The sequence below is a fragment of the Perissodus microlepis genome, chromosome 22, assembly GCF_051167445.1.
Source record: "Perissodus microlepis isolate ML-2025 ecotype Zambia chromosome 22, ASM5116744v1, whole genome shotgun sequence".
Taxonomy (NCBI): domain Eukaryota; kingdom Metazoa; phylum Chordata; class Actinopteri; order Cichliformes; family Cichlidae; genus Perissodus; species Perissodus microlepis.
The window spans coordinates 19,877,281-20,453,996 of NC_140481.1; the positions used below are offsets into that span (position 1 = coordinate 19,877,281).

Consider the following 576,716-nt stretch of genomic DNA (forward strand, 5'->3'; position numbering starts at 1 on the left):
AACTCCAGTGTGTGTAGTAAAAATGTATTCTGGTATTTTTCATATCATTTCTGGCATTTATTTCAGTTGAGTTTTAACCAAAACTCAATGTTTCTTTTTTTGAAATTATGTTTAATGCACTTCAATGTTTTAATATCTACATTGTAATCTATATTTATTATTATTTTTGTATGCATTTCTGTCTTTATATGGTTTATAAATTTGCATGACTATACTCTCTGCATTAACCATAGAAACTATTTGTGTAACAACAACCAGTTTTTAAATGCATTGTTCTACAGCGCCTCTAGTGGTGAAATCTCCACAAGGAAGCTTTAAGTCTCCATTAGAAAAGTAATTAAACTGGCCCTATTAACGCAGAATTTTACAGAATTTTAACGAAATACAAAAATACAATATTAAAATATCCCATGATAATTATAATAATTATCATGGGATATAATGTAATAATCCAATAATCACTGCAGTTATTACAGATGGCCAAAGCAGGTGTGACCAGTTTTAAAGAGAGTGTTCTACAGCGCCTCTAGTGGTTAAATCTCCACAAGTTAGCGTGAAGTCTTCATTGCAAAAGTAATTCGATTGAGGCTATTAAGACTGATGAAGATTTGCATTCTTTAATTAAGCATAAAAGAAAGAATGCAATATTTAAATACTCAATTTGGCTTAAAATTTGCATGTAATAATCCAATTTCTTTTAAAAAGCCTTTTCTAGACAGCTTGTTTGCAATCTTTACAGATGATTTTGTAACATCATGTACTTGATATGTCTAATTTCTAAGTTTAAGGAGAGTTTGTTAAATGAGACAACTGCAGGTGAGTTATTAAGTATTTTATTACTCAGCTGAATGACAGCTTTAGCTGACTAGATACTACATTTTTTCCTTACATCTAAACACAACAGCCAAAAGAAAATCTATTCACACTAAGATCTTGCATAGTTTTATTTATTTATATAATCAACAAAAATGTAACAAACTCCCAAAATAAGTCAGGTACAAATATTCTGCTTCTACCACATTCACTAGTATTGAAAATTTAAATATATCATTCACAGTCTCAAAATACATGAAAAACTTGAGCATTCATGAGCAGTCCAAAGTCATATTTTAAATTAAAAAAACCTTGGGCAATTTAACATTTGAGGGAAATTGTATTTCATCATAACCAAATTTGATGTGGTTTCCTTCTACACTATAAGATCCGAAGTGTAATAGCTGTTATCTGGTACCACTACCTATTCAACCAGGGGGCAAATGAAACACGAGCCAGTATGATCAAAATCTTCATCAGTAAATGCACAGATAAGATGATAATTAAGCTTGTCAAGGGAACAGTGCATCTACTGAGGACCACTGCATATCCGGTTTAGGCAATGTAACAGATTTTAAATCTCATCCTTCGTTGTCTACTCTTTAATAAAAAAAGAGAGCACTGGCATTTTATTATGCAAGCAGCTTTTCTCTGTCATGAGTGCATGCACATGTTTAGTGTGGGTGGTGACATGGATACTAGGAAACATAAAGACAAGATGAATGTTTGTTTCTGTGGGATTTAATATCAGATTTTCAGTAATGCTTTAGATTTGTTATTGTGGCAAATAATCAAAGAATTGTTTATGAGGATGTTATGGGAGTGACATATATAATGAATTTGCCCTCGTGTGAAGTCCCTCACCATTCTTTTCAGTCCTTCTCCCGCCATCTCATAAATAAGCAGAAGAGTCTGTGAACTTTTTAGTTTCTTTTTCAAACGCTGTCCTTAAAAAGACAAAGGTAAGGATTTTTTACTAAGAAAAGCAATACTGTAGCCTCCAGGCAAACACATTTCTATATCCACCTCCTCCAGAGCAGCGTGGGCTTTTTCATAGACCACAGAGAAAAAGTCTGGAGAAATAATACATCTGCTACCTGCCATAAGTCTACTACATAAACCTCCCATTGCTTTCTTTTTGAAATTTCATTTTTTCCCCCTACCTTCCTCTGCTGTTTTTCTGTTTTCAACTTGTTTTCTAAGAGAGTGTATATTTTTTATCCTCTAGTCTAAGATCTGCCACAGACATCATCTTTTGTACTGTGTTAGAAAAACCCAATAATTTGTGTTATCACTGTTTGAATTCTTTTTCTCACAAACTTCATGGTGGTGGCTGACGTGTATTTTAGTCACAAGTCTGACTGATTATCACTTGTGTTAATTAAACAAATGTTACTTAAATACTTGCGTCCATTTGCACAAATGCTGATTTTTCAAGTGAATTACAATTCAGAAGTGTATTGTTTGGCGTTCATAGTAGTAATTTAGTCATTGCCTCTCCTTCGTCTCTACTGTTAGAGGAGAACTGTTCTAATCATCAGCATCAAGTGGCAGGGGTATATTTATTTTAGTGCAACAGTCCAAATTTAGAACAGTGGCTTTTTTTCATCTGTTATATTCATCAACATGACAGTTTATTGATTTGAAAATTAAAAAAGACTTAGCATTGGTATCAGATCACTTCCAGATATCACCACACACCCCAAACTGTGGTGTCGAATCAGTCAAAAATGTATACATACATAATTATATAGGTGTAATTGTTCACTAATTAACCACTTTGCTCAGGTTTAATGTTCCCAAACACTAAAAAATTAGTTTAATTAAATAACGAAGTTTTTTTGTTTTTTTTTAATATATATATGAGATTTTTTAAGGGCTCAAGTACATTTCAATACTTTATTTATTGAAGACTGAAGCCAAAGGCTGATACTTGATCACAAAAAAATACAGTATGAGGATGAAGTATGATAAAGTTATTAGTCAGTCTTAGATCAGTGCTGCTTTTATCCTTGCTGCCAAGTTTTGGCTCTAGGCGACCTTAATCAGAGAGGACAATGAAGTGTGTATATACATAACAACTAACCATATCCCAGTAATCAGCAATAGCCATAATCCCTGTGAGAACGAGAGCCCCTGAGTCAGCGTATTTCAAAAATGGCATTTGTTTAGTCCATAATCTTTAAATACTTTATCAAATTTCCAAATAAACCTTAAATATATCCAAAGCAAGCAATAGCTAACGCTTTTGTTCTAAAACACAGGAAATTGTGAATAAAAATATATGAAAAATAAAGAAACTTCAGTGGAATTTGATTTGTATTTGCTTTAGCAAAGGGTAGCAGATATCACGTTTATACTCTCTGTGTGCCCAATTTTGTGTATGCCATTATTTAATGTCTGTTTGGGACTTTTTTGTGTGTCATCATTAGTAAATGCTGTGTTATAATGTCTTCACTTATAACTTTAATCTTATAAGAATAAACCTTATCATCTGGAAAACCTGATTAAACCACAATGACATACAAGACAAAAGTTTCTTTTCAGTGTCACCAGCCTTTCATATTTAGTCCTTAGTGCTGCTTTTATATCGTCTATGCAAGGACACTGAAAGGCATACCCACACGGATAGACCATCAAACAGACAGAAGTGTCAGCAAAAGCTAGTTCCCAGGTGTTTAAGGATCTCTTTTTGTATACACACACACACACACACACACACACACACACACACACATACACACACACACACACACACACACATACACACACATATATATATATATATATATATATAGTAGAGCGTACCTTGTTGTTCTTAGTCTCTTACATTGCTTGACTTTTTTTTGTTCTCGCTCTTTCCACAGTTTGTCTGGAGGCAGCTTGCTGATTTTTTCCAGTTGGTCAGTGTGGCTCACTGGGAGACTTGTGGACATGCACTTACTTAAACAAAATGCTGCTTTCAGCCACTTTTCTTATGCAACACCCTGGTGATTTAGAGTGCTTTTCAAAACGTCTTTATCCATTTTCACTTATTTATTTATTGTAATTTAAATGTTAATAGGCACACTTTGCTTTCTGGATGTTTGATAGTCTGGGAATACCAAAGTTACTGCATTGGTCTCCAAAATGGTTGAAACTGTAAACTACTGAGTCACCAGGACTCCCCATCCTATTTATTTAATATTTTCCACATTAGACTTTGTTTGTTGTAGGACTTTCTCAGATCGCTGTTTGCCAAAATAAATTTGTTTTAAAAACTTATTCATAACTCTAACATATTCATATCCATGACCCTCATATTCCCACTGTTAAAAGGATAATTAATTCTGACAATAATAGTAGTGTAATCTCTAACCTTGGCAACAGAAACAGCAAGCAGAATAATGAGCTGTGAAAACATTTAAGTAAAAGCTGAAGACTACCATGTGTGACATAATGTGCAATCCTTTTGCAACTCTGAAATACTGGAATGATGATTTGAGTATAATTCAATTAACAGTCAAGCGACACTGTTGTTTCAAGATAGAAAAACTTCATTATATTAGTCATAAAGTCATTCTTGCAGTGCAAAACAGAGGGGCTGCAGAGTCGAGCTATCAGCCACAACAACTGTCAGCCAGACTGCAAGTTTTACCATGGTTTCTGAGAGCAAGATACGCTTTCATGTTCAGTTCTTGCCAAGTGCTTTATCTGCAAGCTGGGTTGCGCCCACAGAGGCTAAAAAAATAGATGACTATTCCCCGTGGTGGTCCAGCTAAGCGACTGTAGACAGGATCATAACCACAACCATCATTATCAGTGGAAGGAATGAGCCAAAATCCGTGGTTACCATTTCAATGTAATTGTTCCTTATCACCACAGAAAAGAAGGGCATTATGTGTTTAAAGTCTTTCTTTCTGTGTTTTCTTCATTCCTGCTCAGATGAAACAAGCCAGTATGAGAGAAAAGGCAAGGAAAGGAAAGTCTGAAATGTTTTATGTCAAAGCTGAATCTGCCTGTAAGTCAACAAGATAACAACTAAGGACTCTCTCAAAAATCTACGTTTTTATCTCTGAAGTGTTTGACCTTCTATCTAAGATGCAAGGGGAGCTCTATCTTGTTGTCAACTGACCTTGAGTAAAGGATGCTCTTTGTGAACAGGATTACATCAACAGTGAGCACAAAGCCTGAGCCACACTCAAGCCAGCCTTCATTAAATGTGATGGGTAGCTATTTCTGCAGAACTTCCAGAAAGGTGTTTTCTTCCTTCATCATGAAGTCACTGAATAGTTTCCAGCTTTGCTGATTAAGTTCCACTTTAAAAAAAAGGAACATGAGTGGACTCTCACCCCGTTGCGTAAGAAGCCACTAATGCAACGACTGTACCACTGCAACTTGACAAGACTGTTACTGGGGCAGTAATCCAAGGAATTATGTTTACACTGGGTGATTATGCAGCGCACTGTTTACATACAAATGCTCACATTCAGTGACAGTGCAAGAAGTAGCGTACTCTTTATGTAGTTTAAAACAAAAAGTCAGTATGAGTCAGTGAAGAAAAAACAATCCCAGGCCAGGGGTATGAATAAGCATATCCACCGACACGTAATTCCCACTCTGATTAAACAGAACCATTCCTTATGTAAAATAGAGTTTTGTAATAGTCACTTATTGTCCTGTTGGGGGCTTGCAAAGTTGTCCATTCTTCTACTGTGTCTTGATAGTATGTTAGATGCTCAATGAGATGGTATGGATCACCTGTCCTGTGCAAGAAACTACAGCAGAATCTGTTTTTAAGTCTTCCCCGTGTTCTTGTGTTGTGATTTGGAGTTCAGTTTCACAGAGGAATACTTACTATGAGCAAGTTAGAAAAATTGCGATCAAATTGCAAATATGTTTCTCGCCATATTTGTTGGTGAAGATTCATAAGCTGTTCAGGTGTACTACTTTACTTCGCTGAGTGTATTTGTTCTATCAGACTCGGTTAAGACGGATGACTAAAAAACGTAGCCGAAACACTTTCTCTGTGTGCATAGCTCGAGTGTAGTGCTTCACTGGAGATGCAGCCCTGTAATGAGTAACTTTCATTCTGCTAGCCACTGAAAAACTTTGGTGTTGTCCCTGTAAAGAGCAGCTCCTTTAATGTTGAACACCATCATCTTGGCTGGATGTCTGCGCAAATACATACCAATTTTAGTGCAGTTAAAGAGACTTGCTTTTCCTGCCATATGCTTTGAAGGCAGATTTGGAACTGCAGAAGTCTATCACCACTCGCTAAAACTCTCTCACAGCATCAGAGATGAGCCCTACTCCTGTGGAGATGAGAGCAGTGGGAAAACATTTGGATTATATTCCTTGGGTCAGTATTGCACTGGAAATGGAAGTGGCCAAGAGGGCTGATGTATCTATGCTGCAGGTGGTCCAACTACTACAAAATGATGACATGTGATAGTGAGACCAGTCACCTGATGGAACTGAACATCCTCCCTGAGGTTAACATAATGAGCCTGCCCAAACTCAGTGTGGCTTCTACCAACGACTGTGTGGTGTGACAGGATGTTAAAGAGGATCTAGCAGCAAAGGTAGGTGAAAGGTTTTAGGGACATCCTCATATGGCCTCCCTTCTCATCATCAGTGGCAAAAAAACCTGTTTATTTATTCGTTTATTTTTTTTTAACATTTAAATAAATAAACACGATTCCTTTCATATCTGAATATTTGAAATGTAATCACATATTTTGATACATTTTCTATGAGCTGATTATTCCAGTGACTTCTTTAAATGCCACCATGTAATGAAAGACACTTATAACTAAAGCACAGCAATAGATGCAAATGCACAATGTTACTCACATTATTATGTGTTTCAACAGATCAGATGTATTGTGAAGTGTAGTCATACATTTGTTGAACTCTCCCGTGAAAGGCTTTTATGAGCTTCTTCTTCACTGGACTGTGGTAGTTTGAATATTTTTAGATAGCCCTGTTGACTTACTGTTGTGACCACTTTGATTTCACATCTTTAAATTCCCCATGGACCTCAGACTTGCACAGAAAGCAAACATCAACTCAGGCCAACTGCAACCAACCTTTACAATGAGGACCATCACTGGTAATGAGCGTCGGGCCTTTGTCCAATAGAAATTTGCCACCCAGTGTGAGTCAGTTAACTCAAAGCTCTGCTGTAACACCCTGAATGTTTGGCACAAACCACCCAAACTGTGGTTATGCCATCACACCATTGTGCCATCATTTGCTAGCACATAATACACTGAAAACAACACTATTTACCTGATCGATAGTTCTGAAAAAGTTGAGATACTTTATAGATTCTCCTTTTGTACCCAATCATCTTAATCACCAGTCACCAACTAACCCAATTGTTTCTTTATTATTACCTTTATTTCTTTCACAGTCTCTTTTACAAGAGACACCTGGCCAAAGTAGCAACCATACAACCCAAATATCTCAAATACAACATAAAATATAAATCCACAACAGAATACACAATATAAAAATACCTTTAACATAAAACATTAAAACATTAAGTGGCTTCTCAAAAAAACAACAACCATCAAGTCTCCTTCACTGTATTCCTCATTATCTTTTCAGTAGCACTTACTTTTGCAGCCTTCTGTTGACCCTGTCACAACTTTTTGGAAGGTGTGTTGCTGCCATTAAATTCTTCAGAATGAGCTAATATTTTTCCTAAAATGTTACCTCCTCCCTGTGACCTTATGTTCTGCCCCAAATAGAAATCTGAGTTGCAGAGTTTCCCTTTTAGCACACTGGAGGAGTTCCATTGCACTTTGCAGAGGTACGTGTGTAACAGGTCAGAATTGGACTTGGCAGTGCTGCCCTAGTAGTCTACCTTGAAGGGGAGAAGAGCCAATTTAAATTTGATGTTTGACTTTTCTGAGCAAAGCTGAAGAACCGTACAGTCACATGTTGTACCTAATTCAAAGGTGAATCAAAAACTTTGAGGAATTGGCTTCCTTTTTTTGATAACCTCACAAAGTCATCTAAAATGTATCTGTTCATTATCAAGAAATCAGGACACTGTACTCGGGTGGCAGCAAGGTCGTCATTTACTCCCTTGTAAACATTAGCTGCTTGAATTCACAGCGGTTACATTAAATATAGTCTATGGTACAGTTCAAAACAAAATAATAATAACAGGTAAGGCATTTCACTTTCTATTGTGCAATAAACTTCTGCCTGTGCGGAAGCTTTGTGGCTTTGCAATAAGCAAATGCATTGAGGGGAAAAGTATTTGCACCACAGGGTGCGTCTTGTAAAAAGGCCTTGATCATTATGACCATGCAGAGCACTCATATAGTGTAATGACGCTCATGAGGTGGTCTCTGTGCTGTGACAAATCTACCATTATGCCAAACAATGTTGCAGATACTTGTTTCACAGCATCTCTCCTCCCACCAGAATCTAAATCCAACTACAAAAGGGTGAAAGAGCAAAAAAAGGTTACTTTTTTTTTTTTCTTCCCCCACTGCTCAAAAGTCCAGGTGGTCTCTTTATGTGATGCAAATGTGCGCGCTTGTTCCTTAATGCAATTTGTCTACAGCTTTGCTAAGCCCAAGTTCTGTTTATACAGTATGTGTCAGTCAGTGAGCTTCATAATGCTTTTACCCTGTGCTTTTTGTTACGTGATGACACGGGTGTGTTTTCAGTCGTGATTGATCGTGGTTACACGATCATTCTATAGGGTAGTCGTGTAGAAATACAATCCAGTAGCTTAGGGTTGAACTTATTTTAGAGACTAATTTGCACAGAACTGTTTGCTGACAATGCATTTTATTTGTTTTCTGCGCAAATATGGAATCTTTTAATGCAATATCAGCTCGTAAAGACCACAGTACTTGTTGTTTATACATGCCGGCGGGATTTGGTTCAGGAGAGATTGTGGTTTTGAATGCAAAAAGAAAAAAAAAGTCAACACACATTAAAATGGTTAACAGTTAACAGAATCCATGAGCTCTATCGAGCCTTAAACAGAAAGCTTTTTGGTGTCTTAATCCTTGACTTTGAAAATGTCACCTCCGGACACAACCCAGGCTGCAAATCATTTAGCAAATTGTACATTTAGTAAGTTGTCTTGAATGCTCTGGTATTTTGTTGTCAACCGATTTGTGATATTTGTCCTGAAAGGTGCTATAGAAGTTAAATTTTACTTACTTAATTAGAAAAAGAGACCCAGATATATGGTATGGTAACATTTGTAATGTATATGAACACAGAAACTGGTCTGCTTAATTACCTAGTTGGAGCTCTCATACAAATTAAATTAAGGGGATTTATGTACCTAGAATATATGTCAGCTTATATTTTGAAGCTTTTTGCTGCTCTCTGGCCTCACAAAGAGAGCAGCTCGGGTTCAAATGACAGCAGCTGGGATGACTGTTTGATTTGTAACAAACTGGATGTAACTTAGAAAAGAGAACTGGAAGAAATTTAATCTCCCAAGCATAAACATGTTTCAGTTCAGTTTGGTGATACCAAATAAAGATGTCTTCTCTTGTATTTTGAATTAATTTGAGAGAAGAGGAAAGAACAAACTTCCCCCTTTATGTTTTAATAATCAAAGACTTATCATGTATAGGCTAGCTATATTAATATTCTAAATCTAAGGATTTTTTTTTATTAATACACTTAGTGTCTGTGGGTATTCTGTATCTTCTGAAAATAAATTAGCGTAATACAATAAATATTTATTCACACATTATATCGTTAACGATACTTTTTCTAAAGGCACTTAGTCGTGAGAGGTTTCAGTTTCACACTCATCCATCATAAAAGGCCCAATCAAATAACACCCATCCCACAGAGTGCGATAATATCAGAATATTTGTTCATCTGCAGTAAAATAAAGAGTTTTTCAATAATATCACCGAAACTGAGAACAGAACAATTTCCATAAAACAAATTCATACACTGGAGTTAATAAAGGTTTTAGTAGATTTCAGATAAAAAGGGGAGGTGGACAGGGGAATAACGTGAGATACTATTTAATGGCGAGCATAACTTCTGGTTTCAGTTTACATGCTGCCTGGCTGCTGGTCCTCCCATATGTCACTGTAACATTTATAGATTTTACATACACACTTCTGGTCACAAATCATCAGCCTGCCTGTCTTTTTCTCCCTCCTCTGTCTGTATTTCCTTCTCTTCAGTGCCGTTCTCCTCTTCAATTTGCTCATTGTGTCCTCTAGCTTTTACACACAGGGGGGCACACAAACACGCGCACGCACACACATACAGACTCTAAGTCTGAATTAGGATGAGATTATAAAGAGTTGCTTTAAAAATTTGAAGCTATTAGTAAAAGTATTGATCTAAATCTATCTCGGTCCCACTGTGACACCGAGAGTTAACAAGACAGAGACATAGAAGCTCCTGTCTGAAAATGTATTAAATGTTGTCTTTGTGTTATTAAAAGCTTATTTATTTGAACAGAGAGTGAAAAAAAATGACAGACAGAGTTGATACTTACAGTTTTTAACCCAGTTGCTCGAGTTACCCAGTTTGGTGCTGTTGCTGGTCACATGCACGACTCCTCTGCATGTAATGCGGCAACCCTCCACCTGCATGCGCCAGTCACAGAATGTACACAAAGAATTATCTGTTTAAACTTGGATTCTTATGTTACCTGCCTTTGGACATACATCGGCAACACAAGTCTCTCAGAATAAGCCAGTTAAGACCATTATAAGATTATTAGAAAGCAAGTGGGCATGCCTGACTGTCACTTTTAATCAGTTTAATAAATAGACATTTCTTTTTTGCTGTTAGTTCAAATGTAAACATTATCCACTTTCATTACAAATACATTTGCTTCCTTTGTGTAAGTTTGTTGGCACAGTCCAGGTTGGTGGGGTTGAGACTGGCAGACTTTCTTTTTTTCCTGTTGTTGCTGTTATTCGATTACTACATTGATGTGGCAAAAGAATAGGCCTGCAAGTTGTGACTCCATACACATCTATCTATCTATCTATCTATCTATCTATCTATCTATCTATCTATCTATCTATCTATCTATCTATCTATCTATCTATCTATCTATCTATCTATCTATCTATCTATCTATCTATCTATCTATATCTATATATGTAAGTAAAACCCCTCCTCTGACTTTTACTTCCCACCACTGGGATCATCACTGTTTTCCACTGTATTAGGAGTTGCCTCCTGCTCAGTCAGAGAGGGGAGCTGGCAGACCCATCTTCTTTAGAGACATTTGTTCTGGCAGCCTGGCTCTCGGAGAGCAGGACACCACAGCTGGACTGGAATATTCAGTTTACAGGTTTATTCATGGTGACAGGCAAGCGCAATGGCGTGGTATTAAAGGTGCACAAAAACAGCGAATGCCAAGTGAAGAGAGTTTTTCCACACAGTTTCAGTCCAGAAAGGGTAATCATCACACAGGAGGCATGATTACACTGTATATTAGCACATAAACTATCCAAGTTTTATTTCATTAGAAGAAGAAAAACTGCTTTTGAATATGGTGTTTATATTTCTGTCAGGCGGGCTTAAACTGTGAGCGAAAAAGAATCACACCTGCAGGATTAAAGATCATATCTCATAGTCTGTCAGCATGTTAAATTCAGTGTATTTGAAACATCACCATCATCATCATCACTATCATCAACGCTGTTACGATTTCCCAGGGGTCATTATGTTTTCTGTCTCATATTAATGCCTTCTCTGTTCAGTCTAGCTCCATGGTTATTTACACAGGCACACATGCACTAGAATTTACTAGTGCTTCATGATGATCATGACAACAACACAGCTGCATGTTGGTGTGTGTGCATGTGCGTACGTGCGCGTGTGTGTGTGTGTGTCTCCTGTGCTCAGTCTCTGGTAGACTCAGACAAAAGGACAGTTATACTGGTGAAACCACCAACTCAGCCCCGGCCTGCTCCTCACATTTTCCATCTCGGTATATTCATTTGGTTTGCTCCTTCTTCCCCTCCTCTTCGCTTTCTGCTCAAGGGAGTGAGAGAGCATTCATTTATACAGAACTGAGCTGCGAATCTAGTTCTTTCTTTCTTTCTTTCTTTCTTTCTTTCTTTCTTTCTTTCTTTCTTTCTTTCTTTCTTTCTTTCATAAAACCCACTATTTCTGACAATATCAAAAAACAGATTGGCAAGATATTTTCTTTATGCCAGTAACATGCTGTTCTCATTTTTCTAAAATATAGTTGGTTGTTGTAAAAAAGAAAAAACCAAAAACAATAAAATAAACATTAAAAATCTGGAGGCTGCCCAAGCGTCCTGGGTTTATAAAACTTAATACACTTATTGTAATTGGTCTTCAGAAATGATTTTTTATTGTGTGGCATTTCAGATTTGTTTATTATTTTGTCCAAATACTGGATGTGCTCAAGTTAGAGACTATTGTGTAACTAATCACTCATGGCTCCTTTGATTGTGTTTTATCTGCCCTGCAGCCTCATTTATAAAAGCATCGCATAAACAAATTTAATGAAACCAATATACACAGAGTATCAAAGTATTTCTCTTTTTTCCTCTGAAGTCGACGCAGTAGGAGTCGGTGCACACACACGGATCCAAGACGTTTGTGACTGAAAGAAGTTCAGCGTATGGAGGCAAAACCTAAAATGACTCTACTGTACTGGTAGCTTTTTTTAATTGAGAATAACTGGAAATAATCCCTCTAACTGAAAGCTGCTCTCTAACAGTATGAATCTGTCAATAACGTACAACAAGGTTTTATTAAAGTTAAATCTTTATTAGAGTCTGTAGAAAAAGAAGAAATGAACAGCAGTGCTAAATCCGTTTCCAGACCTTGATAGACACATCCAAACATTTGTTCAGAAAAGATCCACCCTTTTTGTAATTAGGTAAACAAGAATTGTGTAAGTAGTTTTTATACATATATATATTTCTGGCTGGCCGCTTTATTATTATTATTGATTTAACTGATTGCCATGTTTAAAAAAAAAAAAGCTGCACTGAGACCTTTTTATCTCAAAGTGTCTTCGATAGCCAAACTCAGTCCTACACTACAGAAATGAACTATGAAACAATTTGGAAACTCCTGCGATTAAAAAGTTTTATTCTGAATTTGCTTTTGTTTAGAAAACACCTTATGGTCTCAGACACATAAAGACTGGTTGGCAACCCCAGGCAGCCTCTGGTCACTAGAGAAAAATGGATAGTCCCCAAGTAGTTGTTAGAGTTTGCTGCTAGCTACTGGGTGAAAAAAGAGGGTGGAGCACCAAAACCTTCTTGGGATTGCTTTGGTTGCTAGTACATTGCTGCAGCTGCCTGTAGTTTGCATGGAATAATGCGGTCTTGCCTGTTAACACTTGCTAACTACTAGCTTAGCAGTAGCAGAATCTGAAAAAGTGTGACGCAAACTGGAAGTGTCCCCCTGTATACACATTGCACATGTTGTATCCAGCACATTTCAAAAGGCACAACTTTTACTTTAAAAGTAAACATTCTCAGTTTCCAGGTTGCGTTGCACTTTTCAGTTTCACTGCCTCTGGCGAAATCGTTGACGAGTGTCTGCATCTTCTATGCAAATAACCTGCTGGCGACAAAAGCACCCTCTTCCAGTTCCCTCAACCAATTTCGCATGCATTTCCCGAATGCACATTTTTCCCTAGCACATTATGGACTGACCGATCTGTATGTCTGCATGACTGAAGCTTTAGTAATCAGCCTCCAGCAACCACTTTCCTGCTCATTGAGGAATAGCTATTTCTCCCTCGTGACTGGGGGTTCCCAGATGGTCACCAACTGGTCTCTAGGCCTGTGTCACTAGGGCCTTAATTCCTTATAATAGAATTGTCCATATCTTAAACAAAATCATATTTTCATCGTGTTCCACAATTTGCAACTATTCAGATGTGGTATAAATGAGACACATGCCTCTCTGGAAATTCTCCAGTGGGTCAATAAAACACAAAAGCCACACTTCCTTGGATACACCCAGCCCTGTAAGATTACTGCTTGCTTCCTGCCCTCTCACTAAAGACTATGATACCATACTGGGTCTACTTGAGAAAAGTGTTATTTATTGGACTTGGAATCAATAAATAATTATCCAACATATCAGTCTGACTTTTCTGAATAAACAGAACTCACTGAGTAAATGTGAAAAAACACATCTTTACAACATGCGTCTTAAACATTGTTTGATCAGTTCGCATCACTTAAAGAAAATGTTGAAATTCTGTGTCGATATCGCCTGTGTTAGGTGCCAACTGAACCCTGCCACATATTTTGAGACTGAAGATAGATTTTTTTTTAATTTGTTTGTTTTGGGGTTGTATTTTTGAAACCTTTAGACATAGTATATGAGTACTGAACCAAACCCAATTACTGCTGTTTCTGCAGTTCCAAGTTAAAGCACGACATCATGAAACCCTCAGCTAACTTTATGGTATTTGCTTCATTTGAGCCCCAGGGACCTGCTGGAAGTCTGACAAATTGCTTCAAAGTGGTCTCCTTCGTTCCATTAGAAAGAAAATCAGATGAAACAGATGCAAGCTCTGTCAGAAAATTGAAAAAAGCTTGATGCAGTTTATTGATTTCACTCAACTTTTCTGTAAATAGTCTAATAGATTACACCCTCCAAATTAAGTACCATTTTTATCTTTTATTCTTTTTATTTGTTCTTTGTGTCGAGCTAGTGAGTGGTTCCAACTGTAGCAAATCATTTATTTCATGCAAGTTTATAATTTTATTTATTAATTATCTAATTTTTTACTATCATATAGAATTAGATGAAAAGCAAGAAGGAATAGATTGAATTGGAATTTTTATAGAATCACTCAGGCAGTTATTTGTAGTTACAGTTTTATTATGGTAATATCTGGGCTTGGAAGTATAATATTTTTAGAAGTGCATTTAAACTGATAGTAACATATTTTTTTGTAGTGTGTCAGTAGGCTAAAGAATCAATATGTGTGCTGTCTTTTACTCCTCTTCATGATTGAAGTGGATCTGGGAGGTGAAATCAATACAAGAGCCAGAGCTTTAACCTCCGTCCTCCACCAGGTCAGTGCAGCTATGTGAAAAAAGCAGCAGGTCTTTTATATGTTGTCCACTCAGTTAATGACGCCAAGCAACAGTTTGGTTACTATTTCCTCAACAAACATTTTGCAATTCCAGGAATCCAACCAACTAAATCACAAGAAGATTAATAAATCCAGACCTCCTCAAAAATAACTTTATACACGAAGCACAGCAAGGTTGGTCGAGTGTGCAATAAACAAAGTTGATGAGGGGAACAATGGCATAATTCATAATTGCACACACACACACACACACACGTACTGGCAAGATCATATACCCACTTTAACATGTAATGCTGCAGTCCTCCGTAGTGAACGCACGCACACACACATGCACATACACACTCATTCATATTCCAACTTATCTAAACACAGCCCAATGTAGTCCTGTGCACTATGGAAATGTATATGCGTAACAAATTTGATTCATAAATGGGCAGGTTTCAATTTGAATCCTCAGCCACTCTCATATGGCTGGCTGCTAAAATAGAGCTCAGCCTGTGGAACTGGAGAGAGTGAAGGAGGGAAGGAGAGACAGACAGACAGACGGAGAGGGAGAGAATCCCCATTCAAGGTGATTTGAACGATAGTTTCTGTGTGGCACTACAAGGCTGGTTGAGTGAATATGAGCAGCCAGCCAGCGAAGCCAATTTTATACATGGCTAGGTTTTCTCTTATACTATGTACCTGAGTGCCCACACACTCACATACACAAACACACAGACACACACACACAATTTACATGTGTACAAACAGACACACACAGATTTTTTATTTTTTAGTTTGCATGACCCAAGCCTTGCTCTTTTTTTATCCTCGTGATGACCACCGTGGCAAAAATTTAAATACACACACACACACACACACACACACACACACACACACACATACATGCACCAAAACTTGTCATTTTTTAATGGTTTGTACTGGCAGGTGTCCTCGTCCAATGATTACACGCAGTAAAGGGAAAAGAACAAATGGGCATATAGAATTTATTAGGTACACCTGTTCAATTGCTCGTTATGAAATGATTGAATCAGCCATCACATGGCAGCAGCTCGATGTATTTAGGCATGTAGGCATGGTCAAGATGACCTGCTGAAGTTCAAACTGAGCAACTGCTGATCTCTTGGGATTGTGCCCAAACAACCATCTCTAAGATTTACAGAGGATGATCTGAAAACAATAAATATCCAGTGAGTGGGAGTTCTCTGTGTGAAAATGCCTCATTGGTGTCAGAGGTCAAAAGAGAGTGGCTACAGTTCTCACAGGGTCACTGAAATTGGACAATGGAAGACTTGAAAAATATTGTCTGGTCTGATGAGTCTCAATTTCAGCTGCAATGTGGTGTAAACATGAAAGCATGGATCCATCCTGCCTTGTATCAGTGGTTCAACGGCTACTAGTGGTGGTGTAATGTGCTTAGTAGGGAGCATCACTAAAACACCACAACCACCCCTTTATGACCATAGTGTCCTCTCATGGCTGCTTTCAGCAGGATCATGTCACAAAGGTTAAATCACCTTGAAATGTTGAGTTCACTGTACTCAAATGGTCTCCACGGTCACCGTATCCCAATCTAACACAGCACCTTTGGGATGTGCTGGAGTGGGAGATTCATATCATGGATGTGCAGCTGACAAATCTGCACCAACTGTGTGATACCATCATGTCAATGTGGACCAAAACCTCTGATGAATGTTTCCAGCACCTTGCTGAATCTGTGCCATGAAGAATTAAGACACTTCTGAAGGAAAAAGTGGGTCCAAACTGGTCCTAGCAAGGTGTAACAAAGTGGCTGCTGAGTGTAAATGTAATTGGGTTTTCCAACTACATGTGGAGACAGTCAGATCCCCTTATATGTGACTGCTGGCTGTGTAAACATCTACAAACATGCATACTCTACATACTGTGTTTAATTTTTATCCTTATTTAACCTAAATGAGGCAGAAGCCACTATAAATTAGTTTTGGACAAAGGAAACCACACCAGCATCAAAAATGAAATACAGTATTTATTGCAAAAGAAAAGGTGCATGAGAAGTAATAATAACAGAGAAAACTATTTCTGAACTTGACAGCTGAACAAAAAGCAGGCGCTTATGTGAGTGTGGAACGCACTGCTTGCTGGTACTCTAGGTTCAGCTTGTTCAACTATGACTGTGACTGTTTTTCTTTTACCACCAATCTAATGTGGAAGTAAAACAGAAATGGGGGGAAAAAAATCCATATTTAGGGTGCAGATAAATGGTATTTGCCAAGGAGTGCCCTGTACTCTCTCCTTGTTTCAGTAAGGGTGTGGTTCGACAGACAGGAAACAGTCCCCTCTGCTTTTAGCTGGGGCCCTACACAGGGTGTGCGTGTACGTCTGTGTGTTTGTTTGTGTGGGTCCCTGCGTGTGCGTGTCTGGGAATAGTGTGCCCACTCGAACACGTCAATAAGTAAAGAAATACTCTTTCGTCAGCGTGAAGCGAAGCCTTCAGTGTGTTTGTGTTTTCCGAGCTTCAGCCCTATCTAAGCGTTTCCTAAAACTGAGATTTATCTCGATATATTTCGTGTTTACTGTGAAGAAAGCACACAGCTGGCTAGAATGCAAGCATGAATAGAAACAGCCTTAAAAAACGGTGTTTTGTGCTCACCGAACCAACTGTTTCAAAAAACTTCTTTAATCATTGTGAAATTATGAAATATAAAACACAGGGATGAAATTAATATTTTACTCCGCTCCACAAGCTCTGTTCGGCTCTATTCTACTATTTGTGTGTGTTTGTGTGCATGTGTGTGTCCAGACGGACGTCAAAGTGGTCAGTTCATCTTGGCTATGTTGCCAAGGGCTGGACCACTGTGGTTTTGTTTGAGCTCGGTGCCAATACGCTGTGCATGTGTGTCTGTGTGTGTGTGTGTAGAGTTGACTTGTCCTCGGGCTAAAATGAGCACCAACCACAACAGACAAACAGATCGACTGATAGACAAAAAGAAGGAAAGAAATTGAGGGACTGACCACAGAAAAGAGAAAGGGCCTCCCTGTAAAATCTAGTTTCCAAACACAACAACTCCCTCACACACAGAGCTTTTTAAACATAAAGGCCGGGGATCTGCTCTGCTGCGCCAGCTCTGCCAGGAGATTCTGAGGTGTACGGATTTCTTTTGTTATTTTGTTAGGTGAATGTTAATGGGGTTACAGCAGCAGTATGCTTGGCTTAGCCACTCTTCAATATGTCTGTTAAATCTGAATTTAATGTGAACAAGAGGTCCCAGAGCAGAACACGTGACCTTATTTGACTTGCAACAGATAAAGCGTAAGAGCTGAGATCCCTGTCGAGGGCACTTTTAAGGTGGCATGTGAAGGACGATTTCTGTCTTTTTTCTATAGCTGAGGTGGTTTTGAATCACCATGGTAACAGAAGAAAGCAAATGAGAGGAAAGAGGGAAAGTTCAGATTTACAGCTGTGCAAAAGTATTAAGTCATTTCTTTATATTTATCTAGGAACATGGGAAATAAGTGCAGTGACTTATTGAAGCATACATGGAAATACAGTATTTAAGGCAAAAACAGAATATATTATTTTAACAAGCATGAAAGTTAATATTTCCTATGAGCTTTAATCAATCAGCACAGCCTGAACTCTCTTAATCAAGCTTTCTTGATTAATAATTCATGTCATTTTTTTCAGTACTCTTCAGGAACAGTTCTCCAGGTTTCCTGAAGGACATTCAGAGCTCTTATTTGGATGTTGGCTGCTTTTTGTTCTGTTCTCTGTCAAGATGATCCCACACTGCTGCTGTAATGTTGATGTTTGGAATATGGGGAGGCCAATCCATGTCTGGTAGTTTTCCATTGTCCGTTTGATTTTACTGCATTGGCAATATGTTTGGGATCACTGTCATGCTGAAAAAGGAAGCTGTTGCCAGACAAAAATTTAAAATCTGGATTCATCACTCCAAAAGGCCTGTTGTCGCTCATTTTCTGTCCAATTCCTGTGCAAATTGGCATACCTAAGCCCTATACTTTTTCCTAATCCAGATACTTCTATTAGTGGTCTTACACACTGAGCAACATCCACAGTGTGAATTTTGACAGTGTAGTGGGTCCCAAACACACTACTTTGCATTTCAGCAGGCCATCAATGATGTTTTGGGGACTTTTTCACCTTCAAAGTTTACTTGGACTATAACATTCAACTGTGTCTGAAGGAGAAAACTTTAATTTCAGACAAGTATCTACATATTTTACTTTACTTTAATTTTTTTATTTTTAATTATGAAAATTTCACTTGTAATTGGGGCCATGCACTGGAGATGACTTAGACAAAAGTGTCGTATATAATTGAGATGATTTGCATTTTCATGCCTCAGAACCGGCTCGCCACTATCATAGCTTTTGGCTTCAGAGCTTCCCGACCGCAGGACCAAAGTCCAACCAGTCCTCTGCCCTGCTAAAGACATTATCGCTTAGAATAACCCTTTTCTGAGTGTGTCGGGATCGGCATGCACTCATGGATGTGTGTGTGAGTGCATATGCATGTGTAGTTGTTTTGACCAGCAGTTAAAGTTCTGAACATGCAATCGGCTCTCTGTGGTAAAGTTCCCTCTTTTTCTTTTTAACTTTTTTTTTGTTGTTGTTTTCATGCCGGCCTCCGCCCCTTCCTCCCTCCCTCTGTCTGATTCTTTTTTGCTTCATGTCTTCATAAAACTGTTTTTAAACTTCGTATATCCTTTTTTTCCCACTTTTTTTTTGATGAGGTTTTATCCTCCCCTCTGTCTCCGTGCCCTTCTGTTGTCTGTTTTTACTCTTATTCTCATCTGACTCTCTCTTTGTCTGTGCTTTTCGACAATGAACCTTTGTGACCTCGTAGACTGGTCTTATTTTATAGGAATACCACTCAGCTTAAAACCTGGAATAGCTTTTGCATCCTGCAGAAGATTTGTTTTCATCAGTGGACCACAATGGCTTAACTGCTCTTCCAAGGTCAAGCAACACCATTAGAACACAGTAACAGCTTTCAGTTCTTCTTAACACCCTACTGTAACAAATTACAACAAAGACATTTCTGTCACACTGCCACTCACTTAATATTCCTGCAAAATAAAGGGAAAAAGCCTTAGAATTTAGCATGCCTTGCTTGTCAATCTAAAGCACTGCTCAACAATAGACTTTACCCCCCATGTGCCTTTTGTGCCACACATTCACACGGGATAAACTAAGTCTATGTTTCACTCAGACTTACAAAGCAAATCCCAAGGATTATCTCTGGATACAATTGAAATACTGTGAGATGAGCCTTTTTAATTTGCACCCAAAATACTCAATTTTTAACCCCCCATAAAGCAATGAGAAGCCTGAAACCAAGACCGCAAATGCAAAAAAACTCAAGTTACAGAGGTTCCTTCAAGTTGTATGACATTATTAGATGGACAAAACTGTAGTAATACTACATTTGCATGGGATTAACAATGCAAACAACTTCTATAACCATCCCAAATCAAATCAATAGCAGTAAATTGCTACACATAGGCCTGGAGAAAAGCTTTCCTGTCTAGGGATATCAGTTAACACCAAATACCAGCTAATCGCTAGTCTTGGTCCATGTTCTTATGTTGCAGTTCTGTCAGCTAGACCCACTCTCACTGCTGTAAAGCTCTCATTATGCTGATAATAGGGGTACTAATGGGACATAGAGACGCTGTAAAAGTTAAGTGCAGCAACTCAGTGTCTGAATGTACACACAGACAGCCATGGCAGTTAGCTACATTTCATCAATATAGCTAATGTAGCTGGTGCGTTAGCCAAACTTTGCGGTGGAATACACAGTCAGGTTAAGCTTCTTTTTAAATATATATATCGTGTTATATATTTAAAATGCATATTGTAACTGAATTAGTCAGAAATACAAATGCCAGTTTTGTAAACACAAATAAATGCTCAAATAATGCCCGAACAGTAACAGAGTTAGTTTTTTTCACGATACAGTAAAAGAAAAATAGGTATGAACTGAAGTTGTAATATATAAAGCTTTTATCAAAACCATTTTTCTAACTCTCCTCTGCACCTTGGAATCGTTCTATAATCGATCAACAGAAACATTTGAAGTAACAGTGAGTTCAAACGGCAAATGTCTTGAGCCTAACGATTTGACGGAATTGATAAATGATGGTTATTTTGTGGATTTGTTTGAAAAGTCCAGTTTATTGAAGAGTTAAAAACACAACACAATACACACGATACAATAACACACTAAAAACACAACCAGTTTGAGGTAATTCTAGTCGTATTGGCACAAAAAAAGGACCATGCCGTTAGGTTTTTGGTGAAATGTATTGCTGGAATATCTAACTGTACACTCACTTAAGACTTTATTAGATACAGCTTGCTAGTGTTGGGTTTCACTCCTCTTTTGCCCTCAGAACTGTCTTGATATTTCGTGGCATAGATTCAATAAGGTGCTTGAAAGATTCCTAAGAGATTTTGGCTCATATTGACATGATATCATCACACAGTTGCTGCAGATTCTCAATCCAATAAAGAACATCCATGATGTGGATCCATGCTGTGGTTTATTAGATTGAGACTGTGGAGGCCATCTGAGTACAGTGAAGTCAAGAAACCAGTTCGAGATGATTTGAGCTTTGTGACAGCAGCCATCAGAAGATGTTAATCCATATTGTGACTCTACCATCTAAATATCACAGCAGAAATCAAGACTCATCAGACAACTTCATTTTTCTGATCTTTTATTATCCAAGTTTGGTCTGTATATGTGAATTATAGCCTCAGTTTCCTTTTCTTAGCTGACAGGAGAGTCGTGCTGTAGTCCGTGTGCTTCAAGGTTCAGCAAATTGTGATGCTCTTCTGCATACCTTGATTTTAACACGTGATTATTTTAGTTACTGTTGCCGCCCAAAAGCAGTCTAACGGCCCTGTTCTGATCACTGTGCTGCTCATTGGATATTTTATCTTTTTTATCCCATTCTCTGTCAACTCTAGAGGTGCTTGTATGGGAAAAACCTTGTAAATCAGCAGTTTCTGAAATCCTCAGATCAACTTGCACCAACAACGATGCCACATTCAAAGTCACTTAAATCAGCTTTTTTCCTCATTCTGATCCTCAGTTTGAACCTCAGCAGTTAACCATGTCTACATGCCTAAGTATTAAGTTGCTGTCATGTGATTGGTTGATTAATTGCTATAAAAAGCAACAGTATGTAATCAAGTGTATGGTGAGTATATATCACATATAGAGATGAGAGAGAAAATAAGAGCTGAGAAGAGCTGAGAAGTCACCTTTGTGTTATTGCCACCCACGGATTGGGTGTTGTTACTCGAATTCAAGTGAGATGTTGGCAGCCAGGTCTTAATCCAATGGTCCATAAGACATCCACTGTAAAGGGCTTATGGACAGTTGAGTAAGCCTGTGTACCACTTGCAAACACAAGGAATGTTGCATTCAGTGAAAAGGAGATGAAGTCATCAAGTGGCTTAATGAAAACGGAGATCAAGATCATACTCCCAGATGTGGACAAGATGAGGTGGAGTGAATAGCTGATTACAGATGACAGCGGTGGCCTTTTAGAGCGAGGAACATAAAAAGAGAGGAAGAAAAGATGGAAATGGAAGCATAACACTGGTGGTGGGATGAGAAAAGAAAAGTTGGAGGAAGCAAGTAAATATGCAGAAGGTAATAAATAAAAGCAGAAAGAAGGGCCGTTTGTCTTTCTAATTGGAAATCAAAGAACAAAGACAATTTTCTTGCACACGAAAAGATTGAAGAACGCCGGGCGAGTGAAAACACACGCACGCACACAGACACACAAAGAAACACAACAGCTGGGAAATGACCCAGAGGGAAATCAGAGCTCTGATTGACATGCCGACCAATCAATTAAAACTTTTGCATCATTGTGTGTGTATGTGTGTACACAGGTGTGCATCCACGTATGAGAGTGTTTGTAGGCACCAGGAAGGCAAGATAACAGAGAAAGGAAAAGAAATTAAGGAAAACGTTCTGAACTTTAGAATTCACGGTTTGACCAGGAGAGATTCTGATTGCCTCCTGGTTAAGTAGGAGAACAGAGTTTACTATTATTTTTGCTCTTTTCTCTTTCTGTTTTTACCACAAGACAGGGGTAGGCATAATAATGAGAGCGTTGCTCGCTATCCCAAAAGAGATTCAAATTCAAGCTTTTCTTCCATTTCATATGCATTAGCAGAGACTGAATGAAACAGAGACAGAGAGAGAAAACAAAGGGGAGACAAGCGTATCAGTGAAACCGTGCTAGAGTTTGTAATTATGATCCACACATTTACTGTATGCATGCATGTAAATTAGAGGGATCATTGAGTAGAAAACTGTAATATCCACATTTAAGAAACTTGATATTGTTTAAGATTTGCTGTATTTTCCATAATTTACCATATTCACGGTGACTTTTCCATAATTGTATGTGTGTGATTCATGCCAGATGATCAAACTCAAGAGTGACAGTGCAAACAAGCATGATTCAGAGATCATGCTACACAAAAGCACTGTTAATATGATTGACAGGTTTCAGGCAACAGTGCACGGACTGAACACAGAAGGAGAAAACTCTGAATTTTTCTCTCAGCAGCCTCAGACGAAGCCCGGAGTAACAATTCTTTTTGGTGTTGAACCTATTATTACAGCCTTGAGGACAAGTCAAAGTCATGTTTTTGTGGAACGTGTTGACAGATTTATCTGTTCTATCGGCAGACAATGTGGAAACTGAATTAGTCAGCAAAAGCCTGAATTTGGTTTTGTTTTGTTTTCTTCTTTTGTTTGTGTTTCTATTGTCAATCACCACGGCAGATCATCTTCCTTCATCTCAACTTATCTCTAACATCCTCTGCTGTCACATGTGAGGTTACTGTAGTTCTGGACGTAGAGCAGATCATCTACTAATTGAAAGGTTGGTGCTGCTCCAGTCTTAAAGTTTAAGTATGCATGGGCAATTTTCCCCCCTGGAGTATGAATGTGCGCAAATGTTAGCTAGAATGCACTTAGGTGTAGAAATAAGTGCTTGCATGACTGGGTGTGAGTGGGTGAGTGCTCAAGCTGAGTAGAAAAGTGGTATATAGGAACCAATCTATTTAGCATTTAGCATTTATGAACCCTCTGCATGTGGTCCGTCAACATCATTTGTCCAAAATATCCACCCCCCCCTTCTCTGCACATGGCCTTTCTAACTTTGTCTTCAAAATACTCGACCTGAGCTGTCCTTCTGATGTACTCATTTCTAATCTTGTCCATTCATTCAGGTCATTCCCAATGACAATCTTTAAGTCTTCCATCTCCCGGCATCCTGTTTGTTGTTTTGTTGTTTTTCAATCCATCCATCACAGCAGGTCTCACTATCATCTTGCAGACCTTCCCTTTCACTACTAATGCTATTCTTAAGGCTAAAGTAACAGAACCCCCCTATATTCCCCGTCCTAACAGGGAACACTGCTCTCTGCACTGACATTAAACATTCGCAAATAATTAAAAATTATCCTCAAAGAATATGAATATAAGGGTAGTAACCATACAGGGGGAGAATTCCACTCGAAATCTATAGTTATGAATAGTTAGTTATGAAAACTGACCTTCTTTAATCTTTTTTCTTGCATTATGTGTTTATTGTTCAAGATACCAGCTTATGTTGCAGCTCAAACCTTCACGGTACTTGTTATGTGTTCAGGAAAGATCTTCACTTTACTGACTTGAAAATAAGGGAAATGGGACTCTGTGGTTTTTGATCTGCTGAGGAAAGCGATTTCATTTCTCAGTAATGAAATATTGCAACCTTACTAAACATCTAACATCTGAGCATATTCCTGTCTTGAGGCTTTCACATCCTTGCCTTCACTACTTTGTAGGCAAAGCGAGCGATTAAAAGGCACGTTATGAGTAAAAGATTTGGTGCTATTGAGTTGAAAAGGGAAGAAATGGGTGAGTGCCATACCGACTGCTCTTATTAGATAGTTTTGCTCAGTGCCACTCACACCCGAACATGTAATACATTTTACTCATCTTAACCGTTCATGATGAAGGCATGTGAGGCTGTATGTTACAGGCTGTTGGACTCAGCAGTGAAGATGTGCTTCCTGAAAAGCGTGTGAGTGTTTTCTGAGAGGGCAGACAAAGACAAAAAGAGCACATATTTCTGCAGATATCTTTTTGATTTGGAGACGTCCTCCATTTTCTAATAATCTGCCGAAATGCCATTACTTTCACATTCACAGATACAAGCTCACTAAACAGACTGCATGATTAGAAAGTTTCAGAGTTCCTCTGTTACCTCGGTGGCTGCTGAGCTGCTGGCATTGATCATTGACTTTCGCAGGTCTCCCCACTCATAAATTATGTCCATTTGGTGCAAAGAGCCATTGAAATATTACTGATTGCACCTTTAACATCAGCTTCCAGCAATCATTAGCATGCCCGTGGCATAAATCCCATTAGGACAGTATGGCATCATTTAGCATTTTTGCATCAGCTAACCTGAGACACTGTGTAGCACATTAGAATGAGCTAGGCTGGAGGAAGGATGAGAAAATAATGACAGAGATGAAAGATTAGTACGTGTTTGTGTGGGGGAATGCGTGTGTTGTCTGTTTATATTTGAGTTACATTGCAGTTTATTTAAGTTGAGTTTGCTGGGCAGGTGTTTATGTGAGTACATAAAATCTGTGTGTGTGTGTTTGTGCGATCTGCCCAAAGACAGCAAGTGTCTTCTAGCAGAGCTTTTTTATTTTCCAGAGATTCTGTTGTCAGAATTACAACGAGCCACTGCAGGACAAATATCTGATTAATAATTTGTTTGTGTGTGTGTGTCTCTGTGTGTGTGTATGTTTGCATGTGTGCCACTATAAATCATATCTGATTATTGTGATCAGGCAGGCAGAGAAGTGAGCTATGAGAAGGAGTGGGAAAAGAAGACTTAAACAGGGGAGGAGAGAGAGACACACACACACATTTAAATGAGAAGAAAACTAGATGGAGGGAGGATGGAGGGAAAACAGAGAGTGGTAGATGGATGGCGTTACAGAGGTCATAATTCATAACAACAAACTTCTGCACTCCACTGAAAAATGATGACGCTTCGATAGCATTAAGTTACTAATCACTCATCCACACAGATGTGCATGTGTGTGTGTTTACATGCATTTGCTTTTAAAGACTATGCATACATTAGACTTCCAATAATGTGTGTATGTGTCTGTGTGTGTGTGTCCATATATGTTTGTCTGTGCTTGCTTGCCCAAACTGTAGGCCAAAGAAAGGGAGTGAGGGGCTGCTGTTTTGCTGACTTTGGAACGTTTTCACATGAGGGCTCATTTATCTATGTTAATTTAGGATGGTAGTTCTGACTTCATACAGTATACAGCATCGGTGTGTGTAACTGCAAAGCTCAGATACATAAGCAGGAAGAAATGCATAAGCATAAACAGAAAATGGCATATGAAATTTTTAAGTCAGTAAGTAAGTTATGGTATTGAAAAATGCTCTTGATACATTATTACAAAATATTAACATATTTTTACAATTGCCAAAAGGAAGGTCATATAAAATGTATCAGATTACAGTCAATAATGTTTACACTTTCAGAAACGCATGTACACAAACCATTGACATATACTTGTCACACCTGGCCCTTAGGTGACATGTCGTCATTATACTCCCATTATATTCATTATATATGTCACACTTTAGTTTTGCTATCATTCCCATATTAAACTATGTTTTTACATTTTTGTTTTGTCCATTTTTTTCTGCAGGGCACTTCTTGTTTTCATACACGTGGTGATGATACCTTTATTTATTTATTTATTTTTACCACGACCAGGACTCACACACGTAATCCTTCATTTCCTGATGGTCTTGCAGAATGCCATATATCATATCTGGCTGTTTCGTATTCAGTATCAATTACTACACTGAATATGATGGGACCCACTAAACGCCTGGATTGTCCTTATTTTGACCTACATTTTTGAGATGGACATTCCCTGTGATACCACTATTTCCTTTAAAAATAAACTATTAGGTTTTCACGGCTTCGTTGTTTACAGAAGTCACGTGCACATAAAAGTGCCTCCAGAAGCAAGAAAGCTTCTTTTGGCTACTCGTTTATTCGTAAGGTTTCACCACAGAAGTTGGACTGGAATCTGATTTGGTACAGATTTCCAGCTCTGATCTCTTTCCTGAACCAGCCCTCAGAGATTTGTGTCTCTTCCCAGTCTGGAACCTGATATCTTGTGTGCGTCGGGTGAATGTGTTAACCATCAAGTTAATGTTTTTGTTAAAATGGCTACAATAATATAACATGACCTGCATGCTATTATTACAAGAGAACACATTAAAAGACAGAAAACAAAAACCTTCCTCTTACCCAAGTCCAGGTTGATACATTTTAAGTTGTTCTTAAAATAACGAATCTCTTTACAGTTAAGGTGAGCTTAAAAAGTGAAATGTCCTAAAAGTGTCAAGTTTTTTATGCTTTTACATAATGTTGCTTTATGGAAAACGCCTTTGTTAGCTTCATTATTTAGCCCCGCACTTTGTAGCTTGACATACCTACTACTCTATGATAATGTGAAGGAATCTTCCCATGTTAATGAACACTATTACAGTAAAACAAATGTAAAACACCAAATGTTGTTAAATTATTCAAAAATCTGTGGTAGAATCTCCCAGATGGATGCACTTCCATATTTTCTAATATCCTCCAGCTGAGGCATTTTATTACCGCTATTATTTTTGTTGATTTTCTTTTTATCAATCAAGACATAACAATGACATTTTTAATTGCCCAAAGATGAAGCCTTTGAATATGCCTCAGCTAAATACACAATAAGTTGTGTTTTTCACTCTTATATAACACAGAGTCAAAGAACCAACAGAAGCTGAGCTCTGCCAGCTTGAGTCTCTCATGCAGCTGTCTCCAAACCCTGGAAGCTAATGGCGTTACTGTGGCTAATGTAATTTCAAAAGGCTCTCCTCTGGCAAACATTACTTGCCAGATTTACAAAAATATTCATAGCATCTCACATTAAATGTAATGGTTGAGAAAATATTCCCTAACACAAAGTCAGCAGTCTTTAGCTCAGCCCTTAAGATATTTTCTAGAGTTTCCTCGAGAATCAGAATCAAGAATCAAGAATTTAGCCTTTTCCCTTCTTTCTCGATGGAGAGTAAAAAGGTTAAGATCTAAAAAACTGACACCCAGAAGCTTTGCCAAGGACAGCCTGTCTTACCTGCTCAGGTAAAATGAGAATCACTTTGTGTCACTGTCCTGAAAAGAGTCCTGTAAGAAATCTTTGCTGATAAAATCATTTAATGTTTCACATAAATAACGTAAAGCTTATGTTGTAAGCTGATATTTTTTGAATTACGATGAAGTTCTGCATTCATATCTTCATCTGTGGAAAATCAGAAAGTGGGACACTATGTCAGATATTATTCTGTGAATATTATTTATATACTAAAAAAACAAACAAAAAAAAAAAAGTGCCTTCAGTTCTGTGTTGCTTGTTTTTCTGACCAAAAAGCTGTGCCCTTGAGCAAAATACTCATGGTCTACAGCTCCAGGGGAGCAGTTTTTTAGCCGACCCTGCGGTTTGACCTTCCTGTTGAGGAGGCAAGCGCAGAGATGAATTAGCCCTTTGGGGATCAATAGAGAAAATAAGAAAGAAGGAAAGCAAGGTTGTCTGTGTCCAAAAGACAAAACCCAAAGTAGCTGTAAAACATAGTGGGAGGTGTTGCCATTAACACATGTTGAATCCTTCAAACCGGGCCTGAGTCTGCAGCATTTCATTTTTTCAAAAATCTTCTCGTGGCTTTGCGTGCACGTGGGCGTGCGTGTCAGCCTGCATCTGTGCTTGATGACCATAGCCATCTGCACAAAGGCAGATGACTACAGACATACTCACCTGCTTACAGCTGTGGCGCGCATTCTACATGTATGCGCTGTGTGTTGTCGATGACAGCTGCTGATCACTAACCTGTGTGTTGATTGCAAACTAATAGTCTGCGAGAGAGATGTCGAGAGAGCGTATGTGTGTTGATTGCAAGGTGTGTGTGTGTATGCGTGTGCCCGTCTGTGTCTGCTGATTGCAGAGTAATGCAGATCAGATGAAGCAAGAAATCGGCTTTTTGGCTCCATCAATCATCTCTCGCTTTCTTTCCTCTCTCCCTTCCCTTCTTCTCTGGTTCACCCATTTTCTGTCTGTCTGTCTTTTCTCTTTCTCTTACGCTCTCTTCATCGCCCGTTTTTCTTTCTCACACACGCTTTATTTCCTCCTTTGAATTTGCCACTGAACCGTTGAATTTCACACACAACACAGTTATGCCTCACAGTTCCAGGTGACATTTTGTACTTTTTCCTTTTTTCCCTCTCTCTCTCTTTTGAGAGTCAAACACAAATTCAGAGGTAAATGAAAGACATTTTGAATTCATTAAGATCACTTTTGATTGATTTTTGTTGCTATGTTAGCCATTAGTACACTAAAGCCATGTTTGGATTAAAGTATAACATAAATAGTTACACTTCAGTCTTTGTTCGCTGAGTGCAACACTGTTCCATCATGCATTGGAGAATTGGGCAAATGACAAAAAAAGAACACATAAGTGGGTTAAACTGTACAGACTAGCTAGATTGTATATATTAAATCATGAAAAACACATCAAACAGCTTTTGCCTTTTGATCCCACATTGGTTACTCAGACTTTAACCCAGAGGGGTAATGCCAGGAGACAAAAAGCGACACATTAGACACGTTGGAAGTAAGTTTGCTCTGCTCTGCAGTACCCAGATCTGTCAGCAGGAATCATTAGGTATTAACTGCAAATCAAAGCTGGGATTGCCTTTTAGCATTTGGTGTACGCGTATGGAGATTCGTGTGGAAGTTCACAGGATGCTTGCCGGACTGTCTTTTCAATATTCTGGATGAGTTGCGAAAGGGGTTCCTTTGTATTCATCCAGAGTTATTTAAATGGAATTAGTCATTTGCTGCGGTCTAAATCGATAAAGAGACAGCCATAGAGGGTCAAAGAGAGAGGGGGTGAGGAAATATGCATTCCACACACCTGAAGATAATGATGCACACAGACAAGAGAAGCATTCCTGCTTCTAAAAGAGAGGCAAGAATGCCTCTCCTTCAGATCAGCAAATTTTATAATCCTGTTATCTTGCTCTGATGGGTTTATATGATCCAATTTAATTTTTTTTTGCTGATCCTGAATACATCCTGTTTCTTGTGTTAGTGTAACTGATTGTTGATTCTACGATTTGCCTTTTTGAAAAAGAAAAATATACTAATGTGGCATCTGCTCTGGTGAAGGTTTTGTGTTAAATGCTTTAGCGGATTTGTCCATTAATGCATTGTTAATGCAGGGGTTTTTTTTACCTGAAGGTTTTTTTTGGGGGTTGGTGCTGATCAAATTAGCTTAAAATACCAAAGGGTATGTAGGAAGGTCCTAAATGTCAGAACATCACTGGAAGATGAGAAGTTAATGAACTGGAAGTAAGCAAAATAAGATCAGCATCAAACGGCATTCAAATGGGGAAGAAAAGTGACTTTCAATGTGACATAATTGTTGGTGCAAAATGGGCTGGTCTGAGTATTTTAGAAACTGACGATCTACTGGGAGTTTCCCACACAATCATCTCGACGCTTTATAGCAAATGGTATAAAAAGAAAACATCCAGTGAGCAACAGTTCTCTGGGTGAAAAAGGACTGGTTAATGGCAGCAGTAAGATGAAAATGACCAGATTTCTAAGAAACATGGTACGCAGAAGAGCGTTTCTGAACATGTCGAACCATGAAGCAGATGGGCTACGGCAGCAGACATCTGTCAGAAAAGGAAGTGGAAGTTAATAAATTGCATGGCTTCCAAAATCTGACAACAAGTGTTGCTTTGTCTGATGAGCCTCGATTTCTTCTGCTATATTCAAATTGTAGGGTCAAAGTGGCATAAAAACTATGAAAGCAGGGATCAAACCAGATTTATATCAACAATTCAGGCTGATAGCAGTGTAATGGGTGATATTTTCTCGGCACACTTTGTTCCCCTTAGTACTAAATGAACGTGTTTAACTGCCTCAGCGCCACCTGAGTATTGCTTCTGACCGTATCCATCCCTTTATAGCCACAGTGTACCCGTCTTCTGATGGCCTCTTCCAGCAGGAAAGCACACCATGTCATAAAGAAAGCATGAAACATAAACAGAGAAAGAGATACAAATGAATGATTTAGAGCACTGTACAAAAGTTTGGTTTTAATGACACCAAAAAGAGTTTCTAAAGTGCAATTTTGTTGTGATCAGGTACACATGCGCACCGTTTTCGAGGTACATGGCAGGTGGGTTGTTTCCAGTACCTTGGAGTTTATTGTGGATTTAGTCTGTCTCTTCGTGTGATCACAGACTGTCTCCGATAGGCTGAGATCATACCATCTGTTGCAGGACTCCTTGTTCTTCTTGTCACAAAGTATCATGCTGCATAATGAATTTTGGAGCCCAGTCAGATGCCTCCCTAACGATACTATGCGCTGGATAAGAATCAATGAATCAACAGTGCCTAAAATTTTTACACAGTACTGCATCTAGTGGGCTCGCACGTACACGCAATACAAAGACACGCGACTCTCTGTCTCTGTACAAGCAGCAGAGATAAGGACAGTGTAATGGAAGATAAACAAGGGCAGGAGGAATAATTAGAAACATAAATGTTTGGTATTTGTGATGGTGATATGATGATATACGAGTTCTGCTGCCTGCTGGCCCTTCCGAGGAGTTCACAGAGGTCATTTCGGAACGTTCTAGAACATTCCACCGCATTCTGATGGGAATCCCAGATCTGCCAGTGTAGCTGTCAATTATATCCAGATTTTCAACTTTACTGGGGCCTCAATGCCACATCAATACTGCAATACCATCCCTTCATCTATCTCTGTCCCTCCTCCCTTCTTTCCACACTGGCACAATAGCAAGAACAATGCCAGGGTGCCACCACATCAAACACCGACGGGAGAGCGAGAGAGAGCTAGAGGGACAGACAGGGAGAGACAGAGAATTACAGTGTGGGTCGAAATCTGATTGTGCATCAAAGCAAAACTGAGGGGAAAAACTTCCTCTTAAACTGATTATATATCCATGAGAAGAAAAACCACAATGTCTCTCTCTTCTCTCTCTCTCAAAGTGTTGCTCTTTCTCTGTGTCTTTGTCTGTCTCATGGTGCCGATTGTCTACACGCTACCAGTGTCTACTTTTACACATTGCTATCAAAGCCATTTCTGTGGGATCGAATCCAGCATTCCATACGGTTTTTCACTCGCCTTGCTTTTTCTTCATTAGTACTTTTGATGCTGCATTTTCTAGCATGCTCTGAGCCAGTGAAAATGTTTAGATTCCACATTCAGAAAGCGACGCAGTTAGCAGTTTTAAAGGGTTAATACACTCTAAAGGAAACTTGACATGCTTTCCTTAATCTCTGAGAGCTTATTTCATATTTGAGGACATCAGCCGTGTCAGTTTTGGGGGATAAGGACATATTTTCCTCATTAGAACAGTTGGCACAGCCGTGAATTACATCTCAGATTCATGGAAAAGCACAAACAGGCTTTTTTTTCCATCCAAAAAGTTGATCATCATCGACGATTCGCGAGAGAACTGGTGATTCTCAGATAAAGCTCAGCCTGTGTGCATTAAATTTTAAGAGACATGCAAGAGAAGCAAAAAATATGTGTTGGACAGTGTTTTGTGCATTAAATGTGTTTGTTTGGTACAATAAAAGCATGAGAAGTGACAAGATACAATACAACAGAACAACAAAAGCAAATAAGAAATAACATTACCTTCTTATTGATTAATAATATCATACTAATGACATTTTTACAGTTTAATAAGGTTTCAAATTGCCTCAAGGACAGATTAAAAAAAGGCTTTAGACAGTGCATTTATATCAGCAGGTTAGTGATCAAAATCACTATTATGAAGGAGTCAGAAGTTTAGAAGAAGAAGTTTGTCAATTTAATATAAGATTTATTTGTTGTAAGAACTACTATTTCATTTCTGAAAGTATTTTTTTTATTGTGAGGCTGTGGAGGAGCATTGTGAAGACAGTGAGTCATCCTTTGATAGGGATAGTTCTGACCAGTAGTTAGCACAGTCACCCACAGCAGGAAGTTTCCTGGTTCAAATCCCGACTGAGCTGTTATGTGTGCCTGCGTGGGCTTCCCAGAGTCCAAAGACCTGCATGTGTGATAGATAAAGTGGTTAACTTATTCACTATATAGTAAAACACTGTTTGAATGTACAGGGGGGGCTTGCAATCTTCTGGTGGTGTCTAGTCATACGGAGTGGTCAGTCTGACTAGTAAAGCACTAATGGCAGTCTGTAATTAGTGCTAATGTAATGAACCAGAATTTTACTCACTAAAATGGAAGCACAGCGTGTTGTACTGCACAGGCAGGACACATTATTTAGTTTGATAATTGCTATAATTGCTTCAAATGGCACCAACACCACAAATATAGATGTGAGTTTGAGTTTCTCATAGTAGTGGACACGAGGCCAGCAGACAGTGATCAGCTCAAGCTGCCTGTATTGGTACGTCTATGATTCAAAAACCCTTCACTTTAACCCTCAACCAAATCAAAAGGAATGACTGGTTATATTAGTCACTGGCTCTTACCCTCTGGAAAGGCCCATGCAGATTTCCTAAAATTGCCAACGCAAGACTCCCTGAAACAAAGTGTTTAAACATTAAGGCACTGAAAAAGGAGGCAAATAGTGTAGTCGCTTTAAGTGTTTAAGGGTGCCACAGCTTCTTGATTGGAAAGTATGCTTTGCTTTAAAGAATACAGGTTAGAAAGCTCATTTTTCTAGCTTACTTCTGTGCCAGTTTCCAACCCGTCTAATGGTGAGTGCAGCAGTTCACATTTTGAATGCACCTATTCAATCTCCAGAGGTCACATAACTTAAAATGTAATTATAGGTCGTAATAAGAAATTTCATAAACAACCTATGTTGTCATTTTCCGGGGTAGGACTATCTCACATAACTGTAAAAAACACACAGCCACTCAAACGCTCTTACAGACCAACAACACCCTCTCTAGCAGCTCCAGCCTGAAGCAGTGTCCTTGACTGTGAGGGCTGTTGTAAATCCTCCAAAGCGGTTGTATATTCCTTGCAAATCACATTCAAGTTTTGGCTACAACTAGCTACCAATCATCTATCGCTGTGCACAACAGGTTGAGAAGAAATTTGTCCGCACAAGACCAGGTCCCCTGACTTCTACCTCACCACTGTAACTGTTTTAATCTGGATTCACAGGTGAGAATCAGTGATATTTACAGAAAGCTCCCCCATTCCCCCCTTTGGCAATAAGCTCACGATATGACTTTTCACCATTACTATTTTTTGTTTTAGCTCTTGAAGTTTTTTTTTTGCAATATTGCCATTCATTGTTCTGATCTGATTTACATATCTAAGGACGTGACATCACAGTAACAGATTTATTCAAGGAAAACAGAAACACAGACACAACACAAACATGGGGGATATTGATCATCTGACACATTTGACAAATCACTTCCTTCTCCAGCCTGCTTTATTCCCCAATGATGCCAATCACATCAAAAAACAGGAAATAAAGATTTATGCTCAATGTTTAATTAATGCATAATGGTATGAGTTATCTTTATAACTCTATATCGCCTAAAGTATTGCCTCACCTGCCTACAGACACACACACACACACACATACACGCACGCACACAGTCCTCAGTGACATACCATTCTTAATCCACAGGGTTTAAAATGATGACTGTGCAGGCCAGTCAAGTTCTTCCACATCAAACTTGCTCCTTTGTGTCTTTATGGATCTTGCTTTGTGCACTGGTGCACAGTCATGTTGGAACAGGAAGGGAGCATCCCCAAACATGAAATTGTCCAAAACGTCTTTCTATGCTGGAGCATTAAGAGCTGCTTTCACTGGAACTAATAATAACCCTTCTACCAAACTTTGCACTTGCCACAATGCAGTCAGACAAATACTGTTCTCCTGGCAACCACCAAACCTAGACTCGTCTGTTGGCTTGCCAGACGTACAAGTATGATTCGTCACTCCAGAGAACATCTCCAGTACTTGACCCAGTGGCAGCATGCTTTATATCACTGCCACTAATGCTTTGCATTGCGCTTGTTGACGTACGACTTAGATACTCGCCTCTGTCAGTGCGCCCCAGGGCAGCTGTGGCTACAGTGTAGCTTGCCATCACCAGTGTGTGAATGTGTGTGTGATTGGGTGGATGACTGAATGTAGTGTAAAGCGCTTTGGGGTCCTTAGGGACTAAGTAAAGCGCTATACAAATACAGGCCGTTTACAGGTCATTTACCATTTGTCTCAGAAATAAATTGGGTTAATTCTGGTTGGATACAAATATATAACAAATATATAACACATATATAACATAATATAAATAAATATATCTTATTTAAACTAACAAGACCACACTTACTGTGATAATCTTTGTGTTTTTGCAATGTATGAAATAATTTTGACCACTGTTAATTTGGTTAGTTTTGTTGCAAGTATTTTTTTGCAATGTTTGTTTTCCTCTAGTTTCATTCTAGTGGAATTTTCTCCCTCATCCTCTTTACCTTCACTTGTTTTTGTTTGCTTTCACCTGGATCTTTGCTCCCAAATGTTTATTTGGGGGGAAGATTTTATTTTTTTTGTTCATTTTTTAAACTTAAAATTCACATTTTACACTGTCAGCTGTGTTCGTCGTCTGTATTTTGGTCACCTCTGAACTTTTCATAACATCTATAACAATAGCAGGGTTTATGTGTGTAACCATTAAAAAAACAAAGCAGACTTCAAATCCATAAAAACAAAAATCGTACATATTTGCACGCTCACAAGCCAGAAACACACAAATTGTTCTGCTTTAGTCGGTTTCACACAGACATAAGCAAACACACATACAAAGACATATTTTTGCCTATAAACCACGCTCATCCATCATCTTAGCTAATGTCACATGGGTAAACTGTCTATGACGACACATGATGTTAATTTATCATTCCTCCCTCAGTGTGTGTGTGTAGTGTACTCTATTCTTCTCTCATCTTCTCTCTTTGTATCTCTGTGAGCTCTGTCTTTCCATTTATATGACATTAAATCACACGTATACATAAACAAGAAAGATTTGGTGTGGTCTGGGTTCATCTCATTGATGTGGTCTGACTAGATGGGTGTGTTCACATGTATATGTATTTAATAACTGAAAATAAAATTCCAGTTTTCATTCAGGAAGCACGTAACAAGACAGCTTTTAAAGACGCAGTTCTAAAATTGTTTTATAAAATGTCTCTTATATTCAGAAGCAAACAAAAAAAGCCAACTTGAACGCAACAATAATTCAAAACAAGCCAACAACAGCTTCTTCTTCTTTTTTTACCTTCGCAGATATTTACAGGAAGAAAAGATCAATCTTAGTGAAACTGAACTGTTCTTTTCCTCCTCAACAAAAATCACTGAAAACATTTTGTGTGAACTATCGTAATTCTGTCCATTTCGTGCACTTTATCTTTTCTTTCTGCTTGAAAGGAAACTCTCGTCCTTTGACTTTATGTCATAAATAAATGTCGTCGAAAGGGAAAGTTGAATAGCGCGAGACAGATCTACTTCAATTAATTCAAGGTTAATCAAATGTAATATCGTCTGCTCCTTTGCATCCATAAAATGCTCCATGAATCCCTTCATTTGCCTTTTGTTGTGGGAAAATGATTAAGACCTTGGCTGACAACATTTTGACACATTAACAGGATCCTTCATTGTAATAATAATAATGAGAATTTCCTCACAGTGGAAATGACAAATTTCGTTTTTGGCACGAGGATGTTATTTCTCCAATCTGCGTCATTTCTTTTTTCTAAAGTAAATTTTTATAATTTAGCAAGCCTGCTATTCAAGTCTTTGTCATTATCGATGCTTTTTTCTTCTCTTTGTTTGTACTATGTGTTAAAGCAGTTTATTTTTACACATGTGGTGAAACTTGGTCAAAGTACTTGAAGATACAGTGTTACACTAATGTGCAAAAGTCCTGAGCCATCCCTTGTGTCTTTATAGTTTGTTTCCAAGGAGACAGACTTGCAGTTTTTTCATGTGGTCTTGAGCAACAGTTCTCCAGGCTTTCTGAATGTCTTGCAGAGTTTTTCTTTGGACAATGAGTTCTTTTTCCACTCATTTTTAGTCCAGACCTTGTGCCTGACTGTTTTAGATGCATGTTATGTATTTATTTTTTGTTAAGCCACTGAACCAGAGAATAAACCAGCGTTATGCCTACACATTACAGACAACTTAGCAAAGAACCAATTTTAAATGGTATCTTTATGTACTTTGTTAATAGTATACTGTTGCAAACCTGTGGGGTGTTCAGTGTGTCCTTAAAAAATAAGAAAAAATGGATAAATGGAGAACAAGTCAAAGTCAGCTTTATTGTCAAAAACCATATTTACAGGTCATACACAGGAATTTGAAATTGCAGTGCTCCCACGGCCCTCAGTGTACACTAAAACAGCGGTCCCCAACCCTCGGGCCACGTTTGGTACCGCGCTGCGAGAGTTGAGGCTCGGGTGTGAAATTCATGGTTTTTAGGGTTTTTAGTGTTATTTTTTTTAAATCGTTTTTATCGTTTACTTGGTTTCCCTGAGTCTTTTCCCGTGTGTTATGAATAAATAGATCTGTGGTGCAAAAAAAGTTGGGGACCGCTGCGCTAAAACAATATAAAGATAAAAAGATAAAAATAAAACAAAATAAAAGTCTTATGTACAACACAATACAACACAAAATCTTACATAGACAACAACAGTGTCCAACAACATCCGAGTGCTTGTGGGCAAGAGTTTGTGTGGAAGTGGGGTGGGGGAGTCAGTGACAATATCAGTATCTCAAAGTTATGTGCCTTCAAAATAGGAAAAAGATCCAGCGAAGACCTAAAATAGGACCTGATAAATGCATCTGGACCTTGAGTTGATCTGTCTATCAGAAATGGTCTCAGTGGCTGTTAAGATGCCATTCTTAACCTCCTGAGACCCGAACTCTTTCATGGCATGCATTTTTAATTTTTCTTTGCTATTTGGGCTGACTGGGACCTGATGAATGTAAAAAAGAATTACCAGATTTTTATTTTTACCTAATTTTTGTTTCTGAGAAAAATGAGATCAACATATGTTTCAAATTTTGATAGAACAGCGGCAGTATAATGTCCTCGTAACTGGATATCAGGCCCTTGTAGAGTAAAATTAGGTATTTTGATCTAGACAACCCAAAATGTGATGTTCACATATGTGGACGCCAGGTCCTAGGAGGTTAAGAAAGGGAACCAGGGAGAAAAAGTGAACAACTGCACAAGAACTGGATTGAAAATCATTGGCAACAGGCCTTACGGAGGCATGAATCAATGCAAACATCCTTACCTGCAGAAGAGCTCAGGAGAGATGTACAACAGTGAGACACGGTGGAGGCTCTGTCATGGTTTGGGCCTGTATTTCAGCCATCAGATTTTGAGCCACTATGCAATATCAAGCATACACACAGTCATAGATTGGCCTCAGCAGAGTCTGGAACTCAACATTATTGAAGCAGTGTGGGATCATGTTGACTGATAACACAACAAAAGGCAGAAACATCCAAAGAAGAGCTTTGAATGTTCTCCAAAAATCCTGGAGAACTATTCCTGAAGATTACCTAAATACATTACAAGAAAGCTTGCCTAAGAGAGTTCAAGCCGTGTTGATGAATAAAGACTGTCATATCAAATATTGACTTTCAAGATCATTAGAACTACACACTTTTGCCTCATATACTGTATTTTTATGCACGTTTACACGTTTCAATAAATTCCTGCACCTATTTCCCATTTTCCACCCAAAATCTAAAGAAATGACGTGTGGTTCAAGGCTTGTCACAGCACTGTATGTGTATATAAAGTGGTGAGTGGATCACTCTCCCTTTCCTCTCCATCACTGTCTCTTTTCTTTTTCCCCTTCTTTCTACTTCAACCCACCCAAATGTTATCATCCTCTCTATTGGTCAGAAGCAGTGACACCGATACGCAGACTGGGCTTTTGCATGTCAATAGAAATGTATATTTGTGTGTGTGTGTGTGTGTGTGTGTGAGAGAGAGAAAAGGGTGATGATGATGATGAATAAGGCTCAGGAGAGGAGAGAGAGAATTACCTCTGAGCATGAGGGAGTGAAATATAGATGGAAAATAGGCAGGGGGAAAAAAGACACTGAACTGGAGAGAGAAGAAGTGATAACACGAAGTGAGTTGAGTGAGAAGGAAAATGAATTAAAAGGGAATGGAAGGGAGGCAAAAAAAGAGGGCGGGGTATGGCGAGAGAAACAGGAGACAAGACAGAGAGAAAGAGAAGTACTTCAGTCTGAGGTGTGAGCACGTTTCATGATTCCCAAGTTGTTTTGGATAGCGAGACAGAAGAATGGAAAGAGAGATGGATAGGCTATAATCGCATTTTCTGTGGTGTCTGCACGTTTCATGAATCCCATGTTGCTTTTTGGCTCTGGGCAACAAATTGAGGGTAAAACTAGCAGCAGAGATGAGGAATGAAAAATTTAAGATAATATTCAGAGCTGTTCCCCACGGAAACCTATTCTGATTCGCAGCATATGCAGACACAGGGAAGGAGGGTGAGAGAGTGAAACACTAGAGAGGAGGAGTGAGGCATGGCTAGATGGAGAGAGGCTCGTATGGAGAAAGACAAAGACGGGGAAGAAGAAAGATGAGGACGATGGGACGCGAGGGACCTGGAAAGATTTGAAGGGAGTGAATGAGAAGGTAAGACAGAATGGGGCATGAAGCAAAGAGAATAATAAAAGAAGGAAGCAAATGGAGTGAAGCATACAAAAAGTTTCACCTTTAGCAAATTCTCTACAGCTTCTTCCAAAACCATCACCTGAGTGCAGCAACATATCTGATTACCTGGTGAGTCTGCACAGATACGCCAGCTTTCACACACTTGTCTCAATCACAAGCCCTACGAAAGACCTCATACACGAAATTCTATCCCACGCTCGAATAAAATGGGTGAAATGCTTGCCAGGAGGCACACAAAATGGCTGCCTTAAAAATGGCTCCAGATGGAGTTGTGACATCAAATCCAATATGGTGAGGGACAAGTTTCTCAACTTGAGGGGCTTGTGGGGATGCTGGCCAGGTCTCCATTAGACTGTAATGAGTCCCAACGGCTTCTGCTCTTCTCATAAATTATTCATGTGCAGGAAGGCGGTCAGGTTGTGATGTATTCTGTGCTAATGTCAAGTCAGCCTTTGCACCAAAACTTTGAGAACTTTTACACACCTGTAAAACAGGCCTGCTATACTGGTCCACTCAAGCATTGAGTAATGTTTGAGTATCCAGTGCATACAGAGCGTGTAAATAAATGGAATCCTCTCTAAAGCCACCTTATTATAACTATGCAAAGATGCTCTAATCTGTGGGCTAGTTTGGCTGCCTTCTCTAGCACCACCAGGGCAAGAAGCAAGGACTGAGAAATACTTCTCTGCACTCATTGCATGCTGTTGGGTTGTGCTTGACTGGCATCAAAGACTCAGTGAATTTGTTTTCACCTGTCATGAGTTTTTCTTTCTCTCTTCCTGCTTCTGAACTCTTCAGGCCTTTAGTCTCCTTCACTGGAAAGTGCTGTTTTCTTTCTGGAAAACAGCCAGAGAGCCAACTCACCTCACTAGTGATGATCAGCGAAATAAAGGTTGGGTCAGTTTGACCCAGTATTTGATGTTTGCTCTCTATGTAAGGCAGTGGTGTGCAGTGACTTTTACAGTAAAGCCAGCAGAGTCGATGACCCCCAACCCCCGGCCCATCTTTTCCGTGCTGAGAGTCTCTTCCCAGCATCTCTCTGCTCTCTGCTTTTACCTTTCTGCACTTCCTGACTCAAGAAGTGTCAGAATTTGTTTTTACACAATGTCCAGTAGCGGAAGGTTCGCCACAATGGAAAGTGTTATTATAGTATTGTTACCATATTTTACAAGGTAAAAGTATTTACTCAGGTAGAAGTATCTATTCTGCAGGTTTTAGTATCCACTGTCAGCGGTGTATTCATATGTAAAAGCCTTGAGTAAAGCGTGGCGGGGTCTGAATAATCACATTACTGTAGAGTCATTAAATTACAAAGTTACCATAACACTAAATCACACCCATTGCCACCTCGAGGTGGTTTATATTGTACGGTAAAGACCCTTCAATAATACCACCCCACAACTGTTTACCACACAGTGCCGCTCTGTTATTTAATAATGCATAGGATGAGAACTTGGGCAGTGAAAAATCAATTTCATATTCAACACATAGTTTTACTCAACCAGAAACAGAGATATGAAGTGATGTGGCACTACATCTACAATTATTTTGAGACTCTTCCTCCTCTGCTTCCTGAAAATTAAATTCAACAGTGCAGAATAAATAAACTCTTCAGTCTTTTTCCTCTCAGATTTCTGGGATCATCTGTCTCCATGAACCACAAATAAAACTCCTAACTCCTTCTGACTCACACGGTGACTGTGACCGACCACGGTCATCTTTTGTCACGTTGCATGGTTGTCACGGTTCTGGGTCAGTTGTTATGTTAGGTGTGTTTTTTGCATTATGGATTGTTTTCTTATTCTCTTGTAGTGCTTGTGTTGGTGATGGTGATGATGATTATTATTAGAGTTTCATGTTTCTGTTTATCCGTGTTTAAGGATTTGTTATCTCATGTATTGTTTGAGTTCCATGTGTTATATTCTGTCTGCCTCTCAGTGTCGAGTCTGCGTCTTTGTGTGATGGTTTCCTGTTTTATTGTGAAGGTCTGCGTCTCATGTGAGTGGGTTCAGTTTTACCTCTCTTGTCTCGTCTCGTTTATTACTCCCAGCTGTGTCCCCCACCTGTGTGTAATCTCCCTGTGTTTCTCTGAGTGTATTTAAGTCGTGTCTTCTGTTGTAGTAGTCGCTGGTCCGTCTGTGTTTCTACCATGTGCCATTCGCGTGTTCTCCCTGCTGGCAACATCATATACCATCGTCTATCTTCCTTCATGTTCTGGTTCGTGTCAGTAGTTAGTTGTTCCCAGTATAGTTTAGTTCATTCTCCGTTTGCCATTTGTCTATTTTTATTTTGTGTTTAATAAACCACCTTCACACCTTTACAAGTGCCTGCGTTTGGATCCTCCTTTATTACTCCCACACGGCTCATCTCACTCGCCGTGACAATGGTTTCCTTCAACATTTCATCAGTCTCAGCAGAGAGGGACCCAGAGTGCAACCCTGGAAAAACTTCTGTTACTTACTTTTAAAAGTAACTTCACCAAAATCTGTGATTTAGCTCTGTTTTCACCTTAAGTTTTGTGTGCCCATCCATGGGTGACACCAAATGTGTTACAGAACTGCTGGCTCATGAGAGGATCCAAGAACTGCTGAGTCATCGCATGATATGGCTCATTTACCGCTAACAATATTCTTTATAGCCCAATTATGACTTTGCATTTTCGATTCTCCTTTCCACCCCTCTCGGTTTCTTTCTCTTTTCTCTGGAGCATAGTGATTACTGCTCTGTTCCTTCAGAATTATAAGACAAATCTATGGTGATGATAATAAAGATTTATGTGGAGCATAGATGGTGACGTGATATTTTACTTGATGTACTGGCATAAATGGCTTCTCACTGACCTACAGGCAAGTGTCACAATCCTTGTTGTAAGGATAGCACAAGAGTAAGAAGGTGAGCATTTCATTCTCTTTTCTTTATATGATTTTTATACAATTATGCAGGACATTCTGAGGTTTTTAATAAAAATGCAGAGAAAAACTTTTTTTTGCCAACAAAGTTTCCATTCTATATAAACCTACAAATGGCCCGTTCGAAGACTTTTAGCAGATTTTTAGTAGATGCAATGTTTTTAATCGTATTATTAGTCTATGTGATAATGTTGGTGCTGTACCTTCACCAAGTATGTGTGATGATTTTTTTGGCAGTTACAGCGTTATGTCCTGTGTTCCTCCTGTGTGCTCAGCTGCTATGGAGCAGTTTGAGCCTGTTTCCTTGAGTGAATTATGGTAGTTCATCGTCTCAGATCATCACACTGCCCATCAGATTGTCTTATCCCAGTCTGCTAAATAATATTTTTGATACTACTGTTCCTTTTATCCAGACGTTAATTAACACTTCCCTTGTTACAGGATGCGTCCCATCATGTTTTAAACAGGTTATAGTTCAAGATCCCCTTAAAAAACACAGTCTGGGCCCAACTTACAGGCCAATTTTGAAGCTTTCTTTCAAAAGATTTTGAGAAAACGGTTTACTCACAGTTGAAGGCCCATCTTGATCTTTGTAAAGTTTCAATCTGCTTTTAAATCACTACATAGCATGGACACAGTACTTTTAAGGGTTTTCAGTGATATTCATTTAACTCTGGACTCTTGTTAAGCCCTGCTGCCCTCTTGTTGTTTGATATCCTCCTATCATGGCTGGAATCATGTGTAGGCCTAAAAAGATCTTCAGTGGTTTTGATCCTGCTTATCTGGAAGGACCTTTATTTGTGATCCTGGGCCACTACAGCTCAAAAATAGCTCGTCTTAGTTATGTTGTGCCTCAAGGCGCAATTTTGGTTCCAGCCTTCCTTGCACTGTTGTTGCCAGTGGGGTCGGTATAACTTTTTCTTTCGCTGTTTTGCAGATAAATTGAAAATTCATTTGCCTTTAAAAGCCGGGACAGTCTCATTTCAGCTGTTTTTGCTTTAGATGTTAAACAGTGGATATCCTTTTATTTTTTAAAACTAAATGAAAACAAAACAGACATTTTCATTTCTGGCAACTCTGTTAGTAAACAGTGCTCTGGGCCCTTTATCCGCTCATTGTAAGACAAATGTTAAAACCACGATGTGTATGTTGATGGTTCCCTTAAACTGTGTAGGCAGGTTAGTGCAGTAGTCCAATCTAGCTTTTTCCATCTGAGACAGATAGTCAAGGTAAAGCCATGGATTCCAGGTAATGTCTTTGAACATGTTATTCATCTGTTCATTACTTGCAGATTCTCTGTACTTTGGTTTGGACTAGTCCTTTATTTATCATCTCCAGTTGGTCCAAAATACAGCTACTTGTTTGCTTACTGGTACGAAATGGAAGGAGCATAAAACCCCAGTGTTGGCCTCTTTACACAGTCTTCCTATTACCTACAGAATCCGATTTAAAATGTTACTTTTTGTTTTTAAATCACTAAATGGCCAAGCCCTTTCTTACCTATCTGAGCTCCTGTTGAATCATGCTCCAGAAAGAACCATGAGGTCTAGTTTAAAAAACTAATGTTATCCATTCTAACATCTAAACTTAAATCTTGTGGCGACAGAGCTTTCTTTGTGGCAGGTCCCAGACTCTGGAATAGTCTGCCGCTAAATATTAGATCTGCACAAACACTGGAACATTTTAAATCTCTACTGAAGACACATTTTTCTGGACTGGATTTTTGCACATGTTGACTCAAACTTTTTTTTTTTGTTTTACCCCTCAGTCATTGTTGTTCTTAGTTTTTTTATTGTCTTATCTTATAGTTCTATTTTCTTTACATTTTTATTCCACCACTGTTGTGCATTTTCCTTGTTTAACTGCATTTTACGTTGTTTGGCATTTTGTACAGCATGAGCTGTTGAAAACGTGCTATATAAAAAAAAACTGACATTGACCTTTGGACCTATGGTATCAATTTGAAAGTCCTGGGTGATGTCCTTCTCAAGTTATCACATTCACAAACACAAACCCCATCAGCCTTTTTGGAGGGGGGACAAACAGGACCAAATTGGATATGTTATGCCATAATGCACAGCGCTACATTTGGAGAAAACCCAACAGAATATAAGCATAAGGTGAAGGGGTGATGGTTTGGGCGTGTTTACAGCCACAAGACCTGCAACATTGCAGTCCTTGAGTTGATCAAGAACTCCACCATAGTCCAGAATCAAGCGTGAGACCATCTGTCTGAGAGCTAATGCTCGGCTGAAATTCCATTATGCAACAGGACAATGATCCCAAAGCAGCACAGCAGCAAATCTGCAACAGAATGGCTGAAAAAGAAAAAAGTCCAGACCTCAACCCATCAGAAATGCTGTGACTGGACCTTAACCCTTTAAAGCCGGTCGGAGCGGGCACGCTCCGTTTTACGTAACTATTTTTAAATCCTGTAGTAAGCTAGCACAATAATTTTTTTTGCATATGAAACTGGAGGAGTTGTACTTACATCTTATGCCATCAGCTTAGGTCACGGTTTCCTTCCACATATAGCTTTGCAAAAATTGCATAAAAAGCGCTTGCAGGAAGAAAAACATAATATTCCAGAAACACACTTTGCTGATCCGATCAGCTGTTCGTAACACTTCCTACATTGAAATAGACGTCAGCGCTAACGATCGCATGTCCGCCATTACCTGCCCGAAACCGGAAGTGACGTCATTTTTCGCGGAATTTTTTTACTTGTAGGCCTTAAAAGCCTACACTGGTGTTTTTAAAAGTCACGTTTGACTTTATGCTTTTCTGAATAGTTTCTGTGATGCTTAGAACTCAAATTGCACTGCTTTAAATCGTTTATTTTGATGCACATGCTGTTTTCTTTGCAAATTTGCATTATAGGATTGTTTTTTGTTTTTTCTGCAGTATATAAAAATTGGTGTATCTCAAAAATAAAACTATGAAGACACTCCAAAATAAATTTCCTGTGGTTGTAAACTATTTTTTGCAGCTTTTTTGTATTAACGTTTTGAGGGATAAACCTCTTAAATTTCTCTAATTAGAAATATATGTAAAAAAAAAAAAAAAAAACGATTTTCAATTTTTCTGTAGTTTATTGCAGTTTTTTGCAATTTATGTGGTTACTATGGATTTAATGCATAAATATTATTAGAATTTGGGCTATAACAGTTGTATTGATGTATATCAACTTGAAATGCTCCCAAAAATGGCTCCACAGCATGTAAAAATATAAAGTAAGCTCTGGCGGACTTGGTTCTATGGTAGGTCTTAAAGGGTTAATGAACTGAAACAACATTGCAAAGAAGAGATGAACAAAATTCTTCCAGAGCAATGTGAGAAACACATAATAATGTAGTCCTGTCAAAACTCTATTTTTCAGATGACTGTATGTGGAATGTCAGGCATTGGTCATGATAACTAGAAATAACTCCTTTAATATACTGATATGGGTTAGCTAATATTTAAAGAGACACGATGACTGCTTACTAAGACAATCTAGAAGATCTGTACACGCAGTCCTCCAAACCAGTGTCTCTTACACAAGGTCTGTTCTGTCTAGCATCAGAACATCTATGACAAAGTGCTGTATAGCAGAAAAACATCGCAGTTCATTCCTTAAGGTTGCAAAAGGGCATTTCTCATAAACATAATCCCAATATGTTATATTGTCATGGTGAAAGACTGAACACAAAGCTAGGACGGATATGCAGACGTTTGTAAATCACACAGAAAAGCCTTGTCTGTCTGTGTGATTTACACTGGCTCTCTTGAGTCCTCTGATGTCTAAAAGTTATATTGAATTTTCTCTATTAAATGAGTGTCTGTCTGTGTGTGTTTGTGTGTCAGTGTAAAGCACTGATATTGGATCTGTCCTCTTTATCAGCAGACACAGAGGAGGTCTGAGTAAAAATGACTTTACTCATTCTGCAACATTATCTTGTTATTGCCATAATATAGTTACAGGGAGAAAGAGTGGATATAAAAGCTTTGTGGGTTGCTGGTCTAAAGATCAGACTATGTGGTTGTGACACTCTAGGGGTTGAATTTGTATCAGGACTTTTGTCACATGCCCTCTTGTCTCATATCTTTCCGGCTCTCCTCTGTAAACAACAATTATTAACTTCTTGAAGGAACATTTTAATTCCATTACAACTGCATCTGGACAAATGTGCTTCCTCTGCTGACTCGGTTTTGATTTCCTGTAACCACACAAGTATTTAGACTATCATGTCTAGACAAAAAAGGCCTTTTTCCCTCCCTGCATGGAGAGTTGGTAAATATGGCCACATCCCTCAGACCAAAAGTGTTTCTGGGATGAGACAGCTTCAGTAAATGAGCTGAAATGTTTCTTCAGAAATCATGAGTCAATGTTGTAACCTAGAAACTTTTAGAGTTGAATTACAAGGTGGCTAAAAAGCTCTGCTTTACAAGCTAATGTTGTTCCTATGGGGTCCTCTGGACTTCAGGACTTGGACCATTTTTACAGATTGGCTTTTATATATTTTAGAGACAACAAAGGATGAACTAGGTGATGAATTATTAGAAGAAATGGATCAATGTTCATGGTGAGATCCTTCAGTTAGATTTGCTGTTGGGAGCTGAGCAAGTGATTCATCAATAGAACCAAACTTAACTGTTTAACTTATAGGCACACAGTTCTCACTCCTTATATCCATAATTCTAACTTGTTTCTGAAATAGCATAAACCATGAAGTCCTCAAGTCAGCTCAAGCTCCCCATTCTCATTTGGGGTCAGCAGTTTTTACCCCTGATTAAAAAAATAATGGAGACATGGAAAGAAAAAAAAAAAGAAATTCAAGTCTTCTGTGAGGCACCAGTAAAAATGAAGGAAGAAAAGCCAATTTCTGATGGCCCTTTTTAAAAGTGTCCCATTAGCAGCAGAAACCCAATATTCCAGCCTTTCCCCCTTTCTCTGCGAGGTTAAGAGGTTCACAGAAAAGCATGATTGGAGAATAGAGAAATGAGGATTGAAACGAGACAGAGAATGAGAGAAAGAAAATTTGTGCAAGGCATGGAGGTAAAAGAGCTTTATATTACCACATCTTTCTTATTATTTAAGACCTCTCACGCGACAATATCTTGACAACCTATCACCACTCAAACCGCAGCTGTATGATGGACTAGCATCGCCCCTTTGCTTTTTACCGATTTGCCACTGAGAATCATGAATTACAGTTAAATATATATGAACAAACTTGCAAGCAACAAGCAACTTGTCTTGTGAATAATGTGTTTATGCTGATTCTGCATGCAAGCCTCTTCCCACGTTTTTGAATTTGGGGATTTCATCATCCAGTGTACGTGATATCTTTTAAAAGAAATTCAGAGAATCCAGAGAGAAATCACTGTGCCTAAGGGACAAAGTCAAAAACCAGCATTTGCATTAAAAACAGACACAGTTCTGTAATCACTGCTAGGATTGTCATAATACTAGAATTTCAAAACTGATACCTAAGAGAAATGTTTAAAAAGTACTGCATTTTTTAAATTTTGGTGGAGAGAAGTAGCATAAGTATTGGTTCTGGTGCCATCGCTAATCACTGTATATGCTCTGAAAGCAATGGGTAACTTACACATCTGCCACCATTAGAACTGAGCATCATATTCAGGTTTTTACTGCCAGCATATCCGCCATCCAACAGATGTCTTCTTAGGGAAATGACATGTTTTTTCAAGGCTTAACATTGGTCTTGATTATGTTTTCTGTGTCTTGTCGTCCACTTGGGGTTGAGTGGCTTCAATTTTGGCATAAAAAATTGAATACCTGCCAGCATTTGTATTAGTATAGTACAGACTTTATTTCACTGGTGCACCATCTACACATGCGCCCCAGGTGTCTGACTTTCAAAGGAATATAACAGCAATGACCAGTCAGTCTTGGTGTCTCCAGCTGTGTCCATGTCCACAGAAGAGCGCTTGTAAAATGAGCAGTGGGCCCATTTTACAAGCGCTCTTTAGTGACCTTAATTCTGTTACTGTTTGTTCAAGAGATGAAATTCAAATGGTTCAGGAAAGAAGACATTATGGGGATATTTGGTATTTACGGGAGCACAAAGCATTCATAAAGTACTGGTGTCTGAACAAAGACAGAAAAATTCATTTATTTTACCATGTGCGCCTAAAATTACAATAACTCCTCAACCATTTTAGGCTAGAGAGAATATTCAAATGGTCCCCGAAAGATGAGAATTATTTTGTAATTTTACTAACAAAATTGCAAAACAAGTAAAATACTTTTTACAATACAAGGTTGGGTGCTAAACTGTTCTCCCTGCAGTTCAGACGTGTCATTTTTTTTAAAAGGAAAAGGCTTTATTTATTTCATTCATAATGATTTTATAACTCTACATAGGAGCTGTCTTGGAGCCAAAATCTTAGCAAGAATGCGAAAACACTGGTCTCCTCACGTGTTGTAGAAAAAGGATAATAAAAATCTAATAAAAATATCAATATTTCAACAAATGACATGTTGTCTTTGTCTGTTCAGCCATTTTTGTAGTCACTTATACATCTTAGGGCAACAGCAATTTTTAAGTCATATTGTTTTGATGTATGGAGTTTAAACAAAAGCAAGGCTTTAATGCTTAATTAAATCCATAAATAAAAATAAAAATCCGAGGGTGTCTACAAAAATCCAAAGAAGCACAGGCGATGAGGGAAAAGCCTCTCCGCTGCATGTGAGGATCAAACACAGGAAACATAACAGACACTTTAGCCAAAGATGGAAAACAGCCTTATTTATACACAGAGGGGTGATTAGGTAACAATCAAGAAATACTCAGCCTGGAGACAAGAGGCAAAGAGACACTGGAAGACAAATAGAAACAAAGAATTCACAACTACTTCTATAGCAGCTAATCATCAACAGTCATCCACAACTCTATGAACATTATTCAGGAACCACAACTCCACTAATACAATAAGGCTACAACTCAGCATACTAACTGTTAAATCATGAATGAAAGCGCGCAATAACCAAACAGAAACGTCTTCGTTTGAGAACCCTGCTGTAAAGACAGAAATCAAAGACTCAATAAAATCACAAGGAATCAGACTCACTATTATTAAAAGTCAAAAGAACAGAAATCTAAAACTCAGAAAACTTCAGACAGCTGAAATAATAATATAATTTCAACAGAAGCCCAAAATCAATTCAATTCATAAATAATTGAAAAACAACAGAAAAACTTGTTCTGTTCATTCTGTTTTTGTTTACATTTCATGCATAAGCACCTTTAAAAAGGGGGGGGGGGGGGGATGCAGTGATGTAACTAGTCAGTATATCAAATGTTTATCGCATGCAGAAGTACTGCTTAAAACTCGTAACAGGCTTTGATGTGTAGAAATTCATTCGGCATTTAAGCAGCTATTTACATGCAACAAAAGAAAACACGCTGCAACTTTACAACATTAATAAACTTTAATAAATAAGTGCCTAGATTAATAAAACAGATAAAGACATAAAAGCTTTGATCCCTGCATCTACTCCCGCTTGGCTTTAGGAACACAGTTACAACGTCTTTCATATGTATGTGTCATGTATATCTACTTAGATGTAAAACAAAACTTTTGCATTTAAAAAAAAACAAGTTGCGTTAATTCCGCCACTGAAATTTTTTGCTCTGCAAAAACAACTTTTTTTTGTGTGTGTGTGAACACGGCATCTGAGAACATCAGTGAATTTATATTCATAATTAGTCTGAGTGCTTTTAGACCACTAATGGATTCTCAATGGAAGTTTCTCTAAGTGCAGCAAAGAGCAGAATCCTAATGTTTGTGTTTGTGTGTATATGACGTGTCTGGCTACACAGACAACATTATCTGAAGCAGAAAGTATTGAACAAGGCAGAGTGGAGAAACAGCAGCAAGGGAAAGAGAGATGCTGTAATTGCAGAATGCAGTTGTTCATCCTAAACAACTGGAACATCCTAATCACTTATCACTAATTACGCTTCTCCCTGTCTGTCTTACTGGGTGGCTGTTTTTGGCCAGTAGGCTGAGTAGATAATTTATTATTTGGCTTGCTGGCAACTGTTTGGCTGGATGTTTTGCTGGATAACTGATTGACTGGTTGGCACATGGAGCAAATACATAAATGGATGACTAGCTGGCTTTCAGCCTAGCTGTCTGACTTGCTGACTGACTTATTGACTTGCTAGATAACAGACACTTTCATTAAAATGATATTTATAGAGTGCAAAGGGGAATTTGAATTGCACTCACCTCACTATGTATTTAGTAATACCTTGCTCGCTGTTGAGAGGGAGCGAATCACACTCTTGTTCTGACAACTGAATGGATGGATGTGAAGGGTGTAATGGGTGTAGCTGTGCAATAATAAGTAGAAATGCAATGGGGAAATGGAAATGGAAGATTTGATTACCTGCAGTAGTGGTGCAAGTGAGAATAGCATAATGTGCATTATCAATAACGTCAGAGAGCCTAACAGCAATAGCAATGAGGTAATGTAGGTTAGGAAGTAGGTTAAAAGGTGTAATTAGTGTAAATGGAAAGAACACTAATATATATTAATCGCTGCAGACTGTTGATGTGGGTAACAGCAGGAGACAATGACCACATGACCATCAGTGGACAATCAAATCTGATGTAGATTTAAAATACATTACCGAAGATTTGCTGTAAAATGAGATTACACTGTAAACAGTTACTTTAGTTGGCGTCTGTATTTTTGCTAATGTCAGCGAATCACAGAAAAAGTTCACAGAAAAGAAAAAAAAGACAATTCATTTGTCCTGCCAACTTGAACTGGGTATGTGTCCACAGTCTAATTCAGCTTATTACTCCCTACTATAGAGTTAAAAAAGATATTAAGGGCACATTATTGCACTACACTGTGGCACCAGTGTGACTGATATACTATATGGAAAAAAGAGCTGAACCATGTACATAGAAGCTGCTTAGCCATGAAAATTCATGGCTGAGTTTCTGAGGTTCCTAAATGGCTCCAGCATTTTGCAATGACAATGACTTCAAGCAAAATATGTGAAATAACTGCTGGCAAGCCAAAGTGGGCGGGTCCCAAATGAAACTTTTCTCAATTTTGAGGCAAGAAATTGATGCCCATACCAATCAGAGCACAGGATACCACTGATAGTAAGTAAGAGTGTTGGTGAGCAGCAATAACTAAAGAATTGATGCATGATTAGTGGATGGGTTGCAGTCCATAACTGTACCAAACAACTAAGAGTATAGGTCATTCAATGAATGGTGTTATCATACTGTAATGATGTAACTCTTTGAAGTAACTGTGCAAAGCAAATAGGTTCGTAACTGATAGACTTATGTACATATGTATGTATTTTAATTCTTTAAGCTAAGGTTTATTAACAACAGCTCTGCACAAAAAGCGCTGAAAGTGACAAACAAGGAACAAGAACAGCAACTGCAGGCTCCAGAACCTATACATAATCACTAGATCCAGACAATCAAAGAAGCAATCATAAGACAAAAAAAAAGCACAATGATCTTAAAATACAGTGGGTGTGTTACACATATACACGTGCAAACAGGCACAAACACACACATGCACAGAGACTGATGTTCAGGAACTTAGATTGATGCAGTGTTTGAAGGAGTCCAGATGGTGTGTGTGTTAAACAGTACTCCCCGCAGAGAGACATCCTCTCAAATATGCACACGCTAACACACACAGTAAACAAACATTATCATATATCGTTGTTCAGTTGACTGCAAATTAGCTCCTTAAGGACTTCATTGAGATGGTTTGCAAAATGATATTTTTCTACACATCCTACAAGAGTCCGCTATATTTATGTGGTTAGCGTCAGCACATTGTAATTAAAGCAAAAGCTTCAAAATCCAATGCAAATTAATCTCTTTAAAAGTGTGTTTTACAAATGTTGAGTTATAACAGGTTGTGAATACACACATTTGTGTAAAAATCACCAGAGGATCTAAAGTTTTTACAGCAATACACAGGCCGCAAGTCCCAAATCATCAGTTTAATGAATAATTAGCAACACATTTTAGAAAGTTAATTAAAGTTCTCCAAGTCATCATTCACTGAATAAACAAATCAGTTATTTTTTCTGAAATTAATCATTTTTTTCTGAACTAAGGATACTTGGAAGAGTTTGACAACAGCAACAAAAGCACATGGGTGTATTTGAAATATGTAAAAAGGTCAGAGATAGCACTAGGTGGTATCTAAAGTAGTCAGGCTGTCTTTCATGAGCCACTGCAGTTTTAAGAAAATTTACACCTGGTTTATGCTCACCGTTGCTGCCCTCGTGAACTCTGGTATAAATCGAAAGTGGTGCAGACCAAAAGTGACATCACAGCTGCTGGTGCACACTATACTTTGGTGTCACCTCTGCCTGTTGTGAACATGATGATTTGCCATATTGAACAAACTACTGTATGATACGTTGGAAAGGTCATGAAAAACAGTTGCATGGAAAGTTCTGGTGAAAGTTAAAATAAGAAAAAAAATTAATGGTTGCACTTTCTTGGTAATAAAAGGGCAATAATAGGGTAATAAGGGGGAAACAAGAAGGTAATAATGTGGTAAAAGTTATTACTATGCAATTACCAAAGTAATAACCATGTAATATCCAGGTGATATCATGGTAGCAATAGGGGTAACAGCTGCGTAATATTACCCTGAAATTTATGTAACTGGATAATAAAAGCCCTCCTAATGCGGGTAATAATATTAAAATACAGCTCTGAAATAAAGTGGTAATAGCAGCGTAACAAGGATGATACTAGAACATAATAAAGTGGTAATTTCTAAGTTATTACCACTTAATTAGCCATGGTAGTTTATGTGTAAAAAACAGAAAACAGAGCTTCAAAATGTAGACATGCCTGTTTCTCTTTATTAAAATAGGAATTTTATATATATTATTACCGAGCTGTAATAGAAAGTGCTTTTTTAATGATTTGGACCTTTTCTTTTATAGAAATTGATGCAGAGGGTTTGTTTTTTCTGAGTGAGGAGTCCTATCATTCAGGAAGAAGGCTGCAGCATGTTTGAAACTGTGGTGACATCACACAACGGATGTGGTCACCATAAACCAGGTATTAGTGACACCATGTTACAGGTTTCCTTATGAGATTTAAAAAGAAAATAACCATTTCACCCAGTGAACAGTTTTTATTTATTCTGGGAGTTTTGTTTCTGTGGCCTATGCATAGTCATTGTATTATCTACAATAGGCTGCTGTATTTATGACATTTAGAATAGCTCTTTTTGCTAGGAAACAGGAACTATTAAAGCATTACAGTGGATTCTTCAATGCTTCATTTTTTATCTCACAGATAATGGAAGTTCCATATTTCATATTTATTCCTCAATTAGTTTGCTGTTGCTTTTGTGTGACTTTAGGTGTTTTGTACTATCAGCCAAATGCTGATAGTACACATTTACAATATGTACAGTGCTTTGAGTTGCAGTGAAAGCCAGCATGGTGCCATGACCTTCTTTGACCCTCTGTTTATTTCTAATGTATGCAAAGTCGAGCACCACTAATTCTTATGCTTGACTGTTGCTCTGCTGTTTGATTAAAATTAGATGCTTGAAGTACGTATGAGACATTTCTGATCAGTGATACTAAAGATTTTACAGTCAAGTAATACACGCTAGGTTTTGCTAACAGCTTGCTCAAGGCCTCTATAAAAATAAAGGCTCTATATAACTCTATGATAACTTATATAAATAAATACGTCCGGTCAACTGAATTTGCATCCGTCAGCTCAGATGCCTTTTTTTCTTCCAGCAACTCTTTACTGTTCAAACTGGACTTTAATCTTAGATAGGTTTTTATATTAGGATGCGTGCCCATTTTAAAGTACAAAAATTGGACTTCAAAGATTTCACCCTCCAGCTGTGTGAATTTCTAAATATGCAGACTGTGTGTTGGACTCCTGCTGAGAAACTCTGCCTATGTGTGTCAGTACAAATTACACTCGAGTTAAGCACAGATGATTTTGACTTATTTTGTCACAGATTTATTATGCTTTTTATTTATAGTTTATTTTCAAACTTAAAATTGAAAGAACAAAAGAAAACAGAGCAGGGTTATGACATGTATCCTGGCTATGAACTGAACTGGGAAATCACTGCTTATGTGGTCACCGGAAGCTGGAAACTCGACAGCTAAGAAGTCATTCCTATTATACATAGTTGGTGCATTGTAATATAAATTCTCCATGTACAAGTCCACGTGGTCACTAAGAGCAGTCTGTAGATGTCCCCATTGACCCTCATACTCACCGTCTTTGCGTGGAAGACCCCAACTTGCATGCAAACACTTGCCAGGTGCTCACCAATTAAGTAGAGCAATTGTGAAAGGTGCAAAGAAAACCAATAATTAAGAGTGTTCAAGTAAAACTTGTTCCTTTTAAATTGGGGTGGATGCAGCCGTAAAACACAACCTTTACTTAAAGGATAACCATATCAGTTTCCAGTTTGCATCACACTTCAGGTTTGACTACAGCTGTCTTATGCAAACTACAGGTGACTGTGCTTGAGACCAAAACAGTCACCTGTAGTTTGTTGGCACAGATTGAATTTCACCAGGAGTCAACCATTCGTCAATCGGTCGTCGACCGATCTCTAGGCCTGTGTGACTGAGGCCTTAATGAGCAGGTCAACACATAATCAGGGTTTTACTGATCCATGAGTGTGTGAGAAAGTCAATAATAACCCCTGCCTTTTCTCACAAAAGAAAGGAGGACAGAAAAAAACTGTGCAAGAACATATTTCACGTATATATATCAAATATATATATATATACTGAAACACAGGAACAATTATAGCCATAAAAGATTCATGAAAAGGGTAAAATTGCAGAGAAACAAAAAACAAGCAAAGCAGGAAATCTTATTTTAAGAAGAGGAAAAGCAAGATGCAATCAAAATTGCCCTTTAGAATCAAAGCTGCCTCTTAGACATGCATCAGTGCTGACTGCGTGTGCTTGCAATTTAGCAATGCGCATGCAAATTACTTCAAGGTGTATTACTACAGCGCTGATATCTTTGATTCTCCAGTTAGAGTTAAAGTAATGGGACCCGCATTGTTTTACTGGAATCATATCGAGCCCAAGTAGGAATTTATTTGATTTAATATCAAAAAAGGCTGTCCGGTTACGAATGGTTTTCATGTGAGGGTGAAAACATTCGAATAGTTATTTAAGAAAGACATTGGCTCTGGTAAAACTTAAAAGTATTTCCCCATATTATCCATTTGAAACAACTGCTTATAGTGCATAGGACATATCACTGATTTAAACATAGTAACAAGCCCTGTGCTGTCTACACACATGCACACAAACACACCTGTTGCTTAAGGAAATAATTTTGTACAGTCGTTCATTACTGCGTGTGTGTTTAGAAACACAATAACTTCAACAGATATAATATGAGAGTTTAATCACAAAGCATTAGAAAAATAAGCATATTTCAGTGAGATACTGCTTTTACACAACTAGCCATTTATGTATACTGAGCTAAACTATATTTTCAAATCCAGCTATCAGAATTTATGATTAGTATATGTGCTCACTGCACTAATGATAGAAAGCAAATGCTCTTCCTCGCTTAAGGATGAACAGGTAACAAATCATTCATGATTAGCAGTTCATATCAATACATTAACAGGTCTAATGTTAATGTCTACAGTGTATGTAAATTTACATTAGTGTCTGATTTTCGGATTTTATGCCCGTGTGGGTACATTTAGCATATGACGCCGGATGACTGTTTTCCATTATCAGCTCCGTGCTACACTCCATCCCAGCGGTCCCCTACAAAAAAGGTTTTACTCTCAAGCCACTAATTTGTTACAAACAAACACACACACACACACGCACACATAAAGTCAGTTTGCCATCACATGTGATTTGAGCGCAGTAAAAACTCACTGGCCTTGTAAATCGAAAACGACTACTTAACACAGAGGGAGAGCGAGGGCGCGAGAGAGATTACGGAATAACTTAAACTGCCAATCAAATCGCAGGAAAAAAAAAAAAAGCTCATAAAAATTCAATGTAACAGCATGCATGTGTGCACGCTGGTCTGAACGAGACCATCAGATGTCATGGCTACTGGCTGGCAAAGCGTCTCAGAAGAATGAAAATGAGTGAACTTGTTACACTGCGGCTGTTTAATCCTTTTCCTTTCTTCTGATGCCTAAATGGCTTTTGAAGAGGGCCTGGGAGATGTTTAAATATCAAGGAGCTTTGAAACCAGGACATAAGTTTCTTTTTAAGTACAAGCGGGGAGGTGGGGACACGCTGCTGCTAAAGCCACTGCTAAAGTCTCAGTCCTCTTTGTGCGGCATGTGTTATATTTTCTTTAACACTTCTCCCTTCAGACTTGCTTTATGCTCACGGTGATAGTGGGTACTCAACCTTGAGCCTGTTAGCAAGAGACTTGACCCGCCGAGCTGCAAAGTCACCAGAAGCCACCCTTTGTTGCTGATGTCACCCACATAAAAATTGCACTTACCGTCCTGCAAGGTGTGCCGGATAAAACCTCCCACCTCTTTGCCGGTCAGTTCGGCAGATTGGGACACGGACCAGGTAATTTGGCCGCTGACTAATGGTGGTTAATGGTGTCACTCCAGTGTGAAATCAGGGAACAAGAGACACGATCTTTAAAAATGGAAATTCCAGACACATTCTTCCATTCCCCTTTGGATATTGTAAAGCTTTAAGACATGACGTTTTTTTATGACCCCTGTAATAGCTTTTAATGAGTATTTGTTGCTTTTAGTTGTCTGACTCTATATGGGTTGTTTTCCGTATGTGGTTGTGTGACTGTGACTGCTTTTGTTCTCAGGTCTTGCTTGTCCAAAAAAAAAACTTTATCTCAGTGGGAGTATCTGATTAAATAAAGCTGCTAATGAAAAGTTTTATTTATTTATTTGCCTGGATAAACCTAAAAACAGCCTTCCATTTAGAGTGTTTTTTTAAAACCTCAAGTGCATTCATTCGATTGAAACACCAAAGATCCTTAAACAAATCTTTAAAATGCCTTCATGTGTAAATTTAATTTTTTTTAACGTTTTTTTCTTTTTTTCCTCCCCCCCGTAGTTGATTGCATACAATTATATGTGCTAGAAATAGAGCCAGTAAAGCTACAATATACACGCCTACATGCTAAGACTGTAATACAGTCTGAATCAAAGATCAGTTATTTAAAAATGTCACCAGTTTAGTATCTGATCATATGTGAGGCATAGTCATAGTTACGGTGTTGACGAATGGCCAGAAACGTGTTTTTGCATAACATTTTAATGTCACGGTGACCTTTAACTTTGACCAACCACCAACATCTAAACAGTTCCTCCTTTAGTGCACGGACAGACGGATGACAACATTATACGCCTGCAGGCATGTTGCAGAACAAAAACCCAGCGGTCCACCTAACGGCATACAAATGTGTGCCGCTTTGGGAAAAACCTTCAGATGTCATGGGTACTAGTTGGCAAACTGTCTCAAAAGGAAAACGAGTGAAATTTTATTTTAGGCATTAATTAGAGACATGATGAATCTTTGATTTTCTTTTCAAAACTAATTTAAAAAATGGGAAAATATGTCTCAAGAAAACGTACATATGAATCCATGTCAACGTTAAAGGCATTCAGTGCAAATTTAAAAAAATTATGAAGCGCAGCAGCCAGTCTGGATAAATGCTTTCTGTCATTCAACTGAGTGATTGTTAGACTTTTCAGCTTTCATAGTAAATCAGCTACAATGAAGAAATGAAAATGACATTATTTTATGAGATTTTTCAGGAGTCTTTTGGTGGTAATTTAACTATCGCTTCATCTTCTATCCACTCATCTCTCCTCCATCTTTCCATCCCTCAATCAGAAGACTGAGAGAGAGAACTTTCCTCCATTTCACAGTAAAAGCCCTCTGAACAAAAACTTGACTGTACAGGTCATTAAGTTAAACCACGCACATACACAAATGCAAAATTTGGGCCAGACCAGTTACCGCTCGTTAGTTGAGGTAATGTTTATATAGCATTATGCCCCCCCACCCGTTCTACACACTCGCACACACTTACTCACATAAGCAGACACACAAATGGTTATACACGACTCCAACATGAGTGCTCAACAGTAAGAAAGGCAGGGTAAGAAGGAAAAGAGGGGAGATCGAGTAAGATGCAGACACACAGAGAGAGAGAGAGCGAGAGACCAAGATGTAAAGTTATATTTGAGTCAGATGTAATAGCTGTAATTATATTGCCGATATGGAAGGCCTGAGTCTGGGTCTGCAGCGTGTGTGTGTGTGTGTGTGCGTCTGTATTCGAACAAAGGGCCGCTTGTGTCAGGGGCCTGCTCACTGCAGCTCTTACCGTAATGATATTCCAACGCTTGCTGGGTGTGTGTGTGTGTGTGTGTGTATCTGCATGATGTTGAGTCTAGAAGGGAAATGACTACGATGCCGTGCCAGAACACACCACCCCCTACCACACACACGCACACAGCCACACCCCATGCTCCAGTCTTACACACACACACACACACACACACGCACACACACACATAGAGGATTAGCTGTACCTGCATAAAATAGTTTGATATTTATGTATGAGAGGGGGAAATGGGATCAGGGTGGTCATATACAGACTGATTAGGTGTGTGCGTGCGTGCAACGTCGGACTCACAAGCCTTTCGTGCCATCTTTGGCTTCAGTCATCTGTCTTTCTTTACATCTATCTGATTCCCTTCTTTTCCTCTTTTATCTTTTTCTTCTTGTCATTTTCTCATCTTCCTTCTTTTTTACCCGATTTCCCTCCGCTCTGGTTCAGCGAGTTTAGTCTGTGCAACTTTTACTTCCAACTTGGAAACAAAACTAAAACGCTTCTGCATGGTGTGTGTGTGTGTGTGTGTGACATCATTAGGTGTGTGTGTGTTAGCCAGATGGATTTTCCACAGTGCTCTGCTTGACGGGTGGGTCATAGAGGTGGACGAGGTAGCATGCCAGCTTGCTTGCTTTCACACGTGCACACACACACACACACACACACACACACACACACACAGACTACTGTTTTTTTTTTCTTTTTTCCCCCTTAATTCCTGGACATATGATTCCCTTCATGGTGTTTTGAGTCAAGGAGAAATATTTATCCTCCATCTGTAACCATCATCTATCTGTTTCTTTGCTACTTAATAAGTGTCTGCTCCTTTTGTGCGACCTTTGTAGATTAAAAACAACTTTTAAAAACATATTCTTACAGTTTTATGTATTAAAATGATCTGAATTTTATTCAGTACCATAACTGCTCACCAACATCTATATTTAGCTGAGGTTTTACGTTACTCCAATATTTGTACTTTGAAATTTGAAATTACCATTTATTATTTTAGTCATTATGCGCAGTTAATATTTCAGGCTGTCTAAATGTTTTTTTTCCACACACTGAGTGTTTGCTAATACACTTTAATGCAGAATATCACACTTTTTTCTTTTTTTGCTGATGTAACCAGAAAAGTTAGCAGAGAAATCCTCTCATTACCTGCAGAAAATTCATACCTATTACCATAAATAATGTAAATAAAGAGAGGACAGACGCAACCAAATTTAGAAGACAACCTGACAAGGACACAAAACCTTCACAAATACAGAGATTTAAAGGTTGGGAGAAATTAGGGAAAAAACAAATTTACAGAACGCTGAGAGGGAAAAGAAGAAAATAGAGCCCAGTGTGGTCGATCCTTTTAATGCTCTCCTTTCCCGTAAAAAGATGTTTTCCTCTGTGTGGTTTACATGTTGTCAATATTCTGTCTCCAATTTAAATGGTTTCAATTCTCTCTCACTACACAAGATGTAACTCAGAGCTTCAGTAGCCTTCCAGCAAAGTACAAACACACAGATGGATCCAGCACGGAGATAAAATCTCTTTCTTAGATCTTATCCGGTCAAAATATAAACAGCACTTTATTTGGCATAGATTCCACAGTTTTCTAATATTTTTAGGTCAAAGTGTTGACATTTTAACAAATTGTCCTTTCTAACTCTGCTTACTTTTACGCATGCAAATGGTAATGGTTATTATTCGCTGTAAAAATGTTTTTTTTAAAAAATAGTACGGGGCCGTTATTACACTCCGTGATACGTAAACATTGCTGTGCATACAGTGAGGATAATCTCGAGGATTTTTTTTAATTAATTTTTTTTTAAAGAAGAAATAAAAAGGACTTGGATTAATTCTCTTGCCAGCTCAATGCAGAACAGAACTTTTAGCATGAACTGCAGAGCTTCCAATCCTAATGGATACAAAAAATAAATAAATAAAAATACAATGAACAATTTAATGAATTAAATATTAACCTTACATACCGGTCTGCTAGATCTACAGCAGTGTTTGGCTTCTATCAAAACAGGTGGTTAACTTCATTTACCTGCTGTGATGCATTTGACTCATTTCTGGATTCACTGACTCAAATGAAAACCAGCAGGATACCCAATTCCTGAGGAGCAGCATCAAAAACTACTGAACTAATTCAAGGTCACTGTCCAGTGCTTAGTATGTTTAAAAATATGCAAAGTGAAGCGTAACCTCTATATTTTAAAATTAATGTATATTACGATATACATAATGTGGTATTAGCAAGACAAGCAAGATGAAAAACTGAAGGTATTTCTTGAAAAGTATTAAAAGCAGTATATATTTGAAAAAAAAAAAAAAAAAAACATAAACAAAAGGAAAAAGACAATAGGTGCCATAAGTTTTGATTGCAAAAATGATGACACTTTTCCAAACTGCAGCCCCTAAATTTAAGAGATATTGAATGATGGTCATAACTTTTTGTCTCTCCCAAAATACCTGAAATGTAGTTTCCAGTCACAGAGGAGAAGGCCTCAGACTGCAAATCATGCAAACAGTCAACTTGAAGCAGATAATGCTGTTTTTCCTGACACTGGGCGTGAATGGTACTTACCTGAAAAGATTGCTACCGGATGTTACCATGGTAATCAATCATCACTCCACCTACCTCTGTGCTGTGGTTGGTTTGTTGACAGACAACCACCCTGAAATCAATCCCAGGTTCCGTTGCTGCAGCATCCATCAGATCAGAGAACATCTTACTTTCTTAGTTTACATTCATGTGTTTGTTTCGTTCTTGTTCAGTTTTCCTCTTCAACTTTTACTTTTCCCTTTTCTGTTTTTTTCTCTCTTGCTCCCAGTTTTACACTTCTTTCAAATGAATAACTTCACTGGATGTCAAAAATAGTTTGCATAAAGCAGACGCACAGTTTGAAATTATAAAAACCAACAAAGAACTGTTCATATATTGATACTGACACAGTTAAGCGTGTGGATCAAATCTCAGATATTTTCTCTGTAAGTCTTGAGAATAAGTTTTAAAATAGATGCTTCCCATGAACCATCCATGCCTTTTTTATGACTACAATAGAAGAATCACAGTGGAGGATACCAACGTTTTCTTGTTGCATTCAAGGATACTGAGCACTTAATCCCATCTGGACTGACACATCTTGAATATTGCATAACACGCAGTACAGTAGTAAATTTAAGGCACTAAAAGTACAGTGAAGATGCATTAAAAAATAATGTCATGAATGAATGCATACTAGTTATTTCACTGCCTCGGTTGCTTCTGCATCTTTATGAATCACGACTCCTGGTGCTTCTTGTTGCTGAAGACAGTTTTTTATCACTCTTGCATTACATTTGAATGACTTTGGGATCAGTCAGACACCTCCCTGATGGTACTGTGTCACAAATAAAAACATGAATGCATAAATTATGATGGGCTGCATTGAATGATCTTTCAAGCAGTTGTTGAATAAAATTTAAAAAAAAAAATGCCTTTGACAATTTCCAAGAGCCTAAATTTATGTCTGAAAAACAGTCTAAAATCCACATATGTTAGGTTTGCAAAGGAAAAAGAAATCCTCATACTTGTCAAGCCAGAATCGTTATTTATCCTTAAAGAAATTGCGATTGTTAAAAAAAAGTCATTTAATTTTCTGTTGGCCAGATACTTAATAAACTAATTCAAGTCTAATTTGTTTCCCTTCAAACAAAATTGTGCCAAAGACTCCAACAGTCTGAAGCTGCTGGAGATCATAAACGTTACAAAACAGGCTTTTGTCAACTCATTGCTCCAGCTAGCTCCATCAAAAGGTGCAAATACATAAAAATAATGAACAATGAACAGTGCCTGTCCCCACTGGCTGCTCTGCATGAATGCTGGCGTTAATGTCATGTCAACAACTTAATTTTAACACGTTTTCGTAGCATTTATTGGAAAGTACAGTGATTCTAATTACATCTGAATAGGAACATGAAAGCAGCGTCGCCCATTGTTAGCAATTATATCTCAGACATGGTTCAGGAAACTAAGCCCAACCAAAGAGGGCTTTTTGTCTCTTTCACATTCTGTCTCTGTCTCCCTTTCACCCCACTTCAAGAACACCAAATGAAGACCATATTAACAGTGATGTATGCGCTGATGCATGATGTCATCATTCATGCAGTGATGTTAAGGGAACAATACAGCTCATAATGATCATGATTGATAGCGAGTGGGTGAGGTTTGTGTGTGTGTGTGCGTGAGTGATCGTACGTGTGACGAAGTAGGATTAAAAGTCAAAGAGAGGCGAGTCGGAGACAAGGCGGTGGAAAAGGCAGAGGTATGGTGCGAGTAGAGAGCGGGACTACGGAGATTTAGGGTGAGAGTACACAAGGAAGTAAGATTAAGAGACAGAGAGGGGGCAAACAAGGGAATAAAAGAGAAAAACAGTGAGGGAATGAGAGAATGAGACAGAGTTGTCCGGCACTCTATCACACCAAACAAGAGTAATGTTAAGGCCTTAAGGATCTTTCACACACTTGATGGATGATTTTGTGTGTGTCAGTGAGAGTGCGCATGTGTCTCTGTGAGGCAGAGAGAGAGAGAGAGGGAGAAAGGGAGGAGGCGTGTCTGTGTGTGAGCCACTGCTGCCTCCAGTGGCAGAAGATGAAGAGAACGATGACTGTCTGCTGCATATCCTTCAGTTCATTACACACACACACACGCAGTCGTGTATGCCTGACCTCAAAAAACATCTACATTATTTTTTGTAAACCTTAGTTTAACCTTAAAACATGTCTTCACCTTAAGAATTCATGATTTACTTCATGATTGCTTCCTCTGTGTGTTCATAAGGAAGACACATCTCTTTATAATGAAACTGTGTAACACACAATCACGCCCAAGTCAGAAGCAAATGCACCATGAAATCATGAAATGCACACGCTATCCTGTCTGCACAGTCCTTTCGTAGTATGTGTATCATTGCACCTTTATTTTTTTTTTCTTTAACATGGCATGACTCAATAAATAATTACGTTTTATTTCCTTTCACAAACTCTTAAAAGCTTTCCATTGTACTGAGAGGCAAAGCACAAGGTCTTTAATAATCACCCAAAAAACACATTAGAAAATAAAGTTGTTTTTTTTTTAAATGAAACATTATCATACAAATAAATGTGAAATTCACCATCATCTTTTTTAACTTGAAAAAATTTGAAGGAAATAGCAAAAAGAATCGTGACAGTTGTACTTCCATCAAAAAAAGGGTTGTTTGGGGTTTTTTTTAGAATTTCAGTATATGTAGATACTGATACCCAATAAAATACCCAATATTCAGAAGCACTTTCAGTACCCTGAGGGGAAAAAGACTAAATCAAGCGGTAAAATTTGTTTGAAATAAAAATTAAAAGTATACTGGACTGTGCAAATGTATTCTGGTCTAAAGTCCTGTATTTCCTGTGCTTCTGGTGACTTGCCACCATATTTTTATTGCTGATCAAAGGGGGTAATGTGGATTGCTACAATTTCTGTCTGGGTGCTGGTACTCTTTCCTCAGCTTCAGTCATTTACTTTAACACTTTTTTAGATACCTGAACAGATGTAGATTAACCCTATTAAGTTTACAGGCAGAGCTGATAAGGTTTGCTGTTCAGTGCTGATGTTAATGTTATCATTTTACTAGCTGTTACTGCTAGCCTGCTACCTGCTAAACCTGCTAATGACAACTTAACACAAAGCTAATATGGACAATTGCAAATAGTTAGAAAAAACTAGCATAAACACATGTGCCAGTGAGGTTGCAGCTATGCTGTGTGAAGTTGTGTCACCTGGAGGAGGCCGAGACAGCACTGAAGGTATTCTATAGTACTCAAATATCTTTTTTGTACCTACTCAGTACATATGATATGCTACTGGTACCATATATACAGCACATGAATTTAAAACGGATGCCCGTTTGAGAGAAGCTATTTAGGCATGTTTAGTTTGTTTGAAAAAATCACCAAATATATGCCTGACCTCTCCTGTAAACTTAGTGTACTTCAAATTCAAATTCAAATTGGATGCAGTGTAGTAATACTACCGTACAGCATATCTTTAGGTTTTAAAGTAGCTAATGTCACCATTTCTATGTAATCTATATTTTGCACACTTACTTATTCCTTTCCAGAGAATATGTTACAGTGCTAGTCAACACACTTTTCTACTCTGCTTGTTAAGTAATGATGTATAGATCTGCTGATAACAGTATTTCTGGGTCTGTGACTTTCCTGCTTTCCCCAAGGCTCCTGTTTTTTCACCTGAATCAGTGTTGTGCCATTTGGGTTTTGAATAGGCATGTCAAAACTCTCTGTGTGTACTAATGGCATCTAGAGTCACAGTATTCCGGACACCAAGACTTCAAGGCTTGAGAAGTTAATGTAATGTAATGCTAATGTAATGTTATATATCGGATAATTTCACACTACATTAGACACTCAATGACTGACCCTCAATTATAGGTCCCAACTTTTAAAACACACTGTCTTTATTTACTGCCAAAGCTATAGCAGTGCTGGACATTTGTTAAGTAAAACTTATAAAATATCACAGCATAGCAGCTTTAAACTTAACTAGCTAGTTAGCCTTCTGCTAACCTTCAACTTCATTTAACCTTTAAAATGTACTTTTTCGTGGTTAGCTCGGCTCCAAGCTTTAATGCCTGAATGAGCACACACTCTGGTCACTACAGAGAACATAAAATGAGTTCAGCTGTCATTATTAGGTCAGTTTTTATGAATTAAAACTAATAAGACTCCAGCCAAGCTAACTGGTAACAGATAGCAAGCTAAAATGTATTATCAATTAGCTTATTTGCATGAAGGATATTTAAAGAAAGAGACATGACAGTCATCGGGTGAATTCTAAAACACCAAAGATCCTAGTAGGAAACACTTTTAAAAAAACTTATTTCAAAAAAGGTCAGAAAACTTTTAAGTGACTCACTCTGTTTACTTTATACTCCACTACATTTATTCTCTTCTCTTTCATACATTTTTATGCATTTACATTCATCCATTTTAGTGCCATCAAAACTTTCCAAAGCAGAAAAAAACAAAAGTAATGTCAATGATGTCAATGCACATGGAGAGCAATGAATAACCTATTATTTATGTGAAATATATTGCAAATTTATCATGTGACCGATTTTACTGATAATAAAAAATTATGGTAATTCCTAAATGTCCATAAATTTAGCGAGCAGTAAAGGATTCTAGTCAGCTGAATTCAAGGTCTCTCTTTCTCTTGTGCAAGTGTGAAGTTGTTTAGAAGTCTATAATTTTCTGACTTAGTTGTACTGCCACTGGCCCAAAACTCTGCTCATTCATCAAAATGTCTCTTTTAAACAACCCTCTCTGTCTTTCCCTCTCCGTCTCTCTTTCTCTCTCTTTGTGTTTTGTTCTCTCATCTTGTTTCTCTCCTGTCTGCTGCTCTTATTTTATTTTTTATTTTTTGGCTTAGTCTGTATTAATAAGAGTTTCTTAATTTTCGCATCAAAGATGGTTTCTGATACCATTGTAAGAAAAACTTTAATTTCCTAAGCTGTTTTGATTGCAGTGTAGTTTTGTATTCAAATATGAAGAACTGAAAGACGAAACTGAATATGTCATTCATTAAAAAGAAATTTTTTGTCTGTTTTCAGCTTTTGGTAAAACCTTTTTTGTAATTGGACTAAATTGAACCGCGATGGCTTGATATCTTGCAGCACAGCTATCTAATATTAGTCACATAACAAGAATTTAATGTTTTTCTCATTCTCGCTGCAATTTTATTTATATATTTATTCATTTTGTCACACGAGTTAAATCTCGAACTATCTGTATTCTCTTTGCCTGTTTCCCTCTCTTCAGCTGTGGCAGGAATTTGTAATTATTTTTCCTTCGAAACTCATAAAACATGTTCGGCTTCAGCCCTTGTGACATAAACACATACACACACATATAAGTCTTGTCCTGTTTGTAATTATCAATCCATTGGGGGATTTGAGGATTTTCTCTGTAAAACTTAAAGGCTTGTTTTTCTGTTGAACAAAACCACATCAGAAAGCATGCGCACATAAGAAGGCACACACGCACGATGACACACACACAAAAACTTCATTGTCTTGCATGGAAATCATATGCAGAAGCTCACGCACTTAACCCACACACATTAACGCACACAGGCGCCACAAGAATCTCCAGGGAGTGGAAGCCACAGCGTTTGAAGATAAGGATTTTTCCTCTTCTTCTTCTTCTTCTTCTTCTTCTTCTTCTTCGTGTATGCCTGTTTGTATCTGCATGTGGCTCTTGGGCATATGAAATATGACATTTGAGGAATTCAACTTCACAAAACATGTTTGTCGCAAATTGGCGCACTGCAGCAACTTATTCTTGCTTATCATTTTACTGTTGCACATGATGAATACACTCTCGTGTACAACAGCTCATACACACATTTTTAAGTGGAAAAAAGTAAAGTGCATTTTTCAGGTAAATAAAAGTTCAGTGATTAAAAACACATTGCAGAAAGGGCCTAGCATAGCTGATTATGATTCTTTAAAGATTGGGTTCAACACTAATTTTAGCGTTTCGCTGAATTACCTAGAGAGAAATATATATAAAAACAAATGCGTAAAATTAATGGGCTGTTTTTTATATGTTTTAAAGCTTGACGTGACATTGACAAAAGGCTGCAGTGATAGGCGATCAACTAAGCCTGGTACAAGGTACCATCCAGAAATCTCTTATCAGTAAGAGTTAACACAAAGGGTGACCATGGTGAACAAAAGTTCAATGACTAAAATTAGCAGACATAACCTTTAGCTTAACACTATTTAATTAGGCATGTTGCATAAAGCTTTTTACTCTATATGATTCTTATAGCAAACATGATTAGTAGCTTTCTGAAAGAACAGGAATCTTCTGAAAACAGAAGTGGTAACAATTAAATGTTTATGTAAAATTTTAAAATATTGGGGTGTCCCCAGAAGAATAGTTTGTCTGCATCACCTGACATTATAGTGACAGGAAGATAATGCTCCCTTTTATAATTTTAATTTTGGTAAACTTAATGTCCTGCATTTATCTGAAGGTAACTGAAAACAGCATTGCAGCATACTGTAGCTGTGAACACACTCAAACACTCACAGCGTTGGCCTCTAGACACATAAAAACAATGTCCAATTGGGGTGCACATGTGTCAGTGTGAGTTTCCAAAACCATTTGTCAACCGTTTTCCCCCCAAAAATGACATCCGAAGCACCCCAGGGTTTTCGTCCATATAGTGGCATGAATACACAGTACACTCAACATGCACAAAAAGAAACAAAAAGGTTTCCAAATGTAAATGAACACATATAAGTGTGTGTGTGTGTGTGTGTGTGTGTGTGTGTGTGTGTGTGTGTGTGTGTGTGTGTGTGTGCGTGTGTGTATAAGTTCTGCTCCAACTTATATAGCAGAAGCTGTAATTTCCAGCAAATAGGTGGCAAATTTCTTGTGGTAGGCCCCACCATAGCCTCTGATGTCAGTGGTTACGAATTTGGGAGCAGTAATTTTGCAGAGACTTGTCAGTGCCAGCTTTTTGTCACTTTTTTTCAGTGGAAATTTATAGATTAGGTTTCTAAACCAGGTGCTGGGATCCATGTCCATGTAGCTTGCCTTTAATAAATAACTTCTAGGCATTTAGATTCTCTTATCCACAATAATTTCTGATAGAATAATATTATTAACAGGAAACACATCCAGTAAATAAAAAGGTAAAGTAAACAGTCTGCTACCTTAATCTGAAACTCTTCTCCTTCTTAGACAGAAATATTATTCCTTTTGCATAGTCAGTGGCTCTACATGGGTCACAGGGTGATACTGCAAAGTCTCTACATGACACAAGTGCCATTACAATTTAATGAGACTGAGTCCCACGGTGAGAGACCACATTTGCTCATCTAAGCTCTAATGCTGAGAACTGAAACTCTTTCTCAAATGATTTCTTCACTGGCTGAGTCAGCACACTATTGATAGAACAGAAAGCTCCTGTTTGTATATATACAGTATATATTCAAAAGGAAGAAACCAAAGACAGATCTGTCAGTATTATTTTTGATAAAAACTTCACAGTGTCAAGTTCTAGTTCATCTCCAATCACAAAAGCCTCATTTCCTGACTAAAGACTGATGAATTCATATCATATTATAACATTTAGGCCAGATAAGCCATATATTCCCAGGTCACTGAAGAGAAACTCATTTATCACTGTAATTGCTGAAAGCAATTTTAATAATATGAGACCAGTGGCAACCGTTATTTGACACTACGGGGCACCATTTCACAGAGTTCATCGAGTTTCACTACGTAAACCATCAACCAGTGGTAATTATGTAATTTTAGCCCTTTAGTGTCATTGTACTTGTACAACAAAATTGTTTAGTTTCCTCTGAAATACAAATTAAAATGTAGTTGTACAGGTATTTTTGAAAGAGTGGGTCGCTTTAAGGCAGAGGAACAGCGTATTAAACAAATATGAGCTAGCCTACTTTAGCCTTCTCTAACATTTAGAGTATTGAAGTCCATTTTTGGTAACAGCTGTTAAATCAGTGTTTTCATTTCACCCTGAGCCAGGGGGACATTATGGCACTGAATCTAAAAGATGCATGCATGTGGCACTTAAATCACTGACTAAATGGGGGAGCCAGGAAAAAAAAAACACCATCTACCAGTATACACTCACCAGACTTCATTAGGTACATGTTGCTAGTACTGGGTTGGACTCCCTTTTTATCTTCAAAAAGGCCTTAATTCTTCATGGCATAGATTCAGCGGGGTCCAGGAAACATTCCTCAGAGATTTCAGTGCATATTGATGTGATAGTGTCACTTAGTTGCTGCAGTTTTGTCAGCTGCACATTCATTATGTAAATCTCCCGTTCCACCATATCCCAAAGGTGCTGTATTGGACTGAGATCTGGTGACTGTGGAGGATATCTGAATACAGTCATTGGCATTTTCAAGTAACCGGTTTGAGAAAATTTGAGCTTTGTGACACAGTGCTTTATCCTGTTTGAAGCAGCCAGCAGAAGATGGATACACTGTGGTCATAAAGGGATGGAAATGTTCAGCAACAATTCTGTTAGGCTGTACTCTTTCAATAATATTCACTTAGTAGAAAGTAGGCAAGAACATATCATCCACACAGTTACATCATCACCACCTGTCTCTATCCGTCACAGTAAGGCCTGTGACCTCTAAACATACTATCAGCACTTAGATGTGTTGTGTTGTGCACATTGCTGACATATTCGTCAAGACATCCTAAAAAAAAAGTCTCCTGGTTCTCTCTTCCAAACTTTATTTGGCTTACATCTAGTTTAGACCTAGAAACTGATAATGTAATGTGTATGAGAAAAGGGTGGAGAACAGGGGCACAACTGAACATAATCAATACAGCCTACAGACAGAAGTAAATAACCCAGAAGACACCTACTAAGTACAAACAAAAAGAAACTAGCACTACACATGATGCAGATGAATAGTGGGAAGGCAGGAATAATAAACTCAAGACAAACTAGAGACACAAATCTTTAGCGCTTCACTAGTACATGACTCAAATATACACAAAAACCAAAGCTTCTGAAATCTTACAAGGATTAAGCTCACAATACAAAAGATGGAAATCAAAACAGGAATCCCCAAACTAGTGTCTGGAACTCAAATACAAGAACTGAAACAAGATTACTAGAATGAAGTAAAATCAAAAGAGGAACCCAAAAATCCAACTGAACTGAAATTTCAGACAATCTGTATAATAATAATAAAACCCAAACTGAGATATACTTGAAGAATTCAAAACTACAAAGACAAAGAAAACCCAAGGACCTTGGTAAATATATACACATATATTTATTATAATATAGTATTTGTTTACTTTGCCACTCAGTGCACTCTCTGTCCTGTTTATTTCTAAGACAATCTATCCTATTAGAGTTTTATATATTACTTGATATTTACATTGCTTTCTGTTTATTACAACACAACATTAATATTGCTCAGTAAGACACTACAAATAGATTGATCAGTTTTCTAATCTGCATTCTATTAATTACAATTTATTTTAATTTTAAAACCAAAAGTGAATAAAACCTGTTACCGACAAAGGGCCTCTGCAGGGCGAGTTCCACATACCCTATGATTACATGAAAGGGGTGGCACTATAAGCATCTGACCAATTACAAATATGGATCCAAAGGAAGATAAACCTTACAATATTAGAAAAAAATATATATTAAACATGTTACAGACTAAAAGCAACACAGCTCTGTGAGTGTGCATTAGAGCTGAAAAGCACTGTATGAATGTGTAAGGGCTGTAAATGTTTTGTTCAGTAAGACTGAAGAAGAGTTACTATATTAATAAAGTTAAGCTTATGTGAAGCCAGAAGGGAAAGCTGTCAAAAGTGCCAACTCTGAAAGTTAACAGACTTGTTAGTTTGACAGCTCTATCATTAAGACTGATGGATTATAATCGAGAATTTGATTAATGTTTAAATACAAATACTTTAAATCCAATGCTAATCAAAGACTAAAATTAATTCTTAAATGTGAGGAAGACAGTATTAGATTTTATTCTTTCAGTTTCTTTCCGTTTCTGTGGTGTTTAACTGTCTGAGGACATGCAAAGAATAAATACAGTCAAGGCTCAGACTGGGCTACATGCGAGTACAAACAGGTGCTCTTTTTATGGTCTTGTATTCAAACTTATAAAACAATAAAATTGTTGAAATATTGTTTACAGTCAGCAGGGGGGGAAAGCTGTGTACAATTGAATTTAGTTTTATTTATATAGCCCCAATTCAGAACAACAACTGCCTTGTGGTGCTGTGCACTGAAAGGTAAAGACCCTACAATATTAGAAAGAAACTTGGTGACATTAGGAAGGGGAAAAAAACAGTTTTAACAGTAAGAATCCTGCAGAAACCAAGGTTGGGTAGGGGCAGCTATCTGCCATGACCAGTTGAGGTGAGACCAAAGGGAAGAGAGAAAAGAGAGAAAGACAGGACAAAATGCAAACTATAGGAGAGACAGACAATATTAGTATTTAAAGAGAGATGAGTCAAGAAGAAACTCTCAGAGCAGCAATACTGAAGCATTAATGGTGAAATTTGTCTATTGGTTAACATTCATTAGTCATTACTAGTTAAAGGTAAAGAATTAGTTGGCTCAATGAGAAACTTGGGGTTGTTCCTGTTTTCCTCAATCAGTGACCAATCATGTGATTGACAGAAGACTTTTTTATAGAGTAACAAAATCTATTAAAATGGCCAAATGAAGATGGAAATGAATATGGAAGTATATCATATAAGAATCTGTATTCATAATAAAACACAAAGACTTTAGATACTATTTTTAAAAATCCAACAATTTACACTCGGAACTGTCGATGCACAGATGTGAAAGGGATCTTCCAGGAATGGGAGCATTATTTTCTGGAGAACTGATTGGTCAGTAGGTGGTGATCTTCATACCTGTTGATCCATAATTTGCTCCCTAGCAGGTTTGGCCTACAACACAAGTTGCCATAAAGATGTACCTCGGTAACAAGTGTACCCTGAATAAGATGAAATCCTGCTTCGCAGTACAGGCCTCAGGTTATGTTTTCAGCTTTACTGTGATGATCTAGCTTGACGTACCTCACTAACACATTAGTCTTGCTTCACAGTGCACCCTTCAGCTTTTACCAATTACAAAAACACATTTAAAAAAAAATCCCGTGACCCATTTTTACTTTATATAGACATTTCTTTTTCATTCATATTTATATTTCATAATCATCTGCTGGAACTTGCCTTTGGCAGTGAGCATTAACTTGGGTGCAAATGAGTACCTTGGACAGCTCCTTTGATGCTGAGAGCAATAATATAAAGGTCTTGGTTAGCACCATGATTAAAAAAAAAGACAAATAGTTGTATTGAAAATACGCCGAATTGCTCTCATAACACTGGCATCTGACTGGCAGAATTTTTCATCTGAGGTACGAATAAGACTTCTGCTACAGGACTCTATAACAGACTTGTTAAAATGGAGATTTGTTGCACAGTGTCTGCACTGCAAAGTGAAAAAGGGATTTGTGACATCCAAAATGAAAGGTGCCACAGCCAGACAAACACCTCAGCAGATGTGAAGCTTGTCACACTTTAAAGGCAGATTAGCAGTGCGCTGGTTCCCCTGGATTTTAAAAATATCAAATACACGAGTGAACTACCAATTAAATATGGGAACATAGCAATCCCATTTTCCTCCATCTCTCTTTTGCACCTACATTTCTCTCTCGCCATTTCTCTCGCCATTTCTCTGCCCTTTAGTGTCAGTTCTCTGTTCTGGCATTTACGAGACAAATGCTAGTGTGTCACACCTTGTCACTCATACCGCACACACTCGCACACTCACACACACGCATGCAGGGCTAAATGCTAGCGTGTCAGCAGGCCTGTCAAATCGAGTGTCATTGTGCACGGACCTCGCGACTTGGCAGGACACACATACACAGGCGTCGACGCAAATCGCATAGAAACATGCAGGGAAGCACAGCCGGACACAGTGAGAGGGGGAAATTAACAATATGCAAACAAGTAGCCCACCATGAGTTGTTGACACCTAAACAATGGAAACACAATTATTCTTGCACACACATGCACACACATACGCAAACACAGATACTAAACAACAGCAGGCTTCAAAGGCTGGGCAGAAGTGAGACAAAGATTAAATTCCCCTGGCATTTGGGACCAGAAGCAGATGGTGACAGAACCTGGCAGCAGAAGCACTTTGGTACAAGAGTGATATATGGACACTCTCTGCTATTACTTTATTCTAGACAGTTTTAACCATTACGCTTTGAGTAATCGTTGCCCTACTTTTTTCAGCATTTTATTTGTGGTTGCTTTTCAGTTTTTCTTCTTGAGTTTTTGAAAAGGACCGCAAATGTGCTGTTTAGCTCTTTTGCCACACTTCACATCGCTGCAGACTGTTTTGCAAACTATAATTGTAGCTGTACTTTAAATGAATGCTTCAAAGGCTGTGCAGAAAATGAGACAAAGGTTTAATTCCTCTGGCATGTGAGGCCAGAAGCAGATGACAGACAGTGATTAAATTAGGCACATTTCAATTTAGAGTGTGGCAAATGGAAATTCAGAAATCAGGTATTCCACACCATGTGCACCTTTAAAAAGATCTACAGAACATGTAGTTAAAAAGTTCAAGTTCAGAAACAAAAACAAGAAGCTGAAGCCCCTCCCACCATCTAGAAGGCAGCTCTGGCCTATTCTTGCTGACAGCTGGCTTACACGGGAGGGTCGTCTGCTAATGCAGTTCACCTGTGCATCAGGCTATAAAAAGCTGGCCCAGATAAGTGGCTCATGGGTTCTCTCTTCCATTGGCTTAACAGCAACCCTCTTTGGTGTTTGTGTTTTGTTAGTTTATTCTTCCGTTGTATAGTAAAGCCCATGTATGAGCTTTCTTTTTGTCGCATGTAAAAAGGGAGCCTGAGCTGGTTTGTGACAGTCTTCAAAGATATTAGACTAAAGCTTCTAAGAAGAAAAACATCTGCAGATATACATGCTATATTATGGCTAGATGAAAGCCAAGGATCAAAATTCATTGGTCTTGGGAGAGAAAAAAGACGAAAAGTTGTTGCTGTTGTATTGACTTCTTTTGACTTTCTCACCTTTGAAGTAGGTAAAGCTTGTCCAGAAAACCCTACACAGCTTCTGCACGATTTGAAAACTGGCAGCAGTAAGTCTGTTTACACTGTCTTTTTGTTCGAAAACAGGTCTGGCTTGATTGCATTTGAAGCACTACTGCATCAGCAAAGAATAGAGACTGAATAGTGAATACTAACCAGGAGCATTTCACTCAAGCTGCAGTCCTTCTCTTGCACTGTCAGCTGTCTGCTGAATACCGTCTTTGTCAATGATTAAAAACTGGTCACCATGTTTTATTTAACATGCAGTATTGCAAATGCCCCTTCTTTTGGCACTCTAATTAAATCACCCTGATATTAGTCTGCAATATTTTTACACCAGGCAGAACAAGATGTCGACACGGATATGTGTTAACGTTTTGATTTTACAAACAGCTTCAGGAGCCAAACTTTTAATTTTACAAACACGTCCACTGCTTTTTTTTTTTTTTTGGGCCTCAGCCCTCTCCCTCATTCTCTCCCTTTCTCTCTATCTCTCTCGGGAAGCTGAAGTTGACAAATGGAAGACAAATCGGGCCATCACCACTCTAAACGGAGAACCCACTTTAAGTTGGCATGGAGGTTATAGCACCCACACACCAAAGACACACACATGGAGGCACACGCACACAGATCAGAGTGTCATCAGTTGGCATATGCAATCTGACAGCCTTCAGGGAAGGAGAGAGAGAGAGACATGCAGGGGGACATGGAGAGAGACAAATGCAGCACTGTACAGTATGTGTGAGTTTGTGCCGAGAGTCACAGCCAGTCATCTAATAAACTAACTCTAACAACACACAAAAAGAAACTTTTACACTTCTTCTCTTTCACTGTCTCCAGTTCTCTCTAGACTTTAGGGCAGCTCTTATATAATAATGTATTATTCATATGAAGAACTCTGGGTGTGATGGTGTGTATGTGTGTGTAGATATGATAATGTGAGAGGAAGACAGGATATGTAAGCTGGTGCACATGTTGGCAAAAGCAAGCACAGTGTATGTTGGCGTTTCTGTGTGTGCATGTGTACATGTGTGTACTTATAGGGTGACGCTACATTTAGAGGCAAGCGGCAGGTAAATTGAGGTCAGATGAAGTCATAAGAAAAAAACAGAAAAGTCAGGCACCTAACAAACACACACACACACACCCATGGTCACACACGCAGAGAGCTGTAAATCTATAATTATAAACAGCGGTTGGCTTAGTTCATTGGCTCAGCATATTTTGGAGTACAGAGTCAGAAGAGCACTCTCCATCACCTTTGAAAGTTTGTGTATATATTTTATTCTTTTTACTGTGTGCATGTATTCGGCGTGTTGGAGTGAAAAACATCATGTGAGGTCAAAGAAGAGAAAAGAATTTGCAACAGTAAATGTCAATTTTTGAATTGCAAAAAGACAAAAGCTGAAAAAAGACAATAACACTAAATTTTAGCATATTCTTTAATAATTCTTGTTATGAAGTGCACTTTAGAAGCCATTTTGGAGCAGTCAAATGCCAGAAAAAGATCAATTTTCGTAAGTGTTTTGTCATTTGAGCACAAAATGCAGTTTAATCAGAACCACTTTGTTTTGGTGGCATGGCTCTGTTAGGGGACATGAACTCCATGTGAAAGGAGGCGCTGGGCTGGAAGTAGAGTTACCAATTAAGCTTTGCAGCTTAATTGGTAACTCTAAATTGCCCATAGGTGTGAGTGTGAGTGCAAATGGTTGTCTGTGTCTATTTGTTAGCTATGCGACAGACTGGCAACCTGTCCAGGCTGCACCCTGCCTCTGGCCCTAAGACAGCTGGGAAAGGTTCTTGGTATTTTGCTTGACACACTAATGCCTATTTGTGACACTGGGCACACTAACAATCAACTTATCTTATAGTAATTTATTAACTTGTGTTGTTTATGTTTTTGTTAGCTCATTACCTTATAGTATAGACAATTTTATTTAAATTTTAAATGTCAAAATATAACAGCATTACACAGGGGTGTGTGTAGAGGGGGGGTACGAGATGGCACCAGCCCCTACCCCGAATCTCATTTGAGTAGCGGGCTCTTAATCTTAAAATGGTCAACACTGTTGTATGAGAGGATGAGAGGAGTAGTCAGAGTATGTGCTGCCTTCTGCTTTTATACCACTATATGTTGGATGCCAGTATTTTATTTTGTAACCCATACCAATTAATTTAAAGCTTTAGTTTCTTCTTATTGTTCTGATTATTTGCATTATTATAGCTCAAGCTACCCAGCAATATATAAATAATTAAAATCGTCAACAGCTGGTGCATCAAAGTATTTGTACATCAATGAACCGACAATTTTCATACAATAATATTCATGTAGTACTGTATATTTCACTCAAATGTGTTATTCTACATAATTCTGCTTACTTTTGATCCTTCAAATATATTTTCATTATAAGTATATAACTATACTATATAACTATTATACAACTGGTGCACTATGAATTACCTATTATTTAATAATTCATTAATTAATTTGTGACCATTAAGTCACTTAAGTATTATTATATCTTAAATGCCTAAATACTTTTTTTTTTACACAAAAACAGTTATTCAACACAAAATTATATTTAAATTCTTCTGCTGCTCCACTTCAGTAAGAGAATCAGTAATAGAGCTGCAGTATGAATATTAAGTCCAATGCTTTTATACCAATTTTTTAATTTATTTTAATTCTAATGAAATGTTCTGGTTCCAGAATATAACAAAGCACCCCTGCTTTGTTATTAGAATTACATGCCAGCCCATTTTAAAAGATCCTGGTCTGTCAGTCACTGTAGTACTTGGCTTTGATGTGCCCCGACAGAACGACTGAGGATGGCCCATGCACCAAAAGGAACGCCATCTCCTCTGTAGCTTTTTGACCACGGTCTGCACAAATAAGCACACGCTTGTACTGTCATTCATGCACAAGTGCATAAGTGGTCCTTTCAGAGCAGACAAAATCATAAATAGTCACATTTTATATCTTGTTAAAACGCTGGTGGTCATTTCCTGCTTCCATCATTTATCATGTATGTTTTGTTTTTTTCCTCTATTTATTTCATATTTTCCTCTTTTTTTTCCAAATATCTGAATATATTAACAAAAAAAAAAAAACAGAGGCAGTGATTGCCTTAAAGTACCGTGTAAGCATTAAGTGCAGTTTTAGGGCATAATGTCATTATTGCTTCCATTTACTAATATCGTATGTTTTCCATGGGTCACATGTGAAAAGTTTATCACTTTTTTTTCTATCAGCTTTTTTTCACTTACTATCACGGTTGGTGCTGGGTGAATAACTGCAATAATCTTGAGTCCTGTAACGCAGAGATTCAAAGATTGAATGGGAGGGATGAAAAGTCCTAACAGCCATGATAAACACTGAGAGGAAAAGATTGGATGGAGATATAAGGGCATCGACCGACACTTAAGCTTCAACGGGACAAATAAACACTCCTCAGTGGCAATCGTGAAGCTGGGCAGTAGAGGTGGGAGCGGGGGAGTTTACAAGATAAAACACCACCAACGATGGTGAGAGCAGAGGAGAGCCTGCTTGATGATTCCATGAAAGCGAGATGGATCAGTGTTTTAAAAGCAGTAGCAGAGACACACAGCCGTGGCAAAATATGCGGGTGTGATTGTGTTGCCGACCATAAACCTGTGAGACAACTGTTGTTATTGAGCTGTCACTGCAGAGGTAAACTCAGTACCGCAAAGTGTGTACATGTGCAGGAAAAATCAAAATAAACCTCAGTATTTGGAACATTCAAACCCATACTGCTGACTTTCCACACCACTAAAAAGAAGAACAGGGTAAGAGTGGCATACATCAGCTGATGTGTCACCGCTTAACAAAAAACAGACCTTGACAGAAAGGACTTCTTTTGCTGTTCTTATCTCCCCTCCACGCCTCCTCCTCATGCCAACCCCCTGTCATGTCTTGTAGCATACACGAGGATATTATTTAGAGGCTGCTGAAACTATTACAGTTGTTAAATTCATTGCTGGACTCTAAACTTTCAGCTCTACCCAAGAAAAGTATAGAAATTGTAAACCTGTTATATGGAATATGAATCCTGCTGTTCCCCTCAGTCGAAGGCTCACATGCAATTTTACTTTGTACTGACCTTTCCACACACGTTCATAAAGAAAATGTAACTTTGTTATTATAGTAAAAGGTCAATGTGAATGGATTGCACATGCTTTATGACTGTGAAGTGCATGCACACCTGTGTGTGTGCACATGAGATTGCCCACATAGATTCTGGGTCACTGAAAACAGCCTCATAAATCGTTCTGTTGTGTTTCGTAACTTTTTTCTCTGATGTGAGTGAATGATTGTGAGGTTCAGGTTTAGACCTGTAATTGCACTGCTCCCGAGAAAAGAAATAATGTCTCAATGCAGGTAAAAAGAATCAGAAATACATCAAACACCACTGATATCTCTTCATTTTTTAGTGCACTAAATGTGTGTATACTGAGCACCTCTCTCTCTCTTTGACACATGCCGATGCTGTAATATATATCGGGGGAATTTCCACAGTCACAAACACAAGGACTTGCACACGGTGTCTCGTACACACACATACACACATACACACACACAGACACGCACACACTGCTAAAACAGCATTTTTGTCCATAAAGTCTATTTCCATGGTTAAGTTGTGATGAATGGGACTCAGTTGAAGTCAATGAGATAGCGCAGCGCCATAATTCAATTCAAAACACACAGCCACGCACACACAGACACACACACAGCGGGTACCATAATTCAACACTTATGCATATACACACTAAGAGACACGCACTCACATTTGTGCACAGAGTCAATGAGACCGCAGTGTACCATAATTCACTGTAAAGATAAATGCCCAGTGTGCATTATCACAGAGACTTTGCGGCTGGTTGCTAGTGTGTGTGTGTGTGTGTGTGTCTGTTTCTTATAGAAAGTGAGAAAATGAGTTGTTCCTGTGCTCCCTGATGGGATGACATCAGCACACCAGAATAAACATGCATGCATATTTATGGTACAAATGTTAGAAAGTAGTTTCTATTGAATATTTTGGTCACAAGATTTTCCACATATTAACTTTTATAAAATGTCTGACTCAATTTTAGGATTTGTGTTTATTCTTTGATGGATACAGTACATAATGCTAGGAAAAAGAAACTCTCTCATTTCCAGTGAAGTGCGTAGGTTACGGGTTGAACTCTCCTGGGGATGCCATGTCACTTCCAAACTTCCAAAAGCTCAAATAAATTAGCCTTTAATGAGGGCTTGTGGGGAAATAGTATCTTAAAACAGCAATAACTGAGGGTAAGCGGTTTAGGTTAAAGAGAGGCTGCTCTTTATTTTTTTTTCTGCATGAAATGTTTGTAAGGCTGTTTGTGAAATGCAATTGCAAGTCTCAAATTGGTGTTTATAAGTTCATTCTATCATCCAAAGGTTATGTTTGGCAGTTCTATATTATGACTGCCAGGAAAGATGGTGGGAAATCTGAAAAGACTGAAGTGATGTTATTGAAAAAGCATCAGGCCCCTGAGATCAGGGTCTGTTACTTAACACACGTCGCCAAAACACTAAAATGCAAAAGCTTTTTAGATATGTGCGCATATCGGTGACTAATACAGAATCCTAGGGATTGAATAGCGAGCTTAAAAGCAGTGTTTCACTACTGGAAAAACTCATTAACCAATTCAAAAGTCTGTTCAATCTTTGGCAGTTTTCCCATCTTTGCAAGACAATGTCAATAGTAATAATAGAGCTCTCACAGCTTGTTTAGGTTAGAGTGAAAATAGGTAAATGGTCAGTTTAAAAGATTTAAAACAGCCAAGTAAAAGGATTTTCAGCAACGAAGCTCAAATAATGAAAGCAAATATTAAAAAGAAAAAAAGAGGAGGTTGTTACATCAATCAAGAGTGCCGTGTTGCTATGTTTTGGTAGCAATGAGGATAAAACTTTCCAGCCGAGAATCAAACAATAAAGCCACTGAAGTCATGTTACTCTGACACATTTGGTTTACACTGTGAGATCGCTGCAGTGTTGAGAGGAGTTTAACCACTGAAAGTTTAACCACTGCAAAAACATTTTCCACAAGTGTTTAGGTGCACTTCAACCAGGGGAGCTGGTTTTCCTTTTTGTCACTTGTTGTCAGTCCAACATTTGATGCTGTTCTAGTGCATTGGTGCCTTTTTAGCACTTTTTTCTCCCTATAAGCAGTTAGGAGTTACTGTGCAATTACAATTACAACAATTACTGTTATTCTGTGTTTTATCCAGGTCCTGGTTGCAAGGAGAGATGGCCAAACCTCCCTCTCCCTGGCCACCTCATCCAGCTCCTCAAGGGAAGCACCAAAGCATTCCTACATGTAAGCCAGTCGAGAGCAATAACCTATCCAGCATATATCCTAGGTCTGTCCCAAGGCCTCTTCCCAGCAGGACATGTTCAAAACACCTCATCTAGGAGTATCCCTAGTCAGAATCACCTCGTGTAGCTTCTTTTGGCGTGGAGGAGAAGCAGCTCTACTATGAGACCCTCCTCAGCCTCTAAGGGGGAAGTTTGTTTCACCCACTTGTATCCACAATCCTATTCTGTCTGTCACTACCCACAGCTCATGGCAACAGGTGAGGATAGGGATGCACATCAAACAGTAAATCAACAACTTTGCTGCCATGCGCAGCTCTCTCATCACTGCTGACACTGCGCTGGTTCATAACCAGTCCATTTCATGTTATGTAGCTAAAAGTAACAACTAACCAGTTCCCCCATTGTGAGTTATGTCTAGACTTTTAGAATGATGATCTGCAGGTTTAGATCACGAAAGCTCATTTTAGATCGTTCTTGTTTTCCTGGCTTGTTGTTCGCTCTTGGTACACAATTGTCTTCGTTCCAGCGAAACACAAAATGAGAACAAGAATAATTTAACAGTTGTATAATACTTGATGTTTATGTCATGTTCAGCTGTAAATCATCACCACCTATCCCAACCAATCGACAATACAGTCTGTAATAAAGCAAGCCACATGTGTCAATTATAAAACAGAGTGACATTAAGATTTGATGCTGACACTTCTCCCATAAGTCACAGCATGCTCATTAAGAAGACATGTGGTTATTCCTCCATGTAGATTCTTCTTCTTCTTGATTTGAATTCTGAAGGATTTTACTGTACACCCGGGGACTCCTGTTTTCATCACGCCGTAGATCTGCCTTAATTACAAAAAGCCACATAAATAAATGTATCACTCAAACAAATTACAAAGAGTAATAAATGAATGCATATGCAACGCATGAATTCATCATCTCAGTCTCATCTAAACCACTTGTCCAAAATATGTGCATTCACAAGAGGCATGTGCAAAGTGTTTGTGCCTGCACAGACAACACCCTCCTCTCTTTGGCTGTGGCAACCACAGTAAATATAGTATCACTTTCCTCCTGGAAAACACAATTTAGCTGAACTGCTGTCAGAGAAAACAAACAATAAATGGGACAACAACTCTCTTCCTCTGGGTTTGAAAAAAAACAACAACAAATGAGGTCATGCTGTTTTACCCTGCGGCTCTGGAAGACATGCAACTCGGAGTATTTAGTTGAACTTTTATACGCAGAGCGTGATACCAGATCCTGCCGTTCAGAGGTGGTTGATCCAGGCCAAAGGTTCAGAAACAGAAGCTGTTAATCACACTTCTCTGTTGGCAGCTCTTCATTTTCCTCCACTCATTAGCCCTCTCTGTCAGTTTCTGCCTTCTCCGAGGATAAACTTTATTACCTCTGTAGGGAAATTCTGTTGTTCAAATGCAATAAAAAAAAAGGAACACAATGAATTATGGAGCAATCTAAACCCACCCTTCACTCCCACTCCAACATGAATCACATGCTCACCCGCGTACACACATGGCCTCACGCCACCACACACACACACACACACACACATTAAGATTGGGCTTCAGTAAATCTCAAACCATCTGAAAACAAATGTAAAATACAATGCCAGCTCCCCTCTCACACTATCTCATTCCTTCTCATCGTCCCTCTAACTATTAAATCTCATGTCTCAGACTGTGGCCACAGAGCCAGTCCTCATTCCCAAGCCTTGAAATCCAGCTGTTTTCTGAAAGCGTTTTGGCGTATAAGAGATACACACGAGGTGTACTTTTTTTGACGATGCCGTGACACACCGGTTACATCTATAATGAGACAGGTGTTTGCTGGATACTTTTTTGGTGCCTCTGCCTAACAAAGAGAAAAGAGAAGGAAGCACATAGCTGTCAGAAACCACCAACCTCTGGGTTGTACACTGTGTGATTTACGCCACCACCACCACCCCTAAAACCTCTATATGCAAACTTTGTCACTTTCTCAAAGAGCACCATTTGTTCTTGGCAAAAACCCCAAAGGACAATGTGTGCATATCTTTGTGATGCCAGCAGCTTCCGACAAAACCCCAGTATGGCTGCGAAAGAGCCTGGACCTCACTGAGTCAGCAAATATTGAAAATTGCATTTGCACATTTTTGTGTCATTTCATGAAAGTCTACTGACCTAAAAGGACAGCTAAATTGCTCCCCCTCTACATCCAAAGCTGCGGACACACAAAAAATAAACAAACTGCATCAGAGTTAGCATCTGGTAAGGAGTGTGATACACAACATAATTATTGTGCTGAGTCACAGCTGGTTAAGGCTCTGCTTTGTCACCTCCTTCTTCTCATGATCATTCATACTGTTTCTTGAGCCAAACTGAGGATTAAGCTGTTTCCATTAGCATATTTCTGTTTCTGTTTTCAGTAAATGACCTAGATGAGACACACATTTGAGACTTGATAAAGTAATTGTAACTTTATTTACAACTTTTTCTCCACAACTCAACCAAATTTGTAAACCTGGTTGAGTGCTGCTGCACTGAGACAATGAACAATCCATTGGTGATTCATTCATATTTTCCTTTTGACATTCTAAAAAATAAAGTGTGTTAACCCTGTTTTTGAGAGCTAGATGTGGGTTAACACCAGTGTTGGTTACTTTAAATTAGTAACTTAGTTACATTGCTAGTTACTTCTATCAAAAGTAACTCAGTTACTTCAAGTTACTTGTTACTTTCAAAGTAACTAGTTACTAGGGAAAGTAACTTTGGTTTTACTCAGAATTCTCTTATTAATGTGTTGCTTCCCCAACTGAATGTGCATATTTCCACGAGAGAAATCCCACGCCTGGACCGTCGTCGACTACAGCCATGATTCTAGCCTACGTCACAGCGTCACGTGCACTTTTTATGACCAACAGGGAAAATGCAGTCGTGGTGCTTTTGATTGTACTCGGAACTCAAGGTCCGTGTTCCGATTTCGGAGGTAAGTCGAACGCAACGCACGAAGTAACAAATAACGAATCTAAATCCCAGTAACGATAAATGCATTCCTGATTTTGGTATAGTAACTAGTTACCGTGCTCGTTACCACAATAATAACGTAGTTACTGTAACGCGTTACTTAATAATGCGTTAGTCCCTACACTGGTTAACACACGTGTGGACTTATAGAGTGATGAAAAGTAAAAGTAATAAAGATTTTAGTTTTAAATGATTACTTTGTTTATTAAGGAAAAAAGCTATCCAAATCTACCTGACCCTGTGTGGAAAATTTTCCCCCTAAACCTAATAACTGGTTGTGCCACCACTGGCAGCAAGAATTGCAATCAAGAATTTCCAATAGCTGACAATGGAATTTTCTCCCACTCATCTTTGCAGAATTGTTATAATTCAGCTACACTGTATGGTTTTAAAGTACGAACAACCTGTTTAACGTTGTGCCAAAACATGACTAGGCCACTCCAAAACCTTTTCTTTCTTTTTTTTGAGCCACTTGCAGGTGTGTTTCAGATCATTGTACTGTGCTTTTCAGCTTCAGGACACAAGCTGATGGCTGGAAATTCTCCTTCAGGATTTTCTGGTAGAGAGCAGAATTCATGGTTCCATCAATTACAGCAAGTCATCCAGGTCCAGGAGGCTCAACACAGTCCCAGACCATCACACTAGTGCCACCATGTTTTACTGTTGGTATGTTGTTCCTTTTGTGAAATGTTGTATTAGTTTTACATCAGATGGAACAAAACCAAAAACTTCAGAAAAGTTTGGCTTTTGTCTCGTCAGGCCACACAACATTTTCCCAAAAGTCTTGGAGATCATCAAGATGTGAGACAAGAATTTGGGACCTTGTTGGTCAACATTGGTTTTCTTTTTGGAATCCTACCATGGATGCCTTTTTAATAAATGAAATCATCATTTAAAAACTGTTTTCTGCATTTACTCTGGTTCTCTTTGTCTAATATTAACATTTCTTTGATGATCTGAAACATGTAAGAACATGTAAGAGTGACAAATATGCTAAATAATGAGCAATCATGAAGGGGACAAACACTTTTTCACAGCACTGTACATAAGCCTGTGTCCAAAACACAAAGAAAAATGCCACCACTTCCAAGACAGACAAAGTTTCTGTAACAGTGTGAATGGTTTTACGGGAGGTTATGTACCTCAGGTTTTTACCAGCACACAGATTTCTTGATTTTTAAAACCAGATACTTTCTGTCAATGACCAGACTCCAGGGTTTACTGTGGTTTTTAGTTTTATCAAATCACAGGGCATGTAAGATCATTAAAACCATACTGAACAACTTGGCACCTCATTTCTATCTAATGCCACCATTTACTCACAAAAATCATCAGTAAGTATGTAAAGTTGTCTTGGTAAATAAATCTTTAGACTTTAGGTATATCAGAGACAGACACAGCTCATGGCTTTGTGTTTACATCTAAGCTTTGAGTCTGGCGTGTTGGCATCTTTTTCTCTTTCTTTCCTTTTTTGAAAACAGACATCCCAGGCAAGAGGTGGATTTAACTGAGGGAATGAGGACACTACACACTCAAAGTGATGACTTAAGTCAAGCTGCAAACTATATCTTACTTTATCTTCCACTCTAAATGCTACCATAATTTACAAAATGTTTACTCTGAATTAGCCTATGGGTGTGTCTTGCCGTCCCCTCTCTTCTTCAGGCAACGCCCCTGCCAGCTGACTCCACTCAGCAGTTTGAGCTAAGAGCTCTTAACATCGGGGAGGCGAGGACTTTGCCTTACAGTGTGTTAGCTGTGCGTTTATGATGGTTCACTCATGCTCACTGAAGAGGTACATATTTTTCAGCCTTTTCTCTAGTTTCCTGACAGTCTTTCTTTCTCTCTCTCACCTGATGATCATGTCTTCTCTGTTTTTTTGGGTTTTTTTTAGTTTATTTAAGAATATAATCCTTAATTTTATTGCTTCCATCATGTTGCCTTTTAGTGTTACTTTCCCTCGTCCCCCTTGCGTTTTTCAATTCAATTCAATTCAATTTTATTTATATAGCGCCAAATCACAACAAAAGTCGCCTCAAGGCGCTTCATAGATACAGAGAAAAACCCAACAATCATATGACCCCCTATGAGCAAGCACTTTGGCGACAGTGGGAAGGAAAAACTCCCTTTTAACAGGAAGAAACCTCCGGCAGAACCAGGCTCAGAGAGGGGCGGCCATCTGCTGCGACCGGTTGGGGTGAGAGAAGGAAGACAGGATAAAAGACATGCTGCGGAAGAGAGACAGAGGTTAATAACAGATATAATTCAATGCAGAGAGGTCTATTAATACATAGTGAGTGAGAAAGGTGACTGGAAAGGAAAAACTCAATGCATCATGGGAATCCCCCGGCAGCCTACGTCTATTGCAGCATAACTAAGGGAGGATTCAGGGTCACCTGGTCCAGCCCTAACTATATGCTTTAGTAAAAAGGAAAGTTTTAAGCCTAATCTTAAAAGTAGAGATAGTTTCTGTCTCCCGAATCCAAACTGGAAGCTGGTTCCACAGAAGAGGGGCCTGAAAACTGAAGGCTCTGCCTCCCATTCTACTTTTAAATACTCTAGGAACAACAAGTAGGCCTGCAGAGCGAGAGCGAAGTGCTCTAATAGGGTGATATGGTACTACAAGGTCATTAAGATAAGATGGGGCCTGATTATTTAAGACCTTGTATGTGAGGAGCAGGATTTTGAATTCAATTCTGGACTTAACAGGAAGCCAATGAAGGGAAGCCAAAACAGGAGAAATATGCTCTCTCCTTCTAGTCCCTGTCAGTACTCTTGCTGCAGCATTTTGGATTAGCTGAAGGCTTTTCAGTGAGTTTTTTGGACATCCTGATAATAATGAATTACAGTAGTCCAGCCTGGAAGTAATAAATACATGAACTAGTTTTTCAGCGTCACTCTGAGACAGGATATTTCTAATTTTAGAGATGTTGCGCAAATGGAAGAAAGCAGTCTTACATATTTGTTTAATATGTGCGTTGAAGGACATGTCCTGGTCAAAAATGACTCCAAGGTTCCTCACAGCGTTACTGGAGGCCAAGGTAATGCCATCCAGAGTATGAATCTGGTTAGATACCATATTTCTAAGATTTTCAGGGCCGAGTACAATAACCTCAGTTTTATCTGAATTAAGAAGCAGAAAGTTAGCGGCCATCCAGGTCTTTATGTCTTTAAGACATTCCTGCAGTTTAACTAATTGGTGTGTGTTATCTGGCTTCATGGACAGATAGAGCTGGGTGTCATCTGCATAGCAGTGAAAATGTATGCTATGTCTTCTAATGATGCTGCCTAAGGGAAGCATGTATAATGTAAACAGAATTGGTCCTAGCACTGAACCCTGTGGAACTCCATAATTAACCTCAGTGTATGAAGAGGACTCTCCATTTACATGCACAAATTGGAGTCTATTAGATAGATATGATACAAACCACTGCAGTGCAGTACCTGTAATACCTACAGCATGTTCTAATCGCTCTAATAGGATATTATGGTCAACAGTATCGAACGCTGCACTGAGGTCTAGCAGGACAAGCACAGAGATGAGTCCACTGTCAGAGGCCATAAGAAGATCATTTGTAACCTTCACTAAAGCTGTTTCTGTGCTGTGATGAGCTCTGAAACCTGACTGAAACTCTTCAAATAAACCATTCCTCTGCAGATGATCTGTTAGCTGTTTGACAACTACTCTTTCAAGGATTTTTGATATGAAAGGAAGGTTGGAGATTGGCCTATAATTAGCTAAGACTGCTGGGTCTAGAGATGGCTTTTTGAGTAAAGGTTTAACTACAGCCAGCTTGAAGGCCTGTGGTACATAGCCGATTATTAGAGATAGGTTGATCATATTTAAGATCGAAGAATTAATTAATGGCAGGACTTCTTTGAGCAGTTTTGTAGGAATGGGGTCTAAAAGACACGTTGATGGTTTGGAGGAAGTAATTATTGAAGTTAACTCAGAAAGATCAATTGGAGAAAAAGAGTCTAACTTAACATCAATGGTGCTAAGAGTAGCTGTAGATAATATTACATCTGTGGGATGATTACTGGTAATTTTTTCTCTAATGATAAAAATTTTATTTGTGAAGAAGTTCATGAAGTCATTACTAGTTAACGTTAAAGGGATGGTTGGCTCAACAGAGCTCTGACTGTTTGTCAGCCTGGCTACAGTGCTGAAGAGAAACCTGGGGTTGTTCTTATTTTCTTCAATCAGTGATGAATAGTAAGATGTTCTGGCTTTGCGGAGGGCTTTCTTATAAAGCAGCAAACTATTTCTCCAGGCTAAATGATGATCCTCTAAATTTGTGACACGCCATTTCCTCTCCAGATTACGAGTCATCTGCTTTAGGGTACGTGTTTGAGAATTATACCACGGAGTCAGGTACTTCTGATTAGAGACCTTAGTTTTCACTGGAGCTACAGTATCCAGAGTCGTACGTAGTGAGGAGGTGAAATTATTAACAAGATAATCGACCTCTGTTGGGGTAGCGTTCAGATAGCTGCTCTGCTCTGTGTTGGTACAGGGCATTGAAGATGATAACAGTGGGTGGATTATATTCTTAAACTTAGTTACAGCGCTTTCAGAAAGACATCTACTTTGATAAAATCTACTCTCCACCGCTGTGTAATCAATTATTGTAAATGTAAATGTTATCAGGAAATGATCAGACAGGAGAGGGTTTTCAGGAAACACTGTTAAATGTTCAGTTTCTATGCCATATGTTAAAACAAGATCTAGAGTGTGATTAAAGTGGTGGGTGGGTTCTTTTACATTTTGAGAGAAGCCGATTGAGTCTAATAACAGACTAAATGCCATGTTGAGGCTGTCATTTTTAGCATCTACATGGATGTTAAAATCACCCACAATAATTATTTTATTTGAGCTCAGAACTAAATTAGATATAAAGTCTGAGAAATCAGACAGAAACTCTGTGTAAGGCCCAGGTGGACGATAGATGATAACAAGTAAGACTGGTTTCTGAGTTTCACAGCTGGGGTGGACAATGTTAAGCATCAGGCTTTCAAATGAATTAAAAGTCTGTCTTGGTCTTTCATTAATTAATAGGCTGGTGTGAAAAATTGCTGCCACACCGCCCCCTCGGCCTGTGCTTCGAGGTTTCTGGTAGTTAGAATGACTCGGGGGTGTTGATTCATTTAAACTAACATAATCATCCTGCTGCAACCAGGTTTCTGTAAGGCAGAGTAAATCAATTTGTTGATCAATTATTAAGTCATGTACTAACAGAGACTTGGAGGAGAGAGACCTAATATTTAATAATCCACATTTCACTGTTTTACTCTTTGGTTCAGATGTGGATACTGTACTGTTCTTTCTTTGTAATTGTTTATGTTTAAGTTGTTTGTTGCTGGTTTTTAGTTTGTTTTTTGTCTTTTTGGAAGCTGACACAGTCTCTATGGAGATGGGTTTTTGGGGGGGTAGCAGGAGGAGAGAAGCTGCAGAGAGGCGTGTAAGACTGCAACTCTGCTTCCTGGTCCCAACTCTGGATAGTCATATTTTGGGGGGTTTAATAAATTTGTCCATATTTCTAGAAATGAGAGCTGCTCCATCCAAAGTGGGATGGATGCCGTCTCTCCTAACAAGACCAGGTTTCCTCCAGAAGGTTTGCCAATTATCTATGAAGCCCACATCGTTTCTGGGACACCACTCAGACAGCCAGCAATTTAAGGAGAACATGCGGCTAAACATGTCACTCCTGGTCTGATTGGGGAGGGGACCAGAGAAAACTACAGAGTCCGACATTGTTTTAGCAAAGTTGCACATCGATTCAATATTGATTTTAGTGACCTCCGATTGGCGTAACCGGGTGTCATTACTGCCGACGTGAATTATGATTTTACTGAATTTACGTTTACCCTTAGCCAGCAGTTTTAAATTTCCTTCAATGTCGCCTGCTCTGGCCCCTGGAAGACAATTGACTATGGTTTTTGGGGAAAATAACACAAAAGAAACATCATGTTGTTTTGGATCAAACTTTTAACAGGTGATTGTGACAGACCAACTGTTAATTTGCTAATTTTAATTAACTTTAATGTTTCAGATAAATTTAGAATATGATCTTTAAAAAACTGCCGGTTTCAGTGTAAAAATATTAAAGCTCATCCAGTAATTTTTAAGAAGCTAACAGCACTCGTGTGCTGGGTGGCAAAGAGAGACTAACATGACTTTTCAGCGTTATCCTGACACTGTCGACTGCTCTCATTTTTAAGCGATCTACCTGTCTATCTCTGTCCTAAACTATTCCACCTACTTCTGTCACTCCAGTTGCATATTTTACTTTTTTACTTCTTCTTCTTTCACCCTCTCGTAGTCTTTCCCTCATAGCCTACACATATTTCTGCTTCTCTCTCTAGCTTCTAGCAATGGCAGCTTGTCTGTTCAAATTCAGCTCCCATCAGTACCACGTGGAAACAAACACACACACACACACACACACACATATATATATACATCATTGGAGGAGAAACAAATTATTTCAGGACAGCAGAACTGTTTTGTTTGGTTCACCCTTGTTTGTTTTTTTCTCGCTCTCTCTCCCTTTCCTCCCTTTCTCTCTCTCTCTCTCCCTCTCTGTCTCTTTCACCCTCTCTCCCACTCCAACAGATGGGGTATTTTAATGAAATCAGCCTTGCCTGTTCCCATCTGTGTGAGAAATGAATTTCACCATTTTTTAAATGAGGGAATTTACAATGAGACAGGCTGGAACGAAGGGGAACCCAGCACAAAGGTTTTTTTACTTTCCTCCCCCCGACTCCCCCATCTCTTGAACCTATTAGACTTTCACTGCATTTGTCTCTGCGAGCCTGTCAGTCCTTTTCTTTCTGTTTAATGTTTCATGTTTTTATAACTGCGCGGTGCTAAAACGGCGCAGTGATAGCGACGCTGCGTTTGCAGTAAAACACGTTTCTCGTAGTTTAAAAAGCATAATTGTGGCTTTCACTTTTAATTGTGACAACGTTTTCATCCTCTCTCATGCTTGCTATAAACAAATAAACTCAATGCGAAGGCAATGGATAGTCTCTGCTGAATCACATGCTAGTACTTCTCATTTATTTCTCCTAATTAAAATGTTAATTTTCTCTTTTGCTTGTCAGCAAAGGGAAGTCGTTTTCTCTTCTCTTTTCCCGGTTCTCAAAAACTTTCCACCTGTGCACGAAATTTAAAAAGTTCGGCTTATTCTAACCATGCAGCATCTTTCCCCTGCTTTGTCAGTTAATGCAACCAGTAGAGCCCATTTTACCTGTAAGTGGACCTCGGGGCACACGGTGGTTTAATTAGTGCAACAGAAGGCGAAAGAAACAATCAGAACTGTTGATGATAGCCTCATTAGTACAAACACTCCAGCTTAGCAGCTTGGTTTATATAAAACCCTGACTGTTCTGTTTATTTGTGTACATTACGAGCTTATTATAATACACGTTGTCCAAACAAAGGCAGACCTTTGGCTGGATCAGCAGATCTTTTTGGAACGTTCTTCCATCGTATTATCCACCATTTAGGGGTCACTGAGCAAGGCACAAGACATCAAACTTCTCCAGTGGGGCTGCACACCGGTCAAAAGTTCAGACTGCAGTTGTATTGGGCAGCTACCAGGTGCCACGATGTGTAATCCCTTATGGCTACCAGTTGCATCACTGACATATTGTAGCTGTGTCACGGCTAAGAAATGCTTTTTTGAAGGGAAGCTCCTGTTTACCTGTCTCCTTCACCTTGTTTTTTCTCTTACAGGAGAAAAAAGTGTTACTACAGTGTAAAATGCATTCACAAGTGAATTTCACACTTCACAGAAGCAAGTGGATCGAGCTAAAATATATCAAACTTCATATAGCAGAGTGAAAAACAGTGCTGACTTGCAAAATTTCAAAAAATCCCGTACTGTGTAAAAATATTGAGCCACCCCTATTTTTTTCTATTATGCTAGGAGCATGAAAAATCAGTGCAGGCATTTATTTATGTGCAAACATAAGGGAAAGAAATTTAGTACAACTGTAATGAGCTTGAATTAAAATCAATTTGTTGTGACAACATTTATTCCTCAGTTCAGACTGAACTCTCTTAGGCATGCTGTCTTGCTGTCTTGTAATTTCTACAAGTAGTCTTCAGGAAAAGTTTCCAGGCTTCTTGAAGGACATACCAAAACTCCCCTTTCTCGACAGTGTTCAAATAATGTTGAAGTGCAGACTCAGAGGAGGTCAAAACATGACCGATAATATAAGTGCTCTTGTGTAATTTTGCATACCTCAGTCATTTCTCGTTAAATACCTCCTTAAGAATGGCTATTTGGTAGACACCCTTCCACCGTGACCATTCTGATGAGGCTTTAGTGAACAGTAGATCGATCAGCTGAGGAGCCAGATGTGTCATCCCCCCCCCATTTCTTAAAGACATGGCTTTCATCTGATGTAGTTTAGCCCTGAAACCTCCTCTTCTGTCCTCACTTGTCCGGTTCTTTAAGGACACACTGTACACTATACACATTTTTTGTAAATGCATATTTAAAATGTTTTATTCTGAAATGAAGTTTTTGAGGTTTTTGTCATTTTTCAGCTAAATAAGATGGAACAGGCTGCTCTTAACAAAGTAATGAAATTAGATTTGCGTAGATATCACACAGGTTCACGTTATGGCTAATGTTGAATTGATTAACAAAAAAAAGGAAGAAAATTCTTCTTCTCAAAATGGCTGAAAAAAAAACAACCAATGTCTAAAGAAAAGACAAGAAAAAACACAAACAAAACACAACAAAAACAAAAAAGCGCTGAACTATTTCTCAAGAACACTTTAAAAAATTACAAGTCTGGCTCTTTGAAAACAAAATATAAAAAAATGCAACATAATCAGGTTAGACATCTGTATTGCTTTTGGTACAAATAGTAAGACAGCAAGGGGGGGGGGTGTTTAATTGCAGTGGTGTTTTAATTGTTCCTGGTTTGAGAAGCAGAAAACAACTATACACATGCCCGTTTCCCAACTATTTGCCACATACTGCTGTCTTTATTTGACAGAAGTTGATATAAGTTACTTCTAAATCAAAATTGAAGAGTATTATCTTTGTCTTCTGCAGGTTGGAACAAGTAAACTGCTGCCTCTTCATTGTTGTATTATATGGAACATTTTGTGTTATAACTATCCTGGACTTTCATTAGCTCAAAGACATTGTTCTACTATGTTTGACCCCAGAGGTGCCTGAACTCCAGTATGAGACACTGGATATTTTGGATATCAAAACTACTGTATGTGTAACTGCATAGTAATTCTGAATATTCGTGTTGTGCATCAGTTGAAAGCAGTTTTTCCATATAAAAACAACTACATGATAAAGCAGACTGAACTAAACAAAGACAAAAAAACAACCAAAAAAAGTATTCTTCTAAAATGTCTTTTGGTGTTTTAATATACAGGCCCATTAAATTTTTGCTTTAAAAAAAGTATCACAATGTGTTGTTTTTGTTGTGCTTCTGACATTTAAAAACAGGTTTCTTAACACTGTGTGAGCTCTGAGTGGTAGGACTCACCACTGCACCCTTTCCAAACTTTCCAAACTGTAGTTTCACAAGCAAGGCTATCAATCAGAAAAGGTAGCAGACTGAAATGTTGACATTTTGGCGACGTCAGGTTTTCATCTGTCAGCAGGACGCGGTGTGTGTTATCTTTTCGTAAGAGAGTGTTTGCATGCCTGTTTGCTTGTACACATGCATCTGTGCCTGTGGAAATCCATGCATGCGTTTGCAAGGGCCTGCGCTTGCTGCCACATATGTGAATGGCAGCGTGTGTTTTCTTAGGTGTATTTTCAGGAAGGGAGCTGTCAGACATGATGACTAACGTCGCCCTTATTATACGCACGCACGCAAACACACCCACACACACACAGAAATACACACACAGGCATGTAAGTTGGCAGGTTAAAGCAGTTAGCTACTCAGAAAACAGAGAAGTCATTCAGACAAACTGCACCTGCTTTTGAAATAGCTTAACAAGCAATTACACATGGGGAGTGAGACACACGTGCGTGCTCACAACACACACACACACACACACACAGATAGCTAAATTCAATTCCAGGCAGACCAGTGGGAAGTAGCCTGAATAATTACTGATATTACCAGCAAAGTGAAATAAAGAAACCGAGAGGCTGAGAGACAAGAGACTGAAAGAAACCGATCCTAAACACCTAAATTCTACTTTATGTGCCACAGCACCTGTGTACGTGTGTGTTTGTGGGTCTGTGCAAGAGGCAGGTGATGTGTCAGTAATACACTTGTTGAGGCAGCAATTAAAATATGCAAATCCAGGAATGCCAGGGCAGAATCTGATAGGCTATGCTTAACTGCACTCCGTGTTGATTAAACATGAATATACATGAGCCAAAGGCAACATTAGATAGATAGATAGATAGATAGATAGATAGATAGATAGATAGATAGATAGATAGATAGATAGATAGATAGATAGATAGATAGATGTGTGAGTGTGTCTCTTTGTGTTTTGTGACTGTAAACAAATATGTAAGTGTGCATCCTTCCTATACCCTCATCATCCAGGCTAGGTGCCCGGAAAAAATGCAAATAGTTTTTATTCCGAAAATATGCTAATGAAGTTTGAGAACAGAATTAATTAGACCTCCAACGTTCTACAAAATCTACCAGCCGTCAAACTGTGTGAAGTGTGATTATGAAATCATTTGCATATTTGTCCCATTAAGGGACATTAGCAATCCCCTCGGTTGTATTAGACCTAAGAAACTGGTGTTTACTTGTTACGTTAATGAGGGATGTGAAAGTTCAACAAGTCAAAATCAAGTCAGAAACATCAGCTGGGAAAGTCTGGGCAGGAGCATGAATAAATTACTCACTGGTGTTTAAGCGAAGAAAGTGTTGTGGGACAAAGAGTCGGCCGGCATAAGATGATATTTTGTAGGAACAGCACTGCGACAAAGTTACTATAGCAACTAGATTGTAAGGCCAGCTGAGATTTGTCTGCATTTGAAAGCAGCAAAGGAACAATACCACACGGGGAATAGTTATTTGGGATATTTTACATCAGAGTAATTAAAAACTTCACTAATCATGTTTGTAAATGATGAATGCCTCGTAACTGTGTATTATGTGAGAGGTCATTTGTAGTAATAAGCCCACAGAGAGTGAACATCCCTCAGTACTCCTCGGTTCTGCAGGTCATTTTAGCAATTTATATCCCACTGTTTTGGTTTAATCTAGATAACTTTTAGCCTTTGCTTTACTCACATCAGTGTCGTTGCTGTTATAAAACATCAGAAAAACTCGACTGTGAGCTTTTAGTCCTTTTCCATCAACTTTGTGGCAGCGCAAGAAACTAATCTAGCTGCTTCCATAGATTTCCACCTTTAAAAGACTGGTGCCAGTGCAAAAAGCTGGAACCAATGATGTCAGCGGCTATGGGAAGGGCCACCGCAAGAAATTCATAAATGATTTGCAGTCACAAACTATTTCTCCCAATGGGGGCGGTTTCTGGAAAAGCGCCAAGGCAAAGGCGGCCCACGCAAGCACCTGCAGCTCGGTGGAAAAGAGGTATACATGGAGCGTTTTTCAGCTGCAGAGCCAAAAATATCTCTAGGTGGTAAAGATCAAAGCAAACCTAAACTGACAATGACAGCAACAAGTTATGTCATCTCACCACAAGCATGATGACAAATAAAAGGTGACGCTGCTCCGTGTTTTCTTGATAAGGAGAAAGACATTATTAGCATAATCAGGCCAAAATACGTGACACTTGTATGTTCTCTGTAAAAGTCTTTATTCTAACTGCACTTTCTGTGGAGCTGTTTATTTATTCTGTGCTAAAACCGATAAAAGAATGCTTTTTCAGGGTGAGGATATAACCTAGGTAAGATGATTTGGGACAAAAAAAAAGGTTTAACATCTTATTTAAACTTTGTTGGGTTTTTTTGTTGTTGTTTTTTGAATATAAACATTGCATCACTTGCCACAGGACTTTTTGTTTTGATGTGTTACCCTTTCCAGTAGCCCTGCATTATTGATGGAGTTATTTTTGCAGCCTCTACAATACATATTAATTATGCTGCCGTTTTACTTGAGGTGCTCTCTCCTGAAAACCATATGGGTCTTCAGCTCTTAAGTCGCTTGTCTTCATTTTCTGCCTGCTGCTCATCACTGGGCAGGTAGAATGAGTTTATCAAAGAAGTCCTTGCCTGTGTTGACTGATGAGACTGTCTGAGACGGAAACGTATAGCGGATGCATCGACCAAAGAACCAAAACAATAAGCTTTAAGAAGCTTAAAGAGCTCCAGATCAACTGAATTTGTGTGTCACTCAATTCAACGCTGAAGTCAAATATCTGCTCGTTTAATTCTCTACAATGCGCCTCGAAGGTTTAATGAATCCTCTCCGGTGAAGGAGCTGCTACAGAGCAGAAATCTCTCAAGAAGACGCTGGACTTTTAGCAAACAGCTGCTGGGTAAATAAAGGAATCCCAAATACTGATTAGGATTGAGATTTCCTTCTTAACGTGGTTGTGGTTGGCTTATCTTGTGTCTCCGTGTCATTACGTTCGCCATCTCTAGTCTCTGTGTGTCATTTAGCAAGTTTCAGGTCAGTGGGCTCCAAGCTGGCTTTCAGCAGTACGCACGCATTCAAATTACAGGCAGGAATATGCAGACGTGAATGACAACCAGCGACAAACCCTGTGTTCATAGAGAGAACAAACAGCGTGCACTAATATCTGCATGTTTGTGTGTTAGTGTGTGTTTAAAGGTGTGATAATAAGCTCCATTAATTATGTTTTTTTTCCTGTAATCTGTTTCTGCTGTGAATTAACTTGTGTGTTTGTATGTGTGTGTGATCATGCATAAGTTGTGCAGATTTATCACAGCAAAGCATAATGCTTGTGTGTGTTTGGGAGGATAAAATGAATCATTACTAAAGTCTGCCATTACAGCTACTTTAGGGCCGGAACTTTTAAAGCTGAATTAGACCAAATGGATTCGAGCATCTCTTCGGGGGGCTAATCTGCGAGCTTCTGTTTTCGCTGCAGCTCATTTGAATTGGCATTTTCAACCTTAGTTAAATAAACACGGTAAGTTGTATCTTTCACTTTTGTCAAAGCTGTTGCTGCCCGCTATGGCAGAGATGTAATAAAACGGAGTTGTTTGTAGGATTAGACAGTGTCACCGCACTTGAAAATGGAGGCCTCTGGTTTCACAGCATAGCTCAATTAATCCTCTTAGCTTAGTTTGTTACTGCCAGGCTTTGTGTGCTGTTTTACACTGCTGACAAAGTAAGACTTTGAATTGTATATTGCCATCTGTTAGTGCTGACTGGTGAACAAATTTAGGCTGATAAATCAGGCTTTTGATTTTCAGGAAATGACTTTATCTGATATTACAGTCATTTCTGTGTCTGCTGCTAGAAACTATAATTTTTGTTTATGCAAAAGTACACTCTGTCTCTTCAGACCGTGTAATATATTCTTATATGATATAATGTTATAAACACATATATATATATTTATATAATAATTATGTAATATTAGCTTGTATTTTATTTAAGAGAGGGACCACACCAGATGCTCGGTTAAATAGCTGTGAAATTCTAGTTTTGAATGAGAAGTTTGTTTGAAGTTTGTTTGTTCGAATGGAGATCTCACATTTCCATTTTTTGTTAGGCTTTTATTTTATAATGGCTGTTTGTATTGTTTTTTCCTCTCTTTTTTAGCATATAACCTTTGTGTTAATGTTAGTTATTCAAAGCTAAGCAGCACATTTAGCATTTGTTTTGAGTGGTAGTTCTGACAACCTGAAAAATTAAGCTCATGTTCAATATTCACACTTTTCAGCTCAGTATTTGGTGTCTGCTTACTCTTGTAGGATATAGCAACCTATCTGCTGAATGCTGTTAAATATGTTAGCAATCTATTCGGTGAAAATGTAAACATGTCTGCTGTTTGAGTACGATCATTAACTTCTTTTCATCTAAAGATCTGTAGGTTCACCAATTTAAAAAAAAATCCCACACATTTGAGATGTTCAGAGGATCCAAACAGATGACAGAAAAAAAGTCATAAAATCCAGATCTTAAATGCAGATATTTGGAAATAAAATACAAGGAAGTAAATTTTGGAAACATAACACAGAGAAATGTCTTAGAGTAAAAAGACAATGGGAAGGTGACTGAGATTGATTAGTTAACCACTTCCCAGTTAACTAACTCGGTTAGTTAACTGGGAAAAAGAACAAAGTGAAGTCAAACTGACAGGAATGCATGAAAATAGAAACATTATTAGAGGAAGACATGGCACTGAAGGAATAACCAATATACTTCTATCAGGGAATTTTGAAGTGGTAAACATAGTGGTTGTCCCATCCAGGCCCCACCAAACAGCCAATCAACAGCCAAGACATAAAACATACTAGCCAATCATGTTGCTATTGTAATGCTCGCACAGAGTTGAGATTCATGATCGTTTTAGCTGCGTGGTGGCAGAAATGTCTAATCATTGTTGTAATAAAGATGTACACGCATCTTTATACTCATCTCATATTCATCTATACACGGCATAAAAATGACCACACAGAGTAATTCCAACATGGCTGCTTAGTTGTGAGATTTGCTTGTAGATGCAAGAAATGAAAGAACAAAATCCAGGTAAAAGCTTGCCTCTGACACATGCACTTCATACGATAATAATTAAGAAGACTAAAGCACTCTAAGTAATAAAAATGTGATTAAAAGAAAACATAGTCTAAGGAGCTTGGGAAGAAAGCTCCAGAAAGATTACCTGAGTGACTGAGAGCATTAACAGACATTAAAACTAAATATTTTCAATCATTAAAAACTGAAACAAGATAATCCACTCTGGAAACTAACTGAATTAAAACAAAAAGTCTAAATCAAATAAAAATAACTAATTAGAAAATACAAAACTATAATAACTCTTATAATATAAATTTGATTTGGAGTTTTGTGTTATTTGTGGCGTGCCATACACTGGATGGCACAGAGTACCAGGGTTTTCATTGCCTATGAAATCTCAGTTTTCTGTGAAATTGATGCAGCTTATGGCTTCAACTTCCAGGCTGAAGTCAACTGGTTGAGCTAAACTCTGAAAGGAAAAAAGGAAGAAGTGATGCACATAATTTACACTATCATTCCGTTCAAAGTCCAAGTGGGACAAATGGGAGACTTACGCACTTCCCAAACCAAAATGAAAGATAATAAACTCCAAAGCGTTCTCAGATAAAGTGGCATCTGAGAGGCATTTTCTGTACATGCACAAAAAGGAGGACAAAATTCTTCACATGAATTTTTCTTTCCACTGACATCGATGCTGTATGTGTCAGGTTGCATTTTCTTTACCAAATGGACAATGCAATAATTAAACCGCAAAGTGACACTGAAATGTGAGCCTCGGCAAAGGACGGCAACTTTTCAGGACTTTCCTCGCCGCTCCTCCTGTGCACTGAAGGTCAAAGTCTATTTTGGCTCCACCTATCTCTGTGAGCTGGCCTTTTCACAAAAGAAGATAATCAAAACAAAAGCACAGAAGCCAGCTGACTGACAGGCACCTTACTGACTGTGGGCCTCTAACTAAGAGTTCAGGTGCAGAGGACTTAATGATAGTGTGCACTCATAGGTGTCACACGGACGGAGGTTTTTGAACACTTTTTATAGAAAAAATGTGACCAGTTCCTGATTATTTCCCTTTTGTTGTCATTGCTGAATGTTTCCAATGCTAAATAATAATTGTATCATGCATTGGACTCATTTATATTTCTTGAAACATTTCTTTTTGTTGCCTTTGTGAGTGAGATCAATGGTGAGGGTCTTTCAGTTCCCAGCGTGCTTTGACAACACAAACAATCGTCATAACTGTGTTGAATTTGGTTGGTTAAAGTAAAAATAAAAGCAGCTGCATCATGCAGTATTTGAAAATCTGAATGATTGATTATTTCTAACATTTCTAATCAGGCCAATATTTGAACAAACCTTGGAAAAGTTTGGTAACCAGTGTTAAAAATGGGCTAGTATTTTTTTATATCAATTTTCTACTCTTACTGAGCACTCACACTGCTTTTCACCCAATGAGTCATGTTCACCCATTCACACCCATTCATACAGCGCTCTATTCTGTGCTTTTAAGTGCTTTTTACCTCTCACATGCACCCTCAAACCCTGCTTTGGGGCAATATGGAGTTCAGTGTCTTGCCTAAGAACACTTATACATGCAGAGAAGCTGTGGATCAAACCACTGACCTTCTAGTTTGTAGACAATCCACTCCTGAACTAAGGTGCCCTGGCATATGCTATAAAGGACTTGTACAAGAGTATTAAGGACTAAAAGTACAGTGAGGATAGTTTCAGAAGTAGTGCCAAGAATAGTTTCACTGGGTAACTTCATAAAAAAAAGTTCAGCAAAACTGAAAAACAAAGAAATGAAAATCATTTTTTGTGGATGGCTCTGTAGTGCAGTGGATAGCGCTCTGAATTCCAACCCACTGGTGGGCATGTTCTTCCTGCGGTTGTGTGGGTTGTCTTTGAGTACTCTGGCTCCCTTGGAGAGTTTGAATTAATGTAAGCATGGATGGTTGGCTTTCTCTATGTGTTAGCCCTGTGATAGCGTACTGACCTATCCATGGTGTACCCTGCCTTATGCACTGTGACAGCTGGCATAGTGGATGAGCAGTTGAAAATATTTGATCATCCATTGCACCGTCGTTTGCTCTTGTTCTGAGTGCCATGGCATGCTTGCTAAATTACTTTGATTTAGATCCATGTCAGTTGTTTCTATCTCATCATGGAAGCTCAGTCTGACTCAGTGATGGTTAGATTGGGTCTTTAGGGGAGGATAGCGCAGAGTGAATTCTTTCGGTTTATTGATGTAGACGGTAAAACCGAAACTCCAAAAATAAATGTTTTGTTCCGATAAACAGTTTCAACAGTCTGCAGTATAAAGGTGCTATGGATGCCGTGTAGACCTCCACTGAACCCGTCATCTTCAACACATCCACTAAAGTAATCACGCAAATGAACCACAGCAGTATATCACTCCTCACACATACATATAAAACGTAAATGATTCCCTCAAGAAAACTGTGTCATTACAGAAGCAGGCTTTCTCTCAGGAGCTCTTACCAAAACAAGTGCAAGAAATATGCGTGTTTGCATCCCTGTCCCCGTAAAGCATGACTGCTGAATCTGTCTTTTAATGAATTTAATAGTTCCATCATTTCTCTATCAACCATCAACACTGGTGTTCCACACACTCACCCAAAATCATGCACACACACACATGCTGATTCGACGTTGGTGTTCCTTGTTATTTACTGCAATTGGAGAAACACGCCAAGTGGAAAAGTGACTAAGCAGATGTGCATGTGCACCCTGGTGTTTATATGTGCATATACCTCGATCTCTGAGGAATTTGTTAAGTAATCTGAGTGTGGAATTGAATTATGTCGTCATAGAAACAAGGATTAGGTTATAGGATGTTTAAGAATGTTCAATTAGTGTTACTACCGCAACACATGTGAGTGGAAAACAAGGAAGGCAGGGAAGCATGCCGAGGGAGGAAGAAAGAAGTTTTTTTCTTTTCTTTTCTTTCCTTTTTTTTTGGTCTATGCTAAAGAATCTCCATACTGTAATAAGTGCTCATCTTGACCTTTAACCCACTTAGAGAAGTGAAAGGAGAATAACCTTTCAGAGATCAATACTTGCGGGGAGAAAAAAAAAACATATTTTCTGGATTCCAGCTGTAAACAAGATCAGTAGCTTGTTGGTGAGATGTCTGGCCCAACAAAAAAAATATGAAATCCAAAAACGCACACCGACATACAGAGGGAAAAAAAAGTCAAGAGACAGCAACAAGAAGAAAAAGAAAGAAAGGGGGAGAAGTGAAACAGTGATCAGACTTCAAAGCGTCCTTTTATCCTATCTGTTTAGAATTTTAAATCGGCAGTCCAGATTCACCAAAACAAAAGATGAAACGATAATCCGATAATCGTTACAACGTTTCACAGAGGGAAAATATTTCTCAATATATTTACGTGTTTATGTCATCGCTGGACCGAAATGTGCTTAAAGCATGATAAAATGTTTAATTTCGATTTAACTGGATTCATGTTTGTTCCTTTTGTTTGTTACATTGGGCTTTTTCTGCTTACAGAGGGCATTTGCACATATATGTATGTATGTATGTGTGTGTGTGTGTTTGTGTGTGTGTGTGTATAAAAGCAAGAGTAAATGGAATAAAGAGCTATTGTTTGCATGTGTGTTTGTGTACTTTCACTGTTATATACATACCATCTAATCTGACTTCAGGGTATACAAAACTGCATCTCTACTTAAGTCAGAAGACTCAATTAGCTCATACTAAAACAATTACAGTCAGCTACTGTCACTCACCATGTTGTTTATGTATGTGTTATTCTAGAGGTGCCCACACACTGAGTTGACTGCTGGCCTCTTTTTATATTTTTATAAAGCAAAGGAGACTTTCATACACCGCGCTGCACTTTGGGAAGTCGTTACTGCAGAGGACAGCGGTACCATTTCGACGCCTGCATTCTCATCTCTTTAAAAAGAGAAATTTATAAATAAATTAAAAAATTTATTGTTAAGTCAATCTGCTAGAAATCCAATGTGTTTTTTTTGTAACAGCTGTTAAGCTTGACACTGGTAAGTGCTTTGGTGAAGATAGGCTGCTTTGTTCATATATCCTCATTTATATAGAAATGTCTGTCGAGCATTTAAAAACACCTCAAGGTCATGTAATCTTACTCAAACTGGGCAAGGTTATTTTTTTCCATTCTTGAGGTTAATCATATGTTAGTGTGGCAAGATGGAGGGACAGAGAATGAAAGAGAGAAAAGGGATTAAAGAAAAAGGAAAAAGAAGGAAACAGAAAAACCAGGACCAACTGAGGAAGATAAATATAATAAAAAAATAAAATAAAGAAGGCAACTGGACATGTCTGAAAGGGCATTTTCTGATATGCCTCCACTTACATGCACTCCAGTCTATTGCCTATCGGCAAGGATTACTCACAAGACCACTGTGAAAATTGCCCCTGTGACCACAGGGTGTCTCAGCCTGAGCAGTACTGAAGGTGAGACCACTGGCGTTAACAGGCCCCTGGGCACAGCACGAGTATTACAAACCAAAAATGTGTGTGTCGGTTTAGCTCTTGAACCTCAGTGAATAAATCATAGTATTATGTTGTTGGTGTGCCCAGAGCCGTTGTTCCCAACAGTGGAGGTCAGGGCTTGCCAAAGAAATAATAAAGGAGAAAAAAGATTTTCTCTTGCACGCATTATACTGGCTTTTCTATTTTTCTAATTTTCTCCAGAAATGTTTGAAATCAATCTTAAAAAGAAAAAAAAAATCTGTATTTTATGACTCATGTCCGCATATCAAGCCTCAACTTTGTAAGGACTCCCAATTATCTTGACTCTAAGAAGTCAGTGTTGAACTGGTTTGACATTGAAGAGACTCAGATGCAGCAAACTCAAAATCAAGACCAAACATAACCATACATGTTAATACCACAACGCGGATTTCCTTAAACGGCGTAATTACACTCTATGCTACACATCTACTGTTGCATCCAGGTAAGATTAAGACAGTGTTTTTACCTACAGCCTGAAAAGAGAGTCTGCCATGTCCGTCTCACAAAAATTAGATAATGGAGGCACTCTTGAGCCTTGGGGCCTCAGACACAGATTAAGAGATGTCTCTGAACACGCCCTGGGTCATTTGCAGACGCGAGGTCATCACATCCTCACAAGAGGCTCCGCAGTGTGCTACGTGCATGACCTTTGAGGACAGGCAGCCCGCGGGGCCAAAGCATCTGTATATACTAGATTTTAAGGGGTTTTTTAAAATTTAAACACAAAAGCTACAATTTTTAAGTTAGATAACACACATGTATCTTATTCTACTCCTAAACTTTTGATATATACAAATACAGCTTGAGAGAGAGAGAGAAAGAAAAAAAGGTTTAAGGAAAAAAACAGACTGATCTTGACTGGATACCACTTAACCTAATATTGTTGACGCTCATATTTGCCCATTTATATTCAGTCTTTATGGTAAGTTAAATCATTTGTCACTGCATGAGAATGAGATTAACCTTGATTAGATGCTGTCTCTCATTTATGTGGCCTACATTACTTTTGCTCCTACTGGAAGTGGAAAGAAACCTGCTTGTAGAGGTGGGCAGATAGATCCAAATATTGATAGTACCGATACCAATGATGGTATTAGTACTGGATTGATACTAGTGTGATAAGATCGATACTTTGTTCAGTATTTTATTTATAGGCCATGACAAATTTAAAGGAAGAAGCTAAATCAAAGGCATTCCAGGTCTTAAAGTAACCCAGTTTTGGTCAGAATTTGCAAATTGATGATGATTTATCTCAAATCATGACACACTGCTTTCCCCTACATAAGCTACCTTTATTGGTTAAAAGTATCAGTGTATATCTTTTGTAATGGCAATGCTGGCCCTTTATTTCCTTGGTAGAGTATGTCCCAACTGCCAAATGATTTAATTGCTTTAATAAAAAAAACGTGTCTACGATTTTCAAAACAAAAACAAAAAAAGGATAAACGCCCTATTATGACAAACATATGTTAATGATATTGCAGAAAAAGACTTTGGAAATTTTACTGTTGCAAAATTCTGTCGGAGCGCTCTGTGGACAGATTGCTCCGCCTGTCCACAGAGAGTCCTTAAAGAACCGGCTCTTTAAGGACAGACAAATAAACAGCTTCCTATTCGGAAAGATGGGATTCTCTTGATTGAGTTTGGAGAGCTGATCTTAAACTCTTATCATCTCCATCAGCGACCCGTCAACAGCGCACAGTATTTTTTAACCCTCAGATGCACACGTGGGGTCAAAAATGACCCCATGGGTTGTTTTTCTTCAAAATCTTTAAAATGCAAAGTTGTAATATATTCATATTCCAGGTATTCCTCATAAAACATGTTTGTAACATGAGGCCATTTGCATTTTTATTTATTTTTTCATTAATTTAAAAAAAATGCAGTTTTTGTATCACTACCCCACTCTTCCACAAGCGGGGTCAAAAATGACCCCAAGCAGTTCCTGTGGAATCTTCTATGAAACTTTCATTCTTAGCAACTCTGACTGACCCACTTACACTTCTGATGGATCAAGAATTAATTTTTACACAGTAACATACATGATTAATAGTCAGGGCTGCACATAAGTGGTCCGCAGGTGCGCATTCGCTGTCAAAATAAAAGTATTCCCGGAAATTCAGAGAATAGGCGCTTCTTTTGTTGTGGAGGAACACCAAAGTAATTGCCTACGGAGCTTGCTTATTCGACATCTTTAAGAGTTCTGGACAAATGTCTGTCCTCCTCCAGAACATCTTATGTTCGCAAACGCGCATTCCAACTTCTTATCTGGTTCTGCAAATGCGCACCTGCGGACCATTTATGTGCAGCCCTGTTTATAGTTTCCTGTGCATTTCAAACATTGTCCTTTCTGATGGTTTTTTTTTTTTTTTTAATATTTAAAGTAGCATGGCTGCTATGAGGCCAGCAAGGATCCCTATAGACTTACAAATGATCCAGGACGGATGGGATGAAGAGCCCATCAGAGGCACTGACTCAGAATCTGACATCTCAGATATAGAGGACCCAGACTACTGTCCCCCCCACTTAACAAGGCCAGTCAGATACAGAGGAGTCCTCCGATGAGTCCTCTGAAGAGAAAATGGATATTGAGTCTAACAGAATGAGCCCCTCTTACTGCTCTAGCCACAATATTCTGAATTAGTCAGCCAGGGCTTGCAGTTGGGTTTAGTACTTTCTCCCCAGTAAATGCATGGAAGATGTTCATGTCTGATAATATAATAGAAGAGGTGCTGTCATACACAAACATGGAGGCACGAAGAGTAGCCACAGACAGGGGAAAAGAGTGGAAAAATACAATCAAACATAAGCTCCTGGCCTTCATTTGATTGACCATTTTTGCAGGAAGTGAGAAGAACTGGGATGTACAAGTCGGTGTGCTTTTTGGGAGTCCTCTGCATAACCCATTGTACAAGGCCACTATGTCAATTCAAAGATTTAAAGATATTCGCCGTTTCTTGCACTTTGATGACAAGAGGACCAGAGCCTACCGACTGAAAACAAACCATATGGCAGCTTTCAGCTACGTATGGGGCCTGTTCCTGGTCAACTGCAGGCAGAAATTCATCCTCAGTGTTACAGTGGATGAACAACTTGTGCCTTTCAGAGGGAAGGCCCAGCTTCTGCAGTATATGCCGAGCAAGCATACAAAAGTGATACAAGTGATACAAAAACTGCAATTTCTTAAAATTAATGAAAAAATAAATAAAAATGCAAAGGGCCTCATGTCACAAACATGTTTTATGAGGAATACCTCAAATATGATAATGTTACAACTCTTCGTTTTAAAGATTTTGAAGAATAACAACAGAGTTTATAGCAAAATGCATTGTTTCTATTTGGGGTCATTTTTGACCCCACTCGTGGAAGAGTGTAGGTATTGGTAGGTTGTGCATCCAAGGGTTAAAAGAAACACTCCCCGAGACGACACAAATCACTTTTCCAATGGCGAGCACGTTGGTATGAAAAGATGACTTTACTGCAGAGGCTCGCTCAGCCCTCAATACGTCTCTTGCCAATGTACAAATATTCACATAACCCTATACACAAACTTTACGTTTGCTTTCAGTTAGCAAGAGACAGAGACCATCTTTGTCATACCCCCACCACCCCCCACCCCTCACCCTTCTCTCTCTGTATATTTCTGTTTATATTCATCCCACGCTTTGAAGTGGTCATACTATTGCGTGTTAGTTTGATGCTCTAATGAATAGACTGTTTTCATGTGACGCACTGGAAAATGGAAACTATGAAACTCTCTCTCTTTCTTCATCGTTCTCAGTATTTCTGTCAGTTGCGATTCTCCTCATCTGCCCCGTCACCTTCTATCACTTTGGCACTTACATATGTCTGTGTCCTGATTGTTCTGGGTGCTTGTGTTGCTCCAAATATAATCTCCCGCTCCTTCTGTTTTCTGTCTGCTATTTTTTTTTCTCTTTCTTAGTTGCCCGGTCTTCCTCTTGCTCTGTGCATCATTATTATCACTTTGCTTAACGTCTTATATTTATTCATATCTGCTCGTTTTACTTTCTGTTCTCTGTTAACCCAGAATGATAATTTGAGTTGCCACAAAGTTCTCTCTGTTGTGGATTTCTGTGCAGGGTTTTTTTTCCCTTCCTTTTTTTTAACTGCAAGATTATTTATGGGAAAATATGCTGGACGTCATGTCGTGCCTGTGATCATATTTGCGTGAGCTGGTCCTCATCAGTGGCATAAATCTGTGATCAAAGAGAAAGCAGAACGAAGATATGAAGCAGGGAAATACAGTTTGTACAGAATAAACACACTAACTGTTCAATTGCATGAAAATTACATACACATCAGTTATCGATGAAGGACATTTACTTTAAAAGAAGTTTAATCTTTCATTCGTCCCGTCCACGTGTTGTATACTGCTTGTATAACTGTCTTGAGTTGTTTTTCTCATTTTTGTCCCTCGGTTTTCATTGAATCTGTTTAAATGTGGCTCTTCTTATATGACAAATTTGCATTTCAGTTTTTACCGTCGATTTCATGTCTCACTCAGCCCAAAACTAAATCCTTTCACTATTGTGCAGGCAGTTTCAAAAACGTGAGACGGCCACTTTTAAAAGATTTCTTGCAGGGTTTCTTGCCTGTTGAATTACAGTAAATGCATTGACCACAATTGGGGTGTACTCTAAACATGTTGTTTCTCATTAAGTTTAACCAAGAAGTGGTGGCCTGAACTATAAATACAGTTTAATACATCACTTTAAAATACATAGGCGTATTTATTTATCTTGGTGCATTTGCAAAAGGAAAGGGACAGGCGCTGTGGCCAGGACTTGCTGAACTATGGTAATGGTCCACTGCAGCGACACTTATAAAAAACCAGCCAATTCCCAAAGTTTCCATAGTTGTCATCTATCCAGGTCTGTGATTATGCATGTATGTGTAAAAGACAAGGAAGAAAGAGTGCCTGTGTATTCTGTGTGCGTGTGATTGCTTTCCCCCTGTGTTGTGTGATTAGATTCGTCTCCTTTACCTTCAGGGTTGTTGTTTTTGTCTGGCAGCCAGTATGGGTTCATACTCACACACACTCGCGGGCACACATGCACACACGGCGAGTGATATACACGGTCTCGCTTTCACACAAAATCACACACACATTACAGACCCTTGTGGCACAGCAGTGCATAGTCATGGATGGCCGCCAATAATTCATCTATACTACAATATTACTCATGTAGAACGCACACACACACACACATACTGTACACACATGGCAAAGCCATTAGCCGCTCTGAGCTACAGACACTCCAATCTACAACAGGCGCTTTTGTCGAGAATAATAAAAACTTTTTCAGTAATGAAATGTATTAACGTTTCTGACTGAGGCTTTTAAAATTGTGAAATACACAGACACAGCAGCAAATAGGACTTTATATGCAGGAATCTAGAAAGGAAGACTAGCAGCCATTCAGTAAAAGCGTGATAAATAATCCCTCAAAAAATAAATAAATAAGTATATAAAAAATCCACTACTGTGTTTCTGCTCACCGAAATTGCATACCAAATGAGAATATAGTAATCAGAGGATCTCAGCAAGGGTATCAGCTGGAGCATTTTTGATAATTATCATAAACAAAACAGAAAAGAAACAATATGATGTCCTGTTTAATAGATAGACAGCATGCTTGATTGTGATCACTGTGAGAGCATCCCAGTGATCACATTCATAGGACCACCTGGAGACCAGGAGTCTCAAAGGATTGCAATGTCCAGTGTAATATCAGAAAGAAACAGGGGCCAGTAAGGAGCGTATTCTTTTGAAAAAGATGATTATCTAATGTGTTTTGTTAATTATTTGCAGACAAGCCTGAAGTGTGTTTGAAATGAACAGAAAATGACCCAGCATATCAGTCTGAAGACACAAGTTTCATCCATCTATTCATTTTCTTCAACTTAGCAAAGGGCAGCATAGTTGTGCTGTGGTTAGCACTATCGCCTCACAACAAGATGGTCCTAGATTTGAATCCCTTCTGTGTGGAGTTTGCATGTTCTCGCCCATGTCTGTGTGCATTCTCTCTGGGTCCTGTGGTTTCCCCAACAGTCCAAAGACATGCATGGGGTTAGATTAATTGGCTGTAGGTGTGAATGGCTGTCTGTCTGTGGGCCAGATATACTAATCTGTTGCACCAGTAAAAACTGAATTTTGGCATGAAAGAGTTTATTTACAAAGAGTGCGCATTGACGATATTGCATGTGGGTGGGAATATGCATTTCTGGGAGTTCCTTTGCCAAGGCCCAAAACATAGGCAGGAGAATATTTAAATCAAGTGCACAAACAGATCTACCCATGTTTCCAATATGCAGTTTACTGCTAATGTATCCCTAACAAAAGTATGTCTAATTATTTTGCATTTGATATTGAAACTAACTGACTGTTTACTTACCACACCTACTGTTTGAGAGCTATTTAAGGATTGTGCTCCGTTTAGCAAATATGTTTTACTGTCCAGGGTGCACCCTGCCTCCTGCCCGATGACAGCTGCTTTTTATAACTGCTCCAAATGGTTGTACTGAAGACAGAGAGACTTGAAAACTGTTATAAAAAGAGACAGGATGTGGTAGCTATTCAAATGACTCAGTATTTTTCTACTAAGAAAAAGAAATGAAAATTGTTGCCCGGGGAATGAAACAGACTTGAAAAGACAAGTCCTGCACTCATCTCCAGTGAGTGACCGATCACTGCTTGAAGTAGGTGTGCTCGTTGGGTTGTCATTTTCAGAAACTCGCACAGAAGTCCCTGAACAGCAGTTCTAATGAAGCTTGCTGACACCTTTTGGCTGTTTTTAAAACAACAATGGTATTGAACCAAAATTCCTCCTCCTCATTGATTTCCATGCAACATTGCCAAAGCAGAGTCCTGACAGGGCCTCCAAGCACAAACTCCCAGACCAAATGTCATCTTTTCACATCCGCATCAACACAGCCCCTCTGGCTTTTAACTCAATGGGGGGGGGGGGGGGGTGTACACCATGATTGAAAAGAGCAAACAATGTTGTAGACCTTTAAAACATTAAGGCTGTAAAAGAAAAATAAGAATATAAGATTTGGCTGTTTAAAACTCAAATTAAAATGTTGTAAGATTGATGTAATTGTTGTCATGGAGGGACACTCTATGGATTACAGAAGCAGCGTAATGGAAAATAAATTCTAAAGTCTCCCTCTCAATTCTGTGACTGATGACGGCTTTTAAGCAGGTAATCAGTAATCTGTAACAGATTATGCATCTAACTTTCCAAACTTTACTGCTGGTTCACTTGAAAAATTTGCAAAGTCCAAAACAGAGATAATTCATTTCAGCACTGTTTGTGTCTCACACCAGCATCGTTAATTCAGCCACTGAGACTCTTCAGCTGCAGCGTGGTCGCAGCTTGTTGATTTTTCAGGAGTACAGTTTGTTTCTAGCCTGTGTTGCCATCACCACCGCTGCCCTCCCTTCCTCCCCATACACACACACCCTTACGCGGATGCATAACAGGCACAAATGGACAGCAGTTCCCTTTTAATATCCGCTGTCCTTGTGTGTGTGTGGATTCTGTGGATGGTGACTACACCATTAAAGCAAAATTCCACCCTCAGGTTCTGTTTCACTGTTGTGTCATCAATCTGCAATGCTCACCGCATTCTAGCAGTTATTTTGTGATTAAGTGTTGCAATTTACTTGCTCGGCATACCTATTCCCTCTCAACCTGTCCTCAGCTGCAGTTAATGCTTCCCTGTATTTCCCAGTATGACTTTAAGCAATTCCCTCTGATCAGAAATCAACTTGTTGCTTTCACTTGGCTGTGTGTAGGTGGAGAGAGCAGGAGTCAAAGCAAGACAGCGAGATTTGTTCCTATCAAGAAAAAGTGAGTCACACTCTTTAGTCAAAATGCAACGTGTCTCAAAGCTGCAATGCATTATGGACTGTCAACCGTGGGTGGAGAAATTCATACCCCGTTTCTGCTCTTTAATAGATTCCGCCCTTTATTGTTAAAACTGTCTTAAAGGGTTTCTCTGTTCTGGCTGAAGAATGACACAAAAGCTTGAAAATGTGGCACTACAATATACTTAGCTGAACTGGTAACATTTCTGCTCACTATTTTAATCAAATTCACAGACTGACTCTTTGTATTTATTCTTTACCTTCATCACTTCTCATTGGAAGACAGGCTGTAAACAGAGCTGTGGGTCCAAACCCTCCCACCTTAAAAAAAAAACAGCAATAAAAAGGAGGGAAAAAATAGACTCATGGTATTACCTTACAGTATGGTCTAAACACTTCTACAGTGTGACATCTGGTGGAGAAATCTGGACTCCATTAATTGCAATCAATGTGTGTGCTAATCAGAAGCAAACTCCTTCAGATCGTGTTCAACGCCCACATAAGATAGAGACTGCTGAGCTGGTTTGTGGTTTAATTTATTTATTATGGCAAAGTTAGATAAACATTTGCATTTTGATTTTTTTTTTTTCTTACTTAGGTGGAGCCTGTAATTTAGACGTTCATTTAGGGCAATTTACGCCATTTGAATGTATGTAAATATTACAGTCAATATAAAAGATGGATGTAACTACTGTGATGCCACCCACCGGTTTGTGGGGTCCTGTTTTGAAGCCTTGAGGTGAGCTTTTGTGCCTTCACCATCTTGGTGTTTTCAAACTGGATGTGATGAGCGAGAGATGGATTTCACTGTGAAACTGCATGCTGATTGGTTAACAAATCATCAGTCAAAACTTGTCAGCTAATAAATAATCCTCCTTTTTGAAACTTAGAATGAACTAAATTTACAAATGCACTTAGTGTTTTATTAAGATACACTAAACACATGATGGCAAGTTGTTTAGACATGTGACGACCATGATGATAAAGTTAGATCAAGTGAATAAGGACCAAGCCACACAGGCCCTGAGGCTGGTGGCCAACTGGCAACCACCAGTCATGAGGGGAAAAAATAAGTATTCCCCAGCCAGTTGCGAGTGGTTTTTGCGGGTTGATGGCAGTCACTGGGAAGTTGATTGCTAAAGCCTCATTTGTGCTACTGACAAAGGAGGACAACAGAGGAGGAGGGGGGGAAGGCATGTTTGGAGGCAGTGAGAGAGAAAGAAAGGCATGGATGTAGTCAAGGAGGACACACAGAGGTCCTTCCTCAGGTTAGTGTGACAGAAGTGGATGCTAGGGACAGGATGAGATGGGCACAGATTGAGCAACAGCGACCTCCAAGAAGAAGAAGAAGCTCTTTTATCTATTGTCCCACTTTAGATGGAGATGTAATCTTAAAACTTCTCCACAGTTTCCTTTTCAGCTATCTATACAAGGATTTTTGAAAAGGCTAACATTTATCATCTACAGAAATTCAAATGTTTAAAATCATTCAAGAAGCATGTCTATCTTGGTAACACCTCCGTGCACTTATGTGGACTCATTTATTTCCTGAGGAGTTACCCCTTGTGGCAGCCCCTTATAAAAAAGAGTAGCTTAGTCACCGGGACATAAAAACTGCATGCACAAGGCTGCACATGATTACAGCTTGATCAAGGTTTCTGCTTTCACGCACCAGAGTACAAAATTACAAACAAATCTTGAGCAAATTTCATGCTAATTCAGGTTATAGACCACATTATATATCTACTATACTACAAGGAGTAGATATGGTTGCTACCACAAACGTGAAATTGTCACGATCTGTTCACATTACTCATTGCACGACACAAATAGCAACAATGTCTCCTGGTTCAACTGTTGGCTCTCTGGAGGCAGGAGACTGGCATTATAGAATAGGTCAGAAAGACTTCTACTCAACTTTTTGAGTGCCATGTGTCTGCTTTTTAATATCTCTGCTTCTACATATCAAGTCACGTGCCTGCTGTGGGGGAAGTTTCCTGTGTGTCTTCTAGCTATTTGATTTAATTTGGATGAAAATGAATCTGCCATCATATCAAGAATAATCACTCTGACTTGAAGCCTAAACCACGGGGGAATTTTTCCCTTTCCCCTCTCTTCTCCTCTCTCTTTTCTGAATCTCTGGTTAAATGTCAGAAATGTTGTGTGATGATTTTATTACTACAACACTCCATTGCAGGGGGACTGTGCATTTTATTCATGTAAAACTAGAGCAGCAGACATGTAACACATGTGGTTTAAATACAGCACGGGCCCTCGTGTATTACAATCAGAAACAGCAGTCAGTAAGTGACACACACACACAGACATATACACACAATATTACATATATACGCACACACCTCTTACAGCGCCTCTCCATTTCTCTCTCGAGCGCACACAAACGCAGGTATAGCGAATAAAAGCAGGTTGGTGCAGCTGTCTGGAATATTGAGGCAAGCAGATCAGATTTATATAAGGTTGTAATGCCAAGACAGATAGATTTGGAAATATTACTCATGTAATCCACATTTCAGTAAAAAAAAAAAAAAAAAAAAACCCAACTTCACCTCCACCTTTTTTTCATTTTGCAGCTTGACACTGTTTACCACAAAGATTTGCAGTAAAACATGGCAATTTTCTTTTGACACAAATGTGTTTTAATATTGCGGAACAAGGTGTGATGGATAGCTCTGTGCCAGGGTCAACTGAATCTCTCCAAGCACATTGCATATACGAACAACTCATATAAACAGATGTATGGCATGTCCTGTGCACATGATTTAAGACGAGCTAGGGTATTTACTTTTTTCCTTGAAAATACACAAGCTTACTAAGCAAAAGCCCTCAGGACCATACAGTGTCTGTATCTGTATGTGACCGTCATGCCCTCTTCATCAACTCCCATTACAGATCAGCCTGTAAGAGTCACGTTTGAGATTCATTGTTTGTTATCTGCTAAGAAACATGCAAAAATTTAATATAAAATCAGCGGAGATCAAACATTTGCATACACTCACCTTGGACATCAACATCAAGGCAATATTTGGCTTTCAATGATTCCTTTTAACAGTTCTTTTTCTGGGCGGTTTCGTAGCCATCAGCAATTTCTCTCATAATTCTGATTTCAAGGCAGAATTTGCAGAATTTAATTACACCTGTTATCTAATTACCTGTTTGGTCAGAAGCTTATTGCTCACCTGTTTTATGCACTCCACAGCCAGCATTAAACACCCATCTGTGTCCAAGTTTAAGTAATAGTTTGAGGTTATGCTGAAGAAGCTAAGGGTAGTTGGCCACCGCAAAACAATGTCAAATCAACATGTTACCACCCCCCATGCATAAAGTATGGGAACATTTTCTTCAGATCGAGTGCCTCTACTTTACTTATTTGTACACAAAAACTTGTTGTGTGATCGAAGTATAAAACTTTCCTTCAGAAGACTTTTTTGTCTGCATGTGCATGCAAATTGATTTAAACTCTTCAAAAATGGCAGGTGAGTAAATATGCAGATATTATGCTGTTGTGTTTACTTTTAGAAGCACTTTGTTGCTTTGTTCTTTAAGGTGAGTTGCTCAGCAAAGCAGCCATAAAGAGCAGTGAGGAAGGTTTTTTATAGTCACCAGCAGCACACGATGAGACACCAGGGATTTACCCCTTCTAAAATTTATCTTTAAAATGGTGCTGTTTGATCCCAAAGAAAAAAGTAAATACTGCTTCACTGCAACACCGTACTGATGGGAACCTTTGACTATAACCATTGAGGGATTCTGAAGTATTTATCATTCCCTCCCCTTCACCAATCTTGGAGCGGCAACTGCCTGGCTGCCAGCCCACTTTCCGAGTTGGAGCGTCTTGTAAGGTATTGCATTACCGTATATTTTATTTATCTGCTTTTGCATCTGTGAAGAATGGTGCTATTCATTGTTGTTGTTCGTCTTGCTTGGCAAAAATGGCTCAGCAAATAGTATAAAGAACGAATAGGCCTGCTGATTCTGAGACAAATAGCTCTCTCTGGGGTGAAAGCACCCTCCATCTCTCTGCTTTTTCTGTTTTTTTATTTCTACCTCAACTCTTTTAGGACCATTTTAGGGTCAGAAGAGGATTTTGAAAACACTGAGCCATGGAGTGTTGATTGTTGTTACTGATGATTTAGGTTTTTATTTATTTTTCTGGCAGGTTTGAATCTGGGTGGCACAGTGATGCTGTGGTTAGCACCGTCGCCTCACAGCAAGACTGTCCTGGGTTTGAATCAGCGAGCTGGGGCCTTTCCGTGGAATTTGCATCTTCTCCCTGTTCCTGCATGGCTTCCATCTGGGTACTCTGGTTGTGTTTCACAGTCCACAGCCTTACATATGAGGTTAAACCCTTAACATGCCAGTTGGCGACCACCTGTCGGATGTAAGTGTCTGCTGCAGGTTACTGGGAGTCACTGGGGAATCAATTGCTAAAACCCCAGTCATGGCAAAAGACTGATTGCTGACCCACTAGTAACCACCAGTCAGTGGGGAAACCTGGTTGGTTTGTGGCTGCAGGAGTTACTCCCAACGCTGCTGCTCGGTGGTTAGCTGGCAAGTGTTTGCAGACAAGTTAGCATTTTCCATTAAAACTGTTATGCAAGCTATGGGCTACAACCTCCACATACATTCAAAACTGAATATACATATGAATGTATGTGTTTTCTGTTTCTCTGTGTCAGCCATGCAATGGACAGGCAACCTATCCAGTGATCATCCCTCATCTTGCCCTCTGACACCTTTACCAGCTGTCATAGGGCAAGACTTGCAATTTATACATTGCAGAAGTCTTTCATAGGGCAGTGCAATGTATAAATTACTTTACAGAAAAAAATCAGCAACTATTCCATCAATCAGGAAACGCTTTATTTTCAGGAGAAAATCCCTTGTTGGTGCTTCTCATAGACTAATATTTTCTAGTTTTCTGTAGTCTCTAAGTAAACTGTTGCATGAAATTAAATTTCAGAGTTTTGAAGACAGAAACTTGTGCCCTTGGAACATGTGATACACCCGCCCCATTTTTACAGTTCTGACATTTTATAAAATAAATATTTTATAGCTTAACCAGCAATTAGTTCAGTTCTACTTAAATGAAATATGAGCTAAGAAAGTAAAGCATGAATCGCTCAAATAGTGTGTTACACTCCCAGCTGCGTGTCTTTGATCTACTCCTCCATCGCAGAAAGACATGCAGAAAATCTTCCACACACTCACACAGCCAAACACATAGACGGCACAGCTCATTGCCAATGATGTATGTGTCCAATAGAGGCTGTATTGATTAGCACTGCGTGGCAACAATGGATAGCTTACTGTCAATTCCATAATATTCTGCCCTGTGTTTTTGTGTTTGTGTTTGCAATATTGTGCAGCTATGTTTGTGTGCACACACAAGAACGTGTTCGGTGAGTGAGGACTTTAATGTGATGTATAGCTGTGTTGTGTGTGGTTTTGTGTGTGCGTTTTGTGTCCTCTGTTCACCTCTTCCTATAACTATAAATACTGTCTGTAACTGACTCATACTGTCCAGCAAACACACATAGACACACAAGCACACAAACAGCCATAACTATAATTTGTGTCTAACTGCATCACCCTGTCCAAGGTACCAGGATATTTATACACACACTCTCTGCACATGCTAAATTAACTGCCCCTACACAGCCCTCTGTCTCTTCTTCTCTCTGCCCCCCCCCTCTTTCACACATCCTGTCAGCTGTAATGTAGAAAATAATTGCGTGTTTGCGCGTCTTTATGTGTCTGTGATTGTTACCCTGTTGCATAAAGCAGGTTGTTGGCCGTCAAAGGTTTGGTGCTGGAGTTCTTGTCAGAAGGGAGTCTGAAAGCTTGCATAGAGGATAAGATGGGATAAGATGACAGTTAAAACTCCCACAGACATTTACAACATAGACAACAGACAGAAGTCCCCCCCCCATTATAAAATTCACAGAGAATAAAAGCATATTGCTCATACTCTTGATACACATCAACAGATAATTACAAGGTACAACTAGCAAGTGAAGAAAGCTATAAATCATTTCTCTCCTCACGGGGAAGCTTTTCTCATCAATTACTCTCATCTGTGTTCATCACTTTTGTCAGTTATAGTGGCCAATAGAGACAAAACAATCCAGCCACTGTATGTAGACACGTTCCCCAATGCTGACAGGTGGAATGTAACCACAACATTCATTTCTCATTGTCTTTGCCAGTGCACACTCATGCATTCGTATGTGTGTGTGCGTAGCTTCAATTTATTCAGGTTTGTTATGCCTTTGTTTATACAAAGCTTGTGAGGTGCCACCAAAGCCTTTCGGTCAGGTTGAGGTTTGGGCTTTGCTACTGCATTACCTTATTCTTTTCTTATTCAGTCATTCTGTTGTAGATTTGATGTTGTACTTGGGATCATTGTTGTGTTGCAAGACTCACTTTCACCCACCTTTAGCTGTTTGTTAGATGCATTATGGTTAACTACATCTCCTGTGGCTGCAAACCTAGCATAAATTTAGCATTACCATGCTTAATGGTTGGTATAAGGTAATTGTGCTGATATGGTGTGTCTGGTTTTCTTCAAACATGGTGCTCAACATTATATGGCCAAAGAGCTACACTCAGCTATATTTGTCCAGTCTTTTTTCTAATTGTAGTGTCATGAACTTTAACATCTAGCATGCTAACAGAGTCTGAGGTGTGGCCCTTGGTTCTTTTGGTTTTGTGTTTTTTCAGTTTCTCTAAGCATTACTTAGGATGATAACTTTCTAAGATATTTCCACCTGTGAACAATCTTTCTCTCTGTAGAATAATGGACTTCAAATTGTTTTGAAGTGACCTTATAACCCTTCCATGACTGGCAGGCAGCAACAGTTCCTTCTCTAAGATCATTACAAATGTCTTAGCTGCTTAGCATTTTGTTAATACACATTTGAATGCTGCAGACGAGCAAACTGCCAATTAACCTCATTTTAAGGCTTGCTAAAGATGCTTTAATTATGCTATGATATACAAAACCATAGAATTGTACTTTATTTTTTACCTGTACCAAAAGTGACCCAAAAAGGACAAGTCATCCTGAGACTGGATCATAGATGTCCAAGTATCACAGATGCATAAATGAATACATCTGGCAGAAGCTCTACTAACATCGATGGAAATAAAATCAGAGCACATAGTTCATTGCAGTTCGCTGCATAGCCACTCACCAAGAAGTGGGATGGTCTACTGGGAAATGTTGGCTCCTGGCATTCAGGGCGATGTTACTTTGATGTGCATCACCTACCTAAATATTGCTGCATATACACTCCTTCATGGCAACAGTATTCCCCTATTGCAGTGCTCTCAGGGTAATGCCCTCTGCTATGCTCCAAAGCTTGTTAAGGAACTATTTGAGGAACATGACAAACAGTTCAAGATGTTGACTCCAAATTACCCAACTTATCAAAAGCTGACAAAATTGTTGCATTTCTGCATTCTTTGAGTATCGTAGCATACACATTAGTATTTGCAGAAGCAAATACTCAAAAACTCACTCAATCCTTAATGAAGAAATTATTTATTGCCAATCCCACTGCTGCAATCATCAGCACATCAAAGACTGAATTTAACTTAATCTACCCTACTGAAGTAAAATCCGTCAACCAAGGAGCAGTGGTTTAAAGGCAGTTACCAGACAAGAGTAAAATTGTGTCTGAGAATTAAGACTGAGAGTCTTATTTTTTTGTCATCAAAGGGGTACATAATTGTCAATTCCACAATCAAATAAAACAGAATGGTAGAAAGACAATAGAGAGATGCTCTATAAAATTTTGGCACTGACCAGCACTTACCCTGCCAGGCTGACTAACATCCTGAAGCTTAGTTCAGCTGCAAGTACTGTAAATACTTCGTTTTACAAAGCGGCTGCGTCTTCCACACTGTGTGGAGTGACCTTCACTTTACAACTTTATCAGCCTTACCCCGAGGCTAATCAGAATAAGTGAAAATATTCAGGTAGGTGAGAGTCTCTGTTTTAAGTGAATTTTGAAACACTCTACTTTTAAATAAACTGCTCTATAGAAACACAATTATCTTTTTAAAAAATTTTTTACATCATATTACAAATCTCGAGATTTAAAGTTTAGCATTGTAAGTATTTAAAATAAACTGTCATAAATAGTTAACATCCTCTAATGTTTGATGTACTTTATCTGGGGGGGAAAAGAGGATGGTGAGTTTTTTCATTCTAAAGAAATGTCTTTGGGGCTTGTGCCTCAAAGGTGTTTGTTGAGAAAGAGTCAAGAAGAATTCAAGAGGCACTGAATCAGTCAGAGCCAGAGGTAAGGAAGGACTTAATGACCCCGGGTGTTTTGCAATATGTAGCAGATAAATCAAGAGAAGAGCTCTGAAGTGACCCAACTCGTTGGCATGTCAACTCCTGTCAGCATGGGCAGTTTGCCTCCCAGCTGCAGGTGAGCTACCCTGACCTTTTGACATCGTTTCACAGAGTGAAGGACAGAAACTGTGAATTATACTGAAAGGATAACTGCAGTATCGCATTACACTAGCCACCATCTAATGAGCTTTGTGCATTCAAGAGTTGTGAACATAAGCCAGTCTCTCCTGAAGGCTATCTTCATTTTATTATGCCATCAGGACGTAAATCCCCAATCTGTGAGGCAAATCCTTAAGCTGCTTCAGTGGTGATGAAAAGGAGGTTGAATCTGTGGTCACAGTGGCAGCACTCGCTGTGATTTTCCAGGGACACGGGCATAATTTCTGCCTCACACCTGTTGGCTCTGTAATGACATTAGGCTCAATCATGAATAACAAAGTAACTCCAGGTGATATTGTTGGTATATGAAAATTTAGTATGACAGAAAAATGCATGTTGAGGATGGAAGGAGATAGGAAGTCATTTGAAGGAGATAAGGAGGCCTTTTTTGTGCATTGAAGATATTTTAGTCGGTGTGACATGCCTTTGTAACTTTTTGATTATTAGAGCCCAATCCGGTATTTTTTTGGACTCAGAAAGCACTTTGAAAGCAGTTGAATATAACCGAGTGTAACAACAGTGAAATGGGCTGAAAGATTAAGCAGAGAAAGCGGTGAAAGGATGAGGGAAACAGAGCAGAAAAGAGAGAAGGACAGAAAATCAAAAAAAATGAAGAGGGTAAAAAAAAGTACAACTCGAAATGTGATCGTCCTCAATTGATCAAAAGAAATGAATTTTCACTGTTATCAATTATTCAAAGAGTCATTAGTATTTCATGACTATAGGAGACAAAGTGGTTTTATTCTGGAGATATGAAACGTTACTGTTCATGGACAGCCCAAGTCTAATGGTTTACTATTTCTTTTCTTCGCACTCACTCCATCTCCTGCAGTCTCACTGAGAGTTTGAAAGTTAGCAATAAAGTGATCATACTTTTTATACACATATTAATTTCAGAGAATAACTGAAATGATTGTTAGAGGAGCAAGTTCACACATTTTCTGTGGTGCTCTCTGCTGTTAATTTATTTTCACACAAGCCTCATTTTCTTTGCCGATTTTTTTTGCTCATTGTCATTCTGTTACTGTCACTCTCCAGTGTAGTTTGGTAGTAACAGCGTTAGCAAAAAGGGGGGAAAAAAGCAGATGCTGGAGACTACCTGAAAAAGACCACACTCTGAGGTTTGTGAGGTTAATTGTATGTAATATGTATTGTGTTTTGCTGGCTTAGCTACACGGATAAACAAACCAAACTAAATTAATTTGTTTTCTTAGAGGTAAGCTTTCAGCTGTGCGAGCCAGCATTATGTAAGAGTGAATAACATTTCGAAGTCTTTTAAAAGCACTTCAGCAATCAAAGTCAAATGTTGTACCGACATCATGAAAATGTGGAGCTGATAGTTTAAAATGGAAAACACACGCACTTTTGATATTTTCTCTGTCATGCTCTCTCAATTTCCTTTCGACTCCGCCATAATCTATCTCATAAGCATTCAACATCAATTCTGTATCCATTCATTCTTTGTATTGCATTCAAACAGAAATGTAATTTGAAAAGACTTTATACTTTGAATAGTAATAAAAATGAAACAAGATAGAACAATCAAAGCAGTTAATAAGCGGGAGGAGAGGGTGAGACAGACTGGTGAAATGCACTGCGAGGTAAATTGGCAAGAACAGCAGCTGAACAGATAGGTTTTAAAAGGTTTGATGAAGAAAACTACCTCATTATTTTATACATGGCTATGTCCCTCGCGCTTGTCTATCATTCTCTGTACAAAATATGCAAAATCCTATATATCCATATACAAGTCATTTGTGTTAGTTGCTTGGATTATGAAGTGTTTACAGTGAATATAGGCACAAGCTGTTTGCGACCATATGGGTTTTCCTTGCTGGCATGTAAAGAATGACGCTTGAAATTGTCTGCATCTGTTTTTCTTTTTCTTTTGGATATGGTGTGACAAATTTAAATAATTCAGTTAACTGCTGAAATACATTGAAAAGCATTGCTAGAATCTTTTTCTTTTAGTTATTGCATTTTTGCCACAAAATTGGCTAAATGTTTATTCATTAAAAAATATACATCCACTTATTCTGCTAAAGTTGAAATATTACATTTCAGTCAAAAAAATCATATATTACCTGCTGCTCCTGAATGATACTACTTTAGAGTATATCACAGGTGAAGAATAGCTGATATTTCCTTGATGAGCTTTTCTTAACAGTAGTGATAAGATCCAAACAGTTATAGGTAACAATTACATACTGTTCTGGGGCAAATTTGACTCATATGGATTCATATGGATTTTGGATTCAGGATGAAAAGAAATCTTGAAATTGTATGTGTCTTACCAGTGTCACAAGAACTATTTGTGTTCCCACTACATTTACCCAGGTTCCTACAGAGACAGATTATAAAACACTATAAACACATGAACTGTCAACTTAGAGTGTGGAAAACACATGTAAGTCAAATGCAAATACAACTGTTTCAAATGTACAAAAAAGTTGGCAGTAACCATTTTATATGCTTTTTGTTTTAAGTGTTAATTATAGATCGTTATGAGGATTTTTTTTAATGATAGAGCAGTGAGTACCTTGTTATACTGGCTATACGACAACATATAAATACAAGTTATATAATAAATCCTTCTTGCCATTTTGTGTCAGATCTTTTGCTGTTTTTTTTTTCTTCACATTTCTTAAAGACATGACTTTCAGATGGTGTTCATCTGCTGTTGATAGTTTTAGGCCTCCAGTTGCCCAGTTTCATTAATTTTTTAAAGGACACACTAACACACCATGCAGGGGTATGCCACGTTTTCAGTTAATGGCTGTTTGGGAACGATATTATTGGTGCAAAAAATAGTATTTTATGCCCGTCAAACTGTGTTGTCTTTGGCATTTTCCATAGATTCGGCTAAAGTAATGGGAATCAATTATCTGCTATTGTCACAGACTGCTAGTATGAAAGTGCCTAAAGAACTAATTCAAAACTGGTTCTTGCTTAAGATGTTATGTGTAGACATTACACTGGTTCATCCCTTGAGTTAGGTGGAGCTTTTTATGCTTGAATGATTCAAAGGTAAGAGTTAACTAGCATGACAAATGAAGAAAAACATATCTCTGAAATTGATCATTGGATTGGAAATCTGTGCAAAAACAGCCAGAGTTAAAAGAAAAACTGGAAACTTGAATAATATTTCAACTGACCAATCAGCTTAGGTGGGCAACAATGAGATCAGCTTATTCAGGTTTGTAGTACAGCTCAAATACATGGTCTGAGTGAACAAACATTTGATATATTTAGTATACTTTCGTTATTATCCTAATGGTTATTTAAATTTACCGCTATCTCCATTTCAGTTAAATAGCAGCAAAGAAGAATGTGAAACAATCAATATCATATCTAATACCTGCCATTAGGATAAATGTGCTGAGTGAGTTATTGTGATGTTTTGGTGAGATGGTTTTAAAATGCTGAATGGATCTGGATGCTGCTACACTTGTATTGAAGTGAGCCCTCAATCAAACTGCTTTTCCCCCCCTCAACATCTGGCGTCAAGGGTTTGCATCCCCATATTTTCAAGAGTGGAGACAATCGAACCAGAATAATTACTGAGGTGATGTTCAAGCAGCAGCCTGTGGACGTTATTAAGCAGCAATATAAACAACACACTGATCAACATCCTTAATGAGCATGTGCTGAGTAAAAATCGAAACAACTCTCACCCCGAAAGTTGCACAATTGACCGCATCCGTATCTAACATGCTCTCATTAGCAAACAAGACATTTAATAAAAAATTAAGTATTTCATTTTGTTTACTTGTTATACTTGTGGTGCACTCAGAGAAGCAAGTGTCCATCTATTCCTGCGAGGCCCAGTGTTTATAAATGAGTTAGCCTCCCCCTTCTTTCTTAAGCCTCTGTTTCTTGTGGAATGTGGAGAGTAGAAAGGCCTAATACTTGCCATAGAAAGTAATTCTTTACACTAGTATTTAAACATACTTGATTACATTCTCATTTTACAATAAAATAAACTGAAACATAATGTCACATAATTGCCAGTTAACAATATAAAATTATAGGCTACAGCTCCCACACTCTAACACAATCCTATCCTAACGAGGACACACATACAACCTTTCTTTTCATTTTTAAACACAAAGCTGACAACAGAAAGATGAAAATCAGGCCAAAGACACTTAAAAGGGATCGCCACACTTACTCTACTGTAGACAGGTAGGAACGGAGGCTTCAAGCCTGACTGCTCATCACTGCTTTTGTTACCTGTTGAAGTTTCGGGTCTGGCTGCTGGGCTGCAGTCAGCATTCATTCAGCTTTAAAATCACTCAGGCTTCTTGGCTAGCTTTGCGTTAGCATGCTGTCTTTGCAGCTGCTTGCAAAGAGCCAAAGTTCTGTTAGCAGCATAATGTGGTTGTTTCTGTCTTGGGTACAGTTTCCACTCTACCATTTCTTATCCTTTTGTGCAGTAGAAATAAAAGTCATGTTTACATCTCCCCTCCTCAAAAGCGGTATCTTTGCGCCACCATTTTCCTCCTCCCCCACACAAAGTGAAATGAGCTAATTGTAGCACAAGTACACAGGAAGAAAAAAACATGTTTGTTTGATGGAGGTTGTTTTTTTTGGCTACCCACCCGGTACGCAGATAACTGAAAAAACTATTGCAACACAAGTAATTACATAATTTTAACGTAATGTTAATGTAGTTACTGATTTAAGTATAGTAACACATTACATCATTATATGACTGCATAAAATAATGTGATTACAGAATAGCATTACTTCATAATGCATTACACCGAACACAGGTAGTTAATGGTACACTGTATATTCAGGAGCTAGTAGAGCTAATACAGTATCCAAATATGTATATAAAATAGTTGACAAGGAGATGTTACAAGGAGGTTTCACTGAAGATAAGGGATACGGTCAAAGAATTTAAAATGTAATATATTTTCGAGGGGACCATTTTTATTTTTTTGTCTTTTTGTTTTTGGGTGGATTGGCCTGAAATGCGGTCCTGTGGAATAAGAGGCAGAATTTTAAATGAAAATTAAGGAAGAAAACAGATGGAGGAAGACAGAGGTGGCAATGGGAGAGTTGTTGGTAATAAAATTCAGCTCCATAGATTTTAATAAATTATACAGATAAGTAGAGCTAAAGGGAAGGAGGAAGAGATACAAACAAAGCAAGGTAGAAGTGGGAATAAGCGTGAAGAACGAACGCTTGAATTGATATAGTGCAAAAAAAAATTATCAGCACTCCACTGAATGATGCTTGTTACTAACCAACTTTGTAGCTAAGTAAGAGTTACAGAAGAGTTAGACATATTCTTATAGTGCCCACTTTTTTGCCCTTGCATGATTTTAATGATGTAATCATCTTTGTGTTCTGTGTGTACTTTTCCATGTGTACTGGGTAAAGCTAAAAATGGTACACATGGGGGGGGGGAAACAGCCGCTAAAAAAATATGTAAGTTCTTTAGAGTGTGTTTTAGTAAGTAGAATTTGTTACTATATTAAATATAGCCATTGTAATGACTGTAATTTTGGTACAGTGAAAGTGTAAAGATATAGAAGACCAGAAGAGCCATGGGCATCAAAATAAAGAATTTTGTAATTCAATAATAAATTGAATTTAGTAAATTCATTTATGAATTAATTTTTTTATTCTTTTATTTCTTAAAACATAATAAAGTAATTTCATATTTAATTTAAAATAAAAACACTATTTATAAATACATCATTCAAAATGAAATATTAATCTAGTGATAAATACTTTACCATTCATTATTGAAGCACAAAATTCTTTAGTTTGATGCACGTGGCTCTTCTGATCCTGCATATAAAGTATAAATCCAAGTTTTTAATAACTTGTGAACCTGTGGAAAATCTCATCAAAACAGAATGCAATAGTTTGCAGGTCTAGTCAACCCACATTTTTATTCACAGTAGTTTATAGAAAATATATTGCATGCTGAAACTGAGAAAATGTACCGTTATTAATCTTCCATTGTTCATTTATCTTCCAACGACAGAGCTTTAACCTGCATTTGTGGATGGAAAGGTGAACTTTATTTACAGACAATGAAGCCTACCTAAGTCAATGAGGTGAGCCCATGCATGATAGAATTATGCTTGTTTTTAATACAATACCACCAGAGGGCCAAGAGATCACTGGTATCGACTGTTGATTTTCAGCCTTTATCCTTGCGCACAGAGATTTGTCAAAGATTTTTCAGAATCATTTGATATCATGTGCTGTTGGTGAGATATTAGAGATGTTCCCTTTTTTACGTTAAGGAGCATTATTCTGAATTTTTTCTACAATTTGCAGATGCAATTTTTTGTAGACTGGTGAAACTTACTTCTGAGAAACTCAGACCTGTTGCTTATTATCCTAATTAGTTGCAAACGGTTGTCTCCAGCTGTTTCTTTTTAGTACCACTTACTTTTTCAGCAGTCTTTTTGTTTGGTCTTAACTGTTTTTGAGACTCTGTGCTGCCATCAAACTGTAAATAAGTTGAAAATACACTATATTTTTCATGACATAGAAAAAAGTCTCACTTATAATGTCTCACTAAATATTTGATATGCTTTCTTGTGTATCAAATGTTGGTTTATGGAACTCGCAAATAATTCCATTTAGTTTTTCTTGAAATTGCAATATCCAAACTTTTTGGGAGGTGGAGTTGCAACATGATATAAAATTCAAAGGCAACGACTGGAACACAGAAACAAAAAAAATCCCCATAAAGTTTTTTGTTTTTCTTTCAGGTGCCGAGGCCTTTTCTACAAGAATCCAAATACTGAGAATGAAAAGTGGAGGTGCTTCAGGGCTGGAGGGCAGCTACGCTGTAGGTACAATCTGCCACAGTTCAGAGCATAGTGCTGGAGGTGCAAAGAGTCAAGAAGTCAGCGGTTCTGAGGCTGTGGAGTCTGGGATTTCTGGGGTGAGAAGTTCTTACTGGTTCTGTCAGATAGACTGTGCATTTCTACAGAAACACTGACGAGTCAAAAGAATTTTAAAGAAAGAACTCAGTAGGAAATAGTTGAGGAGAAGACTTAAATTATACTGTTCCTACACTCTCATTAAGCCTTACCGCTGTTATGAATATTAATGAAGTTTCGCCCAACTTGGAGCTTGGATACCAGAGAAAAAGGAAAGAAGGGTTCCATCAAGAAATCTGCCCTCAAGATAATAAAGGCTGCAGACAAGGTTTTCCTTCTTCCAGATGCTTGGTGAAAAAGTCTGTGTAGTGCTGACTACCACAAAGATGCATCAGGAAAAAGCACAACATTGATACCAGATGTTGTAGCACACTAACCTCATGCTTAATCAATTTCCAAACCCTTTTCTATTTATATTTAATACCATTACTAATAGCTACATTGATTTTCAATTTCTTCTCTTTTTCCACATTGCATCAAATTGCTTTGGACCTGTTATTTGACATTTCAGTTTAGGATTACTTCCAAATGAAACTGACAAACACAGAAACTCAGGGAAAAGCCCAGAGATAGCCTAAAGAACAAACTGGGGAAACTGGGGGGGGGGTTAGAAATTAAGAACAATAATTTAAAAATGGAGCAATTAGAAGATGAAGAAAACACAAATAAGTAGAACATGTTGATGCTCTATGGCTCACTCAAGCCCGTTTTGGGGTTTGCATGTTCTTGTTTGTACACTTTATATTCAAAGCATGATAGAAAAGCAAATAGCTGATTTGTATTTGTGTTCACGCCACCTTTCTGGTCATGAATATCAAGATTTGCTCTCAGTAATTCATAAGTTTGCTTAATTTGCCTGTAAAAAAGAATGCTGCATTTTTATGCTGTGCAAAACTCTTGGAAAGTTGATTAATTTGAGCTTTTTACACTTTTATACCAAAAAATATTTACTACTCAAATAAGAAGGGAATTACAGTATGGCATCAGAAAATGGGAAAAAGCACTTGGATCATCAATAAGCAAACGTGTTGAGACTACAAATCAGCATCAATTTAAGGAGGGTAAAAAAATAAATAAATCATTCGGATTTAGCCTGAAAGTTCCTGCAAAGACTTTCACAGAGAAACTGGAGCCAAAGTTTGCAGCCTCCATTTGGCCCTGCAATGATTTAAGTGAATTGTAGGCTGTGTGAAATGGGATTAAGTGCTTGGTGACAACACAGTTCACTAAGACAGAGAGCAAAATTTGGCATGACATTGAACATTTTAATGAACGGAGGAAAAGAGAAAGCCAGAGTACATTAAACTGTAATCTAATGTTAAATTAAAACAAATATACTTTGTTTTCTTCTTGTTATAGAGAATAACAAGTAATACAACACATATGGAGTTCTACACTCACCAGCCACTTTGTGTAACTGTTCATTAATGCAAATACTTAATCAGTCAATTATGTGGCAGAAACTCAATGTATTTAGGCATGACGAGACCACACCCTATCTGAGTGTTCCTACTGACCAGCCCTTTATCACCATATCCATCTAATTTGTCCCTATAATGCCTGCAATAACTAAAACAATTAGTGACTATCAGAGACAAGCAAATATAATTACCCATTTTAATCTGAGAAAGAGAAAATAAATTGCATTAAAATGTCAATAAAAATACAAAAATTATAATGTAAGACACTTGGGAAAGAACGGGTAAATGAGTATATAAACAGAGCATAGAAATAATAAATCAATTTCACTTCTAAGAAAAGCAGCATCAATGAAGTCTTTGTTCCCTCTAACTTCCATGTAATTTCTAGAAGTGTAACACTATTTAACATCACAGAGTGAATTTTAATGAGCTCATAAAGATGACAAACTGTTGTCGAGCAAACCCAGAGATGAGTAACGCCAGGGTTTGCCCGCAGTGACTGGCTCAAGGCCAGAGCCTCCTGTGTTGATCAGACCGTTGATGAGGTTTTTCGGGTGCATCAACAGGTGGCACGACGCCCATTTCATAGAAGCTCCGTGCAGCTGAGCAGAGCGACTTCAAAGTCTGACTGTTGTCTGTCTGTCAAACCCAGAGGAACTGGAGGTCTCAGCTCTCTGTCCAAATTAAGTTTTACCCCCGTGGCCCATGACACACTGACACATACTCCCACCCACCACTGTCAGTTTGAAGACCCCAGAGTGGTTGCACTTTGACAGAAGAAACTAGCACAAATGAGTCACTGCATGTGCGCCATGTGGGTGTGCGCTTTATTATTTCTTATATCAAAGAGAATTTAAAAAAAAAAAGAAATAATGCAAGACAGATTCACACAGGGAAACGGCGGGTATAGCCAGAGAAAAAGGAGAAGGGAATAAAAGTGAACACAGTCACTCACATGCAAATGCAGGTCTCCCTGTATGTCCAGTACCCTTCACCCTGCATTGCTCCGCGGTCCTTGCGTGGCACTGTGACAATTTATCTACAGTAATGTGTGTGTCTAATGCTTTTTGCTATTGGGATCATTTATCTGTGTGCGTATGGGTGTGTGTTTGCACTTTTTGTGAAACATGGGCTGTGGACAATTCATCTACATTAGCAAGAGATTAACCTGCTCACCTAACACATCCATCACTTGCGCAAGCACACACACGTGCGCACTCGCGAGCACAGCCTTAGGCAAGGGCAGTAGAGAAACACACCCACGTGCACATGCAAATATGCAGAATCACCACATACACGTGAAGACTCTGGCACCTTCTTTCTTTCAGATACAAATTTTAGATTCACAAATTTATTTATAAAAGATTGGACAGGGGTTTATCCCCATTTGAGTAGATAATAGTAAAGCAATTTATCTATAATATTGGAAAAGAAATGAAATAATGCAGTAGAACAGGATTTGCCTTTGCTCACTTTTATGAAAGTACTGCACACTTATACAATGCTGACAACATGGTCCCCGTGTTTAAGTAAACAGACATTTACAAACTGTACAGTTTTTAATGCTTTTGCAGATCTGGGAACCCTGGAGGCACTGCCAGCAATACACACAACATCTCAGTCTGTGTCAGCCCAATGGAGCTTGTTGCATTTTTTCCCCCTGGGTATAAAAAAGCTTAAATTATATACACAGGCAAATTCACCATACTGTTAAACCACAAAATAAATAAAACTCAAATGTGAAAAGCTGGATTTTTTTTATTCCACTGTAACTTTCATGAGCATACTAATTCAAACTGAAGCACAAGCCAAACCTCCATTGCTGTAAATCACACGTTCCTATAATGTCAGCATACTAATAACATTTTACAGCTGCATTAAATGTGTAGCACGAGGAAACTCCAGCTGTTTGCCCAGCATAGCTGCACTAGTTTTTTGCTATTAATGCAAAGTCATAAGACTATATTAAGGTGTTGGAGGTTATAAGAAGTTTTCCAACTTTCGGAGGCACTTTCTTTTATTTGTCAGATCGGAGTAACAATCAGTGACCCATTACATCCTAATTAGGAAACTTCATAACCGAGCACACGCACTGACACATACACTTGCAACACACATTTTCAGAAATTACCTAAACAACTCTTTGCCTCTCTGCAACAAGGCGAGAATAAATTTCATGTTTGTTCAACAGTAGAATAAATTTGATTCACATGGTGCGTGCCCTTTGAAAAGTTAAAATACAGCCTTTAGAAACATGTACATCAGAGATTCTTATCAGTTACAAAGAAAACAGTCCTTACTTTCACATAAGTGACACAGTAACATTATAATACACTAACAGTACTGTGCAAACTTTTTGAGCCAATCATCATCTCCTGGTATTTGTCTAGAAAAATGGGAAATAAGTTCGGTTTATAAGGCAAAAACAGTTTGAAAGTTCATATTTGATATGACCATCATAGATCAAATGAAGAGTCCTGTGCAACCTGATGCTTCTTCTTTTATTCTTAACTTGTCCAGTTTCTTTAAATTCTTTAAAGATACATTGCACACCATGCTGCACTATATGCCAAGTTTTCAGTTAATAGTTTTCCAGGAATCACTTTACTGGAGCAAATATACAGTTTTATTACTGTCAAATGAATTTATTTTTCACATGTTTTACAGATTCTGGAAACAAATGTTGCGTTTTTTAGACATGCCGGTAGTAGGAAAATAGCTAAATATATCATTTGAAATGAGTTCTTTGCTAAGTTGCCTGTTTTGTGTAGACAGTTTCAACAAGGTCTGTGTTCTTGGATGAACAATATAAAGAAATGAGGAGTTGCTTGAGACTTTTGCACAGTACAGTGCTCGGGCACAACATTAAAACCACTGACAGGTCAATGGAATAGTGTTCATCACAGGGTCTGCTGGGAAACCTTGGTATTCATGTAGAAAAGCAGAAACAGATGTTAAAAAAAAGTCCCACCCCACAACCCACAGGACTCTAAGGATATACTGATAACAACCCAATGTCTGATACCACAGGAAATTCCCAGAAGGTCACATGGCCGTGCCCCAGTGGCCCACAGTTCCTCTCTTTTTGTCAGTTTTACAGGTTTAATTTTCGTGACTTTCTTAATTGTTATTTTTATATCTCTGAAGGACTTTGAACCATTACCATGTGATACTGTGCTACACAGATAAACTGCAAGCGCTTTAAATATATGCTAGAATTATGAAAAGACTATTTAAGCCACCTAAGAATTGGATTTGGAAATTACACACCATGGAAATGTAAGGATTAAGCTAAATCAAAAACTAAAAACCAGCAGTTACTGTAAAGGTCCAAACTAATGAGGTAACTTATGGCTGCTAATACTTTTCGGTGTAGAAACTAACGACCCGTGCGATCGAAAAATGTATTTACAAGGTCACAAACAGGAAGTCTCATATCTCTTCTACACATTACCTTTTCTACAAACACGTATGTGCACATAAAATGGCCCACATTCTTGCTGTTCTTCTCTTTGTGTGAAAACCATAACTCTCTCTCCATTCCATGTACTGTGGAAAGCTGAAACAGAAATTCAATTTAGTAGCCTGATTGGCTAAGTTGCCTACGGGAAAAAGACAGACAGGGAGGAACAGGAAGAGAACACAAGACAGGGAAGGGGGAGAGGGGGGAGATAAAAGGATGAGAGAAGGGAGAAAGACAACAAAGTTAGCAAAGCAAAAATAGAGAAGGGGGAATCTAGAGTGGAGGGTGGGGTGGGCTTGGGGGTGGGGGGTGGAAAACACGAAAGAAAAAGGAGTCAACTGATGAAGCAGTGAGGAAAGGGATAGGAGAAATGATGCAGAGAAGGAGTGACAGGCAGAGGGAGCGAGGGATGGCGGGATTAAGGGACTGAGGGAGTGTAAAGAGAGTGAAGGAAGGAGAGAGAGAAAGAAGAAAGAAGAAAGGGAGGCATTGTACTGTGTGGCAGCCTCCAGTCGCTGTTTGCTTTGGTTGCTACGGTAACCACAAGAGAGCAGGCTGATAAGTTAACCAGATGGTTAGAGACTGAGAGAAGAAGCAGAGTGTGTGTGCGCGCATGTGTTTGTGTGTGTGAGTCAGTGCAAAGTTACTGCAGTGTCATCTAGGCCTTGGATGTCTGATGATGATGGGTGACAAGTGACAGCTGTTTGAACTTCTTATTAGTCTTTTAATTTTTTCATGTTGTTCCAGAAGGCCAGAGAACATGGGAGGAACTAGGACACATGTCCTCTTTCTCTATTTCAAGTTTGTCTGCTTATCTCCCTCTCTCACACACACACACACACACACACACACACACACACACACACACACACACTAATTTCATTCCACCTCAGTATTTGTTTATATTCTGTAACATATTTTTTTGTTAATAAGCATATCTTATGTATGACTTTCAGATTACATCCAGCCTTTTTCACACTTTATTACTTCACGTTCCTCCCTCCTACTCCTACGCAGTCCTCTGGGGCCCCAAAGATTGGCATAAATTGCAATATTTCACATGAGAGTTTGAAAAGAAATAACATAAATAAACACAGAATCTCATTTGGGAAAATACATATATTTATGTATATATATATATATGTATGAATCCATATGGAATAGAGAATCAGTGTCTTGATACACTTAGCGTGGTTTTGTTTTGTATCTTTTTCCCTCAGTTTTTACCTTTACTTTCAGCTGCTTCTTTACATTTAGGAGAGCATCGTGGTTGAGGTTAAAATATTCTGAAGGATACCCAGTGTAATTAAATCTAACAACAGGGGGTCCGAAACTAATGTCAGTGTGTAATGAGCCCAGTATCACTGTTGCCATGACACAGTCCATGCATGCACAGACATACACTCGACAAACCCTTTATTAGGTTCACCTTGCTAGTCTTGTGATGGACCCCCGGTATGCCTTCAGAACTGCTTTAATCCCTCATGGTACAGCAGAGATTTTGGTCCATATTGGCACAATAGCCTCACACAGACTGACCAACTGCATATCCATGACAAGAATCTGTTGTTGCACCACATCTATAGGCTGCTCAATTGGATTGGGATCTGGTGACTGTGGAGGACATTTAAATACAATGAACCCACTGTCATGTTCAAGAAAGCAGTTTGAAATGATTTGAGTTTTGCGATATTGTTTGTTGTCCTGCTAGAAGCAGCCATCAGAAGATGGGAACACTGCGGCCATAAATGGATGGACACGGCATGGCAACAATACTTAGGTAGTCTGTGGTGTTTAAACAATGCTCATTTGGTACTGAAGGGCTCAAAGTGTGCCAAGAAAATATCCCTCTAACCATTAGACCACCAGCCAAATCTGTTGACGCATGGCAGGACGGATGCATACATTTATGTTGTTGTATGTTGTTCTGACCCCACTGTGTCATTTTATCGTCCAGTTTTGGTGAGCCCATGTGAATTGTAGTGTCAGTTTCCACTTCTTAGCTGACAGCAGCACCTTGTGTGGTATTCTGTTTCTGTAGCCCATTTGCTTTAAATTTTAATATATTGCACAGTCAGACATGCTCTTTTGTATACTTTGTTATTAATGAATGGTTATTTAAGTTACGGTTGACTTCTTATGAGCTCAAAACGGTCAGGCCATTCTCTGCTGACCTCTGGCATCAGCAAGGCCTTTTCTCCCAGAGAACTGCAGTTCACTGGATGTTTACCCTGTGGGTAGATCAGACCATACCGTCTGGCACCAACAGCCACGCCACATTCACCTTTCTTTCCCATTTCAATACTGCAGCGTGTGTGTGTTACTGTTGTTGTATTGCAATAGTTGCATCTCAGTTTTTATAGCTGAAATCCTGACAGCACTCCCTCCAGCCAACACTGGAGAAGAGTCCATCTCTCTGTCAATATTGAGGCCTAGTATTTGCATGCAATCCCTGTCTTTTGGGGAAGGCACTCTAACAACAGCATTGCTAGGACAAGCTTCTATTTGTTTCCCACATATGTGAACGAAGGCCTCCAAAAATCTGTACCAACAATTGGTCCAAGCATTGACAAGACCAGACCATATGGGATTTTGAACATTCTGAACTATTTGCTAAACTATATTTCAGTATAGCAGAACTCACAAAAGTGTATGTCTAATCCAAAATTAAGGTTAATTAATGAATTCAACCCTATATTGCCATTGAAGATCTATGCCTAGATCTTATTTCAGGTTTGTTTGGCTCTGATCCATCAAACTTTTCTGATGTTTCATAATCATTCACAGATCACAGAGGAGCTCACCTTCCAGTACAGTCTAGTACAGATGTCATCTATTGTGCTTTCGGCTGGAGGGACTGGGAATAGCGTGCATCTTTTTTAAATTCCCACCACCATTGCTTATTTATGTGAGATGTGTGGCCAGAGCCAAGGTGTGGGTTTGGGAATGCGTGTGTACTGGAGAGTGCAGGTCGTTGTCAAGGCCAACTAGAAAGAGAATTTTATCAGTTTAATTTAAAACTGAGAGAAAATGTGCATGTGCGTGCAAGTGTGTGTGTGCATGTGTGTGTCTTTGTAAAGGAAGACCAAGAGAGATGAAAGAAGAAACTTTTTTCCTTTTATGAAGATTAATTTTTACAACCTGAAGGCCTGAAGCAGAGAGAGAGAGGATGGGAGAACAGAGAGAGCTGAGGTGAAGGGGAGGGATGGACGAGGTTAGGAGTAAAAGCTGCAGGAAGAGAAAAGTTTGTGAAACAAGAAGTGAAGAGAGAAAGAAGAATAAAAGACAGACATGGAAGCAGGCTAAAATATATCAGCTTAAAAATCAACATCAATCTGTGACTATATATAAGTTTTTTTTAAAGCAGGTAGTTTGATAAAGAAAAATCAGAGGCTGTTCTCTTCTGGAAAACAACCACGATTTTTGTGCAAGCTGCTTTTGTGACCTACGGTTACATATTAAGTAATCCAGATTCTGGCAGCCATATGAGGAACGGTACACCTAAATGTAAACCATCCAACATTTGCCAGGATAGTTTCTCAACCTATTGTCCCTACCAGTGTTGGTCAAGTTACTTGAAAAAAGTAATCAGTAACTAATTACTGATTACTTCCCCAAAAAAGTAATCCAGTTACTTTACTGATTATTTATTTTCAAAAGTAATTAATTACTTAGTTACTTAGTTACTTTTTTAAAACACGATTTACAACCTGAATAGGTGATAAAGTGATAGATCTTTCAGCCCAATTCTACTTTTTCTGCATAATCCATCATACAAAATGTAATCAAATGGAAACGTCTCTTTTTAAAACTTTAAACTTTAAATCTTTTAACTTTATGCATCAAGCAAAAACTTAATTATATGCAACATTCTCTGACTGGAAGAAATTTATTTAACATTTAAACCTATTTTCTGCACATTCCAGCATATAAAATAAAACAGTTTTTTTGTGTTTACACTCACTCTTTCAAATAGATGCAAGTAAAACACAGCAGAAAATAAATAAAGTCAAAGACTAGCGGTCCTGTTGCTCTATTTTCACCTGTAAAGCAGGAGTGGGGTAGGCGTAGGTTCGCCCTGGTGCAGGTGAGCCGCAGCGGTCAGTGGAAGAATCCCCGAGTTTCTCTGTGAATTTCCCATTACGTGGTAGCGCACTCCCTGTGCTTTCTTGGAAGTTTAGGGGGGTTTTTTCGCTGTAAAAAGACGTTTTCTTCTCACGCACAACGGACACTAATGTTTTTGTCACTTTTTATGGAATCAAACTCAAAATAAGGTCAGTACTTCAAAGGAGCTTGCAAAGAAAAGCGTCTGGACTTCTTTAAGTTACTTGAAGACATTTCACCTCTCATCCGAGAAGCTTCTTCAGTTCTAAGGTCAAATGGTGTACTTCCACGCTTTAAACGCTGCACGCTCATACTCTCTCCCGTACTCGATATCCATTGTTGATCTGCACACAGCTGTTGTCACGAACGTCACACTCGCTTACGTCATTGTCATGAGACATTCTCGCAAAAAATCACAGTTTTAGTAACGCAGTAACGCAGCGTGCTTACATGAAAGTAACGGTAATCTAATTACCGTTTTTGCAATAGTAATCCCTTACATTACTCGTTACTTGAAAAAAGTAATCAGATCTGGTCCCTACAAATAACCAAATCATGGTGCTCACAGATAGCTGCAGTCTTTCACAGGATAAATCCTAAATGGACTGGTTTTATATATATATAGCGATTTTCTACTGTATTTGAGCACTCAAAGCACTTTATACAACTTGCCTCATTCATCCATTCATACAAGCACTTAAGTGCTTCTATCTAACATTCATACACGTTCATACTCCGAAGGATGCATCGGAGTGCAACTTGGGGTTAGTATTTTGCTCAAGGACCACCCCGAAGGGCAGGAGCACATGTTTCCACCCAGCAGGTTGTTCAGGAAGCTGTGCATCGATCGCAGGGTTAAGCAGCCCAGATGTTCTCGTGGTTTGGAGGACTTGTAGAACACTAGTCCATTCAACTCTGAAATTATTTGCTAGGTCTAGTTCAGTCATGTCTGAAAAATAAGACAGCTGTCAGTGGGGACAATATCGATGAGTGAGCATGTGAGCAGGCTCATATCTCCATGTTTTAGCTGTCTCCACATTTTTGACACTGCCACTTGGGAGCAGTGCCATTTTCTTTCAATAATCCATTTAGGGTCACGGGGGCTGGAGTCTATCCCAGGTGATCCAAGGCAACACATATTGCCCTTTTCCACTAGTACCTACTCAGCTTGACCTGATTAGGTGGAAGATTTGCAACAGGTATAGCATTGCCTCGATGTCCTCCATTGTCGCATATAAATGGTGTCATTGGACTTCCTCCAGCATTGCTATAATGACCTCAAGCACATGAGATGGTTCTCAATTGTAATGGAAAATGACTGAAACCAAGTAGAGTCAAGTCAACCCGAGCAAGTACTCATGGAAAAGGCTATAAAGACAGACAACCATTCACACTTTTGGTCAGTTTAGATCACCAGTTAGCATAACCCCATGCACGTCTTTGGCCTGTGGAAGGAAACTGGAGTAACCAGAGAGAACCCAAACAGGGAGAACGTACCATGGCAGAGGTAGAGTTGAACCCAGGATCTTTTTGGTGTGAGGCAACAGTGCTAACCACCATTCCGCCTATGAAGAACACATCTGAAAAACAAAACAAAATAAAAACATTAAAAAGTCCACAGCTTCCCCTCACCTAGATTGTGTGGAACTCTGATTCGGTCTTTTTCTTTCCTCTTCAAAACAGTTGAAGTTGTATGCAAGAAATGCATTATTGGTGTGTTGGCTTCCACCAAGGCCACTGTGTAGCCAGAGAACTATGAAAACCAACACATAATCAAAAGACAAGCTTTAGGCAATTGTATGAAACAGAAATACCTGGTAAATACAGAAAAATAAACAAACTTGTGTTATAACACTAGGTAGCACAAAATAATCCCTTAACAGAAAACTTGTTTGGAGAGTGGCAGATATCAAGTCTGCTAAAAAAAAAAAGAAAAAAAGGAATAAAGCTTAAAAAATCAAAAATAATTTCTAATAAATCCATGAAATCTTTACAAAATACATACCAATTATAGTGTCGATACAACAAGTTTTTATATGTGTATGTAAAAAATGGTAAATAACAGGCACACGATCATCTTCTTACATTAAAAGCAGGGCTTGTGCCCCGAGCCACATCCCACAAACTGCTCAGGAACAGCTTGAGAAACATGACAAAGTGCAAGGCACTGAGCTGGCCTTTAAACTGCTCTAGTCACAACAGAATAGAGCATCCTTGGGAGGTGTTGGCAGATGAACCAAAAACTCGTCTGCTAATGTCCCACTGCCAGACACCACAGGACACTATTCAGAGGTCCCGTGTTCAGGTCAGAGTGTTTTGGCAGCACAACGGTGACGTGCACAATATTAGACAGGGAGATTTAATGTTATGGGTGATTGGTAATATTCCACAGGAACATGCTTTTAGTAAGAGCATACAGATGGAACCACAGTAACACTTTCCCCAAAAGATGGCTAAGAAATATGAATATGTATTATTAGCTTTAAGAGATGAACAAATAAAGGCAATAAATAGAAACAGGTCACCAGTGTTTATCCGGAGTGTGTGTGTGTGTGTGTGTGTGTGTGTGTGTGTGTGTGTGTGTGTGTGTGTGTTTCTAATTCAGCCTGTCTCCAGTTTTTGAGGCGTGTCACCCTGATGCTAGTCTGGCTCGCAGTACCATCCATGGAAACAAACATACACACACACACACACACACACATTCTCACATACACTAACAAAGTAGTAGCCACCAGTTATCAAATGCAGTAAAAGCACGCCATATGAATTTGCAAAATTATTAATATAAATGTACCACATGGACGCTGAGAATCATATAAACACTGGGTTCTGCTGGTCTTTTGCCAGCAGACCTCCAGTGAAAGACAACTTTCACTGCAGGAATTGAAATAAGGACAGAAAGGAGGGTAAAAGAGAGAGAAATGACAGAAGAAAGAAGAGACAGGGAGCCAGGCAAAACAATAAGGGGGGAGAGAGAAGGGGAAGTAGAAGTGAGGGTGACCTAAGATAAATTGTGAACTACTGTTCTTCAGAAAGCAAGAAACAGAGGAGGAGTGAGGTAAAGCGATGCAGGCTGAGAACCAAGAGGTGTGCAGCCAGCCACCAACAGACAGACAGATACAAGGCATATGTATACAGATAAAGAGGAAGAGAGAAAATCAAATGAGTTGAGAGATGAAGGGGGAGCGAAAAAGGTGGTGGGGCTGCATAGAAACAGAGAGAGCGTGTTAAAAGTATGGCAGCAGTAGCAGTTACATTCCTGGCTGAACAGATCAGCTGGCCTGAGGAGAAAGACAAACACAGGAGAGGAAACCATGTCTAGACTACTGCGAGACGCGCGCACACACAGAAACACATACACAATCTTGGGCACCGACGTAGACACTGAAAAGAGACGCAGGGAACGCACTCACACACATTCACAGACGCACATCAACCTGCTAGGTAGAAAGAGTGGGCGACTGCCAAGCACTGCCAAGAACCTGGTGGGGGAGAAGAAAAGAGCAGGAGGGGTGGAAAATGAGTAGATTAGAGATAGGAGGAAAAGAAGCAGGCAGAACGAGGAATATTGGAGAGGAGGGGGAAATGGGAAGAAGGTGTTACTGTCAATGGGACACCAGTTTAGCCTCAAGTATCGGGAGGATACTAAATGTGGTATTTCATATGATTTCTCTTTACTTGAAGCCCCATTCTGTAATCGTTCAGCTATAGTGTCAATAATTAACAATCAAGTCGCTTCATCGCTGTAAATATCTGTTCTTTTCTTCTTGTTGTGACTTTTCAATGATAGTTGGCACTGAATGTGCTTTCTCTCACCTGTTAACTCGAGCAAATAATGATTTGCCCATTATTATAGGCTTCAGTAATTAGTAGAGAATCACTGGCGCATAATAGTTTATATCAACTTCAACACTGTAGCACAAGATTAGACTACAGTAGAAGTGTGCTGGAAAAAGAGGGTTATTTAATGGCACAGACCAAAACAAAGAAAGAGAAGGAAATAAGGCTACATCAAGGATCAGAGGTACAAGTGAAAGGTCTGGACGCTAGAAAGGAGACCTTTTAGCTTAGATTCTCTTTACATGATGTTTTATTCCCAAAGGTCAAGAATAAACACCCGTGCTTAAAGGCAAACAGAGTAATGTTCTGTTTCTTACCATAGCAGATGTTGTAAGTGAGGCTGAGGGGATAATTAATGGATAAACACTTTGAGACAACAGTTATGAAAAGCTCAGAATTAATGTGTAACATTTACCGTGTAATTTTCTTTATATCCATCCCAGTGTCATAGCGATTTATTAAAAAGAGACAAAATGTCATTATTTTATGGCAGTCAGCACATCTTTAAAACGGTGTTTTTTTTAGTATGTTCGGTGCTCTTCACCTAAATATTTTTTCAGTCTGTCCTCTTGAGACCTTTTCAGGCAACATAGAAATTGGAGCATTTCATTATTTGCAATGCTGTTTTAAAGCTAAACAAGTAGTTTGAATATCTAAACTGAAACGGGAACAACCAGAATGGGAATGTTAAATTAACCCTAAAGACTGTGTCCCATGTGGGATATGAATTTGAGTCTCTCTGGTGAGTCTTGCCACTGTCGTTGGCCACTTTATGAGGTACACCTGTTCCAACTGCTCTTTAAGGCAATTATCCAATTAGCCAGTCAAATGACAGCATGATGTCACGTCAATATGGACCAAAAGCTCTCAGGAATGTTTCCAGCACCTTGTTGAATCTGTGCCATGAAAAATAAAGGCAGTTCTGAAGGCAACAGGGGTCCAATTTAATGCTAGGAGTGTATGTCAGAGTGAAAGCTGAAATTCTCCACCATGAACACGAATCAACAGATTTTGTTAGTACCACCCATTTATTGTGTCCATGGAAAGTTTGTGTTCATGAACAGAATCAATCTATTACATTTATGTTACATAATCTGTCTATGGTGGTCAAAACGGTTACAGCGAGACACCAAAACCACAGCATACTTATGGGTTGGATGTCCAGAGAAAACATTGTTTCTTAATCCACTGGCGGTCTGCTCAGACACTCACTTGCAAACCTTATAAAATTCTGCATTGTATTTCTACAAAAAAAAGTAGGCCCGCATATCTTTGTTTAAAAATTGATTGACAGTTTATTAGCCGGTGAAATGGTTGCAATGAGACAAAAACAAAGTAATGAAATAGGTTTACTTGCTCACAGTAAGTTAGTGAGCCACTAAACTCGAATTTGCCTCTACTACTAACTGACTTTGCTCAGGTTCTTGACAAAGTATGAAAAGCTCAGTGTGTGCAGGGCTGTTGTAACCATGCAATAAGAAGCCAAGACTCGCAGCATGACATTTGAACAAAAATTAGGATTTACTTAGATATCTCTGGGGTGGTGGTAAGAAGGTCTAAGTGAAATTTCACTGGGGAACTTCTCTGTCAACTATAAACTCAAGAAACATCATACAACCTTTAAAAGATATAGACAAGAAAAAGAGAGGGCAGGCCCCGAGTCTTATGAGGTCAGTAACTGGAGCAAGAGCCTTCTCTGGAGGTTAGATAGTAATTTGGTTATGTTTAAAGTCACTGAAAACGAACGCTTCTCATCTATGAACTAACATTGTGGGGAAGAGATATGAGCAATGTTGGATGTTACAAAATCACACATCGCTGTCATTATATTTGCAGTGCTGCAATGCATTAATCTTCTGGAGCATAGCAAGAAATCAAAGCATGACTTTCTCTGGTAGCAAAAGAAAATGTAACATATGAGTAATATAAAAAGTAGTTTTTTATTTTTTCAAAATGGAACTTATTAAAGCATCAGTTCCATGGTCCTACACTGAAAAAAAGGGATTGGCCATCTCTTGGATTTATGTAAGCATCATGCGTGTATTTAACACAATTGCCTCATGCTTTAAAGTTAAGTGCAACTATATAGTGTAGAAACTACATGATATGCAGAGAGGGTAGATTAAATTGTTCATATCATGTTCGAGTGAAGTCAATAATATAGCAATGTTAAATCTCGCGATACCGCACGGGATTTCAGTCTCGTGCGCTTTGGATCGTGGTTTGAGGAAGGCGTCCATCTCAGTCAAGTCGAGCCGCCGCCTCTAAAACCTGTGGGTGATTGTTACATTAAAAAATTCTACCTTGTAATTTGAACACGAAAATTTCATGTTCCTATCTTGAACGTATTTAAATCATGTAGGATCTGTATGTCATCTTGTTGAGATGACATGATACAATCTAGTAAGAGTGGTTAGCTGCTGGACTCATGAAATTCACAAGATCGCACGAGATTTCAAACTGCAGAAAAATCACGGGAGTTATAAGAGGCAGACAACTATACACCACGTGTATGCTATTGGTATTTATTTTGGTTTAACCTGTCAAGGACAAAAATGTACAGAAAATTCTGCATCAAGCCTTGAAATCATAGCTTTCCTACTTTCGTTAAGCCTGGTGGCATGGTGGTTAGTGCGGTTGCCTCACAGCAAGAATGTCCTGGGTTCAAATCCACAATCTGGCTAGTTGACAGTAGTTTCTCTCTGGGTGTTCTGGTTTCCTCCCACAGTTAAAAGTCATGCAGTCATTAGATTTAGGTGAATGTGAGTGCAAAGGGTTGTCTGTCTCTATGTGATAGACTGGTGAGCTGTCCAGGGTGTACCCTGCCTCCTAACATGTCACTTCAGGGTTATGCCCCAGCCCCTCTGCAACCAGGACAAAGATAGGAGGATGGTAGTTGTTGTAGATCCATTCTATTTTTATGTTATCTAGACTTTGTTGAGCATTATGTAATATGACGACAACATGTAGTATTTAAGTGACCAAGTAGTACTGGGGTAAAAGTTTGAAGGATTGTGAAGGATTAAAATATTCCAAGAGCTCAACTTACTTCAACTAAACATGTTTCAATCGCATTTTATCAACACAAAATGCACAGGTTTATTGAATATGAATAAGTTGTGTTGATTTAACTCAGTTTCTGCCAAAGCAAAACAGTTGTGTGAAACCAATGTCAACTATTGAATTGAATTAAGTAAATCCAACATGGCCTTTTTTTTTTTTTCAGTGTAGAGACTGATCAGTGAACCCTTGGCAACCTATAGGGGCTAGGGAGAAGCAGCTGCTGGAGAATTGGTTGATGTAGTTGCCAATAACTTGGATGAAAGATATTGGCTGGTTAAAACTTTATTCACACAGGCCTAGCAACCAGTCAGTGACCCCACTGGTAACTAGGAAAAAAGGATACCAAGGGAATCATCTCTGCCGTAGTTGAGTCTTCCTTCCAGTGGCCTTGGTTTGAATCCACAGCTTCATGCTTTGTGCACATATTGTCAACTGGTAACAGGTAAGTCTAACTCCAAATCAGTTACACTACCTGGAGTGGAAAATAGACTTCCTGTGACACTTCAGCAAGTTTCCCCAACCAATATCCTCAGAGTTGACCTCTCTTCTCACCTTCCATCTGCTACTGGATTTTGTCACATCTTTGGATGTCAGTGGGTGAGTGTGCAACACACAATTACCACTGTCTAGAAATGTTTTAAAACAGCAAGAGTGGAAATGATAAAAACCCTTTAAATATGACATGACTGATGATTCACAGCAAAGGGGTGAATACATTTACAAGGGAAAGGAAAAGTGAAAAGGCAAAGTTAAACAGTTTTTAAATCTTATAAAAGGGTTTTTTTTTTTATAAGAGAGAGGTAAGTTTTTTTTTCTTTTCAAGCAAACTCATTCTGATTTACCTCCACAGAAGGTTTTAAAGTGCAGGTGATACAACAATATACACAGGAGCTTGAGACCATATTAGTTAATCTACCTTCAAAGAGCTTTTATCATGTCCGGGTACATAAGCCTACGGTACATAGTGCAAATCAATGAGCCAAATTGTTTTATGATACGATTTGATTTTATAGTGTGATAAAGTACATTAATTTGTCAAGTATGTGATTTGCTGGATCAGCCGGAAAACAAATAACCTCTGTGTGATTATTTTATCTGTTTACTCCCAATAGATTTTTTTCACATTCACTTATCAGTTAATATGAACCACAAAGCATTTACTTTGTTACAGAGACTTTCTGTTAATCCAGAAAGTCAAATCAACCCAAGGCTTATAATTACCTGTAAGCAGTTGGATCACCTTGATGACAGATTAGTATGCAGCCCACTGAATATGTAGTTTTCGGGTGTTTACACACATCTCTACATCACAGCATGCTGAAATAAAGCAGTTGTCCACACTGATGTAATATATACCAATATCAGTGCCACTGTCAGAAGATTAGCTAAACCACCAGCATTTAACACAGCTTAATCGCGTTAACAGAGAATGAAAGAACCTGAATATGCAAGTCATCTGCTATGCAAACTCTGCTTTCCTGTGTATTGTTACCTAATGATGGAGTGGCACAGGATGGTTATTCATCGTCCACAGCAGCTCAGTGAGATTGTGTTTCCAGGGACAAGCAGCAGCAGATGGATAGCTTATTGAAAAATGTAGCCTTTCTTGTGTTTTGATGTGCAAGGTTTATGAAAATCCATTCACATGTCACTGTAGGACACCCGATAATCTATTAAGAGAAGGCTAAAGAGTCTCCTTACCAGCATAGGAGGAGGAAAGTGTCATGTTTTGCTGCAAACTGGACTCTAAGTTCAGGCTATGCATACCGGGAGCAAGTTTAAAATATTTATTTACAAACTGAGAATTACTGAGAGCAAACAGGAGACTGGTGTGGAAAAACTGCAGGAATTCTACAAGATAGAAGGAGTGTTAGCTGGGACCAAGGAGAGGAGATTTTGTTTTCTTATTTGAAGGATTCTAGAAAAGCAGCTTTGGTGGGTAGGCAGTACGATGGTGGAGAGTGGGCAGGCTGGTGAGTTGAATATAGGAGTTTTTCCAGAGATGAGCAGCTGGTGGGGCAGATAAATGGGTTCAGAAGAGATGATATGTGGGCAAAAAGGTTCCTTGGGAAACTCACAGACTGAGAACAAAAACCCTGAGTTAGCAAACTGAAAACTTTCACATACAGGGCACAACCCAAGAGAGCCTAATGATCACAATGGTGGTTAACAATCAGACAAGCAACTGCTGCACCATCCAACCCTTAAATATCCACATGAAGATGAGTCAATAAGGAACAGGTGTGAGAAGGAGGATTCAAGAGAGATGTCTCCACCTGGAGGCAGAACCAACAGGGAAGCACACCCAGCAGTCCAGCTGTGCAATCCAATATCACTGCAAAGTGTCTTATAGACACTCTAATGCACCGTTTGCATACAAAAGTTGCAGTACCAGCCAGGGGGAGACACTATATTTAAAGCCAAGAACTTGCTAGTGAGCAAGGAAGGCATGAAGTATATTCCAGAGGTGCAGTACAATCACCAGAAACAATTAAACTAGGTGGCTAATATGTATGCACATATAAATGCACTCGTAATGTCTGCTTGAACACTTTCCCGTGATTATTTCCAAGTTGGCTTTAACTAAAATATCTCCCTCTAATGGTACTGAGGCTTACTGCAGCTTCTGCATGTGTGTGCATTTTACGCTTTGGGGAGGCAAAGCATGAAATAGACACGGTAGAGCAGCATATATGTTTGTTTTCTGTTACACATTTTGCCATGATACTGGACTGACCTGTGACTCAGAGAGAAAAAATACATGAAAACCCAAAACCTGCCATGGATCATGACAGAAATGGTCATAGCCCACAGAGGAAAGTGTACATTTTACTGGAAACTTACAGACATACTTCTCAGTCATTGTTGCCTGGGGTGAGACCACACTGCAACTTCTAATTGAAGGTTGAAAGTATATCAGTGCACTGCATAAGTTAAAATTATTATCCAGCAATATCCTTTTATTTGTACTACTACTACTTCCTAGTGTGGAGAATGCCTTGGTGATGCCTGACCCAAAAAAGGTTTGTTTCATATTGTTTGACTCACTACACATGTGCACATTTGCATTTGTGCTTCCTTCACTGCCCCCCTCACATCTTCTCACTTAGTCTGGCTTAGTCCACTTGTACATGCTTGGCACAAATATATTCAATTGCATTCTGTCATGAAAGAAGAATACTAAGACTTGAAATTCATGTACATTTTCAAAGATTCAGCTTTTAACTTATAAATTATGGTATTATTGTTTGTGAATAGTAAACTGTTTAAAGTAGAAACCAAAGCAAGGAAGACTTGTCTTTTACTCATGACTTTAAAACTTTTTGCAGCTCTGTTTGGTAAAGAAACCATGTAATAGTGAAACTAATATGCCCAAATGAACAGAGGTACTTTTTTTAACCAATCCATATCATTTCTATAATTGAAAACAACTGTATGCATTTGTATCTGAAATGAAACCATGTGGATATATCATTTGATTCTGTGTTCATACAATCCTGTAAATTGGCACCTCGAGCAGCTATAAAATCTTTGGTACTTTCCAATTTCCTCTATGCAGATTTGCTCAAATGCTTCTGAATCGAATGACAAGCACCTTAATGGTTATCGAGTCATTTCACAGATTTTGAAGTCAGTCTATACTCGCCTCAGCCACTCAGGGGCATTCACAATTCTCTTCTGAGCTCATTTCAGCTTTTATTTTGCTCTACGCTTAAAATCAATGTCATATAAAGAACGGTATCACTCTAATCCATGATATTTGGCAATCTTAGGCTGGTTCAGCTGAATGATTTGCCTGCAACTGATTCAGTCCTTTCTCGGATGTCTTATATGTGCTGCCGCTGATGTGTCCCCAGAAGCGTGATACTACCACAACTGTGCTATGAGGTGGGGATGGTTGTTACATGGGCAATGACCCATGGTATCTGCCAAATCTAACAGCCCTCAAACCAGCGTGAGGACATTTTAGCTTCATCACAAAACTGAATTTTTTTTTTTTAGCTTGTGCTCTCTGACAATGCTTTGTACTTTTAGGGAAAATTGAACAGTGTGCGTTTCCTTTCCCACAGTACAGTGAAGAAAAAAAGGAAGAAAAACTCCTCCGCCTGCAGTAGAACCTAACTTATTAAATGAATTTAAATGAACATGAACACATTAACATGGGTCGATACAAGTAATTCCACAATGAAATTAAGATTTAGATTATGAAGCTGTGAAACATCAAGTGACTCAAAAATTATGAAACCTATTCTGCCATTTCTTGTATGTAGGGATTGCTGTGTTGCCTACAGTCTCCACATTCGGTTCCTTTTAAGCCTAATTTGTTTTCATTTTGCTGTAAGTGAAGTACAGTCATTGTGATTTGAATATCTCCTTTGTGACATGAAACACTCAATTATGGTTCATATAAGCATTACCTTCTCTTGTATTTAGCATTCCTCTCAGGTGTGTTTTCTTGTTTTATTCCTTCCAAAGGATCCCTGTAAACTATACACGTCAACTGAATCCACAGTTACAATTAACTTCAATCTGCCAGTGACCAGAATATAAAGAAAACATCAGTATCTGTCCCTTTGAAACCCACCGAGGTGATCCTAATTATGAGAACAAGAGAAAATTCAATACAAAAAGTCATGCACTACACACTACTTTACACTAAGAACTAAGGGATGATTGGTAACAAAATCATAATCTTTCAAACAAACCATGCAGTAGTATCAGTAATCATGACAATGACAATAGGGATCAATAGCCTTTATTTTGCGTACATACAGAACGAAATTTTAAAGGGAAATGTTTTTAAGAAGAAGAAAGTCGGTGACCTCTATCAGTCTGGAAAGGGTTACAAAGGTATTTGTGATTTGATTTGAATTGAATTGCTCTCGGTTAAAGTCAGTTTTTATGATATGATGACATGATAAGAAACACATTGGTCAAAAATGGCATCCATGGGAGAGTCCCAAGGCAAAAACGACAGCTGACCAAAAAGAACAGGCTTGTCTCACATTTGCTAAAAAGACATCTTGAAGATTCCCAAGACTTCTAGAAAAAATATTTTGTAGACTGATGAGACATAAGCTGAACTTTTTGGAAGTTTGAGTCCTCCTATAGCTGGCAAAAAACTAATACAGCTTCAGCATTAAACCAACAGGCCAACATGATGGTGGTAGTGTGATGGTCTGGGGCTGTGTTGAGGTTTCGGGACATCTTGCTGTAATTGATGGAACCATGAATTCTGCTCTGTACCACAAAATCCTGAAGGAGCCATTAGTTTATGTCCTGAAGCTGAAACACCCACGGGTATGAAGCAGGACAATAATCAAGCCCACACCAGAAGTCCACCCCTGCCTAAACAAAAGACAAAAAAAGATGTGATCTAGTCAAAGTCTGGACTCAAATCTGACTGAGATGCTTTGTTATTACCTTAAGCAGGCCGATCATGCTTGAAAACCTTCAGATGTGGCTGAATTATGACACTTCTGCAGAGAAGAGTGGAACAAAATTCTTCCGCGGCGATGTGAAAGACTCATTGCCAGTTATCGCAAACACTATGTGTATGTTGTATTTCCACAATTACTGGTGCAGGTGTAAATCTATGATTATAATACTTAATTTAATTCCAGGGTAAATTGCTTTGTTACAGGTGTTCACTTCAACTCTAAATCTAAAAAAGTGCCATAAAACTGTGAAATATATAAAAAATATGAAATACGCATGTAAAAAATATTAATTTGTATGTTAAAATAAATGGCCCAAAGTTAAACATTGAACAATATTAGATACAACTTGCACTAATAATGCCAAGTGAAAGTAATTCAGTTGTCACGCTGTAGAGAGAAGATGTAGAGTTTGACGGCCTCAGGTAGGAGTGACTCCTGTTTTCCTGTGATGTCCTGCGATTCTTCAAGGTCGAATTAGTCTTTTGCGGAACATGCTCTTGTTACTGTCCAGCATGTCATGGAGAGGGTGTGAAGGATTGTCCAATATTGTCCGTGACTTGGACAGCATCCTTCTTTTTGACAACACCATCAGAGTCGAGCTCGCCACCCACAACGTTGCTGGCCCCAGCACATCACAGCACAGAGACAAGCTGCCTGAAATTTGAAACCTTCCGTGATCTAACTACCCATCAGCAATGCTTCAACCCTAAACATCACACTGCATCCCAGTAAGTTTGTGAAAAAACTGACAAAACACATTTGTTTAAACAGCGCTGTCTCTCTCTCTGTCTGCAACAATGAAATACACTATACAACAACGATTTAAATGATAGAAAAACAGTCTGGATTCATATTAAATATGAATTTACTCACAAGTAAATAGCTCCAGTGTGTTCCCCATTCACGATGCCAACCAGCACTGCCAAAGCTCATTTTCTGAAGGCTAAACAGGCCTGCCATCCACTCCCCGGACACTCGGGTGAGACATGAAGAGGGACAGTGTGGTCCAGAGGAAATATCTATGTGTTGACATACTGAAACACACGTTGCCTTCCTCCCTTTCAATCCTCTACTTCTCTCTGCCATCTGCCCATCTTTCTGCTGCACTGCTCTACCAGAAGAAACCGTGAAACCTGCTGAAATAGGTGCACACACTTTCTTTGTGTGTGTGTGTGTCTACAACTCTCTGCTGGTTGTGTGCAAATTATATGACTTCATTTGCTCAGCAGCAACCCAGAAATCAAAGGAATTGTCAGAGTTTAATTTTGAATGGCCCAAATTCAGCACCTGAGTGTTAAATTGAGAAAATCAGGATGGGCTCCCTGAATGCAGATTTTCTCATGGTGATGAAATGTTAAACACTGGTGACCTAGTTTGACTAATCTAGATGGCACCACGGGGAGTGGCACACCTTTAATTTCACCTTAAATCTGTCTTCTTCTTTTTTTCTTCTCAGGTAAGCTGATCTGTGTGAAGAAAGTGACTCCTACACACGGAGCACAGAGAGCATGACAAATGCTGTGTTTTTTAGGCCTTGTCGTTAGTAAGGTTTTGCACTGGGCTACAGCACAAGGAGTTGGAAGGAAAGTAGTCTGACTCCTAAAGAGACTGCTGATTTGGATCTCGGCATGAAAAGCTAAAGAATCCCTGACTTGCAGTACTCCAGATGGTCAAACAGCGGGAGCTGTGACTGTTATTGTTGAAATATTAAAACTTGAGGAGGAAAAAAAAAGTTTTTGATTGGGTTTAGATATTTTATATGTTTTACTTAATAAATATAGCACAATTAAAAGAAAAAAGTGGAAAAACATTAATTAATGTATGGATGCATTAGACATCAGTAGGGTGGGATCATGTTTTGGTTTTTTGGTTTTTACATTTCGACCTAAAAAAGAAATTTAGGATGAAATAAAAGGAAAATGTCACAGACTGTGATTCATTTCCTATTAAAAAGTGCATTCAAATAGAAATATAAAGAAAGACGAAAGCATTAGTAAGTACTTATATGTGTGTATAAGTGTATTTTATTGCTGGTGTTGTCTAATCACATGAGCTGAACAGATATGTTTATTCATTCAGATGCCATTCCTTTGGGAAGACTTGTGGTGTAACAGGATATACGGCAATCAGGTACACTTCCTGAGGAAGCACTATCAGCAACAGTAGTATTGGCTACTGTCACAGCGCAGCGCCAACGAGCAGCCGTTTTCAAATCAGATGTGATGGCTCAGTTTTCAGCCATCAGCATCTATGACCAAGCTCTGCAGCCATTTTGTGTCCTGTTAAGCAAGCAGTCAGTCAGACCGTCCTTACTCCCTTCTTCACTTAAACCGGCAAAATGCTGTCTGGTTGATTTGGAAAGTTTTCTCAAGCGTGCTCACGAGTTTGTAATTTACTGTTTGCTTTTATTGAACCGATGCAAGTTTCTTGGCAAACATCACAGTGTTGTAACTGTCAGCAGCACAAAAGAGCAAATTTGTTTTGCTGTTCTGTTTCAGGAGGGGGGGGGGGTCTGGCACTCCTTCGGTGCACTGATGATGAACAAAGGTCAAACTTGAAGGTTTGTTGATTAATAGTGAGCTGTCTGCAAAACTGCAAAATGTTTTGCTGATTTAAATTTGACACTGTCATTGGTGTGTCCTCCCCAGCTGTGTGAGCTTAGTTTATGGTTTATTAACACCTGACTAAAACTAATTAAGTGTAATGCAACAATCCTGCAATCCCTTAGTTATGCTGCTGTATCCCCATCTTTGCCAAGTGCTTACTCATAGGCGATCGACTGAGCATAAAGGTTCTTGCTGTATTATACAATTTTGACCCTAGAATGTAAAATAATTTGACTCTACTGTTATTGTGAACCAGCACTAAATATATAAAATAAATCAAATAAAAAGGTAAGAAACTTTATCATTTGCATTAGTTTTAATTAGGTGTACATAACTTCAGAAGAATTTTAGTTTTATGTATCCAGCAACTTTGTTAATGACACATTGCTAGTACCGGGTTGCACATCCCAAAAGTGCTGTATTGATGAGATCTTGTGACTGGAAGCCATAAGAGTACAGCAAGCTTGTCATGTTTGAGATGATTTGAGCGTTGTGATTGGAGGATGATACGGAGATGAGTACACGTAAAAGCATGGGCATAGTCAGCAACAACACTCAGGGAGGCTGTGGCATTTAAATGATGCTCAGTTGGTATTAAGGGGGCCACAGTGTGCCAGAAAAATGTCTCCCACACCATTACACCAGCAGCAGCAGCTTGAATTGTTAATATAAGGCAGGATGGATCCATGTTTTCACGTTATTAATGCCAAATTCTCATCCTACCATCCAAATGTTGCAGCAGATTTGTCAGATCACATTTTTCAATTCTTCTTTTGTCCAGTTTTGGTCTGTGTGAACTATAGCCTTGGTTTCCTACTGCTGACAGTTGCGGCATTCTGCATTCCTTGGTTGGAAGGAGCGGTTATTAGAGTTACTGTTGTCTCTCTATCACTTCAAAGCACTCTGGACATCCTCAAAGAGGTATTTTCACCTAGAGACCTGCTATTCAATGGATAACTTCTCTTTTTCAGACCATTCTCTCTAAACTCTAGAGAAAGTTGTGTGGGGAAATCCCAGTAGATCAGCAGTTTCTGAAATACTTGGTCCAGCTTTTCTGGCACCTATAACAATGTCACTTTCAAAGTCACTTAAATCACCTTTCTTCCCCAATTCTTATGCTCAGTTTGAACTTCAGCAGGTTGTCTTGACCATGTCTACATGCCAAAATGCAGTTGAGCAGCCTTATCAAACGATGTGAACAGTGAGTGTGAATATTGTAGTACACAGAAAGCACTTGATGTTTTTGTATCCACAGTTCATTTTCTAACAGACACACCTGCCCATAGATTCCCTTTTTATGCTTAAATTTTGTAAAGACAGTCATCTGGAGCAAGAAACAAAATCCCACCTAAGAGCCTTTGCTGGTGATGTCATCCTCGCTCACCCTTTCCATCTCTCTCTCTTTGACTGCTCCTACGTTATTCTGTCAACATTTTTGGCAGGGCCTTCTTGATATTACATTTAGAGTACCATCAATCAAGGGGAAAAAAAGAAGTCAAACTTCATAATTTAGAAGATGAAACCAGTGATTTACTGGCAGACTTTTTTCTTGTATGTGTTATTATGTAAGCCTAATTGTTGTTACATCACATGAATGATGTACTATGTTTGTGGCAAGCCCCCCTCCCCCCTCCAACAATATCACACATTCAGTTGGTCATCACTGACTTCCAAAACACGATTGCTTCTAGACGCTGACATCCACCCACCAACCATATAGGTTTTGACACCACAACAACATATTTGCCTCTCAGAGGGGGGTGAAGTCATTTGTGGTACCACCACAAGAGGCCATTTGACAGTGAAGTGTAAACACAGCTCATTTAAAGCATGTGAACAAACAGCCAGCGCTGTCATTTTTCTGGCGAGGGCAGATTTTAGCTGGTGCAGTATTTGTATATTCCCTTTGTGTGAGACTGATTTGGTAACCAAGTACAGAGATGATCATTATTTCTTGGTGTTAACTGAGTTTGAGTCATGGTTCAAGCTCTCATCACTCTTATCTCCCTCTCTGACACACACTTCACTGAGACTGGGTGAAGTGCATTCTGTGACACAGTGAGGGCGACAGCAAATTCACACAAACTGTGCATATCTGATTGGGCGTCCTTCGACAGCAGCCTCTTCAAAGGCGGAGAAGTGATTTGGTGACCAGACAGGCAACACTAAATCCCCACAGGCAGAATACACTGTGTGAGTAGCGACTGAGAGGTAATTCACTTTCCTGAAGTGCTCTTCAGCAAAGCACTTCATAAAAAAATAAATAAATAAATAATAATAATCCAGAGAAGCTGACAGTAGACTGCAGTTGCATGCATGTTTTCTGAAAGTGTGAGCAAGTGTACCTGATACATGGATGACTCTGAAGCAGGGCTTTGAAGGCTGCCAGATGACGTGATGACACGCTACACCATGTCACAATTTCATGGACTGCACAAGAGTGCATGCCTACTGTAGGCTACAGTAACAGTGGCTTTATGTCTTATGGGGTATCTGTTTTTGTAATAACGGCACATTACACTGGATGAATAGACAGAGGTAATGAGTGTGTGAAAGAAGGAGGGAGAAAACAGCCAAAGGAAAAAGAAAATGTATGTATGTGTGTCAAACAGAGAGAGAGAGAGCGCAGCAGAAAACGTCTTTCCTTCTCTTGAGCCTTCGGTTGCATTGTGTTTGCCAATCTCTGTCTATTTGTGCGTGTGTGCCTGTGTGTGTTTTTGTGTGTAAAGTAAGATATGGCAACAGTGCCATCTAGTGCGTGCGCCGATGTTGCTTATTAATGCAAAGTAGCATGCACTGTGTTCAGTGGTGGAGAAACACAGACAGAATCGCATGTGATAAACATCACGAGCTGCATTCAGACCCCGTGTGGGTGTTATTCTTTCAGACGTTGTGCCTGTAACTAAGAAAAGAAAGCATTCATTTCAATGCGCTATGCAGATCAATCTGCAAATACTTGAAACCTGCTTAAGACGGGTGATCCATCACAACGACATTTAATCAGCCCCATTTTTTCCTTTCCTTTTCTTTCCTTTTTTTAACCAAAGTTACATTGTCGTTGCATGGTACTGCAGCAGTGAGCAGAGCCTAGACTGTATAAAAAAGTCGGACGTGGGTGCTATGACATCACCCACATGTTTGGTGAACTCGTGTTTTAAATCCTCGAGCTGCGACTTTTTGAAACTTGTCAGTTACAACGTAGCCACATCCTGAAAGAAGCCTTGCTTTATCTTCAATTTTAATCCGATGGGACAATAATTTACAACATTAACGTTATGGTGTATTCAATAAGACCTCTAAAGAAGTGACTGAGATCATATACTGAGCATAGACTGTTTATGCTGTCTTTATTTGTGCATTCAATAGTGCACACTTTTTATTTGCAGTTAAATATCCTTTTTGTGTGATTTTCCCACATCACAGATTTGCTAAATACATTAGTCAGCTGCCTATGGTGAATCACTGATTTTGCCTACGGATCATTCATCCATCTGTTTTCCTTCTTATCCAATTCTGGGACAATCCAAACCTAGGGCAAGAGGTGGGGACAGGACACCAGTCTGTTGAAGGGCAAACAAATAGACACAGCCAACCATTTCCTCTAGAGATCATGAAGGGCAAATGCTTTTTTACCTTTTACCTTTGGCCTCATTGGACATCCATTAGATTGAAATATTTCCTGTGCAGCTGTGTGCCCAGATTTGAGAGCGGTCATTTAGAGTGAGATTGAGTTGTTTGTCAATATAGGAAGTAAAGAGGTGGCTACGCCAGTGGAAAAACATAAGGTCAAAAAATAAATAGCATAAATACATTAGAGAGATATGAAAGGCAGATGGGTTGTCAAAATCAGTAGTTGAGTTCATTCCAAGAAAGCATCCGTGTGCTGGCAAATGCGCTGGCTCCCGTGGATGAGCGGAAAATCGTTTGCATGGTGAAGAAAAGCCGTTTAAGTCAGGAACGTTCTCCGGGATGTAAGCGCACATATTTCCAGACTTCACAGCCGTAACTTCAGAGGATCACCACAACACCCAAAAAGACTGAAAAACACAAACCAGTTTGCAGTCCGCAAAAACACCCAAAACAAACCAGTAGAGTTTTGGAAGAAAGTTCAGTGGACTTGTAAATAAAAGTCAGCCTTGAGGAATAAAGAGAAAAAAAAAGAAAATGTTCATGACCCAAAATACAACCTCATTTGTCAAGTGCGGTGGTGTTGTTATGACTCGAGTGTTTATGGTCACCAATGGTGAAAATATGGGCTCAGATTCAGGAAAAAAGGCATCAAACTCAGCGGACTTGGGGGAAGAGGTGGAATATTCAAAACTTGCATATTGCGCTCCATTTGTTAACAACAGACTAAAGCGAGAAGGAGGTGTGTGGAGTGAAGGCCTAGGAGAGCATCACCAGGGACTAAAAAAAGCACTCGAAGCACTGACTCCATGATATGCACTTCATAATAAATAGTTATGGTAATTTTGATAGCTGTGAAAATTTCTCATTAAAATGCCCATGATCTGCGCTTGTTTTATCTGACTAGCAGTCCTGATATTCCCTTTGCCATTAGGCATTCATATGATGATCAGTCTTGATGCCTCAGCTTAGGCTATGTCGTGATACTAAGTATTAATGTGATACTCCTCTTCTATCATTCCTAAGCTTCATATCAGTGATTTATTGTTTTTATAACACAAGGTCTTTGGAGTGACACTAAAAAAGACAAAAATGGTCAATGAAACACTGGATTTCATAATTACACTGATGAGGAAACAGTATATCATGTAGACCATACTCAGATCCACTTTGACTCCAGTGGAGCAGAGCATATCTATTTACTATTATTAAAAACCACAAACACAAAATCCTGCCTTTTGAGAAGCTGGAGCCAGAGGAAAACATCACTTTTAGGTTTCAAATTACCTGAATCACTGACCACTTGTCGGTGATTCATTTTTCTTTGACAATAAAAAAGCTGTGTAAAGAATGAAGAGGTAAGATGAATGAGTAAGAAAATAATGTTTTAAAATAACCAAAGATAGACGAACAGGCTTTGCAAGGCAGAATGCTGAGATTTTTAACAATAATATAGCAGCAAGTACCTACTTCCTATATAAAAGTCAAGTGGACATCAGTGTCTTTAAGAAATCATGTTAGTCCCTCTGATTAAAACGCAGGCATTTAGCCAAGGTAGACAAAAATAAGAATATCCTTTTTAAAAACATAACGCTTTTAAAATTATTTTATTTGCTTATCTTAATGGTGTTCAAGTATCTTGGGATCTTGATCATGAGTGATTGTAAATTGGATTGGAGATGGGCACTAAATGTGCTTTAGCTGATCATTTTGGTGAGGAAGCTGGAGGCTTTCAATTTACCAGTCAATACGCTCTACCTGAGGAAATGAGTTTCCTCAGGTAGAGCGTATTCCTCAGGTTCGCTCGGCTCAGCCTGAAAGATCGGAGTTCTGAAATCCAGAGGGAGCTTGGAGCAGAACTGCATTTAGTGTTTCCTAGATAACTTCCTTTGGACATTTTTCGGGCGTGTAGCACTAGAAGGAGATCTGAGGCTAGACCCAGAACTCACTGGAGGGAATGTACTTTGTATCTCAGACAGCTTGGGAACTTAAATTCCCATAAGACGAAATGGAAAGCATCGCTGGGGAGAAGAACGTGCAGAATACAACCGCAACGGAGTCCATGCATGGATGGACGGATGCATGAACGGATGGATGGATTATGTACTCTTGTTGTACTTCAGCTCAACTAATTTACTCCCCGTTTCTTTCTGGTTCTCTGTTTCTGGAGGGGGAAACAAGCATGATGAAACAGAGAACAGAGGAGAGAAGCAAAAGACCTGCCTGCAGTTCAGCGAACGCATTTTAAAATGCAAGCGCAACCTAATGTTTGTGGGTGGTGATTTATTTATCTATTTAATTATATTTCATTATTTTTATTCTTATTTTTTATTTTTTGTGCAGCATTCAGCTTTAAAGCATTCAACACTCCCCCTTGTTTTTTAAAAAAAACCTGCCTGCTCATTGCTGATGCATTTTGGTGTTTAAAATTTCATTTTCTGATTATTCCTCCCAGTGTCCGGTGCTGCTTAGAGGCAGTGTTTAATTAGGCTGCTTAAAGCATACATTCCCTAAAAAAAAACAACTGCTGACCCCAAGCCTCGTTTTTCCCAGTGATTGAGCATTTTCGAAGGTTTACTGTGACTTTGGGAACTGCCCAGTCTAGTCATGCTCTTTTAGCCACTGAGCAACTGGAGCGCTTGAAGGTCGAGTGCTTGGCCCAGAGGCACTTTAGCAGCAGCTGTGAGGGCAAAGAGTGTTGCTCGCTTACTTTCTCCGCAAATTTTACAAACAAGTCCAAATGTTTAAACCACTGTGGATTTCACTTTCCTGCTCATCAGGCTTCCAAAAGCCTAACAAACAAATATTAGACACCTGGAGGTCTTAAATCTGCATTTAATTACTACTAGGGGTAATAACTCTGTCTTTCCCTCATGTAAATTAAGAGAATTTAAATATCTAATGTAGTGAAATCATCTTGAAAATAAACTTAAAAAGTGGAAACAATATACTGACATGATTTTTAAAGCAGACATAAGATAAGAAGTGCTTGTAAAGCAAGATGGTTTCTTAATTTCACTGCATCGTGCTGACATTATTCTGTTATTTTCTCATACTTATGGGGTCAGTACAGCTTAAATAAGTGAGTGTGAAAATGAAGACATTTCACAAACGATGTAGGATGCACATGACGTGTTGGAAGGCCTGTCATCATCGGTCTTTTCCAGATTATTAAACTTCAGATTGTCTGGTTTATTTATCATTATCTCAGTATTTATCTGCCTATTGTTTTCAGTGATTGTTTCGGGACATTTGGCATCATTTTTCAACTATGACACCAGGAAATGTCACAAGCTTCGGTCTGCATTTTCAATAAATCCAAATGCCCACTTTAGAATTTCTAATAGGATCCCTATTCTAGAAGTTAATACCAGAAATGTTATTAACTTCAAATGCCAGGGTAATGCTTTATTTAACAGTCAAATTAACAATTTGAGTTCATTTTACAGTAAAGTAAGTTTGCACTAAGGAAATATTCCACTGATACATTATTTTAATAGCTGCTTGCACAGTCCTGTGACAACACACTAAATATCAACAACAATATGATTTTACTTCTTAGCTTTTAAGATTTTGTAACACATTTCAAGAACACTCGAACACGTTTTGTGCAGCGGCCATGAACTTTTTTAAATATTACATGATGGAGGTGCATTTGAGAATGCAAATGTGCTCCAGGGTCAAACACGCCACAATCTTTAGGGCATTGGCTCTTTAGGGTCAGCTCCCTATTAAAAGAGTTTGTGTGATGTCCAACAGCACACATGTGTGAATAAAGATAAGTTCATTAACAGTGAGTGAGTGTGCGTCTTTTGTGCTGCCTCCTGCACATTCTGGACAGGCAGTTTTCTCTCCTAAGCTCCCAGTCACATAGTCAAATAGCAACGCAACATTATTCAACACTGGTTGTTGTTTACTTTATAATAGTTCTGACAACTTGAAGTTTATTGTTTACCAAAATGGAATACTCTTCTGAGGTTAAAAGTGAAAATTCAACGGCATTTATTTAAACAAAAAGTAAACAAAAAGCTTTTATCTTTACAACTTTCAGCCTCTCCCATATTTCCCACCACAGACCGATCGGCATATTTTTGTTTGGCACAGTTTTTTACAACAGACGCAACTCTCCGATTTGTCCGAGAGTCGTTGCAGACAAGTCTGTGTCTTTCATCCAAACTATGGACCTCCCACAATCTGCTCTTGACCAAAGTAATTACTAGAATTTGGTGAAGCCCCACATACTTCTTTTTAACTAACTTCATCTAGAAACTGCAAGCAACCGCCCACCAAACAGTCAGGAAATACTCACCAGGAGGTTGCTGACCGGTTTGACTGAGGATTAACCAAACTGTCATGTCTGAAGCAAACTCTCAGCTTTTGAGGGCTACATGTGAGAAAGAGCAGTCCTGACCTCATTACGGACATTTTGAAAAGATCTCTACTGTCATTGTTTTTATTAGAGACTTGCCAAGGAGCCTGTACAGCCAGGATTTTAGGTTAAACACTGGGTGTTCAGTTTCCTCAAAATGGATAACTTCTAACTGCTTTTGCCATTTTGACTTATTATACAAGACAACAGCTCAAAATGTGATCTTAAGCCACCTTTGGATTTCCTCAATATTGAGGATCAGAACTGAATTCTCAGCATTTTCCCCACTGGCACAACATTTTAAAGGCTTTTTTATTTTTCCATGAGCCTTAATGCAGAGACATAATCCTAAAAATGATGGCAAGAACCATTGCAGGTCATTGATCATGACCTTACACTACTAGGGTTGAATCTTATTATGAGATACTATTAACTTATATTAACAGTCTGTGTTTTTTTGCAAGTTTTTGTTCTTTGGCTGTTGCATGTTTGTGATAGATCATCTGATGCTAACACCATCTTTTAAAACCTGTAAATTCGTAGTACCAATGTTGTATTCTCACATCTAGTACTTCTAACTGAGTCTTGGCAGAATCTTAACATCTTAGGGTAGTTTGATTTCTACTGTCAAAAGCCTAAGAAAATGAAAATGTATTCTCATCAGCTTATTTCTAAGCTATGTGTTTACTTGCTAACACAGAATACATGAAATCTGATGCTGCCAAAGTGGTTATAAAGCACCAGACCGTGCCATGGACTATAGCCATTATCGATTGCATCAATTATCTTCCTTCAAATATTAGTGAAAGGCCAAAATGTATCTTAGCACATTCATCATGTTGTTGTTAAAAATGTCTTCTCAAGACAGTGTAAGAAAATAAAATATACATCTAAAAAGATGTGCTAACAGTAGACGCAGGATTATGGCTGCCGGTCTCATTGGAGTGTTTGCTTAGCGGGATTGTGGGGGTTTTTTCGGTTTAGAGAATCCAAATTACAAAAAGATATCCTGGTTATTTTGCACTTTCTTCATATTACAGACTCCAGCTAAGACTCTTTCAATGAGATCTATTTCAATGCCTTCACTTACAAAAAATGGTGTTTTGGATGCTGCAGTTATTGGTGTTTTTGAAATATCAACTTATAAATATGCTGATAGCTTTTCTCTTCAAAATGGATTTAAATCTTCTGCTGTGTGTGTGTGTGTGTGTGTGTGTGTGTGTGTGTGTGTGTGTGTGTGTGTGTGTGTGTGTGTGTGTGTGTGTGTTTTATGAGATGAGAAAGGGGTCATCAGCAGCGCTTATGTTTGCCATCCACTTCCCCACAGGCACACAAACACACACATGCTGACTCTCACATGCACAAACCCATTTTGTCTGCATGGCCTTTTCCCTTCACAACACTGGTTCCCACCAGCAACGTGCCCTGGGCTGATAAACTTTATCAACCGACACACACCTGAGCTTGTAGACAAACACACATCCACACAGATCCACACAGGCATGTTTCTTGCTTTGCTCTCTTGACAAGGCAGACACCTGCTACAACTGTGTGTGGGCATATGCTCAAGTGTGTGTGTGTGTGTGTGTGTGTGTGTGTGTGTGTGAGCGTGAAAACCGTATAAATGATATTAGTGGGCCCGAGGTGACAACAATACACTCCTGGCTTGAGTACACGACACACATCATTGCACATTCACAAACACAAAATTGCAAACACTTAAGAAACACACAAAAGCATGAACACACAAATATGGGAAGCACACCTAAAAATAAGAACCCACATGGAGCGAACTCGAATAACATTTACACGCCTCTTTAGAGCTTGTCATTATCACTGCTTTTCCAGAGTGCAAATATGAATGTGTGTGACTGCCTCTGTGTGCGTCTCTGTCTGACTGTTCTTCATGCTGTGTGCCTGCACGCATGTGTGTGTGCGTGTGAGTCTGTTTGCACGTGGGCTGTGACATATTAGACCTCTGTACATCTCTTAGGTTAGCTTTGATATTTCAGATCGCTATTTCCTGATCTAATACAAATGTTCTACCTTTAAAGGGGACCTAGTTTGTTTTTGTTTTTTCTCATTTTCCATCAAATGTATTCTGACAATTATGGATGGTCATAATTAACTTTTAAAAAAAAAAAAAAAAAAAAGAATTATATATGAGCAGGTAATCCCTGTAAGAAGAATTCTTAGGCGTGAGATTGGCGTTCAATTTGTGGCTCGGACCGCGGGCACAAATAAACAGCCCAAAGCAATCACAGTAAACACTTTGCTTAAATGTTCAAATATACTGACGTGCAAATGAAAAACCAAACTGCATAAAATAAATCATGTAATTAAGGTACTTGCACAAAAATCCCTGGGCCAAGTTATACATATGAGGCAAAAGCAACATAAAAACCTACTAGAAAGTCAAGCTGAACAGCTAATGCTCCATCTTCCACTATTTGCATGAATGAGTGCTCTGCTAACACACGGGAACTTGGCAGATATTTCCAAATGAAGCAGGAAAAAACTCCTCACACTCTCATCAGACAGTACATTAACTCATAATCTCAATAAATTCATTATCTACATAGTTTGACTGGACAATCGCCATTTTACAAAGTATAATACCTACTTTAAAAAAACATGCAGCGGTGGTGCTCACCTTGCAAAGTAATCACAGTAAACACTAAGCCAGAGCTTCCCAAAGTGTGGGTCCCACCGGTGGTGTGAAAAGGGTAAGAAAAAAAAAACGCTTGGACACTGCTAGCACGGGGCGCCCACACAAACGCAAACCAGGAGATGAAGCATCGCTGAATATATTTCCAAACCAACTTCATTCTAAGCCAAAGACTAGAAAATATGGTGAAGCATATCTTCCCTTTGGCTTCACCTGCACAAGTGCCAAGGTAGGTCTCCCCTGCAGAATTGGTTTTCCCTGCATCAGGAGCAGCGCTGGGCTCTTCAAATCACAGACAAACAGTATCCCACATTCTTGATTTTTAGTTCACAAACACTTGTTGTAATGACCAGTGTTGGTCAAGTTACTTGAAAAAAGTAATCAGTAACTAATTACTGATTACTTCCCCAAAAAAGTAATCCCGTTACTTTACTGATTACTTATTTTCAAAAGTAATTAATTACTTAGTTACTTAGTTACTTAGTCACTTTTAAAAACACGATTTACAACCTGAATAGGTGATAAAGCAATAGATCTTTCAGCCCAGTTCTACTTTTTCTGCATAATCCATCATACAAAATGTAATCAAATGGAAAAGTCTCTTTTTTTTAACTTGTTTTATCAGTTTTAATCTTTTAACTTTATGCATCAAGCAAAAATTAAATTATATGCAACATTTTCTGACTTGAAGAAATTAGTTTAACATTTAAACCTATTTTCTGCACATTCCAGCACATAAAATAAAATATTTTTTTTGTGTTTACACTCAGTCTTTCAAATAGATGCAAGTAAAACACAGCAGAAAATAAATAAAATCAAAGACTCAGTGTTCCTGTTGCTCTATTTTCACCTGTAAAGCAGGAGTAGGGTAGACGGAGGTGTGCTCTGGTGCAGGTGTGCCGCAGCGGTCAGTGGAAGGATACGGCAGCTTCTCTGTGAATTTCCCATTACGTGGTAGCGCACTCGGTGCTTGTTTAGGGGGGTTTTTTTCACTGTAAAAATAAGTTTTCTTCCCACGCACAACGGACGTTAATGTTTTTGTCACTTTTTATGGAATCAAACTCAAAATAAGGTCAGTACTTCAAAGGAGCTTGCAAAGAAAAGCGTCTGGACTTCTTTAAGTTACTTGAAGACGTTTCACCTCTCATCCGAGAAGCTTCTTCATTTCTAAGGTCAAATGGTGGAGAGTCCCAGATATAAACCTAGTGGGAGTATCCCCCCACAGAGGGACAAAAGGACCCCCTGATGATCCTCTAATCGCCTGAGCCAAGGTGTGAAACTGGGTGTGGGTCCCAATCAGCCAGAGTTTCGGGTGTGTTCATTGTGAAACCTGGCCCCACCTTATCATGCGAATTCCTGAGGTCAGATGGCCCAGGATGTGAGTGGGCGTTAAGGCGTCTGGGAAGGGATCTCAAAACTGGATTATAGATGGCAGAGAGTTGGTGTCGTAAACCCCCGCCTCTGTTCAAAGATGGTCGCTCACAGTGGACATAGATGGCTTCTTTCACTCCTCTTTCAAACCATCTGTCCTCTCTGTCCAAAATGTGAACATTGGCATCCTCGAAAGAGTGTCCTTTATCCTTAAGATGCAGATGGACTGCTGAGTCTTGTCCTGTGGAGGTGGCTCTTCTGTGTTGTGCCATGCGCTTGTGAAGTGGCTGTTTGGTCTCTCCAATGTAGAGGTCTGGGCATTCCTCGCTGCACTGTACAGCATACACCACATTGTTAAGTCTGTGTTTTGGCGTTTTGTCTTTCGGGTGAACCAGTTTTTGTCTGAGCGTGTTGCTGGGTCTGAAATGCACCGGGATGTCATGCTTGGAGAAAACTCTCCTAAGTTTTTCTGATACACCGGCTACATAGGGGATGACAATGTTGTTGCGTCTGTCCTTCTTATCCTCCCTCGCTGGTGTCTGGTCTTCTTTTCTGTGCCTCTTTGCTGACTTTAAGAACGCCCATTTAGGATAGCCGCACGTTTTGAGTGCTTCCTTTACATGTGTGTGTTCCTTCTTTTTTCCTTCAGGCTTAGAGGGAACATGTTCTGCCCGGTGGTGTAGGGTCCTAATTACTCCAAGTTTGTGTTCCAAAGGGTGATGGGAGTCAAAGAGGAGGTACTGGTCCGTGTGTGTGGGCTTCCGGTAAACTTCGATGTTGAGTTTGCCGTTCTCTTCAATGTGCACAGCGCAGTCCAGGAAAGGCAAACAGTTGTCCTTTGTGTCTTCCCTGGTGAACTTGATGTTTTTATCCACAGCGTTAATGTGCGCAGTGAAAGATTCCACTTCTTGTGTCTTGATTTTGACCCAGGTGTCGTCCACATATCTGTACCAGTGGCTGGGTACTCTTCCTTTGAAAGAGCCAAGAGCCTTCCTTTCCACTTCCTCCATGTAAAGGTTGGCTACAATAGGTGACACGGGGGAGCCCATGGCACAGCCATGTTTTTGTCTGTAAAAGCCTTCGTTGTATTTGAAATATGTAGTGGTGAGGCAGAGGTCTAACAGTGTGCAAATCTGATCGGGTGTGAAGTTGGTCAGTACTTCCACGCTTTAAACGCTGCACGCTCATACTCTCTCCCGCACTCGATATATGATCCATTGTTGATCTGCACACAGCTGTTGTCACGAACGTCGCACGCGCTTACGTCACTGTCATGAGACATTCTCGCAAAAAAATCACGGTTTTAGTAACGCAGTAACGCAGCGTTCCTACAGGAAAGTAACAGTAATCTAATTACCGTTTTTGCAAAAGTAATCCCTTACTTTACTCGTTACTTGAAAAAAGTAATCAGATTACAGTAACGCGTTACAAGTAACGCGTTACTGCCCATCTCTGGTAATGACTAACTACTCCTGACATGTTGGAGATGTTAGCTCTTTATACAGTAAAGTTACAGTGGGATACAAATAATATCAGGCTGATCCTGCCACAGTTTGTTCCCTCAGTTCAAATCAGGGACAAACAGTATCCCACAGCTGTTTATGTTTTTAAACCCATTTTGCACAGAGAGGCATTTTTGAAAAATGTGTTGATAGCAATGTTGAATATTATTACACAGGAAAAAAACAACTACACGTAAAATAATTACAACGTGACGCCTCTGCCTTTCTAAATGGAGGGACAGTAACTGCGTGTGTATATGTAAGAGTGTAAAACCTACAGATAGTCCGATTAACAGTATTTTGTCTCTATCTGCCGTTCTGCAATTCATCTCATGTAAACAATAACGCGCGCACAGCGTGATGTGAAAAAAGGCGCATACCTTTGACCTTGCGTGACAAACTCTGTATTCCTCGTTCACACATAAATGCAAAAAGAGTTTTTAAAAATCTCAGTTTTCGGTGATTCGAAACGCCGTTTACGTGTGAACGAAAAATACCATCAAAAATACCCGTGTAGGTGCGGCCGTAGCGTAAAAGAGTTAGTAGTTTACTTTCTTACTACCTGTAATTTATTGCAGATCACTTGTATTTGGTTAGTTGTTTACTAAATGTTTGAGGTGTGAAATAAACCGCAATGGAGCAAAATATGGGTGTGTGTGGTTGGAGGATGTGTTTGTGCGTGCGCCCAGGGGGGGCGCGAACATTTTTCTTGTAAATCAAAGGGGGGCCCAGCAAGAAAAGTTTGGGAATCGCTACACTAAGCCAAGATGGCGCCCGTGCAAACAAGAAACTCCTCCTTTTTTCCATGAATATATTAACAATGAAAGACTGAAACATCCAATTTGCATACCTATTCAGACCCCTCACTAACCTTTGGCAGAAATGAGAGCCTTGTGTTTTCTTGGGAATGATCCTACAAGCTTGGCACACCTTTCTTTTGGAAGTTTCCCCGTTCTTTTTGGCAGAATCATTCAAGCTCGACCTGGTTGTGTGTGGATTATTGGCGCAGAGCCTTTTTTGGGTATTTCCAGAGATATTGTTTGGGGTTCAGTTCGGACTGGGCTCCTCCAGAACTTTTCCTAAAGCCACTGTGTTTTCTCAACTCTTTGCTTCATACAGCGCACGGTGACCTTTGGCTTGCATAAATCCTCTCTACCATAAAGGCCTCATTGGTGGAGTGCTCCCTCTGTCGGACTCTCTTGTTGTGGTCTCCCCCTGTCCTCCAGCTGCAGACCTGCCATCTTTTTTTCCTGCCCATCGTACTCTATCTTTCTCTACCTGTCGTGAATGTTTGTGTGCATGGGTGTGCATGGACATTAACTCTGCTTTCCTTCTCCCAGATTAGGTGTGGCTTCCTCAGGCTCCAGCTGGTGCACCTGTGCCACATTAACACTTACCGGCAACATCACCAGATTGCTGCCATAGTCAGCGCAGTAGATTTGCTCAGGAAACTTTGAAACCACTTACTTTTAAACTTCTTCTCAACCTTTACTTACCTTGCCTGTCCTCCTCTGTCATAAGAATCTCACATGTCCTTGCCCACATTCTGCAGAAAAAAAGACAAACTAGCCTGTATCAGCAACAGAGGGGTTCTGGGAAACTTTCCTGCCTGCGGGCCTGTGAAAAACCTGAATAAACCTAAGATATTAACGTAATTCTTTGGAAGTCTTGTCCTTTTGTACTTACCTGAAGTTGCTGAAGTTCTCAGTGCATCCTGCCAATGAGTCATTTCGGCCTAACCAGCCCTAATCTCCACAGAGAAACTCATCTCATACACAATAACCATTGGGTTCTTGACCAATGCCCTCAGCACCCAATTTGGCCTGGCAACCAGATCCATCATGGATGGATGATGGATGGATACCTGCTTACTTTCCATGGTGTATCCTTCCCCAGATCTGTCCCTTGAGACAATAACGTCTCAAAGTTCAGCAGTCATTTTCCTCAATCTCCAGGCTTGGTTTCCTGGTGCTTTTGTGATCTTAAATAGGCAGATGGGTTCATTTCTTAATAATATCAGATGAAATGGATTAGTCACTGTAATGAAATTGCTGGAGCACCTCAAGAACCACTGACAAATGAGTTGTGAGAGTCATAAAAAAAATCTGAATACTTTTGTAGGGAGAAATTGGATGTCTCAGCCCAGTTTGAATCAATGATGACTTTAACCTATTTTTGTCAGTGTTGAGTTTTGTGTGCAGATTGACGGGGAACAAAATGAACTAATTCACACTTTAACATGAGCCTAAACGTGTGGAAAACTTAAAGGGGTCTTAAAACTCTACTGATGTACCGTACATACAATGTGCTATCTGCATCTCCATGACTCAAAGGCGCCCGACTCTGCCGGATGATCCATCTGTCAACCTACCACTGTGTGCGAACGCAGGAGGAAGTCTGAACGTGCGGGTTTGAAAATAGCTCAAAGTTTGAACAGAAATATCTTTAGGACTATATTCTATTAATATTTTGTATTCAAAAGAAGGAGTTGTTGTTTTTTGCTACAACATAATAAAGCGGTGCATTTATATCTTTTAATGTTCTAAAAGCTTGTTTTAGTTTAGCAGTAACAGAGGAGGCGATGAGGAGACAAGGTGAAGTGTTTTGTGCTTTCCGACTCACTCATGAAGATTGTTGATTTCAAATATGTCAAGGGACATTCTTTCCTATAGCGCAACTAAGAAAAATGACAAATTGTTTTTTCCGTAATTGTAAGTGGAACAAATTATGTTTAAAAGAAAATTATCCACTGATTCCTACCACCTCTTTTGTCACTCAGAAACGTTGCCAGTCACTCGCCGTTTGTCACTCTGTCAACCCCTCTGTCAGTCACTCTGTCAATGTCAACTAGCCAGCTAGCTCTGCATGAAGGGAAAACCGACATCAATCAGGCTCTGTCAGCAGTGGGACCCATTACTTTAGAGGGATTATGATATGGGAGATCGTGGGTCTGTGGGCTAACAGAGCAAGTGACAAATAAATGTTGAACTTCTGAAAAGTGCCTCCATTAACAGCTCATGCAGCTCATCTAACTGTGCAAATATTTGCAGTCATAAAGCCTGTTGTTTCTGAATCTAAAGTACTCGCACACAACGAGAATATTAGGGACCTTGAAAGGTTTTTTTTTCTCTCCACACACATACACAATCACGCACAGAGACAGGGCTGTGGCCTTCAGGAAGGCATTAAAGCAGTGTGAGTGTGCATTATGGATTCAAAGGTAAAAGAATTTTAAAATCAGGAAGGGCTTACCAACAGAACGCCACTTATTCAGCGTAGATGGGTTATTTAAAATCATGTCAGGGGCCAACATAATACAGGTTATGCAGCATAGCACAGGCACACTGGTACACATGTACGCACAAATACACATACATATGCATGCAATAACCTTGCTTCACACACAAATACATGAACACATATACCTCTACCTCTTCTTGCTCTTCACGGTGCCACAGTGACCCTGACTGGTGGAAAAGTAGAACTGCAGCGGCAAGCGGCATCACTGGCATAAACTGTGTGTGTGTGTGTGTGTGTGTGTGTACTGTAATTACTAGAGAAGATAAATCTTGTTAATGAAACAGACGGAAAGAAGAGCACTCTGGAGAGGAGAGAGCAAGAAGAGGAGAGATGAGGAGAGTAAGAGGAAACGGTGGGGGGACACGCAACATGAAAGCAAAAAGGAAAGAAAGAGAAAAAAAGAGGATGAAAGAGGAAGATATACGAAATGAAGGAAGGAAGGGAGACAGGTCTGAGGGGGAATGAAGTTAGAGGAAAAAGTTGACGCTCACGTTTTGTTTCATTGCATCATACATCAGTATTGAAGGAGTGACGCAGAGGAACGGAGTAGGAAGACAAGAATGGCAGGTAGGGAGAAAGATTGAGAGAGAATGAGCGCAGACACAGAGATGAGGAGGAGGAGGAGGAGACAGATGAAGGAAGAAAAATACAACCCGGAGAAGTCGCATTTTCTTTTCTTTTCTTTCTTTTTTTTTCAAAATGCGTGAGTGTGTGCCTGCCAAGTTTAAAGTGCTGAAGTGTAACTGGTCATGCATATTAACAGAAAGTGTTAGGCATCTATGGAGAGGACACTGAGCGAGTGTACAAAGCCTTTCCAGATGTATGAGGTATAACAACCTGTGAGGAGCAGACACGTGGATGTGCAAGTCTTTCAGGGTTTGGAGGATAAAGGGGTGTGAGGAGGCAAAAAATGTAAGATATAAAAGTCTAAAATAATAAAAAAAAAATTGACTTCTTGATGTGAAAAACTTGAGGGAAACTAACAGGTCAGGTCAGGACAGTCTAAGACATAAAAGCAGCTTTGGAGTTTGAGAAAGAGGACCTTAATTCCACTGGCTCGCACATCCTTGCATCTTAGTGGTTGCAGTGGGTGCAATGCAATGTAAAGCATCACAGTTTTAAATTCAGCGATCACATTAGTAATAATACTAATAATCATGTCGTTACATGTGTTTTGTGACGTGTCAGGTTCATGGTTTCTCTGTGCTCGTCTTTTCTCTCTTGTCATTCCCTTCATGGCTAACTTTCATGGCACTTGGCTTCCCTTGCCTGAACCTGGTTCTGTTGGAGGGGCTTTTCCTGTTATAAGGGAGTTTTTCCTTCCCACTGTCACCATGTGCTCCTCAGAGACTTTGTCTGACTGTTGGTGTTTTCTTCCCAGTGTTTACCTTACAATAAAAATCACCTGAATTTGTGAATTAAAATGAAATGAACTGAAGTTTGTAGCATAGCATTAATATGCACGATTTCCAGGAAAAAATATCCTTTTTCTTGTGCACTTCTACTATATTCAGCTGATTTCAGTTGGTGTTGAGTGAGGAGAAAAACAACAGAGCATTCGGCAAGTTTTGAGGGCTAGAGACAGGAACAGTGCTTGCAGTTTAGTGCACAAAAGCACAAGAATGTGATGGCAAAGCATGAACTGCACTCCAAAAACAACCACTGCTACTGTAACATGTCATCAACTACTGCAAACGTCTGCAAAGACAACAAAAAGTCAGCAGAGTGATGGTAAAGTGGAGTGTATGCTATCCCCAGTCAAGCAGCCAAAGTTTGACTTTCACCAGGTGACAAAATCAGTGACAAGCAGTTGGGGCTGTAGCATTGGAGCCTCCATTTTTACCTGTTTGGTCACCTTCCAGCTTTGGTGTCAGTTTTGTGCTCACAGTTAAGCACTAACAGAAAGACTGTGCATGTGTCAGTGTGTTTATATTGGTAACTAGCAATTATGTGGCACTGCAAGTAAAGCAGCAAGTAATTAACTGTATACTTTCCTGAGTGAGTAAATAAGTTCTACATTTGTGTTATAATGTAAAGACTTTTCTACATTTCATTTTGTTTTTTTAAGAGTAACGAGTAATGTGCAACTTTTTTTGAGTAACAAGCCTAACACTGCTAAGTTTCAGCAATACTTTAATTTTGCCCCACTACCTGTAAGTTGGCTCAGTGGTATAGTCCTTAGCACTGTCACCTCACAGTGAGAGGTTCCTGGGTTTAAATAAATTAGCTTGCTGGAGTTTCCATGTTTTTCCTCTCCCTGTTTGGATTCTGTTGCTCCCATAATCCAGAAACATGGATGTTAGACTAACTAGTGATTCTATTCCTATGAGTGTACGTTACCTCATCCTTTGACAGCAGGGATAGGCTCTGGCGGTTAAGACACTGGAAGAGATGGATGGCACATATGCATGTAATTCACATTAAACATGCAAAAAACATTCATAAAACACAATCCTACCCAAAATTGTAACAACTGATGTGTACACAAGAGTTGGGGAGAGGGACCTCTTATTACCTATTAGTGGGATGAATCTGTAGAGAATCCAGGGCAGACAGATCCACTAAGAAACAAACAAAGGAGCCTGTCGTCTGCATCTACGAGCCTGATAGGCAGCCAACTGTGACATTAATTCCTGTTGGTACTGCCTCACAAGCAAAGTTCACCTTTTAAGATTGAAAGCACTCTGTAACTCACACACACACGCACAGGTGACAGCATGACCATGTACTTCCATACCCAAGAATACTGATGAGATAGAAGTAAATATACTTATGTTTTATTAACTGTTCAGATGCATTGGCACTTTTATTTTTTTTATTATTTTTTTTATCTGTGGTCTTAAGTGTAGCATTATGCAAGACAAAATTGAAATCGGCCCATTTCTGCACCTTCACATAAGGTGATAAAATACAGAACATGAGTGCAAATGCATCTCCTATCTACCATCGCAAGATAAGAACATTTTGTCTTTTACTGCTAATCTTCTCTATTAGTGGGTTTACAATACAGACCAGTAGTGAACAAAGAACACAAAACACTCAATAACTAATTAAGATTCACATCAAATCAGTGCATGTATTCCCTTATTTTGGGGACACAGCAGAGTGAGCAGGGAGAGGGGGAAAAAAGAGCTACAGCACTAGACCTGGGCACGCAACAAATCCCTGCTGGTCTGCTGCATGTGGCTAAGCGTGTGCAGGCGCAGCATGGCGTGCAGAAAAGCATTCAGATAAAAATGTCCATTGCATTTTGCCATCAAGTAAGTTTAGCCATGGAGACAGCAGAGGTAGAAAAGGGGGTGTTTGGACTTTGGTAACATTATTTGGAAATGAGGATGTGCTAGTCTTCCTGGAAAAGTGTTGTACAGTCACGTTAAGTGATTTCCCACTGGACTCGTTCTTCCAGTTCAGAGGGCTCCACTGATATTTCAAATTGTCATTTCAATTTTCTTATGTCCATGTAATTGTATCAGAACTGAGACCTAGTTTCAGGTTTAAATGAAAGTGTTGACTTTCATTTAAAGAAGAACTAGGTGAAGTAGAAGATTTGGTACTGAAGAGATTCACAAAAGTCACACACATTTTGTTTATACAACCTGTCAAATGTATTTATAGTTATATCCCAGGGATACTGGACATACGTGGTTTGGGGGACATAAGACAATACAAGGTTTCACCAATGTTGCATTGTTTTTCATGATTTTTCAGTTTTCCATTGTAAACTTTTGGGTGTATTATCAATTTAAAAGCTGTTTTAACTCCTCAGTGATTTATGTAACTGCCATAAATGTGGCTCAGGCAAACAGACTTAACCATAAATAAGGTTAAGTCTAGGTTTTATGCAAATTTGTGGATGAATCTTGGCTCACTCTTTACAACATTGAGGTTTGTAGGCATATACTTATGCACAGCTCTTTTGAGGTCCCACCACAGCATTTCAGTCAGGTTGAGATCTGGACTCTGACTGGGCCATTGCAACACCTTGATTTTCTTCTTTTTCAGGCATGCTGTTGTACATTTGCTGCCGTGCATGGGTCTAGAAATAATTAACCCCCCTCTACCATTATGCTTGAGAGTTGCTACGGGGAGTTTGTGATGATGTGCTTTCCATCAAAATATGATGCTATGCATTATGCGTATTCAAAGGACATTTTTCAAGAAGTCTTGTAATTTATTCAGATGCATTTTTAGCTGTACTTTTCAGAGAGAAGAAGCTTACGCCTGGCAGCCTCAAACAAGCTGCACTTCAGTCTTTTTCTAATTTTACTTTTACTGTACTGTTAACTGAGATTTGCAGAGCCCGAGATGTAACTCTTTGGGGGGTTTTTGCAGTTATTCTGAGCTTGGGGTGAATTTGCTGAGACATCCATTCCTGGGAAGATTATGGTATTGTGTTAAGATACCTGTTCGCTGCAGACCAGCAAACTGCCGAAACTTGCGCTCCAACAGAGATGATTGTACTTGCTGATGATCAGTTAATCACATCTATTTGATTATGAGCATCTGGCTGCTAATTATACTGCTTATGGGAGCTGTAAGGATATATGTATTTTTACAGAGAACATCATAGGTCCCATAGTGAAAACATCCGGTTTCAGCTAATTCATAATCAGTAATATCTCACAAAAGGCTTCAGAATTGAAACTTAGCAGACAGCTGGCCCATGCTAAAATGTTTCTCGCAACCATAATAGCATCATCATGGGGCTGGTTACAATGCCAAGTGAAAACATTTAAATTCTGTGAGGCTTTTATGTTCTGTCCCATGCTTGTAGACACAAACACACACTTTTCAATTGCTCTGCAGGTGATGATGGCCACATTCATTGTCCCAGTCAGTACTGACAGTCCGCCAGCAGGCACAAAAGCAAGACCTCCCCTAAGTGTGATGCAACCATCATGAATACATTTGTGTTTTCCCTCTTTGCAAACTTTATTTATACATCACCTTTCATGCAGGTTAGTGCAAGTGCTTTACAGATGGCGGACAAAATGATAAACAGACAGAATTCATGTAAAAATTTAAAAACACATAAAAACAAATCTAAAATAAATGTAAAAACATCATATGAAAAATCAAGAAGACAGTAATACAAAACAAAATTAAAATGTAAAAAAGGATAATGAAACATTGTAAGCATACTCAATAAAAACCCAGGCTGAAAAGGTATCAGCAAGTCAAACAGTTTCTATTTATTGCTGTCTAATGACTTTGTAAGTGGTGCCAACCTGGCTTCACAAAGGATGATCTAACTAGGATCAGATTTTTCACCAGCCTGACACTGACAGCAACAAATATTATATGACACTAAATTGTATATAACAAAGAAGTCGGTGTCCATTAGCTGACTTTGTCAGCAAGGTTTTCATTTACTTTGGGGCTTAAAGGTAAATGGATTAGCTTGCTGATAAGCAGTAATCGCTAAAAGGCACAGAATGAAGTGTTATTCTGGTTTAATGCAACTTGTTTGATGCACCTTGAAGTGGATTACATGATTCAAGACAACCAATTAGGCTATTTGCTCTAGGTGAATAGTTTTTGACTCTAAGAATGCATTCATTGGTCAAAGTGTCAGGCCCATGCAAGCTACAGTAGCTTCTGAAAAAAGAGGATTAAGGCACCAACTTCGTGGTCATTTTATAAAGTTTTTACCGACATTTTGACTATGCAATTTTTTTGAGGTAACAAAAGGTCAGAGTCAAAGTCTGCCTTTCATAGGAACAATCATAAGGGAAGGATTTGTAACTTGACTTATCCAACTTGTTCAAGCAGAAGCATACAAAATTGGCAAGTCTGTCATTTAGGCATGTATAGGTTGGCTAACCGCATGTACACCCTAAGAAAAGCGCTTCCAGGTGTGTGTGTGTGTGTGTGTGTGTGTGTGTGTGTGTGTGTGTGTGTGTGTGTGTGTGTGTGTGTGTGTGTGTGCGAGCGCGCACACATACCCTGGTAAAATTGAACTGTCATGGCCAGAATGGGCACTTTGATCATTTTATGTTCACAGAAGAGGAGAGCAAAATAATGTAGAAAAGGTGAGTTGGAAAGAAAAGGAAAGGAGATAAGAGAGGAGAGGAAATAGGAAATGAAGGGCAGAGACAGATAAACAAAAGAAAAAAGCAAAGATGAGACAAGATGAGACAAAATGACAAGACTTTTCAGGAAAAGAAAAAATTCAAAAGAGGGAAAAATGCAATCATTCAATGATAGATAACCAAAAGGGAAAGGAAAGGAAAGGAAAGGAAACAAGAGGCAGAAGAGCAATGAACTTTAAGGAAAGCAAAAGAGAAGGACTAAGGGAAATGAAGAAAGGAAGATCAAAGCAAACCAAAAAAAGCAAAAGGAGCCAAAATGGACAGAAACAAATCAAATAGGCATTCAAATAAGAGAAAATGGGGGAAAGAAAAGAAAAGAAAAGAAAAGAAAAAACACCAGAAGAAAAAAGAGCCAACTGAAGATGTTGGAGGGAAGAATTAAATGGGGACGAGCACAAGGAGGGTCGACAGAAAAAGGGGATACTGATAGAGAGAACTGATAAGGGATGAAAGCCTTCTCTCACTGGGTGATGAGGATGTACTCACATCACACGCTAGTTACCCAGGATTCATAGCGTGAGATGAGTTCCCAGCATCCCTTTCATCTCTTCAACACCCAGTAGTGGTCTATCAGAAAGGAGCCTGGGGAAACAGCCACAGACAGCTACATGCGGACACACCAAAAACACCAACGTGTGCACACTCACACACTAACAGAAGATGGAATAAAGACACACTTGAGCACATGTCCTTTGCGCCTTCTTTCTACGCGCACACAAGGAAACACTTTAGTCACACACACTTAAACATTTTCCCCAGATTCCTCCTGCTAAATGAAACTGTGGACTATGATCATACTGACACATACATAAAGTACATGCAAGCGGGCACTACAAAGTGGTCGGCTGTCTAACCGTATCCGTGGTGATCACAGAAGCCACTCATTGGCATGGTGTTTGATCTCTCGGTTGGCATGGAAGTCTGAAAAGTCTGTCAGAGTTAGACAAGAGTGGGACAGAAAAGCTCATTTTTAAAAGTTCGAGAACTTGCAATTCCCCAAATGACCACTTGAGGCTGGTTCCAAAAAGTCAGTCAGTCTCCAATGACTCTCATATGAAAATGTCCAACATCTACTGTATATTCACTAATACATGCCGATGATACTGTATTGCTTGGTCTTTACTCCATCATTATGCAACATGATGATGTCATAATATATCATGCATAATGAAAGTCTGGAAATAAATAACATCTTACTGTCATGAAATAAAAATGATACAGTGTTTTTATATCGTGTTGTAGTTGCATAAATATTATTTTAGCCTGTTTATAGGTGGTTGCCAAGTATTTGAGATTAGGTGAGGGCATTTTAGGGGACTGTTAGAACAACCTGATAACAATGTATCACTCCAAGATGTGTTTCTCATTTCAGAGATATTGTGCAGATGAAGGAGAGCAGTCCCACAGATATATATTTTTTAACTAAAGGAAGTATCCTAATCAAAAATGACTCAGTTCCATCTGTCCTGGCAAAGTTAAAACATCCAAAGTAAGTATCTAGTTATACACCATATCTCTAAGATTTGTAGGCCAAATAAAGACAAAACCTCTGTTCTGTCTATATTTAGAAGAAGAAACTTACAGGACATCCAGATCTTCATGTCCTTAAGACATGTCTACAATTTAACTAATTCATGTGTGCCATCTAGGTTCACGGATAGATACAGCTGGGTGTCATCTGCATAATGAAAATGTATGCCATGTTTTCTAACAATATTGCCTAAGGGAAGCATGTATTTCTGATAATACTGCCTAAGAGAAGCATCTATTTCTAATAACACTGCCTAAGGGAAGCACACTGCTGGGATCTTGCGCCTAACTTTTGATCGTGAAAAAGATTCCACATTTAAATTGGAATCTATCAGAAAGATATGATTAAACTCTCCACACTGTCCTAAAATGTTGTGACTATCAGTAACAAATGTTGCACTGAGGTCAAACAGGATAGATGCAAAGATGAGCCCACTGCCACAGCACATATGAAGGTCATTTATAATCTTCACTGTTTCTGTGGTGAATTCTGAATCCTGACTGAAACTCTTCAAATAGAGCATTCGTCGCCAAATGACCAATTAGATTTTTACAACAACTATTTCAAGGACTTTTGAAAAAAGGAAGAAACAGTGTCTTCTGGTCTTTGTTCCAAGCAAAGCTGCTGAAGACTAGAAAGCAAATAGGAGCACTTCCCAAACTGTGGGGATATTACTGTAGGAATTAAAGTTTCTCCGCTTGTTTCTCATTCTTTCATGTCTTGTTTATTCTCTATCTTAACCACCATCCCTTCATCTTTCTTTGTAGCTAACTATATTGCACATATCATTTATATAACATTTGTCATGGGATGATACACTGTCACATTTGCACAGAAAGCAGAAACCAATTTCCTGTTGTGTTAATTTTCTCTGTCTGAGAGGGTACAGATTTCCCCTGTGTTCATGTCCCAAGTGTGTGTGTGTGTGTGTGTGTGTTTTTACAGACTGTAACGACACTCATGGCTGCCCCAGCGAGAGAACATCAGATGTCGCTCCATCTCTTCTCTTCTATCTCTCTCTCCGTGCATCTGTCCCTTCAGCTCGCCATCGTGCCTCCTCTCCGTCATCCACCCTTGGTGGTATTGCCATGGCGACCAGTGCCATCGCCTCTAAAGTGCCACACTTGTTGAGATTAACAGTAGACAGAGAAGTAGGGTGAGGTGAGACGAAGACAAACAAGGTGCTGAGAATAAGAGTAAAAATACGAAAGAAGGAGCTAGAGGATGAAAGAGGTGGAAATGAAGGTGGAAAAGAGGACAAGAAAAATAATCAAACAGCAGGCCAGCGTTCTGTGGTGTCACATCTGAGTGATTGGTTAGTTGAGCTGAGCCTCTGAATCACTTAGAGCAGCATCACTGAAAAACAAAAAAAGAGACAGAGACCTCAACAGAAAGAAAAAGAAGGAATCTGTTAGTTTATATCCACCTGTTTGTTGCCAGTGCACTTTTGCACCGTGCCATACACATGTATATTTTAAAACAGCTGCTTTTTGATGTAAAAGTGAACAGAAAGGATGACGTGTGTGATGGAAAGCTTTTCTGTGGAACCTGCCTGTGTTTCTTTTTCTTTTATTTCTGACAGGTGCACCATTGATGCTTCGCTGCCATATACTGTTTCATGCCCTCGCTCTACATTAAAGGAGACCTTTTATGCTTATTATAGAGATGAGTCAAGGTGCTCATCGTATCAGCTCCATTAGGAACTAGAAAGAACTCGCACATCTTAAAGGAAACATATTATGCTCACTTCCAAAACCATACTTATGTATTCTTGGACTCCACAAGGTTAGCTTTGCATGACTCACATTTCAAAATAATTCCTAATTTCCTTATACCCCTCTCTTCATCCACTGCACAAAGCAAAAAAAAAAATTGTTTCTCTTCCGCTGAAAGCATGCGCTCTTTTCTGATTGGTTGACTCTCACAAACAGAAGGTTTGATGAGAAGGTGAGTGGGGCTGCTGTGCTTGATTTTTAACTTGCAGTTAAAATAATACTTTTTTGTAACCATGTTTTTAGCATAAACAGCCATGATATTTCTGTGTTTATATAGACAACACTACTTAAATCTACATATTAGGTATGTCTAATAATGAGATTTATATATTCAAAAGCTTAAACATGGTTTAGGAAACATATTGCATAGTTTCTCTGATGACAGTGCAGTAGTCGGCCAAATCACTGATGGGAACGACAAGGACTGGTGCCAGCAGAACTACCTCCAAATCAACACTAGTAAAACCAAGGAGCTGGTGGTAGACTTCCGCAGGCACAGACATCCTCCACTGCAACCACTAAACATCCAAGGCATGGACATTTAGGTTGTAGATAGCTACAGGTACCTTGGTGTTCATCTGAACAATAAACTGCACTGGACTCACAATTCAAATGCTCTCTACAGAAGAGGGCAGAGCAGGCTGTACCTGCTGCAGAGGCTCAGGTCTTTTGGACTGAAGGGCCCACTCCTGAAGACCTTCTATGACTCTGTGGTGGCCTCAGCCATCTTTTATGGTGTGGTCTGCTGGGGCAGCAGCATCTCTCCTGGGGAAAGGAAGAGACTGAACAGGCTGATCCGGAAGGCCAGTGCTGTTCTAGGATGCCCTGTGGACCCAGTGGAGGTGGTGAGTGACAGGAGAATGGTGGCTAAGCTGTCATCCCTGTTGGACAACATTTCCCACCCCATGCAGGAGACTGAGCAGCTCCTTCAGTGCCATGCTGTGGCGCCCACGTCGTGGGACAGAGAGATTTCGGAGGTCTTTCCTTCCAACTGCTGTCAGACTCCGCAACAAAGACTTTGCAGATGACCACACACGCGCGAACAGACACACACACGCACAACTAGTACACCATGGTAGCCTTCGCCTAGTCTCCGTGATGTGCAATATTACCAAGTGCAATTCTGATGTAACATAGTATTTTATTCTATTGTGTAAAGTATGTTATTCTGTTTTATCTTATTCTATTCTATTGTTTTTTCTTAATTTTTGCTGCTTTTAACTTTGTACTGTCCACTTTCTGCTGTGACCAAACAAATTTCCCACGTATGGGACTAATAAAGGTTTATCTTATCTCTCTCTTATCTTACTTGGTCTACATTCTTGTGTATACAGTCATGTAAAAAGTACATCCTTATTACACAATTACATTTGGGGAAAACCACACAGCATATGCACACAAACCCCTCACACCAACTGCCAACCACAGTGGTGGAGGTAGGAGGTGATGGTTTGGGCTTGTTTTGCAGTCACGGGACCTGAGCACCTTGCAATCATTGAATTGACCATTTACTCCTCTAGAGTCAAATGTAAGGTCATCTGTCTGACAGATAAAGCTTGGCCCAATTTAGGTCATGCAACAGGACAATGATCCCAAACACAGCAACAGATCTACTGCAGAATGGCTGAAAAAGAAAATAATCAAGGTGCTGCACTGGCCTTAATTGCAAAGAAGGGTGAACCAAAATTGTGATGCAACAGTGATGCAACAATGCTTGATAATGATTACTTCAAGTTACTGCTGCTAAAGGTGATTCTACAAGCTACTGAGTCATGACATGTAAATGGTCCCATGAAAACAGTTTCAGTCAACACCAGTAGGTTTTCACTGCATATACATGTTTAAGACAGAAACCAAAAGTACTGGATCAAGGCTTGCATATATTAATCTCATGTCAAGTGAATTGATTAGTTTAAAATATATTTATAAAACTTAACAGCCATATCTCTCTCTGCACTTCCAGAGAATATAAAACACTCTTCTTAACCTGGGACAACTTGTTGACAAACTAGAAGAAGAGTGTTAGAAAGACAGTTGACTGAGGCTCTGAAGAGCTCCTGCTGTTGCGCCTGAAGGTGACTTTGCTCCATGTGTGTGTGTGTGTGTGTGTGTGTGTGTGTGTGTGTGTGTGTGTGTGTGTAGTTTATCTGCTTGGATCACTACTGGGATAGAAAGCTGACAAGTCAAATGAGGCTATGTCCATCTCTTCACTGGTCCTCTCTCTCTCTCTCTCTTTCACCCTCTCTCTCTCTCGCTCGCTCGCTTGTTCTCTCAGCTGTGTGACAGTTAATTGACATATTATCAGCCAATGACCTTGTGTCGCATGCGAATCCCCACCAATTAAAAACTAGGCCATTTCCTTGTCAACTCTGCGTAATGGAAATTCATACGGTCTAAAATCTAATTGAGCAGGCACACACACACACACCCTTGTGTACATACACACACACACCACACACTCGTGCAAACATGCAAACACAGACCAGCACTCCCGCACACAAAAGGCAATTGTGTGAAAGTAGATGTTCACCATATATTAAGCCGAGCATGGCAAGCATGTATACATCATTTCATTGCCTCAAAGAGCCAAAGAAATCATATAGAGGTCAGTGCATGTGTGTGTGTGTGTATGTGTGATTAACCTTGGAGGACAGTAGAAGGGCATCCAACTAACTTTTCAAGTCACTCAATCACAAAGAGGTGGCTGCAGACCGACAAAAAGAATGAGAAGAATGGAGCGGGAGAGACTGGGAGTGACAGAGATAAAGGGTGATACAGAGAGACAGATTGAAAGAGGTTAAAGATTCAGATAGACGGCGAGGGAGCGGGGCAAAGAGGCAGAGATGGCAGAAATTAAAGAGAAAAAGTATGGGGGACTGTGGGTGAGTGGCAGGGTTAGAGAACAAAAGAGAAATTTTCGAAGAGCATCTGTGTGTTGCTTGGTTACTGGGACACAATACAGTAGCGAAAGAGAGAAGCAATGAAAAAGGGAGGAATAATAAAAGACAGGAAACTGGTCCAGAAAGAGAAGGATGGGATAAAAAGAAATGACTGAAATCAGGAGAAAATCAAACAAAAAAGAAGGTAGTATTTAAAGAGCGGAATTATCTGTCTTTGTTGTTTGTGTGTGTGCGTGTGCGTGTGTGTGTGGGGGGGGTTCTAAAGTATCCATTTCTATCACTTTTTGAGGTCAAGTTGCAGTGGTGAGGTAGTTCTGATATCTCTGTCCACAGCAAGGTTTTCTTGCTCTTCCTGGGGGATCGGGAAGCAATCAAAGGCCAGATGAGATACATAATCTCTCCCGCGTGTTCCGGGTCAAGCTTGAGGTCTCCCGCCGGTTGCATGGGTCCAAAAAAACACCTCAAATGCACAGTGCCCAGGAGACATCCCGATCAGATGACTGAGCCACCTCAACTGACAGTCTTATTTTTTCAGTCACTGCCCAAAGTACACGGGCATAGCTGAGGGCTGGAACGGAGATCGAGTGGTAAATTGAAAGCTTTCCCTTCCAGCTCAGCTCCTGCTTCGCCGTCACGGTTTGATACAACGTCCGCATCACTGCTTACACGGTGCCAATCTGCCTGTCCATCTCGTGCTTCGTTTTACCGTCACCTATGAACAAGACCCCAAGATACTAAAACTTGTTTACCTGGGGCAGCAGCTCACTCTTAAACTGCAGGGAGCAATCTACCATTTCAGACGCACTAGGAGAGGTTCCTCAAGCTTAAAGGTGCTGACTCTCATCCCAGATGCCTTAAGACCTGACCGCAAAACACCCCTGGGTATTCTCAAAGTTCAGGTCTGCAAAGAGCAAAAAAGGCAATCCACAAATCTTCCATTTGTTCATGAAGATGAGCTTACAAATCAAATTTGTGACAAGGGAGACTGGCACCAGCTAAAAATGACTTTTGTGCAAAGAATAAAGGTATTCACTCCATTTTTATAGGGACTGGATGGTGTGAATATAAATAGACAGTTTCTATGAATGAGTAAGAGGAGTGCTTTATTCGTCTGGACATTTGAACAGGTCACTGTGCAGCTAAGTGGATCAATGCTCTCCCAAAAGCAGTTGTGGGTTTAATTTACTTGCTACAACCTGTGGTTTTAAGGCACCAATTGAAATCACAACCAATGTAAATCTGGGTTTTGCCAAAAAAGTGCTGCTGAGGGTGTTAATGTATCACCATCCACCAGCAATACCACGTACAGAGTGGCAAACTTAGAAGACCGGAGCTGATTCATACTTTACAGACGCAGCTGCTGGTGTGTAGAGAGAGGTGGAGCAGTGAACGAATAAGCCTACTGTAATTGGTAAACATCTGAGGATGGATAACAGCTGAATAAGTGAGGACAAAGTCATAGGATTTCCCTGTGTTTATGTTTTTCTTTTTTCATAGATGCTTTTCTAAGCAAAAAAATTATATATATTTTTTTATGTTTATGGCCATGGAGGTAAATTTAGGCCTGGCAGAAACCCTGAAAGTATCATACACAGGAGGCACACAACTTCAATTTCATGTTGGATGTTGGGGGGTCATAGAGGGTCAAATGTATATAGCAGAGATGTCCTGAGGCAACAAACCACATTTTCATGCCTTACACTGGCCCTTCAAAAAAAACAAACTTTTTTTTTTTTCAAATAATGCTACCAGGCACATCTCTTTCCAATAAAATGATGAGTTGAAGTTGGTGTGACTTTCATTTGGGGCGGGGGGGGCGGGGGGGGGCGGGGGGGCAGGACCCCTTTCTGCAAGCTGCACTACATGAGAGACATCTCCATTAGGAGGCAAGATAAAGATCACTATTTTACATGTTTATAGTGAAATAAATGTATATTAAAAAATACTTGTATGTGCATGAATATGTTAAGAAGCATATTTGATTGTTTGTTCTACTTTTTAAAATTTATTTATACAGTAAAACTGTTAATCTTCATTCGTTGCCTCAAGGCAACACTGCGCAGTTAGCCCAATTTTTTTCAGGCAATATAATGCATTTGCATATGTGTGTAGAGATGTGTTTGTGTGCATTTATATGATCATAGTCAATGTTTTTTACTTTACAATCTACTCATAATTACAGGACATGGATGTAAAAACCTTTTATGCAAGGAAACCAAGGGAATGTGCACTTTCTGTCCTCAGAAAGTGAGGACAGTGAGCTTTCAGGGAGTGACAGTGAAGTAGAGGAGTGGATCCCTGAATGAGGTTTGAGGGACACTTAGGAGCTCAGGGGTCAGTTGGTAAAGTAACTGTCTTTGTGTGTGTTAGTGCCCACATAGCAAGCAGGTCTGGCCAGGATCTGGTATCAAGTCGGCACTTTGAGTAATCTGGGAGAGTAGAAAAGCGCTATATGAAAATCAGTCCATTCACTGTCTGAACAGAGTTTCGGCATGTTACTTTTGCACTGTTTTGCATGTTCCGGCACATGTTGTTATTGCATGGCTTGATTAAGGTACACATTATGCTGACATCTGGGGCCAGAGTTGAAACTGTTCTGGGCCAGCACAGGGCCAGCACTGTGTCTACAACTGGCCCGTGGCTGCACACCACCTACAGATGGCCCACATACCGCAATGAATAACGGCCCTTTGGTGGCCCAGATCAGGTTTGCCAGAGGTAATCCACACATGGGCCAGCACAGGACGACCAGGGTGTCTGAAACTGGCCTTGTGCTGGCCCATGTGTGGGCCACCAAAGGGCCGTCATTCATTGCGGTATGTGGGCCATGTGTAAGCACATTGTGTGGGCACAATACACACGCAGCTGCTGGTGTGTAGAGAGAGGTGGCGCAGTGAACGATTAAGCCTACTGTAATTGGTAAACATCTGAGGATGGATAACAGCTGAATAAGTGAGGACAAATAGTGTTAAGTCATAGGATTTCCCTGTGTTTATGTTTTTCTTTTTTCATAGATGCTTTTCTAAGCAAAAAAAATATATATATATATATTTTTTTATGTTTATGGCCATGGAGGTAAATTTAGGCCTGGCAGAAACCCTGAAAGTATCATACACAGGAGGCACACAACTTCAATTTCATGTTGGATGTTGGGGGGTCATAGAGGGTCAAATGTATATAGCAGTGATGTCAACTCATTTTACATCGCAGGTCACATACAGCCCATCTTGATCTTATATGTACAGACCAGTAAAACTGAAGTTATCAACATTTTTACTATATGAGATATCTTAATATAAGCCAACAAAGCACAATTTCAACAGTTTGTCTCAGTTTTTCTGCACAATAAAGAAATACAGCTGTAGTAAATGAATGAAATCTGTCAACATGAGTCCTTAGGCTTAAATTGTAAGAAGAAAATATGTAAAATTACAGAAATCTATCATTTAATTACTTTGGTGCATTGTGAATGACCATGAGGGGGATCTTTATTAGCAGGAAAAGCTATAAATCTCAAGAAAATATAGTTAAAAGTCCAAAATTTATATCCTCCTTCACATTTTCCAAAGCCATCCAGTGAGACAGATTGGAGTTTTCACCAGGACGATTCTGGGCCCTGGGGCCTTATGTTTGACACATCTGGTTTATAGGATGTGAGCACCAAACACAGGCTGTCAAACCCCTCACATGGCCAGACACAATCTGAAGTATACTCAAAGTTTTCCGCTTCCCAGAGTTTATGCTAAAGCATGTATGATTTGCTACAGTGCTGCCCACCAGCAGTAGCGAGGGGGAGGGGTGGGTCACTATTTCAAGAAGACTGTCACCACTGGCAGAGAGAATGTGATTGAGAACAGAAGCATCGCTAATGATTTTCAGTCACTGCAGCAGTGCGGATCACTGGTTCATGTGTATTTATGCAGCGCTGCTGAGCCACAAAAGATGCATGAAGAAATAAAAGATTTTAATGGGGGGAACGCGGTTGGAAAACTGTCTTTGTGTCTGATCTATGAGCACTCGCACAATATTTCCCATATTCTGCCAACCTGTAGCCATTGTGCAGAATCTTCAGCTGAAGACAAATTAGCATTTAAATGAGGCAAGTTATTTTCCTTTTACGCCCGCTCTAAATTACTAACGCAATAGCTTTGATTGAGACGAGAGGAGGGAGACTGGTGGCTTTTTTAGTGTTATTGACCCAGAAAAGGTTGAGTGAGCATACTCGCTCATTTTCAGCAACACCACTGCATCAAAAAAAAAAACTCACATGGCCACGCTCGCTCACAGCCGAGAGCTGCAGCTCAACGGCCTACGACCACAGCCACCAGTGTTTGGCACTGAACAGCTTGACTGATGCTCGCTGTCTTGCCTAAAGGAGCACTCCAATGATTTTCAACCTTATCTCTTACAATGTACGTGTCACAGGGAGATACGTTAATGCACCTGCGCACTCGGCAGGACCCACTGTGTCTTGTAGGAAGTGCTCTGTTCACCTCCCCAAATCGTGCGCAGGATGATGCAGTTCTGGGCTAATAAGCAGCAAGAATACATCAATCTTCTCAAAGTTCAACTTTCAACAATGTGGACATGTTGAGAAGAGTGCATTTTTCAAGAAATACTCTATAATTAACTTCTCCTTTCAAAGCTGTTTATTGGGGAATTCTTTGAGGCTATTATTTGAGGTTTCAACACGAACAGAGGTTGTTATTATGTGTCAATAATGCAGGCTGTATGAGAAGATTCTGCAGCTATGACACGGCGCATACTTGAGAGTCCTGTCATGTCTGAATGAAGCCATAGCAAACAAATATACACCGTAAGTCATGGACACCTATGTCGGAATGGCATAAAATCATCACAATAAGAGAGAAGAGTCCAGAAATCCAATACATTCAATTTCTTAGATCACAGATTAAATAAAAATGCATCAGTTTCTGAGCTTTCCTCTTAGCGGTACTCTGAATCCTTTAGAACAGGACATGCATTCAAATGCAGCTACACTTCCTAACATGCTTTGCACAATACAACAAGGCTATCTCTGTCATCATGTTAGACAGCAGTGATATTATCAATGCATACCTTCTTTTGCTTGTGCAGTGTTGCGCTGCATATAAAGTCTTTGTTGCGCCGTGACACATACAGGTATTCTTAAAGCAGAGCGATGCTGAATCCCACTTGTCTCTGAAGCACCTAGATTGCTGTTCTCAGAGTCGGTACACACCTGCCTCTTCATGTATTTGGAGACAACGCGAAGTCCCTCTTTTGTGTTGAAATGACCAAATGTTATGCAAATGCTTGGTTCAAGAAAAGAAAGGAAATTTGCTCTCTTTCTGGAGTTTTGCATTTGTTAAAAGTCAGTTTACTCAAATACCAGGGAGTCGGTCTGGGCAGGGGTGGGGGTGGGAGAGAAGCTCTCCTGACTGGAGAGCAAAAGGGATCTCGTTAATATCCCCCATGCCTGGCAATTGAAAACGTGTGGACAGGGACGCATTCTTTCTATCTGGGAGGTCACTTGGAAATAGACTGCTGAGTAACCTTCTCTCTGCCCCTGACTGGAAGGCTGTCTTTTTCTCTCTTTAGATTTCTACTGCTCTGAGCCCCGACTGCGAAACTCCATAAAGAATGATGGATGCTGATGGAGACACATGGAGTGGTGATTATGGATCATAGCAGAGTATCGAGGAAGGACAGAGAGACAGACATACGTACGGAAAGAAACCGAGAAAGAGGAGGGATTCAGAATGGCTAATGACACAACTGAATCCTTCTATTTTTTATTTTTTTATTTATTTTTGTATGTGATGCAGTTGCGCCACTGAGTGGTGGAATATGAAACTACTGCCACTGAGGTTGTTACAAACATGTATGAGAATGTTCAAAGTAAATCTGAAAATCGTACAAAAAGTAAGTTTTTACCTTAAAAATAATGTTACAGTGCATTTTTTAAATAAATTGTCCACCCATTTGTCCATTTGTCAGATACTCAGAATGTGGAGTTTTGATACTATTTAAATGGTCTGACTTTAAACGCTTTTGCCTGTTGCTATAATGGAATAAACAATATAAAGTAATGAACAAAGTGCACAATCGCTGTATTCAGGAAAACGAATTACACACAAGTGCTGAGGCAACGTGTGGAATTAACACAAGGCTTTATATTCATGAACAAAACTTAGAGGAAAAGTGATTTAAAAGCCTTGAATCCTGTGGGTTTAAAACTTCCAGATGGAGTACTTCACAGTTTGGAGGCCCTGAGAGCAAAAAGTCTGTGTGACCGTTAGTCTCAAAGTGAGGCGCAGGAACAGTAAGAAGAACCTGCCACTGCCTGCTCTCTGACTTACAGCGGAAAAGAAATTTAGCAATTTAGATAATGTAACTCAGACTTCCTGAGGGAAGAGAACAAGTAGATCACTGGTAGGGGATAGGCTGAAGCCTTTTAATCACATCTGACAAGTAAATGGGTGTGGAATGCATCAGGGGAAAAGTTCTGCCCTCTCGGTCATATATTTTAAATGGCGCCTGACATACTGTTCCACCCAGAGGCTCAGAAACACACACTAAGTATTTCATTACTCTGGGAAACTTGTTGTAATACAGATCGCTTCTGTTCAAGCACGCTTTTTTACAGAGCACCAGTCAGAAAATAAAATAGTGAGTCCCCAAAATAAAACTAAATGATGAAACACCAAATATTAGATTCCATCACAGGTGTAAGCATTTAGATACTTTATTTTATATTTTCTCTAAGACTGCAATAATACTCTGTCAAGTAGAAGACTTGTATTAAAGAGAAAAATTTAATAAAAGTGAAATATTATTTTGAGTGCCTCGCAATGAGGTGGCAACCTGTCTTTATGATAGGTATATGCTCCAGAAATGCTGTGATGCAGATAGGCAGGTAAGAAAAGTAGATTAAAGTATTATCAGTTAGATTATTAATAAAGGTGCACTGATGCAACATTTTACTGTTGTATCAGACTGAGGTAGAGTTTTGACCTCAGTCTCAGTTCAATTCTGGGACAATCCATTGCAACAAGCTTTGAGATTAAATGCTTAAGTAAATACTTAATTTGCAGAAAGACTAAATTGTGGGTGTTATGTATGAACCAAGAGTTATTGTGTGCTATGCAAGCCATCGCCAGTAGGGGGCACCACGCCCAGTTATGTGTGTGTGTTACTTCTGTGTTATCCCAATAAAGAAGAAGTCAACTTCTAAAACAAACTATTGTGTGTGCAGTCTGACTCGGCATAAGCTCTAATAGTGTATTGACACCACAGTGGGAATATAACAGTGGGCATTGATTTTTTTAGACTGTTCATGTCACAGTGAATGTCAAATCTCGTGGAGAAGCATTACACATTTTTATTGGGTCTAACAGCCCATTCAACCACATGAAAGTAACAGATCTTTGGGGTCTAATTCCTGGCCACTAAACTCAAACTTAGCAATTCACCAAGTGCACAGATCATTAAGGGGAGAGCTTCTAGTAAAGGGTTGAACTAGTAACAATACCTGTTACTAATTCAACCAAAGTCTTGTGCAACTGAGTCTGTGATCTAACACGTCATCTTTTATAACTTTTCCTCCTCTTCAAATGTAACCCATGTGGCAGGCCGCAAGCAAGAGGCGCAGTCATTGGTGTACAGAGAGTTCAGCTGAGGAGAGATGCACCGCAGATGAGGTGAGGGTAACACTGGATACAGGAAGTCTAATTATATCCAGCTGAAGATTTATGAAGTGATGTTCAGCTGGGAAATTTGCCCACAGAGCACTTCCAGAATTCATATATTCCACATACAATATCCTGATGAGGTTAGAGGGCCTCTCAGACAAATTGTAATCCTCTATTTACACAGCAGATACTTCAGGCTAACTGCAAAGGGCCAAGGACTGAGACTGTAGTGCATGCGATGAAGGAAATTTCCAAGAGGGCCAAGGACTTCATAAGACCCCGATTTTATGAAGTTACATTCAGGAGAGCTTGATCATAAGGGAGCCTGACCCCCATTTATTATTACAGTGTAGGGATCATGAACTCATTTAGAGACAAACAGGGTAGATGTCACAGCGGCCTTTGTAGATTTGGTCAAAGAAAAGGCAAAAAACAAATGTCTACATCAGAGCACTAAGACTATTTCAGAGGTACACCGAAGGCATGAAGGTAAAAAAATAAAATCACTTATCGCTTTTGTATTTTGCCTGCCTGAGGTTATGTAAGATAAATTGGTGCTAGCTTTTGAATTGTTTCACCCTCAGGCAACCCTCCATGAGCCTGCACTGACAAGGGTACCATTCTCACTCTGACTGTTTAGCACACAACCTCTGTGAAATTCTCACATGTGGAAAATGTAATTAAAGTAAATGGTGCATGCATGAACTCTGTTTTAATGAACAGAAATCCAGGAAAAGATTTCCTAGCGTTTAGGGAGTTAATCAGTTAGTTATGCATGATAATGAGAAGACAGTCTGACAATAAACAGGCTCTAGCTCAGTTTTATATCTGTTTTAATTGGGCCAGTTGGGTCAGGGATGTTTGGGATCCAGGTGGGCAACAACTGCGAGGAAAAATGTATGGTGCGTGTCCCTACATTGTTTGCGGAGATGAGGCAAAGTAGTGGCAGGGATATTTGACTAAAGCTAAATAAATTCTTTGTGTCCTAGTTGAAGTTCAATATCCAAACGGATGAAAACAATCCGAGTGGCACAGGAAAAGGAAAAGGAAATTCATATCTTCTCTTAACAGCAAGAGGCTCACGCAAAACAATGCCAGCAACTGAGAGATGCTGAAGATTGTGTCAATTTGAAGCCATTTCCACACTGGACACGTCCTCTAACAGGGTGGAAATGAAGCATCAGGTCAAAGACTGCACAAAAAAAGTAATACAGGTGCAGAATTAATTTGTGTTTTTAAAGCCTTATTTGGAGGGGAAAATTGTTTTCGGAGGACAAATATGTAAATATGTCATGCCGTGTTTTTTCTCCATGACAGCCGAATAAGCCGTGATCGTATAGTGGTTAGTACTCTGCGTTGTGGCCGCAGCAACCCCGGTTCGAATCCGGGTCACGGCAGTTTTTCTCTCATTTCCCAAGAAAAGATAAAGAGTGCACACTGCTGAAAGCAGGGGATGTTTGTATACTTTCTACTACTGCAGAGCACAATAAAAAATATGATCCAAATATTCGAAATGCACCCGTGAGCAGTGCAAAAGGGCGATCTTTGCTGACAGTAGCATTTCTTAATTGTAAATGCTTTTTTATACCCGCTCGGTTCTGCTTGGGTTCGAGAGATGTAAATTTCATCAGCAGGCAGGCAGCAAGGGCAAGAATCTCACTAGAATCTGATGTAAGAGATTTTATACCGAAATGCACCAACTACGCATGCGCCCCAGGCAAGGACTTCAAAGAAGTAAAACAGGAATGACCTCTCTGCAGTGCCTGCGTCCGCAACAGATTTAAGGCTTAAGCAGTATCAAAAAAATCTAGATTGGCCTTTTCTCTAGATTAAAAAAATAGTCCGAGATTTAGACTTTAACTTACATTTTCTCGCTTATTCTTGTAGATGAAGAAACACTATATGGACACTCAAATAGTTGATAGTGTTTAGCGCTATGTAAGGAGCTAAACGAGAGAAAGAGGTTTTATGAAAGCAAGTTTTGGTTCAGTTGATTTTATTATTATGGAAATGTTACGTTCATTGGAAAGGACGAGCAGACTGATGCAGACACAATGGCATCATTTTTTTTTTCTTGTAACTTTAATTATTGATGCACGTTAACATCCGTGAGCATTGTAATGTGCTTACTGCAATAATTGAAAGATTCTTATTAGTTTATGTGTTGAAACCCATATATTGATTGCATTGTTAGTGGATGATAAGTAGCTCGGACAGTGGCAAGCCGTGATCGTATAGTGGTTAGTACTCTGCGTTGTGGCCGCAGCAACCCCGCTTCGAATCCGGGTCACGGCAATTCCTAATGTCTCCAATGTCTGTTTCAACCTTTAGTTGCTACTGCAGCTTTATTGTCTGTGAGAAAGTTTTTTAGTTGTGTTAAAACTTTCATGGGAGTTAACGTTAGTACATCAAAAATGGTGTGAAATATTAATACTAGAAGATTAAAAAAATACACCAACTTGGTGTTAAAAGACCTCTAAAACACATTACTAGACAACTTAAAAGAATAAAAGGTCGACACTGAGACAGTGATACCCTTGAGCCAATTTCACAAAAAAGCACACAGCTAGGGATAAATATTTAACTAATTTCAGTGGACTATGTACACTACATGAACACTACTTGTGTTAAAATGCACATCAGTTAGTGTAACTGTGGCCCTCTAAGCAGATGCTTTTAAAACACATTCTACAGTAATAGTTTGCAGAGAATGATTCAACATAGCCAAGAACTGAGTGAAAAACTTAAATTATCACCAGTTACTTGTGCCACTGTATCATAGAAATGTTGTTCAGTAAATGATAATTTCACACCACTGTTCTCTAACATCCTTAACATCATCAGCAGGAATATTTTGTCAATGCCATATTTCTTTGCATCTTGGTTATGAAACAAAGAAATGAGGTGGATGTTCATCAATAAGGAATTCAGACTAGGTGGTAAATTCTGCAATGTAAAACAAAGACATCCAAACTTATGAATGTCTTTTTTTTTTACCCTAGTGGATTTGATGTTTGGAAGTCATTATAATAATCTTGAATTTGAAGTGCACTTTTAGATTTTGAGAATAATGGTTAACATTTGTAATATCTTCCTTCAGGAAAAAGCTTTATACACATTTCCAAGAGTAGCTGGTTTATTCATGGGATGTGAAACTTCTGCATCTTAGAGGAAAACTTTTCATTTTCAAATTAACTTTCATAAATGAAAGTGGGTGGGTATAACTCATGAAAAAAATTAAGATGTTGGCTTAATGCACAAGGTATATTGTGCAAGGATCTACAAATGTAACATCTGTACGAGTACGTGTCTTTCAGCTTGCTTTTAAGAATGCAGCTCTTTACCATTGGACTCCCTAATGTTGTGGAACCAAAATTGCTGAGTGCAAGGATTCTTTAGCCATAAATAACTCATAACTGCAGACAAAACTACATAAGGTGCACCATGCAATGACCTCAAAGAACAGTAACACTGCACATTAACTTGGCAATAAGCTGCTGTTCATGGACTTTGCTCTTAGCTCTTTCTATAGCTTTGGGGCCACCAAAACATAAAACAAAAACACATTGTTCTAACATTTAAACAAAAACAGTGATAACAGAAGTCAAAAAAATAAAGGTACTAGTCAGAAATTCCTCTTTTTGGGCTCCAAGTGAGTACAAGAAAATGGGGTTGGAGATTCTTCAGATACCCGGATGTTCAAGGTTACTCTCTCAGGCGTTTAATAAAGACTTTACTCTAAGAATTTTAACTCTCATGAGTAAAACATATCAGTGCATGGAGCCAAAAATATTTTTCTTCCTTCAAAATATTTCTCAGACACCTGCAGTTTCCTATTTGACCATGGAGTAGTGAACTGTGGTTAGGGTTTTGTAACTAGAAAAGCACAATAAATAAATATCTGTAATAAAATGACAACTTTCCATGAAAGATCAAGATTCACTGAATACAAATTATGGAATTACATCAAATAAAATGATGATTTCTTGATTTTTTTCCTTTAAATAAGTAGATAAATAATTTCAAACGAAATATTGATATTTATTCCCGCTCCAAGTGCGTCAGTGACGTCAAATCTCGCGGCACCACTTCCCCAAATCTCGCTGGAGAAACTAACAAGGAAGCGAATGGCGGAAATGTAGAGCCACCTCACGCTTTCAGTTAGTCATTTCTGGATATAGCTCTTTCTTTTCTTCTTAAAAGCAGAACCGAGCCCAGAGTCCAGCAGATGTCTTCAGGCGAAAGCACTACGCGGTTCTGAAGAAGCGATGCGGTCGCTTTGAGTCGCCTGACAGGGTTTGTAAAGTGGATGGACGGATGGGCAGTCAGTGAGCCAGCTGAGAGCGTCCTGTCACCGACAGCCTGCCAGTTTAAACACCGGTAATGTGTAACGTTAATATGGGGGGGGGGGTTACTTATTTTATGTGCCTTAAAAGCAAAGTGAATACAGAATTCGTTCAGGATTAGCGTCACTAAAGCTGTGGGTTGAAGGTAGCACATCATCCCCACACAGAAAAAGCAAATGCAGATCCGACCATATGGGAAAAACTGACAGCAGGTGTATCATAGTTTGAGTTGGTTAAAGAGCTTCAGAGTGCCTGAACAGCAGACAGTTTGATGCTTTTACCATCAGTAAAAAAACAGGTGTGCGGGTGTTTACTGCAACTTGACGCAGAATTAAACCAAACAATCTGTGGGAGACCTGAGTCTCCAGTGTGCTAACAAGGATTCTGTTATTTAGATGTGTAGCACTATATATTTTTCCAGACAGTATCAGATCAGTTCACTACATCACCTGCCATTTAATCTCTCTAAATATGAGGGCCTCCTTTCATCCTGCTAATGACTTGTTTGTAGGGTTGCCAACTCCCTGAAAAATAAATAAGGGACACCTCATGGCCAGGGCTGGGCGACCCGATTGTCTTCACCCTTCCCAGTGTGAGGAATTTTTTTTTAGCTCTTTTTTTGGTGTGTGAAATTATTTTTTTAACCTTTTGACAAAGTGCGTCCCTTTTCAGCTCAATACTTTTGTTTCTAAATACGGAACGATTCTGTTTTTCAAGGGACGGTTGGCAACCCTACTTGTTTGTGTGGTACAACCGGGATAAAACTAGAAGAGCAAGTTTTGGCAACTGTTCCTGACCAGCTGTATCCCATATTCATTAAAATGATTGGCAAATAAGCTCTTTATCTTAATTTGTTTTTTCTTTCTAAGACCAATCTGAGACAAGTGACAAGTCAGGTGATTGAGACAATTGTCTGATCCCTAATTGGCGTTTAAAATTAATTGAGTTTTGAGCTTCATACTTAAATCGAATGTAATGCCTCATTTGCAGACATATGGCCCTGCCGCTCAGTTAGCCGAGGGAGACGAGGAAACGACGCGAGCATCATGTTTCTGAAAACATCGTTCACCACCCTGATCGTGGGGGTGTTTGTGGTCTATGTGCTCCACACCTGCTGGGTGATGTACGGCATCGTGTACACCAAACCCTGCAACAACCCCAAAGGTGCCAACTGCATCACACCCTTCCTGGCTGGGAACCCCAAACTGCAGGTCAGTTGTGTGCAAGGATGGTCGCACCGGTCATGCATGAGTCTGGTTTCTCTCTTTGATGCGGATGCCTGACATGTTCGTCTTTGTTCGTTAGCTGAGCATCTACACCGCACTGCGGTCGAACGCAGAAGGAGGCCATACTCTGATCCACAAAGAGGAGAACTTTGATGTCAACAGCAAGTTTGAAAGGTTGGTTGTTTTTGGGGGGGAGTTAAGAGATTCACATTTATTATCTTAACAGAAGTAAAACCTATGAGATAAAAACAGACACTGAATTGAATGCGCAGCCCCTTGTGGTATGAAACGGTGTTACACGGAGATTTGATTGAAGCATTCTGAAAAACGGATTTCTTTTTTAAAGTTCTGTTTTAAATTTCATTCCTTTCTTTTCCATGTTTCCCACAGGACAATCAATGTCTCCCTACCTAAGAAAACCCGTAATAATGGAACTCTATACGCACTAATATTTGTCCATCAAGCTGCCCACGATCCGTGGCACGATCCACGACAAGTTCACTTGGTTGCTCAGCTCACCACGTACATGGTCCCTAAACCGCCTGAAATCTCTCTGATATCTGGAGAAGATAAAACACAGGTACCATACTGTCTCTGCTATTGCTGAAAGTCAACACACAGAAAGTACTGTTTTCCTTCCTTTCGGTTAACAGTTATGTGGTTTATTTGAAAGGGATCCACAGCGCTCAGACATGAAGAGGAACTGTGCCGCTTTTATCGAGCTTTAATGAGATCACTAAACTCCTATCCTGTCTTTGCACTCGCGCAGGGTCAGAAAGAAGGCCAGCAGAAGAAGCCGCATGATGCAGCGGCAGGGGGCGGAGCCAGAGCTGGAGCCACCTCTGTGTCAGACCATCCAGTTTCACACTGGCGCTCCCGCCTCACTGTCAACATTGTCGGCGACCACTTCCTCTTTGACAGAGAATACCTCCCAAATGATGTCCACAGATACCTCAGAGTGTAAGATGGCGGCTACACAAACACAAATGGCACTATGAGAGGAAATAGATATCCAAGGGACGTGTGTTGTTGTTTTTTTTGGTGTTGTTGGTTTTTTTTAAAGAAGAGGTTTAAACGATAGGTCCACAGTTTGGGAGCTCTAACCTAAGGCCCAGCCACTTTAATTTATTAGCCAAGACCTAGAAATAGCCAAAAAGGGTGTGTGGCATGCAAAGGGTTAAAAAGTGCCTATTCTAATCCAGGCGGTTGCTTTCTGATTCAGCCGCAACCGGTGAAGTGGGCCATGACCGATGCCGACATAAAGAGCATTTCAATAGTGGAGGCGAGAAAAAGAAACGATGCTTTGAGCTGTACTAGCTGTACTTTTAACGGATTACAGGCTTGTCGTGACGATCAAAGAGTTCCATAAAGTGTTTTATCTGTATGTGTTCCAGGTTTCAGAATGGGAAGAAGGTGGTGTATCTACCTCTGCTGTTTGTTGATGAGCTCAGCAACCGGGTCAAGGACCTCGTGGTAAGTTTTCAATTTTAAATAAATATTATGCAACAGACTGCAACTCCCTGTCAGGTAGTCCCAGTGGCAGATTTTCAAATGCAATGCTTTTTTTCTGTTATTCATCTTATTTGCTCACGGAACCTGGTTAGAGGACAATGAGTTTATGAGGCCACAATAATGATGTGTTAGTGAATGCATGGCTGAGAAGCACGTTATAGGAAACGTTGAAAAGATTTTTTTTTTTTTCCCATGTTTTTGTGTGTAGGAGATCAACAGTACCACTACAGAACTTCCTCTGATCATCTCCTACGACTCAATCTCTCTGGGCAGACTTAGATTCTGGATCCACATGCAAGACGCCGTTTACTCTCTGCAGCAGTTCGGTATGCTAATCTTCCTCCTTGCTTAACTTAACTGCAGCCCTGAACTTTTCTAGACATTACCTGATCGAGCATCCTGTGCGAACGCAAAGTTTGAAGTTCACCTCCTACTATAAGTGATGTATGATTGCACAGTGCGGTGCATTTAGTCTATCTGCATCCTTCAGATAGAGCTTCAGCCAGGTTTCCCGATCATGTCTACACACCTAAATGCAGTGCGGTTTTCTGTATCTGTTTTTGCAGGGTTCACAGAGAAAGATGCTGATGAGATTAAAGGGATCTTCGTGGATACCAACCTGTATTTCCTGGCCCTGACTTTCTTTGTAGCGGCTTTCCATGTGAGTGTGGCTGCAGACTTTTAGAGTGTACTTTGAATCCTTAAGTGAGCTGTTCATTTCAGTTCACAGTAGGAAACATTTTTATCATTACAAAATATCACATATAAGTAAAGCTTGGGGTAATAAGTCATCTAACTGGGTCATTTTAAGGTCAAATAAAGATGCCAGTCTTAACTCTGAATGCTCTTTCAGCTCCTCTTTGACTTCCTGGCCTTCAAAAATGACATCAGCTTCTGGAAGCAGAAGAAAAGTATGGTGGGAATGTCCAGCAAAGCAGGTTTGTTAGCTTCACGGCACTGTTTCACCTTCTCACCAAACCCCTTCAAAATCCAGTTTATACAGTTGATATGGGCATAAAGAATCACCATGAATACATTTGTGGTTAGTGGCTAAATAAACTACTCCTAGTAGAGTGTGTGAATGTCACCCTCTAATAAGGCTTTGACAAATGTGCAGAACAGGTGAATCTACATTATTTTTTCATATTCTGAATCTGCTGGTTGGCCAGCAATATTTCACTCACAAGAGAGCGCTTGTACCTTAATAGTTTTTGAATCATTTTGGCTTTGCAGTGACAGATCCACAGAACCGGCACTGTGGGACCTCTGATTTATGGATTTTTAGAGAAGTGGCAGCTGAGAAAAAACAACAAAAAACACAGTGTAACTATATAACCCTACAAATGTTTCCCAGTGTTGTAAGATAACACAAAAGGCTTTTAAAACATGTGGGATAAAGTGTTATCAAGAGACTCGAGCTGAACCAAATGATTGGTCATCAGTGTCAGTTTGGGAGAGCCATTTACTATCTCACATTTTCTGTTGTTTGCTTCTATTTTAGTACTGTGGCGATGTTTCAGTACCATAGTGATTTTCCTCTATTTGCTTGACGAGCAGACCAGTCTGCTTGTCCTCATACCTGCAGGGATCGGCTCTATGATTGAAGTAAACACACACGCGCAATTAAAAATGAATTTAAACACACACAAAATGACCATTTATTCTCACTTCAGATTTGATTAAAAGGTGATTACGTGATCTGTAATATATAATAATGTTTCTTTTTTTCTTTTTTTTAAGGTTTGGAAAGTGAAGAAAGCCTTTAAGATTCAAGTTTTCTGGAAAGGAGGCAAACCCACATTCCTGGTATGTGTGCATGTGTCTTTATCTGTAATCTCTTTTTTTTCTGCTATCAGCCACGTATCTACGTCTTTGTTGGTATAGACTGGGCCTTTGGGAGGTGGCTACACAATTATACACACGAAATTGAGCATACCTGCTTTAAAATGCTGTGCAGTACACAGTGTTGTGTAAAAGTCTTTAGCAACTCTGTGTGCCTTTTTATATTTTGTTTCCAAGCAGCTGCACTTGGATTTTTTTTAAGCTTGAGCAACAGTTGTCCAGGCTTTTTGGAGCTCTTTGAAAGTTTTTCTTTGGACATTGGCTACTTTTTCACTAATTTTCAGTCCATCCCTAACCTGAACCTGAACATGAACATTTCAGAAGGGGGGAAAAACATTTTCAGATGAATCTTAATTTGTTTTTAACACTGAGCTCAACGATCATTCAACCATGCAAAAGGCACCTCAGAGGATGAACCAGTTTTGTGGACGCATAACGGACAACTTGGCAAAGAAGCAATTTAAATTTTTATCTTTAGGCACTTTCTTACTAGCGTGTTGCAAAAACATGTCATTTGTTGTCATGTCTTTAGCTGAATATACAAAACACCACAAGCACAGTTTAACATAAACTCAAATAAATTTGTATTTTTGCACCAACAGGGTGATTCCCAAAGTGCTATAAGCCAGAAGCTAGGCATATCTCAGCATGGTGTGCAGTGTATCCTTTAAAAAACTTAAGGAAACTGACCAAATGAAAGGCAAAAGAAGGTGGAGCAGACCTAAAAAAATATGTACCTATAGTTGCTGTCAAGAAGCCAGTTTTAAGGGAACTTGGGAGAAAAGGTCTTGAGGCGTGATGAATCCAAATCGCAAATTTCTGGTTATTTGCTGAGGATGTCAGGAGATGGGCACAACATTGAGTGTCAGTTAAGAGCTTTAAATGTCTTTCCAGAAGCCTGGATCTGAAAAGTACTTAAAGAAATTATGAGAAATCTTGCCTAAGAGTTCAGGCTATGTTAAAGAATAAAGGTGGTCATACCTGTACATTCTGTTTTTTGCCTTATACACTGTAATTCCATATGTTTAAATAAAAGTACAACATATACGCATCCAGTTATTTCCTATGCCAGGAAGGCTCTGGGTTAAGGAGTAGAGACCAGTGTTACACAGCCTGTGCTAGAACATCCGACTCGCTCTTAAATTATCTGACATGTTGACTCAAAGTACCATTTTTCTCTAACTGCTGCTTTTTTTTTAACTGCTGGTTTTATTCTCTTATGGTGCTTTCTGCTGTAATAATATTTGTATTTAATTAAATTATTGTCCTTTGACAAAGCACAGAGCCGATAATGGAACTTTAGCCATGTTAATAAATAAAAAAGATAAATGTTCATGCAGCATTGTAGGCAGGATAATACATGCTTAATAGAAAACACGACAATCCTTTCTTATAAATGTAAAACGCTACATCGAGGCGCTTGAGTTTATAATTGTCCTTGTTGGCATTTTTCCTTAATTTCTGCAGCACTGACCGCAGCTGTAGAGATTTTTAAAATGTGAGTGAAAACATGTGTCGAGTGTGCTAATGAGTGTTTCTGTTCTGTTACAGTTTGGAAAGTTAGATGAATCTGAGAGGAGAACGGAAGAATATGATACCCTGGTAGGGCACGAGACAATTATCAGTTGTTTCTTTGCGATATGAGCACTTACGCTGATTGCCTCTTTCTTTATTTTTCTGTAGGCCATGAAGTATCTCTCATACCTCCTTTACCCACTGTGTATCGGAGGGGCAGTGTATGCACTAATATTTTTACGATATAAGAGGTAGGAGTCTGCGTATGTGTAAGTAACAATAACGGGATACTGATTGACTCAGTCTGACAGGTCATCACTCATTTTGATTGTGTATCTTTCTGTTGTAGTTGGTACTCGTGGCTGATTAACAGCTTGGTGAACGGTAAGGTGCTCTATACTCTTAGCACACACACAAAATACCTCTGTCCATAACAGTCATAATAAATTCTCATGTGTTTTTCATCACTTTATAGGTGTTTATGCATTCGGGTTCCTCTTCATGCTTCCGCAGCTATTTGTCAACTACAAGGTCAGTTTTACTTTGAAGTTACTGATTCACAAAAATCAGTAACCCACGCAATCTGTGTAATAAATGCACACATTAAAATGCAGAAATCTAACAATAAAATGCCACCGTGTGCAAACTGCAGTTTATTTACCATAACAACACAGCACAGTATTCATGACTGATTATTCAGCTCTGTTCTTTATTTAACAGCTGAAGTCTGTTGCCCACTTGCCCTGGAAAGCCTTCATGTATAAGGTAAAAAATAAATTTCCTGTTGTTTTCTGAGTGGTTTAGCAAATGGATGGTAAGGCCTCAGTAACACAGGCTGAGAGACTGATTGGTAACCTAAGGAAAAATGCGTGTTCTGCGAGTGGTTGCTGGCAGTCACTAGATAAAATCGGCCACAAAGAGGGTGCTGCAAAAATCCCGTTTTAATGGTTTTGATCTCAAGGCGGATGGCACGGTCGCCTGTAGTTTGCATAGAAGACGTCCACTTGTCTGCACGCACTTGCCAACTTCTCTCCGAAGAGTAGCGAAACTGTGACGGAAATGGAAACCGAGGCAATTTGCCTAAAATAAATAAGTGAACTTTTGGAATGCTGTTGTTTGCAGCAGTAAAGCACTTTTATTTTGAAGGAGAATATTCTGCATTTCCAGTTTGCATCATGTTTTTTACTATCGTGCTCACTGAGTAGATTGCAATCAAGCAGTGTTTACAGACGAGTCGGCTATCTCAATTCAAACTGGATGATCGTAGTATTATACCGGCAATCACAAGGAGATTTTTTTTTTTTTTTTTCTTTTTTTGGTGCAGCACCCTCTTTCACTTGTCAACCAGTCCGAGAATGCACATATTTCCCTAGCAACCAGAGATTGCCGGGGAGTGACTGACTGGTCTCTAAGCCGGTGTGACTGAGGCCTACATCTTTCATACTGTTTTTACAGCTTTTAACTTTACATATAATAATGTTGGTCAGTGATTTAATTACTAAAGAACTCTCACTTCTAAATTTGAAAGAAAGTGTATCTATTATTTTTTTTTTAATGTTCAAGAGCCGATGTAATTTGTCAGAATAACTGATCACCCCTACAAACAATGACTACTTTTTTTTTTTTTTTTTAATCTATCTTTTGAGAATGTTCATGGACTTCTTTCATGTTAACAGGCATTCAATACCTTCATCGATGACGTGTTTGCCTTCATCATCACCATGCCAACGTCTCACAGACTGGCCTGTTTCAGAGATGATGTGGTGTTTCTCATCTACCTTTACCAGAGATGGTACATGCACACTACATTACACGTAGCACATTTGTTAAAAACGTGCACATTTTTTTTCAGAGTTAAAACTCTCCGTTTCTTTCACCAGGCTCTACCCTGTGGACAAAACAAGAGTAAACGAATATGGAGTGTCGTACGATGAAAAACCCAAAGGGAAGAGTCACTAGACTCGGAGGAATTTGCTTTTATGATCTGGAATCTGTGGGTATTGTCTTGTTTCCACTGGTGTCCACTCATCTTTATCAACTGGAATGAGTTTAATGGTCAGGGGTACATTTTTGTTGTATATGTTCCAGGCACATAAATGTGCTTATGGTTCGGACTTTTTCCACCCTGTTAAAAATTGTTAAAAGGGCAACATCATCTTCTGCTTCGTCTGACAGTCTGACGAGGCCTTCTTGTTTTGGTTTGGGTTTTTTTTTTTTTTTGGTGGGGTGGGGGTTAGTTACAGTGTGTGTGATGGGACACAGTGACGAGCTACATCTCTGGCCCTTTCAGACTGATGTAACAACCTGAAAAAATACACTTATAATGTAATTCTTGTGAACTGCTTGCAATTGTATTTTTATTTTTCCAGAGTTTTAAATGCACAAAGGAATCTTTAGAATTCTTAACAATGCTACGCTCGTGTTTTGAACAAGTTGGATTCAGCCTGCTCTGACAGCTGGCAGATGTAGTATATCTACGAGCTGCAGAGAAAGAGCTGCTTTGCTCATCTGAGAGCTTTATTCAGTAAGAAGACATAATCCAGTGGCTTGTTGTATACCTACCAGATAAGACAGCCTTCAAGTAAAATCAAGATAGCTGTGTGATGGCAGGGATAGAAAGACTGTGCTGTGACAATAAAGGAGGGAGTGTGGCAAAGGTGAAGCATTCTGACTGATGTTTCAGGCAGCTCAATAATATTGTTTCAGGCAGCTCAATAATATTGTTCCAGACAGTCTCAGAAAAATCAGGCTGTAGTCATAATTGCAGCTTTTGTGCTTAAGTGGCCACTATTTCTAAATTGGTAGCTGGTGTTTATGGTAATTGGAATAAAATATGAAAGCTGCAATAAGCAAAGGTAAGCCATACAGAAACTAAAAATGATATATTGTTAGCTCTGTTGAATATGTAAATTATCAGAAATTATGTTCATTATTTTTAAGCATTTCTCAATAATTTGGCAATTTGGCTCTTAAAAAAAAAAAAAACTGTACAAAATTATATCCAAAATGATCACGTGCATACAGTTGGCATTTGTTAGTTCTGTGACAAAGAACGGTCATGTTTAATGCTACAGTCACACTAGGGAAAACAGTAGTTGGAGGCCACGGCACGACCAAAACCATTCTGCCGGTGTTCTGTAAACTTGTAAATCAAAGTGACTTTAGTGCAAGATGGCGACGAAATGGCAGTAAGGCCAATAAGACAGTCTGATATCAGTTTGCAACTGAATAGGATCCAGTTGGCAATTACACGCAATCTGCTTATGAAGAGATCTGTTGACATCTGTTATAAATCTGTTGCTGTCTACATAACCACATATTCACATGAAACCCTAGCATTCAGAGTCCGGCAAGTGTAAAATGGGAATTCCTCCATGAATAGTGATGTAGTTGATGTAAAGTATTTACATTTTTGTTGTCTTTTTTTTTTCTCCTGGTTACAAGAAAGTCGCTGTCCTGCTTTTACTCTAGTGTGACTGAGCTGTAAAGAGGACCTGTTATGCTCGTTTTCTATTACACACACTGTTATGATGTAAATGTTCATAGTAAGAGATAATTAGATAAACACATTTGAACGTAATCTCTGAATGGGAGAAATGAAACACCAAAAGCATAACAAAACGGTTTACGGGACTTTTTTTCTACTTCCTTATTAATATGATGGTATCAGTTTATCAAGAAGATATGCAGACCTATATACATAAACGGTGATTAAGTTTGCTTCCAGTAGCTTACGTTTGCTCCCGCAAAGCAAACAAAGTTGCCAAAAGAATAAAATAATAAAATACAACGGTATGCATGACAGAGAGGGCAGCCTTAAAGAGAGAGCAGCTTAAATAGCTTATTTCGCACAATGTAAAATTTCAAATCGACATAATAAGTATGCTTTTAAAGTGAGAATAAACTGTAACATTTGAGGGCAAAATCAAAGAAAATGGGATTTAAAACGTAAACGTTTAGAAATCCAAATTGGAAAAGTGATTCATTTGAATGTATCACTTTTCAGTTCTGCTGAAGAAGCGCGGATTGTTACACAATTCTGTTTATTTGCCAGTAGATGGCAGGAGAATTTCACTAGAGGCAGAGGAGAAAGTTGTGATCTGTTGCCATGGAGAGAAGATTAATTGCCCAAGACATTCCAGAATCTTAAGCTTGAAAGTTCCACAATCTGTGAAGTTGAGTTCTGTATGTTTCGTGTCTCTGTAAATGGTACTGACCGTTTCATGACATTGTACCACTGACAGTCCTACTGTCTTTTCCATCCATCTTCTTTTTTTTTTTTTCTTTTTTTTTACATAACTGGGCCAAGAAAATCTGCTAGTGCCAAATGTGAGAATGAATAATGTTACCATTGTACATTCACAATGGATGGTACATCGGATCTTTTGAATAAACACTGACATTGTGAGAGAGATGATGACGGAAATGTTTAAACAAAGTATTATTACACTGAGTTTATGCAGTCAAAATTTGATTTATTTGCCCTAGTTTGGGTGTTTGTTTGTTTTTTAAGACTTTAATTGAAATAATGTACTTAACATTCAGATATCATGATATATTAGGTCTGTATATAAAGGTTCTGCACAGGATTTGTTTCTTAAAAATAGTTGGCAGAGATTTGCCTTTAAATTGTTTTACTTATTGTAATGTTTGTGTTTTTGATTGAGATGAAATTAAAAAATAACTGACAAAATGTTACGTGTAGTTGGTATGTTACTATTGCTGGGGTAAACTGTTCAGTGGAAATGTTGCTCAGAGATAACCTGAGTAATGCAGAGATAATTTCATTCGTTAAGGGAAAAATCTAGCGAAACCTACCTGGCGTGATGTGAAAAAGTAATCCCCCACCCTCTCTCTCTCACTCACACACACACACACACTTGTTAAATCGTGCAATGACTTTGGTTACATAATCGAGGCCTAATTACTACCAGATCTGTTGGATCAAGAAATGACTTGAACAGAATCTGTCTGACAGTGACATCACGGTAAACATCAAATCATGTCACGATCTAAAGAAACTCAAGAGCAGCAGAGGACAAATGTTGGGCATCTATCAGTCTTACTAAGCCATTTCTAAAGCTTTGGGACTCCAGTGTACCACACTGAGAGCCTTTATCCACAAATGGAGAAATCTTGGAACAGTGGTGAACCCTCCCAGGAGTGGCCGCCCTACCAAAATGACTTAAAGATCACATCAAGAGAGGAAAAAAGACTAATGAACTGCCAGCCTCACTTGCACAATTAAGGTCAGAGTTCATAATTCAACAGTAACAAAAGAGACTTGGCAAAAATGGCATCCGTGAGGAAGTTCCAAGGTAAAAACCACTGTTGACCAAAAGGAACAGAGTATCAGTCACATTTGGCAAAAAAGAAAACAACTTGATGATTCTAAGACCTTAGGGAAAATATTCTGCTTTCAGAACCACTACACCTGTCATAAAACTAACACAACTTTTCCGAAAAATGGCATACCAGTAGTGAAACATGGTGGTGGTAGTATGATGTTCTGGAGCTGCTTTGTTGCTTCAGGACCAGGACAACTTGCTGTAATTGATGGAATATGTCCAGCCATCGATTCATGGCCTAAAGCTCAATCACACAACCACCACAATCAAAAAGAGTGCACAAACTTTGCAGGAGAGGAAAAGACAGTACAGCTCTCTGCAATGTGGTACACTGCTGTTGTAAGGTCTCTGAGTGTAGTTAAGTGTTTCTATAAATACAGTACTGCATTCCTCCGCAATTTACACATACACCAAGATGGTCTTGATGCATTCTCAATCATCCAGGAAAGTAAATCTCCAAAAAGTTGATTCTGTTCATCTGGACGTAGCGTTTTGTGGGAGAAACGTTTCGTCACTCATCCAAGTGACTTCTTCAGTCTCAGCTGACTGCAGGTTTCCCCAATCTTATAAACAGTACATTTGCATAATGACTGAAACCAGCCCACTGAAGGAACAATGGGCTGGGAGGTCAGTTCCTTAATCTTAATTATGCAAATTCTCATGACCATTGATCAACAACCACTGACCAAAACCCACTGATCAATGGCCATGAGTACCATTCACAGAGAGTTGGGGAATGGCTGCAATCACAGCATTGTAAGATGGCGAAAGATGTACCCTTAGGCCCCCTCCTCGATTCAGAGATGGTCTTTCCCTTTTCACGTAAATGGCCTCCTTGACTCCGCGCTGAAACCAGCATTCCTCCCTGTCCAGGATGTGTACATCCTCATCCTTGAAAGAGTGTCCACTGGCCTGTAGGTGTGAATAGACTGCAAAGTCCTAATTTTTCATGTTTTATTGGGGTCCAGGGTGTAATTTGCCACAGGGCAAGGGTAAAAATTCTACTGAAACTAAAATGAGAGAACAAACAGGTGTCGCAATAAGATGCCCCACAAATTATTTGTGCCAGTGTAAAAAATAGTTTTTTCCAGCCACAACACAAGACACTACAGGGATAGACCCTGCAGGCCTGACAGCAGGAGATGTATCACTCCTCCTGTTTTCCACCTGGATAGAGTGTTTACACTGCAGTCTGCCTTTGGTGGCTTTTTGGCAGCTACTGTGATATTCACTAGTACCCTCACTGACACACAAAACAAAACAACGACTACACTCCAAACACACTGAACGTCACAAATTCACTATTGATATCGCCCTCTCTGTGTCTTTCTCTCTGCCATCCCAAAAACGTTCCTCTCTTCCACTTGATGCCATATAATAATTTTATTAGTAAATGTGGTACATTTCTTTCCTTTTTTGGATGCTTTCCTTAAAAAATGCCTTTTTCTACTGTTTTTTCCACACTAAACATGATGGTAGTATTCAGGAAAGAGCATGTTAAAAAAACAACTCTGGTTTTAGTGGCCTATCAATCAAATTAAAAAAAACTGGTGTATAGTTTGAAGTCTGAACTTTCAACACAAGTTAAAGCAGAGACTCAGCGTGGCTGCAGCTTGTATCTATGTCATCTTAAGTCAGACATATGATTTGGAGGTGCAGCGACCCCAGAGGCTGAACCATTGGCACATGTCACCCCATGCCTCCCCCCCTCCGTCACCTTTATTCGGTGTTGATTCAAAATGTGCTCTGGCACAACCATAGGGTGGCGCTAGAGGTAGAGAGGTGGCAGGAGATCATTTTAGGGTGGCACATGCCACCCCATGCCACCCATGATCTGAAATATGTATGTGTGACAAATATTCAAAAAACTAAATAACTCACACACTGATGTTTCATTATATGTAGACTGGTAGGAATATAATACCGGGACTAGATACAAGATATTTTTGAACTGTTTTATGTATAATATTTACCAGCGAGGTATTACTATTCTAAAAATAAAATAAAGTCTTCTGAACATAAAGCTATCGTACGTCGTTTTGTGCGTCGTGACGTCAGAACCACGCTCCCTGACGCACAGTATATCTTCTGAGCTCCCCCCTTCGGCCCTCCCTTTTCTGCTGTAGGAATTCAACGTGCGTGAGGTGCTCGGTTCTTCACCAGAAGCTAAGGCCCGCAATCCGGCGACTAGCACCGTCAATTTCAGGCATCTGACCCTACGAACATTAAATCTAACATCTACGATGGCCTCCGTATCCGAGCTCGCCTGCATTTACTCCGCTCTGATCCTCCACGACGATGAAGTTACCGTCACTGTAAGTGTCCTAGGTTACCCGGGATATTTCAGCCAATATGTCTGAATTGGTCGTTCTTGAACATTTTTTTCTGGGGTAAATATCCCGAAATACAAAAAAATGTGACATTAACAGATAAACCGGTATAATAATATATATATCGGGCAAACGCCAGTTATGTCCGCGAACTGGCTAAAATGGCGTCATGCTAGTTGCTATTCATAGGCCGCGTTTTTCTAGCTGGACAGCTCAGTCTTGTTCTTACTCTGAATGCTGATGTTTAACCGTCGGTTTAGCCTTAAACATCTCGGCTGACAGGTCTGGATGTGGTGTTCACTGACAGGCTGTGTGGTCAGACTCATCAAGAGTACAACATTTATTTTTTTAGTGTTGGCATCACCGTTCAAAGTTGTTATTGTTAGAGCTTGTTGCATGAGCGGGTCACCTACTCCCCGGAAGGTCGGTGGTTCGATCCCAGGCTACATGCCAAATATCCTTGGGCAAGATACTAACCCCATGTGTGCCTACTGGTGGTGGTCGTCAGAGGGCCCGGTGGCGCCAGTGTCAGGCAGCCTGGCTTCTGCAGGCTGTGTCTACAATGTGGCTTGCCACCACCACCAGTGTGTGATTTCACGCACATTATGTTTACCTGAGAAAGTGGAATGAGGACATGTTTCAGTTATGTTTTCTTAAATTCTATTTGTAATCACTGAAAGTGTTAGCTTCAACACATTATAGAACACCAGTTTATATGTCATCGCTCATATTTTAGCAAAAGGGGTTCCCAAAAGTGGTTCAACATGTGAAGTAGAGTTTAATAATGATGGCTGTTATGTTATTTATTTGTCTGTCCACAGGAGGACAAGCTGAATGCCCTGATCAAGGCTGCTGGAGTCACTGTGGAGCCTTTCTGGCCAAGTCTGTTCGCCAAGGTGAGAGAACACACTTCTGAAATCATATCACTGAATAGATCTGAAGATCTGCCAGTTTTTATGTATCCCAATAACTCTTATAACCAATACAAATTTAAGTGGCTGTAAAGGAGACTTACTGATTGCACGTGCCGTAGTGAAACAGACCTGTTCATTGCTTTCTGTGTGTTTTAATGGTCTGTATTTACATTTAAATTTATTTTTTTTTAAAGTTATGTCAGGCTGAAAGCATTAATATTGTTCCTGTTGTTGCCAGTATGAGTAAACACATGAATATGGAATAAATGTCTTGATGCAACAGTGCTGCCACTTAAAGAAAGTTCAATGAATGAGTAGGACACAAATTATGAACATACTAAAATTTAAAAAAATGAAAACATACTACACTTGCTGTAAAGAGTCTTTAGGCATGGTAGGTAGGAGTTGTGCTTGATGCCCTGCCTTTTAAATACACTGATCTCTATAACAAGCGCTGGACATGTGAATAAAGTGACGTAACCTGTGAATTTTCTTTGGTAGGCTCTGTCCAGCATCGACATCGGCAGTCTGATCTGCAATGTTGGAGCTGGCGGCGGAGCCCCCGCTGGAGTCGCTGCTGCTGCAGGTGGTACTGCCGCTGCTGGTGACGCCCCAGGTAACTAAACAAAGCATTTCCCAGCGCTACATTTGCAGTTACATAATAATGTGAATGCAGTCTTGGGCTTGTACCACTTTTGAGTTTCTCCTTCAAGTTCAGATTTCATGTACCTCAGAAATCAAATTGACTTTTTTCTTTTCTTCTGAATTTAGTTTGTGTAGTCATCTTTGACTTAACTACATCTTGTTTTCCCTCTACAGCCAAGGAGGAGGAGAAGAAGGAGGAGAAGAAGGAAGAGTCCGAGGAGTCAGACGACGACATGGGCTTTGGTCTCTTTGACTAAAACAGATGTTTTTTTATACAAAAACACAATAAAAGTATAAAAAATGACTCCTTGTCTCTTGTTTTTGTTTGTTTTTTATGTACAGAAATTCTGCACATACAATTTAAATCTGCAGCATTTGTCAGCACATTAACCTAAAGTGACATTTAAGGCTGTAGATTTGTAGTGACTTCACTTCCCTGGACATGAGAGAAATTATATTTCAGCACATTCAATTTAGGCACTGAACCTAATGCCATGGCAAGCTGTGTGCTGATAATTCACAAAACTGCAACTACTGAACTCTTGGTCAGAGTTTTGTAAAAGCTGAATACAATGATCATCCAAATTATACTCAAGATTTTACTTTTCATTCTCAGTTACTTTCAATTCTCATTAGTTTGACCAGCCAATTGATAAAATATGTTTCTGCATAGTGCAAAACTGGTAGAAGACTTCATGATCTGGAGTAAACTTTTAGGAGATCGGCAACAGCTTGTCTTGAAAATACAGTTTGATAAGTTGGGTAAATGTGGATTTATACTGATCAATGGTCATCTTAAGTTAGACTGTGGAGATGGCTTTTAATACAATTTAGAAGATGATGTCAGTACCCTGAATAAAGGACCTCTAAGCTTTCAGATCATTGGCTTTCAGTTCGGCATATACATTTAATTCAAAAGATTTTACTTCAAGTCAAAAGTAGTGATGGCATGAAGCCCAGTGAATGTGTCATCTCCAAATGCTCCCTAAATGCTAATATTTTTCGCCTTTTTGGTGGCTCCATAATCTGCTTACAATCTTGCAAGCTGGTGATACCTCAAAATCACCTCAGATCCAATGCACGCAACAAAAAAAAACATAATTTCACCGTCTTATGAACTGCTCGAGTCACATAACCAGGCAGTCCACGGCTCTGCTGGCCTGGACAAAGGCTTTAAGCTTTACTTGACACTCGGAGTTTCAGCGTCAGACGTAACATCAGTAGTCAAAAGTATTCTCTGTGCCTGCCCTGCTAAAAGAGTCACACAACCGGGAGTTAACCAGGTGGTGGGGAAATCCACAAATGTATCGAACTAAACTTGTGTATCGAAATAAAACATTGTATTCCTGATTGCATATATTGCAATATTTGTATACAAGGTGGCGCACACATCACTAACAGCCGTTTCCGTAGTGTAGTGGTTATCACGTTCGCCTCACACGCGAAAGGTCCCCGGTTCGAAACCGGGCGGAAACAAGTGTTATACATTTTTGGTTTCCACTCACAGTGACAACCAAACTAAGAACAACTGAACGTCACAAAACACAGTGACCAGTTTTTTTTTAAATCATGTACTGTCTGGCAGGTTTTGCAATAAGACTTATGATCCAAGAGCACTGACAACTTTTCTAAGATCATCAAAACCATGCCATCAGCATGAACTTTAGCATTGTCTTCACATTAACTCATTTAACCCCCAAATAACCTCATGCATTTTACTCCTTAGACTTCCCCTACACATAATATGTTTAATTTTGTCAATGTAAGGGGGTTAAAACGGCACCCATTGTTGCCGGTGGGTTAACCTGCCAAAGGTTAAGCTCACTTACAGTCCATGTTATGTTCATTTATGATCCATGCTGAGCTCATTTACGCTAAAAAACTGAAAAGAATGTAGGTTTTATTATTAAAGGTTTTTTATTATTATTAAGGTTTTATTACTAAAGTAAGACTTAATAACTCAAAATTTCAAGTTATATTCTCAAATCTGAGTATGAGTTAGTAAGTTGAAATTATGAGATAACTTAAAATTCAACCTTTCCTTTTTGATAAAAATAATACTTATGGCTGGATTAGGGGACCCTGAACTATACCTCAATTATGCTGCAATACCCTTAAACTACTCGGGGTTTCCCATGATGTACTGCTGTTATGACTGAAGTGGACTGAAATTTTGCCTTATGGATGGCAAAAAAAAAAAAAAAAAAAAAAAAAATCCTAAATAGCCTTAATTCAGGAGCCCTACTTGAATTATTGACTTTCGATGCTTTACAAGCCAAAAAGCCCAACATGAGTTTACCATATAGATCTACAGTATGTAATTAAGCATGCATAAAATATGTATTGTTATCTTACAGACAGTGAAACAAATAACAGACGAAACAACAAGACAACAACCTGAATTGCTTCAATAATAACAGTGTTTTATTTGCTCGGTTTAGCAACTGTACAACTGTCTCCTTCCTGAGAATATTGCTCACCTCAGGGGAGAGGGAACAGCGAGAGGATGAGAGGGAGGAGAGAAGGAACACAAAGGTGAGGGGAAGAATAGATAGACCAGAAGTAGAGAAGGATTAAAAAGGTATAAATAACTGCAGTGGAGGGAGGTAGAAAGGTGGGGGAGGAAAACAGGATAACAATTGAATATTTTAAAATCATGACCAAACCCTTGCGAATGAGGTCGGCACCCTTAATTTAAAACAACTCTTGGTGCGTTACAGATACAACTAGAGTGCAACAAAGACTGTAAATATTCTACTAATCACCTGAAAGTTTGACAAAGAGGAAACAACCCGACTGATGGCATGGTACAGAGAGCTTTAATATACAAACCAATCAAAATTTTAGAGGATAAGCAGAGAAACAACAGTTAAGCTGTTGCTAAACTTGTTCTTGTATTCCACAGTTAAGCAATATTTTGAGTGAAATGTTCATTTGGCACAGGGCAAGCAGCTGTATAGTATTATTAGCACCTCCACTGTAACTTAAAAACTACCCTCCCTCCATTTGTCCCTTCCACTCCTCCCTCCTGTTCTCCCGTCTCCAATATTTATTATTTACTAACAATTCATGCCTCAGAAATGTGTTAAAAATAGAGCTTCTTTGTATATTTACTTATGCAAGTTAACTTTAAAAGTTGCATGTAGCAGTTTTTATATTTAAAAAGACTTATAGCTGTTGCATTGTTTTAATACTCAAATGTTTATGCTGTATCTTGATGCCTGAGATAAAGAAGTCTAGAGTGGGGTGAAAAAAAGAGAAAAGAGATGAAATTATGAGCAACCGTGGTGTAAATCAATCACTTTTGTTCATACAAAGTTTAAGAAAACAGAGGCATACTGCAGGGATGAACATAGTGACAACAACCACAATAATAATAATAATAATAATAATAATAATAATATAAAAGCATGTTTAAAGAACTTTATGAAATCATCTTCATCATCCTCCTCATGCAGGCTCTTCAGTTCCAGTTGCTTCCTCCTGCGTTTGTGGAGTGTCAGTCATGTGTTCTCGTGGCAAAGATTGGTGGGTCCATTCACCAAAAATACCTGTCCAGTCCTTCAAGTGAGCTTCCCAGACATTTTATTTGAATCTTCAAAGATTTAAATGAGTAATGAGTGATTCTGGAAAAAAAGGGGTTTTTTTTGAGGATATGTGATGAGAGAAGAGGGTTTCTCTGGATACAAAAGGCAATAATACAACTGAAGTACAAAACAACACAACGCTGGCCAAAACATGACTTTTTTCCAGAGAGAACGAGGGGGGGAGGGGCTGATTGTTTCAGTTTGTCGTGTCTGCTGTCCATCGGTTTTCCACGTCAGACCTTCATCACTCTGTCCACCTGCCGATCCTTCTCAGTCTCTTATTAAATTCCCGAGAACTACCAAACTCCCGGGCCCTCTTTCCCTGTCCTGCATTTGGATTCACTGCATCAAAAACCGCCAAGTTGGTTAGATCCCGGGCTAATGTGGGCGGGTCTGGTTGATCATCTTGAGCCGTGATTGGTCGATGACGTCCAGCAGGTTCTTGGCGTCAACTGCGAGGGCGTGAGCTGCCATTAGCATCTGTTTCTTGTAGTCCTTTTGTAAACTGTCGAAACAGACACAGCTTTTACTACACGAGCCCCGACGTAAAAATAAATCAAGAAAACACGCCGTTAACGTGTTAATCCTCACCTTGTCATGACATACTGCTGCGCCAGCTTCATCTTCGCTATCAGCTCGGCCAGATCTGAATTCAGCAGCTTCTGGGCCATTTCAATCTATGAAAAGACAAAGAAAATGTCAGGATCAGATGATAAATGATAACTTCCAAAAGAAGAAGATCAAAGAAATGTATTTACTTCAATACCAAAAGTGGCTTTAAAATGACAACACAGGTGCCTGTTAGGGTACATTTCTCACATCTATGTGGACCTCAGTTGCATCGGCTTCAGCGGGACAGGAGACACATTTTTACGGGTTATTTTTTTAAGCACTCTGTCTCTATGGAAACCTTAGCTACAACGTTACCTTTTACACTACGGTGTCGTTAGCAAATATGCCTTGTAGTAGTACTACATAAGGAAACCCTTACTCAAGCTGTCGTAGCAGACAAAGAACAGACATTCCTTTTGTTGGTTTTTTAAGAAGGAGGATTCAGTGTACAAGACTGGATAAACAATGTTTCGCCAATGAGTAGTTGCTGTGACAAGAAATTAAGAAACTCTCATGAAAAAGATCAAAAATAACTCCAAAAACAAAAGAAAGACAGTTTATCTAGTTTTCAACCTATCACTGAACCCTTTTAGTGGTTTTCTCTTATCACAGGAGTTTCTTTTTACCTCTCTGTGTGTGCTGGCTGGCAGCACAGGAATCGTCTCGTCCACTGTGGCCAGCAGAGTCCTCAGAGCCAAACCCACTTCCTATGACAATAAACACATACAATCATAAGTTTGTAGTATTAAACTGGCTCTTCCACACCCTAATATTTTCTCAATTTTCACACTCTGCCAGTGTAACACAAAGTGTAAATAACAGTGAAGGTTGTCTGAAGATCTTAACCGTGATGTTCACCCTACCTTGACCATGGGGACGTACTCCTCCGGGGCAGCGGGCTGGATCCTGTTCGACATCTCGATCACAGCTTTAACCAGTCCCGTCACATTCTCATACACTTTGTCGTTGGAACGATCCAAGTTGGCGGTGGGAGGTGGGCTGATCTCTTGAGGCTGCAACTGTACCAGCAGACCGGAGTAACACGTACTCATAAAGATTTAAGTTTCCAATTCATTGCTATTTTTTCTTAGTTTATTTCTTTTAAATACATATTTAAACAACAACTAACATCACTCAAACTGCCCACAGCTCTTCTGCCATGGTCAGGCAAGTGATGGTAGTTTCACACATTTAGCTGTAGGTGGCAGTATATGCAAAGATAAACTGGAGACAATCTATTTCTAGCCACAAGCATTTCTAGCTAATGATGAGAAACTGACTTTTCTACAGTGAGCAGCAGGCATGTTAGTACAGAATGGTTGTTAAGTGACAAACTCAAAGCTCAACTCTTTGTTAAGTGACTTTAATACAGATGTTAACACTAAGCAGACACTGCACATCTGCTGTGTGTAAGGCGGGCATTTATACAAAAAATGCCCACCTTAATTCGAACCATTTGAAAACGTTTTATGGTGTTTTCCAATTAAAACTCTGTAAAACATTTAATGTACCTTGTTTTACAGATTTAAGGTACCAACGTAACTGTGTTTAAGCTACGAGACATTTTTAAATGTCGTGGTGAAGCAATTACTATGGAGACGTTAAAGCAAGGCTTAAGCAATTTGAAAGCCACAGTTTTCATTAATAAAATAAGGCAAAACCAAAACAATAAAAATAATAAAAGTTTTTCCAAATGATGGTGGACAATAACTCAGATTTGGAGGGAGATGTTTTTGATGCATCAAACCTTTGAGAAGTTCATCATTTTAACTTCGATCATTAGACAGTGTTAGACTTTTGCTACAAATCTACTGACATGTGCTATAATATCTAAATCAAATTTTTCTTCACCAGAAGTATTGCTTGCACATTTTTAAAAAAAGGTTTTATATATGCAATCTATCTCTAACCAGCAGTTCATAACCACGGTTCCATTAATAACAACTGTTTTCTATTTTTTCCCCGTTTTTTTCTCTGGTGAAGAAAATGACTGAATGACTCAGAGAACATGAAAGTGACTGTAACTAGCAGCTGGCTAAGTCTATAATGAGGACAGACACACAAAGATTAGCTTACCCTCCACGGCTTGGGGGAGGAAGAGGGGAGGGGAAGGAGTGGTGGTGGTCGGGTGGATGCGGTTTGAAAGGGGAGTGGTTGAAGGGGAACGGAGTACGCAGGTTGTGAAAACAAGGGAATGTGTCGGACAGATGGATTGGTGGGTGTGTGGATGCGGTGCCGCGGGTCAGAAAATAAGGAATAAGAACAGAATGGAAGCAGGTTAAAGGAGTAGTGGATGGAAGTTAGTAACAGGGGGGAGAGAAGGAGTAAAAAGGGGGGGAGAGAAGAGGGACAGCACATTAGGCCAAAGCCAACCACAGGCAAGGCATGACATGGACCGGCATGCAACCCATCAGCACAATACCAAAGAACCAAATCAAAAGCTATGTGTAGGCAAGAGCGTGCAAATTACCACAGTAAAACACAGACTTCTATGAAACAGAGAAATGAAACCCCGTTCCTAATCTTAATCATCTTTAAACCTCACGTTCTTGCTGGAATTTGTGTGTTCATATGCACCTTGACCCCGTCATTGTAGCTTTCTATGGGGCAGAGACTGGGCAGGTTGGTTAAGTTAGCTGGAGCTCCTGGGCGGGGCGGCTTTTTGGGAGGTGCCACAGGTTCTGGGGGAAAAAACAAAATTGTGGGTTAGCATCTTTGCCATGAAGCAACATAGCATGTACATTTTTATACAGATAACTAGACTATAATATGAGTTACATTTAAGAAACAGAATACAAAGTAGTTTAAAGTAGTTTACCACTGATATGCTATAGCGACTGACATGTTCATGCGTCAACAATGCCAACTAATAATGTACCAGTTCTAATATTTTTCTTCCACCACAAATGTTGGGATGAAAATACTTATTATTTTCAATACTTGTCACCGTCTGTTTCTACTAAACATGTCAGTGTGTTTGCTCTCTCACCTGGTTTCCCAACAGGCTGGTAGATATGTTGGCTTCCACCCTGTGCAGACAGACAGACACACTTAAATTTGGCCAGTAATCTCAGACTTTTATAAGTCTAGTATCAATAAATTCTCATCCACATTGACCAACCTTTTATTTAGGGGAATAAATCTCACAGAAACAATAAATGTAACATTCACAAATATAAACAAGCTAAATATAAGAAAGAAAGTTGGAAGCTGCCATCGCATGCTGAGAAGAATCACCAGCAATGTCCTCATTTTTGCCTAAGCTACAGGCTATTATAACCCTTGTGTACAGTTAACGTCCAGTTCTTCTGCCTTTAAAGTTCCCATGTGTCCTCTGTGGTCAAGTGGTCGGTATGTAGGCAGTGCCCTTCATGGCTCACAGACTGAAATACTTTCTCTTCTCCCGCCGTCTGCATTTCCTCTTCGTTTGTCTGAACGCGTTCCCCTCTGCCTCACTCTGGTTCTCTTTCTTTAAGCTTTTCTCTGCTTTTTCCCCTTTTTTTATAATCATCTCTCTGCTACCTCTCTATTACGTTTTTCTTAGCACCACAAGCATTTGTCCAACCATGCTCCACAGCTCAACGAAACCACAAGTGAATCCAATTTTAAAATGTCAAAGAACACACACACACACATACACACACACGCACACATAGACTGACCGGTGCTTGTAGTGTGCCGTCCTCCCTGTCGACGCTCCCTCTGCTGTTTCTGGACTCCGCCTTCTGCAGGGAGACACAGATATACAATGGATTAGAAAGGATTAAATATAAAAGCCATAAATATATATATTTATACAGAAATATATGCACATTGTACTAGGCATTGCAGCAAAATAATAAAATATCTAACATTTTGTTTGTAATTCATAAAAACTGCTGCAAAATCATTTCATTTCCTAACCAAGCACCACAATTTAAAAGCAACTGATTTTGCAAAATTAAAATATTAGCAGCGACAATCAAAAAAAAACAGCCCTGCTCACAAAGAGATCACTACACGACTGAATAGTTCCAGCATCCCCTCGCTTTCTGTTCCAGTACCGTTTTGGTGAAGCACGCCTTGAAGAGATGCATCCTGGGAGAATATAGGTTGATGAAGTCAGGCGGAGGAATGCAGAGAGTGGAGGCCATCGAAAGAAGGGCGGGGATAAGGATCGAAAGTTTAATAGAAGGGGCGATAAAAGATGGAGCAGCTCAAGTCATAGAGAAACTGACGGTAGACGGCACAAAGAAATGCAGAAGTTTGCAAAAGACAGAGAGAAAACCTGAGTCAGAGGCGACTGGATGAGAAGGAAAAGGCAGGAGAAAAAGTTTTTCCAGAGGAAGAAAAGCTCCGCTGGGCACAGAGACTAAATCCTAAAGAGAAAAAGATCCAACTGCCTCACTGTCCTCTCTTTTTCTCCCTCCCACTCTTTCCATCTCTCTGGATCTCCTCCTGTTTCTCTCCCTCTCTCGCTCCTTCTTTCTGACGGGCGACTCCTCGTTCATTCCTCCCTCTCCCTCGCTCTTGCCAATCCCACTTCCTTTCTCCCTCCCTCTGTCCTCCTCTCTTTGCTTTTCTCTTTCCCTTCTTCCACTCTCCTGATGAGCCTGAACTCACACATCAAATTTACTTGCCTGTTTTGCCTTAAGCACTCCACTCTTTTATTACTTCTGTAATTTTCCAGCACATATTCTACATTAAGTTAGCCTGCATATCCCGAATCCAGCGCTCGTTTTCCCTCACAGCAAAAATTCCACTTGCTTCTTTCAAACTACGACAGCAGCTTTCACTTGACTTCTCCAGCTGAACATGTTTCAAGAATGATTTTAGGCAGGAGTAACGGCCACAACAGCTGCCACTGGAGATTAAGGTTCACTCAGACTTTAGACCAGAAGTCAACACATCACTGATCACATGCACTCTGTGCGGGAATGCGTTGCTAATTAGAGGCAAGCATTTAAACTACACCTGCAAAAGACTAGGTTTAAAAATGGATTTCAATCTGCACCAGCAAATATTATGAAGGTCAGCTGCCAAGAAAGAAAAACGGATAGCACGAGGCACTTCTAAAGAGCTCAAACACACATTTGGTTTTAATGTGAAATTTATAACAGTTTCACTACTATTAATCTGCTGAGAATATCATGTGAACGTTTTTTATCGCATTCCTGGCAGGGACACAGCGGCATACACGTCAGAATATTAATTTAACTAGACTTCAAATAGGCTTTGTAATACTACCTGCTCACTGACTGACCCCGCAGCTGACACAAATCCTGTGGACAGTGGGTTTTAATCTACAGCACTATTGATTTTAAAGCACACTACCTTGCGATTAAATCTATGTCTATTGTTACATTTTCAGCTGCTGGAGCCAAGATACTATCAGATTAGCTTTAGCTCAGCAGAGACTCTGTAGGGAGCAATTTTGGTTTTTACATCCATGCCCTGGGTAGTGAGTGCCAGTCAGTCCCTCTTTATGAGATTTCGAAAATGTGGCTGTTAAAGCTTTTATTGAAAAAATGTTTGAGGTGGCTGTGATTCAGGTGGTACATCCAAACCTGTCCACTAATTGCATGAGTGAGAAACAAGTCATAAAGTGCAAAGGTTAAAAGGTGCCACTCAAGTCCGCCCCCTTTGCCATTAATCTGGGTGTTAATTTCCCCAGGGGTCCAAGGTCCTCAAGGTTTGTGCAGCGAGGTATATAAAGTATCCAGAAAAAAACAAACAAAAACCCAAAAAACAACACCCCTGGTGTCAGCTAACAAACAAGATATCAGTAATTCAGCCCGTCATATTTGCCCCGACAGATTTCCTGGTCTATGAAGCAGTAGAACAGGAAATCATGTTAAACATGACAGGCCGACCCAGCAACTCCCCAGCACTCATTACTCATGCTTGATTTTTTTCCACTGCCTTTCAGCTCTCCAACATTTGGCTTAAAATTGAAAAACAGGCCATCGAGACAAGCAGAGAAACAATCTGACCTGAGCAGAGGAGAAAAACAGACTTGTTTTGCAAAAGCAGTATTTTGGCTCCTTTTTGGGGATTTCTCAGTGTCTGATGAGATAAATCAAGCATGCACAACTGAGCCAGTTCAAAGATCTGAAAAAGACATTCTGCAGCTCGTCTGGCAACAACAGTGGACATGAAGAGGGTTTACCAAGTGGGAAAAAATCTCTCACTAATTTTATATTTACATCTTCATAAAGTATTTATTTGGATTTTTGTTCCATTTAGCGATCATAATGATTTGCTGTTGTAAAATATGCCTTTATTTTATCTGCAGCAAGAGTACTGACAGTGACAAGGAAGAGAGCAGATATCTCCTATGCTGGCATCTCTTCATTGGCTTCCTGTTAAATCAGAATTAAATTTAAAATCCTGCTCCTCACATGCTCTTCACAAGGTCTTGAATAATCAGGTGAATACTCAGGTCCCATCTTATCTTAATGACCTTATAGTACCGTATCAGCCCATTAGAGCTCTCCACTCTCTGACAGCAGGCTTACTTGTGATTCCTAGAGGATTTAGAGAATGGGAGGCAGAGTCTTCAGCTGTCAGGCCCCTCTTCTGTGGAACCAGCTTCCAGTTTGGATTCGGGAGACAGATACTATTGCTACTTTTAAGATAAGGCTTAAAACTTTCCTTTTTGATAAACCATATAGTCAGGGTTGAATCAGGTGACCTTGATTTCTTCCTTAGTTTAGAGATTCCCATGATGCATTGAGTGTTTCTTCTTCAGTTACCTTTTTCACTCTGTGTTTATACACCGCTCTGCATTTAATTATTAGTTATTATTCATCTCTGGCTCTCTTCCACAGCATGTTTTTGTCCTCTCTTCGGTCGCTCACCCCCAACTGGTCATGGGAGCTGGCCGCCCCTCCTTGTCCCTGATGCTGCTGCAGGTTTTTCCTTCCCACTGTCACCAAAGCACTTGCTAATAGCGGCTTGTTGGGGATTTCTCTGTTTTTTTTGTATTATTGTAGTCATACCTTACAATATAAAGCGCCCTGAGGCAACTGTTGTTGTGATCAGGTGCTATATAAATAAAATGGAATTGAATTTATTTGTGTCTTTTGTTTGCTTTTTAAAGTATAAATAAGCCACATGTGTTAATACTGAAAAGAGACAAATAATGCTGGTTTGGTTAGCTGACTTAAGGGGCAACTGAAGCCCTGCTTACCCCAGTTTATTTTGCTTTGGATTCATAATCTTCACTATGGATTTGACAAAGAAAAAAAAAACACTAGTGGCAATGTAGAAAGCTAAAATAGGAGGGACTATTTAAATGCAGCCACTATGAGTCTGTATAATTTAATTACCATGAAGCTCTCCTCCTGCTCCAACCACCGCTGGTCATCCTCCATCTGTTGCTGCTGCATCATCAGCCTTTCCTCCATCAGAGCCTGACCTACACACCCAATGTCCTGTAGAAAGAGAGAGAGAGAGAAAAAAAGGTCCTTAGGTGCGCCTTGTTATCAAGACGTAGCAGTGAAGGAATAAATCTTGCTTATCGTGATTTAATGATTATAATTTATCAAACTGTACCTTAATCTGACTAGTCCTGTGAAAGAAAGACGTTTCCACAGGACTCTTAACAGTCCTGTGGAAAAACTAAGCACACCCCATTATTCAGTAGCTTGTAGAACCTGCTTTGCTGCAATAACTTGTAATAAGCATTTTCTGTACGACTTTCCTCAGTTCATTGGGCTTTACGGGAATTCGTTTATTCACAGCTCTCTTAAGGGCCCACCACAGCATTTCAAATTTCAAAGTCTGGACATTGACTTGGGCATTGGAACTTTTGTTTTTCGTCCTTTCTTACAAAGATTTGCTGTTGTGCTTGGGGGATTATTGTCCGGTTTAATGACGGACAGGTAGCCTCACAGAATACTTTGTTTTACAGAGGAGTTCGGCAAGTTGCCCAGATCCTGTAACTGCAAAAAAAGAGAAATGTTCTGATGTATTATGGCCCAAACATAACTTTGAAACATAACATCCACTTTAGGCTGTATAAAGGACATTGTTCCATAAGTATGGACTGTTCAGATGCAAGTCATACTGCTATCTTCTTTTTAAAGAGAATAGGCTTTTTCCTGGAAATCCTTCCAAACAATCCTTTTTTTCTAATTGTACTGTCATGAACTTTAACATTTTACATCAAGAGTCCTGTCAAAACCTCTCATTTCCCCCATACACGACTGTTCATAGTTTGATAAAAATGCTTGCAAGACAGTAGTTCAACATTTCTTAAATGCCGTTACACGATTCCTTAGCACGAAGCACTTTGTTTGGTCTGCTTGGAAAAGAAACTGCAGAACAATTCAAGTGCATGTCCCGCACTACTGTGCTGTAACCAGCTCAGGTTGCCTAAAATGAAAAGTAAATTACACACACACAAACACACAGATACAAATCTTGAGATTTAATTTTAGCTTCACCTGGCAACCAAACAAAACACATATGCAGGTCATAACTGCTTTAACTTGTATTGCTTTAATTTGCTTTAACCACTATGTGTTTTCTGTGTTTGATATGAGGCAAAAATTCAACAAACAGTTACGACAGTGGGTTCAGTGAGTGGCTGAGATGTTACACAAATTCATGTTTGACTGGTGAAAGTTCTGTGTCAAATGCATTTGTGGGTGCAAACCTCCATATTCGGGCTCCAGGGTGCAGTATGTTCAGGTCTGTGCGGATTCCAGGAATCAGTAGGAGGATAGCTGCCTCCAACTCCTCCACCTACACCACCATGGGCTGATTGCTGGAGGAGGACAGATTGAAAGTGGAAAAGAAAAACAGACAAAGAAAACAATCAAAAATATTTATGAACAAACAAGCAGTGTATAGTTCTTCCTCTTTTGCAACATCTGGCTCTATGTTACTAGAAGATTTAAGAGTTTTATCTCTAAAGCAGTGTTGGTAGGAAAGAGGGCTGAGAATGACGTCAATAGAAAGAAATAATGAGAAAATGGGGACTCAAAGACATAAAAGACAAAGGATTCACAGATAATAAAATAGCAGAAGAGAAAACTTTGATTATCATTCAACTTTCCACATCTACGTTTTCACAAAAAGTCTGCTTTTAAAGATGCTCTAAACCAGTCAGATGATGGCAAAACAAACAGAAATCTACCGACATAAGAATAACACTAGGAAATCAATGAATACCTATGAAAAACCACTACCAAAGCCAGTAACTATTTCACTGACGAGCATGCAAATGGATTCAGAAAGTGTTAAAATCTCTTCAAATGCACTTTAAACCTCAGTCTAGTGTGCAATGCATGCAGAAATATACCGATGCTAATCTAAAGTCCGATGTTATCAAGTTAGGCTTAAATGGCAGTTTGAATTACGCACTCCTTATAAGGCCCAAAGAAAAGCTTGCTGCCAGGAGCTGAAGAGTGGCTTTGATTTGTTAGTGTGTGTTTGTGTGTGCGCGCCCGTGTGTGTTTGTCCACGAGTAAGCGGCTTTTAGCACTACAGGAAATGCCTGCTGTCTGCCTGGTTTATGAGGAGAAGAATAACTGCACTCAAACTCTTTCTGTCCTTGCATGTCTCTCTTTGACTCAGACACATGCAGCAGTGTGTGCCTGACAGTCAGAGCTACTCCAGACTTAACACAGACTTGATTGGGTTGGCCTTATTGTGATGACAGCATTCACGCTTAGAGCTGATTTGTACAACCTTACACATTTTTTGTTTTGTTTTAGTGTAACAGAATATAATTTACAGGTTTGTTTTTGAAACTGGTGACTGAATTGTCTTCCTTTCGCATTTTTTGCTCAGTCGTGACCGAAGATTTGTCTTGGCGGCAACTTTTCTTTTTTGTTTTGCTTTTTGTAAATATCTAACACAAATTGGGGAGGACAGTTTTAAAACAACAGAATTGTGTAACTGCTTACGGCATGTACAGCTGTGTGCAGATGCTTGGAAAAAGCCATTTTTTCAACCATCTTTTCACAGATGATGTAAAATGTCATGTGGGTCAAAGTGACCTTCGTCAGGTGCAATGAAACTATGCTCACCACAGTTTAAGATAATGGCAGAGTATATCAGACTGCATAGATGTCAGTCATTAACAAGGAGTGGTTTATATATTAATGGACTGTCATTGTCCACATTAGGTCTTACAGCATCTAGCTCACTATCTATCTCTGTAGTGCTTCACAGGACAGCTGAATCTGAATAAGGCAGAACAGGAACGCACAGGTTCCTCACTGATGAAGATCTGTGTGCTTCTGTGTGCTGTTTACCGGGAAGTGGTTGTGCGGGGAGTTGCTGACGAAGCCTTCACTGGGGTAACCTGGTCTGCTAGGCTACAAACACAAAGAAAACCATTTGTGTTAATCAGCCACAACAAAGACTTGCACAGACATACAAGAAATAACAAGGACATGGGAGGATGGGAAACAAATGATTTCAAAAAGGCAGATTGAGCACAAACAGTCATTGATTCTTACTTTAGGTGGTGCTTCATCTGGGTCCCATGAAACGGTGACTTGTCTCCTCATTTCCATTCGGAGTCTCTCTTCTTGCTGGAGCTTCTCTTCCTCCAGTATCGTGCTTCAGAAATTAAAACATTGGCAGAGAGGAAATTGAATCGAGCGGTCGTGCACTCTTTTGGTTTAGTGCAATATTTCATCTTGACCAATGTAAATGGTAAATGGCCTGCATTTGTATAGCGCTTTTCTAGTCCATAGGACCCCAAAGCGCTTTACACTACATTCAGTCATTCACCCATTCACACACACATTCACACACTGGCGATAGCAAGCTACATTGTAGCCACAGCTGCCCTGGGGCGCACTGACAGAGGCGAGGCTGCCGGACACAGGCGCCACCGGGCCCTCTGACCACCACCAGTAGGCAAACACGGGGTTAGTATCTTGCCCAAGGATATTTGGCATGCAGCCAGGAGGCAGCCTGGGATCGAACCACCGACCTTCTGATTAGTGGCTGTCCTGCTCTGCCACCTGAGCTACAGCCACCCCACATTGTACACACACAATGTACTGAAAGTCAAAGATTTTTAGAGAAATTAAAACAAACAATGTCATGTTTTTAGTACCAATTAAACTTAATGAAAAGGAAGAAGAAGAAAAACTCAAGGAAAAATTACTCCATGGGGTCAGATTGAGACAGAGGCCATCTCTATTATGGCAACAACATCAAAGTTTTAGACCTAAAGCAAATTATTAAAAACTACCTTTAAACTACCTCATTAATTAAATAAAATTTTTTAAATTATTAATATTTTTAATACTTTTTTTATTTTTATTTTTTACCTGAGTTGTGTTTTGAGTTCAGTGAATCGCGGACGCTTGCTGGGGTCATATGACCAACATTTGGTCATCAAACTGTAGAGGGTGGGCGGACACTGGGGAGGCATCGCCAGGCGCTCCCCGTTTTCTATCCTGCCAATCACGTCATTGTTTTTCACCCCCTGGAAGGGCTTGATGCCGTACATCAAGATCTCCCACATGCATACACCTATGGGGGAGACGCAGACATGCAAAAGTCACCTACAGTGATGAATCACATCATCACACAGTGGCGCTGGATTAGAAAAAAAAAACTCACCGAACATCCAGACGTCACTTGCAGACGTGAATCTCCTAAAATTGATAGATTCAGGAGCCATCCACTTAATGGGAAGTTTACCTTTAGAAGCTGAGACACAAACACAGACACAGAGATAAGCACTAAGGCAGAGAATAGAAAAATTTATCATCAGTTAGTGTTTCAACAAAAAGGCTGCAATGAGTCGGTAACACAGAGAACAGCTGATATAACGTGATGTCACCAGTAGATGGTGGTAACGCACTGGCAGCTAAATGTTATTTAAACTAAGACTACTGGCTGGTTTCAGGTCAGCATTGCACTTTCTTTGTTTCCCCATTTTATAGAATTCACAGGAGCCTTTTTACACACCTGTTAATGTGGAAATTACACGGAAACTCTAAGGATACTTAAAATCCGACTGAATGTTTTGTTGTTTCGTTACCTTTGTAGTAAGAGCTGTCCTCCATGTATCGTGATAGACCAAAGTCTCCAAGCATCACACAGTCCACCGCAGAGACCAACACGTTGCGAGCTGCTATATCCCTTTTTTTTTTTTTAAAAAGCAGGAAAAAAGAAAACCTAAAACCTACTGCTGTGATCCGTGTGTAGTCTGAACTGTAACATTATATTTATGAAACATAATATATTATCCTTACACACACACACACACACTCACAGACTCACAATGCAATGCTTCATTTGTGACATATGTGCATCTGACTGTGTAACATCCCAACTGTCATTTGTGATGCAAAATGATGATTCATGAGTCTGAAATCTCACTGTTGAGTAAACTGGTAAAATTGTAACAAGGCAGGGTGAATGTGGGAAGATCTTCAGAGAATGTTGTCATTAAAGGAAATATAATTTTGCACTTTTATATGTTTTGAGATTATATAAGAAACTGAAAGTCCTGCAGGTGTTCGTGTAGTTGAAAATGCCTTTTTAATTCAATTTCAGTATAATCTGTGGTGTTGGCACTAATAGTCTGAGCCCTCCACTCCCCCCACCTCAATCAGGCTACAGAAGCATATGTGTGTGTGTTTACCTGTGTACAAAGCGTTTGCTCTCCAGGTAGGCCAGAGCTGTGCTGAGCTGGTAGGCATACAGGATGAGCGTGGCCAGGTCAAGACTGTACTTCCTCACCTGAAGGAACGAGCGCAACTGTTGACAGAGAGAGAAAACAAAGGGAGGAAATGACAGAGGCACTGTTAGAAGATGAACCACGCTGACATACCAAGACTGAGCTTTTTATGGCTCTTGCCATCTCAAGAGAACTCGAATACCAAGATTATCCCACACACACAGTATGAGGGTTACCTCTCCAAGAGTACAGAGCTCCATGATGATCCACACCGGGTTCTCTGTGATCACACCGATCAGCTTAACAATGTGAGGATGGTCAAACTGACGCATTGTCACTGCAAGGAAAAAAGACAGTAATAGCATCATCATGCATTCAATGCTAATGTGATGTGAGACACACTGACAAACACACAAAATTGCATCTTACGTGCTTCTTGCAGGAACTTTTCTCTGACGCTGTCAGAGGTACAGTTCTTACAGGTCTTAATGGCGACAGCTAGAGATGCTTTGTCCTGCAAACAAACAGCACACAAGACAGGAGTTAACAGATGATACACTGTAAAGCTCGCCGAAATAACACAGCAAGACTGTACAAGCGTTTTGGCCCACACGCTTTAAAAGAGAGGTGCGCATGTTAGTGTGTTTTCACATACTGGACAGTTGTAGACTCCTTGGTGTACATCGCCAAACTGACCCTCTCCAATGCAGCGGCCCAACTCTATCCTGTCCCTCTGGATCTCATAGTCCCGCGCTGAGAGGCAGAGTAAGAAGAGGAAAGGAAAAAAAAATAGGGAAGGAAGTAAGGGCATTTTCAGTGGATGAAAAACAGCAAGAACCTGTCACATTTAGCATTTATTTCAACACCATGGATGAGGTTTAAGCAAGAAAAATATATATATTTAGATAGTTTATTGTGGAAAAGTTTCCACGATATGCTTCTAAGTTAGCTTTAAATTATTTCTATCATTCTGGCAGTCTTACGCTGCCCTTTTAGGCAAACCCCATCCATTGGCACTAGTTTCACTTTACAACAAACCTAAAACAGTAGGACCTGGATCAAGCCTCTTCCTCTCTAACTAGATCAATGGTAAAACATGCACGCTGCAACACAGATCTGCAAACACACCAACAACATACAACATGAACATGCACACGAGTGTCCCAGTATAATGCACTTGTTCCTCTAATGACGTCTGTAGTGATGTTGCAGAGAAACTGCGGGGAAAAATACGATCAAGTAGTTGTGAAAAAGAATTTCAATTTGGGAAAAAGTCTGGAGATCTCTGAGCACCTCTCATATGGACTGAAACTAAACACTGCTTGATGAAGTCAGTGCCTGCATCTAACCCTAACTTTCACAGAGTGTATCCAGAAGGATTGGAGAGAAACTGCTTGTTTTTTTGACATTAAAGCGTTATTAATATTTCGGCCTTGCTGAAAAGGTCAGGAAGCATTTCTGCGGAGGTGTATTAATGTCAGTTGCCAACTAACCGCAGGAAGCTCAAGTTGAAAAGGTTTATTGGGGTCGTTCACCATCGGGAACTTATTCTTTACGAGTTTAATTGTCCGTCAGGCTAAACAGAGCTCTGTTGTTTGGATTCAACCAACCCAAACAAAACCAGTTCAGCAGTAACCAAACACACTTTCCATTATGAAAGATTTACTGTAATTAAAACCACACTGATATTCACTTTCAGGAAATTAATAATTTCTTCAAACATAAAAGAAGTTGTGAAAGAACCATAACCACAAAACACAATTTAAAAAGAAACAAATAAAAAAAAGTAGTAAAGACACGATAACAGCAGGATGGTGCAAGGAGAGCCAAGCCAAAACACAACAAATGCTGTTAGGTTGTTCCAGAGGTCTGTCTTTACTTCATGTTCCCAAGTTCTGATTGACTTATTAGTGTACTTCAGTACAAAGTGTTATATGTACTGAAGCATAATGATTTGTTTATGGATTGGCTCTCGCTCAGTTCCGACGCCCGAGTTCACCTTTACGAGCTGCGATCTACAAGATAAAAAATACCACTGAGTAAAAAAAAGAAAAGAAAAAGCCAAAACAAAACTCAACAACAATTTAAGTCTTTTTTTTTCTTTTCCAGGTGTTAAAGATCAAATAAACAGCTAATGCTTATTCATTACTGGCTTTTCAAAGCGCTTACTGGAGGTCATGGTCAAAAACACTACGATGTAAAAAACTACGATTCCTGGAAAAGAAAAATAACGAGAGAGAATGAAAGAGAGAGAGGGAGTTTTACCTTCAACTACTCCATAGCTCACTGTGTTGGCGATGGGGGGGAAAGAGGAAGAGAGAGAGAGATGGAGATGAAGAGACGGGGGGAGAGCCAGGCAGCAGCTTTAAGATTGAAACTAGCTCAGAAAACACAAACACACAAACGTGCGCAGACAACAATAACTGGCCGACTTTGCTCATTATCTGATAATTGTCGATACCGCCACAGAATAATTCAAAGATCTAAGCTTGTTCTCCAGCTGTTACCGTTTTACAGATTTATTTTATACATTCAGCAGCCGGTAGGACATGGACACACATACAAAGTCAGACACAGGATAGGAAAATATGTCTGCAGTGAGTCTGATTAGAGGAAGTCTCCTAAAGGAGACCAAAAAAAGCAAAGTAAAAAAAAAAAAGGATAAAGAAAGAAAGAGCCAAGACAGAGACAGATAGAAAAAGACTGTGGGGGGAAAGAGAACAGTCCATTTTCAAAGTTGGCCGCACAATCAAACACATAAGTACTCTGAACTGGCCAAAACATCCACATTAAAAATAATGGAGCTAAAGCCACGACTACTTACAGAACTACAGCCAAACAAACCAGCACATTCAGGCTTTTGACAAACGCATGAATGAATCCAACAGATGTGATGCGTCTCCATGACCACACGTACATGGCACAAGCTGCGGCCTCTAGCGTCTCTGCTGTTTAGAAAGGATGAAGGAAAACCGGCCAGAATTTGATAGCTGCTGCCTAACCGAACGCGGTTTAATGCAACTCCTCGGGTTCGTTGTGCGAGTGTGTTTCTTGGAAGCGATTCACACCACAACCTTGCTTATTAGGGAGCAGAATGAAATTAACGTTTGTTTGAGTACGAGAAATTTATAGCCGCCGTGTGCCAGTGCAACAGAAGCTGAGTTCTTAAGAGTCCTTAAGTACAAATGAGTTTAGAAAGAAAGCAAACTGAATAAGTGACTTACTTGAGGGCATGGTGTAGGTGTCCTCTTCATCAACTATCTCTGCATAGTCATCAGTTTCTGAAACATGACACACACACACACACGCACAATAGCAAGACATTAAAACACACTTGGTACAAATGATGACACAAAAACTGGTTTACCGTTAAGAAGGGTCCATGACACACAAACACCCGAGAAGAAACCCACCCTAAACTTAAAGCATGACGCTAACTCAGAGTTTGAACAACTCCCGAGCAGAGAAACACCCACGTAGCTTCTTGCTCTGCCTTTCTCTCGCCTTCTTTCACACACAGACACACACACACACCCCCACACACACACAAAAACACTTGGCGGATAGCGTCAGCTGAGCATGTGTTGTGAATATCTGTCTGTGTGAGAGCAGCTGGTTTGCAGGGAGGGACTTACTGTGGTGGCGGTAGAGGAGAAGGAGGAGGAGGAGGTAAAGAAAAGTAAAAGAGATGAGATGAAGACACAAAGCAGGGACAAACAGAAAATGAAAGGCAAAACAGTAAGGAGACCAGTTGAAAACTCAGTGAAGAGGAAGGGAGAAATGCACAGAAGAGGAAGGAGAAATGTTGGGTCTAGCTGTCATGGGAGCAGATGGTAGTATTTAGGGTGAAATCTGTGCAGAATCAGACAGATAGCCAGAGAGAGAAGAGAGCCAGGAGGAAGAAGAAGAAGAAGAAGAAAAAAGGACGGGGAAACATGGACCGAGTCGATCCTAACCAGATGGCGGCGTTTAAAATAAAATCAGTGTGCAGACTCAGCTGTTGGAAACAAGAGTCAAACATCTGCTGTCCTGCTCCCCTCGCAGCTCTGCTCGGGATTTATCAGGGACTGTGGGAAATGTGTTCCTAAATTTAATCAAAAATCCTTTTCTAAAGCCTGTGGCTGCTTTTCTCAAGAAAAGTCTCTGAAGCCAGACTTGTAGAGGAACTACGGGCTAGCTGCATAGTCATTTTAAATAAGGCGGGCCAAACAATACACCGGATGGTTGACAACATAAACTGCACTTATTTTGTTCTATTAGTGAGCAAAGTTATATTTGGATATTGTGGAACGTGTATATTTGCTCAGAGTCGCATAATGTGATTGATTAAAAACTCTGATATTTGTGTGGTTAGCTGTTAACTTTACATAAAACACAGAATCTAGGGGGGGGAAACACCTACCCTAACTCTGTCCAAGAACTTAAAACGTCCACGACAGATTGGAGAAGGTTTCCAAATGATTGCTGTCTAATTTATAAACACAGATTGCTAGCATACTGCAGTCAATCAGAGTCAGTATGTGTGCAATATGTGGAATATGTCCCTTGTCTTTGCAAAAGAGGCCTCCACTGGCTCTAGTTATAATCCTATATAAAAACAAGCTTGCTGAGCGCTCGGGTTACTTTACAGTTAAATTGCTCTCCTGCAACAACTAGAACACTCTTTGTGGAGAAATTTCTGTTTCAATCTTGAATCTTGCGGTTCTTGCTGTACTGTGAATGTAAGTAGCACATTCACAGTCTACATTAATATTGTGGGATGTAAGTGTGAATTAATAACAGTTAAATCTGAATAAATTTCTGTGTGTGTCTGTGTGTCAACACCAACAGATTTTTAACTTTCACCAGTTTATCACAGTTAATCACCATATTGTTACTAATAACCTACCAGCTTCACCACATTCAATCTCAAACTGACAGCAAATGCGCCAAAATCTCTTGGAAAGCAGCAGCCGGCTACAAGTGGCTGCAGACTTGATCCGCATCTTCGAAGCACCCATTTCAAAAGCAATGAGATTGCTTGCTCATTGGACACAATTGCAATAATTTTGGGCATGCCGTGGTTTTCAACCACTGTTTTCCCTTGTGTGACTGTAGTACAAATGTCATTGTTACTGCTATTATAGAACACATTTCCCTATTTTTGCAAGATGCTAAAAAAAAACCGTTTTAATTAAAACAGGCATCCATTTAACCATTGCTACGCATGACTTATATTTCACAAGAGGGGAACGAAACAACATTTAGAGGCTTATTAAAAGCATCTTGATTTGATCATTAGATAAACTGTTGGGCAAAAGCTGATTCTGAGTCGTTGATTTAAAAAAATGTACTAACAGAATACCTGTTCATTTTTGCATTTTACTTTTTTTCTTCACGTTTTTACATGTACAAAAATCCAATAAATTCCAGCTGGGGATAGAAGCTACACTCTAGTTTTTTGAGTATTTTGTGTAGCTTGCATAAATAGTCTGAGTCTATGAAAGAAATGGTTTTAGTTTTTACTAAGTGGTCACTCTGTATCACTCTGCATATTAAACCCCAGTGTGGTTTGGGATGTGTTCTACAGAAACAACCCTTTCTAAGCTTGAGAGGCCTAACTCTGCATTTCAGCTTTCGGTAGAGAGGGAATTTGTGTGTATGTGTGCGATCTAGCTGGCCCATTATAGCCAGGAATGCACCCGCTCTCGAATCCAGCAAGCCTCTCCCTACTCCTCTCCGTGAGTGTGCAAGTGTGTGCATGAACGCACAAGAGAACACGTGTGCACGATTTTGCATATGTGTAGCCAATTGTGTGTGTGTGTGTGTGTGTGTGTGTGTGTGTGTGTGTGTGTGTGTGTGTGTGTGTGTGTGTGAAGAACGACAGAGAGAAGCAGCTGCAGACGTTCCCGTAAAGAGAAAACACCACTGAATACACAAATTCTGTTTTTGGTGTCCCTTCTGGATGAAAGCAGACATTCGGCTTTGAAGACAATAATAGGAGATAATCACACAAACACTCAACTTAAACATGCAATAATAAAATCGCATGCAACTCTTGCTTACAGGTTATTTATCCATGTATCCAATCATTTTGTATTACAATTACATTACACAATATTTACACAACAAAGCACATATACCGCACTCACACACACACTTTCTCTCTCACACCACCACAACGCGCACTCCCCTTTCCCAGGAGAGTGCAGTGTTTTGGTGGAGGAGGACTAGGAAGAAGGAACATAAGAACAAAAGATTATAAACAACAGTATAACTTTACCATCCCCACTAAGATCTTCTGCAGGGTCCAGGAGAGCATGCAGGAAACGGGACAGCAGAGAAGGAGGACGACAAACAGCAGCGAGAGAGAGAGAGAAGCAGGAGGCAGAGCAGAGAGGAGAGAGAGAGAGAAGAGAAGTTAGAGCATGACATGCCATGAAACAACACGGTGATGTTGCAGGATCTGCAAAGCCAAACAATCAGCGGGCAGTTAGTTAAAATCCAAAATCTAATGAAGGGGGAAAAAATGCAACGTTAACATCTCCTTCAATTAATGCTGTGCAGGCTTAAGTACAGTTAAAATACACATGTGTAGAAAACAGTGACAATAAGTCCAATGTGGTGTCAATAAAGTATGTTCTGTGTGTCAAGCTGTAAGCATGTGAGCTGGGGAGTTAATTACAGTGAGCAGACAGGGGATGCAGCTGTGTTTAATATGCGAGTTTCATTGGAAGAACGGATACAGTGAGCAGGCAGTTACAACTGATCAAGGTTTCTCACATACCTCATTTTCTCACTCAATTCTTAGAACAAGAGAACGCCCCCAGTGACAACTTTTCGCTTTATTATTTTTGGCTTTTTTCACATTTTTTCCTTCTTAAATGGGAAATGTGGAAAAGTTTTGAATGCATATAAGAGAGTAAAAGTTTACAAGCTGTTTTTGCGAGTTTTACTAAAACACGCTGAGCTTGAAATTCCAAGCGTTGCATTTATCAGGCCTGTTTATCACATTTGGAAAAGTTTGGATGATTTTTAAAGGTTTCGGCTATGAAGCAGCTGCTGTCCAGACTCTCACACTCATTTCTCCGAGCCGTCTTTTTAGTTACTGATGACAGCTGCCAAAGCGACACTTGGAGAAATGAGATCAGCATTATGACCCATCCAGGATATCACGCAACTGACACGTACACAGAATAGAGCGATGGGATTCTGGTAGATGTGTAACATCCAATAAAATCCATGAGTCCTTCTAGTATAGCAACTTCCACATGTTGCTAAAAGCATTAGCATTAAAGGAAAATGAGGGATGAGTGTTTAGTAACTTTCTAGCATTGAACAAACAGTTAGCAGCTTGACTTGTTGACACTGCTCTGCTATACGCTACTCTGCTACATCTGCTGCAGACAGTGCTAAGAGTACTGGAAACAACCATGTGGGAGGGTGCTGTGCTGGTTTAAAGATGAGATGACAGTGTTTCTAAATGGTTCCAAGAACCAGGCAACATCTCTCATGTACACTCACTAACCACTTTATTTAGGTACAGCTGTTAAACTTCTCGTTAATGATCATTTGTGATCAGCCAATCACATGTGAGCATCTCAGTGCATTTATACACGCATATATGATCGAGACGATGTGCAGATGTTCAAACTGAGCATCAGAATGTGGTAGAAAAGTGATTTATCTTAAGAGACGCTGAATGTGTCATGGTTGTTGTATTTTGCTAACTGCTGATCTACTGGGATTTCCCTAAACAACTAACTCTGGGCTTTACAGAGAATGATCTGAACATGAGAAATAATCCTGTGAGTGACGGTTCACTGACTGAGAATCCCTGGTGGATGCCAGAGATCAGAGGAGAATGGTTAGTCTACTTCAAGCTGATAAGAAGGCAACAGTGACTCAAATAATCACTGGTTACAACCAAGGTATGCAGAAGAGCATCTCTGAATGCACAACATGTCAAACCTTGAAACAGCATGAGAACTCACCAGTTGCCACTCCTGTCAGCTAAGAACAGGAAACTGACACTACAGTTCACACAACTTCACCAGCATTGGCCAACATAAGACAGGAAACTCTCACCTTTTCTGCTGAGTCTCGATTTAAGACAGTTGGGTCAAAATTAGGTGTAAACAACATAAAAGCATGGATTCATTTTGTCTGTATGGCACAGTGTGGTCCTTTTAGTACCAAACCCCACAGCTTAACTAAATATTGTCGCTGACCATGTCTGTTCCCTTATGACCACAGTATAACCATTCTCTGATTCTCTCTCAAACTTGTTTCAAAACAAGAGATAAAAGTGTGAGAATGTTCGTGCCTATCTGAGAAAAAGGTATAAAGTGTGTAGTGAGGGGTTTTACAGCTTTAAAACACCTATAATAATTGTAAAGAATAAAGTTGGCTACTTTGCGGATTTCACCTATCGCGGGTTATTTTTAGAACGTAACTAATGCGATAAACGAGGGACGACTATACACAAATATCCTCCACAGTCACAAAATCTCAAGCAAACAGAGCACCTTTGTGCTTTGGAGTGTGGCAGAATGGGAGATTCTCCTCATGGACGTGCAGCTCACAAATCTGCAGCAAGTGTTTGACATGATCACGTTAATATGAACTCAGAGGAATGTGTCCAGCACCTTGCTGAATCTATCCCGTGAAGAATTAAAGCAGCTCTTAAGAGGCCCAGTCTGGAACTAACCCGCTGTACCTAACAAAGTGGTCAGTGAGTGTACATTTGTGATTTGTCCATATCAGATGATAAATCTTTTGGGCCGCAACATTCATGAAAAACAACACAGTTGTGACCTCACCAGCAAGATGTGCTTACTGGAGTCCTGAAATAACAATTCACTCTGTGTGTCATCACATGCTACTGCTACTCACAACAATACAATAGGGAAAAAAACATAATGGAAAGTAACAGAATAGATCCATCTTCTTTAGACTTGTAAGGGGTAAAGACTGGTTACTAATGGCTACGAAATAAATTCCTAATGCATCAAAAACATACACAAACCTCAGGCAGAGATATTTGTCCAATCGTTTTTTAATTTGTATTACAGTCTTTTATTTTTAGTGAGCATTGGTATGGTTACGAAGCATCACATAACCTGTTATTGTGGTTAAAGTGTGTGTGTGTGTGTGTGTGTGTGTGTGTGTGTGTGTGTTTGTGTAAGACTGGATGAGTCAAAGCAACAAGGCAACGAAGTCAAAGACAGTTTAGCAGAAGGGGTCAGATTGTGATGGAGCAGAAAGTGTTTTAGCCATAAAATCACTTTTTACTTTAGATCTAAAATGTAGAAAAACTCTCCCCACAAAAAACGAGTCAATATTTGGACCCGTCCTGCACTAAATGAGTACCATAAATCACTTAAACAACCCACATATTATTACTGTAACATTTTAATTAACATTCCTCAGTACTGTGGGTTTTGTAAAGACTGTCTGTGTGTCCTTATGTGAAGTTATTCAGTAAGCGCGGTCATCAAATCAGGAATTTCACTCTGCCACATCACAATTTTGTGGATATGCTCCTCTGCTAACTGTCCAATGAGAGCCGAGGATACCGTTGGGCGGCGAATCTGAACAGAAGACAAAGGGGAGGAGGAAACGCCGCGCCTTGGTTGGCTTAGGAGGCATCGATGTCACAAGATCTTCAGCCAATAGGGCGGGGGAGAGGATGAGAGTGTGAGAGAGAAAACAAGAGTGAATGGATGTGAGAGAGTGAAGAAAGATGAGGGGAGAAGATGTAAACAAAAGAAAGCAGGAACAAAGTGGATGACGGAGAGAGAGGGAGAGGCTGTCCCAACAGAGGAGAAAACAATGAGATTATGATGGGAAAAAATGAGTAAGAGGGGGAAAAAAAACAAAAAGCTGAATTATGAAACAACAGGAAGACAGCTGGAGCCGAGGAAGCTTCGATGAAGATGAGCAGACTTCTTGCTCATCTTCCTCCTGAACCTGCCTCTTTGTGAGTGAGTGTGCTTGATTTTGTATCTTACCTGAGACAGAGATCGCTCTTACTCCACTCCGGACTGCTTCTAACTTTTTTTCACTGTTAGAAAGTCTAGAGAAAAGGAGCCAAGAGCAAATCAGACAACAGTTACACAGACACACACACAAAAATACACTAACTACATTTATGCCTCCATAACATCAATATCAGCGATTTTTAAAGTTAACGGTAAGGAGAAACGATGGAAGCTGTTCTCCACATGCATTGCACACATGCAGCTCTTCAAAGGTAAACTAATCCTTACTGTCTCTCTCCTTTTGCCGTGGTTTCTTTTTCCTATATCAGCTGAGCTCTACTACTATCTTTTTACATCACAGACAGCAACAGACAGAAGGGAAAAGAGAGGGTGGGTGAGCAAAGGGAGTGAGCGAATGAAAGCAAGAGGAGGAGACTTCGAGAGTGTTTAAAAACCCTAAGTGGAAAATATTTGGCTCCTAAACTTATATCCTTATTTGACCAGAGCCACAGAGTGGGAGAAAGATAAAAGAGAGAGCGGGACAGATTTGAGCTGAAATGACCAAAACAAAGATAAACTGCTGGAGGCTGAATTTAAACAGCTGATAGATAAACATGATCATGCTAATCTACCCGGCTGCAACAGCTACAGATAAACAAATAAAACGCTGTGGGCATTAGGAAAGTTGTGCATCAAAAAACCCAAACGGCTCATTTATTGGGGGGAAAAAAATACATTTGAGGGTTTTTGTTCAGTTTTTTTCTGTTCACAAACTTTTTAAAGGTCCCCATATTCCCTATAATTCTCCACAACTTCCCATTAGTTATACAATTTTAGATTAAATGGAAGAAAGGAAGTGCATTAGAAAAAAAAGCAACAACAAAGCCCAAGAAAACAATGGTTCACTGTTGTCATTTCAAAGCGTACGGAAGCTTTCACGCATTTAATTTGAATTAATTCAAAATCTCTATTTGCAGTGAAAATGTAAATCACAAGGTTCTTTCCAGGAAGCTTTTCGGAAAATAAAACTGCAAAAGAAAAAATGCAGCCCAAACCAAAACCGGGCATAAAAGTAAAAGAATGAATTCGCTTCTGTATTCCTCCTCTGAACTTTACAATCAGCAGTCACTTTCTTCTGAATTTTAACTGAGCAGAACTTTGACAAAGCATTGCTGAAAGACTTTACAATAGAAATGCTCTTGTCTGTGTTTACTTACATAATACTCAATTCTCAAAACCACAATTCCCTGGAAATTAATTTGATGTAAATATAGTATTGTGGTTTATTCTGATATCAAGTTACAAGTCTCTACATGTACATTATTTAGAGCTATGGGCCTTTTATTTTCAGTAAAACTCTGTCATCAGGGCTCCAAACCACACATGGTCAGTTTGACAGAAAAAAAGAAAAATACAGTTACTGATCTTGGAACATGGCAACTCTTTCCTTTTATATATAACTATACTAAGGATGAGGTCTGTACTTACTTTGGGATGGAAGGCAGCGCTCTCTCTCCCTCTAGAGGACAAAAATATGAATTTCCAATGAATAATGTGTCCTCACTGACATAACACATGGCTGTATGCACAGCACAAAGAAAACCAAATGTCATGAGAACAGAAATTGTTGAAATACATCCAGCAGTGTAAGGACAAGTATTTTTTCTATTTTTACCGTTCTATCCCTAAAAACCCTAGAAAATACATTTCTGCACAGAAGAAAAGTTTCATACCATCAATTTAAAAACAAAGAAAAAAAACTAACTGACATATAGGAGCGATCAAACTTTACCTTTCTGAACTCTGATAATGAAGGAGTGAGTTTCCATGGATACGAGTCGACAGTAACCATCAATCAAGTCAGCCAAGTTCTCCGCCGTGGTGAGAGATGCTGTCGTAACTGTGAGAGGCTACACAAACACAGACAGACAGCATAGTAGGCCTGTTACAGATAGCTATTATTTCAAACACATACATAAACACAAACAAAGCAAATCACTAGAAATTTTCAGCTGGCCCTTATGTTCAAGAAAAACTCATCATGCATGCGTGTCTTACATGTGAGTACATCAAATCATATAGGTAACAATAAACCAAACCACTCTTGTAGACAAACTAAGCAACACAGTGGGAATAGCTTTTGATCTTTAGAGGTCAGAATGACGCTGCCAAGTGAAACAATAGTAAAATATCACCTACAAAGAAAAAAAGGTACCTTAAAACCTTCTACTTACCTCACAAGACTCAAGCAAACATTTTTCTTCATAAAAAGCTCATAAAGAGTTCTTTGATGGATGATTATATAACAAAATGTGATCTTTTTTAACTACATGTATGTAAAATAAGATGGAAAAATTGTTATTTGCCAACAGTCAAGTTTTCCATAGTTTATCACAGTAACAGAGAGGGTAGTGATACCTCAGCAGCTCCGGCTACGTTCAGTTGTAGCATGCCTTTCCTGTCCTTTTCCTCCATAGCTGAGTACTGGATGGACTGGACTTGATTAAAATTTGCTAGATGGGTGGGCTGAGGACAGAGCAACACACACAAGAAATTAAAGTAAAACATCTGAACTACACTCGTTAGTTTTCTTTGATCATGAACTAGAGTGCAATAAACCTGGATGAGTTTTACTTTATGTTCTTGGTAGAAACTCACCGTGGACCCCTTGTCAGTGAGGTAGCTGATTCCTTCCTCTGGCCCGATGGCTAATTCTACCTGGATCACCCAGCTGGACTGTTAAAGAGAGGATGAGATGCAAGTTAAAAGAGACAGACCGGGAGGAGGGAGAAGGGCAGGCCAGGAGAAAATTACAGAAAAAAAAACATGAGCAAGGAAAGGGAGTAGGGACAGCATCAAAGCCCTTCTAGAAGGGAGTCTCAATACTTGTCATCCCTCCAGATGCTTGACTTGTGTAAGAACCATGTTTCTGCCTTACATGTCTGCAGGTATTGTTCGCTGGATACATGCAAAGCCTGACGCCACCAAAAGGGCTCGACCTAACGCGGAAAAGCAGCGCTCCCTGAGAGCAGCGTGGCAGAGTGAAACTGAGCAGCAGACTCAACCTACCCCAAGGGCACATTTGAAGAACTCCTTGTCATAGCGGTAAATTGGTGCAAGTATCTCCAAGAACTTCAGGATGCACTGCTCATCATTAAGGTTGGCTACTTGCTTAAATGTCTGCTGAATCAATTTTCGAAGCGTTTTAGCCTGCACAAAAAATGGAAAGAAAATATAAGAAAAAAATTAAAATTTAGACACTTGTTTCTTTTTAGACACATTAACAATGTTAGTCACTCAGTTAAACAGCAAGCAGTCTGGCCATTCATCTACAGTGTACATTGTATCTTACACAGATTTACAGAGTGGATTTTGCTGAAGGACGTGTGGGTCTGCTGGCATTACAATCACAGCCTCACATGTGAATTTTTTGATCTCTTATGTCACCAACACAAAGCAGACAGATGGAAAAGAAAAATACATCAAGGAGGATCATTCTGCTATTTAATCCTCTATTCTTTGACACGCTTGGCACAAAAATGGACAACATATTGTCCTGCGCGCACACACTGAATGCATAATTAGGAAAATAAATAAATTAACACACATACAGCATGCAGACAATCCTGTGAATTGCTTTTTATATATAGATGGAAAAAAGATGAGTATTTAGCAGGCTTGCAAGAGGAACATGCATAGGTTTAAAACAGAATAGCAATTAGGGGCATTCTGCACATTATAAGTTTAATGACTAAGAATTTATTAGATTAACCGACTGCAAACTTGACTTGGACAAAAACACCCAACGGACTGATCTCAGACAGCCTGAATGACTTGGTATTACACATTTGTCTGCACTAAACATTTACTATAAAACAGATATAAATATTCAGGACAGAAATATTCATATAACAATTTAATATTTAACTCATTTTAGTGCTACTTTAATATCATTGATTTGTCAATAAAAACTGTATTATATAAACTTCACTGCAGCAACACAGAGCCCTGATGCCAGGTGTTTACTTAAGTCTGAAGGCAACAAGAAACCCACAAATACTCTGTCTCTCTCTCTCTCTCTCTCTCACACACACACACACACACACACACACACACACACACACTCCCTGTGTTCATGTGTCCTTTCAGCAGACGTCATTACAAAATCTATTATGTGTTCCTCATGCTCCAGATAGGATCACTGTTTTAATTCCTAGAATTCCACCACACAAATGCGCATAAACACACAGATATTGTCCGTCCAAAGTGTCCACCCTTCCTGAGAGGAAGTACCACAAGTGGCTATCAGCTCCTTCATCAACACACTGACTGTCTCTATAGCAACTGGCTGACCAATTAGGACACTAGTACCTGCATCTAAACACCCCACTTACACACGCACAAAACAATCAATTCGCTGACACTAGTTCACTTCATTAGCAGTCACTGGGAGCAGTTTAGCGTTATTTTAGTCTATTTGGTTTTTCCACAGCAAAGCATCACAACAGTCTGGCCATACGCACGATTTGTGATACAAAGTTCTTCTTTTCGTCCCTGCGAAGCACGACTGATTCACCAACAAGAAGGTGCTTTATTGCTCCTAAAATAACAGTTATCATGCGTGAGCTACTGATGGCAGCTTCCAGCAGGATAACACGCCATGTCACAAACCTCAAATCATCTCAAACCTGTGTTTTTAAAATGACTGTACAGAGGTGGCCTTCACAGTACCCACATCTCAATGCAATACAGCACCTTGGGGATATACGGCCGATAAATCTGCAGCAACTGTGTGATATTATCACCTCAATAAGGAACAAAACCTCTGAGGACTTTCCAGCATCATTCAATCTATGTAATGACCAATTGAGGTAGTTCACAGGGCATAAGGGGGGTCCAACCCAGTACTAACAAGGAGTAACCAACACAGCTGTGGGAGTACATATTTTGTTGGAACTTTAAATCTTAATATTAAGTCACATTTTTACCATACACCATATACTCATGACTACATTGTCATCAGTGAATTAAAAGTAATAACGTGTTTTTAGGGACACGCTAAGAAGTCAAAGAATTTTCCAACTAAAGTTCTTTATTTCTTCTACTAAACATATTGCAAATATGACCATAGGTTTTGTTATATTATCCTGAAACCTTATCATACCAATCCTTAATAAAGTGTGCGGCAGTGTTTCAATCGTTCAGCCCGGGTCAACTTTGATCTTCAAATCTCCCAGAGGTCAGCTTTCCTAAACCTGCTGCCCGGCCAGTCAATGTGAATGAACAGAATCTGCTCTTTATAACATCAGTCACTGTTTACTATCACGCCCATCTGCTCTGGGTTTAGTGTGTCTGTCTGTCTGTCTGTCTCTGTGTGTGTGTGTGTGTGTGTGTGTGTGTGTGTGTGTGTGTGTGTGTGTGTGTGTGAGAGTGAGTAGAGTCCATTCAGGGAGAATAATCTCATTAAATGACTACCATTCTCTTTCACCAGAGTGAACAACACAAACCTAAATGGCAGCTGTGCTCGCTCCCTCTGTGTTTCACACAAACACTAACACAAATGTACAGCATGTGAGCATGCCACAGCTCCTCTTGCATTTAACTGGCAGTACATATTATATAAATGATTAAACACAGAACTGCAACACTAGTCAAAAATGTGATTAATCTGCAAGAAACAAAATGGTATTTAAAAGACCAATCGTGGCAGCCACTTACCAAGCTTACATATATTTTATGTTTTTTTGTGTGTTTTGATGCTTTTTTGTATTTTTTAAGATCTCCCCAGTTTCCCCCCTCTACTAAGTGACTGATTTATTCAACAGAAAGTAGTTCCCCCCCCCAAGATTTATTGAAACATTCTTACAGTGAGGATAAGACTGAAAATATTTACCAGGTATTAAATTAGCCAGAGATTCATTTTCTGTTGATTAGTTTGTTTTTGTTCAGCTCTCTCTGTCTCTCTGAAGTAAACAGTCCTTTCTTTCAGCTGTGCATCAATTCAGATCAGGTGGTCACAGAAATTATAAACACTGCAATAAAATAATCTGTGGAGACGTTTATAATCGAGTCAATTTACTGATGTTTGACTGCACATGTGTGTCACCGTGCGCCTCTTCGTGGCTTATAAAACAGACCTCTTGGGAGTGAGTGTTGTGACGTCTGCCAAAGGAGCAGAAAAAGAGACGAGAGGAGAGGAGTCAACAAGGCTTGACAGACCTCTTTTCTTTTTTTTGGGTGGGGTGGGGGGGTGAAGGAGATGTATATTGACACCTCCCCCTCCCTTTTCATTGTTGGAGAGAGAAAGTGGGTTTAAACATGACCCGAGGGTCACGCATACCCATCACAGACATCCACCAGAATGAACACACGGTCTCTCTCTCTCCTGCAGAGCATCTGTCTTCCCCGCCTGCTGACATCAAGACCTTTTCGGGTCACCGGGCCTTTCACACTCTCACACACACACACACACACACACACACACACCAAGACCATTCTCATAAACACGTGCCGTAAATTTATCACTGACGCAGACGCTGCTCAATATGCAAGAAGCACCACCACCACCACATACGACCAGCCAACCAAAAGGTCTTCTCAAAGAAACAGGAATCCGTAACTATAATACACAATATGTCATACTTTCCTGTTACTTCGGTAAGTTGACCTCATTGAATCATTGAGTAGCACATCAGTACGCAGTAGTGGTTTCAATAACTGCTGACTACTTGGTTAACTGTATACTGGGATATATACGATACTTGAGCAAGTGTAAACCTAGCAGAAATTATTCTTTGTGGTTAAAAACAACATTCATCACATTACTTGATAATTTATGAAGGTTTTTCTAATGCTTCTCTATTTTCTTAGATTGCTTCACATTTAATCTGCTGGACCTCACAATGTCTGATAACATCAAATAACTCATTAGAAAAATCTAAGACGAAGCTACTAGAAATCTGCTAATAAAACTACACACCGATACTCCAATACCAGTGGAAATACACAATATTTCACATCCAGACTTGCAGTGTAACGAATATCCACACCAAACACACTGGGTTTGTGCAGAAAATTTGTCCTCAAAAAAAAAAAAAAAAAAAAAAAAAAAAAAAAACGTGTCAAAAATGGGAATGACATTAAGGTCCTGATGTTTCTAAACAAGAAAATTTTGGGTTCATCCAATTCTCACGAGAAGGAACCTGCAGGGAGATTTAGATCCAGGAGCTGAAGCTGTATCACGACCATTTCATACATATTTGGGACCACGTGTGAGGAGGCAGAGAAATATAATTTCAGAGAGCTAACTGCCCTGGAGCAGTGTATAGCTGGGTGTCTGACGTATATCAGTAATAGTTTACACTTTTAATGTCAATGTATATTCAGTACCATTGCACGTTTTGAGCCACTTTTTGCCAGATGCAGCGGTCTGATTGGTCAGATCTGTTTATTTGGATCTGAAAAATCGAGTTTGGTTCGGAAAAATAATTCTGAAAAATATTTGCACAAATTTGTGACCTTCAGTGTGTAAAGCCCCCAAGTTTGCAAGATCAATAGTTTGACCTTGTTTTTGAACTCAAGCTCTCCACACGGACATGAAACCCACCTTAACTGAATCCAGCAGGTCTTTTGGGAAAAACCGCCTCAAACCAACATCTTTCCTGAAAAAAGAAAGACAGGAGGAAAACATCAGAATGTTTATCGTGGTGTAATTACAAAGAAGAATGTTAATTGGCTTCTGTCTTTATGTGATCTCAGATGCGTGTTTCATCCTCTCCTGGGGTATTGCCAAAAGCAGACACAGACAGATACAGTTAAACGGGCAGGCAAGAGAAGACAAGAAACCAAAAGCGATGACTAAGTGCTGACTACAGCACACTACTCATCTTTTCCTTTAAAGATGGGGTTGGAGAAAACCAATGAAGGCAGAAAGGGAGAGAGAGTTGCAGGAAGAATTGCACAGAGGGTGACCACAGAGACAAAGAAAGATGAGCAGAGCTTTAACAGGAAGTTGGCTAATGACTCATACCCCTCAGGAGAAAAGACAAGTGAAGAGAGAGGGAGAAAGGCTGGAAGCTTGCATCACCCTTTTCCTATTCCTGTTTCCCCAATAAAGGTCAAATGTCAAATTACAATTAAAATAAAAAAAAGTCTGAAACAGGGATTAAAAATATAAAAATGTAGCTTTCAGAAATTCTCCCAGATTGTTAAACTTTCCTTAACTTCTTTTAGAAAATGACCATGAAAGAAACTCCTCTCTAAAACGGTTCTCTCAAAATCAAAGGCATGTCATCACAGGAGCAACAAGAAATACACACAGACATACATTATATAATCAAGCTGACCTCAGAGAACGAGCCCTGACAAAGGCCCACTGATTAAACAGCACTGCTCGGGCTCCACAAAGATGACAGCCAACTGCAACCAGCTGACCGTTTACATGAACATTACTGTAGGTACTGTGGCTCCAATGAGAGAAAACGCTTACAGTGCAGACCTGCTCAATTTTTCACATTTGTGTAATGTGTTAGAACAATCTCAGAAGTAATATCGACTTAAAGCACCTCTGGCTACAATGACTGCATGAGGCCTTGATGGATAATGACTTCCAACTTTTCTTTCCCCCCCGAGAGCCAAACTGACTTAGATTAAATAAGCAGAAGGCCACATATTTGATGACTGATGACTAAAAATAAAACCAACATAAAAGAAAACTCCATGTAAAAACGACACCAGCCCACCTAGATTAGCCTACATCTTGGCAGTTGTCTCATATGGCCACACACAGAGGCCACCAATCAAATACACTAATTTGAAATTGAATCAAACCGCACTGAAGACCCACATCTGTCATTTCCCCTAAATTTCCTGAGCATAAGGCAGCCTTTTATTTATTTTGGGGGATTATTTTGCTTCCCTAGCAGACCATGCTAAGAGGGTTTGGGTGCCATTTCAGCCCCTGGGGCCGGATTCTGCTCTTGTGTGATCTAGGACGGCCCTTGGTGGTCCAAACATCTTTCATTTGGGAATGATGATGACTTTCATGCTCTTGGGCATTCTTATGTTTTTCACCAGATCTTCACCAATTTTATCTCCACATCCTTCCTTGGTTTTCTGACATCTGACACCAACTGTTAGAACCAAAGACAGATGTGTGCCTTTTCCAACTACATCCAATGCATTCAAATTACACATGTGGATTTGAATCAAGATGTAGAAGAATTTCAAGGACCACTGATAGATGTAAGATCTCTCAGATCTCAACTGTATATGTAAGAAAACAAAATCAATACAGAGACCTTTTACAGGTCAAGCCATAGAATACTCGGCACCATTTATAGGGAAAATAAGTACAAAAGGAAACACATAAAGGGTAAATTTTCCAAAAATATGTGAATTTCTGCTTGGGCATAAATGGTGTCAAATAAGAAATCTCTTCAAAGAAACCTGATAATTATACTTGTTATAATGTTGCTAATGGAAGATGAAAAAGAAGCAGCAGAGGTGAAAAACTAATTAAAAGATGAACAGCTTTTTTTTTTTTTTAAGCTGAACAAAAGTCTCTGCCTTTTCTGCCAGCAATCCAAAACGGTGGCCAACATGGGCCAACTACAGCCAACAGCGCCATACATTACCCAAAGCGCATTATACATTTTTGGCGCTTAATGCTCATAAAGGGCCCAGCAGGCCCTGATGGCCAACTGTCAGCTTCCTGTATCAAAGCCCTAGTAGCTCTTTCCATCTCGCTCTCTTGTTGGTTTAAAATATGCATGAGACAACATCTTTTTCCAATCAACTGAGAGAGGCAGCGAGGGAACGATGGAGACAAAACAAAGAGAGGAAGAGCACAGAAGGAAAACCAGATAAAAATAGGGGAAGTGAACATGGTGCAGAGAGACAGAGAATGAGAAGAAGAGACAAAGAAAAGACAGAAAACATTCCTCTGGATTAATTGGAGAGCTCGTTAGGCTGACGGGCAGAAAGAAAGAAAGACATGAGTGAAAGAGGACAGCTCATTAGAGTCACACCAAGTTAGAACCAAGCCTCATTTAGAGTTCACTTTGTAAATTCTTCAACCATCTTTCAGAGAATCCACAGTGGGACAACGCATTGAGATAACATGAGTGAAAAACATAGAACGGTTTCCTCTTTAATACCAGTAAATGTAACAACAAGGACTGCAAATATACTCAGCTTCAATTTGCAGTTGCTCACATTCCTGCTTCCTAAAATCTATTCAATTTCTTTTGCACTAATCCAGATTTCTAGTCAAGTCAAGAGAAACTTCCTCTGCCAAAAAGTGATACACTGTGCTACTTTTTCTGATCTGTAGCTCTGAAAGCGGTGTTTCAAAACATGTTTCCAGGAAGAGAAATGATGAGATTAGGATGGACTGATGCACCAGAGAGGTTGGGAGCCGAACTGTGCTCCTGGAACTCTTTGCTTATGAAGATAATACTTACTCCAGTAGTTCATAGTTAGATTTCTTGTCCAGGGCATTTCCTCTCATCTCTTTAAAAAACCTCCTAGAAATGAATCCAGTGGGAGAGAGAAAGAGAGAAAGAGTGAGGTCATTTTTTTTTTCATTTTCTTTTTCAATAAAATGCAGTAACTGCTGTTGCTTTGCACAATGAATAATAAACTCCGACTAATGTTGGCAAGAATTATCAGTGTAGCTGACGGGCAGACAGACTGTGCACTCTGCAATGGTGAAGAAAACAACTCAAACTGTACTTTAAATTGTTCGTCCAGCAACAACAAAGAAAACAGAGTGCTTAATACTTGGACTGAACCTTTTATTCTTTGATATTAAAAGAAAAAACAGCAATCTGCATGTGAAGGAATGGAAACAAAAGCAGTGGACTACATTGTGTTACCTAATTTCGAGACAGCCCAGTTTGAGAGCTACATCTTGTTCCACTTGATCTCCGTTTTCTGTCATGTAGTCGTTCTTCACCTGGAAGATGCAAACACGCAAAGGTGTTTATTAAGACATTTACTTCTAAACAAATGGAAGGTCATCTCACTCACACACACATACAGGCAATCCTGCTGACCTAGATTATCCAAAGAAAAACACACTTGCAGGGTGTCTTCTAGTAGTGCCATATGCGTTAGTGCTAGCTGCTGGCAGGGAATGAAATATGTTTGGGTGTCTCTTGTGTACTTGTGCATCTGTTTGTGTTTGTACCTGGTGGTAGAAGTAGTTGAGAGTAGGTTTGTCTTCTGTAAACTGCTGCACAAAGCCCTTTGGTAGATATCGGATTCTTAACTCATACCTACGGAGGAGAGAAAGAAGACAGAGACGTCACTACGTTACACTAATGTAAGGATTATTTGTGATGTGAATATAAAGATGTGCGGGTGAACAGAAAGAGGAGAATCAGCAAGGGACGGAGGGAGATTACAAAAGCGCAAGATGCAAGAATGCAAATGAGAGGAGTGCTTGTAAAAATCAGTGTAGCAGAAACAGACAGAGAGATAGTTGTTGACTTAGTCACACAAAGCAGGCATCTGTTTCTGTCTCCCTCTTTATGTCCACCGAGCAAAAGGTCTCCACCTCACAATAGAATCAGCACTAAGACTGCCACAATAAAGGTAATGTATACCAGAGCATTAACATCCAAACTACTCAGCCTTTACAGCCACACAGCACCGTGCGCACAAGGGCTCTCATCACAATTCGACAGACGGGTCACGCAATTTTTCATGATGCCGGTTGCAATAAATCACTTCTGCTTCGAAATACAATACGGCAGACTGCTGAAGCTAGCCATTTTTGAAACTACTGACTTTACAAGGCCAAATAACTCATGTCTAACTGAAGCAGGAAACTGTTTATAAAGCATAACCTACAAGTTCAACATCCTCCAGGAAGGGGCTTGTTTAAGAGATGCAAGCATCTAAAACTCATCTACCTCATGAGGTCCTGGTTATAAACTTTATCAACTTTAAATTACATTACCTAATGTTTAGTTTAAGTTTTGTTGCACATCAACAGGGACAATTGACACAACAAGTCAAACACATGATGGCAAACAATATGTCAAAACACGTTAGAAGCCTGTTTAGACATAACTTTGTATTAACATATTTATTCATAAACTATCGAAAAAATTTTCACCGTCCTGAAGACAGTCCCACAAATCATTCATCCATTTCTGCTGTCTAGCCATGTCAAGGAGAAATAGTCTACCCAGAGATACCCAGTCCTCCCTGGTCCCAGCCTCCTGCTCTACCTCTTTCCAAAGGCAGGTGTTCCCAAGCCAGCCAACCGAGCATCCAGTATCCAGTGTATCCTGGTTCTAATCCAGGCTTTCCTCTGAGTAGGACATTAACAAAACACCTCATATAGGTGGCAGCCTACTCTACCAACTCTACTCTGAGTCCAGTGCTGACTGAGCAACTCACCCGTTCTTCAGGGGAGAGGCCAGACAGATATTTGTGCTGCTTGTGTCTTCATTTTATTGTCTTACTCACTACCCAGACCTCATGGTCATAGGTTAGGGTAGGAATATAGACTGACTGGTAAGGTGAAAATGTCACTTTCACACTGAGCATCTGCATCACTATCAAAGATGCAATAATCTGTCTCAGGCTCCTGCTCTACTTTCCCCTCACTTGTGAGTAAGACTCTGGGATGCTAAAACTCCTCCACCTGAGTTTATCCCCCAGTAATTAAAAAAATGTGACCCATCCAAAATAGGAGAATCCTGTCTGGTCCCTTATAACAGCAGTCTAGCTTGCAATTTGATGTAGTGGCTCTTATCACAACATTACAAATACAGGCTTCATCTTGCACCTCCACTCTTCATTTGGCCGTGCTTGTTCATATTTCTCTCTGACGTGGGATACGCCCAAATCTGGGTGGAGCCAGTGCACTTGGTCTTTGGATTGACCGTTACTGAGCCGCAGGCCAAAACATGAAGTCCAGCGCACTTTGTTGATGTCTAAAATCTTCTGGATGATCCCCTGCAGACAAAGAGGAAAAAAGAGAAATAAAATGACTGATGACTGTGCAAATAATACTTCATATCTATGAAGGTAAAATAAGCATAATTACTTTCTAATGTATCTGTGCTGTCCCTGGGTGCCAAAAACACCTGTATAAGTTTGATATGTTTTAAATAAAACAAAACTTTTTTTTTGTGTCTTTTTGGTAAAAAAAAAAAAAAAAAAAAAAAAAAAAAAAAAAGCTTTACTTTATTAACTCAGCCAATGTTTCCCTGACATTTTGGATGAGACCATCGATTTTTTTAGTTTATGTCTGCGTGAGTTTGTGTCGGAGACTTCAAGAGATTTAACGTGACATTCCCACCCAAACAACTTGACAGACATCAAACACACGCGCACAATAATGCTCACAGAGCCATGTGTGCTCCCATGTAAAACGCTGGGGGGGTCTGACCTAGATACTGAAGTAGAGAGGGATGAAAGGAGAGCAGAGGAGATCGGCAGTGACGTATGACCACTAAAATCTGAGCAGAGCTAGGTAGTTTCTACGTCACAGCGGTGGATCTAAAAGCATCCTGCTAAGTAAACCTACACTAGCACGCGCACACATAAATGGTGCCCTGAGGTGACATGCATTAGCAAGCAAAATATTGTCAGTGCGTTTGGGCCCGTTTTAACAGTGCCGACAGCTAGGACGTTGAGATGAGGACAAATGGCACAAAAAAAAAAAAAAAAGTAATTTAAAAGTACTCCTGGGTGACAACTGTCACATTTTGACCTGAGAGTTATGAGCACTGAGTATTATTGCTGTGAAGGCTACTTCTTACTCTAAATAAATATTGTGTGTCTCAGTTAATGGTAAAGTGTCCCTAATATTGTGACACTATACAAAAAAAGCATCTTACCCTGACATCGGTTGCATCACCGTATCTTATATTGGAAGACCAGCAGCTATTTTCTGTGTTGCTCTCAAAGTGATGGCAGACTTTCAGAACCCTGTCCACGGAGCCGGCCATGGTTCGGTCCGATCCCCCCGCACTCAGTCGGGACTTGGCCCCTTCGAGGAGGGTGTGATTCAGGTTCGGGTCCAGGTAGGCTGACGCCATGGTTTTCCCTGCAGACACTGCCGCTGCTAGGTGTCTGTCATATTCTGAGAGACAGAGGAGAGAAAAACAGACTTTAATTAAATAAGGAGTAATCTAATTATTAAACTTAACAAATCCTGTGATAGTTGAATATTTTAAAATATCTTTACAATCAATTCCCATTAAAAAAAACCAAAAACAAAACCAAAGTTTTTTTTTCTGTAACACAATAATGATAATTCTCTGGGTCTAACATTTAGTCTAGTTTCATACGTCCAACCAAGGGCACTTGCATGACAGTAGATTTGTGTGGAGTAATTAGCCTAATATGTACAAGAACACAAATGTGTGTGAGCCTGATTTTAAGTAGACTAACCAAACCACTTTGTTAAGCACAGCGGTTCAACTGCTTATTAATTCAAATTTCTAATCAGCCAGTCACTTGCAGCAACCCCATGAATTTAGGCACGCAGACATGGTCAAAGCAACCCGCTGAAGTTCAAAATGAGCCTCAGAATGAGGAAGAAAGATTATTTAAGTGACTTTGAATCTGACAAGATTGCTGGTCCTGGACAGGCTGCTTCAAATATCTCTGAAACTCCTGATTTGCTGATTTTCCCACACAAGAAACAGAGAAAAAGTGACAATATCCAGTGAGCAGCAGTTCTCTAGGCTCCTTCAAAAATGCCTTGTTGATTTCAGAGGTCAGAAGAGAATGGTCAGACTCCTTCAAGGTGGATGAACCACATATTGAAGCCTGAAGCAGATGGGCTACAGCGACACACCTGGTGCCACCCTGCTGTATAAGAACAGGAAACTGAGGATCTAATTCACACAGTGTCACCAAAATTGTACAAGAGAAGATTTTTTTTTTTAAAGCATTTCCTGTTCTGATGAGTCCTGATTTCAACTGCTGAGTCAGAATTTGCCTTAAACACGAAAGCATGGATCCATACTGCCTTGTATCAATGTTTGGGTCTGGTGATGGTGTCATGGTGTGAGGGATTGTTTCAAAGTACCGGTTAGACAACACATGTCCATCCCTTTATGACCACAGTGCACCCACCTTCTGATGGCTACTTCCAGCAGGTTAAAACACCACCCCACAAAGCTCAAATAATCTCAAACAGTGAGTTCACTGCACTCAAACGGCCTCCACAGTCACCAGATCTAAATCCAAAAGAGCACCTTTGGGATGTGGTGGAACAAGAGCCAATAAATGTGAAGCAACTGTGAAGCAACTGTGTGAAATTTTAAAACACATTGTTGAATTTGTGCCACGAAGAATTTAAGCTGTTTTGAAGGGGGTCAAACCAAGTAACCCAGTAATAGTAAGGTCTACCTGTACTCACTCCAGTCAGTTCAAGATAACAATATTAACTTTAGAACTAGTCAAGACACATAGACTCTAACTTTTAATTTAATCCACTTTGAGTCAAAGCAGGGCTACAAATAACTATTTTATCAATAAAATGTAACAGTGTCAAAAATTTGCACACATAACCAAGTGACAGTGATGTGTAATTTTTAATTTGTATAGTCAATGGAGTCACTACCGTTTCACTGCTACATTTGTTGCATGTTTGTTCTCACATACTCCTTAGACCCTTGCGTTGTTCCAAACTGTGTGCTGCAAGTATCTATTCTTCATGTGTTGTTTTTCACTGAGATACAATACAATGAACAATAAGATACCAGAGAGAGAAATAAAGAGAGAGGTGCAGTCAAGGTCAAGGCTCATTATGTAAGCACCCGTGCCTATAACACAGAGAAGACAATGGATCGCAGGACACCATTTTTCCTGAATAAAAAGTTCTGACATAGACGGACTTCCTGGAATTTCATTGCAACTCCATCTGGAAATGCCTGAGAAGAACTAATTTCTCTACATAAGAGCGCGTGTGTGTGTGCGCACGCTGTTGTCAACATGGAAGTGAGAAAAGACATCAAGATCTCTTTCATGCTCCATTTTTCTACTTCCCTTTCTTCCTGTGTGTCTCCTCTCCCCATCCATTAAAAGGGAAAATGGATATGTGCTAGCAGGTAATTACACCTGAGAGAGCGTGCACACACAGGCACGCGCGCACACTCGCACTGAGATAGCTCAAAACAGAGAGACTGGAAAGAGTTGAGTGATAGATTACAGTAAGAAAATGTGATCCCAACTTAATCTGCCAGTCCCAAATGATGATGACTTTCACATCAACAAATTAAAACTCTCTTAAGATCTGTCTCCCTTTCTTTCTCTCTCTCTCTCTCACACACACACACACACACACACACACACACACAGCTTTGGCTGTACACTAGTGCAGTTCCCATGGAGTCAGATGTCACACCGTGAGCGTGAGGAGTCTATGCAGAAAGAAGATTTCATTCATACCTCTCTCCCAACACATGGGGAAGGGGCTACAGCCACTTGTCGCCATGGAAACGCATGTCTCTCCCTCCCTGTGCCTGTCCGCGTCGAGGACAGACAGGCAACCTGCAGCTTCACAACCACGCATCACATGCAGTGAAGTTCTCGTCCGCAGGAGTTAAACAAACACACTAAGCTCCTGACACAGCTGCAAGAAAACCCTCTCATAATCCAAACACTAATTTACACAAGCACGCTCTCCGACGAAGAAAAAACAAAACGTCTCGCATTACAAAGTTTGCTTCTCCTTGGCAAAAGCTGCAGTAATAGAGAGGTAAAAGAAGCAATCCTGAAAAATAAATACTTTGTAGTTTGCTGACAATTTGTCTGCAGTTTGAAAATCCAAGAGAAAAACAAAATCAGGGAAAGTTTCTTCTTGTTTATGCGTCTTCTCTTAATCTTTTCCTGTTATCCAAAAGCTCCACAACACAAAAAAAAACCTCTCCAGAGACAGAAAGTTACTTTCATCCACAAACTTCACTCCTCCTTTTTTTTCCTGTCCACTCCTCAGCGGCCCCTCTCTGATGACAACACACTGTTTGCTTTTTGCCCGATTTCTGCCCCATGCCTGCACTCCATAGTTACACAGTTGCCTTGGAAGTGTCAGGAGGCTTTCGAATTCGGCTTATTTCATTCAGCGAAGTTCCCCGAGTTGTTGAGAGGGAGCAAAAAGTTTAAAGCCAAAAATCCAACTGAATAGTGCGCATCCAGAGGACCTTCAGTTAGCTAGTGGTCAGACACCAAGAGGCAATTACTGTGCTCAGTAAGAAAAAAAAAAGATCTTCTCTTGGAAACAAAAGTAAGAGAAAAAGGTTGACCAAGAAAAAACAAAGCCAAGAGAGAGAGAAAGAGAGAGAAATGCAGCAATTGTTTTAAGTAAAAGAGGACAGAGCAACGCAACAGAAAGAAACAGAAAGAAAGTTGAGTGGGGAATGAGAGCGCTCCAGAGAGGGCTGCTGGAGGGGTAGGAGGAGCCAGAAACTATTAATATGCTAATCCTGTCCCCTCTATGCAATAAACCCTCCCACTTTAGCTCAAGCTGACCTCAGAACAGTTCTCATCTTGAACTAATATTAACACTGCTCAAAAGAGCAGTCCCTTAGAACAACTCTGGAAGTCCTCCTTGCAAGCATAATGCATGTGTTACTGAAGAGAGGAGATAAATATTACTTAAATTCAATATAAAAGAAAACTATATCTTTATTAACAGAATTTAAAGTCCTTTTCATACTGTCGTTTCATAATGGCATACATGATTTCACTCATGCAGGGTCTTGCAAGCTCAATCAACCACAACACCACCCTGAACTCTATTTCTTATAAACCACCATTACAGCCAAACAACAAAAAACACAAATATGTTATTTATTTTATAAAGAGAAAAAAAACCTTCTTCCACCTCCGACACTGTTCCCAGTTTGTAAACTAGCAGCTGCACCCAATATGGCAAATCAACCCACTTCAATCACAAGGTTTTCAGAAGATCACACTCCACACTGCACAAAAAGCCCCTCAGCCAGAAAACACACAGAGCTCCCCCGCCAACTGTCCCTAATAAAGTGTCCCCATACCCAGCTCTATCAGGCTGCTTGTTAAGTGCTGCTTTGAATTTCTATGTTCAGCCAAGCGGCAACCTTGGCTGAAAAACTAAGTCAGCGTCGAGGTGCCAAAAACAGCCACTTGAGGCTGGCTCTAAAAGCGATTCGGACCCCGCAGATCTCCCTCCGTACAGCCAAACTACATGAGAACAAAAAATGTTTATAACCAGGTAGAAAACACCATTCTGGTCTGGTCTTCACCTTAAGTAATTCAAGTCACTGAACTGGACCTCTCAACTGGTTTTGGAGCATCTGTAATTAAATGATCCACTAAATACAATAACCTGATGTGAGTTACAGCTCATTCAAAAAGTTTTGGTGAGTGAAATTCAAGCATTTCATTAGTCTCTAGGTAAATAGCACTAATTACCAGGTATCCGTGTTTGTACTGCATCTGTATACCTTAGGGATACAGCTGGTTAACAAAGGCTGTACTCAACTAAACGTGGTCACTTATGTGGCACTAAGCCAGTGCCCAAAATATCACCTTGGCTTTGAAAATATTTGCATTATTTGAATTAAATGAGCAATGAATTAAAAGGAGCAATCTCACAGATTATGCTGCATGAATATTGTGTTACAGAACAGCCAGCAAGTTGGAAAACATACCCAGCTGGCAAAGTCTGGGTGAATGTACTAACACTGGAGAAAATGTTTAGCTGCACAAAAACATCCAAATTATGGACTTTTTAAAAATGTTTAATTATATGTGAACACATCTCACCTGAAGAACAAAAACAGGCCTGAATACTAAAAACACACAAGTGTTCACAAAATCTTAAATTAGCTTAAAACTTAAGATTTCGCCACTAAGTCCTAAAGCTGCTTAACTGAGCAGCCATTTGGGTGTGCATATGTGTGTGCACGTGTGAGTTTCCTATAATTTGCGGCCCATCTCAGGCATAGGCCATTGTTATGAAAATGGGAAAGGGGGTTAGAGTGTGGATGTGGGTGTGTGGACTATTGAAAGCCTTTTGTCAGGATGTTGCCGTGAATGGGAAGAGCTTTTTGGGCCTGAGCCAAAGTCTCTGTTCATATTGTGCTGTGTGCTTATGAACATGTTTTTTAAGCACAGGAGGGAAGCACAGCACCCACTACCTACTTAATGTAAATAACATTTGAAAGCAGCAGGTAAACCTCAGATCTGCACTATCCACTTTGATGTGGTGATGTTTTATTAGCGAACAATCAGCGTGTTTGTGTCGATGCCTTGAAGGTGAAGAGCTTTGAATTTCAAACATGTTCGATTTTTACCTCATGAATTACACACAAATTATTTTCTGCTTGCAATTTCCACACAATCTTTTACTTTGTCACAGCTCATTAACTCTTTACAATGTTTAAGCTCCCCCTATTCATCTGTAGAGCAGTTATTAGGCACTACAAACGTCTGTCTGTCAAACACAAAATAAAGTGACTCAATGATTAGACTAATTAGATGATTACACCGAAATTAGAGCATGAATAAAATGTCCAAAAAATATACTTTGGAAATATGTTAAAATAAAACACAAGACACTGGTGTCATTCTAAAAACATCCGGTCCAACCAACTCTTCTTCCTTTTCATTTTTCTTACTTCCTCACACCTGGCCATGAGTATTGTTAAGCTATGCTCCAGAAGGAAGCTCTGAACATGTTACAAAAACGTCAGTGCTTTCAGAAATAAAAAGTAACATCATCTGATAAATTAATTTGTCTAGATGATAAGTGGAGGGGATTAAAAGCCAGACAAAGAGCTAATTGTGTAGCTTGTGGACACGCAGCACTAATCTGCAGTAAGTCCTCAGGTAGGCCCGAACAATTAATTTGATTTTTAATCTTGTTCGTGATTTTGGCCTCCCAGAATTAAACGAACATAATCGACCGATACTGAAAATACGTGCTCCACAAAAGCAAACCAAGGAGAAGCAAATAAAGCGCTCCCTAAATCTTTGCCTGACGACATGCCTGCATCTGCCAATCGCAGCTGTTCCCTGCACAGCGCAGCTTTTATTTTTCTGGAATAACAAATAGCAGACTGTCAAAACTAAACAAATATCTAGCACTGCAGAATAAAGCATAAAGCATAACACCTTAACTTGTTCAACAAAATCAAAACACAGCACTAGCTTCAGTATACCAAATGCATGAAGGCCAAGAAAAACATGCAGTGGTTGCCAACATGAATCTTCCAATGTCAACTCAGATATTCATAAAAACCTGTACAGCGCAGCAGTGCATCCATCCAGCTCACAAAGACGCACCGAAATCATGAACACAGTTGCATCTGCACAAAGATGTCTCTAACAAACACGCTGAGCAATTGAGACTTCAGGAAAACGTAAACATAGGAGATGTACTTAGATCCAGTAAATAAATACTTTATTAGAAACTTATAAGACGTTTCGATTATCAAAAATATCAACAAATATAAAAACGGGAGCAGAGTTGTTGATTTAATTTTGTTTTTTAAATTATTTATCTTTTTCTTTCTACACGATACATTACATTTAGGTGAATAAGGAGGACTAATTTTATGTTGACAGTGCAATGAAAATGTTTTAGTCGCTATAAATCAACAAAAACTCATAAACTCATAAATAATTGGGGTACTAATACTGAGCAAAATAATCTTGATAATCATTTTGGCCACAGTCGTGCAGCCCGACCCTCGGGTTGTTGTTTCAAGTTTTCTGTCTGCAGTGTGAATATTCTAATTAGACACACAGCCTCTCACTCTCTTCCTCACTCCTGCTCACTAACGAGGCCAACATGTCGACACAAACGCACAGATAAATAGTCCCCCTCTGTTTTCTGTCTTCTTTAATTGTCTTACACAATCACAAACATGACTCAAATAAGCACTTGCTACTAGTTCAGCTGTTCATTAGCAGAAGCACAGAGTCTGACGATGTATATTTGTGCACTTCCTTCAAGGATGCCTATAATAGGATGCCATGTTTCTGTTTTCTGAATAAATAACTGTGTAGACCACAAATAGGATAATACAAATAAGATATGATGATATAATATATATTTTATGGTCATATCATATAATAATACGTTGCTACATTCCCACTGCCATTACTTTTTGGGAATAAAATAATACAGATAACACATGTGAAATGTTATCTTTGAGTAAATAATAATAAAAACCGAGAGGCAACTTAAAAGCAATATCTCAGGTTAAATTGATGTTATCCAATTGCTATTTCTATGGCAACTGTGGGTCAGCTACTTACCTGTGTAGTAGGCAATCCTGGAAATATCTGAAAGACAAATGGAGAAATAATAGAGTTAGCCAGTTTGTTAAATTATCTGAGATTTGGACAAAGAAATGATCAAGTCTGTTCAAAACAAATAGAACTTTATTGAGTTAATTCCCACAGCAGGTGTCCGCAACTCGATTACTTACAGGCTGTGAATTGCAGAGCGGACGTATTGCTCCACAATGTGTCAAGTTAAGTAGATTAGAAATCAATCAGTCCCCTGTTTTGTAGCACACACACACACACACACACTTACTTTTCACTGAGACATTGACAGATTGTTTTTACCAATCGATACCCCCTTTGTGACAAGATTTACCCTCGCTCCTTATAGGCTGAAGCTTCATTGTTTAAGCATGTGAAAGACCTAAAGTGGGGAAACGCCACAGAGCGGGGTTATTGTTCACCGTGATCGGGCAGCTGTGAAACCAGGATGTTACAGGCCGTGATTGAACCTTTTTTGCCTTTGATTGGAGGCTCCAATAAAACATACAATGGTGCTGAAGGCTGCAGAGTTTAGCTGCTTCTATTTAGCTTCTTCTCTGAAACTGCCAGTTTCCCATAACCCCTCTCACATAGACATTTATGTGTACATTCAGAAAACCATAATACTAGCTTCTAAGAGCTAAAGCTCAGACTAATGTTTTGTTTTGTTTTAATTGTGCAGGAGGAAATTTAAGTCCTGGCTGGATTCAGACTGTGGTTAGGAGGAGACACAGTTGGTCAGACTAATCAAGCAAAACAAAGCTTCTCAGGTAAATGTTTTTTGGAGGGTTTTTTTTTTTTAAAACTTGGCAAGCATAATAAAGCCACCTTATTTTTCATGCATTACAACAAACAAGGTATGTGACTTGACAACACATTTAGCAATGGTAAATGGTAAATCCTGCCGAGCAGGCTGAAAGCAAAAGTATCAGTCCCACTCTTATTACTGTACTCTATAGGTCCCCACACACCCACAGGAAGTCTAGGAGAAGCCTTTTGGGAACATGACACCGAGTCACAGCAATGATAGGGCTGCATGTAGTGGAGGGCAAAAGGATAAGTGCCTAAGTGCTTTGGAAACCCTGATCTACAGAAAAATACTGGGTAAACATGCACCCACAGACCGACTGCAGGGGCTGTCAACGTAGATGATGTAAGTAACGGCTGGAAGAAAACCTACACAAAGAAAGAAATGCCATCAAGGTGATTCGTGGTGGGTGTGCTATTGAAATGCTGTGTAACATGAAACCCTCACAGTACTGTTTATGAATGCGTGCATCTATAGTGGTGATGGTAATAAACAGATTCAAATACCTCACCGGTGACCACCTGCAATATGACTCGAATTGCAAAACTGTCAGCGTATTACCTTCAGCAGAGGCAACATTAATCATCAGTTTTCCATTATTAATAACTGCAATAAACTGAGGTCTGTATGTGATTCTATAGCACTGCACAACAAAACAAACATGACGTTATCATGGGAAGATCCAGACATATCAAATTGCACCATGACATATTAGATAACATCGTGGCAGTGCTTTCACTGATAATGTAATTCTAGGAAACCTCATTCCTCTCCAATTTAATTAAGTTTCATTTATATAGCGCCAAATCAGAACAGCAGTTGCCTCAAGGCGCTTTATATTGTAAGGTGAAGACCCTACAATACTATGTCCTCTTGACCCAATCAGCGGGGAAGCCAGAACAGAGCCCACCTTAAGCTACAGGCACGTATATTTCTTCTAATCACCTCATCTGCAAAGTATCACCCTTTGAAAATCAAAGACAACCATTATTATATCACACCATGATAATTGGGTTAACTTAATCCTGGGTATCTAATACAGACCAGAGTAAACTGATATAGACCAGTTTATGATGGTAGACTCTGTTTTATAGTCCCTATAATGACCTCTAGATAGACCTGAAACCTATAGGCACCATCTGTCCCTTGGATGCTATCAGCGCTCCACGCCGTCTCCATTTGCTTCTCAATGTCTCTCTGTTAAGAGCGCAGGGAAGGTTAAGTGCTATGTAGTCTGAGATCCACAACAATGCTGGCATTGCTGCAGTCTGCATTTGACTCCATAGGAGACAGTGGTCTTTTCAGGGCTTAGAAACAAGATGAGACAGCACCTGAAATGCTGGAACAAAAAATTGTAATCGTGAGACTCCCTTTTCATCCGTCGTGCTTTTTTGACTTAGAAAGAAGAGGCTTTTTAGTAATCCATGGAATACAATTTAATACAGTTTAAAGAATTTAAATCACACCCAAATAACAACACAACTGTCTTCCCCCGCACATTGCCGCACATTGGCAGACTGATGTGTATGCTCCTTGCCAGTTGAAGCCCAAAAACCCAAACATGAAATGTGCAGTCAAAAACTACCAGCTCACACCTTTACAGACGGGCATTTCCAAGCACAGACACACAAGCACCATCTCCATGTCTTCAAACAGCGGATAATTGCATGTTAACCACAGGTTTTTAAGGAGCTGCAATTAGACTGAACAATCATGAGAGAGTCTGCTGTGCAATGTCTGTCTGACTACTGGTCTCAGATCAGTGGTTAAAGTTAAAATTCATAGTTTAAGAGGTCAGAGAGCGAGAGAGGAGGGTTTTGCTTTTGTTTCTTTGCTTAAGCATTAGACAAACTGCTTAAAAAAAGGAAACTGTAACCCGCTTCTGGTCAAAAGCCATTTACTGTCATGTTTATGAAATAGCATTTAGCACAAAATATTGAGATTTACCATTACTGTTAAAGCTACAGCAGGTCTGCTGTGTTTCGTTGTGTGGGTGTGTGGTGCTGCCCTCTCTCCCTCCCGTTTCAGGTACCACCTCTATTTCTGTGGAGGCAGTGTTTTGTGCACAGCTGACTCCACTCAGCAATGAGCCTCAGGAGTAAATGTGAGGGACGAAGAGGAGGAGGCCACAATGTCTTTCTTGAAGCAGTGTTTGGGCTGTGTGATTATTGATGTTTACCACTCTGGTTGAAGGAGTGTGTGCTTTGTGTTCCTTTTTTTATTTTATTGCTTTTTGTTTTTTTGGATTGACTAGTTAACTTACCCTCTCTCTCAGGTCTCAAGCTTTTTTTGTTCCTTTTATTGGTAACAGCAGCTTAGCAGCTTCTCTAAGCTAAGCTATTAATAAAAACCTACAGTCTCCCTGTATTTTATTTCCTGTTTTTATTTGAGGCCATTCAATTTAAAAGTTTGACCAAATCAAGGTATCACTCATCCAGCTGGACTCACACTGTGCTATCTTGTAGTATAACACAATCCAACATGGAAGTGCTAACCAGAAATATCTGGGCTTTTACTTTGAAGGGTTTAGCATTTCTCCCTCAGCAGGCGCTCTTAAGCACTGTGGAAAACTAACAGCACCAGTGTCTTGGAGTGTCTTGGAGTTAAACTCCATCCATAGAGGAAGAAATTCGCTTACTGCACATCACTGTCACTGATGGCTAGTTGCCTAGGTAATCCTCTAGTCTACTTATTAGCCTTTCAATCAATCACCTTGAAGTTAAAAAAATATCATCTCACTTCACATCATCAGCAGTTCTTTTCACCTAATGATGACATTTTGACCTCTCAGGTATATTTAACATTAAAATTTGTATTGTTACATATGCCTATTGAGCTTATAGCGAGATGATGTTTGAATATGTACAATAAAATCTGACATATATCATTACTGAGCTAATGAATGGATTCAAGGAGTTACACCAAATTTCATTGTGATTTATGTGAATTTAAGAATGTGTTTACGCTCTTATGCTAAAACTTTATTAGATTATTCAAATTCACGTTTATTTCTTGAATACAACTGTGTTAAGAACTGTTCTGCATTGTTTTTACACAAAAGCAGGAAGAATAAAAAGCAGCTAGGCCTTTTGCTTATCACCACTCAACTGGACAGTCGCCACAATATCTTCCGTTTGTCACATCTTGACCTGATAGCTGTTGTCTTATTTGCTTAAGCCATAGATTTTCCCCTAGAGCACTTTTATTTTCCTAACATCCCCTGAACTTTTGGGAGAATGTAACAATCATAACTATAATTTTCTTTCTTAATTCTTGTGCTGACAAGCTCTCAGTGTACGTGCAAATTTGTGTGAAAACGTGCGTCTGTAGGTCTAGAAAGCACAGCGGAATAAGTAAAGTCTCCTTAAACTCCAAAGAGTGGGGGCAGCAGGGAGGTGCAGTTTAAACACCGTCACCTAACAACGAGGAGGTTCTTGGTTCAGACCTGCTGGCTGGTTTGATCCTTTATGTGTGGAGGTGGCATGTGCTCCCTGTGCCTACGTGAGTATTCTTGTGTGCTCCGGTTTCCTCCCACAGTCCACAGTCATGCATGTTAAGTTAATTAGTGCCTCTAAATTGGCTCGCTCAATGTTAGCTGGAATAGGCTCCAGACCCCAGTGACCCTAGATGGAAAAGCAGATAAAATAAAACATGCAGAGATGGATAAAAAGGTTGAAGAGACAATCCTGCACGACTTACAGAAGAGTAAAAAACCACTCCTGCAGAAATTAAGTGTACTAAACCTGAGGAGAACAGTCAGCTGTTCTGCCTCATTGCTTGGTGCCTAATGGTTAACCTTCAAGCTGTGCTGGCAGGTGTCTCAGACGCAGTGTGTGTATATATGTTGTGTGTGTGAGTGTGTATGCTTGAAACTCTCCGGACAATGGGGTGTTACTGGAGCGTGCAGTCTTACGATGCAACAACAACAACGCCTGAGGCACCAATCACACCTGCCACTCAGACACACATATACAAATGCAAAGCAACACATAAACACACACATATATTTTTTAAAAAACACCGCTTTTGGCCTTTAAAATGCCTCGTGGTAGGATCTAAGCACAGGTTTGGCTCTGACGGAGAGCTACGGTGTGTTTTACATAATGGAGACATTTTTATATGCGCTAGACACCCAGTCAATGTCTTTCATGACTCAATTTAGTTACAGTTCTAGTTGAAATACATGAATAAATATATAGACATGAAGAATATCAGTAAAAGGTTTCTGTGTTCTATCAGAAACATACATATTTTCTTATTATCATTATTCACATTTAGATAAACATCAGACAATTATTCAAAGTCAAATCCATTGCGCGCACACACACACACACACACACACACACACACACACACCAAAATACACGCGCTCAGATGAGGCAAACTCAAGATAAGCCTCACACGCATGAAACATAATAAGGCCACGTTAACGCATCACTGCTCGCACACATTTATCTGCAAAAGCGCACACATTCACTCGAGTGTGTATCGTTCAGGTGCACTGATAAAGCTAACTGGCTTACTGGAGCGGCATGTTAAATGTATCACGCTCAGAGCAGATACACTATGCGTAATTCAAATCAACAGATTTAGGGCGTGTGAACTGGTGAGATAGCAAGAGCTTCAAAATAATCTTTAAGTGACGCCAGGGTTGCACGTGTTATTTGATAAACATCCAAACAAATCTGACAAAAATACCCAGTTTATAGTGCAGTCCCAGCTGTGGGTGAAACATATCTACACTTGCTTAACCAGAGACAAGCATGCTTCTGAATAAGGCAAAAATCACACTTTCCATTAAATATTGAATGTGCCTTTTATCTTGTCTGGGAGGAAGGCTGAAAATGAATTCTCATTTCTGATTGGCCAATGAGTCCAAGCGCTTTAGTGGCTCTACTTAATGATCGTTAGATGGTACAATTTGTACCAGACCGTGCACCAGCGTCCTAACATGTATAATTAACTACATATCCATTATTAACACAGTTTCAATCCAACATTTCACCTTTTTGATTGAAGTTTTTCGTTATCCAAAGGATGCCAGATTAGACGACATGGGTCAAACTGTTGTTTCTGGATGTACTGTACAAATTAAACACACTAATTTGTGACTCTACCGGAAATCAGAGGTAATTGATCGCCAGCTCAGCTTCTTTAATGTTAACGCAGATAAAGGAGCAGCACCTTGCTTGCATGCATTTTTCATGAACGTGTGAAGGAGGAAAGTTGTTAGCGATACATTTTCATCCGAATTTCCATCCACTATAAGCACAGATCGACATGTTTAATACACACTAAAATATAGATGATCTAACCCAGAAACAAAACGCTGCAGGGGCTTGTTAGTTCATGCCAACATGTGCACACAGAATACACAAACAGGGAGAGAACACTTACACAAATACACACCAACACCTACACAAAGCCACGTGGCCTGCAGTGGGAACTATGTTGGGATGCACACGTGTATTCAAACACAAACACGTACTGCCTTCCTCCCCCCCACACACACACACACACAGTTGAAGTTGAAGCCTCCTACATACAAAAAAAACCACACACTTAGGTGGATAAGAGAGAAGATTATTTAATGAATAGGGTTTCAAATAGGACTGCACAAAGATAGCAATTATCATCAATCTTCCATTTAGTGCTCAAAAATAATACCCTGAAATATTTTGTTTTGTTCAAATCTGTGTGTGTGTGTGTGTGTGTGTGTGTGTGTATCTGAAACTCAACAAATGCTCATGATTTTGTTGAACAATTTGAGCAATTAATCTGATTAATTGAACTAACTGCCTCAGCTCGACTGTAAATAAGTAAGCATGTGTATTCACAGGTTTTCTGCCCTCTTCCTCCTGCTCATCGTCATTTAGTAGTGCACTAGTACTTATATAACACTTTTCAAACCAGTTTCCATGCCACATTCACACAGCGCTTTATTCTGAACACTGTGTATATCTATTACAAACACACCAGTGTATGCACTGGGGAGCATGTCTACATGCAGACCAGGGGAACCAGGGATTGAACCATTAACCTTCACATTAGTAGAACCTGCTCCAGACCTAAAACCAATATCAACCACTAAAGCGCTCTTTACAGCCCCTCCTCTGCTCGTCTTTATCATCATATTTATTATAACCAGCAGAAAACCGCATTTACCAACAATAATTTTTAGTTCATAATAGTTATTCAAAGTAATGACAGCAAGAAGCCAAAAGAACTAAACCACTCTGACACTGTGTGTTTGAATGCGATAGTGACCACACACATACACAAATCCACAACTACTTCAACTTTTTAGGCAGTCAATGCCTAAAAAGTTCTTAGATATGGATAAACATGCATGTATATAATGGTTTAACACAGAAAGAAAAAAGAATTTGCATACAACAGCATGTTAAAAGCCTTACCATGGTAAAGTCCTTCCATTTAATATCAAGAAGAGAAGAGAAGAGAAGAGAAGAGAAGAGAAGAGAAGAGAAGAGAAGAGATCCAATCTTCCTCTAAAGGACAGCTAAATTGGGAAAAGCCCCAGCTTCTGTGGTCTTTGGGCTAGCGCTGTGCTAGCCAGCTAACTCTGTAATGATGGATAATGCCGACTTAAGCTCACAGCCTCCGCCTCCCCCCTCTACTACAAACCTCTACTACACTGACACACAGAGATGCACAGCAAGCAGCACGAGGAGTGGGACTCGAGTGGAGGGAAGAACCAAAGGAGGGAGGGAAAGCGGAGCAGTAGGCAGCCTATGGATGTGAAAGGGGGGAGGGAGACGGAAGAGAGAAAAGAAGGAAGGAGGAGGAGACGTGGGTGTCTTTGTCCCCAGGAGAGTGAAGGAGGGGGGAGAGAGGGAGCCAGATGTACAGGAGATAGAGGCAAAACAAGTGAGGAGGGAAAGACATAAGAAATGATGTAATAACTGCAAGACGACATGAACAAAAAAAAGGGAGTAAAATGAGAAAAATCGTGCAGAAATATCAATAAGAACAAACTGAAAAAAGATAATTGCAAAAAGACACAGCTGAGAATGACATAAGAGAGAAATGAATATGAATGTGTGTGCATTGCTTTCCCTTTGGCTATTCTGCCTCTGTCACACACATGCCCCCCCCCCCCGTGGTGTTACTCAATTAGTCATAATGTAGTGTTTTCAACTCGACACCGTCCCGCAGAAATCATCCATCTTTGGAGCAGAAAAAAAAAAGAGACACGGGGACTTGCAGTCAGTTGTTCCACCGACTTTACACATTTAATCCAATTATACTGTAATAAACTTCCACGCAGAGACAGAGGAGTATGAAGCCACCTTCTCATCCAAATAGGCTTAAACCAACTGATTACTTCATAAATCAAACTGGCATAATAGCAAAGGAGAACAAACACTAATATGTTAAATGGGATATTAAAGTTTTGCGATTATAAGTTGAAAAGATGTGGTTATTTTTTTGGTAGTTCTTTGAGATTTTCTATCAGGTTATTTGTATCCCGACATCACTGATCCTACGTCGCCCTTACGCCCAAAAACATGGACAAGAGACATGCGGGATTGTGTTTAAACTTTGATATAGTACGTGTCTGCAAAAACCTGCGCTCACATATTTGTTGGCACTCGCAAACCCTCACAGATCTTGGCAGACGATAACATTTTAATCATGTGGAGCAGAAAGTGTAATTGAGGCTTTAAGCTTTACAACTAATAATCATGGAAATCTGCCTTAATTTTAAGATTTTACGCATTTGCACTTGATTTTCTGCCAGATACGCAGCGTGATGAAGCACCCCAAAACATCTGAATCAATAATAATAATGTCAAGTGCTATAATCAAACAGTCACGCTTGCAATAGTCTGCTGTCTCAGGACATGCCATTTATTTCCAGACTCAAAGAGACATTGCTTGAAGTTAAACTACTCAGGGCTATAAAAGATGTCAAGCTTAGTAAGTTTGTGCAAGCATGAACATCAGAAGTGAAGCAAAAATCTGGTCCCTGGAACTTCTCTATATATGGCTGTTTTCCAGAAAATGCGCTCCAAGTGCCATGAAATCAAAAGAGATTATCACTGATCCTTAATATTAAATCCACTATGTCACAGTATATTGTCACACTGGACACTCAGCAAAGTCTATGAACCGTGGCAGAGTCAAGCTCTCACACACGCACGCACACAAAATCAAGCAAACAGGCGGGCAGACAAGACGAGAGTTGCTCAGGAGTAAAGCAGATTAATGGGCCACTGGATTAGTGGGCCAAGATGTCACACAAAGACACACACACACACAGCCCTGCTCTGACTCTCATTTAGAAGGTGGCTCTAAGCTCGGTTTTTTCTTTCTGGCTTGCTCAGTGCGGGCATCCTTTCTTTGAGAGGAGGTGTGCTAACATCACCCTCTAGTGGCAATGCATTTTCAAATAACCTGTCATACAAACAGATACACGCCTCGACATTAAAACCACCTGACTGTGATAGGTGGCAAAGTAACAACCATAAAAATGTCAGGACCTGATATTTCCACCCAATATATTGGCCAAGGGATCGTCTTTTCTTTGCCGTGCTCTCTCTCACCAAGGCGACCAACATTTTCGCAGCCATCCACGTAAAAATAAAACACGGGTTCTAACAGCAGGCCACCTTTTTCCACTGCCACTGTGGTTCCACTTTTCCAAAATAACAAACAACAACAAAGGAAGCTCAATCTTCAATAGAAAGATAAGCAACAGACAACAAAACGGCCTCTCACGGTTTGGATAAATGTTAGTGTGACTGATGTGTTACAGATTTTATCTTGCAGGCGTAACACATAACTGCAAGATACCAGAGTTTTAAAAAGCCCAGAGCGTTATCTTTCCAGTTATATAGTTTCAAACTATAATATGGAGACTACTTGTTGTAGGCTGTTTTTACTCTAGTTCGGCTCATAACTAGCTAGCCTTTATGGTGTGGTCGACCTAAACTGCTGATACAACGCATTCATTTGTCCTGTGTGTAAAAGTTCAGGCAATTAAAATGTTTTCATTAAATCGCAAGTTGTTATTTGATGAAGTGAGTAGACTGTAGATGTTATCCAATACATAATGCTATTCAGCTAACTGTGGCAGTGCTCACATGTTGGCATTTCAGGCTTCAACTTTCTCACCTCTCATGTATTTTATATTTTTATATTATGAATTAGTTCGTTTACTGAATTAATGGGTTTGCATCATGTGTTTGGAACTATATTTTAGATTTGTTGCTTTTCTTGTAGTCCATGTGCTGAAATGTTACGAGAACTTTTTAAGATCCAATGCAACTGTCAGCCACTCGAAACATGTTTAATGCTACAACGTTACTGTTAGATAATCAAATCACATTATGATTTGATTGGCAACCTTTAAAATTATATATTCACACCAATTTTAATTTTTTAAAATGTAAAAATATTTCAGTAGAATTATTTCTTTTGAAATCTATTAATTATAAATGACCAGTCATAGCCCACCTGCAGTACCTTCATGTCCCACTAGGGGCATGAAGCTCACAATTTGAGAATCACTACTTGTGTTTTTTCCCGGCTTATTTTACCCTCTGGGTTTATAAGTGATGAAATGACCCCCTATTTAATGTCAACAGTCAAAACCCTTCAAATACATGTATCACCTCCAAATTTTTCCATATGATGACACAAAAGGAGCAGCTTTAGTGGTCTAATAAAGCGTGTTTTGTAGCCATTAAATGTCTATGATGCTGGATTTTATTCAGCAAAATGATCCCATCTGCTACAAGAAGAAAAAAAGGCTTTCCAAGTATTTTGTGCAATGCTACTGCTGATATAATGACAAAAACATTTTTCCAGACAAAGAAAGAGGGAGAGGCAGACAGCCTCCAAACAAGTATTCAATGAACCTTTGTTACCGGAGTGCGCCTGCTGGTGACTAATCTCACAGACAGACACATATACATTGACCCACAAGCAGACATTGTGGGATCACACCCACATCTGACCTCAGCCACACTAATTTATGGTAGCATACCAGCCTCTGAGTGTGATGTCATACCTATGGCTTTCATCCAGGTGTTTTCTTTGCTCATCATTGTGTGTTTCCCCTTATAATCCATCATGACTGTGTTTTTTTATGTTTGTGTGTGGCTGTGCACGGATCTAGTGAACAAATGAGATCATATGATTGGCCAAACAGACACTGAAAACTGCTTTGGTCCTGTTCTCAGTGCATGTGTGGCTTTCACTGTATAGGAAACTGAAGTTCTTGAGCTTACTTGAGCTTGAGGGATGTTGTTATGCATGTGTCAATATGAAGAGGAAAGCAAAGGGAGAATCATTTTAAAATAATAACCACACTACAGCAAACGTGTCTTGTAACACACACGATGAAGACATTATTTAATTGTTTAGCCATCTCATGCACATGCATTCTCTTAGCCAAAAATCAGACATAAAAAAGTTTAAAAATATTCATTACATCTGGATCTGTTAGTATTTAGGGCTTTTCCTGGATAGAAAACAAACGTTTTAGCCTGGGACCAAAAGAAAACCTCCAGCACTGTGATACAGATACAGCACTGTGCAAAAGTCTAGAGCCACCCCTCATTTCTTTATATTTTTATGTCTAAGCAGATATTAGTAGGCTTTCTTAGAGTTTTTTTGTTGTTGTTGTTTTTTAAGGTGGATTTAAAGAGTAGCTCTCTGGGATTTCTGAAGGTATTTCAATTTTTTTCCTTTGGACATTGGGTGCTTCATTTTTTAGTCCAGTCCGTGTACCTGATCATTTTCAGAGGAATGCTTTTTTGTTTGTTTTTTGTTATGCCACCAACAATTCAAGATTAACAAAGGTTACTGGCTCAAAGGATAAACTATTTTTGGGCGCTTTGTTACTAACACCCCCAAAACACATCATTTGTTCCAATTTCTTTAGCTGATTCTATGAAAAATGCCAATTATTCCACAGTTTATCAGACATGAAAATTGTATTTTTGCACAAATGAAGGGCTAAAAATTGCCTAAGAGAGTTGAAGAATAAAGGTGGCCATCTGAAGATTACCATTTACAGTGAGTGCACTGCTCATCAGGAAACAACACACTTGTTTGGGACGTTCACTTTCGCTTTCTAGAGAATTTTGAGACACTCTGCATGCCAGTATACTTAAAGACGGTTTCTGATGTTTAAACCAAACAGGTTTTTGTTTCCTTCCTGTAGACATAGCCACATTAGCTGTTCTCCCTGTGTCCAGTCAATCTGGTAATCCAAACCGCTTGCCAGAAACCCCATTTGTATTTAAAACAGCAGAGATGAGTATTATTAGTATTGATTTTCTCATGTAACTATCGACAACATTTGCTTGAACGAAGAGGAAGTGGCGTCTGAAACATATCCCGAGATACCAGAGCAACGAACAACTGGACAAATAAACCCACACAGCAGGAGGTAAGAGGAACCCACCAATGTGAAGATAAACATCCTGCATATGAAGGTAAAAGAAGATATTTTGGTTGATGTTTAGTAGAAAAAAGGTCACGTTTTCTGCATTTATGCACAAACACAGAAAATGTTCTGTCTTCTCCACCCAGCTTTCTCCTCCTCCCACATCTTTTCTCTCCATCTATATGACAAAGCCCAACAATTACTTCTTTCTCTCTCCCCCCTCTGACTCACTGCAGTGTAATTACACTGTTCGCTCAAACACCACACATACGCACACCAAGTGGGAGAGGGGCAACTGATTCACAATATCTGTGGTTTTAATTGTTATTTTCAACACTTCAGTTACAGCTCAGAGGAACATTAAAGGAATGTGAGAACAGTTATTAGTTTTTCTCGAGTCGTTTTGGTTCAACTGTGCACACGCAGGCACACAAATACACAACATACACTCGCATCTCTACGCCAGAGGGAATCACTGCATTTCAGTTCCATTCATCACTAGTTGACATGCTGCACCAGTGACCTGCATGACCGAAGGTACCTCACTCCAAGTGTGTATGTATGTGTGTGTGTGAGACTGTCCTTGTGTGTGCATGCCCCAAGGAGGGACAAGTCATTAACTATGATGTCATTTCCTGCCATTGTAGCAAGTTTCAGCTGCAGCAAGAAAACTACACTTGGAGTGCAGTGCAAACGTAGACATACTAAAGCAAACATACTGAGATTCAGCTCTGTCAATAAACCGGTTCACTTGTACTGTGTAACATACACAATGTTTTTTATAATGGAGCATCCACACAAGAAATGACTAGCAGCAAACAGACAACATTTGATGTCAATGACATTCAGTTATGTGTAGTAGCCAGCAGCAAAGCAAAGGGGAAGGATCCCGCATTAAACTTCTCTAAACTTTTAGAAGAGCCATTATAAGCAATTACAAATGGCAGTGACGCTGACAGACACAGGAGCAGTCGTTAGCTACATTAGGATATCCACTAGTCACCAACTACCAGCTATAAAGTGACGCACAGCGAGAACATTTTTTAGATGTGGACGGTGCTAAACATTTCTAAAACTCAGTCCAGATGACGATAAAACTGTCCACGGTCTTATGTTGTGGCTCCCTGTTTAAGCGTTGCCATGTCACGATCTGTTCACAGGATGCTTTGCTGAAGAATATGTGACAGCAGTCGTTTTCACACACGACTCCTGGAAAATGTCAAGGCAGGACACTGTTTGAAGCGCTCCTCTCTCACATGTAAGACACAGCAGAAGACAGTCCAGTTCTCACTACTGAAAATATGCATGTTCTTATTGGGGGCAAAGCTGATTTGATTGAGCACACAGATGGCAGGGCACTGGACGCCCAATCAGTACCTTGAATGACTATTATGCTTAATTTATGCCACTGCGGTTGTGTACATTGTGTACAAAGATTTTAAAAAACACAGAATGCAAAGCACAGACAGTGACACTTCATTGTTTTTAATACTCGCCATCATGTGACAATAAACACTCTCTGTAGGTAGACGGGGAGTTCGAGGCTGCCCATGGATGCTACCACCGCTGCACCCTAATTTCCCCCCCATTACCTGCACTACCAAAGAAAACAGCCACATTCAGACACCAGAGAGATGCTATGTTTGGGAGCAGGTAGGTTAAATACTATTTAATGATACCTTTGGCTGTTTCGGACATTGGCATTCTCATATCAACCTCTGTCAGAGAATTTGTAGAAAGGTTCAGGGCCACAGTATCTATTAGCTGTTGGGGCTGATTTTCATAAGAAAATACCCACAGTCTTAAACAGATGGAATAATCAAGGCACTATTCCAACATCTGCTTCCTTAAGATCAGTATTCACAAATTTATAAAAAAAAATTCCTCAACTTCACAGTATTGTGTTTTAATAACTAAAGAAACCCAGAACAATAGGGGAAATAATTAATCTTATAAGCAGACTGATGAGGAAAACATGACCAGAAATCAGTCCCATCATAGCAACTAGCCAATAGTTGTTAACAGTGATTATATGAGTGTGTAAATCTGCACAGGCAGAGATTTACACGCTCATACTCTGCTAAGACAATACACAAACCCATCCACATGCCTTCACATGTAGGTGGAAGAAGGTGTCCCCCATCTGGGCATTATAAGCTTAGCAAACATACATTTTTAACCATGAGAATGTCCACACACTTTTCTCAAACCCAACTTTTTAAGGGACTACAGAGACATTTCTAACTGACAAACCCAAGACAATTATCTGCATTTTCTTGAGCAATCTCAATCACGATCAAAGCAAAAAGCAACCCACAAACAAGGATGCACAACGACACACACATCAACACCAGCTGGAGTCTGAGTGGTGCTCCTGCTTCTGAGAGGAAGAGGGCGTTTTCCTTTGAGCTCCTGAGGGACACAGCATGCTTTAGGATGTACAGTAAGTGCTCTTAGTGTGTGTGTGGAGGGGTGTGGGGTCTGCTTCCTGAATGCAGCCAATCCACAAGTAAAGGGAATGACTGTTCTTTTCGTCTCCTGTGCAAACACTCCACACACGCACACACACACACACACTTATTTTCCTTCACAGCTAAAACCACATGCAGGATGCAAGGGAATAAGTTCAGCGAGAAGACAGAAGCTGAATTTACAGATTTGGGACACTTAAACACACACTTTTTCTTGTTTTTTTCTTTCCTGAGGTGAGCTTGCAAATAGGAATCGTTGATTTGCGCAGGTTGTGTGGAAAAGGAGTTTAGACCTGCCACAGCTGCATATATTTACACAGCAGGTACAACGCAGCCAATCATTGGGAGGAAAACAAGAAAAAAAGATGGCCACCCTGTCTGCTAGGAAAACAGTACAACTTATTCAAAAAGGACCAAACCAAGCAATGAAACAAGCACAGTTGCCAGCGCCCCCCCTTCTCCTCAGATTACTTCATTAAGTCTTACTGATTCCTCGTGACACACGCACACTCTCATTCAGGAACTCTGCATACCTCAACATGCACAATGTGTGTCTGCAATGACTGCTATCGCTTATGAGTCGCACTACGTACTGCAATTTAAAAGACGCGAGACTGACAGCTTTGTTACCGTCTTGTCTGCCTGTTTTTGCAGTCGGCCTAGACTAAAACTGATTTTAGTGCAACACAAAGACGGTATGAAGAACCTTTTCAAAACTCAGTACACACCCCACCACAACTAAAAAGAGTGCACAAACCTTGCAGGAGAGGAAAAGACAGTACAGCTCTCTGCAATGTGGTACACTGCTGCTGTAAGGTCTCTGAGTGTAGTCAAGTGTTTCTATAAATACAGGCCTCCTGCACTGCGCCGCAATTTACACACACAGTAAAACACACACACACCACTGCCACGCCTGTATTAGCCTGCTGTAGACCAGGCTGTAGAAGGTTCAGACCAGAAAAGGTGTAGCCATTTATTGGACTCTGTAAAAGTGCATTCATTCATTTCAATAAAAAAAAGAAAAAAATTGAAACTTTTTATCAGCAGTCAAAGGTATAAATGCTGAGAGCCAACCTAAAGTGGAATTTCCCAGAGCCAGAGGAGGTTCAATATGTCAGATATTTTGAGAAAAACAGCGTTGTTTTCCACTCGTTTCACATACTGAGTGTAATGACATGTTTCTACTTGAGATAATGGATTTGGTCTTATGATGCCAAATTAGTAGACAGCAGCTAGACTCTATTGCCACATGGCTCAAGCAAGCATGACTGGAAAGAATTTTAATGTAATCAAATCGGACCGATTTCACATCTGACCCACTCGCGTGTTATCTGCCTCCCAAATATCCACAAAAACTGATTGTAGTAGATACCGATTTCCAGCTTAAGACCACTATTCAAGTGGTTAAGCACTTAGGTCATGGTGAGGGAGCTGAATGAATGCAGCTGGAGTCTAAGTGAATACAAGCCCACTGGGTGGATAAGCTGCTTGGCAAAGAGGTCTCATTCACAATCAAACTTGAGGAAAATTTATTTAACAGCCAATTGCGTATGATATTATGAACTAAATGTGCATCTGACAAGCTTTAAAACTATCCTGTTGCGGTGTAGGAGGTAGTGCCTGCAGGATGTCGTCCCGGCAACGACTTTTATCTCATCAGAAGAGCCATTATTCAAATACCAGGAATGCACAATGTGAATAAGTAAATCAGTTTGTCAGTAAAACAGGACAAAAATGAATTTAAAGAATCAAAATATTTAATAATTAAGAAGTAAACCAAAAGTATTTGTAATGTAACTGCAATTTAGAGCCCTGGATCTTATTAGTACACAATTCAGAGCTTCAGATTGAAAAATATTCATATGCAGGACTGCACGCTTATTAGTATACTGTTGGTTTAAAGCTTGAGTGGCCTCAGGATACTTTAATTCATTAGCATTTTCTTGCATGTGAAATATGAAGGATTGGCAAGCTCAGCACTGCAGCACTTTCACACTTGGGAACATAAAGAACGGAGTATGCTATTTTTGAGGTGATTCACTTGCATTTGACAGTTTGTCCAACTTTACACTGACTGCTTATGCCCCTATTATATATACACATAGCGTCCATATATAATGACTGTTCATAATATAGGGACAAAATTAATCTTCGTGAATTTTCAATGGATTTAACTGGTCATTTCTTCATGAACTCTCTGAGAAGTCCCCAGAAGCCCAAAAAAGGTTACAAGTCAATACAATGCTCTCAAATATCTTATTTTCTCTGATTAACAACCATCAAAACGAACACTTTTCAATTTAAAGCTACATAAAGTTAAAAGAAAACGAGCAAATCCCACATGTAAGATAAAAATAAGACACAACTTGGCACTTAGATTGAGGGAAAAGCCTGAAACTGTTTATCAAAAAAAAAAAAAACAATTGTCATTCAGTAAAGTAATCAATGAATGACTGTATGTTCCTGCATAGCTCTTGGCCTTCTGCCCTTGTTATGCTGCATTAGCTTATTGGTTAAAAGGGAAAAAACGAATTGCAGTCGTGTCACATCAGATCTTAAATCTTATAAAATAAGACTCGTGTGGCCAATAAACATTGAGAAAAACTTACTATTATGAATTTCTCCACTATTACAGGAGGAAACGAAACATAAGTGTTCTTTTAAGGTGGAAAGTATGTGAGTTCAGTTAAGTTCGGTCAATCAAGGTAAAGCAGCAGCTGAATCCGGGAGAATGAGGACAAACAAATGCGTAAAGTAATTCTGGAGATAAATGTAGGTTAATCCGGTTCAACTACCGTAACTTACACTCTACATTCACTCCATGTGACCGAGGCGACGAGTTTGGTGGCAGTAGGTCACATTTATTTTCCAACTTAGCGAAAGGTAAACTATGTCCTAGTTACGGTGCCCTAAAGCTAAGCTAACTTATCCGGTACTTCCCAAATAATAAGTGAGTAAATTAGTCCAAATACTTGGGGCAGGGAAACAGCTAGCGCCAGCCAGGACTGAACGGTAACCCAAATGCATCTCCCGTAATATCTTTTAGCTGTTGAAATAATCCCCCCAAAACACAACATCACTCACGCTGACTTGTTCCAGGTGACGTCCGAGAGGTTTGAGTTGATTTTACCGGCAACAGAAGCTGTGAAGGGTCGGTAAATATTCCGTTATTTTCACTTGTAGAGCTGGAAGGACTTTCAGATAGCGTTTTTTTTTTTTCGCTCCTGCCCGTTTCCCCCTTCTCGCTCTCCCTCTCGTCGCCTGTTCCTGCTTCCCCTCTCCACATCCAGCATTCCAATATGGCTGCTTCTGGGAGAGAAAAAGAGAAAGAGGGGGGAGAGCGAGGGGAGGAAAAGCCTGCCCGCAGGCACACAAAACACAAACCAGCAACTCATGAATGAATGAATGTGTAGATACTTAAAATCTTACAAATGTAGCCGCTTTGTTGTATCCAGGTTTAGAACATTTAGCGCGTCCCTTAACTTAATTGCGTAGTAACTCGTAGTAACAATGTAACAAATTCCACTTTGGATGTCCTACACTTAAAAAACTGTACTAATGACAAAAACATCAGAATGTAAATGTAAATGTTAATAAGCCCCTATGAAAGCAGAAGTTTTGGCAGTTTGTTGGTCTGTGTGTATAAACTATCAGCATTGATATTATAGAAGCGACTATTGGCGCTCATCAGTCTGGGAAGGGTTATAATGCCATTTGAAGTCAACAACTTTCCGTCACAGACAGATGATGACCTGATCCAAGATCAGTATAAGATAAATAACATCAATATTGAGTTGTGAGTTTAGCGCAGGTACTCTTCTAAAGTCCATGAAAATAATGCAGTTGAAAATTAGCACAGCACATCCCCTTTAAGGTAGCAAATGTCATTATCATTATAAAGAATGGGCCCTGCCACATGCACATGCATTTGTGCTAATGAGCTAGCCAGTAGATAAGGTTCCCTAAACAGCACCCACTTTACATAATAATGCAGTATTTCCACAGACACCTCAAAACCAACAACTAACTCCTGTGAAAGAATGCCAAGCAGGGTATTTGAGACCATTTGTTTGAGAAGACAAACAACAACAAAAAAAACCCTTGGTGCAGGAATACAAGCACAATATAAACCAGACTAGTCAGCCCTTCTTTAAACTTCGAGACTAGAGACTTTTGTAAACTGTTACAAATTTACAGTGAAATCTACAGCTGATGTGGAGGAATCTGGAGCCTTTTTTTCCTCAGAGATCTGGGCTATAATCCCGGTGCCCACCTTGCCTCTGCAATAGGTGTTGGCTGTTGACTGTATACGCATGTGTCTGCTTGGCAAATAATACAGTGTCAGGGCCTGCTGATTCATTAATCAAACCTAACAAGGTTTGGCCCATTCGTCTTTCTTATCATGCCAGTACTTCACTAATGAATTTACAGTGTGCGTCTTGCTTTTATACACAGGGTCACACACGACATCTGCTGGTCAGTGATCGTTATTACACTTTATTTGGGATTTTATATAGGTTTTGAATTTCAGTACAGTATATTTAGCTTTAATTTATATTTCATAAGTTTTATGTTCTCTCACTTGTGGTTTACAGTGACTTCTGGATCTGAAAGGGAAAAAAATTGTTGTTTCTATGGCCATAAAAGGGAATCTATGATTGAAAGGTGGTCCAATACGGACGATTCACGCAAAATAAACCACGGAGCTCTAAAGTGGAATGAATAGAGGTTCTGGTAATTCCATATAATAGTAAGCGCTCTTTATGTATGCAAGTAATTCAAAAAGCTTCTTGTTATGTGAAATGAACGACCGACGAGGTGGCACATTGAGAAAATATACGCAAGGTATTTACACACAAACACGTACATAGTAAGAGCCTTGTTTCACTTTTGCTTTGCTAAATGTAGAATTTGTACTTTGCTCATATGAAAGCCGTCTCTCCGCCGTTACTGATTTACAGTGTGTGATAATATTCGCTTCAAAAGTGTGTGCCGTGACCCGGATTCGAACCGGGGTTGCTGCGGCCACAACGCAGAGTACTAACCACTATACGATCACGGCTGGCCACCCAAGACGGTTGATTGTAGGAATGGTGTGACATATAGTGAGGCATCGTCACCCCGACATTAAAAAGAAGTTTAGGAGTCGTTTTAGACCCTTCAAACTGAAGTGTGCGGTTTCGGGTCCAGATGAACAGAATCAACTTTTGAAGAGTTTCGGGTGGAAGTTCATTAGTGTGTAACTTGCTTTCATGCTAAAATGGATTGTAAACGTGTTTTGGTTTGTGATTTATCTTTTCTTTCTTTATTTCTATTATGAATTTAACAAAGATGTTCCTTAAATTTCCTCAAGAAAACGCCTATTGATTATGGATAAAATGCCGTGACCCGGATTCGAACCGGGGTTGCTGCGGCCACAACGCAGAGTACTAACCACTATACGATCACGGCGTGCTACCTCTGAAGGTAAAGAGTGACTGTCACCGCAGTGTTCAGAACCTGCAGTTTGATTTCTGGAACGCATCTTGACGTATCTCACCGCTTTGTCGTCTCGAATTTCTACAAGTTTGGCTCAGCACTTTGTTGCCATGTGTCATTGCTACAGAAAGTTCTGTAGCTGTAAGGATAAATTCACGTTTGCAAGTTCAGTGGTAAAACAAACAAACAAACAAAACCCAACAATAAATATTTTTTTTGACAAGCAGGTGATTGCATAGCATACAACGATGCAGGTCTGTTGCTCTGTCTCGAGTTTGGGGTGTGTTAGCATACGTGCGTCATGGATAACAACCACAAGACTGTTTCCAATAATTACCTTTATCTCTCCGGTGGGCTCACCGGTCAGACTCACAGGCCCTTTCGCTGTTTTAAGTTCTGCTTTCATTTTCATTTTCTGTTTTTTACAGATAAATAGCCACTCTATGACACGAAGGAAAAACAGACTTGATAGAAGATAAATTATCTCATCGTCAATGAGCAAGTGAGAAAGTTGGGACTTCACTGTCAAGGTTTACATTCACATATATCTAACACAATTGCCTACACGCTTAGATAAATAGTGGATTTAATTTTTAAAACAGCATTCAAAATGCCACGTGGCCTCACAATTTGAGTCAAGTACTGGTCTAAGATACGTGATGAAGAGGCCTCTTCTACATGAAAATGGGGAGGAGATCAGTGCAGCCCAGTTCCTCTGTTAGATGGTCATGTCTATACTTGGGTCATAGTGAATGCACTTGCCTGGAAAGCACTTTGTGTGGACTTCTGTGGTTTTAAATGTGCTTTAAAAAATTTGACCTTTCAGCACTACCTACTTATGCCACCAGAGTGCTCCAGACACGCATTATGGAAATCACTATTCCTACACTGTAAGAAAAATCCATAAAAGTACAGTACAATCTACAGTATAAATGTGAAGGAATTTTCCTATTAGTCATTTACAGGTATTTTTCTGTATTTCTCAACTATTGCAATGCATTGTGGGAAAAAGAACCCCAAAAGGAGGGAAAAAATTAAGAGCAAGAGCAGCCATTACACTTGTTTCAGGCTTCATCTAGATTTTGGACTCTGGAGTTGGAGAAACTGCCTTCAAATTTCTGTGGTAAGTATTAAAACTCATGTTTTCTTTTATTAAAATAATGTTTTTCAAAAGACTCTGCGTTTTTATTCAGAAGGAATTTTTAATTTATTTGTTAGCTGGTTTCTGCTGTCTCCAGACAAGTCAAGAATAATTTGCTGACTCATTTTTAAAATAATCATTATTTAGGTTTAACATGACTCAAGCTTTCCATTTTAGTTAATGTTAAAATAATTTTTACTATGATACCACCTTTTTTGCCCTTCAATGGCTGGACCAGTTTTCATAAATATTATAGTTAGCTGTCTGAGTCTCTCTGGGTATTGCTCAGCTGTGACTGCTAACTAGCTAATTAGCAAAAGTCAGTGATGTTGATAACTGGGAAAAGTGAGAACTTCATGGTTCTACTAATGTATAGAGGGGAAGAAATTATTTTAGGACTCTAATAAGTAATATATCAATACGTATGTTTTACAGTTGGCTCCATTGTACACTTTAAAGGGTTTCAGGAAAAGTTACACTAACCCGAGTTTAAGTCTCAGACCTTCCTTGCTGACGCTAACAAATGCTAATGTTAGCCTCTGATTTAAGCTGCTAAAGTAAAGACTTTTAGCTAGCTGACCAACATAGATTTGGTGGTTAACAGACTATGGTGGTAATATTATTAAAAGTTTAGTTTCACCTCAGCACATTTATCATTATGTCCATTTTGTAGCACATAGAAATGTTTAGTTAATATTTGCAGACAGACACATTTTCCCAGTAACTGTGTTTTTACTCCAACATGTGTTGAAAATGTAATTTATGAAATGCTGAGCAGCATTTCTAGTATGTGGAATATTTCTATCACCCCGTTGTGCTAATGTGATTAAATACTAATAATTATAACTAAAAAAATAAATAATAAATCAGTAATAACTATATTTTGATTGAAGTATAATGTAAGCGCAGTGCTGGTGGGCAGGGGTTTTATATGCCTTGTGGGGGATACTGACATAATATAAACTGTTATGTCTATATCAAGCTTTTAGCCAAATATAAGCAGAGATATTTGTATCTTTCTTGAAAATTTTGATCCTTAGAGATTATTTGAGAAATGGATCAACAGCTATCACTACTTGAAGCACTCTAAATCCTGCAGTGGAAAAATATCACTTATTTTACCTGTGATCATACAGTTTGGTTTTCCAGTGCAGAGCAATGGCCAAGAAAAGGAAATACTTCACAGAGTGATAAAAAGATGAAGATACAAGCTGGTGATGATCCAGAGCAGCTGGTCTCAGGAAATGAAGACAAAGCCTGATCACCTTCTCTACAAAAACAAGGTGAGTTTAATGTTGTGATTGATTTAGTTTTTCACGTTATGTATGTTACTTTAATTATAAAATGCTTATGTTGCAACAGAATGATGTTATGTGTATGCAGCTCTACGTGTATTATAATCCTTTGTAGGGCTGTGTGACCAAAATCTCATATCCCAATATAAGACTTTTCTCATCCAGATAACGATATATATCGCAAAATTTTACATTTTCTGTAAATTCTGTGAATCTTGTGCAACTCGACTTGTGTGAAGTGTTTTCAGCTGGGCGTCGTGTACCTGGAGTCGAGTGTTTTGACCGATGCATGAAACTATACATTTTTACACATGAGTTGAGTCTTTGTGAGTATTTATTACACAGCGTGCTGCGAGGAAAAGCCTGTTCTAAGGTTTGAGTCTAAGGTTTATGTTGAGCACCTGACGGCTCTTTTTTGCTTCTCATCCATAAAATCTCTCCAAACTCTTTCATGGGATTCTTGTGTAGGTGGTTTAAGAGGTTTGTCATGTTTGAGTGGTGGTGAGGACTGGTTTGCGGCATAATTTGCAAAGTACAGTTTTCTGGGCTGTGTCAGACTTTTCATAACCAAACCATGTCCATGCTACAGAGGTAGCCCCTCGTTTAACAATAAGGTCCTCGATTTGTTTTGACTGGTCCTTCTGTTTGGAGCTACCTGGTTCTGTCTCATCCTCACTGGCCATGCTGGTATACTCTGTGCCTTCATCCGCGTGGTGAATGTAAGCGCCATTTATAGTTACTTCATGTTTTTGAGGTCATTTGTTTGATGCATATTCTGAAGTTTGATGTTTGAGAATAATGTATATCATTTCACTTTATTTTGAAAAGTCTCAACAGGATCTTGAGCTTTATTGTGAAAGGTTTATGTGGAAAATAAACAAGCGGAGGGCAGTCCCACACGATGGTTTTACTGTCATTGTTGGTAACAAAGTACACGTAAAAACAGTCGCTTGTCCGTCCATAGTGTGGTTATTGTAAGTATAAGAGAAAGAGAGAACTTTAAGAAATGAATATAACCACTACAGTGACCATCAAAAACATGACAAAATATTGCTGTAAACAGTTTATTTTGCAGCACCACGAAACAAACGATAGCGTAAAATGAAACGATAGACATTTTTATATTGTCATCCGATATATATCGTCATATAGCACAGCCCTAATCCTTTGTTTTTTGTTGCTGTTGTTTATGTTTAAGGTAACAAAGGATATTAATACAAACTTTTTAAAGTGTCTTTTTGTTCCTCTTTTTTTCCTCAGAATAAATTGCGACTACTCTCAATGGCTGAGATGGAGGAGCCACACAGCGACACATTCACCCCGACTGCTGCAGTTCCTGTATGAACTGAGCAACTCTGAAAATCCAAGGAAAAGCTGAGTGTATTTTATTTAAAGCTCAGATGGAACTTGATGGACTAACATGCAGGCTGCATTCAGGACTTTGACACACTGGTATACGAAGAGTGGTAACAAGAGAAATTGTGCACACACAACGTGTCACTTTATGCTTGCTCTTCTCCAGCCTCTGGTGTCACTTTGTAGTCATTTCTTTTATTATTCTCTTATTCGTTGTGATTTAGGTTCTGTGCACACAAGCAGAGGTTTTTGTTTGGGAAGTAACCGTGACCTCGTTTTCAGAGCCTTGACTAACATTTAATAGTCGTGAAATATGTCAGACTTTTTCCTCTACTTAAACAGCTAAGAGCATTTGAACACAGTGGAGAAAAAGGTGTGCATTAAGGATTTTAAACTATGATGTTTAAGTGTTGTCATTGCTGAGGATTCGTGGACACAGATCTTTATTCACTACGCTGCTGTTTACAGTTTAACTCTTCATCAGTCCAGTAAATGCACTTTTATCTTTAACCTCCTAAGACCTGAACTCTTTCATGGCATGCATTTTTAATTTCTCTTTGCCATTTGGGCTGATTGGGACCTGAGTTAATCTTGGTCAAATGTTCACACAAATGTGAATTGCATTCACTTCATTGGTGAAGTAAATGCAATTCAGTAATCAAAGGTGAGTGGCTATAACTGACTACATGTGTATACCGTATCATAAGTAGACAGACATGGATGTAAACCACACCTTAACTGTTTGGCTGAGGCAAAACAAGCACAAGGAAGTGATTCTAACTTAAAGGTAATATTGGATATTATTGGATATTATTAAATGTGAACATATCGTTAATATTATATTTTTTGTTTGTCAGGTGTCCTGTTTGAAGAAAACACTTGGGAGCCACTTGAATGAATGTATATAAACACATTTACATGAGGGCAACCTGATTTCAAGGAAATAAAAATGCTCAAATTTGAAGGTTTGTGAGTTATTTTGTTCATGTATTAGCTGTTTAGTCGTTTTATGACGAGATGCATGCTGTCGTTATATTTTAGTAAAGTTTTTAAGTTGAGGAGAATAAAAGAATATTTAACATTAATTGTAGTCTAAGGAGCTTGGAAAGAAAAGCGTCTGGACTTCTTTGAGTTGCTTGAAGACGTTTCACCTCTCTTCTTCATTTCTAAGGGTCAATGGTGGAGAGTCCCAGATTTAAACCCAGTGGGAGTTTCCCCCCAAAGAGGGACAAAGGACCCCCTGATAAATCTCTATCTAATCACATGAGCCAAGGTGTGAAAGTGGGTGTGGGTCCCAATCAGCCAGGGTTTCGGGTGAGCTCATTGTGAAACCTGGCCCCACCCTATCATGTGATTTCCTGAGGTCAGATGGCCCAGGATGTGAGTGGGCGATAAGGCGTCTGGGAAGGGATCTCAAAACTGGATTATAGATGGCAGACAGTTGGTGTCGTAAACCACCGCCTCTGTTCAAAGATGGTCGCTCACAGTGGACGTAAATGGCTTCTTTCACTCCTCTTTCAAACCATCTGTCCTCTCTGTCCAAAATGTGAACGTTGGCATCCTCGAAAGAGTGTACTTTGTCCTTTAGATGCAGATGAACTGCTGAGTCTTGTCCCGTGGAGGTGACTTTTTTTCGTTTTATCATTTACAGAAAAGTCCGTCAAACTTCCGTAAAAAACAGAAAATGTACTGGCAGAAAATTACCAGGACATTTTCCGTTTTTCTACGGATTTTTTTTACAGTGTATTTTTACAGTGACAGTGGTCTGACGGTAAATAATGTCTGCTGTTCTTTTGCGCATCATACAGGTCACTGTTCAGGTATATCAATCAATCAGAACTTTATTTGTCACATGCAAGTTGCCCTACAGTGAAATGGGAACCCCCCACACACACACACCTTACATACACAACACAGACATCACATGGGGAGACAGGTCGGAGATCGGTAGTATTACGGGAAAAACACTGAATTGCACAATACAATGGGAAAGTCCAAGAGTGAAAAAAGAGACCTCTACTCATGTTGGGCTCCTATGGGAAGACAGGATGAGAACAGTAAACAAAAAAAACTCCTCTGCACAGAAATGTCCACAGCACAACATTGTGGAGCACGTGACAAGCAACAGGGGTGGGTGGGGGGTGAGGAGTAATCCGAAGCAAACACTGCAGCCATCCTGCCCTGCGCTATTATTCCAGTGCTGGGCCCAGACCCGCCGTGTTCTCCAGGAGGGAACAAGCATAGAAGAGGTTGGAAAGGGAGGGGGGGATCAGTGAGTGCGTGCGTGTCCAGAGTTCAGCTGAGACAGTGTCCTTCGCCCTGCCAGGCTAAGTGAACAGTCTTCCAGCCAACCCAGGTAGCCTTGCATACAATGGGAAGAACAGTCTAAACACAGTCGTTATCAGGGTGTTTTTGTTCAGCTCCAGCCTTGAGACCACAGCTGGCGCCGAAGGGATAGCTGCATGAAATGATGGTGGTTTTTACTTTAGTGCGAACAACTCATGAGAATTTCAAAGCTGTTCTGACAGTCCGACACTGGTCTCTCAATCTCCCGTTGGAGGTCCGCCCTGTTCTGACGGCAAATAATGTCTGCTGTTCTTTTGCACATAGTACAGGTCACTGTTCAAGTATATATAGTGGAGTGAGACAACTGCAAGATACAGACTGCAACTGTTAGCACACTCCAGCGCGCCAGCCGTGATCGTATAGTGGTTAGTACTCTGCGTTGTGGTCGCAGCAACCCCGGTTCGAAACCGGGTCACGGCACCGTGGTTGTGATTGCAGAGCAAGAAATTGTAGTAACACAGGCTGCAGGTCAGCTTGAATGATTACATTCATGTTCTTTCATTATTGGCACTGGATTGCCCAATCAAATTTCTTAACGTAACCGGCTTTTCCTTACCTTACCTGTGTGCTCATCAACCAGTTTTTTTCATTTTTACAACAGAGTTTAATGTGGAAAAAGTGGTTGGGACAGATGTTCAAACAGAAGCGACACGCGGCTGCAGTTACAGTCTGTATTATGCGTTTGTTCTTCATATGAATCTGATGTGTGAACGATGCGCACATTTATGCGCGTGGCACAGTAAAAGCATGTGCATTAACACAGAGACATCTGGCGTTCTGACGGTAAATAATGTCTGCTGTTCTTTTGCGCATCGTACAGGTCACTGTTCAAGTATATATAGTGGAGTGAGACAACAGCAAGATACAGACTGCAACTGATAGCACACTCCAGCGCGCCAGCCGTGATCGTATAGTGGTTAGTACTCTGCGTTGTGGCCGCAGCAACCCCGGTTCGAATCCGGGTCACGGCAGCGTGGTTGTGATTGAAGAGCAAGAAATTGTAGTAACACAGGCTGCAGGTCAGCTTGAATGATTATATTCATGTTCTTCCATTATTGGCACTGGATTGCCCAATCAAATTTCTTAACGTAACCGGCTTTTCCTTACCTTACCTGTGTGCTCATCAACCAGTTTTTTTCATTTTTACAACAGAGTTTAATGTGGAAAAAGTGGTTGGGACAGATGTTCAAACAGAAGCGACACGCGGCTGCAGTTACAGTCTGTATTATGCGTTTGTTCTTCATATGAATCTGATGTGTGAACGATGCGCACATTTATGCGCGTGGCACAGTAAAAGCATGTGCATTAACACAGAGACATCTGGCGTTCTGACGGTAAATAATGTCTGCTGTTCTTTTGCGCATCGTACGGGTCACTGTTCGGGTATATATAGTGGAGTGAGACAACTGCAAGATACAGACTGCAACTGACAGCGCCCTCCATCGCGCCAGCCGTGATCGTATAGTGGTTAGTACTCTGCGTTGTGGTCGCAGCAACCCCGGTTCGAATCCGGGTCACGGCAGCATGGTTGTGATCGCAGAGCAAGTAATTGTAGTAACACAGGCTGCAGGTCAGCTTGAATGATTACAGGTATGTTCTTTAATTATTGGCACTGGATTGCCCAATCAAATTTCTTAACGTAACCGGCTTTTCCTTACCTTACCTGTGCGCTCATCAACTAGTTTTTTCATTTTTACAACAGAGTTTAATGTGGAAAAAGTGGTTGGGACAGATGTTCAAACAGAAGCGACACGCGGCTGCAGTTACAGTCTGTATTATGCGTTTTTTCTTCATATGAATCTGATGTGTGAACGATGCGCACATTTATGCGCGTGGCACAGTAAAAGCATGTGCATTAACACAGAGACATCTGGCGTTCTGACGGTAAATAATGTCTGCTGTTCTTTTGCGCATCGTACAGGTCACTGTTCAAGTATATATAGTGGAGTGAGACAACAGCAAGATACAGACTGCAACTGATAGCACACTCCAGCGCGCCAGCCGTGATCGTATAGTGGTTAGTACTCTGCGTTGTGGCCGCAACAACCCCGGTTCGAATCCCGGTCACGGCAGCGTGGTTGTGATTGAAGAGCAAGAAATTGTAGTAACACAGGCTGCAGGTCAGCTTAAATGATTACAGGTATGTTCTTTCATTATTGGCACTGGATTGCCCAATCAAATTTCTTAACGTAACCGGCTTTTCCTTACCTTACCTGTGTGCTCATCAACTAGTTTTTTCATTTTTACAACAGAGTTTAATGTGGAAAAAGTGGTTGGGACAGATGTTCAAACAGAAGCGACACGCGGCTGCAGTCTGTATTATGCGTTTTTTCTTCATATGAATCTGATGTGTGAACGATGCGCACATTTATGCGCGTGGCACAGTAAAAGCATCTGCATTAACACAGAGACATCTGGCGTTCTGACGGTAAATAATGTCTGCTGTTCTTTTGCGCATCGTACGGGTCACTGTTCGGGTATATATAGTGGAGTGAGACAACTGCAAGATACAGACTGCAACTGATAGCACACTCCAGCGCGCCAGCCGTGATCGTATAGTGGTTAGTACTCTGCGTTGTGGCCGCAGCAACCCCGGTTCGAATCCGGGTCACGGCAGCATGGTTTTGATTGAAGAGCAAGTAATTGTAGTAGCAAAGGCTGCAGGTCAGCTTGAGTTATTACATTCATGTTCTTTCATTATTGGCACTGGATTGCCCAATCAAATTTCTTAACGTAACCGGCTTTTCCTTACCTTACCTGTGTGCTCATCAACCAGTTTTATTTTTTGATTTTTACAACAGAGTTTAATGTGGAAAAAGTGGTTGGGACAGATGTTCAAACAGAAGCGACACGCGGCTGCTGTTACAGTCTGTATTATGCGTTTTTTCTTCATATGAATCTGATGTGTGAACGATGCGCACATTTATGCGCGTGGCACAGTAAAAGCATGTGCATTAACACAGAGACATCTGGCGTTCTGACGGTAAATAATGTCTGCTGTTCTTTTGCGCATGGTACAGGTCACTGTTCGGGTATATATAGTGGAGTGAGACAACTGCAAGATACAGACTGCAACTGATAGCACACTCCAGCGCGCCAGCCGTGATCGTATAGTGGTTAGTACTCTGCGTTGTGGCCGCAGCAACCCCGGTTCGAATCCGGTCACGGCAGCGTGGTTGTGATTGAAGAGCAAGAAATTGTAGTAACACAGGCTGCAGGTCAGCTTAAATGATTACAGGTATGTTCTTTCATTATTGGCACTGGATTGCCCAATCAAATTTCTTAACGTAACCGGCTTTTCCTTACCTTACCTGTGCGCTCATCAACTAGTCTTTTCATTTTTACAACAGAGTTTAATGTGGAAAAAGTGGTTGGGACAGATGTTCAAACAGAAGCGACACGCGGCTGCAGTTACAGTCTGTATTATGCGTTTTTTCTTCATATGAATCTGATGTGTGAACGATGCGCACATTTATGCGCGTGGCACAGTAAAAGCATGTGCATTAACACAGAGACATCTGGCGTTCTGACGGTAAATAATGTCTGCTGTTCTTTTGCGCATGGTACAGGTCACTGTTCGGGTATATATAGTGGAGTGAGACAACTGCAAGATACAGACTGCAACTGATAGCACACTCCAGCGCGCCAGCCGTGATCGTATAGTGGTTAGTACTCTGCGTTGTGGCCGCAGCAACCCCGGTTCGAATCCGGGTCACGGCAGCGTGGTTGTGATTGAAGAGCAAGAAATTGTAGTAACACAGGCTGCAGGTCAGCTTAAATGATTACAGGTATGTTCTTTCATTATTGGCACTGGATTGCCCAATCAAATTTCTTAACGTAACCGGCTTTTCCTTACCTTACCTGTGTGCTCATCAACTAGTTTTTTCATTTTTACAACAGAGTTTAATGTGGAAAAAGTGGTTGGGACAGATGTTCAAACAGAAGCGACACGCGGCTGCAGTCTGTATTATGCGTTTTTTCTTCATATGAATCTGATGTGTGAACGATGCGCACATTTATGCGCGTGGCACAGTAAAAGCATCTGCATTAACACAGAGACATCTGGCGTTCTGACGGTAAATAATGTCTGCTGTTCTTTTGCGCATCGTACGGGTCACTGTTCGGGTATATATAGTGGAGTGAGACAACTGCAAGATACAGACTGCAACTGATAGCACACTCCAGCGCGCCAGCCGTGATCGTATAGTGGTTAGTACTCTGCGTTGTGGCCGCAGCAACCCCGGTTCGAATCCGGGTCACGGCAGCATGGTTGTGATTGAAGAGCAAGTAATTGTAGTAGCAAAGGCTGCAGGTCAGCTTGAGTTATTACATTCATGTTCTTTCATTATTGGCACTGGATTGCCCAATCAAATTTCTTAACGTAACCGGCTTTTCCTTACCTTACCTGTGTGCTCATCAACCAGTTTTATTTTTTGATTTTTACAACAGAGTTTAATGTGGAAAAAGTGGTTGGGACAGATGTTCAAACAGAAGCGACACGCGGCTGCTGTTACAGTCTGTATTATGCGTTTTTTCTTCATATGAATCTGATGTGTGAACGATGCGCACATTTATGCGCGTGGCACAGTAAAAGCATGTGCATTAACACAGAGACATCTGGCGTTCTGACGGTAAATAATGTCTGCTGTTCTTTTGCGCATGGTACAGGTCACTGTTCGGGTATATATAGTGGAGTGAGACAACTGCAAGATACAGACTGCAACTGATAGCACACTCCAGCGCGCCAGCCGTGATCGTATAGTGGTTAGTACTCTGCGTTGTGGCCGCAGCAACCCCGGTTCGAATCCGGTCACGGCAGCGTGGTTGTGATTGAAGAGCAAGAAATTGTAGTAACACAGGCTGCAGGTCAGCTTAAATGATTACAGGTATGTTCTTTCATTATTGGCACTGGATTGCCCAATCAAATTTCTTAACGTAACCGGCTTTTCCTTACCTTACCTGTGCGCTCATCAACTAGTCTTTTCATTTTTACAACAGAGTTTAATGTGGAAAAAGTGGTTGGGACAGATGTTCAAACAGAAGCGACACGCGGCTGCAGTTACAGTCTGTATTATGCGTTTTTTCTTCATATGAATCTGATGTGTGAACGATGCGCACATTTATGCGCGTGGCACAGTAAAAGCATGTGCATTAACACAGAGACATCTGGCGTTCTGACGGTAAATAATGTCTGCTGTTCTTTTGCGCATGGTACAGGTCACTGTTCGGGTATATATAGTGGAGTGAGACAACTGCAAGATACAGACTGCAACTGATAGCACACTCCAGCGCGCCAGCCGTGATCGTATAGTGGTTAGTACTCTGCGTTGTGGCCGCAGCAACCCCGGTTCGAATCCGGGTCACGGCAGCGTGGTTGTGATTGAAGAGCAAGAAATTATAGTAACACAGGCTGCAGGTCAGCTTAAATGATTACAGGCATGTTCTTTCATTATTGGCACTGGATTGCCCAATCAAATTTCTTAACGTAACCGGCTTTTCCTTACCTTACCTGTGTGCTCATCAACCGTTTTTTTTCATTTTTACAACAGAGTTTAATGTGGAAAAAGTGGTTGGGACAGATGTTCAAACAGAAGCGACACGCGGCTGCAGTTACAGTCTGTATTATGCGTTTTTTCTTCATATGAATCTGATGTGTGAACGATGCGCACATTTATGCGCGTGGCACAGTAAAAGCATCTGCATTAACACAGAGACATCTGGCGTTCTGACGGTAAATAATGTCTGCTGTTCTTTTGCGCATCGTACAGGTCACTGTTCAAGTATATATAGTGGAGTGAGACAACTGCAAGATACAGACTGCAACTGATAGCACACTCCAGCGCGCCAGCCGTGATCGTATAGTGGTTAGTACTCTGCGTTGTGGCCGCAGCAACCCCGGTTCGAATCCGGGTCACGGCAGCATGGTTGTGATTGAAGAGCAAGTAATTGTAGTAGCAAAGGCTGCAGGTCTGCTTGAGTTATTACATTCATGTTCTTTCATTATTGGCACTGGATTGCCCAATCAAATTTCTTAACGTAACCGGCTTTTCCTTACCTTACCTGTGTGCTCATCAACCAGTTTTATTTTTTGATTTTTACAACAGAGTTTAATGTGGAAAAAGTGGTTGGGACAGATGTTCAAACAGAAGCGACACGCGGCTGCAGTCTGTATTATGCGTTTTTTCTTCATATGAATCTGATGTGTGAACGATGCGCACATTTATGCGCGTGGCACAGTAAAAGCATGTGCATTAACACAGAGACATCTGGCGTTCTGACGGTAAATAATGTCTGCTGTTCTTTTGCGCATGGTACAGGTCACTGTTCGGGTATATATAGTGGAGTGAGACAACAGCAAGATACAGACTGCAACTGATAGCACACTCCAGCGCGCCAGCCGTGATCGTATAGTGGTTAGTACTCTGCGTTGTGGCCGCAGCAACCCCGGTTCGAATCCGGGTCACGGCAGCGTGGTTGTGATTGAAGAGCAAGAAATTGTAGTAACACAGGCTGCAGGTCAGCTTAAACGATTACAGGTATGTTCTTTCATTATTGGCACTGGATTGCCCAATCAAATTTCTTAACGTAACCGGCTTTTCCTTACCTTACCTGTGTGCTCATCAACTAGTTTTTTCATTTTTACAACAGAGTTTAATGTGGAAAAAGTGGTTGGGACAGATGTTCAAACAGAAGCGACACGCGGCTGCAGTCTGTATTATGCGTTTTTTCTTCATATGAATCTGATGTGTGAACGATGCGCACATTTATGCGCGTGGCACAGTAAAAGCATGTGCATTAACACAGAGACATCTGGCGTTCTGACGGTAAATAATGTCTGCTGTTCTTTTGCGCATCGTACAGGTCACTGTTCGGGTATATATAGTGGAGTGAGACAACAGCAAGATACAGACTGCAACTGATAGCACACTCCAGCGCGCCAGCCGTGATCGTATAGTGGTTAGTACTCTGCGTTGTGGCCGCAGCAACCCCGGTTCGAATCCGGGTCACGGCAGCATGGTTGTGATTGAAGAGCAAGTAATTGTAGTAGCAAAGGCTGCAGGTCAGCTTGAGTTATTACATTCATGTTCTTTCATTATTGGCACTGGATTGCCCAATCAAATTTCTTAACGTAACTGGCTTTTCCTTACCTTACCTGTGTGCTCATCAACCAGTTTTATTTTTTGATTTTTACAACAGAGTTTAATGTGGAAAAAGTGGTTGGGATAGATGTTCAAACAGAAGCGACACGCGGCTGCAGTTACAGTCTGTATTATGCGTTTGTTCTTCATATGAATCTGATGTGTGAACGATGCGCACATTTATGCGCGTGGCACAGTAAAAGCATCTGCATTAACACAGAGACATCTGGCGTTCTGACGGTAAATAATGTCTGCTGTTCTTTTGCGCATGGTACAGGTCACTGTTCGGGTATATATAGTGGAGTGAGACAACTGCAAGATACAGACTGCAACTGATAGCACACTCCAGCGCGCCAGCCGTGATCGTATAGTGGTTAGTACTCTGCGTTGTGGCCGCAGCAACCCCGGTTCGAATCCGGGTCACGGCAGCGTGGTTGTGATTGAAGAGCAAGAAATTATAGTAACACAGGCTGCAGGTCAGCTTAAATGATTACAGGCATGTTCTTTCATTATTGGCACTGGATTGCCCAATCAAATTTCTTAACGTAACCGGCTTTTCCTTACCTTACCTGTGTGCTCATCAACCGTTTTTTTTCATTTTTACAACAGAGTTTAATGTGGAAAAAGTGGTTGGGACAGATGTTCAAACAGAAGCGACACGCGGCTGCAGTTACAGTCTGTATTATGCGTTTTTTCTTCATATGAATCTGATGTGTGAACGATGCGCACATTTATGCGCGTGGCACAGTAAAAGCATGTGCATTAACACAGAGACATCTGGCGTTCTGACGGTAAATAATGTCTGCTGTTCTTTTGCGCATCGTACAGGTCACTGTTCAAGTATATATAGTGGAGTGAGACAACTGCAAGATACAGACTGCAACTGATAGCACACTCCAGCGCGCCAGCCGTGATCGTATAGTGGTTAGTACTCTGCGTTGTGGCCGCAGCAACCCCGGTTCGAATCCGGGTCACGGCAGCATGGTTGTGATTGAAGAGCAAGTAATTGTAGTAGCAAAGGCTGCAGGTCTGCTTGAGTTATTACATTCATGTTCTTTCATTATTGGCACTGGATTGCCCAATCAAATTTCTTAACGTAACCGGCTTTTCCTTACCTTACCTGTGTGCTCATCAACCAGTTTTATTTTTTGATTTTTACAACAGAGTTTAATGTGGAAAAAGTGGTTGGGATAGATATTCAAACAGAAGTGATAGCGCGCCAGCCGTGATCGTATAGTGGTTAGTACTCTGTGTTGTGGCCGCAGTAACTCCGGTTCCAATCCGGGTCTGTGATTGCAGAGCAAGTATTTGAAGTCACGCAGGCTGCAGGTCAGCTTGAATGATTACAGGCCTTTCTAGGGCACTGAATTCATTACTGTCATTGAATTGCCCAATCAAAGTTCCTAGTTTGACCGGCTTTTCCGTAGCCCTACCTGGGGGGCGTTCAGGAGCTGAAGCAGACTTGTTCTTACAGTATAAAACTCGTACTAAAAGGGTATCAGAAGAACATCATATCAAGAAGGTCCTTAGTAAATGTGGTTTTCCCAGCTGGACATTTGTTAAAGCTGGGAAGCACCTGAAGAAATCTCCAAGCAAACCAGGAGCGAATAAGAACAACTGCTGTCGGAGTGAAAACCTTTAGTCATCCCTTATGTGCCAGGAGTATCGGAATAATATTTTCTTCTCGTTTTTTCCTCCTTGATCTTGTAATAAAAGCAGAATCATCCACTACAACTTTAAACATATGATGAAATGTACTATTGTTAATATAAAAAAATAAAACAAAAGTAAGGATTAATGATCATGTCAAAGCCGCAGTTAGTTTCTATTGCAGAGACACAAAAAGACTACAGTTTGTCTAAATGGCAGCACTTCACAAGTAAATTGCATATTGGCTGTTTCTTCTGTGGAAAACCAACATAAAAGGAAGAAAAAACCCTTTCATTTAACACATCTTGTTAGGGAGGATAATCTCCTAACTTGCAGCTCTCCAGAAGAGTAGACACGAAGCCCATTCATTAGTCTGCTCTCTGTATTTGGTTTAAAAAGCACAGCCAGGCTGCTGTGACCCGGATTCAAACCGGGGTTGCTGTGGCCACAACGCAGAGTACCAACCACTATACGACCACGGCTGGTTTGCGCTGCCCGTTGCAGTCTGCATCTTGCATTTTTCTTACTCCATTATATAAACTCCGCTTAGAGGACGGTTGGCGCCTCTGACACGAACTCATTTGTTGTTGTTCCGGTATTAGACCAATGAACAATTAGGCTACTTGGATATCTTAACCAAATACACCGCCTGGTCTGTCCATGGCAATTTGAGACACTGTAAACGAAAAAATGTTACTTTGGCCCCTTCAATTCAATATTGCAAACCATGCCAACATTTAATATATAACACTTTGCAGACATGGATGAATATTATACTTATGTAGCCTGGCTAAATTAACCAGCCCAGAACACAGATTATGTTTGGGGTTCTTTTAATCAGAATGATAAAGTAAGCGCTCAGAAGAAAATAAAAAAAGGTTGTAAAAATAAAGAAATAAAATTTTTACAGACAGTTCTTATCCAGTAACAGCTTTGTGCACTGGTAACCCACTGCTACTGCAGGTTATTTCCCCAACTTTATCAGCATCTGGAACTCAAGGACGTCTAGCGTCATTTTGTGTCTGATATAAACCCATACATAAATAAAACAAACTTAGCAGTGCAAAAATAACTGTAGTGGCTTCTCCTGAGTGCATTAATTCAGCAGAAAACGGAATATAGATCCCTCTGAGATGAACGGCGAAGTTGGTTGCAGCCACTCCTGGTGCCTTAACTGTTGCACACTTTGCATTCAAAACAGATCACGCAGCGAAAAAAAGGCATTGCACACCCACATAAAACCAATGCAAGCTGGCACCTGTCTCTGTAGATCCCCATGATCCCTTGCGCTCTCAGGGGTACCCCAAAAGAAACAGCGCCATCCAGTGGCATGTCCCATAATATCGAACTTCCACCTGGCTACACTTAGATAAATAGATTTTTTCATTTTGTGCACGATTGATTAAATATGCACATCCCATTTTTTTCAACTGTTTTTCATGAGAATTTCATCACATGATAAAGTCATAGGTAGTGTGTAAAATATATCCAGAGTTATACAAACGTCTCTTTAAAAAAAGAGCTTTGTTGCTATGCTTTTCGCTCCGATCACGATGCTGCTGTTGCTGGTTTCCATGACATAGCCAGTTTCAAACCAATAATCCTAAAAGTGTTCTCTATTGATTTGATGCCATACGTCTGGTCTGTCCATGTAGTTTAGAAGTGTACAAAATTCCCATCACCCATGCTCACCATGTCCGCTCCTGGCCTGAGGGATTCTTCTTTGAGTCAAAGTTTCTCCACTATACAAAAGTATGGATGCCAAAATTAGATCCCTCTTTCGAATGGACCTAATCTCTGTTCCTCCCAGCGTCTCTTACTTGAGTAACTTTATTAGAGATGTTAACTGGAAAGGAATTTGTTCTTTGCCATAAAAAATGTTCTTAAAGTGAAGGAAGTTCCATTTAAATTTATTTATTCATATAGTAAATTATTAATTTACTTCGGGGCGTTGAAAGATAGAATAAAACTTACCCTCTTTGAATGTCAGTCAGGTTTATTAGGTTTGTTAGGTTTCTAAGAAAGGATACAATAAAATAAAAGGGGGGGGACACTACATTAACTTTTTCATAAGAAGAAGAAGAAGCTGTACATTGTGCGGACTTGTTTGAAGAAGTGATCTTTAAATCGAATATTAAATTGTATAATAATAATTCTTCTAATTGTACTGTATCTAAAGTTCTCGCAATATAGATAGTGCACTGCGGTGAATATCCAGTAGATGGAGCCTTTGCGAAGCAAAATGCCCCTCTTCGAACTGCCAAACTAAAAAAGCTCTTATTTTGAAATTTGGTTCACAGGAAGTTCAGCTAACGCGTCGCCGCTCTGAGTTTGACAGACCAGCGGCAAACTTCGGACGGTCTGTGAGTGAGAAAGTAAGCTGTGAATCAGAGCACACAGTAAAAGTTGGTCTCAGTGCTGAAGTCCCTGCTGCAGCTGTTTCACGGCTTTCTAACCGCAAGCTGGAGCCGTTGTTAGCTGGAGGCTAACCCCCTGTTTAAAGTGTATCCAGTGGAAATGATCGAGAAATATTTAAGGTCAGTCTCTAATTTTACCCTTGCTGTGTGAGGAATCCTGCTCGTTTGGTCTCACAGCTCAGTCTCACGTGTTTTACATTTTCAGCTGCTGGTATTAAAGTTTTTAACCTTGTTGTAATGTGTGACAGCATGTTTAGATGACTGTTTTAGGCGTATTGTTGTTGCTAATGCGCTGTTTTGATTTGTTCGGGCTGTATACACGATGAACTCGGGGCAAGAGTCTTGGCACATTAAGCCACATGTTGCTCATATTTTGTGCTTTTCCACCCGCCCGCCAAACGAAAGAGAGATCATAGGGCGTGTTAACAGCAGTCCTGCAAACCGAGTGAAGAAAGAGCTGTAAAATGTTTACTTTACTCCCTACTGCTTGCCTTCATTTATTTATTTTACTGTTTAAAGTCATCAGAGGGTTTTTAGGGGTCTTTCGTGCACATTAAAGGGGCATGCCACCCTTTTTAACAGGTTACTCACTTCTTGTGTCCTATCTAAAAAGTCTAACCAGTCTTCCCATGATTTTGGATTTTCCTGGGATCTAAAACCTACTTTTATTTTCCACTGGTGGGTGTTAATAGCTATGAGAAAAATTGAGAGCCGCCTTCCAGCACAGTCACTACTAAAAGGAGGCTTTGTTTATCTAAATGACAAGTTATATTTCAGAAGTTTGTCTTTTAGGAAAGGAACTATCATATGGTGGAGAAATGAGACAGGAATTCCTAAAACTGCTTTCATTACTCTGTAAGAGCAACATTTGTTTTAACCACTTCCATTTTCCAAAGTCTTCTTCCATATTTCTTTTCAGTTCCATAAAATACATTTAAAGCACGGCTGAAATTGCCACTGGCTGCATCAAAGCGGCTTCCTCTCAGACAGATATGACGACAAACTTGTTTGTTACAGATGGTGGACAGCCTCTGGATGGCTGCCTCTCACAGCATGGCGTTACCTCCTTAAGCTACACACCCTAGTCAAGTTTAAATACTGTTACTTGTGGGTACACTAATGGTTAAGCTGTCCCAGTTTGTTTAAATGGTGGTTTCACTGCATCTGAATTTTATTAAGTCTTTGATGGTGCATGTATGTGTAACATAGTTCAAAAGCTGTTTAATAGTATACAAATAAACACAACCCCCCAACATGAGGTTGGCTAAATTAGGGGTTTTCACGGGAATAAGTGAGTTAACTGTGCTTTTTTTCCGTGACACAGGGTGGTTAGTCAGAGGCTGGGATGGCCTGAGAAAAGGATTGCACGCAAGTGTGTCGAAGTTTAAGAAAGAATAGAAGATGACGAGACAAAAGGACAGAAATAAAAATAAAGGAAAGAGAAAAGCTAGGAGGGTGCTAGAGGTATGTTGGAGTACATAATGTAGGCAGGAGGTTGAGGAAAAAGAGGAAAATGTAATAGGTCACTGGGTTCAGCCTGGAGCTGCAACTAATGTAAGTCAGATGTTTATTCTGACACTGGTACATAGGCAGTCTGATGGTAGCTTGGTAAGTTTACTCAAAAGGACTTTAATTGGCATTGTATTTTGATGATACCTGAACAAAGGTGTTGTTTCATCTCAAATCATCAAACTTTAAACACTTTTGCTCAGCAGTGTTTTTTCTCTTGGAGCTCTGCCATGCAGGCCATTTCTGCCCAGTCTCTTTCATATGTTGGAGTCATGAACACTGACCTTATCTAAGGCGAGTGAGGCCTGCAGTTCTTTGGATGTTGTTTTGGGGTCTTTTGTGACGTCTTAGATGAGTTATCGCTGTGCTCTTGGGGTCATTTTAGCGATTTTTGCCACTCCTGGGAAGGTTCATCACTCTTCCATGTTTTTGCCATTTGTGGATAATGGCTCTCACTGTGGTTCACTGGAGTTCCACAGCTTTCAAAATGGCTTTTTAACCTTTTCCAGACTGAGAGATCTCAGTTATTTTGTTTCTCATTTGTTCCTGAATTTCCTTGGATTGCGACATGATGTCTGGGTTTTGATGATCTCTTGGTCTACTCCACTTTGTCAGGCAGGTCCGATTTAAGTGATTTCCTTATTGAGACATGTGTGGCAGTAACCAGGCCTGGGTGTGGCTAGAGAAATTGAACTCAGCTTTCCAAAAATTTGATACACCACAGTTAATTTGTGTTATAACATCACTTTTCACATGGGCTCATGTAGATTAGATTTTTTCCCCCCTTTACTAAAAAATCCCTTAATTTAGAAACTGCATTTTGTGTTTGCTTGTGTTATTTTTTTTTGACTAAAATTTAAATTTGTTTGATGATCTTAAGTGTGACAAACATACCCTCCCAAAAAAAATAGAAAAGCAGGAAAGGGTCAAACACTTTTTTACACCACTGTAATATATTCTGTGAAATTGTAGCTTCATATATCAAGTGCTTTTTAGATATTTATGTATGTTTTTTAATAAAAGGCCTGTCCTCCTGCTTTTAGACTTTTCTTTCATACATTGAAATCCGCCACAATAATTTTAATGTTAATGTTTAAACTCAAAAACCTTTAAGGATAAAGGCTCGATACTCTAACTCCTCTTTCTCACCATAAAATCTAATCAGAATTTGCAGTTTGAGACACATACACCAATAAATCTAAATCCGAGGATGTGCTAGTTGAAACGCATTTAATACATAAAAAACAGTCCTGTAGTGTTGCGTATTTAAGCACACACTAACAAACAAAATATCACATCAAAAGACAACTAGTGACAATTTGTGAATGACATATATTGGTGTTTTACAGTAAAGGAAAGTAAAACGTGTGTAATACTTTTTTTTAACATGACATTTTTAGTCATAAAAATGAATACATGCTGCTTTAATTCAACTTTAATGCAGGGCTTAGCAAATATGATAAGTTGTACCACAAAAATATCAGTAGATGATACTATAACTATTGCTACTACTGCCCGTCACACCTCCCAGGGTATGGACCACCAAAAGTAGATCTCCAGAGGTTTCAGTAGAAAGCTTAATCCCAATAGAACGAAATTGTAATTGAGAAAATAATTAAAAAAAAAAAAAAAGTCATTTTCAAGTCCAAGACGAATGCGTGAAGTAATGATAACAGCAGGAATGTCCAGAAGCATCATTCTGAAAAACTGAAAGAATAAAAACCTCTAAAAGTAACCACAAATAATATAAATAACATAAATGTCCAGCTTCAGTTCAGCGTTTAATATCATGAATTTACCAAAGAAATTCTAGGATCAGCATGTTTTGTGAAAAAAGAACCGTAGGAGCGTCTATTTTTTTCTTTTTTTTTTTAATGTATCCACAATTGCTGAGAATCATCAAGTTTAAAAACGAATGCTGTGACTTTTCTTTAGCCACTAGAGATGGTATCAAATGTGGCGATATGTCAGGCAAAAAAGTTTTTTAAAAAAAGGTTTGCTTACAGGAATTTTTGATGTTAATGACAAAACTGGTTTACTGCATCAGTGATCAAACTCTAACATCTGCTGTTTGTGCGATTTAGATTTTTTAAATATCCTTTTTGCATCACGTAGTCCAGATGAATGCAATGCTGTGTGCATGTGTGACACCATGCATCTTGAGGAAGTTGTGGTGAAGGATTTTGTCTATGCTCTGACAAATCTTGTGGTTTTTATTTAGCTGATGCTTAATTTTACAAATTTGATTAATCAAAACCTAGTTTCTTTACGCAAAGTGAAACTCAAACTCCGATATAAACAGCATTTGGTTTGAGAATTTTATTAGTCATGGTTAAAATTGTTGAACCGTCACCACAGCTGCTTCACCTCTTCACTGTAGTCAGATTTACAGTTGGGGTCAGAAGTTTACATTTACTCATCATCTGCATGAATGTTGCAGGAATTTTGGACTTTGATTGCTTTGAACTGTTGTTTTTCTAGGTTCGAATGATTGTAGAGGATTAAAAAAACAAGAATTGGGTATGCAATCCACAAACACCAGGTCAAAATTTTACATACAGGCTCAAATAAACACATACTCTCCCACCTCCTTTATTATTCCAACAACTTTGTGTAGCGTAACAGTATTACTGTCAACAAAACAGCCCCACCGCATGATACTACTACCACCATGCTAGACAGCTGGTACGGTGTTCTTAGGTTTTAAAGCCTCACTTTTACGCCTCAGATCAAACCTCTTATCACTGAATCCAAATAGCTCAGTCTTTGTCTCATCTGACTATTAAACCTTTCTCCAGAAAGCATTTGGTGGTGTTCCAGGCAGTTTCCAGGTCATGGCAGGCTTGAGCCTAGGTAGTTTTTGGGTTGGTCATGAACATTCTAACCAGTTTGGGTCTTCTTCTGGAGTTTGGCAAAGTGTTCACACATCTAAATAACTTACATACAGCTGTTTGGACTGATGACCTTGAAATCTGCAGTTTTTTTTAGAAATGCCTCCAAGACACCTTCCCAGCTTGTGTAAAATTACAATTCTCCTTCTCAGATCATCACTGAGTTTCTTGGGCTTTCCCATTGTTCTGAGTATTGGTCAGTCCAATGAGTGCTGTCAAACAAATCCCTTTAGTAGTTGCTGAATTAGAGAAAATCCAAAATTAATTAAAACATGTGCACCTAACTCTTTTTTTTTAAGCCATGAAAGATGTACACTGTACAGTCATTCCAACCTGAAAAAAAGGTTCAAAGAAAGCCCAAAATGACCATTACATACACTCATCATGGGCATGAATGCAAACTTCTAAACAACTGCACCTGCTAGTTCTCTGTCACTACAGTAAGGGTTATTGATGCATTTACCCTCAATAAAATCATGTTTAGTTGTGTGACATCTTAACACGGTAACTCATCTGCAGATTCAGTCCAGAAACAGTCATACCTACTGTGAGTGGAATACCTAAATAAGCATGGTTTTAAAATATGTTTCACTGACTTGACACGTTGCCTGATGTGTTAATACTACTACAAAAATTGCAGGGAAAGCTATCTCAGTATAAGTTTTAGTTGTAGAAAAAAGCTCTTATCTCATCTAAATACACACTGTGTGTCTTTTTGGCAGTTTGAGTGCTTGGATGTGATGGCGGAGCTCCCATCTGGACTGCTTGAGGCATGTGTAGTGGTTGGAGCCCACAGTGATAAGCTTCGAGATATACACCAGGTATGTATGCAGACAGATAGTCTGTCAATCAAAGTCAGTCAAAAGACAGATAAAAAGTGTGACCATACTGTTGAAGCAAAAATAGGCACCCAAAGAATAAAAACAAAAAATCGGACATATTTCTGGGCTATCTGAATCCTTCCTGCAAACAAAAGCTCTTTTCGATACTTTTGGATTGTAACTCTAGAAGGAGCAGATTTTTGCTTTTACGTAGGTCAGCCTTTAAATCACAATACCTGTGAACACTTATGTCCACAACATGAAGAGCATGATTCATTTCAAGTAGAATTGGGTGCGTTATGTACTGTTTGGCTAATCAAAAGTCTGATGTATAGAAATAATATCATGTATGCCATAATGCTTCTTAATCAGTCATACTTATTAATTTCAAAGAGTTTACAACCGTAGGTTATAGTAGGTGTAAGGGCAAAATAAATCCTCTGTATTGTTTTATATGTATGGTCTCTAAAACATGACTGAAAATATAAACATGACAAACTTCATTGCAGCTCCATCAACAGGGTAAGTTAAATGGACTCCCACTGTTGGAAGCTGAGGTACTGCAGGTCCATGCCCCGCCTTTTGTTTCCAAAGAGACCAATTCAAGCCAGGTGATTGCTCCAGCTTTCAGCCGTGTCCAGAGGAGGAGGAGCTTCATTAAGAAAGTATGCATCATTATTATTATTATTATTATTATTATTATATTACACAGGATCACAGAAAAACAAATTGTCTGCTGCTTGCGGTATTTCATGTGTCTTAAACTAAAGACACTTATACTACTTATACTAAAGCATACTACTGTGCTGAGTCCAAATCTGTAGTTGGATTTAGCCTAGGACGTCAGGTTCTGAAGTTATACACGGTATCATTAGCTATTCATACAGACACAAGAAACTGATTTTATATTTGTTATACAGCCACTGTACATAACTACATTTTGCTTCAAAACTGTGAGAGATTACAAAAACTTGTTCACATTAACAAACGTGTAAATAATAAGTTCACTTGAGTCTTTATGCAATGCACATGCACTGTTCAAAAGTGCTTTAGGCACTTGCTTTTGCGGTTGTGAGAGTCTGCACTTGACCACTGCAGAAACCAGCAGTAATTGCCCATCATGTTGGGGTTGAAGCTGCCTTGATATCTTGTCTCCATGGTGTCAATATCCTTGTTGGATTGTTCTCCATGTTCATCACTTACATCACCCATATTTGGACTGAAAAAATCCAGATGAGAATGCAAAAAATGCATTTTGAGTGACATTTGGCAGTCGAGTTGCTGATACGCTGCTAACATGTTGCTTACAAGTTCAACATAGTTTTCAACCCGATGGTTGCCAAGAAAGTTTTACACAACTAGCAGAAATGCATCCCAAGCAGAAAGTTCAAGCATGTTCAGTTTGGAGCTGAACGCATCATTTTGCAGATGTCAAAAATTCCAACAGCTCAGGAATTTTTTCCAAACCTATCCTTCAGATACTGGAGGCCATTTCCATTACCATCAATTGCCATGTCAAAGTATTAGGCCCAGTTTAGTGTGAAGTGGTGGAAGTTACACTTTTAGTGGATCAACCAGTGATGCATGTAGCACATTGTATCGGCAAACAGTGTGCTCAACTCTGGATGGCCACTGCTTCACTTTGTAATGATTGTTATCATCACAACTGTTCCATAGGCACAGAAAGGACATGTGTTCTGTGTACCCCAACTGTAGACTCAACAGCAGTGCCACAACCTTCAGGTCACCACAAATGTCCCAGTTATGATTTGAATAGTTGATCAGCTTCCATTGACTCATGTGTCTCTTTCATTCCCACAGCATGAGCATTAGGAACAGAAAGCTTTTCGTTACTCTGATTGCATGGGGTGTATTTAGCACAAATATAGCAAAGATTGTCTGGATGGTTAACGCAGCTCCACCTACTCATCTTTAGGATAAAACACACTAATAGACTTGCTAGCAAAATAAGAAAACAGTTCTGTAAACTATAAGCTTGCGCTTGGCCAATCTTGCATTATATAGAGGCTTAGCAACTGCTGACCCTGCAGGAACACGCTGCTGCATGATGTGTTACAAACGCGGGCTTATTTACCATGTAGTGGCCAAACTGTACTTGACCTTTAACTTAAGATTTAGACATCCTAGGTGAATTTTGACTTCAGATTTGGAATCAGCACACTGCATTTCATGTAAATAACATGTTTTATTCCCAGTTGCAAAATCTTTGTTGTCCTGTGTTATTTATTAGTATTATAGAGTAAACGAAAAAACAGACTATCTGCAGAACAGTGGCTCAATTCCTTCACAGCAAGAAGTCCTGGGTTCAGCCCTGGGCAGGGCCCTTCTTTGCAATGCTTGAATGTTCTTCCAGGTTAATGCTGCATGTCTGGGCCCAGGGCACTCTTGCAAAAGAGTTTCTTGCTCATGCGTTTTCCTTTTTGCAGAAGAGAAGAGATCGTGCTGCAGAGACTCTGTCTAATGGAGAAGCAGCCAATCGCGCTGAAGTGTCATCAGCAACAGAAGACATCAGTGTTCCAAAGGATTTGGATCTTATTGCTTTACCAGAGCTATGCTTCCCAGGTATTCTGTGTAAATTTCCATTGTGACAAACCAAACATTACTGAGGATTAAGCTGAATAGCACTGCTGCACACACTCATAATAAATACAGAATTACATAATAATCCAGTCTGTTGCTTGAGTAATCTATTCTTAGGCAATGACTGTATCTAGACTGATCTGGTTTTACTAATGCCAGGTATTCTTCTTTCTTTCTCTAGTTAAGTCTTACTTAACTAGAGACCATCATGCTTAGATGCATTTTTCCAGTCTAAGATCAAGAATCTGAAAAATTATTATCATGTGTTGCACAGTCGAGCATTAGAAGTCCCATTTTCCTGCTCTTTAATCTAGGTTTAGAGGCATTATGAAATTGCATTTGCATATAGCCACTTCCACTGGCAGCCAGGACATTTCTACTCTTATTGCTTTGTCTCTTGGAGACACTGACAGTAGGATTAAATTAACGAGCATCTGTGCATTTTGTTGTATGGCATAACCTTAAAATATCTCTGGGTTTTTTTTCCATCTAGGTGGTCTTGAGTTAGCCAGTGAGCAGAAACAAGACAGTTATCACTTCCTGGTTTTTACTGACATGTTTGGGAACCGAACCCATGGAGTCGTTGTGCAATACTACAGAGCTGTGCCGGTACAAATGCATACTCTCAATTTAACAGAAGGACATTCTAGGACTAATCAGTGCAGACAATCAGTATTACTCATTTGCTTCCTTTTGTGTCAGTCCTGTCAGGAAGGTGTCTTCCAGAACGGTCACAGGGGAAGCTCAACTAAAGCACGTTTCTACGCACCATTTGCTGTGTGTATCATCTCCAAGTTCCCCTACTACAATGCCCTGAAAGACTGCCTGTCAAGGTAACTTCTTTTGAAAATACAGTTGATAAATAACCTTGACCTTGGTTGTGTTTTACTTTGTGCATTTAAATTAATCTTTCATTTGGCCTCCTGCCTGCACATGCTCAGTCTCCTGGTCCAGCTGCATACTGCAAGACAAGCCGATTTTGAGGAGACAGTGAAGGAGTTTTCAGCCAAGCTGTCCCTCGTGCCGTTACCTCCTCCTGGACAGCTGCATGTGGTCAGGAAAAACTTTTCTTTCTCCATCAGATAACTCCACCTTATTGTCTTTGTCTCAGACAGCTCTGATAGATCCTTATAGTAAAATTCTTCTCTTTGTTAGTCTTTCAGTCTTCGTCCTCTTCAAGTATATCTTCCATCAAGAGAGGATCAGGACAGTCCTGTTGTTGACATCAACCTGCATCTGCCTTTCCTCTGTTTTACTCACACCGTATTGCTCCAGGTACTGCATATGGCAGCATGGTATTGCATTTAAATATGACAGAAAATATGAGATCCTAAGTATTTTTTCACTCTTCAGGTGTTGTCCTACCTTCTCCAAGAGCAGCGACTGGTCTTGTTCTCCTGTGACTGGGCCAGACTCACTCTCGTTGCAGAGTGTCTGCTGTTGTACCTCCAGGTTAGTGTAAAGAACATCGTGTTAAAGTGCCCATATTGACTTATTTTTCATTCCTAAATATTTTAGCCGTGTTTTCTCTTTCAGCCTCTGTCCTGGCAGCAGCCTTATGTTCCCGTCTTGGCGAGAGGAATGTTGGACTTCATAATGGCTCCCACTGCCTTTCTCATGGGCTGTCACATCAGTCATTTTGAAGAGGTTGCTGCAGTAAGTACAATGCTGTCGTTATCAGCGTTTAAACATTAGGCTTTTTGTGTCTACGTGTCTACTTTTTTTTTAAAACCATAATGAGGGAGTACACTCTTGGTTTCCTTCCTTGCTGAAAACAAATAGATCGTGGAAACCTTTCTTATCTAAGGAAGTGGTGTTTTAAATATTTGGGGATTTTAGCTTAAGCTTATAATAACCTTTACAGTAATTACTAGACGTGCATTGAAGAAAATAAATAATAAATTACAATTTTCTTTGTAAATTGTCTCAGTTGAGCTCACATACAGCATCCAACAATAGCTGTTTGTTCTCATCTGTATTCATCTTTATTCAAGCTGAGTCCACATATTCTACAGAGGCAGTCTGTTTGTCAGACTGAGATCTTCTGTTAGGCTGGATTGTACTCTACTGTACCGATTGTACCTACAATATATGCGTCTGTATGTGCTCATTTGTGGGAATAGGAGACAGAAGACCTCATTCTTGTGAACATCGATGATGGCAGCATTCAGACATCGTGGTGCGAAACAGTCGACCTGCCTGCTATCCCTCTGGTTGCAGCTGAGAGCTTTACATCAAGGTAACAAACATGTGCCTCAATGTAAAAGTAGACTGCTTAATTGATACTGTGACAATAAAAGGAACTATTATGCTTTTACTTATTTTGTGTACTCTTATAGTGTTGGTGCTCTTATTAGATTTCAGTTAGATCCGCAAATGTCAACACAATCCCTGTGAGCCAAGATTTTGTTTCTGACAGTTGTGTCAAGCTGACATCAGTTTGGCACTGAACAGGAAGCGTTGGCCAGGGGGCAGCCAATCAGAAGAAAGTAGACATGGAGAAAGAGGCCTTTAAGGAACAGTAGTTGAAACCATTTATTTCAGGCAGATGGACAGTATAAGATGAAAAATGGCCTGTTTAGAATGTTAAGCTGCTCTAAAATAAGAATATGGAGTTGGAAATGGAGTGACCAGATCCCAACAAACTAAATATGCAGAAATTTGTGTGGGACAAAGTGGAACACATCAACAATGCTAAGAGGTATATTTAACTTAAAATACAATACAATAAATTCTACATGTTGGTGGCTTGTCATTTAGTAAGAACAGGACAAATATATTTAATTTCAAAGTCTCTTGCTAAGTAGATACAAGCTTTTTATCCTAATGAGTATGCATTAGGCTTGTTAACATTTTTCTGATTTTAACAAAAAGCCTTCCCTTTACAAAAGTGCTTGTTCTGCAGAATCAGTCAAAATGTGGGACAGACACGAAATAAAAATTCTGTGCAGTCCAGCATAAACAGCAACATCTGTTCACCCTAGCTAAAAATGAGCATAACATGTCTGTTTATAGAGAGAAGCATTATATGTTCAAACTGAGGTTTGGCATGCAACTCTTTCAGCTCGAATCACACCAGCTTTTGAACTAAATGTTACAACTGCTGCCCTAAAAACTGCCTAAATCAAATTACAAAGGCAGTGAATTTTTAAATGAAGTCCTTTTTTTTTTATACATATTTGGGATGTATGTATGTCTGTGTCTGTGTGCAGGGCAGAGAGTCTGCAGCTTCATTTTGACCTGGAGCTGTGCCATCTTGCAGCTGGAACCGATGCTAATGCTCTGCGATCTCAACGCAGAGACTGGCAGAGACGGCTCAACACGCAGATACAAAATATCGCCCTAGAATTGGTGGTCAACATCTTCAGGTACAGCTTTGCAAATGTCATAGAAATAAATGATTACTATTACAAACTGAGTATATTTAAAATCATTTTATCACTCTTCCTCTCTTTCTTTGCTTCAATTCCATGTATATGGATGGTTTGTGTCAGTGGGGTGCAGGACTTCCTAAGCCATGAACACAGGGTTTTTAACAGCGAGGAATTTCTGAGAACGAGGGAGCCAGCAGACCAGTTGTTTTACAAGAAGGTACACTCCCACCTCCACAAACTAAAAAAGCGCCCACTGGTAAACACAAAAACGCTAACTGCTCTTACGCATTTCTCTTTGTTGCTATCTCAGGTATTAGAAACTCACATCTTCCACTCATTCCTGCGTGACCGGCTAAACAGGAAATGGGACACCTTCAGCCGGATGGAGCAGAACACACGTAATCTCATGCACAAGTATGATAAGAGCATGATGTCATCACTGGTTTCAGTGTGAATGTTAATCAGTTCCAACATTACACGTTTCGTCAAACAATCTCAGGTGGTAGCTCTCAAACAGGTACAGCAGGTGTCCACTGTCTTAGTGTAATTTACTTGTGAGTCATTACTCAGCATTTTCCTGTCTGTACTCCTTGCAATATACTGAGGCTGAAACTGAATCCAAGATTATCTCAGAGCTGCTCTACCTGTTAAACGAGCAGCAGCTGTTTTGGCAATACATTATTAATATCATTAATTGTGTTTTGGGGGGGAGTGACTCTGGGTGAGTTTGTAAAATGTAGATTTTTGCATTTTTTAACTGCTAAAGTGACCCACATGCTGTAAAATTTTGTGCAGATACCAGTGTATGAATAGCCTTTGTATGTAGTGCTTTTTAGTAATTTATTTAGCTTTTTGTGCCAGAGGGGGAAAAATAAATCACTATAAGTAAAGACTGTTTTAAAGTATTTCAGCCCTTCACCACTCTCTTTGAATGAGGACCAGTCAAATCATACAAATTTTTGAAACTGGTCAAAAGGACCACAAAATTGATATAAAACAATAGTGAATGTCATCTTACATGGTAATACTGATCTTTTATTTCAGTAAATTACATTTCACTGACTTCTTGTCTTGGTCAGAAAGTGTAAGTCTTATATAAATCTGCTTGGGGTTTTGACTATAAGGTGTGCATTTGGGGTTATAATATATAATAAATTTAAAAAAGAGATTAAATGGTTCTTACTTGCTGCCCTAAAAATATAATCATTTAACAAAACAAGCGCACAAAGGTTAGGATCGAGAAGTTAGAGCTAAGGTGCTCATGACTCATGAAACTCATAATGAATAACTAGATTGAATGACTTTTGTTGCGGTCATGCATTTGTTCCAGTGCTGGTTGCAATTGACATTAAATCAGGATTTTCATTAGAATACTTTGCTTTGGAGATGTTTTTACTGTCATCGCATAACATGTCAGTTAGTTTGCTGACTTGGCCTCTGGGGATAACAAGCTTCCAGTGCAGGCAACAGATTTGTTGGCCAAAAATTCCTCTTCTGTCCTTGGTCATAATTTGCAAATTCATATAAATAGAAAATAAAACACCATAAAAGACAAATACATAGAATATGATTGACAGCTATGTCAGAATAGATTTTTAGCAAATGCAGTCCTTTTTTGCTGTTTTGCACATAGTATGCAACCAAAGCCAGCTGAAGCATGATTGGTCAGTAAAACTCAGACTTTTTTTTCATTCAGATATTTGTTTATAGAGATTTTACAGTCATAAATGACATGTTAAAAATGCATGTTATCCTCTGTAAATAAATAGATTTGTCTGATTCAATTACTTTCACCTGCTTGCTGTCATCACCAACCATAAAGAAAACACAATCTGTGCCTCAATCATTTTTCTATTCAGGAATCGTGGAATGACGGAGTCTCCCCGGCGTCCTCCTATGTCTGAGCTATCCAGGTCTGGCTACAGAACATACGCCAGCCCTGACAACAAGCTGAGCAAAAGGCTGGGAGCCAGCCTGCCAAATCTGGTGCAGTCTGTCAGTGAAACTTTACCCGTCATCAGTCCCAGAACAGTCTGCAGGAAGATGACACCTGATATTGGTCAGTCCCAGTTAAGGAAAAAGGAAAGTGATTTAGCCAAGTAGAAATCAGTTTCTAATTTTGTTTGTCTCCCTTCAGGTTTAAAGTCCCCCAAGAAAGCAGTGAAAGTTTTCCGTCTTCCAGAATTCCCTCCTCCGCTGGCCTACCACTATGTCCAAAACTATTATTCTGACATGATTGCTTCACTGGGGAAAGCTATTAATGCTACACCACCGGAAGAGCCTGCTCTACTGGCCAGGTACGAGAAGGAAGAAAGCTGAAATCTCATATAAAGTAGAAATTTATAAAAATGTACAAGGAAATAGGTTCACGTTTCTTCAATAAATTGTATTAATTTTTGGATGGATGGATGTCTCTATTTAAGTCATTTTAACAATATCTGAACCTTATATGGTGTCAGATCCCTAACCATCTCATCTATTTCTCTGTTCAGGTACCATTATCTGCGTGGTTTGGTCAACACTGTGTCCAACAGGCGTCTTGATGCATTAGAGGACTTCCAGAGTCTGTACAAGACAGACTCTGATATTTTTCCCTCTCAGATGGTTAAGTCTTTAGTGGACTCCCTGCCAGAGTCTGAACGTTTACAGGTCAGTTCAGGTTGTCATGACTGTGTGTTTTACTCTCCCTGCAGATATAAGCCCTGTTGCCTAGAACCACCTTAGTTAATTACATCTTTAGCCACTTAAACACAATATACTTGTGTTTAAGTAACCATAGTTTTCTTCTTTCTTTACAAACTACCCTCAGTAAGATTGTGAGGTGTTAACAGCATCAAATATCATGTCAGCAACTCAGTTTCTCATCACAGGATAAGTAGGTGATTGCAGATTATTTTAACAATAATGACTTTCGGTTCAAAAAAAGGCAAGTCCACTGCTTCCACCTCACCTTCTAGTCTAAATGAAGTCCATCTTAGCTGTTTGTGTGTAATCTTACTGACAGTTAAATAAATAAACAAAGGCCTCTGCCATAATGTTGAAATCTCCCGACAGGCGGATAGAAAGGCCGAACTCAAACGGCTTATCAGTCGGGTCAAAAGGGACCAGGAGCGGGAATGTGCGGGCCGTGGAAACGGGCACGAGGAAGGCGCCATAAAGAGATTCCAGCTGCCGACAAAATACATGCAGCTTGAGGAGTTTGTGAAATGTGTCCAGGAGTCTGGCATTGTTAAAGACCAAGGAACTATTCAGAGACTCTTTGATGCTCTAACTGTAGGTAGGTACTTATTTATTTGACCAATTACCCTAAAAGCTGTGAGAAGTCTCAGGTTTTTTATTTGAATTACACATAATTTTTGGGGGTGGGCGGAGACTGCTTTGTACTCTCTCACTAAAGCATGTCAGAATTGGTAAAGCACGCATGCACACACTCACAGGATATTTCCTGTGTCCTTGTCCTTCTTCCTCTCTTTTTCCAAGCAAATATTTATTCTTCGGGTTAAACATTACCTCACTCTTTCTTGAAGGATTTGCTGTGCAGCTTTGAAGGCATAACCAGAGCTTCACTGGGCAGTCGTTGCCCTATGACCTCTTTTTATTTGCTGTTTACTTTTTGCACATACTCAAGGTGTTTTCAGTCGGAACAGAGGTGACTTTTTCAGTAAAAGAAGCATCAGTTCACAAGGTGCAAGTAGTTCCTCAGTCCCTGATCTGACAACTTTCATGTTAGCTAAGATTTTTCTTGTGTTGGTTTTAGATATTAAAGCTTTGGCGTGTGTAGTAAAGATTTTCAGTTCCAGTAGTAATAATAATTTGGGAAAGAGTGTCACTAAAACATATGTGATTGAAAAGAAGGAAGGAAGCTTACAGTGAGAACTTATCTTTGCCTGCACACTGGGATTTTGGAAAACGCCTTCTTTCTTCTTTTTTTTTTTTTTTTCTGTCATAACATCCTGTTGGAGGTTGTGACAGGCTAATGTCAGGTTTTCCTTTCTACTTGCGCTGCGGAGGATAAGATTCAGAGTCACATCAACAGGATTTGGATCTCCTTTTGCATTGTAAATGTATTATAATTACTGTTTCCTATTATAAGTTCCTGTTGTATAGTCACTTAAAAAAGTGGTGTTTATATAAAAATGACTACAACATAACATGGTTATGTAGTAATTTTAGAACGTGTTACGAAAGCGTTGATGTTAAATGAAAAAGGCAGTCAGGTGGTGACTGTGTGGGATTCAGTGGGTGAGAACATAGTTTTGTATCTCTCTGGGTGGTTGGTTGGGTGTGGGGGTGCACAGAGGTGATGCACTGTATGTGGCCATTGTTGGAGTACAGTAGGGATTGCAACTTGCAGTCGCTCACTCTGCAGGCATGCTTGGACAGAGAAACAGAGCTGACTCAGAGAGTAAGCAGATGCCTGTTTATGAGAGTTTGTGACACAATTCTGGGTTTATGACAACTTAAAGACTCATTCCTATCTGAAGGCTTTAGTATGAACTTTTATTCTTAAATGTTAAGTTTCTTTTTATTTTACTCTTAATTGTTTTAATTGCAACATATTTACTTAAAGGTGCAAATTGCCAGCGTTGATGATATTTGAACATCTACATTGTAATGTTTTGCAGTAAATCGTGGCTGACTGACTCTTTAAAAATGATTTTTAAAAACCCATAATTAATCACATTAGAACATTTTTGGAATATCTGCTATAGACAGAGGAAATATTATTGATATGATAAACACAAATAGAGCCACTTATAGCTTGTTTGCTTGAGGATGAAACACACATTTTTGGATTTGATCCTGGGTGTTTTATGAATTTTAACCAACTATTGTTTTTCATCGTGCCTTCCTGTTTATTCATATATTAATATGTATCTTAGGTATTTGTTTGATATGTTTATAACAGTGATTTTGATCAATTCTGTACAAATAAAGTCGATTGTTTTTATTAAATGATGTTTAAAATGAGGTTTTAAACTGTTGCAGACTTATATATCAGACCTACTATCCACAAACTCTCTTCAGTTGTTTTGAAAGTGTGTGTTTGTTTGATGCAGGTCATCAGAAGCAGGTCAGTCCAGATTTGTTCAAGGTTTTTTACACCATCTGGAAGGAGACTGAGGCTGAGGCACAAGAGGTCTGTACTGTACTTTACACTACTTTAAACAAATTACGATGGGAGAATTAACAGTGATTTGCGGTTCTGTGTAGATTATAATTTAAATTATAAACCTACTATTAAGTTTTGTTTCTGCAAATGGGGAAAAAGTGCCATTCTTTAAGTTAAAATTTCAGTTTATTTCCTTGAAATTCAAATAATTACAATTATTTTTAATTATTTTCTCAGATCTATGAGGTGGTAACTCAAAATTCTGAGATTAAAAACCTGAAATTTTGGACTTATGGATGACAAAAGATTCTTTCGTTTTTTCAGTGGCAGAAACCAGTTTCAATAGTTTACACTGTAGTTGAACAAATTGGCACTTTATGCAGGTTTTTGTGTTCGTTTGATCTGAAGGTTTGTCTGCCAACATCTGTTTTGGAGCACATTGAGGCCAACGAGTGCGTCTTCAAGGTGTCGTCTTCAGTAAAGACGAGCCGCGGAGTGGGGAAAATCGCCATGACTCAGCGACGGCTCTTCCTGCTCACGGATGGACGGCCAGGATACGTGGAGGTGGCACAGTACCGAGATTTAGATGTGAGATTAAAAGAAGAGAAATCCCGAGATACAAATACAGCTCTGCCCAGTAAGATAAGACTTGAAACGGCAATCTATAGTAGATGTTGTCTTTGTGTATTTTTGTTTTTTCTTTTAGGAAGTAAAGGTCTCCTCAGCTCCCTTCATGCTCCTGCGAATCCCAGGCCTGAAGCTTCGTGTCCGGGGAAGGAAGGAAACTTTTGAAGCTAATTTGAAAACGGAGACTGAGCTTTGGAACCTGATGGTCAAAGAGATGTGGGCCGGGCGCTTCACAGCTGACCAGCACAAGGTAAAACTGTGATGAAGAGGCTGTGTGAGTGTTGCTGTGAGGGAGCATAGAGGAAAATGATAAGATTCCTCAGGAAAAAGGCAAATTTATTGAGTTACCTTGCTCGTTTATTATTCATACCTCGTGTTTATTCAGGCATCAGTTTGAGTGTGTGTCAGTTTCTGTGAGGGAGTGGTTGAAATTCCCTCAGTTATACATGAACACAAATAGGCACACTTGAACAAACACAGGGGGTTTCCTTTGTGAAACCAAAATATGTAACTGTAAAATATCTGTCTGTCACATTTACCCCCCTCACTGTTGTTCTCTTCTCTTTATTTAAAATATTATCATTTCTCACTTCCTTTGATTGTCAGTTTCTGTAGTCAGGCAGCCTGTGATGACTGTCCAACTTGTCTGACAGGATAAACATCTACAGCACTGCTTAGTCACATGTAAATCTTGTTTGATCGTTGATTATTTCAGTTGTAATTGCCTATATTTACAGCTTGTCCTATTTGTATATCATGTCAATATAATATTTAGTAGTATTTTTGGATGTGATAAGTTTATTGAGACCATAAATCTAAAAAAATTTAGTAAACTAAGATATAGTCATTCTGAAAAAGAGTGACCATATATCTTTAATTTGACTTGATTTGATTGGTCAATGCATTATGAAGACTGAAATATATGTATGACCTCTGAGATGGATTGCCATTGCTGTATACGCCTTTTAAGTCTGAGAGTATGACTCATGATGACTATTTATCCTGGTATATATTTTTTCTCCTTTGTGACATCAGCATTTTTTTTTTTTCATTCATTTTTATTATAAAAAAAATCACTTAACCGCTGTTGTATGTATGTCTGGTCTGGTGATGGCACCTGGCTTATTGAGGTTGACCTTGAACATCAGTCAAAAGTACATTAGTGAGTGTTTACACCAGCTGAAATTGTATTCTACAAACTTTGTAAAAGTATAAGGATCGTAGCCATAAGCATTGCCTTCTAATGCTTTCTCTTTTTTTTTAAAGAAAAAATTCTGTCTCTCTATAAATCTTTCTCTCAGGACCCCCAGTACATGCAGCAAGCTCTGACCAATGCCTTATTAATGGACGCAGTAGTCGGAAGTCTTCAGAGCAGCAAGGCTATCTATGCTGCTTCTAAGCTGGCTTACTTTGACCGCATCAAGATGGAAGGTAGAGAAAGATGCGTTTTGTTATGGTTATGGACATATTTGCGTAATAAAACTGTGCCCGTTTGGAAACTTTATGACTCATCGAGACTACAGTAATCATTCACTTTGACTTTGTGCTTTCATCACCTGGTTAAGGTTAGTTGCTTCTCTTTGCTTTGTCTCCAGTCCCAATGATGGTTCCCAAGACAACTGCAGAGATACTAAAGCACAAAATTAACCCTTCGCTGGAACTTGCTTCACCTCAGGCTGTGGATGTTCTTGTCTACACATCAGGTACACACACACACACACACACACACACACACACACACACACACACACACACACACACACAGCTTTTAAATGTGTCCCGTAAACAAGAAGTTTCTCCACCATTTCTCATCAACACTGTTACAACAAGTTTCAGCCTCTTCCCCTTTTTTATTGGTCATTGTGGGAGTCAATGATGTGATTGGCTCTTTGGAGCAGCAGCAATTTCCCAATCTAACTGTGACACTAATGCACATGCACTGACATATATGTTGACTAATGCACAAAAAAAAAAACCAACCTGCCGTTTATCTGTCATCACTGTGGCACACACTGACATAAAAAACATGCAGATGCAATAAAGTTCCTCAACCACACTTCCTCCCCAGTCTCATATTACAGTAAACAGCAAAAGGAATTGCAAGATATTTAAAAACATGCTGGGAAGGAAACCTCTCCTCAATCTCTTAAATAAATGGTCATAAATATGTGGACTCTCTTCTTTTTATTGTGAGCTGTGAAATCATAGGAAAGCACAGGATAAGTGCTTTACATAGTGATTACAAAACTGCAGTTGGAATGGCTGTATGGGCTGTCTGGGTCCTGGGGAGGCCATGACTGAGGGTGTGCAAATGTTTTTTGTTTTTTTTTTGTTTTTTGTTTTATCAAGGTTTGCTTGAATTGCGTTGGCAGTGTGTCTGGGATCGTTGTCATGCTGAAAAAGTAAGCTGTTAATATTTCAGGGTGTAAAAGTCTCATGGTACTTCTTTTCTCTCATAATTCTGTCAATTTTTTTAAAAAAAGATTGCAGACTCTACTTCTTTCTAAAAGGAAGTATAAAGAACAGACACTGACATAAGTTATGAAGAAATGTAAGGACTGCAGAAGTAGGGCTGTTCGATATAACGATATATATCGGATGGCGATATAAAAACGTCTATCGTTTCATTTTACGCTATCGTTTGTTTTGTGGTGTCGCAAAATAAACTGTTTGCGGCAATATTTTTTCATCGTTTTGATGGTCACTGTAGCGGCTATATTAATTTCTTAAAGTTCTCTCTTTCTCTTATATTTTATATAACCACACTATGGACGGACAAGCGCCTGTTTTTATGCGTTGTCGTTAGCAACAACGATGGTAACAGCATCGCGTGTCCGCTTGTTTATGTTCCACATAAACCTTTCACAATAAAGCTCAAGATCCTGTTGAGACTTAAAAATAAACTGAATCACGTGAAAGAGCAGATTATTTACGGATGAGAATTAAAAAAAGAGCCGCCAGGTGCTAAAAAATAAACCTTAGACTCAAATGTTAGAACAGGCTTTTCCCCGCAGCACGCCGTGTAATAAATACTCACAAAGAAAACGGCGGCCTTTACAACTTATGTCTAAAAATGTATAGTTTCATGCATCTGTTAAACAGTCATTGGTTAAAACACTCGACTCCAGCTACATGACGCGCAGCTGGAAACACTTCCCGCAAGTCGAGCTGCCCGAGATTCACAGAATTTACAGAAAATGTTACATTTTTGTGATTTATATCGTTATTGGGACGATAGAATTTTTATATCGGGATGTGAGATTTTGGTCATATCGCACAGCCCTATGCAGAAGGTTGTTTTTTTTAAGTAATTACTTTAGGGCTTTTTTTCTGTCCTAATTAGTTGTTGACTGTAAACAAGGGGAAGAGAGTTTGTGTAATAAAAGTCTCTGTCTGGATGTGACCTGTGGACTGTTGTTGGCTGGCGGCTTGATCCTGACAGGCCAAAGGGATGAGTGATTTGATGAGAATGCAGATCATTTTATGGCCTTCACAGTCACCTGATTTAAACACCTAAGAAGACACAGTAAACTGTGTGTTCCACCACACCGGAAAAACATTAAATAGCATAGAATATATATTTTTTTTTTAATGATATTCATCCTTATATTAGTGTAAAGCAATAGAAGAGTAACTGCCAAGGAAGTGAAACTATCTTCTTGTAGTTTGTGGTTTATTTATTTCTTTTCTTCCTTTAATATGTCACCTATGAATTGTGGTTATTATTTGTGGCCTTTGTTGTTTAGTGCATCCTTGTTTTTTATCCTGGGGCACCGACAGCCTGGCACATTATATGGCAGGAAGACCGTGAGTGAAAAGCTTTAAAAAAAGATCCACAGAGCCATTCAGTGGCCTTCAGCAGGCAGCCATCTGGGTCCACTTAAATACATGCTGATGGCAGACTAAGCCCTGCCACTAGCACAGTCACACTCAGTGATACACACATTAACAAACACATTTCAGTTCTTCTGTAGCAGTCTGCTGCTCTTTGGGATTTCTGCTGGTGAAAAAGAACAAATCTGGCCATTCAGGTCCTCCCTCCCCGGCCCTCTCGGACTCTTTCTCCCTCTCCGGTTTGAATATAGGTCACTGAATTGAGTTCCTGGCACAGATCCGGTTCACACCCCCTCTCCTCTCCCCTCTGTTCTCACCACACTTTTTTCTTTTTCTAACTTTTTCACTTCATAAGTCCTCTTACCTTCTGTTCCACTGCCCTTTTCTGCTCCTTGAAGTAAAAACACAGGATGTTACTTTTTTTTTTCTTCTCCATGAGCTGGGGCATTTTTTAAAAGTGCTGAATCCGTTGGGAGAAATCTGACCGTTGGGTTGGTTGGGTGGAGTCGAGCTGCAAAATAACATTGACATGAAGTGTTTCCCTTCACGCTGCTGGAAGAAAACTCCTAAGTAGCCACTGGAGTAGAAGACAGAAATCTGTAAAAGTAATATTCACTGCAGGCCAAGTGTAATGATAGGGTGTTGAGAAATAACTGATAAACTGTGTGTGTGTGTGTTTTCTATTTCAGGTCAATTATGGGTATCGGTAAATAAGGGGAAGGTGATGGTGTTTGATGCCTCCAGCTGGTCCCTCACACACACTTGCCATGTTGGGAATGCCAGACTGGTGAGAGGAACACATGAAACGAATAATCAGGCTCAGACTGCTCTAAATGATTGTTTCCAGACATTTTTACTCAACGTCTGGTGCATGACTTGGGTTATCAGCGCAAAAACTCCACCCATCTGCCGTTCAAAACTTTATTTCGAAGGGGCAACCAATCAGAAGAAAGCTAAAACATCTTGTTTAAGACAACGGGTGAAATTGATTTTTTTTAAACTGTAAACTTTAGAACTACAACAGTTAAGCTCTAATGTAAATGTAAATACAACATGGAGCTGGAAATGAACATTGTAGGTCCACTCTTAACACAGTTACAATTTTATTTTTATTCATGAAAATATTTGTATTCAGTTATATGGGTTGGCTGATGCCTGTCCCAGATGTGACAAGGCAAACAGGAGATGTTCGCTATGGACACGTTGCTTGGCTAAGGGCTAAAACACACAGGCAGTCAGGCATTCCTGACCAGATTCACCAGTTAGCCTAACCTGCATGTATTTGGATTGTGGGAGGAGGCTGGAGTATTGGAGGGAGAGGGAAAACTTTCCAACTCCACACAGTTCAAATCCACTGACCAGTTGTGTCAGTGGATTTGAACCTGGGACTGTCTTGCTGTGATATAACAGTGCCATAGACTGCACTACTGTGCTATGCATGAAAATCAAAAGAAAAGACCCAAAACAGCAGTAGTAAATATTCAAATTTGATCCTTTCACACAGTTAACCCTCTACATGTTAAACTGGCTTCTCTAAACCTCTGCTAGTAGTCTTTTTTCCACCACTAAATAAAAACACCTGGCCAGATGTTTGCTCATCGCTGAACTAAATCAGCAGATAAGCACACCACAGACATCAGGTACATATTAAGTATATATATATTAAGTGGTTTTTGTTTCTCCTTCTCTGGCTTTACTTCAAACATTATCTTTCAACATGAAATTGCATGTTTGTAGGGAATCCACGGTGTGTTTTGAATAGTTTACATTCCCTCAAAGAACAAAGCATTTTCCAGTGATAGCTGGCTGGAGGGTTGAAAGCACCAGCCAGTGGTCGAGCTTCATAAACATTTTCTCCAGGAGAAAGGATTTGTGAGGTTTTAAGACACTTCTTAAGTCTAACCCTTACTTCGACTGTGCAGTTCAGTTATATGAAATATGTTGGAAGTGTGAGACAGAGATGGGCGGAGTATGTGTTTTCACTTAGAAATCGTCATGCCAGTGTTTTATAACTTTCACCAGCAGCGTGAAAACAGCTGTTGAAATTATTGTAGACAAAGTAATTTAAACATTTTTTCTATTGATAATTTTTAGCTGTAACTTCCAAATCTATTTGCACATTCTTTAACACAGAGGTACTTGATATTAGAAGTAATGTTTGTCAGGTAGTGTTTCAGCAGTTTATTAGAACAATTTTGCCACCTAGTGGACATGCTGAGTATTGCGTCCTGCATGAAGCTCTTAGCTGCTCAACTGGAAGAGCTTCTGAAATTAAAAATATGCAAAAACACCTGCTGTGGCGACCCCATTGTGAATATGGGAGCAGCTGAAAGGAGCTTTAGAATTAATTGACTGAGTTTTTTGTTACCCAGGTAGAAAATTTTGAAGATCCAGGTAAAAAATCTGTAAAGCTGAAATACCTGTGGACTTGTGATCAGAAACATGTTTCTGGTTTCAGAACTGCATGTTGGAGGTTGACAAAGATCAGGTGTGGATGGGCTCTGAGGACTCTGTGATCTACATCATCAGCATAGTGGCCATGGTGTGTAACAGACAGCTGACTGAGCACAGGGCAGAGGTCACAGGACTGGCGGTCGACAAAGACAAATACAGGTAACGCAGAACAACAGCCACAACAAAAGTACACAATATCCCCCCCCCCACCCCCCCCCACCCCAAAAAAAAAAAAAAAAAATCAAAAATATTTTGGCACAATTTGTACAGCTTGCAGATGTATGTTGTAGTTGGGCGCTTCATTTCAGACACTTTAAACATATTTCTGATCAGTAGTGTGATCGCCAGTTAGTCGAGCTTTGCTGTAGTCCAGGAAACTCGGGCCGCACTGCCTCGCTGTCCTCACATCAAATACCAAACACACCTTCCCAGATTTTCTGCTAAAGCTGCAAGTTGTCTCCTCTCTCATTCTAATGTGCTGTTCTTGCTGTCACTCTGCTGTTTCGACCCTTAAACCCCCAGTATTCTCATGGAGGCTTTATAAAGAAGTTTATTCATCACTGCTAATATGATATGTATGAGTACCAACTTCTGATCGAGGGAACACCCAGTTTCTGTTTGTCTATTCTAATCTAACAGTTAATAATTTCAGTTATAAATTCGCAGATTAAAGAAATGAACTTTGAAACAGAAAGCTAAGAAAAACAGCAAATAAGCGATCAGCAATATAAAAGCATTCAATTTGTTTGATGAATTTCTTGAACTTATACTATTCTTATTCAGATGAATAACAATATCATAAGTCGACTGGTTGTTTCAGCAGTATTATCATTATTGTTAGGTAATTAAAGTTGTATTCAAGGAATGGAAATGTTTGTACATTAAAAATAATCTTACCAGCCTGCTGTGTTCTTCAGCCAAAAGGTGGCGTACTCCTGCAGTGCAGAGGGGACAGTCATGGTGTGGGATGTCTCCACATTGCAGGTTAGTTTAATATCAACCATTGTTCACACCTGTTTGCATTTCTCTTTCAGCTTGTTTGACTTTTCCTTTTCCTTCAGGTGAAGAAGCACTTCCGCCTCTCCTGCGGCCGTCTGCAGTCCATTTACAGCTGCAGCGGCACGCTTTGGTGTTGTAAGTTTCCTTCACACTGGACAGTTGGAAAAATGGAAAATCTGAGACTTTGATGATGTAAACTGAATACCCTCTCTTTCCGTCTTTCCCTCTGGTCTGGTTTAAGGCTCCAGAGACAGGATAATGGAGGTGTGGAGGAATGGTTCATTAAAACGTTGCATGAATTTACCAGAACAACAAAAAGGCTCCACAACTACTTTCAGCTGTGCTCTGATCTTACCAGAGGTACAAACACAAATTTTGCTCTTAATATTGTTTTTCTTTAATAAATGTATTTTCATTTTGTAAGAGTGACCCCGTTTCACCTGATGTGTTTGTGTCAGCGGGAGGAAATGTGGAGTGTGTGTGCAGATTCTGGAGAGGTGTCTATTTGGCACATTAAAGACTGCAGCAAACCGTTCCACCGCATCACTCTACAGGACTGCACTGGATGCTACTGCATAATTAAAGTTAAAAACCAGGTTAATACACACACGCACACACACGTACAGAGCAATATGGAAAATATTCTTATTTTTATGGTTGATGTTAATATGATAATCAGTGAGCCTCAGAAGTGCTAATTTTTCACATTTGAACATTCAAAATACAATGTTTTTGTTTTATTTTTATTTGTTTTAGTCCTTCTCTAATTTGTTAAATTCTAAGAGAAGTTAACTAGTTGCAATAGGAGCTTAGGGGAGAGTGGGGCAATGTAAGAAATCTTTCAGTGAAGTTAGCCTTTCAATCGTGAATACAACACAAGAATAAAATGGGTATAATGCGGCTTCAGGATCTTAGTTGTTATTCAAACCATAGCAGCAGAAGCAGATCATTAAAAACAATATAAGGCACAAATAAAGGGGTCCTTCAGTCTACTTGCCCTTATGAGGAGCAAAGCTCCATCCACACAAAGCCCCCATCCACTCACCATAAAAAGTTAATGACATTCAGCGACTTCAAGAAAAATTGGGCACAATAATTGCTGGAAATAGAAAGTGGGTGGTTTCTAAGTTCAGCATTTCTCAAGTTCAGGACAGCTGATTGAAATAACTGCCAGTGAATGGATACTGCAGTTGACATGAGAGAAGGTTACTTGGACAACTGTAGCCCAAAATGTTTGCTGACAAAGCAAACGTTTTGGAGGCTAAAGCTTATCTCACTGTGACAGGGTAAGCGAGAGGAAATGGTCCACTCTTCTTTAAGCGTTCCTGCGGGTCATCCATTTGCTGGCAGCTCTCTTAATGTCCCACCACAGCATTTCAGTGAGATTGAGGTCTGGGCTTTGACATGGCGACACCTTTGATCATTGTATTGGTGCACGACAGTTTCAGCTAAGCTTTAGCTGTCAGACTGTCGGCCTCACATTTGACTCTGGAATACTTTGGCATACACAGAATTTTGTGGTCAGCTGCAAAGACTGCAAGGTACCCAAGTCCTGGCGATGCAAAACAAGCCCAAATCACCATGTTTCACAGTTGGTATGAGGTATCTGTGCTCACATGGTGTGTTTAGTTTTCACCTGTGCATTATAGCTAAGCGCCTCCACTTTGGTCTCAGCTGTGACACGTGATGTCACATGACAACGTCAACTCTAATGCGACTGCTCCTTTGCTAGCAAAAACGGAAAAATTAGTGTATAATTGTTTAGGATCAATTTGGCCCCACCTGCTCATCTTACCCCACTTTCCCCCGGTTGTTAACGAATGTTAATCTTAACTGATGCTTGAGAAACTATTTGACATTTAACCAAATTAACTAACCTCTTTGCTGTGTAGGTGTGGGTTGGCGGCATGGGTCGCAGTTCAACCAAAGGGAAGGTTTACATCCTGGACACAGAGCGGTACCAGGTCCTGAAGGAGCTTCACGGCCATACCGACAAAGTGACAGGGCTGTGCTCAGCTGAGGACCGCTACGTCCTCAGTGGAGCTGGAAAACATGATGGGAAGATCGCCATCTGGAAGGTGGAGTAAAGAGGCAGAAGGACTGAAATTATGTTTTATAGTCAGAGTGCAAGTTCTCACTGAATTCCCTCTCTTCAAACAAATCCTGGATAATGAAGGGAAGATCCATATTTGGAAAGCACAGCAAGGAGAAAAGCAATCTGCATCACCGGGATATGAAGGAATGCAAAGAAGCTCAAAGTTTACATGAAGTATGACCAACCCGGGCAGCTTCTCCTGTCTTCTATGAAGTTAAGATTAGAAATACTAACAGAACTTATTTTATCATTTAATGAAGGAAAACTCAAGACTGAAACAGGGAAAGTGAGCTCATGTTCTGCTGGATAATTTTTCAATCCAAAATGCATCAAAGTTCACTTTAATGAAGGTTTTGAACACATTTAGTGTTTATGTAAGTGCGAACACACATGTGGTAACAGCGTGTGACTGAGCCATACCTCCAACCGTGTTTTTGACGTTAGTGTCTGCAGCTCAGAGGAGTCAGAATACCCCGAAAACAAAACTGCGGTTGAAGATTTCACCATCACAGTGGGAAAGCCCCGATAGAAGATTATTTTGATGGAGGGGATGCTTTAATGGACAGGAAATATGATGATACGCAATGGTGGGAACTGGGCTTAAACTTGATCGACACTCAGGTGTGGGTCAGAGGATCTGCAGCAGCTGGAATATGTTTGAACAGGTAATAAAATAGGGGCTAACTGTACAGTATGTCAACAGTAAGAGATATTTTTCCATTGTTGGACAAAGTTTTTCCTTTCTTAATTTTTTTTTAAATCTTTGTGAAGGAAGTTATGTATTTGTAGTTTTTCCCTCTATCAGGAGGATTATGTAGAAACCAACTGGCCAATTTCCCGTAAAATTGCCAAGCAGGTGGAGTATGGGTAAATGAAGGAACCTATTTCATTTTATTGTTTTCTGGGTTGTTAACACTATGTAGCCACTTGAAGGTCAGAGTTGGACATGTTTGTGACAAATTACAAATGAGTTAGCATTGGGTTTCTTTGGATCAAGCTGAAAAAATCTACCACATTAGATTTTCCCCGTAAACTTTATCCAGAATTCACACAAGTGGGCTGCAAACCAAGCTTTACCAAAGTTATTGTATAGATTTTTTTTCTTTTCCAAAGATTTTTAGTCTATTATAGCCAATCAAAACCAACGACAAATAGGAAGTTGTGTCACGATGCTGCATCGTTTTGATCTACAGGTTGAACTTGACATACAAACTTGGACTTCAGCATTAGACCTCGATCATGTTCAGTGTACAGAGGCATCTAGTCTGTTTATTTTCAGAGCAGTTTAACAGTTTTCTCTTTGGCAGGCTGCTGTTCAAGAAGATTAACCAACCGAAAGGTCAAAATTCCTGTTCACGCGGTGCCTTACAGATATTAAACATTCAGATATTTATTAGGTTAAATCAAAACCAGAGGCTATAAAATGTTTCACGCATGTTATAATATATTTATATTTTGTGATGTTTGTGTTCTGATCATTTTAAGATGGCTTTCAACTCGGTGTTGTTTTAATAGTAGCATTATTTATATTAACTTAGTGGAACTGCAGAAAGTGTCTCACACATAGAGAGCATTAAGAGTTTTAAGTGTTTATTAAGCGTATTATAAAACTAAAGCCAACTTCATCATCAGTGGTTCTGGTTCACAGAACTATTTTTACATTTTGTCATCTGAGGTTCAAACTGAAGGTTAAACTTATCCTTTACTCTTGTATTTATACTCTGTATATAACTGCGACACATGACGATGTTGTAAATTAAACGAATGACAGCTCAGCCATTGTATTTATACCTTTGCAACCTTTGCTTTTGCACAAGCATGAAAATGTACATATTCATTTTTTTTTTTTTTAAACTGACAGTCAGGACACTTATTAAAGGAAACCTCAAGTCTGTTTTTATTCTCAGCAAACCGAAGCTTCAGTTTACTTTCTGCTCAGTTAGAAGGATGGTTCACAGGATGGACAACAATAAATACTTAATGAAAAACAATTTAAGACTCCTCAGACTTTGCGTCTTTCTTTTGAACTAAATCAAAATAATAAAAAATGCTGTTTGCTGATAAATCCTGAGTGGTTTCTCGGACTCACTAACTATTGCTCTATTAGTTCAGTTGGCTTTGTCGTCTAACCAGTGTAATGATTTGTTACTGCGCAAATCTCGACTGCATACTGTTTGCAAAACTGTTTTATTTGCACTTTCTAGAGTTCGTCAGAAGAGGGCGCAATTTGATACAAAGTTCATATTGGGTAAAGCCTGAGGCTTGATGAAGTGGAGGTTCATAGTTTAGAGTTAGCAACATTAACACAGTTCACACATAACCTGCTTGTTTCCCCTGTGAACTAACAATTGCTTGCAAAACGTTTGAAATCAGTATAAATTACATTTTAATTTTCAATCACCAATTTAAGTTGTATTACTTGGCGTAGAATTTATTTTTATTGCAATAAATATAAACTCATCACACTGACAAAAATGCAACCAGCAACTATTACCCCAAGATTAAAAGAATAGAAACCGGTTGATCATTTCAGGTCTGCAGTGTAAAACTGTGCAGAAAACAAGGAGGCTATTTGACTCCTGGCTCAATCCCTGCTTAGGCTGCAGGGTGGGAGACCTGCAGTAACAAAGGTACAACAGACTGGGTCCACCCTGCTCAAGTGTCCTTGAGCAAAACACTGAATCCCTGCAGGGCTGCTGTTATGTGAATGACCTCCCTGTGGAGTTTGCCAAGGTGTTTTTACAACGAGGCTTCTCTGAAAATCCTTTCTAATACTCAGAACACTGTGTTATATGCACTTGCGTGCAGTTGTATTTGTGTGTGTGTTTGACATTGTTTTGTAACATAAAGCCATAAGCAGCTATTAATCTCTCACCATGCAGGTCCACTAATGCCTCAGCACAGTACATGATAAGTTGTTTTCTGTGCCTCCTGCAGCTTTTAATCAGTTTCCTTTAATCCATAAACTTTTACTTTCAGGAAAAGGAAAACACAACTACTGTTTGTGCTGCACTTTAACATACAAAGGCACAGTAGTCTGTGCTATAATGCTATAGAGAAGTTCCTCATGCCTTTATTAAGAATGTATCAGCTAATGCTGACATGCATGTTTTATTCATCTTCTTTTAACTCTATGTTGTATATAAAATAGGCAATACCTCTGTAGTTGTTGTCCAAACAGCACCCTTCAACATAATGAGTCATGTCCTAAATGTTCCATTGTTTTTTTTTTTAATTGCCTTCTTTTCAGTTTAATTTATACAGCATCAAAACACACGATTAACGTCAAGATACCTTATACCTTTTTTATATTAAAAAGTCTACACAACTATGCATTTGGCAACAGTGTGGAGAAAAAACCCTTTAAAGAGGAAGATAGCCCCGGCAGATCTAGGCTCAGGGTGGAGCAGCTGCCTGCATCGGCTGACTGGAGTGGGGGGAAAGAGAAATGGTAAACTGCAACCGCAGCAGGAAGAAGAGAAAATGTGGACATGCATGTGGATGTGGCATACACAGCAAATGCACCGCATGTGATGAAGAGGGAGTATCCCAGCAGCCTGAGCCCATAGAAGCGTTACAGCAGCAAGGGTTAAGCCCGGGTTAAAGAAATTTTGAAGGCTAATTTTAAAAGAAGATAATGCGTCTGTCTCCTGAATCCACCTTGGGAGCTGGGTCTACTGGGGAGGGGCTCTTCAAAGCTTTTTGAAACACGAGCCAGCATGCAGTCTGAGAGCGAAGTGCTCTATAATAACATGATAATATAACAAATATGATAGTGTAAGGTCTTTGATAGCTTAAAGTCTTCAGGGCTTTGCATATAGGGAGAACAATTTTGAATTCAATTCTGGATTTGATAGTGAGCCAATGAAGAGATGCTAATATAGTGGCAATATGATCTCTCTTTGGCCTGTTTCCCCATCGATGCGGTGCTGATGCAGAGCCATTTGTGCCTTTTGAAAACCAGCCTGCATTTCACAGGAAATGAAAACTGAATGCTACGCAGCGTTAGGCAGGATAACTTTTCTGTGGAAAGAACATAACTGCTGAGTCAGCAATTCATAGCTGGGCCCAACACGTTTGTGCTAACTGTAGTTTTGCCAGTGGGAATGCGTGGAACTGGTTCTAGATTTGGCTTGGGCACCTTGTACATGGAAAAGGGGCACTTTCAGTACCCTTGCTTATTGAAAGCATTAACAGCATAAACATATTAAATGACTGTTTGTAAAGAATATAACCTGTTGCTTGAGTTCCTTGTCTTGTGTTTAGTCTTCACGCTGTGGGTTTCAGGGGGAACGACATGTTCTGTGTATATGGGACAGCTGCAAAAAAATGTTGACGTTGGATTGCAAGTCTGTGGTTTGAACAGACAACAGTTCAATGCTCAGCAGAATTTTTTGCCAGCTGACCATTGTCCACTTTAAAACAGTAAGAAAACACTGCTTTGAGGGTGGGACAATATTTTTTCATGTCAGACAACTTACATTGCTTTAACATGTAAACAGCATTTATGCAGAGCCACATAAGTCACAGTAAGATTAGCAAAACAGCATTTTTGAGTCTAAAAATGGGGTCTTGAGATACAGCAGGTCATAGAGTTCAAGCGAGACGTGATTTTATGTTTTCTGTAACAACTAGTCGGTTTAGTTTTTGCAAAATTCACTCAAACAGAAGTAAATAGCTCCTCTGTTGGGACCTATTTATACACATTTATTAATAATGACTACAACGAGTACAATATTTAAAACATGCATTCACAGGAAAAACCTTTACAGTGCTGACTCATTGGTTTAGTTTTTCCACTAGATTTGAGTTTGGGACTTCTCAGAGAAATCTCAGAGTTCATCTCTTTTACATGAACAGACTCTACAACAGTGATTTTTGCCGCCGACGTGTTGTTGAAAACTGTACATAGATTTATTGCAGATAATGTCAATTGTTGGTTTATGGCTATGTGCTCGTGCAGGTTCTGACAGACTGTTAAAGAATAAAATAAATATGGCGTCTGCTCGAGGGTAAGACAGAAGATTATAAATTAATGTTACGTCAACGATATTTTTAGAGCTGCATTCCTGATGATTCCTTGGCATCAGTCAGATCTCTGTTAATCTAACACTAGATTAAGATCATTTTTGATAAGAATAAGAACAGGTGAAGCCTCGCAAGTCACAGGAGGTGATGTTTATAGATTTTTAAATTTACAGCCAAGCAATCAATATCTGGAAAGTATTTGAACAGATTTCCTTCATGTTTTTGTACTCTGCCATTTGTTTTTAACCCTCTGAGGTGTAAATCATCATTTGTGATAACACCCCAGCTCTGTGCTATCAGATTATATATTTTCATGCTTTTTCCTTCCAAGTTCCCAAAGAAAGTGGTCATTGTAACTGGCACAAGTCAAAATCGATTTACATTATTTCTAAAAGCATCATGTTTGCATGTCTTCAGTTAAGTATGGTTACAGTTACGGTTAGGGGTCAGCTTTTGGGCCGTCGTTGATGACGGCCTTGACCTCAGAGGGTTAAACTTTGGAGGAAGGGAGCTCTGCTCATGGAGTCGCCTGTAAAATAATACAGTGTGTTTGTTTTAGTAACTCTGGTTTCTTAAGTTTAAACAGAATTTAAGCTGCTTTTTTAAAGCTACAATTGCACCATGATACTTTTAGAGCTGTTTTTGTTTTAATCAATCATATACATGTTGCATTTTATAAGGTGTTAATGATGTAAACAAGCCATAGATTAGCTGACTAATTGATTCAACTGGCAGCAATTTTCATAACTGATGAGATGTCAAGGATTCAAGCAACCCGCTTAATTGTATATAAATTGTTAGCAGCCCCAGTCAGCTGACTGCAAATGACTAATTTAACTAACTTCAAATCTGCTTGGTCTGCAGCACTTAAGCACAACTGAAAGTGAAATGATGGATTTACAGCTTTGCAATATGATAATGACACTTCTTTTTGGAAAACAATCTCCATCAACAGAAAAGAAATAAAATATAGCTAATGGCTCTGTGTGAGTTACAGCACTGCACCACAGCGTCTGTCTTTTCTTTTTGAAAGAATGAATGTGAAAAGGGTGGTTTTTTGGATTGGGGGGGGGTTGCAGGTTGCATTCAACAATAAAATGCATGTCTTAGTAGTTCATCATTTATTACAGTGTAATATCAGAGCCTTTTTAAAGGAAATTTGTCCCCTGAAAATCCTGGGATACAGTTAGCAACGCATAACCATGGATATTGCTTTGTCAGCTTCAAGAGTTTTACTGATTTTATGAGAAATTTCCTTTTGATTAGATTTTTCATGTTTAAAAAGTCCCCGACAGAAAATGAGGCATCGATCACTTTGTATCTAAATTATGTTAATATATAAGCACTTTTGTTAACCTTCCCCCCCAAATCAACAGGCCTATTTACCTTTCCAAAGGTGTGAATATAGAGCTTATTTAATTTGACCTTTCAGCAAGAAAGTGAAGCCAAAGTTAACATTGCTAGAATTTAGACGATGGTCTTAGAATAATCAATGAAATGACATAAAAACAATCTGTTATAACTGAGGTCCTGATTTCAAGGGGATGCTGTGGTGTGTGAGTTTTCCCCTAATGTTGTAGCCATGAAGAGAGAGCAAATTTAACATTTCTGTTTACTCCTTTTAACCATCACTTTTGCCTTTATGATGTTGCAGTTGTCACTATATTTGTCCTCACATTCATTTGCATTTGAAATTTTATATGAAAGAAAGAAAGAAAAAAAAAAAAGCAATAACACTGAAACAATAAATTTAAAACTTACAAACTGCAGGGATCCAGCTTTCTCATACTTATTGCCCAAAACAAATTAGATGTTTTGAGGCCAACTGCTCCTTATTAGGCTGCACAATAAATAAGGGAAAACTGGTTTCCAGCAGTTCGTTTTATTTTCTTCTTTTTTCTTCTTTATAAAACTGGATTTTAATACAAGGATGTTATACATTATGCATTGACCCAAACCTGGAGGTCTGTGGGCTTGTTTGAAAGGATTGCCAGGAGAAAGCCTCTTTTACTTTCTGAAAGGAACATGGAAGCTTCTGGAAGACTTCTGGAACAAGGTCCTTTGGACAGATGAGACCAAAGTGAAGATGTCTGGCCAAAGTGCACAGCAGCAATTTTGGTGAAAACCACCCACAGCACACGGGCAAAAACCAATTGTTAAGCACGGTGGTGGAGGGATGGTGATCTGTGTACAGGAACTGGACACCTTGCAGTCGCTGAGTTGATCATGAACTCCTCTGCTATACCAAAGTATTCTAGAGTCAAATGTGAGGCCGTTTGTCAAATAACTAAAGCTTGACTGAAACTGGGGCATGCAACAGCACAATGATCGAAGCTGTTCCAATGCACCCCTCTAAGCCAGACCTCAGCCTGACTGAAAAGCTGTGGAGGACTTTATAAGAACTGTTTATAAACTAATCCCTGGATCTCTCAATGAACTCAAAGTAATGCTCTAAAGAAGAGTGGGGCAAATTTCCACCGCAATGATGCGAGAGACTGGAAAAGTCATACAGTCATTCAGAAAACGAGTACGTTTTGGGGCGATCGTGGCTCAAGAGTTGGTAGTTCGTCTTGTAATTGGAACCGGCAACCTTCCAAGCAGCCCCGGCTGTGACAGTCTTGGTCGTTGTGTCCTCGGGCACGACAGTTCACCTGTTGCCTACCGGTTGCACCAGTGTCTGGCAGCCTCGCCTCTGTCAGTGCGCCCCAGGGCAGCTGTGGCTACAATGTAGCTTGCCATCACCAGTGTGGGTGGATGACTGAATGTAGTGTAAAGCGCTTTAGGGTCCATACAGACTAAGTAAAGCGCTATACAAATACATGCCATTTACGTCAAGTTATTGCTGCTAAAGGTAGTATTACGATCTACTGAATTATGGCGTGCACTCAATTTCATGCAAACTGCTTCTACATTTTGGCTTAGCTTTTCATAAACAACGAACGTGCAAAATACCATGTGTTGTTGTTCTTTTGAGGTTGTATATGGTACCTTGGTGTATAAAACCTTAGAAATAATAGACGGTGTAACGAGAAACTTAAACTAGTTATGAAAAGAAAGGAAAAGCTAACTAAAACTGGACATGTAAAAAATAAAGCAAAATAAAGCATTGATACCTCTGCTTTAAGCGAGAACTGCACTATTTTTAACGGCATTTCAACATTTAACTATTTCAACAAGCAGTTTCTCTGCTTCTTTGTATACCAACGCCAAGACTCCGCCTCTTTATGCAAATGAGTCGTGACGTCGGCGGAAGCTAGCGCTACGTCTCCTCTTCCGACAGATACTGCTTTAAAAGCGTATTTAAAGCCCTGGCTGTAGTTGCGGGAGCAGTGGACAACCTATGCAACAAAAGCTGCTGCAGAGCCGAGCGACTGTCCGACCACATAGCGGACGAAAACACGGAGCCAACGGCTGACACGGCGAGGTGAGCGCGATGCCCGGGGGAAGCAGCAGAGACGAGTCGGGACGGATTTTTAACATTTTATAGCCGCTGTTGGTCGGCTCCGCCAGGCGGAATGCAAAGCATCTCAGGTTGCTGCTGCAGAGACAGGAGCAAGAGGAGGAGGAGGAGGAGGCATTTACTGTAGTTTTCTGCAGGCCTGTTTCAAAAACAGGAGAGAGGCTAGAGGGGGTTGCAATCTGCAGGGTACAGGTCAGGATAAAAATTAGGCTTCTCTTATTATAAAGTGTAAAACAAAATGGTGCAAGTGGGTGGTGTTTAAATTTAAAGTAGATGAAGCAGAAGAGGCTCAGCGGTGGTTGTTTACAGTTTACATGTTGAGAATACTGGCATTAGAATAATTTTCATTTCCTCCATCACTGCTGTGTGTGTGTGTGTGTGTGTCTGTGTGTGTGTGTGTGTGTGTGTGTGTGTGTGTGTGTGTGTGTGTGTGTGTGTGTGTGTGTGTGTAAAATTTACCAGGAAGGAGTAGTTTATTGTAGTGTATAACACACTGGTGACTGAAACCAAGCATCTACCGGTATATTTGGTTTACAGAGAGAGAAATCTGCGGGGTAGTGGTCGTGGGTTCGAGTCCAGCGGCCGGCCGTAGTGTGGATGATCACCCCAGAGGCATTAATCTTAGTTAAGTTAATTGGCGATTCTAAATTGGCCGTGAATGTGAATCTGCTATAGATCGGTGACCTGTCCGGGGTGTAACCCCCACCCCCCGTGACAGCTGGGATAGGCTTCAGTCCATCCGTGACCCTGAGCTGTTGTGTTTCGCTCTTGCCGGGGAAAAATTGGTGTAATGGATGAGAAGTGTCCTGCACTGTAACAACTGATTCATTGTCACTGGTTGTAGGTGTGTTTGAACACATCAGCTGTGGTTTCCTACCTGACTGCATAGGGTTCAAGTGTTAAAGTATCTCTTTCTCATTTTTGTGTTTACTGGCAGTTTATGTGGATGTGTCTTAGATCCTTAGAGAGCACAACAAATGGATTAATGCAGAAATAACTGCCTTGATAAAAGCATTACTTGTAATGTTAGTTATACCGTAATAATCCATGAGTTAAGTGTCATTGACCTGAGATGACTGTAATCTGTATTAATTTGTGTCTTTTTCAATGTTGCATACTTAGGTACGACTGCAGGGCTTAAGATTGCAGCTTGGACCAAACTACGACGTCTCAACGACATTTATGAAGCTTTCAAGGCCTTTTGGTGAGTCTTGCATGCACATGCACACGAAAAGCATTTTAAAGATAATCTCGTGTGTTTCACTTTGGTGTTTGGTCCATGCAAAAATATAAAAGACCCGAAGAAAGAGTCGTAAATGGCCAACAGATGTTGTGTTTTAAGTTTAATATGTTTCTGTTGTGCCGAATCGGAGGTTCACTCCGAGTGACGCGATCTTGGTTTTGATTTGGCTTGACCTGACAGTGCACACACAGACGCACGCTCATGTGATGTTTGTTACTTCCTCAAAAAATCTATGTCAGGCTCCTGGTTTCGATGCAGTTTAGGTTTCAGTTTGTGAGCTAAAGACTAGCTTGTTTAGCTGAAGTGAAAGCTACCGACTTCCTCTTGAAGAAATGTTTGCTGACCATCAACTGCTGCTAGGTCAGCATCAGGTTATTACCCCTCACGAATGTAGCCAGACCCAAGTGGTCATGTGCAGATAGTCACATGAACACACTCTCCAAATGCACATAAAGATACATTTTCTCAGATCTTAAGCAAACACTGTCAACACCTCCCTCTGTACCTTCACATAAGAGGATATAGTAACTACCTACATGCAGATGTTTGATATTTGCATGTAGAGTTGGTGGGTATTTCCATAAACAAACATCCATAATAGTTCTGTCTTCCTGGGACTGCTGTTTATGTGGACCTCTAGTAATTTCTGATAACTGCAGAGATTGTCTTTGACCAGACCTGCTCAGACCTTCCCCTGCTGAGGTACCACCTCCTCTGGCCCTGGGGGAGGATGGTAAGGCATGCTTGAACCATATCAGTTGACTAAGTGTAACCGGTGTGATTCTGCGTTGTGTCTGATAAAAGAGGTAAAAGAAAGAAAGACCTCCAAGTAAATAATTTGCCCACTCCAGCTCCTACAACCAAATACAAACAGTGGGGAAGAGGGTTAGCTCAACCCACCACAACTTCCAAGCTAGCATTTATGGCGCCTAAAACACATTTATGATACACACATACTACACACTTATAACATCTAACAAAAAACAGGCTTAATAATGACAATAATTAAACTAAAATCGCAATCAGAATTATCAGGGTGGCTAAATATGAATTATATGTGTGTTTTAAAGTGTTGGGAAAGAAATTACACCAACCTCTCCCACAGGAGAATTGTAGAAAAGGGGAGAGGCAAAAGGGGTACACTGTATTTATAGGGTTGCACCAAAGAAGAAGAAAAAAAGAATAAGGAGGGGCTCTAACTGATAATGAACATAACTACAGGCTTGATTTATGACCCTGTTACATAAGCTCAGTTTGGGTGAGGCCCCAGACAACACTTATATTTGTGATTGTTGACTACAGGTGAGGACAGGAATGTAGATCGACCAGTAGGCTTTCCTGTTCAGCTACTTCTTCCGCATTACTGTAGATGTAGCACCGATCTGCTTGGCCCACCGCTCGTGAACAGAACACTGTCTGCACATGCTAATAGGACTATAGTTTTAGTATTCTACCATTAGTTAACACTAGTGTCTGCAATAAATAGATGGCATTCATGTTTGGAATGGTTTATTTCGGTGTTTTAAGCTGGCTCAGATACTACCCTTTCCAAAAAAAAACAAAAAAAGCCCCGACATACCTGTGTGTGTTATTTTTCAAACCGATGTCCCGAGGCTGATGTTGAAAGGTTAAACGCACCCTCATTGTGACTCCAGATCTGTTGTTTTACTAGTTTTCATAGCACGAGTTCTGATGTGAGCAGAAAACAAGAAGCTCTCCTCCTTCAGAGAGATCGCAGCTCAACCTAAACTCTCATTTTCCAATAAAACCAACATATCAAAACAAAATCTTTAAGGCAAACAGACAGAGCTACAATGGAATTAAGGGCTGAAAGAATTTGGAAGGGCTAAAGCATTAAATAGAAATAGGATGACATTTAAGTAAGTATGTTTTTTATGAGGTTGAACTTCAGAATGGATACCCGTGTTTTCTGTATGTGCGAAATATCTAGCTGCACAGATGGAAACAGATTGAATGGCTCAGGGAGAAGACAAGGAACAGCCTACAACCCTTCTTTAAAAGCAAAGGAGTGTGTTTGATTACTGAGTACAGACAGGGGTTTACGGTGCTGTTATGCATCATTTTAAAGCAATGAAATTATTTCTGCAACAGTCGTGTCAGTGACCTAGTGGTTTAAAAATAAGTATAAATGAACTGCAGCTCTTCTGTTTGCTCCAAAACCACCAGCTGATTTAGTTTGAAGTAATACTGGCTGCCTGAATCTCACTCATCCTCCTTGCATTTCACTCACACTCACACACAAACAGCAGATCTGGCTCACTATCCCGAGTCCTGATCCTGTGTGTAGATAACCCATTTCCTACTGGTGAGAGGTTTTCATACACAAACATGAGAGGGGAGCGGGGGAAAGAAAGGAGTGAGCTAATATGTTTTTCCACTTACGATCACAGGGCAAATGCGTGTGTTTATGTCTATTTGTTCATCATCTCGCTTGCATCCGAGCCATCAACAACCTCGCTCCCCTCTCGTCCATAACAAGTCTTTCTAAGATGCTGTGCAAGTATAAATGCCACTGCATTGTTTAGAGTCACTTTATCCTCAGTGAACTATGTTTTCTTCAGAGTTCAGGTGGGCCCCTGTAATGAAGAAGATATAATGGTTTGATTTGCTGGTGACCTCACAGATGTGTGTTGAGGGGAATCTGCAGCCCGGCACGTTTTTGTGTGTGGAGAGTATCTGTAATGCATGGCTGGTTGATTTTCTAAACTTGGAGGACTGTTATCAAAGTCAATACTGTATTTAGCCCCGGTTTTGAGTTGGAGGACACACCCACAGGTTTAGGTACACTCTGTACCTGTGTGTGTGGGAAGATATTGCCAGTAGTACAAAACGTCTTCTAAGGACTTTGTGTCCTCTGCACTTCCACTTTGCTTGCTCCTCCTCTACTCTGTCTTGTATGCATTTTTTTTCTTTTTTCAGACTCCTTTCTTTTCTCTTCACTCTGTCATTTGCGTCTTCAGTCTTTGTTTGTATTTATTTTGACACGTCTTAAACTCGAGCAGACGTTCCAGTTCCACAACCTGCTTGTGGCGCTTTGAACTCATTAAGTAGAGTCATGGGAAAGTTAGGTGTGAGGTGATGCTTTACAAGTTTCCTTGTTGTTCATACAAAAGCAGACGAGGTTAAAGCCTCGGCAAGTTTAATGTTTGATCAAGGTGTTTTGGCCGTCATCGTGGTCATCAAAAAAGCATCCGGGATTAGAGTTGAAATGTCTTCATAAACTTAAAGAAGTCCTTTCGGCTTCTTTTTCAGGAACTTAAGAGCACCACGATCTGGATGACTGTGAACCTACGCATACGTCTAACTACAAGTCTCATTCATGCAATCACACAAGCACCTTTTTCTGTCCCTAAGAGCTTTACCTAACATTCACACACACTGCATGAGTGCAAACTAGGGGAGGCAGGGAGTAGACCGCTGACCTTCTGATCAACTTGCTACCTCCGGAGTCACAACCACTAATAAGGTGGTCCATACAAGATGTTCATATGGTCATGTGACCACAAAGCAGGAGAGGCCGGGTCGAAAACCTGGCAGACACCAAATGTGGTTTAAAAGCATCCAGATCTGCAAAACCAGCACCACATGAACCAAATCCTGGAGATTTGGATTATCTTGGCTGGATTCTTATTCAGATTATTTTAAACCTTTAAGTGATGAAGCTGGTGAAATTTAGTAGGCAATTTCTAGGTTTAACTGCAGAAAGTACAGAAAGTTATGGGAAAGATCAGATTTTCGTGTTCCTCTGGGGCAGGCCAAAGTCTGAACATACTTGGCTTCACCGCATTGAGAGCTTTTCGGGCTCAGCTGCCCAGGGTTAACGTTAACACCGCGTCAGTGAGCTCTGTTCTTCAATGAAAAATCTGCGCTCAAGGCGTATTTAAAGTTTCCCTTTCCAAAGTCTTTCTAAAGTCATTTGTCTCTTATCTTTGTGTCGTTTTTTTCTAATCTCCGTCTTCATCTTTACTGACTCATCCTGAGTAGAAAATGTCTGAGAGCTAAAAGAGGCTCAACTTTCCAATTAAATTAGCAAAAAGCTGAGTGGATGCCAGGAATGACTGGCAGCACATCGGACTTCTTTTGGGTTGTAAATCTTGGCTGCCTTTAGAGCTTCGTGGATGAAGCACACACCTTATCCTCACTAGCATTTGCAGTTAACTCTTAGAGTATGTTTTATCAAACAGGATAATTGCCATCTGGGACTAAGAGAAGGCAGCACAACTGTTACACTCTCAATCCCTTAGCTTTTTTTTTTTTTTTTTTAACTTTTCCTCTTGAAGGAAACAGCCTCAGGTTCAGTCAGTAACATCTGCTAAACTCTAAAGACCAAAAAGAATAAAATGAGCCATTCCTGAAAACGTACAACTGCAACTCTACCAAATTTAATGCAACAGAATTGAAACGCACAAACTCTACATCTGCATTTGAGTCACAGTAGCAGCAGGTGTCCTCTTCTTCTCTTCTCCCTCCCCTCTTTTGCAGCTTATAAAAACTCTTAGATGTGTCACTTGATGTAAGACGAATACAATAAAATAAAATAAAATCCTAATTACAGAGAAAATAACCAGATAGGAATAATTGATATATCTGCCACTGTATCTCAGATTCTTTAATATCTTGTTCAAAATTCAAAATCTACAGATGTTCATATTTAAGAAGGACCCAGTGAATAGCTTTCACTTTTAAAAGGTGCTCATAGGGTCACTGAATATTCATACAGACCGGTCAGGTATCCTGGGTCGGTGAGGAGAGAGGATAACTGGCTGTGTGCCAGTAATGTCATTAACGCTGTTAGTAATACTGCACTCAAACTAATGGTTGCACGCAAACACTTGGGCACTTTTGAGCTAATTTTCCTGCAACACAAGAAGAAAGAGTGTTCAATATGGGGTCCTTTTAAACCTTTTTATACCTGAGAGATTACACAAAGTGTCACGGGTTTAACTAAAGGTGCGGTGCTCTGATCAAACATCATCCCTCGTAGTATTTTAGCACATGTGGATGAAACGGTCCAGATGGTTTAATCAAGTCTGCGTGCTTGCACTTCGTCATTTGATATTCGTGTCTATAAAGATGTTTGTGAAAATGTTCTAATTTGAAAGTTATTTGCCTTTTTTTGACTGTGAGTCACTAAGTTTGATCAGAGCATTATGTTGTCAGTGCTGCAGATGAAAAAAAAAATACTGGAACTAAGTAAGGAGCTAATATAGCAGACCTTTGCATCCTTTCTCGTTTGCTGCTAATGATCTCAGGTTTGGATGCTGTTGCTGTTAGACGCATTAGATCCCAAATCATTTGTAATTCACCACAGATTGGTTGCAGCATGATGTAGTTTGTTGTTGTCATGAGCACGAGGCTGTCAGTGTAGGATGGCAGGTGGTTAGTCCTTTTGAATACAGTTTGCATAATAAAACAATTTAAATCTGCCATTTGAAGCACACTCACTCAATCACTTATTTATTTACTTATTTTTTACATCAGTGTGCCTAAATAAAAAAGGAGGCAAAAAGTTAGACGATCCATTGCACATCCAGACTCATTTTAAAACAGAAAATTGTCAATACTTGTATGTCTTGGCCCTTAGAATTGGGTTGGGTTCACTTTTATGGTTTAACTGACTAGCAAAAACCTGCCCTGCCGGTGTTTTTTGCCAGGCCTGAGGCCTTTTTTACTTTGCTCATGTATTAATACACAGACACGTCTGTTCATTTATCTTGTTATTCTGCTTATCTTCATTATATCACCGTATATAGTCGGATGTCAAAAATGTCTGTTCATAAACAACGACGATGCTGTTTGTTTTGAGCTCAGCTGCTACACAGAAGCTATATAGATGCTAATAATCCTGGTACCCTAGGCAGTTTATGTAGTAAGTTTAGGTTCAAGGTTCAAGGTTCTTTATTTGTCAGATGCATAGTTATACAAGTATAACACACAGTGAAATGTAACCTGACACGCTCCTCGACATGTGCAAAAATGGGAGGGGGGGATTGATTGATTGATTGATGTGTCTAGGAGGAAATAGACATACATACATTACTACAGTCATTACGGTATACGTTCATATCCATGGGCAACAGACGCGCTAGTGTTAGCTCCAGGTCCTTCTGCGACTTTGGCTTTCAGGCTATCAAATATAGTAATTTTAGACATATTGTGTATTTAACCAGATATGTTTGTGTTGCCATGGCGCGCTTTGATTCGCGTTACAAATGTTGGAGAGAGTGTTAGCTGCATCAAGTTTGAAAAAAGGGGCATCACACCTGAGACAGCTTTTGGTTTGCTGCTACATCGCAGGAGTCTCGCTCTCTTTCTTTAAGTATCACGCGGATCACATGAAAGCATAACCATAATATAATTGTTAAATTGTGAATCATCTCCACGGCAGTCCTATAAAAACATTTGAAGGTACTAGTATGCTTGGGATTAGTTTACAAATATTGACTGCGTCACGGCGATAAAAGTCGTACAGAATCTTTTATTCTTGTCATTTCCCTTTCATTCGTTATTTGTACAGCACCTCTCTTTGTTTGATGGCGTAAACTCCCAGCACTGGTAACTATTGTATGCTTTCTAAAGTAAACACAACATAGTTTTTTGCTGGTGTCACATTTCATTGCCCAATGTTAAGGCTAGCAGGTCTGGTGAGATGGAACAACAACAACAACATATGAGCAGAGAAGCAGAGCAAGAAAACAAAACCTACCTTGACTTACTTCCATTGACCTATATTTGCTTCGTTTATTTGTTTTTTTCCCCAGAAATAAGAAAGCAGTACCACACTGGATAAATCCTCACTAACAAGTTTTTACAACGTTACTGCTCTAGTAGCATGTTTCATTAGGTTTAATTATATTTATATTTTTGCATAATCACAATCAACTTGTCTGTTAACAACTACTGTAAAGTTGTGTGTTGCAACAGTTGAGCGTTGTTCATATTCGTTTGCCTTTATCAGCTTTAAGCATGTGTGTGTGCGTGTGTGTGTGCGTGTGTGTGTGTGTGCGTGTGTGTGCGTGTGATATTCCATCAGAAGTTTGGGCGGCGTCAGAACTTGTCATCTTGAGGTTTAGTGCAGTCCTGAACAGGTCGGGGCAGGCACTTGTCATTCTTCTGACTTGCTGTCATACGTGCTGATGTGAAACAATAATGTTGGTTACAAGACAAAAACAAACACACCGGTGTTTAACTGCTTTCAGCAGCCTCACGTGGTGAGCTTAGGGGTGGTGTGTGCGTTCTTACCGAGGTTTGAACTCACTCAGAGGCAGCTTTAGGGTTATGTTTTTATTCAAATGTCAGTGAGAGGCAAAAGTGTACTGAGACAGGCAGTGCTTGGCCACACTGGAGGCTGGAAAGAAGAAACGCACTAACGAGAGATAGAGAAAGTAGATATCACCTCCTCGGTCTCTTTTTTGGTGGGGGGTTTTTCTGCCTTGTCTGGCTTGCAGCTCCCTTGTGGTTAGCGGGGGTGTTTGTGGGAAGATGCACACTCCAAAACACATACATGCACACGGTCTCTTTAAAAGGGGGCAGCCCCCTTGGGCAGCCCCTTTGGGCCATGCATGTGGGGGTTGCAGTAATACAATGTTGGATAGTGGGGGGTACTGTAGTGTGCAGGGTTTGAGGTGGTTGAGCTACAGTGGTGTGTGTGTGTGTGTGTGTGTGTGGGTATGTATTGGGTCTGGGTGACACACGAGTACTCTGACTCTGGGGCAGAAGTAGGTCAGATCTGCTGTCAGCAGCTTGTCAAAACCTCACCGTAACCAGCTTCACCTATTCAGATGTGCAGGGCCGCTTTAACATCAGAGGCCTTTGATGGTCATTTGTTGGCCTGTTAATTTCTGGGTCAGCAGATTATCCTAATAATGATTAGAAATTAACCACACTGTAGACACAACGCTGACATCCAGTGTCTAGACAGGCTCAGATCACCAGGCCTTGCAGATTAAAACAACAGTGTGAAGGCACGTGCGTGGCCTCGGTGTTCAGCCTGTTTAACCATATAATAATAATTTATTGCAAATGTGAAATAGAGTGGTGTTCTTAAAAAGCTGAAGAGAGGCTGTGTAACATTTTAGCACAAGTCTAGCTTGCTGTCTTTACTTTAGCCTCAAACCTGGAAAACTTAAGGCCAGCGATGTCGTTTATTTTGATTTTGGAAGTGTAAGGTAAGCTTTCTAGCTGTGTTGTGTTTGAATTGGCTGCAGTTCGTATGGTGGGCCAGACAGAGTGCTAACTAGCCAGCCTGTTAGCTAAGAGGGCTAAAAATAAACATTAAGATGACCAGGCTATTACAGGCTGCTAAGCAAGCTGACACAACATACAGTCAAGGTCTCATCTCTCCTTTCCTCTCCTGTTTTATTTGCTAACGCTAACATTGCCTGTATTTCTTCTTTAATTCTAAAGAGATGATCACGATCCTTTCTCCAAAGTTCAATCTAAAATAAGTGTGAGCTTAAATAATGAACTGTATGTGAAATATTCCAGTCCTGTGACACAATCCTAGCTTTGACACAGACCCTAATTAGAAATGAATACAAGTCAATGTGTAATTTCTTATATAAATATGCACTTGTTTGTCGCTCAGATATTTACTCAGAGATACTGGCAGCTCAGCGACACAGGCACGGCGTCCTTGTCGTCACCAGATGACGCACCAGTCGTGCTAATTCATACAGATGCCACACTCAACATGTATGGATGCTTCTTCAGGATCCAATAAATTTACTACTACTCATAATATTTAGCATGCAGTGTTGATGCTGTGACTGGGTGTAAAAACAGGGCCACTGTTGAGTCAAGGCAGCACCACCACAGGAGACCTTGCATGTGTCGTGACGTGAGCAGACTGGTTTGCTCGTCAAAAGGACAAGAACACAACAGCCACTGATGAAAGAACTTGTTGATGTCTGTTCAGCTAAGCCATCGTTATCTGTGTACCTCTCTGTGCGTCTGTTTTCTCTGTTTGTTGTGGCTAATCTGTTGGAATAATGGGAATAATGAGATTACTGCTAAATTGTTAGCTGTGTTGTAGCCACAACATGCAGTAGTGTGCAAAAGCCTTGAAGTACTCACAAATGAGCCTTGAGCTCATTCCTATCTATTTTGATAGGAAAATTAGAATTGGTGCAGCAGTTTATTGAAACCATGAACTCTACGTCTAACCCAAGGACCTAGCTGAAAATGGATGGAAGAGCAGTCAGTGTCCTAGCAAAAACATCAAAAGAGCCTCAGAGAGCCTGAACAGCTATTGACTACTATTGACTAAGACAACTTGAAAGACTTTAAAGACTGAATGACAAGACAGTCTGGCTCCTTGGAAACAAAGTATAAAGAAATGATTGAAATTTTTCAGCCCATAAAACCAGATATAACCAGTGTAACTCTTTTATAATTAATTGAATTGGGCAAATTAAATTTTTATTTAGATGTCACTGCGAGCTGTGTGGTTGTTGTGCCGCAGGTTTGTTGACACGTCTGTAGTTCTGCTCTCTGACTGAAAACAAGGAGGCTCAGATTAATCGTCTCTCAGACTCAGCTGCTCCTAATTATGCTCTCAAGTGAATTTGGGTTAATGTTATTATATTAGTTTTGCCAGAGTTATGTAAATAGATCTAATATATCATTTCCCACACCAAATGAACACACCTCCTGCCTTATGCAAGTGGGTGGAATAATTTTATTCTAGTTGTTTGAGCTACTCAGATGCATAATATGCGCAGACATCATATAATAACACACAAAAGGAAATGAAGTTTTAGGCAAGAATGCACTGTGTGGTGTCTCATTTTCAAATTCCCTGATTTAGTCCATTTTGTTTTGTGGTGGGGAGACTTTTCTGACGTCACTAGTCAGCCTGTCAGTGACTAGAAGGTTAACCTTGGCTGAACTCGCAGTGAAACAATTTTTGTGGTGTCTCGTCATTTCGTGGCGACGGTTAAAGCAAACAGAGACATTTGGCGTCTATTTTGAGAGAAGGCAGCTGGGAGTTTCAGGTGAAGCTGGGACTGGGGATTAATTTAGAGCTGCTAGGACATCACAGGGATGAAACCAAGTCGGTGGCTCTTCTAAGTGTTTTAATATGCGTGTGTGTTAGAGTGCATGTAAGTGAACAGCACTTATATTATGTCATATTCATGCCACCCGGTATAGTGATCTAAGCGCTGTGTAATGAGTAGGAGATTTGTCATTGAGGCTACAGCACGTTGATACACATGTGCCCCCCCCTGTACTCCCTGCACTGCAGCACTGCTGCACCATAACACTAACAGCCAGCTTCCGTCTACCTCCCAACCTCGCTCTGTTTCTCTTGCTCTCTTATCCCTGCCATCTGCTCCCCAAAAACTGGCCAGTGGTTGTTTTTCATGGGAAAATCATCTACAGAAAAAGGCTGTTCAAGTCTTTTTGCACATGCAAAGGTTTGCGCAGCATCCTGCGTGTTTACATGCCGCTTTTAGGGTGTAGATAACTGAAATGTAGACAACAACAGAAGATAACTCAGGGAGAAACAGAACACTAAACATCTGCCAGCGACATATTTGTATTTCATTTTATCACTCTCGCACACAAGTGCACGCAAACGCAGACGCGCACACATTTTTAAAGCCACATACCGTGCCAACCAACAAAGGTTTTTTTCTTCTGAGACTTTCTTCAGTGTTGGAAACATTTGACTTGAGCCAACTCTCTTACCCAGTTAAAGGCCCTGAGAATTTCCTAGTTTACATAGCAGTCATAATAACTATGTGCGGTATTATGAATATCTAAGATATTTAGTACAGAAAAAAATTAAAAGGCTAATGTATAAATATACTAAAATATCCATGACTCCTGCTGCTGATACACATGTCTTGGCTTTGGATATCGGCCAATACTGAGTACACAACCAGTATCAGTATTTAATAAGCGATAAGCTGTGATCCTCAGTGTGAGTAAGAGACTGTGAATCAGTTTGTTTTTTTAAAGTCAGTCACAGTAGAGTACAAATAGGAAAACAACCTCCCTGCGATTTGTGAAAAATCTGTGACTCAAATCCATTTTTTTTGCATTTACTGACCGCTTTCATGTATCTGCAGTGACAAACTGGTATCCCAGAGATTGAGAGTGCAACACCCTCAACCTCTGTGTGACCGTTTCCTATCACAAGGCAAGTGCACAGGTCACCTGGTTGGAGGAAACCTGTCTCCAAACAGTTGCAGTCCAGTCACTCTTTGTCACTTTGGAGAAGGTTTGCAAATAATTGCTGTCACATTTATAAATATAGACAGCTTGATTGCATTTTGTTGGCAATCTGAGTCAGTCTGTGAGCTCAACCTTCTCTTTATATTAGAGACCGCAAATCAACTGGTTTCCCAATAGCTTTATTCAGGTTATATTCCTATATAAAAGGAAGGTTGCTGAGTATCTCTGTCATTTTGCAGTCGAATCTTTGTCCTGCATAAACTGCATAACATTTGTGGAGGAATTTCTTTCAAATTATGTGGAATCCCAAACAGGTTTGCAGTTTTATGCAGATTTATTACAGTTAATTGCAGTATAATACAAAAAACTGCAAGTTCGCCGGATTCAGTTGCAGACTGATAGCAGTATGACTGCAAGTGGTTGACGACATGGTCCCCGCCTTCAAAAGCAAGAAGATTAAAGGGTCATGGCACATGATTGCAACAATAATTTTGATTCTCTTGGGTGACTTTAGCATTAAGCAGTATTTAAAATTAGCTTAAAATTGACCCAGTTGACTACATCTTGCTAGATTGCTCTAAGAAGAAGTGCAATAAAAGCTTCCAAGTGTTAACTGTAACAAAACAAAAGAAAACAAAGAAAGAGCAAAGTTGCCAGCCGTCCACTCGTCCACAGTGTGTTTGCTATAAATCACAACTGAATCTCAGACCAGTGCCAACAAACAGAACTTGTCAACATGGCTAGCTGACTAGCTACAGTTAAAATTTCTAGACTCAAAAGCATTCACACCACATGGACACAAGTTGACCGTGACTCAGAGGGAGACTTTATTCCGAATGTAGTCAAGGTGTAAGGGCTGTAGATGTAATGGGGTTTTTTTGGAGATTAAACAGGCAGGCTGTGATAAAGAGAGGTGAAGCGTGGCTGGCACAGTGTGCAGGCAGACTGATGGCAGAGACTGGGTGAGCTGCCTTGGCAGACAGCTAGAGTGGGCAGGCAGGGAGAAAGGAGCTGCTGCCGGTGAGCTTGAGGAGCTGAAGCTTGAGAGCAGGCGGAGAGGTGGGGGTGAAATCTAAGCACAATGAAATGAAATTAGTTTAACTCACTCACAAACACAATAAACGTGATAATGGTGTCTCTCCTGTGATGTCTGTCAGATAGCGACTGGAGAGTCGAGTAGATGTATGGCTGATGATGAGCTGATGAGCCACCGGTTTTAGATGCTGATCGAATTGACTGCAGGAAATGTGAATGGTGCTACAACTACAAGTGACACACAGAGAGACAATAGGACAGGAAAACAAGAGACACAGAAGAAAGGAGACAGGAAGGAGTACAACAAAGGTCATGACACTGACAGCAGTCTGTGAAATTAGATTACACAATTCCCTGCCCTTTTTACCTTTCTTTGGATCACAAATCCTTAATCATAATAATGCACAATATTAGGCTACTGATCTTGGAGTAATAAAATACCTGCCTCTTTATTTTTATTTACTCAATGCACAAAAGCATCTGCAGCCCCTGCAGAATGTGAATTTGATCCTGGCGTCCTTGTAATCTATATGTACCTCTATATAGGTCAGCGTGGCATTGTTTACAGAGTGCACACGTGCTTCACTGCTCTGCAGCAACACAATTTATGTTTACATATGTGAAACAGTGATGATTTGAGAAAAGAACACACATAATTAATAATAATTAATTCAATTGGTCTGTCAGAAAAATTATGAAAAATATATATCATAACATCCCAAAATCCAACCCCTATCCCTCACATAATGCGTCTGATTAACAGTAAAACCTTTCTAATATTTAAAGTTATATATATAAAAAAGGATAACTTTTCATATAAAACAGGTTATCAATTATTTTGACTATCCAAGAATACCTTGAAAATGTTTCCTGATCTCACACCTGTGGTTACGTCTTGGTTACGAGTCAAGATTGTTGTTTGCACTCAACTTTCAAAGGTGTTGGTGGATGTGAGGGACAAACAGACTGAGCGGCAGAAGCAATGTGTTGCACTGTAATCAAACAAATCAAACAACGTGTACTCATTTTACTACAGCAGTCTGAAATTAAAGTAAATGTAGTGTGGATTATATGTTTCATGCTTTATCATATCTTATTCTGTCAGCATCCATGGTGGCAACCAACACTGTCGTAGACAAACAGTGAGATTGTAAAGAGGTTCGTTGTGCTAACACACATATGTGATGATATGGACTGTGGATCATAGCAGGACCACTGCCTTTGAGCAGAGTAGCCTCCACCATTAACTAAAGGTTAGCTTACTGTTGAGGCTACGCCTGGCTCGTGTCCCAGCTTCTGTAAAGTTAAATATCTACTGTACATTATACAGCTTCAGGTAGCCCACCATCGCCAGAGTACAATCATCCTTAAATTTGTGATTTGGAAATACAATAAGACCGACTAGATTAAAATAAATATTTGTTGCTGTCTCAAAAGTTGAACATATTTTACAGTATTTGGAATCTACTTGTTTTCAGTTCTTGCAGAGTACTAAGTAGTTGTTTTTTACCGTGCCAGCTCCTCATTAAAAAAATTTCTAGGCTGGTTTCGCTTTCCATGAGAACAATGTTTAAAACTGGTTTTAAACCTAACACCGAGCTGTGGAAGAAATTAAGTACTGCGCCTTTGAAACAAAATGAAGCCAACAATCACATATACGTAAGCTCAATTTTCTCTTTACAGCAGTTAAAACAACGAAAAAAAGAAACATGAAATATTTTCCGTGAGTTATTCACGTTAAGTTCAAATCGGGATTTGTTTGTTTGGGGTTGTGTGCTATGGGAAGCCGCTGGCTCCAACTGTTGTTGTTGCCGCTTGCTTTTCAGCTCCACCCCTGCGCCCAAATTAGATGTTCTCAGCTTTGCATAACTGATAAGACTTGCATGGTTTTCATGTCTGCAAAGTCAACTTGCTCTGCAGAAGCGAGTCATGAGTCAGCACTGAAAAAGAAAGAGGAGCAGGGGAACGGAGAAGGTGGATGAAGTGAGAAAGACAGCGCTCGCTCTGATTTCACGTTTGTGTCACAGGTAATCTGGTCTGTGGAGCAAGAATAAACACTCACTAAAATAGACTCGGGTTATGCGTATTTAGTGTGTGCACTGAAGAGTCAGAAATCCTCTGTGTGTGTGTGTGTGTGTGTGTGTGTGTGTGTTGCTCTGTGAGACATGGGACATGGCAGACTCTTAATTTGTCTGACCTTGAACTTCACAGGCATCTCCTTTGCTTCCCTCCTGCTCTTATTTTCCTCTCATCTTCTTCAGTAGGATTTTTAAAGGTTCATTGCAAGCATTTGTCTTAGTTGTGTTTCAGTCTGTGAGTGAGTCTTTCCTTGCATTTCACTCGGTTGCTCCCTGGAAAGCTGAGTTTCAGTTCTATATAAGCTGGTGCCGCATGTGTGTGGACTGATGATTAGAAACCATGCATTGCTGTCTGTGTGTGTGTTTGAGGACTACAAATGCAGGATGAATAGTGCTGCCTGAGCAGGAGATTGCAAACTACTGTCCTTAAAGGCACCCATCCTCATATTTACAACCTACACAAAATTCATTTAGGCCTAAAAAGGATCTGAAGAAGAGACTTGGACCATGGTGTTGGTGATGGTTTGCTATTAAGACTCGGGATTTCACTGTCAGAAGAGATGGATTAAAAGCTTCTTGTGTTTACCAAATTATTCAAATTGATTCAGCTCCTGTTTCATGGCAGTTTTCACCCTGTGCTCAGCATGTGTCCTCTCCCAGTCACTTGAGTTATTTTTGAGTATCACAAAAATGAGGCACGTCTCACATCCAGTTAGTTTTATGCATTTTGTTATAGGTTTACTTCCAGGCAGAGAAATGTCATTATATAAATGTCATTATAATACTGAAATCAAATTGCAGAGATGTAAAGCCTGAAATTGGCAGCGAGCATTAGGTACTATTTATTCAATCATTGTGTGGTAGTATATGACTGTATGCATTAGTGCTGCCGTCAGTTTTCACTAAAGCTATTCACTAAAATCTTGACTGTTACAGAAACTCCAGCTGTGTACTTTTGGGCAAAACATTTGCTAATCAAAGCTGCGTGACCTTAAATTTAAGGCTGTGCTATATAATACCAGTGCAATTTTTTTAACTTGACTTAGAGGTGTCACATGCCCATACCAGTCATATAGACTCCACGTCTAGAGTGCACAACGAGACAAGCCCAGACATGTCTGAGGGCAAGAGCTGCACATCAGAGAGCTGCTTCAATGACCCTTCAACAAAGCTTAATACATTGTTCCAGCAAAAGGTGGGAACAACAAACGTCACCACCCAAGCTAAAAACACAAAGCTCTTGCAGCTGGTGATTTAGACAAAAGTCAACTAATGACTGAACCGACCATTTCTAGAGAACTTGCTAGTTGCACTCATTTACTGTGCAAGTTTAGTTACTTTAGTTATTAATAAACTGAAGCAGTTATGCAGTTATGTCACATTTCTGCCTAAAAATCACTGGAAACTACAATCTAAGCTACTTTTGTGCTTACATTTTACTTATTGTGTGTCACTGCTATATTCCTGCCGCTGATACCTTTAGTGTCAGTACTGTCAGTGACTGTAGCTCATTTGAAAAGAATACACTTCATAAAGGCTGCTGCAATCACCAAGAAAACATTATTAATTGAAATATAGTTTTTAACCAGTACTTTCCACCCCTTTTAAATTATTTCTTTTATTTTGAGACCCTGATGGTGTCAAAACTGATTATTAATATATTAAACGATTAGCAGAAAAATTGCTTTAGGAAATTCTCAATAGTTTTTTATTAAGCAGTAAATTAAGAGCTGAATTTAGTGGTTGGCATAGATGAAGAAACCAATTGACATCCTCACGATAAGTATTTAATTGTGTTGGTACTGTATCGGTTGTGTTTTTCTTCTTCTTGTAGTTTTAAACTTCACATTAATGTGTGTACCATTAAGGGGGAAAAAAACTCATTGCTTCCCATGACCAGAATTGCAGCGTCTCCACCCTGTTGGGAACCATAAATTATGTCCACCATCACACATGAAGTATTTGGAGATATGTAGCCAACCAGATTGGAACATTTTGTTGGTGTTGTTGTTGTTGCCATGTTTCAACATGGAGACTTTCAGCACATCGCGTTCCCTCTGTCTTGACCGTGGAGATTCTGATGTTCTTTCTGTTGTTGCGCTCAAATCCAAACATAATTCACAGGAACATTTGGGGCATATTTGTATTTTAAATGTACGCCCGGAGAGAAGAGGGGCCGTTATGTAATCTGCTGCAGTGTGTGAGGTCAGGTGATGAGGGTCCTGTCTGTTTGTGCGCGATAAAATATTCAGGACCATCTTGAGGACATCATGAATCTTAATGAGGACATGTGAGTACACTAGGAGTGGAGGAAAGAAAGAAACTCCGTTGATCTGTCTCTTCTCCCCTCTCCCTCCATCGCTGGTTCCTCCCACCATCCACCTGTCAAAAACCCTCCTTCCTTCCACCCTTCCTCCCGTCACCGCTCTCCTTCCCTCACTCTAATTTTATTTACTTTCTCAATCTCTCGCTAAGAGGCTCGATAAGAGTCTTAGCACTGTTATTTTGCATGTGTGCTGTTCACGTGGCAAGCATTAGTGTGTGTTGGGTGTGATGAATCGTGCGGTCTCCATGGGTTTTAATCCAGTGGGCCACTGCGCACAAAAACACACACTTTGGAATTCGGCTCTGTGGGAAATTGTATTTAACTTCCATGCAGACTGTGTTTCTCTGTCTCTCCGTGAAGCGCGCTATTAGCTGAAGGCTTTCCCTTCTTGTACTCCTCTTTCTCCTTCTCCTTTTTAAAGATTGTTTTTTTTCATCTGCATGTCTGTCGTTTCTTCTCGCCACACACACAAGCCCTCTGTTTGAGACAGTAGCTCAACTTGAAAACATTTTAGCTCATAAAACACATTGCATTCTTTCATCCTTCCCGTCCAGTTTCAAAGACTGTCCGAGTGTCTGCACGGATGAATCATGTGCTCAAACCAATTACACCGTTTAAAAATGAACTCTTTTCATACGAGAGAACACATACGTATGTGTCTGCCTGAATTGTGGTAGAAGCATGCTGATACTTAAAAAAAACCCAAAAAACTCACACTTACAAATTCAAACACGTGTGACTTGGTTTGCCAAGTTACAGAAACAGACCTTTTCTCTATGCTGTGACCTTGTATATAACTTTGGTTTTATGTGTCCAGATTTGAGTTATTGGTGAGTTATTGGAAGGTTATTTTGTTGGTATTTTCACAACTTTTAATTGTAAAAAGCAGCAGAAACACTGGTTTATTTTGAGATGCTTATCCACAGGCTTTATAATAAAGACTTTTGAAGATTTAAAAGTTGTTTAAGGTATAAATAGGAACTTGTTTTCGAAAAGATTTTAATTTCCCATTTTTCTTTTGTTTTTAAAATCTTTCGTGTCATTACTTTTTTTTTTTTGCCAGTATTTCGCTACGTATACTCGCTGGCCAGGTTGTTATTTACACCTTGGTAGTATCTTCAGAGCTACTTTAATTCTTTGTGGCACAGAATCAACAAGTTGGTGGAAACATTCCTCAGAGATTTTGGTCCATATTGACTTGATAGCATCACACAGTTGCTGCAGATTTATCGGCTGCACATCCATGATGTGAATCTTCTGTTCTGCCACATCCCAGAAGGTGCTTTACTGACCTTCTGGTCACTCCAGAGGTTATTTGAGTATCTTGGTGAGCATGTGAACCTGTTCTTAGCTGACAGGAGTTGCACCTTGTTTGATCTTCTACTCTTCTTCATACCATGTGCAAGTGTTTTTGGTTTTTTTAGTTATTGCCTTCCTGTCAGCTCAAAGCAATCTGACTTCTGGCTTCAACAAAGCATTTTCACCCAAACAACTGCTGCTCACTGGATATTTCCTCTCTTTCTCTGTAAACCCTAGAGGTAGTTGTGTGGGAAACTCCCATCAGATCAGCAGTTTGTGAAAAACTCAGACCAGCCTGTCTGGCACCAACAACCATGCCCCTTTTTAGAGTCGCTTAAATCACCTTTCTTCCCCATTCTGATGCTCATTTTGAACTTTAGCACACCATTTTGATCATGTTTCTATGCCTAAATGCACCTCGTTGCTGCCCTGGGATTGGCTGATTAGATATTTGCATTAACAAGCAGTTGAACAGGTGTATCTAATGAAATGGACCATAAGTGTAGATTGCATATGCATCGGTGCCAAATTTTATGAGAAGCCTGTTTGCACTGTGTTTTATACTTGCTGATAAATCATGTAAGAGAAAAAAGAAACAGCTGTAGTTTATTTTATACAAGCTCAGTTGTTGTTTTTGCAGCTGATCGTTATCACCTTCAAGAATAAAACCACTCCCTCATCTAATCTCAGCTGATGCATGAAAAATCACATCACTCGCACCTTCCCACACCTACCGAGCTCATTAGGAGATAACAGTAGGACATGTTTAAGATTTAAGCAGCTGTAGCTCACTGCTGTTTGTCTCTCCTCTTGCCATTTTTCTTCCAGATTGATCGGCCATTCGATGGGGATTTTCAGAGGAGCTCCGCCTACCGTCGCCGCATTCCCTCCTCCTCCGACCCCCTCCCCCCGCGACCTTTTGATCGCCCCCACCCACTCCGTCATCCAGCCCTCCATCCAGCCCTCCATACAGAAAATGACTCTGGAACTCACTGAATGGTCTTCTATATGGATTTTTACTGCTTGTAATAGACAGTAAGAAAAAAGAGGCGCAAACCTCGATGACAAAAAAGCCATAAACACCCACAACACACACACATACACACACACACACACACACCCTCACACACACAACAAACACAGCTGCACACACAAACACTTTCATACCAAATAAAGCTGTTTTGCAAGCAGTTTCTCTCACACCTTGACGTGCACACACAAAAGAAGCAAGTGCACAAAGCCACTCTTGGAATGTACCGCTTACTCTTCCCATGAAATTCAACTGCTTCCTTTATTTTTCTGAGATTCTCTACAGGCCTTGAGAAAGCTGATTTTATTTGATTTTTTTCCCCTTCTTCCCAATTTAAACAAGGATTAAAAAGGTTGGGAATTTCAATTTGCAGTGTTTTTGGAGGACAACTTTAGAGGACAGCTGATTGCTAATTGATTTTTTTTTCTTCTTTTTCTGGATCTGTGATACATCTGGGGATAGCAGATTAGTTTATCTGCAAATATTTAGTGTCTTTAACCTTTATAGTTTTAGTAGGACCCAGTTTAACATACATTTTATTACCTCGCAGGCTGGGAAGCATCTGTTACAGTTATTCAGCACTTCTTGAACACTTAAGTAATAGATGTAACAAGTGTATAACTAGCAAGTTACAACCACTGATTGCATTTTGTAGCTTGTAAAGATTGTAATGAAGTTACTTCTAGAAAGTCACTACTCGTTTTAAAGTACAAGTAACTTGAATTGAGGAGTAGTAGGAGTAGTATTGTTTTTGTACTGTAGTATTGTTAGAAGGGGTGCGCTTGTTTTCCTGTTGCTTGCATGCCCTCCAACATGCCTCCCCAGAACACAGAGGCTGACACCATGCAGGTCGGATCTCTGGTGGGTGGGGTTAGCAGCAAAAACTCCACCGCATCAGGCTTGGATGAGGAGAAAGGAGGAGCAGGAGGCGAGACGGATGGATTGGGAGGCGGAGGCGGAGCGGCAGAAGGAGGCCGAGGAGGAGAGGAATCTGCTAGCGAAGGATCGATCGAAGGGATTCCTTTAAAGCGATGGGTGATGCACGGAGCCGTGATGTTCGGTCGGGAGTTCTGCTACGCCATGGAGACAGCGCTGGTGACGCCTGTGCTGCTGCAAATAGGTGAGCAGAGTCCAGATGATTTACATATGAAACATAGAAAGCCAACATCTGCAAAGTACTTCAGCTGCAAAATTGCTGTTTTTTAAAAATATCCGTTTCATGTGTTTTTTAAACTGTAGTTCAGGATCTACATCAAACTACAACGACCAAAATTATTAATTCACAAAAAAAGGGAGGAAAAGAGCAGCAAGGTCTCACAATAAAGAGCAGCCACTCACAAAAAATGTTGATTCTGTCCTTCTGGACGTGGCGTTTTCAGTGGGAGAAAGAATTTATCACTGGCTAGCTCACTGCTATCAGTGAGGTATAAAGTAGAGCAAAGAGTGTGTTGAAGACATTTCATGGTGTTGTAGAAAACATTTACTTCTAAGGATCGATGTTGGGATAAGCTAATGAGTGGAGCTCTGCAACATGTGCTTGACGTAACCAAGGTACCAGGGTTGTGACCAGCACTAGGCTGTCATGTGGCCCGCCCATGGCTGGGTTAATTAATTGGTAATTCTAAACCGGTTGTAGGTGTGACTATGAGTGTGAATGGTTGCCTGTCTCTCTGTGACAGCCCTGACCCAAACTGACAACCTGTCCAAGTTGTACCCTGCCTCTTGCCCTATGACAGCTGGGATACGCTCCAGATGCTCCAACCCCTCAGATGGATGGATGGATGAAACGCTGTTGTCTATCTTTAAATTGTAATGCCATTTAAGGGGACACCTTAGCAGCTAAAATGTCAGAGCACATATCTCATCTCCCCTTCACCTTGTTCGGATCTGCTTGGAGATTACCCGGCTTACACCCTGCCTCACAGCATGCACACACAGAGAACCAGACCTCCGGTCACAGTGGGCATGCTGTCATTTGCACCCAGTGTCATCTTTGACAGCCTTTTGAAAATATGCCAAGTCCAGTTCTGTCTGGAGGGTACTGGAGTCTGTAGAGGAGATGGAGAGGGTGTGAAGAGAAAAATGTGAGAAACAGCCATAGCATTATTTGTAGTTTCCATGTAAACCCCCCCTCTTGCTTCTTTTTTTTCCTCTTCAAATTTCTCCTTCCCCTTCACTGACATTAGCGCGATGTCCTAGCTTACATAACCAAGGGGACATGAATAGGAAGTCGCTCTGTGGACACCGTGACTCCTGGCCGGCTCACCCGGGATGAGCCGCCACAGGGAACCGGGATCCCAAACATGCACTTCAAGTGTTTGTTGTGTCGAAGGCCAGCACTGAGATCAGCCAAATGTTGGAAATTTAAAGGCTTTCAGCTGAATTCAAAAGATTGGTGTGCTCTTGATGCGTAATATTAAAGCAGGAAAAGGCATCACAAGTAACAAAAAAATATAGTGTGTCTCCTGTGGACACATTACACGGGGGAGTCGCTGCATGTTTTGGTTCTAATTTTAGCCCCGATTTAGCTGCCCTAGCCTAATTTTTTTTAGATCAGAATATGTCTGAGCTCCTCTTAGTAGATTTTGAAACTGCCGGGAGGTACAAGCCCCACAGATTAGTCTGCTAAAACTAAAGCAGACAGAACAGTGACTTTATTTGTCACTGAGAGGAAAGATAATCCAGTCATGGTATTTGTGTTTTTCATTCATTTTGACCTTTGACTCGTCATAATTAATGAGAAGGTTGCCTTTCATCTGAATAAAGGAGATTCCAGTCAGTACAATACAGATAAACCGTGCTTGTTGTTATTATTACTACCAAATACTCCATGCAAAGCATTTTTACTAATAAGTTACAAATAAAAACGTGTACATTTGCGTCACACGTCGCTGACAAAGTGACACGCCTGCAGCTTCGACAGACTTGCTTTATTTTAGGCCTGGAAAAGACTACAAATGATGTTAAGATCTTGTGAAGCTAACGTGCCTATCATGTTAGCAGCTGCTGAAAATTAGGTCGATGAGAGTGAACCAAGACTGTACAGTCAAGATCTGTAAAGTCATAAAACAAGCTGAGCGAGGGACTGCAGGGATTGGAGTTGTCTGAGAGCTCATTAGTATGAGAGATTTGGGGAATAATGTAATAATTTCAACAAACTGTTTGGAAAAAAATGGCAGGTTGGAATTTACTTTGCTTGTGGTGATCTTGTACTCTCTGTGTGACATTTTGGCAAGATTTTACTTCCCGTCCTGTTTTGTCTGCCATACATCATGTTTTGGATAGTTTAGCAGGTCTAAAAATGGAAATGAACTCCATGTATGCTTTGGTTAACCATGGAGAGTTTTCCTCATTTCCTGTGCATGCTGATTAGCCTCATGGATCTATTAATAGATCTTAATATGGCATGTCAGCACATCTTTCTTCCAGTGGCAAAGTAGAGCTAAAAAAAATCCCCTGTGGACCAGAGTTATTTTTCCTCATAAAAACACCATTGTAAAGTGTTGACAGGACCATTATAACAGAGCTGGAAAACTGCTGGCAGAACAAACAAGGTGGAAGCAAACCTGGAAGAGGAAGTTTTATTATGGCTTTTGGGTGAGCCACTTTGTTTTGAAATAGAAAAGGACTTTTCAGTTCTTATTTTACAACATCCAGAACCATCTTGAGCGTTTGGTTTTTAGATCAGTTTGGAAGTTATACGTCTGTGTACGACTACGTTTCCCCCGACCCTTCACAGCCACAAAGGTTGCTTGTGTTTGCATTCATTCATGTTTTTAGCCTGCTAAATGAAAAACAAACAGATGTAGTACCTGAAAACAACCCCCTCCTCTAACTGTGGGCAGAGCTCCAAGTTTTGGGATAACAATATCCCGCCCTCCCACACCCGCTCCTCTATGTAATTAGTGCTCTATGCACTGACTGTAGCTACTAGAATTAGCTAGATCGTCAGTAAGCTGGCTGGTTGGCTCTGCCTGAGTGAAACCATTGTATGTGTAACCCCACAACATTGAGGTCACAGAAGGGGAGAGGGTGTGTGTCTGAGTGTGTGTGCAGCTGATACAATTTGGTCAAGGAGCCCATATTTACACAATGCGGAGAAAAGCTAAGAAACTTCTGCCTTACAAGGGCTTGTGCGGGGAGCATGCCGAGCTCTCGTCTGTTCTTATACAAGGAGGCAGGCCTTTCCCCTAAAGGCAAGGGCACATATTGGGGCTGTTGAGACAGTTATATTTATAATTTAGGCATCAAATCGGACCAAATTGGGCTTGAGTCTTGTACAGTCTGGGCTGCTAGTTGAAAACAGTCGATATAAGTGAGATAAGATGATCACTGTGCAGCTTTTGTCCTTGTTTCTTGCGTTCAATTTAGTAAATTCATTTAAAGTCAATTTTATTCATATAGCACATGTTCGCAACAATGATCATCTCAAGCTGCCATATATTGTAAGGTTAAAGATTCACCAATATTAGAGAAAACCCCACAGTGGGGATGACAAACTCCCTTTGTTTACAGTAACAAGTGGGCTCAAAGAGGGCAGCCATCTTCTGTGACGAGTTAGTGGGTGATGGGGAAAGGAGGAGACAAAAGAGGTGCGCAGAGAGACAAGGATTCAATAAGGAAAGTTTTAAACCTAATCTTAGCAGTAGAGCAGGTGTGTGTTTACTAAACCCAAACTGGGAGCTTGTTCCACAGAAAGGGGTCTGATAGCTGAAGGATCTGCCTCTGTGTACCCTGCATCTTACCCTGTAACAGCTGGGATATGCATTGATATCTTACGTACCCTGAAATGTTCTTGTTTATTTCTCTGTAAACTCTGTGTTTGTGGCTATTTTTTAGGTCATTAAAGCTGCCACACAGAGAGGCGAAGAGTCTTTTGAAAAGACGTTTTGCATCCAGTGCACTGCCTTTGATTTGTTCTGCTTGACCTGCAGGGACATTTTCCTGTTGTCTTTGTTGAAAATCACCCTCAGCAGGAACACCACCTAATGCTCACACAGAGATAAGAGTGAAAGGGAGTCAGCTCTACAAATGGGATTAAGAAAAGTGATAAGGTAAAAGAAAAAGAGCAGCGTGGGGGGTGGGGGTGATGAGTCCAGACCGTGTGCTGTGTCGATCTTTTCGGTTATGAGCGTGTCACATTACATAATCAGCTTTCTCAGAACTGACCTCATAGGCAACTCAAGACAACTAGTAAAGCATCAAAATACTCGTTATTTGTCTTTATCAAATATATATGTATATATGTGCAGCTCCATACTAACAGCAGGCTGTTGGACTAACGTCAGATTAGGGACGTTATCAGAAGCATTGTGGTGTGAGAATTAAGTACCTACAGATACAAGGCAGTGCGTAAGAATCATGACAAAGAGTACATTTAATGTGAATACAGCAGAAGCTCGTGTTGGTTCATACAGAGTCACTTATAGCTCACATAGCCATTATTGTTTCACTTAATTTTGAGAACTGGATGTAATTTTATGAACCCCGTCGAGTTACACCCACTGACCTCAAAAGTCGCTGTGTTTTGAATTCGATTAATAGAATAGAATAGAATCAAATAGAAAGTCTTTATTGTCATTGTATTCAGAATACAAACATAATGAGATAAGAAGGTCTCGCTTGGCAGAACTGTAAAAAAAAAAGAAAAAAAGAAAAAAACAGCAGAAGCACACAGACCCCACCCCCTACACACCCACACCCACACACACCCACACACACACACACACACACACACACACACACCTGGAGAGAAAAGACTCTCAGCACTCACTCACCTACTAAAAATTGTTATATTTTCTTGAAATTTCAACTTTCCTTTGATGCAGATGAGCTCATTTCAGTTATTTTCAGCAGTTTGTGTTATTTTGCTCACGTTCCTAAAAAAGTAGATTTCTTTTTCAATTATTTCACGGAACTGGCTGATCCTCTAATGAAGAAAGGGTTCGGTAAATCAACTTAATACAATAAAAAAAATTGATAAATAAAAACGAGCATGAGGCTAAACAATCTCAGGAGTAGCACAGTCTGATTCAAAGGTCTCTTTCTAACCCGTAATTATTTATAATCTGTTTATTTGCATGGTTGACTGCCCACCTTTGCAGCAATGCCACCATTGTGTTACCCAAAAGAGTGCAGGCTGGCAACTCTACAACTTTGTTGTCCTTCTTTGGTGGCCTTCTTAAGGAAATTACTTCAATCCAAAATGAAACGACCTTCTCTGCGGCCCAAAGGTGGAGCTCTCTGGATTAGTGTCTTCACCTTTTACTACATCTGATTTCCTCGAATTCTGAAAAGCCATGTGCCTCTTAATATTTGCATACCAAACTAAATGACCCACAAAGTGGCAGTTAAAGTTAATGAAATAATGAAACCATTTGAGTGCTTGTTTACTTTACTAATGCATCGTGGCACGGTGCCGCGCCGGCTTACTGGAGGCCAGATTTGCCAAGTTTGCTACAAGCAACCTGTTATTTTCAATCTGAGACCTTTTACCACATGCCAGTCTGCGCGTTAACTTATCTTTTGCTCCGATTTCATGGGAGCTAGATAGTAGCTGGTACCCTGTTGTCATGTCACAATAGGAAATCTGCCCCCGCTGTTTAATTTGCAACAAATCAGCTTGATCTTACGCTGTTTATACTTGCATGCCAGGTAACCTAATCCACTGAGTGATCCTATCATGTTCACTGGTCTAATCTAGCAGATGACCTTGCAGACACTGTAATACAGGGTTACATAAATGACTGGCTTGATGTCACACTCACTAATCACTATAATCTGACCAAGTCATTCAAAGGATAGAAAAGATGGAGGACAGAGTGACAGAAAAACGTTTTTAAAACGCCTGCATTGGTGAAATGAGGGTTTATCAACACATAGCTAGAATATGGAGGTAGGAGAGAAACATCTGGATTGAAAAAAATGTGAGAAATGGGAGCCACTGTGTGTAAATCACAATCAGTCCTCATTAATCGTTTTACGCTTCTGCCTGTCACCACAGGGAAAGAGAGAGAGACACACACACCAGTCTGTTCAGTTATTTGAAGTCTTCTTATTTATAGCATTTGGACTCATCACAGCAGTAACTTTGTTCATGTTAATAACTTATCACTAACACAGACACTAAAAGTGTTTTTATGAAAGAGTTATTTGCACGTCAGTAGCTTTGCACAGTGGTGAACCACGGATGCCAGCGGTTCCCAGACTGTGGCGTGTGGACCGTTAGGGGTCGTTGAGAGGGTTAAACTGTAGTCAGAGCAGCAGCATAGGTTACTTTCACAGATCTGTTTTTTTGCATTCGTGACATAGTGTAGATGCAGAGTCAACAAATACTTTAGTCAAAGACATATTATAGGTGTGCTATTTTTCCACCCAGCAGGCGATAAGCCAGGTATGTGAGTGCTATCGGTATACAATATGCGAGGAATGCAGAACTGAATGTGTGTGTGTGTGTCAGCACATTGTTCCCGCCCCTCTCTCGCTACAGACAAGCAAATAGCAAAGCTCTCAGGTGATGATGAGGGACAAAGAAACTTTGGGGGAAGCTGTTTTTAAAAATTCTTTTCGTTTTATTAAGACGATTATAGTTGTAATCAGTGGCCTAAGGAATTTGTTTACAGAGAGCACCCTGAAACATGTGGGGAAAAAACCCTCACAAACAGTTAATATGAATAAAAATACAAAATAAGAAAAAAAGACAGTTAAAGTTCAAATATGCGGAAGGTTGTTGGTTTGAAATTAGGAGGAGGAGGAAACATAAACCCAGCCCCAGGAGGGTAACAAGCCGTCATCTGGCATAAAAATCTCTGCCAGGTTGATCCATACACTGCGGTGACCTCTTGGGAAACAAGAGAGCAGCTGTAAGTACTTCAAAATGTAAAATGTTTATGCCCTGTCCAGGATTCTCAGTGTGACGCTGGCCCCTGGCCCCCTTCTTGCTCTGTTTGGCGTCAGTGGGAATAAGGTGCTTCTACGGCCTCTAAAAGACAGGCGTTATCATTCTGTTCCCTGTTGGCCAGGAGGGCAATCCTACTGAGGTGGCGGGACGCTGCCCCTCCCACTCACAAACAGTGGTTAAATGACCTCATGTCGTGTCTAAAACTGGAAAATTTCTGCATTTCAAAATCTATAAGAATTTTTCAGCAAACTGTCTTATGTCAGGTGTGGAAACACAGTGTACAGGTCTAGAGCAGTGACCTGGATGGGAATGAATGGGATTATTTTGCAGGGATTATGTTATTTGGGGAAATATTATACACATGTTTATATTTCTCTCTTTTTTTTTCTTTATTTCCCTTTTTGTTTTTTCTTGTTTTTTCTTTTATATCACAGCCTTAAAGCTAATTACCCCGAATGTACAGATCATCTGTAATCCTGTTCTTCTCTTTTTGTTTATATGTATAAAAGAAAAACTCTTAATAAAAAGACATTGTTTAAGACCTATAACCTGCTAAAAGGTATGCTAAATGCAGAGGTTTGACCAGCAGTTGTTATCTTTGAAAATAAATCGAGAACATCAGCATAAATTTATGTTTTAACACAATAAATTGTTTACTCTTGTAAGTAACTTCATTGTAAGAATTTATTTTTAAAAAATCACAAAGTTGTGCTTCATTTTAGGGGACATCTGTATTGGAGAGATGATGCTGAAAAAAATCAAAAACGTATTTGTTATTAAATTTCTGTGAAATGCCTGTAAATTATTTTAGCACAGCAAAGAGGCTGGCGGAGTTGCCTCATGTTGTTGGATGTGCAAATGGTGCTTGCTTGTTTGGGTTTTGAGCTCACCGCAGTTTTGTTTAATAAGATTTGTGCGATATGGAAATGAACCAGATGTAAATGCAAACCTCATCATGCATTAACAGCTGACCTGCAGCTTGCTCAGCGCATCATTTATCCTAACCTCAGAGCACCGCAGTGGTATAAACACGAGGCTAATGTGACAAGAAGCTGCTCAAAGTTCTTTTTCTGTAACTCAAATTAATCACAACACACATGAAAACAGAAAAAAACCCAACCACACCTTAAAAATCTCTAAAGGAGGAAGGAGATTTACATCAAATAAAAAAATAATACAAATACTATACAAATATTTGTTTCACAATAATAATAAAAAAAGGTTTTATGGACTTTATCCAGAAGCCTTAACACTGAACTCACTGTTTCCATTCCTTTTTTTTTTTTACAGCTTTACTTTTTTATACTTCACACTATACAAAACAAGTTGGACTGCAGTCAGTAATAGTGACCAGAAATCCATAAAACCAAGAGTGAAACACACAAACACACACAGGCCCAACAACAGCCACAAAACACATCAGTAATGGTTGGCCTGAGGGCAGTTGGGTGGATGTGCGAGTGTGTGTGTGTGTGTGTGTGTGATTGGGTGATTTTAAAAGAGCAGAAAAACATCTGCTCTCTCACTGCCTCTCGCTGACTTTGACCGTATATTAATGAGAGGAAGATGGATGAATACTGACAGACTGGTCCTGTGGAGTTGTTTACTCAAATAACTCCACACAGGACTTTCACTCAAGGAACTGGTGCTCAAATCCCACAAAAGAAGAGTATTTTTAGTCTTTTGGTAGTTAGGTTGTTGGTTAGGTTTAGAAATGGATGATGGTTTGGGTTAAGGCTGTTCTTTTGTTTTTTGTTTTTTTAACAATTTAACCCAAATCTCAGAAAGCTGAATGTCCTACTTTTTTTGGAAGATGCACTTCAAAGGCAAATAATTCATGTCCATGTACAGATAAATATAAGGGATTATATTTCCAGGCTATTTTCATTATATAAATCCAGGCTGAAATATAGATTTCCACCTTAAAAAAACTGTTTATGATGTTTTTTGCCAGAAGGATCAGTTTAATTTCCTTTCAACTTCATTTTTATGGAAAACTGTTAATATTCATAGATTACATGCCACATGTTTAAAGATGTTATTCATTAGTTTGTGTTTTTTTTATTATTATTTTGACCTCCAGGTGTTGCATCTCTGTGTGATACCACAGAGATCTGTGTCTGGATCAGTCATGAGGTCAGTACATATATGACATGTATTACTGTGCAATTTTAAACTTTTATGAACTTGTAAGGGTCACCTCTTACCACAGAAAGTTTGAGGTATTGCAAAATGCATTGCAGCATAGTCACAAGGAAGAAGCCGTCTGACTTGTGACCATTAAAAATCAAATTGTAACTTGGAAAAAAACTCATTAGGTTTCACATGACAATGAAATATACCTATATTTATTGTAGAGGCCATTTTTTTTAATGCAGGCCAAAAAACTTCCAGATATAAAATGAGAAAATCAGAGGGGACATATTAGTTTTTGCAACAGGTTCTGGCTCTACTTTCTTTGAAGCTGCTTGTCGTTTGTCTTCGCTTTGAAACTGTTGAAGTGTTTTGATTTTACTGAGTTGTGTGTCCCATGCGATTAGTGGTGGCTGGCCAATACACAAAGTAGATCAATAAAATAATTTCAGATTGTTGCATCATCACAGAAAACTGAAATTCCCCTTTGTGTGTCGAAGGGAACAATTGTATTTCAGGCTTTAATGTGTCACGTTTTGAATTAAGAAAATGCAGAATGCCACCTCGTTACATGGCTGACCTACTGTACTCGTCATTACGTAACATTACCGACTGATCACTGCCGATCGGCCTCATCGATCGCTTCTTTGGTAGTGAAAGGACAGCAAATGTTGCCAGCTGGAGCATCCTGTATGTTATAGGTCAGCCCCAGCCAGAGACCTGACTCCCTGCTGTCAATCACACGAGGCCGTATATCGGTGCCAATGACAGATAGCTTGAAAGAGTAAATTCACTCATTCGGTCTGATTTCACTCATCAAACTTCGCGCTCGGTGTAAATGTCTCCATCTGTCTGGCTCTCCTTCCTCTCTTCGTCTCAGTGGGAGGCTCCTAGTTTACTGCAGTGCTGTTACATAACTCTACTGACTAGAAGCAGCTGCGCGTGTGTGCATGTACATGCAAGCTTCATGCATCTTTAATGCCACCTTTTACGTAGTGAGGACAGTTAGTGGTGGATTTTGCCCCTGTGTTTTAGCACTCTCGCTCACGCAGAGGATAATATCTGCTCTTTTTTGTGTTAAATGAGCTGGATAAACATCTCTTAAAGCAGTTTCCGGTCAATATAAAACAGATTTGTGTGTGCGTGCGTGTGTGCATGTGTGTGTGGAGTGTAAAAACCCACCTTTCTCTCAAGAATAGGGTTATAAATCTGTGATACACACACTCATCTATATCAGGTAGAAATTTCTTTGAGATTTCTTGCTTTCATTGATTGAGTTAGCAGTTTGCTGTATTTCTCCCTAATAGGCACTTTGTTAATTACAACCTTGGTAGTGGAGCTTGCCTACTTGGATCTGCATTTTCTTCAGTGTGTGTGTGCACGCGCCTTGGTACTAGCATCCGTGTGTGTCTGTTGTGTGATTGATGCTCTCACCATCTCTTGCTGCTGGGAAGCACTGTGACTCATTCCTGTCTCTCCTGATGTCTCCCTCTGTCTGTCTCAGGCATTTCTTTCTATCCACTCCCCAGTCACCGTGAACATAAATGTTGGCCAAGTTTGCTTTTAGCAGATGCCACAGTACAATAATAATAATGCAATGAATCCGCATTCCCAGTAGGGGTGGGCGATATAAACGATATACAATAGAAACGATATAAATTTGGCCAACGATAGAGATTTTGACTATAGAGATTGAAAATGTGACGTCATTCAGGGGTAAAACCGCAAAGAATTCTGGAAACTCGTGGCAAGAGGTACTAGCGCACGCAGGCTTTCAATTGAAATCAGTTACACAGCGATAAAAAGAAACACAAAAAATGGCAAGAAGCTGTTGTATTATTAACTGCAATAGCCGGTCGCATGACAGCCACGGGAAGCCGACGGGTAAAGAGATCGGTTGTTATCGGATTACGTCATTGAAGAGAAATTGTTCAAGCCATGTTTCCGAAGTAACAAAGAGCCGACGGATGGCCTGGATTGCAGCCATTCAAAGACCAAATATAACGTCCCAGAAGACTCCAGCTCACAAGTTAGTCTGCTCCAAGCATTTCCACAAAGGTCAGTGTTTTGTAGTAGTTAAAACGTCATTTTTCATAACATAATTGGTGATATAGGTTACAAGCAAGTCTGGCGCTGAACAGAAATTGTCGCGCTATGCTCCTTTGTTTATTGTGCATAAATAATGATAGTAATAATAATAATAATTTCGCTTCTGTTATTACCATGGTACATTGACAAAAACATATACTTTTATTCACAGGGTAAAACAGTTGTTTTGTATCACTAATTGCCCAGTACGATTACAGCATACAATATTATTGTCACTGCTACATTTCTGTAATCCGTACCAGAAATTATTTCCACTACTAATTAATTACCGTTGAGCTCAAAGGTCCTATTAATAAACGGTTAAAGAATGTGTATTTATGAAGACGATTTGTGAGACTGGTAAACTTACCTTTGTTCATATGATGGTCTTTCGTTCTACTCGGTGCATTTCAAGGTCCTGTACCCATCCGTCGGTAAACTGTAGCTGGGCTTGTTGCAGTGACCTGAAGTTACTAAACTTCATGAGTGTATGCACTCACTCCAAGAACCGTATAATTATAAATATGAACGTGGTGAAAGTTGGGCAGCACGCTAACGTATTTTGTCCGCTCTGTGTGCTTGTAAGGGTCTGACCCTTTCACTCCTTTGATTTTTTTCCTCGTATCTTTTCTTTGACTTTTCATCCAGTCTGTCTTTGTTCTCCTTCGTTTTGTACATACCTTTTTTTGGGGGGCAAAGAAAAACCAAGAATTTATTGGAACCGGAGAATGAACGTTTTGCGGTGCATCAAATTGCTTTGATTGTTTTGCCACGAGTTCCCGGCATGCAATGCGCGAAAGTCACGTGGTCTGTCAATCTCTATACCGCTCTATCGCGATAGCGCATGTTGATGATGTCATCAAGCTGCACCTGTTTTGGTCGAAAGCATCGCAGTGGCTACAACCATTATCATCTGCAAATTATGCCGACAGTCATAGCACAGAGATGAACATTGATACATTAATGTTGAATTCTCTCGCAGCTGCTCTATTCCCATGTTGTTGCAGTATATTAATAACTAACCTTGTATTGTGGATGAATAATCTCAGTTGTTCTCCTGACTGAAGTTTGCCCCGTGTATAGCATCCTGCTATGCGATTGCATTTGTCCCTGACCACCAGAATCCCTCACGTTAACTTTTATCAAGTGGAAAAAAAGTTGGCGTTCATACTCCAGCTTCACTGTGCTAATGTTATGCTAACATAGCTATGTCGCTAGCAATCACGTAGCACAACATTATATACCAGGTAGTCCAACTTCAGTAACCCTACAAACGCCACTGCAGTTTTCTGTCTTCATTTATATCGGAAGTGGTAGCAGAGCTGTACGTTTTAATTAGTTTCAAAAATCTCTCAGTCAGAACATGGTATGAAATGTTTAGGTGGAAACTAGCGAGCTAACTTCCTGCTAACTTCTAACTCCGTTAAATTTAATAACTTCTGTTTTCATGGATGCCTGGATGTTAAACTTAATTGTTACACCTGGTAAAGCGGCAACGCTGATGATTTTATTAAAGATTAAAGAATTTAGACCGTTTTTAACTCTCAGTGTTCGTTTGACTTTGGGACCTAAAATGGATGGAGTTTTGGACCCAGATTACTCCGCGAAGCAGCCGTAATGCTCTGACAATCCATCAAGCAGTGTGGCTTACCAAAGTTGTACTAAAACATGTTTTAACAGATTTCTGCACGCCAAAATCGGTTCGAGGTCAGTAAGCACAACCAGAATTCATACATAAGGAACACTCTCGATTTTTGAGAAAATTAAAGGATTTTAAGTGTGCCTTATAGTGTGGAAAATACGTTATACAGAAGAAAAGAATATATCGCGATATATCGTTACCGCACATGCTTCAAATTATATCGCGATATGAATTTTAGGCCATGTCGCCCAGCCCTAATTCCCAGCTCTTCCAGTTAGGGCAAATGGCAGGTTAAAAGGAAAAGCATGAACACCAACAGCAAATTAGAGCATAAAATGTCTTTTGAAGCTCAGTTTGTACTTCAGCAATCAGTCAGTTTAATCTTCCTTCAAACCACTCTCTTCCAGAACAAATTAAAAAGGTAAAAAACAACATGAGGATTTGTTTTCCTCACAGATATACGCTGAAATTTTGCTTTAACATCAGCAGATATCTGTCCCAGACTTCAAAGATATTAATTCTACATATTTGCAGATTTGAAATGAGCTGCAAGAAGAACTCTTCTTCCCTCCTGCTGGAATCGAACCCACTGCCAAACACTTATCAATAATGAAACATTGACCATAAGAGTCTAAATTTTAATTCTGCCCTCACGGCCCCATCTGTTACAAACCACATTTCTTCCCCTTCTTTCTTCCTTCCTCTTTGAGTGCTACACCTGACTCAGTTTGCATGTTTTGTTTATTTAAGACCACCTGCTTCCTCCTTTCCTCTCCTCGCTCTCTCTGTCTCTCGTTCTCTCGCTCTCGCCCTCCTTCCTTCCTGCCCACTTTCTCCCATCATGACCTCTACCCTACTCTCACTTTTCACACCGTTTCTCTCCCTCTTTTCTGGACCCTTGTCATTTTTCTTGTGGTTTTCTCACGCCAGCGCAGGATATGAAAGGATTGTTTTTGGGGGGTTTATGGGAGAATGGGAACGGGAGGAATGGGAACGGAAAGAGAGAGAGAGAGTAGTGAAGGGCTGGAATAGGAGAGAATAAGATTGTTTGTTTTGTAGGAAAAGGACTGATTGTTTGATTTAACGTTTGGAGTTAAGTTTTGTTGTTTTCCAGTGGAGCTTGATCATTTACAGTTAATGGTGCGAGAGAGGCGGAGCGAGACCAGGTACCAGTATGTTGGCTCAACACGCTAAACAATTAAGAAAATTAAAAAAATAATTAGATTGGTTGTAGTTTAATATTTATTCCTAAATAATATATATATTTATATATATATGAATGGAATTTTGCAGAAATGCCCTTTAAAACTGACATAAAAGCCTAGTTTGCACAATACGTGCATCATCTTCAAATGATTTGTTTGTTATTTGTTGTGAAGAAATAAACCCCTTTAGTTTGAGCGGACAGAATAGTCACAGCTAGAGTGGATAAATTAGCCGACAGAGTGGGCAAAGCAAAACATTTCTTCTGAAGTTTTTCTCTGTAACCCGCTGCTGAGTCCACAGTTTTCACTCTACAGGCGTCATTTTATCAGCACATTTAGGGAAAATTCGTCTTCTTCCAACTGTGTCCTTTTCAAAAGTGGCACACTTGCATTCTTTGATCTGGAGGCATTTGGGTCAGAGCAGTGGTGTTTGATTGCCCAACAGAGATCAATTATAACTGATTAAGAACTTTTGGAGGAAAAGCAGAAACGAACTCTCGCTGTCTCACTTATGTGACCACATTTTTAAGCAAGGAGCAAAAAATAAGTGCAGATGTGTAGAGCAACTTCTTTGGCTGCTTATGTTTTTTGTTTTTCTTTAAATAAGGTGAATATGAGTTACACTTTGGAGGATTAGACTACTATTAGACAGTTTAGATGACTTAGACCAGCCGGAGCAACCATCCGTGTCTAGCCTCTCCTCCATGTGCAAGCATTTCAATCTAGAAGAAATTTAAGAAGTGATATTATCAGATAAACTTTACTGTTTGATGTCCGGGGGCCAGAATGGGCCCACTGCACACATTTACTTCTTACAGTTTAAGTTTGAGTTTAAGCCCAAAGAAGCATTAATTTATCATGTAGAAAAACTGCAATGTATTGTTGAAATTTCACTTCTTATTATACATTAAAATGCGTAGTTAAACTTCTTTACCCTGACAGAAAGAGGAGTTTTTGCTGGTCCGGCCCACTGGAGTCAAAGTGGGGTGGACGTGCCCCACATTGTAAAATTACTTTGACATGCCTGATCTAATAGAAAATGACTGAAAACGGACGCGATTTATTCAGACACTTAATTATCAGTCACATACAGACAACATGCAGCTGTCAGTGGTATGAACTGAGCATCACATGTTTAAGTTATGATTATTCCAGCTGCCGGCTAATATGTCAAACTGCCTTTGATGTAAACTTCTTATTACACTTTAGCATTAACTTGATTTAAGTTGGTCATTTTGTTTAGACAGCTCTGCAGATAATTAAAGAGAGGTGTCACTCACTGTTGTCGTACTTACATTTGTTAAACACGTCTTGCTTTGAAGCCCCGTTATAGCAACAGAAAGCATCCGATAGATTTTACAACTTTTGGAGAAGTTTTTCGCTCAACATGTAGCTAAAGGGAACAAATTCAAATGAACTGTACAAGAGAAAACAAGGAGGGGACTGTTGTGAAAATGTGAGAGAAGCATGCAGGCTGTAAGTGATCTGAGGACTTTCTTTGCAGAACATAAAAGCACAGTGGGAGTAATTTATTCCAAGTAGGTTGAAAGTAGTTTGCTCAAATGAAGATCTCAGTGTGAACTTCAGGTCAACCTCAGATTCATTGTCCTTTTGATTGACACTAGAATACAGCATATCTTGATATAGTGTTTCAAAGCTGCTTTATTCACAATAAAAGTGGTTTGAAAACAATTGAAGCTACAAAGTTTTACTGTGTATTTTATAGTGCAGTGACGACAAGACACACATGAAATTTGGGATGAATGGGAGATTTGTGTTTCCAACAGTCACACATTAAGCTCAGTTTTTAGTCCGTGCGCACGTGTGTGTGTGTGTGTGTGTGTGCGTATATTCAGGAAATGTGCGTAGCTTTAAAAAAAACAACAACAAAAAACCCTCTTTGATGATAGACGGAGGAGATTGAACATTTTTCTTTCCCACAATCAATTGGCGATGCTTAACAGCCATGTGACAGCCCAAATATGAACTTTTTCTGTCCCTCTATCTTCATTCTTCCGTCTTTCCTCCCTTTTCTCCTCCTCTCACCTTATCCTAACTCTGTTTTCAAATGCTTTGATCTTAATCCTTTCTCACACTCCCTCTTTCTCTCCGTTTCCTCCCTTCCTTGTCTGTTACTGCACTTGTTTCTTGTTCTCTCTTTTCTAAAATGCTTCCTGCTTCTTGATTCTCTCAGTATTGTTCCCTGTGTGAGTGTGCATTTGGCCTTACTGTACTCAAACTGTGTGGGAACTCAGCTGTGTGAGCTCCTTTTTATTAATATTATTATTATTTCCATAGGTGAGACTGTAAGTCTGTGTCTATGTGTGGGAACTGAGACATGTGTGTATTTCCTGCATGTTGACTGTGTTTCTGGTGTTTTGTGTGGGAACTGTTTACTAGAAACAGTTTTCCTGTTTTGATGTTGACAAACCTACCGACAGACCGATTCCTATCTGCTGCTTTGTCTCCCGGTCTTGCGTATGTGGCTTTTGCATGTTATGTGTTATTTTCTTGGGTATTCGTGCGTTCTTGGGTGTGTTAGTGTGTGTGTTTATGAGAGAGAGAAACAAAAGATTGAAAAGGGTATTAAAAAATTGAGAAAAAAACTTAAAGAAACAAATTGTTCCTCAGTCTGAACTCACCAAACAACAGGAAGCACTGTGTGAATGACACAGCCATATTAGGAGCCAGGAAGCAAAGGTGATGGAGTCTCCGTGGCGACAGAGTTCCCAAGACCTGGTCGCCACGGTGACAAGGGTCAAGCCTAGTTTACGGCCTGTTCATGAGAAAGAGAGAGGTGAACATTTGTACGGGACAACAGGATGATGAGCTGTAAAGTCAAAGTGAGGTCAAAGGCTCAATGTTCCTGCCACTTAAAAGTGCTTATAGCTATGAATTTATATCTTCCTCTAGAAAAACATACAAATCCAAGGTGGCAGGCACAAGGACACACATTATATTCACGTGTACATGCCTCACAGACCAAGAGACTTGACCACAGTGCTCCTCAAGACTCAATGAGCTCTCTGTTTGGATGAGTGGGGCAGAAATGTACTTGTTGATAAATCTGTTTGTTGATAAGCTGAAAATGAATAGCCTACCATTTAAAAAATGTGAAGATTTACAACTTTTCATCATCTCTCATGAGATAAAGCTGATTATCTCTAGAGTTTAGGTTGTTAGCCTTGGCGATATGGGTATATCACACAGACACAAATACCTGTTGATTAGTAAGGTATTTAAAGAATACTAGAATGTCATTCACTAAAGCATAAGCGCAGACTTCTTTGGCATCTGGAAACCAGATTATTTATCAGTTAATTGCAATAAAATCCTCCAAAAAGCATTTAAGAAGAGGCCTCTGCGAGGTCTTTGTTGGCTGTTTTTTTTCTCTCCCTTTGATTACTCATATCCTTCATTAGCTGTAACAGTTAATAAGTCATTTTTTGAGGCTATAGGTATGGCCTATAGCTATGGCTATAGGTAATTATATTTGCATAGTCCAGCCTGTTGTTTTTCTTTGGCAGCATGCTGAGAAAACCTGAGCAGCAGTATGTAATGCACTCTGCTTCAAGTGAGTCACATCAGCAGCTGTTACAGTAAAGAAATGTGTCACAGTGATATCAGTTTCGGTGTGATCGAAGCTAACCGGCTTTCATCCAGAGTCCATGACGACACCTCCGCTGTGAGTGAGTGCCGACGTTGCTGATCAATGTGTTTAAGCGCTATAGCGGATGAAGTCTCGACACCTGGTGTTAACTTGATCTGCTAATGAAAAGTTTCCAAATGTAAATGTAGGCCGACTTGTTATTCAACCTTCAGTTGCCTCTGCCTCCTGCTTCTTCGCAGTGAAAAGCGATGGAAAAGATTTGCTCCGTGTGAATTGCAGTCTCTGTTTTGTCCTTTGCAGCAATGTAGCAAAAGCAAAGGGATGTGAGACTGTCTCACTTTTCTCACTGCTGCTTGTCCAGCTCTCAGTTTAACCTTGAAGTTGCTGTTTCTGCTTCAGAGTTTGTTTCACAGATCTGCAAGGCTATCTTCAGACCACAATTCCTGCCAAACAGAAACATGTGATTCATCAACAGCAGTGAAAAATTACCATGATTGCAGCAGACAGTTTTTCACATGATGGCAGGGTTTTGCAAGCAAACAACTCCATTCCCACAAACCTCCAAATTTCCAGGAAATTTCTACACATCAACATCGGACATCAACACTGGTTATTTGAAAAAAATGAGTCAGATTAGATTTGTCGCCTGGACTTCTATGGACTGATGAGGATTGTGTGAAAGGATCTTGACCCTGCACCTGACATGGCGACCTCGGAGTTTACCGTCTGTTCGTGGACTTCTGGGGAGGTCAGCAATTGATAATTAGATATGGTGGCACTCAGTTATTGACGTCTATCTCTTAAAAGAGGACTCCTTGAGAAAATCGAAAGTCCATTTAAAAATTCAGATAAGTCTTAATCTTCTCTCAATTAGATTTGATGCCATCAACTCACTTGCTCTCTCCAAGTTTCTTCCATCTGTTGGCCCACTGAGGAATTAACTATCATTGGCATCTTGCTTGTATTGATCAGCAGTTCTGCATTTCTGCTGTCTCTCTTCTTATTAAAGTGAATTGTTGCAGAACTAACTAAATAAATAAAAAAAACTTTGGCTTTTTGCTAAAACCACTTAAAGAGTTAATTTCAGAAACCTCTTCACACTACACACAGGTAGGTATTTATTGCACTGTATTAAGCATTATCATTTTAATGAAGTAAAGCATACACAAAATCTTTCTTTTTCTACTCTTTAATAAAGTTTACCTCAAAGCCAGACAGTAGAAAGAAAGAACAAAAATGTGAACTGGCAGTACTGGCTGTAGGCCATAGTGACTTAAAATAAAAGTGATAACTGTAATGTGACTACTAAATTTGGGACCAGGAGTTTTATTGCTGTAACCGTTTAGTTACAGCAATGTGCTACTCTTTATTGTTTATATCCACAACATTGCTGGTGGCTTCTGCCCAAATTGGCCTTTAGATTTGTGTGGTTCAGTAAATAGTGGTCAACCCTCTCGTTTTGACATTAAAGAGGCGTGGTGCTTTTTGAATACTTTGAAAGTTAATTTCCCAGTTTTTAAGCAGGGTTCAGAGAATGACCTCATACCTTTTCAGTGTTTCAGTGTCTCTCCTTGTCTTTGTGCGGCAGCCAAATGGCATTCATTTTTCAGTGAGCCACATCCGAGCGACAGTTTGCCAATGAGGCAACGATAAAGTTGCAATTCAGCTGACTTCACTTAGCTTAAAGGGCTGCCTGCCTCCGCCTCCTCCGCTTCCCATCTCACTAATGCATTGATAACTAAATGGGCGTGATGACTCAAAGAAACTCGATTTTACTTTCTGTTTATCAGTGAAACAAATTAGGAAAATTAAATTATCTGACTGAATACACAGACTTAGAAGCAAATAAAAGTAATGCCAGTTTTCTGGTTTACAGCTATATCCTTTTATCCTATCACTCCACTCAGATAACTTTCTTTTTTTCCATCTGATCCCAGTCTAGTGTCACCTTTTAGCAAAACAGTGAGTCTGACTGGTTTCACTAAATGCCGTGGATTGAGAACACGTTTCAAAAAGTCAAACGCAAGGCTTTCCAAGTATCTTGACAAATCCTACTTGATACCTGCCCTCAAGGAGGAAGTGCTGAATCAGCAGAGGCAGCATGTGGGGGGAAGTCAGACGGTTTGTAGAAGCAAAGACTAAGCAAACAGCTTGTCTTAGAAGTGAGAAGTTGATTTTCTTCTTGCTTGCAACAGTTTGTATAAGATACAGGTGTAAACAGCTGGCTTGGACACAGCCAACACTGGATCCCAATGGCTGACTGATGGCTGATCATCCTTAAATATCTTCCTGGGGCAGATTCAACAAAGTGCCTCTCCTGCTCCACTAGATCCCAAAGTGCTCTATTGCATTGATATCTGGTGACTGGGGAGGTTCTTTGAATGTAGTTAACCATCTATCATGTTCAAGAAAACAGTTCCAGGTGATTTAGTGTGTTATCTTGCTGGAAGAAGGTCATCTTTCCAATGTCTGAACACTTAAATGCACTGAGATGCTGACACGTGATTGGCTAATTAGATATTTGTGTTAAGGAGCTAGAAGTGGTTCATTTCTGAACTGTGTCATGTCATGTGGCTTTTAAATGGACCAGAAATCTGTTTTACTTTGCAGTAACCTTATCTCTGCTAATCTCATAATGTGTTTCAATGTATTTTTAATCTTTGATGATGATAATCAACAGTGAATTTATGCTAGGTTTATAAAATATTAAGTACATACTTCAGGTTAAGAGGGGTTAAGAGCTATTTTTGCTGGCGACAGGTGTGTTTGATGGGTTTACACAGTGTTGAGTGGTATTATTGAGAGATATCAAAAGCATGTGTGCGTTTCCATTAGTTTGCTGCATCCTGAGTGTCTTTTTAGTTATTTCCACTGGCCCATCCTAATTTGGGGCCCCATCATTCATCGGATGTGTTTGAAATCCTCACCTGGTTTCCGACGCTGGAAAGTCGGCGCATAAAGATAATTAAATGTGCGCTCAGTAACAAGGTTCACATAACAGTCTGGGTTATGCTGAGCTCAATCCATTTAATTCAGGAAATGAATGTTGAATAGAAAAATAAAAGTTTTCCTGTCTTTCTTCGCTCCTATTTAGTCAGAAGTAATACTTTCCGTTTACTGCTGTTTATTTAAGCAGTAGTTAATAAGAAATGCATAAGTGCTCTTGTGCTTTCAGAAGAAGCGACAAAAAGGAGATTTCCTTCCTTCGTTTGAGAGCTCATAATTGAATTGTTTAACACAGGCGAGTCACTGTCGGGCAGTTTCTTTTGTGTCGATTACTGACAAAAGCCTGACTAACCTGATCACTGAGCCTCCACACTCAATTTTCGCTCATTTTCTCTGCATTAAAAAGAGCACCGGAGTCTCTGTCGAATTCCTTTGTGCGGTAATCCAGGGGGAACGTTAACACACAGAAGCTCAGCAGACCTGAGATAAATCCTGCCGTCGGGGCCGGTTGCTGTGGCTTTCTCCTCTTTATCTTCGTGTAGGCTTTAACAGAAGGTGTTGAAAAAGTCAGCCTCAGGTCAGCTCTTAGGCAGCAGCAGTAACAGCACAAACAACCAATTTATGTGGCAGTGCACTTCACCTGTGACTGCGACCTGCTGTCACATAGTGAGTCACTGAAAAGCCTATTACCCGATTGCAATATTACATGTGTTAATTAATATCAGATAAGCAGGATATTATTATGTTAATCATGATGACAGTGAGCAGCATTAACCAGCAGGCTGGCTGATTGCTGGTTTTGTTGAAAGAATCGTTTCTGCTGTTGGATGGATGAAATTATATTTCTAAATAATTGTAAGCCAAGGATGTCTGTATGCAATGATGCTAAACATGGGTATCTAATCATATAAATAAAGTTATGTTTAATATTAGTGTCACAGTTTATGTGACACTATGTGTGGCTAATTTAAATTTTGCAATTGCCTAATTTCTATATTAAAAAAATAAAATATTTATTTAATATTTAATTTAAAAGATTTAATATTTATACTAATCAGAAATTATAACTCTCAACCTGAACAGTTTGAATGCAGCTTGCGCCCCCTGGTGGAAGCACAGTCACATCTGTGTTGCGCACCTGCTGTTAGCTCTCACTGTCTCTATCTCTGCTCACACCTCATCTGTCTCTGTGTCTGTGCTGTGCAGGTCTTCCAGAGCAGTACTACAGTCTGACGTGGTTCCTCAGTCCAGTTCTTGGCCTCTTGTTCACTCCTCTGATCGGCTCGGCCAGTGACCGCTGCACTCTGCGATGGGGCAGGAGGAGACCGTTCATCCTGGCTCTCTGTATAGGAACACTGATTGGAGTGGCTCTGTTTCTGAATGGATCACTGATAGGTACGTTTTTGGGGTTTTTTTCTTAATGAGACATTTTCTGTGTGCATTAGCTGAGAAGAGAACAACAGAGCAGTTATAGCAAACCTCACTATAGGGGTCAAGAGTTCAGGATTTTCCTTTAGCCATAATATAATAGTGTGACCCATAATCAAATGTGTGCCTAATGTAGAACAATAGTGTACGGGGCCTGTACACATCTCTAAATATAACCAAATGAAATGTCAAAGGAGTTATAAATAAGAACAAGAGGTGTGTGAACAGTTTTCTGTCAGCAAATTCTATTCAGTTTTACTCACATCTATTCTGTTCTGCCTCTATTCTTCTGCAGTGGCACTCGGGTCAATTAAGGGCACCAGGGAGGTGTGTGTGTGTGTGTGTTTGTGCTGGGAGGGTTAACGTGGGAAACAAACAGTGACCTGTCTGAGAGAAATGAGTGAATAAATAAGAGAACGTGTGCGTTTCCATGTAAGTATAGGCGAATATGTGTGAATGAGCCAGGACGACATGGGAAAGCTGTAGTAACCTGTGAATGAATGTGTGTGTGTGTGTGTGTGTGTAGCTGTAAGTGAGTGTGTGTGTTGACATGGGAACACAAGAGCAGGCATTTCACAGGGAAATGCTTCCTGTTTGCTTCCCCCTTTCTACCAATCACAGTTCACTTCCTGTCTGGGTGCCTTGCTAGTGCGTACCGTGGCTCCATTGTCCCCCCACCCCCTATACACACGCATACACACAAATACACAAAACACCCGCATGTACACAAGCGCACATACTGACACGCCGCTGTTCTTTCTATGAATGTTTCTATTTCCCTGACGTTAATGGATTTGAGTTTGTCATGCTTAGTCACACTGCCTCAACAACACACAATACAGTCAAAGTACACACCCCACTGCACACTGTGTTGTTCACATACATTTATACAGCTTCAGGCCCTCGGGGTGCAGGGGGGGGCGCAGACCGGGTCACAAATGTCATGTGGTACACAAGGTCACACTTGACATGCAACGCAGTATGGGAAATGTGCAGTGACCTGTTTGTGTCTATTGTCATTCAGTAATGTGCTGTTAGCTCTTACCATGCTTGGTCACATCAGCATAAATTAATTTATTTTTTTCGTTGTGCTACACATTTCTTCTTGATAATTATTGACCTTTTTATTTTTGTATTTCTAAACCTAAAGTAAGATAAGCACTGAAAAACATCTCTGTGTTTCTCTGGCAGGTCTGTCACTCGGTGATGAGCAGGGGAGACAACCAATAGGGATTGTTCTTACTGTGCTGGGTGTGGTGGTGCTGGACTTTTGTGCGGATGCCACAGAGGGACCAATCAGAGCATACCTGTTAGACGTGGCAGACACAGAGGAGCAAGACATGGCACTGAATATCCACGCCGCCTCTGCAGGTACAGCTGATGATAAACACAGCGATAAAATATTTTCCGCCATTACTGCGAAAGAGCAGAATTCACCTGTCGCGTGTTTGTTGTGTGTGTTCTTGCCCGCAGGTCTAGGCGGCGCAGTCGGCTACGCGCTTGGAGGTCTGGACTGGACGCACACGTTCCTCAGAGCAGTCTTCAAGTCGCAGGAGCAGATCCTCTTCTTCTTTGCAGCCATCCTCTTCTCTGTCTCCGTCGTGCTGCATCTCTTAAGTATCGAGGAGCAGCAGTACTCGCCGCAACACGACAGGCTCGAGCAGGTACTGAACCGTGAAGTTCAGTTTTAGTAGAAATAGACTTTTTCAGTGACATCACAGAAAACTTCCTTTCACTGCTCTCTCGACAGGAAAGTCTGGATCCTGCCCACCTTCAAACATCGGCCAATGGCAGGGCCGGACTTCTCGGCGCCAAATTAGAAATGATCGGTGAGGATGATACGGTAGAGAGCTACGACCTCTATGACCCATACGAAGATGACCAGTCAGAGCATGGAGACATGGACTTCCTGGAGGTGGAGCTTGTGAGAAGTAAGTTCAGAAACTTCTGTTTTTTTTAAATTAGCAAAATCTATTTTAAATGGTTTTCAATTCAAATGATCAAAAAAAGATGGTCACTGTGCCAAGGGAATCCAAATAAACCCGAAGTTAGCAACATATGTATACTATTTTGGTGTTTGGTTTTTATGTTTCCTTGGCAAAAAGAGAGCAAAAGGAAGTTCAGGATCCGTGTGACCATATGTCACAAAGACTTTTATTTCCACTTATAAAAATACTTCATTGCTCTTTCTCTCTTTTTTTTCAGTGCAGCTGTAACTTCATCCCTTTTTCTCTGCCCTGTTTCTTTCGCTTTTCTCTAAATTTCTGACACCTAAACTGATTGCATCACCTCCCCCTCTTCTTTCTCCAGGTAAAAGCGACAGCGTCCTCGCCATGGCAGACGCAACCCTCGATCACCTCGACCACGATGCGATGTTCTTGTGCCACATAGAGCCTTCCATCTTCGCCGATCACCTCTCGCCCTATCACGGCTCCCCCTCCACAACCGCTCCCTTCTTCAACCCCAATCGCAGCACCCCACCCCTCCGATTCGCCAGCATCAGACGCAGCAGCAGCACGGGAAGTCAAGACTTGCTCCGCCCCCAAAACAGCAGCAATCAAACGAATGTTACCACCCCCAGGATTTCCCGCCTCTCAGCTTTCCTGCAAGAAATGGAAAACGACGACGGGCAGGAGGCGCTGCTGAACAACCAGCTCAACGAGCAGCGGACGCTGAATGGGCGGCTGTTAGCCAGCGTTACTAACACTGACGCACTTGGCACTAACAGGCTGAGCTCCAAAGGACAGGCACACCGTGCTGGAATGGTCAAAGGTCAGCATCTTTACGTTATTATAGCCATGTTGTTATTTGTTGATATATGTTAACCCAGTCATATTTAGTTATACTGGGAAAGTCAAATTTGGTCATGTGAAATTGTTCTGATGTAAACAACTTTAGTTTAGAAAAATAGCACAATAATGCTAAATAAGTTTCTTTAAATTTTAGCATGAAAGCCCTGGATAATTTCCCTACAGTGTTATAGTAGTTATTAAAAGATGAACCCATTAACAAACTCTCTCTTCATCCAGCTGCCAGTACTGGAGCTCCTATGAGACAGTCACGCCACCGCCACACCTTCTACCGCCAGCCGTCCTGCACTTTTTCTTACTACGGCCGCGTGGGTAATCATCGTTACCGCTACCGCCGAGCCAATGCAGCTTTTCTCATCAAGCCGTCCCGCAGCATGAATGACTTGTACGAAGTGGAGGCCAGGCACAGGAGGAGGAACAGGCAGAGGAACAGACACCGCAGCGGGAACACCAACTCCTCCAGCGGGGACACGGAGAGTGAAGAGGGCGAGGTGTGTGGATGGAGGGGTGTGATGCTTAACGAGTCTGTATTGTTTGTCCTCGCTGGTAACCGTAATGTGTGATGTTTTATCTTCTCCCCTCAGGTTGAGACCACCGTGCGCCTGCTGTGGCTCTCCATGCTAAAGATGCCCCAGGAGCTGCTGCGGCTTTGTGCCTGTCACCTGCTCACCTGGTTCTCCATCATTGCAGAGGCGGTCTTCTTCACCGACTTCATGGGACAAGTCATCTACCACGGAGATCCTAAAGTATGAGAAACAGTCAAAAATGCACAGATATACATACATTCACTTCACCTCACTTTACTTTACCAACATATATCGTGTTTTTTTTTTAATTATTTACCCTAAAAACATTTATCAATCTTGTTTCAGTTTTTCTTTTCTTTTTTTTTTAAATGCTTTGCACAGGCTTCTTTTCATTTCTCTGATTTTTGTCATTTATTTTGCTGCAGGAGGATAAAAAAAGAGCAAAACAGTCTCCATCTTACGTAAAAAGTGATGTAACTAAGCCCAGTTTTCTGTCTCACAGGCTCCTTCTAACTCGACCTTATTGGATAACTATCACAAAGGAGTTCAGATGGGATGCTGGGGCCTGGGTATATATGCCATGACTGCAGCTACATGTTCAGGTAGCCATGCGCAAGAGCACATGCTCACATCATTCAGTTTTCCTGGTTAGAAAGTGGATTTTCTTTTAATCATTTGAGTAAACAATCAACAAATCTCTCTTTTCTAGCTATTCTTCAAAAATATCTCGACAACTTTGACTTGAGCATTAAGGTTATCTACATCCTGGGTACACTTGGATTCTCCATAGGTATGAACTGCAGTAATAGACCACAGTAGAGTAGAAAAGCACACTGGATAGTCAGTAGTGCCCTAATCTCCCTCTTTTTTGTGTTTTCCTTCATAGGAACTGCAGTCATGGCAATTTTCCCTAATGTGTACGTGGCCATGGTGATGATCAGCAGCATGGGCATCATCTCCATGAGTATCTCCTACTGTCCTTATGCTCTACTGGGACAATATCACGAAATGAAAGCGGTACAGATATATTCAATTAAAAAAGCTGAATGATCTAATATAGATATGAATCTACAAAGATATGAATTAAATGCATGGTTAAAGAATAGCTAGTAATTTTAAAGGATCCTACTTTTTTTGTTAGAAAATAATTATCATGTCTTTTGGGACTAATAACTTTCTTTGCATTTTTCAGTATATCCAGCACAGTCCTGGCAACTCTCGCAGAGGCTTTGGCATCGACTGTGCCATCCTGTCCTGTCAGGTGAGCGTTCAATAAAGTCATTTAGTTCTGCCACTTACATTCATGTCATATATTGTATCGAGAAAACTGTGTTGTGATTCTTCAGGTGTACATCAGCCAGATATTGGTGGCCTCAGCTCTGGGTTCTGTAGTGGAAGCTGTTGGCAGCGTTCGTGTCATTCCCATGGTGGCCTCTGGGGGCTCCCTCCTTGGATTCTTTACTGCCTGCTTCCTGGTTATTTATCCAACTCCAAACAACGGGTGAGAAAACTACACGTTCTTAGCCATAAAGCAATGCACACACAAACTAAGAAATAGGCCTTTACTGAGGTTTTGCAGTCAGATGATCACTAACGTGACATTAACTTGTTTGCCATTTTGGAAGTGGGACAATGTAGGTTAAACCACATAAGGAACCAGTCACCTAAACTTAGGGACCTGTCCTCAACCATCTGGCAGTTGCTGTGAAATATAGCCCCAGTCACACAGGCCTACTCCAACTAGACTCCAACTACGCCATGAAAATGTGATGACTGCAGTGCTAATGCACAACTTTTACTTTGAAAGTGAACCTTTTCAAGTTTACTACCGCATGGTGAGTTGTTAGTGAGTATTTGCAGATGGATTGCTGTGCTCCATGGAAAATACTATTAAATGTTGCCTCCTGCCAGCAGTTATAGCCATTACAAGGAAGTTTTCGATGTAGCACCTACTTTGGGACCAGTTTCACCTAGCAGCAGCCAGCAACCTACAGCAACCACTTGCTCATCAGTTAAGGAAAACACATTTCTTCCTAGCAATCTCACATCTAGTGTGGCAGCAAATCCTCAGGCAATTTGTGCATGACATCATACAAGAAACTTCTATAGATAAAGGCCTAAATATGGCACTCATGCCTGCGCTTTAAGTTAGCTTAATGTTGAGACTGTTTCAATTGACCTACTTAATCTGTAGCTGTCTTTAAGCCCATTGTGAAGTCCTAACAAATTTTTATTTCAATTGGCAGGGACGGGGAATCAGCCAAAGCTTCAGAGAAACGGACTTTGCCATCGCTGGAAAATCCCAATAGCGGCGAAGGGGCTGTTACCGTAGTGATTGAGAAACCCAGCTTCCTGAAACTCAACAAGGAGGGGAAGGCCACCAGCACTACTGCTTCCTGTCAGGTGGAAAATGAGTCTGCTCTGTGATTGGCTGACTGCGCCGACAGACACTTTGCTGCAGAAACAACTTGATTTGTCATTGCTGATGGAAAAGACTCAAAGGTGTGCCTTGATGTGGATTTGCTTTGGTCCACTCTTGGCGTTTGTTCTGGCTTTAACAGGGTTTTTTTTTTTTAATTTAAATTTACATGTCACTCTGAAGAAAACATCACAGTCTACCGTGGGACCAGCGTCACATTAGACCAACTTACCCAACAAAAGTCATTCTGGTCCCAGTGCCGCTTCAGCTGTTGACGAAGTTCCTTCCACTTATCCCTTACGGACTTTTGATCGATCAGGGTCGTCCAGGATTGAGTAATTAATTGGCCGTCGTTTTAAGGACAGGTTGTCTCCTGTCTCTCAGGGCCTCTAGGAGGTGCTACTGAGCAGCCACCTGGACAGGAAACTTCAGGGGACTCACATACATACTCATTCAAACCCTCACACGCACACATTTCCTCATCTAAGTTCAACACAGTCGAATGAACACCCTAATAATGAACTCTATCGATGAACATTAGTCCTTGAAGCTGCAATCATTACAAAATGCTGAAAATCGTTCTTCCGCACTGTGGAGTCAGGTTGATTGAGTTTTTGCTTCGTGATGTGGACGCTGATTTACGAGAATGTGTGTGTCTGCTGACTTAAAACACCAAAACAACCCCAACAACACAGTCGGCTTTGCGGGACATTGCAGCGACACTAGCTTTAAGACTCTAAAGACTTTTGGAAGTGGCATTTTTTGAAATCGCAAGCCCGAAGCCTGGTTCCTGGGGAATTTATTGACCATAAAATTGATGCTGTTGCCCTCTTTCATATGGCAGGACTGACAAAATCTTTAATTCAGCCTTCAACGCGGGGAAAAGAGGACAATAATTCAGAGGATCTGCTCAGAAATATTGAGCAGGAGAATAAAGTCGCATGTATATCGAACGATAAAACGACAGTCAAAAAATACGCATGTTTACCGGGTGATATTCGACAAGCGTGAAAGTAAGAGCCTAGATGCAGTGTGTGCAGTATATGGGGCATTACAATCAAATATTGTTTTCAAGATTTAGTGAGGAACCACAGTGATGTTTCTGTTTGTTTTGACTAATCAAACTAACCTATGCTGCATGTTAGACTAGCTGAGGAGCGACAAACCAAACACCAGAGAGGAAGAGAAAAAGGAAACCGAGTTGTTCTCCTTTTCTTTACTTTTTCGCTTATTTTTTTGTTTGTTTGTTTTAAAAAAGATACTGTCAGCATAAAGTTTGCCACTCACTGCACATTGTTGGAAAAGAAATGTCACAAGGTTCAGCTAGAACAGTGTTACCTTTTGGATTTGGGGCTCTAATATTTTTTATGGATGCTGAATTTTATGGAAATGTTTTAAAAAAGGCAAACAAATCTCCATTGTGTTGACAGTAGTCATTTATGACAACAGTTTAAGGCTTGTTGCTTAAGCTTCAAGAGAAGGTCATGGCCCTGTTGTGGGTCTTTCCACGTCACCAAAAGAAGAACAGAGTAGATTCTATATTTTTCAAAGCAGACCCGGACCCGGTTTTAAGCACTGTAACTTTCACAGAACAAAAGATAGCACCAAGAATTTAGAGTTTCACTAATTTTGATTGAAGTGTTGTGACATTTATTTTACAATACAGTCAAAAGGCTTTGGGAAAAATGGTTAAATCTGCTGCGGTAGCCACAGCAAAGGAAGCAAAACTGCCGAGTTTAGCAATCCTTAAAGCCGGGATAGATACGAAGACCTTGATGACTGAGTGTGCGATGACGTTAAACGATCTTAATCTTCTGAATGTTTCTTTAGCTGATTATGCTGGACATGTAAAAAGTCATTTTAAAGTGTTGTGTTGTTTGTGCCCCGATAAATCAGGCCTTTAGTTGCAATAAGGACCCTTGTTGATCAGAGTACTGTGCAGAGCTTGTGCAGGCTGAGCAGGGTTGTTGGTGGTGGTGCATATTTTTGGGTCAGTTTTCCTTTCATTTCAATCAGCTGAAGCAAGCAGCTTGAAGGGAAACAAAATGTAAATTGCAGTGGGGGTGGTGACTAAATAGAAAGAACTGTTTGTATGTAAAGCATTTAGTGGAAAAGGTGTTTTTATTTTGGGTTTTTTTTTAAACTTGGGTGACTTTAGAAGAGAATTCAGAGGATGGCTTTTTTTGGAGGGGGGGACGTGTTTGTGATTTTTCACTCATGTGCAAAGTTTAACATTTTCTTCTAATACTAATTCGATTCCTTCCATACTTTCAGGTACATTGAATCAGAGAGTAAGATAAAACATTGCTAAGATTGGATGTTTTAAAAAACGGCCCCTGCAGCCATTAGCGCAATAAAATATTCTGAATAAACATAAAAAAATAATTTAAAAAATCAACTTTGGGGTTATGGAGCTTTGCATGCGACGACAACGATATGCATGTTCAGAACACCAAAGTATGACTGTACAAATCACTCGAGCTATTTTCTTTAATCGTAATAGGTCAGGGATGTATTTTCTAATGCACGGCTGGATGTTTGTGTCTTTTTGTTTTCGTTTGAACTTAAACGTGTTTAAAAAAAAAATTAAACGCAACATGTACTCTTTAAGCTGAAGCATTGTGCTTGGTCTGGGTCAGTACACTCCTAACAGGTGAGCGAGTTTTAAACATCCACTTTATCACTTTTCAAGCTGGAAAGTGAAGAAATGTGTTACAGGATGAGACATCCTTCATTACAAGTGTAGGTTAGAGACTCCTGGCCGTGAATACTTGAAGTGCAACTAGAGTGTTTGTGTTCCAATGCAGTGAGAAAGTAGTTGATTTTATGGGGAAGTGGGGGGGTTGTTGTTCCAATGATGTCCCAAGCCTTTTATCACAGACTCTGGAATGTTCCGGCGACTCGGTTCAGCTCAGCCGCTTCGCTTGGCCTGCTGGGAGATTGAGTTCTTAACCTCTGATTCCATCTGGTGACTTAAAATGTTAATGTTTTTTTTTTGTTTGTTTGTTTGTTTGTTTTAAAGTCAACGAATGTGAGTTTTGTTTTTGGTTTTGATGTTTGACGATCCAGGGTGGGAGTCCTGACATTGCACAGAACTTGCACATAAGTAAAAAAAAACAACAAAACAAGTAGAACTTTATTGCAAAAGGAGGAAAAAAAAACAAGTAACTGTGGATATTTATTTTTTGAGCTTTCTTGTCTATAAAGGACATTTAGTTTGCAAATGAGTAAATTAAAGCTATTCTATTTGCTGTTACAGGTGAACTGGACTTTGTGTGTGTGCGTGTGTGTGAGAGAGTGTGTGTGTGTGTGAGAGAGAGAGAGAGCATAGGTCCTCTCACAGCTGGCAAAGCAAAAAGACAGCAGTGTGTTAAAACTGTCATCTCAGTGTTCACTTTTTGGTCCTGGTTCTCTGTTCTGCAATCACTTGGTTTACACTTAGCTCTGGAATCGATGGCGATGATGCCTGAAGTCTTTTTTTTGTCTCTGTTCTGTTGTTTTAATTCAACTAGAAACTTTTTTTTGTGTGTGTTGTGTTTTATTTGAATCCTAGGCAGAGCCACACACGTCAAATTTTGGCCTTTGTACATTTTCAGTGTTTGCTCTCCACCGTCCGCATCACTGAATAAATGTGGAGACGCGGTGATGCTGTTTCATATTTCCTGGCAGCAGCGTGGCGGCCATGCAGTCAGTCCAGCCTCTGTGCATGCGTGTTTGTGGCTCTGCCTTTAGTAAACTGTGTGTTAATGACGGAGGAGAGCGATGCCTATATACTTTGATTTTGATAGAGATTAAATCAAGATGAATACTTAAAGAATGGGAAAGTAAATATACGCAGTGTACTATATATAATATGCCTTGTTATTTGGAAAAAAAAGATGTAAATATACATATTTCTCTTTTAGTTTCTTCTTTTTTTGCTGCTATAAAAAAGATGATTATTTTTGTTAGTAGTGTTGTTTTCTATATAAAGTCTGTATATATATCTCTATGTTATGTAAATATGCTTGAGCCTTCATATGTAGGACTCTGGATGAACACTGTATGGAACGCACCTTAAACTCTGTTCAGAAGCAAACAACCAATGACGTTTTTCATCATTTGGCATTTTCACTCAGAATTCAAAATGTGACAAGAATCAATAATAAAGAAGGGTCTCACCATACAGGCAAAAAAAGAGAAAAAAATCAGCTCTGGATGAAAATAAAAGTTCATTTGATCAAAAAAGATTTCTGCATCTGGGAGTGTCTCACTTCATAAAGACATAAATATACAGTGATAGCCACAAAATACTTGTTTTTATATGCAATAATAATCAGAGAAACAAATTCATTTTAAAAATAGAACGTTTTTAATACTTAGAGGAAAATGCTTTGCAGTGCATTTAAAATGAGTTGAGAAAGATGCTCAGAAAGGTCTTGATCTTGAGTGTAACTGTTAGTTTACGCTCATTAGTATTACATTGCAAAAAATTTTGCCAATAATGAAATATTAAGGGATAACAGTGTCTAAAAAACATGTTAATGAAATGCACTAATGTCCTTCTGTATATTGTTACCTCGCTTATTATCTTTTGGGAGTCTTAAGCTCTAAGCAGACTGGTTTTATCAGGCTTGATGCACATTTTCTTGCAAGTAAAAGAGCATCTTATTCCTTGGAAAGTAAGATTTCTGTAAAATATTAATTACATGTTAGTTAGAGAATTTTCATTCTTAATTATTAAGATTTGGCAAGCATTTCCAAATCATGCTTTTTTTTTTTGTAAAGGAGGTATTTAGAGTATTTTTATCTGAAGAAATGATAAAACTCAATTGCACTTCAACAGAAACAGAAATCTGCACAACAGCTAAGGGTGTAATTCCCCTGTAATCAAATGTAATTAATTAATTAATTTTTAAAAATTACAACTTTTAAATTTTTTTATTTGTATTACATACAAATACAAATTTGAGTTGTGGATAAGTCATTTCGAATTGCACCTAAACAGGAAAGGAGACACAAAGTACTTGAATTATTCACAGAATAATTTGTGTCTACTTAAAAGTTAGGCGCAAATCAAAATTACTGATACACTGTGTAAGATTACTTAGAAACCACTTACATTTAATTACAGTAATTAATTGTTGCAAATAAAAATACAAAAATAGAATATGTTAAAATTCCCCTTAATTACATAGAAATTACACCCTTAGTTGTGAGCTGTAATATAAAGTGTTATTTAGTTTTTATACTAAACAAAGTAAATAAATTGTGATCCATTGAAGCTAACGACCAGGTTTACTCCAAAAAAGCAAATATAAAAATAATTCTGTTTTTGTGACCTCGCTCGTGTTTTTGTTTGCTTGTTTTTTGTTGGAATGCATGTGACTGTTGGTGAAGCAACCTGCTGGTCTGCAGTTTCAAGACATTTTTTCATGTGCCAATAAAAATCTTTACTCAGCGTCTTCAAAGCAGCTAATTTGGTTTCCCATGATGCATTGCGGTTAGACCGCTGAGAAGGAAGAGGAAAACTGGGAAAAACATTTTGTTGTGCAGAATCAGATTTCTAGCGCACACAAACGCACATGCACTGCACACACTCGGTCAAAGCTTTGGCTGTTTCCATGAAGAGAAGCCAGAGAAGGAACCTGAAACTGGTGTGTGTGTTTAACCCAGACTCATCATGTGGCAGCAGGGCCAGCTGATGGTAAGTATTTATGTGTGTGTGTGTGTGTGTGTGTGTGTGTGTGTGTGTGTGTGTGTGTGTGTGTGTGTGTGTGTGTGCGTGTGAACTTTGATGACCTGCTGCTTCTCTGGAAGGATGATGGAGGGAAATGCCACTCAATTTAATGTCTCACATTCCTGCTATGACTGACACCTCATAGCTCGACTCTAATATCGTCAATGAAAACTAAACAAAGAGTTTTATGCACTTAATACACAAATCCATTGAAATCTTGTGTAGGAGAGTAGTCATAAATCGTTTTTTAATTTATAAATTAAATTCATAATTCACAATTTTTTTCCACCCTGCTTTAGAACACACAGATATTTCAGTGGATAACAGCAGCAGCTATGAAATAACATAATCTGTTATTGGGTAATGTTATTTTTCATGAACAGCTCCACTGTTAATCAGTGCCAGTGTGATTGTTCTGGGTGACATTCTTCCACCGCAGGGAGATGCTGTCCTCTGGTGGAGTACACCTAGTACCAGCTTGGACCCCATTTCTGCCTTAATCCTTTGTAGCACAGATTCATCAAGTGCTGCAAACATTCCAGAGATTTTGGTGCATATTGACACGACAGCATCAAAGTTACTGCAGATTTGTTTGGCTGCAATCCATGATGTGAATCTCCTGTTCCACCACATCCCTTTACCAGTGCTTTACCAGATTGAGACCTGATGACAGTGGAGGCCATCTGAGCACAGCAATCAGGTGATGGAGACACTGTGGTCATAAAGCAATAGAGATGATCATGAACAATACTCAGGTAGGCTCAAGTGTTTAACCAGGAGTTAAAAGAATGTACCTAATAAAGTTGCTGGTGACTATTTCTTTTATTAACAACAGCTACAGCCAAATAATTTAATTGCAAAAAGTACCACCATCTCTGCATTTTCTTTATATAAATCATTTAATATACTAAACAAGATAAACAAGTCAGTAAAAATAGCAGACACTGACTCAAAAACAAGCAATGCTGAGACAAACAAACAAGGAGAAGAAGAAGAAAATGAATTTATGATAAAGTGACTTTATGTTAGTACATAGTTTGATTGATGCATCCATTTCATAAACATTTAACTTGCATCTACCAAGTCCTGAATTATGAGGAAGATGTGTGATCACAGCCTCTAAAGTGTAGCCTAAATTTAAATCCAGCCAAATAACCTGATGTACTAGAAACAAAGCAGTGCTTTTGTTTTTCATCATTTCCTGTCTTTGTGATGCTGACATAAGTCCATTTAATAATTTTTTAAATTATTAACAAGTCATTAAAAGAACATCACACTGTGTATCCCTAAATGTTTATACACACACATTTATCCTATTTATGTGTCTCGAGACTTCAACCCTCTGAAAGTCTCTTTTCTTTGCTCATAACTCTTTCTGTTATTCTTCATTTTAATGTTGCAAATGTCATTTTTGAAGGCTTTCAACATTCAGTGTGACCCAATACAGACATATTGATGAATCAGTGTCAAATACATCCTAAAAAATCAAAGCAGTCAAATAAATGGTCTACAAAAGTACACAAAAGGAGTATTTCCATTCTAAAGTGTAGGATTTAGTCACGGTAGTCTGCCGGATTTACCCACTATACAACTTTTTGTTTTTATTTCTAATGGAAAAATTTTAGTTTAAAAAAAGAGTGAGAAAGGGAATAAAGGGACAGGTAAAGCCTTGTTTAACTCACATTGTGTGCAGGAATTTACAAAGAGTGTTAAAGAAGTATCCAGACAGAACGATGACTAAATAAAAAGCTTGTTTGTGAATAAAAGGGGTTTTTTCCCCCCTAGTCAATCTGAATTTTTTACATTACAAACTTTGATGAGGTGCCACTGGAACACAAGCCAAACATCAACTCCCCACATACATAGTTTTTTTTTCTGTGTGTAATCCAGCAGCTTTTGAAACTTGAAGCAGTGTAAGTTCATTGGTTTCACAGCAAAACAAACTCGACATGTGTCACTGTCTCCAGCTGTCTCTCTGAACTGTGCCATCACTGGTTTCTGAAACATGGCCGCCTGTCCAATCAGAGTGGTGTGCGCTGGCTGTAGAGAGGGGTGCGCTTGTGAGCGTTAGTGTGGCTATGCTCTGAGCTATCGCCAGTGCCGTACCCGAGCATTTATTCAGCGAATTCCTCTCCCCTTCGACGCCACTTGTAAACCCCACCTCCCCGTCCTCCTCTCTGCCTCCCCTTCTCCTGGTCCTCCACATTCTCTTGAAGCTGTCCGTCACAAAGCAGTAAACCACTGGATCCAGGCAGCTGTTCAGGCTGCTCAAGGTCACGGTGATGTGATAGGCAAGCACATCCCTCGCCCCTTGCCCGGGCGCCTGCCCCGTCACTCTGAACTGGAAGTAAACCAGCACCTGGCGGACGTGGAAGGGTGTGAAACACACAGTGAAGACCACCAGGACGGTGGCCAAAAGCCTGATGGCACGAGTCCTCCTCACCCTGCTCTGGTGGGGCATCCCGCTGTGGCTGGAGGAGAGAAAACAGGTGACGCGCAGAGTGAAGACCACCACGGCGAGCAGGGGGAGGAGAAACTCCAGGATGGTGAGATAGAAGAGGGCAGGGAGGACCATGCAGGAGGAACTGAACTCCAAAGCTGTGGTCTAGAGAGAGAAGGAGAAAGAAAAAGGAGAGCGATTCTATCATGATTTAACCTTTTAGCATTTTTAGCTTGTCTCAGCTTGACAGTCTTGTCAGCTCTCCTCTTCTTTAGATCCTGACTGTTCTGTAAACCAAGATGCCTCCTACTTTACTTGCAACCTCATGAAAATCCTTATTTGATTAATTGACGGTCATCACTGATAAGTTTTAATACTCAGGATAATTTAAAATTGCCCCCTCCCCCCCAAACTAAATCTGCATCATTAACCAATTCATAGACTAAATTATGAACTCAATTATTGCAATTAATTTATTTCTCTTTTTAGGTTTATTTTGTGAATTTATACACTGAGAGCTCATCCTGTGTGTGCTGTGTTTTTAGTGTGTCTCTTCACCTGAAAAGAGTAGGTGACCACGACTGCAATGAACCACACGGTGGCACTGACACACCTTGCCGCTCCTATGGTCCTCCATCGATGAAGGGTACTGGATGCGTGGACGACAGCGAGGTACCGATCGATACAGATGCTGAATAGAAAGCCATCAGTGAATATTGATAGAGGGGACATATTATTCCAATTTATTTTTTGATAAATTTGAATACTAGGCTTCTTTAAGGCTTCACTCCTTAAAACCCTGCCTTTCTTCTGATTGGCTGCCCCTTGCCTGGCTTCCACAAACAAAAGCTTCTTTCATCTCAGTCCTAGCCTGAGATGACGGTATAAGGAAATCCATGCCAAACTGATATCACCTTGACACAAGAACACCTTGGAAATCAAGAAATTAGACCAGCCAGAAGCCGAACTTTTGGTCCACAGGGTTATCTGTGTGTGTTACCACATTGAATATGAGCATCCAACTAAAAGAATGCACATAACTAAAAATAATGAAAAGCCTAACAGCTCTTCATTATGTGATAAATGAGGTTATGACTCACCCACCTGGTCAGAAACAGGATACTACAGTACATATTGACAAAGTAGCTGAAGGTGTGGACGTATGAGCAGGCCACACAGCTCCCTCCACTGTGGTACAGAGCGATGCGAGCTGGCAGCGACAGAGCCACCAGCAGGTCAGCCACGGCCAGGTTTATGGTGTAAACCACGGAGGCTGAAGAGTGTGCAGAGGCACCGCAGAAAACGTAGAGAGCCAGGCTGTTGAGGACCACCCCAACCACCAGCATCAGACAGTTAAACACCTGCAGCAGGGAGGGATGGACCCTTAGTTTATTGGTCATGCAGAGCTACTTGCATATTTAAAGGCTTAGTGTCTTCTCAGTTTGGGATATTCTGGAGTCTTTTCTTGGTAAATTTAATCTATTCAATTTATTTAGGCAGGGTCCTTGCTTTTATCTGCTTACCCTAAACAAGTGTAAAAACAACTTAAGGAACTGCACAGAAATAGCAAATACTGGAGTGTAATATAAGATTTATTCAGCATTTGATCTTACCATCAGAAAAACCCAGACGGTGTAGAAATCTTGATACAGCTGCATGTCCAGGTGGGCTAACCTGTGCAGGTTTGTGGTCCCCCATTCCTGGTCCCAGGTGTTGCAGTTAGTTTGGTGTGAGTTGAAAAGTGACAGGAGAGGCTCAGCAGTGGAGCTGGAGCTGATGTTGGCGAGAAGGCTCTCCATTGGTTGGAAAAAATGAATGACAGGTAGGCTGGTGAGAATCAGGAAGTGAAGATGTAAAAAAAAAAAAAAAAAAAAAAAAGATTTACAATGTTTTACTTAAATCAATAAATACAAATAAAAGCAAATTACAATGTCTATATTATGTTGTGTCAACTTTAGGGGAATAATTCCTTTACTATAGTAGTAATCTCAACTGGAAGTCCAGTCTAACATCTGCTTTCACACTTTCAAGGTATTATTTCCATGACAATAATGCAAAATCCTTTAGAAAGCTAGTTATTGGAACTGGGATTGTGTTACCACACTGTTAATGTATGAATAAAACAACTGCTTGTTGTTATTTTCAGTTAAAAAACCCACAATAATAATGAAGCAAGTGGACTAAATAAAGAGAAATACAGTCACCAAAAGTGATTTGAGTGACTGGACGTGGTATGACTGTTGGTGCCAGATGAAGTAGTCTGAGTATTCCAGAAACTGCTGATCTACTGGGATTTTCCCATGCAATCGGGCGATCGTGGCTCAAGAGTTGGGAGTTCGCCTTGTAATCGGAAGGTTGCCGGTTCGAGCCCCGGCTCGGACAGTCTCGGTCGTTGTGTCCTTGGGCAAGACACTTCACCTACCGCCTACTGGTGTTGGCCAGAAGGGCCGATGGCGCGATATGGCAGCCTCGCTTCTGTCAGTCTGCCCCAGGGCAGCTGTGGCTACAACTGTAGCTTGCCTCCACCAGTGAGTGAATGGGTGGATGACTGGGTGTGTAAAGCGCTTTGGGGTCCCTAGGCGGGACTAGTAAAAGCGCTATACAAATAAAGGCCATTTACCATTTAACCATTTCAGAATGATCCAAAAGACGAGAAAATATCCTGTGAGTGGCAGTTCATGATGTCAGAGGCCAGAGGAAACTGACCAGACTACTTTGGGCTGATAGGAAGACAGTATCTCAAAAATACTCAAAAAGAACAAGTCAAGGCATGAAGAGCTTTTTTTGGATGCATAACATGCCCAAGCTTGAAACAGATTGACTACAGCCAGTGTTGGGAAGGTTACTTTTAAAATGTATTCCATTACAGATTACAGAATACACGCCCCAAAATGTATTCTGTAACGTATTCCGTTATGTTACTCAATGACAGTAACGTATTCTGAATACTTTGGATTACTTAATATATTATCATGCTTTTTAAAACTACGTGAATGTACTATTGCTGTGTGATTTATTACTATTACTGAAGGTCCGCGGCTCTGAACCTTAGTAAAGGGACCTCTGACTAATACGGCGGGGTCCGTGTCGGCTCGTAGCCGAAAAATAGCTTTACTTTGTTGTGTGGGTCAACTTTTCTTGCGAGAGACAGAGAGAGGCGTTGAAAGACTGCTCCAACGGAACTTATTGTTTTCGGAGGAAAACACGAACACGGTGTACAGTCGAGTCTTAATAGCTTACTTACAACTGGGCTCGTCAGGCACTCTTCTTGGCTGCAGTGGTTATTATTATATTTACATGCTTCCAGCTCCCGTTTCTGCTTGATGACTGCTCGTACTTTTCCACTCGCCTTTTTCTCCCTCCTCGCGCTCACAGACACATAACGTGTATGGCGGTCCATTCTCCCTGCAACACGGACTACACTGCCCATGAGGCTACATTCTTTAGAGCTATGCTTGTAGCATTCTGCCTGTTAGCTTAGCACAACAACAACAACAACAACAAAAAGGCGCTCTCTCACCCAGGAAACACACAGTCGCAGAGAGAGAGAGAGAGCGTCGCCCTGTAACCATGGCAACCGTAACGCTGCCGCCTGGGACAACAGAGCGTAGCTGTCAAACAAAACCCAAACAGTCCTGACCCGCGACAATATGAAACAGGAAAGTACCGCAGTGTAATCCATTTATTTCAACAAAGTAACTGTATTCTAAATACCACCTTTTTAAACGTAACTGTAACGGAATACAGTTACTCATATTTTGTATTTTAAATACGTAACGGCGGTACATGTATTCCGTTACTCCCCAACACTGACTACATCAGCAGAAGTCCATACTGATTGCTACTCCTCTCACCAAAATTGTACAATGCTGTCTGGTCTGATTAGTCTCAGTTTCTGCTGGTAAGGTCAGGTTTTGGTGTAAACAACATGAAAGCATGGATCCATCCTTCCTTGTACCAAAGGTGGTAGTGGTGATGATGTAATGGTGTGGAACGAATTTTCCTGGCACACTTTTGGCCCCTTAGTACTGAAAGATGATAGTTTATTGTTGCTGACCATGTCCATTTATGACCACAGAGTACACATTGTCTGATGGCTACTTCTAGCAGGATAACAAACCAGGCAACAAAGGTCAATCATTTCAAACTGGTTTCTTGAACATGACAGTGAGTTCACTGTACTCAGGTGTCTTCCACCATCACCGGATCTCAATCCAATAGAGCGCCTTTGAGATGTGGTGGAACAGGATGTTCACAATGATGTGCAGCTGACAAATCTGCAGCAACCGTGTGATGCTATCATGTCAATGTGGACCAAAATCTGCGAATAATGTTTTTAGTACCTTGCTAAATCCATGCCACAAAGAATTAAAGCAGTTGCGGAAGTAAAGTACTATTTCTTGATGCGTACCTCAAAAAATACTGTAGCACTTAAGGCATTTTTAATTATTTATTACTTTGTTAACGTAGTGAGGAAAATAAATCTTTCAGATTCTTGTCTTTTCTAAATGGTAAAAGCTTTTTAGGATTATGTCCAGACTCATTCTATCTACTTTTTTTAACCTTTTTTTCCCCCCCTCAGATTGTTCAGTAATATCAGGGCTTCTTCATTACAGCCTCCCGGCAGTAATTTAAAGACGGATGCCTTAACCTTTTATCTTGGACTCAGCCTTGGATACTGTATTGTAAATAGTTCCAAACAGCTTTGTTCTCCAAACTCACACACACACAAAGACACACACATACGCACACTAAAAACTAAAGGAGATAGCTGTGACTTCTAGGGATGAAAACATGGCCAACATCTGCAGAACTGAATCCAGGCAGAGAGACTTTGGAAATCCCGATCCTATAAACAATGTGCTCTTGTATCATAGAGGCAACTGTATCCATCTTCATCTCCTCCCTAAAAGGATGTGACACTCTCAACAAAGTTAAGTACACGACCGTGTATGTTACTTCAAAGATGGAGCACAGCATTAAGATGAACCCTGCCAGCGCACGCGGCTATTTAACACACCACTGACACGTGTTGTGTTGAACATGATGTAGATGATTGTCTTAACCCGATAAACGTGATCAGTGCGACACGTCCTGTTTAAAAAAACGGCTGGACTGTGTTCACTTTCAAGGGGCTTAAAGAAGTAAAAAGACTGGCCAAAAATAGTGTTGATATTTCAAAGCCAGGCGGGAACAGATAAAACAGTGTGATAAATAAGGCGTTATGACATTAGTGAATTTGTTATGTTCTGCTTAAGAAGAACTGGCCAAACAAGCTATTCATTAGTTGGCCAAAACTGTTTCACCCTTAACTTGAATGTACTAACTTTTCCCAGAGCTTTGAAACTTATCACACTCATTTTCTATGGAAATAAACTTGTTGTCATACAATCTCTGTAGTTGTTCTGAGTTCATCCAGAGCCCTTACAGGACCTTTAGCCAAGTTGGCTTAAAAGTTAGTTTCAGCTTGTTTCATCTGATGAATCACGGGGGATAAAATGATTTATTTTTCTCTCAGCAAATCTGTGGAGCTCCCCTGGCAGAGCTTGCACATCACATACAAGCAACTCAAGTCCTTTAAGAAGCAGCCTGGATTTGAGTCTGCCCATCATTCATCTTCTCCATCACACTTTCTTTTCTACTCTGAACTGTTCCTATTAATGCGTTTCTAAAAGCCCCAAATTAAATCTCACAAAAAGTGTTTATTTAGTCTTGACTGTTCGACATCAGAAAAAACATACATTAAAAATATCATCCTTTACTTTAATGAAAATAATTTTATAAAAGTCTTAAATAATGTCATATTTTACTCAGCAGATCCTCTCATTTTGGCCAAAAGTGTCTTTCCTTATAAAAACCAGAGACGGATGAGCTCCCACTGGATAACATGTGCCGCTGAGAGAGGTCTTTCCACTCTTCATCATCATAAGACAGTTAGATAAAACATGACTGTCAGCCTGGATTTTAAAAAAGAAAAAAACTCTCCAAGCAGCTATCTTCTTTGAAACTTCATAGTTATGGTAAAATATGTGACAAAATTATTATATAAAAGATAAACCAGTGAATGACTCTGAAGCCTGCAAATGTTTTTTAACATAGTGTTAATCATTGCTGCCCAGCACCTGCAGACTTTACAGATGCAGATGTGCATTTGCTTCTTAGATTCACTTTTAAATGAAATGATTAGAACATAAAAAATCATATCTAAATCTATAGGGTCTGCCTTTGAGCTAAACCCTCACAAGTTAAATTTAGGCATTTTAAACTTTACATTATGCACTCTTAAAAGAATGAAAGCTCCTTTTTGTGTACAATTTCCAATGAAAAAATAAAAACAGTAATATGCATGTACCAGAGGGAAAGTACTGTACTGTAATCTCCAGGAGGACAAATGTACACAAGGAACCTTAAAACTGCTGCTCAGAAAATGAGGCAAAGTAATGCAGACTATTGTCCTCCTGATCGTTAGGTACAAAAACCATAACCAGAAAAAAAACAAAATAGAATCAAAGTCAAATAATGATGACTGAATGGACGTACCTGGACGTACCTGGAGAAGAGAAAAAGTGGTGAAAACAAATCCTCATGCAGTAGACTTGTGCAAAAGTCCTTGTTGTCCGATTATATAAATTAAGAGCTCCTCAGTTGCTTTTAATTTCATACTTTTATCTTCTCTTCATTTCGTCCATCCTTTGTTCTTTCAGTAATTTGCTAAAAGGTAAGGAAAGAATAGGCCCAGAGAGTCAGATGTGGTGCTTTGGGGCGGAGAGCGTCCTCCAATGGAAAGTAAAGTTCAACAGGCGGACCTCCTCTTTCCATCTCTTTCATATCACGTATTACAGAAAATGTAATGAAGATGTATCAAAAATGTTAACTTCTTTCATTTTCTTTCTTGTCATTCCCCATCTTCCTCCACCTTTCTGTTTTGTCTCATAATATCTCCCATTTTCCACCTCTTTAGTTTGAGCTCTCGTCGAATAGGACATCTTCTAATATATTTCATCTGAAACAGGGATTTGGAAAGGCAATGCAAAGACAAGGCTTGAGCGTCCAAGGTGTCGAAAAGCAGAAGAGGAACACATAAGTGGATGGATAACAGTTGGATTGGGAATAACAAGAAAAGAGTAAGTGGCTGGCAGGCTAAAAGGAGGAGGAAAAATTAGAAAGAGCTGGCCGGAAGACTGCTCTGTCTCTGTGGGACAAAAACAAAAGGCAGTTTCAAAATCGTTTATTTAAAGCTGTCTCCAGGGTGGTCCCACTTGGACAGCGTTAGAGAGAAAAAATATACGTTTGTCTCTGTGTAAATACATGATTCAATTAGAGAAGTAAAGAGCAAAATAAAAGCGTAAATCATACAACGCAGCATAAACTGTTTCTGTAGATGTTTTTATGAAGCTGCCAGCCTGTGAACCCGTGAACCAACACACACTTATAAAAATGGGAGAGGACACCTTCATAGTGAAAGGTAGATAAAAAGTAGAGAAGGGATCACTTTACATTTGTTTCACCACAAAGAAGCATCACCTAAACACACAGGAGGATAAACAGCTGTAACATCTGTCCCATTGAATATGTTTGCGGTTGTGTGGCTAACATCAAAACGTCAAATAAAGTCCCGTGGCAGTAATACCGGTGAAAAAAGCCATAGGCGTCAGTTCTTATGAAGCTAAAAGGAGACTTCACTGTTGGTGATGTCATTATACAAAGTGCCTGGTTAATGTTTGATTGAATGTTTCTTGGCTTGTTTAAATATTTGAAATCTTTGCCAAATGTTTAAACTGTTGGAGACGGAGGAAGGATGTCGCGCTTGACACTTCGGCGGAATTTAGAGGGTGGAAAGAGTGCTTAAATTAAGTTGTGCATAGGAAATCTATTTCTAGAAACCTTTGGGGTAGATGTATTAGGGAATTAAGGGGCACTCCAGCACTTAAACTTAAACTCTGACAAAATTGGAAATGTCACAGGAATTATCTGGGCTTGCAGACAAGGGTAAGTCTGCAGGCATTTAACAAGCAGAGAGGAGCTAAAACCTCATGGGAAAAAAAAAATATTTTGTTAGGCTGAAAGGGATTTATTTTAGCTTTCAGTAGGTCTTCTGTTCAGAACTACTGAAATAGCCCTGTTACAGATTTTAGCAGGTGGCAGAGAGCCTGGAGAGGTGGGCATATGCACTGGAGAGAAAACGAATGAAAGACAGTAAAAGCAAGAATAGAATAGAATAGAATAGAATAGAATAGAATAGTCATTGTAAATGTAAGACTAAATACATGTGTATGAATGAGAGGGAGACGGGGGAACAATGAAGGTGAAAGGAGTAGAGGTAGTGAAGGTGTATGAGTTTAAATAGTCGGAGTCAGCTATCCAAAGAAAAAGACACTGCATGAGAGAGTTGAACGCGAGAGTGCAGGCAGGCTGAAAATAAGATTCAGGGGTGATTTGTAACTGTGGAGGTGGCGGAGTTGAAGATGTTAAGATTTAAATGGGGGGTGACCAGGATGCAAGATTAAAAATGAACAGCTGAGATTAGATAAAGATGGAGCTGTCTTATAGGCAAACTTCAAAAAGATGATTTCATTTTCTAGAACTGGAGTTAAATAAGATAGGATGGTGGCTGGACTAGACTCTATCTGCCTTTTTAGGTCAGTGGGGCTAATGTATTAGTCAGAAAAAGCAGAGGATATGGCCGTCAGATGAATGCTCTTTAAGGTAGGATTCAAAGGCAGTCTCATGGTTCAATGATATGTCACATTATGGACTGATAATGTCCTGATATCTACTGCAGGACCCAATGATAATTAAAACATCATTTAGAATCATTACTTCAGTATTAAGTTTAGAAACTCATTAAATCCTAAAACATGATGTTCGCCTAAAACAGGGATGTCAACATCAATGTCAACCCACTTTTCTGTCAGTGTAAGGAAATACCCGAAATAAATAAAGAGTAGCTACACTGTTATCAGATCAACATGAATAATCTTGGTCTCTATGGACAGGTAAGATGTCAGATAATATTATTAAGCATCTGGGTCGCTGTGACTGGTACTGTACCTGAGTAAATTCTGATGAACCAAAGAAAAAACATTCAGAAAGAAAAGAAAAGAAAGTGAAAGAAAGACCATTATTGCTGTGTGACACAGCAAGTTTAGGAATAGATCCGATACCAAGTAAATACAAGGTTAGTATTGCCAATACCAATACTTAACCCATAAAGCCAGTTTATTCAGGGGAGAGCAGTGTGTCGCGATTTATGAGATAAATCACCTTGAATTTGCAATTCCTGAACACATTTTAATGATGTGATGAATGATGAGTTAACACAGCAAAACACACCTTTCAGCTTTTCGTGTATTTTGAAACAGGGGTTTTGGGGGGTCTTAGACCTGGAACCTGTCTTTAAAGCACTTTGGGTCAACTTCTGTTGTTTCAATGTGCTACAGGCTATAAATAAAACAGATTTAAGAGAAAGACATGACAAAAAGGTTCATAAATGTTTTCATAGTGCATAGAGGTATACTTTTATAATTAGGTGGGCTACATACTGAACTTAAGATGATTAAAGCAAAGTATCAGTCCCATTGTGCTAGTGTCATTCTGATGCCAATATTTAGTTGGTATTGATACTATTAATATTTGGATGGATCCTCCCACCTCTACAGACCATAGGAAACTCCAGTAGATCAAGGGTGCCTTGTTTAATGCTGCATCATCTCTCTACAGGAACTGTACAGGTAATATCCTGACAGCTGTAATAGAGGACCAGAGCTGTGCGGCCCTACTTAGTTACGGAAGCTATGTGTGAAAGCTCATCTCTCCAAACTAAAGAGAAGTCTTAAAATTCTTTGGAGACGCGCATATGGATCTGGCTGCAGGCGGTGAGAATCGGGCAGCTCAAGATATCATTTTGAATTCGTTTATGATTAGGGAGTTTTTATTATATCATGCATTCAGTAACTGAAACAAAAATCATCAAACGTGAAAGCTATTTTGGTTATTTCGGCGACTTCTGGACATTATGTTAAACACTTGTGCTTTAAGCTTACACTGTTACCACGGCGACCGAGAAGCGTCAGCATTTATTAACCGGCATGAACAACGTCAGATGATTTTCGTTCCCCAGCAACACCAAAATAAAAACGAGACATCCGCTGCCTTCTTTCTGATTTCACACCGTGTGGGAATATTCGACCACTCAGTGAAACCGATTTCTCTTTTTTCTACTGAGTGCCAACGTGGTAGTTTCTGTTAGCGGAACGGTTTATATTCTAGCACACGGAACCAGAAAAGTTGGAGGCGGAAATTAAACCTGTAAACAAACGTATAGCTTTAGTTAGAAGCGGTTACAGTATGTGCACATTGATTGTCTGCTGAGCCCAAAGAAGATGTTTAAAAACACATTCCAGAGCGGTTTTTTGTCTATTTTATATAGTATCGGCAGCAAACCTCTTCAGATATGGGACAAAAAGGTAAGCAGCCGCTCAGAACGGAAGCAGGGAGCTGTATGTTGGCTTAGCGAGCGGGGCTAAAACTGGCTAGCATCATGTGCACTCACGCCGCTTTTAAACTTCGCACTGTTTTATGGCTGTAGACGTTTTCTAGATGCACTTTAAATTCACGACGCGCAGTTCTTGTTGATTACTTGTAGAAGCAACATGATACAGGGTAGCCATGGAGGCAGTGCTCCAGTGCTAATGTGCTAAACAGGAGTTGTTACTGGTCAGATATTCAAGTATGAGCTTTGCAGTCCTCTCTGCATGGCCATCTATGCAGTGGTGACAAATGATCTGAGACATGAGATATCCATCCATCCATTCATTTTCTGCCGCGTATCCAAGTCCAGGTTGCAAGAAAGCACTCTAAGTAGATAGACTCAGACTTCGCATTCCCCATCACCTTGTCCGGGGGTACACGGAGGCGTTCCCAAACTCACCCAAGAGACATAATCTCTCCAGCGTGTCTGAGCTCCTCACCCTAGCTCTGAGGGAATATTTCTGCTGCTTGTATCCGCGATTCTATTCTCTTGAGCGACTGGTAAATTGACAGTTTCCCTTAATGCCAAGCTCTCTCTTCACGGTCTGCATCATTGCACACGCCACACCACTCCATCTGTCAGTCTCCTGTCTCTCCTTTCCCATAAGCAAGATCCAGAGATATTTGAACTCCTCTGAAGCAACAACTGATCTCTAACCCGGAGGTCGGGCGGCACCACCCAGTGGTGTCTCCAAACGTCTGTAATTCATTTCAATTCAATTTTATATAGCACCAAATAACAACAACAGTTGACTTGAGATGCCTCGAATTATAATGTAAGGTACCTACAGTAATGCAGAGAAAACCCCAACAGTGAGATGACCCCCTATCTGCAAGGACTTAGCGACAGTTGGATAGAAAAACTCAAAGCTTGAAAAGCAAGTATTAGGTTCAGTGCTTTGCGGATTGGGCAGCGATCAGGGGTGGGGGTCCTGGCAGTCCCAATCCCTGGTTGATGAATCTGACTTTAGATATGAGACATGCCTTCTTCATTCATTAGTTTTGCTTCGATATCCCACATCTGATTCAGGGGGGTTTACAGTTGGTACGCCATACAGCACTCTAAACGCTCTGGGAAACATCCTAATTTCTCCATTGAAAATAAGGGAACAAATCTATTTCTGGGTTTTCACAGGTGAGGAACGGTCACATAAAGAGAGTCACGGACAATGACATACATTCGAATGTGCTGGAGATTGAAGGAACAAATGTCAGGTGAGTTTGTCTGTTTACTTATTAATCAAAGGTCAACTTTATTTTCAGTTCTACGATATGTACAGGATATGTAAACTGAAAATTATAATAATATACACAATTATATAATTATATAATTATATACACTATTGCAGTCCTGGCATATTTAACATGATATTATTTTTTTCAAGCTCTTGGATGCATTGATTGTCTTCACTTTGTGTATAATATGTCTTTGTGTTCTGTTTGAAGTATGTGTACATTAATGTATCATGTAGATGCCAGGCATAGTAATGAGATTTACTTTCTTTAATATTTTTGTCTTGTTAAATAACTGAGATAAATCCGTTATTTAAGTCTCGCCCATCCTAGCTTCATCAACTCTGTCCTCCCTACAGCACCACCTACATAACATGCCCTGCAGACCCCAAGAAGACCCTGGGGATCAAACTTCCCTTTTTGGTCATGATCATTAAGAACCTCAAGAAGTATTTCACCTTTGAGGTCCAGGTAGAGACATTTAAATGCTTTGTGATTGGCTAACATACAGTCTGGGAATCTACCATAGACCTGGTGCTACGTGTGTCTCAAATCTCCCTCTCAGGTTCTGGACGATAAAAATGTTCGCCGGCGGTTTCGAGCGAGTAACTATCAGAGCACGACGAGGGTGAAGCCCTTCATCTGCACCATGCCCATGAGGCTCGATGACGGCTGGAACCAGATTCAGTTCAACCTGTCCGACTTCACCAGGAGGGCTTATGGAACCAATTACACAGAGACGCTACGTGTACAGGTTAGTGCACACATGAGGAACCTCTGAGTCTTTCCTGTTTCTCTACAGGGAGTGCAGAATTATTAGGCAAATGAGTATTTTGTCCACTTCATCCTCTTCATGCATGTTGTCTTACTCCAAGCTGTATAGGCTCGAAAGCCTACTACCAATTAAGCATATTAGGTGATGTGCATCGCTGTAATCAGAAGGGGTGTGGTCTAATGACATCAACACCCTATATCAGGTGTGCATAATTATTAGGCAACGTCCTTTCCTTTGGCAAAATGGGTCAAAAGAAGGACTTGACAGGCTCAGAAAAGTCAAAAATAGTGAGATATCTTGCAGAGGGATGCAGCAGTCTCAAAATTGCAAAGCTTCTGAAGCGTCATCATCGAACAATCAAGCGTTTCATTCAAAATAGTCAACAGGGTCGCAAGAAGAGTGTGGAAAAACCAAGGCGCAAAATAACTGCCCATGAACTGAGAAAAGTCAAGTGTGCAGCTGCCAAGATGCCACTTGCCACCAGTTTGGCCATATTTCAGAGCTGCAACATCACTGGAGTGCCCAAAAGCACAAGGTGTGCAATACTCAGAGACATGGCCAAGGTAAGAAAGGCTGAAAGACGACCACCACTGAACAAGACACACAAGCTGAAACGTCAAGACTGGGCCAAGAAACATCTCAAGACTGGTTTTTCTAAGGTTTTATGGACTGATGAAATGAGAGTGAGTCTTGATGGGCCAGATGGATGGGCCCGTGGCTGGATTGGTAAAGGGCAGAGAGCTCCAGTCTGACTCAGACGCCAGCAAGGTGGAGGTGGAGTACTGGTTTGGGCTGGTATCATCAAAGATGAGCTTGTGGGGCCTTTTCGGGTTGAGGATGGAGTCAAGCTCAACTCCCAGTCCTACTGCCAATTTCTGGAAGACACCTTCTTCAAGCAGTGGTACAGGAAGAAGTCTGCATCCTTCAAGAAAAACATGATTTTCATGCAGGACAATGCTCCATCACACGCGTCCAAGTACTCCACAGCGTGGCTGGCAAGAAAGGGTATAAAAGAAGAAAAACTAATGACATGGCCACCTTGTTCACCTGATCTGAACCCCATTGAGAACCTGTGGTCCATCATCAAATGTGAGATTTACAAGGAGGGAAAACAGTACACCTTTCTGAACAGTGTCTGGGAGGCTGTGGTTGCTGCTGCACGCAATGTTGATGGTGAACAGATCAAAACACTGACAGAATCCATGGATGGCAGGCTTTTGAGTGTCCTTGCAAAGAAAGGTGGCTATATTGGTCGCTGATTTGTTTTTGTTTTGTTTTTGAATGTCAGAAATGTATATTTGTGAATGTGGAGATGTTATATTGGTTTCACTGGTAAAAATAAATAATTGAAATGGGTGTATATTTGTTTTTTGTTAAGTTGCCTAATAATTATGCACAGTAATAGTCACCTGCACACACAGATATCCCCCTAAAATAGCTAAAACTAAAAACAAACTAAAAACTACTTCCAAAAACATTCAGCTTTGCTATTAATGAGTTTTTTGGGTTCATTGAGAACATGGTTGTTGTTCAATAATAAAATTATTCCTCAAAAATACAACTTGCCTAATAATTCTGCACTCCCTGTATAGTAAGAATTTGGCGCAATATTCCTTTTTCTCTTTTTAACATCTGCTCTGTTTCCCCCCTCAGATTCATGCTAACTGTCGGATAAGGAGGGTGTATTTCTCCGACAGACTGTACTCTGAGGATGAGCTTCCAGCTGAGTTTAAACTCTACCTGCCTGTCCAGAATCAGAAGGCCAAGGTTAGTACATCTCTCCATATACGTGAACGCTAATACAGTGTTACAGTCAAAAAGTTACCATTTCAGCTCTCAGTCTGTAAAAATGTTGTGTAGAAGTTCAACACTTGTCTGTCTGTGTCTTGCAGCAGTAGAGCTTCTTGCGGTGTGCAGCCCCCCCGATGTGACTTGGAGTTTTAGTTGTGACAACATTATGCAGATTCAGTGTGACATTTAGTTTTGACTTTTTCGTGAGTCTCTGCACATTCAAGTCTGGTCTGATGTTTCCTTGCACTGCTGTATAAAGATAATTGAATAAATAATAAAAGTCCACCATGTCCATTATTCTGGGGTTTTTCCAGTTTGCCACCATCCTGTGCATCCTAAACAGTATTTATGAATGTTGACCACCTTATGCCCTCGTCTATATTTCCTTCTGACACAATGCAGAATCCCTTTATTTTTTTTTCTTGTACTAGAGGTATGAATATCAGCAGAAAGACTTAGTTTCAATGAATCATTGTTGCTATTAAAGCTATAACACTTGACAGGAACAAAATATGATCTTTACCTCTGGTCCTTTAAACAAATAAGATCCTGACACTTGCTTGTATCTGATTTTAATCCTGTTATTTTACATGTCAGTAGTTTTATATTTGCTAAAAGGTTTCTCAGATTTGGCTCTCTATTATAGAAATATGTTTAGATGCTGTGATGATTGTGACATTTATTTTGATTAGGCTAACTACTTCTAGCCCAATTCCATAACCACACCTGTTAATTTACAATATTAATAATTATAATATTAGATTTTGTATGGTTACGGTGGTTTCTTCACAAAATAAATATCTATAAAAACAGAATGTGTGCTTAGATAAAAGCCTTTATGTGAACATTATCAAGCTCTGGTCTGTTTGTTTTAGGCAGGCTTTTTCTGCTTGATCTGCTTCATTTGCTTCTTCTGTGTTTTATTCAGGTGTATTTATTACCTGTGCTGTTTATTACCAGGTTGTAATAAAGTTTTTTGGGGAAAAAAATATCTTCAGGTTTTCTGTTACCACCTCAACCGAGTTGTTTATGGATCGGTTCCCTGGCTACACAAAATAGAATGAAGATTTTTTTTTTTTTTTTTATAAAGATTCATACAATAATTATTTCCTCAGATGTTTATTCAAATTAAGCGAGACGGGGGGGCGGGGAGGGGTTCACCCGGAACTAGTATAAGGGAAACGAAAACCCGTAAACAAACGAATCACGTGCAATAGCAACCAGCGATATGCGTAGCAACTGCTTGAAGGGTCTCAAAGTGCGTAATGTCTATGGAGTGAGCTCAAGGATGTTTAAAAACACCTCACAGTGCACGTTTTGTCTGTCTTATAGACCATCGGTAGCAAACCTTTTCAAATATGGGACTAAAAGGTAAGCAGCGGGTGTAGAGGGTGTATTTTTCCCGAAAGACTGTACTGTGAACATGAGCTTCCAGCTGAGCAGTTTTGAGCAGATGGATGGATGGATCAAAAGACATCATCACAGGGTCTCTGCTAATAATGCTGCTTGCTTTTAAGCTTATAAAGAATGATTACCACAACTGCTTTTGATGTGCTATAACATTAAGTACAGGATTTAGGATAATGATCTTATTTGTCAAAAACCGAAGGAGGCACACTACTTGTTTAAGTCTTTACCAACTGAAAACCTACTAGAAGTTGGCCTGGAAGCCCTTTTCATTTCTGCCATATTTCAGGCCTGCTTATAGAACAAAATGGGTTTGCATCAGAAGTTTGTGAGGGTGGTCTTTGCCTATGTAATTACTCTTAGAAAAACCTGGAAGCTATTCAAATAGCCAACAAACCACATCTTCACTGATATGTACTGTGGCGTCAAAACTCAGGGGAGGTCACCAAATGGGGGAAAGAGTTAATGAAACACAAACAGACAAGTCCGTTAACCAGATAAATGATTTTTTTAATCAAACACCACACGTTTTCAGTGACAGTTGCCTTTCCAAGATAATCTTTTTGTTTGACATACAACTACAAATAAATCCACATCAACGTCCTGGTGCTCAGTCTTTTTGGAGAGGAATCCTTGTTTCCTTCAGTTTTCTACCTTCGGACATTTTCAATGTCATTTTTAATATACCGTCCGTAATACTGGAAGTTATATTGCATCCAAGGATACATGCAAAAGTCAGTCTGGTCTATGTCAAGCCCTGGAGATTCTTAAGTGGTCCGTTCAAGAAGCAACTTACGAACAAAGCCAGAGGAACCTGAAGGGTTTAAAAAGTCAGAGGTGAATGCATGTGTATGCCTCAGTATATAATGAAATGAATAAATATAGGGCCTTACCTGAGCCATCATTCCCATGAATGCCCACAGTCTAAACATCTTGAGAGGAACGCTCACCAGGTACTGAGGAAAGAAATAGATTCCCTTTTTTAGAACTCAGCAGTTGCATTTATAACAGTGATGCTGTAAGCTAGCAACTCTTCTTTCTGTGCATGCACCAGGAACCTCTGAATTTCTGCCTTCATGTAGGAATAAAACATTTAGTAAAAACAGTCTGCTTCACATACAGAAGTAAAAACAGCCATCAAAGGTGTTTGAGGCTAAATGTTGCTCAGTTACCTCATGGAAAAAGGCAGAAGCCAGAAAAACAGCAGTTTGAGCCAGAAATTTGTTCACCCCCTTCCTCAACATTGGCTTATAAAAATATCTGCAAAACAGGGAAACAGACAAATGACTCCTGGTCTTTCTTTTTATATCTGGGTATATAACTATATATGCACTATTAATTAGACTAAAGCCAACCAATCAAACCATGTGGCAATACTGATTTAAAAAAAAAAAAAAAAAGACTTGTCATTACAGAGTTTGCTGCTCACCTCAGGCACCACTTGTGCACTGGGATGTTCCAGTTGGCCCAGAAGTATGTGACAGTCTCAGAGTTCCTGAAATCAAGAGCAGTTTAAGGAACTGATGTCAAAACTGCAGTGCGATTTGAATCAATATTCCTAGGAAAACACTCTTTGAAACCTATGTGATACATCATCTGTTGCATTTGGAAACACCATCACTTCTCCTACATCTGACAGACTGCTACAACAACATATTAAAGTAACAGAAAAATGGAAGAAGCAAAAAAATAAAAAATAAAAATAAATAAATAAATGAAAGATGAGAGGAGTCACACAGAAAATGTATGCTTGACGACTCACCACCAGTCCCTGTAGAACTCCCGGTCTCCAAACTGCAGGAGCTGCAGGAAATTTATTTTAGCTTTCAGTAGGTCTTCTGTTCAGAACTACTGAAATAGCCCTGTTACAGATTTTAGCAGGTGGCAGAGAGCCTGGAGAGGTGGGCATATGCACTGGAGAGAAAATGAATGAAAGACAGTAAAAGCAAGAATAGAATAGAATAGAATAGAATAGAATAGAATAGAATAGAATAGTCATTGTAAATGTAAGACTAAATACATGTGTATGAATGAGAGGGAGACGGGGGAACACTGAAGGTGAAAAAAGTAGAGGTAGTGAAGGTGTATGAGTTTAAATAGTCGGGGTCAGCTATCCAAAGCAAAAGACACTGCATGAGAGAGTTGAACGCGAGAGTGCAGGCAGGCTGAAAATAAGATTCAGGGGTGATTTGTAACTGAAGGATGGTGACAAAAGTGAAAAGGAAGGTTTATAAGGTTGTAGTGAGACCTACTCTAATGTATGGTTTGGAGACGGTGGCAGAAGAGACCAAGGTGGAGGTGGCGGAGTTGAAGATGTTAAGATTTTTACTGGGGGGTGACCAGGATGGACAAGATTAGAAATGAACAGCTGAGGTTAGATAAAGATGGAGCTGTCTTATAGGTAAACTTCAGAAAGATGATTTCATTTTCTAGAACTGGAGTTAAATAAGATAGGATGGTGGCTGGACTAGACTCTATCTGCCTTTTTAGGTCAGTGGGGCTAATGTATTAGTCAGAAAAAGCAGAGGATATGGCCGTCAGATGAATGCTCTTTAAGGTAGGATTCAAAGGCAGTCTCATGGTTCAATGATATGTCACATTATGGACTGATAATGTCCTGATATCTACTGCAGGACCCAATGATAATTAAAACATCATTTAGAATCATTACTTCAGTATTAAGTTTAGAAACTCATTAAATCCTAAAACATGATGTTCACCTAAAACAGGGATGTCAACATCAATGTCAACCCACTTTTCTGTCAGTGTAAGGAAATACCCGAAATAAATAAAGAGTAGCTACACTGTTATCAGATCAACATGAATAATCTTGGTCTCTATGGACAGGTAAGATGTCAGATAATATTATTAAGCATCTGGGTCGCTGTGACTGGTACTGTACCTGAGTATATTCTGATGAACCAAAGAAAAAACATTCAGAAAGAAAAGAAAAGAAAGTGAAAGAAAGACCATTATTGCTGTGTGACACAGCAAGTTTAGGAATAGATCCGATACCAAGTAAATACAAGGTTAGTATTGCCGATACCAATACTTAACCCATAAAGCCAGTTTATTCAGGGGAGAGCAGTGTGTCGCGATTTATGAGATAAATCACCTTGAATTTGCAATTCCTGAACACATTTTAATGATGTGATGAATGATGAGTTAACACAGCAAAACACACCTTTCAGCTTTTCGTGTATTTTGAAACAGGGGTTTTGGGGGGTCTTAGACCTGGAACCTGTCTTTAAAGCACTTTGGGTCAACTTCTGTTGTTTCAATGTGCTACAGGCTATAAATAAAACAGATTTAAGAGAAAGACATGACAAAAAGGTTCATAAATGTTTTCATAGTGCATAGAGGTATACTTTTATAATTAGGTGGGCTACATACTGAACTTAAGATGATTAAAGCAAAGTATCAGTCCCATTGTGCTAGTGTCATTCTTATGCCAATATTTAGTTGGTATTGATACTATTAATATTTGGATGGATCCTCCCACCTCTACAGACCATAGGAAACTCCGGTAGATCAAGGGTGCCTTGTTTAATGCTGCATCATCCCTCTACAGGAACTGTACAGATAATATCCTGACAGCTGTAATGGAGGATCAGAGCTGTGCGGCCCTACTTAGTTACGGAAGCTATGTGTGAAAGCTCATCTCTCCAAACTAAAGAGAAGTCTTAAAATTCTTTGGAGACGCGCATATGGATCTGGCTGCAGGCGGTGAGAATCGGGCAGCTCAAGATATCATTTTGAATTCGTTTATGATTAGGGAGTTTTTATTATATCATGCATTCAGTAACTGAAACAAAAATCATCAAACGTGAAAGCTATTTTGGTTATTTCGGCGACTTCTGGACATTATGTTAAACACTTGTGCTTTAAGCTTACACTGTTACCACGGCGACCGAGAAGCGTCAGCATTTATTAACCGGCATGAACAACGTCAGATGATTTTCGTTCCCCAGCAACACCAAAATAAAAACGAGACATCCGCTGCCTTCTTTCTGATTTCACACCGTGTGGGAATATTCGACCACTCAGTGAAACCGATTTCTCTTTTTTCTACTGAGTGCCAACGTGGTAGTTTCTGTTAGCGGAACGGTTTATATTCTAGCACACGGAACCAGAAAAGTTGGAGGCGGAAATTAAACCTGTAAACAAACGTATAGCTTTAGTTAGAAGCGGTTACAGTATGTGCACATTGATTGTCTGCTGAGCCCAAAGAAGATGTTTAAAAACACATTCCAGAGCGGTTTTTTGTCTATTTTATATAGTATCGGCAGCAAACCTCTTCAGATATGGGACAAAAAGGTAAGCAGCCGCTCAGAACGGAAGCAGGGAGCTGTATGTTGGCTTAGCGAGCGGGGCTAAAACTGGCTAGCATCATGTGCACTCACGCCGCTTTTAAACTTCGCACTGTTTTATGGCTGTGGACGTTTTCTAGATGCACTTTAAATTCACGACGCGCAGTTCTTGTTGATTACTTGTAGAAGCAACATGATACAGGGTAGCCATGGAGGCAGTGCTGCTAAGTTGCTAACCTGAGTCACACATCAGTAATTGAAGTTACATTCGCTTGATTGAGTCATTGGTACCATTCACACGGTTTTACGGGCTAATGTGCTAAACAGGAGTTGTTACTAGTCAGATATTCAAGTATGAGCTTTGCAGTCCTCTCTGCATGGCCATCTATGCAGTGGTGACAAATGATCTGAGACATGAGATATCCATCCATCCAGTGTTGGGGAGTAACGGAATACATGTACCGCCATTACGTATTTAAAATACAAAATATGAGTAACTGTATTCCGTTACAGTTACCGTTTAAAAAGGTGGTATTTAGAATACAGTTACTTTGTTGAAATAAATGGATTACACGGCGGTACTTTCCTGTTTCATATTGTGGCGGGTCAGGACTGTTTGGGTTTTGTTTGACAGCTGTGTTCTGCTGTTCCAGGCGGCAGCTTTAGGGTTGCCATGGTTACAGGGTGACGCTCGCTCTCTCTGCGTGTTTCCTGGGTGAGAGAGCGCCTTTTTGTTATTGTTGTTGTGCTAAGCTAATAGGCAGAATGCTACAGGCATAGCTCTAAAGAATGTAGCCTCATGGGCAGTGTAGTCCGTGCTGCAGGGAGAATGGACTGCCATACTCGTTATGTGTCTGCGAGCGCCAGGAGGGAGAAAAAGGCGAGTGGAAAAGTACCAGCAGTCATCGAGCAGAAACGGGAGCTGGAAGCATGTAAATATAATAATAACCACTGCAGCCAAGAAGAGTGCCTGACGAGCCCAGTTGTAAGTACGCTATTAAATGGTAAATGGTCTGTATTTGTATAGCGCTTTACACTATACACAATCATCCACCCATTCACACACACATTCACACACTATTAAGACTCGACTGTACGCTGTGTTCCGTTGGAGCAGCCTTTCAACGCCTCTCTTTGTCTCTCGCAAGCAAAGTTGACCCACACAACAAAGTAAAGCTATTTTTCGGCTACGAGCCCGACATGGAACCCGGCGTATTAGTCAGAGGTCCCTTTACTACGGGTTCGGAGCCGCAGACCTTCAGTAACAGTAATAAATCACAGCAATAGTACATTCAAGTAGTTGTAAAAAGCATGATAACATATTAAGTAATCCAAAGTATTCAGAATACGTTACTCTCATCGTGTAACGTAACGGAATACGTTACAGAATACATTTTGGGGCATGTACTTTGTAATCTGTAATGGAATACATTTTAAAAGTAACCTTCCCAACACTGCATCCATCCATCCATCCATTCATTTTCTGCCGCGTATCCAAGTCCAGGTTGCAAGAAAGCACTCTAAGTAGATAGACTCAGACTTTGCATTCCCCATCACCTTGTCCGGGGGCACACGGAGCCGTTCCCAAACTCACCCAAGAGACATAATCACTCCAGTGTTTCTGAGCTCCTCACCCTAGCTCTGAGGGAATATTTCTGCTGCTTGTATCCGCGATTCTATTCTCTTGAGCGACTGGTAAATTGACAGTTTCCCTTAATGCCAAGCTCTCTCTTCACGGTCTGCATCATTGCACACGCCACACCACTCCATCTGCCAGTCTCCTGTCTCTCCTTTCCCATAAGCAAGATCCAGAGATATTTGAACTCCTCTGAAGCAACAACTGATCTCTAACCCGGAGGTCGGGCGGCACCACCCAGTGGTGTCTCCAAACGTCTGTAATTCATTTCAATTCAATTTTATATAGCACCAAATAACAACAACAGTTGACTTGAGGTGCCTCGAATTATAATGTAAGGTACCTACAGTAATGCAGAGAAAACCCCAACAGTGAGATGACCCCCTATCTGCAAGGACTTAGCGACAGTAGGATAGAAAAACTCAAAGCTTGAAAAGCAAGTATTAGGTTCAGTGCTTTGCGGATTGGGCAGCGATCAGGGGTGGGGGTCCTGGCAGTCCCAATCCGTGGTTGATGAATCTGACTTTAGATATGAGACATGCCTTCTTCATTCATTAGTTTTGCTTCGATATTGCACATCTGATTCAGGGGGGTTTACAGTTGGTACGCCATACAGCACTCTAAACGCTCTGGGAAACATCCTAATTTCTCCATTGAAAATAAGGGAACAAATCTATTTCTGGGTTTTCACAGGTGAGGAACGGTCACATAAAGAGAGTCCCGGACAATGACATACATTCGAATGTGCTGGAGATTGAAGGAGCAAATGTCAGGTGAGTTTGTCTGTTTATTTATTAATCAAAGGTCAACTTTATTTTCAGATCTACGATATGTACAGGATATGTAAACTGAAAATTATAATAATATACACAATTATATAATTATATAATTATATATACTATTGCAGTCCTGGCATATTTAACATGATATTATTTTTTTCAAGCTCTTGGATGCATTGATTGTCTTCACTTTGTGTATAATATGTCTTTGTGTTCTGTTTGAAGTATGTGTACATTAATGTATCATGTAGATGCCAGGCATAGTAATGAGATTTACTTTCTTTAATATTTTTGTCTTGTTAAATAACTGAAATAAATCTGTTATTTAAATCTCGCCCATCCTAGCTTCATCAACTCTGTCCTCCCTACAGCACCACCTACATAACATGCCCTGCAGACCCCAAGAAGACCCTGGGGATCAAACTTCCCTTTTTGGTCATGATCATTAAGAACCTCAAGAAGTATTTCACCTTTGAGGTCCAGGTAGAGACATTTAAATGCTTTGTGATTGGCTAACATACAGTCTGGGAATCTACCATAGACCTGGTGCTACGTGTGTCTCATATCTCCCTCTCAGGTTCTGGACGATAAAAACGTTCGCCGGCGGTTTCGAGCGAGTAACTATCAGAGCACGACGAGGGTGAAGCCCTTCATCTGCACCATGCCCATGAGGCTCGATGACGGCTGGAACCAGATTCAGTTCAACCTGTCCGACTTCACCAGGAGGGCTTATGGAACCAATTACACAGAGACGCTACGTGTACAGGTTAGTGCACACATGAGGAACCTCTGAGTCTTTCCTGTTTCTCTTGGTAAGAATTTGGCGCAATATTCCTTTTTCTCTTTTTAACATCTGCTCTGTTTCCCCCCTCAGATTCATGCTAACTGTCGGATAAGGAGGGTGTATTTCTCCGACAGACTGTACTCTGAGGATGAGCTTCCAGCTGAGTTTAAACTCTACCTGCCTGTCCAGAATCAGAAGGCCAAGGTTAGTACATCTCTCCATATACGTGAACGCTAATACAGTGTTACAGTCAAAAAGTTACCATTTCAGCTCTCAGTCTGTAAAAATGTTGTGTAGAAGTTCAACACTTGTCTGTCTGTGTCTTGCAGCAGTAGAGCTTCTTGCGGTGTGCAGCCCCCCCGATGTGACTTGGAGTTTTAGTTGTGACAACATTATGCAGATTCAGTGTGACATTTAGTTTTGACTTTTTCGTGAGTCTCTGCACATTCAAGTCTGGTCTGATGTTTCCTTGCACTGCTGTATAAAGATAATTGAATAAATAATAAAAGTCCACCATGTCCATTATTCTGGGGTTTTTCCAGTTTGCCACCATCCTGTGCATCCTAAACAGTATTTATGAATGTTGACCACCTTATGCCCTCGTCTATATTTCCTTCTGACACAATGCAGAATCCCTTTATTTTTTTTTCTTGTACTAGAGGTATGAATATCAGCAGAAAGACTTAGTTTCAATGAATCATTGTTGCTATTAAAGGTATAACACTTGACAGGAACAAAATATGATCTTTACCTCTGGTCCTTTAAACAAATAAGATCCTGACACTTGCTTGTATCTGATTTTAATCCTGTTATTTTACATGTCAGTAGTTTTATATTTGCTAAAAGGTTTCTCAGATTTGGCTCTCTATTATAGAAATATGTTTAGATGCTGTGATGATTGTGACATTTATTTTGATTAGGCTAACTACTTCTAGCCCAATTCCATAACCACACCTGTTAATTTACAATATTAATAATTATAATATTAGATTTTGTATGGTTACGGTGGTTTCTTCACAAAATAAATATCTATAAAAACAGAATGTGTGCTTAGATAAAAGCCTTTATGTGAACATTATCAAGCTCTGGTCTGTTTGTTTTAGGCAGGCTTTTTCTGCTTGATCTGCTTCATTTGCTTCTTCTGTGTTTTATTCAGGTGTATTTATTACCTGTGCTGTTTATTACCAGGTTGTAATAAAGTTTTTTGGGGAAAAAAATATCTTCAGGTTTTCTGTTACCACCTCAACCGAGTTGTTTATGGATCGGTTCCCTGGCTACACAAAATAGAATGAAGATTTTTTTTTTTTTTTTTATAAAGATTCATACAATAATTATTTCCTCAGATGTTTATTCAAATTAAGCGAGACGGGGGGGCGGGGAGGGGTTCACCCGGAACTAGTATAAGGGAAACGAAAACCCGTAAACAAACGAATCACGTGCAATAGCAACCAGCGATATGCGTAGCAACTGCTTGAAGGGTCTCAAAGTGCGTAATGTCTATGGAGTGAGCTCAAGGATGTTTAAAAACACCTCACAGTGCACGTTTTGTCTGTCTTATAGACCATCGGTAGCAAACCTTTTCAAATATGGGACTAAAAGGTAAGCAGCGGGTGTAGAGGGTGTATTTTTCCCGAAAGACTGTACTGTGAACATGAGCTTCCAGCTGAGCAGTTTTGAGCAGATGGATGGATGGATCAAAAGACATCATCACAGGGTCTCTGCTAATAATGCTGCTTGCTTTTAAGCTTATAAAGAATGATTACCACAACTGCTTTTGATGTGCTATAACATTAAGTACAGGATTTAGGATAATGATCTTATTTGTCAAAAACCGAAGGAGGCACACTACTTGTTTAAGTCTTTACCAACTGAAAACCTACTAGAAGTTGGCCTGGAAGCCCTTTTCATTTCTGCCATATTTCAGGCCTGCTTATAGAACAAAATGGGTTTGCATCAGAAGTTTGTGAGGGTGGTCTTTGCCTATGTAATTACTCTTAGAAAAACCTGGAAGCTATTCAAATAGCCAACAAACCACATCTTCACTGATATGTACTGTGGCGTCAAAATTCAGGAGAGGTCACGAAATGCGGGAAAGAGTTAATGAAACAAACAGACAAGTCCGTTAACCAGATAAATGATTTTATTTTATTTTATTTTTTTAATCAAACACCACACGTTTTCAGTGATAGTTGCCTTTCCAAGATAATCTTTTTCTTCACTTTGGATTTCTGCACACATGAGCAAAACTAGCAATATATTCATTTTTACATATTGCATCAAAAAAAAACAAAAAAAACAAACCCAAAAACACACACCTCAACATTAACTAATATTGAAGAAACACCTTTGAACTGCTTTGGATGCCTCTTTCTATCGATTGTACTGAAGTACGCATTTTCTGTTTTTCCTCAGCAAGCTCATGTTATTTAGATACATGGTTTGTAAATGTAGAAACACAAGTTTTTAGGGGAGAAAAAAAATAATACAAAAAACAAAACAAAACAAACCTCTACTCAGATGTTAACTCTGGTGTCACACAATAATTGTATCTCAAGTCTGACAAAATTCAGAACTGGGTCACATTAGCAGATGAAAGTGGGTCAGACAAAAAGGATGTAAAAAGTGTCATTTGTGCAATGAAAGACTAATAAAGTGATCAGAATGATGCTTTACTTTTGTGTTTTCAGGAAAACAAAAATTATAGCTTTAAAACTGAGATTTGGTAAAATATTTCAGTTTGAGCTTAGTGCAGTAAATCTTAGGCTCCCGCACAAATCACCATACCATACAAAGAAGCCCACTTGCTACATAGATAAAAGTTAAACTACCTTTCCTACATTTTGGATTATATTACAAGTATTTGGCATCAAATCTAACAGCATTTGTCTTCATTTTAAATGCAAGCATTTTTCCCCTCCTTTTTACAGCAGGCACTTAGTATTCAGTAAGGAATGCCAACACTCAGTTCTATTACTGGTGCTCAAGGACAGTTTTTCCCTGAATTATGATCAAAAAGGAAAGAATGCAACCATTTTTAAACAAAAGGCTGTCACTTATCTCTCAAAGATTGATAAAATAAGAACATCTTCCTACATCAATTTATGGTATGTTATCCACACTGGCAGTAGTGTCATGTTCTGACAATATCTAGATCAAAGAAATGGACTCAACAAATACTGTAAATCATCCAATGTGATCAGGCTGTTTCAACTGCCTTCTTTAAATTAAAGCAGCTTCAGTTTTCCCTTTTAACAGCAACGTCAACAAGCAGATTACAGAACATAGAAATCTCAGCACAAATTTTTTTTCTTTACATGATTGATACAACTTAAAATAATGCATCCATTGAAATCTATTGCTTCAGTTAACTGCATGCATCTCAAGTGCAAAAAACATTCATTGGTTCAATCTGGCAAATCAAACACTTAAATCATTAGTTTAAACACAAAATACCACATGTGATTTCAAGATGTCACAATCAAACATCCAGCAAATACAATACTGCAAAACTATAAAATAAACTCGACAAATCAAAGGCAGTGCAGATACAAGATGATGATAAAGCCAAGGCAAGTAAGCCGGCAGCACGTGCTCTTCCGCTCAAAGCTTGCATTGATTTTGTTTGACATACAACTACAAATAAATCCACATCAACGTCCTGGTGCTCAGTCTTTTTGGAGAGGAATCCTTGTTTCCTTCAGTTTTCTACCTTCGGACATTTTCGGTGTCATTTTTAATATACCGTCTGTAATACTGGAAGTTATATTGCATCCAAGGATACATGCAAAAGTCAGTCTGGTCTATGTCAAGCCCTGGAGATTCTTAAGTGGTCGACCAGGATGTCAGGCTTTAGCTTGTAGAAGTTTACTGGCTTTAACATTTAAAAGTGTTGCCTCTGGATATACAAAGAGATGCTCCTCAGCCCCTGATATAGAATCCCCATTTTCATATAGTTTCTCTGGAAGAAGGATCCTGGATCCAGGCTGTAGCTTGTGCACAGTTGGCAGTGGTTCGCACTTGTTGCACCTGCTGGTATGTGCATTCTTAAACATTCACTACTGAGCGGAGGAGCGTGTGGTTTTTATTAGTCTTCCCACTTTTAAGATGAATGTATTAAAGCAGAGGAGTCCCCAACCCCCAAAGAAGTCTAACCTTTGAGCCAATGAACGGTAGATTAAACCACTAGCACCATATATTTGTTTTCGTACAGTGGATCGCACAGTTGGAGGCTGACAGGGGTGCAGTGTGAGACTAGTCACGACTCCTAAATATCCAAAATCATTTCTTGATGGTTTTCTAATGTGCAAAAATAAAGTCACAACTTTCATGCCAATGCTTCAACAGCTTCATAAACATCAGCTTGCCATGGATTCCCCTGAACCTGCTCTACAATACCTCATTGGCGTGTTCCGGAGACTGGTGTGTGGGTGTCTGTCCTGTGTTATGTAGTGCTCCCGTAATGAATGACATAGTAGTCATGGACGTACATCAACACGGCGATGGGCTGTCCAATGATGAGTGAGATCCACACGGCCGCGTTGCCGTAGTTTCCGTTCAGGAAGCGACTCACGAACAAAGCCAGAGGAACCTGAAGGGTTTAAAAAGTCAGAGGTGAATGCATGTGTATGCCTCAGTATATAATGAAATGAATAAATATAGGGCCTTACCTGAGCCATCATTCCCATGAATGCCCACAGTCTAAACATCTTGAGAGGAACGCTCACCAGGTACTGAGGAAAGAAATAGATTCCCTTTTTTAGAACTCAGCAGTTGCATTTATAACAGTGATGCTGTAAGCTAGCAACTCTTCTTTCTGTGCATGCACCAGGAACCTCTGAATTTCTGCCTTCATGTAGGAATAAAACATTTAGTAAAAACAGTCTGCTTCACATACAGAAGTAAAAACAGCCATCAAATGTGTTTGAGGCTAAATGTTGCTCAGTTACCTCATGGAAAAAGGCAGAAGCCAGAAAAACAGCAGTTTGAGCCAGAAATTTGTTCACCCCCTTCCTCAACATTGGCTTATAAAAATGTCTGCAAAACAGGGAAACAGACAAATGACTCCTGGTCTTTCTTTTTATATCTGGGTATATAACTATATATGCACTATTAATGAGACTAAAGCCAACCAATCAAACCATGTGGCAATACTGATTTTAAAACAAAAAAAGACTTGTCATTACAGAGTTTGCTGCTCACCTCAGGCACCACTTGTGCACTGGGATGTTCCAGTTGGCCCAGAAGTATGTGACAGTCTCAGAGTTCCTGAAATCAAGAGCAGTTTAAGGAACTGATGTCAAAACTGCAGTGCGATTTGAATCAATATTCCTAGGAAAACACTCTTTGAAACCTATGTGATACATCATCTGTTGCATTTGGAAACACCATCACTTCTCCTACATCTGACAGACTGCTACAACAACATATTAAAGTAACAGAAAAATGGAAGAAGCAAAAAAAATAAATAAATGAAAGATGAGAGCAGTCACACAGAAAATGTATGCTTGACGACTCACCACCAGTCCCTGTAGAACTCCCGATCTCCAAACTGCAGGAGCTCTGCCACAAAGTTCAGAGAGGAATGGAAAAACCAATAGAAGAATATTAACCATATTAGATGGTTAGGAACCTGGGAGAAGGCAGCCAGGGGGAGGATTAGAAAAGGAGAGAGGAAAAGGTGTCTAGGTTGGTAAGGTTGAACTACTGTTGACTAACAAATGTAACTCTTGAGACCACTTTTGAGATGAGCACAGAATAAATTTCACTTTAAAAATGTTAAAATAATACAAAAAACAAAACAAAACAAAAAACAACCCCCCCCCCGACAATACCAGAATAAAGGGATTCATTTGAGTGTTTAATTTAGATCACTAATACTAATAACAGATCACTGATAAAGTCTCTGATGGGCAGTCTAGATACTCACAGCTAGTTTCAGCAGCCGCTCCACCATCCTAGATAAGTCCATTTCCTTTAAGAAGTAACAAAAAAAATGATACCTTTTCTTTATAAGACCGCTCCAGTTTCAGGCAAATATTCTTTTGACTCTTGCTTTATTGGAGCCATTGTAAGTGATGCAGTGAGTGTCTCTATGTTTATACACACCTGGAACGGTTTCATTGAGTTCTGAACACTTGGGACCATCCACTGGAAGACACAGACTTAGGTTAGTTTTTTTTTTTTTGCTGCTTTTCCACAATATACTCAAAGAAGAAATGTGTTCGAACTAGGCATATCACAATTTCAGATTTTCACTAAACAATGTAAGAGAATGACATAAACAATATTCAGCTACAGAAAACAAACTATACGTCAAATCTAAATATATTTATTGCAGGAAGCATTTTCCGGCTCAAAGGTTTCAGCATGTGGTAATGGAGTAGAAGCAGAATGGTAACGGCTATACGGGGCATGCCAACTTTGTAAATTTGATGCAAGAATCTGCTGGTGTGTGAAAGAAGTAACTGTAGCATCAGAAAAGTGAGCAAAGACCATTGTTATTTCACGACACCCCCGATTTAAATCACACTTGACTGATCAGTTATTTAATGCATGCATACAGTGTATGATCAGCATGCTTGCTAAGTGTCTGGTAAATATTCTACATACCTGCTGTATTAATCCCACCAACAACTGCATGAGGAAAAGCTGGAAGAAAAGAACACGTTAAGATTTAAACAAAACATTCATCTCCTCGTTTGTGATTGCGATTCATTTTCTGTCATTATAATTAGGTCACTAACTAAAATTTTGGGACTGTGTTTCTGATCGTTTCCTCTCACCATTTCAAAAAGTCTTCTGATCAGAAACCTTTTGCGTATCCGTGGAGAGCGTGGGAAGTTGAGCTGGTAGCAGAGAGTTGGTGCAAAGATGAAGTAGTACATGTCTAAAGACAAACACACAAACAGGTCACATCAAAGTGTCACATTAATGACTTGATCCTACACTTTCTGACTTTGATATTGGAATGTTTAAAAAAAATTAATAAGACCTTGTGAGAAACGACATTTACTGGGTATACAAAGAGATACTCCTCAGCCCCTACTTTAACAAGTTAATATTTACACAGCAAATATTTTGACCCACTAATTTTCTTTCTCATTGATGTTGGTAGCAATGTCCATCTGCACTAACTGTGCAGTCTGTTACCTCTGTGTGTGAGGTTGCCTGGGTAGGAGACATTGGTGTTAACCGCTGACCCGTTGGACTGTGCCACAATTGGACCTGAATGTGGCAGATGAATAGGCACAACAATTAGAATTTCAAGCATCATTCAATTTTATTTTATTCATTATTGTGTATTAAAATGAATCCACAGTAATATAGCTACAGATGCAGATCCAGCTTTCATCCACGATCAATTGAAATAGCGCCAGCTATTCTATGAAAGAGTTGCACATGTTACTATGCCACCACTAGATGGCAGTATAAGCAAAACAGTGCAACAAATCTCTGCAGGTATGAATCATCTACTGAATTCATTCACAGATATGAGTCGTTTTGTTGACCTTAGTCACAATGACTCAACAGCCCAGCAGTTCCTATGCTAATATACTTACACGAATATGATCGTGTCATTCTTTTAGCTTTGGCTTGTCTGATTTCTCTGCACCACTTGTTGGAGTCCATGTAGGAGTACAGCTTGAGAAACAGCACTGTGTAGGTGCCTAAGGAGAGCACACCACCCACTGACACAGACACAGACACACACAATGTACGAGTCACTAGCAGTGTGCAATAGATGACATGGTACATAATAAATAAATAATGATCCAAGCATAGCTGGGTATGTGTACAGATTGACTCACTGGCTCACTCATATTCACCTTAAAGTACTTGACATTATTGCTCTCATTTGTTCTAATTTTCTAAACAGAAGACCCACTCTTCTTGTGTAAAAAAAGAATAAAGCATAAAAAAAAAAATCATGTACCTGGTGTGATGGAGGTCACAGTGAGTACTGAGGCTGAAGGAAAGATTAACAAGGATGTCAGATTAAACAAGTGAAGAATCAGCCCTGTAGTTTCGGAGATTGTGCCCTAGAAAGAATAAAGGACAAAAAGTAAGCAATATTTTATTAATACTTTCAGTATTTTTTCTCTTAAGGAACTGTGCTATCTAATCTGGATCAGCTTCAGTGTTCTTATCGGATTTAAGAGCAGGTATAAAAAGAGGTGGCGCTGTGATGTTGAATTTACTTTGAAGACTTCGGCAACTGAAAAGCACCTGTTTCAAGCACACATGGGAGATCACAGAATGACAACCTTCTAATCAAATCCACTTTCTTTGTACTGTAAGAAAACAGTGTTATCACATCAACAAATAAGCTTACTGAGGTCGAAGAGTCCCAGAAGAAGAACTGAGCATCACAAGTTAAATGAAAATTTAATCCAACACAGAAAAACACCATATTAGTGTAGGGACTTACCACAGCCAGACGCCGCTCTATGTACAAGGCTGCTAAGATGAACACATTGGACACTAAAACACAAAAACAAAAACAGCACTCAAACTCTATGAGATGCTATGCCATAAAAATCAAAATCAATCATTACTCTGTTTATTTCAGTCACGAACTTCAAAAGAGAATTTGAAGAACATTCAAATACGACCTTTGTTTTAAGTTCTGCTTTCACCCTAGTACTGATTACCTGTGTTGTAAAACACAGACTGCATCAAGAATCAACTGTAGGTCACAGTGAGTACTGAGTACTCACTGTGACCTACTGTGTGAATAAAATCTGAACAATCATCAGCAAAATATATTATACACAGAGGCTCACATGAACTGCACTTCTATGTGGCAACATTGCACATATGAGCCACTGAAAAACTTAATTACGCTGGATCCATTTACATCTTTTGTACTTAAAGAAGCTGTTAATAACCACTACACAGCAATACAACTACAAACCATGTTTGTGAATTTTATCATCTCAATCCTAAAGTCACAAATAAACACATGGTTGTAACTCAATAACCGTGTGCAGTAAAATTAAGGCTCCGTACCAATGATTAGGCATGCTGCTGGCCAGCTGTAGGGGTCCTTTAAGAAGAGGGACACTACTTGGATAGGGTCTACCAAGATGCCATACCTGAAAAAGGAACAGAAATATATTTTACAGCTATAGGAAGTCATCTCTTAAAGTGATGCAGAAGGCTGGAGCCTGTCCAAGCTGATGTGGAACAAGAGGAAATAAGCTTCATAACCTAAGACCTGGAACAAGCTCATGCCTTAGAACATCTGTACTGCAGCAACAGTTCAAGTTGTTCTGGGCGTGAAGCAGTTCTCAATATGTAAGCTCTTGTTGATTAAAAACCCCCAATAACAGCTACATAAATATAGGTGCATACTCACTTTATAATGTTCTCCAAGAAAAGTCGTGCATTACTCAGCACCTGAGAAAGATGCAACAGGACACAATATTAACATGACTCGTACTATAGAAATATTTCAAAGCATATTTTTCAAAGTTGTTCTTCATTAAAAAGCTGCAAAAAAAACAACAAAACACTTGTCTGAATCTTCAACGTGCAGATGTAACTGTTTGTTTATACACATTGAAACTGTTGCTATTCAAATTTGATGAAAAACAAACAAACTAAACACATTTATTCTTATGCTGGAATTCATTAAGGAGGAGGATATTAGAAATAAAAATGTTAGATGCTGAGTTATAAATAGATTAGATCCTTAGCTAAATTTAGCCACATGTTCCTGCTGTTCACATTGACACCCTGCTGAAGCGCGATCTGATAGAAAGTGTCGAGCAAAACAAGTTTATTATTAAATTGTATATTTAAGTTCAGAGTCCAGCTTCATCTCAGCCATCGGGGCTATCAGAGAATCTAAGATAACGCCAGACTTTGCACAATTTAAAGAAGCAACATTATATATGGGATCTGTACAGTTCTAGTTCATTTTTATATTAGTCACTTAAGCTAGTTAAGATATTGAGGACATTTGGTGTATGACACTTAATGGGGTCATGCTGCAGTGAATATCCCCACCAGCTTGCCAAACCCCGGCAGCAATGTGGTTTTGTCTGTAGTCCAAACCAGTAACCTTTACTTTACTAACCTTCAGCACAGAGGAGGCCACTGTAGCATGTCACATTTACTGTAGCAACGTTTTGTAGAGAATATTGCAACATTGAAGATTTTCAAAGATTTGCCTTTTTCCTGCAGTGGAAACAAGGCCTACTTGTTTCCACTGCGGTGTTTTTCATTGTTACTGTTTGCCCTTTCTATGCACACCATTAAAATACTGATGGGACGTCAGTTTTCAGCACAGGATATTATAAGTCATAGGATCAGAGGGTCATAGGGTTCTTGGGAGGCTGAAGTAACAGTAATGATAAGGGCTGGGGCTGACCTTGTCAGCCTGTGGCCATATAAACTATTTACATGGTTTACTTGTCTGCAAATCACTTGGAACAATGCAATGAACCATTCCAAGTCTCAGGTACTCTTCCCACATCTATGACCAACAAGCTCAATACTGTGTCTTAAACCATATAACAAAGATGAAGAAGAACTGGTCGCAGCCATCTGTGCCTTGTTAGTAGCTAATGAAGTTTTCCAATTGAAAATGAACAGGTCTGATTTTGGAGAAGGGGGACACCTTAAAACCAACATCTGGTATGCAGCTATTTGCCAAGCAGATGGGTCTGCAGCAGAACGAGCGATCTTCTCTTAGAGGTCTCTATAAATGGATCATGATTCATCAGGTAACAATCAGAAAATAAGACTATTCTAAAACAAAGCTTAAAAAAAATGTTTCATGAACCTCAGAATCACTTTCATCAGATCACAAATCAAAACAAATGGTAACAAATAATCTATGCAGGTGCTGAGGACAAATATAAACAAAAGGTATTCTGGAAGTCTCAAAATCCCATGTAGACTTTGTTCCCAGGGTTCAGATACTAGATGATGCCAGCTCAGTAATTACACAACATGAGAAGTATTTTATCCTGCCAGCAATGCAGAGGATGGAGTACCAAGAATATTGAGTTTTCTCTCACAAGAAGAATGTCTTACTAGTATTTTGGGCTATTTTCTTAAAAACTTAGTTTTTCCCTGTTATTTTGTGTTAAATCTTACAAATAAAAAAAAAAATCATGGAGGGCACAAAATCCATCTATATTCCCATCTCTAGAAGCATGCACTTCTACAGCTGACATTTTAGGAATTTATCTGATGGTCCTTGTTATCGAGGACAAAGTACACAACTTACTGAACTCCTAAATATACACACATTCAAGGCTCTGGGGGTCCACTTTACATTTTTACAGCCTGATCCTAAAGCATCCTCTGAAAAACGTCTAAGGTGAACACCATCCGTTGGGTATGTGGTGACCACAAAGTGAAAGATGTGCTGAACGGCAATCTAAACCTTCAAAAACGGGAATAAACCCGTCATAGAACCACCCACACACATACAGAAATCTGCATAGATACATCCAGACAAAGCAATCATGCAAGTACATCTACACACAGATATGCATAGCTCACAAGCGAACACACACACACACACACACACACACACACACACACACACACACACACACACACACACACACGGACATTTAGAGTCGAATTCCCTTTCATGTGGATTACAGCTAACTGGATATTTTTAAATCTAGATGCCTAATATAAGGCTAAAACTGACAGGATTCTCTGGGGCACTGCAGGCTGTCTCTGGAGACAGACACCCACACTTCCCTCACTGGACTGGGGCAGAAGCTCTTGTTTCTAAATGAGGTTAACAGTCCTGAAGTCTCCTCAACACAGAGGGACATGACATATTTAACTAAAATGCCTGCATTCAGCTAACTTCAACAGAAGTATCTTGCTGTATGAAAGCCAGGTTGGCCAATTTAGTTATTAATGCTAGTAGCACTACAAAGTATGGCAGCCACAATGGTTAGTCTTTGCATACACTGTAGCAAACCATTTCAATTATTTTAAAAGGAGCTCCAGCAAATGTTATTTTCAAATAACTAGCTAGCATTAACAATAACAATACTAACAAGCATTGTGAGCTATTGTGAATGAAGGAATTTCTTTGTCATTACCAATAAAAATGTCCCTGCTACAGCTAGAAAATTGAGTTTTTCATAGAACTGATAACTGTTAAGGATGTTGGCTCACTAAAAATTTACAGTAAAGAAATCACCACAATATTAGATATGGCTCCAGTTAGATCAAAGTTAGAGCTGAAGCATTTTGAGTCAATCTTTTTGGAAAGAATCATCACGAATGATCTCCAGAGTTCTAATTTATTTATTTATGTTATTTTGCAGCTTTCCCACATGAATTAAAAGAAAGATAAACACTGTCTGAAAGGTCCTACGGGCAGTTAGCAAAAAAAAAAAAAAAAAAAGTGTTTACTAATACTGTTAAAAAAAAAATCTACATACCTTGGAGCAGATGACCTACTCAATAAGACTCCAAAATGAAATAGGAGAGACAAGATAGGAGAAACAGTGCCATTTAACCATTGAAAGAGATTCACTGTCATTATACGAGGAGAAAGAAGTCCTCTTTTTTTCTATTTTACTGTGATTCTAATCCCACAACCTCTTGTTTTTTTGTTGCATGTTTTGTGTGATGCTCATTTATTTGTTTGCCCAATATACAAAACTCAAATAAAAACTTAAAAGACAGGACCCTTTTACTGTGAGGAGAGAGTGTTAACCACTGTGATGCCACGCTGTCCTAAATCACTAATAAAAGGAAAACAATTTGGCAGCAAATTAAAGACCCTCGCGTAATATAAGCCCACCTAACAAAGTTCACTTTTGATGAGAAAGTTCAAACAAGCTCACTGAGATTAAACTGTAGCGTACAAACACGCCTCTTATGAAACATATAGAAATATCTACAAGAAATGGCAACCCAGGCCAGAGCAAAACCAAAAAAAGAAAAAAGAAAAAAAGTACTTATGTGGCTAATCTGCAAGTGTTATGAGAGATAACACAAAAGTCTTTTATCAGCGTTCCTGCAGACAACATGACAAGTTAATGTGTCACAAAAAGTCAACGTAACAACAGGTCTAACAACAAGCCCAGAGGGATGTGTACTTTGTGTGGGCTGGAACTTTTGTTTTGCTGCAGTAGTTTGGAGTTTTATACACTTTGGATGGCTGAGTGAGTGGGTGAGTGGCTGAGTGAGTGAGTGAGAGAGAGAGAGAGAGAGAGAGAGAGAGAGAGAAGTGGCAAAGAATAAGAATAACCCTGCATGAGGTGTTGAGATTATAGAGTAATTCTTTGAGATTTCTTGCATGAGCCTTGTCCAGACCAGTAAGATTTAGGTGAATGAGGGGTCTAACTTTCTAAATGTTACAGTTTTCGAAGCAACGGTGGCATACATTTTCATTTCTGCGTGGACATGTAATGAGGTTTAACTCACCAGCATGACAACACACCAGTTGAGGATTCCTCTGTAGTTGCTGTAGCCGCTGGCTGAGCTCAAGAGAGACTCCTGTAGATTGTGACACCTGCAGAAAAACACACAGTCGTTCACCATTAAATTTTAGACTATAATCAAATGATTAGCACTCTTTCCTGTCTCACTGTCTCCATAAGCTAAGGGGGGAAATCTAGTTAGGGCAACAGGATTGATTTTACAACTCTTACAATGCACCGATAACTCAGAGTGAGTCATTTATGATTAACACATTGAGAAATCCTTCAAAAATGACACACGTGTGACTTCATGTTGAGGACCAGCTATGCTGAACTTCCCTTACTTAGCTTATTTTTCTTGATGGACTGATTACCACTTTCCTGGTGGTAATACACTTAACAACAATGTGGTATAATCTGACATTAAAGTTAATATCAACTTCAAGTTAGGATCAGAGGGAAATGATTTAATTTCTATACCAGCTTTTACGTGGATGAATCACACACTGCAGTTAAAAGGTTTACATAGCACTGCCCCAATCTATGCTTTAGAAAACTGAAGCTGTTCATCAAGAAACCATAAAGGAACTTTTACACAGCCATATGTGATAAAGGGTGAACGAGGACAGAGGAGGAGAAGACTGGTCAGAGGAAAATGGTTAAGAGGTGAGGAGATGGAGCAATAACAGCGAGTTAGGAAAACTGTAGAGAGGGCAAGAGGATGGAAAAATAAAGGAGGAAAAACCAAAGTGGTTTTTAACATAGTGCCAGGACACTCACTCAGCATGAGAAATGTGCAGAAATGCATGCAAACAGTAGACATGCTATTGCCAAAGCATATGTCACAAGAACACATCACTTGCCTACGTCAGCTGGCTGGGATCCAATTAAAATAAAAATGAATCACAAATTAAAATCACCTTCCTTTTACTGGGTATTAAAGTGTCGTATTAGTACCATGGCCTTCACACCAATTACAAGGATGTAGAAATTCCATGGGGTAATCAAGAAGGCATGGCTTCAACCTAAAGAAATGCATGCTTTAAATAGGTAGGCAGATCTGAGAAGCTGGTGTGGTGCCCATAGGGTGAAGCACGGGCTATTGTTTGCAGCAAGGTCGGTCATACCCTACCTGTTCTCCTGACACACCCTGTATACAAACTCAAAGCTACCCTCTGTTCAACAAGTGAGTGAGTGTCCTGCCAAAGAAGTCTGTTACTACTATTCATTTTTATATTGCTTCAAAATTAGAGACATCTGAGACAAACTCTCCATCGATCTGCTGACTATTTTCTTAAATTATTTATTATTGGCCTGGCAAAAGAGCAAACTCCAGCTAATAAAAAAAGCAAGCAATGAAAGTTATGTCAGTTTGTTTATAAAGCTGGAAATAAAAAAGCTCCCCAGACCTGTGCCAGACTCTCACAGATTGCAGTCATGCAAGGCTATTAAAGAAATGTAGAAAATGCAGAAAAAAAGAGGGGGGGATGAACGAAGGCAACTCAAAAGGAGGCATTTAAAGCTTATGGGATTGTTAAGATTAAGTGCAACTTTTGGGTTTCTGCAACTGAGTCTTTTTTTTTTTTTTTTTTTTTAAATGCCCACTAGCTCAAGAACAGCTTTGTAAAAAATAAGTACCCGCTAACCTGTCATGAAACGGCAATTAAGCAACAGGAAAAAATGGAGGAAGAATAACGACTCTGGCTAAATTACACATGAATGAAAAGGGGAGGAGGAGTATGAGATGTACCCCTCTGCTAACAATTTACCGTTAACGTCTGTACGTAATGCTGGAACGTTAACGTCAAAGGTTACCTGAGCCTTTCGTTGATATCTTCTACCGCACTCCTCTGCTTCTTCGGACTGTTTGCGAGCTGCTGCTGCTGTGTTGACTTCCCCATTTCTTTCTCCACGTTGCCGTTGTTGTTCGCATGCTTCTGGACCTTGTCTGCGGCTTTTTCTTTAGCGGAACACGGTGGAGGTTTCTCCCCTGCGTCTTGCCTCTTGGTTTGCTTGGTGCTGGTTGTCCTCCTCCGGCGGGTTACGGGCCCTCTCATCTCGGCTGTTTCGCTCATTTCCGCGGCTTCAGTCACGCTGTTTCTACCTGCTCGACATTGTTGGTCAAACTGCCCGCCGCTCGTTTGTCCCTCAGTAACTTCACAACAGGAGCTGAACAAACAGCAGCAGGATGTTCTTCCTCCTGCAATGTGAGCGCTGGTAATGAGAGGGGCGGTTCATTACGACGGCTCAAGGTGCAGTTGTCAGAAGGGTTGCCAGTTCTGTATTTTCAGCTAACATCCCCCGTTCGTAAAGAAAAAAAATAAAAATAAAGCAATCACAGTGTCCTGTCCGTTTTTTCTTACTTATTTGCAATTACGATACAAACACTCACTTTTTTCCTTATAAAAAAGTTACTGCATAAGAACATTTCTGTCTCAACATTTATTATACAAAGTATAATTGCCTGTGTCGCTCACATGTATGGACTACAAATCTGTAATCAAGTCAGGTTGCAGTGCGAATGAAAGGAAAACCAATAGTATACGTCCTTTTGGTCACGTGGTATTTCTGACCAATTGCATTGTAGCTGAGAACGCTGCTGGGTTGAGTTAAGTAGCGACAGCTGTTGAGGGAAGCTTCGTCGCTGGGACAGGTATTTTCAGTGTTTTTTCACCTGTTTACGTACATATTTTTAATTCTTTAACTCACATATGTTACGGTGTAAACTCGGAGATTCCGTTGTCTGCTTTTAGAGGGAATGAAAAGACTCAAGAGGAAGAAACAGAACGGCGGAGTTGTGGTGAATGGGAATGGATCTTTCACAAGAGGTACGCGATGACAGCTAACAGACTTTGTTTTTGAAGAAGAGATACTACATTCAGTCGCTTAAGACGTCTTATTTTAAAGTTATACCGTTTTATTACGATGACTGCTTCGATAACATCTGTACGCGCAGGCAAGCAAAACTAGACCAGACCAGACTAGACTATGTAGCTAATTCTAATTTAATCTAATATTACTGCAGTCAAGTGACAGCAACTAAAAATGTGCTGCTTTGTTTACAAGAGCAAAGTAAGGGCAAACTTTAGCTGCTTGCGTGGCAGCCTGTCAGGCAGACTGGACTGCTTGGAAATTTACAGCTGACAGTCTGGCAGGGAGGAGACGGAAAAGGTGCTTTTGGTCAGCGATCCAGCAAAGCTGTCACTTGTTTTGCGTTTAACTCACACTGGCTGCAATCTAAAGCATAGCATTTAGATAACTTTATGATCATTGATCCTAATGGCTTTGCTTGCGTAAGTGACTTTTAAAAAAAGGCAATGTCTTTTAGTATGAAATTAATGAAGAAACACCTGGTTTGTCTGTGCAGGTTAGTAAAATAAGTATAAATCTTTGGGTTTACCTTCAAAGCCATAATAGTGTGATTTTAAACGTGATCCTCAAGTCTCTGTCCTTATCCATTTTTCTTCCCCCCTAACTTTCTTCTCTCTGTGTGGACGCTCTCGCACAACTCTCTGTTTCATCCATACCACTCGCTTTTACTTTGTTTTCTTACACCTCCATCTCTGCCTGTTTGTTACAGAGCCAGGTTGTGGGAGGAAGCAGAAGCTGGCTGAGATCCATCAGGCTTTGATCAGGTTAATATCACAGTGTGTCTCTTGAGTGTGCTTACTCCACAAAAACTGGACATGCAAATTTAAGCAGATGAAGAGCAATTTTACACTCTTGAGCTATGTGCTGCCAGTCATGGGACATCCAGATTTGTGTATTATGTTCTACGAGTGAAATAAAACAGGAAAATAGTTGCTTCAGCGAACATGAAAATCCTGACAATCTTCTTCATCATTTTAGAAGCCTAAAAAGTGGATCTTTTTTTCAATGTTTTCTATGGTAATAAATACCTCAGATAGTTCTACAACTCCAGGGCATAAGGCATATTTCCACTGGAGAAATCCCCTCTACCTTCTTATCCAATACACTATTTCACAATTAGATGGCACTAATTTATCAACAGACAATAACTTTTATACTAACATGATTGCACATGTGGTGATTACTCTGGTGTGTTCAGGAATATTATGATGTAATCATAAGGGCCTTTAAACTGTGTCCTAAAATGTGTTATACAGTTAAGTCCACACGTTTTTGGGTAGTGATACATTTTTTTTTTCTAATGTTGCCTCTGTACATCACCCCAGTGAATTTCAAATTTAAAACTGAAATAAAACAATCAAGATGTGATTGAAGTGCTGACTTTAAGCTGTAATTCAAGGGGTTTCACAAAGGGTTAGGGTTAGGGGTTACACAGATAAAATTACACAGATAAAATATCTGGAGTTCATTCGAGGTGTTCAGTCAGGAGCTGTTCATCTGAATTTAATTTTGAAGTCCAAAATTGATGTTGATGAAAGTGACAGGGGCCATCATTAGTCTGAATAATCCCCAAATTAACCTATCAGAGAGCGAACACAGAAACTTTAGGAGTGATCAACATCATGTGGTTCATCACTAGCCAGTGAATTCACTTGGCAAGATGATGCCAAAACAAGATCTTGCCAAATCAAGAACATTCTCTTTGTGAAGTAGGTGTTTCATTCTTAAGGTCTTCAATCAAAAGACACCTTCATGAATGGAAATGCAGAGGGTTTACAATAAGGTCCAAACTACTGGTTCATTCAAGAATTGTATTAGACTTTGCTAGAGAACATCTAAAAGAGTGGCAACAGTTCTGGAAAAAAGATGAAAATAAGATTAACTAGTGCCAGAATGATGGGGAGTTAAGTATGGAGAAGTAGAAAACCACTCATGATCCAAAGGATATCACATTATCTGTCAAACACAGTGTTTACAATGTTATGGTATGGGCATGTATGGCTGCCAGTGAAAGCGGAGCACTAGTCTATAGTGATGAGACTCTTGATTGAAGCAGCAGGGTTCATTCTACTCAGATTCAGCCAAATTATGCAAAACTGATTGGACAGCGGTGGAAATTCCAAAAGGATACTGCAAAAGCAGCTCAAGAGAGAATTATTATTATTTTGAGGGGATTGTCTTCAATGACCAAGTCATATTTGGTCATGCACATGTGTTCTAGACTTCAGGCAGTAATTTTTAAAAGAATTTTTATTAAACTACTTGAAATGACTCCAATTAAATTTTAGCCTGTGAGAGTAATTTAAATTAAATTAACATATAAATAGTGCTGACCTGTTGAACATAGTAATTTTTTTAATTCTACATAAAATGCATTAGCTGTTTTCTTAGTTTATTTAAATCAGAGGTAGGAGTTTCTAACTGGTACAAAGGTACAAATTTTAGATACTATGAGCAGACTTTAAGTAATATAAAAATGGTCTAATTTTGGCTTTTGAATGAACAGTGATCCAGTGGACATTGAGACCTTGAGGAGAGCGGCAGTCAGTAAAGGAGGACTGCTCACTGATGAGCTAAGGAGAAAAGTATGGCCCAAACTACTGAACATAAATGTCTATGAGCTACCACATAAACCTGGTTAGTATACACTTAATTTAATGCGTGGTTAGTGTTTGATGAACTGCATAAATAAGTAATAAATTAAGTGCTCCTAGTGCAAACAATGCTAGCAACAATAAGGGAAACATTTCTTTTGTTGTAGGTCGAGATGTGAGGGAGAACCACAAAGACTACAACCAAGTAGTCCTTGATGTCAGGAGGTCGATGAAGCGTTTTCCGAAAGGTAGGTGTGTGTGTGGGTGGGTGTGTTTTATCTCTAAAGATAGCAGCATAGCGCAATGTGCCATTTGTTAAACTGTAACCCTGACCTTAGAGCAACATGGAGTTATCTTGTGAGTAATTTATAAACCAAGTTTAATCTTCACAGGAGGAGTTCCCACTTTTTTGAGCTGAGATTGTTGTTGTATTTTAAATTCAACAGCACTACTGTTGTTTACAGAGTCAGCAAGCACGTTTGCCTTTAAAATCTTGCAACATAGCAGAATGAGGCCCATAGAAAACACTGGATTCTGTATTCTGAACTCTAATAATCCAATAATAAACCCTTTCTAGCGTCACTTTTTGGATTATATAAATGCTCTTCTGCAGGAATGCCAGCCACAGAGAGAGCAGTGCTTCAGGAGCAGCTCATCGACATCATACTGGAGGTTTTGAAGCGTAACACTCAGCTGCACTACTACCAAGGCTACCATGATGTGGCCGTCACTCTGCTGCTGGTAGTTGGGGAACGAATGGCCATCGCCTTGTTGGACACACTGTCTAATTATCACCTCAGGTTGGATATTTTATTTCCTGCTGGTTCTCATACTTTTGTGTATAGTAAAAATGTTTTTCCAACTTCTGCAAGTCTTCTCTCTGTGCAGGGACTTCATGGATCCTACCATGGACAGCACCAAACACATTTTAAACTATCTGATGCCTATTTTGGAGCAGGTTGATTTGGAACTGCATGACTTCATGATCAGGTACAAAAAGTAGTGACCACTAGAGGGCACCAAAGTGTTGGTTTTTACCTATAATGCTTACAGGGAGAGAAACGGCTAGTGTATTTGCAATTGAATTAAAATATTACTGAAAACGCATCAGCAGTTGGAGTTCAGCTATCAAATGGTACAACCGCCTGTCTGTCCTGCCAAGGTGTACACCACATTTAACTTTATTTGCGAGACACTAGTGAATTCACCTAAAAATGATACAATTTGCAGTTTGTTAAAACGCAAAACAAAGGACGTCAAGAAATAGCCAGCTGCTGCAGACAATGTGTGTAGGACTGCGGATGGGAATGTTTGCAAATCAATGAATCGAATCACCCTTTAAAGTATTTTTGATGCGTGCATGTCTGCAGTTTTTTTTGTTGTTGTCTTGTTGCCTGTTCATAATTGATACTGTACTGGCAACTTCCATATTTGCAAACTACCTGTCTACACGCATACATGCTGACATAAACAGAAAAAGCACAAAAAACAAGACATTGCACTTGGTGAAAGACAGCAGGATAAACAACACCCTACTTCAAAGTTTCAGTCACCCTTTCTGCTGTGCGCTTCCTCTTCTCCTTGTCTGTCTTCTTATCTCTGCCTCTTTTATTCTCTACTTGTTCTTTTGCTCACCTTTATTTTTCTTTCTCTCCTGCTTCATTTTCAATCCCTACCCAACCCATCGCACATGATCTTTGCCCTTTGCTCCTTTCCTCTATCTATCAGTCCCTGCTTCTTTCCATTTGTCAGTCCCTTTATTTAGCACGTATTTGTTCTTTGTCGCTCAGTTCTCCTGTCCAGTATTGATCGGAAACTTCTAATTTGTTATTTTACTTGAGGCACAGTAGCAGGATATATGTGAGGTTGAAGAAAACATACTTTTCTTTCAGTTCTGTACTTTATATCTCAAGTGTTCAAGATTTCAGGATTATGACATATGTATTAAAGGCAATGAGCGGGGGAAAAAATAGCTTTTGACCAACTCAGATCCAGAGGTTTTCTTTTTTTCTGGTTTTGATCCACATGTCCTGTGTCATTGGATCACTTAAAACAGGCAGTCATATATTAAGAAAGAGTGATTGTACGTTCTCACTTTTCATACTTGACCATATGTTTAAAATGTGACTTAAAGGCATGAGTCAGGCACACAAGTCTGACCTTTATTGTGGTCAAATGATTTTTTTTTTTTTTTTTTTTTTTTTTTTTTTTTTTTGGGGGGGGGTTGGCTTCCCAAACACTGAAAAGTTCAAATGTGTCTTGTTATTTCATAGAAATTTGGGTGATAATAGAACATCATTGATTTCCAAAACTTAAGAAGTGGCCAAGAAAACAATCTGGTCCATCTTTAAAAAAAGGAAAACACAGTCCAAGTTAGCAACACCAAAAGGCCCGGAAGACCAGATAAGACACTTGATTTTTACAAATTCTTACCTTGGTTTAAGAACAGAAAGGCCAGATTAGACTTTGCCAGAAAACATCTAAAAGAGCTCTGGAAAAAAAGGAAACCAAGATGAACTCATATCAGAATTATGGAAGAGAAGAGTATGGAGGAGGAAAGAAACAACCGATGATCCAAAGCAGACCTCACCATCTGTCAAACATGTGGAGGCAATGTTATGACATTGGCATGTATGAATGCCAGTGGAACCAGGTCACTAGTGTTTATTGATGATGTGACTGCTGCTAGAAGTAGCAGGATAAATTCTGAAGTGTACAGAACTATATTATCTGCTCAGATTCAGCCAAATATGGATGCTACTTCAGAGTCCAAAGGAAACTGCAAAAGCAACTGACGAGTTTCTCAAGACAGAGAAAGTGGAATAAAATCAATGTCTGACAGTACAGGGATATTTGATGATGTTCTTTCAGTCCCCGTTTGTAAAATGTTAGTTTCTCAGGTTGCGTTTGAGCCTCTGATCTATAAAAATGCCTGCAATGTCTAAATAGTTGATGAAATACTTTTCTGTAAGACTTCTTTAATTACAACTAAAAGTGTGAACATTAATCACATATTAGCTATTTTAATCAAAATCTGCTGTGGTGGTGTACAGAGGCAACACTGTACAGTATATACTGTTATGGTTTCAGAAATGTTTCTATTCTTGGATTTGTATTAAAATATCTTTAATGTGGTCATCTTAGGCACAGGCTATGGGTGTGAGCACAGCAGCCCCACCCATCTGCTGCACTAAGACCCAGTGTAAATAAATGGGGATTATTTTGAAATGTGAATGATACAAAACCAGTCTAGAGAAGTCCGAGAATAAATAAACGCAAAATAGTTCAGAAAGGATCAAACAGGGCAAATATGAACGTAGATATATGTATAAACAGGGTTACAAAAAAAAAAAAAAAAATCTAATTAAATGTTAAAATAAGGTAACATGATGAAATGTGCCTTTTGTCTTTAGAGCGGAGGTTGGAACCATCTTTGCACTTTCCTGGCTCATCACATGGTATGGCCATGTTCTCTCAGAGTTCAAGCATACCCTGAGACTGTACGACTTCTTCCTGGCCTCACATCCCCTGATGCCCATCTACCTTGCTGCTACGGTATGGGCGAGAGCCAATGAGGTTGTTTTGTCAGTAATCCAGAACACGTGAATACATGTTGCCATACACACACACACAGAGTGAGGCAGAGTACTGTGAAGTCATCAGACTAGTTAATTAGATACTTCCTAATGAGCAGATGAGAAAGAGGGGTACAGAGGGAGGGATTAAAGAGGAAAGGGAAAAAGAATGAGCAGAGAGAGCTGACTGATGTGAGAGCTTTTGTAGGAAGGACATGGAAACAGATTACAAAGGGAAAACATTTTGACTTTTTTCATCTGCTCCTCCACACTAACTGCTGCATGCCATACATGCGTGTTACTTCCAGCTGGATTGTTTCTGTCTGCTGAAGTATGTTATGTCGAGAGTGTATACAAGTCCTTTTGTTCCTTTGTGTTATTTAACTGTAGAGTCTGTGCATTTTGATTAGTGGCTTTTGTTTGCACTTGAGGATGTTTTTATGTGTGTGTGTGTGTGTATGTGTGAGTGTGTTTAGAGGGGCTGGGCAGAGGGAGAGCTCTGTTTGAAGTGTGTGAAACAACAAAGCAGAATGTAGTTCATGTTTCCTCCCAAGCAGAGTACAGCGCACAGCATGGGGCTTTAACTCTTCATCTGCTTATCTGTCTGCAGTGCACTTACTGCGTCTCACAAACAACGCAAGCTAATGTACTATATATGCAGTCTAGTATTCAAGTGTTACCCAGAGTGATCTGCTTTAGGGTTAAAAGTTTTAACTGGTGCTTTGCTCCCCTTCTCCTCAGATAGTGTTGCACAGAGAAAAGGAGGTGAAGCAGACAGAGTGTGACATGGCCATGGTCCACCACCTCCTCTCTCGTATCCCCCAGGATCTCCCATACGAGCTTCTGATTGGCCAGGCACAGGACCTGTTCGAGAAGTACCCTCCATCATTACTGGCTAAGCGGGCAGCACTGCAGTCTCGCAAGAGGTGAGGGCACGCCAGTTTAATAAAGTTGTTAATTGGGCATTACTATCCCCTCAACCCACTCCTCCCTAAGCCAGGTTCTGCAGGAGGTTTCTTCCTGTGTAAAGGGAGTTTTTCCTTCCCACTGTCGCCAAGTGCTTGTTCATAGGGGGTCATCTAAACTCTGTATTATTTTAGAGTCTCTGTTGTTGTGATTTGGTGCTTTGTAAATAAAATAGAATTTAATTGAATATTTAATAAATGCAGAAAATGCATGTAATGTAATGTCATTCCTTCAACAACTGAGAGTTGATGCTCAATAAGCACATCGTGACTGGCTCGGTGGTGCTGCTAACACACACAGGAAATTTAGTGTGTGTGTGTGTGTGTGTGTGTGTGTGTGTGTGTGTGTGTGAGTGAGAGGTTCTGTGTGACCATTTTTCACATTTTTAAACTTTTTAGGGGGTAGTCTTAGAGGCATGATAACAGTCTCCTTTTCACTGTGTATCCTCAGCCATCAGTCGCTTTCTGCCTGTCAGTGTCCTTCGGTGTGGCTCATACAGTCATTGTTTAGGGCATGAAGTGACACAAGGCCTTGACTGACACACTGAAAGATACTGTCTCACCATACATTACCCTCTGAGCTTCCTATACACATGAGATATTGAGTTAGCAGTTCTCTGAAATTGTCTACCACTCACTTCCTCGCCTGTCTTTATCCATCACTTTATTCATCAGACCATCTTTTCACATCATTCCAGTTATCCATGCTTCACCTTAGACCTGCCTCTGTTCTCCATCACTGACGAAATCTCCCTATACTTTCCTTCTCTTCCTCTGCTTTCTTTAGCCGGTCCATCAGCACCTTCCAGGCATTTCAGCTCTCCACCCTCCACCAGAGGCCGGACTCTGTTCTCCAGCGTCTCACAAAGGCCCAGGGCTCCACCACCTCCAGACACGGTAAAAATAGCCTCTGTAATCTTATTACTGACTCTGAAGGAGGTCTTCACACATACGGAGTACAGACATGTAGATGGTTATGGTAAAAGTAAATTCTTTGAAGTTGGCAAAATAATAATAATAATAATAATAATAATAATAATAATAATAATGATGATGATGATGATGATGATGATGATAATAATAATAATAATAATGATGATGATAATAATAATGATATCAACTGTGGAACTGTATGAAGAAAATTTGTTGGATGTTGGATCTTCAGTTTGTTACATTTGTTTTTTCCACCTCATGTAAACACAATTCTTCAAAACAAGGCAACAGCAAATATGCCATCGCCCACAATCTCTACACCTCCCTTTGGGCCAATCAATAACAAGTAAACAAATACTGTAGCACCCCCATCAGACCAATCAAGTGCAAATTTGAATATGGCAGAACAGAACAAAAAGATGCATTATTCCCGTAGGTTTTTAGCAGCTTGTATAAGATGAACACGCAATCACAAACATGTTATATCATTCCCCTCAGACTATGCAGAGTAATATTAAAGCTTATTTACACAATTCCCCATAGTTTCATCAAAATTCAATTACAAGTGAGATGAAATGCATAATGGACACACAGAGGGCCGATCTATAGAACCTTCTTCTTCTCTGCCTCTCATTAACTATGAAAAATCGTCCTTCACCTTGTAAGCAGTGGTTTTACAACACTATTGTAACTCAAGTCCAATTTTAGCTAATTTCATTGATCAAAGATGTACCATGTGTTTGAAATCTTGGGGGGGGGGGAGATTGCCTTTCTTCAGTATTTGCCGTTTTTAATTGATTCAAATTGCAGCCACAAAGGATTCAACAAAAATGGTGGATAGACACACTGGGAGTGATGGAAAAGGCAAAAAAAAAGTCAGAAGTCAGTCTGTTTATTAACACTGGCTTTCCATTTTGGTGCAGTGTTATAGGATTGCGCTGCGTAACTATAGACGCAAAACACTTGAAACTTTCACCCAGAGGTGGCAATAAAAACTGACTTCATGTCGGTGTTTAATCACTCTTTAACACAGCCACCTCTAGCTGTGGTTGGATGCACTGCAAATGTATAGAAAAGCTGTTTTACCTTTGTTCGGTTAAATTTGCCGCTCAGAACATTGAATTCCCACAGCGGTTGTTATATACATGCCAATTCAAAGAGAGATCTACGACCTGTTAAATACGTGTGACATCACCACCACCCAACAGTTTTATAAAATGAAACAAAACTGAGAAGTTTAAAATTCCACACACGAGGTCTGTGTTTAAATGTTAAATAATGCGCTCTTAATGCAGCCTGGAAGGAAACCTCCACGAAGCTTAAAATATTCAATTTTCGCTTAAAGTGTTTTTTGATTTGTGTTGATTTAACTCCATGGACATTTTTAGAAGATGTAGTCTGTTTGTTAGTGCTGAAGGGTGAACCTAATATTTAAAATAGTATTAAAAAAAAAAAAAAGTCAAACTACAGCATCCAAAATATTCATAAGACTGAAGCAGCTCCTTTCTAAATTTTACAAAACCTAAATATTGCAGTTTTTGTGCTCCTCCTTATTCTGTGCTCGCAACCTCCTGACACGCAGGCCTGGAAGCTGCGTTGCCCGGGGACCGAGGCCAGCTGTGGAGGAGGGGAAACAGGATGGTGAAGATGGCAGTGTGGGGGCTGTCCGCGACACTCGGGGCAGCCGTGTTCGCTGTGGCTCAGACCGCCATGGACTGGGGACCTGAGGCATTACTTCAACTGTTCTGACGTGGTGGTGGTGGTGGTGGGAATACAGACTATTCAGCAAGAACACTGACACATGCAGTATAGGTGCACATTTTTAAAAACTTGAAGCTTATCTTGAGATGGTGAAGAAAATGAAGAGGAACAATATTGGTGCCAAACAGGTTGTTGCCACTAAACCACGTTGAACAAGCATGCTGCTTGTTTTCTATAATTCAGCCTCAGGATTTGTGTGTGTGTGTGTGCGTGTGTGTGTGTGTGTGCGTGTGTGTGTGTGTGTGTGCGTGTGTGTGTGTGTGTGTGCGTGTGCGTGTGTGTGTTGAAGTAGAAAGCCAAACCGGTGACAAAGAGATGAAGGTCACAAAGGGGTGCAAAGCAAAAGGGTTAGTTGTCTTACAGCCTGGGTGACTTGCTCCTATATAGGAGGGGATTATGCATGTCCCCCTGTCAGCGGCCCTTTACATAAGGATCCGTCCGTGCACGTGAAACACTAACACATTTTTGCTGTTTCAGGCTGCTGCTATCTATTTCTTGTCAGCTGATTATTTTGCTGATACTTGTTTTTAGTTCGTCCTGCCCGGTTTGTGTATTTCTGTTAAAGTGTTTCATTTGCTTTTTAGATCAGCAGCAATATCTGAGAGCCAAAAGTGCCCAAAGCCAGCACAGTGACACATGAGTACAAATTATTAAAGAGCGGCGTTTTCTGCTAAAAGCTTCTAGTTACTAGCAAAGAAGGGAAGTGAAAGAGAAAGCTGGAGCGGTGGAGGTGGAGATTTTGCTTGTGAGCCTTGTATTAATTGCTTTACTCCAGGTGGCAGCCAGTTAAATTTACAGTAGAGCGTGACACACCAAATGAGCTTCTGCGCTGTCAAAATATGAATGTTGCACTCAGTAACAAGGGTCGCTTTATGCAAGCAGTGATACTTTTTTGGAAAATCATTTAGCAGGAGGTATTGAAGCAGTTTTTTATGTTTTCAGTTGCAGTTTTGCTGCTGCTTGCTGCCCACCGCGCTGAGTGAATATGGGGAAGAAACCAGTACTTTTACATTCCTAAAATATTTAGCAGGTTTGCGCTGACATCCACCCCGAACAGCCATCACTAGAGCAAAAGTACCTCATCTTCATCTTTCGCTTTCTGCAGCTTAAAAATGACTGTTTAGCTTTAATCAGTGGACAATTTGAACAATTTCTGTAACTCAAAGATTTTTACGTAAATATATTTGTTTGTGCATCTCCCCGAATAGCATCACACATACTTAGATGCTGTTAATGCCAAACCTAATCACAGAGTTTCATAACCTGAAAAGCGAATATTAATAATAGAGGCCGCTTCCACCTGAGGTACACGCGTGGGTGTGTGAGGGGTTTCCTTTCAAACAGCGATGCATGCTCTCTGTTAGACTTAAATCATGAATAATTAATCAGCTTTTACAAGCATGTACCGAAGCTTCGGTTAACTCGGCTTCGCTGAAGTCACAGCACTCCCCAACCACCCAGCCTATCCCCGCTGCTTCCTCTGTCATCAGATATGAATGTGTCACATGTTTGCACAGCTCGCCGTGCAGTCTGCCCTGTTGATTTCTTCTGCGTGTGAAGTCAGCCGTGCACAATCAGTTGTGTCTACAGTTTCACTGTAGTAAATTAGAGCTTCTGAGCCCCAAGCATTCATCACGGTGAAAATAAGTTAATCATTATATATAAGAATAAATCAGAGAAAATACCCCGCAAACTGCCGACTGGGTCTGCAAGTCAGTCGGTAATCCTGTGCTGGTTGTTCAAATAGCCTGAGCTGTACATTTGATTGTCCAGTATAAATGCATTAAATGTGCACTTGCGCAAAAAGCGAGAAATGGGAAATGTTAGCTTTAGTTGCAGGCCAGTTTTGTTTCTTTTAAAAATGTTTGGGTCGTCTGTGTTTTTATCTATTAATGTTTTGTTTCATTCTGTGCCTCATTAACAGTCAAATTGTTTATTTTACGAGCAACAATCTGATTGGCTATTTATTTAGATATGATATTAAATAATGACAGGGTTGTATGAATATGTGTTTAATATAACCAAATAAGAGGAATGGCTTAAATGGTTAATAAGGGTTTGCGGTTTACAGCAGTTTGGGTTTATATCTGTGCAGGTCATAGTGACTTAGATTTAAAAGCTGCTTTGTGTCAGTTATCATGAGTCAGTTTAGGAGTGAAAGGAATGAACTGACATTTTGCTTCCTCGCTGAGAGTTTGATGAAGATACTTCTTTGGACAACTGTAGGCAGCTTAGCATGAAGACTGGAAACGAGATCGATTTCTGGCTCCATCTAAAATCTGCCCACCTGCACCTCTGGAACTCACACAAAACATGTTGTTTGCTTAATTCGTTTCTACAAGTTGTAATTCATTGAAGGTTAGAAGCGTATACCGAGGCACCATAGGAAGTCACTGTGCTTGGACAGAAATGAGAGTGCTCTCAGTGTTCACATAGAGAAATACACCATATGGACTTAAGTAGACTGCCAGCTATACTTTACACCCACAGGAGCTGCTCATCCTTGAAAACCCATGAGGTGAAGCTCCCGGTGCGCAGTTTTTCTGCCGAGGTTTACCCTGTAAAGCCTGAACGATGCCAGGAAATCGAGAAATATTGCAGGCCTCCATCTAATTCGGTGAGCTTTTGTTGAACAGTGCATTTTTTCATAAATGTTTGCAAAGGCAGTCTGCATGGCTAGGTGCTCGCTGTTATACACAATGCGGCTGAAAACATCTTGAATTCAAAAATTTAGACGTGTGGTTCAATACTTTAGTCCATATAGTGTAACTTTAAACTTTTCAGAGTAATATATAGAAAAGGAACATTTACTGTTGACCTAAATGCAGTAATGTCTGTTACCACTGGCTGTACTTTCAAAGTGGTTGTGTGTAGCTGTGTGTCTATGATGCTTTGACACATGATTTATATAAATCAGTTGTATTCAGAAAATATTTTTTGGTTTTTGCTTATTCATAAAGTGCTGCTTGGTTTTAATATGCTGAGAAAAACACTTTGACGATTGTGTTTGACGTTACTGTGTGGTTCTATTTTGTGCCATGTAAACACACATACACACAAGGTGAGTGGTAGTGCTGCCAGATCCTAATGAGGATTTAATTCTTGCCCCTGGCTTTTGGCGTGCTAAGATACTTTCTCCTTGTCTTTCTTCCCCCCCCCCCCCCTTGCAATCATGTTAAAAACACCAACACCTGCCCAGTCTCAGTTTGGCACATGCCTTAAAAATGATTGAAGCCTGTTTCTGGGTCTGAGTGAGATCAGTCAAAAGAAAGACGAAGGAGGTTTCAGGCTCATTTAAATTCATAAATAAACACCATTAAATACTTTTATTTCAAGAGAAGCAAACAGAAAATAGAACCCTCGCAGTAAATGAATTTCATGTAGTGCATACACTTACTTTATTCATCAGCTTTCTTGAACAGTTCACAATTTTATTTATTTGCCTTTTATTTTATTGCTTTTCAGTTGCATTGTCTTGTTTTTCTTGCATTTCCCTTGAGATCACAACTGAGACCTGCATGCATTTTGAAGCTGTTTTTCACTCCACCTAGTAGTAGCTAAACAAAATCCCTCTGAAGGTTCATTTCAAGAACCAATCTGGCCAGATATGATTAGTTTCTATGTTGATTATGAAAACAAGTGAAAATCAATGCAGAACAAACACCTCGGCAAACAGAAAAATAACAGAAAAATCAAGAAACTCTTTTTCATGCCAGATTATGAATTAAGTGTCTTGTTATAAAAAAAACGTTAAGCTTCCAGTGAATTTATGACTGTTCGCTTCTCTCTCCGAGGTCTGCAAATTTCCTGAAAAAGCTGCTTTAGCTGTATGTTAACACATAGAGTTCATGAGCATTTTAATGCACATTTCTGATGATTGTTACAAACTATCTTTGAACAATTCTTTTACTTTGTACTGATCTGTGGTTCACATATAAATAGAGCAGAGCAGTGAATAAATGACAAAGATAAAATATTTAGAGCACCAAAGTGAAAGTTTATTCGTGCTCTGGAAGAAAGTGACAAAAAACTTCTGTCGGGCTTTTGTCAGAGTTTACAGAGAACGAGGAGCACTTTGTTGCTATTGTTACTATCTTTCTGAAAAGCTGTTGGTCATTGCTTAAGATTGTGACATTGCTATGAACAAAATAAAGACATTGCTATGAACAAAAGTTCAATTACTTTCTGAATTTCTGTGAACATATTGTTGGAGTAGTGTTACTTGCACATTTGCAGGGAGGGGAAACTGTATCTCAGATTTTTGTACTAGTATTTTTAATTGATGTGCTAAGTGTACTCAGTTGTGTCAATTTCTCCGCAAATCTGTAATTTCATGATTTGTTTTTAAACACACATTATTCACTGGTTACACCACTGGTTTGTGTTGCCATTGTGTTTTTAAAGAACCAGACGTTATGGTATTTTGACCAGAGGGTGGAGTTGGCGGCATTGGATTCCTGGATTCCTCCCACAGTCCAAAGACATGCACATTAGGTTAACTGCTGATTCTAAATTGGCTGTAGGTCAGTGAGAGTGTTGATGATTGTCTATATCCATGTTAGCTCTGCAATAGATGGCAACTTGTCGAGGGTGTACCAACCTTCTCGCCCTGTGACAGCTAGGAAAGGCTTTAAGCCAGCAGCATCCCTGAATTGTATGATTCTTCTTCTCCTTTTTAGGCCTCACTACAGCGGATCATTTCTAATCTTGTTCATCCTGGTCAATCACAGTGAAAACCTTGAATTGGATAAGTGAAATAAATATGTGGGTTGAAGGGTGGAGTGCTAAGATATCAGCTAGTGACAGCAAGCTTAATTTGAAAGCTACATCCATAGCCTGTGTCATTGCACAAATATACGACCTGCTAATTGCTGTCTAGTAACAGACTAATACTAGAATTTAATTTCCCAAAACTGGAGCACAGTTTTCACAGCTCACTATACCATATCTCAGACAGGTGCATTAGAAATTCACCATAAGGCACAAACAGCACAAAAATGATACAGATGTCCAGTTCTGTGGCTCAAATTAGTGGAGGTGAGGTCTAGCAGACAGCTCCTGGCTCTCTGCACAGCTGCCTGCGTGGCCACAGCTGTCAGTCAAAGCAGCCAGTTGTATCTGTATTATAATCATAGAAAATATGATGACTGGCTGAAATGTATGTTGACAACTGGACATTCCCTGGAGCAAAAATAACTTGTATTCCCTTGTCACAGCCTGCCAAATGTGATGATTGTGGCTGCTTTTAATCCTGGTTTTCCATGATGGGAAGAATGAAAACAGATTTCAGCCTTAATGCATGGCAATAACTTCTAAGAAATCAGCTGCTTAATTTTCTTGTCTTGCTTTAATTCTGCTTTTCTCTGTTTGCACTGTACAGCTGTTGTCTGTTCGTAGCAACTGTTATACTGCCCTCTTTGGAGAAATGAGGTCAGAAATGAGTCTGTGTGTGTAAAAGACAACGCTGTGCATCTGTCTGGCTGACCCCCCCTAGGGAAACAGCCAGGGATTAAGAGTGGGGGCCAAAATCAGAAACATGAGGTGAGGCAGAAAGGCGAGGGTTAAAAGGGAGCAAGGGATGAGACGATGGTGGAGAGAGAGCGATTTAAAACTGCAGAAAAAGACATCTGGCGGACGTGTTTGAGGTAACAGAGAGAGGTAGCGGAGGTCCATGGAAATATGTATTTAAAGGGAGTCCCTTGAAGATTTCTAATGAGGTGAAAGGAGGTGAGTGCGGATCTGATTAGTGCTGAGAGCAGATGTGGAGAGGGATGGTTTGAGTTTATTCACGAAGCAATCTGGAGGTGTTACAGCCCTAATTTCAACACTAAATGATGACCAAGACCCCTAAGCCCACACAGACAGAAATTTTTCCATGAAGCGCCGTGTCAGCTGATAGCCAGCCACCCTCAGGACCACTGAAACTTTTCACATCTGATCTTATTGGTAAATAAAGACCAAGCAACAGTATGTGCATGTGTTTCTGTTTGAGAACTGTGAGGTTAGTAAGGACAGCGTCAGTGCAAGCAAAATAAAATGCTAGGTATCTGCGTGTGCATGTGTGCTAAACATTGTGCACATTGGGGACAACAGCTGCTCCAGGGGTTTGTCTGATTTTTTTTTTTTTTTTTTTTTTTTCTCTCCTCTCCCTGGTGTGTCTCTCTCTCTCTCACACACACACACACACACACACACACACACACACACACACACACACACACACACACTTGCACTCACATGGCTTTAGCGCCTGTGATAACAGGAGCAGCAGCACCTCCACTTTCACTGAGCCATGACAAAACGAGTTTTATTTTAATTCATTCAGTGGATTTAGTTTTGCAAACAAACAAACATTAAACAAAAAAGGCTGTGTTGCCTCTTTTACCAACACTTTAATCACGTCGCTGTGGTTTGTAACCCTGGAACCGTGCCAAATCTTTAATTGAGTGTCTATTTTTTTTTTTTTTTTTTTTTTTAGTTAAAGGCATAAAAATCAGTGAGTATTATCTTGAGAAAAGTGGCATTTGTGATGATCACAGTATTTAAAGATAAGCCCAGATTAAATGAAATGTATCACAGTAAAGTCTCTGGTCTTTACCCAGAGGGAACTTGAATAGGGAGGTTAATTTGTGACAGATTGAAGACATTTAATTTTTAGTCGGTCATAATATTCTAATTAGCAGTTTGCAGTTAGCATTGACGCCAAAATTCTGACTTTTTTGAAAGTCAAAAGCTCGATGGGCTCTCACAAAGGGTGACTCTCTCTGCTAAGGCTGGTAGACAAGGTCTACTAATACCTCAGTAAGACACCGAGTTCAAAACACTAAAGGTTGGTAATTTGTCTCTAATCTTGCTAACACATTATTATAGACTGTAAAAGTGTGATGTAGTCACAGTAGCGCCACCCAGCATTTCTGGACAGTGAAGTCCATGCTTGAAGTATCCAGCTGAGTATTTAGGCCATTGCTAATTTGGTGTTTTGAAATCGGATGTGGGAAGCGATGGACCTGGATATCGCTTTACAGTTGATTGGCAACCAATCTCTTTCAGACTCCGGTTGCCCGGGCAACACTTTAATGTATTTATGACCGTGTCATATGTCAGTTAAATTAGTTTTATTGTTATTGGCACATGAAAAATGAGACAACATTCCGTCTCCATAGGAATACCCCCCCCCCCCAAAAAAATAAATAAATAAAAAAAATCTAATAAATAAATAGCACAGTTCAAACAGTGAATAAAAGATCTAGTAGTTCAGGTTATATAATGTAATACGGGGGGAGTTGCGGCGAGCAGCTACTACAAAGTCTGATTGCTTGTGGGTAAAAACTTTGTCATTTTAAAAGTCCTTGCTTTAATGGACCTGAACCTTTTGCCTGATGAAAGTAGTTGGAACAGGTGATGGGCAGGGTGAGAAGAGTCAGCGGGAGGTGAAGATGGTTGTAATGTCTGGCAGCTCTGTCCCAATGGTCTTTCCAGCAGTTTTAATGATCCTCTGGATGGTTTCCTGTTCTGCCTTTGTGCAGCTGGAGGACCGGGAAGCCACACAGTATGTCAGCACACTCTCCATTGCAGAAATTGACCAACAGTCTTTTCTCTCATTGGTTTCCTGAGGTAAAACAGACATTGTTGGGTTTTTCCAATGTCCAAGGCTATGTTAGAGTTTGAGGACAGCCCGAAGAACTTGAAACAAGTGACATGCTCTACATCCTTGCTGCTAATGTAGGCGACCTGACCTCTGGAAATCTACAATTCTTTCTTTTGTTCTGCTGATGTTCAGACAGAGGTTGTGGTCAGAGTGCCAGACTACCAATGTATCTACTTCTTTCCCATAAGCCGACTCGTCTCTTGTTGGAGATGAGGTCAAGCACTGTGGTGTCATCCACAAACTTGAAGATGTGGTTTGACTGGGAAGGCAGAGAGCAGTCATGTTTGTAAAGAGTGTAAACTAATGTTATTCCTGTGCATCAACTGCTTGCATCATAATTTATCTTGGGACCTCTGTGTTGCAGTGTTTTTTTTGTTTGTTTTTTTTTCCAGCTGTGATCATTTGAAGTCACCAAATATCACTGAATTTCTATAGTCTCTGGTCACCACATCATTGTGAATCACCCCCTGCGTGGACCCAGTTTAAGAAACTGAAGGCAACTGCATGCCCAAGAGATTCAGGGATTCATATGTATATGATATGAAAAAAATCTTTATCCATTTGCCACTTACTGGCTTAAAAAAAAAAAAAAAGTTCAGAAACATGGAAGTAAAGAGCACCAGCTGTGAACACTGGACCCAAGAAAGGCCCCATGGTGGATGGTCTGGTGCTGGCTACTATTGCAGATGGATTTGGTGAATTCTTTGTAGACCGTTGTTGCCCATTTTACACTAGACTGTTTACATTTCAACCAATTATTTACAATTTGCATAACATTCTTTGATGACATTAAAGGTTAATTTATTTTTCCTTTTTAGGAGACACTGTAAAATCTGTAAAATCACAGAAATAACTCCCTATTTTCTTGAAGCACTTATACTAATTGTGCTAGCAAGTGTTTTTCCACGAATCCAGTGCATATGGAACAACATTAATATTTCATTAAGAGTTGTAGTTTTCTGGCAAACGTTTACTCTCCTTTTAGTTATCATTTAGCCTCCACCAGCTTCTAAGAGAAATACCTGTCAAGTTTTCAAGTCTTGTTTTATTAAGCGGACACTTGTTAGCTTTATCTTCCTGCAGCATGATGCTGTGCACTAGTGTACAGCAAGTCCTCAAAACAGCTGCCGTGTGTCCGAATACTATTCTCATGAGTTGTGAGAGTGACCAACAGCAATTGTCTCCATGTTTTTGTCTTTTAATGCAAAACATCTTCTACAGTTTGCTTTCAATAGTTAAACTCCTTTTTGACTCATCAAGCAGGGCTTTTACAATATTGATTTACCATTTAGATTCAATGCTAGATTCACAGCTGATGACATCATATTATGTGATGTTGCTGATTTTAAATTGCTGTTTTTTATTTAACTGACATGAAAGATCATTGAAATTTGACCTCATTTCCGAAGCACGAGTCCTTGATTGTGATGTTTTAATGAAGCAAGTTATCCGCCCCAAGTGGGAACAGTCTTCCGCCTGCAGTAGTTTTTAATTGGTCCGTAATTTTGCATTATGACTGTGGGAATTTGGCACTAGAGTAGCCCTTGGTACCATTATTAATAAGAAAATATTGCTTACTGATTTTTTTTTAATTTTTTTTTTAACAAAGCTTTAATTTTATAACAAACTGATGACCTTATGACAGCTATTGTTCATCTATTATAAAAGCTTCAGTTTTGCAGGTTATTGTGCAGTCATTACTCCAACGTAAGTGTGGCACTACACTGACGCACTTTGACCAGACCACATACCATTTAGAGCTATTTGAAACCTCCAAAGCATATGAAGTTGTTTTTTTCCCCCACCACGTAGTGGCTCCTTCTGGCTCACACATACAAAATCTCTTTGTCTGCAGCTGTTTTTCTTGTTCTCTCTCCTCCCTTTTCTCCCTCTCAGCTCTTCACCCTGTCATGGATCAGAGAACATGTCCCAAAGTGCTTTACAGGCAACACACGTGCAGCATGTCCCTGCATGCTGATGTGACTTTACAGCTCCAACCTTGTACAGTAGATATGTGTGTGTCTACACAGATGGTGTGAAGCTCCACTGGTAGTTGATGTGTGGCCCTACAAGCAACAGTGTGTGAATATTTCAAACGGCATTGACCTTGAAGCAAACGTTAGCAACTGTGAGAGAAAGTATATCACATCGTGTAGCCTTTATATATCATATTTTGAAATAAATTCTACTTTCTTCTATTGCATCTTGTCTCCACAGCTGTGGCCAGATGCTTTCATGTGTCTGTCCACCTGTTTCTTGTCAACCCAGCATCTCAGGAAGTTTACAGTTTTGACACGCACACTGAGCTGGACTCAGTGTGCATGCTGGATAAATCAGGAGCCCCTGTAGAAAGAATTCTCACTCACATCTTGATTTGGTACCAATTTTACATCACATATCCCTCCTGACACAACCTTCCCAGGCTTGGGATCGGCACTAAGAATATGCTATCTTGCAACCTCTAAAGCTAATTCTGTGCTTCCTTCCAGTCTCCATCTGGGGATCTTAGGTAAATCTATTAAGCACTACACCACAGAGCTGCTAATGAACACAAAAATGTGAGATTCTGTGTGACTTTATGATTTTCTGCAAAAACATTTCCAGATCATAATTTAACACTAAGAAGGTACTTTGGTACACCATTGCTAAAAGTATTCACTCACCCATACAAATCATTGAATTCGGGTGTTCCAAACACCTGAATTCAATGCCCACGGATGTATAAAATCAAACACCTATCCAAGAACTTTTCCAAGTGTCCATGAATATTAAAGAGGTAAATATTACTTCTCAGTTGTAGTGAACTGATATAAGGAAATAAATTGTAGAAAACTAAACAGAAGAAAATAGAAGAGAAATAAGAATTTAACATAAACCAGTGACACACTCCAGGGCATGATCAACCCTGGCAGGGCCTCCTTGGATGAGGGTGTCTAGTGATAATGGTTGAAGCACCCGATGAATCCAAGGTCCACTACTCACGATGTGTCCCAAATTTTAATATGATAATCTAGATCACATCTCTAATCCCTAAACCTAACCAAGGAAGGTTAAAAAAAGGCAGATTAGCTTGGGATAAAAGACCGAAACACCCTGTGAAGGTGAGGCACACAACGATGTGTCCCGCTGGTAAGGTTTCTGGACAGCCATCCTTCAAGACTTTCTCCATTTGAAGCAATGCATTATCAGGGATTGTAACATGTAGTCCTTTTATTGAATCAAATTGATTGGGCTGGGGGGCGAGACACAAGGAGACACTGATGGTCTCCTTGTCCAACATCAGTGTCTGACCTCACAAATACACTTCTAGAAGAATGGTCAAAAATTCCCATAAACACAGTGACGCTAATGTAGCTACAAAGTGGGGACCAAAAATCCCCATGGATTAAGGATGGCACTCAAGTTCACATGTGTGAGGGTAGATGAGTGAATATTTTTGGCAGTATAGTGTATCTGCTAAAACTGTGCTAATAAAATACAGGGAGCCGTACTGAGTTTGTTTGTGCTCAGATGTGCACCAAGTCTAACATTCTCACAATTTTAGAGCACCATCGTCAAAATAATTAAAAACTTTATTTAATGATTGTTGGTATTAAATTTCATGGCAGTTCAGTCTGTTGTCTTATTGGTGAGGGTCAGGCACCACAAAGTGATCAGGATCCATCATGCTCGCATTAGGAGCATCTGTTTAATGTAAGTTGGAAAATTTAAGTTAAGCACCAAACATGCATACAATTTGACAAAAAAGACGCGAGTTTAAAAGTACTTAAATTAACATTTTTTCATAACAAAAAAACTAAATAAAAATGATATCTAGCCAGTCCAGTAGAACAAAAAATAAATAAATAAACTAGATAAGTAAATTCCAGTGTGAAACTTGCTGGCGTCATATTGCTTTCATCCTAGCACAAAGAGTGATATTACTGTGCATTTATGATAACCCCTGAGCCTCATTAGCCTAAACCAGACCTGGTCCATACAGCTCTGTCCATACATAACACTCATTACTCTGTATGTGCATTTGGTGTGTCTATATCTGCTCATGTGTGGACACTCGGGACTGACCCCTTGTGCTGCTCACACATGACCTCTCATCGTCTTGGTCCCTTCTTCCCATTGGTCCCAACCTCTGCTGACCTCACTTCTGTTACCATGGGCACCAGAGGAATAAGGAAGTATCCCACTGAGTGCTGTGGCTCTCTGAGCAGGCTCAGATAGTTTCTCTCTCTGGGTTTGTTGGCATTTACATGCTCATTAAGCTGGAAAGTTTTGACAGTAATGATGGTAATGGGGTTTTGTTTTGTGCAGTTTTTATAGATTTTGAAAATTTCCAATTTGACGGCTGTACACACCGTTCATAGCAAAGGGTGAAACAGTATAAGCTCTCCAGGGAAAGATTTTATATATATTATGCCATAATGTTGAAAATTGAAACTTTTGGATAATTCTGCTGACTATTACTTGCAAATTTGTTGCCCTCTACATGCACAGAAATTCTCATTAAATCAAAAATCACATTAAGTACTGTAGAGCCTTATGAACTTGCAACAAAAATTCTAAAAATTCCTTCAGTGCTAACAGTTCAGTTGAGTCTGGATCATGATTTACAAACAAAATAACATGGGCACTCAGCAACCTTACTTTTATAAATGAATACAATCAGGATATGAGTTGGGAACCTGCTGAGTTGAGTACCCTTCTGAAAAACCCAGATGACTTGCAGTCATTGCTGCAGAGTGATCGCAACATGTTGGTAATCTATCTGCATTTATTAGCGGGCAATCTGTCTGAGTGCATGCAGTCACTTTGAATCAGACCACAACTATTTGGAGGCAGACTGGCTCCCAACAGGTGACCTGTGCAATCACCTTGAGATCAAAATTGGTTAATGTAGTCACCCGGTAGCCACCGAATTTTCCAAGTTGTAAGGAGGTTGCCGTTCTATATTTATTAGTGTGACTGAGCCTTTAAGTTGTGTTTTACAATTACACTGCTTTGAAAATAAAAGTATATCCTCAGTACTTTACCTAACCAACAAATATTTGGATTGTTGGAAGAAACTGGAGTGAAACCATTTGGCATTTTGGAAAAGAAATAGCTGTCACAATACGGTAGCTGTATCTTTGCTGTACTGAGAAAGTATATTATCAGTTTCAGACTCATTTTAGTTGATCTGAGGACACGCAGCAGTATATTTCCAACAGTCTAATTGGATAAAATCACCTGGACAGACTCTGGATTTGGGATGAAGACTTAATAATTTCCACAATGTTGGGAAATGTAGCGTTTAAGCCGAAACCACACAAACAGAAATACATTTACATTATGTGACCTGTGGTAGGTACCTATTTAAAATAGGACAGAGCCGTAGGCGCACAGTCAGTTAAGAAGAGTTTAATCTTTAATACAAAATAAAAGTAACAGTGTAACAGCGGCACCTAAAAACAATTAAAAAGCTTTACCTTATTAAAAACGATAAAACTGTATGATTGCCCGTGAGACAGGACAAGCGCTGCGGGGAACCGTTTGAGAACAAATCGACATAGCACACAGGTTAAAAAGGGACGGCAACTCACACATGACCCCAAATGGGCAAAACACTATAGAAACAAAACAAAATCTTCAGTGCCGTCTTCACTCAGGCCCACCGCTGTGCATGCAAAAGCGGCAAAACAAAAAAAAGGATTTGTTTTCCCTGCAGCACCTTCACCGTTCGCGACAATATATAAAAAAAGGGTTAAAATACTAAAAGAATCAATATCTGTGGTGCCTACTGATACAGAAAAAATTAAAACAAAAAAACAAAACAATCGACAGCCGCAGCAGTCAGTCTGTCGACTCACACCAGTTTAAAACAAATTAAAACACACTGATGTGTCGGGTCCTTTGCCCGCAGCCAGAAATCCACCTGGCAAAGCAGCAGCTCGGTACTCTGTGAATAAAAGGCAGGAGATCACTTAGCTGGACAGTAAAACACAGGAATATTCCTCAACTGAATTGGTTTTGTTACCTGTCCACAAGTTCGTGTCACACCCTAATAAATGTGGGTCAGTGGCGATGAAGTCCACTATACCGTTCTCACGGGAGCAATGTTTCCCACCTACAAGGGTGCAAATAACTGTAAACCTCTGCCAACAGCCAGAGCTCAAGTGGTACATTTTTGTGTAACCTACCGTTCTAACAGAAGTTTAGAGGAGGACCCGTATCAGACTTTCATAGACAGAAGTTAAGAAACACCAACTTGCCCAACTTCTACCAAGCACTCGCAGCTTCAGGTTTGCAGAGGAATACCCAATTGCCCACACCTGTGCTTATGAAAGGACCAAAGACCAGCTCCGCCCACCAGGGGCGGTCCCAAGTCTCCAGGTCTCACCTGTCACATTCTCCCCCCTAGTTTTTGCATTGGCAACCTGACAATGAAACTTTAAAGCCACTGTCTGTAAAAAGCTGTAACTGAATGTACACTAGGTGGCCTGGCTTCAGCTGATTGGGGCAGATGGTGTGGTTTGGAATGGTGGCCAGCTGTTGAGCGTGTCGTTCTTCTAACTGTACCACTTTCAGCTAATGGAGTGGGGACACTACACTGTAGAGTCAGGGTACCAGGCTCAGTCCCTCTGGACTGCGGCCTCATTACTATAGCCAGGTCCTCTGGGGGTTGTTGGGGACAAGGTGCAGAATCCGTTCGTACACTTTGGGGGTCACCTCTTGGGGACTCCCTTCGTTGCCACACATAAAAGTCTCCCTCATCCTCAGACAGGGGTAACCGGTCAGGTGAACTTCTAGGGTTAGGAGTTTGCTGGAGCTCTGCCCTTATTTTCTCACAAATATCAGCAGGGATCGGCTTAATCAATTGTCTATTAACCTGTCTTTTCTGTTCTGGATCATGGAGTGGGGCCACTGTATACACAGGACCAGCGCCAGCAGGGGCACGGACAATACAATATGGTGTAGCGCCCCAAAAATCTTGGATTTTATTCCGGCCCCGAATGCTATGATCTCTCAAATACACTAACTGATGCAATGGCAAGGGGTCAGAAGCTGGGACAGGTTGACGATCTGCATGCAGTGTCGCTGCTGCTTTGGTGCGGTTACTCACACCTTTATAAGCTACATCTAGACGTTTCTGATGCTCTTGGACCCAAGTGTGCACCGGGCCTTGGGTGGGTTCCTCCACTCTGCCTAACAGGAAGTCGATTGGGAGCTGGGGCTCTTGGCCAAACATAAGAAAATAGGGTGACTCACCCGTAGTTTGATGGATTGTGGTATTGTAAGCAAAGGTGAGCTGCTGTAAATACATGGGCCAATGACGCTTTTGCTCAGGGGGCAGGGTTCTCAACAGATCATGCAGAGTCCGATTAAAACGCTCACACTGGCCATTACCTTGTGGGTGGTAAGGAGTGGTGCGAGTCTTTTCCACACCATATAACTGGCACAGCTGCTGAACTACTGCTCCTTCAAAACTCCTCCCCTGATCAGAGTGGATCCTAGAGGGAACACCAAAGCGATAAAACCACTCATAAACCAAAACACTGGCCACAGTAGTTGCCTTTTGATCCTTAGTACAAATGGCCTGAGTGAACTTTGAAAACACATCAGTCAGAATCAATACATTTTCACGGCCATCAACGGAGGGTTCAAGGCATGAGAAATCAATTGCCAGAATCTGATTGGGCCTCGCAGCCATGAGGTGACCCATGGTTGTTTTAGGTTTCGGGTAAACTGCTTTAGCCTGTGCACAACGTTCACATTGCTGACAGTAATCCTGAACCTCCTTAAACATACCTGGCCAATAACACCTCTTGCGTATCAAGTCTGCAGTCCTGTCTATTCCCTGGTGACCATGGTCATTATGCAAGCCATGTAAAACTTCATTCTTGAGACTCTGAGGGACCACTAATTGGCACACTGGTTCCCCCCCATCTGGCTGAAAAATCAGCCGATAAAGGACGCCCTCCTTTTCTACCAGTTTCCTCCACTGGCGCAACATTTCCAGCACTGCTGCTGGCAAATCTCTCCTCTCCTGGCGAGTAGGGCCAGTTCCTCTGCGCCAAAACTTCAAAAAGCCACTAATCGTGGGGTCCTCCCTCTGCAAAGTAGCAAGGTCTGCAAGTGAATGAGAGGGTAAACCCGAAATCATAGATTGGATTACTTGCTGGGGTGGTAAAACTGTTTGGACTAAAGAGTCTGGAAGGGAAGTACCAGGAAGCAGTGTTTCTAAAGATACAGTTTGATCGGATGGCTGACACTGTCGGGACAAAGCATCTGCATTGCCATTTGTACGACCCGGACGATACTTAATTGAAAAATCAAAAGAGAGCTGAGCAGCCCAGCGCTGTTCCAAAGCTCCAAGCTTTGCTGTAGTCAGATGGCTCAAGGGGTTGTTGTCTGTATAGACAACACACTTGTTACCCAGCAAATATTCTCAAAATTTTTCAGTCATAGCCCATTTCAAGGCTAGGAATTCAAGTTTCATGGAGCTGTAATTGGACATGTTACGTTCTGTGGGCTTTAGCCCTCGACTAGCATAAGCTATAGGACGCACCTTGCCATCAGCTTGCTGTTGCGAAAGCACTGCCCCCAGACCCCAGAGGCTGGCATCAACCTCCAAGATAAAAGGTTGTGAAAAATTAGCATAAGCCAATACGGGGGAATGCACCAACCGAGCTTTCAACTCTTGAAAGCTATTTTCACACTGCTCTGTCCAAACGTCCTGCAGTGTACGCTTGGAGGGGCGTTTGTGCTTAGTCCCAGCCAGCTCGGCCACCAACTGGTGAAGCGGAGCGGCTAGGGATGCAAAACCTGGAACAAAGCGGCGATAGTAACTAGCAAACCCTAAAAATGACCTCAATTCAGCAACAGAGCTAGGAGTTTGCCAATTAGACACAGCAGATATTTTATCTGGGTCTGTGGCTACCCCATCCTTGGAGATCACATGCCCAAGGTACTTTACCTCCGTCTGCAGAAAACAGCATTTTTCCAACTTGGCCTTCAAGTTTTGTACCCGCAAGGTCTCCAGTACTGCTCCTAGGCGCTGAATATGCTCGTCTACTGTAGTAGAGAAGACAATCACATCATCCAGATACAACAACAAAGACTGGTGATTCTGGGAACCAAACATTCGCTCCATCAATCTCTGAAAGGTGCTTGGTGCATTACAGAGGCCAAATGGCATGCGGTTGAACTCAAATAACCCAAAAGGAGTGCAGAAAGCAGTTTTCTTTTTGTCTGGCTCAGCAACAGGGACCTGATTGTAGCCACTAGCCAAGTCCAAGGTAGAGAACCAACATGCACCTGACAACACGTCCAAGGACTCCTCAATTCGGGGCAAGGGAAAAGCATCCTTCCTAGTCCTTGAGTTCAGCAGACGGTAATCCACACAAAGCCTGATACTGGAGTCCTTCTTTTGTACTACCACGATTGGGGATGCAAAAGGGCTACAACTTTCTCTGATCACCTGACTCTCCAACAGGTGTTGAATATGGGCCTTAATGCTCTCATACTCTGAAGGTGGAATCCGTCGATACCGCTGGCGGACCAGAGTCTCATCTAAAAGTGGGATCTCATGAGTCATTAAATTGGTACACCCTAAATCACCATCATGAGAAGAAAAAACAGATTGGTAGTCACGCAAAAGGGCTCTTACCCTGTCCTGATCCTGTACAGTGAGGGCTGAGAGATCAATTGCATCAATTGCAGTTTTCAGAGGGTTGGGTTCCACACTCTGAGTTGCCATGGTAACACATTTTTCCTCTCCCAAATCTTCCAAGAGCCTGGTCGAGCCATCCGATTGGCTGACAATTTCAACTTGGCACAAGGTGCCAAGCTGACTGCGAGGTGGCAAAATGGCCTCAGTTAATCCCACATTGGTAACTGGGATAAATGCAGTGCCACTGACCACTTGGACCAAAGCTGGAGAAGAAAGGAGACCATGAGGCAAACCAGCATCTAATGGTTCAAAAAGCGCGGTTCCAGTGTGTGCTGAAGGGGCTTTCCGACATGTAGTTGGTACAAACTTCATTGTGCCTGCGGGGATGCAAATTTTCCTTCTACCCTTAACTCTCACTGGGCCACTAACCTGTGCTTCGGGCTGTAGCTGCGCTGTATGGCAACGCTGCAAAGCCTGCTGCCACGGATCCTCCTGCACTAAAGGAAGGTCAAAAAGAGCAGAGCCATGTTCCAAAAACAGCTCCCTATAACACTCACGGATCACATTCATGCCGAGTACTCCACATATTTCTGAGTTGGGGCTGGGCTCCAAAGGATCTCTAACAACTAACACACCACGTTTCGGTATTTGCCTCCCTAACACCTGGCAATCAAGCTCCAGGTAACCAACATAGGGAATATCTAGCCCATTAGATGCCCGTAACCGCAGCCAATGGCATGCTTTCAGTTTCTCTGGACCCCAGTTCTTAAAATGTTTGGCAAAAAAAACTCTCCGTGATTGTAGTGACCATGGACCCAGTGTCTAATAAACAGGAGACATCTACCCCTCCCATATTAATGGTAACCTTTGGACAGGAGCCTACCAACTTGGGTGGGGGACCAGACATTTGAGCATTACAACTGTTGGAGCCAGTTATGTCCCCATCTGATATGTGGCTCAGCATAACAGAGGGTGCTAGTTTTCCGTCTGCATGGAAAACATGCCCTGACCAGATGAGCTCCTGCTAGGGGCTGTAGATTCAAACGCTACTACCCTCTCATTATCACAGTCTTTAGCAAAATGGCCAGGTTTCTGACACAGTCTGCAAATAACCTGCCTTCCTCTCTGCGTGAACCTAGGCTTACTTGATGTATGGCCAACTCTCAACTCATGTGTAAGCTGATCAATCTGGGCCTGCTGCCATTTTAACATTTCCTTAACCTCTGCTAATTCTGACCCAATAGCATCCCTTGGCACCCTTGTTTGTCCTGTATGCTGAATGCTGTAGACTGCTGGGACAGAATAAGTCCTGAACCGGCCGGGTTCTACTCCTACTCTGCCTTCCCGCTCCCACCTGAGGGCTTCATCTCTTAAAGTATGGAGGTCATAATCTGGATGTTCGCGAACAATCCTTTTAAGCTTGCGGCTCAAATTTCCATCCCGGACACCCTCTACAAACTGATCAGAAAGCAGTCTAGCAGCCTCAGGAATTCGCCTCTCTGGACCACTTTGAATCATTTTGTCCATGAGAGAAAACAATGCATGGGAGAATTCCCTCAGTGACTCTCCTTCTTGCTGCCTTCTTGCATAAAAAGCTTCCTTAACAGCAATAAAGGACATGGGGCAACCATACTGGCTAAGGAGAATATCAAAAATGCGGTCTGGATCTTCTCTTACTTGCTGGGACCTATATTTTATTTCCTCACGAGCATCACCAGTCAAATGATCATAGATATAATGGGCTCTATCAACAGGGGCAAGTCTACGAGTGCGCATCACAGATTTTATTTCCTCCACCCAACTTTGGACACTAATTTCCCCAGTTCCACTAAACAGGGGGCACGACCTCTCTCTAGGGATATAAACTAACCTCTCTCGGGGAGAGCCCTCCATAGGGGTGGAGTCATGAGGTCTACAGGGGCTAGAAATGCCTGATTGGGACTCCATAATAATAAAATAAAAACCCTCAACAGTAAGTGTGCCTACTGTGTTTAAATGCAGATTACACTTTGTTACCACCAGGAATTACCAGCTGCTGCTTTGCCTAAAAAAATAAATAAATACAAATATAAAACAGTTTAAAACACACACACCCATAAAAATTAAAAAAAAGAATTTTACACAAACCAACTGACTAATCGCTGTGCACACCTAGAGGCTCGTCCTGTCCGACAACGCCAGTTTGTGACCTGTGGTAGGTACCTATTTAAAATAGGACAGAGCTGTAGGCGCACAGTCAGTTAAGAAGAGTTTAATCTTTAATACAAAATAAAAGTAACAGTGTAACAGCGGCACCTAAAAACAATTAAAAAGCTTTACCTTATTAAAAACGATAAAACTGTATGATTGCCCGTGAGACAGGACAAGCGCTGAGGGGAACCGTTTAAGAACAAATCGACATAGCACACAGGTTAAAAAGGGACGGCAACTCACACATGACCCCAAATGGGCAAAACACTATAGAAACAAAACAAAATCTTCAGTGCCGTCTTCACTCAGGCCCACCGCTGTGCATGCAAAAGCGGCAAGACAAAAAAAGGATTTGTTTTCCCTGCAGCACCTTCACCGTTCGCGACAATATATAAAAAAAGGGTTAAAATACTAAAAGAATCAATATCTGTGGTGCCTACTGATACAGAAAAAATTAAAACAAAAAAACAAAACAATCGACAGCCGCAGCAGTCAGTCTGTCGACTCACACCAGTTTAAAACAAATTAAAACACACTGATGTGTCGGGTCCTTTGCCCGCAGCCAGAAATCCACCTGGCAAAGCAGCAGCTCGGTACTCTGTGAATAAAAGGCAGGAGATCACTTAGCTGGACAGTAAAACACAGGAATATTCCTCAACTGAATTGGTTTTGTTACCTGTCCACAAGTTCGTGTCACACCCTAATAAATGTGGGTCAGTGGCGATGAAGTCCACTATACCGTTCTCACGGGAGCAATGTTTCCCACCTACAAGGGTGCAAATAACTGTAAACCTCTGCCAACAGCCAGAGCTCAAGTGGTACATTTTTGTGTAACCTACCGTTCTAACAGAAGTTTAGGGGAGGACCTGTATCAGACTTTCATAGACAGAAGTTAAGAAACACCAACTTGCCCAACTTGCACCAAGCACTCGCAGCTTCAGGTTTGCAGAGGAATACCCAATTGCCCACACCTGCGCAAAGACCAGCTCCGCCCACCAGGGGCGGTCCCAAGTCTCCAGGTCTCACCTGTCACAATTAGAAAATATGACCCATTATTTATGAAAATAGCAAATAATGTATTGACTGCATAAACTATAGTGTGTTCCTGGTAATGAAAAAACGGGTCTGCCAGTAGAACAGTGTGGCTCACTTTTGTTTTTGGCCAACCGTGGCCCTTAGGTGGATTATGGAATTTTTTTATATGCATATAATAATTTTCAGCACAAGCAATTTAGCAATTGTTTTTATTTTTCATCTTATTTGCTGACAACTACAGAAATGATAAAATATTATCTTCTAACAGCAAGTCTGGTTGTAGTCCATATCTGTGCTGCTTTCCCAATAGTGTGAAAAATACAAGGTTCTTGTCAGTGCCCATCCCGAGGGTTCAAAATAATTAGTGTGTAAAAGTTGTTTTCCAGCTGGTTTGATGGGGTTTCACAGCAGCTGCTCTTTGATAACTGATTTCACAGTTTGGCATTTGGTTAAAAGTTTCTTCCCTTTTCTCCGCTGACTAATTTAAGATGTGTCATAACTAAGTCGTGATGTCTTGTTAATCTTTCAAACTAGCTCTCAGTGGCCTGAGTGTGCTCGGTCCCCATCCATTATATCAACCACACATAATCTAATTTACACACACTCACACAGTGCAGAGAAGGGGCTAACAACAGACAGCAAGTAAATTTTACGCTCGAATTGGATCTGTCTGTGTCAAGAGTGTGCCTGCCGCAGAGAAGCGCATCTTCAGAGGCAGTGAAACAAGTTTTATGGCGGGAACGGATCAATCTGTCTTAAGTTACAGGGATCTATCTCATGTCCTTCATTTAAAAATGCCTGGCAGAAAAAAAAATGTGTAGAGCTGGCAAATGTCAACAAGCGTTCAGTGTGTGCTGGTGCGGGTGTTAGTGGGTGTACTTCTACTGTAGTGAGGACCGACTGTGTGACTGAGTGTGCGTCTTGTCCTGTGTGTATGTGCATGCAAGTGTGGGTGTGTGTGAGAAATATGAATTTGTTGGTAAATGTCAAGAAGTTGGCAGTCTAATGGCTCGGCTGACAGATGATCCATAAAGCTACAAAGTGATTGGTTTGGAGATTCTCATTCATTCTAATGCAACTGCCACAGTGTGTGTTTGTGGGTGTGTGTGACATCGAGTGTAAAGTGAAGCACTACAGAAGTTTTAGTTGCGGTTTAATTACATCCATCCTGTTGCATTCACCTTGTTTTTTCCAGCTCTTCACAGTAGTTTCTATTCAGGTGCCTCAAGAAAATAATGCTATGTGCCTCCAAATCAACCCTTTCAAACTTCCCTACAGCACAGCCTTGTTTCAGAAAGAATGAATTGATTTCTACAGTACACATGGATATGTGTAATGTCAAACCACATGGGGTATACTGAGCCCTTTATCAGATTCATGCCAGTGTTAAGATGACATAGTGTTGTGAACGAATATCCGATTTTCCACTGTTATTTTTTGAAAGTACTGCCTACTGCAATGTACCTCCTAAGGCACAAACACTGCATCCCAGTCATTATGTTAGTTTCTACCTCTCAGCTGTAAAAGGCTGATGAGATATTGTCGTCACCCCGCCAGGTAGGCGGGCAGGTGGGTGGCCAGTCAGGCGGCACGGAAATCCAAGACTGCGAATGTGATAACTCGTAACATGGGTGCATCTACTAAAAATCTTGGGTGAATATGAATCCTCAACCTCAAGGTCAGAGGTCAAGTTTTTTGAAGATCTTGTGAACACTATAATTCATGAGCGAGGCAACACAGGATTTTCAAATTCATCCCATAAATGCAGCGAGTAAAATTCTCAGACAAGTTTGAATCTCAGTGATCTTGACCACAAGGTGAAGGTCAGAGGCCAAAATTATTATAGCTATGAATAAACCAAGGTGAAGTTTTTAAAGACCAAGCGCCACCATGAAATTTGAACTCACTGGGCATTTTATTAGATATACCTCTTTCAAATGCACGTTAACACAATTATCCATTCTGACAGTCACATGTAAAATCTGTGCATTTTGGCATGTTGACATGGACAAGATGCCGTGATGAATGGTCCAAAACAGAGAAAATATCCAGTGACTTGCAGTTTTCTTAGTGGAAAGACCTTGTTGATGCCAGATGTCAGAGGAGAATGGCCAGACTGCTTTGAGCTGATAGGAAAGTAGCAGTAACTCTAATAGCCACTTGCTCCAACAAGGTATACAGAAAAGCATCTCTGAATCCACAACAGGTTGAATCGTTAGACAGATGTCCTACAACAGCAGAAAACACCAGGTGCCACTCTAATTTGTTAAGAATTTCACCAACAATTGTACAACAGAAGACTGGAAAGACATCGCCTATAACCACAGTGTAACCATCTTCTGCTGGCTGCTTCATGCAGAAAAATGTATCATATCGCAAGGCTAAATCTTCTCAAGCTTGTTTGTTGAACATTACAGTAAGTTCACTCTATTCAAATGGCCTCCACAGTCACAAGATCTCAATCCAATAGAGCACCTCTGGGATGTGGTGGAATGGGAAATTTCCATCCTGGACGTGGAGCTGACAAATCTGCTACAACTGTGTGATGCTATCACGTTATGGTAATATGGACAATAATGTTTCAGCATGTTGCTGAAGCCATTCGATCTCTTCTCTTCCACTTATCCTTCTTAGGGTCATGGGGGGGCTGGAGCCTATCCCAGCTGTCGTAGGGCGAGAGGCATGGTACACCCTGGACAGGTCAGATGTCTGTCACAGGGCTAACACACAGGGACAGACAACCATTCAAACAATCACTCACACCTATGGGCAATTTAGAGTTACCAATTAACCTAACCCCACTAACTGTTGTTGAATCTATGTCATGAATAATTAAGACAGTTCCGCTGGCAAAAGGTGGGGCCACCTTGTACTAGTAAGATGTATCTAATAAAGTGGCTGGTGAAAAGACAAATCAACAGGAAGCAAGATTATTCACTGCATGGTCACCAAGCAGAAGGTTGTAGTCTGTTACAGGTGGCCCAGAAAAGCCTTTGGATGCTTCAGTGCTTCCAGTTTCACCACTTTACTCGAAGCAGTACTTTATAAACTACATTCACCTCGACCAGGAGTAAATAATGTGTTTTCCGAGACAGCAGCGATGCCTGGTCCTAAATCTAATCTCTTGGTTCAGTAACTGTCCTACACTAGCCATGTAGCTGCATGACACCAGGGTTCTTTGAACCTCGTCCTCTCTTCTTAACTACAACACGCAAGCCAAATAAACACTGCTGCAAGGGCAGATTTGAAGCTCCAGTTTTTGGTGTCAGTTCTGTCAACAAAACAGACAGAAGATGGCGGATGATAAAAGGACATTACACCACCTCGAGACAGGAAGGGGCTGAGATAAGATCTATCAAAGACTGGTGTTTTTACAAGCAGCGGGCTGGTCACCGAGAGGAAAGATACTAAATATTTCTCCTGGGGAAAAAAAAAGATGCTGTTGTAGGGTTATGTGTGTATATGTGTGAGTGAGAGCGAATGATCCAAAGCCTTAAGCTCATATCCATGACCACAGATTATGTTATAAATAAGTGTCCGAGCATGTGCATATCTATGTTTGATTGCGCTGTCACAACTTTGGACGTGACGTTACTTAAAATCCCGTTTTAGTCTCATCCCACTGCAGATCCTCTCAGAGTTGGAATTGACTATCAGCTTAAGTTTTCTCCATATGCTTCTGTTTAACAGCTACTTCAGAATCAAAACCGACAAAATGTCCTTGTGTTATACACACAGACAGTTAATTCCCCATTGCATTCCTCCCACTACAGAGGGGGTTGGATATACAGTATAAGACCATTTATAAACATATCTCCTCCTACAGGGCTTCTATATGTCTTATATTTACTGTCAAAATAAACACAAATATATTTAAACAATAGTTGTGTAATATGTAAGTGTTTTGTGATGAGACACTCAAACTTTGGGTATATTATATAAAAACCTTATGATGAAAATAGTTTTATAATAACGGAATTTTTTAAAATCTTTTGTCGATGTGATAACAAAATTAAAATCCAACAAAAAACACTGCTGCTGCAGCCAATCTGCTTCGAGATGGTGTGTGTTCAGAGATGCTCTTCTGGATACTTGGTTTGTAAGAAGTGAGTTCCTGCTGCCTTTCAAACAGCTCAAAGCAGCCTGGCCATACTTCTCCGACCTCTGACATCAGCAAGGCATTTCCACCCAGAGAACTGCTGATCACTTGATATTTTCTTTTTTTCAGACCATTCTCTGTAAACCCCAGAGATGGTTGTTTAGGAAAATTCTCGTAGATCAGCAATTTTTGAAATAATCAGTCAAGCACGTCTGGCACCAAAAACCATGCCACGTTCAAAGTCACTTAAATCGCCTTTCTTTCCTATTCTGACGCACAGTCTGAAATTCAACAGGTTGTTTTGATGATACGGGGCGATCGTGGCTCAAGAGTTGGGAGTTCGCCTTGTAATCGGAAGGTTGCCGGTTCGGTTTGGACAGTCTTGGTCGTTGTGTCCTTGGGCAAGACACTTCACCCGTTGCCTACTGGTGGTGGTCAGAGGGTCCGGTGGCGCCAGTGTCCGGCAGCCTCGCCTCTGTCAGTGCGCCCCAGGGTGGCTGTGGCTACAATGTAGCTTGCCATCACCAGTGTGTGAATGTGTGTGTGAATGGGTGGATGACTGGATGTGTAAAGCGCTTTGGGGTCCTTAAGGACTAGTAAAGGGCTATACAAATACAGGCCATTTACCATTTTTCTTTAACCATGTCTTCACACTCAAATGTATTGGATTGCTGCCATGTGATTGGCTGACTAGACATTTGGATCAATGAGCTGACCAGGTGTACCCAACAAAGTGGTCAATGAGTGTATTCTAAAGGCAAGTGCAAAATGAACAGATATTCACTCTAAAAGTTAATTTCTTGCATAGTGAACTTTGGGTTTGTTGAATTGGAATAAACAATGGAAACACAAATTGAGGGACCCAGATAAATAGAACATTAAAGGCAATATTTGTGTGCACAAGCTACAATCTGTACTTATAAAAGGATTTGTATTATTTCAAATGCCATGGTAGGATTTCCTGTGATATCATTTTTATTCACTCATGTTCCCACATGCTCACCTCCTCTGCATCATTCCTTTTCACCTCTATATCAGCTTGTCCCCTCTGACCCATTTTCATCCATGCATTACTAAACTATAACATGAAATAAGCCAGCATTCATTTAGCATTGTCTGTTATTTTATTCCAACATGCTTGTTTACTAGGAAAACAAGAAAGATATCAGTAAGCTGACGTGGACTCCTGAAAGGAAGCAGGTCCGATTACATGTGACCTCCAGTCCGCTCAGGCTTCCCCTGCCGGCTGCCTCTCATTTGACATTCATTCACCTGATACAGAGGGCCCGGGATTCATTTGGTTTTAGTTTAGTCTGAGGAATCAGCAAACAGCGCGGAGAGATCAATTCACTCTGAGTGTAATGACTATTGATTCTGTAGGAGCAGAGAGACAGAGAGGGCGCTGAATGTATTTAGATAAAATAATGCTTTGCTCTCTGATGCTACAATGTTTGGTGAACTGGCAGAGGGCTGGATGTGCATCTCAAGTACAGACACACAGCCACAGCTGCTTCTGAGTAAAACCTGCAGGTGTGCAAGCATTAGAGCACAAGGCCATACATCACTACATTACAATATGCAACTGGTGTCAGCTGTACAGGTAGATGCCCACAAAGGTTGTCACACTGAGGTAAATGTATGTGTTTTATGCACATTTGTAATGTGTTCATAAAGCTGGACACACTATAAACTAACTTGCATACTTGCATGAATTTGCAGGACGATCAGGTCAACTGGCAAAAGGCCTCAGATGGATAGTTCAGCGAGCTGTGGTGCCAGGTTGCAATTTCTCTTCCTGTAAAAATCATCATCATTTTTTAAAGCAGCAAGCCCTGACACATTTTGCCTCTATTTATTCAGGTTTCCTGAATCCACCGTGGAGTTGGGAGCGCACAGTTAGCATGACTCATGGGCCTTCATTAGAAGCTTAAATGAAAAACATCAGGTCGAAATGAAACAGAATTATGCTTTAATGCCTCAGTAGAGTGTATTTTTATCAGCTTGTATTAATTTGCAATGTGAAATTACCTCAACAGTTAAACTGAAAGGATTTTGGCCAGGGAATTTCTTCAGTTTTCTTTGCTATCACCCCTGGACAAATGCTACAGATCTCAGTGGAGTCATAATCAATCAGTATTAGGTCTGCTTCCAGAGACAACAGCCAACTGTGGTCACAAGGTGGCAGTAATTTAAAGGAGAGATGGAAACAAGCAAGACTTTTGAAAGAACACTGTTTGAAATGCAAGGAGAGAGATTTAAATCAGTTTTTAGGCTTTTATTGATGTTGGCTTTTAGACTTGTAGCCCACCATGCTTGTCCTGGGGGAATACCATGACCTACTTCTCAGACTCTACAGGCCTCACTTAGCATGTTAAATGTTAAACTTCATGGCAGTAGAATTAGAAAAAGACAAGTATAATTTAAATTAATTTATACAAAGTCTCTTTTTTCTAAAAAGAACATGGCAGCACCGCTTAGGTTTCCAAAGCTGCATCTAAACAAACTGCCAGACTTGTGGAACAATCCCCTTTGAACAGATGAGATTAAAATGGGGATGTCTGGCCATAGTGCACAGCACCATGCTGGCAGAAAACTAAACATAGGATATCAGCGCAAACACCTCAAACTAACGGTCAAGCACAGTGGTGGAGTGGTGACGATTTGGTCTTTTTTTGTGCATATACAGGACCTGGAGACCTTATTGTCACAGAGTCAACCACTAACTCATCTGTATACCAAAGTATTCTATGAGGCCGTGTGTCTGACAACCACCACCAAATTTGTTCACACAATAGGACAATGATCCCAAGCACAGCAGCAAAAAAGATAAAAAAGATAAGAATCAAGCAGTTTCAACAGCCCAGTCGAAATCGAGACCTTCAGACCTAACTCCCTGTAGTATTTGTGCTAGAATTAAAATTTGGTTTTAGAAAGAAGAGAAGACGAACTTTACAGGGAGATTTGGTGTATCAAAGTAGGACAAAGCATTCATGAGGTACTGCTGTCTGAACACACACAGAATAATCAGCTCCGCCCAGATTTTACTTTTACCACAACTCCCCAAACATTTTAGGCTAGAGAGAAAATTCAAATGGTTCCCAGAAGATCAACATTAACATAATTTTACAGCCGAAATTAAGAAATAACACCTGGTGTCCTGTATGATACTTTTTTAAAAGAGCTGTGCATAAATGAATCCCTTTATTAGTCTTTGTGCTGAAGGTAAGATGAAGAAAACGCAACATGGTTTTAAAGGTTCTTTGGTACATGGCAACCCCAAGTTTGCATGATGCTGTTGATTTTATGTATCATCCTCTGGGAAACTGCAGGAAAATTAACGTGGGATTTCCCATATGTGACCTGATGAAAGTGCACCACGGAGTCGTGATTTGAAAGGTGAGTCAGTCTTTTTCTGCTGCTGTGCTTCCTCCACCTCTCCTCTCCTTTCCTCTCCTCTGTTTATTCCTTCTGATGTGTCATCACAGCCAAGAAATCCCTCATGTATTAAATGGCTCAAAGACCTTTCTGCTTCACGAACCAGTTCCTTTTCCTCTGTGTCTCTTCCTTCTTATCTTCCTCCTACTTTTTTTCTTTACACAGGTCGGTCTCCCCACTTCTTTTTCTTTCACTCAACAGTCTCCATCCAACATTTGCTCCTTCTTACATTTCTTTAAAACCTTTCCCTCCATTTGTCTCTCCCTAAGAGCAAAATCTGCAGACTCACCTAGTCTCAAAATTTAAAGTGAGTGTTTATGTGTATGTATGTGAGTGTGTGTGGCCCTGACAGGCTTTGTTGGGTCATGAATCTTTTACCCTCACCAGTCAGCACAAATCCCACCTCTGACAGGCACACACACATACAACTGGCAAGAAAAACAGCTGCCGGTGGTGTATTTCACTTTGGTGATTCCCTATATGTTAACTCGTAAAAAAGACAAATAGAGAACGAGGAAACTAGAAAAATAAAATATCAGAAAAGGGGAGGAAAAAGAAAGAGATTGGACAAGAGAGTGAAAAATTAAACATAAAATGCTGAGGAAAGAGAGAGAGAGGGCAACGAATCTAGAGGCTAGGGAAAAGAGGAGGGAGTATGAACGAGGGAAGGTGGAGGAGAACGGGAGAGCTGGACGGGAGAGAGAGGTGGGAGCTTATCTCACTGGCCAGGCTTCAGTGAGATCACTCTGCAGCCTGACTGAGGATGGAGGATGTACAGAGGAAGGAGGTAAAGTCACTCCAGAATGACGCAGAGGAGAGAGTTATTTGCAGAGTTTAAAAAACACACACTCATCCCTTTACCTGAAGGGGTAAATGATGTAAACATCTCATGATAGACCTTCACACTTTGCACTACAAAGCTGCGACGTGTTAGGTTGAATGCTAATTGGCAGCCTGAAAACTTTTTGAAATTTTAAACCGACCTGAGAAATCAAACTCCTCCCAAGTTTGCCAAAGTTCCTGATGCAGAACAATCTCATATACCTGCAACTCTGCAAGTAATTATGTGCATTGAAAATTTGGTCACAATGGCAATGCTGTGTACCAGCAACTATGTCTTCCATCAACTTTGTATTATTTTACTTGCTGAACATCCCATTTTCAGACTAGAGCACAGAATACGGATGTTCACAAGAGTTCCTTTGGTGTCAATGCCTCAATTACACAAAGTCACCATAAAGAGGTAAAAACTTCAGCCATAAACATATGCTTCTTGGTAGCCTCTTATTGCTTTGGTTTAATTTGCACCAAAACTGGTTAGATTAAGGAAAAAATGATGGTGTTTGGTAAGAATAGGCCCCCTTCACATTCCAACATTGACTGCAGGTCAACACTTAAGGACTCCCAGTTTATTAAAAGTTGATGACTGACCAAGCATCAATACTGTATTTGAAGATTTTGCAGTGAGGCCAGTTTATAGCACTGACACCTAAGGACACCGTAGGAAAGCTCTCAAAGCTCTGAGAATGTTATTCTTCAGGAGATAGTTCACTTAAGTCACGTGCTCACCTCTTCTACCTAAGGTAAGGTAGGTAAGGGTGCTAGACATATAAAGCCTGCGGTTCTTTAATGTGGTTTTGGGGTCTTTTGTGACCTCCTGGATGAGTCATCGATGTGCTCTTGGAGTATTTTTGGTTGGCCGGTCACTCCTGGGAAGCTTCACCACTGTTCCATGTTTTTGCCATTTGTGTATAATGTCTCTCACTCTGATTCAGGGGAGTCCCAAAGCCTTAGAAATGGCTATGTAACCCTTTCCAGACTGATAAGTCAGTGACTTTATTTCTCACGTGTTTCTTTAGATTGTGGCACGATCTGTTGCTTTTTGTGTTGTTTCAGCCTGCTTCACTTTGTCAGACAATTTCTATTTAAGTGATTTCTTGATTTAACAGGTCTGCCAGTATTTGGGCCCGAGTGTGTTTAGTGAAACTGAACCCAGCTTTCCCCAAAAATGTGGTTAATCACAGTTAATCCATGATTTAACAAGAGGGGCAATTATTTTTCCACACAGGATCAGGTAATTTTTCTTGCTTGATCAGTGAAAACATCATTGAAAACTGCATTTTGTACTTTACTCAGCTTATCTTTATCTAATGTTAAAAAGTGTTTGATGATTGAAAAAAATGTAAGTGTGTCAAATATGCAAAAGACCACTAAATCAGGAAGGGAGGAAACACTTTTTCACACACTGTAAATCAGATTGAGATGCTTTTGCATGACCTTAAACAAACTGTTCATGCTGTAAAACCCTCTAATGTGGCTGAATTAAAACAATTACACAAAGAAGAGTGGGCCAGACTTCCTCCACAGAGATGTGAAAGATGTATTGCCAGTTACCACAAATGCTTGATTTCAGTTCTTGCTGCCATGGGTGGCACCACCAGTTAATAGGTTTAAGGGGCAATTACTTCTTCACACAGGACCAGGTTGGCACGGTCTATGCGAGTGTCTGGTACTTTTCTTGCTTTGCCATCCTGGTCTTGCCCTCGGGGTGGAGTTTCTGTTCCTCATCTGCTGTGGCAAGTCATCAAGCAGCAATCAGCTGACCGGTATTTGAGACCAACGCTGACTTCCAATCTCTGCCAGAACATCTCCTACACCATGGTGGTAACTTGGCTCACATGTTCTTGTTTCTTTGAGTTTTTCTTTGGGCTAATCCTATGTCTCCCTGTGCTATCTGCTGCCTTAACGTAGGACACTTACTCACCTTACTGGCAGTAGCCTAATGAATGCTGGACTTTTTGCACAACTCATCTGAAAAGACTCTGCTGGCTCTCTCCTCTCGAAACGCTCACAGAACTTCTCACCTCCTTGCCTTCTTCTCCGCCACTCACCTACAGATCACGGCTGAATTATCTTCCTCTCTCTTTCCTGGATACTCTGTTGTCTATTTCTCTTTAATAACATTCACCTCTGTTGGTAGCTCCTGCTGCTATTGTCTTTCACTCTCCTTTTGACCCTCCATGCAAGCTCATGCAAATCGGGGGGTCCCGACTCACTCCTGAGGACTAGGAGAGACATTTTTGGGCTATTTTCATTGTGGGAGCGTGGGCCATTTTCTAGCTGCGTGTCTGATACGGTCACAAGAGTGCATACGCTGGTAATGTTGGGGATATGAGTGGGTGGCTCCTCAACCATGTCCAAGCTCTGTTTGTTATTGCAGGTAACCCTTTGTTTGAAACCCGCTTCTCATTCAGTCCATGCACGTATAGATTCAGAAGCAGAACAAAATCTAATCAATATAAAATTAGCCAAACATCTAACTCTCTCTTTGATTCTGTATCTCCCCATTCTTGCCACTGAGCTAAACTGATGTTTTTGCCCATATTAATCACTAGACCATATCTGTGGGTTTAATGACTTCTGAAAATCATTGGGAGTCTATTTGTTTCTTTACCATTGCCACCACCAGACATCCCGTTAATCCTCGGCTAAACTTGGTTGGAGAAACACAATATGTATATTGACTGGGCTACCAATAAAGCTGGAGGTAGGAGGTATAACGAAGAAAGTTAAGGGGCCGGTCAGTTCCGCAAGACTGGGCACGAACCGGTGGTAGTAACTAGCCAGCCCCAAGATCCGGCTCACCTCTTTTTTTGGCTTTGGGTCTCAGAGTACGAGAATACGAAGGCTGTCATCTTATCCATCTGCGGGCACACCTACCCACCTCCCAAGTGGTACCCCAGATAGTGTACCTCCTTCTGTCCAACCGCACACTTCTTGGGGTTGACTGTGAGCCCTGCCTGCCTCAGGGACTCCAGGATTGCGGCCACTGCGCATGCTCCGCTCAGGTATCACTGTGAATGATAATATCCAAGTGGGGCGTGTGGACACAGCACCCTGCCCATAAGGCAATGGATGGTGGCCGAGGGCTCTGAATAAGCTGAACAAAAGTGTGACAAATAGGTACAAATCGAGTGAAGAAGGCTGTTTTTCCTTAGAATCTGTAGTCAAGGGAATCTGCCAGTGGCCGTTGGTTAAATCCAATGTAGTAAAAAAGCGATCAGTGCTGGTCCAGGAGCTTATCGACCTAGTGCCAGGCATAGGCATCAAACTGTGACAACTCATTCACCTTGCAGTAGTCGAAACACAACCACAGAAACATAATTCTTCACCACCAAGTAGTGTGTGACTCTTCTATTACTCCCAGCTCTAGCATGTCAGCTAATTCCCTCTGACCAACTTATGTTCACCAACCAGTCTGGGGTTGGTAGATGCTGGGATGAACCGATTTAATTCCCGGTAATTCGTAAATTCTTTTCATGTGTACAACATGAATGGTGTATCTCAATCAGTCAGTGTCTGTTTCATCATGCCAATTCAGGAGATGACCTATAACAGTGCATGCGCCACACTTTTTGCAGAAATTGTGCATAGCAGCACTGCTTCGGGATATTGCGTTGCATATTCCACCAGAACTATTACAAAGCAATATCTGCGTGCACGTGTTCATGCCATTGCGCTCAAACGGGAACTCCATTAATAGGATTGGGTGCAAAGGTATTTTTGGAATGGCCAGCTGGTTCAGCCTTCAATCTCCACTGTTCTTGGCAATTGAAACAGACCTTGACATGTACTCCATCCAGCCCCACCTTCAGCAGAGCAAGTGGGTCTGGACTCAAACTTGAGCAGCAGTACTGTGAACAGCTGCCCATAATCACCATTATGCAAACCATCATTGGACACTTGCCCCCAGTTATGAACCTGGGCAAAAGGTATGGTTGGCAGCTAAAGTTATTCCTTTAAAGTCCATGGCATGAAAACTGGCTTCTCGCTTCACAGTCATCAGCCCTTCAGCTTAAGTTGACTTCATCTATGCGAATCCACCCTACTTTTCATGTTTCCTATGTTATGCCTGTCTGCTCCAGTCCATTGGTTGGATTATCTTCCTCTGTTTTTCATGGACACTCACTCGGCCACCCTCTCCAGACCTTGGTTCCCTCAATCCGACAAGTAAGCATTCCCTCAATCACTACTTGTCACCCGGCAGTTATTCTCTGTTCCTCCACTGACCTCATTCTCCCTCTGTTCCAGTGGCTGCGATGCCTGAGGCTTTCTCCCCAGTCCACTTCCTCAGTTCCGTCCCCTAAACAAATAAAGCTCTTGTTGATGTTGCAACCTGTTTGTACATCGAGTGTGCTTCTGGGTTGCATCCATGTACTAGCCTTGTGGCTTGTGACACAGGTAGGTAAGTACAACAGCTTATTTTCTTGATAAATAAAATCATCATTTTAAAAACTGCATTTCGTTTTTACTCGGGCTATCTATGCACAAATGCATAAAAGTAATAAATAAGGAAGAGGGCAAAAACCTTTTCTCTCCAGTGCTGAAAAAAAGGCTTAAATGCTAACACTTGAATGCCTACTTATCCAAAAAACGCATGTAAAAACAGAATCATCTTTTCTGTTCTATTAGAAATTCCTCTTTTGGTGAGCCTGCTCTCTCTGTTAAACAGCCTCGTCCACCTCTAACTCAGTCAGTAATTTCCTGGATTTCCCCAAAGACACTGAATAAAAGCCAAAAAACTCTGTGTGTGTGTGTGTGTGTGTGTGTGTGTGTGTGTGTGTGTGTGTGTGTGTGTGTGTGTGTGTGTGTGTGCTAGCGGAGGGAATAACGAACAAGCAAGAGTGATGAAATAGTGATGCCATGTGCTGCCCCTGTTGCCCAAATTACCTTCCAAAAATGTCAACCCTTAGTGTTGTTTTTCACATGTTACAGAAATGACAGATCTATAAAGAGACAGGTTGTTGATGTGCTGTAGTCTTGTCTGTTTAGGCAAAATGTTGGTGGAGAAAGTGTTGTTTCTGCTGGTTCTGCAACAGATTTCTCTCGGTAATTGGTGAATGCTAGTAAAAGTCTTGAATCCAGAAAGAGGTCTTTGTTCTTTTATTTAGAGGAACTGACACAAATCTGATGTTTACTGATGAATCAGGAGAAAGGGAAAATGTTTTGACCATTAAAACCATTGTAACGGTGCTAAGGTGTGTCAGTGTTATGTCTCATCATCACTTTTCAGCTGCTAAGACAGAAGAAAAACACACCTCTAGGAAACAAAATGGACTATGAAATGCAAGACTAATTACTAGGAGCTGCCTGTTTTCTTTTGTGAAATACTTGAAGATTGATGCAACGCGACTATCAGTCTGGTGCTACTTCTCTTTTTTTTTCCAATCTGTTCTTATGTCAGAGGTTTTCAGGGTATGAAGGTGTGTTAAAGTCTATATGCAATATTTTCAAACATGAAATGATGAGTTATTCTATATAACAGTGTACAGTTATCAACTCCACTTGTAAGTACAAATAAGATATATTATCACAAATTTGCTATTGGGACACAGAGCACCCAGACTACTATTACCAGACACACCCATACAGTTTCTCTGACTCCAGAGAGCTTTTTTTTTTGCCTCTTTAAGCTTGTTTTTTGAGTTTACATGCAATTATTCTATTTTGCCTTATTCTCACTGCTCTCATCTGTGTTGTTTTTGGCTGCAGATAGAAAACTCCAGACAATTCAATGATAAATAACTCAATTTAACGGACTGGTATTTCCATTCCTGCAAAAATAGACGAGTAACAACATTTCTCTGAACAAATGCTAATGCTTCTGTGTTGGATTGTATAAACTTGAAACTATATATGAAATAGGAACGTTCAGTTCAACTTTATTCATACACCACTAAATCACAGCAACCTCAAGCTGCTTTATACTGCAAGATACAAATCCTACAATATTAAAGAGTAAGCTTCACTATCAGACGATCGCCTACAAGAATGCACTTTGCAGCAGTGGAATGGAAAAACTTTTAACAAGAAGAAACCTTTGTCAGAACCAGGCTCAGGGACGGGCAGCCATCTATTGTGAACGTTTGGTGGTGAAGGGACGAAGAAAAGAAAAAAAGAGTGGAGACAGAACTCAATATTTAAACACCCGAGGAATGAAAACAGGTGAAGAAAAAGTGCATCATGGAAAGTCCTCCAGCAGTCTGACCTTATACCAGCATAACCAAGTGGTGGTTTATTGTGACTTTATCCAACCCTAACTATATACTTTAGCAGAAAGGAAAGTTTTAGGTCTAATCTTAAATGTAGACAGGGTGTCTCTCTCCTGAATCTAAACTGGGAGCAAAATTAAGGCTCTGCCTCCCATCCTCCTTTTAAATCCTTTAAGAACCACAAGTAAGCCAGCAGTATGAGAGAGCTCTGTTAGGATAATATGGCACTATGAGGTCTTTAAGACATGGTACGATCTGCTCATTCAAGACTCTTTTATGAGAAGAAGGATTTTAAAGTTGTTTTTGGATTTAACAGGGAGCTAGTGAGGAGAAACCAAAATGGGAGAAATATGCTCCCTCTTTCTAGTCCCAGTCAAAAACTCACGCTGCAGCATTTTGAATCAATTGAAGGCTTTCACAGATCTTTTAGAACAACAATTAACAATTAATTGAACTGCTTTTTATGCATTCCTCTGATATGCACACTGAAGGATATGGCCTCATCAAAAATCATCCCAAAATTTCTCACTGTACTGCTGGAGACCAAAGTAATACCATCTAGTTTATCTGCTTAGACATCATGTTTTTGAGGGGTTTTCTCCTAAATTTGGTTTTGTCTAAATGTGTTTTCTGTATTATCTAAGAGACGCGTGTATAATGTAAAAAGCATTAGTCCCAGCACAAAACTGTGGAATTTCATGACTAATTCTTTAATTCATGGACATTTTTGAAGACTTGAGTTTAACATTTCTGAGTTGTATTACAGGCTGCTTGTACCACACAGATGGCCATATTATTTGTCACATAATCACATTAAAAATCCTTACCCTCACTAAAACTCAAACAAAAAGTGCAGTTCAGTTAGAAGAGATCAAGCTGAGCAGACAGCTAGCGCCTATAGCGACAACAGACCTACAATTTTCAAGCCTTATTACATTTTTCTGTAACTTATATAAGAGTTCATCCTCCACAACTGTGTCATAAACTAAGGAATTCGCTACACACAACTGAGAACAGGAAGGCAGCACAGAGGGTAATTAACACCGCCTAAAAAAAAAATCATTGGCTCCACTCTGCCAACCCTGGAGGCCATTGCCAGCTCCTCCTGTCTCAGGAGAACCAGGGCAATCACAGGTGACCCCTTGCTTCCCGCCCACCACCTGTTTGACCCGCTGCCCTCTGGCAAGCACCTCGGGAAAGTCAGGTCCCACACCTCCAGACTCACAAACAGCTTCTTCCCCGCTCCCACCCACCAATCTTAACCATGGTCTGAGTAACCCTCATCATTCAAGTCACTCACCCCTGGACTCTATACTCAGACCAAGTCCATTGCACCACTTTCAAGCACTTTATAACTCTGTCCTCTAATATGTGCCTTTGTATTGTGAGTTTTCCTCCTGTTTTGCATTCATACCTCCTCTTTGTATATACTCCTCTTTTCTGTTATCTATTCTTGTTGTCCTACTATTTATATTTTATTCCTGCACATTTCTGCACCCGCATTGTCATTGTACATGTACAATAACAATAAAAGGCTATTCTATTCTATTCTATTCTATTTTCAGGCACTCCTAAAGAATTATTTGACAATTCTGTCGAGTAAACATGAAATTGGCAGCTTACTTGAAAAAATAACAAAACAAAAGGACAGGGAGGTGTAGCAGCAGATGGTATGTCAATAACATGCTTACCACAGTAGCAAAAAAAAAAAAAATGTCATGTTACTAATAATTGTGTTGTGAGTCTGAATTGATGTTACCAACTATTTATGATCCATTCATCCTGCAAACAGCTGGTCCCAATCAGCCAGTGTTCCGCCTGAACAAACTATGCTTCATCTCACGGTTTCATTAATTAAATCATCTAACTAATTTACTAATTTGCAAATCTTATCTGGGACTTCCAGTTTAGGCACGTTTTTACCATGTGTTTGATGAAGTTCAGGTGTCTCAGTTGAGCTTGCTTGATTTAATTCACATTATTCATCTGTTGTGGATGCTGTAACGATTTCTGCATGCCATCTCCAGCCTTTTACTCATCTTCCCTGTGTCTGCTCCCTGTCAAACACCAAGGAAATACTGCAAACACTAACGACTGCTCTTCCGCTCTTCCTAAATAAAGCAGAAAAAGATTACAACCCTCCAAATCATCCTAATGCTTAATGGTTTTTCCCTCAGAATAAAAACATGGCAAAAGAAAAAACCTCTGACAGCTTCACATGGGGGAGTCCTGAGTAAACAAACACTGATCCAAAAAGCGCTGATCCAGCCTTTCCTGGGCTCCCTGGATGCTATCGCTCCCCTCCTCTCTTCATCTGTTCATTAAGGTCAACCTGATTTTTTTGGCGAGAGTAGGGGGAGACAGTGAGGAAGAGTAGGAAGATGAACTGAGCGAAAGATGTAAGAGGATTTGGAGCTAATTAGGGAAGTAGGAGGTGAGAGAAGAAACGGATGATAGAGGGAGAAAGAAAGGAAGAGAGGAAGGCAGATGAAGAAGGAAAAGGAGGGAGATCGGCTGAATAAAAAAAGAGTGGGCAGGTGAATTTGCTCAGTTAGCTCCCTGGTGTTTAATATCACTCTCCCACTCTTTCGCTTCCCGCTCTCTCGCCCTTTCTTTCCCCTCATTGTGCATTTATACCTCTCTTTAATATCCCCTCTTTCTTCCCACTGCTTCTCCCCCTTCATACCTCTGCTCCTCTTTCTTACCGTCCCTCATTCCCTCACTCGACTGATTTTTCTGTGTTTCACACCTCTGCTAACAGAGGGGACTGGCCAGATGGATGCAGGTGTGGGTGTGTGTGTATATGTGTGTGTGTGTGAGGCAGGAAGTAGGCACTGCTGCAGAGGCAGAAGACCATGACTAATCCTCAGGACACACACGCACAGATTAACACACACGCGCTAAAGTTGGCAATCGCATGAACACCATTTTCCTGGCCTTGTGCTGACCTGCCAGTGTACTTACCTCCTGTCCAGGTAATTTTTCATTCAAATTGACCAGGTGCATAAAGATGGCAGCCTCTTGAAAAGGCAGTTTCAGTCCATCTCCGTGATGCAATTCCAGCATTTTGCCTAAATGTGCAAAGCAGATGTGAATGCTGGCACATCGCGATATTCCAGTTTATGGTTGTCAGGAAAAACTAAAGATGAGCTGCCAGTTTACTAATAACCAGCCTGTCATGCTTTTCTTTTTGTTGACTCATTCTTTCTCTTCCACCTAGTTAATTTAAAATTAAATCCATCTCAGAGGAAATATCTGTCCAGAATCGGGAATAACTTCTCTCTCTCAGTTTCTGTATCCTGAGTGGAGTCAGTGTACACAAGTGGGACAGACAGGAACTTGCATAGATGCAAGCTAGCAACACAGCGTCTCAAGGCTGCCAAATATCCCAGTTTTCTGTACTGTTTCTCTGTGTTATCCTTCAGCAAGCCAACGTAAAAAAACAACTACAAAGGAGCAGATGTCTGCTGATACTACACAAAAACTAAATTTTGAGCAGTTATCCATCACAGCTCTCAGTCTTTTAGACTCTTTTTACATCATCACACAACAGTAAAACATGAACAAAACGCAAATGTACTGACTGGTTAAAATGAAATTAAACAACAAGTCCCCAAAACCTGGGATGGCTCCATGTTAAAATGTGATTTGAATTGATTTTAATTATGCTCTTAATTTGATTGTTTTCTTATAGGAATACTGGGTCAATAGGAAGCATTGCTAAGAAAAGTTGTACCACTACAATTGAATGATACCCATCCCTACTGGAGCTCTTGATGAAGATTGTTTGACCAATAATATGACCTGCTTTGCAGTTAATTGCACAAACAGACCATCCATGAAGTCGGTTCTCCAATTTTGATCATTTAAATTCTGGCATTTTGCTTGTGAATTACGTCACACTTATTAGTGTGTATACAATGCACCCATACAGTGTATTGATGCAGCTCGCTAACCAAGCTTGTTGGCTTTTCTACAATACAACCCAGTATCGTGGCAAAATGTGTAATAGGCACGCTGGTCCACTGTGCCCATTTCACATTTTGCCTCTGCAAAACGTGAAATGCACACGCATGCAGAAATTGCATTACCAGTAGGGGGAGATAATATATTTAAAGCCACGAAGTTGTAAGCAAAAAAGTAGGCCGCTAATATGTATATACTTATAAATGTATTAATAATATCTGTTTAAAAGCTTTCCTGAAATTACTTTCATGTTGGCTTGTAGTAAAATATCTCCCTCTGCTGTTACTGCAACTTAATGCAACTTCTGCATGCATGTATATTTCAGGTTTTGGAGAGGCAAACCGTTAAATGGACACAGTGGACCTGGGTGTCGCTTTGTCATGATATCGGGTCGGCAGATAACTTACCACCACCATACCACGATCTTGTATATATAAGGTCACTGATATACAGTGTTGGGACTAACGCGTTATTAAGTAACGCGTTACAGTAACTACGTTATTATTGTGGTAACGAGCACGGTAACTAGTTATTATGCCAAAACCAGAAACGCGTTACTCGTTACTGGGATTTAGATAGGCTCGTTATTCATTACTTCGTGTGGTGGCTATCGCGGAGCTTCCACAGATTCAATAACATTAGCAAGTGGTGGAGGCCAGCAGGTGGATGAAGGAAAAGGGAGGCAAGAGGAGAGACCCGAAGCCGCCGCCGGTCCGAGAGTGTCAGGTGAACTGAACTTCAGGTAAGACGTTATAACCTGCAGTCCATCTGGGTCAGATATGAACCAAGTTTAGGTGGAGTTTATTTTCGTTATGCTGACTTTTTCGTCATGCTAGCTAGCATGAAGGAGTTTCTATACAGCTGGGTGGGTGCTATGTTACTGATGTTGAGCAGTGCTGATTTTCTAACACTGGAAAATAACTCAAAATGTTAGAAATATTCCAGTGTTAGAAAATCAGCACTGCTCAGTGTTAGCCATTGTTAATCTTCAAAACTGACTAGGTTACTTTTAAACATATAACACTGTCAAAAGTGTTAATTTAACACTCAACAGTGTTGTATTTAACACTCAGAGGTGTGGACCCATATAGACACTCTCTAGTGTTAATTTAACACTGGAGATTTTGCTGTGTGGAGTTATTCTGTGTTTACGCTGCACAGCTGCCTCTTCTTCTCTCATCCTCTCACCCCCTCTCCTGTTTCTACTTCAATCATGAAACTGATCAATGATCAGCTGATCGGCTTTTCTCTCTCGTTTATTTATCGCCCACTTTGCGCCAGAAAGAGGAAACCAGCGGATGTCGCGGTAAACAACAGCAGCACTTTTAAGCTTGATCAGCTGTTGTTAGAATTTATTTAATATTAATTTCTAGTATCAGCTGATGTTTGCTGGAGCCACAGCTGTAAAGCTGCTGGTCATGATATCGGTTTGGATATGTGGTGAGATGGAAACATGAAGATGAAACCAGGAGATGTCATCTGCAGTCTGGTGTTACCTACATCTTCCTATTCAGAAGGCAGAATTTCCGAGTTCTGAGTACAATTGAAAGCACCACGTCTGCAATTTTTGTGTTGGATGTAAAAAGCAGGCTAGGATAGAATCAGGCGTGGGATTTCTCTCGTGGAAATGTGCACATTATTTTTTCCTTTCTATTGGTAGGTGGCACAGTGCAGTTGTGGCAAGTAAGCAAGCTAGAAGACTGGCAATCTTGCTGGGTATCCAGTTACGGAAGCAACACATTAACAAGAGAATTCTGAGTAAAACCAAAGTTACTTTCCCTAGTAACTAGTTACTCTGAAAGTAACGAGTAACTTGAAGTAACTGAGTTACTTTTGATAGAAGTAACTAGTAATGTAACTAAGTTACTAATTTAAAGTAACTTACCCAACACTGCTTATATATAAAATTAAAGGCTAAAATCAAAGCTTCAAAATTCCACACACCAATGATGTCACATTGGCTACCTCCATCTTTTGTGTACAGTCTACAGTCTGTAGCACCAGCCACCAGCAGGTGATCAAGATGTCCTAGTTCTGGGGAGCTGTCATGTCGCTTGCAGTCTATGAATATGACATAGAACAAGTGCAGCCATGTTAGAATAATGAACTTCCCCCGGGCCAGTCAGCAGAATCAGCTCTCTCAAAGGCAACAATATAATGTGGATAATGCCACAGGATGGCAGGCAACAAAAATGAATATATTAAAATGAGGGACAAAATCTGCACTTAATGCAGACTCTCAATTTTCACTGTGACTCTTTGGACACTGTGTCAGTGGCGATAGGGGGAAGGGCCAGGACCCTGAGCTGGATGACAGGTTAAGAAAGTGGATGGATGAAGGGATGTAAACAAATACAAAAAGCAACATAATCTAATAATTTATGGTAGCTTAGTTTATTTCTGCCACTTAGCTGACTCAGTACAGCTTGGTTCAGTTCAGTTCAGTTTGGCTCAGTGTCGTTCTGTCCGTGAGTGTGTGAATCAGTGTTGTTGATGTTGCTAAACTCATCTAGTTGTGAAGTGTAGCAGAATCAATTACACGGCTAGATGCTCCCAATTAGACTAGGCTGATCAATGTCAGCCAAGATCACTGCATAATCTCTCTCTTTCACACTAATAAACACACACACCCACATCACACACACACACACGCACAGGCTGCATAGATGATTTGATAATTAAATCAATCAGAACAACTAGAGCTTCACTAATGAAGCAATGATCTCAGATGAATTTCATCTGAGATCATTGAGGGAAAGAAAGCCAGGGTGTGTGTGAGTGTGTGTGTGTGTGATACACAGATTGTTGTTTTGATTTTAATCAGCAGTTTTGATATTATGGCACTTTTTTTCATCCATTCCCACCTTTCGTGAAGCATCGTGGGAGACAGTTACACTGCTTTAGAGCGAGGGAGACAGAGTAAGATGGAAAGAAAGGACAGATAAAATGTGGGAGAGATCAAATACGGCAGGGCTTGTACATTTTTTTCATAGTGAACTGGACAGAACGCACTCATTGGTTCATTTTTCTCACATTGTTTGACTCTGTCAGAGGATTGAGATGTTGAAGCTTTCTCACTTGCTCACATTATCGAGTCACTAATGAAAATATAATCCCAGGTAAAGTCCAGTGCAGTTCCTCTAATGGCCACTGGAGGGTCGACGAGTCAATTTCTATAGACTTTTTTGAACTTGTTCTCTGGATGAGTAGAGCTTAAAGTTAGTGGCATTTTTACTTTGATTTACTGCTGACACAGGCAACTGTATGTAGCTCATTACTCTGCTTGGCTTCATTTCTGCTAATTGCTGTCATTGAACTGCATCTCTTGACTGTGTTTGTGTTGTGTTTTCCTTTTGCACCACTTTTAATCGAGTTATTTGACAAATAATGTCCAGTAGAACAGGCAGACCGAGAATACTGTGCTCTACTTTTGGTAAGTGTAACTGTAATATTTTATTAGTCTTTTGTTACGAATTGTCAGGTATCTGTGACAGTTAATGATTGCAGCTTGCTAACCGAGCTTGTGAGCCTTAGCAACCAAAGATCTCTATCTATGATTACTTCTGACTCCAGACAACCCGCATGCCCAAAGAGTTATGGCACGGTAGCTACATCCATCTTTTACACACAGTGTATGTGGTCTCCGGTTAAAGCATGTTGTTACACTTCGGTAACATGTCTAGTTAACTGATAGAAAATCTTAACAATATTTTAATGTGAATTTTTATGTTATTTTTAATTTGATAGAGTGGTAATTTCCCAGAGAAGTGTATATGTCAGGTATTGATCCTGCTTGTACTTAACTTTATAATGTTTCAGATTAGTGTAATGCAGGGTAGTGAAATCTCAGAGTTCGTAACTACTGATGTTTTCTGGCTTGTCAGATAGATAATCTGTTATGTTTTAAATCTCTATAAGAGAGAATTTGAACACAAAGTTTGCCATGCTGTAATTTCCACATGGACTGCAGTTAACAAGTTCAGCCAGCGATGCTTTGCTGGGTGATTTGTTCTTGAGCCACATCATCGTAGACTGACACATGGCTCTGGCTCTCAGACATGCCTGGACTTGTCTCATAGTTGGACACAACCAGGGAATGTAAACACAGCGTTGCTATAACAATCATATTGTGATATTAAACACACACACACACACACACACACACACACACACATGCATGGCTATATATAGATACTTTTAAATCTGTCTGTAGGTTTGGTAACTTGTGACTTGTTAACACCTTTGGAAAAAAAACTGCATCGTGTCTACTTGTCTTATCTTTGTCTAATATTTTATTTTATTTAATGATCTGAAACATATGACAATCATTAAAAAACATTAAGAAATTAGGAAGGAGGAAAACAAGTCAAGATAATCTTAAGTTGATCAGTTATTAGGATAAAGACCCCAGAGCCCCATCTCCAGTAATATAAGGAAGATGTTCTATAACTCTTGACTTATTTTACTTGTATCAACATCCTCTAGTATCAGATGTCTGTAAAGGAAAGCAAAAGCAAGATGTTGCCTCAGGATTTACTCATTTGCACTGTGGTCCAGGAAATACATTTTTCTTACAGCGCACCTCAGTTTCTGTTTCTACTTCTTAATCCAGACCTGTAAATCAACCTCTAGACAGCTTGATTAGAATGGGTTTTAGAAGACTGAAACACTAAAGCATGTTGTTTAACAAGAGCAAATGTCCACAAATAAATCTCACCTCAGTAATTATCTTGTGGCCTCTTTAATTTCTCTGAGGACCTCTTTCCAGGGTCCTGGCCACAAAGTTGGAGATTAATGCCACAATGAAATCTTTTAACAAACACTGCACTCAAAGTAAAAACCTGAAAGACTGACAGTCAAACAGTCTGATTTTGTAATAAAATGGTTCTTCCTTTAATTACTGCTGTTTATTCTTAGTTATTCCTGGGGTTGCTTTTTCAGTTATGCCATTAGTGTGTCTCTCTGTGGTGTGTATATGTCTAGTACTGATGTCTGTGGATGTGTGTGTCAGCTGAGATCCCCGCCGTTCGATTAATCCGACAGCGATGAAGTCACTCTGCCGCCTGGCTACGCTCCAGCTCTGCAGGGTGCCTCCAGCATGTGTGTGTGATTGTGAAATTGTGTTAATTGCTAATCATCAACGTGTGGGTTTGCTTTAGCCCAAAGGAAAAAAAAAATCCTGATTAATGACACGATCCATCACCCCAGCGATATGATGATTAACGACATGATTCATCTCCATGGCGATTTGATGGAAATAAAGCCATTAATTCTACTGATCAGATGACAGAGGGGTAGTGATGGGGGTGAAAGAGACAGACGGGGTCTCACAAAGGGAAATGTAAAAAGAGAGGAGGTGGGACACAGGTCGAAACAAAATGAAGGGGAAATAAAAACAGAATGAAATGATGATTGCAGAATCTGTGATAGAAGGAAGAATGAAATTGAAATAATGGAACTCAAAGAAGCAGAGGACTAGAGACTTCTAATTGGGACTGTCAGTCTCTACCCAGACTGAGGGTAGGATGTCACGTTGCCATCTTTGGCATGAAGGGAGAGAGAATGAAGAGCAGAACCAGGAGCAGTGGAAATGTCACCAACCTTCTCTCTCAGACAGGAAATCCTCTCACAAAGCCAATTTAAGTCTGTGCTGGGAGCTCAATTGGCCAATAACTCAGATTTTAAAGGGATAAAGAAATACAAAAATAATTGTCGCCATGTTTGGAGTGAACACTATCACGGTGATAGCTATATAACCAGTAGGATTTACCACAGACTACAAGCCAAAGTGTTTGGTTATTTTCTTACTTTTAAGGGTTACTTATGTTTAGCTGTATCACTCTTAGCTAATCCAAATATGTAGGGGGCCTCAGCGACAAAAAAGATTTAAAACAAGTTTATTCTGCACTTGTATGCCCACACAGTTGGTTTGATGTTTATATATATATATATATATATATATATATATATATATATATATATATGTATATATATGTATATGTATGTATGTATATATATATATATATATATATATATATATATATATATATATATATATATGTATGTATATGTATGTATATATGTGTGTATATATATACATTACTACAGACTAAGAATTTAGCGCTTTTTTCTTCTTAAATCAGCATTCTGCAAAGAATTACATTTTTGGTTGGCAGGTTGCACTCCGAGCTTGATTACAGGAACTTGTAGAAGATCTTACTACTCAGGTCATGAGCAGGCAGTATGTGGGTAGTAGTATTAAAAAGGAAGAACCATAATGGCATCTCAGCAGGCTCTTTTTTCCCCCACATACTGTATAAAAACTGTGACATCAACCACATTAACTGCTGTTTATAGCTCAGTCACATTGGAATACACAGAGGATGGCAACTTCCCTGCAACCGGGGATAAACTGGTGGTTGCTCAGCGATTGCATTGAATCTTTTGGTTGTCGGAGACCTGTTGTCAGTCAACCAATTGGTTGATTTAAAGTGGTTAACGGGGAATTAAGAAGGTTGCATACACACGCTCTGGGCTACCACTTTCAAGCACAGGGGAGTTGCACAGGTCACCTGGCAGGAGGAGCCTGTCTCCAAATATTGGCCATTTCACTCAGGCTGACTGCAGTCACTCTCAGACAGATTTTCAAATAATTGCAGTCTAAATCTGGTCTTTAGATGCCGACAGATTCCACACATTGCAATCAATTTAAGTCACTCTGCACTGATGAGAGCAACTCTTTTGTGCATGTCATCTCTTTGCAGTAGGAGACACGACTCAGCTGGTTGCCAACTTGTTGCGATTAGGTTATATTCTCTTATATAAAAAAAAAGGTTGCTTTGCACCTTTTTCATTTTGTAGTTAAATTGCCATTCTGCAGCACCTATGTCAGAACCAAGAGTTGAGGAATTTCTGTCTCAGACATGTGAGGTTATGGCTGGACTCTGAATGTAAGTGCTTCAAATGTTTGTATATGTAGACAGCAACAGGTTGACGAAAAATAGCAATAGAATTGCAATTTTTGCCCGTTAATCACAGTTAATGGCTATTTTATCCAAATCAGATTGCATGTAGCCGTCAACTTGATCCCACTGAGTCACAAATTAATACCAGACAAAAAGTAAACTGATAACCAAATTATTGGTGTTTTAGCAATCTGTTGATGTCCCTTTAAAGATGACATCTGACTGTGAGTGGTTGCAGACCTGTTCCCTTATCTTTGAAACAAACATTTCCAAGGCAACAAGATTGCACAGAGTTGCAAAACTTGGTTTCCAGCCACTGGTTTCCATATTATTAATGTAGCATTAGGAACCTCAACCTGAGCACTTTGGCCGTCATCATCTTACCATCTCAACCAAAGGAAGGGATCTGAGAAAATGTGGTTATTGTATGGTAGTCAGTGGTCAGTCAGTCAGACAGGCCTGGACTGGTGCATGCTGTGCTATAAAGTCTATATTAATTTGAATGCTAGCATAATTTCAAATCAACATCATGCTGCATTTAAAGAAAATTAAAATTAGCGAATGAGTCTGTAACCTCCCTGAGAATGTGTTTATGGGAGTATTAAATCAGAGTTCTATTTATTGCAACCAGAGGACTCACCCCTGCTGGCCATTGGAAGGAACGCAGAACTTCACATTGATCTATGATTGTTCTTCAGCAGTGCAGTTTTTGTGTTTGCTCCACTCAATGATGTTTATGGCAAAATTTCACAAGATGACTTTAAAATATCTTTTTAAAAATGTGGGTGGTGACAAAAAAATTAATTATTTTTACATTCAGAGACACAAAGGTTTACATGGAAAAGCATTTTTGTATTTGATGGAACTTTTCCTGCAAGACCAAAAAGCATTGGCTACATCATTTAGATGGATATGCATAACCTGCAGTTAAAAAATTCTGACACTGACACCATAATAAGTAAATGTATTAGGCTGCAGCATCTGTGGCTTACTGTGTGCGGCTGTTCAGCCTCTCTCCTGCCTGAGGATTTTTTCATTATTGGAATCAATGCGTAGATGTTTTATGACACTCACTAAATACATGCATTATAAAACATGGACGAGTTTCAAGGAGTTTCATCAGTGCTGTTTTCAATTGAAACTTTCTCTCCATCTAAATGGGGAATCACAGCTTTTCATTGCTGAAGGTTTTAGTGGGATTTTATGACCTCAATGATTCCACGAAATGGTTATTGGGTAAAATTGTGTGTAGGTCCGCTGCAGGAAGGAAACACCAGTGTGGGTTCACTTGGTGACTGATATGAAACCAGATTGTTTTTGTGTCTGTTGACAGGTGGCTCAGGAAGGACAAGGGACTTGACTTTCATGCTGCTTTGTGTCTGTGTGTGTAGGATAAAATGTGTTCCTCTCTGGCAGATCTCTTGTGTCTCGTGTGTATTTACAAGTGGCTTTTTGCGGGTGTATGACACCATGTGTGCACGGTGCGGTGTGCGTGTGGTGTCATCACACCTGCCTCCACGTCGCCTAATTATGTCTTTCACAATGGGTTCTGGGGTATTATGCTGTCTCCTCCTGGACCTCAGGGACCTACAGTGACTTTTTCAGGAACACACACTTTTTGATTGCCATACAATTGTGTGTGTGTTTTTAGTTCTTCTGAGATGACGCAACACTAGTTTTTATGGTCCAATAAACACTCTTAGGGTGCTAAAGCTTTAGTAGGCATCTTAGTGATCTAATTAAGAGCTGGACACACAGCACTGAAACTGCCATCAGCCTTTTTTGTTACACAATGGTAAGTTAATCAAGACCCTCATTTGGCAAAAAGAAAAAAAAATATCTGTGTTTGCCTTTGAATGCACTTTTGCATTCTTATCAACTTTAGTGTGTAGTTTCTCTTCTCTTGTTCTCTTGCTTTTCTCGTCTCTCCTTTCCTGCCCTACTTTGTTTTCTCTAACATCCCCTATAGAATCTGGTTTCACTCCCTTGTCTTATATATGTGCTCATTTTTCAACATGCAGGACTAAAGTTGTAAACGAGTGTATTTAACCCTTTCCTTTCCTTTCCTTTCACTCTTACACCTTAATTTTTAGTTCCCTCTTTGTATCTTTCTCCCTTACTGCCTCGTTTTTGCTTCTTTCCTTTCCTTTCCTTTCCTTTCCTTTCCTTTCCTTTCACTCTTACACCTTAATTTTTACTTCCCTCTTTGTATCTTTCTCCCTTACTGCCTCGTTTTTGCTTCTTTCCTTTCCTTTCCTTTCCTTTCCTTTCCTCTTTAGTGCTGCTGTTTCGTTTCTTCTTATGTAGAAGTCTGCTGCTTGCATACTTTTCATCATCAGGCCCTAAGTGCTGGAACAGCTGGAGAACAGCAAATATTGCCAGATGCAGAAGAAACGCTCTCATTGGGGCATTGCTCAGTGTTCACACATTCATGTGTGTTCATAAGCGAGTGAAAGAAATAGAGGGGGACTTATTAAGAGATAACATATGAGTGCAAGAGTGTGAATGTCCCCAGATCCCTCTGTGTGTTTGCATTAGTTTGTGTGTGCGTGTGTGTTGGTGTTTGTGCGTGCACCTGCTGGTGTATGTAATTGTCTGTGTGTGTGTGTGTGTGCGCGCGCATGTGTGTGTGTGCTGACCCACTTTGTCTGCCATGCAGCAGTGGCAGCAGCTTGTGCAACAGAGCAGGATGTGCATTTTTTAACAGCAACAGTCTCCTGTGCTCTGCACCGAACACACACCACAGAGAGAAAGTGTGTGTATGTGTGCGTATGCGTGTGTGTGGATGATCAAGACCTCCAACACTACAGCAGCACACAGCTCCGCTTAGAGAAAACCTAAAATGCTGAGAGAAACAAACCTGCATTTTTCAATAAAGGAATGTTTATCCCTCATCGTGTTTGCCAAGGATATCACAGACATGTTTCGAGTTCGCTTTTTCTGCCCTCATCATAAATATAAGCGAGCAGCTACAGTATGCAGCGAGTTAAACACTTTGAATAAAGGTTGAAGGCAGCAGCTGGCCTTTAAAGCTTTATTAAAGGGAACTGCGAAAGTCTGAGAACAGTATCGGGCAGCAAATTCAATTACAGAGATTACAAATCAGGAAACAGCAGAGCGCTATAAACAAGAATTACACTGAGTATATTGTAAAGATAAATTATTGAAGTAACAACTGGATCCTTAATACTGACAAGCTGATAAATAAGTCAGTTTTTTCCACTCGTGCAAGCAGGAAGCACAGGCACCCAGAAAGAAAATGAAGCCACAAAATGTACAACACAGTAATTCATCTAATGTCCAGACATTCATTAATTTACATTTTACTGTTTATCCATAAAACATCACTGACATTTTATTTACATGCGCAAATTTCTGATATTGCACAGGTAAGAACTCGAGCCGACTTTATTGTGGGGGCGATGCATTTTATTTTGTCCTCTTGATCAGTAACAATAGAGAAAACAATAGGCATTGAACTTATGATCATGTTACCTTTGAAATAGTTGCTTTAAACATGGAGACTGGGACTGCACCCACTTGCAATCAGCTGCCGTCAAAGCAACTTTGGTGCATCCAAAGTTTGTGATAAAACAAATAAATAGTGATGAAGTTGCTAAAGGGCACCAACTTAACTGGAAAAGAACTTGGCGCTCAGCAACTTTAGTCTTATGTAGGAATATATACCAGAATGCAACCAGCTGAGTTTAATTTCCTATAATGCAAAGTGAGGTGTCATTGAACTCATTGGTGCAGCGTGACTCAGATAGATTATAAACTTGTATGAAAAAATGTAGAACCTGATACGGTTAATCATGCTCTGATATTCCTGTGAGCTCTTTGGTTTCACGTAGGACAGAAGACTCAATAAAACCAACATATTCATGCATTAAATCACTGATAATAACTTCACGTTGAAATGAGATGAAACTGCTTTCAGATTTTCAGCTCCTTTGTGCTGCTGACAAACAGCCTCTAACAGAGAATGTGGATATAATAAAACTCATGGACTGAAAGCTGAAATTAAGCGACTGGTTGTTGGATGCGGCACACTTTTTGCAAATTGACGATGAGAAAAGCATGATCGCTCATTAATGCTGAAGGCACAGCGTCAGCTTGTAAACAGCAGTCACAAAAAAGGTATGTTTGTTTTCCTCGTCAGGGAGGTGAGAGGTAAACAAAAGAATAACAGGTTGAAGTGGCAGGTGTTAACCCCATTGCTGTTTTTGAAGACTTTCGTGGCGCTGGGAAAAAAAAGTGTTTTTGAGGGGAGAAATAAGTGTGGCAAAGTGCCATGCCTCTTGGATGGCTGCGAGTTAGTTCTCGGAGAATAAAACCACCTTGTGCTGTGTTTACTTGTTTTGGACAGAGCTAAAATGGTAGCTAAATTAGATTCTTGTAATAAATCTGTTTTTAATTTAATTCTTCATCCATCATTTGACCAGACAACCAGTTTTTCCTGATGTCAGCGCCTGTTGTGACAGAGGTGAGATGAGCAGATTTGCCTAAAAGTGTTTACGGTAAAAAGCTTACAGTGTCTTTATGCTACAGGAGGAAATAGGATAAAATGCGAGGGCAGACTTGGCTATGTTTTTGCTGTCTGTGAACTAATTCTTTCCGCAAAGAAGTATTGGAAAAATGCTGTGCATTAAACTAAAAGCTCACTAAGTGCAGAAGTTTCCAGCGCGGTGTTGTTCTCATGTCGTGTTGCAGATCAACACGTTACAGAGCTGGTGAGGTTGGCTTTTGTGCCAGGCAAAAGGTGTGACACATCAGTGTTTTTAATTGAACTGGATGACTTTTCTTTTTTTCTTTTTTAAAAAAAATCACTGTTACAGTGTGAAAATAAGTGCTTTAACACTCAGAGTGCCATCTTGTAGAGATGTGATCACACATCTCTCTAGCCTCCAGTTGGGCCCAGTTTTCTCAGTTCACTGGGTGTTTTATTGGCATGGCAAGTGTGATGGTGCTTAACAATTAACATCGTGGACTGTGGAATAATTACATTTGAGAGAAAATTATGGGATGCAAACTTATTCCCCAAAAAGTTTTGCTTCTCTGTTAAATGTAACTAGATACTGTGTAATACTGTGTAATCATTTGTAAATCATTTAAATCGCATAACTTAAAGATCACATCATTGTCAAAATCACAGGGACCCAGAGAGGACCTAAATGGACAACTCACAGTCTTTAGTCTACAAAGCAGGTTTTACCACCATTTAGGAACTGAGAAGAAATAGTTACTGCAGTTTTTAATTGTGTAACGCTTGCTCTTTGTAGACTTTGAGCTTAGCCACTCAACAATTCGGAGTCTCTTTTGTGCAAATGGAGGACAGGTGTGGACTGCAGACAGGCCAGTTCAGCACCCAGATTCCCTCATTACGAAGCTACACTGTTGAAATATGTGCAAAATAAGGTCCTTCCTTACACAGCGGCACATATTACTCCAAAGCCTGTATGTACACTTCGCTGTTAAGGAGCCTTCATAAATCTGCAGTTAGCTATGTTGTACGCCCTAATGCACACATACACTACACCATCATGAATGCTTTAAATAAGCTGGTTGGTCCCTTTCCTCTTTAGCTCAGAGGATGTAGCAGCCATGATTTCAGTTCAATGGAAAAAAGAATAGAGCACATGCAGATATGCATATGTAAGTGAATGGATGTGTGCATCGTTATGCTCTGTAAATAGACATGCATAGAGATGCTTACATGGTGTTTTAAACTCTGTAGCTGTCCCTCTTTCTCAAACACACAGATATACACTCTCTTGGAAATGAGCTAATCACACACTGAGTCATCAAATGAGGACTTCTCTTCTCTTCTCTTCTCTAAATGGTACCATCATGTATATTCGATGAGTTATAAAAGCAGAGGGGAGTAACAATAGGCCAGTTGGAACTGCATCGTGTGTGTGTGTGTGTGTGTGTGTGTGTGTGTGTGTGTGTGTGTGTGTGTGTGTGTGTGAAAGAGAGAATATAGAGGGAGTGAATGCATGGAGTCAAGCAGACGGCTAATGGTTTTCCTTTAATAAACCATCATACCATTCTCGGATGACTCGCCTTCACATGCACACAGGCAGCCATGACTAAGATTAGCCTATTTAACACAACAATAAACAGAGGCCAGGAGATGAGAAGAAGAAGAATGAAAGGAAAGGAAAGGAATAGAAAGGAAAGGAAAGGAAAGGAAAGGAAAGGAAAACCATCAGATACCAGGATCTTTAATTTCAAATCCTTGCATCATTCATCTGTCCTGTCCAGGGAATGGCCTGTGTGCGGATTTCTTTATGAGTTACTCACATGTAAGAGTATTTAAATGCGTGACTCTCCATGCATACATGTGTGAGTGTGTGTTTATATCCTTTATGGCTGACAGTGTGTGCACACCTGTTTCTCCTGAATCCAGGCCACCATCTCGATCATTCTCTCTCAAACCCCATCATTATTTTCTACTTGGTTTCTATCTCATCCCGCCAAGCATCACTCCTCCTAAAAAATGTAAAACAGAGGTTTGTGTTTTCTGTTGTGAGCAGAGACTACAATATGAGCTGCAGGTGTTGCACACGTGGTACGTCTCCACGAGAAGCCTCAGATAGGCTCTTGTAAGTACTTTCATCATATGCAGAACAAAGTTCTTGAAACAGGAGAAAATTGTGCAGATTTCTTGCTAAAACTTTCTACGCACAAAGGCAAACGTGTGCATCAGCATTCTTTTTGTTAGATTTACACACAAAACTCTCTTTTATCCATGTCAATCAACGTGAGAGTTCCACTCCCATCTTTATCTTTATTTAACCATTTGCAAATAGTGGAGAAGTGGAGAAACGAACACGTGTTTTTGGTGGTTTCACTTCTGGAATCACAGATATCAAGAGCTATCAAAGGAATAAAGAAGCAGAGCGTTACAGTTCTGTAAGTTCAGACCAAAGGATCCTATCAGAGGAGGAGAAAACACTTAGGACTATTGGGTGGGGTATTTCAGGCCTTCTTCCTGTGCTTGTTGGGTAAATTACTGATTCCAAATTGGCCATAGGTGTATTTGTTTTTGTCTGGTGTCTTAGCTGTGACACGGGCTGGTAGTCAATTTAATAGATAAACCTACACTTTTTTCCTTTTCCATTACACAAAAGATTAACAGACTCACAATGACTGTATGTTTTTCTCTTCCATTCATTCCTTGTCTTAACTTCCAGAGCCATGATGTCTACAGGCTAACACTTACTAGGTTAATAATTATCAATGAAGAGGAGTGATAACTGTGCATGATAAAAGAAAGGGTGCATTTGATTAGAGGCTGTAGGGAAAACAGCTGTCCAGAAACATTAAATTAAATGGGAAACAATTAGCTGGATTTAATATTTGGAACATCCATGTGCGGTCTCTCCCTGACTTCTGTTGTCATGCTGGTAAAGTTGTTTGAGAACTTAACTTTACAAAGAAGCTCTTGAACCTAAATAAACAAGTGTGTAACTCAGCTCAGTCTGCAGTAAGATCACAAGCACAACAAGATACCTACCTTGTAAAAATTACCTAAAAGATTTTTAACTGTTGTTGTGAATCATATTTTCAATATTTTATTATTTTCAGAAGACTCGTCTGCAAGGTTGAATAAAATTGTCCTGTCATCTTTTATGGTAGTTTTGCACTTATTAGCATTATTGTACATCTCTAATTATCTCTGTAGTTAGAGGTGGAGGTATGCACTGGAGAGAAGAGGAATCAAAAAGAGTAGAAGGAAGACAGAATACATTTGTGTGAATGAGAGAGAGGGGTGTAAAGAGCAGAGACAGTGAAGTTAGATGAGTTTTAAATAGATTAGATCAACCATCCAAAGCGGTGGTCGGTGAAGAAGAGAGTGTAGGCAGGGTGGAGCGGGTGAAGACAAGAATCAGAGATGATTTGTGACAGAAGGATAAGCTAAGATAAGACCTGCTATGATGCACTGTTTGAAGATCAGAACATCAGAGGCACAGCTCAGGTTGAGGAGCAATAAAAGTAGAGGAGCAATGCTCAGATAGTTTGAACATGTGTATAGTGGAAATGCAGGACAAAGGATGTAGAAAAGAAGAAACCACAGAGAAGGTTTTTGGATGTAGGGAAGAAGGATATGCAGGCCGATTATTTTTTATAATCCCTGAATTGAGCAACCAAAAGACAAATAAGAAGAAGAGTAGATGATGAAGACATCTCATATGAACTCCAAGTTTTTCCTTTGCCAGGTTAGTGATCCATAAATGCATGCTCATGGGTTACTCACTTCTTGGTAGTCTGCACCTCTAATATTTTTCAGTGAAATTATTTTGATTGAGGTACATCACTGGATTGCTTCTTGTTTGCATTGTTTCTAAAACATCACTGGTGGTTTATACTGGTAATTGTCATTTTTGTACTGGTTTTCAACAATTAGTGTGGTGGCGTTTCTTGACATTGCATATAGTGCAGCAGTCAAAGTCAGCTATCCATACTTGTGTCCAAACTTTTGACTGATGCTGTGGATGTCAGTGCTGGATGGTTCAGTCTGCTATGATGGCGAGAACAATATGACAGAATGAACTGTGGATGCTTTATCTGCACACCTGTCACACCTGCAAGCCACACAAAATGTTACCCACACTGAGAAACCTGGATTTATTGCAATTCTTAAGCCAGAGGTCCGAACTCTTAAAGTTTTTATAAAGGTGCTTTATTAGAAGGTAAGACATAGTTGTTGTTGGGTTTTGTTTTGTTTTTTCTTGTTTTATTGAGGGGATCCTGGAAATAATCACACCACACAAAATCTAAACAGAGAGGATGAAGATGAACCTAAAACAGGCATTTTACTCAGTGCTGAGATGATGGTTTGGGGTTGTTTTTTTTGTTTTTTTTGTAGTTTTCAGATTAAACATAATCTAAACTTTTACTGTCATTATCTCAATAACCTGGACTTTTTTGTAATCACAACTTAATGATGAAAAGATTTTGAATTGCAACTTTGTGATTAGTTTTCTATTCATTATCCCATTAGCCTAAAATAACAATATACTGTCTCATTGTTTGTCTCACTCAGTGTGTGTGTGTGTGTGTGTGTGTGTGTGTGTGTGTGTGTGTGTGTGTGTGTGTGTGTGTGTGTGTGTGTGTGCGTGCGCGTGCACTCAGGAAATGTTCCACTTCTGAATTTCGCTGTTGAGGTAAATTACACAACACTTTCTCATATCTGTTCTCCTGAGAGAGCTGCAATATTGTCACAACAGCCTTGCTAGCTTATTACAGGTATAGCTTTATTGATCCACACACACAGACAGACACACATTCATACACACATGACATGCACCTGTACTCTTACATATGCTCTTGAGGTCAAAAACGTAACACGTTGATGTAAAGCAGTTACAGGGGAAGAAACAGAAACATAGGAAAACTGCGTGCAGGTAAAATGCAGATATAAAAAACAGTTCACACACCCACATACACACACATACACACCTTGGGTCATTAAGGACTCCAGTGTGTCCTGTAAGCAGTTCAGTTCCCTGGTGGAACAGTAATATGCTGCTGTGTTTGTGTGTTTCTGTGTATGTGTGTGTTGACGTGTCAGCTGTTTTGTGCCTGTTAAGCCAGAGTTACAGTTTTTTAGTTGGCTTGGGAACAGTTTGTTAGTTAGCTTAGGGATGAAGATGTGCTGAAAAATCATTACACAGAAAATTGGTTAAAGGAACGACTCAGGCTCACTTTAGGCTCTGTCTTACCTTGATTGTATTCTGTGACAGTAACCACTAATTCAGTTCAGTACAGTTTTATTTATACAGCTCCAAATCACAACAACAGTTGTTATCAACAGTTGTTATAAAGTCACTTTACATTGTAAGGTAAAGACCCTACAATAATACAAAGAAAACAGAGAAAATCCCAACAATGACCCCTATGAATAAGTGCTTTGGCAAGAGTGGGAAGGAAAAACTCTCTTTTAACAGGAAAAAACCTCCAGTAGGACCAGGCTCAGGGAGGGGCGTCCAGGCAGTGAAGAAAGGAAGACAGGCATGAGACATGTGGAAGAGAGCCAGTGATTAATAATAAGTAATGATTAAATGCAGAGAAGTGCATAGACACATAGTGAGTGAGAACCGTGACTGAAGAAGAAACACTCAATGCATCATGGGAATCCCCCAGCAGCCTACACCTATTGCAACGTAAGGAAGGAAGAATTCAGGGTCACCTAATCCAGCTCTAACTATATGCTTTAGCAAAAAGGAAAGTTTTAAGACTAATCTTAAAGGTAGAGATAGTGTCTGCATCCTGAAAATTGGAAGCTGATTCCATAGAGGATGGGCCGGAAAGTTGAAGGCTCTGACACCCATTCTACTTTTTCAATACTTTAGGAACCACAAGTAAGATCACAGTCTGAGCGCGCTCAGACTGCGGGGTGGAAGAAAGCAGTCCCATGTATTTCTTTAATATGTGCATAGAAGGACATACCCTGGTGAAAAATGACTCCAAGATTTCTCACAGTGTTACTGGAGGCCAAAGTAATGCCATCCAGAATAAGTATCTGGTTAGATAACATATTTCTAAAAAGTTTTATAGCCGAGTACAATAACCTCAGAAGCAGAAGATTAGAGGTCATCTAGGTCTTTATATCTTTAAGACATTCCTGCAGTTTAACAAATTAGTGTGTGTTAGCTGGCTTCATGGATAGATAAAGTTGGGTGTCATCGGCATAGCAGTGAGAATGTATGCTATGCCTAAACAATTTCTGGATCCCCCAAAACCCTAGCTTAATAATGTAGCAGTTTGAGAAAAAAAATCTATTTTGCCACAGTGGTTTTGTTCAAATGTTTCTGCAAGTGAAAGGTCACATATTTGATTTTTAAACTGAAATCAATTGAATCAGTGAATTCATAAAGTGCCCAGCTGTAAGAAACATTTTTATTGTGTTGGTCAGTGTGGCCAAGACTTTCACCCAATCATTAAAGCTGTGCCCTGGGCAGTCTGAATTGGTGCAATATGTAACACTAATCCAGTTTTCCCTGCTGTGTTTGCTAGTTAATGAAGAAATCTGAACGAAATATGCAGTGCTCTGCGAACACACATGGAAATGCTTTGTGTGAAACAAAAACAGATACTTGGTATGGCCGCCTTTGTCTTTCAACACAGCCTGAACTGACCGGATTTAAAAGTACCTTTGGCAGGCTAACTCGAGGTATGACCACAACACTTATTCATCCCTTGAGTTCGGTGCTTTTTGTATACTTTAATAATGCTTAGGTCAGTGTAAAATGGGTTAACAACAACAAATAGATCAGACAAACTCTGAAAATTTTTCTGGTACAAGGACTGAAACGCAGTGAAAAAGCAGCCAATGTCCAAAGGAACACTTTTTAACCTAAAGCCAAGTGCATTTGAGTTTTTGAGACTTCTGCATCACCAAAAAACAAAAAAAAACCATACTAAACCAAATAAATTACAAAATACATTTTTAAGGAATAAATTGTTAAAAAAAAAAAAAAAAGAAAAGAAAAGAAAAAAAACTGCTTTAAAATAATGCTTTAAAAAAATTCTGGCAATTATTTATGTTTCAGGCTTTAAATTGTTAAAGACCTTCAGAAAGTCTGGAGAACTCTTATGCGCTTATGAAGCTTGTTGGAATCCATTGCACTGTTAGCAAGAAGCCTTGGAAGACATTTCAAAGCCTTCTTTTGTGTGTCTTCCTTATGGACTGGAAACACTGGGCCTAAATGTAGTTTTCCTGAGGCCTGGATGTGACTGGCGCCTTGTTCAATACACATGATCACAATAAACCGGCTTCCTGATGTGTTGTTGCTTTCCAGATCAATGGCTAAACACCACCTGAGGAATTGGATAAAATGTTCTATGTGAAGTAGTATATTGTTTTACTCTTATTGCTGCTTCTTTCAAATGAAGAAGAAAGATGAAGAGAGATAAAGAAGATGGGAGGGAGAAATAAACTGTAAGAGGATGGAAGAGAGGAGGAGAGAGAAGCTCTGCAGCATCTGGAATTGATTTCTCAGGGAGCGACCGAGAGAAGCAGGAAACTGCTGCTACATCCCCTCGAGCCTCTTCTGACACACACACACACACACCTGTGAGAACACACCTGCACACACGCTGCTGATTCTGCGCATCACACCTACACACATTCCCATGCACACACACACACACACACACACACACACACACACGCACACAGAAACACACCTCTGCCTCTTCAACTCGTTCCTTTTAACCTTGCTGAAGCTCAGGCTCAAATCAGTAGCGATCTCCCTCTAAAATGTTCTTTGTCGGGTTTTTCCTACCATCAGTGTGGCTAAATTAGCCCTCAACTCTGTTACACTTCAAAGAGCAACACAGAGCCGAAATAATGAAAAATACCTGTGTGTGTGTTTGAGTACAATTCATTACAGTGATATTGATCTGCTCTGAGGAAAAAGCTCTGAGGTTACTGCAGCCGCAGCTGTTACATTATGGAGGCTAGAGCAGCGTTTTGATTTATGATGACTCATCAGGATTTTTCGGGAAAATTTAAAGGCTTTCTGTGTTTAAGCTGCATCTCTGCGAACCTGAACATGTTTCTTCATGCAGACACAAACTCTTAAAGAAGGGGGAAAAGAAAGATATTGTAAATCAGCTAACTCACTGGTGATCTGAATAATTGGCTTAATAAACCGAAGGGTTAGAGTTCCTGATTTTGCTTGGGTGTTTAAAGTTTTATTTCTTTAAGGAGCATAACTACTGTGGTCCTTTTGTAAACACCTAATTCCTTTACACGAAACCTCAGAACTAATGAACACAAAAGTATACATAACCCGTAAAAAGTAAGGTGTTTCCAAATATTTAGCTTTGCAACATGCGGTTATTACTGCAAGAGAGGACAATTTTAAACCAAACAATTATATTCAGAGAGTCAGAACTGTGAAAAAAAACATAAACTAAACAGCAAGTAACCAGAAAAATTATAAGAAGGTTTATAACATGTACATGTGTCATAAGTGAGCGAGAGGCCAGTGGAAGGATGGACCCAAAAGCAGACTCAGTACACTAGGAACTTAAACTTAAACTGATTTAATTAAAATAATTTAATTAATTTAATTATTCGATGGAAGAGCAGGACATTGTGGAAACTTCACAGGGACAGGATCCACTGCAACAGGAAGAGGGAGGTATTATTTCCAGTACTGATGGCTACAGGTGAGTTTTATGATTACCACAGGTGGTGCAGCGGTGGGTAGAAAGAAGATGCAGCCTAGGAGGAAACAGGAGCGAAGGACTGGTGACAGAGGGAATCCAGGTTTGGAAGTAAGTGGAGAATGAACCAGTGGTGCAGACAATGGGCTGGAGTGCTCCGGTTTAATTTGGGATGGTGACAGACGAGTAGCAAAGGATGCTAAGGAGTTGCGGGTGTATTTGAACCCAGGCAGCTGAGCTGATCAGCCTCGCCATCTGAGGTTAGTCTACAGAGCTTAGACATACTTTGGGTCCTAATGTGGTACAGTTAGGTTACGCTATGTGGGCTACAGCTGCCAGGAGAAAAAGGCACAGGACTGGAACTTATGTTGGGCCCCTCAACACTGAGAGAGAACAGCCCCTACGCAGGAATTGGATGTGTCCACCTCCGCAATTAATAGTAATTTCGTTTCTGGGTGCACCAGAATCTGAAGCAACCATTTCTAAATGAATCTGTTCACCTCAGCGCCGGTCCTTAAGACCAGATGAAAGGGACCATAGATGAGGTGAGTTGTATGTGTGTGAGGTGGCTAATTGGCTGTAGTTGTGGATAAAGTGAAGGACTGGTGACAGAGGGAATCCAGGTAGGTAGGGAGGTAAGTGGAGAATAAACCAGAGGTTTGGACAACAGGCTGGAGTGCACTGGTTTGTGCACTCCAGCCTCCAGCACTGGAGACAAGGAAAGTGGGGTGAATGTGCAGAGAGGGAGGAAGATTAAGTCTGAGCGCCATTCAGGCTGGTTCGGAGGCAAGTGGAGAATGAACCGGAGATGCAGGTAACTGGAGAAATGAGAGGATGAGATTGCACACAAGCAAATACTTGAACTAGCTACGCATAGAGGCTGATTTACCGTTATGGTTTAGCTGATAATCTGGCAGAGAGTGAAGGTCTGCACCGGTAAGATTGCTGTTCTGATTGCTGGTGAGCTGCAGGTGGAGAGAGGCGGGCATGGACCGGGCGAGGAACCAAAGCTTCAGACGGGGAAACAACAGCACAGCCACATCACCGACACCCCAGATCATGACAAAATGATAACATATAAAAGGAGCTTGACAGACTCATGATGCTGATTCATGACAATAGAAACAACAACAAACATGAGCATCCAACATATTTGGAACCTTTATTGTGAAAATAATCTACTTTAGACTGTGTAAAATAGAGAGATCTGTGAGACTGGATTGTGTGGGAATGTGAAGTTTCAAAGAAAACAATTATGCACTCAGCCGCCATGGCATGTATGCACACTCACCAAGACTCCATTGCTCATGAAAAACCATGCTCATGCTCAGTTTACTAAACAATATTTAGGCAAGCCTGTGAAATACTGGGAGCATACGGTCTGGTCAGATGAAACCAAAACTGAACTCTTTGGATGCCATAATACACTCTACATTTGGAGGTCAAAAGGAACTGCATGTCATCCCAAAACCCCCATGTCTTTGTACTTGATGATTTGATGGGTTGTTATCAATATCAGGTAAGAATTTAATGTCAAATGCACTTTTAGAAATATAATTACTTAGAAAATTAGGGATAATTATTTTACCCACTGTATATACTGTCTACTATCTATACTATACTACTATTTGGATCAATTCACAGGGTTTATGTGAGTATAGAAATTCTGAGATGGAGCAGAGAGTGACAGAGTGAAACAGTTGGTAAAGAAAAGCCTTTCCTGAGTGGAAGTCCATTTACTCCAGCACCTACTGTTTTGGACTGCAGGGCTGTGTTGATGCTACAGTTAATGTGAGCAATGACCGATATATCAGGCATAACCACAGCATTACTCCAGCACAGCCGTCTCCTCTTGCAATTAAGCGCATGCTCACAAACAGACAGTTATCAGGATAATCATGGTTCTAAGGTCCACAGGTGACTGCATGGGTCAGCCCTTTCAACGATGAGATATTTCAAAGACAATACAACAAATTAACAACACATTCCACCCTCACATGCGGTAAGAGCCTGTTAAACAGTGGGAAACTGTGTAGCAAATGTGCTGCCCTACGCAATCAGAGACATAAATACAGCTGTGCATCCACTGGCTCTTCCACTGCTGCCGACTCGTGTAACAATCAGCCGCTGGATACAAATCTGTATTTATTGGCTTTTATTGCATAGAGCAGAAAATTTCCTATGCTATCTTCCAAACAGCTCACACACACAGTCCAGATGTACTGATCTTCATTCATAGAGACTTTCTGGAGGAGAAATCAACTGTTGCATGTCTGGGTTGTTTTTTACTGGTAATGCATGTGAATAATCTCTGCTAAAAATGACTGCCCATAGAGCACAAAGGCAAGAAGTCATTACTTAATCCATACCTCATCCCGTGTGGACAAGTGGCAATTAAGAGAAACAGAGAAAGACTTTTGCAGTGCCACTGCAAGGCAAGCAAGGGCTGCAGAGAGGTGCAACATGTAGTTTCTGATATGGAGCAGGCATGTGATGCACAGTAGAAACATATTCCTCACTCACAGACTCACACAGCCACGGGAAAACCCTTTAACTACATATTTATGCAAAAAAGACTGGTGGGTGCTCCCTCCTAAAAATGAGAAAATGACTGATCCTTCAAAGTGCATCAGCAGTTGTAGAGAGGTCTCTGTAAAAACAAATGGAAATATGAATATGGATCGAAGTATACTGCCTGTTCTGCCCCATCAGCTTTTCTCTTTTTTAAGAAACATTGCAGCACTACAGACCTACATTTCCTCTTTACACTGCTGCATAGTGCACCACTCTGTCTTTTAAACCCATGTAAAATTGCTCTGAGCAGAGAAAAAACAGATTATTGGAAAACGGATATTTGTGCTGCTGATCATTTCTCTTTTATGCGCACTACTCTAATAAATACACTGTCATTTTAATTAAAAAGGCAAAAAAAGAGAGAGAAAGAAGCAAAGCCAGAAAATATGCAAGAAGAAATGCGAGAAAAAAACTGCTGTGTTATGATGTTCATAAATAGAGAAAATGGTTTTAAAATGACATTTATTTTCTAGATTAAGCTTTTTCTCACTTGGCTTCAGGGTTTGGTGTGTATCAGTCATGAAAAAGCTGCAGAAGCCATCCCTGGAAGAAACCATCAGTGGTGTCCTGTCTCAACTAAGTCGGATGTCTTGTGACCCATCAATCCATCCGAACCTCCTCCTGTCTGCACATTTTCTGGCTATGTAACGTCGCATCAATTCTGATTGAGGTCACTTCACTGTAAACTTGGTTTTCAGCACTTCCCGATTTTCTGGACAAGCCGACTTGGTTTAAGGCTCAACTTACAGGAAATATGAATCGAAGTGTCACCAAATCCAGACTTGTCGTGCCTTAAACTTTTATTAACGCCTGACTTTAAGTGACTTTATTTTCTTTCAAATGTGGGTCTGTGTGTTTGACAATAATTCTGTTCATTTTGACTTTGCTGCAGAGACACAAAGAGTCAAGGCTGCCTGCAGGCTGTTCTTCACACAAAGGTCAGGAGTCGCAAGAGCTTTCTTGTTCCCAGATTTTAGTGACAAGCAGCAAGGTTTGGACCAAAAAAGTAAGGAGAAGAACTGTGTGGAAACTGTGTATAGATTGCAATAACTGGTATGTCTCTTTTAACCGCATTTTGAAGCAACAGTAGCTCAGCAAGGTGATAAAGAAAACAGTAATCCGGCGATAATTTATGAATCAGCAGGATGTTGTAATGACACATAGATGCACAGACATGACACGGGTGATAGAGCAATGGAGGCTTTACCAGCTGAATAAATTGTGACTGACAAATGTAATTTTTTTCCTACTCGCATTTATCAAGCTATTTCGTAGGCACTTTAGAGCCCAATGAAGTCCGTTCTCCCGGAGTACACACACACACACACACACACACACACACACACACACACACACACACACACACACACACACACCCAGTGATCTGTATTGGCAGCATACATCTTCATTAGTGTCATATCTCTGTTCCTCTCACACTCTGTGGCTCCAGTTTCTTTTGTTTTTTCCCCATAAATGTTAAAATCTCTGAGCATTAACGCTCTGTCACATTTAAGCGTAATGACTGAGAGAACCTCGGAGGATTGTTTAGTCAAAATTCCAGTTAATCGTGGATACGCTCGCTTAAACTCACGCAGGAAAACATTCTTGAGAGAGCGAAAAGAGAGAGACAAATGATGAATATGGCTCTATTTCCATTTTATTGCAATAAGTAAAATTTATGGCAACAATTCTTTTTTGACCGATGTTGCGTTTGAAGGCAGATAGCTCAGGCACAAAACAGCAGATTACGTCTATAGATATGATCTTTCAAATGATTTGCTAAGAGGACAAAAAGCTTTCTCTTTTTTTGCCTATGAAAGAAAGAGCTTTGAGTGGTTTCACGAGGGACAGGAGGTAACGGATAAGCCTCTTGACAGACTAACATTGTCCTGCTCTGTGTTTCATTAAAAAGTGAAGATTTCTGCAGCTTTCACAACCAAATAGCTTTCCACAGAAACTGCCAATTATCATGTCAGACATTAGAATAAGACTTCAAATAGACACACATCAGTGCTCACGCAGCACAAAATCAGACCAAAAAATATGGCAGGAAACTGGCAGATAAAAAAAAACAAAAAAAACAAAACGTAAATGACCAGTATAGTGGATTTTTTTTCTTGTTTTACAGTGGACTCTGTGTTCGTATTAAAGTCAATCTGGAAGTCCATGCCACGAATAGCTCTGGCTCTGGCAGTTTTACTTGACTGATAAATTTACTGATAGTAAAAAGAAAAACAATTGCTTTATATTTGAGTTTGCAGCATTTAGAAAATATGCTGTGCCATAATCACTTTTTCATTTTTTTGTTTTCTTGTTAGATGTGGTAGTCATAAAAACACTCCCAATATAATACTATCATGAAAATATATTACTGTATCACGATATAGAAATCCAGCCTGAGATAAATATAAATCTATGTTATTATACATATATTATACATTATACACATGTATTAGACATACCCTAACCCTAAAATGCAGACAGAAGGAATTTATTGACTGTTTATTTGCTGACTGTATGTTGATATTAGTGTTTATGTGTGTGTGTATTATTATTTTTATTCGGTTTTATGTGTGCTGAGTGCTAAATCTGTGATGTTGCTGTGACAGCCGGTCAGAAAGACCAAATTAGAGGCTTCCAGGGGTTCACACAGGTGGTTCTACTCCTTTAGACAGAGAGCTCTGGGTTGGGTCAGGATGGCTCTTTTTGTACATGGTTTATGCACTGCCTGCCTCGTATTATTATTCTAAAATATCGTAGAGAGTAGAAGGTACTGCTGTAGACCTCTGGTGCTGAAACATGGACGAAACGCAAACCCTGAACAGTTAAAACTGTGGCCACTCTTCTGCCTTGGTAGCATATTGGAATTGTTTAAGATGTGAAACAATAGCTGTGCTGCTGAACCGGCTTCTCTTTGATCCTCACTAGTCCTTGAACACAGCCAGAGTTTCTTCCTATAAGTTGGTCACAATTATTGTGCTCTCTTCTCAGTATTTTTTTTTTTTATCCAATCAGAAGATCAGTTTTGCTCGAGGGCTTTACATGAAAACACAAAACTCCATTTGAAGACTCAAAGGCTCTTCCTGATTTCAGGTTGTTTTTCTTTTCATCATCACTGGCTGTTGTGAATTTAATGTGGCAGTTCTCGATGTGATTCAGACTTTTGTTGAGAACGAAGAGGAGACATTTGGTCAATATTTCAGCACCAGAGTGCATCGCCGAACACTTAGATTCTACTATGAACTACTGTAGCCTACTATAGCCACAAGCTAGTTTACCTATTCTTGTATAAAAGCACTTCCTCTTATGAATTATAACCTAAAACCTTTTCTTTCAAAGATAGAAGCACAATGATAAGGTAGATGATGCCTTGTATGTAGAAATAACCTCTTTCTCATTTTTCTACTACGATGATTCAAAGAAACGACAAAACAACAAATATGCTGATGTAACACAGGCTGTTGTCCTACACCACAAAATACTGTTAAAATGACGCTTTCAGTATGTGTTGTGTCATTTTTCTTAATATATTTGTGATCTACACCACACCTTTTTTAGAGTAAATAAAAACTATTTTGCGTAAATAAGCACCGATGTGACTTTGGAGTCTCATTTCTACAAGTGATGATGATGGTGATGGTGATTGGGGGTGCTCATTGTCTTTTTATGCTTTTTGTTATCATCCTCATCATCCTCTCTCCTCTGGTTTATGCTCAAAGCTGATTATTTGCTGAAGGTTTGCTGCAAAAATTTAAACCCAGAGAAGCCGAAGCATGGCAGCTGCTTTATTTCTTCATTGCTGCTATAGCTTTGTTCATTAACCATAGGCTGAGTCGAACCTGGTAGTACATTTCTGAGTCTTGATTACTATTGGTTTAGTTTTTCAGGACTAGTTTTGATGAAAAACCTGAATCCCAAAATCCCATTATGCAGCTGATTCCTGTTCTTCTTCCTCTTCTTTGTTTTAGCTAGGGCTCCTGTCTCTTTTGTTCTCTTTGTTCTGTTATTTGAGTAACTGTATTTCTATCAACAAAAGCTTGTTGAAGGGCAGCAGTGCTTTAGCATCTCACATGTTTCTGTGGAACCAGCTCCTGGTTTGGATTCAGGAGACAGACACCCTCTCTAATTTTTAGATTAGGGTTAAAAGCATATAGTTAGGGCTGGATCAGGTGAGCCTGAATCCTCCCTTTGTTGTGCTGACATAGGCTTAGGCTTTTCGGGACTTCCCCAACAGATCGTAGCAGATGGCCATCCCTCCCCGAGCCTGGTTTTCCTGAGGTTTCTTCCTGTTAAAAGGGAGTTTTCCCTACCCACTGTCACCTTTGAGTGCTTGCTTAAAGGGGGTTATTTGATTGTTGGTGTTTTTCTATTATTGTAGTGTCTTTACCTTTTAATATAAAATGCCTTGAGGTGGCTCTTGTTGTGATTTGGTGCTATATAAATAAAATTGAAATGTTGGGTTTCTTTGAGCCATGAATTTAGGCACCTAAATAATGATGGAGGGGAGGAATATAATTTATTTATTTTCTGGTGCTTCCTTTGTTTAGAACCGTCCCTCTGAGGCTTTTTTGGGACCTGAAATGGCCTGTTAGGAACAATATAATGAACAAGATAACACTGGGCATTTTGTTTCACTTTCTAAGGCTTGGTCAGCCGTCATGTTTGCACGTTATGTGTTCGGTCAGGCTTCTCCAACCTTTTGCGTGCAAATGGTGCAGTGAGGAAATTCATCAGAAATCTTTCAGTCATGCGTATTGATGAGGCACCATTTCAGCCGCACGCAGTTATTTATAGCCACAGTTTTTGCTTTTGGGCCTGTAAAAAAAAAGTATTCCCCCTTTAAATATTCGTCTCACGCTGTGTGTCTGAATGTTTTGACATCTCACTCTGAGTTGTTTTGCCTTCGAGACAGATTAGTGGGCCAGTGATTTGAAAACAAGCACAGCGACCCCAGTAAATAAGTTCAAGTAGTTTTGATGAAATCTGTTTGATTACAGTCATTCTTCTACGCTGCCTGTTTGTTTGTTTTTTTATGAATACCTCCTCAGACACTGTCGTATCAGAAACAGCTTTGTTTGGCAGAAATTCATCAGGACAATGCCCTCTCCTACTGTTCACAGCCGCGAACGTTTCCTCTTTATCACAGCAAAATGTCACGAACTGAGATCTCAGATTTATTTCGGATGGGGTCTTTACTCAGTCAACCAAAGACTAACTAGCTAATTAGATCTCAGGCTACCTGCTGTGTTTGCCTTTGAGGAAGGCAGTAGTATAATAACATGGAGTGGGCACAGATTTTGGGGGTGATAAAGCTTGAGCAAGTGTGCAGCTGCATATCTGAATGCCTCCCTGTAATGATGCGTGTACATGTGAGGTTGGGAGAATGTATTAGACATTCTGTGTGTGAGCTTTAAAAAAATAAAGGATGGTTTTTTTAATGAGTTTGTGTGTGCGAAATAAAACCAAAAACAAAATGTGGTTTGTGTTGAATGTGTTTGCAATAAGATGCTTTATTACCTACTCAGGTGTTCAATCACAGCTGATAGGTTTAAGGGAAGAGAGACCCGTTCCCATTGTTTTCTGTCATACAGTGAAAGCTTGACGGAGCTACAATGGCCTAATTTTCTGCTTAACTTTGTAAATTACAACAAGTTCCGCTTTAGTGCTATACCAGTCAGAAAAACAAACAAAAACAAAACAAGGCTTATGTCGCAAATGCAATAAATTTTCAGTCTTTCTTTTAAATGCGTTTCTTAGTACATCATTTTAATCTTGTAGAGAACCCAAACATATTCTGCGAGCAGTCTTTGGTTCAAGTTGAATGATTTTAGTCAGTGGCAGGGTTGGGATTTCTTTGCCAAGCCCAAATAAACTCACCTGTACAGCTCAGAATAGGTTCACGTTAATGCATTCCCATTCGCGCACACTCATATTCAGACTCCTCAGACTGCAGAAGCCAGTGATCAAGCCACTGACCTGCTAATTCATTGACCACCAGATGTACCTCGTAAGCCACTGCCATCGTGCACACATGTGGCACAGTGGTGCAGTGATTAGCGAACAAAAACGCATATGAGGCTAAACTGGCAATTCTTAATTAGTCATAGGTGTGAGTGTGAATGTCCTTTCTGTCTCTCTGTGACAGACTGGCAACCTATCTGGATGCATAGACGGGTGCCGCATTCTCAAGGCACGAGTCTCAATATTAGAAGCAGGTGTATGCCTTATACTGTCATCACTGCCACCCTGCTGCAACTGACTGAAGCATCCTGATGCCAGGCTGAGCATGCATGACGCATGATCCTGCGTGATCCCTTGCATGACCATCTGACTGTTCTTGGTGGAAGTGACTTGACAGAGCTATCGAGATGAAGTTCTCTAACCTGTACAACAACCCGGCCTGTGGCAGTTTGAGTGTCGCCTCCACATTGCCAGAGATCACTAGCATATCCAGACACTTCCTTGGCCAGCATTTAGTGTTGATATCTCTCCCACTGAATATGCCTGGGTAATTTTGGGCTGGCATGTTCATTAGAGGCAACCAGAACCCATTGCAGCTGGATGCTGCATTTATCTGGGAATGGAAAGAAATTGCTCAACAACAGATCTGCAGTCTGTGCTCAGACAGGTGACTGGTTGCACCTGTCTGAGGTAATACTGTCAAGCACCGTCATTATAACAGTCTTGTACTATACATACAGTGTATATATGTGTTTTGTTTCTTTCTTTCTTTCTTACTACTATTGTACATCAGTAAAGTGCAGGAGCCTATTTTTCCAACTAGATAAAAGTCTAATACAACCCAAGAAAACAGCTTAGCCATGAATCACACTTTGTAATATCTGTGTTTGGATATTACGAAGTCATTTTATTAAAAAAAAAAAAAAAAAAAAGGCCTATTAGAGGTTAAATATGAGCTAAATATGATATTGTAGTCCATTCGTAAGAGTGTTTTGAAGTGCTTATTTTACCGGTTTACCGGTTGACCTCTGTGAGGCAAACATACAAAATGCTGTATGCTATCTGTGAGGCTCATATGCAATTTCTTAAATCCAAATCAAATCAAAACAAAGCTTTTATGCAATGAAAGGTTCATTAAAACAATGTAAATATACATTTCAAAACAATTCTATGGGGCAACAGTTGCCACGTCATGATGATGTCATAGGCTCCATTCCCCAAATTCCACAGTTAGGTTTGATTTTGTGATCTGAACACTTCAAGACAAACTTCAGACAAAAAAAACTAAGAGAAACAGTCACAAAACTCAAGATGAGTGAAGAAGGCCAGCCGCCATACAAGTCGAGCTCAGTGTACAATGAACTCCGTTTGGAGGGACAATTTTGTGATGCAATCATCAAAGTGGAAGATGTTGAATTTCCGGTCCACAGGATCGTCCTGTGTAACTGTACACCGTACTTCAGGTGAGTTGCTTACCTGATAATGTGAAGGACAGTTGACTGATTTATACCTGTGAAAAATGTAATTCATGGTCTTAGTCGGTGAAACAGTGCCAACAAAAAGGAACAGGTTGAATCATAAAGCTTTTCTGATAGAAAGACTTTGTCACGGTCAACTGACAGATACACCCAAAACATAATGCAAACATTTGCCAGCAGTGCAGATTTCATCCTTACCTTCACAGAGATTCCACTTCAGTAAATGTGCCATTTAAAAAGCACTGTGAATCACTTGGTGATTGTGTGAAGTCTAATTGAAGTGTTTTATTAAGTTACATTAATATCTTCCCCACTGTTATTGAGACAGTAAGACACACCAGACTTCCTGATACTAAAAAGGTTGAACTTTGTTATACAGTTATACGCTGAGCAAAAGTTTTGAGTTGCCTCTCATTTTTTTTATATTTTGCTTTGAAACAGATGATTTTTAAAAGTCCAGTTGAGCAATAGTTCTCAAAGTGTTTTTTTGAAGACTTGTAAAGGTTTTGTTTGGACATTTTTCACCCTTTTTAGTCCAGTGCTTGTACCCGATCATTTTCAGAGGAATGGTTTTGTTTTTGTTCATTTGTTTATTTGTTTGTTAAGCCATTTAACGCTGATATATGAATCATTCAAGCATAAAAAGGACACTAAAACTCAAAGGATGAACCATTATTGTTTCTACACATAACGCATACTTAGTGAAGAACAAATTTTAAAGACAAATGGTAAATGGCCTGCATTTGTATAGCGCTTTACTCAGTCCCTAAGGACCCCAAAGCGCTTTACACTACATTCAGTCATTCACCTATTCACACACACATTCACACACTGGCAATGGCAAGCTACGTTGTAGCCACAGCTGCCATGTGGCGCACTGACAGAGGCAAAACAAGGAGTAGCACGCATTAAAAAAAAGTAATGTTCTACAGCAAATGAACAGTATCTGAAAGTCATGTCCTTAAGAAAAAAGAAAGAATGCAGCAAATTCATGACACAAGACCATTTAATCCATCTACTTATCATGAAACCTCATCAGAAATGGTTTCATGGTTCATGTAAAACCTGTTAAAACCAATAAATAAATGTTAAGAAAAAAAAAGAAAAAAGAAAAGAAAAGAAATGGTTGTGGAAGGGAAACAGAGACTGTAATTAAGCAAAATGAACTGGAACTTCCATAAGGAAAGGAAACAGACTGAGGTATGCCAAATTATGCAATAACTAGACTAAAGATCAGGGCAAACTGGCCTTATGGAGTTGATTTCAATATTTGTCATAGAGGTACAACAGTGAGTGTTTAGAGTTAACTTTAAAACACAGTGGAGGCTCCGTCATGGTGTGGGACTGCATTGTGTTTGGCAATAGCTTCATAAACATGGTGCCAATGTAATAAAGACATTGAAAACCCAACAATCAAGCGCACTAAACATGTACAAACTCTGTTTTGGAGTTACTTGGAGTACTTGTGCATGACATAGTTTATTATCTTGTTGCCTCCACACCTTTTAATATTCTCCACTCTGTCTCCATCTCTACCCTCAGGGCTCTTTTCACCCACTGCAGCGACCCAGACAAACAGGTCTTCAACATACCTGGCTTGTCTCCTGAGATGATGGCACTCATCATTAACTTTGCATACACCGGCTCAGTTTCCATAACGGGGGAAAATGTAGTGGAACTTCTCATGGCAGCTGATCAACTCAATGCAATGGACATTGTGAAACTCTGCTCTGACTTCCTCGGGGAGCAACTGTGCCCAGAGAACTGCGTTGGCATTTGGCAGTTCACAAAAGTATGCTTATCACCCGAACTACGCGCCAAGGCCTACCACTACATCATCAATAACTTTAAGCAGGTTGTTCTTGAGGAGGAGTTCCTGCAGCTAACTGTGGAGGAACTTGCTGACATCCTTGATAGAGAGGACCTCAATGTGCAGTTGGAGACCACTGTGTATGAAGCGCTTACAAAGTGGATTAGCCATGTACCTGCAGAACGGAAACAACACCTCACCGCTCTGTTGTCCAAGGTGTATAAACTTTCATTACTACATTTAGTTTGGACTTAAATCTTCAGCATTTAAGTCATAGATTGAGTCGATCCATCTGGGTATAAGGATGCTTTAATATCTTGAGATGTTGCTCTTTTCAGGTGTAGCCAAACCACATTTAAGAAATTCTCTTCAAGAGCATTAAAACCGTATCAGATCTCTACACACATACTATTGAATAAATTATATTTATTAAGTATAGTTGCTAGGGCTATGACTAAAAACTGTCCCTGCTGACGAAAAGGCTAATGGTGTCTGACTTTGGTCGCTCTCTTGCTATCAATAAGAAAATTAAACAACATTAGGAGCATTATCCTAAAGAAGCTTGAGGTTACTAAAACTGATGTAGTTGAAATTCATAGTCATATTCTCTTCTGTCATCTCTCTATAGGTCCGACTGGGATTGATGACGTCAGACTACCTAAAGGACAATGTGCTGTCTAGTGAGCTGGTGGAGGCCAATTCTAAGTGCCTGTCCACGATAAGTAATGCCATCTTAGACATATATGATCCAGGAAGCAGACCCTTCATGTCTGGCTTGTATCACCCTCTTGCTCGTCCCCGCCTGCCTCATTCCATCCTGCTGGCCATTGGGGGGTGGAGTGGTGGTGATCCAACTAACGGCATCGAGGCCTATGATTGCCGGGCTAACCGCTGGGTCAACGTAACGAACAACCTCGAGCGTCCTCGTGCTTATCATGGAGCCGCCTTCCTCAACGGGTACATCTACTCCATTGGTGGCTTCGACAGGGTGGAGCATTTCAACAGCGTCCGTAGGTTTGACCTGACCACTCGCACCTGGAATGAGGTGGGGCCCATGTACTTCCGCCGCTGCTATGTGAGTGTGACTGTGTTGAACGGGTTCATCTATGCCCTGGGAGGCTTCGACGGGCATGTACGACTCAGCAGTGCAGAGCGCTATCAACCTGAAATCAACCAGTGGAGTCTTATTGCACCGATGCACGAACAGAGGAGCGACGCCAGCTGCACAACGCTTAACAACCGGGTGGGTGAAGTAAAAGAGTAGCAGAGAAATAGAGTAGAGTCTCAGGCACACAGGCCTAGAGACCTGTCAGCAACCTTTGGTAACAACCAGTTGCTAGGGAAAAATGTGTACTCCTCAGCTGGTTAGGCAGTGGTTGTATGAAAGACTCTACAGATTTCTACAGCAAATAGTTTGTGAGTATTTGCAGACAAGTCAGAGTACTCCATGCAAACCTCAACAGTCTGCTTACGACCAAAGGAAACACAAGGAGGCTTGTGGTGCAACACCTTCCTGGTTACAATTTCACAGTAGTGACAGCCATCAACCTCCAGCAACCACTTGCCAACCAGTCAGGGAATACACATTTTTACAGTGAAGCGAGGTGCAAGATAGGTCACAAACTGGTTTCTATGTTCATGTTTTCAAATTTAAAAGTATAGTTTAAAAAGTTGAAAAATATACTAATATATATCTATTTTGTTTCTAACTGATCACAAGTGCATCTTTGTATTTATCTACAGTACTTTATTTGAGTTGACTTGTCAACTAAAATATAACAGATATTTAAAAAATAGTAAAACACATCATTATTTTATTATATTAAGATCCCAGATTACAATTATTTATCTGCATTCCTGAACAGAAAAATTAGCCTTATTGATTGAATGTTATGTTTGATTCATTTCTGGCTTTCTGACTGAAAGAAGTCCCACATACTCAGGTAAAATTTGGGTACATAAACACGTTTTTATGACAGGTAATTGTAAAACACACACATTTGTTATTACACATTTGTATTTTTCAGTTGGACACTTGGGTACTGAGTATCGGTCTTACTTCACAAATGATGTGGAAACATTTCACTTACAGGTAACATTGTTTCCAACTGAAATCTAAGAAATGTAAAGATATTTAATGTCCCTTTTTTGTTTTCAGATTTACATTTGTGGTGGATTCAATGGCAACGAGTGTCTGCAGACAGCTGAATATTACAACCCAGAGAGCAACCAGTGGACGATGATCAGTCCCATGAACAGCCGCCGCAGCGGGATAGGTGTCATTGCATATGCGGATCATGTCTTTGCAGTAAGACCACAAAGTAGTGCTGACACTCACGTAACATACAAATCAAATCTGTAATGTGCTTTGATCAGCAAGGCTTAACACAGATTTGGCTGACACAGAATTTTGCTAACTTTGTTTTGTATTTATCAATGATCAGATTCCTATCCTGACCACAGGTTCAGAGAAGGCATTCTTACTCATTCTATGTATTAATTTAACCGATTAATGATGTTTCTGCCTCTTTTTTTTGTTTCATGTGCCTCATTCCCAAAATGTTGTGTCTTTGATGATTTCACTCATGATTTCACATTTCACTCAGTACAACAGAAATACTTATTCAAAACCAACATTGTCATCCTCATCGTTCCATAGAGGACATATGTTAGAGACAATTTCAAACTTATCCTGCAACACCTTTAGAAAAATGAGGGAATAAGCCAAGTGATTAGAACTCATCCTCTGGGGACAGTAGGCATTTTAGCTGTAAATTTATCTTGCTATTTGCCTTAAAACCACTTATTTAGTTGTTTTGCAGCTGCACCCTTTGGTAAAAAGCAAAGATTTTAGTCTCACCTTCTGAGACACACTTCTTTATTTAGCTAGCTACCGTTTAGTATTTATTTTCTATTCAGACTAAGTCTCTATTCAAAAAAAGGAAAAGTTATTATAGGGCAGAATGCAGTGACCTTACCCTGGTGCTGACCTCAGGGTCTTTGATCAGGCTTTTAGGCCCCAAGGCCTGTCAGGGCTACTTTAATCTGTTATAGGAAGAAAGGACTGGAACTCAATGTTTCTTTTTGGACTAAAGGCAAAAGAGCTGTGAAGACATTTATACTGAAAACACAAATACTTTTTGTTGAGGGCTATTCATCTTTGTTGATAATAGCGTGGTGTAATAGACAACAGTGCTTTAATAGCTGTAGTTGAGGCTTGAGTGAAAAAAGGTCTCATACAGACTTCCACAACAGCTGGCTTCTACTTTATTTTACTTTCTCCTTCAGAAGTCATTTTCACACACCACTGCACCCTGATCTTTTCTAGACATTCCCAACAAATGTGGGCCTGTGAGAATGCAAATACTGGGACGTTAATGGGCCTTTTTTAAACAACTTTTATGTGTAAACTCCATATAACAGCATGAGAATATGTCAGGTAGCTGTTCGCTTTATCCAGGTAAAACCCTAAACCAATCAGAGTATTTCCAGTAGTCAGATCACACCTAAAGCAAACAATCTCCTTGTATCTGCTACATATTAATGGCAACTTTGGACAATATTGCAACTTAATTCTTCCGTCACTTTCTGGAGTATCTGTGCAAAAACAGCTAAAGACATATAGCAGGTGCATTTTCTTACAGGGGTACGGTGAAGCTGGTTACACTTACATTCAATCATTTGAGCCACGTATTTACTTTTAGGTTGGTGGCTTCGATGGAAACAACCGTCTGCGCACCGCTGAGGCTTACAACCCGCATACCAATACGTGGAACCTCGTGTTCTCAATGCTGACCCCCCGCAGCAACTTTGGCATTGAGGTAATTGATAATCGCCTCTTTGCTGTCGGGGGTTTCAACGGCTTCACCACCACTTCGAACGTCGAGTACTACGACGCTTTAACCAATGAGTGGTATGAGGCGTGTGACATGGAGATTTTCCGCAGCGCCTTGAGCTGCTGTGTGGTGTCCGGACTTTCCAACATGACTGAGTACACCTTTCCTCGTGACTTCCTGCCACTTGCAAATGCGCCAGAAGAAGCAATGGAGTCAGCAGAGTCCACATAACATCTTTAAAGTGCCGTACTGCCATGTGTCAACATCTGAGACTCCAACATGAAGGGCTGAAATAAATCTTTAGAGCATTAAACCGCTGGTGAACTGGACATTTTTTGTAGATATTTCAAAAACTTTCAGTATGTGTGTGAGGAGAGTCTGCACTGCAGATACTGGGTTTTATTAAGAGAATGCAATTGCAACAATAACAAATTGAAAAGATTTTTTCATTCCCTGTAATGTATGGCTGCTGAGTAGCCATACCAGACATGCACACAGGGTGACCAGATCACAATAAGCCGCATGTCAGACTTTTCAACTCTTGCTAGGTAAACACAATAAGAAGAAAGGGAAGTTTTCACTCTCCCTTGTTATTTCAGCTGCGGTTCTGTCTGGTAACAGTCTATAGGTTTGAGTAAGGATGTATCCATAGGTCTTTTTTGAGCACTAGCTGACAATTTATGAATCTTTAGCCAAATATCACACAAATATACTGTGTCGCTTCACACCATTTTTTCTCTTATGTGAAACTGAAAAATAACTCTATTTCTCAGTATATCTGTCATCTGCTTTGTGGTATTTTCCACTATATTGCACAGAATGATATATTTGTTCATGATAAAAGCATGACCTAAATATGTACTAAGGAAAATCCAGTGTTTAGAAAGGTGGATGTCCTGCAGAGCCTGTAAAATGTGGGACATTGGTTCAAGATGTGGGAGAGGGGGGAAAGCATAAAAATGCTGTGCAGTCCCCCTTATAGAGGGACATCTGATTCCCCTACCTGCGCAACATGAAGTATGAAGTAACACCAGTAACACAACACCTTATGGAGGTAAACCAATGTGTAGACAGTAATGTGCAAAGCTTTTCATAGGAACATCCTCCATCCATGGTGGTGTAATCTTTATTCTGATGCTGAATTGATTGATTTATGAATTTACTGTAAACATTTCTTACATTTTTCTTATTGCAAGCAGACAAACCTGTCCCGGGATTGTTCCTGCTCCTCCCCTTCGTTTTATAAACACTCTAAATCAAACTCATTCCATTATATATTTTTTATTTTAGGATGATGTTTTCATACAATCCTCTACATCTGCATCAAACCAGGCTTGTCATATACAACCTGCTTTTAGTTGTATATATTATATCTTTGAGCAATTGCTCAGCAACAGAGTTGGACGCGCGTGCAGTCTGTGCTCAGACAGGTGACTGCTTACACCTGTCTGAGGTAACACTGTCAAGCACCGTCATTAACAGTCTTGTACTATACATGCAGTGCGTATATCATATTGTTGCTCTATAAAAATCTATTTAGATCACAAACCTGTGTTTTGTTTATTTGTTTCTTTCTTTCTTTCTTACTACTATTGTACATCAGTAAAGTGCAGGAGCCCATTTTTCCAACTAGATAAAAGTCTAATACAACCCAAGAAAACAGCTTAACCATGAATCACACTTTGTAATATCTGTGTTTGGCACTGTCATGTATTTTTAGACTCATATGTTTAATAACAAATATTTTTGGCTTGTGTAGTAAGGAAAGTGCAGGGGGTATAATGAAGTGTCCACAAAGAATTGTGCCAATGACCTAGCATGCATAAAAACAGGACCATCACTAATACACAATACTTTGACTCTGTTCATGTTACAGTATTGTGTATTAAAATGTGGGTAAAAACTGGTGGTTACAAATGCTTATTTGTGTGTTTGTAATTGCTGGAGATAAACTGGACTGCATTTTTGTTGGGAACTGTTATTTCAACATAACGGAGTCCAGTACAGCACGTCCCCAACAACTGGAACCTCAGTAATAACAGAGCCAACACACAAAACAATAAAATGCAGAAAAATCATAAAAAACATCCTATTAACGTTGAATATGAGCTAAATATGATATTGTAGTTCATATTTAAATGGGACTACAATTTAATCTAAGTTCTTTCAGAAGTGTTATGTTACCGGTTGACCTCTGTGAGGCAAACATACAAAATGCTAGGTGACATCTGTGAGGCTCATATGCAATACATTAAAACCAAATCAAATCAAAACAAAGCTTTTATGCAATGAAAGGTTCATTAAAACAATGTAAATATACATTTCAAAACAATTCTATGGGGCAACTGTTGCCAAGTCATGATGATGTCATAGGCTCCATTCCCCAAATTCCACAGTTAGGTTTGATTTTGTGATCTGAACACTTCAAGACAAACGTCAGACAAAAAAACTAAGAAAAACAGTCACAAAACTCAAGATGAGTGAAGAAGGCCAGCCGCCATACAAGTCGAGCTCCGTGTATAATGAACTCCGTTTGGAGGGACAATTTTGTGATGCAATCATCAAAGTGGAGGATGTTGAATTTCCGGTCCACAGGATCGTCCTGTGTAACTGTACGCCGTACTTCAGGTGAGTTGCTTACCTGATAATGTGAAGGACAGTTGACTGATTTATACCTGTGAAAAATGTAATTCATGTACTTAGTCTGTGAAACAGTGCCAACAAAAAGGAACGGGTTGAATCATAAAACTTTTGTGATAGAAAGACTTTGTCACGGTCAACTGACAGATACACCCAAAACATAATGCAAACATTTGCAGATTTCATCTTTACCTTCACAGAGCTCCAGATTCCACTTCAGTAAATGTGCCATTTAAAAAGCACTGTGAATCACTTGGTGATTATATGAACTAAATTCAGACTGTGTTGAACTGAAGTCTAATTTAGGTGTTTTATTAAGTTACAAAATTTTGATGCACTCTTATCAACCCAATAAAACACACCAGGCTTACTGATACTAAAAAGATTGAACTCTGTTATAAAGTCATACGCTGAGCAAAAGTTTATAGATGAGTTTTTGTTCATTTGTTTATTTGTTTGTTAAGCCATTTAACGCTGATCTATGAATCATTCAAGCATAAAAAGGACACCTACCATAACTTGAAGGATGAACCATTATTGTTTCTACACATAACACACAACTTAGTGAAGAACCAACGTTAAAGACAAAACAAGGAGTAGCACACATAAAAAAGTAATGATCTCCAGCAGATGAACAGTATCTGAAAGTCATGTCCTTAAGAAAAAAGAAAGAATCCAGCAAATTCCTGACACAAGACCATTTAATCCATCTACTTATCATGAAACCTCATCAGAAATGGTTATGGAAGGGAAACAGAGACTGTAATTAAGCAAAATGAACTGGAACTTCCATAAGGAAAGGAAACAGACTGAGGTATGCCAAATTATGCAATAACTAGACTAAAGATCAGGGCAAACTGGCCTTATGGAGTTGATTTCAATATTTGTCATAGAGGTACAACAGTGAGTGTCTAGAGTTAACTTTAAAACACGGTGGAGGCTCTGTCATGGTGTGGGACTTCATTGTGTTTGGCAATAGCTTCATAAACATGGTGCCAATGTAATAAAGACATTGAAAACCCAACAATCAAGCGCACTAAACATGTACAAACTCTGTTTTGGAGTTATATACTCTATGGCAATATGGACTAGACATTACAAGACTATCACAGTAATCACATAGTAACACATGTAATTAGGCATACATTTCCATTCCTGTCAACAGATTTTATATATTTATCTTACTTGTGCATGACATAGTTTATTATCTCGTTGCCTTCACACCTTTTAATATTCTCCACTCTGTCTCCATCTCTACCCTCAGGGCTCTTTTCACCCACTGCAGCGACCCAGACAAACAGGTCTTCAACATACCTGACTTGTCTCCTGAGATGATGGCACTCATCATTAACTTTGCATACACCGGCTCAGTTTCCATAACGGGGGAAAATGTAGTGGAACTTCTCATGGCAGCTGATCAACTCAATGCAATGGACATTGTGAAACTCTGCTCTGACTTCCTCGGGGAGCAACTGTGCCCAGAGAACTGCGTTGGCATTTGGCAGTTCACAAAAGTATGCTTATCACCCGAACTACGCGCCAAGGCCTACCACTACATCATCAATAACTTTGAGCAGGTTGTTCTTGAGGAGGAGTTCCTGCAGCTAACTGTGGAGGAACTTGCTGACATCCTTGATAGAGAGGACCTCAATGTGCAGTTGGAGACCACTGTGTATGAAGCGCTTACAAAGTGGATTAGCCATGTACCTGCAGAACGGAAACAACACCTCACCGCTCTGTTGTCCAAGGTGTATAAACTTTCATTACTACATTTAGTTTGGACTTAAATCTTCAGCATTTAAGTCATAGATTGAGTCGATCCATCTGGGTATAAGGATGCTTTAATATCTCGAGATGTTGCTCTTTTCAGGTGTAGCCAAACCACATTTAAGAAATTCTCTTCAAGAGCATTAAATCTGTATCAGATCTCTACACACATACTATAGAATAAATTATATTTATTAAGTATAGTTGCTAGGGCTATGACTAAAAACTGTCCCTGCTGACGAAAAGGCTAATGGTGTCTGACTTTGGTCGCTCTCTTGCTATCAATAAGAAAATTAAACAACATTAGGAGCATTATCCTAAAGAAGCTTGAGTTTACTAAAACTGATGTAGTTGAAATTCATAGTCATATTCTCTTCTGTCATCTCTCTATAGGTCCGACTGGGATTGATGACGTCAGACTACCTAAAGGACAATGTGCTGTCTAGTGAGCTGGTGGAGGCCAATTCTAAGTGCCTGTCCATGATAAGTAATGCCATCTTAGACATATATGATCCAGGAAGCAGACCCTTCATGTCTGGCTTGTATCACCCTCTTGCTCGTCCCCGCCTGCCTCATTCCATCCTGCTGGCCATTGGGGGGTGGAGTGGTGGTGATCCAACTAACGGCATCGAGGCCTACGATTGCCGGGCTAACCGCTGGGTCAACATAACGAACAACCTCGAGCGTCCTCGTGCTTATCATGGAGCCGCCTTCCTCAACGGGTACATCTACTCCATTGGTGGCTTCGACAGGGTGGAGCATTTCAACAGCGTCCGTAGGTTTGACCTGACCACTCGCACCTGGAATGAGGTGGGGCCCATGTACTTCCGCCGCTGCTATGTGAGTGTGACTGTGTTGAACGGGTTCATCTATGCCCTGGGAGGCTTCGACGGGCATGTACGACTCAGCAGTGCAGAGCGCTATCAACCTGAAATCAACCAGTGGAGTCTTATTGCACCGATGCACGAACAGAGGAGCGACGCCAGCTGCACAACGCTTAACAACCGGGTGGGTGAAGTAAAAGAGTAGCAGAGAAATAGAGTAGAGTCTCAGGCACACAGGCCTAGAGACCTGTCAGCAACCTTTGGTAACAACCAGTTGCTAGGGAAAAATGTGTACTCCTCAGCTGGTTAGGCAGTGGTTGTATGAAAGACTCTACAGATTTCTACAGCAAATAGTTTGTGAGTATTTGCAGACAAGTCAGAGTACTCCATGCAAACCTCAACAGTCTGCTTACGACCAAAGGAAACACAAGGAGGCTTGTGGTGCAACACCTTCCTGGTTACAATTTCACAGTAGTGACAGCCATCAACCTCCAGCAACCACTTGCCAACCAGTCAGGGAATACACATTTTTACAGTGAAGCGAGGTGCAAGATAGGTCACAAACTGGTTTCTATGTTCATGTTTTCAAATTTAAAAGTATAGTTTAAAAAGTTGAAAAATATACTAATATATATCTATTTTGTTTCTAACTGATCACAAGTGCATCTTTGTATTTATCTACAGTACTTTGAGTTGACTTGTCAACTAAAATATAACATATTTAAAAAATAGTAAAACACATCATTATTTTATTATATTAAGATCCCAGATTACAATTATTTATCTGCATTCCTGAACAGAAAAATTAGCCTTATTGATTGAATGTTATGTTTGATTCATTTCTGGCTTTCTGACTGAAAGAAGTCCCACATACTCAGGTAAAATTTGGGTACATAAACACGTTTTTATGACAGGTAATTGTAAAACACACACATTTGTTATTACACATTTGTATTTTTCAGTTGGACACTTGGGTACTGAGTATCGGTCTTACTTCACAAATGATGTGGAAACATTTCACTTACAGGTAACATTGTTTCCAACTGAAATCTAAGAAATGTAAAGATATTTAATGTCCCTTTTTTGTTTTCAGATTTACATTTGTGGTGGATTCAATGGCAACGAGTGTCTGCAGACAGCTGAATATTACAACCCAGAGAGCAACCAGTGGACGATGATCAGTCCCATGAACAGCCGCCGCAGCGGGATAGGTGTCATTGCATATGCGGATCATGTCTTTGCAGTAAGACCACAAAGTAGTGCTGACACTCACGTAACATACAAATCAAATCTGTAATGTGCTTTGATCAGCAAGGCTTAACACAGATTTGGCTGACACAGAATTTTGCTAACTTTGTTTTGTATTTATCAATGATCAGATTCCTATCCTGACCACAGGTTCAGAGAAGGCATTCTTACTCATTCTATGTATTAATTTAACCGATTAATGATGTTTCTGCCTCTTTTTTTTTGTTTCATGTGCCTCATTCCCAAAATGTTGTGTCTTTGATGATTTCACTCATGATTTCACATTTCACTCAGTACAACAGAAATACTTATTCAAAACCAACATTGTCATCCTCATCGTTCCATAGAGGACATATGTTAGAGACAATTTCAAACTTATCCTGCAACACCTTTAGAAAAATGAGGGAATAAGCCAAGTGATTAGAACTCATCCTCTGGGGACAGTAGGCATTTTAGCTGTAAATTTATCTTGCTATTTGCCTTAAAACCACTTATTTAGTTGTTTTGCAGCTGCACCCTTTGGTAAAAAGCAAAGATTTTAGTCTCACCTTCTGAGACACACTTCTTTATTTAGCTAGCTACCGTTTAGTATTTATTTTCTATTCAGACTAAGTCTCTATTCAAAAAAAGGAAAAGTTATTATAGGGCAGAATGCAGTGACCTTACCCTGGTGCTGACCTCAGGGTCTTTGATCAGGCTTTTAGGCCCCAAGGCCTGTCAGGGCTACTTTAATCTGTTATAGGAAGAAAGGACTGGAACTCAATGTTCCTTTTTGGACTAAAGGCAAAAGAGCTGTGAAGACATTTATACTGAAAACACAAATACTTTTTGTCGAGGGCTATTCATCTTTGTTGATAATAGCGTGGTGTAATAGACAGTGCTTTAATAGCTGTAGTTGAGGCTTGAGTGAAAAAAGGTCTCATACAGACTTCCACAACAGCTGGCTTCTACTTTATTTTACTTTCTCCTTCAGAAGTCATTTTCACACACCACTGCACCCTGATCTTTTCTAGACATTCCCAACAAATGTGGGCCTGTGAGAATGCAAATACTGGGACGTTAATGGGCCTTTTTTAAACAACTTTATCCAGGTAAAACCCTAAACCAATCGGAGTATTTCCAGTAGTCAGATCACACCTAAGGTAAACAATCTCCTTGTATCTGCTACATATTAAGGGAAACTTTGGACAATATTGCAACTTAATTCTTCAGTCATTTTCTGGAGTATCTGTGCAAAAACAGCTAAAGACATATAGCAGGTGCATTTTCTTACAGGGGTACGGTGAAGCTGGTTACACTTACATTCAATCATTTGAGCCACGTATTTACTTTTAGGTTGGTGGCTTCGATGGAAACAACCGTCTGCGCACCGCTGAGGCTTACAACCCGCATACCAATACGTGGAACCTCGTGTCCTCTATGCTGACCCCCCGCAGCAACTTTGGCATTGAGGTAATCGACGATCGCCTCTTTGCCGTCGGGGGTTTCAACGGCTTCTCCACCACTTCGAACGTCGAGTTCTACGACGCTTTAACCAATGAGTGGTATGAGGCGTGCGACATGGAGATTTTCCGCAGCGCCTTGAGCTGCTGTGTGGTGTCCAGACTTTCCAACATGACTGAGTACACCTTTCCTCGTGACTTCCTGCCACTTGCAAATGTGCCGGAAGAAGAAATGGAGTCAGCAGAGTCCACGTAACATCTTTAAAGTGCAGTACTGCCATGTGTCAACATGTGAGACTCCAACATGAAAGACTGAAATAAATCTTTAGAGCATTAAACCGCTGGTGAACTGGACATTTTTTGTAGATATTTCAAAAACTTTCAGTATGTGTGTGAGAGCCTGCACTGCAGATTCTGGGTTTCATTAAGAGAACGCCATTGCAACAATAACAAATTTTGTTGCCCCCTCCAGGGGCAAGGGTACCTAAACCTGGGGCTTAGAGTACGCTTCGGGACTGTGATTGTGTGTACAGTGTCTATGTCTGCCTCCACGTTGGGTGAGTGCTGAGTAATTGCATATGAGAGCATGAGGGTGGGAATGGATGTTTGTATCTGTGTGTGCCTGTTTGTCTGTGTCTATATGTCAGGTTGGGTATCAGACGCCACCTCTCTAGAGACATCTCAGGCCCTCCATGGTATGGAGGCCTATCTCCCCCCACCACTTCCCCTGCCAGTGGCAGACGCCCTCAGACATCGGTGCCTTGGTGGTTCTTTGTGTCCGGGGATGGGCGTCCAGGTACACACCGGCTCACTCCTGGTGGCTGCTTGTCGGGGCCTGGAGCCTGGGGCTCGCTCGGGCCTCTTCGGGAGTGGGGTGCCCTCGGCCTCTCGGCCTGGGGCTCGGTCACTCTGGCACAGCTGGCTGCCGGTGGAGCTCACGGGCACGTCACTGCAACCCCCCCTGGCTTCTGCTCCGCGGCTGTTGAATGACCCATCTGTGGCTCTGCTCAGCTCTTTCTGGGATAGTGGTGCGGCTGCCCCTCTGTTGGTCTTGCTTGTTCTCTTTTTTTTTTTTTTTTTTTTGCCTGTCCCGTTTGGCTCTTTTGCCATCAGAATTATTGTCTAAAGGCAAAGAAAGATGCCCAACGGATTTACTTTACCAAATTGACCATCCCAGCCTTGCCGTAATGGTCCATTTGATTCACCTTTTATTGTTTATTTTATTTTCACTTGCTGAATACGGGACAGACTTGACTGGGGGAAAGAAGGGGAGAAAGAAAGAGGGAAAGAGAAACAGCTGAGAAGAGGGACAAGGGCAAAAAACAAAAACCAACAGAATGGGCAGGAAAAAAAAAAAAATGCATCTATCGATCACCTGGATCACCTGTTGAGAAAGAAAAAAGAAAACAAGCAGAAGAGAACAAGAGTAATAGAATAAACAACATCACAATGATATATGGGAATATGACAGTAAATACTAAATATTAAACATTATTGTGCAGCACATAAGATCAACAGAACACAGTGTGCTTTGAGGTAGGAGCCAAAAAGGGTGTAGTTTGTGTGTGTGAGCACCCGTGTGTACACCTGTGAGCATGGACACGCTTGTTTTTTTAAAAGGTTCCTTCATGTAATGATCTGCTAGAGGGTGTGGGGAGCCACTGCCCCGTCCTCCAGGGCATGAAGCAGGTATGGAGGAGATCAAAACTCCAGACATCCAGAGGCCCCCAGAACACAAGAGACCAATGAAGACCAACAGAGGGGCAGCCGCGCCACTGTCCCAGAAAGAGCTGAGGAGAGTCCCAGATGAGGGCTCACCCAGCAGCCGCGGAGCAGGAGCCAGGGGGGGTTGCAGTGACGCGCCCGTGAGCTCCGCCGGCAACCAGCTGTGCCTGAGTGACCGAGCCCCAGGCTGAGAGGCCGAGGGCACCCCACCCCCGAAGTGGCCCGAGCGAGCCCCAGGCTCCAGGCCCCGACAAGCAGCCACCAAGGAGTGAGCCGGTGTGTACCTGGACGCCCACCCCCGGACACAAAGAACCACCAATGCACTGATGTCTGAGGGCGTCTGCCACTGGCAGGGGAAGTGGTGGGGGGAGATAGGCCTCCAAACCTTGGAGGGCCTGAGATGTCCCCAGAGAGGTGGCGTCTGATACCCAACCTGACATATAGACACAGACATACAGGCACACACAGATACAAACATCCATTCCCACCCTCATGCTCTCATATGCACTTACTCCACACTCAACCAACGTGGAGACAAACATAAAGAGACGCTGTGCACACGATCACACTCCCCAAGCGTACTCTACGAACCGGGTCTAGGTACCCTTGCCCCTGGAGGGGGGAAATGCACCCAGACCCAGGTGGTGTAACCCTTTTCCCTGCGGTGGGGAGAGGCAGACCGCCCCGACTCCGCAGCAGCAGGGAGGCCCCACACTCCAGACCGCAGTCGGACGGCCAACTCCTCCTTCTAGCCCCCCCGCTCCAGCAGGCCGCAGAGAACGGGGGTGAGAGAAGACTCCAAACCTCCCTCCACCCGCTCATTGTAGTGTTGATGCATGTGTGTTCTAAGGTGCATTTAAAACCCAGGAGGGCATGGAGCTACCTGCCAGAGAGCAGCAGGTAAGCGCATAGTCCCTCCTGCTAGCCCTCAATGTCTACGTGTATTTAAAATTGAGAGGTGGGCAACGACGCCAGGGGTGAGGTGTACACCCTGATGGTAGTTTGGATTCCGTGTAGCGTGCCCACCCCCAAGATCCTATATGTATGTGTAATGAGAGTGTGAGTAATGTGAATGTCTAAGTTGTGGGATAAAATTGAGGCAGAGGCAGCCAGAAGGGGACAGAGGGGGGGGGGTAGCCTCCTCTGCACCCTGGTGACACACCCCTACTCCAAGGCCCTGCATGTGTGGGTGGTTGTGGTGGAGCGGGAAGAGGGAGGCAGCTGGAGATGGGGAGGGAAGGAAGGGAGGGGCAAGTGACCCCTCCCTGGGGCCAGCTCCCCCGCTGACCCCAGTAGGCACCCCCATACTCCGCGACCCGCCAGGGAAAGGGGGCCCAGGCCCATCCAGACCGGGGCCCAGTGCAGCAGCGCCGCCCGGCCCCACAGAGCCCGGGACAGTCCACCCAACCCCACCACAGAGAAAACTGCACCCACCCCACCATCCACTCATCTTCCAGACTACATAAGACAATAGACGCCCAGGCTGAGATCTTCCTCCACCTCTCCTGTATCTCCCCCTCCTGCAGAGAGAGTTCCCGAAGAGAGGAAAGCTCCTGCAAGATGTGACAACCTCCCTCACCAGTTGAAGAGCCCCCCAGGTGGCTCGACGCACCGGCGGCACCCTGCGCCAGGGCCGGGCCCCCATGCACCCACCCGCCCACAACCCCGGCAACACACCAACCAGGACCAAAGCCCCCGAGGCCCGGCCAGGGCCCCAGCCCAGAGACGGAGCGCCCCCAGAACCTCACGCCCATCCCGGACCCACCCAGGGGCAGCCAGGCTACCAGGTCAGTAACCCACGTCCGTCAGCACAGACCCTCCCCTAGCCCCGCTGCACGCAGCCACGAGGAAACCGTCACCTGAGAGCCAACAGAGCCCCTAATTGGACATGACCGCTACCCCGGGTTGAGCCCCCCAAGAAAGATGCCCCCGGGGAACCCCCTGACGCCCTAAGCCTGTCCCTACCCCCACACCAATCACAACAGTGAAGGCGGGACCAAACTATGACCCCCCACCCCCACTAGGTGATGGAGCTGATCAAAGGAGCCCAGAGCAATTGATCTGATGTGGTGGCAGAGGCTGTATCAAGACTAATGTAGTCTAATAGATAATTTCTATATTGGTTAGAATTAAGATTATTTTTATTTTTCCAGTTCATGAGGACTGTTTTCTTGGCTATGCATAGGGCAGTGAAAACCATATGGGCTATATTCTTTTCTGAAGTGACATTATCTAAGCTGCCCAACAAACACACTAAGGGGGAAGTTGGAATGTTACATTTCAGACACTTTGATAAGTCTTCACATATCTCGCGCCAAAACTTCTGAACTGGTGGACAGAACCAAAGAGCGTGGATATAATTGTCCAGTGAATTGGTTTGGCAGTGTGAGCAGTTGTTGGTAGACGTAAAGCCCATCTTGAACATCCGATGACCTGTATAGTGCACTCTATGTAATATTTTGTATTGAATTAATTGAAGACTGGGATTTCTGATTAGATGAAAGGTTTTTAAGCAAGTCTGAGACCAGAAGTTTTGGTCTAAGTTAACTGATAAATCCGCTTCCCATTTTGCAATAGGAAGTGATATTGATTCATCTGTTTTAGAAAACATTCTGTATATTTTGGATAGTAATTTGGGGGTTTTAAGAGTAAGAAATTGAACCACACTTGGTGGTGTTTGTAGTTCAACTTGACCCGGTTTAAATTTCTTTTTTACTATGGATTTAATTTGTTGATATTCTAAAAATCTTTTCTTGTTGATCCCATATTGTGTAACTAGTCCGTCAAATGAAATAAATTCTGTTCCTTCTAGTATATGTTCTAAATATTTGATTCCTTTACCACTCCAATCTGAAAAGTTTATCATATTATTGTTTTGTAATATGTCAGGGTTGTTCCAGATAAGTGTACGTTTGCATGGGATTAATGAAGACTCCGTCAATTTTAGAAACTCCCACCATGCTGTCAGGGAAGAGCTGATGTTGACGCTTTTGAAGCATTCATGTCGTTGGATGTTTGAGCTGATAAATGGTAGATCTGAAATCTCTAGATTATTGCAAAGTGCTTGTTCTACATCTAGCCAAGGTTCATCTAAGAGGGTATGTTTTAGCCATCCTGAGATAAACTGAAGCCTGTTGGCTAAGAAGTAGTGCTGAAAGTTAGGTAGTTCTAATCCTCCTTTATCCTTGGTCTTTTGTAGTGTTTTTAAGCTTATACGTGGGGGTTTATTTTTCCAAAGGAATTTGGACATACATGAATCTAGAGATCTGAACCAATCTTGTGGCGGTTTAGTTGGGATCATTGAGAATAAATAATTTATTTTTGGTAAGACCATCATTTTTATAGCGGCAACCCTTCCCATGAGTGATATGGGTAGACATTTCCACCTAGCCAGATCACCTTCTACCTTCTTTAAAAGTGGGATATGGTTCAATTTAGTTAGATCTGCAAGCTTGGGAGAAACATTAATACCTAAATATTTTATATTTCCCGATTGCAGTGGTGTAGAAGAGGAATTATGGAGGGAGCAATTAATCGGTAGGACTGTAGATTTTGACCAGTTAATTGAGTAATCTGATATTCTTGCAAAAGAGTTTATCAATTCAATCACCCCAGAGATATTGGTTTGTGAATTTTGGAGAAAGAGTAACACATCATCCGCATAAAGGCTGATTTTATGTTCCACGTTCTTGCATTTTATGCCCTTAATTACTGAATTCTGTCTAATTGCTGCTGCTAGTGGTTCAATAAAAATTGCAAACAGTGAAGGGGAGACTGGGCATCCCTGCCTGGTGCCCCTCAAGAGACAGAAGCTGGAGGATGTCTGGTCATTTGTTCTGACACAAGCTGTTTGGGAATTATATAATATTTTTAACCAGTTTATGAAAGAGGATCCAAAACCAAATTTGTGTAAAGTTGCAAATAGAAATTTCCAGTTAACTCTGTCAAATGCTTTTTCTGCGTCTAAAGAGAATATTGTAGTTTCTAGGTTTTTACTGTATGAGTAGTCTATCAAATTAAGTAATCTACGTGTATTTGTTGATGAGTGCCTACCTTTTATGAAACCAGTTTGGTCAGGATGAATTAAGAGGGGGGTTATTTTCTCCAGTCTCTTTGAGAGAGCTTTGCAGATTATTTTAAGGTCTACATTTATAAGGGATATTGGACGATAGCTTGAGGGATATACAGGGTCTTTGCCTGGTTTTAGCAGGAGATTAATGTTTGCAGAATTCATATTTGATGGAAGTCTGCCCTTTTCTTTGATTTCCAACAACGTTCTGTAGAAAACTGGTGCTAGAATCGACCAGAATTCTTTGTAGAATTCTGCAGGGAAGCCGTCTGGACCTGGAGCCTTATTATTGGGCATACTTATCAGGGCTTCCTGGAGTTCACCTGATATCAGTGGTGAATCCAGTGCCATTGCTTGAGTGTCTAATAATTTTGGAAGAGTTATGTTGTCCAAAAACTGATCAATTTCTTTTTTAGATGGGTTTATTTGTGGTGAATACAACGTTTTATAGAAATCCCTGAAAATGTTGTTTATTTGTATCGGTTCATATATTGTGTTCCCAGATGAATCTTGAACAGCACATATAGTTGTTTTTTCTTTATTTATTTTTAGCTGGTTTGCTAGAAATTGACCGGATTTATTACCATGTTCATAATTTTGTAAGCGTAGTCTTTGTACTAAGAATTTTGTTTTTTTATCAATTATCTCATTTAATTCTAGTTTTGTTTTGCGTATTTTGTTCAATGTTTCCTGATCTTGGTGGGACGCGTAGGCTTCCTCTAGTGATTTGATGTTTTTTTCTAATTCCTGAATATTTTTGTTTTCTTTTTTCTTTTTATGTGATGAGAAAGAAATTATTTTACCTCTCGTCACAGCTTTCCCTGCTTCCCATAGAACAGAAGCTGATGTTTCGGGAGTGTCATTATAGTCTAAATATGAAGTCCACTCTTTTTTAAAATATTTAATAAAGTCTTCATCTTTAAGTAGTGATATATTAAATCTCCAGTTTTTTCTTGGCGTAGTATTATTCTTGTGCATTAGTGTTAAAGATACAGGACCATGATCGCTGACAGCTATAGGGTGAATCTCAGTGTCTGAAATGTCGCTCAGCAGTGAGCTGCTGACCAAAAAATAATCCAGACGAGAGTAAGAGTGATGGACATGTGAGAAAAAAGTATATTCCTTACTGGTGGGGTGAAGGGAGCGCCATGCATCGCAAAGACCAAAGTCGCTCATATACTGTTTGATTATATTTGTGGACTGCCAATTACGCTGAGTTCCTGCTGTATTGAGCCTATCCATGTCTTCATTTAGTCCAAGGTTGAGGTCGCCTCAAAGAACAAGTGTGCCATCTAAGTGTTCAGAGAGTGCACTGAAAAAACCGTGAAAGAATGAGGGATCATCAACTTTTGGACCATATACACTTGCAATACATAGCTTTTTATCAAGTATAGATAGTTTAATGATTAAGAATCTGCCCTCTGGATCTATAACTGTATCGAGTACTGTGAAATTAATGTTTTTATGTATTAAAATTGCTAATCCCCTTTGTCTAGAATTATAACAAGCTGAGAACACATTAGGAAACTCAGGTGTTTTAAGTTCATTCGAACCTCTAAGAGGTCTGTGGGTCTCTTGTAAAAGGACAACATCTGCCTGTAGTTTTTTGAGTTGGTTAAATATTTTTAACCTCTTTTCTCTGGAGCCAGCTCCATTTATATTCCATGTAATGAACCTCAGTGTACCCATAGATGTTTGTGTATAACTAGGGATGTATGCTGTGTGGTCGCTTAGACAGGTGGAGAGAATACGTCACTTGTTCATAAATAAAGAGAGGGAGAGAGAGAAAAAATGTGTGGCGAGATGCTCCCTGAGTCTGACTATGTGTTTGCATATTTACTAATATGAGTAGGCTTGGCTTAAGTGTGTGTATCCTATACGACTGTGTGCGCTGTCTGACTGAAGTAAATGTGCTGCCGTTGAGCGCATGGTGCGTATGTGTCGAAATAAAGGATGTTGTTTGTGGATGAGTGTCGAAGCAGGTGATCGAGGCAGTGAAAGGAATAAAGAAAGAAACCAAGGACAGGGGTGAGCAGCATAAAAACAAGAGGGGGAAAAGAGAGAAAAAAAACGAGAAGAAAAAAAACAAAAAAACAAAACGTAAACATTCCAATTAAATCACTGACGGAGAGTGACTGTGTTAATTCTGCTATGAAATCACACTTTAAGATGCGATTTGATACCGGTAAGTTAAACAGATGTTAATGCAAGTTAGTGTGAGTGGATAGGGAAAGGGTGTAGCTGATTCTTATCTGGTGTGAGGTTAATACAGCCACGGAGTGATGTTGGGGTCGCGGTGGAGCTGTCCGTCCACGTACAGCCGGTCCACAGCGATGACAGCGCGGGAGCCCTTCTGGATGAAGCCGCGTCGGATTGGGAAGAGGACCCTGCGTCGTTCCAAGATCTCTTTGGGGAACTGGTCGTTCACGCTGAAGTCCGTTCCTTTTAATTCCCTGCCGCGGCTTTTCACATGTTGCTTTTGTTTGAAGTGGCCGAATTTGGCCACGATAGGACGTGGTCTCCCGGCCGTAGCCCGAATTGGGCCGAGGCGATGCACCCGATCGAAGACGATGTTCTTCACCGTGTCCTCCGGCAGCTTCAGGTGGGTTTTGATGAAGCTTTTTACCGTGGTCTCCGCGTCCTCTCCAGCGGCTTCTGGAATACCAGAAAATACCAGATTATCACGCATGCTACGAGCTTGTAGGTCAATAACTGTTTCTTTTATTTTTTTATTTTCTCTATTGAGCTGGGTAACATTTTCTGTGAGACATTTCACCGACTCCCTTAGCGTGGCATTTTCAGCAGCAAGCGTTTCCACCTGCTGCTGGCTGAACTCCAGGGATTCTCGCAAGCATTTAAATTCTCGGTGAAGAATCTCCACCAAGGACAGCCTTGCGTCGAAGCTGGACAATCGCTTGTCGATTGACTCCAGTATGTCGGCAATATCTTTGCCGGCTGGCGATGTTGAGCCGGGGGAATCTGCCGGGCGTTGTCTTTTCGACGACGGCGTCTCAGGTTTGGCCGGGGAAGCTGCACACTGGGCCTTCTTCATCACGAGATCCTGAAAGCACTGATCAATATAATCTTGGAGAGTCTCTAAACTCTCCCCGTTGTTCTCCAGGGTGTTGGAGATTATTTAGACAAATATTGTTAGTTATAAGACAATTGATAAGTGTATTTGGTAATACTGAAGCTTAAATGAATTTGTTCAAATCTAAACTACCATTTGCTTTAATTTTCCGCCAAAATCTCCGGCGTCTGACGTCAGTTACAACATGAGTCGCTTACCTTGTCCGTCACTTCCGTCACTTACCTCACGGGTCTTGCTTGTTCTCTTGTGTTCTGAGGGCCCCTGGATGTCTGGAGTCTTGATCTCCTCCACACTTGCTTCATGCCCTGGAGGACGGGGCTGTGGCTCCCCACACCCTCTAGCAGATCGTTACATGAAGGAACCTTTTAAATACAAGTGCGCTCATGCTCACAGGTATACACACGGGTGCTCACACACACAAACCTCAAAGCACACTGTGCGCTGTCGATCTTACGTGCTGCACAATAATGTTTAATATTTAGTATTTACTGTTATATTCACATAGATCATAGTGATGATGTTGTTTATTATATTGCTCTTTTTTCTGCTTGTTTTCTCTTTTTTCTTTCTCAAAAAAACCAAAAAAAAAACAAAAAACCCAATAACAAATTGAAAAGATTCCCTGTAATGTATGGCTGCTGAGTAGCCATACCAGACATGCACACAGGGTGACCAGATCACAATAAGCCGCATGTCGGACTTTTCAACTCTTGCTAGGTAAACACCATGAGAATAAAGGGAAGTTTTCACTCTCCCTTGTTATTTCAGCTGCGGTTCTGTCTGGTAACAGTCTATAGGTTTGAGTAAGGATGTATCCATAGGTCTTTTTTGAGCACTAGCTGACAATTTATGAATCTTTAGCCAAATATCACACAAATATACTGTGTCGCTTCACACCATTTTTTTCTCTTATGTGAAACTGAAAAATAACTCTATTTCTCAGTATATCTGCTTTGTGGTATTTTCCACTATATTGCATAGAATGATATATTTGTTTATGATTAAAAGCACCAACTTCACATGTACTAAGGAAAATCCAGTGTTTAGAAAGGTGGATGTCCTGCAGAGCCTGTAAAATGTGGGACATTGGTTCAAGATGTGGGAGAGGGGGTAAAGCATAAAAATGCTGTGCAGTCCCCCTTATAGAGGGACATCTGATCCCCCTACCTGCACAACATGAAGGTTGAAGCAACACCAGTAACACAACACCTTATGGAGGTAAACCAACGTGTAGACAGTGATGTGCAAAGATGTTCATAGGAACATCCTCCATCCATGGTGGTGTAATCTTTATTCTGATGCTGAATTGATTGATTTATGAATTTACTGTAAACATTTCTTACATTTTTCTTATTGCAAGCAGACAAACCTGTCCCGGGATTGTTCCTGCTGCTCCATTTTATAAACACTCTAAATCAAACTCATTCCATTATAATTTTAATTTTAGGATGATGTTTTCATTAAATGCTCTACATCTACATCAAACCAGGCTTGTCACATACAACCTGCTATTAGTCCTGTATATTATTTATTTTAGGACTTCCTATGACCTCTGTGTTGGTCTATGATAACATTACACGTATTGATGCATATACTTGTGATGCTTACAGGCACTGTAAACTTTAATAAATGGTGCATTAAAGTTTATACCAAAACTGCTCATTGCAATTTCTGTTTTCATAGCCATTGCTATGAAAAAGTAGAATGGGAGGGAGAGCCTTCAGTTTTCAGGCCCCTCTTCTGTGGAACCAGCTTCCAGTTTGGATTTGGGAGACAGACACTATCTCTACTTTTAAGATTAGATTTAAAACTTTCCTTTTTGGTAAAGCACATAGTTAGGGCTGGATCAGGTGACCCTTAATCCTCCCTTAGTTATGCTGCAATAGGCATAGGCTGCTGGGGGACTCCCATGATGCATTGAGTTTTTCCTTTTCAGTCACCTTTTTCACACAGTATGTGTTAATAGACCTCTCTGCATTGAATCATACTTGTTATTAATCTCTGTCTCTCTTCCACAGCATGTCTTTTATGTCGTCTTCTTTCTCTCACCCCAACCGGTCGCAGCAGATGGCCCCGCCCCTCCCTGAGCCTGGTTCTGCTGGAGGTTTCTTCCTGTTAAAAGGCAGTTTTTCCTTCCCACTGTCGCCAAAGTGCTTGCTCATAGAGGGGTCATATGATTGTTGGGGTTTTCTCTGTATCTATTATTGTAGGGTCTACCTTACAATATAAAGCACCTTGAGGCGACTGTTGTTGTGATTTGGCGCTATATAAATAAAATTGAATTGAATTGAATTGCTCATCTTCCTTCAGATCTACACACTTCAATTACAAGAACTTACTATTTTTGCCCTTATGGTTCCCCTTCTGCACTTAAAGCCTCGACAGAGCCGTGGAAAAGGGTGCTTTATTCCCTCTGACATTTCCATCCATCCATCTGTCCATTTCCTTTGGCAGTGAGACTTTTTGTGATTAAATAAATCTTGAGATAATTGAAACTAGAGAGACTGAGAAACAGAGAAAAATGCAAACATGCTCAAGAAAAAAAAAAGTCAGGCAGCGATTCAGTCTCAGTAGAAGTCGATGCTTTTACATGACTTTCTGGCTGATGTCAAGGACTGGATGTTCCACAATCTCCTCCAACTAAATTTGGACAAAACTGGGATTATTCAGGGGGAAGAAAAGCTTGAATGACTTCAGTCCGTCCTCTGTTTTGCCGCATGCACTCCCCTCTCTCTGCCTCTCCCTTTCTCTCTCTCTTAATCTCTCTCTTCTTCTCTTTCCCTCCTCTGCACTTTCTCTCTTTTTGTCTTCTTCTTTATCTCACAGACAAAGCACTGGTTGCTCGTTTTTGGTCAGAGTCACCTTGAGGCAAACAGAGCTTTGTGTGCATTCGAGTGCATCTGCATAGGAATTTATATATATACACTGTGTGTACATAAAGGTCACGTCCAATTATTCATAAATACTGATACATAGAGTGATACATTTTAGGCTGGGAGAGGGGTGTATCGTTGTTCCTTTTCATACACTTAGACCATGAAATGACTGAAATGAAGGTGTAGTGAGTTGTTTCAGTGCAGGACATTATTTGTTAAAGTTTTACTTTTTGGTTGCTGTTGTTTAGTGACTGATTTTCACACTCTGTGAGTTTATTCATGAGCGAAGCACTTGTACTGTACACTGAGCCCTACATCTGCTCCATGCTGCATTTATCACTGAAAACATCTCAACACTTAAGGCCACAGCAAGGGGATGCAGTGGAGATGTCTTTGTGGTCTGACCATGACTTAGGAGTATCCACACTGATGGGCTTCACAGGCAAATCACACCCGCAGATACTGGAAGAATACCTTAAGAGTTGGGTTATATTATGTGCTGTCATTTTCTATGTTAGTGCTGTGGTCATATTGGGAATAAGTGAAGATTAGGGTATGTTAGGAGTAAAGCTACTAGTATAGACTTTGGTTAATAACAGGCAAACATTAAAGCTAAACTCCTAAGTATGTTCCAGTCCATGTTGTGAGGTGTTAGAAACCTGCGAAGAGGAGCTTGCCTGTTTTTTCAGATCAGTATGGAGGGCAAAAATGCAGGAAGTGCAATAGTGTGCAAAGTTTTTTCAGCCACATCTCATTTATTTATATTCTGCTTATAAAATGAGAAATAGGAGCAGCAAACATACAATTTTATCTCTGCAAACATACATGGAAAACAGAGGCTTTACAATTCTAATTAGATTGAAGGTCAATATTTGTTAGTCTATAGCAGGCCATGGACCGCCATCGTGGGTGATAAACTACCAGTCTGTGACCTATACTGTGACCTACACTGGTGACCTGTGCAGGGTGTACCCTGCCTCTCGCCCTGTGAGGGCTTGCATCAGCTCCAGTCAAAGCGCAACCCTGAATTGGATAAACACAAGAAAATACATGAATGCATCTTTCCTTCAAGATCCAACGCCACTGGCTGATATGCAGCTTCAAACTCTGAAAGAGCCTCAACTGTGTTTTACAGATGACTGTAGGCACTCCCTGTTGTTTCCATTTCTCTTCCTTAAGAATGGCTTCTTTGCAGCCCTTCTACTGACACAATTTCTGATGAGGCATCAGCAGAAATTCTTTGTTTGTGCAACTGACTGTTATTAACAACATTTCTAAAGAAACTGTTCAAAATGGGCTCTTTGCTAAGCTATCTGTTGTTCGTCGTCACAAAACTGGTTCATCCCTTTAGATGCCACAATGTTGAGTGGCTTAACAAACAAACAGCAAACAAACAAACATCCTCAATTGACTGAAAATGAAAAAGCAGACAAAAACTGGAAAAACTGTATTGTATAAAGAAATCAGGGTGGCTCCAGACTTTTGCACAGGAATGGTGCAAGCAGAGGACTTTCATCTGGGAGAGCAAGGTCTGACTGTGCTGATTTATCTTTAGCCTGTGTGACGTAAATGCGTATGCTTCTGCTCTCCTGTTAGCAGGGACTCAGAACAGAGAGGAAGGAGTGCTAAAATGCTGTATTTGAATCTATTTTACTTTGTTTTATTCATGTTTTTATTTGCTTCGCTTTCAGGTCTGGGACACAAGTTAAAGTCCAAGTTGTGTGTGCTTAAAGAAGACTGACTCTTCAATAATTTCCATCACTCTGGATTGATTTACTCAACTACTGCATGTAATAGTACTTAAAACTGATGTGGGCCAACACAGTGGTCAGCAACTTCCCCAATTAGTGTAACATATAGTGAAGTAACTTTAATGAGCTTCTTGGACTTAATGAGAACAACATTTCATAAAACACATTGCTTGGGAAATTAACTACTTCATCATGTACCACTGTAGTGACAACAGGGGGAAATAGCTGATTATGTAAATTAGGTTCTCAACATTAAACTTGCCCATGTGCCTCAAGCTTCACAGAGAGGGCCTGCTACTTTGAGGCCATGGTGTTAGCTTCACTTTTAACCTCTCTCCATGAAGCTCTCGCCGCTTCCTCCATTAGCACCGGATGCCGGCACTGGATATTAAATTGCACAGCGTAAAATCACCCAGTATGAACACAGTTGCTGGGAACAGTGGGCTACCGAAGGTATGTGTAAGTGAGCAAAGTGCCAAATTTTTTTACAGTATTCACATGTGGTCTAGCATCTACAGTTTGCAATAACTGTCTAAAAAGACTCGTATGCATGAACGTGCCCTTACACGATGTAACGAAAGACTCGCGCAAGTACATACTGACGATCCAAACCACCCAAACACACACTAACAGGGATACACACACACACACATACACACACACATTGGGAAGCCCTGACATGCACAAAGCACAGAGGTTTTGAAAAAATTATTAGCTAAAGTTACTCGGCTGATGGCTGATGCTCTAAAAGCTCTGTGCAATACAACTTTAATAGCACTGGCAACAGGGTACACACACATCCACGCACACACATATACACAGAGCCATTTTCTCTCCCCTTATTTGCAATGTCTGGTTTGTCTGTCTCCTCCACTTTCTGTCTCTGTTTCTCTTTTGTATGTCTGCCCACTCTGTAGCCGAGGACTTACAGTAAAATACAGCTACTCACTCATAAAACCAGTTAAAAAGACACAAACAGTGATTGTTCTGTGTGAGCGACCGTCAGCAAACTGACAAACGACACAGAATTAGTGGTTTACTGACACTTACATCATGGCATCAGCTGTGTAAAGACTACTTATGCACACAAGTAGGTGTATGTTTAAGACTGTATGTGTGTGTGTGTGTCCTACATATTGTGTAATCTATTACCATTAAGCCAAACGTACATTACTATGTGTCCCGTTGTGTGTGTGTGTGTGTGTGTGTGTGTGTGTGTGTGTGTGTGTGTGTGTGTGTGTGTGTGTGTGTGAGGTACAGAGAGGCGGCAGAGAGTGTGTATGTGCAGCGCCTGAGGGCTTTGTTCTGTACTGGTGCAATAAAAGACACATTAGAGAAAGATAGAGATTACAGAAAAAAATATTATCAACCATAAAATGGTCTTTTTTGGGGGTTTTTTGTTTTGTTTTTTTGCTCACACAGAAAAAACAACAAAAAACACAATAAATCTGTGTGGGTGTGAGAAGCAACAGAACAGGGTTCACATGATGCATCTGCCTGAGAGTCCTGTAAATGCAACCAGTCTGCAGCAACAGAGAGGAGTCTGACATTCATTGATATTTGTTGTAAGGTACTGAGGCAAACACACATTTTGAAGCCTTAAGTGTAACAACGAGTGCCCTTTGAGAGCTGTGACACCGCTAGAGGGAAGAAATATCAGAAGTAAAGTCTGCAAAGGAGAATCTGGAGGATGAAGAAAGGGACTAGAAGGGGAGCGAGAAGAGGGTGGTGGCTTAAAGATAAGGGAGGAAGGACAGAGTAGAGGAGGAGAAGGTTCGTGGCATGTTTTGAGTAAAAGGGTGGAATCAATTTCCCTGTCGTGCTTAACACCTGTTTCACCCTCGCAGCATCTGTGAGGCAGGTGTGTTTGTGTTTGTGTGTGTTTTAGAGGTGATGAGAAGACAATAGATTCTCAGTTAGAAAGGATTCGATTTATTCCCAATCTATCCTCTTTCTGTCCCTCTGTCTCTCTCTCACACACAGACACGCTATAAAATAGCTCTTACGCTCTCTCCTGAAGCAAAACTGGCAACGCCGATCGTCTCTGGCCCAGTTTATGTCGGAGGGTTAGGTGTTTTCCCCAGTGCATTGCGGAATATTGCACACCAAGCTGAGATGATTACTGAGGGGTTTCCCAATAAAGTAAAGCCACAATGTGATGATGAACATCGCAGGCAGCGAACAGAGATGGTCAAAGAAGTGTTAGGATGAGTGGTTTTGACATGCCCTCTTACTGGTAATAATATTGCTGAGATCTGGAAACTAAACTCCCCCAAAGCCAAAAGACCGAGACACTTGAGCGGTCAGACAATCAGAAAGGTTTTAAATAAACCTGCAGGCTAGATAAATGGAGGAAATGACCAAAACATTTCCTAAACTGTCCATCACATTACAAAACTGTATCTTCCATACTCAGTCATTCCAATGTAAATGCTGTTTGGTGTCTGAGTAGCTTCTGTTGTTCAACTCATTGCACATGTTCCCTCTCTGAGCCACTCAACCAGTTGTGGATAATCAGACAGTCAGTGACACTGAAGAAATGATAAATTGCAGTATCTAGGTTTTAAAAATATTAAACATTTATAGGTCTGATCATAAGAGAAATTGATTTTATAACCATAAATAAAACCATCCTGGAAAACAGGATGGTCAGACCTGCTCTCGAGCTCAACTTAGACATGCACTCATCAGCCACTTGATTAGTTACACCTTGCCACTTCCTTCTGCTTTCAGAACAGAAGAAACAAGGTGCTGGAAACATTCCTCAGAGATTTTGGTCCACTCTTACATGACATCATCACATAGTTGCTGCAGATTTATTGGCTGCAAATCTGTGATGCACATCCCAGAGTTGAGGAGGCCATTTCGGTGCAGTTAACAGGCTGTCAAGCTCATCAAGTTTTAGATGACCTGAGCTTTGAGAAATGGCGCATTTATCACAAAGTGTGCCAAGAATCCCCATCATTACATCAACAACCTCAACCGTTAACACAAGTCAGAATGGATCCATGCTTTCATGCTCAGTTTGAACTTCATGGGGTCGTCTTGACCATCTCTACATGCCTAAATGCATTTAGTTGCAACCATATGATTGGCTAATTAGATATTTTCCCTGAATAGCAGTTAAACAAGGGCATTTTCTTGTTGTATTTGTGCTTACATTTTGTTTCTGCACAGTCAGGGATTATTGCTAAAGTGGTTTAAATTTATAATACTTCTCTTTTAACTTGACTTCCTCTCAGCATCTGACAGCTCATTTCTCCTTTTACCACTGCTCTTCTGTCTACTCTGTGCACTTGACTCTTTGCATGCTAGCCTGTTAGTTAAAAGAAAAAAAAGGTTCAAGCTCAAATAATCAGTTTATTGCTTTTGGAGTTGGTAATTATGCAACTGAAGCTACCCAGTGGCATTCATATTCCACTTTATGTGCCTGGTAGAATGGGTGGCTGCTGGACCTCCTATTCTTCCAGTCTTCAGCACACTTGTATCCAGGGAAAGATTCTTCTATTCAGGCCGTCTGTGCAACAGCCTCCCCTGACAACCCGTGAGGTCAAAGTGCTGTCACTCACAGTGATATGGAGAGAAAGAAAGACAGAAGAAGAGAGAGAGAGAGAGAAAGGAAAGTGACTATACGGGAGGAGGTGCGCAGAGAAAGAGGAAGAGTGAAAAGAAAGGGCACACACAGAAGGGAAGAGGAAAGAGGAGAGATGAGAATCCAAATGAATCTTCCTCACCCAACGGACAGACTGTCAAGCCGTGTGTGCATGTGTGTGTGTGTGTTTGTGAGTATGTGTCTGTCTTACCTACTAATTGAAATGCGATGAGGTGTGAAACACCCCTTTAAAAGACCTATCACTGTGTGTAAAGTTAAATGTGCGTTTGGGGGGGTGGGTGTGCGTTCATGTGTGTGCGTGTGCGTGTGCAGTGCATATCAGCTCCTTTTGACAACAGATACAATGTGGAGTGTGTGTGTGTGTGTGTAAAGAGAATGTTAATGCAAATGTGTGCATGGCATGCCAAAGTCAGGATACACCTTACATCCTAAAAATGTATATAAGGATGTGTGTTTGCGTGCAAACACGCATGTGAATGCTCGATGGCAATATGAGCACATGTGTACTGCACAGGATAAACAAGTGAGTCTGCATGTTTGTCCACATGTACACAACAATAAAGTGGGGAAGCTTTATATTTCCAGTGCATGTCTGTGTGTGTGATTGAATGTGCCTCTGTGTGTGCATGTGTGGGTATAATTTCATTTTGCTGTCTCAGCCTCTTGTTAAGGAGCCATTTAGAGCTCAGGTTGAGTTTCTTCAGCGTTTCCTGACACTTCTTTCCCCCTCACTGCCTCTCTGACTTTCACCATCTTTTCTCCATCTCTGTCTCATTATCTCTGTCTATTCCTCTGTCTTCTTTTCTCCTCTGTTCTTTCGGTCTCATCCTGCAAGGTTAGCGCACCACATAATCTTGTACCTGTTAATCAGCAAGTCATCCCAGTGGTAATTATTAGACTCCATTCGTTCCCTACAGCTGGAGAGCAATCCTGACATGTGTACTGTTTGCTATTTGACCTAAATTATACTGGCTGAGCATGTTAAATAAAACAGAAATTTCAGCAGTCGGTGCAGATTTTCATTATGCAGCATTAGGTTTTCACCACAGACTGTATATAAAGCATGGATGTGGGTTCCAGGTGTGAAACGTGAAGGCAGTGTTTTCTAATGGCCAAGGTGGGTGTGGCATCTCCTCTCTGTAAATAAGTTTATGATCTCTTATGTTGAATACAATGTGATGTTCATTTTGTAAATTATGGTTCCAGTTGGAGTAGAAAGGACAATAGAACAGGATATGATTTATGGCCGACCCAGCTTGTGAGTGATAAGTCAGTGCTTATCATATATCATGCAGGATCCCCTTTTTCTTCACCACATCCACACCTTGCTCATCATATCCTGTTTCAGACTACAAAGACAAAGATGGCCAAAGTACTGGTTGAGTCTTCAGGACGGCACTTCAAAAACCTGTTGGTATGCCTTCATCTGTCTTTTATATACAGGCTGTCTTTTAGCTTCTCAATGCAAATATTTTGGGCTAATTTCTAGAACAGTGATGGATGACATTCATGCCTAGGAGCATGTACTTCAAGTGTTCGCTGTGCTTGATGATAACGCTAAATAAATGTGTTTTTGCTGCGTGTAAAGGTGACTGCACTGATTAAATGTTTGTGTTTGCAAGTTTATGAGTGTATGTATGCATACAACCTTTATGCTGCAGGTGTTTGCATATAGATGTGCATGCATGTATATGTGCATATAAAAAGACTACTATATGTTCCCTATCAGACTGGTGAACCGTGAGATTACACAGTAAGCTTTTATACACACAAACACATAAACATGCAGACAGTGAACGTAACTTGCCCTCAAAAGCCCTATTAAAACCACACTTTGATATCATCAGGCATAAATATCCACATGTTAGAGAAGAAATGGCACTTGTGTCAGCACAAATTGCTAACGGCCCAGCTAAAAGAAAGTGCTGACTGTGTTTAAAACTGTGCAATTATTTGAGGTTTAACATTAAGATGTTAAATTTGTAGTTTAAAGAAGTTTAAATATTAAATTTGTAATGTAAATTTCTTTGTTATTTCATGTAGGCACCCTCTGTAGGAAGCTAAGCTCACAGATTCTATTATAAAATCACAAGACGAGGCTCTGCTTTGTAGCCAACCTAGAGTTTTACAAATCCAAGTCCTGCATATTACATACTACGCAGTCCAGCCACAAGCAAAGCACTCGTTTACTTGTGTATCACTTAAAATTAGTGCTGATGATGAAGTTCACACAGGTTTCGGTTGTTATCATTGAATATATATAGTAATATAATAGTTTATTTGATATATCGGTGCAAATACCCTCCAAATAACAATTTTACACTTAAGCATTTCCTCTAGTACCAGGCTTTAAATGCCGCATGTTTAATGCTTTTTCATATGTTGAAAAAGGGCAAATAAAAGATAATAATGATGGTTCTACTTCCTTGCCTGACTTAAGTATGACAAACAAGGGATTTTTTCCCACTCTGCACTTTGACAAGTGGGCTGGAAGAGAAAAGGGAGCAACAGCAGAGTTCTCCAGGAATGGGAGAATCATGAAAAAACACTTCAAAAATCGTAAAATATAGTATGGAAAGCACAGGGGGAGGCCACAGTGTTCAGTTTTCATTGTTTTTAACACACTGTTTCACTTGAGCTGTTTGTATGTTATAACTTTGCTCTTCTCCGGGGCTGGCTAATGGACCAACAACGGTACAAGCAAGAGTGACCCACGGACTGGTTGTACCACATAATTTGTACACTGCCTACATCCAACAACAAGCCTCTCTCCAGGCAGCGAATGCACCACCCATGCTGGAGCATAAATCCCGCTTCACCATTTACTGGTGTATAAAAATAAAGAAATGCACCAAATTTTCATAAACAGTTCCGTTCAAAGTTGTGATTTTTTTTAATTAATTATAAATATATCGGAAAATTTCACACCCTATTTCACATTGATAAAGTTACAGAAGTAGAAATTAGTATATAACAAACCAATTTTTTTCCCATATTGCACAGCTTTTGGCTGTTTGACTGGGGCTGACCCAAAGAGCTTTTTCTTTTAGGATAATAAAACCTTTTTTAGTGTCATTTTAAACTATTAGAAGTCATGACCCATGAGACAGAACCAACTAATGCTGATTATTGGTACATTAAGAAACCAGATGTAAAGAGGGTCGTCCAGTGTCAAGCTCCCTCTGTGGTATTTATGGCTCTATAATAATGACACTGTGACTTCCTCCCCCACGCTTGGTGGGAATTCTTACTGCCATTAGAGAGTTTTGTTATTTAAGCATCAATATTTGTCATTTAGGGCATGTGCTAAAACATCCTGCGCTGCTCTTTTTCTTGCAGCTGCACTCACAAAGTGTCTGGAGGCAAGATTTTAAAACTCATGGCAGTTAATAGGATGCTTTAGGCTTTTTCCAGAATTTTTTCTTTTTTTTAGACTAAAGCCCTTTGGCTCCTACAGAGCAGTGTGGAGCAGGGCAATATATATGGTAACAATGCTGTTGATGACTATAAGCCTTGCAGCATACACTACTTCATAACAACAGGAAGCTAATATATATATATTGCATTAAAGTGATGCCTGTATGTTAAATGCAGCAGCTAAGGTGCAAACTCTGGGATTGTACTCGATGCCTCCACTTGCATCATGGATGACTGGGCAGATCATGTAGCATGTGGCCTATTCCCATTCCTTTACATCTTAGATATGAATAAATATGAGACAAATCACCCAGCAGCATCTGAAGCCCACTTCACTGTGGGGTGAGCTTTCAGCTGTTAACCACAAGGGATGTTACAGGTGTGCAGGCAAATTTTAGCCTGTGATACTAAAATCAAAGACTGCTTTAGGAAAATATATGAGCTCATAAAGTGAAGGGAAGAAAATTCCTCTACTTTTATATTGAAAACTTAACAAGCTGGAAATATAAGACAGTCCTGTTTATAGGGTCCACTGAGTTTCACTGTATTTTTGATTTATGGATGATTAAAAATGAGAAGTACACAGGGTCAGGGTATGAACTATTTAAACCACCACCTGCTGAAGGATGTGAGGTCAGCCACCACAGGAAACAGGAATTAACATATTTAAACACTTTGGGGCATTAAATAAAATATTCTCTCTATGTGGTTTTTCCTTCATTTTTATGTCTCTTTCAGTGCTTATGAATACAGATTAAGTGCAGCTGGAAATATCTTCTACCAAATATAATGGATATATCTAATATTTCACAAATATGAACCTTATGGTATTATTCTTTTGTGCTTTTGAGTTTTCTTATGGTTCTTGGTTCTCATCTTGTAATCTTAGTCCTTCTATCTCGCTCTCTGTCCGTCTGTCCCTCTCCCCTGGCTCAGTCAAATCTCTGTTTGCTTACCCTTTTCTTGTATCTAGTTGTGTGTCTTAAGTCTGGGTTTCAGTCCAAAGTAGTGGAAGAAAAGACTGACTGACCAACCAACAAACCAAAATCCATTTCCAGAAGCATGCTGTTAATGGTGCTGTTAGTGTGGCTAAAAGCAAGGAAAAATAGCTCTTTTAAAGCACCAGTGCACTGTAGCATCTGTTAACATTTGTTATGTCAAGCTGAGCCTTGAGCACACATGGACCAGAAGTAATTGCTGTTGTGTGCTCATATTCATAAATCATACACTCCTTTTCAACTCATTTGTTTGAAACATGACATAAATGATAAACGCATCTGTATTCTTTCTAAAAAAAAAAATGTTTCATACAATTATTTTTATGACAAGGCAGTTTATTACTTAAGTATTCATTCACCTACTTATTGTGATTTACTGTAGATATTAATGCACTATAGCCTATGTTATAGTGCTGGCCTCCATTTATTGTCACTTTGAGTAAATCTCACTGTGATGCTCCGTCTCTGGCAATTCAAACTGTTGTGCAATGTGCAAATAAAACAGTTCTCATATGAATTTCATAAATGTGAAGTACACACACATTGACAGTAGCTATTATAGCAAGGAAGCATTCTTTAAGGTCCACTGGATTTTAGAATTAGTACAATAAGTGAAACAAAGCTAATATAACAAAAATCAATACCTTTAGTAGCAATAGGAGAAAATCAATCACCTTTAACAAAAGCTCATTTGTCTTCACAGTTAAAATACTGTCGGCAGATGGTAGCCAGATGCAGTCAATGGGAGCTTCCATATGGCAGATAATGGTCTAAGTTTCACTGTTAAGGAGTTTATTGGATTCCAGTAAAAGCATCTGAGAGTTAGTCATGCTAAATTTAGACTAGAGCTAAAAATAATGTGGTGCTGGAGCTTGGATGGATTATAGTTAGTAAATGATGCATTATGGATTTTAGATTTAGCAGCAAATCTGGCAAAGGAAGATAGAATTTAAAACCATATTAGAAGTTACCTTGATAACACCTACAAAGTACACATTACTAATGTGCCAGTTTGCATAATTAGGACAACTACTCATGAGCATATGGCAAACTCATGTTTGCCATATGCTCATGTGATGTCTTGTGTACACTGCGTAGTATTGGGTGTCACAAATCTCAGTGTTTGACCATAATTGTTGTGTTAGCTGTGACATCTTATTTGCAGAAAATAGTGTGGTAGTACCTTCACTTCCATGTACCCAAAGTGGTGCCCACTAAGGGAAAGTGTGCAGCATTGCACACACAACCTTTGGACCTTTGGGAGTAAACCTTCTACCTACATTGAACTGCATAAAGTCACACTTCTCGGTGTGAATGTGAATGTGAATAGTGAGTGCAAGTAAATAAGCATCTGATTTAAGACACTGGTGCATATCAGTTAAATATCAGCATGATATAAGTGTCTCTGTGAACATGCTCGGATAGTTGTTCATATCAGAGTCCTGATGGCTCAGTCATATTACAGTAGAAATAGGATGACTAACTCTTTGCAACTAGGAAAAAATGTTGTTTGCCCACTGATTACATTTCAATAAGGGGAGATCATTTGGAAGAATTGAAGATGATTTATTGTGATAGAGAAATTAATTAATGTATTTGGCAATTAGACTCTGATGACCCATCATAGCAGAATGAAATCCAAGGAATGATAGGATTTAGGACTGGACCCCGAGGATTCTAGATGCTGGTGGTGGTGAAGATGAAAACTGAGGGATGGATGAAGCCCTGAGTAACTCAGGTGAGGTGGCAATGGAACCAGGTGGGTTGCACAAATAAGAGTCTGAAAGGGAAAATGACAGAGAGCACAGATTTTAAACCACCAAGTGGATGCTGACTGGCTCAGAAAGGCAGACAAGAATATAACTGGACTAGAGTAATGATGTCAGCACTGAGATTGACTGAGTGGCAAAGCAATACTTATGTAAAGAACAGGCTTGCAGCCGAAAAACCAGGAAAGGAGCCATAAGCTTAATTTAATTTTTGTTTATTTATTTTTCTGTACTTGCAGCAAACAACTAGTTACAGAGAGGTTTAGCATGCAACACCCTCAAACTCTGTGTTGAGGCAAATGTTTGCAAACAACTGCCATTTATAAATAACAGTAACAAGAAGTAACAATGAGTCGAAATCACTCTCTTAGCACAACTAGTTGCCAACTGGTTGTCAATTGGTTGTCAGCCTGTTAAATTTCTATATAAAAGCAAGGTTGCTGAGAGCTTATGCCATTTTGCAGACAAATGACCATCCTGCAGCAACAAATATGTCAGTATTTGTTGAGGAATTTGTGAAATTTTCTTTCAACTCTATGATGGTTAGATAAATTTGAATTTCCGTGTATGTAGATGGAAGCAAAGTTTCGATTTTCACAGATTTCTCAGTTAACTACTATATTATCACAAGCAGTAGTCCTTTTTGGGGAAAATAACCTGATCAGTCTGTAAAAATTACAGAATATGAGGATATGCCTCAGAATGACTGCAGTCTTTTAGGTACGCACATGTTTATGTGTATGCATGCTTAACTCAGGCAAAGGTTCTTCGTAATCAATTTATGTCCATGGTGGCAGCACCTCATTACAATTCACTGTACATTTACTCTGACTTTAAGTGCTTACAGTCAACACAATACAAGCACTGTTCTTGTGGTTATGGTAAAAGAAATGTTATTGCATCATGATTTTTTACAAAGAGTATTTTATAATGAATTTCCAACATTTCTGTTGTTATTTAAATTATTTCAGACAACACAACTAGCAGAGCAACAAATAGTAGTGCATCCATTACAGTATGTGTTTGTTACTTTGATAATATAACATGCTGTTAAACCCTATTACTGTCAGAATCCTTCTAAGGTTAAAAATGTTTTTTATGTCCAAAATCCTTGAGGCAAATTACAAATCCTCTGCTTTTGTTTTTTGTTTGCTTGTTTGTTTGTTTTTTGTTTTTTGAGCAAAGACATTCACAAGCATTTTGGACACATGCACAAATTCTGCATCCTTGTTGTCAAGGTTAAAGACATTGCACTGACATCAGCTTCTGTGATTGGGGGTGAGATCCAGTTTGAACAGTAAAAAAATTACACACATACACAAACAGAGCTGAGATTTTGACCTCTGCAGAGACGCCATGGGGTAAAAAAAAAAAAAAAAAAAGCAAGAGGGCTTTGTAGATGATAATCAGCTGCAGTTTTTAAAACTGCAGGCAAATCAAATTGATTAATGTTTTATAAAAACTAATTAACTGTTTACTTGGAAATGAATGCACTGGGGCCAAAGACAATATTTATTCAACTTTTACTATATTTTTTTAGCGAACATGTTCTCACTGGGCTCAAGCTGTTTCTTTACATGACTGATGATTTGTCAATTGGCTAATCTCACCATCTCATATCACTCTAAAGATCATCGCGATGGGGAATAGGGTTTTTTATAGTGTGCTCTTTAAAGGGTCATTGCAACTCATTTATAGATAAAGCTCAGTGTGGACATTGTGAGACACAGTATTCAGCCCTCTTACGGATACATAAGCTTTGCTTATATCCTTCCATCTTATCACTGGCTCAGAGACTACTGAAATCAGTGTTACAAACTTAGGTCATAGTCTTTGAAGGGCATGGGGATTTACCTATAAGGAGTGTATAAAAAAAGAAACTATGAGCAAGTTACAGCTTGCTAAGTTGGACCCCTTTTGCCTTCTGAAATGCTTTAATTCTTCATGACACAGATTCAACAAGTGGCTGAAACAACATGATAGCATCACAGAGTTGCTGCAGGTTTAATGAAAATCAACAATGTAAATTTGCTGTTCCCAAAGGTGCTCTTCTGGATTGAGATCTGGTGACTGTGCTGGCTATTTGAGCACAGTGAACTCATCGTTACCTTCAAGAAGCCAGTTTGAGATCATTTGAGCTATGTGGCATGAGGCACTGCCCTGTCCATCAGAAGATGGGTACACTGTAGTCATAAAGGGATCGACATGTTCTGTAATAATAGTCAGGGAGTATGCGGTGTTTAAACAATTCTCAGTTGGTCCTAAGACAGACTATTCTTCGCACCATTACACCACCGCCATATTGAAGTAACGATACAAAGCAGGATGGATCTGTGCTTTCATGTCTTCACCAAATTCTGACCCTGCCATGTGACTCTCACAGCAGGAATCAAGACTCATTACAAAAGGCAACGTTTTTCTAATCTTCTAGTTTTGGTGAGCCTGTGTGAACTGTAGCCTTAGTTTGCTGTTCTTAGTTGACAGAAGGGGAATCTGCTGCTGTAGTCGGAAATACTGTACTGCCAGATAAAATAGATTATTTATGGAAAAATTCTATATGGGAATAGAATTTTTTTATGATTAAAAACAAAAAAATAAAATAAAATAAAAATAAAATAAACACCAAAATCCAAAGTCCATTTGTCATGCTTTACCTGGTTCTATGAACTTGCTGCTGGCTATGTTTCCTTGCTGTGTCTTTATTGATTTAAAGGTTAACTGCTGTCGATATTGTAAAATGAGGTGACTCTGTTATATGAATAAAACTGAATTAAACTGAACTGAAAAAAGATTTAAAAATTATAGAAATTCTATTGATCGTATTTTTAATGACTCTGGACTGTAAAGGTATTTAATATATATTGTTTAAACTAAGATATCTGAAGACTAAGATAAAATATGTATTTCTACCTTCTATTATTCTTTTCTGTAATTTTACCAATTTGATCAGTAATTTTAAAGAATATACAACTAATAAAAAATCTTCCGTTGGTGAAATTAATTATAATTACTTCAGTTTACAAATACTTCAACATGACATATACTCATTAAAAAAATTCTAACATTTTTAAAACTTTGTGGGGGGGTAAAAATTTCTATAATTACATAACAATGGACAATCAAATCTATATAAATTACTGAAACTTCTCTGCTCTATTTAAAATGTTTAAATATTTGTATTTACAGCATAAAAATTGGATATTTGTGAAATTAGATTTAATTTTATTCTTTTTATAAGGAAAAATACAATTTATGTATTAAAAACGTAAGTACATTAAAATAAATTTCATGTTTATTTACAGTTATGGGCATTTTACACTAGACATGTTGATTAAGAACCAATTTCTGGAAATTTTTTATGATCTGTATCAAAACTCTGTAAAAATCTGTCACATTAGGGGTTTTTTTTTAACAGTAAACAGAACTGTTGCTCATTGGATGTTTTTTCTTTTTCTCTTATTCTGTGTAAACTGATGTGTGGGAAAGTCCCAGTAAATCAGAAGTTTGCGAAATAGTCATCTGATACCAAAACAAAGTCACTTAAATTACATTTATTCCCCATTAGGATCCCAGTTTGAACTTCAGTTAGTTGTCTTGAGATGCCTAAATGCACTGAGTTGTTGTCATGTGATCGGCTGATTAGATATTTGTGTTAAATAGTTGAGCAGGTGTACCTAATGAAGTTCCAGTGTTTTTATGTTTGATTCAGCCTAATGGCATGATGACTGAAGGCTATCATAATGATCATTACTTAACATTTACACCTGTGTTATGCGGGGGAAAAGGAGAAAACAAACAAAATTGTTTTTAAAGTATTTTTTTATTTAGGAAGTGAAACAAAATGCCCAGTGTTGTCTTTGTGCTTTACATGGTTTCAAACCGGCCATTTGAGGTCTCCAAAAAAAAACCCTCAGAGTAAGAAATCAAAACACAGCAGGAAGCTCCAAAAGAATTCATCATTCTCCCCTTCATCATTATCATCATCACTGCCAACATCATCATCATCATCACTCGTTACAGTTCTGTAGAAATAATCAGACTCCAAAGTCACATCAGTGCTTATTTACAAGGCCTCTTGCTGCAAAATAGTTAGGTTTTTATTTACTCTAAAAAAGGTGTGGTGTAGATCACAAATATATTAAGAAAAATGACACAACACATACTGAAAGTGTCATTTTTAACAGTATTTTGTGGTGTAGGACAACAGCCTGTGTTACATCAGCATATTTGTTGCCGTTTCTATCTTTGAATCATTGTAGTAGAAAAATGAGAAAGAGGTTATTTCTACATACAAGGCATCGTCTACCTGAATCTAAACTCTTTCATTGTGCTACTATCTTTGAAAGAAAAGGTTTTAGGTTATAATTCATAAGAGGAAGTGCTTTTATATAAGAATAGGTAAACTAGCTTGTGGCTATAGTAGGCTACAGTAGTTCATAGTAGAATCTAAGTGTTCGGCGATGCACTCTGGTGCTGAAATATTGACCAAATGTCTCCTCTTCGTTCTCAACAATCAGTCTGAATCACATCGAGAACTGCCACATTAAATTCACAACAGCCAGTGATGATGAAAAGAAAAACAACCTGAAATCAGGAAGAGCCTTTGAGTCTTCAAATGGAGTTTTGTGTTTTCATGTAAAGCCCTCGAGCAAAACTGATCTTCTGATTGGATAAAAAAAAAAAAAAATACTGAGAAGAGAGCACAATAATTGTGACCAACTTATAGGAAGAAACTCTGGCTGTGTTCAAGGACTAGTGAGGATCAAAGAGAAGCCGGTTCAGCAGCACAGCTATTGTTTCACATCTTAAACAATTCCAATATGCTACCAAGGCAGAAGAGTGGCCACAGTTTTAACTGTTCAGGGTTTGCGTTTCGTCCATGTTTCAGCACCAGAGGTCTACAGCAGTACCTTCTACTCTCTACGATATTTTAGAATAATAATACGAGGCAGGCAGTGCATAAACCATGTACAAAAAGACCCATCCCGACCCAACCCAGAGCCCTCTGTCTAAAGGAGTAGAACCACCTGTGTGAACCCCTGGAAGCCCCAGCAGCTGCTAATACTCATACAGACACAACTGTCTATAAGATTATAATGATACCAATATAAAATTGTAACTAGGAGGCAACGTTTTCCACACTGTGTACCAAAGCAGCTGAGTTTGAAAAACAGACTCCCTGCTCACTCCAGTTTGGTCTTTCTGACTGGCTGTCACAGCGGCGTCACAGTCCCTGTAAATTTAGAGCTCTAAACCCAACCCGCCATTATTTAACACTAACTTGGTTCGCTAACTCCCTGAAATGTCATTTCTCGTAACTACATAGAATAGTGGCATTTGAAAAAAAAAAATCAAGATGTTACAAGCAGTTATGACTCACGTGTCTTCAAAAATATCATGCATTATTGCTCTATCGGATATCAACGAAATATTGCCCAAGACAGAAATTTGTTCGGTTTTGCCTGTTATCTAAGAGGTTTGGAAAAATATCCAAAAAAGATTCATAAAATTGGCATAGATTCCATTATTAGGCTATTATTTTTTTCCTCTCTTTTTTTTGCATGCATTAGTTTAAATAATTAAAGTGGCTGACAAAAGTAAAAAGATATTCATTAATTAGAAAGTGTCAAATGCTTTGGCATATTTGTAACAAAGGCAAAAAAACAAACAAAGTAAAGTGCAAATCAATACAAATGTAAATGCATATGTAAATAAATGCATAAATACATAAATCATAAATAGACACATTTTTTAAAAAAAAGATAAAAACCTCAAAGATGAATGCTGTGCTTCTTGATGCAACTAAACTATTATACAACACTGGAAAAAGGTTTGACCTTTTGAGGAAATCCAGGACATTTTTAATGTCTCAATCCCCATCCAACACTGACAAATTAAAAAATAATAATAATAATAACATCAGATTTAGGTTATAGCAAAACTGTTAAGGAATACCCTGGTGGCTCAGTGGGAGTTTTTAGCCATCTGATCCTGAACTGGAACTCATAACGGTCCACTGTTTGCGGTTAAGTAAGCGCATATCCCAATATTACTTAGAAGTAAAGAAAAGAGCTATTTTGTCCACAGTTTTAAAAATACGTCATTTCTCACCACACAGGTGTACTGCCTGTACTACCACATTGTGACAGGTGTGTCTTTTCTTCACAGTTCATTGTGGTAATGTCAGAAGCCACGTATACAGACACTGTATACTGCGGGTGTCCGGTTGTATAAATAAATATCATTACAAGTATCTTGTTTACTTGCACAGGAGAAACGCTGTGTGCTTTCCTTGTTTTGATGCTTTATCTTTGTAAGCTCAGTCCAAGGTCGGTCTCAGTAAAAGCAGGACACCACATGTATCCTTAGATTATGAAGGTCTGTTTTTAGAAACGCATAAAACTTGAAAGCTCATTGAATCTCACTGGAAGAAAACCGATGCTGTGATTCATGCTTGGAGATTGGAGATGAGTTGTGCTTTAGTGTCATTTCCTCGTGGATTGGGAAAACAAAAAAAAATAACAGAATGCTGAGGGTAGATATGGACATAAATAGATCTAGGTATCTTCAAAAATGATGAGCTAGATGTGCTGTGCTTTATTTATCTTCACAGATATTTCAAAAAGCCTCAACGGGAAGTAACTTATCGACGCAGGTGACAGTCTAAATTAGGCATTGAAAACTTTTCACTCCACTCTCAGATGAGGGAAGATAAAACAAAGGAGAGATTGGAGGGTTCTTGATAGGAACGGATGCCTTCAATCTATTTTTGTCATATACCTCGTGATTCTTGCAGAGAAAACACTCCTACCTTGTAACACTCAGATTCTGCTTTTTGGGGGAAAGAAATAAAAATAGGGAATGAGGCCAGGAAAATTGCATGTAAACAAATTAAAACCACCCCAGTCATTCTCCCAGGGAGCTCAGAGGGGAGAACGCCCCCTTGAAGCACGCCGACTCATAGTGCTTGTTCAGGTAACTCTTGAGTGCAAACGTCTTGTTGCATCGTTTGCACTTATAGTGCTTGAAGGCTGAGTGTGTCTGCATGTGAGCACGCAGGTTAGACCGGTCAGCAAACGCTTTGCCACAGTGCGCACACCCAAACGGCTTCTCCCCCGTGTGCGAGCGCATGTGGCCCTGCAGCAGCCACGGCCGGCTGAACGCTTTGCCGCACACGTCGCACTTGTGCTTGAGGTCGTGGGTCAGGAGGTGCATAGCCATGGCTGGCATGGAGACGTACACTTTCCCACATGTGGGGCACTTCTTAGCCATCTTGCTGTCTATGCTCCTGTGCGTCTGCTTGTGCCGGCTCAGGTTGGAGGATGTGGCGTAGGTTTTACCACACTCACTGCAGGTGTGCCTCTGGGCAGTTCCCCTCAGGGTTCCCGTGGTTTTCCTTCGTGATCGTCCGTCCATGATGAAAAACGCATCCACGCTGTATCCTTCACTCACAGCTGTGTCACCGTTGATGTATCCCCCGGCTGATGACGAAACTTCGGACCGGGGACTGTCAGGCTGGTCCGAATCGCCATGGATATCACCATGGATGCCAGAATATGTGTTGTTGATGCGGCCATAGATGACCGATGAGTGGCTCGGGGAGGGTACTTTAGAGATGACTGATGAATCGCTTCCAACCACATCGTCGTACGGATTAGGACTCAGATAATCACTGACGTAGCCTGAAGAGACAAAAAAAAGAGGTAAGTCATCGTGGCAGGAGGATTGATTGGCTTGGAAATCTACACGAGTGACTGCTACAAAGCTTAAACAGAGTCAAAAGGGATATTTGAGTGCTGGCAAACCTGTCTCTAACAAAACCTAAAGGGGCAGTTCACCACAAAATTAAAATTAAGCTTTTTCTACACTTTAGTGTTGCTTATCCACACAAATGGCTTGAGTGTGAGTTTTCCAGTTTGAGACACTGACTGTAAAACCGTCTGCTTCCTCTTGGACAACATCATACTGTTCTCATTGTCTTGGAGCAACTTTGACCACATAATTTCCTTTGGGATTAATAAAGTATTCTGATTCTGATGATGATTAATGATTCTTTCCAGAACCTGACTCGTCAAAACACTAACAAACATTGCATCACATAGGAACTGTTTTTCTCCTTCTACTGTTTTACTCCATGAACCAAAAGAGGCAGCCAGCTAACATTTCTTCTTTTATTCTAGAATGACACATCTGAGATTGGTAAAAGGAAAATAGTTCTCTTTTTTGAGTTACTAGAAAATATTTTCTCATACAAAACTTTTCCCCAAATGTATGACTGCGTATTATGTTGCTTCAAATGTTAATCATTTTGCACCTTTTAGGTCAAAAGTGCAGAGCATAAAAACGGAAGAGATTAATATTAAGTGCCAAGTTTGTCCAACTATCCACCATGTTGTTGCAATTAGTTATAAAAAGAAAGCACCTGAGTGCTAGAAATACAAGATATGGTTCGAGTATCTATTATAGCACTCGTTACTATACTACTCAAGACCCTGAGGGCTCTGTAGAACCTATCACTACTAAGAAAATTGTTTGTTTTTTTAACTTGTATTGTATAACGGCAGGTCTCAATCACACTCGTTCATCAAAGTTCCTTCATTATTAACATTTTGTCTCCAGACTACATTACATTACTGATCACACCCTGGCATCTCTGGTTTCTAAATATCAATCATACCACAATAAGGATCACATGAACCACATTCGCCATGTGTTCTGCACTCCCATTATGCCCAGTATCCATAAAAGACCAAAAGGTTTCCGAGTCGATTCGAAAGAAATACCTTCACATCGGTTTTTGGAGGTGATGCAAAGCAAATGAAGGAAAAGAGAAGGAGACAGTTGTGGTATTCATAGTGGCAGTAAAATGCTTCTCAGTCCTTACAAGCAAGGAGGAGACACTTTCCCCTCAGTGGGAAATCTTTATTTTTCATTGGAGGGCTCAGTGAGCACACTTGCTCCTCATCAGCTGCACCTTTTCTGACAGGTCTGAAGCTGCACACAGTCACACCTCATGGCTGTCAAAACCTCAACTGCTGTACAAAGAGCATCTCTATTACAGCAGCTGGGTGGGGGTGAGGGGGGGGGGTCCAGTGCATTACTCAGTGGGCACAGTGACACTGACAGTCTCCGTCTTGAGGGAAAACGGGAAGTACACTTCACCGAGACTCACAAATTCCAAAGCAACCTGCATATTTGTGCACAACCCCTGACAAATCTGGTGAATTATTTGATGCCGCGTTATGATGCCAGCTGCTTCATTATTTCTATTATTGGCACTCAACAGGCTAAACTGTAACAGACACAAGGAGAGACTGGTAGCTAATAACCCATGGCCGCAACTCCTGTGGATTTATGCCGATCAATAGCTCTCCATTTCAATTAGCACTCTGTGAGCATTAAGACACAGACAGCAGAGGAGATACTATTGCTGGTAATATAATTTCATGATGCAGTTCTGAGAAAGGCTCAGATGTTGGTCGATAATGTGATGAGAACAACAGACAGAGGGTAGAAGGGTAGAGAAAGGGGAGTCATATTAAGGTGAGGAAGAGAGGGAGGGAGGAAGAAAGAAAAACCTAGCAGGGAGAAAGTAATGTTACGTTAAATGTGGTGATGGTGGTTGGGTGGTTTGGCAGTCCTGTACACAGCGCTCATGCTAATTTAACATTTTCGAATTTAATTAAGACCAAATAATAGAGAGAGAAAATAGAGGGAAAGCGAGAGGGGGGGAGAAGAGGTGTGGAGTGGAGAGAGAAAATCATGAATCATAAATATTCAATCATTTCACTCTGGAAGGAAGTACTGTGTTTGTGTGTGTGCCCGTGTGTGTGTGTGTGTGTGTGTGTGTGTGTGTGTGTGTGTGTGTGTGTGTGTGTGCCTTGTTTTATAGAGCATGAGTAAAGTTTTGAAACATGACCAAGTGCTCAGTTTGGACCCTTATAACCAGGTATGTTGACTAAGAGCAGCTGGAGTCTTGGAGATGTTGTAGAGAGTCGTAATCACTCAAACTGACAGTTTCCAGTCCTGCTACAGTCCTGGACTATAGTGGATACTCAGCAGCTGCACTGGAGGTGGTATAGCCTTGCAAGCTGCTGCAGATAAACCACCTACATCTGCTTCCCTCCCTTCTCTAACCTTGCCCTGACTCACCAGTGGCACATGACACACCGGTGGGCATGGAGCCACTGCAGGTGGGGAAAAGTGCAATATGTGAAACAAAAGTAAATTAAGGTCCACTATAGTCAAAAGAAGATTGATATCTCCATCTGTAGTAATTTATATTTGGCAGCACAGCTCTGTTCTGGGACCTCACCGCACTTCCATGTGCAAATATGGAAAGATGGAGGTGGGGAGAGCAGCAGCAAGACAGCAGCATACAGAACAGAGCAAGTGTCAGTGACAACAGATGTGATAAGAATTAAATTTGACGGTGGGTTTCAAAGTGGCTTGCAGATGTGCCACAACTGAGGTCTAAAGTATCATCGGCAAGGGGCCTTGAAGAAGACGTTCTCCCAAGTGTTGGCAATCAGGGAACAAAGTAAATAATCAATATAACTGATGCGCATCAGAAACACTTTAGATATTTTTCCAGAAGGTCAGTTTTGCCTTAGACCTCAGAGGGTTAAATAACAACCTATGTGGGATAACCAGCTGGATGTGTAGTAGAGCAGAGTTTCGTCATCAGTTAATGTGTGCTGGCACTGAGATCAGCTGATCTGCCGGGACTGACTTCACAGCCTGCTAAGTTTTGTTGATGCTATCCTGCTGACCTTTATTCGACTAAAATTTACACTTTCAGTTGTTAATGATTGCTTTGAGAACAGTTTGTGGGGTTTTTACACAGACTTCTTCTTCTGATAGGGGCTGTGGCAGAAGAAGTTTGAGAAGCGCTGCTCTGATCAACGTTGCGTTAGCAAAGATGGCACCAAATTCCAAAATGCTGTCTAAGATTTAGCGAAAAATGATGATACCGTCAAATTTTCTGAAACAGCATACTAATACATGGTCGTGACCTGCTGGATAAGCAAGACATGGAAAGCCAATTTAGAGTCTATGATGAAAAGGGTTCATCTTTCTGGGGACAAAAAGATGGTGTTCAGTAGCTGTTATCTCAATGCATCGTATAACTAATTATTTCTTGGCCACCACAGAGGGTAAATTGTCCTGCTGGTGATGTAGGGAACTATATGATCTATGACTAATTAGCAGAAATCTTTGGTCCTGTGTCCAAGGAAAGAAAGTTAGGGAGGGTGACAGACTGAAAAAGAAGTCTTTTCAAGTGAGCAAAATAACCCTATCCATTATCTACATTATCTTTGACTATTCTGTGAGTACCATATCACCTCTCCTTCACCTGTACTAACAGCCAGACTGAGCCATGCATATGTGACTGACAGGCAGAAACAAAAACAAGCTCGCTGTCTGGTTCTAGGATACTTTTTTTCTCACACAGAACCTTTTTGCACGATCCCTGCCAATTAAACATGACCATTCCCTTTCATCCCTTTTCATTTAAAGCGCTCTGACTGTGACTGTTGCTGTTGCTGCGCATCTCGGCATCAGTGTACTGTCTCTATTTGTTTTTTTGTCTCTCTCTGTCTGAGTATCTGTCTCGCTGTGTCAACTCCGTATTCATTTCAAAGTACTTTAGTAGCATTAGAGCTGATAGCTGTTCTAAATGCTTATTAAAGATTAAATACTCTGCCAAACTAGAGCCATCCCACTTTCATGTGTCTTTGAAATACCGAGAATTAGGAATGGAAAGAAAAAGAAATGGAGAGAGAGAAAGGCTGCAAGCTACAATTTAATTTTTGATCCAAACCAGCAGTAACTGACGCACACTTGTGTGCTTTGGACACTTGTAGGTCACTGACTGCTTCCTGTCTGTGTGTGTGTGTATGTGTGTGGGTAATGCTGTGCACTCAGCTGTGCAAGCTGCCTGGGAAATGTGCCGAGTTGACAGAAACAGCAGAGTGTGTGTGTGTGTGTGTGTGTGTGTGTGTGTGTGTGTGTGTGTGTGTGTGTGTGTGTGTGTGTGTGTGTGTGTGTGTGCAACAAGCTGCATTTGCTTCAGTCAAACTGTTGTTATATTTATAACAAGGGATGGCTTCCCTAGTCTGTACATGCTTGCCACAATGCTACTGCTGCTGCCTCTGCTGCGTGTTTCTGGTTTCAGATCATCAGAACGCTTGGGATCTCTTCATCTTACATTTGACCTTGGCACAATGCGAAAACCAGCAGGCTGCACTAACTCCATTACATGCTTGTCCCCGTGCAGTGACGGTGAATTTTTTTTTTAGCTCTTTAAAGCTGTAGTCATTCTTTTTTGGCCACTAGAGGGCAGAATCAAGCAGACACACAACCCAGGCAAATTATTGACCTATAAGGGTGTTATGTGTTTTTCTAGCAAAATCTGCCACTTTATTTGCTTTACATTACTGGATGCTGAACAATGACTCTCAAAACATAAATCAAAACAATAAGCTAAAGGTGGCCAAAGGGGGATAAATGAAGCAAAAAACACATAGCAATTTTACTCTGGGGATTTGTGACCCATTTACATAGCATATAGTAATTTTATCCAGTATCGTATCTTTAATGTCAAGGGCATATTGACATAGATAAAAGCTCCCATCTCTGTTAAAGTGCATATGGCATGTTTTCTGTGGTTTTGCTTCCGAGATTATCAGACCAAAGCAAATGTATGACTTCTGAGTAGAAATGCTAGGTAAATATTCCTTTTGTAAAAGATTTCCACACTTTTCCACTGAATATTTGACCCAAATACTGCCCTTTTCATTGACTTTGTATCGTATTTTCCCCGTGTACCCCAGATTATACAGTGCGTGGGAACCATTGGCAGCCAGTGTAGCTGGGCATGATTGCAGAAATCTTTGAAGGTGACTCACAGGTGCTGGAGAGAAGGCTGATTTGAATAATATAATTGGCAACAGAACAACGGTGTATCCCAATGTATGTGTGCTGCTGACATAATGCATTAACATAATCATTTAGCATGGTTTTCTGCAATGATCCTGCGCTCACTGGCTCCCTGTTGCTTCCGCCACAGTCTTTGTATGCTCCTTCGGGAAAAATGTATTTTTCTGCACGAACATGTTAATGTCAGCAACTGTTCAGAGCTGGATGTGTGTGTTTTAATGCTTTGTGTAAGAGTAAAGGCAGGGGGAGATGCGAAATCCTACAGGTACATTTAAAAACTATAACAGGTTGTAGAGGGAGTGCAAAGCAAACCTGAAATTCAATTAAGCATTCTCTCCTGTTTTCTTCAAATTATATTTTATTCCAGATGTGACTTCCTTTCGTTGAGCATTAAAAACCATAAATAATACAGAGTAATTCAGCCTCATGAAGTGCCTATATAAAAAGCTCTTAACCTCCGACCTGACTGCAGTCAGATCCAATGTGCATCGCACACTTACTCCCTTATATTACCTATTTTGTATTATTATTAAACCGTCTCTTTTATTGCCCCAAGTCTCAAGAGGTTCTTATCAGACTGAGAGTGTAGGTTTCCTCTAATTTGTTTCTCTACATAAGACTATTTCATGGAACCAGAGCATTTCACCGAGTATAATTACAGTGTTGGAAATGGTATATTTGGGGGGGGGGGGCTATGACCGAAGTTTGACCCTGTAATTCCCTTCTCCTCTTCCTTCTGAAACAGTCATGACTAATGCTTTAAATCTGGGGATGAAAACTCAGAGGGATGCATGGCAGGCTTTAAATGGGCGCCTGTCTCCGCGCGCGTGTGTGTGTGTGTGCTCGGGTGTGTTTGTGTGTGTAGGTGTGTGACTAACCTTTGTCATGATGATGGAATCGCAGACTGAGCTCTTCTCTTCGGCTGTGACCATACGAGCTCTCCAGCTCGGCAGCCGAATAGTCGTCGAGCTTGACTTTCTTCACTAAGAAAGACCGAGGCATGATGGCTCCTACACTTGCACGACAAACACACGCTTTTCTATCCCACTTCAGTCTAAACTCACAACCTATCAGCTGATTTTTATTTTAACCGTGTAATTTTATTTATTTATTTTAATTCAGCCACTAAAGCTACGGTTGCTCCCTTCCGTCAAACAGCTTGGAAAAGTGGAGACATGGCTTTTAAAGATTAAAGAAACCGAGCTCTCCTCGTGTGCTTCTGCATGTTTACCACACATAATATTAATGTATTATTATTATTTGTTTTGCGGTGGTTTGTCAAATACAGGCTGTGTCTGCAAGTAATAGCCGGATCTCATGGAGAAAGCGATCTGTTTTCATCCCGTTAACTTGCCACTGGAAGACCTGTGGAGTCCTAAAGGCTGAAAAATAAAAGAATATAAGTCAGTTTCTGTATGGCTGCTCCGTTAAAAACGTCCCTCGTGCCGTGCTTAAATCCGTTGCTTCTAAAAGAAAGATTATGGTCTCGTTCTAACAAACCGCTGGTCTTCAGCACGCGGACAGCTCCCAACAAACACTTCCTAACGTCCAGGCTCGTGCTTTCAGCACCGGACAGCTCCTCCCGTCGCGAGACTCTTCCCCCCCTCTTTTTTTTTTTGTTTTTTTTGTTTTACACCGCGTGCCACAGCCAAACCGCTGTTGCCCCTTCAGCTCCAGAGGGAAAGGAGAGGAACAGAAAGGCGAAACGAGCAGTTTTAAGGGGTCTGTCTGCTCAAAAGTAGCAATCCAAACACAGGTGAGTCAACGACTTGACGATTTTTGACCAAAAAACCACCCCAAACAAATAAACAAACATTTGGGTGCAGCTCAAAGAAGCGGGAAGGAGTATGGCAGCAGAGTTGCAGCGCTTGGTTAAAGGTCGGGACAGTTTAGTCCAAGAAACCTCTCGAGACCTTCGCAGGACTTCAAACCCCAGCTCGAATATCACAAACTCAGGCAAAACGTCATCACAGTTCATTTAAAATAAATAAATAATAAAATACTGTTTTTAAAAACTGCGGCTGGAAGACCAGAACAGCTCTTCTCCGGTCGCTAACTCTTCGTTTCACTCTCTCCCCTCTCTCTTTCCTCCTCTCTCTCTCTCTCTCTCTCTCTCTTCTCTCCACTCCTCGCGCGTGCGGAGCTGCGGCTCTCTGTAGTGCACGGGATCAGCTGTTGCGGCTTTATAGGGCGCGAGAAGGAGGGGCCAGGGGCGGTTGGGGTGGGGGGGTCCTGGAGCTAAATTTTATTCATCAGGAGAAGAAAAAGAAAAAAAAGAGCATCTTGTCTTGTTGGACCAACAGCAGCGGTGCTCTGTGATAGCCGGGGAGGGTTTTATTTCGATAGTTTCTTGTGCTTGCCCGCTCTCACACTCTGATTATGACAGTGAAAGATGTTTGGATGGATGCACAGATGGGTGGATTAGTCCATAAACTGGAAAGCAAAGATTGCGTCTACGTAGACAGGAAAGTTTTCTTTTTAATCTGTTACACTGTGTTGTTTCTATAGATAATCTTTTGCTTTTGCATGTTAAGCTCAGGACGTATAAAAATGTTATGTTATAAAAAGTTCAGTAACTGTTGCTTTAAGGGGAAACCTTTGTGCGCCCGCCTGATTTGTAGTCCTTCCTAGGGACCGAAAACCATCAAACCAACCGCTCAACGCCAACTTCTAATGTAGCCCCGCACACAGGTCAACGCTTTTACGCTGCGATCAACCAATCAAGCTCCTCTTATGCAAATCAGCGCTCCTCTTGACCAATCAGATCCTAGGCGCATAAATCCATAGTCAGCATTAGCCAATGAGTTTGTTTAATGCAGCTGAGATGAAGGTGTTTTTACTGAATGGTATTTCAGAAAGACAGAGAAATAGACGGACCACCTTTTTTTTTTAATATCATGTAAACAGACTTTTCCCTCCAGCTACCAGGCAGCAACAGACTTGCATATATACACATTGTCATGCAAAGCCCTTCCCCATTCATACACACGCAGGCAGGCTGGCAGGAGAGATGATGGTGTATGATGTAATTCAGTGACGTGCGCATTTATGTAAGTTCTCTTTGGTGAGGTCCTTGGAGTTAACCTATTTTTAAAGTTCATTGATAAATGTTTAAAGGAGACAGAGAGGGTATGTCCTGTGGGTGTGAAAGAGCGTGTCTATTTTAAAACACAGTACAGTATGTGTAAATATGTGTGGATAAAAGTGCAGCAGCATATTCATCAGTGGCCTCAGGATCTATGCGTTGCATAAAAGAGGTTTCTTGTTCATATTTAAGATTTTACAACATTAAATACAAAGAGTAATAGGATGTGTCTGACTATGTAATCTGAGGCTCTGAAAGTATGAAGAATTTCTTAAATAAATCACATTTTTAGTAAAAAACTAACCTATTGATGTTGCACTGAATCAAGTGAGACTCATCACCCATCTTCTTGTGCAGCTCTCAGCCTCTTTTAGTTTCCATCTCATTGTTTTATTGTATTCTCCCCCCCCCCCCCCCCCCACACACACACACACACTGTATGTACAAACTGTCTTACATGAAGCATTTCCAGCAGTCACTCTGTGACAAGCCCTTTGTTTGTTTCAGCAAATGCTCCTAAAATGATGCATATTTATCCTCAAGTGACAAAGCCCTCTAGCAGCCATAGAAATGATGACCTGTCATTTGTGCGAAAATGTGTAAATCAGCTAACAATGTAATACAGCAGTATAGAGCCTGCACAGAGAGGAGGTTGGGTGGATGGATGGGTTAATAAAACACGAGAGACTGCTGCTGCTCACTTTCAGTTTAAGCAAACAACTTCTCAGACCTCAAAACTGAGGATTGAGAAAACATTTTATAATATGACATTTTCTCATCAATCTCTTCTCGGTACATTGATGAGAAAACCTCAGAACTTGCCAGAGCGCTTTCTCATGACTCCAACGATACGCCTGGCAAGTCTGAAGTATAGCAGTAGCTTCCTTAATTTATCAGCAGGAGCAAGTGAGTAAAGTTATATTCTTCAGAATCAGTTTAAACAAATTGGGTGGGCTGTACTACTCACCAGTATAATTTTAAACTTCTTCAATATTATATTCGTTTTGGAACACTGGGTAAAATATAAGGGGAAAATGCAAACATTTGCAATTATAATAAATTCATATTTTGTTCATAATCAAACATAGAAAACATAGTAAATGTTTAAACTGAGAACATATAACATTTAATTTTAATTTTTAGTTTTAGTTTTTGGGGACAGGGACAAGAAAATGCTAGAAAAATAAGTGGTGCTAAAAATAAGCAGATGGACGAACATTTGGCGTATTAGGTTAACTGGCAGCAGGTGAATAACATGACTGGGTATTAAAGATGACTGGGAGTTTCTCAGAAGTAAAGATGGAGAGGGGTTAAACAACTGGAAAATAAAACTGCAACTACAATTTCAGAATAATGTTTTTCAAGGAAAAATTGCAAAGACCTTGAATATCTTATTATGTACTGTAGAATGTCATCTACAGTACATAATGTCGTCAAAAGATTATGAGTATCTGGAGAAATTGCTGTGCTAAACATGGCCCTGTCCCAGCTTTTTTTGAGATGCATGTCTTACTATCTTTATTTTATTCCTGTACAGTTGGTGTGGAGCACCCACACTTTTCTTGTACATGTGCAATGACAATAAAGGGCCCTTCTTCTTTATTCTACTTTCAAATTCAAAATTGATCAGTAAGTTTTCAAAGTTCTATGGTGAATAAAATATTGGTTGCTGTTGCACGCTGTTTTTATTCCCACTTTATCTACAGCGTCCCAGCATTTCTGGACTCGTAATACACAGTAACAAATAGTTGCACTTGCTGATAGTAGAGCCATATTGTCAGCATACTGTCAGGTGCACAGCTTCCTACTTGTTGAGCATTTTATCTTTCTCTTTTATAAAATGCTTCATCACTGGAGAGAAAGTTCCAGATTCATAGAAAGCAAGACAATCCAAGGAAAAGAAAGTATTCAGTACATATGTGTCAGCGGACGTGTAAGTGTATTTCTCTCTGTCTTTCCGTGCTGATCAGTCACACACACTGCCCATTTTGTCCCATCTGTTTTTGTGATGGTGAAATTGTCCATTCCTCGTTATTTTCCCTGCTACCCACGAGTGCAGCTATACTGCTGAGTTCGGCGAAATATGTCTGTGTGTGTGTGTGTGTTTGTGTGTGTGTGTGTGTGTGTGTGTGTGCAGAGGCTGTGGGGACATGTGGAGACTGGAGACTCATTAGCATAATAATAGACTCGGATGCATGTAGACAGGCAGGCGTTTTGCGTGCATGTGTGTGTCTGTGTGTGTCGGCGGGTTTGCGAGTCCTGTCAGAAAACACAATTGTAGGGTCCTTGTTGACTTTCCATTCCTCTGTCTTTTAAAGAGCTATTTAAATGACAGGGTTTTAAATAAAACTCCATTCAAATAGAGGGGTTTTACATATAAAGCAATATCCAGATGAAAGGGTTTGTAAACAAAAACTGACAGAGAGAGATACAACGCAGGAGGGAGGAAAGAAAACAGAAGGAGGGGGAAAGACAGAAAAACAAAGAGAGAGAGCAAGAGAGGGGAAAAATAAATAGAGACAGGTCTTATAGAGGACAAATGGAAGGTCAAATGGGGTTTAAATGTAAAGAAAGAGGGAAGGGGAGCTGCAGAGAGGCAGCTCACGGCGAGCAGATAAAGGTAGTGATGGATGACACTGACGTTGGCTTCAACCGGCACAAATTTGTAGCATTAGCCTAAATCTAGTTGTGCATTTAATTATCTTTTTCTAATAGTATGCTGAGCAAGACTGCTGGGTCTGCTGGTATCGTGCTGGTATTGTGGAATTAAACTATTAAAGGGCAATAATCACAAAACGTAAAGGGGCCACATGAAGATATGGCAAATATGTTGTCATTACTTTTCAAAGTACCTGTATGTGCATTGTCTGATTACATCTTTACTCCCAGCCATTTTTTTCTTCTAGATGAAATAAATGATCATTTCATCTACTTTTTTGGGTAATTTTCCACCACCTTTGAAAAAGCTTACTTCAGTTGGCTAGTATCCATCCATCCTTGTTTGGGGGGAAAGTAAAAATACATGATAACAGGCATTTGAGCTAAAGAGATGGCATCATTTCTGTCACGGGGGGTGTCTCGGTCTGAGGCACTCCACTAGAGGAGTGAATACATTTTTCACAAAAGCTATTCCCTTGTTTTGTGCTTAGATGATAGCGGTGGAGAACACTGTCTAAAGGCTGACACTTCCTCTAATGCAAACAAGCACAGAGTCGTTCAGAGTTGTGTGCGTGCGTTACTTGTACACCTGTAAGAACTGTGAGTGTGACGCTGAAATGCTTTTGCTTTTCCGCTTCAAGCCTGCCTCCAAGGGAGCTGGTTCAATTTATCAGCTTGTTTAACTCTCAGATCCAATTTTTATGTAATTTGGGAGTTGTGCACACTGGCTTATTCGTGACCCACTGTTACCCATAACACTCTTGTCTTCATAAATGCCTTTGTAGCTTCAGAGTACACCCCCAAGGGGTCCAGAGATAGATCTGAGGGGTCTCAAGATGATTAAAGGAATAAAAAAGAAAAATATCTGTAATATTTCTCTGTCTTTTTCATACATTTCTGTCTATTTTCTGTCCTGGAATCTCGACAACATTTCTTTGTCTGTTGAGCTGCTCAGATCTTATGACCGCACAAGCTCTGGTTTAAGGAGTTGCAAACCAGCAGCTCGAATCAGTGTAACCCTGTGCAATACAATGATGACTGAGTACCACAGACGCCGTTTGTCATGTTCAGAGCATTAACATGTGTGCGGCACACAGTCTGACAAAAGAAAATACAACAGAAGTACAAAGACCAGCAGATACCTGGCCATCATGACAAAACATAAAAGAAAGGAACTGAAAATCATCTGTAAGCCCATCATGTCCATGTCACTGATACATATATGGCCCTGCATGTGTGCTATGAATATGTATGTTGTATGTATAAGATGTGACCCTCAACATTAATATGTATTGGGCGGTAATGAGGCGAATGGACAGATCAGATGGTTCCCTTTTTAACTGGTCACATGTGGCTCATTAGGGTAGGGCCATACAGAGCACCTGATACCCTCAAGATGACTACCGCACTCCAAGAATTATTTTATGTCATTTTTGTTTTGTTTAGGGAAAAGAGTGGAGCCTAAAGAGAGTTGAAGGGAGAAGTCAAAATTTAGACCAGAAGTCATCTGCTCGAGTGGCCAAGAGGTGCAAAGCAGTAGGCTGAAGTTCAAGTGTGAATGATAGTGTCCTGGAGCAATGCTTTCTTCAAGCCACAGCTCCTATAATTGACACTGACCTTTGACCTATTTGTGAACAGGGAAAATCATAAAACATCCTTATTTTCCCAAGAAGATTTATCATCACATGTCACCGCCTTAGTGCAAAGAAACCAAATTACTTGCAGTGTTAGGTAACTGATAACATATTTGTGTCAATATAGAATGACGCTAGACCTATGGTGTTATCAGGCAACTAAATTTGGGGGGAGGGTATTTGAATAACTTCCATTAGTGTGACCATGGTACAGCCAAGACAAGCACAAGTAACTGGGAATCAGAGTCAAGGCACTGATTGTCGATGTGTTAGCATAGCAAGCAGGCAGAGTAAAAATGAGTACTTACAATATTAACACTTCATAAGTAGTCAACCTGGTAACATAACTGTGATGAACGCTGGTGAATTTTTGCCTGGGGCCCCAACAGCCTCTAGAATGGGCTATGAGCGATGAAACTCACTGTTACCAGCGTAACATGCTGCATGTTATGTTTCCCAGTCCAAAACAAAAGGCCATGTGTATTTAATACGTGTTGACACCAGTAAAATAGTAAGGTATGAGAATATTGGCCTCAGCACAAAACCAGTGCTGAGTATATATAAATATATATACATTACTATAAATAAATAACCGGCTGATGGATAAAAATGTCTTTAGATGCATATGAACAGACTTGCTATGAGGCTGATACTGTGAACTCAACAGTTTAAAAGAATACACTTCCATTTCCTGACCTCTTTTTTTGAGTTGGAGCCTTCTCTAAGCCACCCTGTGGTGGCAAATTCAATTATAGTGGTTAAAAATGTGATAAAATTGTAGTTTCAATAAAACCAATAATACTGCAATATTTGTATCCATGACGACAGAAAACCAATCCAGTCCAAATCTGGGAAATTTGTCTCTGCCTTGATTGTGCAAGGACTGATATTAAACTGGGAATCACATTACCCTTAATGAATCCCATGCTGGATTTGAAAACTTTCTAATATTTGAGAATTATCTTACTCATTGGTTTTTAGTACCAGCTACAACAGCAGAAAATGCAGATCTCCAGTGAAGCTTTTAAACGCTCAAACCCCAACTCTCTACTGCATTTAAATTCCTCCACAAATGACCCCAAAATAAAAAATCATAGTAATGCTGTTAAAATAACTGTTCGAAAAACAACTCGTGTTGCAACTGCTGCGACAGCAAAGCTTCAGTTAGGTTTAGTCATTTGGTTAATGTTAAATTGTCTAACCTGATAGAAGCTAGGACTGGTTCAGAATATCAACATTATTACGGCTGATGGTACCTGATGAGGGTTTTTACCCTCAAACTGGACAATCACCCTCTTCTCTTGAACAAAATCTCTGAGACTGTCACGGCGGGGTACGCCGGTGTGTTTTGTTGATTGGACCCAGAAGCAGACACTGAGAGAGGAGTTGCAGGTGAAACAAAAGGGGAGTCTTTATTTTGGCTGATGGCATATGACCAAAAAAAGCAAACAGAGAAAACTATGGAAAAACCATGACATACTATGACTGTGGTGTGCATAACAAAGACCTGACAAAGACATACAGAAAACAGAGGACTTAAATACACACAGGAGGTGATCAGGGGAAGTGGGAACTGGTGGGGGAAACAGCTGATTGACATGAACCTAATGATGGGACAGGGGAAGTTAAACTAAATACAATGAACAAAGAACACAAGACTCCTTCAAAATAAAACAGAAAACATGGAGAAAAATCCAATAAACAATGAAGCAGACTCAGTACCATGACAGAGACAGGGTGAGGTCCGTTTAATGGAGCAAGTCTCTCATGGTTGTCTTTGACGTTACTCTTTATTCAATGCAAATTCCCAAATTTGTCAACCATGCTTTCATGTTCTCCCCACTCAGACTTTGTGACTCTGACTGCAGCACCTGATTTCTTCCTTTGCTTCTGTCATAGTGACCGTTCCCATTAGAGGGCTCTATCACTTGAACACAAATGGTTTATCTGATATCTAATGTGGTCATTTTACCTGAATTTTCCACTTAATATTCTGACTGTGAACTGGGAATGGACTACAGCATTCGGCACACAGCTCTGTGAGCACAGAGGACACACACTTACGTAAACCTTCTGTTTGAGATGGGAAGCCAATGAAATGAATAATGGATTAAAGGGAAGGGGAAATGAAGGTAAATGCTAGCAGGTAGCATACTGCTGCAGTGGATGGACTACTGGTCTGAGTCTCTTGGTTGACTGTTCACTTTCTGGTTCTCTCCGTGGGTTTCCTCTGGGTACTCTAGCTTCCTCCTACACTACAAAAGCATACGTGTTAGATCAGGGATGTCAGTCTCATTTTAGACTGTGGGCCACATGCAGCCCACTTTGATCTTAAGAATGCTGGACCAGTAAAACTCCCCTTTCTGACAGTTTAAAGAACTTTAAGTACACATTTAAACCCCGAGATATCTTAATAGAAGAAAAAAAGTGCAATTTCAGCATGACCTCGATTTTTGCACATGAGACAGAAATGTTTTTGTATAAAGTGAAAGAAATCTGTTTTCAGTACTGTTTAAACTGTAAGAAAATAAAATTAGAGGAACTTAGAGAAAGTTCTGGTAGCTCATTTCCCAGACTTTCTTCTAATTATAAAACAGAACATTTCTGTGAATTCACAGAAAACTGACTTTTTAAAAAAAACAAAAAAAAATCTTCTATAGTAGATGATGAAAAAAGAGAAAAATGTTTGCTGTATTATGAATGGAGGTCTTTATTAGTTGTAAAAGTTGGAAAATGTAGGAAAATGCAGTTAAAATTCCCAAATTTATCTTTTCCTTCATTTTTTTTTTTCAAAATCAGCCAGTGAGCCTGATTGGAGGTTTGCCTGGCATATTCTGCTTTATATCGACCACCCCTGTGTTAGAATAACTGTCAATTTTAAATAGGCCATGGATGTGAGGTAGATTAAGAACTTGTGTGTATAGAATAAAGTGCTTTTAAATTTAAGTTAAAATGTGAGTAGAAAAGCACTATATAATGGTTCTGCTGGAGGTTTTTCCTTGCAACTGTCGCCAAGTGTTTGTTCATAGATGGTGGTCTGATTGTTGGGGTTTTATCTGTATCAGTGTAGGGTCTTTATCGTACAATGAACACAGCTTGACTCAGTAGACACTTTCCAGGTGACTTTATGGACTTTATGGGTTTCAATACACCAAGACGTCAACAGCGAAAACAGTCAAACCTTCATAATGGGGCCTCACAAACCAGTCACTGATGTTATAGTGTATACATCCGTCTTGTATACTATTTATAGTTAAAATGGCTTTTTGCAGACAGTGAATGAAGTGAGGGTCCACAGCAAACTACGATTTGAATAATTGTGTTTCTGTAGAGGGAATCATGCAACGCCTCTCGAGTAAAAATGAAAAAATAAAACACAACAATGGCATGTAATATGATCTCTGCACAAACAGCCACTGAGATTGTTTTTTAAGGGAGGACAGTCTCAGTCACGGCTAACAGAAGAGACCGCAGTAGATTTCAGTTGGTATGAAATGTCACAGTGATCCAATATTTTTGAAAAATGTTGAGTAACTTCCTAAAACAAGTCCAAGTAAGAAACAGAAGAAACAATACTGGAAACAATTATATATTTATATCTAATACAATTAATAGTAGTATAAGAGATGATTATAAAGACAAACTGTGAGGCTTGCATGAGAAAGAGATGCATCTGTTACAGTATAACACCACCTTCACGTCCTTCACTTAATATTTCAAGCCTTGGCAATAAAAGAAGAGAAAGTGCAGCTCTCTGTCAGAGAAAAGAATGAACAGCAGAAAATTGAATTACTTTGAACTGTATCAAAGTTTTCTAGCAGCAGTAAGGATTTTGAACAATCTTCTCATTTTTCAAGTCTTTGAACAACTGTGTTTCTTGGATTTTCTGTGTGTCTCAGGTCTCTGCAATTTCATCTTATCTCTTTACACTAAATTGAATTTGCCATTAGACAATGATCCGAACGCCTAATGATATCACTGATCCCTCTCCCCAGCATAATACAGATTCCGACAATTTTTTTCCAGCTTGTCATGGACAGCTCAGCATGCAAATGAAAAGTTACACGCTGGTACTGCCCTGCTATGAAAGCCTGATATTGTATAAATTTTAATTATAAGCCACCAAAAATGCTTCTTTTTTTACTGGAAGCTGTACATGCAAATATGTTTCAAGCATAAAGCAGCTGCCTGCTGGAAACAGGGTGGCATCGCATGAAGAAAGCTTCTTTATGAAACATCATTTTAACATTTACTTGTGTTTTGTTCCTTTCGGGGTGTGAAAACTACATTTATAAACGCAAGTCTGGGGCAACACATTTAGACAGACAGGTTTATGAATCATTAATTCAAACACAGACGGCTTATTAACCAGTCTGCGTTCACAGCTGGCTCACACCTGATACCTTCAATGGCCCCCAGACACCTTTAACTGTGTGTGTCTGTGCGTGTGTGTGCGTGCGTGTGAGTGTGTGTGTTGGTGTTTGGTTCTGAGGTGTGGTAAAATGATTAAAGATGCTTTTACTGTGTCCTCCCTGGTATCATTGGACTATTAAATGTTTGTTCACAGAATCGGAGCATTCAGATGCATTTTAAACAGTGAAAAAATATTTAATGTTTGCTTTATTTCTGCAGTTATTAGATATATTAGATGTATGTTAGATATATTACTGTTAATAAGAATCTGTTTCCTTGCGAGTCATAATGCATCTGTGTTGATTTGACGACTCATTGTGCTGCCAGGTGGCCCTTTAGTTGCACAACTGTGCATTAGTTGAACACCTAGCCCTGCGTCACATCATATACTATTTTACATGTTCATGTACTAAGGAAACTGCAAGATGCTGTTTGACTCATTCCAGTGTAAGCTGCTCCACAGGCACATGCTCCAACAATCCTCATATGGCATTGTGAAGAATCCAAAAGAAAAACATTTTAAGTATTTATACATTTTAGAGAAGAAAATTTTTGTTGAGGCCAGTGGGCATCACAAATGCAACTCCATCTTCAGTTACTTGTACTCAACCCATTCTTACACCCAGGGTGTCAATATTGGCCTGGCACAAAGTGCCCTTGGGCATCAGCATCATGATGTTCAGAAATTATTAAACACTGAGAGCAAGTAATACAGTGGCATTTAGAAGGCTACTTTAATGCAACATTCACAGTAGGACAAACACAGTTCAGCAAAAGCCAGGTGTAGTCACCTACATTCCCTCAAACCTGCGGTTAGGCTTGCATGTGTGATGATGGTTTATGTAACACATCATTTCAGGACAGTAAAGACCAGTTCACCATCCTTTCTCTGCACACATCGAAACCAAACCTTGCCTTTTCTAACTTCGTCTCCAAAATTGCTCAGCCTGACCTGTAACTTCTGATGTACTCATTTTAAATCCTTCCACCTCCAGCTCAGCCTCCTGTCTTTTTAAGATTGGGGAAACCTGCAGTCAGCTCAGACCGAAGAAGTCACTTGGATGAGTGTCGAAACGTTTCTCCCACAAAACGCTACGTCCAGAACAGAATCATCTGTTCATTTTGGAGATTCCTGTCTTTTTGTTAGCACCACAATCTTCACACTCTACATCATAGTAGGTCTAACTACCATTTTTTAAACCTTCTTGCTGCTATCATTCTTTCACAAATCACCACTGACACTCATCTCCACCCATTCCAACCCTTTGTGCATGCTCCTCTTAACCTCTCTTGTGCACTGTCTATTGAAGTCGGTTTTTGACCTCGGGTATTTAAATTCATCCACTTTTATTTATTTATTTATTTATTTTATCTGTATCTTGCATGTTCAGCTTTACATCTACTGACCTTCATTCTTCTTCTCTCCAGAGAAGAATACCTCCACAACTCCAGGTTTACTACTCTCATTACAGATCACATTGTCATCTGCAAACATCATAGTCCACACAGACTGGTGCCAACCTTCATCTGTCAGCCTGTCCATCACCATCGCTATTAAGAAGGGGCTCAGAGCCGATCCCTTATGTAATCTCACTCCAACTTTGAACCCATTTGTCACTCCCACTGCACACCTCACCACTGTATTGCTGCCCTCATACATGTCCCACACCACCATTACATACTTCTCTCCTACTCCTGACTTTGGCCCAAAAACGTTATTCCTCTGTTCTTACTACAGCTCTGCTCATTCTCTAAGATTGTGTTAAATAATCTGGTTAAAAAGTGCACTGCTATCTCTCCTAGACATCTCCGTACCTCCCCAAGGATGTCATCTGGACAACTTGGTACGTGGTGTGTCTTCTGCTGCTGTAGCCCATCTGCTTCAAGGTTTGATATGTTGTATGTTGAGCGATGCTTTTCTGCATACCTTGGTTGGAATGAGTGGTTACTTTGAGTTACCGTTGGCTTCCTATCACTGCGAAAATCTGATCTCTGGCATCAACAATGCATTTATGCCCAGAGAAGTGCCGCTCACTGGATATTTTCTCTTATATTGATACAAATTTACAAATAAGTAGCTTTTGCAGGTGAAGTGTTAAAAAATCCTTGTATGTTTGTGTCTTTATGGCTGGGATGAATGCAACCAGGAGCAGCAGTGATCAATTTCCTGTCAAATTAAGACATCTTCAAAGCGTTTTCTCACAAACTCAGGTTTATTTAATGTCACATCTTCAGCATTCAAAGAAAACAAGATAAGTGAGTGAAAATCAGCTAAAATTAGAGAGCTGATAGTTTTTAGATACTTGAGATGGAAAGATGTTTAACTTTGATGTTTGCAAACTGATCCACCTCTGATTTGATGCCACGTGCACATCAATTTTAGGTCAGCACGCCGTACTTGATATGGGGAAAACAGACATTTTCACATGATGCTCAACGTGTCTGTCTTTGAACAATTTGCCTCCGTTTGCCAAATGTGAAAACACTACACCTAAAGCTAGTTATTTAAAATGTCTCTCATTTTGTGCAACAACTCAGCAGTGAGAAGATTTTCATGGGGTTAATTGGGTCTTGGGACACACACGCGCGCACATACACACCACCAAATCCTCTTAGCTTTATAATGAAGGAAGTAGAGATGGGTAGAGGGAAAAATAAGAAGGGAGGGAGAGAGAGAGAGAGAGAGAGAAACGCGGTGAAAGGAGAGAGGGAGGAAGAGGAGGGAGAGATGAGAGAAAAGAGGGGGAGAGGCAGAGATGCAGGTCAAGATAAAAGGATAAACACAGGGATAGAAAAAAGGAGGGAGATGCTGTGATGGAAGCAACAGAGAAATATGAGATGGAGGAAAAAGTTGAAGGGGTGACAGTTAAGAGTGGATTGTAAAATAACAATGCTTTGTTGCCATGGAAACAAACATTTTTATCAGCCCAAGAGGCAAGGAAGTAACCTGCTTGTTAAACCTCCTGTGCTATCTTGTTAAGCTGTTGTTGTGTTTGTGTGAGCAACAGTATATTTGCAGTCGTGGCATCTCCTAATGAAACACTGTGGGCACACGTCTGGCTTCGCTCTGTTTTGTTGTTTTCCCCCCCCTGAAGATTTATTTATTAATTACTCTTTTCCTTCTCAAATGAATGTGTGAGATTTGGATATGAGTATGTTGTCTCTGAATGAATAAATAAATATAAAATACAAGTCTTGTTTAGGACACACAGTGGATTAAAGAAGTTGGAGAACTCTTGTTTTTCATTACAAATTCAATTCTCCTGCCACGTTTCGCCTTCATTACTATGGATTGTTATAATCCAACTAAGACTGGAGAATTTTATCCACAAAGTCTTTTACAGCTCTGACCTGAAAACACAAAAATAAAATAGGCTGAGGGGTTTTTGTTGTCTGAGATCAAAACGAGCAATGCAAAAGTCACAGGCAGCCGAACACACACACACACACACAGACTTGGTTTTTAGGAAGCTGCACAGTCCTGAGAGGATTATTCAAACTTTTTTTAAGCATATAATCAAGTGTTCTCCCAACACAGTCTTTAAAATTTAAAAAAAAATCATCACAAAAGATTATTGGATGAGATAGAAAAGTCAATGTATCGATAAAAAGCAAATGATTTTTGGTGAACAGGCTGGAGGAGGTCACTCAGGCGAGGAGGTGTTACAATTATATGTAAGCAGAGTAAAGAATTATACTGCAAAAAATGGGATGTTGGCACAGATTTTAACACTAATACCACAAAGTACAACAAAGAAAAATATGTCTGTCTTAACCCTCCGGGGAGCGCTGTGATCTCAGACAAAATGTTCAAATCAGGTCAGGTCATATCAGCAGCTCACATACCTCCTTTCATGCTAATTTCGAACATCCCTTTTGAGCACAAAGCAGTGTCAACAAAAAGATCCAATCTAAGTCCTGCACCTGATGATTTGAAGGCAGACTGACAGCTGATGGCCTCTAAACTAAATCTGAGCTGCAGGAGAATCAGCCGTTTTCAGGCTGTGCGAACATACAGTGAAAATCAAATCACCCATCACAGGTTTTCAATCACTTTGTTCCGTCTTTGTGCTACTGAGTGCCACATCTCTCACTGTTTTATGTTTCATTAAAGTTATAATCCCAAAGATTTTATTATACGTATCACTATTTTGGCATTATTTGTAGTCAGCTTTTCTCAATATTGTAAAAGTATCATTGCTTGAGGCAGAGTCCACTATTCCAAGGCTGGTGTTGAATTAAGAAATGCTCATTTATCTCAATAATAGTCTAAAATAAAAGTCTCCGTATTTACCATTTTCCCTCTACATCCATATTAGAGCTGCAGCACCAAAGCCCCACATTTCCTACGACCAACAGATGTGCAGTGTGCAGTAACTAAAGTTGAGCCGATAAATACTTCGAACAAGATCAACCGCTGATTCGGTCAAAGCCAAATGTCAGTTTTATACCATCCCAACTAAGAACCATTGAGTCACTTGGAGCATAAAAGTGTCCCAGTACACTGGGCATCAGTAGGGTAACCAAACAGCAACCTCCAGGGCTGAAAAATGAAGCCAGCATGCAGTTCCTCTTGTGGCCACTTGAGGCTGTCTCCAAAGCAAGAATCCTCATAACAACTATTTTTTACATTTCTGTTTTGTTTATATTGAGTAATTCTTTTTACGTGCATGTATAACAGGATACTGGAGTTTAGGACTTGGCTGCTTTGATTAACAGATGTGCCAACTTAGGCAGCTAGAGCCGATCTGTATCTGCTGGGTTTCTAATTCACACCAACCACGATCTTTTTCTAAACCTGACCAGCTAGTTTTAATCCCTAAAATTGAATCATTCTTAATTGTAGGCACTGGTCACTATAAAATATAAAAATAGGTACAAATTATAAAAGTAATCAAGTCCTTTGTCGTGCCTAACCTAAACCTAACCCAGTTCTTCTCTATTTAGTTCTAACTGCAACCAAGCTGTTGGTAATGCCTACACTTAGCCAACCAATATTAATGACATACTTATAAAAGATTATTAAAAAACTATGTGTGAAACTCTGTCATATTTATGACTTAAACTTCTGTGTGCAACAAAATGTTTTTTTCCTTTTAAAAGGGGAAAGTATTCATTTTGTGTCCATGGACACTAATCAATACATGTGATGAAAAGTTTTGTTAAGGGACTTGAAAAAAGTGTTGGGAAATTGGTATTTAGGAACAAGAACAAACTGTAAAGTTTATGTCCAGAAACACAAATCAGTAGATCACATTTTGTGACTATATTTCACAAACTGCAGTGTCGTCTAATATGAGTCACTGACCTGGCCTTCTCCACTGTGTTTTGTGCTGTTTGTGGGGTTTTTATTGGAATTATCTGTCAATAATACAGTACAGGACATCCAAGAAGTTTGTGCTTTTGGTGAGTGAATATCTAGTAGTTTATTGGCCCGGCTTAGCACTAATTATCTGATATTTGTATTTGTGGATTATATTGGTACGGTTTAATGATGCGGCTTGCTAAGAAAGGCTTCCAAAACACAACGCTGTGTGGGGCAAAGCGCTTACTCTGAAGCCTTAAAGTGTTTAGTTGTAGTTCAAAGGCAATGTATGATGTCACATATGATCGATGGGTGGCACTAACAAACTCAAAGTTGTTAGATGGGTTTTTTCTTCATTTTTTAATAGATTTGACTGATCATTCTATAAATGCAGTTTTTATTTTGCTGTGACCATTAAGATTGCAGTTATTACTCTCTCCAATATTCTTTCAAATTGGGGCCTGGTGCTGTTGACCATAATTAGAAGCCCAGGGGCGTTACTGGCAACGCCATTACTGACGATCCTGAATGAGATCTTGGCGATAAGGACTTCGCAGAGAAAGTTACAGACAGGGCAGATAGAAGACTTTAAAAAATAATTTGGGGTCATACACAAGGCTTGAAACGTGACTCATCCACACACAGTGATATGATGCAGATGACAGAGTCGTAATATATTCTGTTGTTGTCAATGTCAATTTATTTATAGGGAATTTTAATCTCATATGCAATATAGTGGGCGGATTATTGCACAAAAATGTCTTGGTCAGCTAAGACAGTAAACAGATCAGAGGAGGATATCATATAGAATTTTGGCACAAATACACACACACAGGACAATCGTTCACGCTCATTTTTTCCTCATTTCCAGCGAACCTCTTTTTCCCACTGAGTAATACTGCTGATTCCTTTGTCACAGAGTTGCAGAGCCATGCAGTTATTCCACTGAGTTATCCTCAGCCACTCTCGCAGAGGGCAGCTGCCTCATATCTTGGTTTCCTTCACACAGAAAAAGATGAAAGGAGGAAGTTATGTGTCCAATCAACAGAAACCACACAGACCTCACTGACCGCTTTTCAAAAAGTTCAGACTGGCTGATAAGAGATAGAAGGCTTTGATATCATTATGAAATCAAAAAATCTTTTAATTTTTATCATTTTCTTTATACATCAGGGCATAAAAAATGTGTTTCTTTGCCCATGGGAAAGTGAAGAAAAGAGGATTTAAAAAAACAATTTCTATCTTAAAGATAGTGAGATATTTCTGCCTCTTATTTTCTCTTATTCAACTTTCCATTAAGTGTATTAAAACTGGCTATTTATACTCACAGATGTCCCTGCTCACTTTTCTGATTGTCAAAAAATGTCCAACAAAAGAAGCATCTCTGTTAGATAGATAATGAAACTGCCTAAATAGACTGACCCACTCCATCTGTGTTCATGTGTGTGTGCATGTGTTAAAGGACGCAGGGGGAACAAAGGATTTCCATGACACAAGGGGCCCAGGACAGCACCGAAGGTGGGGGAAGGGGGGAGCTGGTATAGGATAAATTGGGAAAAGGGAGCCTAGTAGAGCCGCGGACGGACTTTGGAGGAGTCAAGACAACAGAAGAAGGGATCAGAGGATAAATGAGGAATAAATGACAGGGAAGTTTTAGAAAGACATGCTTTAATGGTTTTAGAGTTGAGTACTTATGAGGGATTTTTTTTTCTTAGCCCAGACTCATTCAGCTCTGTCTGAAAGCTCAGAGGAAGTCTGGTTAAGTCAGCTTAGGTCAGCTCAGTTAATGGGAGGCCGTGTTGAAACCGGTGTGGAGAAGTTAACTGAATTTGGGGTGTAAAAAGTCAGCTTCAGCAACCAAAGTCACTCTGACCTTTTTGCTCCCTGCAAATGTTTAATCCTCGTCTGATATATTGTGCAAAGGACTTTTGTTCTCCACACTGTAGCTCCAAAGGTGAATTAACAAGTAAACAAGTATCATTTTTGACAGCTACTTTGAATTTTAGCCCACAATTGTTATATAGGACCGTAGAGTGGCACCTGAGCAAATAATACAACATAATTGCTTAATTATTCAATTCCAATTAGTCTTAAAAATTAACACTGTGGTTTACACTGCAGCAACAAATGCTTAGCTCTTTATTGGAAAATAATCTTTACTGGTGGATGTTTTATTTGGTTAAAGCATTTTTCTGCTGCGTGTTTCCAAATCGGTTTGATGTTTTTATTTTGTTGTGTCGAGCTGAAGTAGAGCTTTTCCATGTTGTCACGCTTTTCTAGAAAATGCTTTGTAAAAATCTGGTTTGATGGTTGATTATCAGCGCACACCCAGACGTCTGTTGTTCCCCCAACAATAGACTACCACCACCAGCCCCTCTGCATGTGTGTGTGCGTGGGTTTGTGTGTGCGAGTGTGTGGGTGTTAATCATGCAGCTCTTATCAGCGACCGTCAGACCTGCAGAGACTCCGATGTGCTCCCTGCTGATAGCTGCACATGCAGAGGTCTCCTCCTCCCTTGGGGTTTTAAATAGAGAACTAATAGACCTCAGCTTGGAAAATAAAAGCTGAAGATCATTACCAGGCAAGAACGACAACTCGGTGGAACAGTAACTAGAGTAGCAAACAGCTGATGATACACTGGCCTCTTGACGCACAATCACTGAGTGGGAAGCAGCCAAGAAAGACACCGCTGCACTGAACGCCTCCAATCGACAGTAACCGTGATTTCCACAAATTTGCTGCAATGTCTAATGAAAACTCGCTTCATCAAGCAGAGGATCTCGGCTTCTTTTTCAACCTATCATTTGCATACATTTGATAAAAATAGAGAAAAAGATGGCTCGGAAGGTTTGGAGTTTGATAATCATACCAAAATATCTATAAATCCAGAAGCGCTTCTCTGATATTAAAGAATATACATTCATTTGATAGTTAAAAACATCCAAAGGATCCAGAATTGTGGATGTATTTAGCAAGACTTTCATGCATCATATCTGATTTGCAACCTGAGGAAAAAAGGGGGTCACACAGAGTCAACTCTGTATGAAACACGTCCTGTAACTCATGACTGTGACTCTAATTTCAGCTTTGATGTTGAGAGAAAGAGACGCAGAGACCGGGTGAAAAGATAAAATCAATCATTAGAGTCTATTCACTCTGTCTCTATGGTGCCAATGGAAAGGATCTAAATCTGCTGACACATGCACACAGAAAGAGAGAGTGGGAGCTTTAATGAACAGTCAGGGGAGTCCATCGCCCCTTTCCTTTTCACATTTAGACTCTTGATTGGCCGAGACCTCTGACCATAAAGGTCAAAAGGTCAAAACTGTGACCCTAAGTCAGCCTTGAGTGTGTGTGTACGTGTGTGAACATGAAGACCAAAGGCGAGCTTCAATATTTGGATAGAAAATTTGAAGTCAAACACTCAGGAGAGGTTACACTAAATTTCTATGAATAAACATGCTTCAAGTGGGCAGCGTGAGTTGGGAGGGTCAGCGGCACGTGAACTGAAGGCCTGTTTGAATGTGTGCGAACTTCAATCTGCAGATGACAGCTCGTTAACTCGGAGAGATTTGACCGCCAAGCTCAATCTTGTGTTTTCTTTTCCCATCCCCCCCTCTGCCATGGTCCGCAGCAACAAGGTCAAACACAGAGGCTGAGGAGGGAGGTGTGAAACAGTCCGGAGAGGTGCACTGATCCTTTGCTCATAATAATAAAACACTTATAGGTGCATGTAAATGCACATGAATGCGATGATGGATTTAAGAGTCTGTTTATATCTATAGACGTTTCAGTCATAAAAGTGACTCTAAAGCTGCCTGTTGTTTCCTCTTTACTCCTTTTTCACTAATCAGCAGTTTATGAAACCCTGCAGAGTAATGTGAGACGCTCCTTAAAAAACGCAGTGAACCAAAAACAGCAGAAAAGTACAATGATGGCAAAGGACACTTTTTAAAATATAAAGTATGCATCACATTCTGAGTTCAAAATTAACCAATTTATGTTGTTATCTGATAGCAATTTCCATGTTTTAAAAAACTAATTATAATTACATAATGATAATTCTGATCACTCTATTAAATATTATCCACAAAGGCTGGAACAGCGAGCGCAGCCCTGAGGTAGTCAGTGGCTTAGTGGGGTTTTCTGGCTAACATTCTCTGGACAGGCTACAGTAGCTGGGAAATCATTACATAAAACTCATTACCTGCAGATATTAAACTGGAGGAAACTGATCATTTTTAATTTAAGTTGGAATGATTTTTGAAGAAGATTCTTGATAAGGTCTTCCTTTATTTTATTTTATTCTATTTAATTTTTTTGAAAACAAAAAAAATTGTTAGCGACCAAGCAAGTTTCTGGGATCACCAGTCAGAAAAATCTTCTTCAACTTTCATATTTTCTCAATAGTATGTAAGCTTACTTCTGCCACCAAAAACTGTTTTCGCCATCCATAAGTCAAAATTTCTGATTATTACCTTAAAATTTTGATGTAATTCCTTAAGGTTTCAGGTTCTCAATTTCCAGATATTTTTCTCAGGATATTGATTATTAAATGTAAAACTCTGAGATTGTAAACTCACAGTTTTGAGATAATAAACAGAAATCTTGGCTTATGGAGAACTTTTTTTTGTCAGTGACAGAAACAAGCTTCGATACAATGAGGTTGATAAAGCTGTTTCGTCTGTTTCTGCTTATAGTTATACTTCTACTTTGATTGCACACAGTTACACAACATTACAGCTTTATTAATTCTACAGTCACACCAAGGGAAATGGTGGTTGGAGACCACAGCAACCATGCGCAATGAACTTGCAAACTTGTTTCCTTTGAAATCATTGCATCAAAGACTGGGGCCAGGTCTGTGACCACTCACAGTTAGTTGCCAGTTTTAAAGCAACCGGAGAAGTGTAGTCAGATTGTAACAACAAGAGAAAAAGTAATCAGAAGGGAGGGGATTGAACATTGCAGGAGTTGAGGACAGCTACAAGTACCTAGGGCTCCCACAGGCAAATGTGAACCACAAAGAGGCCGGTACCAACTGCCTACAGAGGGTCAGGCAAGTCCTGAGAAGTCAGCTGAATGGCAAGAACAAGATCCTGGCTATCAATACCAGATGTGGGGAATGCCAAGCAGCTAAAACAAGACAATGAGACAAAGGAAGTAAAACTAAATACATGACAGAGGAGACAGGGAACAAACACAATGTATCAGGAAGTAAGTGAACAGGGAACACAGACATGAAGGCTTGACAATATGATACAGGATAGTACAGGAGATGCAAAAATAAACTAAAATACAAGAAATCAAAAATAATAATAACTTCAAGAAACAAAGAAAAAGCACTATTTTCTCAAATAGTGAAAGTTACAGCAAAGAAATAAATAAATAAAACACAAAACAGGAGTTAAACCAGTGAGGTATAAACTGACAGTCAAAATGCTTGTTTTATATAGAACTTTAAACAGACGATGACATCTTATTTCTCTTCATTGTTCCTCTAGTAAAAATACGTTTTGTAAAGCAGTAATTCTTGGCGAGAATTTGAAACAGGAAACTTTGAAATCCCCTTTTTGTTATTTTTTCATCTTCCTTTGTCAATCTTCAATCTCCAAGCTGCTTACAGTTACAGCTCAGAGTAACCTCCAAAAAGTCAATGAAGCTGAATCAAATGATTAATTATTAATACCCAAACAGCTCACCTGCAACTTTGACTACAACTTGAGGCAACTGGTTGTTGGTTGTGTTTTCATGCTGCTGCACAGTGTGCTCGTTTGTAACGCTCGACTGTATTTTTAAAAACAGGCTGTTGAGAACGCAGGTGCTGCGCTTCAGAGAGACAAAATAAAAAAACAAACCAAAATAAGACTAAAACTCAATCCTGCTGTTAGTGAGCATTATTATCTGACAAATACTTGAGGCATTATTAATAAAATCTCATCACACCCTAACTCCTTATCATTTCACTCATTTCTTCATTATCTCCAGCAAATGTGACAGTAATTGTGGGGTGCAGTAGCACATGTCAGCAGCAGATACTACCTGCAGTGAGAAGAAAAGGATGACAAAGAAGAGAGATTAGGCAGGAGAAAATTCTGGAGGTCACAACCCAAATTTAAATACCGAACTGAGTTCTTTTAGTTGCAATCTTCGGTTTAAAAATTAATCAGCCAAATGCAGGAGTGAATGACAGAATGAAATAATAATCAAATAGTGGGGGAAACGGATGAAAAAAAAGCACAGAAACAGAGTGAGGTAAAGAACTGGGCCAAGCAGGGATCAGCTTCATACCGAGATCACAGACATAGAGCGCTGTCTTCCTATCGCTTATTTCTTCTGTATGTTTACCTCCCCTGCTCCATCTTTACTTCCATCACTGTCTGATTTTTTTTCCTCGTCTGAATCTTTCTGTCTCAGCTTGTCTCAGAGAGAGAGAAAGAGAAAGATAAAAGATAAGGCAGAGAGATGGTGCTTTAAAAAACAGGCTGTTAGAAGAGAGAGGAGGCAGGAGAAAATGCAAACAGATGTTTTATGGGAAGGTCAATGAAAGGAACAATGGCCTCTGCAGGCTTTAGACAGAGCAATAAGGTCAAAGACAGAAAG

At 40.0% G+C, this 576,716-nt stretch overlaps 15 protein-coding genes, 3 long non-coding RNA genes and 16 other non-coding genes across 46 annotated transcripts; 24 read left to right on the plus strand and 10 right to left on the minus strand.

Annotated features, from left to right (window-relative positions):
- Positions 1-188,759: 188,759 nt before the first annotated feature.
- Positions 188,760-188,831, plus strand: trnah-gug (transfer RNA histidin (anticodon GUG)). Its single transcript has one exon. It is a non-coding gene; the product is annotated as a tRNA-His (tRNA).
- Positions 188,832-191,523: 2,692 nt separating this feature from the next.
- Positions 191,524-200,580, plus strand: clptm1l (CLPTM1 like). Its single transcript, XM_084919715.1, has 18 exons — positions 191,524-191,814; positions 192,771-192,991; positions 193,086-193,180; positions 193,397-193,586; positions 193,776-193,966; positions 194,401-194,479; positions 194,727-194,844; positions 195,085-195,179; positions 195,372-195,456; positions 196,020-196,123; positions 196,259-196,324; positions 197,912-197,962; positions 198,044-198,126; positions 198,225-198,259; positions 198,351-198,406; positions 198,596-198,640; positions 199,552-199,667; positions 199,756-200,580. Exons 2-18 carry the CDS (start codon positions 192,827-192,829, stop codon positions 199,832-199,834), a joined length of 1,653 nt encoding a protein of 550 aa, XP_084775841.1. The 5' UTR covers positions 191,524-191,814; positions 192,771-192,826; the 3' UTR covers positions 199,835-200,580.
- A 4,734-nt stretch (positions 200,581-205,314) lies between these two features.
- Positions 205,315-207,416, plus strand: rplp1 (ribosomal protein lateral stalk subunit P1). The gene is made up of 4 exons (XM_084920075.1): positions 205,315-205,538; positions 206,375-206,449; positions 206,969-207,083; positions 207,287-207,416. The coding sequence occupies exons 1-4, from the start codon at positions 205,467-205,469 to the stop codon at positions 207,367-207,369; spliced, it is 345 nt and encodes a 114-aa protein (XP_084776201.1). The 5' UTR covers positions 205,315-205,466; the 3' UTR covers positions 207,370-207,416.
- A 1,099-nt stretch (positions 207,417-208,515) lies between these two features.
- Positions 208,516-208,588, plus strand: trnav-cac (transfer RNA valine (anticodon CAC)). The gene has a single exon. It is a non-coding gene; the product is annotated as a tRNA-Val (tRNA).
- A 926-nt stretch (positions 208,589-209,514) lies between these two features.
- ptk2aa (protein tyrosine kinase 2aa) lies at positions 209,515-273,207 on the minus strand. 10 transcript variants are annotated; one of them, XM_084918491.1, is made up of 36 exons: positions 272,987-273,207; positions 255,193-255,219; positions 247,773-248,017; positions 246,716-246,885; positions 245,105-245,192; positions 244,791-244,870; positions 244,377-244,439; positions 241,520-241,574; positions 236,983-237,123; positions 236,572-236,649; positions 236,332-236,439; positions 235,706-235,823; positions 235,402-235,432; positions 233,944-234,008; positions 230,214-230,231; positions 227,176-227,232; positions 226,217-226,237; positions 224,607-224,704; positions 224,381-224,465; positions 224,188-224,288; positions 223,916-224,031; positions 223,310-223,410; positions 222,886-222,975; positions 222,591-222,795; positions 221,766-221,868; positions 221,559-221,621; positions 219,953-220,063; positions 218,622-218,726; positions 214,974-215,036; positions 214,301-214,340; positions 213,889-213,992; positions 213,388-213,396; positions 212,175-212,330; positions 211,938-212,018; positions 211,291-211,376; positions 209,515-211,204 (listed from the first exon to the last, which is right to left on the minus strand). In XM_084918491.1, the coding sequence occupies exons 1-36, from the start codon at positions 273,186-273,188 to the stop codon at positions 211,078-211,080; spliced, it is 3,411 nt and encodes a 1,136-aa protein (XP_084774617.1). In that variant the 5' UTR covers positions 273,189-273,207; the 3' UTR covers positions 209,515-211,077. The 10 variants fall into 10 exon arrangements, with proteins under 10 accessions (XP_084774617.1, XP_084774624.1, XP_084774625.1 ...); XM_084918498.1 differs by lacking the exon at positions 272,987-273,207 and adding an exon at positions 262,429-262,816; XM_084918499.1 differs by lacking the exons at positions 255,193-255,219; positions 272,987-273,207 and adding exons at positions 233,509-233,595; positions 250,336-251,303.
- A 1,685-nt stretch (positions 273,208-274,892) lies between these two features.
- On the minus strand, positions 274,893-274,964 carry trnah-gug (transfer RNA histidin (anticodon GUG)). The gene has a single exon. It is a non-coding gene; the product is annotated as a tRNA-His (tRNA).
- Positions 274,965-275,281: 317 nt separating this feature from the next.
- trnah-gug (transfer RNA histidin (anticodon GUG)) lies at positions 275,282-275,353 on the minus strand. Its single transcript has one exon. It is a non-coding gene; the product is annotated as a tRNA-His (tRNA).
- Positions 275,354-276,395: 1,042 nt separating this feature from the next.
- On the plus strand, positions 276,396-280,131 carry LOC146362961 (uncharacterized). Its single transcript, XR_014799305.1, has 3 exons — positions 276,396-276,503; positions 277,658-277,804; positions 279,077-280,131. It is a non-coding gene; the product is annotated as an uncharacterized LOC146362961 (long non-coding RNA).
- A 1,735-nt stretch (positions 280,132-281,866) lies between these two features.
- trnah-gug (transfer RNA histidin (anticodon GUG)) lies at positions 281,867-281,938 on the plus strand. Its single transcript has one exon. It is a non-coding gene; the product is annotated as a tRNA-His (tRNA).
- Positions 281,939-282,417: 479 nt separating this feature from the next.
- trnah-gug (transfer RNA histidin (anticodon GUG)) lies at positions 282,418-282,489 on the plus strand. Its single transcript has one exon. It is a non-coding gene; the product is annotated as a tRNA-His (tRNA).
- Positions 282,490-282,968: 479 nt separating this feature from the next.
- Positions 282,969-283,040, plus strand: trnah-gug (transfer RNA histidin (anticodon GUG)). The gene has a single exon. It is a non-coding gene; the product is annotated as a tRNA-His (tRNA).
- Positions 283,041-284,062: 1,022 nt separating this feature from the next.
- trnah-gug (transfer RNA histidin (anticodon GUG)) lies at positions 284,063-284,134 on the plus strand. Its single transcript has one exon. It is a non-coding gene; the product is annotated as a tRNA-His (tRNA).
- Positions 284,135-285,166: 1,032 nt separating this feature from the next.
- Positions 285,167-285,238, plus strand: trnah-gug (transfer RNA histidin (anticodon GUG)). The gene has a single exon. It is a non-coding gene; the product is annotated as a tRNA-His (tRNA).
- A 472-nt stretch (positions 285,239-285,710) lies between these two features.
- Positions 285,711-285,782, plus strand: trnah-gug (transfer RNA histidin (anticodon GUG)). Its single transcript has one exon. It is a non-coding gene; the product is annotated as a tRNA-His (tRNA).
- Positions 285,783-286,814: 1,032 nt separating this feature from the next.
- On the plus strand, positions 286,815-286,886 carry trnah-gug (transfer RNA histidin (anticodon GUG)). Its single transcript has one exon. It is a non-coding gene; the product is annotated as a tRNA-His (tRNA).
- A 479-nt stretch (positions 286,887-287,365) lies between these two features.
- trnah-gug (transfer RNA histidin (anticodon GUG)) lies at positions 287,366-287,437 on the plus strand. Its single transcript has one exon. It is a non-coding gene; the product is annotated as a tRNA-His (tRNA).
- Positions 287,438-287,914: 477 nt separating this feature from the next.
- trnah-gug (transfer RNA histidin (anticodon GUG)) lies at positions 287,915-287,986 on the plus strand. The gene has a single exon. It is a non-coding gene; the product is annotated as a tRNA-His (tRNA).
- Positions 287,987-288,458: 472 nt separating this feature from the next.
- On the plus strand, positions 288,459-288,530 carry trnah-gug (transfer RNA histidin (anticodon GUG)). The gene has a single exon. It is a non-coding gene; the product is annotated as a tRNA-His (tRNA).
- A 483-nt stretch (positions 288,531-289,013) lies between these two features.
- Positions 289,014-289,085, plus strand: trnah-gug (transfer RNA histidin (anticodon GUG)). The gene has a single exon. It is a non-coding gene; the product is annotated as a tRNA-His (tRNA).
- A 479-nt stretch (positions 289,086-289,564) lies between these two features.
- On the plus strand, positions 289,565-289,636 carry trnah-gug (transfer RNA histidin (anticodon GUG)). The gene has a single exon. It is a non-coding gene; the product is annotated as a tRNA-His (tRNA).
- Positions 289,637-292,638: 3,002 nt separating this feature from the next.
- Positions 292,639-321,038, plus strand: dennd3a (DENN/MADD domain containing 3a). 2 transcript variants are annotated; one of them, XM_084919590.1, is made up of 30 exons: positions 292,639-292,844; positions 297,847-297,945; positions 298,467-298,610; positions 300,393-300,528; positions 301,040-301,155; positions 301,249-301,379; positions 301,488-301,599; positions 301,702-301,821; positions 301,900-301,998; positions 302,083-302,202; positions 302,670-302,785; positions 303,759-303,914; positions 304,041-304,137; positions 304,231-304,334; positions 305,780-305,979; positions 306,058-306,217; positions 306,413-306,569; positions 306,975-307,197; positions 308,981-309,060; positions 309,442-309,621; positions 309,740-309,910; positions 310,962-311,091; positions 311,256-311,363; positions 314,184-314,281; positions 315,953-316,107; positions 316,866-316,932; positions 317,010-317,082; positions 317,189-317,307; positions 317,406-317,543; positions 318,840-321,038. In XM_084919590.1, the coding sequence occupies exons 2-30, from the start codon at positions 297,865-297,867 to the stop codon at positions 319,032-319,034; spliced, it is 3,786 nt and encodes a 1,261-aa protein (XP_084775716.1). In that variant the 5' UTR covers positions 292,639-292,844; positions 297,847-297,864; the 3' UTR covers positions 319,035-321,038. The 2 variants fall into 2 exon arrangements, with proteins under 2 accessions (XP_084775716.1, XP_084775714.1); XM_084919588.1 differs by having other exon boundaries at positions 292,640-292,844; positions 298,455-298,610.
- Positions 321,039-327,351: 6,313 nt separating this feature from the next.
- slc45a4a (solute carrier family 45 member 4a) lies at positions 327,352-381,895 on the plus strand. Its single transcript, XM_084920282.1, has 16 exons — positions 327,352-327,494; positions 328,653-328,734; positions 347,542-348,863; positions 370,474-370,662; positions 371,887-372,066; positions 372,169-372,359; positions 372,446-372,626; positions 373,006-373,467; positions 373,725-373,996; positions 374,090-374,251; positions 374,535-374,634; positions 374,742-374,822; positions 374,919-375,049; positions 375,225-375,293; positions 375,379-375,533; positions 376,279-381,895. Exons 3-16 carry the CDS (start codon positions 348,545-348,547, stop codon positions 376,457-376,459), a joined length of 2,673 nt encoding a protein of 890 aa, XP_084776408.1. The 5' UTR covers positions 327,352-327,494; positions 328,653-328,734; positions 347,542-348,544; the 3' UTR covers positions 376,460-381,895.
- Positions 381,896-382,463: 568 nt separating this feature from the next.
- Positions 382,464-388,133, minus strand: LOC146362976 (G-protein coupled receptor 20-like). Its single transcript, XM_084920283.1, has 5 exons — positions 387,855-388,133; positions 386,224-386,437; positions 385,715-385,971; positions 385,169-385,301; positions 382,464-384,775 (listed from the first exon to the last, which is right to left on the minus strand). The coding sequence occupies exons 2-5, from the start codon at positions 386,407-386,409 to the stop codon at positions 384,125-384,127; spliced, it is 1,227 nt and encodes a 408-aa protein (XP_084776409.1). The 5' UTR covers positions 386,410-386,437; positions 387,855-388,133; the 3' UTR covers positions 382,464-384,124.
- A 6,584-nt stretch (positions 388,134-394,717) lies between these two features.
- On the plus strand, positions 394,718-399,930 carry LOC146362977 (cilia- and flagella-associated protein 20). The gene is made up of 6 exons (XM_084919919.1): positions 394,718-395,076; positions 396,276-396,355; positions 396,733-396,844; positions 396,939-397,127; positions 398,802-398,915; positions 399,041-399,930. Exons 1-6 carry the CDS (start codon positions 394,993-394,995, stop codon positions 399,044-399,046), a joined length of 585 nt encoding a protein of 194 aa, XP_084776045.1. The 5' UTR covers positions 394,718-394,992; the 3' UTR covers positions 399,047-399,930.
- Positions 399,931-400,556: 626 nt separating this feature from the next.
- On the minus strand, positions 400,557-406,458 carry LOC146362978 (diacylglycerol O-acyltransferase 1-like). Of its 2 annotated transcripts, XR_014799259.1 has the most exons (6): positions 406,251-406,458; positions 402,109-402,260; positions 401,776-401,841; positions 401,519-401,606; positions 401,240-401,302; positions 400,557-401,160 (listed from the first exon to the last, which is right to left on the minus strand). XR_014799259.1 is itself a non-coding variant. In XM_084919751.1 (5 exons), exons 1-5 carry the CDS (start codon positions 406,259-406,261, stop codon positions 401,092-401,094), a joined length of 297 nt encoding a protein of 98 aa, XP_084775877.1. In that variant the 5' UTR covers positions 406,262-406,458; the 3' UTR covers positions 400,557-401,091. The 2 variants fall into 2 exon arrangements, 1 of the variants encoding a protein (XP_084775877.1); XM_084919751.1 differs by lacking the exon at positions 402,109-402,260.
- Positions 404,312-409,074, plus strand: LOC146362979 (cilia- and flagella-associated protein 20-like). 2 transcript variants are annotated; one of them, XM_084919750.1, is made up of 6 exons: positions 404,312-404,663; positions 406,986-407,065; positions 407,443-407,554; positions 407,649-407,837; positions 407,946-408,059; positions 408,185-409,074. In XM_084919750.1, exons 1-6 carry the CDS (start codon positions 404,580-404,582, stop codon positions 408,188-408,190), a joined length of 585 nt encoding a protein of 194 aa, XP_084775876.1. In that variant the 5' UTR covers positions 404,312-404,579; the 3' UTR covers positions 408,191-409,074. The 2 variants fall into 2 exon arrangements, with proteins under 2 accessions (XP_084775876.1, XP_084775875.1); XM_084919749.1 differs by lacking the exon at positions 404,312-404,663 and adding an exon at positions 404,670-405,641.
- A 903-nt stretch (positions 409,075-409,977) lies between these two features.
- dgat1a (diacylglycerol O-acyltransferase 1a) lies at positions 409,978-423,509 on the minus strand. Its single transcript, XM_084919175.1, has 17 exons — positions 423,083-423,509; positions 421,272-421,359; positions 417,214-417,254; positions 416,865-416,950; positions 416,284-416,336; positions 415,789-415,894; positions 415,415-415,543; positions 415,005-415,079; positions 414,638-414,741; positions 414,465-414,503; positions 413,961-414,002; positions 413,782-413,826; positions 413,372-413,484; positions 413,055-413,120; positions 412,802-412,889; positions 412,523-412,585; positions 409,978-412,443 (listed from the first exon to the last, which is right to left on the minus strand). The coding sequence occupies exons 1-17, from the start codon at positions 423,340-423,342 to the stop codon at positions 412,297-412,299; spliced, it is 1,545 nt and encodes a 514-aa protein (XP_084775301.1). The 5' UTR covers positions 423,343-423,509; the 3' UTR covers positions 409,978-412,296.
- Positions 423,510-423,635: 126 nt separating this feature from the next.
- Positions 423,636-438,138, plus strand: LOC146362981 (TBC1 domain family member 20). The gene is made up of 11 exons (XM_084919176.1): positions 423,636-423,920; positions 424,021-424,095; positions 424,848-424,902; positions 426,645-426,775; positions 426,900-426,980; positions 427,346-427,532; positions 427,621-427,722; positions 430,146-430,287; positions 431,049-431,233; positions 432,060-432,169; positions 433,788-438,138. The coding sequence occupies exons 2-11, from the start codon at positions 424,026-424,028 to the stop codon at positions 433,952-433,954; spliced, it is 1,230 nt and encodes a 409-aa protein (XP_084775302.1). The 5' UTR covers positions 423,636-423,920; positions 424,021-424,025; the 3' UTR covers positions 433,955-438,138.
- A 9,165-nt stretch (positions 438,139-447,303) lies between these two features.
- LOC146362982 (uncharacterized) lies at positions 447,304-447,921 on the minus strand. The gene is made up of 3 exons (XR_014799246.1): positions 447,788-447,921; positions 447,625-447,714; positions 447,304-447,546 (listed from the first exon to the last, which is right to left on the minus strand). It is a non-coding gene; the product is annotated as an uncharacterized LOC146362982 (long non-coding RNA).
- Positions 447,922-451,135: 3,214 nt separating this feature from the next.
- LOC146362983 (uncharacterized) lies at positions 451,136-454,401 on the minus strand. The gene is made up of 3 exons (XR_014799247.1): positions 454,290-454,401; positions 454,127-454,216; positions 451,136-454,048 (listed from the first exon to the last, which is right to left on the minus strand). It is a non-coding gene; the product is annotated as an uncharacterized LOC146362983 (long non-coding RNA).
- A 48,579-nt stretch (positions 454,402-502,980) lies between these two features.
- On the plus strand, positions 502,981-509,619 carry LOC146362984 (kelch-like protein 10). The gene is made up of 5 exons (XM_084920087.1): positions 502,981-503,185; positions 504,743-505,226; positions 505,639-506,253; positions 507,169-507,318; positions 508,715-509,619. Exons 1-5 carry the CDS (start codon positions 503,034-503,036, stop codon positions 509,075-509,077), a joined length of 1,764 nt encoding a protein of 587 aa, XP_084776213.1. The 5' UTR covers positions 502,981-503,033; the 3' UTR covers positions 509,078-509,619.
- Positions 509,620-511,286: 1,667 nt separating this feature from the next.
- On the plus strand, positions 511,287-517,090 carry LOC146362985 (kelch-like protein 10). The gene is made up of 5 exons (XM_084920080.1): positions 511,287-511,474; positions 512,751-513,234; positions 513,647-514,261; positions 515,171-515,320; positions 516,661-517,090. Exons 1-5 carry the CDS (start codon positions 511,323-511,325, stop codon positions 517,021-517,023), a joined length of 1,764 nt encoding a protein of 587 aa, XP_084776206.1. The 5' UTR covers positions 511,287-511,322; the 3' UTR covers positions 517,024-517,090.
- Positions 517,091-520,193: 3,103 nt separating this feature from the next.
- On the minus strand, positions 520,194-525,910 carry LOC146362986 (uncharacterized). Its single transcript, XM_084920031.1, has one exon. It carries the CDS (start codon positions 525,611-525,613, stop codon positions 524,825-524,827), a length of 789 nt encoding a protein of 262 aa, XP_084776157.1. The 5' UTR covers positions 525,614-525,910; the 3' UTR covers positions 520,194-524,824.
- A 17,967-nt stretch (positions 525,911-543,877) lies between these two features.
- LOC146362987 (transcriptional repressor scratch 1-like) lies at positions 543,878-555,190 on the minus strand. Its single transcript, XM_084919716.1, has 2 exons — positions 553,897-555,190; positions 543,878-547,758 (listed from the first exon to the last, which is right to left on the minus strand). The coding sequence occupies exons 1-2, from the start codon at positions 554,018-554,020 to the stop codon at positions 546,983-546,985; spliced, it is 900 nt and encodes a 299-aa protein (XP_084775842.1). The 5' UTR covers positions 554,021-555,190; the 3' UTR covers positions 543,878-546,982.
- Between the last annotated feature and the right edge of the window lie 21,526 nt (positions 555,191-576,716).

What these genes read in the sequence shown, in the direction of transcription:
- LOC146362984 (XM_084920087.1), top strand. Translation starts at nt 503,034, where the DNA reads ATGAGTGAAGAAGGCCAGCCGCCATACAAGTCGAGCTCAGTGTACAAT. An exon ending in GCACAACGCTTAACAACCGG is followed by an intron (nt 506,254 to 507,168) that starts GTGGGTGAAGTA and finishes TTTTGTTTTCAG; the next exon opens with ATTTACATTTGTGGTGGATT. An exon ending in ATGCGGATCATGTCTTTGCA is followed by an intron (nt 507,319 to 508,714) that starts GTAAGACCACAA and finishes ATTTACTTTTAG; the next exon opens with GTTGGTGGCTTCGATGGAAA.
- LOC146362981 (XM_084919176.1), top strand. Translation starts at nt 424,026, where the DNA reads ATGAAAAGACTCAAGAGGAAGAAACAGAACGGCGGAGTTGTGGTGAAT. An exon ending in GCACTGCAGTCTCGCAAGAG is followed by an intron (nt 431,234 to 432,059) that starts GTGAGGGCACGC and finishes TGCTTTCTTTAG; the next exon opens with CCGGTCCATCAGCACCTTCC. An exon ending in CTCCACCACCTCCAGACACG is followed by an intron (nt 432,170 to 433,787) that starts GTAAAAATAGCC and finishes CCTGACACGCAG; the next exon opens with GCCTGGAAGCTGCGTTGCCC.
- LOC146362976 (XM_084920283.1), bottom strand. Translation starts at nt 386,409, where the DNA reads ATGGAGAGCCTTCTCGCCAACATCAGCTCCAGCTCCACTGCTGAGCCT. An exon ending in CCGTCTGGGTTTTTCTGATG is followed by an intron (nt 385,972 to 386,223) that starts GTAAGATCAAAT and finishes TCCCTGCTGCAG; the next exon opens with GTGTTTAACTGTCTGATGCT. An exon ending in TGGTCACCTACTCTTTTCAG is followed by an intron (nt 384,776 to 385,168) that starts GTGAAGAGACAC and finishes TTCTCTCTCTAG; the next exon opens with ACCACAGCTTTGGAGTTCAG.
- LOC146362979 (XM_084919749.1), top strand. Translation starts at nt 405,456, where the DNA reads ATGGGCAGTGTAGTCCGTGCTGCAGGGAGAATGGACTGCCATACTCGT. An exon ending in AGTGCCTGACGAGCCCAGTT is followed by an intron (nt 405,642 to 406,985) that starts GTAAGTACGCTA and finishes GGGTTTTCACAG; the next exon opens with GTGAGGAACGGTCACATAAA. An exon ending in ATTTCACCTTTGAGGTCCAG is followed by an intron (nt 407,555 to 407,648) that starts GTAGAGACATTT and finishes TCTCCCTCTCAG; the next exon opens with GTTCTGGACGATAAAAACGT.
- LOC146362986 (XM_084920031.1), bottom strand. Translation starts at nt 525,613, where the DNA reads ATGAAGAAGGCCCAGTGTGCAGCTTCCCCGGCCAAACCTGAGACGCCG.
- LOC146362977 (XM_084919919.1), top strand. Translation starts at nt 394,993, where the DNA reads ATGTTTAAAAACACATTCCAGAGCGGTTTTTTGTCTATTTTATATAGT. An exon ending in TTCAGATATGGGACAAAAAG is followed by an intron (nt 395,077 to 396,275) that starts GTAAGCAGCCGC and finishes GGGTTTTCACAG; the next exon opens with GTGAGGAACGGTCACATAAA. An exon ending in ATTTCACCTTTGAGGTCCAG is followed by an intron (nt 396,845 to 396,938) that starts GTAGAGACATTT and finishes TCTCCCTCTCAG; the next exon opens with GTTCTGGACGATAAAAATGT.
- ptk2aa (XM_084918491.1), bottom strand. Translation starts at nt 273,188, where the DNA reads ATGTGGAGAGGGGAAGCAGGAACAGGCGACGAGAGGGAGAGCGAGAAG. An exon ending in CACCTACACCATGCCCTCAA is followed by an intron (nt 226,238 to 227,175) that starts GTAAGTCACTTA and finishes TCGCCAACACAG; the next exon opens with TGAGCTATGGAGTAGTTGAA. An exon ending in AGCTCTGTACTCTTGGAGAG is followed by an intron (nt 224,032 to 224,187) that starts GTAACCCTCATA and finishes CTCTGTCAACAG; the next exon opens with TTGCGCTCGTTCCTTCAGGT.
- dennd3a (XM_084919588.1), top strand. Translation starts at nt 297,865, where the DNA reads ATGGCGGAGCTCCCATCTGGACTGCTTGAGGCATGTGTAGTGGTTGGA. An exon ending in TGACCGCATCAAGATGGAAG is followed by an intron (nt 311,092 to 311,255) that starts GTAGAGAAAGAT and finishes CTTTGTCTCCAG; the next exon opens with TCCCAATGATGGTTCCCAAG. An exon ending in GTCGACAAAGACAAATACAG is followed by an intron (nt 316,108 to 316,865) that starts GTAACGCAGAAC and finishes TGTGTTCTTCAG; the next exon opens with CCAAAAGGTGGCGTACTCCT.
- LOC146362985 (XM_084920080.1), top strand. Translation starts at nt 511,323, where the DNA reads ATGAGTGAAGAAGGCCAGCCGCCATACAAGTCGAGCTCCGTGTATAAT. An exon ending in GCACAACGCTTAACAACCGG is followed by an intron (nt 514,262 to 515,170) that starts GTGGGTGAAGTA and finishes TTTTGTTTTCAG; the next exon opens with ATTTACATTTGTGGTGGATT. An exon ending in ATGCGGATCATGTCTTTGCA is followed by an intron (nt 515,321 to 516,660) that starts GTAAGACCACAA and finishes ATTTACTTTTAG; the next exon opens with GTTGGTGGCTTCGATGGAAA.
- clptm1l (XM_084919715.1), top strand. Translation starts at nt 192,827, where the DNA reads ATGTTTCTGAAAACATCGTTCACCACCCTGATCGTGGGGGTGTTTGTG. An exon ending in ACCGGGTCAAGGACCTCGTG is followed by an intron (nt 194,480 to 194,726) that starts GTAAGTTTTCAA and finishes TTTTGTGTGTAG; the next exon opens with GAGATCAACAGTACCACTAC. An exon ending in ATATTTTTACGATATAAGAG is followed by an intron (nt 198,127 to 198,224) that starts GTAGGAGTCTGC and finishes TTTCTGTTGTAG; the next exon opens with TTGGTACTCGTGGCTGATTA.
- dgat1a (XM_084919175.1), bottom strand. Translation starts at nt 423,342, where the DNA reads ATGAGCGAAACAGCCGAGATGAGAGGGCCCGTAACCCGCCGGAGGAGG. An exon ending in TCAGAAGACTTTTTGAAATG is followed by an intron (nt 414,504 to 414,637) that starts GTGAGAGGAAAC and finishes CTTTTCTTCCAG; the next exon opens with CTTTTCCTCATGCAGTTGTT. An exon ending in GAGTTCTACAGGGACTGGTG is followed by an intron (nt 413,121 to 413,371) that starts GTGAGTCGTCAA and finishes TCTTGATTTCAG; the next exon opens with GAACTCTGAGACTGTCACAT.
- LOC146362987 (XM_084919716.1), bottom strand. Translation starts at nt 554,020, where the DNA reads ATGCCTCGGTCTTTCTTAGTGAAGAAAGTCAAGCTCGACGACTATTCG. An exon ending in ATTCCATCATCATGACAAAG is followed by an intron (nt 547,759 to 553,896) that starts GTTAGTCACACA and finishes TTGTCTCTTCAG; the next exon opens with GCTACGTCAGTGATTATCTG.
- LOC146362978 (XM_084919751.1), bottom strand. An exon ending in GTGCACAAGTGGTGCCTGAG is followed by an intron (nt 401,607 to 401,775) that starts GTGAGCAGCAAA and finishes CCTGTTTTGCAG; the next exon opens with ATATTTTTATAAGCCAATGT. An exon ending in TCATGGGAATGATGGCTCAG is followed by an intron (nt 401,161 to 401,239) that starts GTAAGGCCCTAT and finishes TAAACCCTTCAG; the next exon opens with GTTCCTCTGGCTTTGTTCGT.
- rplp1 (XM_084920075.1), top strand. Translation starts at nt 205,467, where the DNA reads ATGGCCTCCGTATCCGAGCTCGCCTGCATTTACTCCGCTCTGATCCTC. An exon ending in GGCCAAGTCTGTTCGCCAAG is followed by an intron (nt 206,450 to 206,968) that starts GTGAGAGAACAC and finishes TTTCTTTGGTAG; the next exon opens with GCTCTGTCCAGCATCGACAT. An exon ending in CGCTGCTGGTGACGCCCCAG is followed by an intron (nt 207,084 to 207,286) that starts GTAACTAAACAA and finishes TTCCCTCTACAG; the next exon opens with CCAAGGAGGAGGAGAAGAAG.
- slc45a4a (XM_084920282.1), top strand. Translation starts at nt 348,545, where the DNA reads ATGCCCTCCAACATGCCTCCCCAGAACACAGAGGCTGACACCATGCAG. An exon ending in TCTGAATGGATCACTGATAG is followed by an intron (nt 370,663 to 371,886) that starts GTACGTTTTTGG and finishes TTTCTCTGGCAG; the next exon opens with GTCTGTCACTCGGTGATGAG. An exon ending in CGGAGAGTGAAGAGGGCGAG is followed by an intron (nt 373,997 to 374,089) that starts GTGTGTGGATGG and finishes TTCTCCCCTCAG; the next exon opens with GTTGAGACCACCGTGCGCCT.